Here is a 560,515-nt window from a genome sequence, read left to right on the forward strand (position 1 = left end):
ATCAGACAGGCTGTAAAAGTGTATGCGGGAATTTCTCGGTATTATGATGGCTAGAGTTGCGGGACTTGAACAAATTATGCGCAATACCCGCAATCCCGCAGTGAAATTTAAGCCCTGTGTTTGCATGCTATATTAGCACATATGCATAACCCCTCCCTCCATCCCACAGCCGGATTGTGGCCACACTTATACCTTTACTTAATACTTAATGCTTTATAATCAATACTCGTATAACGGCTGTAACCCTATTACGTCAACCCATTCTTGCACTGATATAGTTTTTCTATAGTCTTTTTTATATTACCTTGTCTACTCTTATATGTCCATATTTATTTTATGCTGGTCTCTAGACTTTATTCTTGCACTTTTGGACTTACTAATTTGCACCATCACCATGATCACAGAGCACCTTACCTTACTATGCACAGAGAATCACAGGCTCAGTCCCTGCCTCAGTCATTGCAAGCGCCTCATGCTTATCACCATACCCTTTATCTTCTACTGTCCTTATTGCTTAGTTGTGTTTTTTATATTATATACTTTTATTACTTTTTTTGTTGTTAGTGCATGTTGTGTGTGATGTCTGTATGCTACTGAGACCTTGAATCAATAAAGTATCTATCTATCTATCTATCTATCTATCTAAATCTTTCAAAACACTTGCAAAGCCCTTCCACCCCTCCATTTACATTAATGATGCTTTGGCAGAACAGGTTTTTGGGGTTTCACAGCCTATTTGGCAAATCAGTTATATGCTACAGGTGAATAAGCTCCTAGTGTAAAAGTGTTTTTATTATTATTATTTAATTATGTTGTTATTTTTGAATCTTTGCAAGTAACTGTGAATTTGTGAATTTGGCACAATGCACTGAAATACATTCATTCAATATGCTTTACTGACCCCTGATGCTATCGGCCAGCTCTCTGGCTCAAAGCATTAAGTGAACTGCTGTTTCTTAATAAATAGCCTGAGTTTTTTCAATACTGTTCTTGCCTGTTCAAAAGTACGAAAACAACACTACTGTTCTTACCATGTACAACTGACCATACTGTGAATATATAAGTAAATAGTTTGAGAACAATTATTTTTATTTGTATCTTTATTGAAAACATTTAATGTGGGGGGGAGTGTAGCCTATGGTATCTGGATTAGAACGGTACAAAGTCCCATGCTCTCTCCAGAGATAACTACACAGCCCCAACATTCTCATTAGATTTGGCTACCATGGAGCCTCCCTGAAATTATCGTAGTTTAGGCTACTGTAATCAGGAAATTACACCTAAACAAGCTGACGTCTGCTTGTGCTTAGATCCTACACGTAGATCAAATGTAAACTTGTACTGTAGGCTAATAGGACTAACGTTCTGTATTGTCGCTAACGCTAGTTCTACGCTACCTGTCCTAGTTCTACTACTCTTAGTGTTCTAAGTGTTATTCTAAAACAACTTCTTTAGAAAGGTTAACTATCTAGCGAATGCTATAACCCAGATGTCAACCGTCGCATTCAGGAGTAGAGGTGGGTCGGTCGCGAACGAACTAGTTCCTTTGAACGGGTCTTTAAAATGAACGACCTGAACTGGTTCGCCTTTCCAGTTCTTGTTCGTTCTTTCGTTCGTCGCTGAATCACACTGACCTAGTGCTGCTGTGAATAGGCTTGTTTGACTTCGGCTGAGTCTGACTTGGGGCCTGTACTACGAAGCGGGGTTACTGGCTTATCTGGGTAACTTCGAGAGTAACTTGATCACGTGTGGCGTAACTTCCCGATTAACCCGTACTACGAAAGGTGGATAGGTTTTAACCGAGGTATGCTGCCATGGCAATTTACACTGCATCTCAAACCTGCTCCGAGCAGGTTATGTTCTTGGTTAACCCGAGGTTTCCGTTAACCACACCCTTTATAAGTCCCACCCCTCCACTAACAATTTCTCCCGAGACATGTCGGCGTACCTGGATGATCCATACGATATTGGAGCGCAAATCGTGAGAGACTCTCTTCGCAGGGCGGAAAATATATATAGCCTACCCGGACGATATTCTCTATGAAGATATAGATTTTCAGCCGAGGGAATTCGTTATCTTTGTCAGATGATCAAGGAAGACGTCTCATAGCAATGCCCGTACGTGGACATTCATGTATTCCATCGGTGATGCTGAACATCTGAGCAAGAATAGCCTACTGTATGTCCGAAAATAAATCGGACATAGGCCTACAGTATGCTGAACATCTGAGCAAGAATAATAAGAACAAAAGAACAAAAGACATATAGTAGGCCTAATAAATTAAAATCACCATTTTAACAAACGTATTGAATTGAATGTCATATTACTGTACCCTGCACATAAAGGCTACACATTTCCACAGCACCAGAATCCGACCGAATGCCTCCCTCAACCCCCTCCATAATCGGCCTTCCACTATTATTTGCGATGGCCAACTCCTCTGCTACTGTAAAACACTCTGGTGCCTTACAGTAGTGTTCAAAGACACCTTTTTCTTGTTAGCTGTAAAACAGAGGCCAAGTGAAGGCTATAAGCATAGGCCTACATGTTTTCATAATTAAGAAATATTAATGCAAGCTATGACTATATAAACCACTATTCTGAATAATGTGTTTGTGTTTCATTTTCACCTGCTGCCATGTGCGTTTGGCAATGGCGTTGCATCTAAATTGTTCACAGGATTAGGCATACACTAAATCAGTCAATGGGGCTACTTAAACATTCAATTATCCTTATTACTGTAATCTATATGCCCACTTCTAAATTGTGTTGCATCTGTAGGCATTTCTATGAACTCAAAATAAGCAATTGAATTTCAACTCATTAAATACATTCCGCAAGCTATTAATCCTCCGTATTTGAAGAACATGTGGAAATAAAACTTTACTTTTAGGCATTTAGGATCTGCAATACGTTGCCAACAGCCTTGCCTTGCTTTGTTCACTGCCGACGTATTTGATTTTTGTCGTAGAGTGGGTTTTAATTCCTCATAACTTGTCATAATAATTGTGCATTCCTCATCCGTAAAATAAGGTGAACGCGTCATCACTGAAAGTGGTGATTTGCGCTGCAACCCGCCACTTTTATGTGAACGCGCACAAACTCCAATGAGGTTAACCCCGGCTCAACAAATCAACTTCATAATCAGCATCGTAGTACCGATTAACACCACTAAAGATAACCAGGTTTTGTCAACCCCGGTTTAACAAAGTAACCCTGGGTTACATCTGGGTAGGTTAAGCTCCCTTCGTAGTACAGGCCCTTGGTCTGGCTTACTACGTAAACGTGATCTTCAGAGCCTAGCCGGGAGGAGCTACAACAGAGGGCAGCTCATCCCGGACAGAAAGGCTACAGTCTGCCTGACGTGACTCGCGGGAGACATCGCGGGAGATATCGCGGAATGTTGTTTGCAATAAACACAGCAGAACTTTCATTCTTACTCATTAAAATGAGCATGATGACTGACGAAATAAATTCTAATGATGTAGTTTAAATAAACCACTGTTGTCATACAGTTAACAGGCCTGCATTGTAGCACATAAATTCAATATCAAGTGTTTCCCCTATATGTGTGTCTATCTATTTAGCCAACAGCAGAAAATAACAGAATATCCAAAAGTTTTCAGTAGGCTAGCCTACCATTGTTGCAGAAATCACGTATAAGAAGGTATCCCTTCGATTTCTGTTTATTTTCGCATATTCCAACATAAGGAAGCAGCATGAGCCTCTAGTCATAATCGTCATGAGGACATTCCTCCCAAATGGCCCTATCACGTCTTTGAACTGACGTCATGAGGGCGTGTTTCAGCTCGTGCAGCTCGTGGAAGGCAACTGCAAGATCTGTCTGCAGGCTAAGGACCGCCCCCATGGCTACTTTGTTTTTCCGACAGCAAGTGTTCAAGTGCTTTGCCATCGAATGTGTGACAAACACGGATGCCACAACAAAGGTTAAAACATACACTCACTAATCCTAAACAAACAACTGTATTTGCTTAAAATATAGTGTAAGATGCTCGTGAAAGAAAGATATGCAGCTTTTCAAGTGATAAAAAGGGCAAATTCCCAAGTTCACATTAAAACTGTTGGACATGAAAGGCCACATGGACTACAAACGAACTACAACGTGACGACAAAAGTGATGACGAGCCCCTAACTGGGCAACTCTGTTAGCAAAATCTAGCCCCAGTTTCCGACCTCTGACTCACACATTAAGTGACGTGAATGACGCGGAATGATGATGTTTTCACTCGGAGAAAGGTTTTTCCGAAGCCCGTGAACGCTAGGTAAGACTCCCGCGATATTTTAAGGTCATGTGACATGGTGTCACGGTGGTAAGTCCCTCCCCGGCTGACAGAAGTCGGACAGAATTTCTAACCAGTATGCATTGCGTCCATCCCAGTATGCATTGTGTTCAACCCAGCATGCATCACATCAAGTCAGATCTGCACAGATCTGCCGCAAGTCGAACTCCCCTATTGTCTATGGCCCAGCTTCCTAAGGCGAGAGCCAAACCAATCGTATGCTGTTGTCTGTATTGTTTCTAAAACGTTCTCATCGAATTAGCCAATGAGAGGCATGAAAGCATAGCAACCGTTTCCATGAAAAAAAAACAAATGGGCTAGTGAGACTATGAGAGCATACGATAAAAAATAACGATAGGCTAATGGTTTACATTAACAACTCAATTTTGCATTTCAATATTGGCATTTACATTTAAATATCTGTCTAATGGTAAATGCATGCTGTCTTTGTATTTTCTGTGTCATGCCAGGTTAATAAATGTCTCTTCAGTCTCGTTCGTTCGTTCGTTCTCACGCCAAGACCCCCCACCTGTTTCACTTCGGTCTGTCGTTCTCGTTAAGTCAGTCACTCGTTCTTGGCAGAGTGAAGCAGAAGCAGAGTGATTATGGCTCTGTAGCCTAGGCAAAATGGGGACTTGAAACCTTTTCATCAATATAATCTTTCTGCCAAGCCTTTAAACATGTTTGTCGGCATAGCCTACTGGATCTTTGTTCCTTTATGAATGAACACATTTTTAAAAAAGAAATTAGCTGATCTAGCCGTAGTCTACTCTATTTACCTTCAATATGTAATGTCAAGGTGAATGAACACATTAGCTACTGCTGTTTTGTCTAAAAGTACACATCATGAAGTTGCAGCTATATTTGCCGCTACAATTACAGTGTTGTGTTGACCGTTTTAACAAACGAGGAGCTGAGAACCTGCATTCCATGATTCACTGCTGAACTACGTTGTAGGCTACCGGAAATGCGAATGAACGAAAGAACGAACGATTCAGAACGAATCATCTTGGTGAACTGAACGACGCGAACTGTGTCATGAGAACGAACGACAAAATCCACCTCTATTCAGGAGGCGAAGAAGTAGGCGAAGGGAGCCGGATGTTGTTGATAGTGACGAAGAAGGGGGCGTTTTGGTCACCAGCACGGGAACGCCTATTTGTGTCCGCAGCCGGATGATATTGGGAAATGACCTCTCCAGAATAAGTCCCGCCTCCGTAACTTCCGTATCCATCCAACTTCCGGGCGTGGATTGTCTATGGGAAATAACATGGCGTTTCGAAATATCATACCGGTAAAACATCTGTAGGTAGCGAAGTTGAAAAAGCTGGTGGGCAGATTGGCCTACACACTTTTGCCATATAGTTTCCACTGGATTTTTTGATTGTCGGTGCCGTTTAAGTAGTATACTATAGACAATACTACTTAAACGGCACCGAAAATCAAAAAATCCAGTGGAAACTAGATGGCAGAAGTGTGTAGGCCAATCTGCCCAGCAGCTTTTTCTACTTTGTCACCTACAGAGTTTGACAGGTACGATCTTTCAAAACGCCATGTTATTTCCCATAGACAATCCACGCACGGAAGTTGGATGGATACGGAAGTTAGGAGGCGGGATATATTCTGGAGAGGTCTAAAGTGGAGGTGCACCCCCTGCACCGGTGCTTCCGGCGCGCTTGCATGGATTTCTATGACACGTCACGAAAACATGCGTGCTCAACCAAGAGGCAGAAAGCACCATAGAACAGCATAGAGCAATGCAAAAGAGCACAAGAATAAAATGAGTTTTTGTGCTGAAAACTGCACCAATTCGAAATCACGATGGTTAGAGAATGTTAAATATGTTCAATATCCCTAACGGAATGCATATCTTCACCAAAAATGACAAAATACGATGTTATATTAATAATGCAAATGAACGGCAAACTTTGAAATATAGTCTGAAATGAGATGTTATTATCATTGAGACAACAGGGGTATACAAAACAATCCGATTGTAGCTTACAGCAGCCGACTATTTATATTATATAGTCGGCTCCTGTTATAACTATTTATAACATTGTGGACAGCCACCAAGTGTCTTCTGCCCCACGGCTGCGCGCGCATCTAGTTTTGTTGGTAAACGGGAAACCCGTGTATAGCCTATAACTTTAACTGAGTCACATATTTGGCCATATGGTGTTTAACATAGGCTACATCACGAAATCAAACTAGTGTAACAAAGGCGAACACTTTAACAGGGGAATTAATTGGGCATGAATCATTGTGCTGAACGCTATGTCAATGAGCAGAAACACACACGACATTCAAACTATTGATAAAATGTGCACTATGGAAATTGGTCTGTAGGCTAACATTGGACAAATAAATAACATTGACTCGCCATATCCTGACTCAGAAAAAAAACAAATCTTGCTTACTTTGCCGCAAACTCAGCAATGAAATCATAGGCCAGCTTGCAGACAGCTTTCCAGTCTTTTTCAATTCATAGAAGGGTAAGCCCACTCTCTCCTGTGACATAGGTGCGCAAATAGTTTTTAATAGCCTGTTCAACTTCGAAAAGCTTCATTCACCCGATGCCAGTCACTGATCGCAATTTCAAAGTTCGGGAAGCTTCGTTCAATCTTTTTAAGTTTTAAATGCAGTATCTGCCCCCCTTTGGAATTATAGACCTTATTCACTGGGGCACGTGCCTTAGTAAAAGTCTCCAGTGTCCCAGTAAAATTCTAGCGCTCTCGCTGGAAACGGCATTCATGAGCGCATCTCCGTGCCTGCTTTAGTCATGACTCGAGCCTGTCACTTACCAGCCAATAAAAAACAAACAAGGAAAAAAAGAAAGGGGCCATAATAGCCAATCAGGAAATAGCACCTCTGTAGCTGGGTAAGATTGAACGCAACAACATGAAAATCGTTCAGATTCTTCCGAGTGTTTCGTTGTTGGCCTATATGTTGCCCACATAATTAGCATCTGTTTTTCAATGCTTAGCGTCAAATTTGTAACCTAAATTTAGCAACAGTTTACCAGCTTGTGCTCTCTCCCAGACACATACACTCACACCATGCGTAGGCTGCATGCACACATGCGGACAATTAATAATGATTTGATAGTGTAGAAAGACTCCTGTAAAAGTAGCCTATACTGTTTGCAGTGGCGCAAAAAGTGGGTATGCGCTATATGCGGCGCATAGGGGCACAGCACCATGGGGGCGCCAAAGCGATGGTAAAAAAAATAAAATAATATATTTGGTATTTTCTATATGTAGCTACTGCTGTCATCATTTCAACATTTTCTCAATGTTCTATAACATTTTAGAGGACTAACCAGGCACCCATATCTGTATATAGCTGTTGGCGGCTAAAAATAGAAAAAGAAAGAGGGAAAAGGAGATGACATGTCAAGGGATGCAACAGCAGTTAAATAAGTGGACGGTGAAAGGCAACAGGTAGGATTTAAAGTGATGACGTCTGTGCTTGGAGGCTTGCAAATATGAATGTTAACAGACTAACTAGCGTTTAATGCCGATTGAAACATAGCCTATTCCATTCAGATAGCTAGGTGGCTACCATGCTCATACTGCACTTTTAATGGCCAACTGCAAACAGAAATATCACGCTAGCAGCAACTCATTACATGTTTCCATATCCTAACAATGAAGGCTCCTTGTAATAACTTAATATTGTGTTGTCAATGTGGTGCAAACAAACAAGGCTAGAGTAGGCCTATCAGCCTGTGAACAATAGATAGATAGATAGATACTTTATTGATCCCCAGGGGAAATTCAAGAAATTCAATAGCTGGCAAAAGGACGTTATGAGAACCGTTTAGACACTCTTAAAGTGACAATGCATCATTTATCAATACTTATCAAGTAGGCTATAACATCAAGTTAAACATCAAATTGGCAGCATTTCTTTAAAAACATATTCAATACACACTAATGCACAGTAATAGTGTAAATTATTGGCCTTTTGTTTGCTTTAGTTGTTTTTTTTTTTTTTTTTTGGGGGGGCGCCAATATTGTTGTTGCATACCTCTCAAAAAATGGGTAGCTGCGCCCCTGACTGTTTCTGTTTGGGAAGCTGTCCTACTGTAAAACTAAACATAGCCTTCTGATAAACTACTTCAGAGATGGACATCAGAAAATTCTTCCTGAACAGAGGCAGAAGGAGAGGAACAGTGAGGAGAGATGAGGAGGACGAGGGAGGTATATAATTGCCCACATTAACGGTAACATTAACATTTATGTTAAAGTGCCAGTGCTGTGATTTGATCAATGGTTTAATGGCAAACTTAAATAAGTTTGCTGCATTTGCAAATGTAGCCTATAATAATCTACACAGACTCTGTGTAGATTATAGGCTACATTTGGAAATTATCACCAAAAGTCAATATGAATGCTTTAGTACGCTATTTAAGCTACAAAGAACTCCAATATTGCCAGGATGACTATAGGACCCTTGCCTGGGAGGGAAGTATATCTCAATTTTGACTAAAAAATAAGCTTTCCCTTGTGTTAGTAGGAAAGCCTATTAAATTCATGCAGTAAGTATAGGCCTACTTATGCCTATGTGTTTGGATGTTGCTGGATAGTGGTTCTTACAACAATTGAGGGAGAGAGTGCTGGTCCTACAGTATGACAGTAACAATAATGATTTTGAAGCTTGTAGCCTACCCGTAGGCTAGCCATTTATTTCATATTGCGCGCACATTTATTTTTATTTTAATTTTTTTTATGTATTGGGGGTTGGGGGCCTGTGCCCCAGCAAAGCTCTAGGTCTAGAATCGCCCCTGACTTGTCCCTCCGTGTTTTCACAAGAATTACCGCTACGCTTCAACCATGACTCCATCGTTTGAGTTTTGACAGTGATTTACAGGTGATAGCGGGTGGCATGTGACAGGTTGGGTGGAACCATCCTGGTATGGGGGGGACTCTGGGTTTTTAGGATAATGAAATTGAATATAAAATTCATTTTATGAACTTTATGAAATATTTCTTAAATAATAATTTAAAAACAATTATTGTTTTTAAAGTATTTTAAAGGATTCTACTTTTTAAATATATGTATATTTTAAAATCTCACGTACCCCCTGGAGTGCCTTCACGTACCCTCAGGGGTACGCGTACCCCCATTTGAGAACCACTGTTCTAGGACATTAAGCCACGTTAAGCTTTTTGCTTAAGCTACAATAGGCGTTAATGAAGAATAAACGCTTAATGTCATCTTGTGCAAGGCCCATCAGACGCGAGGCCATGGTCGAATCCCCAAATATTGCTGTTTTCATGAATACAAAAGTTGGGTGACCCTCCCTCCTAAAATAAAAAAAAATGGGTGACCCTCCCCTCAACAAAGAATAAAAAGACATGACCCTCCCCTATTTTCCTCTGGTGAATCATTCCATAAATACCGAACGGTCCCTTATGAATATGTAATGATATCATCACAACAATCATATACTCTCATATGACTACCATTGCTGGTGGACTGTCAACAACCCTGGATGAGTCCCTGTGTGTTTGTATCACAATTTGAATGATTCAGCCAAATGCACGTGCCACTTGTGCTTGCACTTGGGTACCCCACTAATAACATTATTTCTATCCATTACTCTTTCTATCCATCTATGGACTTGTTTTGGGGCTTAGTGGGTGCACATGACTTGCTGCTGGGGTATCCATGTGCACATCTTTAGAAACTGTCAGTGTGCTTTTACTCTACCCATTAACTCTGGTATGCACACTTCTCTATGGTACTGATATCAGCATCCTATTTAATACTGATCCCTGATATGGTATAATACATTTTCATATTATTCAGTTGGACAGTTATTCAGTGGTTTGTCTGGGTAGTGGTCTGTTTAACATTAAGAATTTCATCATTCCATTTCATAATCTACTTGAGCTGTAATTCCAGCGAAAATTTACCTAAGGGTGTTTTTCTGCATTAAAACACATCAAATAAGCCGTGGAGACAGTATTTTTTTTAGTAATCAACCACTACAGAGCTTGCTCCGGTATACGCTATAGCCCCAAATTGCAAACAGTGGATTAACTAAGGGCCATGAGCCAAACACTTCCCAAATAGCATTTTAACCAGTAATATACACTGGGTGTTTTTTTTTTAATCAAAGAATTAAGTATAGGTACTAACCAGAGGTGGGAGTAAGTCACACATGTGCAAGTCACAAGCAAGTCTCAAGTCTTAACCTTCAAGTCTCAAGCAAGTCCAAGTCATTTTTTGTGACGATCAAGCAAGTCAAGTCAAGTCATAGCTTGGGTCAAGCAAGTCAAGTCAAGTCAAGTCATAGTCAAATCATACAAATTCATGTTGATTTACCCATGTTTTCATTTTAAAATAAGCTACAGTAGGCTAGTTATGAACTGCTGGAGTTTTATTTGTAACAAACAAATAGACACTGCATTCATTCAAGCCACATACATCTGAACGGTTTACAGAATAAGATGAAATGTATACGAATAAAAATAAATGTATTTCAAGTAGACCTATTATAAAATAGCCTATTATTGTTTCAATATGTATACGAATAAAAATAAATGTATTTCAAGTAGACCTATTATAAAATAGCCTATTATTGTTTCAATATGCCTCAAATATTAGGTAAGTTACATCAAATCATGAAAATATATTCAAAGAGTTCAAGTTATACTTGTCATCTCCAGGGACACAATAATGTTGAAAAAGTGAACTAATCAATTAATGAAACGCTGCCGCCGACGTCACTGCCAAACTTTGAAAAGCGCGATGGCGCAATGGGTTTTAGTAGGGTTAAGGACGTCAATGCTGTATCATATTATACATAACCCTAACATGTGAAGAAAGGTACTTTTCTATGCTGATTGCTGGCAGTTAGCTGGCCTACTGACTGTTGTTACTACTAGGCTGTAACGTATGGAACAGGGACGTGTTTAAGAGGGAGGGAGAGGGAGGCGCTTACTTTAGGTTATATTGGCAACATTTTTGCTAGCATATCAAGATTAAACTTAGACAAGAACATTTTTTTAACACCACTTGACGGATGAAAATCGACGTGGTGGTGGTTATGTCGCTAATTTGCGCACTTGCAGACTGCTGTTCATTTCTCCTTTAAGTTGTCAGATAAATCATCTGTGTAGCCAAGCATTATTATGTTTTGTAGAATGTAGAGCTTTCCATATTTGCAAGTTAGCCTACCTCAGTCTGTCTCATTTGATCTGGCACTGCCACTTCCTGTTGGTCTGTCGCGTCACTTGGTAACAATGACAGGTTCGCATGCAACAGCACCTAAGCAGATTTTCTAAAATCGTAAAGTTAACTCCTTAATATCTATGAAAAAGTCAAGTCATTTCAAGTCATATGTCTCAAGTCTAAGTCAAGTCTCAAGTCATGAATAGCAAGTCAAAGTCAAGTCAAGTATTTTATACATGTTGATCAAGCAAGTCTCAAGTCCTAAAAAATGTGACTCGAGTCTGAGAAATGTTTGTCAATAAGTCAACAACAGTAAGAATGAGTAGCCTTGGACATAGAAGAGAAAAAATAAAGTGGCAAGTGCAAGTGGTGTTTGGCCCATATCTGTGAAACAAATTGAGTGGAAGTGAGTGTGTGTGGGGTGGGGTAACCAGTTAAATGTGTGTATGATCTGTTTTCTTCACAGGTCTTCATGAGGAGGAAGGCCTGTGGGGTAAGTTCTGTCAAGGACTCCTAGAAGATGCACGGATGTGATCCCATACCATGTTTACCTAGAAGATCAGCCGCAGCATTAAAACAATTAGGTAAACCATTTACAGGTAACATTAGTCAGCTTAGATACAGTTGTGATGGAATGCACACACCACAGATCTGGTGTCAATATAGTTGTAAAATGCATTGAATGTCTTGTATAGTTTAATTGTGTTTGCGTGTGTGTGTATACTAATTAACTAAATAAATATATATATATATATATATATCAGAGGAGGCTCCTTCATTGAGGAAAGGGAGGAACACCCTCCCTAAAATTTCAGAGAAAAATAAAAAATATATAAAGTGAATTACTAATCTGATAAATTACTGTTAATATTACTATTTTTAACACTTTGAATGAACAAAATCGTTCCCCTAGGTCAAAATGCCAACAGCACCCCCTATCGCTATTGAAAATTACTGTATGGAGGAGCTTCCTCCTCAAGCCCCTCATTGAAGTCCATTATAAACGCCTCGGGCCCCAGCGGCTCGTGAATCACGTCGTTTTCAATGGCCAAGGGAGGAAGCTCCTCCGTACAGTAATTTTCAATTGCGATAGGGGGTGCTGTTTTTAGCGGCAACGGTTCAAGAACGTTATCTGCAGTCTACGAATCTTATGTTGAACGGAAAGCTTGTTTGTTGTTTGCTCGTGAAATAAACTGTACAATGGAATCAGAGGACAATCTCAAATCTTTTATACATTCAAATACACTGTGAATACACTGATGTATGATGAATGTTTATCAAAGCAGGAAGACCAGCTCCAAAAATTCATATTCCAAAACAAGACGGTAAGGCTAGTGTAGGCTACTGAATGCTACATAGTCAGACAAATAGGCTACTAATGGCTAACTGGTAACGTTAGCACAGAAAACAATCAGCCATAGCCTACTGCTGACCTGTCACATACGTGGACAGTTCACTTGGTGATAAAACATTTTTGGATAGTTATGCGTTGTTATAATCATCCAAGTTATGCTTTCATAAATTCCCACTTAGCTATTACAACCTGTCTTTAAATTATAGCGATTTGGCTTTAAAAACAATAGCATGTTACAAATAGCCACATTTAAGGTCTATTTTTAATGGTAAATAGTTACATGGTTTTATAAAACAAGTGTCTATTTTTATTATTATAGACTTTTCTGCCAATATATTACACTGAGCAAAACCTCCAGACTTTCCGTAATTTTTCACATCTGGAAAACAGTATTTCATAACTAGACCTACATATCTTCCCTGACTTCCCAGACCTAAATTTACATTTATTTACATTTACATTTATTAATTTAGCACTATTATCCAAAGTGACTTATATATTTAAATTATATTACAAAGTCCATTGTCCCTGGACGAATTTGGGGTTAAGTGCCTTGCTCAAATGCACAATGGTTGAAGCCAAGAATTGAACCCACAACTTTTCTGGCTGCTGCATGCTTGCCTAGCTCCTTAGGTCAGACCCCCCCCCCCTGCTACATAGTACATACTGCTGCCATAAATGTGTCTGGATAGGCGGCCTACATACTCTATTGTTCACATATGCCACCAACACCATCACAACCTCACATTTGCCACTAACGCCAATCAAGCAGACATTCCTTCCTCCGTTATTTTTTTAACCACCAGCCGCCACTGATATATATATATATATATATATATAATTGAAGCTTTGAATAAATTGAAGTTTTGTTAACCATGTTAAGACAGTTCTAAATAGAAAATACAAATAAAATCCTTTTGTAAACCTAACACTTGTGTCAGTGTCTCTTTTATTCTTGTTTTCATAGTAGACTGTTATCGTGTTGTTATGTTTGTGTAGGAGTGCCATCTAAACTAGGCCAACATGGTTTTTAGCATTGTGTTGGCATGCGTTTGTGTTGGACTGCCATCTAAACTGGATTAACAGGGGTGTTAGTATGTGTTGGTGTAGGACTGCCATCTAAACTGGACCAACATGGTTGTTAAATTAGACTGTAGGAGATCTCTGCATTTTATCCATCCGGGGACACACACACTCAGAGCAACAAGCTCACTAGAAGCACACAGAAAAGCAGACATCATCAGCTAGTCTGTATTACATGTATAGCTTTTCCCTCCACACAATCGATTTTGCTTATTCAGAGTCTTATAATTAAGACATCCCATATTTACCTTTGCATCCTCAAAGAGAACCTTTAGGGAACCTTTAGGGAACGTTCATAGAATGTTAGCTGAAGGTAAAAAAAACCTTTAGGGAACGTTCCCTAAAGGTTCTTTAAAAGTTCAAAATATTTACATTTAGGGAACGTTCCCTAAAGGTTCTTTAAAGGTTCAAAATATTTACCTTTAGGGAAACCTAAAGGTTCTTTAAAGCTACCTTGTGTAAGAACTTCTCCCATCTAGCGGTGAAATTTTATATGACAACCAACTGAATATTACTTTCTAGCCCCTCCCATTCCGAGCGCATTTTAACTCCTACGGTGGCCGTTTCATGCCAAAGTTAACATTGCTTCCAGTACTACGACTTCGTCCGGTGTTCCTTCCAGTTATAAGGTTACTTTAGAAAACAATTACACATTGCATTTAGTTATATAGCCAGTAAACATGTTGGGTATGACCTCTATGTAAAGTGAATAGCCTAGTTTTACGTTTTCATTATTTTGGTAGGCTACTATTTCATTGCTAGCATCAGCTATCAGGTTCCCAAACGAATGCATGCTAATGTTATAGTACAGTAGATTCAGTGCTATCGTTATTCTGTATGTGCGAGATTAATAGTGTAAAGGCAATGTTTACAGCGTAGCCTACTATTTTTCTCAGTGAGCAGAGTCAGAGATCAGTCGATGCAACGGAGGTGCAAGGGAAAGGTAAAGGAAGAGGGAAAGGTAAAGAAAAGCCAAGAGCCGGTGGCAGAGGATCGATGAGACCTCCTAGGCAAAGAAAAAGTAAGACTCCAAAAGATGACGAGGAGAGACTGGAAGAACTTCAAAGACAAAGGAGAGAAGCAACGGAGGTTTGTGTTTTTAATATATTTCTCTGAACAGTATCAATGTCAATGACACCGAAATTAGCTCGGAAGCTGCACCAGGCACGTTCGTTTGCGTTGCGTCTGCTGCAGAAAAAAAATAGACCATTCATCTAAAATTGATTTTACGCGTTGTGAACGGAACGCTTCAGTCACGCGCTTGGTGTAGCTTCCCTGCCTGTTTGTATCTCAATTGTTTGTAGCAATTTCTAGCTGTTGCCAGTCAACTGCATGATGCGAGTTGTCTCCCAGTGAAATCACGACACATAATTACGTTATGGTCTATAGAAAATGTTACACAACATTTTCACCTTTTCATTGTCCATACACATACATAGTATTCATCATTTTGTGTGAACACTTGAAAAATGACACAGAGTAGGCTACTATTACTACTACTCTGCTAACAATCTAACTTTGCTACCTAAACAAGCCTATCTGATCTTATTTCTTGTGTCTTATTTCTTCAGACTTGTGGATGGAATGAGCCTGCAAGAGCACAGGAACCTCACCACACAGTTGCTATAGTGAGGCAGCCAGGTCTGGTGTTTGATGCATCAGTGCAGACATGTCGTCCCCCCACCTGTGCCAGGGATGCCTTGGTGTAGTTGTACACACTGCAGAGACATGCCAATCGATCAGAAGAGAAAATGCTGTGGACAAAACCCTGCCACCTGTGTGAGCCTTCTGCCTCACTACACACAGCACTGCCTAGATGAAGGTTTTCTCCAGATTCACAGGCAGTACATCACAGACATCACAGCATTAGGCCATGTAAGAGAGCCAGGTGATGACAATAGAGTTCAGATATGCTACCTACAGACATTTCATTTTCTGGCAGCATGGGTCTCTAGGACAGGGTAATAGAAGAGTGATCCCAAGCTGTGTGTGTAGGATAAGGGATACATTCCCTGACCCTCAGGGACATCTCTGGAATTTATTTCACCTTCCTATAATGTTGTAATGTTGTGTTATTGTAAATAGTTTTGTATTAGTGTTCTTGTACTGCCTGTTCCTTTTAAAACTGTATTTAATTTATTTTACACCGGTACATCGCTATATTTTGCTTTCATGAAAATAAAAACTTTTAGAATTGATAAGAGACTGTTCATGCTGTACCTCATACATTACATCCACAAACTTATCATTAAAAAAGGAGTTGTGGTAATTTACCATTTTGAAACACCAAATGACAGTAACATGGTCAACAATGTTATTTGCAATATATTTATTTACAGAAATTAACAAATTATGGTATTTACACATGAACCCTTCCTTTTTGTATGGTGCCTTTGAAGCAACATGGGCCATCATTCTAAATTTGCAGTCTCCTGGAAAGCTGATCCTGTGGAAGACATGCAGTGTCGTTAGACATACACGCCATTTTATATAGTTCAACATATTGTTACTAATCTGTATAGTGCTATTTTGCCTAGACTGAGTTACAGGCAAGGTTACAATGAAGGCATGCACGTGCATCACATAACAAGACCATTGAATTTCGTCCACATCCTCCTCCACGATGCTCATGTCATGTAGGCTTTGTAAAAAATATATATAAATGCTTATATCATGAAAATATACAATAGAGAATGTCATCGGGTATAGACATTATGAGCATTGATGGGTTACCTCTGTTCAAGGTTCTCATTCAGGGGCTTCTGCAATTGCGCCAAGATGCTCATCTGAAATGAATAAGCAGAGCGTTTCACAACATATAACAGTACATAAAATGGTAAACACCAAGATATTAAAAATATACTTTCAGTTATTATCAAACAACAATCACATAGAATCAACAATTGTTTTCATGCAGTGAAAAACGTTCAGACAATTTAGTAGGCTACGTCTACAATTAATAAGACTACAGGACAGGCCTCAGGATGTGAACGTCACCCTTGGAATTGGCTACACTAGCATTATCAGATTAGGATATATTTAGGCTACAAAGCAAAAGCAATGAAAAATAACTACAATTTAGTGCCCTTTGCCTGTGATCCGTCATAGCAGATTTATGTTACAATCCTTTTTCATCGAAAAGGATTGTAACATACGTCATTCTAGCGTTATGGACAACCATGCTATACTAAGCCAAGCAACTATAAAACTTCGAATTTACACCATAGACTGTATGTTTACACGAATAGGCCAAATTACCTGTCGAGGAGAAAGCAGGCAATTTCGGCGTCCCTTTTAAAATCCTTGCTCCTCATGAGCTCTTTCCATCTTAGAAAAGCCACTCCAATATTGACTTTGGTCTGTTGTTTTTCCGGTCGCGTTGGCGTTTTAATTCTCTTTTTCGCTTCCTTGGCGACTCCTTTTCATGTCCTCGAGAATAGTTGTAATCCTCCATTTTCAACAGACTTTCAAATCTGCCGGCAGTCGCGAGTAGACTGATCATGCAATGAGTGTTGCCTACAAGCGCGAAAGGCGGAGCTGAATTTCCAGGAATGTCCCTCGTTGGCGAATGTATTTCAAAGATGGAGGCGCAACATGGATTCAGCCATTTGCGCGACTCGCGCATATGTATTTGGAATAGCAGATTCTACACTTACGAGAATACTTTGATTAGTAAGTGGAAATAATTACACATGAATGAGCACATATTTTTGAAAGAACAAATGGGTTTTGCTAAGAATTAACTCAAAAAAGTACACAATGTAGCTTTAAAAGTTCAAAATATTTACCTTTAGGGAACGTTCCCTAAAGGTTCTTTAAAGGTTCAAAATATTTTACCTTTAGGGAACGTTCCCTAAAGGTAATGTGTTTGCTGGGGTGTAAGGTTATGTGTTTGCTGGGGTGTCACTCCTAACTTTAGGACTCCTAATTGTTTTCACTAAAAGTAATTCACGAAGCATTTTAGACCTAAAAGTAGCACCTAAGTCTGGGACAGCTTAAAAGAAGTCGAGAGGACTCCTAACTCACTAAAACCTATTCACAAACAGCTTTTTGTGGCATTTCACGTTGCGATCTTTTGAAATGCGTCGCCTATGCGGCAACAGGAGCTTCCAGAGGGAACAATTTTGCATTCATAAAAGGGATGCAATTACGCCACCAACAACAACCAAAACTTCTCATTGTTAACATGTAAATTAAATGTAACGTTTCATTGTGAATCAAATTAAAATGGTCTCCTCTTTGCAAACGTAGGCATAGCCTATGGTGACAGATTAATTTAATAATGTTGCAAAGATACTGCATCAATCCGTAGGCCTATGTTTCATTAGGCTACTAGGCTATTTGTTTTGCCTTACTCTTTATTCATTTAGGCTAGGCCTTTTTATTCAGTTATTCATCATCTTCCGTCCTTCGCACTAGGCCTACTTGTGTAGCGCACACATTCTCATGGTGCATTCAGAGCACCTCGGAATGACAAGGACCGCCCCCATGGCTACTTTGTTTTTCCGACAGCAAGTGTTCATGTGCTTTGCCATCAGAATGTGTGACAAACACGGATGCCACAACAAAGGTTAAAACATACACTCACTAATCCTAAACAAACAACTGTATTTGCTTAAAATATAGTGTAAGATGCTCGTGAAAGAAAGATATGCAGCTTTCAAGTGACAAAAACGGCAAATTCCCAAGTTCACATTAAAACTGTTGGACATGAAAGGCCACATGGACTACAAACGAACTACAACGTGACGACAAAAGTGATGACAAGCCCCTAACTGGGCAACTCTGTTAGCAAAATCTAGCCCCAGTTTCCGACCTCTGACTCACACATTAAGTGACGTGAATGACGCGGAATGATGATGTTTTCACTCGGAGAAAGGTTTTTCCGAAACCCATGAACGCTAGGTTAGACCTGTCACTCATCATCGTAAAGGTGTTTGGAATCATTCCCGCGTTACAATCATCAGCCAATCAAGGTGGTCACTTCAGTCAAGCTCGTGCATGAGTAATGATGTCATCCATAGCAACGAAGACTCACTCTTAGTTTAGGAGTTGTCATTTTTCCTTACTAAGAGTAGGTCTGAAAGGCTTTGTGAATAACTTTTAAGAGAAAACTCCTAGCTAAAATATTTTAGTGCGATTTAGGAGTACTCCTAGTGGTAAGATAAAAGGCTTTGTGAATACGGCCCCAGAACAACATACTAAAAGTCCTAAGAAATTCTAGTTGAGGAAATATGTGACCCTGCAAGGCGAAACCAGTCGCTTTGCACACAGTGCTATTTTGAAAAAATCCACAATAAACAAACGTACGGGTTAAAATGTCGAATTTCACGTTTTCGCATAATTGGACAGTATACAGTCTACACTTTTATATTGTTAACAAATTTCACGGATAAACATACGTTTTGACTGGTGAAGATTCAACACATTAGCAGTCATTCCATTTGTCCATGCCGCTATAAGGTTTTACGGTAGAGCTAAAATGTACTCATTACTCACTTGTAACGGTGTGTTTCCACACAGCGAAACACCTCGCGATTTTCGGCCAGCGAAATTTCGCCTCGGGGGCGTGACGGCGAAACCGCTAACCTTTTGACTGCAGTGTCTAGCCAGTGGTGGCAAGCGAGCTAATTAGGCTAATCAGCCAATTCAAACGTTTAAGTACTTAATAAAGATATCCAGGGGTCTTTATGCCTCGACTAAGTTGATGTTGCCTATAAACAACAATTCATGTTCATAGAAACAACAAGGTCACAAAGACATAATATATTTCATACCTGTGTTGCAGCATGTAGCCTAGCTGTCTAGCTAGGTTTACAATGCAATCCAATGTCCTAAAATACTAGCATTTCGCCTGTCAGCTAGCTAAAAAGATCGAGTGCTTAAACTAACATATATAGTGGTCTATTTAGTGGTGTATGTGCTCTGACTAAGTTCGTGTGGCATATAAACCACAATTCGTGTTGATACAAGTGCCAATGTTCGTGTAGAAACATTTTAATCACATACAAATGTTCGTGTTACAGCTCAGGTAGTCTCCGCCATCTTGGTCAGACTTTTTTGTAACTCCCGCCTCCAAACACAAAGACGCGGACCTGATTGGTTCTCGATTGGTCCTCATTTAAATAAAGTTAAACTTTGGTCAACTTTGTTTCGCCTGCCTCGGCGATTCGCTTTCATTTCGCCCAACTAGGGCGAATTTCGTCTCCATTCAACCTCAATGAGAGCGACGCGAAATTTCGTTGTGTGGAAACACACCGTTACGTGTGTTTCCACACAGCGAAACACCTCGCGATTTTCGGCCAGCGAAATTTCGCCTCGGGGTCGTGACAGCGAAACCGCTAACCTTTTGACTGCAGTGTCTAGCCAGTGGTGGCAAGCGAGCTAATTAGGCTAATCAGCTAATTCAAACGTTTAAGTACTTAATGAAGATATCCAGGGGTCTTTATGCCTCGACTAAGTTGATGTTGCCTATAAACAACAATTTATGTTCATAGAAACAACAAGGTCAATAAGACATAATATATTTCATACCTGTGTTGCAGCATGTAGCCTAGCTGTCTAGCTAGGTTTACAATGCAATTCAATGTCCTAAAATACTAGCATTTCGGCTGTCAGCTAGCTAAAAAAGATCGAGTGCTTAAACTAACATATAAAGTGGTCTATTTAGTGGTGTATGTGCTCTGACTAAGTTCGTGTGGCATATAAACCACAATTCGTGTTGATACAAGTGCCAATGTTCGTGTAGAAACATTTTAATCACATACAAATTTTCGTGTTACAGCAGGTAGTCTCCGCCATCTTGGTCAGACACAAACACAAAGACGCGGACCTGATTGGTTCTCGAATGGTCCTCATTTAAATAAAGTTAAACTTTGGCCAACTTTGTTTCGCCTGCCTCTGCGATTCGCTTTCATTTCGCCCAACTAGGGGCGAATTTCGTCTCCATTCAACCTCAATGAGAGCGACGCGAAATTTTGTTGTGTGGAAACACACCGTTAGGCTACTCAATGTGTCAGCTCTCTATCGTTCTTGGCAGATGTAACCGAATATACATGTGAAAGACTTGCCTTTCAGGGCATGAACAGTCAAAAGCACGAACTTTTAGAAATATCCTGGCGTCATTTTACGGACAGGAGAAGTTTTCCATTGACGTAGCGCATTTTAAAAGTAGGCCTATGCACAATCTGTGTACACAGAACTTCCTCTCCCCTTACTTCCCCCGAAATACATTCATTTATATAGTGACACCTTATGACCGTCCCAGGTATTAACTAGGGGGCAGAAAAAGACACTCACTTGGTTGATGAAACTGGACAGTCAGTCATCCGTTTCAAAGTCACGCTACCGTAAGGCTAATAATAGCTGTGTCCTCACACTATCGCACGTGACAATTTACTTAAAAAGGTGCACAATAGCTTAATTTTGTAAATTTTACCAAAGCGACTGGTTTTGCCTTGCCCTCGCCTCGCCTCACATATGTTAAATTCTCATCAATCCGAGATGTGTGCCAAGAAGGCCAGGCAACAATACACCCCCAATGGGGCTATTTTTTCCTAGCCTGACGTAGTCATAGCCTACTCAATTCTAGTCAGAATATGAGTCTGATACTGCTCCATTGGGACGCAATTATGGGGCGTGTTTCAACCGATACAGGGGGTTAATGCCTCTGCACTCAACTGGATAGACCTAACCAATCAGAGCAACAAAATAGTTCTCCTATATCCCCTCCGTTTTTAAAAATAATTCTGTTGAACAGTGATATGCTACAAACATGTTAAACAGCTGGGAAAGACTGTCGCAAATCCCTCGAACAGCTGGTCAATCAGAGATTTCAAACGAACGAGGGAACAATCGCAATGCAACAGCGCTGTTTTCCCTTGATGAAAGTGAAACCACGAGTTTTCCCACATCTCAACTTTGGCCAAAGTTTTCAGAAATAATCATTTTCAGTGATACAACCTCATTAAATAATATGAATTTTCCATATGGGGTCTTAAAAGCATGTATCCTTCTAGCCAGCGTTTTTGTTTCAAACATGAGCCTAATCTAAGTGTTCTCAGATGACGTGATAGACCAGGCACAGTTGCTCACCTGTCCATCATCGTAAAGCCTGATTTGATTGGTCCGCCAGATATAGGGCGAGCATATTTCCACCACAATGGAGCAATGCCAGACCGAACTTCCCGACCTCAAATGTTGTGGGCGGGACTAAGTTCGGAATGGCACCAAGGCCAAGGCTTAAGTTTCTTTAAAATTCATTTTAATATGCAAATGAGCTATACACTAATCGAATATGCCCGAAATATACACCCAAATAGGCTTAATTTTTCCTTTACTCTTACCACAATAACACATTACATAGTAAAAGTATATATGAAAAGTAACTGTTTTTGTATCACAAGTTTCTTTTGTAATCAAGTTGAATATGCACATGGCTCCACACTTATTGAATATGTCCTGATTTGCATAGAAACACCATTCATATGACAAATACATAGCCCCAATCTTCATCCAATCATCCTACTGCCAATGGGTGATGGCAATGCTGCTTTTAGACTGGCCTCTAACCTGAAAACTGCCTGGATTGGTAGTACCTGCCACCGGTATAGTCTTCAGGCTCACGGGGGCACACACACAAGCCTCCCCACTACGACAAGGAAGCAACAACAGGGGAGTTTTCTTTTTTTAGTTTTTTAAAAAATCCAGCCAGGATCCTGGACCCCTTCTCTGTGGCTCTTGGTTCTGGCACCCCTCAGTTCCTGGTTTGTTCTTTGCTTAGTTCTTCCCCTCTGGGTCATATTCATCTGATAAATCAGGCAACTGTGAGTTTGTAATGACTAAGATGGCTATTCTGACTTTCTTCTGATGTTACCTGTGGGGGAATGTCATTAGGTAAGGCTGTTTGCAAATAATAATAAAAAAAGAATTTAGAAAGCAACTGGAGACAAGATTGTGCAATCATTTCTTAAGGTCAATACACCGGTAAGTCTTTTTGTGGCAAGTGACCCAGGTGGTAAGTGTGGCAAGTGCCTTCAAATTTATTGTGTTTATACATACGTTAACTTACTGAATGGACAAGAATATGTTAGTTATTTGGTCTCTGTTTTTTCTACTTGTTACTTTATGGCTTCTTGGCAATAAGTCAATTACGCCTTGAGCTCATTTGCATATTCAAAATGGATTTTTCTAAGAATCTTAAAAATGTTACTTTTCATGTATACTTTCACTGTGCTAGGTTTGATTGTGACAGGAGTAGGCCTAAAGGAAAAAATAAGTCCATTAGGGTGTATTTTGGGCATACGCAATTAGTATATTGCTCATTTATGATTATGGTTATGGATTTGGCAGACACTTTGTCCAAAGCGACACAAATACAAAACAACATAATATTTAAAATTGAACAGGGAACAGATTTGAATGTTGGTCAAACTATAATAAGGAGAATAGTAATAATAAACAACAATACCAATTCAATCAATAGCCTAATAAAATAAGCAATGAAAATGAGGGAAAAAGCAATAATAAAACAATAATGTCCATTCAATCAATAATATAAAAACAACGACATGGTAAGACTACAATAATAAACAATAATGTCGAATTAATCAACAGTCTAATGAAAATAAAACAATATTATACAAAGTCTTGAATTATACCTAGTTTTTATAACTGGTCGACATAACAGACGCTCATCAGAAGACCGCAGTGGGCGGTTGGGGATGTAAGCCTTGATTATTGAATTAAAATAACTAGGAGCAGATCCAGTTTTTCATTTGCATATTCAAATTCATTATCAAAATAAACAAACTTCTAATAGAAAATGTTTTACTTTTCATATAGACTTTCATTGTGTAAAGTTTTATTGTGGTAGGAGTAAAGGAAACAATTAAGCTTATGAGTGTATATTTTGAATATCTTGAATTTCCCCTTGGGGATCAATAAAGTATCTATCTATCTATCTATCTATCCATCTATCTATCTATCAGTGGTGTCAATTTAACAGCTTGACACTGAATATCAATAAAACCAAGGAAATGGTAGTGGATTACAGAAGGCAGCAGCAGAACTACAGTTACACCCCACTAATGATCAGCGGGCAACCTGTAGAGAGAGTCACAAGTTTTAAATACCTTAGTGTCTGTGATATCTTTGAGGTGCTGAGGAATCACCACATATTTATGTTCTCCAACTGGTGTCTTTATTGAATGACTGGCCGAACACGCATCAACACAATCTGCCACCTAGAACTCCCGGCTTCTTACTCTGCTAGTTGTTTTACTACTAGCCGGCATATCACCATAGAACATTAGCTCCCTCTAGAGCAGCGGTTCCCAAACTTTTCCCCCCGCGTACCACCGCCTACATTCCGACTCGGCTCGCGTACCCCCACTAGCGCCTCCCTCCACCTCTGCATCCATATTTGGCCACCACATGTAGCTGCGTGCCAACCCTTTCATCCGTGTAATGCCTGGATGGGTCTGGTGAAGCTGCTTCAGCAAAGCATTGCGACCAGGTGGAGGGACAACAACTCGTCCTCCCCACAGTACACACCCTTCCTGGGTGCTGAGCTCATCCTGACGCCAGGTGTACGGTGTGAATGCAGGATCCTCCACCTTCTTTGGCCACCCTCTTAGGATGTATTCTCTTACTCTTGACAGTATCGGATCTTTGTCAGTCCATTTCTTTATCTGCTGCGCATTTACCGGAGGTGTTTCACTGTCTTCCAACAGCAATACTCTCTCTTCCTCCTCAGGTGTCTTTTCTTCTTCCCGTTCCAGTGGCAGTCTACTCAGAGCATCTGCATTTGTGTGGTCTCGGCCTACCTTGTAAATAATGGTGTACTCATATGCTCCTAATGTGACAGCCCATCTCTGTATCCGGGGCGATGACATCTGAGGTATGGCTCTCATTTCACTAAATAGTGAAATTAGCGGCTTATGGTCTGTCACAATGGTGAACTTTCTCCCGTACAAATATTTGTGGAATTTCTTCACTCCAAACACTACGGCCAGTCCCTCCTTGTCTAGCTTTTTCTCAGCGGCATTGAGAGTCCTTGACACAAACCCTATGGGTCTGTCTAAGCCAGGGGTGGGCAAACTTTTTGGCTCAAGGGCCACATTGGGTTTTGAAAATTGGCCGGCGGGCCGCACAACAACCCCCCCCCCCCCCCCCCCACTACACACGCATAAAAAAATACATTTTTTATAGCCTATAATTTAGTATGAAAAGTATTTGCTTTAAAATATGAATTGCTTAAAAATACTGCTAATTTTATGCTGTTTAACAAATGTATAAATTGTGCACTGTCGCTTTAAGACAGTCGCTTTAATTCACGTTTATTTCTCAATTATCTTCTGCCTGCTCCGCTATGGCTAGTGCTATACCTACGGCTGGGCCCTCTCACAGTATTTAAATGGTCAGTAGTGGGAACTACTGTTGCCTTCATGATTTCCTTTTAAAACTTTCTTATAAGGAGATATCAATTATCAACAATCACAAGCCAGCTGGAACCTGCGGCTCTCTCTCCCTCTCGTGAGTGCAGACGCGTTCCCAATTAAATGGATTGCATAATGTTCACGTTAGATCTGCTGCAAAGGAGATAACTAAGAGTTAACTTAGTTTAACATGATGTTATCTCTATTTAACATGATGTTTTGACATTGACATTGTAAACGTTATCTAAGGAGAGTGAAAAGCAGTTTGCAGTAAAGCTAACCAACGTCGTCTCTATCGCAGGAAAAAAATAGCGAGCAGCCTGATAACTAAATGAAATGCTCGGCGGGCTGGATGAAAGTGCTTGGCGGGCCGGATCCGGCCCGCGGGCCACAGTTTGCCCACCCCTGGTCTAAGCCATCTGACATTTGATGGGAAAGCACTGCCCCCACCCCGTAGGGCGAGGCATCACACGCCAAGATGAGGGGTTTGTTTGAATCATAGTGAACTAACACACTACAGGATTGAAGAAGCGCTTTTGATTCTGTGAATGCCTTCTGCTGCTTTGAACCCCATGACCATTTCTCCTCCTTTTTTAATAGGGCATGTAGCGGAGCCAGTAGCGTGGAGAGTTTTGGGAGGAATCTGTGGTAATAATTCAACAACCCCAGGTAAGCTTTCAATTCAGTGACATTTTTTGGTTCCGGGGCTCGGGCTATAGCCTCTACCTTTTCTGTCAGAGGATGCAATCCACTGGCGTTTATCTTGTGGCCTAGGAATGCCACCTCTACCCATGAACTCACACTTGCTTCTTCTTAACCTCAGTCCGCTCTTCTCCAATCTGTGGAGAACTTCCTTTGCTCAGTGGGGCCTGATATCAGGATGTCGTCCAAATAAATGGCAACATTTGGAATGCCACCTAAGATGCCCTCCATGGTTCTCTGGAAAATAGCTGGACTTGATGCTACTCCAAATGGTAGACGTGTATATTTGAACAGGCCTTTGTGTGTGTTAATGGTTACATACTTCCTGGATTCTTCCTCCAGAACGACCTGTTGATAGGCATGACTCATGTCCAATTTTGTAAAGTGTTGTCCTCCATTTAACTGCGCAAACAGGTCCTCAACTTTAGGGATTGGGTACTGGTCCACCCGTGATGCTCGGTTAACAGTGAGTTTATAATCTCCACATATTCGGATTGATCCATCCGGTTTTCTGACTGGGACAATAGGCGCCGCCCACTCTGCAAACTGCACTGGTTCTATGGTTTTGTTGTCCTGCTGCCTCTGTAGCTCTCTCTCTACTAGTGGCTTTACCGCTTATGGCACTGGTCGTGGTTTACAGAATCTTGGCTGTGCCTCCCTATCCACATTTATCTTTGCTGTGACACCTTTCAGTTGTCCTAACCCTTCTTTAAACACTTCCGTGTGTCTTTCAAGTAGGGGAGACCGTGGCTGGTTGTCTCACGGGTTGGTTGTCACTTTGCTTATTCCAGGCACACTAGGTGATGCTGTGGTAAAATTTTTATATCAAACTGTTACCCTTTGATAGTTTACTCATTTGCACTAGGAATTTTGCTGAGCAGACAGACAGCATTGAGGTGAGGAGACTATTTTTAAATTTCATGGGTCAGAGTAAATTTTCATGTTTGTGTTGTTTTTGTATTGAGAGCTTGTAGGATATTAGTTCAAAAACAAAACACTCATTAAAAAGCCAAAGGTAGTAGCTTTATTTTGAGTCATATTTTAGCTATCAAGTTAAAGCCATGTGGCAGCTAGGTTAACATCTTTGTCAAGAGGTCAGTTGGGGATGGTTGTCACATAGCTCGTGGGGTTGGTTGTCACATGTGTTTGTGGTCACTGTGACACAGTTGTCACTGTGTTTGCAACTTTGTTTGCAACTTACATGATAATAAGGAGGTTTTAGCACTGAAAATGATTTCATTTTATTTCTCAACACAGTAGACAATTCAAGTAACTGATCACCTCCTTTAATCCCATTGTTTAAATGTAAGGGGCATTGATGATAACTATCATAGGGGTGGTATTTATATTAAAACGTATTTGCAGTTTCTAGCTTAAAAAACTAAAAAGTTACACATCATTTTTTAAGATCCCATTTTATCACTGAAATCCCATTAAAACTCTATAGGGACAACCAACCCCATACCCTGTGACAACCAACCCAGTGATGGGGTTGATTGTCACATTGTGTCAAATTGTCTTTGATGGTTAATTGCTCCCTGTTACAATACATTCTAAAAGTAAAAATTATACACATTTAAAGCCAAGACCCCAAGCTTTCATTTCATGTAGGAATTACTGCTGAAAGAGTTTTTGAAGATGAGCAATTCATGCATGAGTAAAAATTGTGACAACCAACCCCGGTCTCCCCTACCTTTTCCAGGTGACATTGCTGTTTTCTTCCACAACTGCATGTATTGCTTTTTGCTTACAATGGTCACCCCACAGCCGGTGTCAATTTCCAATGTTACCTTCATTCCATTTATGTTTACTGTGCGAGTGATGGGAGCCACTTTGGATAATTCTTGTGACACGCTATATATGGTGTGAGTGCTAATGTCCTCTGTGTCACTCTCTTCCTCCCCTCTTAGCAAATGCGTCCCCTGCACTTTCCCAAAAACTCTGCTGTCACCTTTCTGACCCTTGTGTGTTGCTTTCTGTACATTTTGCATACCCGCCTTAGTTCTGTAGCAAACCTACATTCAGCCGCCATGTGCTGTCCTTCACAGCGGTAACAACAGGGGAGTTTACGTGTATTCTCAGCAGACACCTTGTGGACAGTTGCTTGAGCTTTAGCCACGTGTGCATTTTGAACAGTGTCCTCTGCTAACATCCCTTGAATATCTTTCACATCCTTTGATGCTGATTCCGTGGCTTGGCATAACTTTAGGGCCCTATCGAATGTCAGGTCTACTTCCGCCAACAGCCTCCGTTGCATTCTATCGTCGTTCACTCTGCACACTAATCTGTCTCTCAGCATTTTGTGGCAGTGTAGCCCCGTATTCACAATGTTGGGCCAACTTCCTCAACTCAGCCACATATACTGCAATAGACTCGTTGCTCTTCCGTATGCGTGAATTAAATTTAAACCTTTGCACAATTTCACTGGGTTTGGGGTTGAAATGAGCCTTAAGGATCAGCGTGAGCTGTGCATACGTTTTCTCTTTAGGCACTTGGGGGCTGACTAAACTTCGTAATAAACTATAAGTGGCTGCACCCACTCCACTTAGCAAAACAGCTTTCTGTCTGTCTTGGTCTGTGATATCATTTGCCTCGAAGAAAAGTTCTAGCATTTCACTATATTCTTCCCAACATTGAGACATACAATCAAAAGGAGTCACCGTTCCCATCACCGCTGCCATTCTTCGTGGTTCGATGATCTCGTGCTCCTCGTCTGAAAAGTTCGCCACACTTGCAGATTTTCACCGTCTCAACTGAACCTCCTGGCTTTATTCTTCGTTGCCAATTGTGTGATATCTTTGAGGTGCTGAGGAATCACCACATATTTATGTTCACCAACTGGTGTCTTTATTGAATGACTGGCCGAACACGCATCAACACAATCTGCCACCTAGAACTCCCGGCTTCTTACTCTGCTAGTTGTTTTACTACTAGCCGGCAAATCACCATAGAACATTAGCTCCCTCTAGAGGATATTCTGATGTATGCTAATGCATTCACTTTACTACAGTGTCCACATTACTGAAGACTTAGGGCCCGTCCCATTTCTCCCCCCTTAAAACTTCCACTTGGTTTTGATTGCCCTCAACATTAAAGCCCCCTCGACAAGGGAAGTGGAGGTGAAGATCTTTCCCTATGAATTGGGACACCACTAAATGCAAATTAGCGTAGCGAACGTGCTCACCTACGTCACGCGCAGCGCCGACGTGTCTACCGGTAGTAGCCTGCTACTATTTTCATTCAGGAACATGCCCATTCCAGCGGTCGTTGTTGTGTGGGCTGTGCTGGTTTATCTACGTCTAGTTAATCAACAAAGATATTCGTGTTCATGTGAACGCCAGAACACCCACCTTAAATATTGACGAAACTACCCAGATCAGATATATAACGTTATTTGATGGGCAGACTCTCTCAAAGCACTCAGCAGATATCATGAACATCGTCAGATAGCTTCGTGAGATATTTTCTAACATTAGTGTTCAAAACTCAACAGTCCATCAGATGTGCATCCAGCTAACATATTCCAACATATTCCGAAATTTTAATATGCTTATTTGCGAAAATATATGAAAAATTTGGCCGGCTCGCTGTGCTCGCACGGTATCCAGGGTAATTTCATCTCCCACTTTGTTTTAAGCCTGCATCGGTCCTGGCTATGTTTTGAGGGTTGATTTTAAGGGGAAAATAGCACTTCCCCTTGCTCCCTAAAGTAATGGGACACCCTAGCCCTACACGTGCACGCGCAAAAACGAGGGTTAGGGCAAAAATCTAGGGGTAGGGGAGGTATTGGGACGGGCCCTTAACATGGACTGTTAACACTCAATATGTTCTGAAGAAGTCCAGACAACGACCCTACTTCCTTCGTCAGCTAAGGAAATTCAAAGTTTCTACATCCATCATGAAGGCCTTCTACACTTCAGCGGTTGAGAGTGTTCTAACTGGTAGCATCATCACCTGGTATGGGAACTCCACAGTTAGAGATTGTAGTACTCTGCAGAGAGTAGTGCGCTCAGCTGAACGTACTATAAGAACTCAACTCCCTGCTCTACATGGGCGTAGATTTAGGGTGGGACGCTAAGGACTAGTCCTAATCAAAATTTTAAGATGACAAAATTGTCCCCACCAATATTTTAGCGAACTTATTTGTGCTGCTGATCCTTCCGACAGCCATGCACTACAGTACAAGAAACGTCATTGATTGGCTGAAAAGCAGTGAGGTCGCAAAAACAATGACTTCAGACTTGACTTACGACTCCACTCAAAAGACTTCAGACTTGACTCGGACTCGAGCTTCGAGACTCCTGAACAAGCTGTATTTCATGCAATTATTGCTTTTTTAAAATCTAAATGTATTCATGTATTACTATTTTATTTTATTGCTACATACAGAATACTTTGGAAAACGTATAACGAGCGACATGGCCCCTTTGCCATAATGTGCAACGTAACGCATGTGCGCACACTCACAGATATACTGTATAAAAAAATGCATTGACCATGGCGACAAGAAATCCTCCCGGAGTTGTGCCTTTTATTATTATTTTCGGTTATAATAACTTCATGCACAGAGGAAATAAGCGAACAGCGACATGCAAGGTGTGTGGCACCAGGATAAATTAAGCCTATTCAACAACGTTCCTGAGGCATCTCCAAACGCACCCAGATAGGTCAGTCACTTAGGCCTAGCATATATCGTCACAGGTGACAAGCTAACCATCGCCGTGTTGTGCTAATGCTGGGAACAGACAGGGATGGACAAAAATACATCAGAATGTATTTCAAAATAAAATACCTAATAGGCCTACCCTCATTTTTAATGTATCAAAATAAAATACTGTATTTTTGTATTTAGAAAATACTCAAAATACTTTTTTCAAGGAAGTATGGAAGCACTGCAAAAAAGCTTTTTTATCCCAAACATTTAGCCTATTAAAACTATATAGTAAAAAACAATACAATTTGGCCCCTGTCATACTAAATACTCATAATCATACTAGTATACCGTATGCAAGTTCATGTAGTGTGATCAGAATTAAAAATAATTCAAGAATTTACATTTACATTTAGCTGATGCTTATCCCATACGACCTACTGGTTAGCGCTTCGGACTTGTAACCAGAGGGTTGTCGGTTCGAACGCTGACCAGTAGGCACGGCTGAAGTGCCCTTGAGCAAGGCACCTAACCCCTCACTGCTCCCCGAGCTCCGCTGTTGATGCAGGCAGCTCACTGCGCCAGGATAAGTGTGTGTTCACTGTGTGCTGAGTATGTTTCACTAATTCACGGATTGGGATAAATGCAGAGATTACATTTTCGGGATCAAAAGAGTAGCCTATATATACTTAAGCAATATAGCACGAGTGAGAGTGGGGTTGGTCATGGATATTCCCACGGGTGTTGTTCGGCCGTAGCCACGAGGCCGGATGCCGAGTGGCGCAGGCAACAACAGCCGTGGGAATATCCATGACCAATCCCACGATCACGAGTGCTATATTGCTTTTATACAACAATTCTACCACAAACTAAATAATCTGAAAACACCCCAATATTGTTTAAAAATGTTAATTTCGACATCGTTCTTACGCATCAAAAAAATAGTTCCCTTTTCAATAGACAGCGTCTTGGTTGCTAGGTAACCAACATTCCAGATGATCCCTCCTTACGGGTCTTTGTGGTTTACGTGTCTTCTTGAAAGAAATGTTGAAAGTCGGGCTGAAATCACATTCATATCTAGGTTTGCTGCATGCATGTTACAAGGACACTGGGCCATGTCATGTAAGGGACATGGTACTGCAAAAAAACGGAAACATAGCCTACATTGCAGAACCACTTAACTTTATTAATTTATGGTGAATAAATGTTACACTACTGTGCACAGCCTGACGTGACGATGCTAGCACCAGAGACGGTTGATGTATATTAAGGATCTTTGCTAGCACGTTAGCAGCGGTTAGCTAACTATGCTAACGTTAGTTATCTACAAGTCTCCTCCAAGTGACAATCATATTATACACAATGCTGGCAATGCTGAGAACAATTAGCATCCTCGTTTATCTTACTTAGGCTACATTGAGTTGACTGTGTGGCTTAATCCACAGATGTGGTGAAGCACTGTTTCGTTATGGTTTGCTAAGGAGTAACCCTTTGGTTAAAATAGTGGAGAGCTGGGATGAGAACATTGTGTCAAAGATCCTTAATATACAATATGCTTTATCAACCGTCTCTGATTGTGTCAAATCTTCGCATTGTATCCCGGAGTGATTTATTATTAGCTGTGCAAAGTCTGAGTTGAAATGTCCAGGGATATTCCAACTCATGGAACGTCTCTCGGCCAATCAGAAACAAATAAATAGTTCCATAGAACCCAATTGTTGTATAATTATACTTAACCACATTAATCAATAGGCCAAAATCATAGTCAAGTCAAATTTATTTATATAGCACATTTCAAAGCAATAGCATTGCACCAAAGTGCTTTACATAAAATAATAATAATAATAAAAATAATAATAATAATAATAAAAATAATAATAATAACAATGATACATATACATACATATAAACAAATAAAAAGGTGAGGGAGTCAGGGAGTGTTAAAAGCTAGGGAGAAGAGGTAGGTCTTTAGGTTGGATTTAAAAATACTAATAGTGGGGCAGGATTTCACAACATCAGGAAGGCTATTCCAAAGCTGGGGAGCATAGACAGAGAAAGCTCTGTCACCTTTGGATTTAAGAGAGGCAGAAGGAACACAAAGAAGACACTGGGAAGATGATCGAAGAGGTCTAGGAGGACAGTAAGGAATTAAAAGATCACATAAATACTGAGGTGCTAAACCATGTAAAGCTTTGAAAACAAACAGAAGAATTTTAAAATTAATTCTTTGTTCCACAGGAAGCCAGTGCAGTTTAGCCAACACAGGTGAAATGTGGTCACGTTTCTTAGATTCAGTCAGTAATCTGGCTGCAGCATTTTGGACCAGCTGGAGTCTGTTTAGAGTAGATTTAGTTACACCTACATACAGTGAGTTGCAATAATCAAGCCTAGAGGAAATAAAGGCATGTATAAGGATTTCTAAATCACTGTAGGAGAGAGAAGACTTGAGCTTTGCTATTGTCCTAAGTTGGTAAAAACTTCCCTTGACAACGCTGTTGACTTGCTTATTAAAAGTCAGAGAAGAGTCTAGGAAAACACCTAGGTTCTTGACCACACTGTGATGGTTAACAGACAGAGGGCCAAGAGACTTGCTCACATTGTTGACAGAATTTGGTGGTCCAAAAATGATTACTTCAGTTTTGCCGTCATTTAGCTGTAAAAAGTTGTTAGCCATCCAATTCTTAATGTCATTAAGACAAAGAAGAAGGTTTGTCAATGAGCAGGAATTTTCAGGGGCCACCGGTATATAAAATTGGGTATCATCTGCGTAGCAGTGGTAACGAATATTGAATTGATTGAAAATGGAGCCCAGGGGAAGCATGTATAAAGAAAATAATAGAGGCCCTAAAATAGAACCCTGGGGGACACCACACTTAATGGGAGAAGATGATGAAGAAGCATTGCCTAAATGCACTGAAAAAGATCTATCAGTTAGGTAAGATCTGAACCAATTTAATACAGTGCCTTGCAGACCAACTTCAACACCCAGGCGTTTTAAAAGGATCTTGTGGTCAATGGTGTCAAAAGCAGCACTAAGATCTAACAGGACCAATAGGGCACACGAGCCAGAGTCAACAGAGAGCAATAGATCATTATGGACCTTAAGTAAGGCAGACTCTGTACTATGAAGTGGTCTAAAACCAGATTGAAACTTGTCAAGGATATTAGAGGTGTTTAAATAGGAAGAGACTTGTGACAGAACAACTTTTTCTAAGATCTTAGAGAGAAAGGGCAGTTTAGAAATGGGCCTATAATTTTTCAAATCAATGGGATCAAGGGAAGGTTTTTTCAGGAGAGGTTGCACAATAGCGTGTTTAAAGCCAGAGGGTACTACTCCATTAGCCAGGGAGCTATTAATGATGCTTAAGATAAAAGGGCAAATAGCTGCAAAAGCTTCTTTGAAAAGGTGAGATGGAAGAATATCAGTGGCAAGAAGAGGGCTTCATATGAGAGACCACGTCTGACAACTGTGAGGAAGAGACTGGTTGGAATTGTTGGAGGCGGCAAACTACAGACTGATACAAAGCAGGATCAGAAATTGAGGGTGTGATATGAGACTTTATGTTGTCAATTTTGTCAATAAAGAAATTGAGAAACATCTCACAGGTTTCTGTTGTAGCAGGAAGAGAGGACATTGTAGTAGGAGGATTTATGATTTTATTAATTGTGTTAAACAACACTTTTGGTCTGTGAGCATTTTTGTGAATAAGCTCAGCATAGAAAGCTGCCTTTGCTGCTTTGACAGTGATTTGATAAGCCTTAAGAGAATCTCTAAATATATCATAGGAGACCTGTAGTTTATCTTTTTTCCATTTTCGCTCTGCTTTCCTACAAGCCTTTCTGAGCGAACAGGTAGTGGAATTTAGCGAAGGAGTAGTTGACCTATTGGATTTACATCGCTTTTGTTTTAAAGGAGCTACAGAATCAAGAGTAGCAAGGCAAGATGTATTAAAAAGAGTAAGTAGATCCTCAGTGTCGGTGCAGGTGGAAAGAGAATCTAAGACAGCAGGTGAAAGAGAGAGCATAAAAGTATTAGTGAACTGTGAGGCTGTGGTGGAATTAATAGCTCTGACAAGGGAGTAGGATGAGGGGGGTGGAGGGGGGGGACAAAACAGTGAAGATTCAAATAAAATCATAAAATGGTCAGACACACCAGTATCAACTATTTTAACATTGGAAGCTGAGAAACCAGAGGACAACACTAGGTCTAGTGTGTGACCCTTCTGATGTGTTGGGGCCATAACTGACTGCACAAGGTTAAAAGCGTCCACAAGGCCTAAAAACTCATTGACCAAAGGTTTAGATGGGCAGCATATGTGGATGTTAAAGTCCCCCAAGATTAATAACTTATCAGCACGAGAGGCCATAAAAGATAGAAGTTCAGCAAATTCTTGAATGAAATTACAATTAATTTTTGGTGGACGGTAGACTAAGGCACAAAGTACAGATGCATTGATCTTAAACAGCTGTAGTTCAAAAGTAGAAAACAGATCAGTTGGTACAATTCTACATTTAAAACTGTTCTTAAACACTGTAATTAGACCACCACCAAGTTTAAAAAACTACAGTGAGCAGGGCAAAGGTGACCAAGTGCAATGATGTCATCACCAGAGAGCCAAGACTCGGTGATAAACAGAAAGTCTAGATGGTGGGACGTAAAACGGTCATTCAGAATAAATGCTTTGTTGGAAACAGAGCGAGCATTTAAGACAGCAAACTTAACCAAAAAAGAGTCCTGTTCATGACGTTCTTGGAAGGGGCCGCAGTTAGAGAGATCTACCCGGCAGAGATTTGCCTCTCCACCAGAGCCCGCACAGGTGGAATCAGTGGCAGCAGTGACGGGAGCAGTAGCAACAGCAGCAGCAGCAGCAGTAGCGGTAACAGGCATAGTCCGTATGGTGAGTTATTATGTTTCTGTGCCGAATTTCGTAATTCAAGTCCAGTGCAGAACTGAATAAGAAAATCATAAGGCTATGTGTCTTGAAGTTCCAGTATGTGAGAAACTTGACATGCCTTAATATCTCCAACCTCAAGTATGCAGCTAATAAGGAAAAATAATTGTTATTTAATTAAACAAGGTGAACTTCTCCCCACTGTGGAATGCAGATAAGTATGCTACAAGGAAGGGAATTCAAACACACTCAACACCTTACCATCTATTGATGTCATTGTGGTTCATTGAGATATCTGACATTTTTTCTGTTAAAGATCGGCATGGAGCCAATAGCAAGGGCGCAGGAGGCACGGGGGACGTGGGGGATGTGTCCTACGCAGTTCTGAAGAGATGGCCGTCGTCCCCCTCACTTTTGATAAGGAAAAAAGCCTTATAAATAAATAATAACCTAGGGTTTGCGCTATAACTATGTAAAACTCCCTATTAACAGCATCACATCACTAACCACACAGCCATCTACAGTAGCCTAGGCTACTGTAAGACTGCACAATCTCATATTCACGCTGTTGGATATCTGAAGCCAGTTTGTCTACACAACCATCATAAAATAATCCAGGCTACTTGATGCATTTCGTTTGGAGCGGCATACGGTAGGCTATCAAAAGCATAACACTTTCGGTTTGGTTTGGGATTTAATTTACTTTTGGACTGTTTGATTATATCGCTAAATGTTGGGACTGACGGGCACTGAAATCTGGGGGGTATTTGATAGTTCATTATTAAGTTCCATGCAGTTGAAAAAGTGTCGGGACTTCCACCGCTGTTTATTGCGATACAAGGCAGACGTTCATTGAACAGGGGCTGTGTTGAAATGGAAACCTTTTTGCATAGCCAAGTAGCCTAAATTGAGCTATTGTTTAATTATGCACGATTTTTTGGTAGGCCTCTCATGTTTATTCATAACTCAACTAGCCTACTGATCAACTCGTTTTCACTAACTTATGAAATACAAATCTTACCCAACGTCTTTGTTCTAAGACATTTATTTCAAACATAATTTCAATACACAAATATAGCTTATTGGCTAGTAGCCTACTTCAGTTACCTTGGTGATAGGCCTGGCTAGCCTATAGCTCTTACGCGTTCAGTGTGGGGTCCTAAACAAGCTGAGAATTTTGCGGTGTTGAGTTCTTTGACGCTTGGGATAAGGAGAAGAATTGCAATGAATCCAGCAAAAAAACAAAGATGCATCACATCTTTTTTCCAGAAGGCAAACGTAGTAAGTTGACATACATTTCATACATCCCCAGTCAACGTGTAATGGAAAAGTAATTTCCCCATGTCGGATAGCATGCCATGTCTATTTTCTTAATGGCGTAGCCTATGATTCGCCTAAATCAAAGAGATAGTTTCACATTTGCCTGAAGTTATAAATGTAGCCTGGATATTATATGGTATTTGTTTCAATATGACAGATATTTTAAATCATGTTCAATTAATTCAGTGTTGTTCCTATGCAATGTTCCTCAGTGTTTTTGTTTTATCATAGGCCAACATTTCCTTGGCTAAATATAAAATGTCCTCGTGGGCTAATATTTTCAGGTAATTTCTGATGATGAGGCAGGTCCAAGTCAGGCTGAAAGAGACAGAGAGGATCAGCTGGAAGGAGATAGGAGAAAAAGAGTACTCCTAAGAGCCCAAAAGATTCTGAAGGACTCATCCCAACAATGGATTATTCCTACCGCTGAAATCAAGAAGACGCCTATGTAGTCACAAAGCCAGAACTGAGAGACTCAGGAGAAGTTTTTATCCCCAGGCCATATCCGAACTCTGAACTCACACTATACTGACTTTGCACACATTCACTCCTCAGCACTCTAAAACATTTCCCAACTCTGAACTCACACTATACTGACTTTGCACTCATTCACTCCTCAGCACTCATGACCCCCCCCCCCCCCAACACACACACACACACCTAAGACTTTTAGCACTTTTACATCCCTCTCCCTATGCTACAGACTTTTTATTTATTTTCTTATTTCATCACACGTCAAAACACACACACACACACACACACACACACACACACACACACACACACACACACACATATCTGACTTTCTCCAACTTTTGCACATCTCCATAGAACTTTTTATTTATTATTTTTGATTTCTCCTCCATCTATCTACCCATGTCCTAGCCTTTCTGCCCCCCCCCCCCCATCCCCAACACACACACACAAAACACACACACTTACATCATCACTGTCATCACCTCACATACATACAGCACACTGCTTGCTACAGTAAGCCTCCTCTACATACTTGCTGCACACTGCCCCCCCCCCCCCCCAGCTTCTCCAACACACATATTGCACACTGCCCTCTCCCAACATACACAGCACACCTGTCATCCCCCCAACACCCACATCAAGACCCCTGGTAGTTGGGTTAGCCCCTTGAGCCGTAGATCTGCCCAAGGTTTCTTCCTTAAAGGAACACGCCACCCAAAATCAGTAGTGATTATTATAGTAGATATTATTAACACCTAATTGTAGATCCTATCCACCACAGAGTTTAGAATCCATGCTGGATCGACCCTCAGCCTCTCCCTCCCCTCTGAGCGAGAGAGGCACACACACTAGAGATGCGCTGATGGGCTATTATTTCAACCATAACTGCATAGCAAAACTTATCATCCATCAGCCATCCATCAGCACCAAAGTTTGTTGACCAATTTTCAAAACTGCACCTGCCCACCATCCGCTGGTTGTTTTAATATAGGCTATATGGGTGATGCAGCGCTGCTGACGTGAGGCTAGAAAGCCCTTGCCTGTTCTAGAAAGACTGATCTAATGCAGAAAATATATTAAAAGGCAAAAGTCGTACATTGGCTAGGCCTATACCCAGAATATCAGCAGCAAACTAAGTCTCTGTCGCGCAAAACAGTCTCCAAATAAAACGCCCATCGGCCTGTTGCCTATTCTGCCAGCTTGTGACAATATATCGTCCAAAATGCTTGATTGCATTGCATTCTCCACATTTTTAGCTACATTTTCATGTACCACATCAGCATTTTTGTTCAGTGAATCTTTTGTAAATTGCTTTACAATTACCGTCGGGCCTATAGGCCTATTGCCTGGCTTGCCTCAGCTTCGGTCACGTCCTTTTACAATTTTATCATTGTAATAAAAAACGCAATTTGCCAAAAAAGCAATTTACAAAAGATTCACTGAACAAAAATGCTGATGTGGTACATGAAAATGTAGCTAAAAATGTGGAGAATGCACAGAATGCAATGCAATCAAGCATTTTGGACGATATATTGTCACAAGCTGGCAGAATAGGCAACAGGCCGATGTGCGTTTTATTTGGAGACTGTTTTGCGCGACAGAGACTGAGTTTGCTGCTGATATTCTGGGGATAGGCCTAGCCAATGTACGACTTTTGCCTTTTAATATATTTGCTGCATTAGATCAGTCTTTCTAGAACAGGCAAGGGCTTTCTAGCCTCACGTCAGCAGCGCTGCATCACCCATATAGCCTACATTAAAACAACCAGCGGATGGTGGGCAGGTGCAGTTTTGAAAATTGGTCAACAAACTTTGGTGCTGATGGATGGCTGATGGATGATAAGTTTTGCTATGCAGTTATGGTTGAAATAATAGCCCATCAGCGCATCTCTAGTGTGTGTGCCTCTCTCGCTCAGAGGGGAGGGAGAGGCTGAGGGTCGATCCAGCATGGATTCTAAACTCTGTGGTGGATAGGATCTACAATTAGGTGTTAATAATATTACCACGCTAGGTCGAAGTACTCCCAAGTGCTATTGCGCCACACATTGTAGTTCTCATGTTTATTCGCTTGGAAAATCGTCACGTTTCATGTTGTGTGCCCTGACATTTTTCATCAACTACTCGTGCAACTGTATTTAAGTAGGTAAAACGTGGAGGTGTTTGAATACTGCTATGTGCCTCTCTCTACGGCCACGGCAGAGTCCGCTAGCATAGCAACATGCTAACACATTCGCGCCGCGCGACAGAGCGTTTGAGTGCACCTACCGACGCGGGAGAGGTACGAATCAACTCGTGAAAGTTACGGTAAGAACATATATCACTACTGATTTTGGGTGGCGTGTTCCTTTAAGGGAGTTTTTCCTTGCCCCTGTTGCTCTTGGGTGCTCCTTGTTGGTGCCCCCCCCCCAATCCCAATCCTCCCCCACCTTTCTTATGCAGCCCTTGCCACTTAATTTCACTGCATTTCTTACTTCCAGTAACTATATGCATGTGACAATAAACTTCCTTGTATCCTTGTATCTATCTATCTATCATATTTTGGGTAACCTATTCGATGTGTATCATTTGCATATTCAAATTAATTTTCAAAGAAACTTGTAATAGAAGAAATGTTACTTTTCATGGATACTTTCATTGTATAAAAAGTTTTATTTTGATAGACGTAAAGGGGGAAATAGGCAGGGGTGTATGTCTGGCCTTATACACACATCTTGGATTGATGAGAATTAAACATATTTCCTCAACTAGGATTTCTTAGGACTTTTAGTATGTTGTTCTGGACACCTCATAAAAATGATCTATGCTGAAAAAAAAAATTACAATTAGTTCTATTGTTGGCTCCAAAATGAGTTACTTTGCCTGGACTAGTAGGGAAAATGTCATTAATGGAAAATGCCATCTCTGGTTCAGTCATATAGACAGTCTATGGGTTCAGTTGTTTAGAACAGAAAATCTGGTTGCCCGGACAACATGACTTCGGTTCGGGGCAAAGATTCTAGAACGGTTCGGGGCCTGCTTCATGGAGGTCTGTAGCGGTGCTATAGGATTCGTCTGATGTTTTTTAGAGCGTAGCAGCTACTGTTTCTTTAAAATATGGCGTGTCCTTGGTCACGGCTGGCTTCTAACAACAACGTTAAAGTTCAAATCAACTGACGTTGTGATGAAATCGCGTTCGTAAAACACTCACGACAAGGAATGCCATCAAACATAAAGTGTACTGTATTAATACGGTAGGTCTCTACTTTTGATGAGACATTCCACGGTTTGGTATGCGAGACTGAGGGCGCATCTTATTGAACTGTGATGACGTTAACGTTAGCCTACTGTGCCTTTCCTTAATTTAGCTAAGTTAGCGATACATTAGCTAGGTCTACGCTATGGGTCTACCCTTGCCTGGTGCCTTGCCTGGCCGTTGACGTTATCTCTACGGACTTAAACTATTGGACAGAAAAACGTTTTGTAATAATGTGATACAATGTGTGTGTGTGGGGTGGGGGTGGTTCATTAATAGCCTAGCTTCTAACTCTGGTGCTGATGTTGCAGCAGGTGGGGTGGGACAAGGCTACTAACACTTAGTAAGCCTACAGTCAATCAATCTACTGTTTACCCCAACGTTAACTTCACAGTCAGTGGTTTACCCATATCGCCATACATTTGGGATTCGCGAAGACTAGTCTAGCCTAAGAAAAACGAAGCCGTCAGTATTAGCTCAATATTGACGTCTGGTTAGAGGAGTATTCCAGAAAGGAGGTTTAACAAACACTGAGATAAAACTTAACCTCTGGGTTGTCTGAACCTGTGGCGACTAACCCCGAGCAGTCGGTTCCAAAACCCCGTTTACCAGTTAGTTCAATCAACCCTGTGTTAGATAACCTAGAGTTGTGCGCGTTCACGGCGAACTTATAAAGGCATCATCTATTGAGAGTCGAGTGAAACCGGCGAAAGGAAGAGCACCATATTTTTCAGAGGCGGAGTACTAGTCGAGGCTTACGAGGAGAGAACTGTTAACAAAAAAAGAGCAATACTTAAGCGCCTGCGTCCGAGACCTTACTTGGCAGAGAATAGCCTAACTGACCGTGTAAATGCGTATGTTTAAGATAGCCTATTTAATGTCAAAAGAACAATTAAATAATTCACTGGACATAACGTATTGTATTGACTGCTTTGAATGATGCTTTCTTAAACTAGGCCTAGCCTAGTTGTCACAGATTGAGTGGGCCATAGAATTCTTTGAGAATCCCAAATGTAATTTTCTATTTTAACGCGGGTCCTGCAGCTGTGGGCCAAGTTAAACTTTTGCGCTCCATCATCGGAAGGGTGAATGTCGGAAGGCATGGGTAGCCTATTGGACACATTTCGGTGCACATTTGGAAAATGTAATAAGTGATGCTGACCTGCCAGTTGGTGAAACTACACTTTAATGATCCTCGTGGGTTTGTGTCAGGAAAACGAATGAAGTTGCGCAGGAACTGCTTTAGCGCAAGGCAAACTTTACGCACCGACCGACAGCTTGCCGATATGCTCTGCGTCTCCAACACTACAAAAACTCCCAGTCGGAGAGCGTGTGTAGCCTATTAAAATATATTTTATCCCAAATGCCATCAGCATTCTTAACCAAACTTAGTGACAACATGCATACCCAGCTTAGCTGTACAGCTATATTTAAACTTATTTATTAATTTTCTATAGGTTATGTTTCCCCTTTTTTGTACTGTAGCCTACTTGTTTTAATTATATCTTCAATGTGTCTGCATGTTGTTTGTCCATCTGTCTGGTGAGCCAAACACAAATGTCCCCTATGGTGTAGGCTAGCTAGCCTACATTAAAGATTTATTTTATTCTATTCTAATCCACCATGCGTAATGTAGGGATGGAGAATGCTTTTCAAGTAGCCTATATTTAGGATTCAGCTGAAAAACCCTAGCGCTCTTGAAAAACTCGTTTGGAAAATAATGGATAGGCTATCATGTGATGTCGTGGTCTTATCGCCCTCTCACGGTGAATTGCACGGATGAATATTACATGATTTTGTGCTTCTTTGTCAATCGGACCTTCGTCAAAATGAAACGCCATTGTGTGACAAGTGTAAAAATAGCGGCCTGATTGAACATGCACTGAAATAACCGAACATAATTGAACATAACCTGAACAAAACCTACCCCCTACCAGGTTAAGTTCAGAGCCTATGTTACCATAGTTACTTACATAGCCGGAGGGTTGCCGGTTCGAACCCCGACCAGTAGGCACGGCTGAAGTGCCCTTGAGCAAGGCACCTAACCCCTCACTGCTCCCCGAGCGCCGCTGTTGTTGCAGGCAGCTCACTGCGCCGGGATTAGTTTGTGCTTCACCTCACTGTGTGTTCACTGTGTGCTTGAGTGTGTTTCACTAATTCACGGATTGGGATAAATGCAGAGACCAAATTTCCCTCACGGGATCAAAAGAGTATACTATACTTAGTAGGACTCAATACGCTTCGGTGGTATTATATGCTGTGGGCTTTAGCGCATTTCGGGTAGCCTATCCTATATCTGGGCAATAATTATTGAACAAATTGAAGTCTACATGCCATGACAAACATTATCAGTAGTAACCTACTGACTGAATATTAAATAGATTGTTTGCAAGTTATGTTACTCACTGCTCCCCAAGCGCTGCTGTAGCAGGCAGCTCACTGCTCCGGGTTAGTGTGTGTTTCACCACACTGTGTACAACATAATTATAATAAAGATATCAGTATACGTCTCACAATGAGTAATTATTCACCATCATTTGCAAATTGATAATGACGGTTAGAAGTGAATAGGCGAGAGGCACATACAGAGCACATCTGAAGACGCACTGTTACGAGATGTAAGCAACTCCTCTGCAGGATAAATGTCCTTAGGTTTCTTATTTATTTAAACACTATTGGGGTAAGTTTTGCCTTTTTCAGGCTATTTTGTCAATGGTAACATATTGTCAGTCAATAGTGAAAGTATTTAACTGTGTATAACTGTTTTGTCGTTGACTATGACACCACGGAGAAGTTAGTTTCACTTTGACAATGAGTTCAAATAATACACAAGTGCAGATGTGTGTAGGCTATACTCTGCTAGGTTTTAGTAAAGCATATTTTAGTGGAATACCTGTTCCATACGGTCTCGCATGCAAGCAGATTCCTTCAAATGCGCCGCTGACTATCAAAATATTGATGCGCTTTTTGAAGTCGCACTGCTTGCTGTTAAAGGGAATGACAAACCCTAAGCTATTTGTTAGTGACCATGCGTATTAGACAAATATAGCCCTATATCTCAATTACTATTCAGCCCACAGGGGTGAATCTGAGGACAAATGATGGTCAAATAATATGATTTTAAATGTTAACATTGAACATTTTGGAATGCTCTACCTTTTTCAGCGATATATTAAAATCAGTGTGTTTTAATACAGAGTAAATGCAATACAGGAATATGTACCATGTCCAAGGCATGGAGGAAGATAATACTTAACTGGTATTATATCTCATCTAGAGGGCATATGCTTTTAGAAAATATATAGTTTAGGGTGGTTAATCTGTTTACCCTGGACATTATAGGCCAAAATGTATCCACACTAGATTCAGCTTTCCAGAATAGAGGGCAATGTATTGTGCATGGCATGGAGGAAGATGGGAAATGTCTGAAATTGTGTAATATCTCTTCTAGAGGGTATGCTTTAGGAAAATATATAGTTTAGGGTGTTTCATTTGTTTTCCCTTGACTGTACATGCCAAAATGTATCCACTGTACACTAGATTCGCCAGTGTTTCCCATACATTGACTAATCTGTGGCGGGGCGCCACGAAATAAAAATCGGCCGCCACAGATGAATATTCTATGTTTAATTTAATTTAATTTAAATTAAATAAAAGGTCAAATCCTTGCATTGGTATTGAGCTGCGCTATTTACGCACGCAGCCTTTCCTTGCCCCGCCCCGCTCTCTCTCGTAGCCCGCTGCCCCTCCTCTGCATGTGCATTTAACAAAATATTCACGATTGTTGAAGGATTGTTGTTTCCACATAGAAGCATTGCATAGAAGACGTCTGGCTAAATTGCTGTTAAATCCGCTTAGCATCGTGACCATGCTGCGCAAACTGCTGCATTGAAGTGAACTCTGCTAAGGTCTTATCACAACATAGTAGGCTACATTGAAGAGACTAAACTAACTTAAGTTATGAAATCAAGCATAACTTAAAGCTAACGTTAGAATACTGTTTGGATGTCGAATTTATCATGCTTAGCCTACTTACAGCTGCTTTTCAATTTCGTTGAAGGGCTCATTTTATTGACTCCGACAATGAAAGTTTGCAAAATCCCGATGTAAATGGAAAAGTGTTTTCCAAAATTCAAAAGTGCTTGTCCCAAGGAGAAGTACGAACCTTTATTTTAACTATGTAGAAAACGTTATGAATTGCACTTACTGGTGTTATATCTCATCTACAAGTAATATGCTTTCAGAAAATATATAGTTTAGGGTATTTAATCTGTTTTTCATAGACAGTATAGGCTAAAATGTATCCGCTTTACACTAGATTCGCCTATACAGAATATAGGGCAATGTATGTGCATTAGGGCTGTCACTTTTGTGAAAAAATCCTGTTCGATTTTTGAGACATAAGTGTTCATTGAATTGATTGTAAAATCGATTTTTTATGTCTGTGTTTACGATTAGAAATGTCAAACAAATTTCGCCTAGAACTCGATTGCACAGTTTGCGTAGCCTACCGCTTTGTTCTTCTCCATAGTTTGATTTACCAAAAATCCTAGCCTATCACTCGTCTCTACATGTCGCACAGGTTGATCGCGTTGTCCTCCATTTTTTGGCAAAACACGAGCAGCACAGCAGCTGATTGAAACAGCTGTTCCCAGTGCGTAAAATTGGTGGGAATTTTCTTTTTAGCTTTCGCAATGCTTACTGCACTTCGGAATTCTTTTATATTCTTATATTCTTGTTTGTGAATTTTTGAATCTTTTTTATTTGTTTATTTCGTTTAAAATGAATAGTGTAAATATTTGGTTAAAATCGATTCCCTATTTTAGTTTTTGAAACTTGTGTTTGTTTGGTCCAATCGATTGTGCAATCGATTTTCGAACGTAAAGTGCAAGCCCTAATGTGCATGGCATGGAGGAAGATGGGAAATATCTTAAATGGTGTTATATCTCCTCTGGAGGGTTTATGCTTTCCGAAAATATATAGTTTAGGGTGTTTAATTTGCTTTCCCTAGACAGTATATGTTAAAATGTGTCCGCTTTACACTAGATTCGCCTATACAGAATAGATGGCAATGTATTGTGCATTGCATGGAGGAAGATGGGACATGTCCTAATTGGTGTCACATCACTTCTAGAGGTTATATGCTTTTAGAAAATGTATAGTTTATGATGTTTAATTTGTTTCCCTTAATAGTGCAGGCCAAAATGTATCAGCTGTCCACTTGATTCGCCTATACAGAATAGAGGAGTATGTATTATGCATGGTATGGAGGAAGATGGGACATAAGTTGATTAATGCTATATTTCATGTACAGGGCAAATGCTTTTAGAATATGTATAGTTTTGGCTGTTCTATTATTTTGGTAAAACCATGACCCATGCATAGGCATGCATTTTAATTATTAATCTTAAACTATATTTATTAGTATAGCATGCACCTTTTGCCAGACGTCACAACAGTCACCTCTTTGGAGGCTAGCTGCAGTTATCTGCACCTTTCTGTCGAATTTGAACATTATCATGTCCATCTTCAACTTTGCCTTTACAATTTTCCTTCATTCCTTCACTTACATAAACATACTGTGCTGTCTGATTACTGTTTTAGCCAAAATTGTGCAAAGTTTGAAAATAAAAGAATGTTCCTCAACAATGCAATATTCTAAAATTCCATGTTAAGTTAGATGGGGTCAGATATTCTTTAGAATGCTTATTCTATAACATTCTAATTACAGTTTTGTCAGTATTTGCTGAAGGATAATGCATAAAACAACCCTCATTTTAACATATTTCCACCAACTGGATGTTCATGGACTTTTACTATGGTGTTTAGATCACCAATTGAAATATAAAAATGTGAAAATAAATTCTATTGCAATTAGTTTTGGGTCAGACCTTACTTTGCCTGGACTATTGGGAGAATTCTTCTGCAACCCCTCAGGCTTATTCCGTGGGTATCCAATTCTATCAGCACGGATGGTCCCACATGCCCAAATATTCTTGTCCAGCAGGTCATTGAACAGGGTGGGGCTTGTGTAGAAATTATCTACAGCCTATACCCTGTTCCGAGATGCTGTGTGGAAACCAGCTCCATAACAGAATCGTAACTTAGACCCTTCCCTGCTCCAACCGGGGCCTTCCCCTCGTAAACAAAAAAGTCCCAAGTGTAGCCATTTGATGAGTCAGCAATGACAAAGAGTTTATAGCCCCACTTTCACAGCTTGTCCTTCATATACTGTTTTTATGCTGATTCGTGCTTTGGAAGCAACCATCCTTTCATCCACACTGATGTGTTGATATGGATGAAAGTTTTCTTTACAGGCTTCTCTCATATCAATATATGGGCTTTATCTTTGCCAGTCGTACTGTCATACTGATCTGTTCCTCTTCTGGCATCATTTTCTTCGTCCTCTTTGGGGTCACTCATGTGAATTGCTCTGGCAATCATATGAAATCGCCGCCCTGACAAGACTGAATGAGGAAAGGCCAAACTGTAGAGGACATCCTCCAATAATCTGTGGTTGCCGACGCTTGCAACAGGCCCATATAATGAGCATCGCCAGATAAGCATAAATGTCCTCCAAAGTGAGAGTATGCCATGTGGTACCATGGTGAATGCTCCATATTTGTTAGTGTTCTGGAGAACAGTTAGCAGTGTGGATTTTGTGAGAAACAACTGAAAAAGCTGTAGTACGGTGTAAGTAGCTCCATGTATAATCTGGGGGCCAGGTGTTCTCTCTCCGGACGAAATGTGTCATGCCATCCAGGTTCATCCTCAGAAGAGCTTGCTCTTTCTTCCTCCTCTTCTCTGTCTTTACCTCTGCATCCAGCCGTGTTCTTTTCTCTGCCTGCCCTCACTTGGTCCTCTCAGTCCTTGCGTTTCCGTTAGAATTGAAGGGCCGTGGTTGAACTCGCCTGGAAGTTTGTTACAGGACATACCCATATGCAACTTTTGCTTCACCATCGCGACACTAATTATGACTGCCGCGCAGCGAAGCGGCGGTCATATAGGTTTAGTCAGAATTTTTTCTTTTTCGCATGCCCAAACTTCCGTCAATGAGTCCCGGGACACTGAAAGACCGGGGTACACGAAACTTGGTGGGCATGTAACCCCACATGGATAGCATGGAACCATCGTTTTTCGTTTTGATCTGTAGCCCCCCCGCTGGACTGGACCCCCCGAAAGGAGGGTAGGGCAGACACAGTTTTCTGTGAATATCTCGAAAACCGTAGGGTTTAGGAGGACCATTTTTTTCTGTATGTTGATCTCAAGGGAATGGTTATGGAATGTCAACCCATTCCATAACCACTCATTTCATGTATAGCCACCTAGTTAAACACAAAAAAGTAAAAATGAGGTGTTGTAATTGAAGGTATCTGTGACCTAACATAGTCAAAACTGCATGAAACGTAGGATCATTATGACACCCTCTGTATGCACGCCAAATTTTGTAGAATTCCGTTCATGGGGGGCCACACAATAAATTAATTTATGTTACTATACACCAACTGGCCTGTAGGTTGCCGGAGACAGTTTTCTGTGAATATCTCGAGAACCGTAGGGCCTAGGAGGTCCACCTTTTTTATTTATGTTGGTCTTAAGGGGTTATGTCAACCCATCCCATTACCACTTATTTCATGTATAGCGCCACCTAGTTAAAAATCAAAGCAAGCAAAGCAAAAAAGTAGGTGTTTTCATCACAATATCTCTGGCTGACAAGGTCAAAACTGCACGAAATTAAAAGTGTAGGATCATTATGACACCCTCCGAATGCATGCCAAGTTTTGTGTACTTTCGTTCATGGGGGGCCTTACAATAAAATAATTTATGTGTACATTTAGTGACGTACACCAACAAGGATTCCCAGGACACTGAAAGACCGGGGTACACAAAACTTGGTGGGCATGTACCCCCACATGGATAGCATGGAACCGTCATTTTTCGTTTTGATCTGTAGCCCCCCCGCTGGACTGGACCCCCCGAAATGAGGGTAGGGCAGACACAGTTCTCTGTGAATATCTTGAGAACTGTAGGGCCTAGGATGACCATTTTTTTCTGTATGTTTGCCTCCAGGGGTCATGTTAACCCATTTCATGTGCACACATGTGCACAAATAGATACACACACACACATACATTCACAGTAATCATACGTATGACACATACTCACACAGTAGACATATGTACGCTTGCATGCACAGGCACATACGCAGGCACACACACAAGCACGCACACACACACCCACACACACACACACACTCACACACACACACACCCACACACATAACATAAACATAACACAAACAATCAAGAATTTCTCAGAATTATGAACAGGCAAGATGGAGGTGGGGTTGTATAAAATTAATTTTACATGTGAAATCTATGAACTAATCATGTTTTGGTACTTGTTGTCTAGCAGATACCAGTGAGAATTGAGTGTGGATAATGCAATTTAGTGAGACAGTTAGAATCATATAGGCTTTTCAGCGTGATTTCTTTATGTGGAAAAAATGTGCTGGACTGGGCAGCGGTCATATTTTGTACCGCTCTGCGGTACATCTAGTTAGATTAATAATGACTAAAATTGGATAACAGCTGCAGCAAATACTCACTGATACACCTTTGCTAAAGTCTTTATAATCATTTACTCACGTGCAGAGACAGTAACCTAAGCATTCTTACTACCTAAATTAGTCTATAGGTTTCATTATTATCACCTACTTGATAAATCACAATTGACCGATCCCAAGCCCCACCTCCCATTGTCAGTCCCATAGTTACTGTTGCTAAGTCGGACAAGTTTGCAGGAAAGTGTGCGAGAACGCGTGTTCAACATGGGGACGCAGCACCCCCATTTAGCCGAGTGCAACAGTGTATGCTGGATTTTTGGGCGTCAAGTAATATTGATATATTCAAAAAACAGAGGCCAGAAAGGCCTTCAGTATGCGGAAGGACCCATTCACAATGTCCACTGTTATTAACGAGGTGTAGGCCTGGGCATAAAAAAAAAAAAGGTTTGGTTCCTGTTGGTTGTCAGTTGAGGCCATGGGTCGGTAGGGAATTTTTTTTTTTTTTTTTTTTCCAGTGGCAGTAAGGGATAGGTAGAAAATCAATCCCACCAGGATTTCGCGAGGTTTTTTGAGACTGTTGCGACCTAAAATGCCTGGATGGAAGTTGCGGTGATTTTAGCTGTTTCTTGTGGAGAAATTGCGGGAGGAAGTGAAAATTGCAAAAATAGTTTAAATTTAGGGCAATTAAGGTTAGTAAGACCAAAATCACACTGATAATCTTGATGCTTATTAAAAAGGATAATCAAAGGTAAACAGTAAGGATTACAGAAAATAAAAGTAGGCCTACTTTATTTGTGAAAATGCTTTGACTAAGGTCATTCACAAAGCATTATAGTAGAACTGTCCAAAAAAGACAGTCACCTAAAGAGATGGCATCATGTCATATGTTTCAATACATTCATATATTTTGTAATTCATATTAAGTTCATATCTTTTTAATAATTCATAGTCTGTGGCCTGCATAATTACTAATAGCCAAGTAAGTATCTAGTAATTTCATATTGATTTAAACTATTTGACTACACTTCTGTTTAATGTCATTACATTAGTGGTGTACGTCTAATTGACTGCCTGCCCCTTTAAGGACGTGAGAGTAGCCTAAGTACATTTCTGAGTGGATTGGAAGGCTTGCATCTCACTGTGTTCGGCTACGAGTGTAAATCACTTTTTGCATAGTGCATTACGATATGTGGATGCAATTGGGAATGTCTTCTATGTCATTAGTTAAAATAAATGTTAAAAAAAACAACTCGAATGAAATCATTATTGGATCATAGAAGAGGTAAATGTCTTGCAATTTTATTAATTTCTATGATTTTGGTAGCACTACTCAAACTAAGCCCACAAGCTAGCAAACATGACATAAGCTAAAAGGACATATCCAGGTAAACGTTTGCCAATGGGTTGCATAGCCTACTCAAAAATCAGTAAACCAAGTAGGCCTTAATTAACTTACTTTCATAGCCTAGGTAGGTTAGCAACACCAGGTTGAGAGATGCAAGTAAGCAGATCATTAACGTTAGCCTTCTATTTATTGTCATCAAAACTGTAGAGGAACGAACACGTTAGGGCAGTCTTTGGTGTCATATGCAAAAGGTGCAGAAGTAAGTGTGCCATCTGGCTCAATATTCTGCGCGAGGGACTGTTGTGGTAGGTGAAATTTCACGGTGAAACTACGATGATTGGTCAAATTTGCGAAAAAGTTGCGGTGTTTGGACAAAATTGCGAGTGCCTTGGTAAGTGACGAAAACAATCGTCTTCGTGAACAGCTGTGCATAGGCTACTTTGTAAAAGAGAGAATACGCTCATCCCTATACATAACGCAAGGGGTAATTAATGTAATTATAGTTAGCCTTTTATTTGTGGATTTATTTAATATATTTAGTGTTATTTCTTCCCCAAGCTCATAAAATAAATTTGGGTCGCACATAAATTGACAGGGTCGGTCGGAAACCGGAACCCAAGAAAAAAAATTTTTATGCCCTAACACCACAAATTGAAACCAATCCGGTGTTACGGATCTTAATGGGGACTAATATGTTACTGGGGATCAGTGTTGGTCAAGTTACTTGGAAAAAGTAATTAGTTACTGATTACTGATTACTTATCCAAGAAAGTAATCTAGTTACTTCACTGATTACTTATTTTCAAAAGTAATTAGTTACTTTACTATTTACTTTACTTAGTTACTTTACAAAAACACAGTAGCTATACACAACCTGAATACACTTTTTTAAAACTTGGTTTTATTAGTTTCAATCTTAACTTTTTGGTGTGTATACTCCTTCATTCGAATAGATGTAAATAAAATACAGCAAAAAAAATATTAAAACCAAAGTCTCTATTAACATTTACATCTTTTAACAGTTGCAGTGCAGAGAGGAGTAATGCATTTACCAAAACAGAAAATGATGTTGCATGCCACATTTAGGCTGTTCTAATGTCAAGAAGAGTATGTGTTTGAACTGTGTGTGTGCAGTGCCGCTGCTGGCTATTTTGGTGCCCAAAGCAGAACTGTTAGTTTAAAATATTTCTTAAGAAACACTACTAATTTGATGCAGTTTAACTCATTTATAAATGGTGCACTGTCACTTTAAGAGCATCTATACAACTCTCATAATGATCAGCTCCATTCAAATATAAGCCTATGGCTAGTCCACAAACTCCACATTTGGCACTATATTAGCAATAGTCATGATATTAAGTTGGTATAAACAGATAGACATTTTCTGTTTGCAATTAAAAGTGATAGCCTATATGAGCCTGGTAGCACCTATCTGAGTGGAATGTGTTTCAATCGGCATAGGCTACTGTGCTTCATGTAAATGCTTAGTTTAAGGCAGTGGTTCTCAAACTTTTTCTTTCATTCCCCACTTTGATCAAGGGGGCCTTTTCGAGCCCCACCTGTCCCTCATTGCTCTAAGAAAATGGTAGGTCAAGCTTAAAATTGTCAAATGTATTGAAATAATGACAAGTTCTAAATATATCCTCTTCAGCAGAGTTAAAATCAGCTGGTGCTGCAGATATAATAATAAATAAATACATAATGTGCCATTGTAAATTAAACACACATATTTCTGTTTTCCATCAACATATTAGGAAGCATAAGCCAATATTTTACAGCATTGTACAATATATTCAATGAAATACCAACATGCTGCATTAAATGGATCCATAATCCAGTCATACTGAGCACTGCTGGTTGGGAAATATTTTTGAAATAAACTTTGCAGGGATGTGATGTAGGCCTACTGTTTAATACATGGGATCACAAGAGTGGCTCCCGAAGCAGACGTTTCAGCGATTTCACTCAGATTCTCAAAGGCTACTGTTGCGATCGAGGCGCCTGTCCCATATCTCAAGTTTTTTGGTGAATGCAGTAGGCTAATCTTATCTGCTAGGTGAGGTAGGTGCTTGTCTTTGCCTTGTAACTGGATATTTAACTCATTGAGCTTTCCAAATATATCGCAAAGATAGGCCAGCTTCAAGAAAGTAAACGTGCTTGCAGATTCAAACATGCGCTCACGCTGCCTTGACACGAGCGCTTCCCTATGAATAACACATGCATCCATTGCGCATCGGGTGCTACCTGGGCCTAGGCTACAGATAAAAAAATAAATAAAAAAAAACTCCTGTTTTTCGCGCCCCACCTGGCATGTCTCCGCAAACCATGTAGAGAAACGCTGGTTTAAGGGAAACGAATTATTGAAGACTTCAACACTCACCAGCCCCATTACAAAAAGGCAAAGACCACATTATATTTTTGCCCATTTTCCAAATCACAGTGAATGCAGCCAGAATATTATAATGCCCTGGCTCCTGTTATAACGGGCCAGTAGGCTACAGGGAACCCGCGACGTCCTCTATTTTCACCTGTTGCTGCAGCCTTCATGTCGGGATCTGGGGGTGTCTCAATGAGTTTCACATTTCTGTGCCGGCTTGCTAGGTGCTTGCTCAGATTTGAGGTGGAATTTTTCGCTGTAGACAACATGTTTCTTCCCATGAAGAGTGTACAGCGTTAATGTTTTTTTCGTAATGTCTGAACTGCAATGAATTAAATGCTCCATGTTCGCGCTCTCTCCCGCACTCCATGTCTTGCACACGTGTGTCTGTTGTTTACATCTATATCATGCAGCTATTCATGGGTTTCATCAGGTCCCTTTCCACAGGTGTATTAATCAAGCACCATGCAGTCTGCATTGATAATCAAGATGATTGATTTTATACACCTGTGGAAAGGGACCCGATGAAACCCATGAATAGCCTACATCATTGTCACGAGTTAGTCTCACAAAATCCATATGGCAAAATCCCAAATTCTTTTACTGTCTATGGCAAAATCACGGTTTAGTAACGCAGTAATGCAGGCTGCTTGCAGGAAAGTAAAGTAATCTAATTACTGTTTTTGCAATTGTAATCCCATACTTTACTCCTTACTTGAAAAAAGTAATTGGATTACAGTAACGCGTTACTGCCCATCACTGCTGGGGATAAGCATGTTATCACGAGCAGGTAGTTTACCTTATTTGCTACAGATGTGACTCGGATTCAATAAACAGGTCTGTGCAAACATCTGGTGTTGACGTGTCCATAACAAAATCTAACCATATTTCGAGGATTAATTGAAGACGGGAAGTGCTGCAGATCCAAAGTTCCCACGCAACTTGGGAGAGTGGCTAGCAGCAGCTCGAGGAGGTGGATATAGCTTCGCTTCGGTAGGCCGATAGCCTACTTATTTTGAATGGCTGCTTTAGAAGGAAGAGTTCAAATAAACATGATACAAGTGTATTAAAAAGAAACCACTAGATCTATCCGAGTTTAAACCCCACGCACGACATATCTGCATGGCAGGCAGACGCTATCAAGAGCAATTGCAGACGTGATTTGTCTTGCACTAGACTTCATCAGTGCCCGCTTAGGCTGTAGCCTACTTAATTTAAATGTGGGCAATGTAGTAGGCCTAATATTGGCGATTTCGAGACTGCATAGCCTATACAGCAAGGCATAGTTTTGAATCGGCACATTATTTGATATTTAGAAGACATTGGCTATCTCGTTCAGCCATCAAATGCATCGCAGTAGGCAGGGCCGGTTCTCCCTATACGCACACTACGCAAGTTGCGTACACAGGAAATTTGCCTGAGTAAAATTTACTCAAATTGAAGAAAATTTTACTCTGTGTCAGATAACATTTGGTCCCTCTCTAAAAAGAGTAAAAGTTACTCTTTTGGTAGAGCTGTTTTTCTAGAGTCAATTCTCCTCAATTTAGAGTTAATGTTTTACTCTTTGTGGTGCCATTTGATTCAACTCAGAGTGTCTTAAAATTAACTCTCGTGCCATTTTACTCAGTTCAGAGCTGTAATCAACTCTATTGTGAGAAACCGTCAATTTACTCTGCCAAATTTTCCTCACCTTTAGAGATGTTTTATGATCAGTTAAGAGTCAAAACTAACTCTAACCAGAGTAATTTTTCAGAATTTTACAACCTGAAAAAATAATGAATAATATCTAACAGACTTTACTAAATAAAAATCAACAAACTGTATGCCCATGTCTCAGTTTATTTCTCAGGCACTTGTATTCTTTTTACAATTCAATCATTTATGACTTGGAGAAAAATAAAATAGTATAAATATAAAATATAAAAGCACATTATATACATTATAAAACTCCACAGTACAATAACTTTGAAAAGTAGTGAAGGACAAAGAACAGGGGAGCAGAGCAATTACATGAAACAATAAGGCACAATAAGCAAATCACAATCATAGGACATCAGTATATCAAAAATCTTGTGGTACAAATAAGTCTGAACATCCAAGACAAATGGTGCCTCAGTAGTATGCGAGACCTTGAAAGCATGGGTATGTTCATCTAAACAATGACATGGAACACTGGCATCTCATTATCAGTCCTCACACACACAGCCAACCCGGGCCTGAACACAGCTCCATTGCGTTTAGCCCCATTTAACTTTTAAAACCTTAGTCCTAACAGGCACTTCAAACTTTTCAGCCAGCTCGACACCAACCTCCATAGCCGAAATCGTCCCTGGTCTTTTGCGCCCTTGACTCGAAGGTGGCAGAAGCTGGACGAGCAAGAGAATGGAAGACATGTCACTGTCCCAACCTGGAGAAATAGAAAACAAAATGAACTGGTCTAAGACCCCAGTAATCTCCTTTGCCTACATTTACGGTTAAGGAATAGCATTTTCAAACAAACTTTAGCCACTCACCACTAACACATTGATTTAGGTTCCTCATTTGTCTACAATTCCGGTAATGACTTTTATGTGAAATGTATTTCGGCATAGCCATTATAGTTACCTTCTTCAATTTCAGTAGCTACAGCATTCTGGACGAGGTCTTGGAGCTCCCCAGTCTGTGTCAGGCCACGACTCTGTGCAATGACCTTTGGTTTATGTTGGTGGACCATTTCTCCAACAGCTTTGCAGAAGTTGAGTCACCAAAAAGTAGTGTAAAATCCTGCTCAATCTACAAAAAAAGACAGAATAGAAACAAGTTATGGATTACTGCAAAGATACAGCACTGAATTTAAAATTTGTATGTCTACTGTAAGACTCACCAGGCCAGGTATGTCCATGAATCGTGGGAAAATGGTTAGAATATCAGATGACTTGTCAGGATCATGCAAAATCTTCTGACGATAGACCAGGGTAAACCTCATCTTTTCCTTCACCACGGATTCTTCAGCTGTGTGCTTCATCAGAGCTATTGCTTCCTGACACTGGCGTTCATCACTCAACCAGTTATCTTCTTTGTAAGGATCTCTGTCCACGGTTGGCCCGCCTGAAATCACAAAAAATATGAAGCAACAGTGCTTTGGTACTAGCCTAGAAATCTAGACGCACCCTAGCGGCGGCAAATTAATTTGCTCAGCCTGTACGTCTAGTATCGAACCATAGGAATTTCTTTTGGCTTAACACCGTCGATGTTATCCAATCACAGCGCTCTATTTCGTTACAGAGTCTTAAGGCGGGCTTAACAGGATAACGACAGTCCTGTGACGGTGAACAACAAGGAAGGTGGCTATGGCGAACGAAGAGCGGTTGTTTGAATCGGCGTTGGCGTCAACTTTGGAGGAGTTGGACTTGTGCTTTTCTTTGAAAGTTGAGCAACACAATGCACTTAAGTCATTCCTTTCTAAGGATGTGTTTGCCGTTTTGCCTACCGGATACGGATATGGTCGTAGCGCTGGCCTATTGCATGCCTAGGCAGTTTGAAAGACAATTCTCTGCCCGCCCCTTGGATTAAGCGAGGTGAATGATTCGATGCCAGACTATACATCTCAATGATATAGGATGGCCCCGCCAGGCTACTTTGGTACTGTTCTTTCCAGAGAACAGTGTACACACAAAACTACAAGTGGGTTGGATAAAACATGAAAATCATGTGTATGCAGTAATTTAAACCTTGCTTTGCTCTATGAAAAATATTAACAGAATAGAAAAATCATAAAACAATACCACAATCACAATATGACTTGATAGAAAAAAATAAGAGGATCAACGCTCTTAGACAAAATGCTGCAGTCATTAATGCAAAAAGTAACTTTTAATTGTGGCTTTCTTAAAACATGGTGCTCTTTGGTCATCCAGAACATCGGAGTGGGTTAAGGGAATAGCGCCACGTTAACTTCACTCTATTCAGAGTCAGGTACATGCGGTGCCCAGTACAAGGCACGTTAGCATGCCTGAAAAAAGCTCATGCATTCTACAGTCAATTGGCATTCTTGCAACATAAAGCCAACCAATACTATTACGTAAAAAAGTATATTTTGAACATTAATGTGATTATCATTTGGGCCTATGTACTATGGCCTTTCCTCATCAACTACATCACAGTTGGTTACGGTAGTGCACCACTTCACTCTATTTAGAGTCACTTACATGTGGTGTCCAAAACATGGCAAATATGGGAGCTAACGTTACCTAGCTCTTGAACATGGTTATTTGACGTTCATGTACCGTTCAACAATCCTACAGCTTTGTCTAGAGAGACTAAATATAGTTATCTTATCCACTACACCTGCCACACTGACGAGCATTCCGGAACAAGTATGTAGCAGGAACATCACCCAATGCTAAGCTACGTTTGCTATAACAGCCATATTGCTTAGTTCGCTAGTCTTAAAGCAATTAAAGCCTCACAAAGTATCTATTAATGAACGAGTATAATATATATATTTCTATTTGATTAAATTTCTATATGATGAATTTTCTACGTTAACAGTTATTCCTATTCAGCACAAAATGTAAACCACGGTTACCTTAATGGTAGACTTGTGTCCATGTTAAAATGAGAATCACTGGGGCAACAAGGAAAGTGTATGCAAATCTGTATAAACACCAAACACATAATATGAAAGTGAAAACTGAGAGATTGGAAGACTACTTACTTTTTTACGTCCTGCAAAATCGTCTTTTCCAAATCCACTTCAACTGCAGTGATGATGAACAGTATGGCGGACAAACGAAACTTAACTTCTTTGACAAGCCCCGCCTATTGATCAGTAACTCTGTGACTTTGCTCTTTCTCTTACTCAAAATTTTACTCTCCAAACTCATTATAGAGCTAAATGTACTCTCTTTGAGGAAAATGGTCTTGACTCTGGAAAAAATGCTCAGTCATTTTTCCTGTGTAGGGCCCCGCAAGTTAATGAAGGCCCCCTCCCCCGTCTCCTCTTGAGTCAAGCTAGTGACAGACAAGTAAGTAGGCCCTATATAGTTATAGTGACAGTGCCTCATACATTAAGAAGATGAACATGAAACCGAATTACCATTCAGGGTATGAAAAACGGAAGAAACGCCACGAGAATGACAGCGGGAACAGCAGTCGGGTAAACTTGCGTTCGTTCCATGGTTTGATGTCAACATGCGTCTCTCAAGCGCATGTTGCTGGTCTAGCATAGGCCTACCTAACAGGGAAGTGAATCCCCTGATCTGTCTGCGGCTTGCTTGCCAACCTTTCCCAGTCACAGTACTTGGCAAAGTTGTGAAATATAATGCATATTCCGTTTGTCTGAATGCGGGCGACTGGCTACATTTTTTTTTTTAAATGACCGCATCTTTAAATGCGTTCATAACGTGCAGCTCGGGATGAAACCAGCAGTTTTTTTTTTTTAAATAACTAATTGTTTTACAATGTTTCAGTCAAGCTTTATAGCCTACAACTGAACGTATGCAAAATGGAAAGTAGGCCTAGCCTAATGTATTAACTTTGATTCGCTGTGCTGCATGGACAGTAGATGCACATCGTAAATTAGGCCTATATGAAGTATTAAAATGATTGTTTAAAATAGTCTACGTTTGAAAAAAATATTGAAATAATAAGAGAATCAGGGGAGCCAGTTCATAGCCTATGTCTTTGGCAAGTAGCCTATACAGACACACAGGTGAAGAACAGTCAGCCAGTAGGCTGCTAGCACAACCAGACCCTTACAAAAAAACTGCATTACTTCAAGTGTCAAACTGCAGATTTCTGAGTATGAAAACCTCAGTTTTGGAGAAAATATTTGCAGTTCTTATGCAGGGAATGCAGTATTTTAGACACAAAAAACTGCATTGTAGGCTACTGCATAGTACTGTACTTTACTACAGAAATGCAGTATTTTGGACATGAAAATACTATACTGCACTGTAGCCTACTGTGGTATAACTGAACTGTACTTGAAAAAACTGCAGTTATTTTTTGCAAACAGCCCAGGCACTGAAACTGGGCATTTATTGCTGTGTGAAGGTGATTCACACACTATTATGTTTCTTTCTCCTAGTCCTTTATAGGGAAACACACTATATTTGGTAACTTCCATAGACATCCAAAATGGGGTGGGATGATTGTATTGGGAGCACTGAGTTGTCAGATGATACTGTAAAAAAATGGTTAAATTTTCACACTCAGAGTTCAGGTAGGAGGGCCCCTTAGCAGGATTTTGCTTAGGGCCCCATGGAGGTCTGAACCGGCACTGGCAGTAGGCTATTAGCCTATTGCGTTTGTTGAAAAAAATAATCGTTAGCTTATTTCTGTGAACAGTCTTCTATCCCAAGTTAAACATGGCAAGTTAGCCTGTGCCTAAAAGCTGAAAGTAGCCTATTCTTGTTGTGTGTAAGGCGATACGTGATTGAAGGTGTAGCCTATTTGCTCGTCTTCCAATCGTATGAGTGTGCGAGTTCAGTTCCTGCAAGGTAGGTAGGCAATACTTTTTTGCGTAGGCTTATGTTGCCGTTTCAACAGTGGAAACCAGGTTTAGTTATGTTTTTGTGTGTAGTTATGAACACAAATAAAGGGAACATTTTCGTACACACTCAGATTTCTTTACTGAAAAGTAGCAGCCTATCCAAAGTTGTGCAAAGTTAGGCCTATGTGTGTTAACGTTTCACACGGTCAGGATATCGGATGTCACTTCTACAAGTACCCCAGGCATATATTTGAACCTTTTTGAGCTCTTTAGTTATTTAGTTACTTAGGCTACTCGCAAAAGAAGCATTATAGCATTCGCATAACCGGCGTATTGTCATACAGAATGGACACTAGAAAATTCAAAATTGACCGAGGTTGACCGAGGTCCTCCGAAGTCCTCATTGTGACATAGTAAAAGGGGGCGGGGCTTGGGATCGGTCAATATAGCTTACAATCGAAATCTAACCAGTTATAAAGCTTATTTTTAGTGGAAATGTATTTATTCAGTGTAGGCTACCTCTTATTACTGTTCTTCCTAGGCAACAACTTCTTATTATTTTTCCGCTTACCACTTTTTCCGTACGCTATTTCTCTTGAACAGTTTAACTTAGAAACTTCATTCAAACTTTGTAACGTAGGTATTCAAACGGACGAAGCTGCTATGTCTTTTCAACTTTGAAACTTTTATACTTTTTAAACTATTAAAGAAAAACGTTTTAAAAATCCCCATAGACTTAACATTGCCGATTGTGACATCATAATACGGCCGTTAAGCAATTAGAATCCTATGGCAGGTGTTCAGGCCACCTGCAGCCTCAGGCTTTAAGCATACAATCTGGGTCAATTAAGACTACACATCCTATTCAACTGTTTCCTCTGCCCAAAACTGTTTCAAAATAAAAGTCCTCACTACAATAATCCACTGTTAAACAACGTAACCCATTAAACTACTGAACTTTTTACATTCAACTTTTAAACGGTCTACTTTTAAACTATCATTAAACTATCTATCTATTAAACTAGCTGTCTATCAACAACTTTTAAACTATCTACATTCAACTTTTAAACTATATACATTCACTAGCTGTCTACCAACAACTTTTAACATTGTTAACATGCTAGTTAGCATATTTAGCATAACTACTAAAAATGATAAGCTTGGTTAGCATGGTTAATATAGTTAGCATGTTAGCATTGCTAGCATAGTTAGCAAGTTTAGCAAAACTGCTAGAAAATGTTAGTTAAGTTAGCTAAGTAGCATGGTTAGCATGTTAGCATTGCTAGCACTGCTATAAAACATTAGCTAAGTAGCATGGTTAGCAGAATTAAAAATCTTAGCATAACTGCTAGCGAACATTAGAGCCATTCCAACTTTCAGTTATCGTCAAATATCTACCTATACACAGCCATTAAACTATTTGAATATCAACATTAATTAAACTGCTAGAAAACGTTAGCTAAGTAGCATGGTTAACAGGTTAGCATTGCTAGCACTGCTATAAAACATTAGCTAAGCAGCATGGTTAGCATAGTTAAAAATCTTAGCATAACTGCTAGCAAACATTAGAGCCATTCCAACTTTCAGTTATCGTCAAATATCTACCTATACACAGACATTAAACTACTTGAATATCAACATTCATTCAACTTCCAGTCGGTCAACAACTTTTAAACTATTTACCTTCAACTTTTAAACGGTCTACTTTTAAACTATCATTAAACTATCTATTAAACTAGCTGTCTATCAACAACTTTTAAACTATCTACTGTCTATCAACAACTTTTAAACTATCTACATTCAGCTTTTAAACAGTCTACTTTTAAACTATCAACTTTTATTAAGCTATGCAACCACCATGTCTATCCTAGCATCACCATAGTAACCATCTCTGTATTATCTGTTTTAACTATACATGATATTTTACATCACAACTTTAGCATTTTCATGCACTGGTAATTCCTTGGAATTGCATTTCTAGTTAATTTTAGCTGTAGCCTAAATGACGCTTGCGTTGCTTTTCATCTTCCACTCACGCCTCGTTTAGGCTAGCTTTGAATAGCTGCACGGGTGGGTAGGCTACATAAGGGTGTAAGCTGAAGCCTTCCCAAGGAATATGGGGAGTATAGGGCCTGGCATGTTTATTATCAACACATCACACCTCCAGGAAATAATCCTAATCCTAGTTTCGTCCATAGCCTATAATTCCGCATGTAGCATTGCAGTGGAACAGAGTAATATTAGTCCATGAGCCAGGGCCCCAAGTTTGAGCCATCGGTATCATCTGGGGGGACTAAGTCTCATAGTGATTTTTGGCAAGGTATACACCCCTAGTACTAGAAAAATCACAATAGCAGTGCAGGGGTGGTAGCGAAATAATTTTTTTCAGCTCATGAAGTTACTAACCCCCTAAGATAAATTCCGTTTTTAAAATCTGGTTTATATGTTGTTTATGCTCATGGTAGGGATATTGTCAATATTCTATAATATGGTGCTTGGTATCATTGGAAAGGGGACCTTTTAGGCTTTAAGCCCAGTGCTGAATCTTTCTGACAAACACAGACGTCACATGACTCCTTTAAACCAGAAATAACTCACATTTTCTCACAATTTCCGCCTAAACTGTATGCTTTCTTTTATCCCTGTGGCTTGAAAGAACACCAGGGACACAAAACTCAACAACTTCAATACTCAAGGCACTCTGATGATTTAGAAAATGTACAATATATACAATATAGCCATACTATTTATTTGTGAGAGCCTTAAATTAGACTTGTGTGGCCAGCACAAGTCTTCAAAATAGAGTGGAGCCAATAGAATGGACAAATAGAATACCCTATTACTCCAGGGCCAAATGGCCTAGTTTTTGAGATACCTCCACCCAATCATGTTTTTTATATATTTGATATGTCTAGTTTATGAAATGGATTGTTGTATAAAAATATTTTACTGCACAACTAGTTTTTTGTATGGTATTTGAATCCTCCCCAAAACCGGAAATTGTAAAAATTCGGATTCTGCAAAAAGGACATTATTTGCTTCGTCACATACATCTTTGGAAGTAATGATCAGAAACTCACCAAATTTTGACTGTATGTCCCCAGGTCGTTGGCCCATACAATGAAGTGATAAATTAACCATTTTTAATTTAACACACAAACACACAGTGAGTCAGGACCTCGGTTTAACATATCATCCGAAGGACGGCATCTCTAACAGTACTGTGTCCCCGTCACTGCACTGGGGCATTGGGATCGATCTTTTTGGCCAGCGGGAAGAGTGCCACCTACTAAACACCCACCAACACCACTTCCAGCCGCAACCTAGTTTTCACATTTAACTGGCACATTTAACAAGTGTCCGATTCAACTGTGTAGTGCATTGGTTGCCAAAGACTGGGTCGCGACCCACAGGTGGGTCGTAGGAGATTTTATTTGGGTCGCCAGCATAGCCTAGTGACAATATATGTTGTGTAATAGGCCTAGCTTATACCTTATATAGCTTAGGAAAGCTAACAGCTTTCTATTAGGATCTAGACCTAGTTTGTTAACAGTCACGGTTTTGTCACGGTTTTTTAACTTCCTCTGTTCATTTTTGCATTTAGAATAGCTCTGAAACTGGGGGGCAAACACGTCGCAGAGGGGACGCCAGAGGGTGGATATCTCACTCGCAAAATGAAACAATATTTCTGTTGGGCGCTTACCATGGACCTCACAGTTGCAAAATGCAAGGGGACATGAATCAGCCTATATTTGCACGAACAATAACGGACAACGGCTCTTCAACTTGGCCTGTTAAAATCTAAAAAGTATTTTAAATCGTAAAAAAATATACTGTCAACAACTAAGCAGACAGATAGACCAGGCTATTACATTTGCGTCAGTAGGCTGCAGTGTTGTAATACTCGAGTCCGAGACTCGAACTCGAGTCCGAGTCATTAGCTAAATTTAGAGACTCGTGACTTGACTTGGACTTGAGCACTGATGACTCGAACTTGGACTCGGACTCGTGCATTCGCACTCGCGATGACTCATCGAGGACTCGACTTTTTTTTGTAATATATCATAAGGCTATAATTGTAGTATGTCATTAGGCTATAATTTGCTATATGATTGTAATATCTAAATTATTCGTAATACTAGTTTTAGTTCAAGGGAATGTTAGGCTACTGCTTCGTGTCGTAGGCTACATCGCAAGTCACATCATGTTCACATGCAAAGCAAACTAACGTTAACTTTAACACCAAAATGCCTGGAGATATGGCCGCCGCTATTTCAATGTAGTATGCTAATTGCCAGGCAATATTAGTTCTCATACATGACATAACATTACCTAAGATTACACTCAGCCTAGGCTAAACAACACACACTGCTGCTGGATAGCTGATCATTGCAAGGCCGTAGTCATGATGTCAACATTGGGGGGGACCAAATCTGTGGTGGGGTCTGAGGGATCCCCAAACAGAATTTTAATACATTTCCTACCATGCAAAAATATTATTAAAAATCACAAACAAGTCGTTAGGTCAGTCAATTAGGTTATTCCAAACGGACATAGGCATGGCATGGATGGATTATGAACCCCTGGACACAGATGCCTCCCCCCCCCCCCGGTGAGTTTTGTGAAAAAAGAAGGATGGAGAAGAAGCAACTTCACTGGTCAATCCCTGGACCCGTGACTCCATTTGTGTTCAAAATGTATACTTTAAAAGAAATTACAAACTAAAGTATCTTATGATAACCTCTATATTACACAGAATGTGGTTCTTTGACTTATTACTTACACCTGAAGATTTTTTTAAACTAAGGCTTAGACTCATAGGTTTGGAGCCTAATAAGATTTTGTCTTTTAATTTAGATTTTATTATGCTGGCGGCTAATCACACAATTTTAACATAGTTTGAAAGGGACAGGATTCAGGAATAGGCGACAGGCCCCTCTTCTGTCTGACCCACCTCATGTTACCCCTGTATGCATTATAGACTGGCTTCTGACAGAAATGACGTTTTGTGCCAACATGTAGAAACACTAGGCCTACTACAGCCTTTAATTGGTGAATGGAGGTGCAAATTCCTTTCTTTGGTTATTGTCCGCGATTCACATTAACTGTAGGCTATCACATAGGCCTATTGTAAACGTCGCCACATTTGATCGTTTTGCCTGCATGGATGCGCGATTGAGTGCGCATCTAAATAATATGCAAGATGCAACAATCATTTCTAAGAGGCCTATAAACGATAATTTCTGGCATTACTACTAGCATATGAATGCATTATTTATGTTGAAAGACGTGAAAGAAATGACACAGGCTTGCACAAATTCATCATTTAAAATAAAATGTTTCACTTTCGCTATCATTGCGAGAATAGGCTACAATATGGAAAATGTTCCCTTTCAGTCTGATCGGCTCCAAACATGTATGGGATTTCCTTCCAAGAAGTTTTGTGAAAATTGTACCAGTAGTTTTTGCGATATTGTTGACAGCCCTACCTCACCGCAGTAGGGTGCACTAAATGGAAGCTTTTGATAGCGCACGCCACTAAAGAAAAAAGGAAAATCACCAGGACAAACCACTCAGGGGTGTAGGCTACTCTGGAACCATAGGTCACTAATTTGTGCGTTATTTAAGTTTGATTACATTTCAGATACAGTACGTGTTGGTTTCCTGTAGGCCTAGTATAGCGCTTTATTCTTTCTTTATTTTTCTATGTCCGAATATTGGGGGGGACATTTTGGTCATATTTGAATATTGGGGGGGACCCGTCCCCCTCAATGTCTATGGTGACTACGGCCCTGGATCATCGTGACTTGGTGAACAGTGTTTTCCCTGACTGACTGACTGAGAAGCGAGGTTCCATTCATTCATTTTCATTTGGAGCGTGCCCTGCCGTGCTTCTGTCTGTTAATTTGCAGCAGGCTATTATCGGATGAAAGAAAAATAAACTAAACGTTTTCCCGATCAAGATATAGCATACTTCTTAATTTTGGTGTCATAAAATATAGAAGCATAACATTAAATTGCCTAGTAGAGTGTCCATGTAGTGTCAATGTAGGCCTACGTGTCTGCGCAAGTGAAACTGACAAACTGAACCTCTCGTGGGTAGGCCAGAAACAACTATATTTAAAACCACGAATGAACTGGATTACTGTTACTGTTCAAACGAGCGATTTGATAGCCTAATCCACTGCACGAAAAAAAGGAAATAGCAACGTGTTCTATTTCTAACAGGTGAATATCGTAGCAAATAGTATGGCAATGGCAGCTTAAAAAAACATTTATTTCACTCATCTCGCTGAAATGAACGTGGCCTGTTGCACAAATAAATTAATTAGGCAGATGATCTACATCTTCTTTAACCTAAAGCTAGTTTTCATCTCTATTGTTGACGTGAAATATGTCTCCATAGTGTCAGTGAAGTGATAACATAATTATGCAGTTGCCGGTAGCCAGTGTTCACGTCACGGGAGTCAGAAAGAAGCTACCAAGACGGGCCCTGCTCTGTTTCTGTCCCTCCCAAACTGCGCTAAAATTGTGTAGGCTATTTAACAGCCAGAATTTTCAAAAATGCCCTTTTATGATCCACACTACCTCTTACAAAATAGGCCTACTCCAACGTTCATCTAGCTCTTGTGAAGTATGAACTTCTACAACACTGCCTATACAATTGTCAGCAGTCAGTAACAGCATAATGTGACTTAATGGCCTGTGTGATTGGGATGTGGATTGCTCATTTATTATGAGTAGGCCTATAGGCTATGGTATAGCTATGGTATGGTATTCTCTCCGATATAATAAATACAACACATTGGGTTTGGCAAGAAATTTGGCAATACTACTTTCACACAAGTGATGGCACCCCTGCTTGGAGACAGAAGATTGTCCGTTTTGCTTTTAAGGATTTCATCTGCAATGGAAAAAAATGGAACGACATGTAGGCTATGCTTACTTTAGTGCTGGACTTGGACTCGACTTGATCAATAGGGACTCGACTCGGACTCGACGTGGATCAATAGTGACTCGACTCGGACTTGACTCGGATGAGTAGTGGACTCGACTCGGACTTGACTTGGAATTTTTTTTTAATGACTTGGACTTGACTCGGACTTGAACACTGAGGACTCTAACCTGGACCCGGACTCGAGGCATAGTGACTTGACTACAACACTGGTAGGCTGCAGATACCGGTAGTTTCAATTGTAGATAGGCCTATTCTCTTGAAAGTTAATAGCAGTCTCCTCACATTCCTTCTTATTTCGGATTTAAAACGCACAACAGTGCATTAGATTAGGCTATAATTTAAATGGACATTTAAACGCTAGTTTTCTCTTTCCATCTCGCAAACTTTAGCCTACTAGGCTACAGTATGGCGCAATATCGTTCATCTTTCGGCTATTTCGTAAAAGCCTGTTGTTCTGATATGTATTAATTTCATATTCTTACAATATAAACACAACACCAATAAATAGGCTACAATATAACGACTTGAGTTATTTGCTGTTTACATCGGAATTGTCCATGGTGTTATGGATCTATTTGTCTACAACACAATATAGGCTACAACAACATATCTTTAGAAATACAGGCGCAGCTTACTATATGCTGAAGAGTGATGACTGCGTAGCATGCCAGAATATACCCAAACTCTCAGATGTACATTAAAATTGATCTTTTCGGTAGGCTAGTCATTTCCAACTTCTCAAGCTGATGGTGCTCAAAATGCAACACAACCGTGTTCAAAGCAGGATGAGGACAAAGGAGGTTGTGTGTGTGTACAAAACTGAGAGAACGCCCAGGGGGAGAGCTGCAATGCGTGGGACAGTTCCAGAGCACAGTAACCTATAAAGGAAAGACCCATCCACTCACTGCATATGTTGTACGCGGAAATGCTGTCAATAATCTTCTCAGTAGGCCGCTTTCTGTGAAGATGAACCTGGTGAGGAGGGTGGAGGAAACTGTACAGCACAGGATATTTACAGGCATACGGTGAGCATGGGACACTAAAGACTGAACCTGTTAGAATACAACTGAAAGACAATGCTCAGCCGTACGCCGTACACACAGCCAGGCGCGTGCCACTCCCCATGCTGCAAAAGGTCAAAGAGGAACTCCAGAGGATGGAGAGAAATGGCATCATCGAGAAGGTGACACAGCCCACCGACTGGTGTGCACCCATGGTGCCAGTCTTGAAAAAAAGCACAGGTAAAGCTCGCATCTGTGTTGACCTCAAGAGGCTGAATGAGGCTGTTAAAAGAGAACAATACATCCTGCCTACCTCAGATGAAATCACAGCGAAACTAATGGCCTCCTTACACCAAACAACTTTGACAAGATTTGGGAAAGATTCTTGAAAGATTGTAGCCTTTTGAGTACTGCTTGAAGGGGGGGGCATAAGTTAAAAGACTACAATCTTTCAAGAATCTTTCCCAAATCTTGTCAAAGTTGTTTGGTGTAAGGTGGCCATAAGTGGGGCCACAGTCTTTTCATCACTTGATGCTGCTAGTGGTTGTTTTCAAATACCACTGCACCCAGACAGATGTAGGCTCACTACTTTTATCAAACCATTTGGCAGGTTTCATTTCAAGAGGCTCCCATTTGGAATAACTAGCGCGCCTGAAATTTTTCAGAGGAAGATGATGGAGACTCTTCAAGGGTTAGAGGGCGTTGAAGTCTTTATGGACGATATCCTCATCCATGGAGCCACTGTGAACGAACATGACCAGCACCTGGAGAAAGTCATGCAGCGCATTGAGACAGCTGGTTTGAAGCTCAACCGCGAGAAGTGCTCCATCAGGAAAAGTCAGCTGCGGTTCCTCGGGCACCTCATTGATGAGTCTGGGATCCGGCCTGACCCAGATAAAATAGAAGCTATACAGCAGCTGCCACCACCAACCATGAGCTGAAAAGGATCCTGGGGATGGTGAATTATCTGGGAAGATATATCCCCAATCTCTCCACTGTAGGACAGCCGCTGTACGAGCTCCTGAAGAACAAGAATGCATGGACATTGACTCACGCGCAGCAAACTGCTTTCGAACACATCAAGCAGCTACTAACGACAACACCAGTTCTGGCCTACTATGATGTGAAGAAGCCCACTGCTGTGTCGGCAGATGCAAGCAGCTATGGACTGGGGGGTGTGCTCCTCCAGCTCCATGGACAGCAATCGAAACCAGTTGCATACTGCTCCAGACGCCTCACTGAGGCAGAAACACGCTACGCCCAGATTGAGAAGTGTTGTGCCTGCCCGGCTCGAGGCAAACACCACATAAAAGGGGAGACCACACGCTGCTCAAAATTAAGAAGATATTTATTAAATAAATGAACTATGTACAAAAGTCAGTGAATGAAGAGTAAAGCAAGACTGTAGTGTATGTCAGCATAGTGAGGTGAAGTGTAAAACCAAAAGAACAGGGCGCAGCCCGCCCGGCCGCAACGACAGCACCCCGCAACTCTGGAACCGGCAGTCAGCGGAAGTGGAGAGGGAGAGAGAGAAAGAGATAGATTGAAGCAGGCTCCCGGGACCCGCTTATATCCTGCCCTAATCGCTGGCGTAATTAGCCCACGCCATTCTGCAGAGCTCCCCCTGTAGGCCACACACAGAACAGCAGCAGAGCCAACACAGACAAAGAGCATGAAGCGCGACAAGACCCAGCACTGACCAGCTGGGGCGTCACAGAAGGAAAGTCTGGCTGGTGTGTGGGCGTGCGAAAAGTTCTACAGATACCTCTGTGTGCTGGAACAATTCAAACTGGTAACCGACCACAAGCCGTTAGTGCCTCTCATTAACAACCGCAGCCTGCACAACGTGCCGTTACGATGTCAGCGTCTTCTCATGAGACTGATGAGATTCAACCCGGTAGCAGAGTATGCTCCAGGTAAAACTCTGGTTGTCGCAGACACCCTTTCTCGTAGTCCACTGGCTGGCACGTGTTCAGAGACAGACACACACAGCGAGGTGGCATGTTATGTTGCTAATGTAGTGGGGACGATCCCCGCAAGCAAGAACAAGCTGGACGAGATCAAAACGGTGACTGCATCAGACACTGAACTGCAGTCTGTCACAAAGTTCATACAGACTGGATGGCCGGAGCACCTCAGCAAAGTGCCTGTCAGTATCAGACATTACGTTCAGGTGAAATCAGAGCTGTCAGAGTACAACGGCCTTGTCCTCAGAGGAAACAGGATTGTCGTGCCACAGCTGATGAGAGGGGAGATCCTCCAGAAAATCCACGAGGGCCACCAGGGCCTAGTTAAATGTAGAGAGAGAGCGTGCTCATCAGTGTGGTGGCCTGGCCTCTCTACTGAAATACGCAACCTTGTCACGTCGTGCCAGGTGTGCTGTGAACTAAAAAGGACACAACGAAAGGAACCTCTCATCCCCACACCGCTTCCAGAACGTCCGTGGAAGAGAATCGCAATGGATCTCTGTGAGTACAATCACCAAAATTACCTAGTCATCTCAGACTACTACTCCAGGTTTATTGAAATACTGCACATGCCCACAACGACGAGCGCACAAGTCATCCGGAAGCTGAAGGCTGTCTTCGCCAGGTTTGGCATTCCAGATGAGGTGGTGAGCGATAACGGGCCGCAGTTTTCAAGCACAGAGTTTTAGGAGCTGGCGAGACAGCTCTACTTCAGACACTCCACGTCTAGCCCTCACCATCCACAGGGCAATGGACATGCGGAGAGAGCCGTTTAGACGGCAAAGAAAATCCTCAAACAAGCAGATCCGGTGATGGCCTTGATGATTTATAGGTCTACCCCGTGTGCCACCACCGGCTTCAGCCCAGCTGAGTTGTTGATGGGGAGAAAGATCAGGACAACGCTCCCTACATTGGAAAGGAATCTTCGACCTAAATGGCCCAACAGAGCTGCAGTGAAAGACAAGGATGGGAGAGAAAGCTAAGCAGGCGTATTACTACAACCGTCGCCATGGAGCCCGGCCCTTACCTGTCCTGCAGCCAGGAGATGCAGTCCGATGCAGGTTGGATCATGAAAAGGTGTGGACGTTGCCAGCAGTGATCTCTAGCGAGAGCGTCACTCCGAGATCTTTCATCGTCAAGACACAGCAGGGAGCTGAGCTTCGGCGGAATCGCCGTCACCTTCAACCTGAGCCGGTTCCCCAGCCCACCCCAACAGCATCCAGCGAGAACGCAGGGACAGACACCCACTCTGATACATTTCAGACTGTTCCTGCCAGCCAGAGCGATGCAGACCCCATACCCGCTCAGACTGTGACCAGATCTGGACGGGTGTGCAAGCCAGTCGACAGGCTCAACCTGTAGACATGTGCTGACCCTATGGCCTTTGGGGGGGATTTAAAAAAAAAAAAAGGGGAAAGAGAGAAATTGAAAAAATTTTTTGTTATGGCATTAAAGGAGAATTCCGGTGTGATATTGACCTAAAGTGTATTGAAACATGATACCGAGTGTGAACGTATGTCTCATAGCCCATCTCGGCTTGTCCCCTGCACTCCAAAATCTGGCGCTAGTTAGCCGATGCTACCAACAGCTTTTTCAATTGTGGTGCTTCGGCATCGGGCTAGCCATGAAAATAAATCACTGAAAAATAATTCAGTGAAAATGCATGGATTCCAGTTGCTGCTACTGGAAGAAACTGGAATCCATGCATTTCCACTGAATTATTTTTGGAATCTGATCCCTTATCATACCTGTTCATTCTTACTCGTCGCTCGACTTATCGTGACTAAATTCAAGATGGCTGCAAACGCTAAACTTCGTGAAGATACTGTCTGTATAAATCGTCTTGTAAGTAAACTACCAGTGCTTTTTCAAAGTTCTCAATGTCTCGTTTTAAATGTCAGGGCCCTCGGAAGTCTACCAATGAAGTGTGGAGATACATTGAGCCTCGTAAATGGTGTAAAACAGTGATTTATTTTCATGGCTAGCCCGATGCCGAAGCACCACAATTGAAAAAGCTGTTGGTAGCATCGGCTATTTAGCGCCAGATTTTGGAGTGCAGGGGACAAGCCGAGATGGGCTATGAGACATACGTTCACACTCGGTATCATGTTTCAATACACTTTAGGTCAATATCACACCGGAATTCTCCTTTAATGTTGATAATGTCTAATTGTGGTTATACAGGAATGTTGTGTTGAGATTAATGTCAACTAGAGTGTCTGGTGTTAATGATACAAGCCCCATATTAAAGGGGGAGATGTCATATACGGTAGTTAAAATGTGCCTGCGCACGTTCTGTGTTATGTACGGTAGTGCCAGTAAAACATGTGTGACACTTTACACTTGTACTTGTTACCAGAGTTGAGAGTAAACGAGTGAACGATAGACTACCTCCTGCGTTATCATTTTACAGCCGGTACCCCGAGAGGCTAGAAAACGGGGTATATTTTCATCAACAGTAACAGTTAGCCTACAGGACGTCTCTCGCGTTTGCAACAGCTCGACGTAATGTAGGCTACTAAGCCAACAACGTGGGCACAGGTTCCCTGTTAAATCCCAAGATGAAAATGCTCATTAACCAACTACTATATTCTTACTACATGAAATATTAACGTAACCTAACATATCTTAGTATCAATCTTCCACAAGCTAGCTAGCTAGCATTAACGTCAGTGGTTTTTGCACGGCTACTCGCCACAACTGCTTGTCACCTTGTATGTATTCAGTTTTGAATACACCCCTCCATAGCATAATTAAGTCCCTTTTGATAGCTTCTGGAGGAAAGTAAATCCTTTTATCGATCAAAACGTCCTCAAAGCCTGCTTTCATATACTGTCAGCTGCCATTGTCCACAATGTATTTCTAATCAAGTCTGGTTTGTTTGTCCGAGTTTTCACACGGTAACAATGGGGGGCGGGGCTTAGCGACAGGTCAATTGGGTCGCGATAGTCTGTAATTTCTAAAAAGTGGGTCCCCAGAAAAAAAGTTTGGGAAACACTGGTCTAATAAGTCACTTGCCGTAGCAGGCATCAACGTACCAGCTATAAACTAGACTAATGTAGAATTAAAAACTAGACTGAATGAAAAAAAATTATTACTTGATGATTATGATGATAAAATGATACAATGTTTATTTTTGCTTTTACTAGAGACACCATGAATAATGGACCTGTGGACTGTGTGATAAAAACTCCAGTGTCACTGCAGATTGGAGATACAGTGACTGATATCCTGCGACCAGGTGTTTATGTCACAGACATTGCTTTTCCAAATGGAAAACCCATAAAGGTAAAGTTGTTTGCTGTCAGTCAAATTTCAACCTTTGGTCCAAGAAACCTAAACTAATTTGTCAATGTTAAAGGAACCGTATGTAAGATTGTGGCCAAAACTGGTACTGCAATCACTTTTAAATTACTGTAGAGCAGTGTATCCCCTCCCCTGACAATATCCTGGCCGGACTACTGTTGTCAGTGATAGAAGTATTTGAAATGAACATGAATTCTTAATGTCTAGTGACATATCAGGGCCATTTTATGATTAATTGAAATACATTTCTTACATACGGTTCCTTTAAAAGGAATATTTTGAAATTGGGTCATTTATGTAGTAGAAATGTGACATCGTTTTTTAAATTTGTGCCTTCTTGACTGAGAAAAGGCTCATGTGGATGAATGTCAACAACTACCAGAATTCACCTCATGCGATGCCCTGCAAGGCCACTCCCACTCTGCTCACACTGGAAAAAACATGTCAGTAGCTCAATACAAGCACACCTGGGGACTTTGGTATTAATAAGAACTCTAAAATTAAAACCATCATTGTTTTATGTTGCACTCAATCTTGTGGCCATATATTGAAAGTTCTGTTCTTCATTGGGAAGTTTTCAAAAATCAATTCAATTCAATTCAAAGAACTTAATTTTTCCGTTAGGAACTTCACATGTGGAGGAGCAGCAGGGTTCACGGTGGCCACGACGGCCATGGCCCCTAATTGCCCCTTGCGTTGGCCGTGATGCCCCTTTGAAAATCAGAGATTTACAGGCCACTGGTGCCCCCTTCTTTCAATATTCTGGTTTGCGTTCGACTAATAGCGTATTTTATTAGCCTATGGCCTGTCAAAATAATCTTATTCACAGCGCAAATTAATTTAGTCTTTTACGCAGTGGAGAAAGTGACAGAAAGTGCGTCCAAATTCACCTATTCTTCTCAGTTGAACTACTCGCGAAGTAGCCTACTCATCATACAGACATCAAGTATCACATCACATGAAAGAGCTTTTTCTCAGCTTTTAAACGATGTTAGTCGCTAATTGTTCACTGTGGTGAACGGTTCGGGAGACAAGTAGGCTAAATAATGATTAAATATAATCATAAATTCTAGCTTCTGCGCCTATCTCCCTACCCATTCATCTCGGTGGAATACTTCACGAACCCTTGGTTCAACACATGACAAACCATATATCAAAATAAACAGCAGACCTTACCGAACACAAAGGCATGCAGGTCTACTGCTGTGAATAGGCTAAATACAACTTTGATCATTTTTATAAGTTCACAGAAATGAATGCACTTACGAGTCCGCTTCTCGTCGGGCCGTTGTACAACCTCGACCGGGCATTAATTTCTGTGAACAGACCACCGCGTCGTCCATTATACCTTACCTACTGTATAGTCCTACTGTATAGTTAACTTTGGCCTTGGTGCCCTGACATGTGGCTTTTGTGCCCCCCACCAAATATGCCCAACTGAAGGCCAAGTGGCCTTGCCCCTAAAATGGTGAAATTCCAAGCCTGATCCATACCCAACAATACATACAATAAACACACACACACACACACACACAGCCCACACTAGACATATGGCAGATAGTACAAACTTTGCTTAGCCTGGTGAATAAATAAGTTGTTAAGTAAATAATAGTTAAAAAGAGTCCAGGTGGAAAGGAGAGAGAAGACAGTTCAAGATGGGGGTTCAACCATTCAAAAGTCTAATGGATGCTGGGACAAAGCTTGACAGGGCTCTATTTGTCCTTAGTGTAGGTGCTCTGTATCTGTGGCCTGAGGGTAGGAGGCAATACTGACTGTGTAGAGTGTGTGTGATGTCCAAAGTGATTTGTTTTGCTTTTTGCTTAGTCCTTTTGTTGTATATTGATGAGTGATTCCTGCTGTTGTCCAGTTATTTTGCTGCTCAGTTTGATGATTCTGTTTTGTGGGTTCCTATGGATGTTGGACAGTGCTCCAAACCAGGTTAGTGATGTTGAAGGTGATTATGGATTCAATGAAACATCTGTAGAATGCTGTCAGAACGGATTGGTGGACCTGGAGTTTGCGGAGTTTGCGAAGGAAAAAGAGACGCTGCTGACACTTGGAGTAAATGGTATCGGTATTTGTTTTGAAGTTGAGTTTGTGGTCGATTATTGTCCCAAGATATCTGTATGTGTCAACCCTCTCTATCGGCTGGTTGTTGACAGGCAGAGTGGGGATGATGGAGGGGGGCTTTCTGAAGTCTATTATTAGTTCTTTTGTTTTAGTGATATTGAGATCAAGGCAGTTCCGGCTGCACCAGTCTGAAAAAGTGGCCAGCTCAGACTGTAACTGATCGGATGAGTTGGTGGAGTCCATGATGACCGTGTCGTCAGAATACTTGATGTATGTAATGTCTGGGATTGTGCTTCTGCAGTCGTTGGTGTAGAGAGTGTAAAGAACTGGTGAGATGACAGCCCTGTGGAGCACCTGTAGAGATCCTTCTGGATGAGCTGAGGTGGCCGTTAACTTTCACTCTCTGGTGTCTGTCTGTCAGGAATGAGAGCACTCAGAGTATGAGGTGGGGATTGACCTCCATCTGGATAAGATGTTGTCCCATTAGATACACAGAGCACAGTGTTAAAGGCACTCGAGAAGTCTATGAACACCAGCCGTACAAATTACTTGGGCTTCTCAAGGTGGGTATAAGCTCCATGCAGCAGCGTCAGTGTGGTGTCGTCTACCCCTCTGTGACGTTTGTACGCAAACTGGAGCGGGTCAACGTACTTACTGACCTCCGCCTGTAGTTGTGTGATCATTAGCCTCTCAAAGCCTTTCATGACCAGGGATGTTAAGGCCACAGGTCGGTAGTCATTGTCGCAGGTGGGGTTACTCTTTTTAGGCACAGGGCATATGATGAATGATTTCCAGACTGAGGGGATAGAGTGTTCAGCCAGTGAGCGGTTAAAGAGGTGGCAATAGACACCAGCAAGCTGGTTACTGCAGGCCTTCAGCAGGCGGCCACAGATCTGGTCTGGCCCTGGTGCTTTATTTGGCCTCGTCCTTCTCAACACCACCTCAACCTCCGCCTGCTGCAGCTCCCGATTTACATAGCCCGGCATCCTAGCAGTGAGCTCCTTTGTCAGTTTCTCCCTCTCCTGCGAGTACTCCAATTTCTCAAACCTGCATTAAGACTGATTAAGGTTCTCTGCCATGTAGGCCTGCACGATTCGGGGAAAAATATGAATCACGATTTTTTAGCCTAGAATTGATATCACGATTCTCTGCCACGATTTTTTCCCCCTCTAAGTGTAATATTTATTGCACACATGAACCATGACAAAACAAAACAATTTGGCAGTACCAAACATAGATTTTGGCACCTATAGCACATTGTGCATCATCACCTGTAAACATAGAGGCTTCAATGAATAAAGAAAATACTGGCCATTTAAGTACAGTAGGCTACCAAAAATAGTACATATCACATTGAACTAAATGGTCCTGATCCAGGCTCTATTTGAACTCCTTGAACATGTCTTTACATAACTAAAACATGTCAATCAACATACTGCAGCTACAGCTTCAATCTGTAGAGAAATGGAGCTTGTCAATTGTCAATTTAAGTACAGTATCAAAAACAGAATGATTTCTTAGCACACTCTTGAACTGCTTGCCCTTTAGAGAATTAACATTCACCTGGCCATTCAGTTCGGTTTGAGTGGTTGGCTGATTCTTGTCACTAGTACCCAATGTTTTTTGCAGTAGTCTACTCTAGGCCACTACTGGTTCATTAATCAAACTGGTGCTTTCTCTACGTCCTTTGCCAATTAAGTTACGTAGTTCGGTAGAGAGACGTTTGAATAAATTAGCGCTTGCGATTGACAACGTTGTGATAAGTAGGCTATACAATTTTGAACAAAATTGTCTAGGCTACACCGCGACAGTAGTCTGCATGAAAAGTCCTTGCACAAGCGGTGCAGGCTGAAGCGATTTGAGGGAGAGCAGTGCAGGGAGAGAATGCGTGCTCTCTCTACAATGAAAGAATGCATCTAGGCTAATCTATATTTTAAATAAGCAATCACTGCGTGCTGCTATGGAAGAAATAAGTCAATGTTTTAGAGATATTGTAGTTCGTAACGTAGGAATGGACGAGTTATTCAGCCTAACTGTAATAATTAGGCTACTGAAATTTGAATTATAATGCGTTACCTTACTTCGTGCATAACTTTATAATTCGTTACCCCCATCACTGCTAGTAGGCTACCTGGGTATTTTTTACAGTCTGGTTTTAAATCACCATCAATTTGGTTTATTTCCTGTCGCACTAGTTCGACGACGCTGCAGCCTCCAAGGCTTTCAAACTACCATACTCGCTCCACTAGTGAAACACGTGACTAAAAGGCGCTTTGTCATTGGCTGAGGGTGAAGCCCTGGACTTTGTGAGAGAAGGGAGAGCATTGCAGCGCTTGGGAGCGCTTTAAAACTCACAGAAAAAATGTAGTAGCGTTTGTGATTCAGTCGGCCCGTAAAATTAAATGAGAATCGAAGTCATATATAAATGAAATCGCGCACAGGGGTGAATCGAGATCTCGATTTTATAACGATTTATCGTGCAGGAATACTGCCATGTCAATGCAGTCTTTTTTCCCCGGTGGTGTGTAGAGCTGAGTTGTTGTTGGGGAGGCCAGCTAGGGTTTTGACTCCTTGCCATGCATCTCTTGGCTTACCCTTCAGGAAGAGTTTCTCAACTCTCTCCTTATATTCCCTCTTTGCTGTTTTTAATTGTTTATTCAGTTTATTTTGAATGAGTTTGGACTCAATTTTATTTCCAGAGAAGAATGCAATTTTCTTTTCATTCAGGGTTGATTTCAGGGCTTTTGTTATCCAAGGCTTGTTGTTAGAAAATACCTTAACAGTCTTAGTAGGGACAATCATCGCCTCACAGAAAGTTATGTAGTCGGTTACCACATCTGCAGCCTCCTCTAGGCTCTTCCCCTACGTTAGCACCTCCCAGTTAGTGCACTCGAAGCAGGCCTGAAGAGTCTCAATTGCAGCATCATCCCACTTTTTCACCTGTTTCTTAAGAACACCCTCCCTTTGCAGCTTTGTGCGATAAGCGGGGATGAGATGGACAACGTTATGGTCCGCAGTACTGAGAGGAGGTTTTTTACATGCCTTGTATGCATTCTTTACATTACCATAACAGAGGTTGATTGTTTTATCGCCTCTGGTAGTACATTTAACATATTGGTAGGTGGGAAGTATTTTATTCAGTCTACAGGCATTAAAGTCCCCAAGGATAAGAACAGGTGAGTCAGGGGATGCGCATTCAATTTTGTGGACACACGCAGCTATGGTCTCAGATGCGCGTGTGACATTGCCTGAGGGCGGGATGTAAACAAGCAGGGATAACTGACTAAACTCACGGGGTAAATATTTCGGTCTAAATGACACGGCAAGCAGCTCCAAGTCAGGTGCGCAGCAAGAGTCCTTCACAACAGCAATTCTGCTCCATTCCTGATTCACATAGACACACAGCTCACCACCGTGACTTTTCAGGCTACTCACAGTGTTCCGATCCAGTCTGAGCGGAGATCCGAATCCGTCCATAGAGAGCTCTGAGTTGTTGCGATGTTATTATCCAACCAGGTTTCGGTGAGGCAGATCAGGTTCGCCTGACTGTACGCCCATTGGCAAGTTATGTTCGCATGTAGTTCATCTAACTTATTCTGTAATGAGCAAACATTGGCAAGTACGATGGAGGGGATCCGTGGACATTTCGATGTGCCGGTGAGTCTTTTCAGCCTCTGCCGAACTCCTCCTCTCCTTCCCCGCTTCCTTCTCGAAGTATCTCACCGGCAATCGTGGTTGAGGCTATATCGTCTCAGTTCTCCCCAGTTTTCCAGATTCGGGGCTGAATAATCCATATTCCATAGTAGCAGCAGATCATCTCGGGAGCACTGCAGAATTCCAATTCCGAGTCCCCCACAAGCCGCGAGTGATCTGGCTATCCAAAGTAGCAGCAGTAACAGTAGTAGACACTTCCTCATCTTGAATTTTGTAAAGTTCAGGCACGCTGGAAACTCTTTGATCAAACCAGTAATCCAAGTAGGCATGCGATGTACCATTCAATCACTTCAGCCAACTAGACACGGGAGTAAAACTTAAACAAACAAACAAAACGCACGACAGGACGCACGACAAGACGCACGCCATCTTACAGCGCCATCTTAAGAAACCTGAAGAAGGGGGGGGGGGGGCAGTGAGAGAGAAAGTGAGTGAAAGTGATTCACTGTTTTGTGAATGTCAACAGCACATCATTATTCAGGCATGAAAACTCCTCACCTTTCGGCAAAATTCGCCGTTTTGAACAAGAGCCCAATTAACTTAAAAAAATTAAAAACTCTGATTCAGCAACGATTATGTGAATGCAGCCCCTATGCATTTAGCCTATTAAACAGTGGAAGCTATTTTTTGCCACGGATGCAACGCGAACAGAACGCTTGTGCTGGAATAGCCTCCCTGTCTGTGTGACTACAGATATATGCGTCTGAAATGTCAGCTGGAATGTGAGCCCGGCGAGGAGAGATGCTTATTGATGTCACAGGTGGGCTAGTTGAAACGTTCAACTTCTGCCAGAAAAAGAAGTTGAGATTGGTGTAACAACGTAGCATAGGCTGTTATCGATAAGTTAGCGATATTGGACAGAAATATAGACATACTGAGTTCATTTGATGAAGAATAGGCTATACGTGCAGTTTGAGCCATCTAGATCGACAAAAGGTGAAGCAAATAGGCATACTTTATCAGTATAGCAAAGGCCAATGTGAATAACTAAATAGTTTAATTAAATATTCCTAAACTGGGCTTTTGCGTTTTGTCGAGTTCAGTGACAAAAGCAGTGTTTGCCATGGTAATGTATTTTAAGAAACGTTCACTGGCCTGATCAGTAGGCCTAGTCTGTGTCTACAGGGTTTAACATGTAATGTGAACACTGTTCACACAACTTTATTGGTTGGTTAAACACACTAGCACAATGCCACAATCTGTAAGTAGCCTAGGCTGCAGGTTAAAACATTTCAAACCAATTTTACAAATTAAAGCCTAGTCTACTCTACCCTAGTTTATTTATTACCTGGTTTGGTCCAACAAATATTCAGACTTATCTTATTCAGACTTATTCTAATAGTCTACTATGAAGTGCCCATTAGACCTGAAATCTTCAGAAATGTTTGATAACTTCAGGCACAAAGAAATAAAGAAAGAAAGAAAGAAAACTCATGTAGGAGAGGAGGGCCAGGCTGAAGCATGTTGCCAAACAGCTTCACACTTAGGCCCAAGCCAAAAAGAAGAAATAAAGGTATTTTTTTAAAAAATTAGTCATTTTCTAGTTTGTTTTCTTTATAAATCTCTGGTTTTAGGCAACTTCATACTCCATGGAAGCTATGCACTATTGGCAACAATGTCACTCGCGCTTGTTTTGCTATGAAACGGCCATTTTCCTCTTCGCGCGCCCTTCTCACCTTTTTCATCCCTGACCCGTTTTCATGCCTGATTATTGCCTATTTGTATGAAAGTCACACATTTTACATACTGTATTTCCATGTCAGATGCCCCGCGAATTCACAGCATACCATGTTCGACATTTAACTAGTGTCCAAATTTGCTGAACTTTTTTACCACGTGTCTGATTTGACTGCATCTTGTTGGTTGTGATATACACTTGCATCTACTACAGGTAGCGATGACTTCTTATGCCAAGTAACGACCATTTATGATATTTTGTAAAATAGTAGGATGTTTACATAGCTTAAACTATGTTTATTTAGTTCCCTATGCCTGTTTCATTCATCTCGTTCATCACCAGGAGGGAGGAATTAGACATTAGTCAGCCTTTTCCCACAAATTGATATAACCATTTCTCTAATGGGCTACATACTCTAATGAGGCAACACTAACAAATAACACTCGTTTACTATTTTCAACCGTGGAGAAGTTAAATCCCCTCTCACAATTAGCGACTGAGCGCCTCCGTAGCACTATGGAGACGTCGTTGCTCTGCTGAGCTCATGAGGAATTTAGGGGCAGCCGTGGCCTACTGGTTATCACTTTAACCAGAGGGTTGCCGGTTCGAACCCCGACCAGTAGGAAGAAAAAGATAAATAACGATGCGAATATTGTTGTCAAAACCTCAACCCAGATTCGAACTCTTGGACAGGTACTGTTAATTGCTACGCACCGGCGGCTGTCATCAGCCGGCCTCAACACACTGCGCCACAGAATTGACAGCGTGTATGGGTGAAAAGGGGGTGAATAACAATAGAGTACACAACTGTCTCACCAGCACATTTACGTTATGTTTATGTTAAACGTAATTCAAAGCAGTCGTTAATTTACAAGCCGATATGAACCAATGAATTAACTTCATGACCCTGAATAAAGAAAAACAAATGATTTCACGGATTAAACTAAGGGTAGTCCATCATTAAGTCTCTGTTATGTGCAGGTGTGCCCGTTCACATGCTACTAAATGTCACTGACCACCTTAGTCCAGACTACTGAAGTTAGGACACTATCATGGTCCAAACTTACAAAGTACTATGTAAGTATGACAGTTTTGGGAAACAGTCGTAACTTACATGTTGGTTAGTTGAGCGATGCAGTAAAAAGCTAACCTCCATAGTTGTACGGGAAACGCACTCCAGATCGGTAAAGTTACCTCTGCACTTAATAATAATGAATTTACTTGTAGTATCTTCATAGACCTATCCAAAGCTTTTGATGCTGTTAACCATTATATTTTATTGGAGAAGTTGCATAAATATGGGTTTAATGATCTTGCACTCAAATGGTTCAGAAGTTATATTTTTGACAGAAAACAGTATGTTTGGGTACAGAGTTGGAACTCACAGAGCAAGACTACTATGTTGGGTCCCACAGGGATCCATTCTTGGACCATTATTATTTGTCATCTATATTAATGACCTGCCAAATGGCTCAAATGTTCTTCAATTATGTTTGCAGATGACACAACCTTAATTCTCTCTCACTTAAATTTCAAATCACTGATAAAAGAAGCTAATGATGGTCTAGCTGCCTATGGTACATGGTTTAGATTAAACCATGACCTAAAATGTCTATTCCATGTGTGTATTTAGATAGATCGATAGATAGATAGATACTTTATTGATCCCCAAGGGGAAATTCAAGATTTTTGACAGCTGATCATTTAATGTCACTTCCAATTATTACATTTTTTACTTATTTGCCTTAATGTCGTCTAGTGATTGGCCCTTAGTATGCACTGTTAGCCATTTGGGCTGCCGGCGACCCGGGTTCGATTCTCGCCCCGTGGTCCTTTCCGGATCCCACCCCGACTCTCTCTCCCACTCACTTCCTGTCATTCTCCACTGTCCTATCAAAATTAAAGGCATAAAAAGCCCCAAAAAATATAAAAAAAATAAAATAAAAAAAAAAGCCATTTGGGCTGTAAGGGCTAAAGCCGGTCAAACTTGGTACTCCTTTGATCAACGTAATCTAGCTCTCGAGGGAGTGTTCATCGTGGTGAAAAAGATCCTGGGTTCAATTTACTATGCAATTACACTTTATAATGAGAAGGTATTACTTTTTGCTTTAAATTCACATAATAGTTAAACCCCTATATGTCATTGTTTGGTACTGCAGGTTCAGGAAATTTCATTTAAGAATTACTACTCAGCCTTCCTGTCAGTGCGTTTGCTAAGAAGAGAGGAAGGAAATCACGAGGGTGCAGCCTCTGCGAAGTGGGTCACTTGTCTAAGAAACTTCCCACTCATGGCCAACCCTCACACTGAAGCAGGATCACAGGACTACTTCTCAGTCTTCAGACAGCAGGTCAGTGGCACCTTTTTCCCCTTCCCCTTTGTCCTCACTTACAGTGGGGAGAATAAGTATTTGAACCCATGCTAAAGTTGACTAAAAAGAGGAATATAAAATCATGTTAGAAATTGATCTTAATACCTTAATTAAAAAAATGAGTAAAAATCCAACATTTAAGGACACCAATTTTCTTAGTGAATGAAGAATGTATCGTAACTAAATAAATGTTCTTCCTTAAAATACAGGGGTAATAAGTATTTGACCCCTATGTTAAATTCCCATAGAGGCAGGCAGATTTTTTATTTTTAAAGGCCACTTATTTCATGGATCCAGGATACTACGCATCCTGATAAAGTTCCCTTGGCCTTTGGAATTAAAATAGCCCCACATCATCACATACCCTTCACCATACCTAGATATTGGCATGGTGTTTTTTTTTTTCAGTTAGCCTATTAGCTGGTTTGATGCTCATTGAGTTCAATGCAAATCGAACTAGCTGAATGTACTGTAGGTTGGATATTTCAATGAGCATTTAGTAGGTTGGATATTTCCTCATTTTTTCACTTAAGGCATCTAGAGTGCCTTGACATTTAAAATGAGACATTGAGAACTTTGAAAAAGCACTGGTAGTTTATTTACAAGACGATTTATACAGACAGTACCTTTATACAGACAGAAGTTTACCGTTCGCCGCCATCTTGAATTTAGTCATGATAAGTCGAGCGACGAGTACGAATGAACAGGTATGATAAGGGACCAGATTCCAAAAATAATTCAGTAGAAATGCACTGGAAGCAACCGTGTTCGTGCTGATCATTTTGCTATGTTCGTGCTGATCATTTTGCATCTTTAAAATATCTATCTATCTATATATATACACACACACACCGTATTTTCCAGACTATAAGTCACACTTTTTTCATGGTATGGCTGGTCCTGTGACTTATAGTCAGGTGTGACTTATATATCAAAATATATATAATTTAACATGTTTTTTAATGTTAATTCACACTGACTGACATGAACCAAGGAGTAAACATTACTGTCTACAGCCGCGAGGGAGCGCTCAAGGCTTGTGACAACTATATGCTGCTCCTCTACCCCTGAAAAAATTAAATGAAATATGCTTACCGGTAACTTGCTTGTTACCGGTCACAGTTATTGAAAAAAAGTGTAGAACTGATCTACATCCATGTTGCAGCCATATCTTTGATTGTTATGTTCTGAATTCATTGTGAGATGCACTTTAAATTAGTCCCTTGTTTCTATAATTTAGTGCAGTAGTGCACACGCTGTGACATGCCTGTTGACTGCACAACAGATGGGCCTAAGCCTCTATCTACTGTAGCCATATTCAGGTGAATTAAACATGCTGGCATGACATGAGAGATATATGTGTTCCTTCACAAAAGAAATACAGAATAGTAATGGATTGAAATAGACCAGGCATAATAATAATAATATTTATGGTAACGCTTTAGAATAACATGTGCTTATTAGGTATTAACAGTGCATAATAAGCAGTTAACAATTCATTACTAACAGTTAGTTAACTGTTGTTATCCTTTAATAACATTAACTAACTGTTAACATGCAGCTTGTAAGTGTTAATAAGCAGCCTTTTAAGTTACTTACAAGCATATTTGTTAACAGTTGTAAGTGTTAACAAGCAGCTTGTTAATGCTTGTTAATGGTGTATAAGACAAAGAGGTGGATAACTAATATGCTTATAAGACCTTTCTTACCTATTTGTAGTACATTTTGCAGCCCCCCAATCTAAAGCGAGGACCATGTAGCCTATAGTTCCACAAGCCCAACCTCCTATCTCTCTATATACTGTATAGAATCAACATAAACAATTTCATCAGCTGTATAAGAAAAGTAGTGTAGCTCAAGAAGTAGCGATGCACTCTCTGATGCAGGAGACCGGGGTTCGATTCCTGCTCACTAGGGCTGGGACAACGCGTCGACGTAATCAATTACGTCGACGCAAAAAATACGTCGACGCAAAATATGCGCGTCAATTTGTCAGACCCAAAACGCTCGCTGCCAAATATTTTGAATTTTACACCTTCAGTGTTTCCCATACGTTGACTAATCTGTGGTGGGGCGCCACAAAACCGTCCGTCACACATTGATGTTCTATGTTGTACTATTTAAATTAATTAAAGATAAGATAAAATCCTTTGAGCTGCACTTTTTACGCACGCAGCCTTTCCCTGCCCCGCCCGCTCTCTCTCGTAACGAGCCCGCTGCCCCTCCTCTGCATGTGCATTTAACACAAAATATTCACGATTGTTGAAGGATTGTTGTTGCCACATAGAAGCATTGCATAGAACACGGCTGGCTAAATTGCTATTAAATCTGCTTAGCATCATGACCATGCTGTGCAAATTTGTTCAAAACTGCTGCAGTCAAGTTAACTCTGCTAAGGTCTATCGCAACAGTACATTGAGGAGACTAAACTTAGTTAAGTTATGCAATCAAGCAGTATCTCAAAGCTAACGTTAGAATACTGTTTGGATGTTGAGTTTAGCATGCTTACTTACAGCTGCTTGCCAATTTCGTTACTCAGGGCTCATTTTATTGACTCTGAATGTTTGCAAAATCCCGATGTAAATGGAAAAGTGTTTTCCAAGACTCAAAAGTGCTTGTCCCAAGGAGAAGTACAAACTGTTATTTGAATTAACTACGTTAGTTCTTGAAGTATCTATCTATCTATCTATCTACGTTATGAATTGCATCCATACATCAGCTGCGTTTAAACTGCGTTAGTGTTATAATTGCAAGGGAACGAACGTCTTAAAGTGACAGGCACTCAATTAGACCTATACACTACTGAACTTTATTGAATGCTACCTCTGACTAAGAATGCATTACTTTGCACTTGTATAGTCTTTTATTTTGGAATTTTAAGAGCAATAAATATGGAGGGGGATAGCTGTCAAAATATTCGTGTCCATAGATTTGATACACGTGCGTATTTGTCTGTAGTTGTGCATAAAATAAATATTTGTGAATTCTCGAATGAGTCCAGTCGTGCATAAAATATATTGTGTGTATTTTATCCATCAGAATACGGATGGAAAAAAAATATGAATTCAAAAATTACAAGTACAAAATCAAACTTTACAGTTGGCTTTCTTTGGTATGAGTACGACTTCGCACAAGTGACTCAACTGTCAAAATACGTCATCGCCGCATTCACAGGCATTACTTGTTGAGAAAAGAAACCAGAGATCAAGAGATCAAGACTGCGCATGCGCTGAGACGAATCCGGCAGGGGCAGTGCCATTACTGCGGGTTAGGCACGTCGGCGCTAACGTTTGTGATAGCTGATAGCTACCTGTGGAGTTGAACAAATCGTCTTTTTCCCCCTTCGTTTATTGTCTTACGATGTCGGGAAGAACCTGTTGTGTGTTCGGCTGTTACAACAGCAGTGGGAAAATACAGATATGGAACAAAAATATATAAGTTCCCCCGCCGTTATTGCTAACATGCTAACATGCTAGTATGCTAAACTATGCTAACCATGCTAACTAGTTACAGTGGGTAGGAGTCATAGTTGATGACAAGTAACAGTTACAATGGCTGAACAGTTAAAAAGTTCAGTAGTTTAAAGGGTTAAATTGTTTAACAGTGAAATATTGTAGTGAGGACTTTTATTTTGAAACAGTTTTTGGCAGAGGAAGCAGTTGAACAGGATGTGTAGTCTTAATAGGGCCAGTTTGTATGCTTAAAGCCTGAGACTGGCAGTTGAAACAGGTGGCCGAAACACCTGCCACAGGATTCTAATTGCTGTGATGTCATAAAGGGCAATGTTAAGTCAATGGGGAAATTTTGATAGTTTTTAATTAATAGTTTAAAAAGTATAAAAGTTACAAAGATAAAAAATACATAGCACTCTTGTCCTAAGTAAGACCTACGTAACAAAGTTTGAATGAAGTTTCTACGTTAAACGGTTGAAGCTGCATTAAACGCGTTAGAAGAAGAATAAGAAGAACTAGAAAAGCATTTCCTGAAGGAAATACAGTGCATGAAAATGCAAAAATATGATGAGTTCATATGGTTAAATTATTTGCTTGGTAGATAAGGTTTACTATAGTTGGAATGACTGAACAGTTAAATAGGTTGATAATTGAAATGGTTAAATTATTTAGGCAGATAGTTGACGATAACTAACAGTTGGAATGGCTCCAATGTTTGCTAGTAGTTATGCTAACTATGTTAAAGATAATAATGGTAACCAAGTAACTATGCTAACTAGCATGCTAACAATAATAAAATGTTAACTTTGCTAACCATATGACTTAGCTAACCTAGCTAATAATTTTTATTAGTTATGATAACTATGCTAATTAGCATGCTAACATGCTAATTATATTAACCATGTGACTTAGCTAACTTCGCTAATCATTTTTAATAGTAATGCTAACTAACATGCTAACATGCTAGCATGCTAACTATGCTAACCATGTGACTTAGCTAATCATTTTTAGCAATTTTGCTAAAAAATGCTAACTAGCATGCTAACATGCTAGCATGCTAACTATGCTAACCATGTGACTTAGCTAACTTAGCTAATCATTTTGAGCAGTTTTATAAAAAATGCTAACTAGCATGCTAATATGTTAGCATGCTAACTATGCTAACCATGTGACTTAGCTAACTTAGCTAATCATTTTTAGCAGTTTTGCAAAAAATGCTAACTAGCATGTTAACATGCTAGCATGCTAACTATGCTAACCATGTGACTTAGCTAACTTAGCTAATCATTTTGAGCAGTTTTATAAAAAATGCTAACTAGCATGCTAACATGCTAGCATGCTAACTATGCTAACCATGTGACTTAGCTAACTTAGCTAATCATTTTTAGCAGTTTTGCAAAAAATGCTAACTAGCATGCTAACATGCTAACTATGCTAACCATGCTAACTAGCTACAGTGGGTAGGAGTCATAGTTGATGACAAGTAACAGTTACAATGGCTGAACAGTTAAAAAGTTCAGTAGTTTAAAGGGTTAAATTGTTGAACAGTGAAATATTGTATTGAGGACTTTTATTTTGAAACAGTTTTTGGCGGAGGAAGCAGTTGAACAGGATGTGTAGTCTTAATAGGGCCAGTTTGTATGCTTAAAGCCTGAGAATGGCAGTTGGGCCAGCTGGCCTGGCCACCTGCCACAAGATTCTAATTGCGATGATGTCATAAAGGGCAATGTTAAGTCAATGGGGATTTTTTAAAAGTTAATAATTAATAGTTTAAAAAGTATAAAAGTTGCAAAGTTGAAAAATACATAGCCCCTATGACACAAGTAAGACCTACGTAACAAAGTTTGAATGAAGTTTCTACGTTAAACGGTTGAAGCTGCATTAAACGCGTTAGAAGAAGAAGTATAACTAGAAAAGCATTTCCTGAAGGAAATACAGTGCATGAAAATGCAAAAAATATGATGTAAAATATCATACAGAGTAAAAACAAACTATATTGGTTGCTAGGTAGATAAGGTTTAATATAGTTAGAGTGACTGAACAGTTAAATAGGTGGATAGTTTATATGGTTAAATGATTTGCTTGGTAGATAAGGTTTAATATAGTTGGAATGATTGAACGGTTAAATAGGTGGATAATACTTAACTTTAGTAGTTATGCCAATTAGCATGTTAGCAATGCTAACATGTTAACTATGATAGCCATGTGACTTAGCTAACTTAACTAATCGTTTTTAGCAGTTTTGCTAAAAATGCTAACTAGCATGCTAACATGTTAGCATGCTAACTATGCTAACCATATGACTTAGCTAACTTAGCTAATTATTTTTAGCAGTTTTACAAAAAATGCTAACTAGCATGCTAACATGCTAGCATGCTAACTATGCTAACCATGTGACTTAGCTAACTTAGCTAATCATTTTTAGCAGTTTTGCTAAAAATGCTAACTAGCATGCTAACATTTTAGCATGCTAACTATGCTAACCATGTGACTTAGCTAACTTAGCTAATCATTTTTAGCAGTTTTATAAAAAATGCTAACTAGCATGCTAACATGCTAGCATGCTAACTATGCTAACCATGTGACTTAGCTAACTTAACTAATCATTTTTAGCAGTTTTGCTAAAAATGCTAACTAGCATGCTAACATGCTAGCATGCTAACTATGCTAACCAAGTTACTTAGCTAACTTAGCTAACTAGCTACAGTGGGTAGGAGTCATAGTTGATGACAAGTAACAGTTACAATGGCTGAACAGTTAAAAAGTTCAGTAGTTTAAAGGGTTAAATTGTTGAACAGTGAAATATTATAGTGAGGACTTTTATTTTGAAACAGTTTTTGGCAGAGGAAGCAGTTGAACAGGATGTGTAGTCTTAATAGGGCCAGTTTGTATGCTTAAAGCCTGAGAATGGCAGTTGGGCCAGCTGGCCTGGCCACCTGCCACAAGATTCTAATTGCGATGATGTCATAAAGGGCAATGTTAAGTCAATGGGGATTTTTTAAAAGTTAATAATTAATAGTTTAAAAAGTATAAAAGTTACAAAGTTGAAAAATACATAGCCCCTATGACACAAGTAAGACCTACGTAACAAAGTTTGAATGAAGTTTCTACGTTAAACGGTTGAAGCTGCATTAAACGCGTTAGAAGAAGAAGTATAATAAGAACTAGAAAAGCATTTCCTGAAGGAAATACAGTGTATGAAAATGCAAAAAATATATACTATATAAACTATATTGGTTGCTAGGTAGATGAGGTTTAATATAGTTGGAATGACTGAACAGTTAAATAGGTGGATAGTTTATACAGTTAAATGATTTGCTTGGTAGATAAGGTTTAATATAGTTGGAATGATTGAACGGTTAAATAGGTGGATAATACTTAACTTAGTTAACTTAGCTAATGTTTTCATTTTTAGTAGTTATGCTAACTAGCATGTTAGCAATGCTAGCATGTTAACTATGCTAACCATGTGACTTAGCTAACTTAGCTAATCATTTTTAGCAGTTTTGTAAAAAATGCTAACTAGCATGCTAACATGCTAGCATGCTAACTATGCTAACCATGTGACTTAGCTAACTGAGCTAATCATTTTTAGCAGTTTTGTAAAAAATGCTGACTAGCATGCTAACATGCTAGCATGCTAACTATGCTAACCATGTGACTTAGCTAACTGAGCTAATCATTTTTAGCAGTTTTGTAAAAAATGCTAACTAGCATGCTAACATGCTAGCATGCTAACTATGCTAACCATGTGACTTAGCTAACTTAGCTAATCATTTTTAGCAGTTTTGCTAAAAATGCTAACTAGCATGTTAACATGCTAGCATGCTAACTATGCTTACCATGTGACTTAGCTAACTTAGCTAATCATTTTAGCAGTTTTGCTAAAAATGCTAACTAGCATGCTAACATGCTAGCATGCTAACTATGCTAACCAAGTTACTTAGCTAACTTAGCTAACTAGCTACAGTGGGTAGGAGTCATAGTTGATGACAAGTAACAGTTACAATGGCTGAACAGTTAAAAAGTTCAGTAGTTTAAAGGGTTAAATTGTTTAACAGTGAAATATTGTAGTGAGGACTTTTATTTTGAAACAGTTTTTGGCAGAGGAAGCAGTTGAACAGGATGTGTAGTCTTAATAGGGCCAGTTTGTATGCTTAAAGCCTGAGAATGGCAGTTGGGCCAGCTGGCCTGAACACCTGCCATAAGATTCTAATTGCTGTGATGTCATAAAGGGCAATGTTAAGTCAATGGGAAAATTTTGATAGTTTTTAATTAATAGTTTAAAAAGTATAAAAGTTACAAAGTTGAAAAATACAAAGCCCACATGTCCTAATTAAGACCTACGCGTCAATGTTTGAATGAAGTTTCTACGTTAAACGGTTGAAGCTGCATTAACTGCGTTAGAAGAAGAGGAATAATAAGAATAAGAAGAAGCCTAGGAAGAACAGTACAGTGCATTTTCATGCACTGTAACTAGAAAAGCATTTCCTGAAGGAAATATAGTGCATGAAAATGCAAAAATATGATGAGTTCATATGGTTAAATTATTTGCTTGGTAGATAAGGTTTAATATAGTTGGAATGACTGAACAGTTAAATAGGTTAATAATTGAAATGGTTAAATTATTTAGGCAGATAGTTGACGATAACTAACAGTTAGAATGGCTCCAATGTTTGCTAGTAGTTATGCTAACTATGTTAATAAAGATAATAATGTTAACCAAGTTACTATGCTAACTAGCATGCTAACAATGTTAAAATGTTAACTATGCTAACCATATGACTTAGCTAACCTAGCTAATCATTTTTATTAGTTATGATAACTATGCTAATTAGCATGCTAACATGTTAATTATATTAACCATGTGACTTAGCTAACTTCGCTAATCATTTTTAGTAGTTTTGTAAAAAATGCTAACTAGCATGCTAGCATGCTAACTATGCTAACCATGTGACTTAGCTAACTTAGCTAATCATTTTTAGCAGTTTTATAAAAAATGCTAACTAGCATGCTAACATGTTAGCATGCTAACTATGCTAACCATGTGACTTAGCTAACTTAGCTAATCATTTTTAGCAGTTTTATAAAAAATGCTAACTAGCATGCTAACATGTTAGCATGCTAACTATGCTAACCATGTGACTTAGCTAACTTAGCTAATCATTTTTAGCAGTTTTGCAAAAAATGCTAACTAGCATGTTAACATGCTAGCATGCTAACTATGTTAACCATGTGACTTAGCTAACTTAGCTAATCATTTTTAGCAGTTTTGCTAAAAATGCTAACTAGCATGCTAACATGCTAGCATGCTAACATGCTAACTATGCTAACCATGCTAACTAGCTACAGTGGGTAGGAGTCATAGTTGATGACAAGTAACAGTTACAATGGCTGAACAGTTAAAAAGTTCAGTAGTTTTAAGGGTTAAATTGTTTAACAGTGAAATATTGTAGTGAGGACTTTTATTTTGAAACAGTTTTTGGCAGAGGAAGCAGTTGAACAGGATGTGTAGTCTTAATAGGGCCAGTTTGTATGCTTAAAGCCTGAAACTGGCAGTTGATCCAGGTGGCCCGAACACCTGCCATAGGATTCTAATTGCTTAACGGCTGTATTGTGATGTCATAATCATAATGTTAAGTCAATGGGGAAATTTTGATTAGTTTTTAATTAATAGTTTAAAAAGTATAAAAGTTACAAAGATGAAAAATACATAGCACCCATGTCATAAGTAAGACCTACGCAACGCAGTTTGAATGAAGTTTCTACGTTAAACGGTTGAAGCTGTATTAAGCGCGTTAGAAGAAGAAGAAGAATAAGAACTAGAAAAGCATTTCCTGAAGGAAATACAGTGCATGAAAATGCAAAAATATGATGAGTTCATATGGTTAAATTATTTGCTTGGTAGATAAGGTTTACTATAGTTGGAATGACTGAACAGTTAAATAGGTTGATAATTGAAATGGTTAAATTATTTAGGCAGATAGTTGACGATAACTAACAGTTGGAATGGCTCCAATGTTTGCTAGTAGTTATGCTAACTATGTTAAAGATAATAATGGTAACCAAGTAACTATGCTAACTAGCATGCTAACAATATTAAAATGTTAACTATGCTAACCATATGACTTAGCTAACCTAGCTAATAATTTTTATTAGTTATGATAACTATGCTAATTAACATGCTAACATGCTAATTATGTTAACCATGTGACTTAGCTAACTTCGCTTATCATTTTTAATAGTAATGCTAACTAGCATGCTAACATGCTAGCATGCTAACATGCTAACCATGTGACTTAGCTAACTTAGCTAATCATTTTTAGCAGTTTTGCTAAAAAATGCTAACTAGCATGCTAACATGCTAGCATGCTAACTATGCTAACCATATGACTTAGCTAACTTAGCTAATCATTTTTAGCAGTTTTGCAAAAAATGCTAACTAGCATGCTAACATGTTAGCATGCTAACTATGCTAACCATGTGACTTAGCTAACTTAGCTAATCATTTTTAGCAGTTTTGCAAAAAATGCTAACTAGCATGCTAACATGTTAGCATGCTAACATGTTAGCATGCTAACTATGCTAACCATGTGACTTAGCTAACTTAGCTAATCGTTTTTAACAGTTTTGCTAAAAATGCTAACTAGCATGATAACTAGCATGCTAACATGCTAGCATGCTAACTATGCTAACCAAGTTACTTAGCTATCTTAGCTAACTAGCTACAGTGGGTAGGAGTCATAGTTGATGACAAGTAACAGTTACAATGGCTGAACAGTTAAAAAGTTCAGTAGTTTAAAGGGTTAAATTGTTTAACAGTGAAATATTGTAGTGAGGACTTTTATTTTGAAACAGTTTTTGGCAGAGGAAGCAGTTGGACAGGATGTGTAGTCTTAATAGGGCCAGTTTGTATGCTTAAAGCCTGAGACTGGCAGTTGATCCAGGTGGCCCGAACACCTGCCATAGGATTCTAATTGCTTAACGGCTCTATTGTGATGTCATCAGCCCATGTTAAGTCTATGGGGAAATTTTGAGTAGTTTTTAATTAATAGTTTAAAAAGTATAAAAGTTACAAAGCTGAAAAATACATAGCACCCATGTCCTAAGTAAGACCTACGTAACATAGTTTGAATGAAGTTTCTACGTTAAACGGTTGAAGCTGCATTAAGTGCGTTAGAAGAAGAATAAGAACTAGAAAAGCATTTCCTGAAGGAAATACAGTGCATGAAAATGCAAAAATATGATGAGTTCATATGGTTAAATTATTTGCTTGGTAGATAAGGTTTACTATAGTTGGAATGACTGAACAGTTAAATAGGTTGATAATTGAAATGGTTAAATTATTTAGGCAGATAGTTGACGATAACTAACAGTTGGAATGGCTCCAATGTTTGCTAGTAGTTATGCTAACTATGTTAAAGATAATAATGGTAACCAAGTAACTATGCTAACTAGCATGCTAACAATATTAAAATGTTAACTATGCTAACCATATGACTTAGCTAACCTAGCTAATAATTTTTATTAGTTATGATAACTATGCTAATTAACATGCTAACATGCTAATTATGTTAACCATGTGACTTAGCTAACTTCGCTTATCATTTTTAACAGTAATGCTAACTAGCATGCTAACATGCTAGCATGCTAACATGCTAACCATGTGACTTAGCTAACTTAGCTAATCATTTTTAGCAGTTTTGCTAAAAAATGCTAACTAGCATGCTAACATGCTAGCATGCTAACTATGCTAACCATATGACTTAGCTAACTTAGCTAATCATTTTTAGCAGTTTTGCAAAAAATGCTAACTAGCATGCTAACATGTTAGCATGCTAACTATGCTAACCATGTGACTTAGCTAACTTAGCTAATCATTTTTAGCAGTTTTGCAAAAAATGCTAACTAGCATGCTAACATGCTAGCATGCTAACTATGCTAACCATATGACTTAGCTAACTTAGCTAATCATTTTTAGCAGTTTTGCAAAAAATGCTAATTAGCATGCTAACATGTTAGCATGCTAACTATGCTAACCATGTGACTTAGCTAACTTAGCTAATCATTTTTAGCAGTTTTGCAAAAAATGCTAACTAGCATGCTAACATGTTAGCATGCTAACTATGCTAACCATGTGACTTAGCTAACTTAGCTAATCGTTTTTAACAGTTTTGCTAAAAATGCTAACTAGCATGCTAACTAGCATGCTAACTAGCATGCTAACATGCTAACTATGCTAACCAAGTTACTTAGCTATCTTAGCTAACTAGCTACAGTGGGTAGGAGTCATAGTTGATGACAAGTAACAGTTACAATGGCTGAACAGATAAAAGTTCAGTAGTTTAAAGGGTTAAATTGTTTAACAGTGAAATATTGTAGTGAGGACTTTTATTTTGAAACAGTTTTTGGCAGAGGAAGCAGTTGAACAAGATGTGTAGTCTTAATTAGGCTTATTCGATCTACGTAATAATCAGGTAATAACGTTCGCAGCGGCCATTTTGTTTATATAGAAAATGCATAGGTGGGTCTATTTAATGCAGCTGTCAATTGACAAGCGCGACAGCACCGGTATGATCGCTGTAGGCTATTTATTTATTTGTACAAAATTTAACGTGATGGTAGGCCTATGTTGTGCAATAGGCCTAGGCTACAGTGCAGGCCGTTATAACAACAGCAATACAGGCCGTTCTAACAGCAAATAGCCCTAGATTCACCCACTGTCAGAAACATAGCCTACCTGTCAACTTTTTTCCAGGTGTCTTCCTGTTTTAATATTTTCCCGTAAAATATCCCATATTTTATTACTTTCATAACATTAGCCCCATCGGACTTGGCCGTCTCTTTACTGTTGTCCTGTACCCCCTGCCCTTGCAGCGAAAATATGTTTTTAAAGCATCGTTTTGCTTGAGAGTGATCCGAACAGTGTGGGAGAGAGCACGATTTGATGACAATCTCATTAGACCTAGCTTAGCTTCACACCTCGTTTAATTAGTGCAGCAGTTTTGTAGTCCTACGACTTCTTGCTCTCAGCAGAGGGATAGCAACAGAAAGACGAATGTTGAAATTCCCCTGTATTTTGGGTGAGTAACCCGGAAAATCTCCCTTATTTTCGTTGCTCAATGTTGACATGGTCAGAAAACGAGAAGAGAATGAGACTGAGAAGTAGTCAGCGCAGGAGAGACTTGTGGCTACATATGATAAATAGCCTAGGCTAAACTTACAGCCAACTCCTCACATCGCCATTATTATATTTGTATTATTAATACTATATTATATTGTCCTCTGTGGGCTTAAGTTAAATACGTTTTAGACAGCGCAGACAGCTGCCCCTATGCAATGCGGAGACATCAGCAGTAGCCTGATGTAGTCGCCTACCATAGATTACCTTTGGACATAATTGCATTTGCATAGCATTGCTAGGTAGGCAATGTTAGCCAACGTTTACAGTAGCCTAAAGGCTAATATATTTATTCATGATGCGCCCTTTTCAGCTTGTCTTAGTGGCACGGCAAGTGGCAAATAGTAGGAACAAACTCAGCGGAGAAAGATATCAGTAGATACTTCTGATTTGTATAGTGTTTTGTTCACTTGGATTTTGGAAATGTTACAGAGAATATGTTAGCCCTTTCTGCCAGACATGTAGTTGCATCATAGATCCTCCTGTAGAAGTTATCAGACAAAAACGATCACTGGCTAACCCACTTTAAACTACTTTAGCAAAGTCCTTGGCTGCAGGTTGTGAGCAACAGGCAAACGCAAGATACAATTGCAGTCCAATGAGATGCAACTTTATTCTCTGCGATCATGGCAATGTTAGACGATGTCGTTGGTGGAACAAATATAAGTTCGCCGACCTTGACTCAGGCGACTTGAACGCTTGTCCCCTTCAGCTGCGACGTGTGCCGATGTATGAACAAGACAGTTAGGCTAAAAATAAATATCGGGGTAATTTACAGTTGACAATAATGACGGATCTTTACTTAATGCTATTAGATATGGGTCCATACGTTTATTTACTTATATTGACGAGATGAAGCCGTTAGGCTACTGTGCTCTGCTCAGCTCAAATCTACGCGCTACAGGCGATTGTCACATAGAATATAGCCTATAGAACTGGAATGTCATATCAACAATATGGCCGCGGCGGTGTTTGCGAATAAGCCCTATAGGGCCAGTTTGTATGCTTAAAGCCTGAGACTGGCAGTTGATGCAGCTGGCCCGAACACCTGCCATAGGATTCTAATTGCTTAACGGCTCTATTGTGATGTCATCAGCCCATGTTAAGTCTATGGGGAAATTTTGAACAGTTTTTAATTAATAGTTTAAAAAGTATAAAAGTTACAAAGCTGAAAAATACAAAGCACCCATGTCCTAAGTAAGACCTACGTAACATAGTTTGAATGAAGTTTCTACGTTAAGCGGTTGAAGCTGCATTAATTGCGTTAGAAGAAGAAGAATAAGAAGCCTAGGAAGAACAGTACAGTGCATTTTCATGCACTGTAATAAGAAGCCTAGGAAGAACAGTACAGTGCATTTTCATGCACTGTAATAAGAATAAGAAGAATAAGAAGCCTAGGAAGAACAGTATAGTGCATTTTCATGCACTATAATAAAATGCCTTGGAATAACAGTACAGTGCATTTTCATGCACTGTAATAAGAAGACTTGGAAGAACAATATAGTGCATTTTCATGCACTATAATAATAAGAAGAAGAAGCCTAGGAAAAACAGTAGAGTGCATTTTCATGCACTCTAATAAGAAGAAGAAGCCTAGGAAGAACAGTAGAGTGCATTTTCATGCACTCTAATAAGAAGAAGAAGAAGAAGAAGAAGCCTAGGAAGAACAGTAGAGTGCATTTTCATGCACTCTAATAAGAAGAAGCCTAGGAAGAACAGTAGAGTGCATTTTCATGCACTCTAATAAGAAATTTTGGAAGAACAGTATAGTGCATTTTCATGCACTATAATAATAAGAAGAAGCCTAGGAAGAACAGTAGAGTGCATTTTCATGCACTCTAATAATAATAACTAAATAAATAAAAGGGCAGACTACCAAACACAAACTTGACTTAAGCTTAATGCATTATTTATTTATTTATTTATTTATTTATTTATTTATTTATTTTTCCCTTAAAGGCGCTCTAAGCAATGTTGGGTAACGTCACTTCTGTTGACGTTCAAACAAAACTGAGGGTTAGCTCGCTACTCCCTCCCTGCAATTGAAATTTTCCTAAACGCGCATATCGTCGGTTATTGGCTGGAACAGTTTGTTATGTTTTATGGTCCAGGTTGGACCAAGTTGTTTGTGTTGCCGTTGCTTGAGCCTGGGCTGTCCACAGGCAGCTAGTGGATGGTGAGGTTTTGTTGTATGTGACAAAAAATGTTTTAGCTTAGAAACTGTGTAACATCATGGGTCACAGTGATAGACCACACTATCTCTGTCTGGACACCTATTAGGTCTATCTTGTTTTCGCACTAATAATCAAGAAAAATATCTACATGCTCCTAAGAAATATAAAAGCAAATTAAACACCCATCATTGAGCAGCAATAGGATGAAATAGGATGTTCCATGCATCATCCAGTTGAAACTTCAAAAGCAGGTGCTTCACTGCTGTAGGATGGCAGAGAAAAATAAGAAAAATGACTGGAGCACACTGATTAGTCTTTACTTTGTGTAAACATAAAACAACTAACATTTTGACGCTTCTGTGTCTTTGTCAATCCTGCATTCAAACCCCATGAATTTGTTTCTTGTCACAGATGTTAGTGGAGCCAGATAATGTGTACTCAGTTCGGCTTATTCTACGACAGCCATCTTCATCCTGGCTCAACTTCAGCATTGATGAGATCAAAATTTATGACAGCACACAAGAGGTGAGAGTATATGGCATGCACACAGATTTCTGCACTGTGAGTCTACTGTGCGCTTCCTACTCAGGACCAGCATGGAGATAATTGGTCTGTTTTTTTCATTGTTTTGCTGTTTTCCAGGATGCTCAGAGAGGTGTTCCCACTTGGCTTTCATCCCTCACAAATGCTGCTGAACCTCTTCTTTTGCAAGTAAGTTCTTGTTGCTCTTTAATTTTTCTTAACCCTCATTTAGAACAGAAATAATATAATCTGTGTTTTACCAGAGGGAATATGACAGGATAGCCAGTGGCTAAGTAGACAGAAGAGGCCAGATTATTATATAAAAAAGTATTTGTTTATTTGTAGCTGTAGCCCACCCACTGCCCCATTGCTAAAATAAATAAATGAACTAAATATTTTTTTAATCGCTTGACTCCCTTATTAATCAAATTAATTACATACTCTGTGATGAATTAATCTAAATTAATCGCATGCGTCCATTTTTGCTATGAACATATTTTAAAAACAATTTTGGCAGATGAGTGAATCAATGAAGAACCAACACTATAGACTTTAAAGTTCAACGTCTCTTATTATAATTTCCCCTTTTGGCACAGTACAGTTTTGCAGTACCCTAACACCAAGGTAATGTGTGGTTTAGTAAGCAGTGTTTTCTCTGACCATTTTTCAGTTGTTTCCACAATATTACCCCCTGATGAGCTTAATTCGTTTTGATGGCTGATAGGCCTACACTACATCTCCTGCGACAGTCCCAACAGTTAGCACTATAATCAAACAATCACCGGAATTACCGGTAGGCCTATATCCCGGAGCAAATGGAAAATCTTCTGTTTTTAATATAGGCTAGCCTACCGATACGCTGCTCCAAACGACATGCAGTCTCACGATAGAACTTGTTATTGTTTTTGAAGGTATCTTTGTTATTTTATGTAGAAGCATCTGGCTGTTTTGTTTGTTTGTTTTACTTTCATTAATGGTTAAGCTCATGAAAATTGAATTTAGACTAAAAACACCATTTTAACACAGTTTTCAGAGGGACAGAAATACCAACAGAGAAAGCAGTGCCCGTCTTCTGTCTGAACATTGCCTACCTGCAATAGGCTATTTCTTCACTGCTTGACACTACCCCACATCCACGTGGAGAAATGTTGCACATTAACAATGGAGAGAACCTTTCAGAAATGATTTATTGTGCGAATGGGTTAGCAAAACCATAGCTTTTGGTGAATGGAGGTGCAGATCATCACCCTAATTCATCTGTTTGCGCAACAGCCCGTTCTCCAGCGAGAGTGAAATAAATGTTTTTAAAAGCTGTGTCATCACCCGGCTATTTGCTACGATATTTGCTACTATAGGCTTACAACAGTCTAATTTTGCGTGCCAATTATTGTTGTTGAACTGTTATTTCCATTTTTGGATTAGACTAGACGAGACTCTATGCTGTTTTCATGGACAGCAAGGATCCGCTTCATTCGTTGTTTTGAATAACGTTGTTTGTTGCTTCTACACATGTCATCTCCAGTGGTTCAGTTTTGCGCAGACGCGCACATACATTGAATGAGCGCTGACATCACTACCCCCTAATTGCATGTCTAACACTAATTAAGAAATATTTTCTTATCAGGAAAATGTTTTGTTTCTTTCAGTCCGTGATTCCATAATAGACCATTCAATTGTGACGCAAATTATCCGCGGGCAATCTCCTCGTCGAGGAAGCCCTAAGCCTGCAGATTATAGACAGAGAAAGCATGCTCTTGGAACAGAACACAGTTGCCTGTCTAGTGTAGCCATGGGTCTGTCTATAAGGAAAATGACAAGTGTCTTAATGTGCTTCGGGGGTCCAACATCACTGGATCACGAGGCCAGTGGCTACCCCACTTTTCAGAAATAAATAAATAAATAAAATGTCTAATTTTCTGACGCACCACAAAACATCTTGCCTATTCGTCTGGGGCTTTCTATAGTTTTGATACAGGCTGTATCGTGAGACAAACAGCAAGAACAGAATAGGTTGATCTATTTCACCTAAACCGCTGTCTGAACCTACATCGCGCGGATACCTAACATTTCATTCGTTGCTTAGGCCTAAATATTTTTTGTCTTATTCAAAACAATTCTTGTAGGTATCCATTACTCTGCTACCACCAGAAGTAATCGTCACTTACGCGCGCGCTCTCTATCTCCCTCTCTCCTAGAAATGCAAATTTTTGTCGGAAATAGAAGTCACACTTTTTTTCATAGTTTGGTTGGTCCTGCGATTTATAGTCAGGTGGGTATGAATAATATATATGATTTTTATATAAATATATATTTCAGATATATGAAAAATATATAATTGAATATGTTTTTAAATGTTCATTCAGATTAACGTCCGCAATCGAATATAACGTTCCTCAAATGGAGAACACATCCATGTTCTCTTGCGTTATAGGCCGTCATGCTACTGCAAAATTCCTGACGGTTCCTGATCGATAAACTTTTTTACATTAAACGTTTTCCTTTCCTGTCGATAGCGGTTGATGTAGAAGCACCTAGGCTATAATTTACCTTTCAGTGGTGACAAATCCTGCTGAGAGAGAGAGAGAGAGAGAGAGAGAGAGAGAGAGAGAGAGAGAGAGAGAGAGAGAGAGAGAGAGAGAGAGAGAGAGGCACCCGCAAAGTGGTCCTGCGCGCGTGTGTGTGTATCTGCACGGGGCTATACGTTCAATTGAAATCAGAGTTAGTACGTCCAGTCAATAGTCCCGCATTCAGGCCGCTCCATTATTAGTTTAACGTTATCAGACAGTGCTGTAAAATGTGTGCGGGAATTTCTCCAATTATGATGCGCAATACATAATGACTTATGCGCAATACCCGCAATCCTGCACTGAAATTTAGGCCCTGGTTTTAAATGCGCATTTTTTTTTCTCTCGCTCTCTCAGAGGTGGCCTGCCGAGAATATGCTTTGCTGCCAGTTTTTGCCAATATATCGTCCTAAATGCTTGATTGCATTGCATTCTCCACATTTTTAGCAAAATTGTCATGTACCACATCAGCCTTTTTGTTCAGTGAATCTTTTGTAAATTGCTTTACAATTAGCGTCGGACCCTCGCTGGCAGTCTTCTTTATCACCCGGCTCACCTCAGCTGGCAGCCATTCACTCCTTCCTCTGCATGTTCTTTTAAAACGTGCATCTTTTTCTCTCTCGTTCTTTTTCTCACTGCTGCCGGTTTGTGCCTCCATGTCGCCCAAAATGCTTGATTGCATTGCATTTTTTTCTAAATAATTATATTTCATTGCATCCACATTTTTTCTAAATAAATGTGACTTATAGTCTGGTGCGACTTATATATGTTTTTTCCTTTTCATGACACATTTTTTGACTGATGCGACTTATACTCCGGAGCGACTTATAGTCCGGAAAATACAGTACTGGCTCAAAAATGTACTTGAGTAAGAGTAGAAGTATCGTTTTGAAAAAGGAATATGGAAAGTTGCCTTCCTCGAAAAAAAAAAATACTTTTTTACTCATGTGCGTTACTTGTAACGTGTTACTACCCACCCCTGATAAATTGTCGCTAGGCTATGCTGGCGACCCAAATAAAATCCCCTTTGGGAACCAATGGCTTACAGTAGGCCTATCAATCACAATGCTGCTTGCAACGCCTCTGAATGCAGACCGCTGCCCTGTTTACCGGCAATGCTACAACAGACTTAAGCTGCCACCTCATGGCGAAAAGTTGTAATACATTTCACGAATCTGCGTGAATCACGGAAAGCGCGAATGAAGTGGCCACTTCTAAATGGGACCCACTGTACGTTTAAAAAACAAAACAAAAAAACACCCAGACCACTTCTGTTGACACAAGTGTCATTCTCTGCTATTTCTGCAGTAATTTCCGTTGTCTACCATTGTCAAGTCTGCCTCTATGCAAAGCAATCTGGAGGTACGAGCACACCTCTTGATGATAATAATGCTAGCCGCCAGCCTTGTCAAAGTTAACTTTGCAAATGTATGGTTTACTTAACCTACCCTATGACCGACTATCTAACAAGCAAACTCTCTTACTAAATCGAGTACATTTGTTGCACACTTGAAACAAAATGTCTTCACATTTGTTTTTCTTAATCTCTTTTTTCCTACTGTTCAGTTCCATCATTTTCTACTCAACTACTTGAACTGCTCTATTTCTTATCATGGACAGCTACCTACTGAATAGAAAAGGCAACAACACAATAATTATGTGAATAAAAATCTACATGATAAATACTACTAGTAACTTTAGAAAGTTACCAGCCATATAAAGTTAATTTAGAACCCTGGATACAACCTATGGTAACAACACAGCAAAATTATTATATACATAGGATGACTGACAATCATGTCAATCAGTAACTTTTAAAATCATGACATTGTGTATTTGTTGTGTATTGCACTTTCACAACATACATCAATTTACCGGAGTAAAGTTAACCATAGTCTTTACTGGATTTTTGTTATAGACACGTTACATTGCATTTGTTACTCTGCCGAAGGTCTACTGCTCTAGTTCAGTGTATCAATACGCCACTCAGTACTACCTCAAAGGTATCATGCGCATAACATAAAAGTAGTCCCATGAACTTTAACTAAAAGTAGTTCCCATAACCAGTATTTATGTGAACATAACAGTATTACCCGCACAACATTCCCATGAAGGGGAAAACTACATTCTTTGGTGCAAATCGCAGTATAAGGCTGTGGAAAGACTCCAGTGATTAGGTCTGATGAGGTTTCTCTACATCCTTCAGGACTCTCTTGTTGAGCAGTATTTTCTCAGCTTTGTGAAGTGCAACTTACCCTTCAGTAAAATAAGAACACATGGTGAAATATTAACCCCTTGCATCATAACAAAATCATATCAATCATAACAATCATAACAAAAGAGTGTGGGAAAATGTAACACTGTTGGTTTTCTGAGTAATGGCACATACCAGGTTGTAGCCATTGTCTTCATGGACATGAACATTTTGTAGGTGTTTTAGCAGTGATGTCCACTTTGCCACCGTTTCTGGTCCAGTGCTTGACGACGTGGCACACCAGTAGACATGGTTTTTGATGCTCTGCAGCCACTTCTTCAGAACAAGCAGTCTTCATGGTGCGAAGCTTTCTCAAGTTTTTTGGACAAACCTGTTTACCACACATACTATGTGTGTATATGAACTGTTAATTGATTAATTTACCACACATACTATGTGTGTATATGAACTGTTAATTGCTAACTTCAAAGTTTAGGATGTGAATTAGGAAAACAATTTACCTTTCCAAACGTCATAGAACTGAGTTATGCTGCGTTCCCTCAGAAATGTCTGGATCTGTAATCCACCTTCAATCCATTCGACTCTAGATGATCTAGGCATCTTTTCAGTCCCTCCTCCATTTGATAGCTGCCACCTACTTCATTGCTCTGGTAGTGAATGGTCATTACAAACAAAAAACATGAGACAAAATAACACATTTTTAAGATTCAAATTCAAACAAATCCAAAGAGAGAAACATACCTGAACAATTTGGGTGTCCATAATGGTGGTGTTCTCCAAATTCATTAGTGTGTAGCTGCCAAATTTTGCTGTGTGCCCTAAAAAAGCAAAGCTTTTCAGCACACCTTCAAGGGATGTCATATGATTCAAAATGGAAGCTATTCATTATAATTTAACTAAATTATTGAAAACTAATCATTTAGTTGCTAGACTATTTCAAATTTCTACAAACCTAGAGAATCAGCCCTCATGTCTCCTACTGCAACCACCCCACCAAGGTGCAATTGATGCGGGAAATGATGCTGCTGATCCATCTTCCACTTATGAACAATAGCCGGTTCCATGTAATTCCTTGCATGCCTTCTGAAGGTGTCATACTGAAATATCTGGAGTTGTATGGCCTTGCACAGCTTTAAAGAAAAGGCAAATAAGAGCCGTTTTAGACCGGTTTAGTCCATCACTAGTGAGATTCACATGTTTGAAATGGTAAAATGTTTACCTTTTCCAGTTGGATGAAGGAGGTCCCTGTGAAGTAGGTAGCAGCCGAAAGTTGTAGGTTTCCGACAGGGGTACTTTCAACCATGGGCTGACTCTCCCACTCTCTGAAGTAACTGCAGTGTGGACACCACTGAGTGAAAGCCTCATAGGTTACCATCCTTCGTCGTTCGACATTACAGCCTTCTTACACACGGGACAGTTCAAACAGCTGTTTGAGGCAGCTTTCAAAAACAATAAACTTTTCCTCATCATGTGTGGACTGTGTCTCAAACCTAACAGCAGAAAACATAATATTAGCTTTCAAATATGTTTTCTAGAATAATAGCAACAGTGTTGTATAGCTGGTAACCATATACTAAAACAGTAACCAATACTGCTTTTAGTACTATACAGCCAATACTATACAGTAGCCAATACTGACGTTGTTTCTTGAAATAGCTTTCCTCAGATAGCAGAGCAAAGATTATAGAGCTAAGATCTTTGCAGCCAAGTGTGCCAAAAACTTCGAATCGAATCGATACAGGGAGCTATGGCAATCAAAAAACAGACTTTTCTCAAAGATGTTTTTTGGGAGGCGATAGTGAAGTGGGAAATTATTTAACCCTTTGTCTACCGCATGAGGTGCTCTTTTCCGTTTCAACCTGAATATTGGTGGGGACATTTCAGTCGTCATTTGACATTGGTCTGGACACGTCCTTCGGTCCACACATAAATCTACACCCATGTTGAAAACATTGTAATTGCTTTTTGTATATATTGATAAGACAATTTTGTATATGAAATTTAACTATATTTCACTGTATTATCAATATCTGTAGCTTCATTGCTTCTAGGCATAATTCTAATTGCAGATGGCTTGCCATATCTGATGTTTAGCCGTAACAGCTTGCCATGGATGCACACACTCTTCTAGGTAATGGAGCAATGGCAAGTAGCCTAATCAGATGTTGCTCTGCTTTCTTTTTTTTTTGTGATTAACTTTTTATTAGGTTTTTAGTAAACACAAAGACAAAACAAAAAACAAACAAACAAACAAAACCGTCATCCTCATAACATGAAGTCAGGGAATAGTGGCCAAAGGGAGGGGGGGGGGTCATCCAAAGGGGCAGTAACCAAAGAAAATTGTTCAAGGAGGGGTGCAGATATAACTCAAGAGTCTCTAAGAAGTTCACACACAAAATGTTCCCAAGCATCCACAGTTTCTGGCTTTGCCCGATGGGCTCGAGCTGTGGAGAGTTCCAAGTTAGCCATGTATCTGACATTTATCATCCAGTTGCTTACTAAATTCAAGTTCTTATCATGCCAGTAACTCAAAATAGTTTTTTTAGCTGCTGTAAATGCACAAAAAAGGATCCTCCTGTAAATTATTTTAAAATGCAAGACTGTGTCATCATTTAACAAACATAAACATGGATCTGGGTCTATTGTAAACAAGAGTATCTTACTCATAACTTTACACACATGAGCCCATAACGCTGTAACTTTCCCAGAACATGTGCATTACTGTCCCCACAACAGTGTTCAAACATAAAGTACACTCAGGGCTAGAAAGCAAACCCATTCTATATAATCTATAAGGAGTGGCATAACATCTATGGATTAGTTTAAGATTGATAAATTGGTGGCTCCAGTTCCTGGAGGTGTTGTTAATATTCGTCCATATCCTTTTCCAGTTTGGCTCAGAGTCTTTAAGTTCCCTGTCCCAGATGCTTGTGATGGGTAGTAGGTTACATTGAGAACGTATGAGTTCTTTGTATACTCTTGAGACCCATCCTCGGATCCATTGGAAGGTGCCAAACCACTCTGACAGTGGATGAGTCTGTATTTGCGCATTGCACTTCAAGCCACATGCCAACAAAGAAGACCTTAATCTTAAATAAAGAAAAAATGTAGAAGCTGGAATGTCAAATTTTTGCCTCAGTTCTTGAAAAGAATGAAGACCATTGTCACCATATATGTTTTCAAAAGTGTGGATACCTTTCGTTGCCCACAGGGGAAATGTAAATGGTTTATTCGCTGTTAAGATAAGAGGGTTATTCCAGAGGGGGGACAGTTTATGAAACAAGGGCATGTTGCCAAGACATTTCTGCACTTTATACCATACCAAAAGGGAGTATGACATTATACTACCTAGCTTAGCACGGCTCTTATATTTCTGTTTAATATACAAAAGGTCCTGCAACCTATGAGGTGCCGCTATAGCTTCCTCTATAATCCTCCAAGGTACTGCAGAGTTCACAGTTGTCCAAGTACGCGATGCTTGTAGTTGAAAGGCCCAGTGATAAAATTTGAAGTTTGGAAGGGATAGGCCTCCATCCAGTTTGGGACACTGTAAGGTGGTCGATTTGATTCTTGCCCTTTTGCCATTCCACAAAAATCTGGAGGTCATAGATTGGACTTGATCAATAAGTTTTGTAGGAGGGGGGGCAGGTAACATAAAAGATAAAATATTTAATCGGGGTAGTATATTCATCTTGATAATGGAGTTCCTTCCCTGTAAAGACACAGGCAGGACACTCCATCGTTGTATGTCACTTTTGACCTTCTGGAACACTTTTGCATAATTTTCATTTACAGTTTTAGATACAGATGTGTATATATCCACACCAAGATAGCGCATGGTAGAATTAGAAGGGATACCAGGAGGAAGTGGGATTGTTGAGAGTTAAGAGGGAGTAAAACCGATTTTGACCAGTTTATCTTATAACCCGCTATATCTTTGAATTCTTCAAATAATGAAAGCACATGGGGGATTGAACTTCTTATATTAGACAGAAAAAGTAGAATATCATCGGCATAGAGAGAAATGACATGTTTAGAACCATGTATAGTGATGGGGTGAATATGGTCATGTTCTCTAACTGCCTGTGCCAATGGCTCCACAGACAGTGCGAATAAGAGTGGAGAGAGAGGACAGCCCTGTCTTGTCCCTCTCTGTAATGTGAAGGCTGAGGAGTGAGGACTGATGATTACCTGTTATGACAGAAGCCAGGGGAGTCTCATAAAGGGTCTGAACCATAGAAATAAACTTGGGGCCAAATCCAAATTGCTTAAGAACTTCCCACAAAAAAGGCCAGGAAATTCTGTCAAAAGCCTTGACCACATCCAATGAGAGCGCTGCACAATCATCTGGAAGGGTTTGTGTGATATCGATAATGTGAAGAAGTCGACGTAAATTGTCTGCAGCCAGCCTTCTTTTCATAAAACCAGTTTGGTCAAAGTGTATTAATTTATCCATCACAGTGTCAACCCTGTTGGCTAATACTTTTGCATACATTTTTAAATCTCCACAAATCAGAGAGATGGGGCGATAACTTGAACAGTCCAGTGGATCTTTACCACTTTTCAAGAGAAGGGTAATTAGAGCAGTTTTTTGATCCCTATGAAATGAGTTGTTCTTTATTGCAAAATTGATAGAGTCTAAAGCAAGCTGTCCCACATTATCCCAAAGCGCAACATATAATTCGGGAGGTATCCCATCATAGCCAGGAGATTTATCTTTATTAAGTGATTCAGCTGCCTTCTTAAGTTCCTCTAATGTTACAGGTGCTTCAAGGAAATCAGAGTCAGAGGGGTCAAGCCTGGGTAATGACAACCTATTGAGAAAGTCTGTGCATTTCTGGTGATTAAAATTAGTATCTGAAGCATAAAGGGCTTCATAAAAAGAACGAAAAATATTATTCACCCCCACAGGATTAGTAATTATCTTGCCCTCTTTGTCTTTGATGGCATTTATTGACGCTCTTGCTTCATTTTGTTTTAGCCTCCAGGCAAGAAGTCGGCTAGGCCTATCCCCATGAACATAATATTTCAATTTAGTTTTATGCAAAATGAATTCTGATCTTTGAAGAGATAGCGCATTATATTCTGTTTTTAGAATGGAGAGAGAGTTTGCCCTTTCTTCTGAAAATGTTTCACTCTGTTGTCTCTCAAGTATCCCCACCTTTTGTTCAAGTTCAGAGAATCTTTTATTTCTTGTTTTCTTCTGGAAAGATGAAAAAGATATGCAAAAACCTCGTATAGCACATTTGCATGCTTCCCATAATAGTTGTGGATTGCCACAGTCTCTATTGAGCTCAATAAAATCAACAAGGTGATTTTTCAGGTTTCCCAAAATATCTGCATTGGTTAACAAACAAGTGTTAAATCGCCATCTTTTCAATTTTGAGGAGGGAGAAAGTTGCAAAGAATGGGGGAGTGGTCAGATAAGAGGATAGGCAGCATTTTAGTATGCATAATATTATTAGTTAGAGTAGATGAGACAAAGATGTAATCAATCCTGGAGTAAGTTCGATGACGTGCTGAGTAAAAGGAGAATTCTTTGGCCGAATTATTATTAATTCGCCATATATCTACTAAATTTAAATCTTTTATAAAAGTATTCAATGCATTTGAGGAGGCTAAGCCATATGTGTTCCCTGAAGACCGGTCCAAGGCAGGGTTTATAACGGAATTAAAATCACCACCCAGTATAAGTTCAGTGTCAGGAAATTTTAACAGGCTACTGTGGACTGAGTTAAGAAATGTTGGATCAAAATCATTAGGTGCATATATGGAAGAAAGAAGTAAACGTGTGTTATTAAACTTGCCCACCACCAAAACAAATCTACCATCCATATCTTCTACATGGTCTAAATCTATTTGTAAACCTCTGTCTGCAAGAATCAAAACGCCCTTTGATTTAGTGTTTGCACATGAGTGTGCTACCACCTTAAAACGCCTATTCTGGAGACGGTGGACGTCCCCTTGTCGTAGGTGCGTCTCCTGGAGAAAAGCAATGGATACATGGTGACGTTGGAGGAATTCTAAAACCCTTGTGCGTTTAATCGGTGAGTTGAGGCCTTTGACATTCCAGCTTATTATATTGATGTCACCCATAAAATGAGTAAAAATAAAGTAAAGATATCTGTGGCGAAGCACACATTGAGCCCCTCATTTTCAGTAATTTTAAACATGTGCACACTGTATCCCCCAAGTTAAAGACTTCTAAAAGTAAAGAAAAGAAGATGACGGTAGAACTAAAAACTATGTACAGAGAAGCAGGTCGCCAGGGCGCAGGAGTAGCCCCGCTCCCCAAGACCTGAGAGAAAGCAAGTTTGCTACGAGCCGTGACTAGTTAACCGCAATGCAAACGCATCCCCAAACCCAAATGCTGTATCAATAAAACAAGCACTTAGAAAATGAGTCAGAGCCTACCAAATAGGTCGGAAACATCTATGTAAATATGATCAATGTTACCGTCCTTATATTTGTAGAGAAAAGGGGGTAGAGAGAGTGGTGTTAATCACGGGGCTGGGATGTATCCATGTCGGGACAGTTGTGCTCCGCGTCAGCGCGCTGGCCATTGGATTCGCGCGCCTCTTCTCCCTCGACTGCTGGGAAAGAGGCTGCTGACGTCAGATGAGGCGTGGTGGGTGCTTTGATGCTGAAGAGAAACTTCTCCGCTTCCACAGGTGATTTGAAGACGTGTGTTTGGCGTTGGAATGTGACTTTGAGTTGTGCTGGGTACGTGAGAAATGGTTTCAGGCCGGCATTAGTCATTTTCTTTTTTATATCACTAAACGGCATTCGCTTCTTGCCCGTTGCTGCGCTGTAATCTGGGAAGAAGGACATGGTTTGCTTATCATGGGAAATAGGGAAGACCTCCCGAGCCCCATTCAAGATAGCCTGGTGGTCAGCATAGTCCAGCAATTTAAAGATGAGCGTGCGTGGACGGTTGTCTGCCCTCTCATTCGCATACATTCTGTGTGCTCGCTCAATTTTAATCTCGCGTCCAGCTAGAGAGGGAATCCATAGTGGCAGGTGTGTTTTCAGAAACCCCATTGGATCTGAGCCTTCAGCGGACTCGGCTAAACCCACCAGTCTTAAATTGTTCCTCCGGCTCCTGTCCTCCATTTCAGTGATTTTATCATTGAGGGCAGCGATTAGCTCACTGTGTTCTTGCACATCTCGGTTGTTAGCGCGCACAGTAGCTTGAAGCGAGTCAACTTTATTCTGGCTTTTGTTCACCACTTTTGAACATCAGCCACCACGTTTTGCACAGCATCATTCGTCTGCTTAACTTGAACTTTTAAATCAGATAGCTGTGGTATTACCGCACTGTCTATTGCTGCTTTGACTGCAGATAAAATAGCAGCATCAAAGTGTTGTTGTTGTTCTGCTAATGCTACACGTACAGCCTTCAGGATAGCATCATCCAGGTCTGGCGGGACACTTACAGTTTCCTTCGGTTTCTTTTTCTCTGGTGACGATTTTTCCAGCCCCCTTTTACCCAACATGTTAGTAGTCGATATTAGGTAGGCAAACTGTGTAAAATAAACGGCAGTTTTTAGAAATATATTAAATTAGGAAGGTTACGAGGCAGAGCTCGGAAACCTACGTCTGCATAGCTGAACACGGTCACGTGACTCCGTTGCTCTGCTTTCAAGTTTATCCAGCGTGTTCCCAAATGTTTCTTTAAATTTGATGTGTTCCCCCTTAACCAGTGTTGTATAACTATAAAGTACTAGAAAGCAATACTTGAGTAGAAGTACAAGTATCGTACTTAGGGCTGGGATAAACGATTATTTTTTAAACGATTAATCTAGCGATTATTTTTTCGATGCATCGATTAATCTAACGATTAATTTTTTCAGTCCGATTCGATTTCGATTCGATTATCGATTATCTCCCCATTAATTCACTAATAGCAACTTATACATGTTTATTTACATATCTGAATGAAAAAACATGAATTATTTAACATTGCAATATATGTTTATTGCTCTTAAGATTCCAAAATAAAAGACTGAAGTGCAAGTAACTACAAGTGCAAAGTAATGTATTCTTAGTCAGAGGTAGCATTCAATAAAGTTTCAGTTAGTCATTTTAAGACGTTCGTGTGGGAATCATGTGTGGATGCAATTCATAACGTAGTTCAAATAACAGTTCGTACTTCTCCTTTTGACAAGCACTTTTGAGTCTTGGAAAACATTTTTCCATTTCCATCTGGATTTTGCAAACAGAGTCAATAAAATGAGCCCTGCATGAGTAATACAAGCAGCTGCAAGTAAGCATGCTAAACTTGACATCCAAACAGTATTCTAACGTTAGCTTTGAGATAAGGCTACTGCTTGATTGCATACTGTAACTTAACTTCGTTTAGTCTCCTCAATGTACTATGTTGTGATAAGACCTTAGCAGAGTTTACTTTAACTTTAATGCAGCGGTTTTGAACAAATTTGCGCAGCATGGTCACAATGCTAAGCGGATTTAATAGCAATGTAGCCCACTGTGTTCTATGCAGTGCTTCTATGTTGCAACAACAATCCTTCAACAATCGTGAATATTTTGTTAAATGCACATGCAGAGGAGGAGCAGCGGGCTCGTTACGAGAGAGAGCGGGCGGGGCGAGGAAAGGCTGTGTGAGTAAGTGGCAAGTGCAGCTCAATGAAATTATTTTATCTTATCTTTAATTTAAATAGCAGGCCTACAACATAGAACATCAATGTGTGGTGGCCGGTTTTGATTTCGTGGTGCCCAGCCACAGATTAGTCAACGTATGGAAAACACTGAAGGTGTAAAATGTAAAATATTTAGCAGCACACGTTATGCTTGACGAATCGACGCTCATATTTTGCGTCGACGTATTTTTTGAGTCGACGTCATCGATTACGTCGACGCGTTGTCCCAGCCCTAATCGTACTAGAAAAAGACTTTGGTAGAAGTGAAAGTTAACTTTTAGAATATTACTTAAGTAAAAGTCTTAAAGTATCTGTTACTGTACTTAAGTATCAAAAGGAATTTTAATGTACTTAAGTATTTGAAGTAAAAGTATTTTTTTTTAAAGCAAGCGGTTAGAACTTTTATTATGAACATTTTTGTGGTTTTCTTATAGTAAAGCATAAAGCATATTCAGGGTTCCCATATCTTAATCTCACTCATCAAATCAATATCACATTATTTTCTAGGACTTTTCAGGCACAATAATTCTCTTAAGAGAACAAACAGCATATTTTTTAGAGCTGACATCAAAGAAAAAAACAGAAACATAAATTTCACTTTTGTATGAACTTAAGGTAAAAATGAAAAATAAATAACTTATTTCTTTAAAAAAAAAATGACCTGCTGGTAGGGAGAACATTTTGGTCATGTGGTATGAACATTTCTAGGGCTTACTCCCCAGGTCACCATCTAACATACAGTTTAGTTGAAACTGAAAAGGTGTCTGTTAATCTTCAAAAGAAGCTGGTTTTCAACGTTGCCAGAATTAAGGCTTACTCTTCTTGGACTGAAGACAAGTCCTGCGATGCTAAATATCCTTTCACAAGCCGCTGAGGCAGGTAGCGGATAGTTCAGCTTCACAGAAAGCTAAGCTGCCAATGTACAGAAACATTTCTTGCTAAAACGGCCACGGATGTATGACATTATCTTCACCACTACCCTGTTCACCGAGTTCACCACTATCGTCGGGGTGGTCGTCTACGATAACAGGTATCCAGTAGGTGCTCGTGCTCATATAATAAAGGCTAGATGTCTCGTCCGCACTGCTGGCCAATGGAGGTCGACGTCCGCACCTGGCGGCCATCTAGCCACAGTCAGCTCGCTCACTCATAACATTGTGTTTCAATGGTGCATACTTTTTAAATAACCATAACTTGCTATATTTTCTACCGATTTTCAACGGTTTGGTTTGTTATAAATGTCAGAGATGTAGTTATGACACTGCATGCTTATGAATAATTATAACTTCAACATGTTCAAGCATCCAGAATATAGTCAGGTTAATAACGTTTGTAAGAAACCAAACCGTTTGTAAATCCATCAAGATTTCAGCGAGATAAGAGTATTTGTGTTTGTGCAAATCTCACTCACCTTGCATCAGGTACTACAGAGCCTACCATATTAAGGTTTTGCACCTCCGTTCTAATGTTACGTCACCGTTTGTTTACAACTAGAGTGGTAGGCTAGCCTAGAAATCTAGACGCACCCTAGCGGCAGCAAATTACATTTGCTTCCAGGGCTAGACTAGCAACTCTCCGTTGGCTTGTGAGCTCGAAAAATTAAACTTCTATCAGGCCAATCCAATCATGTATAGAATCGTTAGGCGGGCTTAACATAATGATTGATGGCGTTGCAACGGTTTGGCTTGAATTCCCTGCTACTTGAAAACAAAGAAGATGGATGTTGCTGTTGGCCAACAGTGTGACACGAGTTAAGCTTGAAGATTGAACTAGCCAACTAGCTCCGCTGGTGGGAAAACGCATGGGACTCAGTGCTGTCCTATTGCGTGCAGAGGGAATTTGAAAGACAACTGATTATCCCGCCCCTCGGACTGAGCACTGGTGAGTGCCCAGACCCTACATTTTAATGTGGGTCTGGCTCGTCAGGTTAGTGGTAGGCAAGAATGGTAGGCAATGCACTGCAGAGTGGTAGGCAAGCCTACAACAGTCGGGTTCTATAGGCTACACATAGTTACAAATGGCTTCAAAATTGAAATTTTAATATCAAATATTGACCGGGATGCCGACCACTTGTGTAGGCCCTAACAGTTGGTTTAACAACTAGATGTACCGCAGAGCGGTACAAAATATGACCGCCGCCCAGTCCAGCACATTTTTTCCACAAAAATAAATCACGCTGAAAGGCCTATATGATTCTAACTGTCTCACTAAATTGCATTATCCACACTCAATTCTCACTGATATCTGCTAGACAACAAGTACCAAAACATGATTAGTTCATAGATTTCACATGTAAAATTAATTTTACAACCCCACCTCCATCTTGCCTGTTCATAATTCTGAGAAATTCTTGAAATGTGTGCATGTACATGTTTATGTTATGTGTGTGGGTGTGGGTGTGTGTGTGTGTGTGTGTGTGTGTGCGTGCTTGTGTGTGTGCCTGCGTATGTGCCTGTGCATGCAAGCGTACATATGTCTACTGTGTGAGTATGTGTCATACGTATGATTACTGTGAATGTATGTGTGTGTGTGTGTATCTGTTTGTGCACATGTGTGCACATGAAATGGGTTAACATGACCCCTGGAGGCAAACATACGGAAAAAATGGTCATCCTAGTCCCTACAGTTCTCAAGATATTCACAGAGAACTGTGTCTGCCCTACCCTCCTTTCGGGGGGTCCAGTCCAGCGGGGGGGCTACAGATCAAAACGAAAAACTACGGTTCCATGCTATCCATGTGGGGTTACATGCCCACCAAGTTTTGTGTACCCTTGTGTAATCCTTGTTGGTGTACGTCACTAAATGTACACATACATTATTTTATTGTAAGGCCCCCCATGAAAGAAAGTACACAAAACTTGGCATTCATTCGGAGGGTGTCATAATGATCCTACACTTTTAATTTTGTGCAGTTTTGACCTTGTCAGCCAGAGATATTGTGATGAAAACACCTAATTTTTTGCTTTTTAATTTTTACCTAGGTGGCGCTATACATGAAATAAGTGGTAATGGGATGGGTTGACATGCCCCCTTAAGACCAACATACATAAAAAAGGTGGACCTCTTAGGCCCTAGGGTTCTCGAGATATTCACAGAAAACTGTCTCCGGCCACCTACAGGCCAGCTGGTGTATAGTAACATAAATTAATTTATTGTGTGGCCCCCCATGAACGGAATTCCACAAAACTTGGCGTGCATACAGAGGGTGTCATAATGATCCTACACTTCCAATTTCGTGCAGTTTTGACTATGTTAGGTCACAGATACCTGCGATTACAACACCTCATTTTTACTTTTTTGTGTTTAACTAGGTGGCGCTATACATGAAATGATAGGTTATGGAATGGGTTGACATGGCCCCTTGAGATCAACATACAAAAAAAAAATGGTCCTCCTAAACCCTACGGTTCTCGAGATATTCACAGAAAACTGTGTCTGCCCTACCCTCCTTTTGGGGGGTCCAATCCAGTGGGGGGGGCTACAGATCAAAACGAAAAACGATGGTTCCATGCTATCCATGTGGGGTTACATGCCCACCAAGTTTCGTGTACCCCGGTCTTTCAGTGTCCCGGGAATCATTGACGGAAATTTGGGCATGCGAAAAAAAAAAAAAAAAAAAAAAGCTGACTAAACCTATATGTTAGCACTTGTAGGGTACTGGTTAGGACCTGTAACCGGAGGGTTGCCGGTTCGAACCCCGACCAGTAGGCACGGCTGAAGTGCCCTTGAGCAAGGCACCTAACCCCTCCCTGCTCCCCGAGCGCCGGTGTTGATGCAGGCAGCTCACTGTGCCGGGATTAGTGTGTGCTTCACCTCACTGTGTGTACACTGTGTGCTGTGTGTGTTCACGGATTGGGATAAAAGCAGAGACCAAATTTCCCTCACGGGATCAAGAGTATATATACTTATACTTATACATTTAAAGGGACCGCGATCCCTGAACAGTTATACTTACATGAAGTAACTACAGACAGAACAAAGTGCTGCGTTTAATATGAACGGTGTGTAGAACCACACTTAATAATAATTAACAAAGGTGAATTATGCAGTAAAATGGTTAGCAAACCGTCCATGCCCCTGTGAATATTTCAGTTTCAAGGACGAAATTAAGAGTGTCCAAAGGGGTGAAAACCACTTTAAATCAGGTCACATTATTGACTGTTGTGTGTCCGAGGGTCAGCTTGTGGGTTTTGTAAGGCCCAGCATGAGGGACCTAATGTTACAAAGTTGTGTGGTGAGATTTACAGGGAGGTTGGTAATGCTAGTTAACATTAGCTAGGCTACTGTAGCCTTCATACTGTACGAGTCATATCATCAATCATTAACCTAGAAATACTTCTTCGTACATTTAATTAACATTTTGTGAACATTTTGTGTAATAATTCACAGCAAGTTAATAAACTGGTGGTCCACGAGCAGACCATGCACCGGTCCATGCATCAGGATGGCAGTCAGATAAAAATCACTGCACAATGTTGCTAACGTTAACGTTAACCGCTTTCACACACACACACAATATAAAATACACGATGGTAAATATAACATTCAATACCAAAACACTATTATTTACACGATTACTCCTGAAATAACTGCTATTAACTGCACATTCACTATATAAAAATCACTGTTTGGAGGAAAGGGTTCGCGTGCTGTCGCCGGTTGGAAATCGTTGAAAATGCATGTCGCGCTGGTTCGTGCGTTGCTTATATATTATTCAGTGAGGCGCGGTGGTTTATGGGATGAGTAGTTCCTTCGCTCGGAAATGAAAATATGTACACTAGGGCTGTAACGATACACCAACCTCACGATTCGGTTTGTATCACGATTTTTGACCCACGGTTCGATACGAATCTCGATTTTTCTTTTTTTTCCCTTTTATTTTGGGGGGGGGGGGGGGCTAGACATTTTATTAAATAACATTTTAATAGCCTCCCTTAGAACACCAGAGGATTACAATATAATATATCTATTATTTTATATCCTGATATAAAAATATTTTTCTGAATGACTGATATTTATGACGGCACACTTTATGCAGATTAGCCTATAGCCTAGGCCTACTATTTTTTATTACAACTCTACCTCTTTAATTCAGCTGTCTGGTTGAAGCCTTGAAATATTGTAAATAAAGTAGCATATAGCTTAGCCTATCATAGTGTACTGATTGGAATGTTCAGTTTCCCCATGTGTGTTTAAGTTTCAAGGTAATACTAGTTCTCCTTGGGACAGGCCCTTTTGGGAAACGTTGGTATTGAGATGATCAGTCAACTTCAATGCAAGAGTTTTAAACAAATATGTGCAGCATGCTAATGATGCTAAGCAGATTTAATAGTAATTTAGCTAGTCGTCTTCTATGCGTCCTTGCTTTCACGATTGTGAATGTTTTATTTAAGTCGCGCGTGTTCATTGAGCAGGAGAGGGAGGGAGAGTGAGAGGGAGGGAGCGCGAGAGAGAGCGGGGCAAGGAGAGGGGGTTTACTTCTATACTGTTTGGTAAAGTTGCACACATAGTCTACAATGAAAGCAAGGAGAGGTATGAAATTATTATTTATTTATTTATTTGTTTTTGGACAACGTAGGCTACCGATAAGTAAAGCGGGAGTTGTGGGTTGCTTTTGCGGCCGCCTAAGCTTCAATGCACTGCGTGAAATAGAAAGGGTGTGTCGCGATTCTGCCTTTTCACATCGCGACACAGTATCGTGGATATGAATGTCGCGATTTCGGTTTCGAATCGTAAATCGTTACAGCCCTAATGTACACAGGCTTGTACCTTTGACTTTTTTTGGACTTTCACTTCGTTTTTTCACTCGAAATTATATGTTGTATGCTTATGAGTTACGCGTAGCTGATTAGCCTAAGACATGCTCTAAAACTCTTTACATACGGATTTTTCCAAAACGTCAATGGGAGAAATGAATGGGAAATTTACTTCCTGAAACTAAGCTCTCTCGGAGGAGGGGCGGGACTGTGATGCTCTATACTGCCTACCAAAACCTGTCGCTGTTCAGTTGAAGTTAAATGATCAAATATTGTTTGATTTTGTGTCAACTTTCAGATGGAATACATGTATGGCTCCTTTCTGGCCAAATTTCACAGCTTCTAAGAAAGTCTATCGTCTTTGTGTAAACCCAGTTTTGAACAGAGAAAAAAAGTTAGGCTACCATTAGGCTACAGGTTCTCCAATAACATTATCGATACAGATCAATGCACCAAATCAGGGCAATTTTAGCGAAATAACGTTCATGTGACAGGCTATTGTAACCCTTCCTGTGTAATAGAGATGCACGGATGGGCTATTATTTCAACCATAACCGCATAGCAAAACTTATCATCCATCCGCCATCCATCCGCACCAAAGTTTTTTGACCAATTTTCAAAACCGCACCCGCCCGCCATCCACTGGTTGTTTTAATGTATATGGGTGATGCGGTGCTGCTGATGTGAGGCTAGAAAGCTCTTGTCTGTTCTAGAAAGACTGATCCAATGCAGCAAATATATTAAAAGGCTAAAGTCCTACATTGGCTATGTTGTAGCCTATCCCCAGAATATCAGCAGCAAACTCAGTCTCTGTCTCGCAAAACAGTCTCCAAATAAAACGCACATCGGCCTGTAGCCTACAATTTTATCATTGTAATAAAAAACGCAATTTGCCACATCATTTCAACATGCTGCTATCTAGCCTACTAATTCTTTATTTTTTGCAAAAAGAAAGAAATCCTTAATAAAATAACAAGTCATTCACATTATAGGCTGTGTCCATGTCCAGTTCATTGCTCTGCATTTTCAGTTTTCCAACTGCAAAAAGAAAAAGAGGGCAAAATTATTATCAATATGCATCTATTGGCCATGTTTAACTAAAACAGCTGATTAAGTTTATCACATTAAATGTTCATTTAATGCTAAAAATAGCTAAAAATATTATGATTTGGCAACTGAATTTTCTCTATTGCTTCAGGCCTAGTACATTTATCACAATATAATTTAAAATGTCAATCATACGTTGGAATTATATGACGCCATTTTGCACCTCAATAACGGCACATTCGTTTAAATTCCACACACTGCAACCTAAGTCCTCTTGCTAAATCACAACAAAAGATTTTAGATAAAAGACCATGGCTTTCTCAGTCAGTAAGGTTATGAGTCCAATTATCCTAATTGTTTTATCAATACAGTAGGAATATCGACATAAACCATAGAACTACACAGTTTAATCTTTACACGTTTTGAATCAACTTAGCATGCTAGCAAGCGTTTCTCATGAGAAAGTTAGAACTAAACTTCATTAAGAGCTCATGAAGACAACTGCTATTGGCAAATTTATACAGCCTAGTTCTAGACCCCAGGCGCCACCATTTCCTCATAACTTCGATAACAAAAAATATCAAAGGGCTTGAATACCTAGAATATTTGTTTTCTGCTCTGCATGGTCTGAGGCAATGTTAACTCGCATAGCTGCTATCAGTTAGCTGCAAACTGTTAGCAGCTAGCGCATATATCGGCCACTTAGCAAGTTGAACTTAACATTACCCCAGCTGTTAATAAAACCGAATGTACAGTTTTGCACAAATGCTGTTAGTTCAACCTATACTGTAAACATTTGACACATTAATACATACTGTAAACTTACCGGACAGAGCAAGTCACTGGTGAAGCTGCGTTACACTCCCATCCCAAAAGTCAGCCACACCGTAACACTGCCGACCGTTGGCTGTGGAATCCAGAATGCTCCCTCTGCTGACTGTGCGCGTGTGCACTGCGTGAGTCCAGTTTACTCAGGTCTGAGTTGTGAAGCTTACTCGTGTATCTCAAGTTTTAGACCCAATTGATGCAAGTTCGGCTCATTACTAATGTTACTCTAGTAAGAACACTAGGTCAGCCTATAGTAAGTAAAGTATACTTGTGTTACTGCAGTAAGATGTAATGTTATTTTTTACAGTGTATCTGAAACACCAACAATGGCATAGTAAAACTAGATCTTGACAGTTCACTTCACACTTCAACATAACATGCTTGAGCTCTCCTCAAAATGAAAATAAAAAATTGCATTGTCCTTGCCTACTGTTTATTTCTGTTTTCTTATGGGAAATTAACTAAAACTAAACAGTAAAAATGGCTGGAGTTGTGTTATTAACATCAACAAGTATGATCAAATAACAAGTATTGATAAAATACTCAGAAGCACACTCCTTGAGTGCTACCTGAAAGACCCAAACAACTGTAGAACAGTCAACTTTAAAGATAAAAAACAAGCATGCTTATTTTTCAAAATAATAATAATACTAATAAAAACATTGCATAATCCTTGCCTACTGGCCGTATAGAGAAAGAGAGAGGAGGGGGGGAGGAGGAGGAGGAGAGAGAGAGAGAGGAGGAAAGAGAGAGAGGAGGAGAGAGAGGTGGGGGTGGGGGAGGAGGAGAGAGAGAGAGGAGGGGGAGGAAGAGAGAGAGAAGGGGGAGAAGGAGAGAGAGAGAGAGAGAGAGAGGTGGGGGTGGGGGAGGAGGAGAGAGGGAGAGAGGAGGGGGAGGAGGAGAGAGAGGTGGGGGAGGAGAGAGAGAGAGGAGGGGGAGGAGGAGGGGCGAGAGAGAGAGAGAAGGGGGAGGAAGAGAGAGAGAAAGAAGAGGGGTACATTAACACCACTGAAGCAACTGATGGCGGTTTTCTAGTGTGTTAGCTTCCACACATATTGTGCTGTGCAAATGTGTCCTGATGCCTGAAGCAAGTAGACATATCAAAATGTTTAATACAACTGAACCTGGGATCAGCAAGTAGACATGTTAAAATGCTTTATAAAACTGAACCTGGGATCAGCAGAACCAGAAAAGTCCAAAAGAAATACACTGCATAATCCTTGTCTACTGGCAGTATAGTGGCCAAAAGAAACACACTGCATAATCCTTGCCTACTGGCAGTATAGTGGCCAAAAGACCCAACCATGTTATAAAACTAAAGAACTTAGGTCACCTTTAACATAAAAAAAAAACAAGAGCGCTTGGGCGCACGAGCGCTTCTATCTCAGTAGGGCATTTTTCAAACTCAGCAACTTTGGTGGGAGGGTTTTGCTTCCCAATCCGAGCATGGCGGACTGAATGAATCTCAGGGTATTTGACATGCATTTGGGATAATCAAGGTGTAAGGCGTATGTGAGGCCAAACAGAAGGCAAACAGCGAGGGGCAAGTCTGGAATATTGTCCATCACAATACTTCCCTCAAGAATAATTGCATGGGACCTGGGCTGGAATTGAAACGAGCTTGGACCTCGGAAATTATGTTCGCTGTCAATCTCTCCAAGAACGGTGAGCACACCAATAGTCACCGATGTGATGGCCCCATCCCCCTCTGTCACAGTGTCCTGTGAAGACACATATGCAAAAAAAAGTTGTTTGCAAGTCTTTGGAGTCGTTACTCTACATTTAAGTTCAGGTGACTGAATTAACTGAAAACAGTAAAGGGTGACCAAAAATAATCATGTGTTGCTACTAATGAACAAAACTGTTACCAAAAAATTTGTCCAGCTTTCCCTTCACACACTGCAAGCTTTTCGTACCAAAAGTAGGGAAACAGTCCAAGAACAGCACTGAAACACTACCATCCTTCACTGTAGGCAGGGTGTACTTTTCAGCACACTCCTTACAGACATACTGTTGATCCATGAGCCAAAACAGAGTACAGTAGGATTAAAGCCATGTCAGAGAACTTCATTTTCAACCAATAGCCCTGTTGATTGAGATCACAGAGTGCTGTCAGATGCAAAAAGAACAAGGAAATTTAGTACAGACCGAATAGCGGACTGGCAGCTAAAGCCAACCTATGAAGGCAAGTTAACGTAAGTTAGGTTAGCTTTAGCTGGCAGCTTCTCATTCACTCAATGTTGCACCAAATTTGATCATTTTTACCCACTGACTTCACCTTGCACAACAGGGCTATGGGTTGATGGCTGGAGTTGTGTATTCTATGGAGCAGTGAAAGAGAACTTGAACTGTTTTGGGCATCAGCAATGGAACTGTGTTGACTTACGCATCAGCAGTATGTCTGGAAGAGTGGTCGGTAGTTTTTTGTTCATTTTAGCCCAACACACGACAAATAAAATAAATCAACTACAGGCAATTGGCTATCTATCACATTAAGCAGCAGGCAAAACAGCAATACTGCAGAAATCCCCAAGATGCATTTGGAGAAAACACATAAAATAATTTGTTGAGCTGTTCTGATTTGATTTGTTTATTGAAAAAAACTAAAGTGTACATTAAAGGAGACTTCCTGACATTTTTTACAATTAAAAAAAAAGAGTAAATTTAAAAAAGAGTAAAAATCCAAATGTAAGGACACCAATTTTCATTGTAAAACTATCATGCATCATAAATAAATAAATAAATATTCTTCCTTAAAATACAGGGTGCATAAGTAAGGACACCCTGTAAGATGATTTTTTATTTCTCTTTTTAGTCAACTTTAGCATGGGTGTCCAAACTTTTGCATATGACTGTAGGTCTGTTTTCCTAGGGTCACCTATTGTTATATGAACTCGAACAAATGTTGGTTCCAACCTAGACTTAGATCTTGCAGTAACATTTTACTTGACAGTATCTACATAAGAGTGACATGACACTGTCATAACTTATCATGACAAAAAAAAAATGACACTTGACAGAAGCGAGTGACTGGTGTTATGTCATAAAATTGAATTGATACTGTAGCTCTAATTATGATCTTCTGAGCATGATAAGAGTCCAAAAGCAACGTTTAAAATATTTCCCCATACAGTAGGTCACCTAGGGGAGATCTAGGTCAATGTTGGATCTTTGCTGTTTTTTCGCTTCCTGCAACACTCGGTGACTCTTGGAAACCAGACCCAGATGTCTTCTTTAAGTCAGTACTCAGTGTAGGTTAGGCTGAATAGGATAGCAACTGTATATCCTTGTACTATTTTATAAAATGTCCAATGGGCCCCCTCGTCACCCCAAGTCATTGAACGTATAAAGATGGGGAATAAGTGGCAATTTCCAATGTGCATTGCACAATTGTGAATAAATATCTTGTGTAGATAAATAACCATGAGTAGATATGATAATTTGCTAAACAAATTGAGATCCAAGATTTCTTTCCTTCCGTGTAAGTATACTTACAAATGTTGTCCTGTAGAACTCATTGGACTTGTCTCCAAGCAAGATAGGAATTCCTTTGAGGACCAAGGTGCGCTGGGCTATCACATCTGATGTCTAAAGATACAGAGACAATAAAGGTTAAAACATTCACAAGACACAAACTAAACATCCCAACAGAACAAAGTTTAAGTCTGGTTGAACAGGATTCCTCAAAATACCACTTGTCTGCCACTATACAAAAACTTTACAGCCCATACAACAAAGAACAGGAGGGTAACCATTATGTCTGTGGCTGCCCTTAAAGGTTGTATCAGCAATGGTGGGGTAACGTAACTTCTGTTGACGTTCAAACAAAACAGAGCTAGCTCACTACTCCCGCCCCTCCCTCCCGTGCAATCGATACTCTCCTGAACGTGCATCTCATCGGTTATTGGTTGGAACACTTTGTTTTGCCTTTGAGTGGTTGACAACACTTGTTGTTAGCAATTGTTTGTGTGCAGATCTCAGAGCCTAGGCTGCCTACAGAGATGCGTTTTTTTGACGGCCTGCTTATGTTTGGGCCTGCAATCGATGATACAACCTTTAACTTTTCCATGGAAATGACTAAAACCAATAGGATCTTACAAGATACTGAAATCACCCTTGACAATATGTGAAGACATGTTATAAAATTCCTTACTACAAAGTTGATGTCCTGCATGAGTTCTGTCAGCTTCTGCCTAGCGGTCCCATTTCTTTCCTTGAACAGCTGCAAAAAATGCGGAATGAGCTGGTCCAGCGCCTCAAAGAAATCTCCCTCCAGATTCTTGCTTGCTACTCTGTTGAACTCAGCACACACCTGAAAAATATGTGGGTTGGGGGAAGCAGGGGAAATATACATTAAACATGAGTTTGATCCACTAAATAACCTTAGACATAATTGAGCCTGAAATCATTATGACCACAGCATTCATTTATTCTTTGAAATAGAAGAATAAGCTTACCTGGCCTTTGGTGAAGAGAGCCGGCCATTGGTCCATTATGCTCTATACATCAGGCTTATCTCTGACGATCTCCCGTCGGCGCATCGGGAACGTTTGATCCATCATTTGCAGAATCATGAGTCCATTTGTTTTTTTCTTTTTCATTTCTTCAACTAGATTGTTTCTAATTGTTTCAAGGTTTGCTTCAGTTTTTTCTTTCGGGCATGTTTGGCAGGTAGTTGGCCTCGCCTCTTTTTGGTCGTTTAATATTTTTTGATGAATGATCTCCTCCCGGGTTGACCTTGCTTTTCTTACTGCCATTGATAGCAACGTCTTCCCACCCAGTCTTTCTTAATTTAGTACGAAAATTTCCCATCTTAAATTTGAAGCTGCTTTTCCAGCCATACCAGCCTGTTTGTGTCCCAGGTTAAGTAAGGCTTGGATGTTTAGAGATCAAGGCCTTTGCCACATCATTAAACTGCTCATCTGTAGGGTAAGCCTTGAAGGAATAAATGGCTTCCGCAATTTTTTCAAGGATGTCGTGCTTCATGTCGCGTGACGGACACAGCAGAGTACCATCTTTTAAGTAAGCAAGTTCTGCTTGCCTCAATTTGTAATTCACGTCAACAGAAAAATTTGGGATTGGAAAAATCTGTGGCCATTGTTGTCTGGCATTGTTGACGGGTGATCCTGGTGGAGACAATGACTGTGTCAGCCTCACTGTCAAAGAATGATGTTGACGCAGGTGATGTAATGGTGGTTAATTTAGTGTGACCATGGGGATAAGTTTTAGTGTTGCTTTGTCGGACAGCTCGGTCATATTAGTTAAGTTACACAAAGCTTGATCAAAATCCTGATCTTGGTATTCGATGTCAAAATCATACTGGAGCTGTAGTTCATCTTTTAGGCGGCTTTTCAGCTCTTCCACATCCTGCGGTCTTTCAGTGACTGTAATCTTTCGGATGTCATCTTCATTTACGATGACGAGTAATAATATTCGAGCCATTTTAAAAAAATAGAATGGGGGGGGGTTAGATAGATTCGTTTCCAACATTACTTAGGTAAGGGATAATGTATTGTCCGCCGGTAATTATCAGAAAACAAGTCCCGACAGGGAGAACAGAACCCGGCTATTACACGGCTACTTGCCAAAACGAGAAAAGAAACCTAACACAATGAATCTTTAAAAATGATTTTGCTACCGTTTCGTGTCTTCCGCTGACAAAATAAATAGTTCGCCACACAGATAGAACTTGACAGTTTCAGGTGTTGCGTGGCAACGTCTTACTAGCTTACTTTCCCTTTCAATGAAATTCCATTGCAATAAGCGAACGGAATTCTTGCGGAGGGATATGAAAGACGTTAATCAACCTGTTGCCATTGACAGCGGTGATTATATACTTTGCCGGTGATTTATATAGATTTCACATAGGCCCGAACGTTGGGAATGCCCATTAATGTGAATGGAACTTTCTGCAGCACTCTGAAGAGCCGTGTAATAACACAAGATATACCTCTTAAGTGTAACTAGCTGCCTGCCTCCAATGCTGTAGACTGATAGGGGAAAAACATCATTCAATTCAGTTAAGTGGGTGACCAAGAAGGTAGATACATGACCCCCACACAGTTCATATGCCCTAAGATGTTCGTCGTACCACGCTGTCATAATAAGCCTGCAGACAAACACAATGTTAGTGTTGATCACCACAATCTTTGTGATCATTCTGAAATCTGGGAGCCCGGAACAAGAACCAACAGAAACCACCATGTCCACACTGTACTTAACGCTGTCTACGCATACAGAAGACGCCACAAGGACTGCTTTGCCGGGCATTCATTTCATAGAGTGAGTTCTGGATATTTTCTGGAAAAGAAGAAACCATCACAGACTTCACTTTGGTAATTTCGATGGATGGCTTAAAAAAGGAGGTGGCAGCTAGTTGGAATGATATCATCTTCTGATGCTTAACAGCTAAAGAGAGGGCTATGTTCTTGAAATTGTTGGTGTGACGCACCGCTTTTTTGAAAAACTTGTGTTTCCCTTCAAAGTGCATCGTCCACACATGAGATAGAGGTCCAAACATTTTAATAAGCCCAGGGTAATCTTCCACATAGTGGTGTTTAGGTCGTAGTCTTTTGTCACACTTTGAAATGTACCTCTGTGTTCTGAAATTTTGCACTGCAGAAAGCACACAGACTCCTCTGTGAAGCCTACGGACAATGACAACTCCACTACATATTTTAAGTGCATCACAACTTCCCAAGTCTCATCGCCCTCTGGGATGAGATGGCCTATCAAGAGAGGTAGCAGTCGAAGAAGTGCCCAATTTTCATGGCCATTTCCCCCAATTGTTCCCTTTGAGGCAAATGCACCCCTGCACCACTACTCAGGAAAATTGGAGACCTGGCCCTGGTTGTGGATGGCTGCTCCATTTCCCCATCTACTGAGGTGCGCAACCTGGGTGTTATTCTGGACTCCACTCTCTCCTTCTGGGCTCACATCAACAATATCACCAAGTCTGCTTTCTACCACCTCAGAAACATCTCACGACTCCGGCCTTCACTCACACCTTCAGTAACTGAGACACTCATCCCATGTAGGGGGCGCTCCTTAGTGTGCGACCCAGCAGCTTGCGTCTCTATCTTTTAATGTTTGGAACTGCTTAAACGGACTCTTTTAAAACTTAATTTTGCGTATGAATGTGTACTGTCAGTGATTTTCAGCCATGCAAATTATGGGAATTCTCTTGGAGCTTTTTGTGCTCTTCCTCTCGGTATCGTTGTTACTGGGTTCCCCTGCCTGTTGGGAAGCAGGTGGACGTGGAATTACCGGGAGAGCATACAGCAGAGAGTTTTTCCTCTCGTTGCGGACTTCAATCTCCAGGATTATCCCTGATACCATCCCGAGGGCGCTGCAGTATAAACCGCCGGCCCCGAGGCCTCGGAAGAGGGGGAAGAGAGGCGGCCTACGCCGGAGACTCAAAACTTTTCGGTTGGACAATCGCCGCAAGTTACCACCGCTTCCCACTATACTGCTATCAAATGTGCAATCCATCCGCAACACGACCGACGAACTGGAATTATGGACTAAGACCAGAGGGGAGATCAGGGAGTCATGTTTACTCGCTTTCACGGAATCATGGCTCACCGGCCAAGATCGAGATGAGGATCTGTCAATAACTGGGTTTGGAAGCCCAATTCGGCTTGACAGGTCATCGGAGACGACAGGGAAAAGCAGAGGAGGAGGGGTGTGTTTTTATATCAATGAGCGGTATTGCAACATCATCACGGTCAGGGAAAAAATCTGTACCGCCGACATAGAACTGCTTTCCATCTCACTCCGCCCCTTCTACCTTCCGCGTGAGTTCCAACAACTTTTTTATACACTGGTATATATTCACCCACACGCTAATGCAGCAGCTGCTGCTCAGCTGATTGCAGACACTACGCACAAACTGGACGAAATTTGCCCCGACGCAGCTAAATTCATTTTGGGGGATTTTAACCACTGTGATTTGAGTAGGACTATGAGAACGTATGAGCAATATGTGACTTGCGCTACAACACAGAAAATGACCTCTATTGATCGGTGTTATGGGTCAGTAGGTGGGGCTTACAGCTCCATACCCATGCCGTCCTTGGGAGCTTCCTACCACAACAGCGTTTACCTCGTACCAGTGTACAAACCCTCTTTTAGACGCTTAGAACTGTGAAAGTCTGGTCAGAGGACAGTATCTCCTCACTTCAAGCATGTTTTGAGTGTACGGTCTGGGAGTGCTTTCAGGAGGGGTCTGAGAACATTGATGAACTAGCAGACATTGTATCATCATCACATCACATTCTGTGTGGACATGGTTATCCCCACTAAAACAACTGTCACTTTTCCTAACAATAAACCATGGGTGACGAAAGAACTTAAATCTGTCATTAACAAGAAAAAGAGGACTGTCTACACTGGGGACATTTGGGAGATTAAAGCAGTGTCCAAAGAAGTAAAAAACGAGATCAGGAAAGCTAAAATGAAATATAGAAGGAAAGTAGAAGAACAATACAGTGGGGGGGATCTTAGAGCCGCCTGGCGAGGAATTAAGTCAATGGCATCATTAAACCAACAAGCCGAAAGGAGAATGCCTATTACTGTTCAAGGGGTTGAGTCATGTGATCTTCCTAATGCTTTTAATTTATTTTACTCACGTTTTGAATCATCTGACTTCTCTGACAATATTTCTATGTTGAGAAACACTTTGGTTCCTAATAATGACCTAATGATATCTCAGGAACAAGTAACATCCCTGTTTAAGAAGGTCAATATTAGGAAGGCTGCTGGTCCTAATGCTGTCTGTGGGCGCACATTACGCTTCTGTGCAGACCAACTAAGTGGAGTATTCACCTGCCTCTTCAATATGTGTGCAAAAGAAGGCCATATTCCCCAGATATGGAAGAGCTCCACCATAATTCCACTAGCTAAACTAAATAAACCCAAGGAGTTGAAAGATTTTAGACCAGTAGCTCTTACGTCGTTGGTGATGAAAATCTTTGAAAAAATCCTTAGAGTTGAAATGATGTCCTTGGTCACTGGAAAACTGGATCCATTACAGTTTGCTTATCAAACTGGTAGAAGTGTTGATGACGCAAAACTTTTTATTGTAGATACAGTCCAATGTTAGGCTTTTATTTGCAGATTTTTCTTCTGCTTTCAACAAAATGCAGCCACATATCCTGATCGAGAGACTAGCAAATGATTTTCAGGTACCGAATCAACTATTGCTACTACTTTTACATTTTTTAACAGATAGAACACAGAGAGTCTTCGTAAATGGTCAGTTGTCCCAACCTATTACTTCAAACACTGGCTCGCCGCAAGGATGTGTACTCTCTCCCTTGTTATTTATTTTGTACACAGATAGCTGCAGGTCTTCTCAACAAGGAAGCTACCAAGTTTTCAGATGACACTGCACTGCTATCTTTATTCCAAGGTCCACATTCCAGTCATGGGCTAGCTTTGACATCATTTGTGAAGTGGTGCGACAATAATTTTTTAGATTTAAATGTAGCCAAAACAAAGGAGCTCATAATTGATTTTAGGAGGACAAAAGCAGATCCAATAGCAAGTGTCATACATGGGGGGGATGTGGAAATCGTTGATTTTTACAAGTACTTAGGTACAATATTTGACAGTGAGCTCAAGTTTCATGTAAACACTGAGACAATTGTCAAAAAGGGACAACAGAGAATTCATCTGCTGAGGAAGCTTAACTCCTTCAGTGTCTCTAAAACCATTTTACGTAACTTTTATCAGTCTTTTATTGAGAGTCTTTTAACTTTTTCTTTTTTATGTTGGTTCAATAGCCTATCAGTCAAAGACAGGAACAGTCTCAGCAGCATTGTTAACACTTCATCAAAGATTATTGGAACACAGCTAAATAGTCTGAGTGCTCTGTTTAACAAACAGGCAGCCCCAAAGGCTAAAAGTATCATCAGTCAGCCTGATCATGTTTTGGGTGGTGAATTTTCATTAATGCCCTCTGGGAGGTGCTATTATTCTGTCAGGACAAAAACAAAAAGGTATTCTGGATCCTTCATCCCTACATCCATTAGATTATTAAATAAGGTTGAAGGGACAGAGTACACTACTGAAATTTTGATTTACTGAGCGCTGTTCATCACTGACAGGACAGGGTGCCTGACTGTATGTGTGTGTTAAGATGTATATGTCTTTTTTTTTTTTTATACTATTTATTGTAGATTGATGGAGACCGGGACTGCAAACTTAATTGCCCACTGATGGGATTAATAAAGTTTTCTGAATCTGAATCTGAATCCACGCCTTCATCACCTCCCGTTTGGACTACTGCAATGGTGTCCTGTCTGGACTGCCCACCAAGGCCCTTAGCAGACTCCAGCATGTCCAGAACTCAGCTGCCAGGGTTTTAACCCACACAAAGCCCTGGCAGCATATCACTCCCATTCTCCAACAGCTCCACTGGTTGCCAGTTAAGTCACGCATCGCCTACAAGATCCTCCTGCTGTCCTACAAATCTCTCCATGGACTCTCACCACAATACCTCACAGACCTCCTCCACCCCTACACTCAGTCACGCTCCCTGCGGTCCTCTGACAAGGACCTGCTGGCCACCCCCCGCACCAGGTTGCGGACTTTTGGGGGCAGGGCTTTCTCTGCCAACGCTCCCACACTCTGGTCTACCACTCCATGTCCGCTCTGCCCCGTCCCTGCCCATGTTCAAAAAGCAACTCAAAACATATCTTTTCACCAAGTCCTTTGACCCCTAACCCCCCCCCCCCCCCCCCCCATTGTAAAGCGACCTTGGGTACCATGAAAGGCGCTATATAAGTCCAAGTTATTATTATTAAATGTTTTCCCGATGACCTGAGGTTGATTCGTCTTATCAGAAAACGAATAAGGAAACTGTTTGATGGCCATATTTAAATTAAGAAGTGAGAAGTATCTTTTTGCAATCAATGCCTTTAAACACAACGCCAATTCAAAAGGAACAATGCCCTCCAAGAGATCATGCAAAAGGTCCGGTGGGAAACGTTTTTTAACACCATATTTTCGAGCCATGGTTTCATCCTGCAATACCTCTTGCACCTGATGATCATGATTTTCTTTTGTTATTTGTTGGAATGCACCTGACTGCACTTCTGTGTGTTGTATTCCTTCCCGCGTGGCCATACAGAAATGACACATGTGACTAACTGTGAAGCTTTCAAAGTGAGCAGCAATATTGTCTGCAGCAACAAATGATACAGTGCCTCTAATGCTCCTAACTGCTCACCATACACACCTTGACGCTCAAGAGAGACAACATCCTAAACAAGACAGCAAAGAATTTCATCATAGCCATATTCCTTAATGGCGTCAACCTTGCAAAGCAGTGCAAGCTGAATGGCATGAAGTGTGGAGTGATATTTTGGGTGTCAAGCACCCAGTAGATGGCACATAGCTTGTGCTTCTTTCTAGACTATCCCAAGGGGTTTGACACCTCAAAATCATCGATGTACAAGAAAAGCGAAATTCTGAACTCTTCCTCAGACAAAAGAGAATTCTCTTTGAAAAGGGAACCGTCCCTGTGAGACCTGTGACAAGCAGCTCCTCAGGCATTACTACAGAGAATTCCTTTAAAATGAATGATGCACGGTTGCTTACAGTTGATAGTGAACCTGGATTTCAGAAACACATTACTCTCAGTAGCTGCTCTTACTATCTCACTCACTAAAGTCTCATCAACATCTCCACAATGCTGCTGCAGTACTCTTTGAACTGAGGATCACATCAAGGGCTGTGACAGCAAATACAATTGGTTGATCTGCTCCATCACATCTTGCAAGGCATGTTCAGTGACATTTGACAGGGTTGTTTTAGGACATGTTTGAGTAGCCTACTACAGTATGCCCATTGCCAGCCACCCTGAGAAGTCAAAGGCGATTCAAAACCAGTCAGAAAAGTCGAGACAGGACCAATTGTCAAAATTTCGGTGTCCACCACTCTAGTTCATTCAAAACAAACCAGAAAAGGGCCTTAAAGTGCTAAAAACTGAATTTTCCTTTAAGAATTGATGACATTTTCAGAAAAAGAGCAGCTACATTATGTTCTAACTGTCTGTCCAAGTCACCCACATCTTCATCAACCTCAGAAACCTCCAACTCAACATCAGCTTCAGTTGCATCATTTCAACATCCAAATTACCAGCAGGTTCAGAAAGTACACTGTCTCTAATCTCAGAAACAATTTCGGGTTTGAATGGACTCTCATTTTGATGCTCTTTGCTTTTGTGCGCATTAAAGGTGGAATAAAAATTGCTCCGAAAGTTACAGTCTTGATATGGACATAAAACTATTTGCTTTAACTTCAAATGTCTTCGCAAATGTGTGAAAAATTTGTTTTAAAAGTGCAAAGACATTCCCTATGAAGGCATGGGATAGATGATGTACGAGCGTGGGAGCCATGTTTCAGGCGATAATGCTTTAGCAAATAGCCTCTCTTATCAGCACAAATAGTGCAGTACTTACAGGTCCACTGCATTCAGGGAGTTCGTTGCTTGACAAAATCTAGACAAGAGAAAGGATCATTTTAGTACCACGCTCAATGAAATTAATATTGTAAACTACATTTGCCCAGACAAAATAAGTTGTGTTGATATGAAATAACATAAAATCAATGAATTTGAAAGCATTTCCTGTCCCATGATGAAAAGTATAGCTAGAACTAATGATCAAGCTGCAATAACATGCTAGTTAATACCGAGGTCGAACAAATTAATCATGATTCATTCCCTGTTTAACTGCTATACATGGCGTGAAACCGGAATTTTCCAAAAATCTCCACTTTGGCCGAAGTTTTTAGAAATAAGAATTTTCAGTGATAAAAAACCTGTCAATGAAAGGCCAAACCGCATAGAAATGTTTCTAAAAGGGGCCTCGAATGCTTTGCTAAAACAATTAACGTTAAGCTTAGCACGCACGTGGCTCTGTTAATTATGCTAGCCGCTAGTCTGATACCGACTGCAGATCAGTTCACCAAAATCATAGCCATGATGGGTTAACGTTGTTGCATGGTGTCTCATTAATATGAGATTATTAACTTCCAAAAATATATCGGAACGTCACATATTAAAAACCGTCATGAATTTCCAACCTCTTACGTGTATGTGTCACTTAATATTCATTTCTATACAAACCAAGACGGTGGATTCCTAAAGAAACGCAAGCACCCACAGTCACCATAAGTGTATCTAAATTAGCTATGTACCAAAAATTACATTATACCGTGACTCGAAGAGCTGTAAACTGTGTTGTAAGGCTGCGTGTAACGTTACAAATCCGGTTAAACAAAATCGGATATTTAAGGCAGTAAAAGCCTAGATTTTATTCAAATCTACACACCTATGGCTACAGAAAAATGTAATCAAATGTTATTAAAAAAGTATTAAAAAACAATACTTCGAATTTTCGAATAAAATGGTTGGTAATTAGCACGTTTACGATAAGGACCAAGTTCAGACTGTTTGCAACGAAAGTTGGGCTAGCTTGGATAGCTAAACGCTACCTAACATCAGACACAAGTCACTCATACATTGACATATGCTGAACAAAACTTAAACTAGAGTTCTCTGAATAATACATGAAGAAAGCAAATCGATTTCAAACTTGTCTGATGAGCATGTATACCAGATAGGCTTCTGCGCATGCCCAAGTGTTGGACTAGTGTTTTGTGAGTTACCTGAACTTGACATTACTTAGTTAGTTTGCATTTTCTCTCCCACGTTACTACTAACTCAAATAAAGTGAGTGTTCTCGACAGATTGGTCAAAACTAAGTCAACCCCACTTACTATTTCTTATTAATTTGAATGTTAGAATTTACAGTGTAGTGCTATGCAAAATGGAATTATTTGTCCAGCTGACCAGCTGGAATTGAGGGTAGTGTTCTGCCACTGAGTAGATCCTTCTTTCTACAAAGTTCTGTTCTGTTCCTGTGTATAGTTCGTTCTAGGACAGGCGGTTGAGAGGTAGATGCTTGAGTCGCAGCCACAGACACAAACCGTTGGCGATATTCAGGACAAGCGGTTGAGAGGTAGAAGCTCGAGCCGCTGACATAAGCCGTTGGCAATATCTGGTGTTCCAGCACAGGTAGATCTCAAGCCGCAGACACAAGCCGTTGGATTCCCCACAGGCTCAGGTGAAAATCAGGACGGTCGTTGGGCACTAGGCACTTTAGCAATCTAGCTACGCAGACACAACTCCTGGCGAGAAGATTGGAGAATAATATAATATATCTTAAGAACAGCAGTACGAAGCACAGCAGAGCTATTGCCTACTCCCTGTGTTGACTCTTGTTGAACACATTACGATGAAAACACTAAACATTGACAAAATGTTCAGAGGTGAACTGTAACATTACACTACCAAAAACAAAACAAAAGAAAAACTTGAAACAAATGATAAAACTACTCTTATTTATGAGTTACATTCAAAAGTATTGCAGACATTTGTCATAAATAAAATAACATCACTATTGTGGTTAGCTAGACGGTAGGCTAGCATAATAACGATAACATTGAGCGGTTAGCTCCAATGTCCGTTTTCCCAGTTATCTCAAATAACCTATTCCATTGTGATTTACCCAACTTAAGAAACACAGAAAGGAAAGGAAAATAGTTCAGATGCCTACCTGGCGAGAAGATTGGAGAATAATATAATATATCTTAAGAACAGCAGTACAAAGCACAGCAGAGCTATTGCCTACTCCCTGTGTTGACTCTTGTTGAACTAACTTCCAACGGCTGCGCAGTAGCTTATATACCACAAGTGACGTGAGTATAACAAACAGACTGTATCTCTCGTGCCAGGTAGAAAAGAGAGGAACATGGGAGAAAAAGGAAACAGTAAAAGTAATATAATATATTAACCTATGGACATATGCATATATAATTATAATAAATAGGCAATGGACTCTGACTTAAATATTTGGGTGGGTTTACACTATCACATAGGTGCTAGGTTACGGGGACGCTGGCGAGACATGCCGCTCCGTCTGGCATCATTTTTTTGTTTGTTTTTATGTATTGTTCGTAATTTTATGTAATGCCACGTTTATTTTTTGTATTGATTTGTCTAGTTAAATGTTTTCTCTCTTTATTTACATTATTTTTTTATAGTTTTCCTGTTATTCTCTTAGTCCTTTTACTGCTTTCAAGTCGGCTGATGTTAACGTCTGTCCATTGGGAGCTTGCTATGGCTAGCTTTTGCCCTGGGCCTCTTACATCCTTCCCATCCATCTGTGAGACGGTGCTGCACTTCACTGTCTGGTCGAGGGGATTTCTCGGAACAGCAGCTGGAGCTACTCTGCGAAAGATCTGCCGAGGCCGCCGAGCTGTTTCTGACCAGTGAGCTGCCATGCCAACTGCCTGGAGTCTGGATTGAGCAGACTAATGTTAACGTTGAATGACTCTGCATTACGGACCAACTACGGTCGCTGTTAAAAGTCCACCGAGTTGCTGATCTACAAGATCGCCCATGACTTCGGACTGTTATGCTTCCAGTGATCTCCAGACTAACAAGGCCTAACGTTCACGTTATCTCCAGACTGCCAGTGAGATGAAGAACTTTGTTGGCGTTGCATGCATCGGTTGTGGAGACACAGCTGTGCGCAGTTTCATGCGAGTCATCATTGCCCTTGGACATTTTCAGCCGGTTGGAAATTGGACTAATTTTTATTTTTAATTTTTATTTATTTTATTTATTAATTTGTTTGTTGTCTGTCTTGTATGTCTTGGTGTCACGGGTACGCTGGCGACTACGCCGCTCCGTCCGGCATTTTTTGCATTTGTTATTTCTTAAATGTAGTTCTGTTTTGGTGTCACGGGTACGCTGGCGACTACGCCGCTCCATCCGCTATTGTCTTTGTTAGTCTATGTGTCATTGACAATGTCTTATATGTGGAGCGCTTTGGGTTGCACTCTGTGCACGTTAAATGCGCTATACAAATAAAACTGACTTGACTTGACTTGACATATTGAACAATGGGATAACGTTTAATCATCACCTTTATTGATGCCTGAAATGTTGACATTGCTGAAATACAGAGATGTAGCCTACTGAGAGGCAGCTGCAGACAACGATGTTCAATGGGTTCAACTTGTACCTTGCCTACCAGGTGGATGTAAACAAAGCTATAGAACCTAGAATACGTCACATGAAAAAAATGTTAAAGGTGCGATTTGTAGGATTGTTACCGAACGTTCTGCAGGCCAAAATCAAAACACTGGTGAACGTTCTCAAGACTACCAGACGCAAGCCTCTTCTGGGTTGCCAGATGTAATGAAGACTTAGCTAACGTTAGTTGACCTGCAGCTTTAACGTTTCTCCAACCATGACCCAGCTACACATTACGGAAACAGTGAAAACAAAAAATACCTCTCTAACCAACGTAACATATTTAGCTGAAGTTAGCGATGCAGATGAAGTTTAGCCTAGGCTACCTGTTGTGGAGAAATATGGCCAGCTCTGCGTCAGACTTGATATTCTTCGTTTGACGAAGACGTCACCATCTCAGGAAGCTCCTCCGATGTCCACTTAATTTGTTTCTTGTTTTAATTTTGGAAATTTGCCTGCCTCTCGTAGGCGTTCATGACTACAACTGACAGCTGTTGACAGTTGGCCTTTGCTAATTTGGCAACCCAAATAGGAGGACGCGCTAGCCCATTATTTATACGCTATTCTAGAATTATTCTTTCAAAACATAAACGAAAATTCCAAGAGATTCCGCCCCGTAACAAATTTTTTTCATGGGTTTTACGGGTTAGAGTAATGTTGTCAAATAAGCCATTACTTCAATTCATCGTGTTTCCTTACTCTCTGACAACATATGGTGATCATATTTGGAATGGTTACAGTTTATTTTCCATTATTTCCTACATACTGGACCTTTAATAGACCCTTTCAAGAGAGTTCCATCATAGTTGGCCCCACAAGGCTTCCGTTTTAACATTCCATATGTTATCTTAATACAGAGGAAGTAGATTGGGAACCAAATAGAATGTTCAAGCATTGTTTTTGTTTTTATTGTTGAAAGGGTCTATAGATGGCCACAGGTGATGCTGTTTGAAACTCTGCCATAAGACATCTAGCCTTTATTATGTATATCTATGCTCGTGCTTCCATGGCGGTTTCAGTTGTGCATCTTCCTCCTCCTTTAGCAACAAACAAGCGCTGAAATAGAGCGTGCGGCGTGCGGAGCGTGCGTAATGCAATCTAGGAGCAGTGATTCGCCAAAGCTCCCTTATTGCAGTCGCACACATTTCTTCTAAATTTATTTTTTAGTAACGAGTAACGAAGATGCTTAGTGGAAATATAACAGAGTAAAAGTATACATTTTATCTAGGAAATGTAGTGGAGTAAAAGTGAAAGTTGACAAATTTAAATAGCGAAGTTAAGTACAGATACGTGAAATTTCTACTTAAGTACAGTAACAAAGTATTTGTACTCCGTTACATTACAACACTGCCCTTAACACGCAATCGTTTTTAAACATGTTACTTATGCCGGCAGTGCCGGTTCAGACCTCCATGGGGCCCTAAGCAAAATCCTGCTAAGGGGCCCTTCTACCTGAACTCTGAGTGTGAAAATTTAACCATTTTTTTACAGTATCATCTGACAACTCAGTGCTCCCAATACAATCATCCCACCCCATTTTGGATGTCTATGGAAGTTACCAAATATAGTGTGTTTCCCTATAAAGGACTAGGAGAAAGAAACATAATAGTGTGTGAATCACCTTCACACAGCAATAAATGCCCAGTTTCAGTGCCTGGGCTGTTTGCAAAAAATAACAGCAGTTTTTTCAAGTACAGTTCAGTTATACCACAGTAGGCTACAGTGCAGTATAGTATTTTCATGTCCAAAATACTGCATTTCTGTAGTAAAGTACAGTACTATGCAGTAGCCTACAATGCAGTTTTTTGTGTCTAAAATACTGCATTCCCTGCATAAGAACTGCAAATATTTTCTCCAAAACTGAGGTTTTCATACTCAGAAATCTGCAGTTTGACACTTGAAGTAATGCAGTTTTTTTGTAAGGGTCTGGTTGTGCTAGCAGCCTACTGGCTGACTGTTCTTCACCTGTGTGTCTGTATAGGCTACTTGCCAAAGACATAGGCTATGAACTGGCTCCCCTGATTCTCTTATTATTTCAATATTTTTTTCAAACGTAGACTATTTTAAACAATCATTTTAATACTTCATATAGGCCTAATTTACGATGTGCATCTACTGTCCATGCAGCACAGCGAATCAAAGTTAATACATTAGGCTAGGCCTACTTTCCATTTTGCATACGTTCAGTTGTAGGCTATAAAGCTTGACTGAAACATTGTAAAACAATTAGTTATTTTAAAAAAAAATTAAAAATCAACTATTAGTTTTAACGGGTCCTCGCATGTTTCTGCTGAAAAACTGCTGGTTTTATCCCGAGCTGCACGTTATGAACGCATTTAAAGATGCGGTCATTTAAAAAAAAAATGTAGCCAGTCGCCCGCATTCAGACAAACGGAATATGCGATTATATTTCACAACTTTGCCAAGTACTGTGACTGGGAAAGGTTGGCAAGCAAGCCGCAGACAGATCAGGGGATTCACTTCCCTGTTAGGTAGGCCTATGCTAGACCAGCAACATGCGCTTGAGAGACGCATGTTGACATCAAACCATGGAACGAACGCAAGTTTACCCGACTGCTGTTCCCGCTGTCATTCTCGTGGCGTTTCTTCCGTTTTTCATACCCTGAATGGTAATTCGGTTTCATGTTCATCTTCTTAATGTATGAGGCACTGTCGCTATAACTATATAGGGCCTACTTACTTGTCTGTCACTAGCTTGACTCAAGAGGAGACGGGGGAGGGGGCCTTCATTAACTTGCGGGGCCCTACGCAACTTGCGTAGTGTGCGTATAGGGAGAACCGGCCCTGTATGCCGGTGTTGGAGTCGTGCCACAACTCCCATGATTTCTGTCCGACTTTGTAAATTTAGTTGCCGACTGTGAAATCAAATGGAAATCGTACAATGTAAGGCCAGCTTCAGTTGCAATCAGAAGGTCATGGGTTTAAGGCTTGTCTGGCTCACACTTTGTTCAAATTCTCAAAGGTTCTATGCTGGGCTTCAGGGATCATATCTAAGATGCATTAAATTGTGCAGAAATTCCTATTCTGAACCTATATGAAGTTGGCACCCCATATGATGAAAATATGAATGAAAGTATTTTGCATCGTTTTTGCATGCAAAATAAAAATGTATGATAAAAACGCACAAACCGTCTTAAAGATATTAAACTTTAACTTGTTTTCGTGACCTGGGGTCACTCAGCACCCCATTACACCCTAATGGCTCCAACATAGTTGGAATCATTTGTGCTTCATTTGTTTGTGCAGACAAAATAAACATTTTTGGGATGTCTTATGTTTATAAGGTTCAAAAGTACAAAGTCTTGGCTAGGTACATTTATTATGTGTTTTTTACATGGTTTGAAGACCTTTGAAAATAGGTTTTTGTGTAGTGTTTACACTTAATTTTAATAAAAACTAATTTAATTACATTCACTTTACTCTCATGTTATTATTGTAGATGTTTTCTAGAATATAAAAATATGTGCCACTTTTGCATAGATGGTTTTAGGTAGATGAAATACTACAAAAGGTGTAGCACACTGCCTCAAACTGTCTGAAAGGCCTGGGACCTCAGAGTGTTAAGAATGTGTTTTTTTCAGTATGCTGGTGATGGCAGCAAGCTTGAGGGGGCAGTGGACAATGCCAGAGGCCAGAGAGTAGTGAGGGGAGGCAGGAATGTGGGGATCAGGTTAAGGGGATGGGCTGAGGGCTTCATGCTGGGGATTATGGAGGATACATCAGCTTCAGTGAACGCAGTGAATGAATAGAGTGAATGGGTTGCAGGGAGGGTGGAGAGTGTGGGGGGGGGGAGCAGTGGATCAGTTGATTATGGATGTCGTCAATGGATGGTCATTAATTATTTGGAGCCTGTTTGTTTCTGCTGTTCAGATTTATTTATGTATTATTATTATTATTATTATTATTATTATTAGAAAGTAGTAGTAGTAAAGTAGTAGTAGTACCACGTCTACAATTTATAATGGGAAGTTAACAGTAATCTTCTTGTGGTGTTGTTGAAGGGACTTCCGGACCCTGAGACAGTGTCATCTAGCATTCAGCAGATGTGGGCTTTGACTGAAGTCATGCAGTCCAATCAAACAACTGCATCTGTTGGCCGTTTTGATGTAAGTCTTACAAGATCTAAAACATATGCAATTTGTAGTAACCCTTCCCTGTACAGTCCCTTACTTATTAAGTAGTTACTTAAATACATGGTCAATTATTGTATATTCTTGGTTAATCATGTCAGGTAACATGAAGGTAAAAACAGAGAATTATTGGGTAATTACTACTTGTAATATGTAGATAAATACAGAGAAACTATATTGTGAATACCAGGAAAAACCTCCACTATAACCCATCAACTCTACTAAGAACCATGTACTTGTGAGCGGTTTAGGCTGGTAATAACTGTGTATTTTCTGTGAAAGAAGTCATGACATTTATGAGTGCAGGGATTTATGATGTCAACAGCTCAGGTTTAGTCGTATTTACCCTGTAAAGGAAAATAGTTCTTTCCAATAAATTGCTTGATCTTACAGCCTTTTATAATGGGTTTATTAAAGCGATGGTTCGGAGTAATTTCACCCTAGGGTCCTTTGCACCATGACCCCGAGCCAAACACCCTCCCAGAACCTGTTTTCCCTTGGTCGAACCCTGGTCGAGTAGCGCTGTCAGAAACTAATGAGTTTCTGCAGTCGTAATGGTACCAACTTTTATCTCGTAAATTACCCCACTAATAATGCCCTGAATGGTACGAAACTTCTACAGTAAGGGAAAAAAAGGTTCTGGGAGGGTGTTTGGCTCGGGGTCATGGTGTAAAGGACCCTAGGGTGAAATTACTCCGAACCATTGCTTTAAGTTTTACCTACCTGGTACCAGCATCTACAGGAATAATTAGATCATGGTACATCTTCTTAAATACTTGGTGCTTTTTGCCGATGGTTTTATGATTTACTCAGTAAGTAAGCAAAACCTCTACTATAAAATGAAGTCATGTCTTTTCCATGGTATAGCCAGGGTCAGCCGTGGCCTACTGGTTAGCGCTTTGGACTTATAACCGGAGGGTTGCCGGTTCGAACCCCAACCAGTATGGCTGAAGTGCCCTTGAGCAAGGCACCTAACCCCTCACTGCTCCTGAGCGCCGCTGTTGTTGCAGGCAGCTCACTGCACCGGGATTAGTTTGTGCTTCACCTCACTGTGTGTTCACTGTGTGCTGAGTGTGTTTCACTAATTCACGGATTGGGATAAATGCAGAGACCAAATTTCCCTCACGGGATCAAAAGAGTATATATACTATAGTTTCTTACTGTATAACTGGTTATATAGACAAGTAAGTAAGTAAACAGAAACTGTATTGTAGAAGGAGGCATTGCCAGTTTCCATGGTTTTACCTGAGGTTTTACCATATAATTTGTAAAATAATTTACCCCTCTTCCATGCAATCAACACAAACATTTGCCATTTATGTTCTGCAGCGACGTTTACCATTTATGTTCTGCAGTAAAGTTTTAGTGTGAATTCAACACAAGTTTCATACATGGGCCCACAGGTCCTCTGATTGACCATATTGTGTGCTAATAAAGTATGAAGATGAAATGTAGCCCAAGAAAACATAAAGGCTACAATAGGTGCTGTTAGTAAAAATCCTTTGACCTGAACGTGAAATTTGTGACCTTTGACAAATTTTTAAACCTTTCGATAAAATCCAATATGGGACCACTATCAATGCATATTCTTTTCTATATATTGGCAATGGATGAATTTAATAGCATTTGTATGAACAATGAAGGAGAAGGGGCTTTCCATCTGTCATGAAAAAAATAAAGATGAAAGAAACAACATATCGGTTTCCAGCATCACAAAATGGAATAGATATTTTATATGAGCCATGGTGGGTCACAGAGCCATTCTGAATTGGTTGTGGTGTGTCTGTGTTCCCCCATAATTTAAATGACTTGTAGAAATATATAAACAGCGGCTCTTACTTTGAAATGGAATTTAATGCCTTCTCATGCCTAATTTCCTATTTGTTGAGATAGATAGATAGATAGAACGGATGAACGAAAGAACATATATTGTTATTTACTTGTCTTATACACAAGTAAAGTTACCAGTCATAAGATATATATTTTCCTGTATGGTACCAGTCATTGGACATGCATTTTCCTGTATGTTACCTGTCATTAGACATGCATTGTCCTGTATGTTACCTGTCATTAGACATGCATTGTCCTGTATGTTACCAGTCATTAGATATTTGTTTTCTGGTGTGTTTACAGGTGGATGGCTGCTATGACATTAACCTGCTATCTTACACATAGCACATGTATAAGATGGACATATATGGACTGTCGTTCTTGCCGAAAAGGTATGAACACTCATTCCTGGACATAATGTACAGTTGGTAATGGATCAAATTTCAGTTTATTTTATCAAACGTGATGAAACCCTTCCATGAAAAGAAAATGCATGCTGCTGTTATGCACAGTCTTTGATGAAATCACAAGTCAAAGTATACAGCTTCTAATGATGCCTTATTACAACATTTGTCTGTAAAACAATGCCATGTACTGTACATCAAATTCATGTCAAAAAAGAAACTAAGTTGTACTTAAAAATGCATTTCTTTAAGCATCATTATTCAATGCCAGTGAAATGTAGTTCAGTACCGTCTTAAATATCTTTGTAAATATTTCTGTATACTCTATGTGTGTTTGAATACCTGAGGGACATATTTATTGCAGTTTCATATTTATTGGCCAAACATTGTGACAAAACATTTTTTGATCCATAAATATGGGTTACAAGCATTCTCTCTGTGTTATAAAGTCAAACCCTGTCCATTTGTGTATTAGTGATGTGACTAGATACCTTGTTAAATTTGTCAGCGAAAATATGAAAAAGAACTGTTTTATCATCTATATCTATAAAACAAGGACGGTTTGTCTGTATGTATATTTGTGTGTCTGTCTTCTCTCCAGTTGTTTGTTTAACTGACTTAACTCAGATCAGGTAATTCTCTGCCAGGTCATCATGCACATACACAAGCACAACTACCATATACTAAATGTTATAGTTACTGTATCTACACTGTCCCGCACTGAATTCAAACTTGCACCCTCGGACAGTGGAGGTGGATGACTAACAATAACAGCAACAAAGTGGAAATGTGTGTTTAGGAATTATATTCAGGTAATGAGGTCATATTATGTTCATTTCATTCCGCTGGATACTGTCCCAGTCACACCAGGTTCTCCTCCAGCCACATCCACTGTTCACTCTCCTAAAGCTCCCCTCACTCGTTCACACTCCCCAGTCTAGTAATGACCTGCACCTGTTCCCAATCAGCCTCACTCCCTACTTAAAGGAAAATTCAGTTTTTTAGCACTTTAAGGCCCCTTTCTGGTTTGTTTTGGATGAACAAGAGTGGTGGACACCGAAATTTTGACAATTGGTCCTGTCTCGACTTTTCTGACTCGTTTTGAATCGCCTTTGACTTCTCAGGGTGGCTGGCAATGGGCATACTATAGTAGGCTACTCAAACATGTCCTAAAACAACCCTTAACGTTCGTTTTCAAAACTGTGCAACTCATCGAGTGGTTAGTGGTGTTCGTTGATGTTCCAAAACAAGTAGCGTAGCGAAATACAGTTTCTGTCGTGTTTTATTTGGCATTTTGTAAAATCCCATTGATTTCTGTTGGAAGACTCATTGCACATTGATATTACTGCGCCACCGTCTATGCTTCAGGTTCAAACATTGAGCGGAAGTTTATACACGGTTGTGAGGTCCCCTAATAAATAGTTCCACAATAGGCCTAGCAAATAAGACGGCTGGAAATCATACATTGCACCGAAATATAATTTGCTTTTAATAGTCAACGAACTCCACTAACCACTCGGTGAGTAGCACAGTTTTGAAAACGAATGTTAAGGGTTGTTTTAGGACATGTTTGAGTAGTCTACTACAGTATGCCCATTGCCAGCCAATTTCGGTGTCCACCACTCTAGTACATCCAAAACAAACCAGAAAAGGGCCTTAAAGTGCTAAAAAACGAAATTTTCCTTTAAAGCTGTCCTGTCCTCCCTGTGGGCCGTGACAGATACATACCATTTGTTATTACAGTAGCCCAGATGGTTTCAACATTATGTCGTTTGACAATATGTTTTAGAGTCCTATTAAGACTCGGTCCAATTCTATGGAAAATGTCTAAAAAACGTTTTGGGGCCAAATGTGAAGAAAAGTCTTGGAAAAATGTTGGAATACTGATTACAGATATTTTATTTACCAACACTGTGCATTCTAAGCCTGCTAATTATTGTAGCACAATAACATAGGCCTCCATAGAGAAGACACTACATGAGAACAGGTAATATATAATATGTGTTATAATGTTATATGTATAGCGGGGGAAATAAGTATTGAACATGTCAACAATTTTTTCAGTAAGTATACTTCCAATGAGGCTATTTGCATGACATTTTCACCAGACATTAATATTAACTAAGGTAATCCACACATAAAAAAAATCCAAACACTAATGTCCATAAGTAGAGTTATGAGTAAAAAAGTGGAATGGCACAGAGAAAAAGTATTGAACAATGCTAAGAAAAAGCAGTACACAAAATCAAGTAATGGCAAGGAACGAGCTGGAATGTATAAGTAGAGTAATTATCCCTCCTATCTGTGCAAATTAATATAAGTTGGGTTAGTACATATTGATGGGCTATAAAAAAGGTTTTTCGTTACCAAGGTGTCACACAAGAAACATTTCATGATGGGTTAAACCAAAGAGCTCTCCCAAGACCTTTGCAATCTTTTTGTTGCAAAACATATCAATGGAATTGGTTACAGATGCATTTCAAAACTTCAGAATCATCCAGTAAGCTGTATTAGAGCCATTCAGGGGCGTAGCAAGCGTGGGGGATGTGGGTGTTATAACGTACACACTTTTCCTGGAACACGATTCTATCCCCCACACTTTTTTGTCAGATTAAAACGAAAGTAAAATGGAAATAAACGCTCACGTAAAGAGTTGGAACCGTATGTCTAATAAGGGTGGGCTCTGATAACGCACACACAGAGAGACACAAATAGGTCTGTTGATTTGATTGAACGGTCATCCAGCCAATCACATCAAGTTAGCGTCAGCGAATAACCCGAGCCGCTCTGATCAAATTCAAAGTTTGCGTCTTTCAAGGCTGCTTGAGTCTGCATTATAAAGTCTGCAGTGATCAGATTTGAGGTAGAATTGAAATGATTATTGTTACCACATTATTAGTAAACCAAAATTCAGAAATAGCTTACATCGCGTTCCATTTAGAACATCTTATTTGATCTTATTGATCTTACAAACGTCGGTGGCATTTCTTATTTTGATTTTACAAACACATTTGAGTTCTACATCTGAGAACTAGGATTTCCGAGCAAGCTACTGACAAGGTTTGGTGCTGTTTTGAACAATATTACTGGTTAAACAATGCTATTTGGGAAGCGTTTGCTCACCGGCCTTAGTTAATTCACTGTTTGCGATTTGGGGCCATGGCATAAACTGGGGCAAGCTCTGTAGTGGTTGATCCACAAAAAATACTGTCTCCACAGCTTATTAGTTGGGTCATAAACCTCAATTCCGTGACCATTCTCTGGCTAATATGTTTTGATGACTGATTTGACTTTTATACACCCTTTAAAAAAAAAATTAGACCCCATGTCCCTCGCAAAAATAACGGCATTTTTTGCTAGAGGGCCGAATCCAAAATGGCCGCTGGCAATATATTAAAAAAGTATTATTATTATACATAACCTACAGTTATGTATGAATACACTTTTTGTGGCAAATTGACCATGAGGATTGTAATTCTGACATCATTTTGAGATTTATAGTATAGTATAGAGTCTTTATTGTCCTATAAGGATATTCTTTTTCACACATCATTATATTCCATGCAGGATATCCACAGCCTCATACATATAACATATAACATAACACACCCCATGACATATAACATATAACACACCCCCATACCCCCCCCCCCCCCAGTATCCCTCCCTCCTCAACACCAAACAAGCAAAAAGGTGGACAGTACAGACAACATAAAACACAAAAGAATAGGGGGAGAACGACAGATGGATAAAGACGCAGACACTAGTGAACTTCTCAGAACAAACACTAAACACACTGGTACAAACAAACCGACAGTAGACAGAGACGTGACGCCGCCATGGAACATTGACTGACTGTGTGTCGTCGCAGCAGAGCATGCGCCGTAGAGCCAAGAAAGTGCCAAGTGCCATTTTTTGCTAAAGGGGCGAATCCAAAATGGCCGCTGGCATCATATTAAAAAAGTATTATTATTATACATAACCTACAGTTATGTATGAATACACTTTTTGTGGCAAATTGACCATGAGGATTGTAATTCTGACATCATTTTGAGATTTAGACATCATCTTGGCCCTGAAATCCAAGGTAGCCACCATCTGGTAGAGCGAAAACATAATTTCTAATATATTAATTTACTTTTTAACCAGAGCGCCTAGAATGATACATCACAACACTTTTTGTGGTAAATTGACCATAAGGATTATGATTTTGACATCATTTTAACATTAAGACATCGTTCTGACCCCAAAACCCAAGATGGCCACCATCCGGGAGGGCAAAAATGTAAAGTTTAGAAGAAGTAATAGAAGATTAGTCCAGAAGATCATTTTCCTTTTCATCACAATCATACTCGCTCTCATCTTCCTTGCTGTCTTCAACTGGCCTTGATGCAGGTAGATGATGGATGAGCAGGTCTTGTGTAGCGGACAGGGTGACAATGACCATCCACCAACTCCCACCCATGTCCAATTGGCATGGGGTGGTGCTTCAGGGAGGGATGGCGTACTAGATATGCCAAGTAATTGGCACAGAGGCAGTGTTGCCCGCCATGGTCGTGCTGATCGTATCATCTGTGTGAATGACCCACACGATGCAGCAAACTCGACTAAAGAAGATGAGCGAGACCTGCGGGCACAGGGTAAGGCACATATCCCCAACACCTACATGAAATCGGATTATCCATTTCCCTCTGCCAGAGCATTTAACACACTGCTTTGTAGTGTTAGTAACAAGGGGCATCTACAAAAATTGATATGCAGCTACCTGACTGACATTGCACAACTTCAGTTCCGCCTTCAACACAATCCAACGTCACCGGCTCATGAAGAAATTGCCTAAACATCCCCCACCTCTCATTCATATATTTAATTGTTTTAATGTAGAAAAAGACCCTGGGGTCAATTTTCGCCTGAGTTACACTTTAAACTTCTCCAGTTTATGACTTTTAAGACAATACATTTTTTGTATGGCAAGTTTTCTGAAATTGTATGTTTCAATAAAGGAGGCATTATCTAATTAAACATGTGCTTCTTTGTATACATGTAGCCTATTTAAAGTGCAGAAATTTGAACACTTGATAAGGTAAGATAAATGATTGTTTAATTTTGTTCACAAAGCCACTTAGAGGGAATTTTATATATATATTTTATCATTCTATAAATCTGAAAATGGTATCATAGTTTTAGATCACAGTTGAATTTGGTAGTTTTACATTTATTTATTCATTTTTTAAAGCTCCTTTTGCGTTCCCTTGTAATAGTTTTGTATTCCCTCCCTTTGCGAAGGAACACAGAACTATTGCAAAGTAACCCAATAGCTGCTAAAAAAAAACATCATGCCCCTTTAGGGGCTCCGTATGACGCAGTTTCAAAAAGTTGTATTTTTTTTTTTTTACTCTGCTGTAGCGCCCCTCAAGACATCATTAAGAAATTATTTTTATTTTTTATTTTTATAAAACCATACAGTATGTGCCACAATTATTGGTACCCCTGTATTTTAATACTTTGTAAAGACTGCCTTTGTCAATAAAACAACTCTTAGTCCTATCCAATTACATCTCAGTGTTGGAAATACAAAGAGGAGGATTTGAGACCATTCCTCTTTACAGAAGTTCTCCAGATTCCTAGTTCTTCTTGCCAAGAAGCATACTTTTCATTCATCTGACCACAGACAACATTTTTAATTGAATTACAGGAAATGCCTTATTAGTATGTAGCTATCATCTGATATTGTGAAGACAATGACTGTAATTTCCATATTGAAAAACAACATATTCTTCTTTTTATACCTCAATGAAACATGCATGACAAAATGCATATATCATATACAGTACTGTATAATGGCTGTACAATACTGTGAGAACTTTTTAAGTTTTTGAAATCATCTCAAATGTGGAGAAAAGAGCCAGCAGATGGCAGCCTTTTCACACATTAGCAGAGAGCATGAATGAAATGACTTATCCTTAAAGAACAATTCCTTTAGAGAAACCATTTGCAAATCAACTTTTAAAATAAAATAAACTTTTTAAGGCAACCTTGTAGTGTATTTAACATTTCCATGGGAAACCTTTCAGATACATTTGTACTAAAAGTATAGATTACACAGGAGCAGCCTTGATTTTGATGTCCATATGTAATGTGTCTTATACACTTGTACACTTGTGTAAAATGAGATTGTTAGAGGTACAGATTGTTTTGTGTTTAGCATACACTTATTACAGACATGACTGAACACACAGAAAGTACAAAGCCTCCAAATAGAGAGACACAGAATTTGCAAAAATGTTGCTTTATTCACATGCTCAATCACTTCCAGCTCCATAACATCAGTTTCTTTGCTTCTCCCAGGAGTGGAGTAGTACACTAAATATTACCAGGAGATTCCAAGCTTGAATGTCTCACGGTTTTTGGACTGTGCCACCCAACGTGTTATTTAGGCTTCTAGTGGAAATTAGGCTACTTGTGCATAAGGATATCTGAATGCAATTCATTGGGTGCGAGTTTTACGGCGAAGCAGTAGCAGTAATGGGAGGGTAGCCTACGTCAACGTTGGGACTCTGAAATGGGCGAGACCTCTCTGTTGAAGTGAATTTAAATAAACCAATGACATGCAACAAGCGTTAAATTCTAGTCTTTCGCAGTCCTTTATGGTCTGTGTTTGTATCTGTATTGTCATTCTGTCTGTATGTGTTCCCTTTTAATCCGGTTGAGATATCTTGTTTGATTATATCATATTATTGTATTATGGAAAACTTTTAAATAAAGTGTTCAAAAAAAAAAAATTCTAGTCTGTCTGTTGGCAAATTAACGCAAACATTCCTTAACGATAATAATGGGACTTTCTGCTAGCCTGGCGAGCCAGACCCACATTAAAATGTAGGGTCTGGGCACTCACCGTTTGCAGTGCTCAGTCCGAGGGGCCGGATAATCAGTTGTCTTTCAAATTCCCTCTGCACGCAATAGGACGCAATAGGATATTTGTTTTCAAGTAGCAGGGAATTCAAGCCAAACCGTTGCAACTCTGCCATCAATCATTATGTTAAGCCCACCAAACGACTCTATACACGATTTCAATGTCCTGATTAAGTTTCGATTTCTGGAGCTCACAAGCCAACGGAGAGTTGCTAGACTAGCCCTGGCAGCAAATGTAATTTGCTGCCGCTAGGGACGCGTCTAGATTTCTAGGCTAACTTTCTGCTGTCCTCTGTGAAAAACTAAGCAGGACGTGTAGCCTAGGCTATCATTAACACGTCATGGCAAGGTTGCCCAAAACAGTATTATGTCATTGTACCATTAAAGTAATGTGTTGGATAGATAGTTGGAGTTCAGAGAGCTCTCACGTCATTCAAACTAATCTCTAATCTCAACTTCATGCGTGACTATCGTTAATTAAATAGGCCTATCTAACCAAACTCAGTTCAAGTTCATGAAAATAGCCTTTTAGAATAATAGGTCTTGTAGGCTACTGCTGGTGCTCCTGCTTCACTAGTAGCCTATATTCCCATCCTCTGTTTCCAATATAAGATGGCCTATACGATTTTGCAGGTATATCAAGTAGGCTAAGGTGCAAATGATTGCCTTTTTGCAAGTTCCAAATATATGGATGAATTATGGCTTGATGAAAAAGGAGTGTATGGCACAGCACCCAAACTTAAATCAGGTATGCCTAGTTGTATAATTTATGTTCGACCTATTCAATCTTAGTCTACTCTCTTCCGCTCATTCTGTAAGTGCTTCATTTGGAAAATATTTGGTGCATTAGGAGTAGATGGGAACATGCAAGCAGACAGGAGTGTGTTCGAAAGTAGCCTATCATCACTTATTCCAAAACATAGGCTACAAAACGCATAGACAACGTCAGTTAAGCTTCATTATTTCCTATAACCTATACACAGTATATAGTATTGTAACGTGGGTGTCAAATGCACACGGCTCTCTGCCGTTTATCTTCAGTAAGTAACAGACATGTAGGAAAAACAACATTGCTGCAACACAGCCCCTTTTATGTCTTTGCAGTGCCGCCACTACCACCGCACGCATCACACACTGTGTTTAGGGCACCAAGGGACAGAGGGGGTACCACAAATTAGCCAATAATATAAGTAGCTTACAATCTACTTTTCACTCTTCTAAATGTTTACAATGGCAGAATACAGCAACAGTATGTTACATGCAAGGAGGATACTTTTTGGGTCCTCTCAATCTCCACTATGCAGCAGATCTAATTTGAACTCCATTTAATTGGGAACGCACCTTATCAAACCAATGTCCCCCTACAGTCCATAAATCAGAATAATACAACAGGAAGTACAACCTCAAATTAGGAAAAGTTAGGATGTTGCGTAAAATGTAAATTAACACAGAATATTCTGCAAATCTCAAAAAACATATTTTGAATTTTATGCCAGCAACACGTCTCAACAACACTATCAAATCTATAAGTAACCTGCGCCATGGAAGCAGTAAGTCAAGTCACATCAAAAATAGTAGTGGCAGAACTCCCAAGTGACACCTTGTGGTTGTTTGTGTCAACTGCAGTTTGTGCCATTTCTGCTGAGAATATGGTGTGCGCGATTCATGCAGGAAACTGTCCAAACTTAACTGATACCCACTGTAGTGCTCAGTTCAAAACCCAGCGTCCAAGATGATATGGGGGTGCATTAGTGCCTATAGCATGGGCATCTTGCACCTCTAGTGAGGCACAATCAATTAAGAACTAGAAAATGTAATTCCAAGGAATTACCAGTGCATGAAAATGCAAAACATAAGATGCAAAATATACAGTGTTAAAACAGATAATGTAGAGACAGTGGTTTCACTTAGGTAGACATGGTTGTTGCAATGCTAAATAAAGCTGTTTCTATGATGGTTGCTAGGGTAATCATGTTGGTTGCAATGGAAACTGACATAGATGCTTTATTTCAATGGTTGCTATGTTGGTAGGTGGTGGCTAGGTAGGTGGTGGTTTAACCCTTAGAACCCGATTGACGCAAAGTGACTGCAAAATAATAACGTCACATACAAAAACCAACGCTGCACACCCATTACTCTCGTTTGAATTACTCGCGAACCCGTGATTGGATAGATATGCCACGCATGTCAGAGGAAATAGGAGACATAGAGCTATCATTTGATACCAAGTACATCCTTCTGGGTTATGAAACAGACAAAGTGACAGCAAAATAATAACTTCATATAGCTTACCCCACGTTTTTCTGTGTTTTTGTGGCAAAGCATGTATAATCCAACGCTATCATGTGTTTCTCCATGGCAAAGTCATAATCCAGTTTTGAGATCCTAGCAAATTCCTGCATGGCATCCAATTCAAGGCTTTGAGGGCAGCCGTGGCCTACTGGTGAGCGCTTCGGACTTGTAACCGGAGGGTTGCCGGTTCGAGCCCCGACCAGTAGGCACGGCTGAAGTGCCCTTGAGCAAGGCACCTAACCCCTCACTGCTCCCCGAGCGCCGCTGTTGTTGCAGGCAGCTCACTGCGCCGGGATTAGTGTGTGCTTCACCTCACTGTGTGTTCACTGTGTGCTGAGTGTGTTTCACTAATTCACGGATTGGGATAAATGCAGAGACCAAATTTCCCTCACGGGATCAAAAGAGTATATATACTTATACTTATATACTTAGGCTCACATTGCATCCCAATTTGTTTGACAAAGAAACACCTTTTTTGCCTTTACTTTGTTCATGGCAATGCAGTAAAAAGTTGTTGTAGAGAATCATCATGAGTGCACACACAGGCTAACACGCAAACTCGGTTCAAGTCAGGTCAGATCAGTTCGTGTCACAGATATGGAGCGCAGAAAAGTCATTTTTCATCACTAAATAAAAAAAATGGTATTTATTTCTGTAAGGCGCACACCACATGTCTGTACATTGCTCAGCCCCATAGTCCCCCTCCACCATGGTTCTTATATTGCCAGATTCAGGACAGTCTGGCCTACACATACATGAAAATCATGTCCAGCTGGCAGCTTGCTGTGGTGATACATTTCAAAATGTAAGAATTGTAAAATATATATAAAAAAATATTTTTATTATTATTATTAAAATCAAAATCAAATCAATGTAAGTACTAATATATGAAATGGTGGCAGATCTAGGTAGCCTAGAATGTGCTGAAAAAATATATATCATGTGTAAATGACACTTATAATGACCAGGATAAATGCTTATAACTAAAGGTAGTGATAATGCCCTTAAAACAGTCTAGGGTGCTAAGGGTTAATATAGTTGGCTGGAGGTATAGTTGATGATAACTGACAGCTGGAATAGCTAAACAGTTAAATAGTAAACTAGTTTAAATGGTTAAATGATTTAATAGTGAATTATTGTAGTGAGGAATTTTATTTTGAAACAGTTGTGGGAAGAGGAAACAGTTGGTGGGAGTAATAGGTGATGACAACTGACAGTTGGAATGACTGAACAGTAACAGTAAATAGTTCGATAGTTTAAATAGTTAAATTATTTAATAGCGAATCATGTGCTTCATGTAAATGCTTGGAAAATGAATTATTGAAGGCTCACCAATTCCATTCTACTAAGGCAAAGTACTCTTTATATTCTTGTCCATGACATGTTCCATATCACATTGATTGCAGCCTATGTTAAAGAGCCCTCTCACCAATCTTGAGATTAAAAATGGTCAGTAGTGGGCAGGGGCGATTCTAGACCTAGAGCTTTGCTGGGGCACAGGTCTCCAACCCCCAATACATAAAAAAAAATAAAAATAAATGTGCGCGTGAAATAAATGGCTAGCCTACGGGTAGGCTACAAGCTTCAAAATCATTATTGTCACTGTCATATTGTAGGACCAGCACTCTCTCCCTCAATTGTTGTAAGAACCACTATCCAGCAACATCCAAACACATAGGCATAAGTAGGCCTATACTCACTGCATGAATTTAATAGGCTTTCCTACTAACACAAGGGAAAGCTTATTTTTTAGTCAAAATTGAGATATACTTCCCTCCCAGGCAAGGGTCCTATAGTCATCCTGGCAATACTGCAGTTCTTTGTACCTTAAATAGCCTACTAAAGCCTTCATATTGACTTTTGGTGATAATTTCCAAATGTAGCTTATAATCTACACAGAGTCTGTGTAGATTATTATAGGCTACATTTGCAAATGCAGCAAACTTATTTAAGATTGCCATTAAACCATTGATCAAATCACAGCACTGGCACTTTAACATAAATGTTAATGTTACCGTTAATGTGGGCAATTATATACCTCCCTCGTCCTCCTCATCTCTCCTCACTGTTCCTCTCCTTCTGCCTCTGTTCAGGAAGAATTTTCTGATGTCCATCTCTGAATAGTTTATCAGAAGGCTATGTTTAGTTTTACAGTAGGACAGCTTCACAGTCAGTGTTGGACAAGTTACTTCAAAATCGTAATGTATTATGTATTACTTATTACTGTCATTTCAAAGTAATTTGTTACATTATAATATTACGGTCTCTGAATTGTAAGGCATTACACTACTATTGTATTACTTTTAAGTTACTTTTACCAAAATATCTAGAAATATGGATTTGGAATTCTAAATGCAGTTTATTATGCTCAATGCAGCTCATTGCACTTCTAATGGAGGCGATGTGGTATAACACATACCTGCCAACATTTGGTTTTCAAAATCCGGGAGATTTGTGCAGGGACCCTTCGGCACGACGGGTCCCTTCAGTTCGGCTTGCATCACGTTTTCTGCCTCTGTCTGTTATGGCAAGCCGATTGAGCATTTATTCAGATATCTTGATATCAGGCATAATTGTCATGTACATGCAAGCCATTTCTGTCCACTAGTTAACTAGTGAGCCATTTCTGTGTGAACTAGTTAACTAGTGACAGCCAAAATGCTCACTAGTTAACTAGTAAGGCCCAAATTCTCTCTAGTTAATTCAATTTCAATTTATTGTGCTTATAGAGCGCCAAAACATAACACATGTATCATGGCGCTTTACAGAATGTAGGCAATCAGAGAAAGAAGGAAAGAAAGGAAGAAAAGGAAAGCAAGAGAGAGGCCCATGGGTAACATGGTAGTTAACTAGTTCATATGTTTCATATCTTACTAGTTAACTAGTAATGCTCAGCATGTTCACTAGTTAACTAGTGGACACTGAAATGTGCACTAGTTAACTAGTTTAAAGACTAATATTTACTAGTCAACTAGTAGGGTACAAAAATGTTTACTAGCTGACTACTGAATGTCAAATTCCCACTTGTTAACTTCTATGTAATTTGGCCAGCCGCTTGGGCATTTATTCTGATATCTTGATATCAGGCCAACATGCAAGCCATTTTTGTCAACTAGTTAACTAGTGAGCCATGTTTGTGCACACTAGTTAACTAGTGACAACATAAATGCCCACTAGTTAACTAGTGAACACATATTAGCTTCACTAGTTAACTAGTGAGAGCCAGAAATGTCCACTAGTAAACTAGCTAGTTGAAGGCTTTTGGGTCTCACTAGTTAACTAGTGCCAGCCAAAAATGTGCACATGTTTACTAGTGAAGGCAAAACTCCTCACTAGTTAACTAGTTGGAGTAGGTCAATGTCACTAGTTAACTAGTGAACCATAAATGGCTTACTAGCTAGCTAGGTGATGGCAGCAGGCTCACTAGTTAACTAGTTGATGCATCATTTGTCCAAACTAGTTAACTAGTGAGGTCATAAATGTATACTAGTAAACTAGTTCAAGACAAAATTCCCACTAGTCAACTAGTGGCGCAGAATTCAAATTAGGAGGCGGAGAATTCTGGAAATTGAGGCTTTCTATTGGCTCCCTATGTCCAAATAGAACATGACAACCAATCACAGTGCAGAATTTCACGAAATCCCACCCACAACATTTGCATGTGGCACACAAGTTAACATGCTGGCTAAAGGAACTTTAACTAGTAAACTAGTGGCTTCAGTGTGACACTTACATGTAAACTAGTGAAGGCAGAACTGCTCACTAGTTAACTAGTTAAGACACAAATGCCCACTAGTTAACTAGTGAGGTCTAAAAAGTGTCACTAGTTTACTAGTGTGCACCAAAACACCCACTAGTGAACTAGTCATGGCAATTTCCATTCGACTAGTTAACTAGTGAGGTGCAAAAAGTGTCACTAGTTTACTAGTGTGCCCCAAAATGCCCACTAGTTAACTAGTGAAGGCCATTGCAGCCCCACTAGTTAACTAGTGAGATGTCAAAACGCTGTTAACATGTAAAGGCCAAAATGCCCACTAGTTTACTAGTGAGGGTGTTGTGGGCCTTACTAGTTAACTAGTGGCATGTATATTTTGTTCACTAGTTAACTAGTTACACCTAAAAAGAGAAACAAGCTGACCGTTTTTGTCCACTAGTTAACTAGTGGAACAATTGAAGTCTCACTAGTTTGCATGTGTGGCAGTGAAGCAGCTCACTAGTTAATTAGTGCCTGAAACGGCTATTATGCAAATTCTAATGAGAGGGTGGGTAGAAGACTCCTACCCAAGAGTCCCACCCAGTCTAAATGTAAATTTACTGTTCATAGCCTCGCGATCAGGTCCTGATGGGTGCCCCTAGTGGCTAAAGTGACACACTGCTCTGCAACGGTACTTCAGTACAGATAGTAAAGCAGAGCCTGCAGTATGTAGTATCTCATATTCTGTCAAAATGGTTTTAAATAATAACAGGGAAACCCCATGCTTTAACAAGTGAGCTCTTAGTGATCCACACCAAAGATTCAAGGGATCGATTTTAATATTAGGCCTATTCTTTGTTTATTGTTGCTAGGCAACCACAGACATAAATGTATCCATTCAGTCACGCTTTTCTGATTAATAACTGAAAAACAAAAGATTGTACACATTAACTGCACATAGTTTCAAAAGTAATTAAAAGCTCAAAGATCAAGAAAAAAACTCCATGCACTTGTGAAGAATTGAACCCTGGTCTCCCACATGAAGTCCTGCTGCTTAACCACTTGAGCTAGTCTTGCCACATCAGCAATGCTATCATCAATGTTCATGTTACTGAAACGTTTTGTTGCTAGGCAACCATATACAAATGCCTCCAGTTTTATCGCAATTTTCAGACTAATAACTGAAAAACTAAAGATTGTACACATTAACTGAACGAAGATTACAGCAATACACCATAACTTTGTCACTAGACATGTTATCAAAACATATTTTTATGCTCAAACGATCTTAGTTTATACAAGTTTGCTCTTAGAACAGCCTGGACTAAGTCAGCCATGTTTTCTAGGTCTCTGAGTCCTAAATGGACCAATCAAAATCCTTGTTCCGCCTTCTTCATTTGCATGCAAGTGCGACATTGCACACTAGTTAACTAGTGGGACAATGTTACGTCCCACTACTTAACTAGTTGCACAAAATGCCAGCCGTTTGTGTATTTATTCAAATTCCACTACTTTACTAGTGTGAATGGCATTTTTCTCCTGCTAGTTCATTATGGACAGTGTTTTGTCCTCACTAGCTAACATCTAAGGCTCAAAATGCCCTCTATAAGCTAGTGAAAGGCATTAATAATGCAGATATGCTCACTAGTTAACTAGTGAGCATGTCCTGTTCCATTACTAGTAAACTAGTAAGGCCAAACATGTCAACTAGTTAACTAGTGAAGGCCAATGTGTCACTAGTTAACTAGTAAGAGTACCTTTTGCATTACTAGTGAACTAGATAGCTCCAAAAACAGCCACTAGTGTGTGTCTTGTGCGCACTAGTTAACTAGTGCGCTGCTTTACTGCCACACATGCAAACTAGTGAGACTTAAATTGTTCCACTAGTTAACTAGTGGACAAAAACGGTCAGCTTGTTTGTGTTTTTAGGTGTAACTAGTTAACTAGTGAACAAAATATGCATGCCACTATTTAACTAGTAAGGCCCACAACACCCTCACTAGTAAACTAGTGGGCATTTTGGCCTTTACATGTTAACAAGTGAGCGTTTTGGCATCTCACTAGTTAACTAGTGGGGCCGCAATGGCCTTCACTAGTTAACTAGTGGGCATTTTGGGGCACACTAGTAAACTAGTGACACTTTTTGCACCTCACTAGTTAACTAGTCGAATGGAAATTGCCATGACTAGTTCACTAGTGGGTGTTTTGGTGCACACTAGTAAACTAGTGACACTAGTTAACTAGTGGGCATTTGTGTCTTAACTAGTTAACTAGTGAGCAGTTCTGCCTTCACTAGTTTACATGTAAGTGTCACACTGAAGCAACTAGTTTACTAGCTAGAGTTCCTTTGGCCAGCATGTTAACTTGTGTGCCACATGCAAATGTTGTGGGTGGGATTTCGTGAAATTCTGCACTGTGATTGGTTGTCATGTTCTATTTGGACATAGGGAGCCAATAGAAAGCCTCAATTTCCAGAATTCTCCGCCTCCTAATTTGAATTCTGCGCCACTAGTTGACTAGTGGGAATTTTGTCTTGAACTAGTTTGGACAAATGATGCATCAACTAGTTAACTAGTGAGCCTGCTGCCATCACCTAGCTAGCTAGTAAGCCATTTATGGTTCACTAGTTAACTAGTAATATTGACCTACTGCAACTAGTGAGGTGTTTTGCCTTCACTAGTAAACATGTGCACATTTATGGCTGTCACTAGTTAACTAGTGAGACCCAAAAGCCTTCAACTAGCTGACTGGTATGTATTTTGGCCTTTACTAGTTAACTAGCAGACATTTCTGGCTCTCACTAGTTAACTAGTGAAGCTAAAATGTGTTCACTAGTTAACTAGTGAGCCTTTTGGCTCCCACTAGTTAACTAGTGTGCATATTTTGGCCTTCACTAGTTAACTAGTTCACACAAACATGGCTCACTAGTTAACTAGTTGACAAAAATGGCTTACATGTACATGACAATTATGCCTGATATCAAGATATCAGAATAAATGCTCAATCGGCTTGCCATAGTCTGTCCTTTCGTGATGAAGGATGAGATCGCCTGTGTGCCCTTACTGGCCTCTTCTGCGCGATGGTGCTGTGTTTTAATGTGCTGACTAATGTCATTTTTCCCTCCGTGGCCTACATTAAAATCAACACGACACACCTTACAAAAATCGTGGAGGTTGTCGATATGACTGGGTAAGATACACGTAAATTGTTGCGTCCAACATTGCTGAAATTTACTACATTTGGCTGACACATTTTTAGCCAAAGCGACTTACAACATGGTAACAATTTAAGTTTTAAAGCGATTCTCAACAATTTTAGGACAATTTAAAGAACAGTTTAAAAACAGTAGAGTACAATTGTTGAATTGTTGCATTTTTTTACAAGTGTATTTCGGTTTCTTTGCGGGGACACCGCGACCGCCTTCACCTGCCATGTCTATCGGCTCGCTTAAACGCGACTGCGCAACTGGGTTATAGGTTGCCAGGTTAAGGTGACAAACGGGTTGAAATTGTATATGGTGTGTGTGGGTTGTGTGAATATAATGCATTTGATACAATATCTGGCAACTGGTCAACATTAGACAAACATATTGGTCCGATTCATAAAGGAGTTTGGGCCATGCAAATTACAGGAGTTTCCCGGGAGAAATAACAAACCGGAAGGGGTCCGGGAGATAGGGCTAAAAACGGGAGAAACCCGGGAAAAACGGGAGTGTTGGCAGGTATGGTATAACATAATGACTGAGCTAGGCTTAAGGCTAACAACAGTATAATGCAATAGGCACAGTGATGGCTCATGATGCAATACAAGGAACAATCATAGCCAGAATTTTGTTAAAAGCAGACAAAAGGTCGAAGTCTGGTCAATTGTGATAGAAATGCTGTAACTTTAGGCTTAGGCCTACTCATTAAAATCAACAGAGAGCCCACTACCTGTATATTGTAACCCAAAACTTGTCAAGATAGGCTACACAGTCAGGGTTCTAAATTAACTTTTTTGATCACCAGCCAATGTGGCTGGTAACTTTCTAAAGTTAGTAGCCAATCAGAATTTCTACTAGCCAATTTTTTGTGAAAATAAGAGAATTATGAGTTTATGAGATGAGTGTCACTGAAAGCATTTGATCATTTTATTAACATTTTCGACATGAATACATACCACAAAATAAAAACAAAAACACTTCATTTCATGTTTGGGATGTCTACAATATCTGTCTATCTATCTCTCTGTCGATATCCTCATCCCTTTATTCCTCTTCTCGCCCCCATAAGTCTGTCCCAACCACCACCGCATTTAGTTTAATCTTAACTTAATAAAAAGGAGATATTAATTATCATTGTGCGTGCTCAGAAGCGTTCTCGGTTAAATGGAGTAGCATAGGGCCTACGTTCAAGTTGGATCCAAAAACCCAAAAAGTATCATCTTTATGTAACATGCTGTTGGTGCATGTTGACATCATAGGCACCGTTTTGGCGTTTTGTGTGTCGGCCGCTGTTGATTTCCTAAAGTGTTGAAATGCATACACTACTTCTCAAAAACCGTATGGCAACAATACACATGGGCGTTGATATAGGGCATTTAATTGTTTGAGCACCCACCAACGGAAACATAAATCGGCGCCTATGGTTGACATTGTGTAGGTTACTTTCTCTAACATCTAGTGAAAAACAGTTTGCAGTAGCCTAGGCTACAGATACTATTTATTGGCTAAATGTTGGTCCCTCCTCTGTCTCTTGGTGCCCTTTGCACAGGGCGTTTTAAAACTGAAAATTTTCGCCTAAGCATCTCACGTTCCATCTTCAGCTAACTCCATAGACAATATAATAAACGATATTGCTGCTTCAGGTTTTGCGCTTCTGACATGACATCATCAGCCCCCCACAAAGGAAATATACCTAGCCTATAGGTAAACACAAACGTAAAAACGTTGTACGTTAATGTTTCGTAAAGCGAAAGCGTAGCCTATGTATTTGTGTCATGTATACTTTACTTTACTGGCTAACTCCCTCCTTTTTCAGTCTATGCTCACTACTCTGGCTCTGTTTGTTCTTCTAATTCATTGTGTTTTCTGGTAGACGATCCGTTCGTTTCCATGGTCTCTCGCGCTGGTTTCACCGCAAACTGCGTGCAGGCAATGGGCGTATGAAACGTAGGCCTAATCACATAGCATACGGAACAGTGGTCATGGGAAATGTAGGAAGTAGCCTACTGCCAGGGGATATATATCGGTGCGACCGAGAACAGAGCCTTACAGTATGTATCATGCATGCAATGCCTCATGCATCACCGGCCAAATTGGCTAGTAAGTTTTTACTAATACCCGCCAAAATGAATTTTTACCCGCATTTGGCGGGTTGGCGGGTGTTAATTTAGAACCCTGTACACAGTGCCGCCGCTGGCCATTTTGGTGCCCTAACTGGTGAAATACAGTATTAACCTAAGTATGTCATCATATGGCCAACTATAAAGATGTAATCTGCCTGTTCCCAGGGATGGGTAGTATTTCTGAAACATGTAATATGTAGAGAATCAAGTCCAGTTGGAGTGCTACCAGGAACTTTGTAAAAACTTTGTAAAGATGGTGCTCTTTGGTGACAGGCTTATGTTCATTTTAGAAAAGTTGTAGAATACCAAGGCACTCATCTTCTTTAGTTGCCTTTATTTTAATGGGCACAACATAATTAAAACACTTCGATGCGTTTCGGCATGAAGCCTTCGTCAGGAAGTGAGCAGTCTCTTGTGTGGCACACTGAAATAAAAGACATCAATTCCATGAGTGTTCTCAGGTGTGTGGGTGGGACCAATTAGCTAATGGCAAACCCCTCATTTACAAAGGTAAACCCACAGAAAAACAGAAAAACAAACAGGTATTGATGGTGGTCAGCAGGGGGCGTCATTCCACAGTCTCTACAGACATAAAAGAGTATTTAGAGAACAAAAAAGAACATACGTGCAATACATATATACAACAATAGAGCATTTGTATTTACAGGAAACGGCAATATTCCAACTCATCATTTAAACCTGGATATAAAGTAGCTCTTAATTTAAAAATCCAGTAGCTCTCTCGCTGGTTTAATTGTTTCAATCTATCACCCCCTCTCATTGTTTGTGGTATATGATCTATACCTATAGCTCTTAAAATAGCAGGGTCACTATAGAGCTGCACAGTCCTGCCCACAGCCAAAATGCGGTTAGGTGCCGGATGTAAGATTCCCATTCATTTGTCCCATTGACATTAGGAAAAATCTGTATCTAAAGAGTTTTACAGCATGTCTTAGGCTAACCAGCTACGGCATAACTCATAAGCATACAACATATCATTTCGAGTGAAAAAACGAAGAGAAAATCCAAAAAAAGTCAAAGGTACAAGACTGTGTACATATTTTCATTTGCGAGCAAAGGAACTAAGGTCCGTGTACCTTCTGCTCATTTGATTTTTAAGGTTGAAACAGTGATCAAAAAACGGATTTGAAGACCTTTACCTAAAACAGTACTTCCCAGAGAAAAATAAAACACAAATATTGAAGCATTTTGTGGAAAAAATAATCAAATATACAATGAGGGTTTGAATTTCAATATTGTAATTTCAATTAGTCATTATTCAAGTTAAAAATGAAAACCCAGGCACACGAGGCCACCACACACTCAACAAGCTAGGCTACTGCATGCTGACAGCATTTTTTTGCCACTGCCCGAATGGATAATTGCTAGCCTATATGTTCATCAAAGGGAGCAAGATGGTGATGTTGAAGGACAGTGATCTGCACATAGAAAAAAAAATCGCCAGAACATTCCAAGCTTCTCATTTTGATCGATATGTAGGCCTAATTTATGTCCAGGTGTGCTAGGGAGTGGGATTAAGGTTGCGTGCACCCTTCGAAGAAAGAGGGGAAATGTCACTGAAAAGACAATCGACATCATGCATTTATTTGCCTATGTTTTGTAGGTATAGGCTTAGCTTAACAGTTTAAACTGCAAAAAAAAAAAAAAAATCTAACGTCGGTGCATTTGACTCGTATCGGACTCCCATAATGCCATATGTGCATGTTGGAATGTGATATATCGGTTTTAGGGATATTGTATTTGCATTTTCCTTGTGGTGTGTTAGCATGTGTAGTCTTCCCTTGGTTGTACCCATAGACTGTATATATATACAGTCTATGGTTGTACCTCATGTGTTTATTCATGTGTGTTGTGTGTGACTACCCGTTCGTGTATTGTGCATGTGTTAGTGACTAGCCTTGTGTGTTCTATAATGATGTTTTGACCTGTCTGTGTTCCCCGCTCCTGACCCAGTACTGATTTGAACCTTGTTGCCTCAGTTGTTGCAATATGAATATAAATATATAAATAGCCTACGTCCTTGGTCAGCTGGCTACTATGCTTCCTTAGGCCTTATCACGTGCACCCCCCCCCCCCCCCCCCCCCCAAATGCAAGGACAGCTCATTCTCGATTCTTTCTCCATTACTATTCTCCTTTACCAACATAATACATGCAACGATTGGCTAGTCGCGCATACAGAACAACAGAGGAGCCCAAATGCATATTTTCGTGCCTCATGCTAGGCCAGTGAATTGTTGTCAGATTTTTTCCAGCTCTGCGTTCTACGGCTTCCACTCCCCTTGCTCCTAGTTGATACAACGTAGGCCTAGTTGACATTTCTGCATAAGTTAGCTTGTTTACAAACATGTCTCTAATTAAAACGTCATAGGTTTCAATGTAGGACAGCCTAGCGGGGATAGGCCAAATGAAAAATTAAGGAAAGTGCCGATTTCACATTATTGTTGTGCGGATTTTGAATTTCGGTCGTGGAGATACAAAGTTTAATATCCAAAACAAAAACACGAGGGAATTTCCTATTTTGTTTTTTAAAAATACAGTTATAAGGTCGTTTTTCGATTTTCCATTTTCGTTTCGAATTTGAAAATCAAATGAACAGAAGGTACACGGACCGAACTACTCATCCCATAAACCACTGCGCCTCACTGAATAATATAGGCAAAATCGGCGCGATTTATTTTGCCATTTCCAACCGGCGACAGCACATGAACCCTTTCCTCCAAACAGTGATTTTTATATAGTGAATAGTTAATAGCAGTTATTTCAGGAGTAATCGTGTAAATAATAGTGTTTTGATATTGAATTTTATATTTATCATCGTGTATTTTATATCGTGTGTGTGTGAAAGTGGTTAACGTTAACGGCAGTGCTTCGTAACGTTACCTGACTCATCCTATGCTGTCATCACTGCTCAGTCGGGCTGATGCATGGACTGGTGCATGGTCTGCTCTTGGACCACCATATTCAGTTTATTAATTTGCCGTGAATTATTACACAAAATGTTCATTAAATGCACGAAGTATTCCTAGGTTAATGATTGATATGAATCATACAGTATGAAGGCTACAGTAGCCTAGCTAATGTTAACTAGCACTGCTAGCAGCATTAACGTTACCCTCCCTGCTTAACTCACCACAACTTTGTAGGTCTTGTCCCTCATGCTGGCCCTTACAAAACCCACAAACTGACTCTCGGAGACACAACAGTCAATAATGTGACCCGATTTAAAGTGGCTTTCACCCCTTTGGACACTCACTAAGACATAATATATTTCATACCTGTGTTGCAGCATGTAGGCTAATGTTAGCTGCATTATGTAATGACATACAATGTCGGAAATGCTAAAGGTTAGCCTGTCGGCTACCTGAAAAGTTTGAGTGTTTAAACTAACATTTACAGTGGTCTTTTTGATAGTGTATTGGCCCTGACTAAGTTCGTGTGATGTATCAAAAAGGATTGGGGTTTATACAAGTACCAATATTCGTCAAGAAAGTTTTTAATCACATTAAGATTTTCGCCATAGGCAGTAAAAGACTCCGCCATCTTTGTCAATATTTTTCGCTGAGAACGTTTCAAACTATGACCATAACGGCCTTTCCACCAATCAGAGGCATCACTGTGGGATTGTGGGATTGTTCAGGATTGTGGGTAATGAACAGTGTTGGGAGTAATGCGTTACAAAAGTAATGTAATTACTGTAATATATTGCTGTTTGCAGTAACGCGGTACAACGAAGCACTCGGAAGAATCTGAACGATTTTCATTGGTTGTTGCGTTCAATCTTACCCAGCTACAGAGGTGCTATTTCCTGATTGGCTATTATGGCCCCTTTCTTTTTTTCCTTGTTTGTTTTTTATTGGCTGGTAAGTGACAGGCTCGAGTCATGACTAAAGCAGGCACAGAGATGCGCTCATGAATGCCGTTTCCAGCGAGAGCGCTAGAATTTTACTGGGGCACTGGAGACTTTTACTAAGGCACGTGCCCCAGTGAATAAGGTCTAGTGACGCCCCTGGTAGTGGGAACCGGATAATCTCGCAAATCGCAACCTCCTGTAGCCTCGTCTTTGTTGCCTTCATGATTTCCTTTAAAATGTATTATATTAAAAAGGAGATACACAATGACAAGCCAGATGAAAACTGCCACTCTCTTTGTCTCTCTCCTGCGCATGCAAGATGCGTTCCCAATTAAGTGGAGTAAGTAAAGCTAGATCTGCTACGTGGTAGAGATTGAGAGAACCCAAAGTGTTATCCTTGCATGTAACATGGTGTTAAATTCAATTTATTGGCTAAATATGGGTGTCCCCTCTGTCCTTTGGTGCCCTACGCACAGTGCGTGATGCGCATGGTGGGAGTGGCGGCACTGGATACACTTTTGATCCCCAAGGTGATGCAAAAGTCATATATATACCTGTAGAAAAGATTTGTAACTGTAGGACAGTGTTGTGTGCATACGTCATTGCTTTGGAACTAAAATATATTTGTAACTGTACGGTGATTTGAAGCTGTAAAACAGACAAAAAAACATATGACTATGGATTCTGGCACTGCCCTACCCCCTGCGGCAGCACCCTCTCGCCTGAGGATGGACACAATCCATGAGCAGAGTGTCTGGGCCCTGATGACGCTCAGGTGGCGCTCTGTACCTTTGGCAGCCACTGCACTGCTATGGACCCCCAGACAATTCACTACTGAATCCTGGTTTGCGAGTCAACATCTGGAGGTCCTGCTCTCCCCAGCTCACAGCCATCACCATTGAGGCGGGCTGAACTCTGTTGCATTCTGCTGTGCGAAGCCAGCCCTTGGGGGTCAAGCAAGGCACTCTATCTCCTAACCCGTTCAACCTGGGTAATGATGTTACGTCCTTGCCTCTAACTCTGACTAGGAAGTGGCTTGCATTGTTCTCCAGTCTCAAGCTGAAGAGGAAGCCATTCACAGCAGAGATGATTCCTCCGGACTGACAACGGTGGGTGCCCAAAACACCATCAAGCGCTCTCAAGATGATGGCACTTATGGCTGTTTACGCCGGTGAGATTCTCCACCACGCAGACAACACTTTCAGCCCTGAGGACCTCACTGAGCTCAAGAGGGTGTTTGACTTTAGCCTTCTAACTATGAAATGTTCAGCCTTGGCTCAAGGCTGCAGACTGGGTTTCCTAATAGTCCAGTTCTGGCATCTACTGTATGGCTGAACTTGTCTGACATCCCCTACCTGATACCTTCCAAATCAGTTAGGCAGCACTGCCGTACAAAGCCAAACTAGTAAGCACACATTTGGTCAAAATTGAGTTATGACTTGAAATGGGCTTTGTGACATCTGTTCTTTCTTGTGACAAAGTGTCCTGGTTCAATTATGTTTAGTTTCAGAGAAACGAGTGTCAAAATTGCAGTCTACATAATCCAAGCTAATACCAAGGTAAACCGCAGTAACTGCGGTACTTAACATCAGTTACTGCAGTTTGCCTTTGTATGAGCTTGGATTTAACAGTTACTGTGTTCTGGCTTTGTTTCCCCAGCTTTGACACTGCAGATACTGCAATCTGACTTTGTTGCCAGACCGTGTCTGCGCTGCGCAAGCTATTGAAAATAATGGGTAACACAGTTGCAAGATCCTACCTTTAGGGACCTTTATCCCGAAAACTTTTTGTCCCGATCATAACGGTCCCTAACACAGAACCAACAAACCAACCAGGTAGCCTACTAAAGAAATGCTATGGCTCATTCTCACATTAAAATTATGTTTGAATTCACATTAAAATGCAAATCCAGAGACAGATAAGGAAGACAGCAAAATATGAACACATAGCCTGGCAAATGACCGCTTTATCAATGAACTGTTACCATAGCTAGCTAGCTGCTAGCAGACTAAAGACATTTTAGCCAACCTACTCACTTGGCAATATCCACTCCGACAATGTTATGATAATCCGATTTATTATGTTGTTTATCATGTTGATGTTTCTTGCGTTCTTCATTTCTTGAGCTGTTCACGCATCAAGCTGGTTCAAAAGTTAGGTGGCTCCAGTATAGTTAGTTATAGTTAGTAGAGATGCACCGATATGGAATTTTAGGGCCGATAACGATAACCGATATTTATTGGTTTGTTGTGGCCGATACCGATACGATAACCGATAATATTACTCTTGAAAAAAAATTGTGAAAAGTGATTTGGGGAAAGCATTTAATAAGCATAATTTTATTGCAGTAATTTTACCTACCACCAAATGATGGACAGAACTCATAATAGTCCTCAATAGTACGGCAGTCAACAACATAACAGTAGCCTAGCCCTACAGTATGTGTGGCTCCTTTAAGTGAACCTTACGTCAGTGAATTGCGAGTGAGTGGCTAGAGAGTTTGAATCGTTTTCATTTAGGACTAAACGCTCATAAACGGCTCAGCTTAGAATAAGCTACATTATAGCGACCAAATCAGAGTTTGTGAGGGAAACTTAGGTTTAGTTTCAACTGCGGGTAACTGAATAAAGCTGCAACTCCTCAGACTGTATCTTATGTCCGTCTACTCTGTTGCGAACAGTGTTGTATAAAGTACTAGAAAGCAATACTTGAGTAAAAGTAAAAGTATCGTACTAGAAAAAGACTTTGGTAGAAGTGAAAGTTACCTTTTAGAATATTACTTAAGTAAAAGTCTTAAAGTATCTGATATATACTGTACTTAAGTATCAAAAGTAATTTTCTGATATTTAATGTACTTAAGCATTTGAAGTAAAAGTAAAAAGCAAGCGGTTTTATTTTGAACTTTTATTGTGAACTTTATTTTGGCTTTCTTATAGTAAAGCATAAAGCATATTCAGGGTTCCCATATCTTCTTTCAAAGAAAAAACAGAAACAGAAATTTCACTTTTGTATGAACTTCAGGTAAAAATGAAAAATAAATAACTTATTTCTTTAAAAAAAAATGACCTGCTGGTAGGGAGAACATTTTGGTCATGTGGTATGAGCATTTCTAGGGCTTACTCCCCAGGTCACCATCTCACTCTCACACACACAAGCCACCTACGTCCAGCAGCTACTATATGCCAGTCGTTAGTTGAAACTGAAAAATTGTGTCTGTTCATCTTCAAAAGAAGCTGGTTTTCAAAGTTGCCAGAATTCAGTGCAGGAGTTTCAGGCCCAAGACCGGCCCACGTTTTCCATAGTGGTGGAAACTGGATAAATGAAGCAACATTTCAGCTCTTACTATCCTGTAGTTTTTATTAGTACCATGGTTCAACAAATGTGTAAAGGTTATATAATAATTCACTTCAACTGATAAGTTAACAAAAAATATTCCACTATTCCACAAAAAAACAGAAAGAAAGATAGCATTTGAAATGTAGCCTATCCCACGCTTCCACAAAGAGGCATATTGAACTAATGTTTAGGCTACATGTTTTTTTTTTGCATGGGTAGGCTATATTGTTGTTTGGTGATTTAGCCTACTCCTTTACTACACCCTCTTCTGAGCAAACAAGGCATATAGGTTTATCATGTAGGGTAATTGCTCTTTCTTACATTAAATAACTTTAATTTATCCTCTCTACTTGTCCCTGTAGTCATGGCCTCCTCATCACTAATTTCGGGCTCATCATTTTCAGTGGTCGACTGGTTGATCTGCTGCTCAGTCTCTCCTGGCCTCTTTCTACCATACATCCTTCCTGACGCTTGTGTCTACTGTAGGGCCGGCTCGGCTATCGGTATCTGAGAAAACTTTTTGGAAAAGACGGGCTATATGGACCCAACCAACTCTTTTTGGGAGGGGATAACTCCATTACGTAGGCTACAACCCATGCAGAGGCATTGCATTTGTGCCATGCACAGAATGCGGAACGTGTAGGCTACTATTTTAAGAAAATATATTTTTTTCCTCGACCGGCCCAAAAGTTAAGCGGCCCACCGGGAATTCTCCCGAGTATCCATCCCGGGCCTGATTCAGTCTTACTCTTCTTGGACTGAAGACTAGTCCTGCGATGCTAAATAGCCTTTAACATGCCTCTGAGGCAGGTAGCGGAGTGTTTAGCTTCACAGAAAGCTGCCAATGTACATTTCTGTTGTACATCAACATTTCTTGCAAATACGGCCACGGGTGTATGACGTTATCTTCACCGCTACCCTGTTCACCGAGTTCACCACTATCGTCGGGGTGGTCGTCTATGATAACGGGAGGTCCTCCAGTAGGTGCTCGTGCTTCCATGGCGGTTTCACTTGTGCGTCCTCCTCCTTTAGCAACAAACAAGCGCAGAAATAGAGCGCGCAGCGTGCGGAGTGTGCGTAATGCAATCTAGTAGCAGTGATTCGCCAAACCTCCCTTATTGCAGTCGCACACATTTCTTCTAATTTTATGTTTTAGTAACGAGTAACGAAGATGCTTAGTGGAAATATAACGGAGTAAAAGTATACATTTTATCTAGGAAATGTAGTGGAGTAAATGTGAAAGTTGACAAATTTAAATAGCGAAGTAAAGTACAGATACGTGAAATTTCTACTTAAGTACAGTAACGAAGTATTTGTACTCCGTTACATTACAACACTGGTTGCGAACAACCTGCTGCAGCAGAAATGAAAGGTGTTAGCCCCGAAGGTTTTAATAACTTATTATGATGACCTGTCTAGAACTGAAGCACGAATGGTTAGCATATTTCTAGGTAATAATACAAAACCCATACTAAAGTAATGCAAATATAATACTAAAACACAACTTAGAACTAGGCCTACATACTCGTCCCACTAACGAGTTTGTTTATTTGTTTCCCCGACCAGCGCGGTAAAGTGCAAACACACCAGCACAAGACGGCTCTAGATAGGGCTGAGCTCCGCTCTGTTAAGGTTAAATGGCGGATCATTCACGAGAGGATTTTGAGATGCACAGATTCCCAAATGAACGCATATCCATAGATTTTGTTAGAGTGGTGAAATACATTCACACCGCTGACATTATATTGAGGAAAAAGTATAGCCAACCAAGCTCAAGTAGGCTAGCTCAGTGTAGCCAGACGTAGGCCTAAATTAGGATTTTAAAAAATATCGGCGCAAATTATCGGCCAGAATTCTGTTATCGGACAGATAATAATATTTTCATTTTTTCACTTATCGGCTAATAATATATCGGCCGCCGATATATCGTGCATCCCTAATAGTTAGCTAAAGTTAGCTGCACCCCAGGAAAGTGGACTAGCCGCCGGGGTGGCAGGAGGAGCATTTTAATTAGCTGTCAAATTCCGACTGACAACTATCCTCAATCCTGTTACATATGTGTGTGTTAGGTAGAGAATAGTGTGTAGTGAATAGTGCAAATAGTGTTTTATGAAATTGAAAACTGAGTCGAAGGCTGAGAATTAGTGCATGGTTTAGTGGATTTGGTATTGTGGTGTTTGAGTAAAAGATCTTGTGTGTAAGCGATTAAAAGAAATTGTAAATTGCATTTTTAACTACTTTTTTAAAAACATCCTTAATCTGTATTTATTTAAGATTTAAAACAAGGCCCCAGCCGTGGCGCAACTGGCTGGGGCACCTGCACCGTACGCCGGCGACCCGGGTTCGATTCCCGCCCCGTGGTCCTTTCCGGATCCCACCCTGACTCTCTCTCCCACTCACTTCCTGTCAATCTCCACTGTCCTATCCAATTAAAGGCATAAAAAGCCCAAAAAAATATATAAAAAAAAAAAAAAAAAAAAAGATTTAAAACAAAAATGTCAAAGCCAAACACTGATGAAAGAATGAAGCTCTGCAATAAAATATATGTATTAATCTTGAGGGTTACTAGCATTCACAACTTGCAAACATCAATAAATAAAATAAACATTTAGATTGCAGATACTGCACTTTGCCTTTGCGATAGTGTTTTAGTTGTTTATCCCAATATCCCAATGCAGAGTGCAGTATCTGCATTTTTGGGGTCAAAGGTCACATCAGTGGTCCTGTTTTTTATCTACAAAAAATACTTCCTAAGAAGGCATCATATGAATATATTACCACTAATCTACTCACAACATGTTTGGCTGGCCACTGTGAAAACGTTAAAGGCATTTTTGTCAGTTTCTATCACAAACAAGGACTTGAAACGAGGTTTTTAGGATGCAGACGCTCAAGGCGTTACTTTACTTAAACAAAACAAAAGGCCACAGTGGGCAAACACGACAAAAGGTATTTTCTTTTCACAGAGCTTCACGCTGAATCCACAAATAATAATCGACAACACACACTGAGAGTCCAGGGTTTAAATAGGAACTTAATTAGGATAGGAAACAGGTGGGCACTGAACAAGGCGGGAAACTAATGAAGGCAAACTAAAATTCTGGGGAGGATGAACGGATTGGATCTGCATATGCTGGTTGGGCAGGAAGCCGGACTGGAGTAGCTGCAGGGACTGGAGCTGGAACAGAGGGCTGGGATAGCATGGATGTGACAGAATCCCCCCTCTGATGAGCATCTCCAGATGCTCCAGAACGTGGACCAGGGGGACGGCCTCGGGTTCGCGGAGCGGGACGGTCAGGGCGTCTTCGGTGGAACAGGGCGTCATCCGCGACCCAAGATCACTCCTCGGGACCATACCCTTCCCAATCAACGAGATAGTGGAGTCGTCTGGCTCTCCGTCTTGAATTCAAAAGTGCCCTCACAGCATATGCCGGCTCCCCATCAACGTCAAGGACCGGAGGTGGAGTGTCCAGGGGCTCTGCCTCCTGCAGTGGACCTGGAACTACCGGCCTGAGGAGGGAGACATGAAATGAAGGTGAGACCTTAAAATGAGGAGGTAATTGCAAGCGGAATGTCACCCTGTTAATCTGTTTCAGGATCTTGAAAGGCCCAATGAAGCGTGGTCCGAGTTTCTTGCATTGCTGGCGGAGATTGATGTCCCTTGTGGACAACCACACCCTCTGGCCCGGTAAGTAAGTTGGGGCCTCTCGGCGGTGACGGTCAGCTGCCTTCTTGTGTCTCTTCACGGCCCTCTGTAAGTGAACGTTAGCGGAAGACCAGACATTCTTGCTGCAAGCATACCACTCCTCCACAGCTGGTACCTCTGTACTACATGGGTTCCAGGGAAAGAGAGGTGGTTGAAAACCCAAAAAACATTGAAAAGGCGTCAGGCCGGAAGAAGAATGTTTTAATGAGTTCTGAGCATATTCGGCCCAGGGAAGAAATCTACACCAGTCGTTCTGACGGTCCCCACAATAGCATCTGAGGAACCGTCCGATCTCCTGGTTCAACCTCTCCACCTGGCCATTAGATTGTGGGTGATGGCCCGAGGTCAAACTCACTGTGACCCCCAGCCTCTCAATGAAGGCCTGCCAAACCTGTGAGGTAAACTGGGTGCCCCGGTCGGAGACGATATCCTCAGGTAGGCCAAAACGTTGGAAGACATGGTGGAAAAGGGCCTCAGCAGTCTGGAGAGCTGTAGGGAGACCAGGCAGAGGAACAAGGCAACAACCCTTGGAAAATCTGTCGACTATGACTAAAATTGTAGTATTACCCTCAGACCGAGGTAGGTCGGTGACAAAGTCTATGGAGAGGTGAGTCCAAGGACGCTGAGGAATCGGAAGTGGTTCCAGGGTGCCTGCAGGTAAATGTCGAGGAACCTTAGATTGAGCACAAACACTACACGACTGAACATGAGTCTGGACATCTTTGTTCAGGGTTGACCACCAGTATAGAGAGGACAGCAGCTGTTGGGTGCGTGTGGTGCCAGGATGGCCTGTACCTAGAGATGTGTGTGCCCAGGTTATGAGACGACTTCGCAGCGGCTTGGGTACATAGACCCTGCCCGGAGGGCATTCAGGCGGTTGAGGGTCATGAGCTGTGGCCTCCCGGATCTCCCTCTCCAGATCCCACCGTATTGGAGCCAGAATACATGTTGGCGGGACAATGGGTTCCGGCGTGTCAGAGCACCGTTCTGTGTCGAACATACGAGAGAGTGAGTCAGCCTTGGCATTCTTTGAACCCGGACGATATGAAATGGTGAACTGAAAACGGGTAAAAAATAGGGCCCATCTGGCTTGTCGGGTGTTGAGACGCTTGGCGGTACGTATATACTCAAGATTCTTGTGATCCGTATATATTACAAAAGGATGTTGTGCACCTTCAAGCCAGTGATGCCACTCTTCAATTGCAAGCTTGATGGCCAGTAGCTCCCTATTTCCAACGTCATAATTCCTCTCCGCCTGGGACAATTTCCTGGAGAAGTAAGCACATGGGAAAAGTTTAGCAGGGCTACCTTGACGCTGGGAAAGAATGGCTCCGACCCCCACCTCAGAGGCATCCACTTCTACCACAAATGGAAGTGCAGGGTCTGGATGCTTCAGCAATGGGGCTGACGTAAATTTAGTTTTGAGCGCCTTGAATGCCTCCTCTGCTTCTGGTGTCCAGGTAAAACGACGAGGAGAACCTTTCAGGAGGAAAGTTAGGGGCGCTGCCACAGAACTGAAATTTCAAATAAACCTGCGGTAGAAGTTAGAAAAGCCTAGAAATCTCTGAAGCTCCTTAGTTGTCCTGGGGCTCGACCAGTCCAGAACGGCTCGCACCTTCTCCTCTGGGAACTCAGCACATAGCCTAGAAAAGACATGGAAGACTGATGGAAGAGACATTTCTCAGCCTTGAGAAATAGCCGATGCTCAAGCAGTCTGGTAAGTACCGCCCTCACATGTACATGGAGATTATCTGAGTATACCAGAATGTCATCAGAATAAACAACAAATTTATGCAGCATGTCTCGGAGTACCTCATTGACAAATGACTGGAACACAGATGGAGCATTGGCTAACCCATAGGGTAACACAAGGTATTCGTAGTGACCAGTGGTAGTGGAGAACGCCGTCTTCCATTCATCACCCTCCCGTATCCTCACCAGGTTGTATGCGCTCCGCAAGTCCAGCTTGGTAAAGTATCAGGCCCCACGAAGTTGTTCCAGTGCTGATGGGACTAAAGGAAGTGGGTAACGATACTTTATAGTGATGTCATTGAGGGCTCTGTAATCAATACATGGGCGCAACCCACCATCCTTCTTTTCCACAAAGAAGAACCCTGCTGACACAGGCGAAGTCGAAGGCCGAATGAAACCTTGTCTCAGAGCCTCATCCACATATTCCTGCATGGCTTTTGTCTCCTTGGTAGATAAGGGGTAGGCCCGGGAACGTGGCAGTGGAGCCCCTGGCAAGAGGTCAATCGAGCAGTCCCAACGGCGATGAGGTGGCAGCTGTGTGGCTCTCACCTTACTGAAAGCCTCAGATAGATCCTGGTATTCAGGTGGGATCTCAATGTCACCCACTTCAGGGCTTTCAATGGATGTAGAGGCACATTGTACCTGCAGGCATCGGTCCTGACATGCTGGAGACCAGGTAAGAACACTGCTCTTAGACCAACATATGTTAGGGTCATGTTGGCGAAGCCATGGCAAGCCTAGGACAAGGGGATGGACAGGCGAGTTAATAACAAATAAACTTAAAGTTTCTGTATGAACATGGTCAACGGTCAGTTGTAAAACCTGCGTCCTCTCCGTAACTTGTCCTGTGCCCAGCGGTCGACCATCAATTCCATTCACCCGTAAATGGGGAATACAGGGAGTTCGTGGAATCTTCAAAGAGTGCACTAACTGTTCAGCAATGAAATTGCCAGCAGCACCAGAGTCGATCATGGCAGGCCCCGAGTAGTGACCACTTCCCCATTTAAGAGTTACTCATATGCTGAATAGTTCAGGTATAAAATCACTGGAGGATCTACTCACCACAGCAGACTGTTGTGGCCCTTGGGGTTGAGGACGGCGGTTACAGGTAGCTCTAAGGTGGCCAGACGCCCCACAGTACAGACATAAACCATTACGCCACCGGCGCTCTTTCTCCTCTATGGTCAGGTGTGTGAGGCCTATTTCCATTGGCTCCTGGGCTTGCTGAACCTGAAGGGGTTCACTGTTGACGGACGAACGGATCCTAGGCACTCCTCTTGTTCTTAGGAGATTGTCCAGACGTATGGCCAACGCCATTAACTGGTCCAGGGTCAAGTTGTCATCCCGGCAGGCCAGCTCAGACTGTATATCAGGTTTCAGACCACGTCGGTAGACAGTGAGCAGAGATTGGTCATTCCAACCACTTCTGGCTGCAATGGTCCGGAAAGCCAGCGAATAGTCAGCAACTGTACGGCCACCCTGTTTAAGTTTCAGCAGCTGCTCCCCGACCTCCAAACCCTCTGCTGGATGCTGGAACACTGCTTTGAAGAGGGCCTCGAAGCTGGTAAAATCCTCAATGTTGTCTCCTCCTTGCTCCCATACTGCAGTAGCCCACTCTAAGGCTCTTCCAGTAAGAAGGGAAATGAAAAGAGCTACCTTGGATTCTTCGGACTGGAAGTTCACAGGATCATGAGCCATGTACAGTGCGCATTGCAGCATGAAACCTCGACAGATGTCCGGGTTTCCATCATACTTCTCCGGTTTCACCCCTCGTTGGGGCGCAGGCTGAGGAGGTGGTGGTGGACGAGCAACCAATTCCTGGATGGTTGCAGACATGCGGGTAATTTGCTCTCGCTGTTGACCCAGTACTACTACAACTACTAAGGTAACACCAATATGAAGAATGTAAATGCTACTGTAAGATCATCTGACGCATTCCATTTAAAGGTATGGCTCAACACTGCTATTGGTCGGCTTTATCGAAATCTTTTATTAATTAACCTAGGCTTGACTTTGCCCACTTTGTGTGTCTGACTCACTCTGACCACATTGCAATGTCGGCAAAATACCAAGTAAATATCAAGTCAATTATTTGGTCAGCAAACAGTCTGGATCTCAATTCCATTGAAAATGTATGGTACAAACTGAAGAAAAGGCACCATCATGTAAAGCTGATCGGTCAACTGCTATCTGTCAAAGTTGAAACATGATTGATGAAGAATACTGTTCTATATGTTGTTGTCCTCAGGATTGAGTGATTCCATATTTTTTCCTCTACATGATCTAAAAATGGCAGATTTTTTGGAGCTATGGTTCACAAAGCCAGAAAGTTCATCTGTTACAGAAAAATATATTTGAGGCACATTTGTGATTTGTCTTTTTTTCTAAAAAATAAAACAGCTGAATGAACATCATCCAATAGTGGTGATTCCATAATTTTTGCCAGGGGTTGTAGAACTTGTGTTTATGTTTTGTTATTTCAACATGGTGAAATAGGATCCATTTTTACATTGAGATAAAGAAAGTAATGCGTTTCCCCCATGCAGAAGATGAAAATGTCACCATGCAGTTTTAGGCATCTTACACAGGAAAAAAAGAAATCTGGTGTTGTACAGAGCCTTGCTATCAGTTTTGGTTGTTATGGAAACTAACTCTTTTTTTCCAAGAGAGCTGTGAGAAGATGTAGGAGGTAAAGGGAATGTTATTATGCCATTACTGACCTTTTATGTATGTGTACTGCATATTCAGAGTTGACTGTGACATTTTTCCTGTGTTCAATCATAGCTACCAATTATCTTTTGATCACAATGTTGTTTCCGTATTTTTGAGAATGTTATTCATTTGGGAAGATGTGTGCTATTGTGTCTTACAGTATGTTGGATTCAAACTGTAAGTACTTGGCCTTGGTGACAGAAGTGATGCATACTGGAAACACTAATCCATTTGTTAAGACAAGATGGTGACAAACTTGCTGTCCATCTAGAATAATGTCTGAGAACACAAATTGCACCCTCTCACCTACAGTAGTGAAGCTAATCCAATTCAAACTTTTTCGTTCATTTCAATTAGTGCAATACTGCCTACTGTAGTTGGAGAATAGCAGAAAGGTAGGAGTGTTTTTGCTGTACTTATAGGTGATCAGAATCTCACCCTGATAGCACAGGGGCGTTGAATCCACGTTGAATCAACCTCCGCCGCTTCAAACAAACGTGGATTCAACGCCCCTCAACGCCCCTTTGCTATCTGGGCAGAATTTCAGGTGTTATATAATACTCACTTATATGAAAGCCACATTTTCATTTAGTTATGACTAACAAGAGCTGATTTTTTTCTGTAAAGATCAGTGCAGTGAAAAAAAAGAGTGTTTTAAGATTAAAAAAAATAGACACAAGAGGTAAGGTATTTTTAAGTTGAAATTAACGGTTAGAAGTTGTAAATGTTTATGCATAAATCCAAGGCTGCAAAACACACAGAGGGCCAGATGTACGTACATTTGCGAACGTAACGTTATCAGCGCCATGGACAAACCGCAGACTGCGAACGCTGACAGACCCAAGTTTCCGTCGTATTTATCAATCGTTCAATCCTTGGTGTAAACTGCGCCTTTCTCTGCCTCTCTCCGCCCATAAATGCAATTTACGAACGTCCACAACTGAATGGCAGAGCCTACAAGCGCAGTTGAATGAAGTTAACTGATGACAACATTAAAAAGAATCAAACGTTTAGCGATCATGAAATAATACCATAGATGATAAGATGTCAACGAGCAGGGAGATAATGAAGATCAGTAGTTCTACTCAAACTACTTGTGAACGTAGGCTATGGAAAATTGGTCAAATCTAGCAAGTAGGAAAGTTTAAGTGAATGACGTGAAAGTGAAAGTAAGACATTCTAAAGGCCAACGAAAGTTAATGTTGCTTTTGATAGTAGCCTACAAAGACTTGCAAAACTGGTGCTCTAAATAGCGATTCTGTTGTCTTTGAAAGGTTCTCTTATTGAAGCATTGAACTTCAATTTGGATTAACACCTGCTTTTACAAGGCGCAAGTATTTAGGCGCAGAATAGACGTGCGCTTTCAGGAGCAGTCTTTGTACATACCGTGGAATACATAATTAGGCGCTCTTTACTCTTCCCCTCCCATCTTTTTACGCTAAACTCCCACTTTCCCCTGGATCCTCCCATGAATGCATGCATGACACTAAAAGCGCAATTAGACATTTTCAGCTCCCGCGACAGGCAGATTGCGCTTTTACCTCATTGCGGCCTGTTTGTACATACCTCGCAATGATTTTAAACGCAAGTTGCGAAACAAATACGCCTGAAGTGGGCGCAAAAGCGTTAGTACATCTGGCCCAGAGACCCACACCATCAGCGGTTACTCTACTCAAGACTAGCATACTGTCTTCTCCGTAGAAGAGTCTACTCGGGGGTCTTCAAATGGCTGAAGAGGTTAATACGTGCGCCACATATTTTGGTGCAGTGTGGGCAGGGGAAAGTAGAGGAGGTGGTGGAGCCTTTTTCTCTCTCAGGTGCTGTCGTTTTGTCTCTGCAATATGGGGAGTTTGATTTCATGATTTACAGCTCTTGATAGATCCTGTACAGATCTCCTTCAGCACCTGTCCAGTGCAATGTGCTCTCAGTTGCTTAAAGGTGCCATGTGTAATGTCCGGCAAAAAATCAAATTCATACTCCACATTCCATAAAAGATGGGGGCAGTATACCTCCAGAAAGTGAGTTGGTCTACCCTAGAGTAACAACCAAGATGCGTGTATTGCAGTTTGGCTGGCGGTTATGTTGCCCGCATACCGCCTTCCGTGGCCGAAACTGGTATTATGACACCTGACGGGCTGTGGCTAGTAATTTAGCATGCTAATTCAGGTTGATATTTTTTTAATGACATCCTTGCCCTTATTTCTTCTCATTCTTTTGATGCATGTAGCTCATTGTTTGGATATTTTTACCTCAATTCTTACACATGGCACCTTTAATGTGATGTTGGAATTTGTTGATGTTGGAATTCTGTGGCTCACTGACCTTCCCTCGGCTCAGAGTAAGGGATCTGTTTGGGAAGACATGTATTGGACATGTGAATTACATGGCCAGTCCATCTAAGTTGTTGATACATTATTGTGGTGGTGTTGCTAAGCATATTGGCTTCCCTGGTGTTGGTGCGTCTGTCCATGAATCCACTCCATACAGTACGGCACGACTTTGTAGTCCAGGAATTTTGGACCTATTTAGATCTTGGTCTTCAAAGACTTCAAAGAGTCTGGCATATGCTCAGCAACTCAGGCAATGAGTTGGAGGCCCTGGAGGTCTTCTGAGAAGTGGGCTGCTTCATGATGGTGATGCCTCTAACTTTGCTTTTGGCTTTGAACCTGTTGAAGAGCCTGCCATCAGTTTTGTATGGGATTGGGATCCCCTGTGGCAGCTCTTTCCCAATGAGGTGGAGTATGGCAGCATCACACAGTGTCCACAGTTTCCACAGTGAAGGTCACACATGAAGTAGCCACAGTATTCTGACGTACTTATCATGGCATCTATACCTTGATACTTGATAGTATGCTCCACAGAGCCTGGTGGTCAACTGTGTCAAAGGCCTTTGTCAGGTATATAAATGTACAACCCCAATTTTAAAGGAGTTGGGATGCTGATAAAATGTGAATAAAAACAGAATGGTGTGATCTACACATCATGTTAGCCCTATACTGAATTGAGAATAGTTCAAAGACTACATATCAGTTGTTGAAACCAAGAAATTCTTGGAAAATATATGTTCATTTTTAATTTGATGCCAGCATCACCTCTCAAAAAAGTTGGGACAGGGGCATGTTTCCCATTGTGTTGTTCCACCTCCTAATTTAACATCTTGTAAATGTTTAGGAACTGAGGAGACCTTCATACAGGCAATTTTTAGCTTCTATTATGGAGCCGTACTTATGATATATTCAGAATGAAGTTTGGCGACCTTGTTGTTCTTAAGACTCCTGATGGCATTGTGGACCTTTGTTGTGGTGGGAGGTTACCCCATATCTATGTGATATACCTATATATATGTGGCTGGTAATGCCTGGTTCAGTTGCTCTGTCACAATGGAGGAGTTCCTGGAAGTTCTCTTTCCATCGGGCATCGAGTCATTGTCCTTCAGCAGCTTCTATCTGTCCTTTGAGTGCAGTAGGTGCACACACACACACATATATATATATATGTGAGGGATAATGGACGACACGGTGGTCTGTTCACAGAAGTTAATGCACGTCGAGGTTGTAAAACGGCCCCGACGCGAAGCGGAGGGCCGTTTAAACCTCGTAAGTGCCAAGCGGGCTTATCCCAAGATTCTGATGAACTTGAGCTTTGAAACATCGCTATTTTACTTAGCCTGCTGTCATCCATCTAGCTAAAAGCCACCTCCGTCATATGCTACAATGTTGCAACGTTCTGAACGTCTGCATTTTACAGCTCGGATGCAATGTGACAGTTCATTTAAACTTCACAACGAGTTCGGCGAATTAATATACAAGTGTGATACGGCCAAAAAAATGGATCTACTTCATGGGTGTGCACATAACATACGGTTAATGGTCGTTCTAAATTACGTAGGACAATGGGAAATTCAGCCAAGCAGTGGAATAAATATATATATATGTAATAGATAATGTATAGAACACCGGTCATTATTGGGAAAATAAGTCCCGACAGGGCGAACCGGACCCCGACGCGTAGTGGAGGGGTCTTGTTCCGCCCTGAAGGGACATATTTTCCCAATAATGACCGGCATTCTATACAGTGGGCATCGCTTTCAAATGGCCACTTCAGTCGCGCATTACGAGGCGTGAAGCTGCGTGAAGCTTTAGTACCACTTTCAGCCACTGCGCGTCGCTCTGCCACTGTACATCGCTCTGTCTGCCGCCCCTTCTGAAAAAGCTCGATTTACCTCGATTTAGGCTACTTGGGTATGGCTTAAGGCTTGACTACACGGTGGTAACGGAAATCGAAATTTGCTGTCTACATTATTGTCAGTGTTGGGTTAACGCAACTACGCAAATCAAAACAGTGGTGTGATAATTGAGCCAGTAGAGAAATAACTGTTCAGAATTAATCTGTAGCCTTGGGTAGGCTTCTGCGACGTTTTTAACAGGCTACGCTATAGAGGCTTAGACAACTATGACCCACGTTTTGGTTTCGTAAATTAATTTGCCCTACTTCTTGACTGCAATGTAGTCAATTGACTGCTTGACATGTCATTTTTATTTTTCTGTACAATAAACAAATACATCTGCTTTATGCCGCAGAATTACATTCATATTTGGAATTTACATAGTCCAATGCATCGTTACACTATGTTAGTGTTTCCCAAAACCATAGTAGCAACGAACGTTCTCAACCACTATCGTAAAGTTGTGTAGTTACAACTACACCTCTCGACCTGTGGTTAGAATGCTAGTAGAAGCATAGTTCCAGGGATCTTCATGTCAAAGGCGTCACTGATGGCAGTTATTTGTTTGCAAATTAATAATTATAAATATATTTAGGTTTCTAATTGATATTTACACTTCTAACCAGAGGTGGGACCAAGTCACTGTTTGGCAAGTCACAAGTAAGTCCCAAGTCTTAGCAGTCAAGTCCAAGTCAAGTCCCAAGTAAATACAGAGAAGGGCAAGTCGAGTCCAAGTCCAAGTCCCAATCTTTTTCAAGTCCTGAAGTCATCAGGTACTCTTCACTTAATAATGCCATTATTAGACTATCGATCATAATTTTAGCACTTCCATCTAATCCACAGTATTTTTTTTTTTTATAAATACAGATTAAAATATGTTTCTGTCTTGTAATCTTTTACGACATATGCATGTGCATACCTGTGTAATATACACATGTGCATACCTGAGTAATCTGTACAAAACGGATAGCTACATGACACTCAGCACAGCTGCAAATATATATATTGTTTTTCCAAATTGCGGAGCCCACTGTAAGGATGAGTAATAATTTGACTGATGGCATTTCACTGTGCTAGGCCACAGATTTGCCTGCAAACAATTTATTAGGCTGTCTGCCAGTGCCGACTCATAAGGGAAGCCAAGGTCAACACTTTTATATTATTTAAAAGATAATAATGACAGTAATTTTGTTTTAAAGTATTCATTTCTTAAGAAATACTACACATTTGATGCTGTTTATCTCATTTGTAAATGGTGCACTGTCACTTTAAGCCCATTGTGTCATTGTGTGCCACTGTCCACAAATTCTCATAATGATCTTTTTTTACCAGCTCCGTTCAAATATAGCCTATGGCTAGTCCACAAACTCAAACATTGTTTGTGCCACATGTATAGCACAATATTAACAATGATAAGCATGATATTAAGTTGGCACAAACAGCTTTCATTCCTTTGGAAAGAGAAGCATGTATGACATGATGCTTGCTTGACATTTTCTGTTTGCAATTAAAAGTGAATTATGAGCCTGGTAGCCAGTAGCCACCTAGCTACAGTAGCTGAGTGGAATGCGTTTCAATCGGCATATCATGTTCTTCATGTAAATAAATTATTGAATACTTCAAGACTCACCAGTTCCATTACACAAGGCAAAGACAACTCATAATATTCTTGTCCACTTTCCAAATCACAGTGAGTGCAGCTATGTCATAGTGACCTGGATCTCATAGCCTAGGCTACAGTAGGCTAGTGAGAACCGGATAAATTCACAATCTCCTCTAATCTCGTATTTGTTGCATTCACGATTTCGTTTTATATTTTTCTTAAATTTAAAAGAAGATATCAATCATCATCAACAATGACAAGCCAGCTGGAACCTACTCGTTTTCTCTCCCTCTCGTGCGTGCTTAGATGCGTTCTCAATTAAATGCAGTAGCCTAGGCTAGCATAAGTTCAAGTTGGATCTTAATGGAGAGGACTCGAAAAGTATCAACTTTATGTAAAATGCTGTTGGTGCTTTTTGACATTAAACGTTCTCTAACAAGAGTGCAAATCAGTTTGCAGTAAAGCTAATAGTGATTGGCTAAATGTTGGTCCTTCCTCTGTCTCTTGGTGCCCTACACACAGTGCGTAACGCGTGTGGGGGTAGCGGCAGTACTGAACTGTGCTCTGGCCGCACGATCAGGAAATTTAGTTTTTGATTCCAGACATGTCAAGTCATCACAAGTCAAAGAGGCAAAGTCCGAGTCAAGTCTCGAGTGAATAGTATTCAAGTCCAAGTCGAGTCGCAAGTCATGCCGAATTTTATCAAGTCAAGTCTGAAGTCATTAAAATCATGACTGGAGTCCAAGTCATGTGACTCGAGTCCACATGTCTGCTTCTAACCACCATACATCCATATTTTAAAATGCCCAAGGCAGAAAATACATAAATTAAAAGTAAAATTTGCAGCCATGTGCACGTAAGTAAGTCACACACCTGCAGATAATAATAAGGTGGTGCGCACTTTTTGACGAGTCAGCTGAGAATATGTAGCCTTTGATTTTCATGGAGGGGGGGGGGGGGGTCCTTGTTAGTTTACGCAAACCAAGTCAAGAAGGCTGATTCTGATTTTGATAATATGATCTGCACAAAAGATAAACTTAGGTAAACAACGATGTCAATATTGTTGTCAAAATCTTAACCCAGATTCGAACTCTTGGACAGGGGACTGGTAACTGCTGTGCAACGGCGGCTGTCATCTGCCGGCCTTAACGCAATGCGCCACAGAAGTATGGGCAGGTGCCCGTTCACGTGCTAAATGTCATTAACCACCTTAGTCCAGACTACTGAAGTTTGGAAACTATCATGGTACTTCATATTTTATGAAGCCTACACAGTAGATCACATGCCACATTCTCACTTTCAATAGACAGATGCAATAGCCATTGGTCAAGTATTGAGTATAAAGCAATTAAGATAGTACCCTATACAAAAAGTACTTCATACTATCATAAAAATTCGTTAAAACGAATAGCATTTTGCAACTTGACAAAACACTGGATTAAATATCGTAGGCACAGGAGAAAACTTGTACATCCATTGGCCCGTGGGGAGATCACATGCCAGTTGCCTCTCCCTTCAGTGCTATGACTCGTTCGGCTGTGAGCTTATTTCGCCAAAAAAAAAAAACTATTGCAGATATCAATGCGTCTTTGTTCATGGGTTTGGCCTCACAGCAGAGGCTAGACAACTATGACCCACGTTTTGGTTTCGTAATTTGCCCTACTTATTGACTGCTTGACAGGTTATTTTTATTTTTCTGTACAATAAACAAATACATCTGCTTTATGGCGCAGAATTACGCACTTGGCCAGCCTATAGAACGGGAACATTTTGGAGAGAATAGAGAATGTACGCACGCAAGAATCTGTAGGCTATTTGTGGCTGGTTACCAGCAAACAATGTTTAATGCATTAACTCAAGACGTCAAACATTTTCTAAACAATACAAAGGATGCAGCAGGCAGCAAATGTAGAAGAGTAATTTCCAGTGGAAGAACAAAATGCTGAATGAAGCCCAAAGATATGAAGGCATATCTGGCAAGTTGTTATTTTTTGAAGACGTAAATGGTTGGGCTATAGGCATAGTTTGCAAGAAGGAGACATTGGGCTCTATCTTCCGTGCCGGCGCAATTGACTTTGTATAGTCGCGCGTTTGTCTTTCCTATTTTGCAGTCAGCGCATATTGGAATTTTCCCTCCACAGGTACATGCCTGTAAATTAGGGAATTCGATTGCGCCCACGGGGGCGGTTCAGCGAAAAGACGGGGCGTGTTCCGGCGCAAACGTTCACTGTTGATATTTTGCAGTTTCAGAAAACAATTCCGCCACAGACCAGGAACTCCCTGGTCTGAAGTCTGTGGCGAAAATGCAGATGCTATTTTAAGGGCGCATGCATGACCACAGGCCTGCATGAATGAATGCGTTGCACACCAATCTACAGACACCTCCGTGCACAGACGGAAACATTCAAAGCCTTGATAATATTTGTCCATTTCCCGGTTTTGTTCGTGCATTGGTGACCTAAATATTTAGTAGCCTATATAGTACAACATCTACATGCAATATCTTTACAACAACGCCTAATTACGACCTATTAATCTGGACAACTTTATAGGCTACAGCCCTATAAAGGCTAAAGTTACTTTTAGTTTTGTTCCAATTTACCGTTGTGTAAGGTTTTAAGCACCATCATTTTGCCTACCTTGTTGTAGCCCATCTGAAATAACTCCAAGCTTTGCTATGTTCCCTCCATCCTTTCGTTATTTTCAAAAAACGTTTTATATCCATGATGGCCTTGAAGTCTTGAGTTAGTGAATTAGCTTAAATCAGCTTTTCATGTGCTGTTAACCAGCAACAGATAGTACAAGAAAGCAGCAAGTATGGTTACAATTTCTGTACAATTTCTGTAGTTGCTGCATCCCTTCATTGTTATTCTCTCTCCTGCTCAAATAAATGTTGTGCGTGAATTAAGTTGATGATAACGTGTTTACAAACTCTGCTTTACAGAAAATATTGTAAATAGTCTACTGTCACGCAGTTAATGGGATACTGTGCAGAGTTGAAAGTTAGGTCAACTTAAACGAAGCCCTTGCTTGGCCGCCTGTGCTGCGCAACGCACACTTAGCTCCTCTCATCTATACAATGTAGTTCCCATTTCTGTAAACCATACATAATTTCAAAGAAAAATATTACCACTCGAGGGAAATCAGTGTGGTGTCCATGTGAAAAAATAGGCATAAATCTAGCGTACACATTTTCACGAATCACTGATGTGTTGATGACATAAATTAGGAAATGTTAGAGGACTTAAGGAGACGTGATGTTGAACTGCATGCCGATGCCATTTAACCCAAATGCCCCAGCGGCAGCACGGGAGAGAAGAGATTAACTGACAGAAGATATGCATTGTCTATAGAGAGGTAATGTTAGATTACATTGTACATTGCAAATATATCACCATGCATTCATAACCTCGTGATTCAGTGAGAATGATCCCAAAACATCGGAAAGTACGTCTTTGTGACAATTCTGTATTACATTTTGTGAAGATGAAAAATCAATAGCTAACTGTTCCCAACTGAACAGTGATTATAGCGCTGTGAACGCTCCTGGCTGCGCCTGGCAAATACGCCACCATAATAGCAATCAGCTATGGAACAAGCGTGCCTGTTGTTAAAGGGAATGTGAGGTGACGCTCTGATTGGTTTATTGCACGTTACGCCCAAACCACACCCATGATTAATGTAGCTACTTCAGACAACCCCATTTTAGATTTGAGTCGGGCGCAACAGTCAAATATCCCGCCGGTAAAATAGCATCAGCGCCCGAGATCCGCCCACAAAGTGAATTGCGTTTTGCGCAAAGACACTTCCGTTTTAGACCATTAAAATAGGGCCCATAAAGCGTGAGCATGCCACACTATCCACAGCTGTGGTAGCGGGAGGTAGGATGATTACTGTTAGCGCAGGATTTATATAAAATTCTTCAACAGAAGGCCTGCCTCGAATGCAGGCTTGCCCAAAAAAAGGCCTGTGGTTTCCGCAGCCTACAGTAAGTAGGTCTTAGTGAGTTAGAAGTCCTCTAGACTTCTTTTCAGCTGTCTCAGAGGTGAAAAGTTGCGTTCGTTGGGGGCAGGGCCGGATTAACAATTCATAGACCCTTGGGAACAAATGTCTGATGGCCCCCCCCAGCCAACGTGAATCGGGCGGTCAGTTAATAGGCCTATCGTGAAGATTTGTATTGCCATTTAAGGCACGAGCGCATCTGTGAGGCCAAGCCTCACCAAGTGTGGAATATCAGTGTCGGGTGAATTAGGAAATGCCTTATGGCTGAAAGCTGCTTGGGATCCCCCCTGTCAAGCAATAACCATACAAAAAGTTAAAAACAGATGACATGATGCGCGTCACTGACATAATGCGCAAATAATATAGCATAGATATTCCAATATATTCGAATACATGTGTTTATTTTAGAGGGGATATTCAAACTTCAAACTGAGCAATTTTGACAGCCCTAGTCCACTGTAGGCTACGCCAATCGTCTATTAACACCTTCCACCTAATCCCGGTGAGTGGGGGTCGCTATAATGCGTGTGAAATAGCACCAGTGAGTAGCCTATGCGAAATAGCCTTAAAATCGTTCCGGTGTTGTGTGCCTTCTGGTTTCTCCACCTACTGGTTTCCTTGCGCGTGCATGCGCTGCAGCAGTTGTCAGACATTCACAAACAAGTTGTTTTAGGCGGTTTGAAGTCGCTTTTCATACGCCATGAGCGCTCGGCTACATTACAGCCACTCGGACAAAAGACATGTAAAAAATATATGTTTTTAAAAACTAGCATTAAATTGGATTCGATCCCGCAAAAGCAACACACGCGTGACTCTCTCCATCCTGATTCCCTACTCTTTGAGCCAACTAATATGTTACACGAATCAATTAACTATTGTAGGCTACCATTAATTAACTAGACTGCATTTCCGGCGGGAACTGCGAAAGTGTGCTTGCCCTGGTCCGGTCACCAACGTGAGCAGACAGTGACATACGCTATGCTGAACCTGGCTTGATCCAAGCATTCTAACAGTGCCTTTCAGTGTTGGAGCAGTGGCAATACCTCAAAAGCTCTATTCAACTATTGCCTTGCGGGGTGAATGCGGTTCGTTGGATTTTACCTGTGGCCTGCCTTCAAATTTAGCTTCTATGACTAAAATCAAATCAATAAAATAAAACAACAGCAGTGATTGGCTGCAAAATTAAATAATGTCACGCGTCTTGCACCTCTCAAACTGGGCTATCAGGTAACCTAGAGAAAATTTCAGAATTGAAATTATGAAATATGACTAAGGCATTAAAATGCTGCTTGTCAGGATACTTTTTCACTTATTTATTTTAAAAATATGAGCTATGAGTGTGAATGTTATATATTCCATCCCCTAATTCTGTTTTACTGGTTTATTTGACAAATAATCTATATGGATTTGCTCTATAAAGACCTTATGTCTGTTTGGGATTGTTTTGAGAGCCTATTGATGTATCTCAGAATAAAGGAATGTCCACAACATTAGTGATGTTTTTTTTGTGTGTGTGAATGTATTTTACTTAACTCATTGAATGTAGCTGGATACTCATGAACGCATGTCTCTAATAGCCACAATAGGAGTAATTTTAGCAACACCGTATTTTGTGTGGCCCATAACGACCCAGTGGATCATGAAAATGTGCCAAAATTCACATTCCTTGCTTGTTGTTGGTACATTAATCCCATTCAGATTGCCACTTATCTGAGATGTAAGAGTTCAGTATAGGTTTAAGGTCTGGGGCAGGGATTTGACATTCTGTGACTTCTTCATTGAGGGCTTGCTTAGCAGCACTGTCCGCTTTCTCATTTCCCCTCAGACCAACATGGCCTGGGACCCAGCAAAAAACTACACTCAAGTTCTGGTTCTTTAGACGTTCTAGTTGATCAAGCTCAGCTTTGGTTGTACTTTTTGCGTGACATTAAAGCCTACTGGAAATATTTTTAATTGCAATTTAATTGAATGCAATTTACTTTTACGATTAAATAAAATTAATTTATCCCTCTCACCCATAGTTTTTTATTTATTTACAAATGTACATAGGCCTACTGTAATTACATTTATACATAGTTATTCTACTGATCTTTATACTATTCATCCTGCACATAGACTTATTCTTACTACTCTTATAATGTTGTTTCTGCACTACAATGACACTGTTTCCACACTGCACATAGCTGTATGTTATGTACATATCTGTTATATATTTGTCATATTGAATATCCATATTTATTCTGTTTTATTATATTCTGTTAATACACTGCATATATCTATATTATTATTTCTACTATTATAATGTTACTGCTACATCTACATATATTATTCTACTTATTGTATGAGATAACTGCTAATACACTGCACATATTTATATTTAATTCATACTACTCTAAACCACGTTCTGTAAATCAACTGTATACTACTGTATACACTGCACTATATTTCTTGACCTGTCTCTGTATGTTTCATCACCTTTCTATACTTTGCCTCACATTGCAACATAGCTCAGATCTTTGGTTGCTATGAAGGCCAGTCGTTCTAAATGGATGGTTGCTATGGCCAAAGGCCAGTTCTATCTCTGCCGTTGTCAAGCGGGCATATCGTAGAATTCTGATTAACCTTATCTTATTTAAAACATCTCTATTTTACTTAGCCCACTTCCATACAGTAGGTCCCATTAAGAAGTGGCCACTTCATTCACGCTTACCGTGATTCACACAGCAGCATTATTAAATTAATCTGTCACCATACCACTATGCCTACGTTTGCAAAGAAAACATTTTAATTTGATTCACATGAAACGTTACATTTCATGTACGTTGACAATGAGTAGGCTAGTTTTGGTTGCTGGTGGTGTTATTGCATCCCTTAGTTATGCCTACAATGCAAGTTCCCTCGCGATTGGAAGCTCCTTTAGACCAGTGTTTTTCAACCACTGTGCCGGGGCACACTAGTGTGCCGTGAGAGATCATCAAGTGTGCCGCAGAAAATTACCCAAATGTCACTCACTGGTCCAGAAAAGCAACTGTTGCATCAAAGAATTTATAACCACATGCTCTCATTGATTGTATGATTGCACTATTTGTGGTATGCAGGCATTGTACAACGGGGGCCCCATATCCAGTATTCACAGAATCATCACAGTTCATAACAACAATTAAATTAGATATAGTCACCTACAAATGAAACAGAGTGCTGCCGACCAATGTTCATTACGGCCCAGAATGCCTTGCTTTACAACAAAACAACACAGTAAAACCTAAATGCCCGTAAACATATGCATTTGCATACTTGTAATATTTTTAATAATACTCTTCCATCATGATATTTAACAATAATAACTCTATACAACTCTATTATGTAAGCTATATATAGCTACTGTTCTCCTTGCTATTTCAGTTCGTAAGTCCATGGCAGAGCAAGGATTTCATGATTGGGCAAGGTTGCCTGGAGACATTGTGGCTGCCCAGAGACTTGGTAGGCATTGTGATAGAAGGTGAATGGTGAGAGTTACCAAATACTTGTGGGTGGTTTGCAAAATGATGGAAACTTTTGGAATATTTCTTTTTTTTTTTAGCTTATGCACCCTCACATTGGAGTCCCCAGTTCATATACAAAATTTGGTATCGATATGTGACAGTGTTCCTGAGATATGGACGACTTCCTGTTTCGGAGTTTCGCCGCTGATTTCGCTTTCGAAAATCAAAAATCCTTTGGGTAACTTTTGTGAGGCTTAGTCCAAGGATAATGTACGTCAAGTTTCGTGGCGTTCGGATCAAATTTGTGACCTGTGAAAATTTAGTTTCACTTTCTGTTCAATCCAATATGGCGGACGAACGGCACGCCCACCTGACATCATCTTCGCGACCAACTTACACCGGTACTGACCGGACGTTTTAAAGTTGGAACGGTGTCTCTGTCTCAAAGGGCCTAGGCGCTAGGGCTGACAAAAAATTAGGGAGACGGGAAAAATAATAATAATAATAAAACTTAAGAAGAACAATAAGTGTGCTGCTTTGCAAGCACACTTAATAACGTAGGCAACACCCAGGTAACATGTTGTCCAGGCTATCTGAAACAAGGGGTTGCCTCTCATCTACAACAACTGGTTACCTTGGGCTGCTACAGTCGTCAGTGCACTGTGCACAGTAGGCCTATGCTACTCTTTGTGGTTGATCAACTAAAAATAAAAGATGTATTTGGTGATGACGTTATTGTAGGATTAGAATTCTTAGAATACAATTCTTAGAAATTAAATGGTACGAAAAACGATCTACATAGCGCACCAGACCGCAATGTCTTCAAGGGTTGAATGAAGGGAGTTTGCAAAAATTAGTGTATTTTTCAAGTCAATAAACATTCTTAATTTTCGAATGTCTTTGTCAGGAAACATCTGACTTTTAAAAACCATAGGCCTGGTAGTCGCTCAGACAAGGAGTTATAAGATAAAGGCAATACAATTTGTGTCACCTAATAGAGTTCAGTGAATTAGCAAGATACCATCAGAAGGCAACAATCATAAAGCACAGTGCGCACGCGCACTCTCTCCCCTGCGCATAAAGCTGTCTGCGTGTTGTAGGCTAGATTTGCGTGAGTTCTTTCTATCTGCTTTACTTTTGTGAGTTGCGACCACCTAGGCTATGTTATACAGTGGGCAGTGCTTCGACTTGGCCAGCTTCACTCGCGCGTGGGATCACGCGGTATCACGCGACTTTAATTTGTATTTTTCCAGTGACGCTGCAACGACGCTGCAACAACCGGCAGAGGTCTCAAGTGAGCAGGACGAGAAATGGAGCCTGGAAAACCCTACACAGACTTCACTACAGACTTTAGAAGACTGGTTTAGAAATAATTTAATAGCCAGAAATATGCCTGCCCTGCCCTAATAAAGAAATATTTGGTTAACTGCGAGTGAATCCCGTTTGCAGCCGTAGAAAAAACGCAGGACAAATTAAACATTCTGGTTTTCTCCGAGTGCAACGATGATAGACAGACATCATTTGGACAAAATATAGAGCATATTAACCTCCGTTGCTCAGCCAAATGCCTTCCTGTTACGTCCTGTTATCACAGTTACAGGCGATAAACGAATTTTGATGGTCACAAGTTTACTTCATTAGCGGTTTATTTATTTTTTTGATTTTTTTAATTTAAAGGTTTGACTTTGTGCTTATTCAGTAGAGCATTTAGTGCTCTCCCCAATCCCAGACGTTCACATTGCATGTTTGTTTGTAATGGGTGCAACCGGAGGAATTTTGAGTGCTTTAGTTGCAAGTTGCATGACCCTCTCTTGCCTGCTAGAAATTGTTCAATGACCCTCCGACAGAATTGTTAAAAAAGACATGACCCTCCCCTGCCAATTGTCGCTGTCTTCCGCCCGCGCCACAGCCACACACTGTGATAACGTTCTTAAATCAATCTTTCCTGTGAGCTTGCATGCTACCAGTCCTTCTTTTTCAAATGTGTTGCGCCTGTTTGCACAATTTCACAAATAATCATATGTGATTAACTAGATGTACCGCAGAGCGGTACAAAATATGACCGCCGCCCAGATCAGCACATTTTTTCCACAAAAATAAATCACGCTGAAAGGCCTATATGGTTCTAACTGTCTCACTAAATTGCATTATCCACACTCAATTCTCACTGGTATCTGCTAGACAACAAGTACCAAAACATGATTAGTTCATAGATTTCACATGTAAAATTCATTTTATACAACCCCACCCGCATCTTGCCTGTTCATAATTCTGAGAAATTCTTGAATTGTGTGCATGTGTGCGTGTACACGTTTATCTTTATGTGTGTGGGTGTGTGTGTGTGTGTGTGTGCGTGCTTGTGTGTTTGCCTGCGTATGTGTGTTTGTGCATGTGCATGCATGCGTACATATGTCTACTGTGTGAGTATGTGTCATACGTATGATAACTGTGAATGTATGTGTGTGTGTGTGTATCTGTTTATGCACATGTGTGCACATGGAATGGGTTAACATGACCCCTGGAGGCAAACATACGAAAAAAATTGGTCATCCTAGGCCCTACGGTTCTCAAGATATTCACAGAAAACTGTGTCTGCCCTATCCTCCTTTCCTCCAGGGGGGTCCAGTCTTTCAGTGTCCCGGGAATCCTTGTTGGTGTACGGTCACTAAATGTACACATAAATTATTTTATTGTAAGGCCCCCATGAACGAAAGTTCACAAAACTTGGCATTAGGGATCGACCGATATGGATTTTTTAGTGCCGATACCGATTTTTTTCCATCAGCCTTAGCCGATGACCGATAGGCTACAGGCTGCCGATTTTCTTGAGCCGATATTTGGAGCCGATACTGCTTTTATTTTGCTCCCTCAATTTACATCATACAAATGACACATAATTACACAAATGATAACAAATGTTATAAGTCTCAATTTAAAAAAGGAAAATTTATTAAACTTATGGATGGGTGCACTGGATATGGTTAACTGTGCAAAATGCTTTCATCAACATCTTACAACACAGCCTTGATGATGCATTGCTTGCTGACTATAAGACATAATTCAGGTCATCACAAAATGTCCTTTGTCAACACATTTAAATAATTTAAGAAAACAATAAGCCTGAAAAGTAGCTTTTGAAATAAAGTGCTTGATTTGTAATTTAAGACTGCATGGTTTCAATTTTTCTATGTCTATATTTTTCTAAAAAAAGCTGCAAGATTTGTCAATCACAGAACATAAATCAGCAGAAGAAAATAACGTGGTGTCAGATGTTTCTGTTCTAAACGGCATCAACATCAAAAGGTATAAAACATATCTTTAAAATCTCTTCTTCAGGTAGCGCAGCACTCTCATATCGCTGTGATGCGTGTGTCCCACTGAGTGAGACACACCAGACGCACACACAAACTTCTGTTTGGTAGCTGACGAACCACTATTGAACTGGATTGATAATGATAACGTTAGCAAACGGCTCTAAACAAGTAAGGCATACACGGTATGTCTGGTACGTGGTAAACGTTAACACGAATTAATATTCAACTACATATAACACGTCTCTCATTATTAAAGCTCTTATATATCACTGTGATGGCAACTCCGCCCAGCTCGAAGGGAGAAGGGGAGGGAGACACACACACCACACGCGTCCAAAAACTCAGCCAGGTGGTCGCTGAATAAAACTCCCACAAATATCACGGAACAACGTCGGCATTACTTAATCATGATTGACCAGTGTTCGTAACAGCAGAGAATGTCTTAGAAGGGCTCTGGTAACAGCTACCGCTACCGCAAGCATACGGATAGCCTACAACTTAGCTATTTACAGCTTCCTAAATACAATGGCAAGCAGTTTTATAGAAGAGGCATTCAGGGAGGGAGACACACACACACACCACACGCGTCCAACACTCAGCCAGGTGGTCGCTGAATAAAACTCCCACAAATACCACGGAACAACGTTGGCATTACTTAATGACCAGTGTTTGTAACAGCTACCGCTAGCCTAGCCTACAACTTAGCTATTTGCAGCTCCCTAAATACAATGGCAAGCAGTTCTATAAACGAGGCATTAAGCATTAAATAAAGTACCTATCTATCTATCATTCGCGTTTTCCATTTGGACCCACAAACTTGCTTCCACCTTCAAAGTGTATGGCAATATTTCAGCTAAGTCAAACAGTTAAAAGATGCTTTGAAAGTTTACATTTTACTGTTGTCTTGAAGAGCAGGCTTTCAGCACTCTGCTTGTGGGGGAGGGGCAGTCTGCACGTGAATTGCAGCGTCTCCAGCAACACAGAGCTGCCTTTGGACGCCTGTATGTAAATAATGCGGGGGAAAAACTATCGGCGAACGCAGCCACTTATCGGCCGATGCCGATACACGTAAAAAACGTAAATATCGGCCCGATATATCGGCCGGCCGATATATCGGTCGATCCCTACTTGGCATGCATTCGGAGGGTGTCATAATGATCCTACACTTTCAATTTCGTGCAGTTTTGACAATGTCAGCCAGAGATATTGTGATGAAAACACCTAATTTTATGCTTTTTAATTTTTAACTAGGTGGCGCTATACATGAAATAAGTGGTAATGGGATGGGTTGACATGCCCCCTTAAGACCAACATACAAAAAAAAGGTGGACCTCCTAGGCCCTACGGTTCTCGAGATATTCACAGAAAACTGTCTCCGGCCACCTACAGGCCAGTTGGTGTATAGTAACATAAATTATTTAATTGTGTGGCCCCCCATGAACGGAATTCCACGAAACTTGGCGTGCATTCAGAGGGTGTCATAATGATCCTACACTTCCAATTTCGTGCAGTTTTGACTATGTTAGGTCACAGATACCTGCGATTACAACACCTCATTTTTACTTTTTTGTGTTTAACTAGGTGGCGCTATACATGAAATGAGTGGTTATGGAATGGGTTGACATGGCTCCTTGAGATCAACATACGAAAAAAAAAATGGTCCTCCTAAACCTTACGGTTCTCGAGATATTCACAGAAAACTGTGTCTGCCCTACCCTCCTTTCGGGGGGTGCAGTCCAGCGGGGGGGCTACAGATCAAAACGAAAAACAATGGTTCCATGCTATCCATATGGGGTTACATGCCCACCAAGTTTCGTCTACCCTGGTCTTTCAGTGTCCCGGGAATCCTTGACGGAAATTTGGACATGCGAAAAAGAAAAGAAAAAAAAAAAAAAAAAAAAATCTGACTAAACCTATATGACCGCCGCTTCGCTGCGCGGCGGTCATAATAATATGACAAATAATCCCTGTGCACGGGGACCGAAACAATGCATACCAACTTTTTCCGTGTTTATCATGTATTTTAACTTTCCCCCGCTGTCTTGCCGTTTTAATGTTTTCCCGTAGAATATCCCATATTTTAATACTCTCATAACAGCCCTGCCATCGGGCCTGTCTCTGTGTTGCCCTGTTGCTACCCCTTGCCCTTCCAACGAAACAGATGTCTTCAAATCATCGTTTTCCTTGCTTGAAGGCGAACTTAGAGTGATGTTAACCTATTTAAGTTTAACGGCGTGATTGTCGTGAGAGCATAACCTCCAGTTTCACTTGCTGCAGGGACGCACACATTGCATGAGCGCTCATAAGCGTTCTATTTGAGTTCATGCTGGAAATATTACTTCTCAGATGTAGAACTCAAAATTTGTGTCTTGACGCCGCCGTATAAGATCAAAGTAAGATGTTCTAAATGGAATGCGATCGCCAGTAGATGTAGCACTACACACATTGACAGTGAAATGCCACCTACGTTTGTAAAGATCAGGTCAAATAAGACGTTCTAAATGGCGATGTAATTAAGCTGTTCAGATCTTTTCCAAGCGTCTTGGAGACGTATGTGTGCTGACTGGGCTATGTCTATATAGTTGATGACACCAAATTAATAAGTATTTCTGATTGGGGAAACTTAGCCTAGTTTATTTTTTTTTCAGTCCGCGGTTCCATACAATCTTGCTGTAAATGATCAGACGTTAAGCACCGGGCATAACTTAATTTCGCGGCTTCGTGGACCAGTAGGTTAATTGTTGTGAAGGCCCATAGTTTGAGAAAAGCTGCAGATCATAGACAGAGAAAGCATAATGCTCTGAGAACAGTAGCCAAGGTCTTTCTGCAGAAAAAACAAGTGCCTTGGTGCACGCACCCCCGCTTTCACTTTGGCTCCCTGCATTTCTACATGTGACAAAAACTGTCAGTCAGTGAATTTTGGTTTACTAAACTAGCATAATGTGGTAACAATTATCATTTCAATTCTACCTGAAATCTGCTCACTGCAGACCTTATAATTCAGACCCAAGCAGCAGCACAGCCTTGAAAGACGCACACTTTGAATTTGATCAGAGCGGCTCTGGGCCCACTTCCCCGATAACGACGGAGACACGCTCTTAAGAGGGTTTTCTACGATTCATCTTACGATCGTTCGTTTGGTTTTTCCGACTGTTTCCCGAACATGCTCGTAGCGTGAACGCGCGTGCACAGCTCTTAAGATGCTCTTAAGGGGAGCTCTCCACGTTAATAGTTCTGAAATATCCTCTGATTTGACGGTGATGTTAGGTGACTGCACGTCACAGCTATAGGCCTACCATTTAAACTTCGGATCTACACATTAATTCACATCAATACGAAAATAGAAAAACTTTGACATCTGCATGTAAGCATCCCAAGTAGGTTATATACCACAAAGAGACATAAATAATTGTAATTATTTTAAGATTAGATTGTTGCAATAATTTTTTGCGGTGCCACTTAAGAACACGTTTGAAGATAAGAAAGAGAGGAAATGTGTAGGCTTAGATTTTGATGCAGTAGGCTACAGACTAAACCACATGTTGCTTTCTCTGCTTTTTACCTCATAGGCCTAATAAAATATTCACTTAGCAAAGATAATGTCAAACTATTCTGGCAACGTCTCGTTTCATAACTTGATTGCATTTTTGTCCGCTTTTCATCACATTATTATGACCATTAAATGTAGGCTATTTTGCACGCTAAAATCTGATTCATCACAGGTAAACACAATAAAGAATGGGAACGTAAATTGGATTATGTATTCTAAGTTGTAATTCCTCTGTCCTGTTGGTGACCTCAGTGAGAAGTACTGTTAAGACGCTCTTAGCCGGTAACGAGTACTCTGGAGCACTCGTAGATCTACGAGTGTTTTCACGATGCTCTTAAGCTACGATGGTTTCGGGAAACAGTCGGCAAATCGTAAGACGTTCGTAAGAGGGACTTTACGACGCTCTTAGGCTTAAGATGCTTTCGGGGAAGTGGGCCCAGGTTCTTCACTGGCTAACTTGATGTGATTGGCTGGATAACCATTCAATCAAATCAACAGACCTATTTGTGTCTCTCTGTGTGTGGGTTATTGATACGGTTCCAACTCTTTACGGGAGCGTTTATTTCCATATTTTACTTTCATTTTAATCTGACAAAATGTGTGGGGGATAGAATCGTGTTCCAGCAATAGTGTGTACGTTATAACACCCACATCCCCCACGCTTGCTACGCGCCTGGTCTAACAGCACAGGTATTTTTCACAGATGTTACAGCACAGGAATGATTCAAAGGTATGAATGGTTGACAAATATGATTCACAGGTATACATGTTCCATATAGTTAGTGAGTATAGTCCTCACACAACAATATAGTTCTCAGAATGTCTCAGTGTAGATCTCAGATAAGTCTCAGTATGGTTAAATGGTATGTGCACAGATATGGTTACATGTTTGTAAGAATGTATGTTAGTATGTTACTAGCAACATTGTCAGAGATGTATGGTTGACAGGTGTGCACACAGACAGGCACACACGTAATGTCATACATGGTCATCACCACTGGTCTGGTCTGGTCCCTAAAAGACAAAAGCAAAAAAGTTTAACAGTTAGGCCTATACCAAAACAAGGAATGTCTGCAATTGTACAATTGTTCAATACAACTAAGGTATTTAAGTGAAGTTGTTACATTACATTAGGCTGACACATTATAACGACTAACATGGTAAACAGTTTACAACAAGTCAACAATTCTAGGACAATTAAAAAAAGGTAGAGTAGGCCTACAATACAATTGTTGCACCATCAAGCTACTGGTAGTTAAATACTAGCCTATAATATTAAATTGCAAACAAAGCAGAATTCTGTGTTTTATTGTTTTCAGTTTTAGTATAGGTGATAGCTAATCATATTTTTTTTTTAAATATAAAACGTAAACAGCTTAGAAAACTTTGCAGGCAAAGGGTCTGTTGTTGCTGTTGATAATCATATGATATATATCATATATCATCATTCTGATACTAAGTATCTTGATAACCAACTGCTATAACTTAAACAGTTTCCTAGGTCTGTCAGACACATTTTTTCCTACAGATTACAATGTACTACAACTGAAAAGTTTGATTCACGTGCCAGGCTACACTTTAATTTATAGACCAGAACAATGTAGAAATTAGTAGGCTAAGTAAACATTGTAGCCTGTGTTGACAACATAAACATTATAAATTAGCTCAACTTCTGTTGTGTGTTTTAACAAGACTTTAGTCGTATTGTCCATTTCCTAACAGTAGCCTATTCATGGCTTTCATAAGGTCCCTTTCCACAGGAGTATTAATACAGCACCAATGCATTCATAATCTAGGTGCTTGATTGTATTCACCTGTGGAAAGGGACCTGATGAAACCCATCAATAGACGAACTATAGTATACCGTGATAAGTGTTTACTTAGGCTAGCTTCTATGTAAGAATCAGGAGCGTAGAATGACACGTAGCCTGGCCTATTTGATACACAAACAAGCGGTGTACAACGTTAAACATTTGTTAAAATAAAAACAGGAGCATATATTTGTTAACTTTAACTAAAATGTGAACGGTAGAAGCTATAACGTTATGACCATCAACAAGTAGCTAACTTGGGTGGGTTTCATCAGGACCCTTCACACAGCCTAGCCCTAGGCTATAATCAAGCATCAGGCAATCTGCATTCATAATCTATTCTAGGTGCTTGATTCTATACACCTGTGACCTGATGTTGAATAGAACCAGAGCCTAGTATCTGTAGGCCTAACGTTACTTCTCTGGTTTACGTTAACGTTCTAGTTAAAACGCTGCTGGTTAGTAGGCCTAATGAACAAATGTAACGTTACGTTTGATTGTCGTTAGCTATCAAAACCTACAGGTCACTGTAAAGTTGACGACATATTAACGTTGATTAACAGTGGGTTTCCTTACATAATACATATCAATGTAGCAAGGTGCTAACGTCAACTATTTCACTAACGTTAACGTTACCTAACGTTATAACGTTAGTTTAGTTATTTGTGACCCATCATTTCATACATTTAACGCTAACGTTACATAATGTTTGACGACATAAATGACTCAAATACCGAAACACTTACCTTGTCTGTAATTAGAGAGATGTGCCTCGAGCAAATAAAGTGACCACGGTACAGCAGGCGAAGACGTTCAGAAGATTCACAGCTCCAGTGGCAGCTCGCAGGTCACGTCATAATGCTAAAAGTTGCCGCCAAGGCAATGGGAATTTATTGCTCTTTTATCGTAAATATCTCAAAAAGTATAAAGTTCACAAATGTAAAAATGTCATTGTACAATTGTCCGTTACAAGACCTTTGTAGGAGTGTTTGAGTGACGTCAAACGGTTCAGTGGTTTTATTGTCATTAAACGTCAAATTTGGTCGGAAGAAGAATAATAACAGATAACTAGAAAAGCATTTCCTGAAGGAAATATAGTGCATGAAAATGCAAAAAATATGATGTAAAATATCATACAGAGTAAAAACAAACTATATTGGTTGCTAGGTAGATGAGGTTTAATATAGTTGGAATAACTGAACAGTTAAATAGGTTGATAGTTTATATAGTTAAATGATTTGCTTGGTAGATAAGGTTTAATATAGTTGGAATGATTGAACGGTTAAATAGGTGGATAATTTAAATGGTTAAATTATTTAGGTAGATAATTAATGATAACTGACAGTTGGAATGGCTCTAATGTTTGCTAGCAGTTATGCTAACTATGTTATCAAAGATAAAAATGTTAACCAAGTTACTTAACTTAGTTAACTTAGCTAATGTTTTCATTTTTAGTAGTTAAGCTAACTAGCATGTTAGCAATGCTAACTATGTTAACCATGTGACTTAGCTAACCTAGCTAATCATTTTTAGTAGGTATGCTAACTAGCATGCTAACATGTTAAGTATGCTAACCATGTGACTTAGCTAACTTAGCTAATCATTTTTAGTAGGTATGCTAACTATTCTAACTAGCATGCTAACATGTTAACTATGTTAACCATGTTACTTAGCTAACTTAACTACTCATTTTTAGTAGTTTTGCTAAAAATGCTAACTACCATGCTAACATGCTAGCATGCTAACTATGTTAACCATGTTACTTAGCTAACTTAGCTAATCATTTTTAGCAGTTTTGCTAAAAATGCTAACTAACATTCTAACATGTTAGCATGCTAACTATGTTACTTAGCTAATCATTTTTAACAGTTTTGCTAACTATGCTAACTAGCATGCTAACATGCTAATAACTACGCTAACCATGTTACTTAGCTAACCATTTTTAGCAGTTTTGCTAAAAATGTTAGCAATATTAACATGCTAACTATGCTAACTAGCTACAGTAGGTAGGAGTCATAGTTGATGACAAGTAACAGTTACAATGGCTGAACAGTTAAAAAGTTCAGTAGTTTAAAGGGTTAAATTGTTTAACAGTGAAATATTGTAGTGAGGACTTTTATTTTGAAACAGTTTTTGGCAGAGGAAGCAGTTGAACAGGATGTGTAGTCTTAATAGGGCCAGTTTGTATGCTTAAAGCCTGAGACTGGCAGTTGACCCAGGTGGCCGGAACACCTGCCATAGGATTATAATTGCTTAACGGCTCTATTGTGATGTCATCAGCCCATGTTAAGTCTATGGGGAAATTTTGAGTAGTTTTTAATTAATAGTGGATAATTTAAATGGTTAAATTATTTAGGTAGATAATTGACGATAACTGACAGTTGGAATGGCTCTAATGTTTGCTAGCAGTTATGCTAACTATGTTATCAAAGATAATAATGTTAACCAAGTTACTTAACTTAGCTAATGTTTTCATTTTTAGTAGTTATGCTAACTAGCATGTTAGCAATGCTAACATGTTAACTATGTTAACCATGTTACTTAGCTAACCTAGCTAATCATTTTTAGCAGTTATGCTAACTATGCTAACTAGCATGTTAGCATGCTAACTATAGTAACCATGTTACTTAGCTAACTTAGCTAATCATTTTTAGTAGTTTTGCTAAAAATGTTAACAATGTTAGCAATGTTAACCATGCTAACTAGCTACAGTGGGTAGGAGTGATAGTTGATGACAAGTAACAGTTACAATGGCTGAACAGTTAAAAAGTTCAGTAGTTTGAAGGGTTAAATTGTTTTACAGTGAAATATTGTAGTGAGGACTTTTATTTTGAAACAGTTTTTGGCAGAGGAAGCAGTTGAATAGGGTTTGTAGTCTTAACCCTTACAAGCCCGACCGTTCTAATTTCGTTAAAATTTTAACGATGACCGATCATCTAATATCTCAGCTGTCCAATGACTGCGCGAAATGTTTTGGATACTTGAAGATGAGTCGTGAAAAAAACTTTTCACTTCAGTCGTACATTTTGACATGGACCGCCAGATGCCGCCTGCACTTCGTTGGAGTTTACCTCGACTGGAAACCACACAGCTGGATAAACTGAGGTAATATATGTTTTTACATAGTTTCTAGTTATGGTTAATCTTAATTTGTAGTCATAAAATCATGTTATTTGACAGTAATATGCTTTCTCATCAGCGTCAACATTATGGCATAGCGGGGGCTAAGTGCATCGTCATGTAACTTTAGCTAGCTGCATTACTCTGAACTGCTTGCAGTATTCTCGCTTGCTTTTGATATCAGTTATTTTCATTTGACAATTTCATTTAAAAACCTGTTAGTATATAACCTGTAAGTAAGTTTGTTTTCTAGTACCAATTTGCTTGTTAGGTAAGCATTATATTGGTAAGTCAGTATAGCATACCAAAGCTGAATAAATCAATGGGCGCCGCGTTTCTAAGTTGCGTTCTCTTACATGAAATAAGTTGAGCGATATTTTTACTCCTCTCAATATGTAGTTGTAGAAAACAAGATGTGAAATCACGGATTCTGTCAGAAATGTAGTGCTAATTAACTTATTGCCTCTCCTCGGGTTGTTACCTCGCTAGGCAGTTTGTAGCACTAGTGAACTGTTTTACCTTGCTAACTTCTAAATGACAAACATCAGACGTGCTTGTCTCAACATTTTCTAAGATGGCATGACTTGATATTCTACTCTTCTCAATATGTAGTTATAGAAAACATGATGTGAAATCATATATTATGTCAGAAATGTCATTATTGCATTTCAGCAGTTAGTTACTAGGTGAAATGTAATCTGTCTTTATCTTAATGCCAGCCAGGCAATCAGATTTAGGGTAGCTAAACCCATGTGTAATAAAATGACTTTTCATACTTCTAAATATTTTTGAGTTACTCAGAATGCTTCAATAGTTTAGGCTACCTCTTCTTGTGTATGTATGTGCACACACGCACGCATCTGTAGTTTTGTGATTTTATTTTTTAAATTAATAAAGGTATTACATTTGTATGATTTTACTGTTGTTTCAGATGGAGGATGACAAGACCTACACAGACCTCCTTGCAGGCCTGAAGAGGTGGCTGACTGCTGATGAGCTTGCGCTCACAATGTTGAAGACCATGTGAGGATGGAGGAAGAAGGTATAGATTTAGGTGGCGTGCGTAGGGTGGTGTAGACTGCCACTAAAACACTGTGAAATAGACTTGTTATGTTGTTTTTTATATGTTGTCCCAGGCATATGTGGTTTTACCAACCGGAACGGGTGGGAGGTTGTGCTTAGTAGGCCGTTGTATGCAAACACACAGTACAGGGGCATGGGACGAAGAGACCCCAGAAGAGTTTCACAGTTTTCTGGGATTGATCATTGACATGGGACTTCACTTCCCTCCCTAATATCCATTGCTACTGGGGAACCAAGTCTCTGAAGGGATCAGGGAGCGTTGACCAAATGAGAAATACATATTGTGTACACTTTTTCTCCATTGACATTGCCGTTGTCAGTAGTTTCTTATTATTTCAAGTAGGGCTGCATGATATATCTAAAATCTATCGTTATCGCGATATCAACATTTGCGATGGACATACCGCAAAGATTACTTAATTTTCGATAAATTTCGATACATTTTCTGTGCCGTGCGCATTCCATACAGTCTATGGTGTATTCACATTCTGAATGTCAACATATTTTACCAAACCGATGCTGTCATGCTGCCCTAGAAGCCCGTCCCCTACCAGTTTAGGTGTGTGGTGTTTTAGGTGTTGAGGCGGGAGCTAATGTCATGATGGCTGAAGATCGAGCGAGGTAGGTTACACTTAGGTGAAGAGGAATTGGTGACTAAAAGGAAAAGCATGTCTGTTCTATGGAAATATTTTGGTTTTATTAAGGAGGACGTGTTACAAACACAACGCCAAATGCATCCTTCTCCACTGTGTTAAAATAAACAATTTCTATCGTTATAGGATCAGAAGATATCTGTCTTTCACTGTAAGGCTTGTATTTCATGATTTGCATTTAGCAAAAGCCCCAGACAGCAGCAGAGAGGTAATTCGTTTATTGGATTCGTTATTTGTAAAAGTTGTTTAGCCTACTTCGTTGGACTGTGCGATGTGCCCCTTACTTTCACTTTCCGCTGCACTTGGCATGCCGGTAGCCTAATAACGTGGGATGCGCAGCGTATGAGGTTGGAGAAAAACATGAGGTGGAGAAAAACATTAAATATTTAAATATCGCAAGTTATATCGTTATCGCAGTACTCAATAATGTTATCGCATACCGCATGTTTTCCTAATATCATGCAGCCCTAATTTCAAGTTTGGCAATGCAGAATCTGGTGTTGAACCTAGGTTTGGTAGCTACAGCCAGAAAGACTTTGGAGAAAATCTATCACAACAGCTGGCAGGCATTTCCGTCAAAATTTCAGCCTCGCCTTCAGCTGCTCCAACTACTACTTTGTCGTCTTTTCATCAAGTACATATTCCTGTACAGCAGGAGCCAAAGAAAAATTGTTGGCTTTGTTATAAAAACAATACATAATAACACTAAAGTAGCTTGTATGGCCTGGAGTTTAGCGGTAGGTGACTTTGTTTTTTTGGTAAACAAAATTGCTGTCAGATTTGGCATTCTACAGAAGGGGATGCGTTTCGTTATGAGTCATAGGTCTTCTGTGTTTAACCTTCAGGTTCCCCACCCCACCTTTCCCTATCCTCCTCTGTGTGTGTGTGTGTGTGTGTGTGAGAGAGAGTTTGTGTGTATATGTGGCAGGCTTGTTCTATGTAATCCACTTTCAAATGTTTAGAACACATTGATTTTTGAGTGTTGTTGAAGTTGATTGTATTCCTAGCTTTTCATAAATAATACATTTTATAGATGTATATCATTTTCATATTACACTAATTTATATAAGGAAGTTGTATCTGTTGAATCAAATGTATTTTATGTCTCTATTCAGAATTGATCTTCAATAAATATACAGTATACTTACTTCCGTATTACTGGTAAGGTACATGTTTTTCTTTTATATATCATTATTATTGACTGTAGCATTTGCTTATATACAAATAAATTGTTTATTCTTATGGACCAAATAAATCTAAACCATTGTGTCTGACTTCATTATTAGTTTTTATGCATACTTTTATGTTTTTGGTGAGAAAGAGAATGTGAATTCTGTCAACATTCTAAATCCCGTTTCCTGCATTTTTTTACACTGATCACTAAATTTATCATAACTTTTGAAAGGTTAATGATATTCCAATTCAGTCTTTTTTGTTAAATAGCCCACAACTTGCTGAACATGTCATACACTCTATATTTTTCTCTATCTCGTATAGAAATATGATGAAAATTATTTTTTATGTGAATGAAATCAAATCATTTGATAGAACTGATCCTTCTGATTACAATGGTATGTATATCCTATTGATGGTATGTATTATACTCAAGTAATAAGGTTTTTTGTGTAAGGAGGTCATCCAGCACAAAAAATGGAATGTTCGGCACGGGCACGAAAGGGTTAATAGGGCCAGTTTGTATGCTTAAAGCCTGAGAATGGCAGTTGGGACAGGTGGCCTGAACACCTGCCATATGATTCTAATTGCTGTGATGTCATAAAGGGCAATGTTAAGTCAATAGGGAAATTTTGATAGTTTTTAATTAATAGTTTAAAAAGTATAAAAGTTACAAAGTTGAAAAATACAAAGCCCACATGTCCTAATTAAGACCTACGCGTCAATGTTTGAATGAAGTTTCTACGTTAAACGGTTGAAGCTGCATTAACTGCGTTAGAAGAAGAGGAACTAGAAAAGCATTTCCTGAAGGAAATACAGTGCATGAAAATGCAAAAAATATAATGTAAAATATCATACAGAGTAAAAACAAACTATATTGGTTGCTAGGTAGATGAGGTTTAATATAGTTGGAGTGACTGAACAGTTAAATAGGTGGATAGTTTATATGGTTAAATGATTTGCTTGGTAGATAAGGTTTAATATAGTTGAAATGATTGAACGGTTAAATAGGTGGATAATACTTAACTTAGTTAACTTAGCTAATGTTTTCATTTTTAGTAGTTATGCTAACTAGCATGTTAGCAATGCTAACTATGCTAACCATGTGACTTAGCTAACTTAGCTAATCATTTTTAGTAGTTTTGCTAAAAATGCTAACTAGCATGCTAACTATGCTAACCATGTGACTTAGCTAATCATTTTTAGCAGTTTTGCTAAAAATGCTAACTAACATGTTAACATGCTAACTATGCTAACCATGTGACTTAGCTAACTTAGCTAATCATTTTTAGCAGTTTTGCTAAAAATGTTAACTAGCATGTTAACATGCTAGCATGCTAACTATGCTAACCATGTGACTTAGCTAACTTAGCTAATCATTTTTAGCAGTTTTACTAAAAATGTTAACTAGCATGCTAACATGCTAACTATGCTAACCATGTGACTTAGCTAACTTAGCTAATCATTTTTAGCAGTTTTGCAAAAAAAATTAACTAGCATGCTAACATGCTAGCATGCTAACTATGCTAACCATGTGACTTAGCTAACTTAGCTAATCATTTTTAGCAGTTTTACTAACTAACTTTGTATGCTTAAAGCCTGAGACTGGCAGTTGATGCAGCTGGCCCGAACACCTGCCATAGGATTCTAATTGCTTAACGGCTCTATTGTGATGTCATCAGCCCATGTTAAGTCTATGGGGAAATTTTGAACAGTTTTTAATTAATAGTTTAAAAAGTATAAAAGTTACAAAGCTGAAAAATACATAGCAGGCATGTCCTAAGTAAGACCTACGTAACATAGTTTGAATGAAGTTTCTACGTTAAACGGTTGAAGCTGCATTAAGTGCGTTAGAAGAACGCACTTAATGCAGTTCATTCAAACTGTTCATTTTTAAATATTATTATGTTGTTTTGTATTTATATGTCGCTTTGGACAAAGGCGTCTGCTAAATCCATAACCATAACCATAACCATAACAAGAATAAGAATAAGAATCAGAAGAAGCCTAGGAAGAACAGTACAGTGCATTTTCATGCACTGTAATAACTAGAAAAGCATTTCCTGAAGGAAATATAGTGCATGAAAATGCAAAAATATGATGCGTTCATATGGTTAAATTATTTGCTTGGTAGATAAGGTTTAATATAGTTGGAATGAGTGAACAGTTAAATAGGTTAATAATTGAAATGGTTAAATTATTTAGCCAGATAGTTGACGATAACTAACAGTTGGAATGGCTCCAATGTTTGCTAGCAGTTATGCTAACTATGTTAACAAAGATAATAATGTTAACCAAGTTACTATGCTAGCTAACAATGTTAAAATGTTAACTATGCTAACCATATGACTTAGCTAACCTAGCTAATCATTTTTATTAGTTATGCTAACTATGCTAACTAGAAGCCTAGGAAGAACAGTATAGTGCATTTTCATGCACTATAATAAGAAGAAATCGGTTAACAGTAGATTGCATTTTCATGCACTCTAACTAGAGAATGTAATTCCAGGGAATTACGAGTGCATGAAAATGCAAAAATGGCTGCTGAATAAAAATATTGTTGAATATTGTTTAAAATATAATCCAAGTAAAAAGATGGAGGTCAGATAGAGAAAAAAGTTTGGTGGGGAGTCATAGTTGATGAAAACTGACAGTTGGAATGGCTGAACAGTTAAATAGTCGGATAGTGAAAATGGTTAGGTTGTTTAATAGGGAATTATTATAGTGAGGACTTTTAATTTGAAACAGTTGTGGGCAGAGGAAACAGTTGGCAGGAGTCATAGTTGATTACAACTGAGAGTTGAAATGGCTGAACAGTTAAACAGTTGGATAGTTAAAATGGTTAAATTATTTAATATAGAATTATTGTAGTGAGAACTTTTATTTTGAAACAGTTGAGGACAGAGGAAACAGTTGGCGGTAGTTATAGTTGATGACAACTCACAGTTGGAATAGTTGAACAGTTAAAAAGTTGGAAAGTTTAAATGGTTAAATTATTTAACAGGGAATTATTGTACTGAGGACTTTTATTTTGAAATGTGGGCAGAGGAAACAGTTGGCAGGAGTCATAGTTGATTACAACTGAGAGTTTGAATGGCTGAACAGTTAAATAGTTGGGTAGTTAAAATGGTTAAATTATTTAATAGGGAATTATTGTAGTGAGGACTTACATTTTGAAACAGTTGTGGACAGAGGAAACAGTTGGCAGGAGTCATAGTTGATGACAACTGACAGTTTGAAAGGCTGAACAGTTAAATAGTTGGAGTCTGGAATCGTGCAACCTAGCTCTAGCCCCTACTCGTCGCCCATAGTCATTGTACAAAAGAAGGGGGGGGGGGTCTTAGACTCTGTGTTGACTACCGGCTCTTGAACGCAAAGACGAGGAAGGACGCTTACCCGCTCCCTCGTATAGACGAGTCTTTGGATGCACTGACCGGAGCGAAGTGGTTCTCAACTTTAGATCTTGCCAGTGGCTACAATCAAGTGCCCGTGGCGGAAGCGGATAAGGCAAAGACAGCATTCTGCACACCGTTTGGATTATTTGAGTTTAATCGTATGCCGTTTGGCCTTTGTAACTCACCGAGTACGTTTCAGAGGTTGATGGAGAGAATTTTTGGAGATCAAAGCTTCCAATCGCTTCTTCTTTATTTAGACGACATAATAATCTTCTCCACCTCTTTTGACGAACACTTAAAGCGCTTGGAACTCGTCTTTAACCGTCTGCACAGTAACCGCCTTAACCCTTACAAGCCCGACCGTTCTAATTTCGTTAAAATTTTAACGATGACCAATCATCTAATATCTCAGCTGTCCAATGACTGATTTTATTTCTGAAATCTTCCCCGTAATGCTGACAACATAAGCTTCAATTTGATATGATTGGTTAAGGGGTTTATGGCGCGAAATGTTTTGGATACTTGAAGATGAGTCGTGAAAAAAACTTTTCACTTCAGTCAGTACATTTTGACATTGACCGCCAGATGCCACCTGCACTTCGTTGGAGTTTACCTCGACTGGAAACCACACAGCTGGATAAACTGAGGTAATATATGTTTTACATAGTTTCTAGTTATGGTTCATCTTAATTTGTAGTCATAAAATCATGTCATTTGACAGTAATATGCTTTCTCATCAGCGTCAACATTATGGCATAGAGGGGGCTAAGTGCATCGTCATGTAACTAGCTAGCTGCATTACTCTGAACAACTTGCAGTATTCTCGTTTGCTTTTGATATCAGTTATTTTCATTTGACAATTTCATTTAAAAACCTGTTAGTATATAACCTGTAAGTAAGTTTGTTTTCTAGTACCAATTTGCTTGTTAGGTAAGCATTATATTGGCAAGTCAGTTTAGCATACCAAAGCTGAATAAATCAATGGGCGCCGCGTTTCTAAGTTGCGTTCTCTTACATGAAATAAGTTGAGCGATATTTTTACTCCTCTCAATGTAGTTGTAAAAAACAAGATGTGAAATCACGGATTCTGTCAGAAATGTAGTGCTAATTAACTTATTGCCTCTCCTCGGGTTGTTACCTCGCCAGGCAGTTTGTAGTGAACTGTTTTACCTTGCTAACTTCTAAATGACAAACAGACGTGCTTGTCTCAACATTTTCTAAGATGGCATGACTTGATATTCTACTCTTCTCAATATGTAGTTATAGAAAACATGATGTGAAATCACATATTATGTCAGAAATGTCATTATTGCATTTCAGCAGTTAGTTACTAGGTGAAATGTAATCTGTCTTTATCTTAATGCCAGCCAGGCAATCAGATTTAGGGTAGCTAAACCCATGTGTAATAAAATGACTTTTCATACTTCTAAATATTTTTGAGTTCTTGAATGCTTCAATAGTTTAGGCTACCTCTTCTTGTGTATGTATGTGCACACACGCACACATCTGTAGTTTTGTGATTTTATTTTTTAAATTAATAAAGGTATTACATTTGTATGATTTTACTGTTGTTTCAGATGGAGGATGACAAGACCTACACAGACCTCCTTGCAGGCCTGAAGAGGTAGCTGACTGCTGATGAGCTTGCGCTCACAATGTTGAAGACCATGTGGGGATGGAGGAAGAAGGTATAGATTTAGGTGGCGTGCTTAGGTTGGTGTAGACTGCCACTTAAACACTGTGAAATAGACTTGTTATGTTGTTTTTTATATGTTGTTGTCCCAGGCATATGTGGTTTTACCAACCGGAACGGGTGGGAGGTTGTGCTTAGTAGGCCGTCGTATGCAAACACACAGTGCAGGGGCATGGGACGAAGAGACCCCAGAAGAGTTTCACAGTTTTCTGGGATTGATCATTGACATGGGACCACTTCCCTCCCTGATATCCATTGCTACTAGGGAACCAAGTCTCTGAAGGGATCAGGGAGCGTTGACCAAATGAGAAATACATATTGTGTACACTTTTTCTCCATTGACATTGCCGTTGTCAGTAGTTTCTTATTATTTCAAGTTTGGCAATGCAGAATCTGGTGTTGAACCTAGGTTTGGTAGCTACAGCCAGAAAGACTTTGGAGAAAATCTATCACAACAGCTTTCAGCCTCGCCTTCAGCTGCTCCAACTACTACTTTGTCGTCTTTTCATCAAGTACATATTCCTGTACAGCAGGAGCCAAAGAAAAATGGTTGGCTTTGTTATAAAAACAATACATAATAACACTAAAGTAGCTTGTATGGCCTGGAGTTTAGCGGTAGGTGACTTTGTTTTTTTGGTAAACAAAATTGCTGTCAGATTTGGCATTCTACAGAAGGGGATGCGTTTCGTTATGAGTCATAGGTCTTCTGTGTTTAACCTTCAGGTTCCCCACCCCACCTTTCCCTATCCTCCTCCTGTGTGTGTGTGTGTGTGTGTGTGTGTGTGTGTGTGTGAGTTTGTGTGTATATGTGGCAGGCTTGTTCTATGTAATCCACTTTCAAATGTTTAGAACACATTGATTTTTGAGTGTTGTTGAAGTTGATTGCATTCCTAGCTTTTCATAAATAATACATTTTATAGATGTATATCATTTTCATATTACACTAATTTATATAAGGAAGTTGTATCTGTTGAATCAAATGTATTTTATGTCTCTATTCAGAATTGATCTTCAATAAATATACAGTATACTTACTTCCTGTATTACTGGTAAGGTACATGTTTTTCTTTTATATATCATTATTATTGACTGTAGCATTTGCTTATATACAAATAAATGGTTTATTCTTATGGACCAAATAAATCTAAACCATTGTGTCTGACTTCATTATTAGTTTTTATGCATACTTTTATGTTTTTGGTGAGAAAGAGAATGTGAATTCTGTCAACATTCTAAATCCCGTTTCCTGCATTTTTTTACACTGATCACTAAATTTATCATAACTTTTGAAAGGTTAATGATATTCCAATTCAGTCTTTTTTGTTAAATAGCCCACAACTTGCTGAACATGTCATACACTCTATATTGTTCTCTATCTTGTATAGAAATATGATGAAAATTAATTTTTATGTGAATGAAATTAAATTTTAACAAATTTCGGTATACATTTGGAGAGGATTTTCAAAGACTGTTCATTACTGTATCAACATTACCATATGTATTTTACATCATTTGATAGAAATGATCCTTCTGATTACAATGGTATGTATATCCCATTGATGGTATGTATTATACTCAAGTAATAAGGTTTTTTGTGTAAGGAGGTCATCCAGCACCAAAAATGGAATGTTCGGCACGGGCACGAAAGGGTTAAGTTAAGTTAAGCAGACGGCCCATTCTAATTTCGGTACCCCAGTACCGATGACGTTCAGTCTAATAACTCCGCCATACCCTAACCAATTTTATCAATGAAAACTTCCTCAAAAACGTCACATCATAGGCTTTCTGGCGATATGATTGGTTAAGGGATTTGTGGCGTGAATTTCTTTTACTACGTGAAGGAAAAATCAAGAGTTGACGTCTCCCTCCATTAGAGGAAAAACAGCAGGAAGCCCTATGTATTGTTGATCTTGACGTCGTCTAAAGGAGAAACTACTGGATCATCTGAGGTAAAAACAAATCTTTTTATGTTATTATTACTTGTTAGGGCCCGAGCACCGAAGGGCGCAAGGCCCTATTGTTTTTGTAAGGATTATTATTATTTATTATTATTATTATTATTATTATTTATTATTGTTATTCTACTTTTTTGCTTTCCTGTTTTTGAGGGAGTTAACATGGTCGAAAATTCTTGAAATTTGGCACACACGTCAGGTGTCACGCAACGCAGTTAGGTACAAGAGCTTGACCCCGGGCGTGGCCCAGGGACTCGCTAGCGCCCCCTTAGGTGACTGATCCCGTGGTTGGCAAATATTTTGAGGTGGTTAATGTAATCGAAAAGTCTTGAAATTTGGCACACACATCAGGTGTCACACAAAGCAGCTAGGTAAAAAAGCTTGGCCCCGCGCATGGCCCAGAGACTCGCTAGCGCCCCCTTATGCCCCCTTAGATGACTGATCCCGTGGTGGGCATATACTTTCAGCTACACACACCAAATTTGGTAGGTGTTTGTATCTCCCCAAGATGAACAACTTTCGAATGTACAATGCATTAGCCACGCCCAACAGGAAGTGAGGTATTTGGGATTTTGTGCAGACTAATATGTGATGAAATATGTGATGAATCATGATGCCAAAGGAGGTGCTTCCCATGGGTGAAAACGCATGAAATTTGGCACACACATCAAGTGATACAGTGAATAGACAGGGATAAAAGCTTGGCACCGGGCGTTGCCCAGGAACTCCATAGCGCCCCCTTATGTCACAGTGACTTGTGGTTGGCATATAGTTTTAGATACACATACCAAATTTGGTGGGTGTATGTAACTGCCAAAAACAAACAACTTTTGTATTAACATGCCATTAGCCACGCCCACAGGAAGTGAGGTAATTGAGATTTTGTGCATTGTGGACATGATCAATTTTAACGTACTCCTCCTAGACGGTTGATCCGATTCATGTCAAAGTTGGTATACATGACGCCGAGATGTTCCTGATTATAAATTGTGAAGCCTTTTTTTGATATGTTGATATGATATGTTTGACGAAATGGCGAAATTATTAATTTTAATACCCTTCCACATAAGCAATAAATGTGTCATAATTCACCATGCATGGCTTGAAATGTTTTAAATTTCACAGGTCATTGAAGACCATGTTAATGATAATATTTACATGCCCATAATTCATGTTTGGCATAGCGCCACCAACTGGCAACAGAAAGAATGACAATTACACTGATGTCACATGATCAATTTTAACATACTGCTCCTAGACGGTTTGTCAGATTCATGTGAAATTTGGCAAACATTATGCCAAGATGTCGCTGATGTTAAATTGTGAAGGGATTTTTGATATGTTATATATTTGATATGATTTTAATATCTCACCACATGAAGAGGAAATGTGTCATAAATCACAGTTCATTGAATGAATGGTCTGAAACTTCTCAGGTTAATAGATATCATGATTATGATGATATTCAGACACCCAATGGGCCTGCCTGGCATAGCGCCACCACCTGGCCAAGCAGGAAATGTGTCAGAAATGCTCTATGCTTTGAATAAATGGTCTGAAACTTCTCAGGTTAATAGATATTATGATTATGATGATATCCAGACACCCAATGGGCCTGCCTGGCATAGCGCCACCACCTGGTCAAGCAGGAAATGTGCCAGAAATGGACAATGCCTTAAGTGATTGATCTGAAAGTTTACACAAATTTTGGATATCATTATTGTGATGATATTCACATGTCTAATTTCCATGTCTAACATAGCGCCACCATCTGGCCAACCAAAAAGTGTATCAGAAATGTTCTTTGCTTAAAATGAATGGTCTGAAATTTCTCAGGTTAATATATATTATGATTATGATGACACCCAATGGGCCTGCCTTGCATTGCGCCCCCACCTGGCCAAGCAAGTACATGTGGCAGAAAATAAAATACAAAAACAACTAGCACAAGCATTAAATATGTACATTTCACAAACGCACCACGTCGGTGCTTTGTTGGATTCCGACATGTCACGGGTTGCGGCCCGCAGGTGCTCGGGCCCGCCATTGCCGCTTGCGGCTATATTTATCCATGTTATTACTTCAAAATCGTTTTTAAAAGTTATTTTTGCTGGTAATTACACCTTGTATGCATGGCCGTAACATAATGCGTGTGTGTGTTCACTTCAGCTGATGACAGCTGGTATTTTAGCACACCGTAATCTTTAGTAAACTCATCATTTTCAGTCATTTTTGGGGGGTTACTATATGTCAACCAAGATTACAGACCTACTGTACAGTGTACAAGACTGACACTTTAACAATTTGTTCCATTTTTAACAATGTTGCTTGCTTGTCATCTGATAGAAAACTAGCTAAGTTAGGTAACGTTAGCATCAGGAGAGGCTGCAACATGTCCTTGACGCGTAGTCGCTATAAAGTTCACTCCCGTGCTTCATGACTGCCAACTTTATGTCAAGTACACCTATCGGTATTTTATTGTCAAATAAACCTTTTCATTCCTTCGTAATATGTATAGCATAATTTACAGTTGTTTGTAGCCAAGTTGCTTAGCTTACTTAGATAGAAACATCTGACATGAATGACAACGTTAATGTTACGTTACCGACGTGAAGACTGTGTTGATCACCATTGGTGTAATGTTAGGATTTTATTCATTGACTGCTGTTTTCATGAATACATGACTGAAGATTTGTTATAAATGTGTCTTAGTATTGTTTAGCTTTTAGGCTGTAAGGTTGGCTGCTACGATTATGAGGTTTTTGGGTGGCTAACTATGATGGGAGCTCATACACCCAAGCCTACTCGTCGACACATTATTTTCTAAGGGGGTGTTTTGTCTTTACGCAACTGCAGTAGCCTATGCATGGTATGTATGTGTATGCATACGCTGTTTAGATGTTTTCTGTCATATCTCCTGACTCATGTTAATGAATCAATTTTTGCTTGTAAGCTGGTATGCTATGTATGGTTTAGCCAAGGCAATAACACTTACTGTAGTGAGCTCTGAGACTGTTACCTCTCCAAGCAATATTGGAGTCCTCCAGTGACAATAATACTTTTAGTGAAAAAAGTCATGGTTGGTGGTGATTAAGATTATGTGGAAGTAATGTAAAATAAAACTAAACAACCTATTCACTATCAGACCTGTGATTTTTTTTGTTATTTTAGATGGAGGGAGAGAAGTACGTGCAACTGGGGGGAAAGCAGCCAACTGCTGATGGCAAATATGACCCCAAGGACCACGATGACATGGGACATGGATAGGTAGCTTCTGGATGGACATGTCGTTTCTGCCTCAGGGGTAGCCACTGATCCGGACTGAGTCAAAACAGTAGCAGAATGGAAACCGCCAGCCACTTCAAAGGAAATGGAAGCGTAAGCGTTAGTTCTGTCAGGAAGACTTAATTGGTCACTCATCATTCATTACTTCCGTCCAATCACCTGTCTGCATCAGTCTTTATAATGACATGACTTTGCACCTGCATGTTGCTTTCAGGTGCCGATTTTCGATGTTCCGTATCCATGCATGGGTAGCTAGTCATTCACTTTGCCAAAACTTTAACTTGTGATGCAGTCACAGATCTTACTTACGTTCGCTTTCAACTGTTTTGGATGCATCACCAAAGTCTCGGGGTTCCATTAATGTAGGAGGATATATCTCTCGTAAACGTCGGAGAGTAGGTAGGCCAAATTGTTGCCACTTGTTCGCGTTGTCCGCTTGGTCTTATCAACGGAAAGAAACAAGTTCTCGGTAAGATCCTAGTGATATCTAGTCTCGGTAAGATCCTAGTTGCGTAATGATGTTTACGTTCCTATCGCTAACAATGCAATTGGTCGCTAAACCTTCTGACGGAAAACATCAGACTTATTAGGCTACGCTGTCACCATAAACACACTGAACCCTCTTAAACCTCAGTTATTCCAGTTACTGTAGGCCTATCGACACTCGCAAATTGGCTCGCTGGTTAGGCTACTGTTGTGTATGGAAGGCCAACAGGGACAAAAGTAGGCTACTTTCCTTGTTGGCTGCAGTGCACTGGTCTGTTTATGACTGCAGTTCAGGAGACGGGATGTTAGTTTGCAGAGATTTATGGTAGGCCTGTTGGTATTGTCTGCAGGGCTATACTATCGTCATTAACCCATAATATTTCCGCACCTGAAGGCCTTGATTAATCCATTTTCATTCTCATGTCTGGCTGATCATTATTGTGTCATTGTCTGTTACTGTCATGGTTAAATGTGTCTACATAATATGTAGGCCCATACATTGTTGATTTAACTAATGGCAATGTAAATGTTTCATGGCTGTTTATTTGCCCGCGTACTAGGTCCTTTAAAAAATTCTGTATGTATGCTATTCTGTATGTCTCCTCTCTAACCACTCCATTCCTCCTTGCAGGTCTTCAGGCTGTAGGGACTAGTAGCCTACTAGAGCTTTCCACAAACTCTTTCTCTGCCGAAAGAGCAACACTAGCAAGCACAAAGTCTTCAGGCCAATACTGCACCCAGTCATTCACCTTTTTTTCCCAAGCACAATGCACTGTGCTTGTCGTCATTCGTAATCCCCCATTAAGTCATGGCAGCCGCAAGCACAGGGATGACATTACTTCCCAGTTCTTCATTAGGCCTACATTAACATCTTAATCTTTTAATTTCAGGAGCAGCTCCTCTTTGTTTAATGTAAATGCCTCACTCTCTAAGTTAAGGGTATGCATCTGTTGGTAGTGGAGTACTAGCAGGCGCGCCTGCAGGTGTACGTCCGTACGCACTGTGCGTACCATCAGGCTACTCAACGACATAAAATTTCCCTTGTGTGTGTGTGTGTAATGTGTATTCACACCAAATTGGCCCACCATACCTTCCCAACTATGCACAGTATCCCATTAGCTGCATGCCATCGGGCTATTTACAATTTTCTATTACGTGACTTAGTGAACACGTTATGAAAATTAACGCGCGCACATTTTGTTTGAGCAGGAGACAGAATATGCACGCAGGCACGCAACTAGGCTACTTGTTTTCTTTTACTCGGCTATCTATATGGTTATCAGCACACAATGTTGAGCTAATTCACTAACTCAATACTTATCATGAATATCACAAGTTTAAACAACGAAAACAGAAAGTATGGAGGCAGCAAAGCTAGAGGGGTTAAGAACAAGGTAGGCAATTGGTGTGCTTGTCAGAACGTTAGACTGCATTACAGCTGTTTAAAGCCAGACGTCACGGTACGCTAGAACAAAACAAGGTAACTTTCACCTGTATAGGGCTGTATCAAGTTGTCCAAATGAATAGGTCATTGTAGACGTTGTTGTTGTATTATTGCATATGTATGTTGTTATGCTATGTAGGCTACTTTTACAATGCACGGGGCTAAAACCTGGAAACGGACAAATATTGTCCACGCATGATTTTTTTTTTTTTTGGGGGGGGTGATGGGTGTGCGTACCATAGCATTAATTCCTGCAGGCGCCCCTGAGTACTAGTCCCCTAACTCACTGTAACTATCTACTTCACGCATGGATGCGGGGTGGTTCTCGTAGGCTATAGCCAAAACATTCATTGAGGGACAATGCATTGGTTCATATTTAATCTTACTTCATCCAGGTCATGTGGTGTCAACTTAGATAAGGAGGTAAGTAAGCTATATCTAACCCTGTACTCTTCATGTCTTTATCCCACCACAGTAGGAGCAGCAGCATAGTGAACTCGCATCGTTAAATCTTTAGATCTTGCAATTCACTTTTGAATATCCATATGTCCCTGGATCTCAATCACATATTTCTCAATCGTCATATGATCAAATCAATTGATTAGCAATTCTCAATCATCAATTATTCGGCTACATCACCAATTCACTAACTATCTACTTCTTTACAGGGACTGTGGTGCTGGTTCACATATACTAAACATCCATTTACTCTTTGCTCAGGAGCAGTGCATTGTTTCACATTTAATCTTATTTCACTCAGCATGATGAGGATTACTCTTCTATCTCTTGTCTTGTTTATTTAAGTTATATGCTAAATCATCCTCAGCGACCATCCATAAGTGCCAGTGTATTCCAGCTATGTATCTGTTGATTTGTATTTTGTTTTGTTTTAAGTTATGTTGTGCCCTTAGGTCTGCTTCTGGTTAGTTAACCCTGGTTCTGAGCTCTGCAAGCATTCTTTCAGCAGCTCTGTGTTTAATGGGTTCAACCAGGTACTTTGCCTCAATGGTAGTCCTTCTGCATATGGGATTCACAGGAGGTCTTCCCTTATTTACATTCACAAGGTTCTGGTCTCATTTACTAACCTGATGTTACTAATGCACCCCTTCTTCTACCTGCTGTTTGTCTATGCCTAGGCCTAAAGAATGGTTCACAATTCATTTAACTGCCATGGCTGAGAGATGTGGCCTCTACAATAGGCATATACTGGTTGTTCGTTTAGTATTGGTACTGCCTCAACAGCAGCTGCACTAGGATTACCCGCTTCCTCAATCAAGTCGCTCGGGAGATGGTCCTCGTCTTTTATATATAAGACCTCAGGATCGAGTCATTCTGGACGCTCAAGTAGCACTGTCAAGAATCTAAGGTAAGCTTCTTTGCAAAGGTCTGGTGGTGGTTCAAAGGCTCAGCTAAAGCCTCATCTTGATTGTCCCAAGCCATTCTGATTTCAGTCACTTCACACCGCCGGCACTTAGGCACAGAGTTAAGTAGCATATTCATACATAATAGTCACATACGCACCGCCGCCCCTGGTCAGCTTCTGCAAGCTCAAACCACGGCACGTTTAGTCACAACATTTCATGCCTATCCATTTCACTTCTTATCACATCGTTCGCATCGTTCGTCAAATCAGCACAAATCCACAGGTGCTTGCACCACATTTGCACCACATTCTTGCATCGCAAGAACTGAGCTTATGCAAGCTCCGAGCTTATGCAAGCTCCTGCACTTCGAATCGACCTCTGCATTACCAATGCTGGTTTTGCTCATCTTTACACTCGAGAGAGCACTCATCTCCATGAGCTGTTCTTATTCCTCGATCCCTATTCTAAAGAACTATTACCCATGGTCAATGTCTAATATTCATGTTTTCTTGTCTTGTTTAGCTAACGTTACCTATGCTGCTCATCTTATTTTGGGGGGGTTTCCAAGAGCAAGGTGCAAAAGCATGGCCTCCCTCATTTCACCTTGCCCTTGGGTCTGCTTTAGCTTCATTCTGTTGCAGGATGTGGCTTGCTCACAGAAACGGGCTTTGGCTTGGTGGCATTTGTGCAGCTGGCACCTTGTGCACTGGGTCTGGGTGCTTGTGGGTTGTCTCATTAGTACCGCTGCTCGAATAAGGCCAACTCGGGCCACCATGCATCGAATCATGCGTCATGAGCTTCTGCAACTGCAGGCTCTATTTCTTCTGCTCTAACCCTGAGCATTTGCAACGGCAAGCTCTATTTTTGCTTCACTGCCCCGAGCATCTGCAACCTCTGTCCCGCTGCACTGACCCCAAGAATCTGCAACTGCGAGCTGAATCCTGCAGCACTGTACCTGAGCATCTGCAACTGCAGGCTCTATTCCCCTGCTCTGACCCTGAGCATCTGCAACTGCAGGCTCTATTCCCCTGCTCTGACCCTGAGCATCTGAAACTGCAAGCTCATTGCCCTGCATGTCATTTGGGGGGCAATTGTGGCCTACTGGTTAGGGCTTCGGGCTTGCAACCTGAGGGTTGCCGGTTTGATCCCCGACCAGTAGGAGCGGCTGAAACGTCCTGGAGCAAGGCACCTGACCCCTCAATGTTCCCTGAACGCCGCTGTAGCAAAGCAGTTCACCGCTTTGGGTTAGTGTGTGCGTTTCACCTCACTGTGTGTTCACTGTGTGCTCTGTGGTCACTAATTCACGGGCGGGATAAATGCAGAGACCAAATTCCTTGTATACATATGCAACTATCCTATACCAAGAAACCTGATTTGCATTTAAATTTACATGTTAGTTAATGACATCTGCTAGCTTGACTCCCGTCTATAGCACCAAATCAATCTTAAATCTTTGAGTTACAGGTGGTTGAATTATTATCAAATCATGAGTTCTCATTAATAGTATATTTATTCAGGTCATCGGTAGGGATGTAACGATTACCGGTATAATGATAAACCGTGATAAAAATGTTGACGATAACAATTACCGTTTTCTTTTGAAATATCATAATTATCACGGTTGATTACCACGGTGTTGAAACCGTGTGTTTAATCCTTCCCAGCTTCATCCGAGCCTGCTTTTGACATACATTAGGCCTGGTACAATGAAGCAAAATTGGTACCCTACTGATTCTGTTGTCCAATTGATGGTTTTAACTGCTATTTGGATTAGGCTACAACTGATTTTAAAAGGCGGAACATTTTCACCGCAAAACTTGCACTGTATCATTTAGCCGCTCTGCGTTTTTCTTTTTTATCTTCGCGTCCACATTAAATCCATTCCACTCACGTTATCAGAAGAGCACAGTAGCCTAAAGTTTTATTTCTCAGGGTAGGAATTTCACGGCGGCCACGTCGTTGCCCCTTGCGTTGGCCGTGATGTCCCTTTGAAAATCAGAGGTTTACAGGCCACGCCCCACTAACACAAAACGTTAAGGGAACGTTCGGGAACGTTAGTGTATGGTTCCCTAAAGGGTAGTTCGAACCAAACCAAAAACTAACGGTTAGGGAACGTTACCTAAGGGTTCCTTAACGTTCCTAAACGTTAAGGGAACCAACCAACCAAAACATTCTCCTATGGTTGCACAGTACCTTCACACAACGTTCCCGTTTGGTTGTTATTGGTTGTTTTTGGTTGTTCTGAGTGCTGTTTTGACATGTTTATTTTAACCAGCTCCGTTTAAGTTTTTGAAGTAGGCCTAGCATATACAAGGTTTGCAGTCACTTGATATTCACTAAAAATGATTGGCCTTATGTAATCAAATTAAGATAAGGAGTAAGAGAATATATTTATTTTTAGGCTGATATCAATTTTGCTATAAACAATACTTTTGTGCTTGATTTCAATTTTGTAACCGTATGAAGTGAAAAATGCTTAAAACACGAATCTATCAATAAAACAATTTTCACTTCTACATTTCACATTTCACTTGGCTCAATATAAAAGTCCAACACCCCCACGCCAGTAGGGGGAAGACAACGCCTGGTCTGCATTCAGAACCGATTGCAGTTTCACGTTGGATTAAACAAACAATAATACTTCGGTAAATAAAATATAAAATATTTTTATAATAGTTTTCTGCTATCACTAGAATACATTCAGAACATGTTTCATTTGTTCCTGTAGCCTACATTACCATTTTACATTCACACATTTTACATTATTTGCATTCGAGGCTTCTGATTAGGTGGCAATGACGTCAATGGTAATGCGTCTCTATTCATTCCAATTCCATGCCGTGTTAAATGTGTTATATGGCATTGTGTGATTGATTGCGCCTCTATCAGCTTTAGAAACTGGAGACAATAACAGCTATAGTCGACACTAACACAAGCTCCATTTCAGTTTTTGAAGTAACATACAAAATGTTTGCAGTCACTTGATTTAGATCCACTCAAATGATTGGTCTTATAAAATCTGTAAGGTAAACATCATATCAAGATAATATTTATTTTAGGCTAATATCAATTTTACTGAATAAAAAATATATACTTTTGTGCTTTTTTTTTACCGTATTAGGTGAATGAACTTTAAACAAAAATCTATCAATAGAACACTTTTCACAACTAAGAAAATTCACTTCTTTCATTTCACAATTCACTTCAGTTCAATCAGACAGGCTCTGCCTTACACGTAGGCCTACCCCCACGCCAGTAGGGGGAAGACAGCGCCTCTGCTTTCAGGTGATCGATTGAAGTCTTGTCCTGACTTCCGTAAACGGGCTCTGTTTGAATTCCGTGATTCTTGAACACAGCTGGAAGAAGTCTTGGAATGGATTACACTAGTCTTGAATTCGATCTCACGAAAGTAAGTGAAATATGTTAGTTTCATGATGTAGGCCTAGTGGTTGTAATGCAAGGGTTTGAGGTTTAACCTTAAGTCCTTTCACTTGTAGGGTTTTGTTATATTCTGATTCTGCCAAGTTTGTAATTTACCAGAGCACATTGCTCGTTCGTCTTTGTTTGCGCTGTTCTCAACGTGTTATGTTTTGCAGCATTGTATGATTTGTGTCATCGTGTTAACCTGCTCACGTTGATGTTACAAATAATAGCACTAGGCTACCGTTTCTTTTAATTAGTTTTAGTGTACAGTTAGTCCTTTTAGCCAAGTCACTCGGCAGCAGTGGTGTAGGCTAGTGGATATAGGCCTACTGTATGTAGCTGGATCTAGGCTACTGTAATGTAGGCTAGTAGTTAGCTGTAGTGGGTAGGCTATACTGTGATCAACCCCAAATGTATCCTAGTCTATTTTAAGTGGGTATACTGAGGTGGTGATGCTTTTTAAGTGGGTATAACCTACTGAACAGTCCTGCATATGTAGGCTACACTAGAGCCATAGAGATGGCTATAGATAATGTGTACACTGTCGGCGGCCATCTTGTAGCACAGTTGATCGGATAGACGATTCAAGTGAATAGACCTCTGAATTTTGCCTTCAAAAAGCTGAGATCCGGTAGCCTATCTTTCAATTTTTGCTATGGGAAAATAACATGGGGAGAGAATTATTGCACTCTCCCGGGGACGAAGAAGTCTGAAATGCAGACATTTTGCTCAACACACGTTTGTCCTCTGCCTTCGAGTGGTAGGCTAACTGTGATCTTCAACAGGCCTACGTTAAGACAGCAACTTAGATTTTTGCTACCCCAGACCTAACTTGCAATGTAACTTGTCATAGGTAGTTAGGTTAAATTAACACCCTGATCTCCTTATAGGCAAAGATGGCAGTTTTGGTTCCTTTTTGTAGGCGAACTTCAGAGGTCTGTTGGAAAGCATACAGGAAGGGGCAGAATGTGTGTAGTAGACTATAAACAGCTGCCATACTGGCTTTACAAACTAAGCCCATGCATTTCTATGGATGCGGTGTCTCCCCATTAGAAATTCTCTGGGCTACAATACAAAAATCAAGTCAAAAGCTGGGCCAAATATCCAGTCAAGAAAATCTGGTTGTGTACAGATGACTGATTGCTGCAATACTATCAATAATATTTTTCTCTATATGGAAATACTGCTTTGCTCTACTACTGGCTCACAAAAACTTTGTTCTCTTAAAGTTCATAGATTCATACACCAAAGCTATGGAAAAATGTCAGCGGCTGATGGACACTTCTAGCATTGAGGCGGAAGAAGATGCGAGCGTCCACAAAAGGCAGTGCATGGTCACGTGATGGTAAGACCTCTTAAATACAGACTACATTATTTGCACAATTCAAATATTCTTTTTGCAATCAGTGCAGATTGTATGGTCTTTTATTTCAGATGAATCCGTTCCGCAAGCAAGAAAGCATTCCAGGATGGTGCGTGTGCCTGGAAGCCCTGTCTGTAAGTTAACATTTATACATGTATTATTTAAGAAAACCAGTTGAGTCATATTTCCTACCATGGAACTACTGACATTCATGTTTATTAACCTGGTGCATATCATGTTACTGTTCTGATGTATTTGTCTCTTCCTGCCTTTTATTAGGTCAGCAGATGTCACTGCCTCTACCACCTGCATGTGAGTTTTTCTTTTTAGCGATTGTTTAATGTAACAGCATAGGTTTATCTTTTGCAAATGTCATGTGCAAGAAACCTACCATAAATTAACTGACCAATATTCATATTTACTTTCTTTTTAGATGAGCCAACACCACACAGGCAACCAGCTCATTGCCCAGAGCTGGATGGGTCTATTATAACGCCTGCCACTTCATCTTGGGACCTAGTTGAAGGTACAGTGTCTTTGAATTTTCCATTTCCAAGTAAATACAATTTCATGACCAGGAAATTGAGAGTAACTAACTTTTTTTTTTGTCATATTTCCTACCATGGAACTACTGACATTCATGTTTATTAACCTGGTGCATATCATGTTACTGTTCTGATGTATTTGTCTCTTCCTGCCTTTTATTAGGTCAGCAGATGTCACTGCCTCCACCACCTGCATTTGAGTTTTTTTTTTTAGCGATTGTTTAATGTAACAGCATAGGTTTATCTTTTGCAAATGTCATGTGCAAGAAACCTACCATAAATTAACTGGCCAATATTCATATTTACTTTCTTTTTAGATGAGTCAACACCACACAGGCAACCAGCTCATTGCCCAGAGCTGGATGGGTCTATTATAACGCCTGCCACTTCATCTTGGGACCCAGTTGAAGGTACAGTGTCTTTGAATTTTCCATTTCCAAGTAAATACAATTTCATGACAAGGAACTTGAGAGTAACTAACTTTTTTTTTGTTGTAAACAGCACAAGTGACTCATCACACAGAGGGAGGTGGCTTGGCCATGGAGACGGAAATAAGAGGTAAGAAGACTCACTTAATTTGTTCACATATGCAGGTATATAATGTATTTAACAACTAAAACTAACACCATCCATTTTTCCATAGCAATAAGGACAACCATTACCGCATGGCACAGCGAATGGACGCATTTGAGGAGAAGATGGATGAGCTGCTCATGCTCTTAAGGAGCTCCCAGTCACCTCCCTCTGCTCCAGTCGATGACCTATTGCTGTCGTCCTGCTCGACAGTCACTGAGCTGCATGAGAAGAGGAACAAAATGCCCTCCCTCCAGGACTTGTACTCTGGGACCTAAGCGGGCAGAGACCATCACCAAAGACTCCACATATCCTGCACACACACTCTTTAACTTCCTCCCCTCTGGCAGGCGCTACAGATCCCTGCACACAAAAACAACCAGACACAAGAACAACTCTTTTCCCACTGCCGTCACTCTCCTGAACTGCAGATAAGTGGGGTCATCCCCACTTTGACCGTTTACCTGCCCATTACATACTTTATCATTCCAATATGTGTCTTGCACACTACATTTGCACTATTACTTTGCACTCTACATCACACTCCATGTGTACTTATATTGGTATTATGTCTTATTTGTATAGTTGTTTTGTATATTGTGTTGGTATCTGCCACAATGTATATTGTTGTCTCTATTGTACAGTATGTCTGTCTATTTGTTGAATGTATAGAGCACCTACCAAATCAGTCAAATGCCTTATGTTAATATACTTAGCTAACACTAAGTCTAATTTTTATATATATATATATATAGTTAGGCCTTTTATATTGTTTTTTTTTGTCTTTTGATAATTTTATATTAAAGTTATAAGTTCCATCGATTTTGCCTCTTCATTCTTTCCTGCTAATATATAATAATGCATTCCTGCTCATGCTGTTTAAAGTAATAATACAATTGGTATGCAAAGGTTGCAATGTTAGGGCAAAGTTCCCTAAAGGTTGCAATATTTAGGGAAGGGAACGTTCCCTAAATGTTACAACGTTTAGGGAACGTTATGGGAACAGTTAGGGAACGTTAGGGGAAGGTTTCTAAAGTTTGCAACGGTTAGGGAACGTTATGGGAAGGTTTTTTAAAGTTTGCAACGGTTGGGGAACGTTAGGGGAAGGTTCAGGGAACGTTTTATATAACCAAGAACTAACGTTTCCGGAACGTTCAGCAAACTTTCCATGGGAACCAAAACTTACTCAAAAACTAACCTTCGGGGAACTTTTGGGAACCAAAAACTAACGTTTCCGAAACCAAAAACTATGGTTCCCAGAACGTTTTGGAAACCATAAATTGTTAGCTGGGCGGTGGCCTTGGTGCCCTTCTTTCAATCTCCTGCTTTGCGTCCTACTAATAGCGATTTTTATTTAGCCTATGGCCTGTCAAAATATTCACAGCGCAAATTCATTTAGTATTTTATTCTTCTTAGTTGAACTACTCGCGAACGAGCCTACTTATCACGCAGACATCAGTATCACATGAAAGAGCTTTTTCTCAGCTTTTAAACGATGTTAGCCGTGAATTGCTATGGTGAACGGTTCGCGAGAAAAGTAAATAATATAATTCAATTTAATCATAAATTCTACTGAAGGTTTTGCGTCCATCACCCTTCCCATTCCTCTCGGTGAAATACTTCACAAACCTTTCGTTTAACACATAACAAACCATATATCAGAATAAACAGCAGACCTTACCGAACACAAAGATGTAAAGTCACCTGTACAGTTAGCCGTTCCAGAGTAATCCAGTTTTGAATTTGCAGTAAATTTCGACATGCATGGATGTCTCCAAATTTGGGCTTTAAGTTTTACAATGTGTTTAAATTGTTCCACATGATTTCATAACGGGCCAAATACAAAATAAATGTTACAAATATCACCTAGATATCGGTAAATCAGAGGACAGCTGACTAAGAGTTTGTGAAAGTAGATCACAAAATGCTAAGCATGCATCTAGGCTATTTGAGTTTCTTAAAGCTGAACTGTGCTTAAATTGTTCAATACATGATTTCATAACAGGCCAAATATAAAATAAATGTTAAATATAGCCTAGATATCTGTAAATATTAGATGATCAGATCATTTGCAGTTCTATGTAATATGTCATGTTTCATGTTTTTGTAATGTTTCATACAGTGATGCAGGTCTACTGCAGTGAATAGGCTATACAACTTTGATCATTTTTATAGCCTACTACTGTATAGTTAACTTTGGCCTTGGTGCCCTAACATGTGGCCTTTGTGCCCTCCACCAAATATGCTCAACTGAAGGCCAAGTGGCCTTGCCCCCGTTAGCCCCGTACCCAATAAACATGAACGGGACACTTTTTGAAACTATTTCAGCTTGTGTAGGCCTATCAGTGCTTTCTGAACATATTGAACACACTTTTAAAAATACCGTGATAATACCGAAAACCGTGATCATTTTGGTCACTATAACCGAGAGGTTAAATTTTCATACCGTTACATCCCTAGTCATCGGATACTCTTTCTTGCTTTCTCTGATTCATCTCCTGGGTTACAACATGCACTGTTTAATATTGTTATGCTTTATTTCAGAGAGGATGACCATCTAAACATTTCTGGTGGGTATCTTTATTTCTTATTCTTTGGGGGTAGGCTCCGCCAGCTGCCGTTGCATTCCGGCAGGATCTGCAAGGGTCTGCACATTCAGTGACCTGGACCGAGGACGAGGCCTACGCCAAAGACTATCTTATTGTTGCTTATCTATTTTGTGTATCCTTTGATGGATTAAAACATGTGTTAACTTTCATTATACTTCCCTGAGTCTTTCTGATAGAACTAAGATCTTTCCTGGGGTTTGCTTCGTATTACCGTCGTTTTGTGGAGGGCTTTGCGTAGATCGCCACCCCGCTGCATAGGCTGGTTGCTCAGGTGGAGACGGGCTCGAAGAGGTCCAAGTCCCAGGCCAATGCACTGGTAGTCGGCTGGACCCCAGAGTGCCAACAGAGCTTTCAGACTCGTCTGACCAGAGCCCCCGTCTTGGCGTATGCCGATTCCACAAAACCATTTATCTTGGAAGTGGACGCAAGCCATGCCGGGCTCAGCGCCGTCCTAGCCCAGGAGCAAGATGGACGTAGGAAACCCATTGCTTTTGCCAGCAGAGGCTTACGCCCTACCGAGAGAAATATGTCTAACTATAACTCCCGTAAACTAGAGCTCCTAGCCCTTAAATGGGCCATAACCAGCAAGTTTAGGGAGTATCTTCTAGGTGCAAAGTTTCTTGTCTTCACCGACAATAACCCATAAGTTATTTGCAGACGGCTAGGTTAGGGGCTACAGAACACCGTTGGGCTTCAGAGCTAGCAATGTTTGACTTTGAAATCAGATACCGCCCCGGCTACGCGAATAGAAACGTGGATGCACTTTCCAGACTGCCAGCTCCTGTCTCCATTGCCACGGTGGCCCCAGGCTTAGAGGTCCCCTCAGTCCCCTCCAGCGGTAGTGACTGCAAGACCCAAACCCTGTGCCAAGAGACCAGTGCCTTACCAATCCGAGAGAAGGCTGACTTGCAAGCCCTACAGACGGAGGACCCTGCTATTGGGCCATTCATCCACCTCTGGAAACGAGGAACAGTGCCAACAGGACCAGAACGGACATTACTGCCCACAGACACTCAGAAACTGCTTAAGCATTGGTCGAGGATTCTGTGTCGGGACGGGGTGCTGTACCGCAGAATTCGTCTGCCAGGGGACAGTAGAGAAACGTTTCAGCTCATCTTGCCGCAGTGCCTAAAACAGAAAGTCTTGAAAGGTCTTCATGATGACCATGGACATCAAGGGATAGAAGGGTATCTCGCGGTTGCATCCATTACAAACAAACATGCAATGTGAACGTCTGGGATTGGGGAGAGCACTAAATGCTCTTCTGAATAAGCACGAAGTCAAGCCTTTAAATGAAAAACACTCTTTAATAATCAAAGAAATAAACGCTAATGAAGTAAACTTGTGACCATCAAAAATAGTTTATCGCCTGTAACTCCGTTATAACAGGACGTAACAGGAGGCATTTGGCTGAGCAACGGAGGTTAATATGCTCTATATTTTGTCCAAATGATGTCTGTCTATCATCGTTGCACTCGGAGAAAAACAATGTTTAATTTGTCCTGCGTTTCTTCTACTGCTGCAAACGGGATTCACTCGCCGTTATTAGGGCAGGGCAGGCATATTTCTGGCTATTAAATTATTTCTAAACCAGTCTGCTAAAGTCTGTAGTGAAGTCTGTGTAGGGGTTTCCAGCTCCATTTCTTTTTACGAGACACCCTGCTCACTTGAGACCTCTGCCGGTTGTTGCAGCGTCGTTGCAGCGTCACTGGAAAAATACAAATTAAAGTCGCGTGATGCCGCGTGATCCCGCGCGCGGACCACGAGGGAAGCTGGCCAAGTCGAAGCACTGTCCACTGTACATTATCCTGCTTATTACACGGCTACTTGCCAAACCAAAACAATAAACTCCCCACGATATGACTCTTTAGCCTATGTAGCCTAGGCTATAGCCTATTTGTTACCGTTTCATCGTGGCTTTTGCTGAGAAACAAATAGTTCGCAACAGCACACCTGAACTTGAATCAAACATTCTTTAGAACACAGCTGATCAACCGTCCGCTTTCACTTTTGAATGAAGTTCCAGTCCTTGGTAGTGATATGAAAGACGTGAAATAGAAGCACAAAACCCATTTTCCTTGACAGCGGTCTGTTATACTTATCAACGGTCTGTTATTGAGAATTAGCAGACCACCGACCGTTGGGAAGGCCCATTCAAATGAATGGAGCATTCTTCAGCATTATGAAGAGCCGTGTAATAAGTAAGGGATAATGGACGACATGGTGGTCTGTTCACAGAAGTTAATGCACGGTCGAGGTTGTAAAACGGCCCCGATGCGAAGCGGAGGGCCGTTTAAACCTCGCAAGTGCATTAATTTCTGTGAACAGACCACCGTGGAGTCCATTATCCCGCTTATTCCACTGTTGCCACTTGCGTTCATTTCCTGTTACAATTTAAACGTTTTAATCGCTAAAACTGTCTTGTTTGTAGAACTAATTTCTTCCGAAACATATCAACTAATTTCTCAACTTGCAGGACAAACTGCCGTTACTAGTTCTAAATGGATGGTTGCGACGGCCAAAGGCCAGTTGTTAGTTCTATCTCTCCCATTGTCAAGCGGGCATATCCCAAGATTCTGATGAACTTTAGCTTTGAAACATCGCTATTTTACTTCATCCATCTAGCTAAAAGCCACCTCCGTTAGGGTGCATCAAAAAACACAATTCTTGAATTTTGATTTGGCTGGGTGCTAAAAGTGTTCCAATATATGTAGAAACAACACATGCAAAATATTTTTCCAGTACATTATGATTTAGGGGTGCCACCGCACATCTGTTTTTGTTGGATGAAGTGGTTAACAGTGCTCAATGGTCGCCATGGAGATCTGAGGTAAACAATACTACAGCTCAAGAAAACTGAGGTGATCTTTCTGTTTGAGGTGATCTTGATCTGTGTTGGATGTGTTACAGTATTACATATTACTATCATATCTGTAGTTGTTTCCCCGCCCCCTCTGCAAAGCTAATTGCGTGCCCACAGCTGAACCACAAGCGCAGTTGAATAGTTAACCAATTGCGACATTAAAAATAAAAAACCTTTAGCATGACAATAAGATGTCAACGAGCAGCGACATACAGAGTAGGCCTAGTAGTTCTACTAATCTACTTAAAAATACTTGAACTATTTATTGCACAATGAAGAAAACTGATGCTCTGAATACTTATTCAGCTGTCTCTAAAAGTTTCTCTAATTGACGCATTCAACCGCGATTTTGATTACACCTGCTTTTAACAGGCGCAAGTTTTTCACCGCATGCGCTGTTTTCATACATATGGCGGAATACCTAATCAATGCTATTAGCACTTGTCGTCTCCTGTGTTTGCGCGATACTCCCACTTTCCCCTGACCCTCCTATGAATGCATATGCATGACACGGAAAAGCGCTAATAGCCATTTGCAGCTCCCACGACAGGCAGTCTACGCTTTTTCCTCAGTGCGGCCTGTTTGTACATACTTCGCCATGCTTTTACGTGCACTTTGCGAATGAAATATGCTTGATGTGGGCACAAAAACATACATCTGGCCCTGTCTCTCCTTTTTTCATCCGCTTTCTCTGGGTGTGTCTTACTTCTCTCCATTGCATCCCTTATTCTCTCTCTCTCTCTCTATTTATCTCTTTGGCTGTGGAGAACATGTGTGTGTGTGTGTTTGTGTGTGTTTCTTTGTGTGTGTGTGTGTGTCTGTGTGTGTGTGTCTCTGTGTGTGTGTGTGTCTGTGTATGTGTGTGTGTGTGTGTCTGTGTGTGTGTGTGCGTGTGTCTGTGTCTGTGTCTTTGTGTGTATGTCTCACTCTGTGTGTGTGTCTGTGTGTGTGTGTGTGTGTGTCTGTGTGTGTGTGTGTGTATGTGTGTGTGTGTGTGTGTTTGTGTGTATGTCTCTCTCTCTCTCTGTGTCTGTCTGTGTCTGCCTGTATGTGTGTGTGTGTGTGTGTGTGTGAGTGTGTCTGTGTCTTTGTGTGTATGTCTCTCTCTGTGTGTGTTTCTGTCTGTGTCTGTGTGTGTGTGTCTGTGTGTGTGTGTGTGTGTTTGTGTGTGTGTATGTGTGTGTGTGTGTGTGTGAGTTGAACATGACCGCAACCAACAGCCAAACCTTTGCCGCTGCAAACCCAAGCTAATCCCTAAATAGGACGGTTACTCTTGGGTGGAGGGTGGGGGAGACATATCTGGGGGGAGACACACTGGCTAGGTCCAGAGTTCAGGATCCATTCCCTCTCTCTTTCTCCCTGGTGATGTTGCTCAGTGGAGCAGAGACTCTGGCACTGACTGAGCAGTTAAGTTCGGAGTTTAGTTAGTGTCAGCTCTTACCATTAGGCCCTGTTAGTCAGTGAGTTAGCCACTAGAGAGGGTTTGTTCTTTTAAGTTTGTCAGTATCGCCATTTGTGTTTAACAATAAAGTCAATTCAATTTTATATGTGTGTCCGACATCCATCACTGCTGTACAGAATTCAGGGTAAGGCCACGTGAACATGTCCCATTGACCTCCATTCATTTTGTCTATAGGACAAATGAATGGAGAATCTTGAAAGTTGAATTCTGAGAATTCCCCCAAAGGGCAAACAAACAACTTTTACTTTGATAACCCTATAGAACTTGTTAATGTATAAAAGTTCACTGTACTCAACATTTCCAGGTCAACTTTTGGCAATTAGACTAAAAATTGCACATTTTTCGAAATTTCGCCAAAGTTCATGTGTTAGGTGGCACCCATAAATCTCAATGGAATTACTCAAAACTGTGCAAAAGTCATTTTTATGTTAATTGGAACAAAATGCAATGCCAGCCAAATTGATATTTTGAAATTAAAATTTCCCATTCAAATTTAATGCACCCTAACCTCCGTCATATGCTACAATGTTGCCATGTTCTGAACGTCTGCATTTTACAGCTCGGATGCAACGTGACAGTTCATTTAAACTTCACAACGAGTTCGGCGAATTAATATACAAGTGTGATACGGCCAAAAAATGTATCTACTTCACAGGTGTGCAAATAACATACGGTTAATGGTCGTTCTAAATTACGTAGGACAATGGGAAATTCAACCAAGCAGTGTAATAAACATGCTTAACTAGTGTCAATTTAAAGATCTAGCCAGTCTCTATGCTGTTTTCATGGACAGCAAGAATCCGCTTTGTTCGTTGTTTTAATAGGCGTTGTTTATTGCTGCTACCCACGTTATCTCCAGTGGTTTAAGTTTCACTTGCACAGATGCACACACACATTGAATGAGTGCTCACACCACTACCCCCTAATGCTATGCCTCTTTATTTGATAACACTAAATTAAGAAATATTTCCTATTCTGGAAAATGTTCAGTTTCTTTTTCTTTCGGTCCGAGGTTCAATGATAGGCCTACCATTCGATTGTGCTGCAAATTATCATTATCATATTATTATTATTGTTATCTAACAGATGTTTTAAGCGTGCACTTTATTTGAAATGCAGCATATGCATGTTCATGTTGTTTAAGAAATTTCAAACTGCAGAGCCTGTTCCTTTAAAACATAGCCAAAGGACGTAGTATAGGCCTACTTTATAGGCTTATTCTCAAATTCAGATTGTGTTAGGGGGACGGGATTATTATCCAGTTTCAATCGGATAATTTGACCGGAGAGATTTAATTTTTTATTATTTTTTCGGCCAATGTCCGGCAATTACCGGGCAACAGAAACCCTGATATACACCCCATGGAATTGTTATTCACCTTTTAATTTACATGTTGGCTCGGTACTATTGCTTTGTAGATTTTGTTATATAATTTTGCAAAACTGTACAGTGCCTGTTAGTCATTATGTATTCACTTGTTAGAAGAGCAACAAAAAATGTAAAAATGTAACTTGAGAGTGTGATCATATAAGGGTAATTTGCCAGTAGCATGACATTACAATGTATAAAATTATGAAAACTGCCATGAAAGTACACATTTTTAGAAAACACTTATAAAGTATAAAGTGTTCATACAAATGTGTATGCCATTTTGAAAATGTGTGTGTGTAGTTTTGTGAAAGAGTGAATTGAATCAGAAAACCTGTCTTCGCTGAAAGGCAACTGCTGCATAAAATAGAGCTGTACACTGTAGGTTTCAGGAGAAAACAAGGGGTGATTTCTTGTAACCATGGCTACTGCACTAGAGCCCCACATGCTGTGTCAGCAACAGTCACTAAGACTTGAGGGAAGCAACACCAATGTAGTCTATTTTTTTTAGCAACACTAATCACTGATGTGTGAAAACCCATTTACGTGGCAATAGGAATTTGTATTGATATGTTTTGTAGAACACTGAATTACTAAAATAACAACACTAATAGTTGTTTCCATAACTATCATTTAAAGCAAAACACTTAATTTCATTTATCTCTTGGTCAGGATGCATAATGAATAATCCCTGCATTAAAAAATCTCCAACCCTGGTTTCAGCCAGGTATTGATGCAGGTAGCCATCTTTGGTCATATAAGGAAAGCATTGAAAATGCTACACGTTTTCTACGATTATTCTTGGGTGACGCAAACATGATTAGGCTTTTATCAAGAAAATTGGCAGCAATGTCGAAGCTAATGTTGAAATGAGTGAAAAATTCAATTTAATATATAAATCTTAAACTGCCATAAATAACTGGCATAGTGTAGCATAGCGGTTAAGCACCTGGGGCCTCATTTATAAAGCGTTCTTACGCACAGATTTGATCTTAGACCGTGCGTACGCTCAAATCCATGCCAACGCTCAGATTTATAAAAACCGTCTTTGACGTGAAAAAGTGCTTATCTCCATGTCAGGTTCAAACTTGACGTACGACCATTTCCTTGTGGTAATGCCGGGGTACTGCAAGTAATCTGAGGTCTAAGTGCGATGCATTTTCAAAATTCCGATGTTAAAAGTGAATAAACTTTTTTGAGAGGTGGATAAACTCTAATAAGAGGTGGGTAGGCCTAAACTCTATTCCTGAAATTTCAGGTGGATAAACTGCGTTTATTCGCGTTTAGCCTCCACTACATCCTTATTTGCGCTCATAGGCCTATTCCCAGCTTCGTAACAGAAAGGTAATATTTGACTGTAAGCTATACAATGTAGGCTATAGATATTTTATAGCCTATCATATATAGCCTACACAACCAGGGACAAAAGTTATCCTCTGAAAGCAAGAAATTTAGTGTTGCGTAGTGCAGAGCGCGCACCTGTTTGCTTTTTTTGACTGGCAGTGCCCAAGATCAGTAGCCTGGCGGGCCATCCTATATCATTGACATGTATAGTCTGGCATCGAATCATTCACCTCGCTTAATCCAAGGGGCGGGCAGAGAATTGTCTTTCAAACTGCCTAGGCATGCAATAGGCAGCGCTACGACCATATCCGTATCCGGTCGGCAAAACGGCAAATACATCCTTCTTCGAAAGGAATGACTTAAGTGCATTGTGTTGATCTACTTTCAAAGAAAAGCACAAGTCCAACTCCTCCAAAGTTGACGCCAACGCCGATTCAAACAACCGCTCTTCGTTTGCCATAGCCACCTTCCTTGTTGTTCACCGTCGCAGGATGTCGTTATCCTGTTAAGCCCGCCTTAAGACTCTCTAACGAAATAGAGCGCTGTGATTGGCCGTCATCCACGGTGTTAAGCCAATAGAAATTCCTATGGTTCGATACTAGACGTACAAGCTGAGCAAATTAATTTGCCGCCGCTAGGGTGCGTCTAGATTTCTAGGCTACAAGATCAGATGACAATACGTGAGTTGAATAATGTAGGATAAAATATAAAGGTAAGCCTAAAGCAAACAATAAAGGATAATGTTTAAGCCATTGGACATTATTGAAAGAAAATGATAGCAAAGATATGCAGAATGAATGAAAAATGACTGGCGAACTAGGCTACTTTTTCAGCAAAAACATAGCCTACCCTAAAAGAAACGTTAAGCCTACATGACATATAACGCTTATAATTTAGTCATCTGTTTTGTAGGCTAAATCAGCATATTACCCTGGGTCATGTTGGAAACGTACAGTAGCCTACTGTATCATAACGTACAGGATTATATAGGCCTAGAGGTCTTTCCTTCATAAGCTAGGCCTACCCATTTTTTTTCTACAAAGTAGGCCTAAACATACGAAATGTTGATTATTCACATTACTGCAAGCAAAAGGAATGAAAGCGAGCAGAGGACAATGGACATGGATGCATACGATGTCTTTCCAGAAAGCTTTGCTGGAAAAAACATAATTAGTTAAGCTATTCGAACTGACGCATATAGTTTACATCAGATGGCATAGGCTAGGCCTATACAATGTTTTCAATATATAATTTTACATAAGCTACAGCTTTTAGGCCATTGATTTCATTAAAACATATGCTAATGATATTGATGAGGGGATGTTTACAAGGCGGAGACCTAAAAGCATCCGTCTGCGCACAAGTTGACGTTCATTTGTGATTTATAATGGGCACATCTGGAAGGGTGGCGTACGCACGTTTTTTTGTGCGTACGTTCGTTTTCTCTGAATCACACGTACGATCATTTCAGAAATTATCTAAGATCAAATGAAGGATGGTTTCTACGCAACCCTTTTATAAATGAGGCACAAGTTGCTCCAATATAATTGACAAGTCGATTTGGATAGAAGCGTCTGCTAAATGAATAAATGTAAATTACTGAGCTGATTTAGTGAAGTTTGCAATCCCTTATCCCCTGCAACTGAAGTATCACTGTAGGTTCCTATTGGTTTCAATGGAAGGTTCCTGTAATCCAAGATCAAATCTGCCAATAATGTAGTTTTAATACATTCACTGCACAAAAAAATCTTGAAATGAATTTTGTTCTTCTCAAGGAATGATAAAAAAATAAATAACCAAACTGTTTTATTTCATGTTGATACATTCTTGGACAACACCACAGAGTAGTTGCATGAGTGGCCAAATGTAAATGTCTCCCACAATATTGGCACATAAGCTGCAAGGGCAACATGGATATACTTAATACAAACTGTATAAAACATACATGCTTTTATTTTTTGTATTTTCTTTTAAATATATATATATTCATGTTTTCACAATTTCTCTTTAGTTGCGGGGCAATAAGAAATTCCAAGACAAATTAAAGCCATATTCTGCCTTCAGGGATAAAATGTCAGGAAGAAATTCAGGGAAATAGAAAATAAATATGAAGGCTGTAAAATTCCTTGAGAGCATGTTGACCGAACATCCTTGTTGTGAAATATTTACTCCTTGATTTATTAACAGTACTGCAACATCAAACATACCAGGCATGCATTGACAACTGGGACATGTACACCTTGTTAGAACTGGAACACCATCAATCACTGGGGTTTAGATAGATCCAATAAAACATGAATGGGTGCTCTCTTATAGTCACTGACATTGGCGATGGTTCACAAACCCTGACAAAATACCAAAATATCTATAAGAAGAGAAAAAGTTATCAATATCTGGATAAGGGCCGAGATTTAGGTATAATAATGATAAAAATGGATAGGAGTTTTTTTTTTAAACATAACATCTCAAAAGAGAAGAATATGGCTTTAACATTATGTGCATTCAAGAAGCAAGGAAAAAACATTGAAGTTTAAAATTAAAATTGAATAACAAAGGTAACAGTTTACCAAAATAAGCACAGTTATACACAAATTTAGGAAAACTTGCAATTTGGAAGTACAAGTAAAGACAATAAGGAGATTGGGATCCGTGTGCGGACATGGTTCTCCCATGAGACAGTGAGTGAAGCATCTGTTCTATGAGATTATCAGTGCTATATCTCTTTCAGGGGCATGGCCAGTGTCATATTCTAATGGGGTTAAAGCTCCACATCCAAATGCGTTCCTCTTACATTTCCATTTAATAGATTTACATTTTTTCATACATTAAACAGACTGGATATTTTTTTTTATTATTATTTTCTCTTTCTGTATTTCTTTTGCCTCCATATGTTCTTGTCTTCTTTTTATCTCTTTAGTTCCTGTGAAGAGTGAAAACATGGACCATGTCCTCAGATGATCGGTAACTCCTAGAGGTGCCTTTCTGTTGTGGTTTCTGATGTAGAAAAGTAGCACTGCACATGAACCCAAGAAGCCTTTTATTTACTTTTTGGGTAAAAGGGCAATCATACCAAGTGTCCATGTCACATTTTTCCAATCCCTCTATTGACAGGGGTCTTTAAATCACCAAGTCATTGTAGCTCACATACTTCTTCTTTGCTGCTGGACCTGTATGAAAAAAAAACAAACAAAGAGAATATGGGTCATGAAAGCTCATGTGGACCAGGGCCAGGTTCCCCCATAATGATGGATTCTTTCACTTACAGGGGTTTTCTACGATTAATCTTAAGATCGTTCGTTGGTTTTTCCTACTGTTTTCCGAACATGCCTGTAGCATGAAAGTGTGTGCACTGCTCTTTCAGGAAACAGTCCGCAAATCTTGTTTGTATGATGTTTGTAAGAGGGACATTACGACCTACTTAGGCTTCCAATGCTTTCAGGGAACTGGTCCCTGGAGTCATTTTTTAAAGATAGATCAATAGACATACTGGGCCAGATGTACAAAGAAATTACTGCCCGTTTCAGACATTATGTGCACCTATGTACAAACAGATCGCACGTGGATGAAAATGTGTTTTTTTTTGCCTGCCACAGGATTGAATGGCGGATTGCAGTTTTCTTACTCATGTAAATGCATTCAAGGGATGGGTGATGGAAATGTGGGAAAATCACACAAAAACATGGGAGAACTGTTAATAGTGGTATTTGCACTGTCTTCGTACTTTGGTCCATTCACATAAACAGTCAACACCATTGTTTAACTCCTGCTAAACCATCTAATGCCAGTCTATCAACATATTATTGTACACTAAAAAAACAGCCACTTAGTCTTCTTTTCAATATAATTTTTGAACTCATGGAATGCATAAAACATTACAGCCAAACCTATCATAAGTTATAAGAAAATATTATCAGCAATTTCTAAATCAAGTGAAATATGGATTATATCAATATAATTTATCATTACAAATATAATGGCTAAACCAGTACAAAAGTTCATAAGAATTACAATTTTCCACAACTTAACCAGTAACCGAAATGACCAATAAAATACACATCAGGCACCTGAAATTAAAGGCAAATTGTCTTTGAGATATGTTTCTCTAGACCTTATCACCTCAAACTTGTCACATCCATTAATTCACTTAATTACTTTCATACATCCAGACAGAGAGAGAGGGGAACACTGAGAGTGAGAAAAGAGTTCAAGCTAACACAATCGTCTGTCTCTAAAAGGAAACCAGACCATATGCAGACAAGAAAGATTGTTAGTATGACCAAAACACTTGTGATTTACGTATATGTGCAGGTTTTCCAGTAGCATGTCTATATATGTCATACTGAGAGTAATATGTGAACGTGAAGAGCAGGAGATAAAAAGCAGGAGAACTTGAACACAGATGGCACATCACTCTACTGAGAGCTATAGTGGAGTTGACTACAGTTAAGTTCTGGTAAAACTGTGGGCTTCACTGTCTGTTATAGACACGCTATTCATAGCTTTGCATTTGATCCATCTTACATTGATTCAGAACTTTGCTAGTAATGCCAGTAAAGGGGATAATGCCAGATATATCTCTTAACGTCATTTGTATTACCTTTACAGCTGTACATTATTTTTCATCAGAGAACATTTAAAACAGTATACAGAGCTGAATTTAATTCTAACAATTTCAAGGGTAGTTATGGAATAGGCTGTCATTGAATGTCCTTTTCTCTTGTACTTGGAAACTACATTAAGGTAATGAAAGAAGGAGATTAATTTAGTCTTACCTGCTACACGAGAATTAGCCTGTTGGGAGAAGAAACATTACTTGATGAGCCTCTAAATCTCACTGGGATAACAGGAGAGAGCTACAAAAGTATAAATCTTATTGATAGTTTCACAACAAAATGATGGGTTTGTATCACACATTGTTCACTTTGATTATTAGGACTACTAATTGAATCCATAAAATAACATGCATAAAAAGTTTGGGCAAATATTTGCTGACATAAATTAATGGCATTTAAATAATATAGGACCATCCCTGGGTTATGTCTGTGTTATACAACCCATCATTTTCTTGTTATATTTTCTGAGTGTTTTGTCCCAGTAGGGGGACTTAGTCCCTGTTGCTGAGCCAGAGTAGTTCATGCCAAAGCAAGCAAGACCAGGGTGACACAATATCGGCCAGTGAGACAGATGATGCCAACTGTCAGCAGTGAAACAGGGATGATTGCACCTGATGAGACTTACATAATGTAATTTTAGTACAGCTTGTTGATGCTGAACAGTACTTCTGAACAAACACAGTTTCCATTTCAGATCATTTGGGTGCTATTAGAAGAGAAACTGTGTTCTTTGGTTGATTGATTGATTGTTGACTGTCTGACTGACTTGTGCTTGTTATCTATTATTAACTACAGTATTTCAACAATTGAAACCGGTAACACTCCATAATAAGGTGCCATAATAAATAGCAAACTAGTAATTACCTAACCCTTTGTTAATTGTTACTAAAATATCTATTTGGCACAAGTTAATAGTTTTTTCATCATTAATTAAATATTAGTTGTTTGCATAAAATCTGTATGTTAATGTTTTAACAAATCTATTAACTAATATTGTATTAATATATGTTAATAGTTAACTAAATATATTTTTGGCACTAATTAACAGTTATTTCTTACATCATTTAAATGTTAAATGTTTATTTATTATTATTTACACTATATGCTAAAATAAAAGTTAATGACATATCATTATTTATCTAGCTTTTATGATTAGCTTTGTTGAGAATTTATGGAATTTATGGTTTATGGCTTTATGGTCTTGTGGGGTGCATACGGCACCCTACTGCCAGTGGTTGGTTGTGTGAGAGTTTGCGCTCCTCTTCTTTCACTTCATCCTTATTGGATACCTTTGTGGCTGTCCTGTAATTGGTGACTCTCTGTCTAGTCTTTGAAAGTAGTGTACTCTTTGCCTTTGGAAGTACTATTTGGTTGCTGCTTGGATTTGGTGAAATTCAGGGGAGGGGTGTAACAGAGTTAGAAATGTAGTTTAGTGTTTGTATGTGATTTTCGCTGTAATTAAGCAGCTTTATTGATATTGGTGTTTTGGAGCCCCCTTTGGAGAAACGCTATACTGCAGTTCTGCTGCGTTTTGTCCTTGTATTGTTGCCATAGCCGATCAGAAGCGGTATGCTTTGCATTGGGTAGGTTGACTGTATACATACAGTCGGCAACTAGTCATAATCGTGGTTACCGCCCCCAGTTGCCGTGGTTACCGTGGCTGAAAAGCCCCCGAGGGGGAAAACATTCGTTTCGATTGCATGTAATCTAATGGAGGTGCACCGGCTTGAGTACAGAAAGCACCTATACAAATATTAAATCTTTTAGCAAACATCACTAAACGGCACAAACACGTTTCAACTGAGAGTTATCTGTGTGTCAAGGAGGTTAAGGGTAACATTAAGTTCCCTCATTTTGCTAATTCCAGTTAAACGGCCAGAACTGTCTCGAGTGTACTCATTGTAGAACTGCTTTCAATGGCCGGACTGTGTAGCTCGGTTTAGCAAGCTAACCCTTTTGCCTTAATATTACATACTCGTAAGTTCCATCTGAATTTATTCTCACATGAATGCACATTCCCTACAATGGCCGTGGGAATAGTTTTAACAAGTAATGTGTACCAGTAGGTGATGTTACACTGACGATATAAAGTTAGCCAGTTAGCAACCTAATGATGCTACCATTGAATATAGCTTCCAGAGAAATTTGTCGTCAACATTGGGCAATCGAGGGTGAATTAAGTTGTTAGCATACACTGGGCAGTTAAGTAAACACAATTCCTTCAAATTATTGTGTTCAGAAACAAGCAGAACTCTACCTGAATGTAAAATGAATGTATAAAGTCTAACTGTTAGCTAGTTCGCCCATTGACTTCCATTGTGTGAGGTTAGCATGCTTTCCCCCTCGTGGGGGGCGGTAACCTTTCTGAACGTCTTAACCGACTGTATCTATAAAGCACTCCCCACTTTTGTAACTGTGAAATGTTGTTTAAGTTGAAAACTTTGATATACCACCTGTATTGTGTTACTTTACATGTATTTTTAAGATTTGGGTGCAATTCTAGCGACTTAGAGAACGTTTATTAATGTTTTCATGACCACGAGTTCATACACACTGAGTCTAACGTGACTAGCTGTAAACTCCGCTAGCAACTTTCCATGCATTCAGTGTAGTTAAGCAGTTTAGCTCAGTGTGCATGGAAAGTGCAATTCAGTCTAGCAGGAAATGAATGTACATTTAGTTTAGCATTATGTTTATGCATTACCTCCGTATGGTCTACGTCTGTGAGTGTTTAGTGAGTCTCAGAATATTAATAAACTGTCGTTCTGTGCACCTGAACATTCCATGTCTCCCAGGGCTGACAGTGATGGTATAGGAATGATGCATGTAATATCCCATTCAACTACTTGTTGTTTTGTTTTAACTTTTCCTAAAATAATAAATGTGATAAGCCAGTTTTGGTCTCAGTCCCTTCACCGTCTGACTATAGTTATATATTACTAATATATTAATAAAGCTTAACCAACTTTATTATAAGGGTCCCCCATACTGATAGTTATATATTACTAATATATTAATTAAGCTTAACCAACTTTATTATAAGGGGCTCCACACTGATAGCTATATACTACTAATATATTAATTAAGCTTAACCAACTTTATTATAAGGGTCCCCCATACTGATAGTAATATATTACTAATATATTAATTAAGCTTAACCAACTTTATTATAAGGGACCCCATGCTTATAGCTATATACCACTAATATATTAATTAAGCTTAGCCAACTTTATTGCAAGCGGTTCCGGAGCTGACAACAGTGGCAACATGTCAAGGTAGCTCCATGTTTTTTTTCTGGAATTTCCCCTTGGGGATCAATAAAGTATCTATCTATCTATTGTAAGGGTCTTATGGAGAGTGGTTCATATTGGGATAGGCAGAAGCACAGTTTAATAACAATTAGTTAAATAATAATGTCATTAACTTTTCTATTAACATATACAATAGTTTGCAAATAAACATTAAACATTTAAATGATGTAAGATATAACTGTTAATTAGTAATCACATATTAATGCAATATTAGTTAATAGATTTGCTAAAGCATTAACATACAGTTTTTATGCAAACAACTAATATTTAATTAATGATGAAAAAACTATTAACTTGTACCAAATAGATATGTTAGTAACAATTAACAAAGGGTTAGGTAATTACTAGTTTGCTATTTATTATGGCACCTTATTATGGAGTGTTACCTTGAAACCTTGTTATTTCACAACTGCTCGGCATAACTTTTTGTTTCATCAATAAATATATGTAAATATTTGTTGTAGTTTGTTTTATTTATGTAAGAAATAAATGGTTAAAAATAAAGTAATGTGCTTTCAACATTTAACATTATGATATTTTAGTTAGTAATTATTAGATTATTATAACTCCAAGAAGTGGAGCTGCTGGAACCTTATTGCTTTTGTATGGATTCTTATGTGATTGCACAAGAGATCCATACATTTTGTTCATTCTTCACAAAATTTGGCATAGATGACGTTCAGACCAAGCCACACAAGTTAATTGTTGCCGTTTCGATTATGCAAGCATTCAACACATGCACAAATCGGTCAACATGCATATTAACATTGGATGCCTGTATCATTGCATAGGTCACTACACAATTGTGTTGGTCACTGTAACAGCCCACACTGCACACTGCAGCTAGAAGGTAGGGTAGCACCAAAGACGGGGGGGGGGGGGGGGGGGGGGGGGATGTCTGAGAATGTAAAGCATTATACAGATTGTACATGAAAAAAGGTGTCATTTTTGGATTCCCAAGAGTCAAAGCTTTCAAATGGTGTATAACATTACTATGCTACATAGCAATATGGTGCATACATGCATAATTAATAATAACTAGGTTTCATGACCAAACTGTACATTCATCTATTCATGGTCCTCCATATTTACTGTACAAAACGCATGAGCATACCTTGGCAAATAATGGTCTAAAGCACTCATATTTTCATTCTATATTGATCTACTTTTGCACACAGCTTCACAAGACCTGGTGCTAGGGCTCAATTGTGTTTCTAAGTGATATCAAGTGACCTAGAGGGCTGAAATGTGGTCAGTTCCGAGATGCATGTAATCCAGCCAGAAAGAAAAACTACCGTATTTTCCGGACTATAAGTCGCACTGGAGTATAAGTTGCACCAGTCAAAAAATGTGTCATGAAGAGGAAAAAAACATATATATAACTATATATATGTTGCACCTGAGTCGCAGGACCAGCCAAACTATGAAAAAAAGTGTGACTTATAGTCTGGAAAATATGGTATATTCTAGCCTCTGTAACTCTGTGTCAGTACATCACAGAGTTATTCTGACTGTTTCGTACGAAAACTACAGGTTCTCAGCTTTCTATAGAGGTCAAACATTTGATGGTAGGCCCCAAAAGAGGTGGGAACAATGCCCTCGTAAATAGGCACAGTGCAATTTCAGGCAAAAACTTGAAATTTGTATTGGAATTCATGTGGTTAATATTTATAAACATTACAATGCTGAATCATTGTTATTTTGGTAATAAACTTCACGTCTGGTCTCCGTGGAAATGGGAAAAGGCATGAGTTTGACTTCGGTACAGACTTAAGCCTACAGGAAGCAACCGAGAGAAACAGGTAGGCATACTGTTCCTTCACAATTATTGGGTTGAACACGCACAGTGGTGTCATGTAAGGACCCTGTTCATGTTGCACAGCACTTGTCATGATATTTTGAGTCTGTTATGAGGCACAAAGGCACAGTTTAGTGCATGTCCTCATAGCATAGCTTGTAAGCTTGGCGTCTCACATCAGACAACACCGATTTTTTTTCACGTTTTTTCCGACTGACAGTATTCAGTGAACATGATCAACTGAGGTCTGTGTTAAAAATGGACAGAGTTCTCCTTTAACTTCATGTGATGCACATGCCCACAGTGTAGCACTGTAGCTGCCTGGATGCTCTAGCTGTTGGCTGCATTTTTTCCTAGACCTACAGTACTCTGTGACCGAGAAACAGAGATCTATGTGAAAAATGGCAGGAATTCTCCTTTAACTTAAGCGAAGATGGCAAACCGAGTTCAGTATATGGTAAAATATGCCATTTGTATAACTTTTACATGATTAGATATCTTACAAATTAGCAAAAATGTCTGAGGCAATTAGTGATAATAATGCTCCAACTATCTTGGCAAGTAAGCAAACAAACTAATCGCACAGTAGTCACAGACCCAGCAAACAGCAGTGACTGATGACCTGTCAATCTCGCTAAACCCACCTGCAAGCGTTAATGCATGTAGCCATGTAAGTGCCCCGTAGTGCAAAGGTGATGGCATTTCTTTGTTCTTCCATTTTTTGTTCTTCTATCTTTTCTATGCACTAAAAGTGGTTGGACAGCAAAAACTAAATCACACAGGCATCAAACTTGGTATGTAGATTCCTAGCCTGGCAACAGCCTCACACACTCTTGAGTACCTCACCATGACTCTAGGGATGGGCATTCTGGGCAATTGCCCTGGGCGCCAAACTACCAGGGGCGCCACAGCGTGGCGGGCTATAGGCTACAACATTGAAAACACATTGATTGTCAAATAATGACATAGACGGTTTAAATGCGGGAGCAGTAAGTAATTAATTTTCAGTGATATCGGTTAAATTCAAAGGATAGTGCTGCAGAATACAGAAAAGTGCACACTAGGTTGAAAAACGTTTCTCCCACGTATGGGTGCTGATCTTAAGCCTGAATCGTCAGGTTGCTAGCAGTGGAAGTAGCAGAGGAACAACAAAGTAATAAGGTAACATCTGAATCTCACCATGTCACCGAATCAGGGGAGCAATAAGCTTGTTTCCCAGCAATAAGATGGTCCTATCGCGGGGTGATATGAGACAGTGACACTCGAAGTGCGTTCCTAATGTCACGATTAAATGCACACCTAACAGACGTCATCATATTAAATAGGTAATCCCAGAGCCTTGTAGATAGGGCTCTCTCTAGGGCTCTCGGTAATCCGATTTCTGTATAATAGCCTGTAATAATAATATGTTTATGTTATGTGAAAAGCCTAATTGCTTAATTGGAGGCTACAATTTTTTCCGTGAGGCCTGGTCGCAATTGTCCCGGAACATTTTTTTGTTTTATTTTTCCTTGCGGCCCAGTAGCGCTGGAAAGTAGCAACTTTGAGCTCCCACACATTGAAACCAGCCCCGATCTGCACGCTGCAGCCAGGGGCTTCTGCGAAGGTAGCACACAGTCTATGAACGTGGGGGCAACATACAGTATTCCTATTTCGCCCAGGGCGCAGGATTGCCTTCCGCCGGCCCTGGTCCCACATTAACAGTGGAAATATTATACTGTACAATTCAGCATATATGCAGAGTATGGTGAGTATGCCATGGCTAATAAAGATAGAGATGTTTAAACTGATTCATTTTAAACGGTTCCGATATCTCTGCGGTCCAAGACATATTTTTTTTTTTCTGGTAAAAAAAAATTCCTTTTAAGAGAAAAGGTTGCTGACCCCTACTTTAGGAGGTACTACAATAAGCACTAATTTAAGTTTTGGGTCATATCTCAGGCTGCAATACTTTATGTCCATTTTCCTGGGGCCGTTTTCACAAAGAATTTTAAGGCTAAAAGTATCTCCTAACTGGCGAATTTATAGCCTGGCCTCTGCCTGTCTACGTACTTCCGCTCGACTGTATATATGCTATGAATAGGTTGATTCGCCCCAAGGGGGCAGGCGAACGTTCGGAGAGCGTAGACACTATGGCGGATCTGAGGCTAAATAGTAGACCAGTTCACCTAGCCATCCCCATTGAACCCCATTCAATTTTGGCGCCACTTTGACATCATTACAGCTGAAGTGTTTTAAGCCTTTATATGAACTTTTTCTATTTTCGGAGTAATACAACATTGTGTGATTGGCGTCATAACCTCGTAACTGACTTACCGGCTGAGTAATAAACTTTTTTCCGAAATCAATGCTAAAGTGACGTAATAAGCATACAACCAGAGCGGGTGAAAGCGTCGCACAGGAGCAAAATAACCGTATTCTCTGGATAAGAACGAAAGCATCAGAGCACAACATTTCAGCGAAGTTTTGATGGATTGACACAGGGCCGGAGTGGGGCCACTTTTCAGCCCAGGAGTTTTAGGCCCAAGACCGGCCCATGTTTTCCATAGTGGTGGAAATTGGATAAATGAAGCAACATTTCAGCTTTTATCCTGTAGTTTTTATTAGTACCATGGTTCAACAAATGTGTAAAGGTTATTATAATTCACTTCAACTGAGAAGTTAACAAAACATATTCCACTATTCCACAAGTTAACAAAAACAGAAAGAAAGAAAAAAGAAAGAAAGAAAGAAAGAAAGAAAGCCTTTGAAATGTAGCCTATCCCACGCTTCCCACAGAGGCATATTAAACTAATGTTTAGGCTATGTTTTTGCATGAGTAGGCTATAATGTTGTTTGGTGATTTAGCCTACTCCTTTACTACACCCTCTTCTGAGCAAACAAGGCATATATGTTTATCATGTAGCATAATTGCTCTTTCTTACATTAAATAACTATAAATTATCCTCTCTACTTGTCCCTGTAGTCATGGCCTCCTCATCACTAATTTCGGGCTCATCACTGAGTTGATCTGCTGCTCAGAGGCTACAATTTTTATTGCATAGGCCTACACAGATCATGCTTCAGTTTTGTTATCAATATTTGCATACTGCAAAGTCTATGAATCGGATACAAAAGGCTAATTTTAAAGTAATTTAATATGTTGCTTGCGAATAGCTTGACAACGCTACAAACGTCCAATATTAGCCCAATAATTATTGTCAATAGGCTAATCATTGCCTAGGCTATCTCTCTTTACCAGTTGCCACTTTTGTCTGTAATCTGGAAGCTTGGCACATTTAGCAGTATTCTACCTGGCCGTTTTATCCCTCCTGGCCTCTTTCTACATCCATCCTTCTGGCTACTGTAGGGCCGGCCCGGTAGGCTATCTGAGAAAACTTTTTGGAAAAGACGGGCGATATGGACCCAACCAACTCTTTTTGGGAGGGGAGAACTCCCTCACATGGTAGGCTACAACCCATACAGAGGCAACGGTGTCATGCACAGAATGCGGAACGTGTATAGCCTACTTTAAGAGAAGATAGACTAACGTGACAAATGTCAATATTTTTTTTCCTCGACCGGCCCAAAAGTGAAGCGGCCCACCGGGAATTCTCCCGATTCTCCCGATTACCCACCCCGGGCCTGGATTGACAGTAGCCTAGGCTATGAATGTGGCGAGTGCTGTTTATATTAAATCACATTTATCTACGAACAACTAGGACATTTAGAACAGTAATGTAGACATGGTGGTAACGAAGTAAGTGGCTACATACCCAATCTCTCGGTGCAGCTATCACAAGAGTTACACAAGTCAGACTACGTGCCTACGTTACATTTACGTCCCCTGAGCCTGCGCAGAAAGCCTCGTCGACCAACAGGAAATGGTTGAAATTTGCTTCACCCGCCTCGATTGACGTCTACGTGATGACTCTGTCCATTAGGGTTGGGCGAATGAAGTCCCACGAGGCTTTGGAAGGTTCTTCCTGATTGTATCGTAAGTGTTTCGAAGTGTCAAAGCATCGAATACAAAACAGTGACATCTGGTGGTTAGCAGACATAACGGCGGCTCTCATTAGCGATTAAACAATCACAGACGAAGCCACATGCCGGCCAAATGGCCCTTCTCTGACACTGGTAAAACAGAGCGGAGAGACCGTAGAGGACAATCTCTCACTGCTGTCAGTGTCAGCATCACTGCTAAGGTGCGTCTTTTAACGTTACGGTTAAACGCATGAAAAATATTAAACTGCTGCTGTTGTTTTCTTTTCATGACTGAATGATTTAGGCTATTATCCTATGAATGAATGGAACGTTGTGTTTTTAAGCGTCAGAATTGACCCATGCAAAGCCACGCTCCACAGGCCAAGGCATGACAATGCTACGTTTTCATATTTTATAGTCTATGGTTTCCATGCACACCATATTCCAGTTTTATTCGGAATAATGCCAATATTCGGATTGCACATGGGTCAATAAATATAGGCTAGTTGACACACAAGTTTTTTTTTTTATTGTTGTAGGCTAATATTGTATTGAATGATTTCATAAATAAAGCCGTGAAAAAATTGTACGCACAGTGCGTACAGGATTACGCCTGCCGGCGCCACTGATAGGACTACATGGTGACAGATTAATTTAAAAATGTTGCAAAGATACTGCATCAATCCGTATGTTTCATTAGGTTACTAGGCTATTTGTTTTGTCTTACACTAGGCTATATTTGCTATTTATTCAGTTATTCATCATCTTCCGTCCTTCGCACTACTTGTGTAGCACACGCATTCTCAGACCTGTCACCTGTCACTCATCATCGTAGGGGAGGTGTTTGGAATCATTCCCGCTTTACAATCATCAGCCAATCAAGGTGGTCACTTCAGTCAAGCTCGTGCACGAGTAATGACGTCATCCATAGCAACGAAGACTCACTCTTAGTTAGGAGTTGGCTTTGTGAATAACTTTTAAGAGAAAACTCCTAGCTAAAATCTTTTAGTGTGATTTAGGAGTACTCCTAGCGTTAAGATAAAAGGCTTTGTGAATACGGCCCCAGATTCCTTAGAAACTCCAGAATCCAAGCGCTGGCTGCAGAGGTCTTGATTGGCTGGTAGCTAGTCCTTGTGATGTGCTGTGCCGATCTGTCCACCCTCGGCAGAGCTTTGTGGTTGTGGTTGGTGGTGTTGTCATACCAAGCTGTGATGATGCCACTCAGAATACTCTCAGTGGTACAGTGGTAAAAGTTGGTGAGTATCTGGGGCCGTATTCACAAAGAATTTTAAGGCTAAAAGTAGCTCCTAAGTGGTGAATTTAGGAGCAACTCCTAAAAATAATGGGCGTGTCACTCCTAACTTTAGGACTCCTAATTTTTCTCACTAAAAGTAATTCACGAAGCATTTTAGACCTAAAAGTAGCACCTAAGTCTGGGACAGCTTAAAAGAAGTCGAGAGGACTCCTAACTCACTAAGACCTATTCACAAACAGCTTTTTGAGGCATTTCACATTGCGATGTTTTGAATTGCGTAGCCTATGCGGCAACAGGAGCTTCCAATCGCGAGGGAACAATTTTGCAATCATAAAAGGGACGCAATAACGCCACCAACAACAACCAAAACTACTCATTGTTAACATGTAAATTAAATGTAATGTTTCATTGTGAATCATACTAAAATGTTCTCCTCTTTGCAAACGTAGGCATATGGTGACAGATTAATTTAATAATGCTGCATCAATCCGTATGTTTCATTAGGCTACTAGGCTATTTGTTTTGCCTTACTCTTTATTCAAGGCTAGGCATTTTTATTATGACCGCCGCGCAGCGAAGCGGCGGTCATATAGGTTTAGTCAGATTTTTTTCTTTTTCTTTTTTTTTCTTTTTCGCATGCCCAAATTTCTGTCAATGATTCCCGGGACACTGAAAGACCGGGGTACATGAAAGTTGGTGGGCATGTAACCCCACATGGATAGCATGGAACCATCGTTTTTCGTTTTGATCTGTGGCCCCCCCGCTGGACTGGAGCCCCCGAAAGGAGGGTAGGGCAGACACAGTTTTCTGTGAATATCTCGAAAACCGTAGGGTTTAGGAGGACCATTTTTTTTTTGTATGTTGATCTCAAGGGGCCATGTCAACCCATTCCATAACCACTCATTTCATGTATAGCGCCACCTAGTTAAACACAAAAAAGTAAAACTGAGGTGTTGTAATTGAAGGTATCTGTGACCTAACATAGTCAAAACTGCACGAAATTGGAAATGTAGGATCATTATGACACCATCTGTATGCACGCCAAGTTTTGTGGAATTCCGTTCATGGGGGGCCACACAATACATTAATTTATGTTACTATACACCAACTGGCCTGTAGGTGGCCGGAGACAGTTTTCTGTGAATATCTCGAGAACCGTAGGGCCTAGGAGGTCCACCTTTTTTTATGTATGTTGGTCTTAAGGGGGCATGTCAACCCATCCCATTACCACTTATTTCATGTATAGCGCCACCTAGTTAAAAATTAAAAAGCAAAAAATTAGGTGTTTTCATCACAATATCTCTGGCTGACAAGGTCAAAACTGCACGAAATTAAAAGTGTAGGATCATTATGACACCCTCCAAATGCATTGCCAGTTTTGTGTACTTTCGTTCATGGGGGGCCTTACAATAAAATAATTTATGTGTACATTTAGTGACGTACACCAACAAGGATTCCCGGGACACTGAAAGACCGGGGTACACAAAACTTGGTGGGCATGTACCCCCACATGAATAGCATGGAACCGTCATTTTTCGTTTTGATCTGTAGCCCCCCCCCCCGCTGGACTGGACCCCCCGAAAGGAGGGTAGGGCAGACACAGTTCTCTGTGAATATCTTGAGAACTGTAGGGCCTAGGATGACCATTTTTTTCCGTATGTTTACCTCCAGGGGTCATGTTAACCCATTTCATGTGCACAAACAGATATACACACACACACACACATACATTCACAGTAATCATACGTATGACACATACTCACACAGTAGACATATGTACGCTTGCATGCACAGGCACACACACAAGCACACACACACACACACACACACACACACACCCACACACATAACATAAACATAACACAAACAATCAAGAATTTCTCAGAATTATGAACAGGCAAGATGGAGGTGGGGTTGTATAAAATGAATTTTACATGTGAAATCTATGAACTAATCATGTTTTGGTACTTGTTGTCTAGCAGATACCAGTGAGAATTGAGTGTGGATAATGCAATTTAGTGAGACAGTTAGAATCATATAGGCCTTTCAGCGTGATTTCTTTTTGTGGAAAAAATGTGCTGGACTGGGCGGCGGTTATATTTTGTACCGCTCTGCGGTACATCTAGTTCAGTTATTCATCATCTTCCGTCATTCGCACTACTTGTGTAGTGCACGCATTCTCAGACCTGTCACCTGTCACTCATCATTGTAAGGGAGGTGTTTGGAATCATTCCCGCGTTACAATCATCAACCAATCAAGGTGGTCACTTCAGTCAAGCTCGTGCATGAGTAATGACGTCATCCATAGCAACGAAGACTCACTCTTAGTTTAGGAGTTGTCATTTTTCCTTACTAAGAGTAGGTCTGAAAGGCTTTGTGAATAACTTTTAAGAGAAAACCCCTAGCTAAAATATTTTAGTGCTATTTAGGAGTACTCCTAGTGGTCAGATAAAAGGCTTTGTGAATACGGCCCCTGGAGTTCATGCCAAAACCTTCTCAGTTGCCAGAGAAAGAAGAGCCACTGTCTAGCTGCCTTCATGACCACACCTATGTGGTGTGACCAACTCATTGTCCTCGCACTAGGAATCATAAGCAGCTGACTCTCCACTGCTGAGCCCCGAATGTGTATGGGGGTGTGCACTCCTCAGTCTTGGAAGTTGTTGTTCTGGCACTATGATGTCAAGGCTCTCACCTCTGATCTGTAAGCCCACTCGTCTCTGTCTGTGATGCAGCCGATAATGGTGGCAAACTTGATGACAATGTTGGAGCCGAGTGTGGCCGTACAGTCATGAGTGAACAGGGTGTACAGTAGGGTGACTGAGCACACATCCCTGGGTGGAAACAGCACTGAGTGCCAGTGTGGAGGAGGAGACATTACTAATCCATACTGCCTGAGGTCTGCCTGTCAGGAAGTCAACAGCTGAGCTGCACAGGAAGGAACTGATTTTTAGGTCACAGAGATTCATGACAAGCCTAGATGGTACAATGGTGTTAAATGCTGAGCTGTATTCAATGAACAGCATCTGCACATAGGTGTTTTTCTGGTCCAGGTGGGAAAGGACAGTGTGCAGTGTGGATGCTATTGCATTGTCTGTGGACACTTTTAACCTGTAGACGTACTGAAGTGAGTCTAGTGCAGCGATTCTCAAACTGTGGGTCGCGAGTCGCGACCCACTACTGGGTCTCGGAGACATGCCAGGTGGGGCGCGAACTGACGTGAAAAACACGTTATTTATTTTTTTATCTGTAGCCTGGGCCCAGGTAGCACCCGATGCGCAATGGACGCACTGTGTTATTCACAGGGAAGCGCTCGTGTCAAGGCAGCTTAGTTAGTCTCGACCTACATGAGATTTTGAACGTTGTTGTGAGAGTGGTGAATTTCATCAAAACCCGGCCCTTAAAAGCACGTCTATTCTCCGCACTTTGCGAAGAGATGGTAGCTGACCAAAAGGCTGTACTGTTTCACAGCGAGGCAAGGTGGCTTTCCCGAGGTAAAGTGCTGTCGCGCGTGTTTGAGCTCCGAGTCGCCTCTTGGAGGAAGAGCGCATGTTTGAATCTGCAAGCACGTTCACTAATGAACATTTCTTGACGAAGCTGGCCTATCTTAGCGATATATTTGATATATCTTAGCGATACATTTGAGTTAAATGTCCAGTTACAAGGCAAAGACAAGCACCTACCACACCTAGCAAATAAGATTACTGCATTCACCAAAAAAACTTGAGTATGGGACAGGCGCCTCGATCGCGACAGTATTTGAGATTTCTGAGTGAAATCGCTGAAACGTCTGATTGGGAGCCACTGTTGTGATCCCATGTATTAAACAGTAGGCCTACATCACATCCCTGCAAAGTTTATTTCAAAAATATTTCCCAACCAGCAGTGCTCAGTATGACTGGATTATGGATCCATTTAATGCAGCATGTTGGTATTTCATTGAATATATTGTACAATGCTGTAAAATGGCCTATGCTTCCTAATATGTTGCTGGAAAACAGAAATATGTGTGTTATGTATTTATTTATTATTATATCTGCAGCACCAGCTGATTTTAACTCTGTTGAAGAGGATATATTTAGAACTTGTCATTATTTCAATAAATTTGACAATTTTAAGCTTGACCTACCACTTTCTTAGAGCGATGAGGGACAGGTGAGGCTCGAGAATGCCCCCTTGATCAAAGTGGGGAATGAAAGAAAAAGTTTGAGAACCACTGGTCTAGTGGGTTGGGTAGAGAGGATATAATTTGAGCTTTGACAATCTGTTCAAAACACTTCATCACGTTGAAGATGCAACTGGGTGATAGGTTTCTTTGGGACTGAGATGACGGGATGATCTGTCACTCCATTTCAAAGTTACATTGTGAAACACATTTCAGGGTGTAGCTCATAATGATTCTATTGTGAATTCTAATGATTCTAATATCTTCTGATCAGAGCTGTAGTCAAGACCACCGTTGTCAAGGTCCAAGACAAGTAAGACAAGCCATTGATGTCAATTTCCCCCCAAACTTTTTCTGCCATTTTCTAAAATATTCGAAAGTGAAGCTAAACTATCTCCTCTGAGGTTTATCCAAATGTCATGAAAATGGGCATACTTTATCTTAAGACTATGCAGAATTTTTATTTATCACCCCATTTCAAAGTTACTGTACATGTTAATCAAATTCCAGGGTATGTCCTATAATGATTCTATTTCTTAAATCTTTTGAAATAAAGGTCCAATTATAACTAATCTTGGTAAATACAATCATCACAGTGTTCTTTGGATGCAGATCTAATATCTGTCCATAGGTGGTGCTACAACAAACCCATGTCAATATCTCAAGAATCACTTGATGTAAAAATGTGCCTGCTTACATTTAGCCTGTTTATACTTTGTCCAGTTTTCTCACTGACCTTCAATCATTTTCCCCTTGGGGGCTCTTCATCCAACCTCCTTGGACCCTGATAATCACTGATTGTGGTTATATTTGTAATGTAGAACTATTAAACTATTATCTAGAACAGTGTTTCTCAAACAAGGACCACTTAACCAGTAAAAAATAACCTCACGGACCATAGGATGGATCATCATGTTGGATCATAGGATTCATATGATTTAAACTGGCGTAGCTTACATAGGCAGTGTTGTAGAACTGTTTGAATTTACATACAAATTTGTTCAATATTGCAAACAACTCATCTATATTATATTTTACCATGTCTTGCGGACCACTTGGGATAGCTTGCGGACCACCAGTGGTCCCCGGACCACACTTTGAGAAACACTGATCTAGAACTATTAAAACATTCTCACATTGTCTCATTATGCCGGCCTATGTACTTCCCTTGATACATTTTAATGCGGTTTAGTTTGTATAGCATACTTAATCGTGCAGTGCATGAATTCAGATATGATGTTGTTTTTTCAAGGTGAATACTAATTAATGTGCACTTGCAGAAAATTATGACTGAAACGTTAAAGGTACACTATGCAAGATTTTCACCGTAATATAAACTTTACAAAGCCAATTTGATGGTAAACGAACTTGTAATAGGGGAATCGTTCACCTAGCATAGCCATACAGCACAGCCGTAGCGAATCACTAATAAGAGAACCAGCCATGCAACTTCAAGAATAGCGGCCCGAAGAAATCACGCGAGAATCATGAAACATTACCTTGTCAGTAGATATAGCTCTTTTTGCCTGTTGTTAATCCTTCACCTCCACAACAAAAGCATTTTCATTGTGTACATTGGTTTTGGGACTCTTAGTTTGTAGTTTGATATGTTCTCTTGTTTACTTCCTGTTTTCTTTGTTACTTCCTGTGTCCTGTGCCATGTGTTCCATTATTTGTTTTGCCATGTGTCTGTTCCCTGTGCCTGTGTCTCTGCCCCTTACCTGAGCCTTGTTAGTCTACTAGTTTAATTATGGTTTCCAGCCCCGTGTTCACCTGTCTCTCGTTGTGCCTTCTTTCTTGTCCACCTGTGCCCTGTTAGACTTGTTTCTCCTCCTGTGTATTTAAACTCCTAGTTTTGTTCTGTTCCTTGATTCGTCATTGTGTTTAGTCGTGGTTGTTTTGTTCCTGTGGGTTTTGTCTAGGGGTGAACGATTTTGGGAAAAAATCTAATTGCGATTTTTCTCACCAATATTGCGATTGCGATGCGATATGCGATTATTTTTAAGCTCTTTATCTTCTGTCTTATTCAACAAAGACAAGCAATATATTATTCTATAGTATGACCAACACAAAATTAGATAAGTTAAACATAAACTGTTCTTTCCTGGAGGCCAGGCCTATGTTATGATGGCATTAGGTCATTGAATAAGATTGATGAATGAAATATTTTTTATTTAACTATTTTAATCACATTAGTAGACCTGTCCTATATTTGTTGAACTTCCAGCCTTGTAAACATTTAATGATTCTGATACGTTTCTATTTTGTTTCTATTTCATGTAGATATGATCTTCTTTCGTTAGTTAAAAAATAGGTCTACATGTAGTGGCACTGACACGGCTTCTCCTTGTCCTGTGCTCTCCATACACGCGCGCGCATGCACACATGCACACACACACACACACACACGCACACACACACACACACACACACACACCCGCTCCTCTCCTCTGTAGGCTACTTGCACGTGAATCGGAACAAACTACTGTAGATAATAAATAAATGCGGCCGAATGACCGTTCGGCTAGGTGTTAACTAAAGGTTAGCATCATCAACACCGCAGCGCAATACGCATGCATGCAAATTAACTAGTTTGTTCATATCACAACAAAGCCAATCGCGGAGACAAAACTCTTTAAACAGGCAAAGTTATCAGCAGTTAGCAGCATGTATGTAGCCTAGAGCCTTAGCTGGTAAGCTAATGTTAGAACAGCTGGGTTTTTGGTGGTTAGCTGTGTCAACTACTTGAGAATAACATTATGCATCAATTCATTACCTGTGATGAAATGTTTGTGCCGCAAATGCAAATCCCCCCACTGTCACTGTTCTCCAGTAAAAAAAAGTCCCCAGTGCACAGATGACTAAACAGTCGTGGAGTTTTAATCGTCAGCTGGACAAGTGAACGAAGTTACCAGCCAGAGTAGCAGCACAGGGTATTTATGAACTAGAACCTGGCATGGCAGGTTCGAGCAAAATGTAATGAAGAGGTTTATTTTTAACCAAAGTAGCTCTAGTGATCAGACCTTTCTTGACACAAGCGCAAGTATGGACCCTTTCAAGAGAGTTCCATTATCAGCATCATAGTTGGCCCCACAAGACTTCCTTTTTAACATTCCATGTTATCTTAATGCAGAGGAAGTAGATTGGGGCCCAAATAGAACGTTCAAGCATTGTTTTTGTTTACCTTGTTGAAAGGGTCTATAAATGCGTTTTGTTGACGTCACATATTACGAATCACAGCCTTTGCGGTTTGAAAATCGCGTTTCATCATATCACGATATTATCGCAAATGCAATAAATCGTTCAGCCCTAGTTTTGTCAGTGAAATTCCTTTGTGTTCTCGAATATCTTGTCATGCATTTTGGTCCAAACCTAACCTGAAATCCTGACATAGACATTAGTAAAATATAAATATATCACAACTCTAGGGGGAGCGCTACAGTTGCCAAAAATACCTGAACCTGCACACTATACCTTTAAGGTAGGCTACATCATCTGACTAGGATTGAAAAAGACGTGGTCCCTCCCTTTCGACAGTGTAGCTAAGATGGCAAACATGGCGTCACTTTTTAGGGACTCTACTGTAGGTCGCTATAATTGGCATTGTGAGCACACTTATACACCTAAAATAGTGTAGAGAGATGCAAATTGAGACAGGGTGTTTGAATTTGTTTAACATAGGGCTCAGAATGCAATCTCGATCCTTAGAAGATGATGAGAAAATAATGTACACAAGTAGTCTTCATAAACCAGGGTTAAAGCGATGGTTCGGAGTAATTTCACTCTAGGGTCCTTTGCACCATGACCCCGAACCAAACACCCTCCCAGAACCTGTTTTCCCTTGGTCGAACACTGGTCGAGTAGCGCTGTCAGAAACGAATGACTTTCTGCAGGCGCTAATGGAACCAACTTAGTATCTCGTAAATTTCCCCCTTAATAATTCCCAGAATGGTACGAAACTTCTACAGTAGTACAACTATGTTCTTTACTCATAAAACAAGGCATTGGAAAGTTTGTAAGTACACCAGGAGTTTATTTAAATACCTTACCTACAGAGATACGCTGCATGCCAGTTATGTATAATTCACCTGCTGCCTGGTAACCTACTTCCAAAACTTGACCTGCTAACAGATGTTTCCGAGGACACAAGTTGCATATTTTTTTCCAACAACACAATAACAGTTTATGTGATATGTCAATCACTATATTTCTTCCCTAACAATTTGACCACAGCTAGTTCTGGAGCATTCAACTATACAACTAAGGACACTAATTTTCTTTGTGAATGAAATGTATCGTAAATAAATAAATGTTCTTCCTTAAAATACAGGAGGCATAAGTATTAAAAAATATTCAAACCAGCTAATAGGCTAACGGAAATTAAACCATGCCAATCTCTAGGTATGGTGCAGGGTATGCGATGATATGGGGCTATTTTAATTCCAAAGGCCAAAGGAACTTTGTCAGGATGCATAGTCTCCTGGATCCATGAAATAACTGGCCTTAAAAAATAAAAATCTGCCTGCCTCCATTGGAATTTAACATAAGAGTGCATATACTTATGCCCCCTGTATTTTAAGGAAGAACATTAATTTATTTATGATACATTATTCATTCACAAAGAAAACTGGTGTCCTTAAAGGTCAGATTTTTCCTCATTGTTTTAATTAAAGCATTAAGATCAATTTCCAAAAAATGAGTTTTTATTCCTCTTTTTAGTCAACTTTAGCAGGGGTTCACATACTTTTTCTTGCCACTGTACGTCTCCTGTAAAGTGGCACCTAATTGGCTAATTCTATGATGCCAGAAATGAGCCCTGTGAAACACCATTTTGAAAAAGATGGTTATGATGAGTTTCAAATATTTTTGGCTAAAGTAGCTATAGCATTGGCCACTGCAATTAATGGGGGCAGTACTTTCTCCCTCTCTCCAATTCTACATACAGTAACACCTCCATGATATCACCCAATCATAGGGTCTGAAATTGTATCTCTACATTGTGTAAATTTGTGGCAAAGACTCATATTCCTAAATAGTTGCCTCCGTTCAATCCTAACCACTTTACTTCTCTCTATATCTAAATAGCAATTGCTACCTGAAATACTGTTGCTGGTTATCTAATTAGCTATAATTAAAATAAATAATAATAATAATAATAATAATAATAATAATAATAATACTAATAATAGAAGTTCTCATTTTGTCACCGTAGTAATTCACTTGTAATTTTAATCCCAGGGAGCAAACACTCAAATGAAAAAAAAAATCTGTTTTCAAAGTCACTTTGTTTGAACGTTTTTTGTTTTCTCTTGACCTAATCCCCATTGCTTGAAAACTTGCATGCACATGTATAGTAAATAGTAAATATACAGAAGCCAATGTAGACACAACATGTTGGTGTATCAGGAGAGTTTGTATGGATGGTACTAATGACAACATTTTCGTCATCCACACTGTGCATAAACCATGTGCAGACCATATCTATAAAAGTTCACTTGGGTCCTGAGGGTAAACAAAAAACAGTACAAGAAAACTAAACAACAAACTAGAAGTCAGCAGTGGTCTGCCAGTACCTTATCTGGTAACACTTTATAATAACTACACACTATGAAGCACTTTGTAACCAAATTGTTAATACTTTGGTCATCATTTGTTATGCATTGCATTCTCATGCATTGTTCCTACATTAACTCTCATCTCTCAGAAATTGTCTATGTTTAAGGTTTAAGGTCTAGGTTCAGTAAGAATATGTAAGTGAATGCTTAATAAACCATTTACACCTACATTTATGCACACATTTGTAAATGTAACAATGTAACCATTTTTAAATTAAGTAATATTGCATTGTTTACCATTAGACTACTGTTCTAATGATGACTAATGATTTGTCTAAATGAAAGACGTACAGTAATGGTGAGTGTGTTAATACGTGTTTTATTATTAACAGTGACAAATCCATGATGAATTTAGGAGTTACTAGTGGTCAGTTGAATATATTGTGTGACCTCATCTAAAGTGAGGACTTTCTATGCCTTACAAACCATTTACAAATGAGTTATAAAGGTTCGAAGTACCGAGTTCAACTTCTTGCAGTGCTGCGCAATGCTACCAGAAGTCAAACTCGCCCACTGATTTGAAGCTACCGGAATACAATACTTTGGTTTGTCTGTAGGGACCCTCCCCACACTACCACCAAAGTGTAAGGCTATTTTGAACCTTGTCAGTGGTTTGACAATAACGATTTGTTAAGACCATGATAGCGATTTTGAACTGGCCATACCCTAAACGTATTTAAACCATCCGCTTAACCATACAGATTGTGCATTTCAGATTGTTAAAATAAGGCCCTCAAGCATTTCAAGAGGGGAGGAACCATGTCTGGAGCATTTAGACCAGAACACAGTGGTTGTCAAAATCCCAGGAGACAACAAAAAATGTATATCCATCTGACTATCTGTCACGCAGTGTGCTAACAGGGGATATAAAACAAAAATAAATTAAAGCAGTGGGGAAAGCTGGGGCTAGACATTTTATTGAATAACATTTCAATAGCCTACCTACATGAACGCACACTTTATGCAGATTATAGGCCTACTATCTCTATTACAACTCTACCTCTTTAATTCAGCTCTCTGGTTGAAGCCTGGAAATATTGTAAACAATATTGACCTCTCTTCTTGATAGCTGTTGAAAACTGCATGGATCTGACAGGGATTGTTTTGTTTAATAATAAATAAATAAATAAATTCATTATGCTGCTACCTTCTGCTTTTCTCAAATACAATGTAGCCTACAGGTGTACCTTTCATCAGTCCAGTTGCAATGGATGGACTGTGATGAACTGCCCTACTTGTGATTGTTTAGAGATTTTAAAGGTTTTATAACAATGCTACAATTTTTTGGGCAAACTATGTGCTACAAACCTATTCACCTTTGCAGCGCCAGTAGGCTACTTTCTGTGCGGCCCGCAAACACACATGCCAAACAAGCATACACAAAAGTTTCAAGAGTGGGGGATGGAGTAGAAGATGGAGACAAATTGATTAAGTTAATGTGATTTATTTTCGCGGAATGGATGTACAGGACTGAGCGGCAGTCATATTTTGTACCGCTATGCGGTACATCTAGTTTATTGTTGAACAACGTAGGCTACCGGTAAGTAAAGCGGGAGATGTGGGTTGCTTATGCGGCCGCGTAAGCGGCAAAGCACTGCATGAAATACTAGTAAGGTTGTGTCGCGGTTCTGCCTTTTCACACCACGACACAGGTTCGTGGATATGAGTGTCGCGATTTCGGTTTTAAATCGCATATCGTTACAGCCCTACTCTGTTTGTCACAAACAGGTTTTAGTTAACCATGGTTTAGTGGAATACCTGCTACATACGGTTTTGCGTGCACACAGATACCTTCAAATGCGTCGTGACCATCAAAAAAAGTACCGATGCGCTGTTTGAAGTCACGCTGTTAAAGGGAATGACAGATGTCACTTTCATTGATTTAAAGGATGTTTACGCCCAAAACACACCCATGACTGATTAAGAAACATAAGAACCGTCTTTTAGTGTCGCCCAACGTTTGATAAACAAAACCACCCCCAATGTGGACTGGACAAACCCCTACATTTATTTAAGCTATTCGCTAGTGACCATGCCATAGATCACCAAGATAGGGCCCTATATTATTTGACCAATTTTAATGTTTTATTACATTTTGTGCCCAAAATCCACCCTTCTGTTGGGATCAGGATAATCCTGATTTTTTGGATCAAATGTATCCCAATCCAAGTGAAAAGTTTTGAACAACACAACAAGGTTTTATCAACAAAACCAAGATTAGATCATGTGATCCAAACTGATTTCAGGATCCTATTTTTACCTTTCGACATTCCCTTTTCAATATTTGATCCAATTCAAAATCCAATCACATTACTTTTCTAACAACTGGGCGCCTGAATTGGCGTGTTTGTAAAACACTAATTGGCACACTCACTAACTTTTAGTATATGTCTAAATCATTAGACAAATCATTAGCAACTGATCAATGATGGAAATATGACTTAATTTAGAAATGGTTAATGCATAATTGATTGTGAAATTTCAATGAATAAAAACCTGGGCTGGGATGGGTTTATTTGACCAAAAACAAAACATTAAACGGTTTCCAAAAAACTGATTATTAATTATGGATGACAATTAATGTAGAAACAATGCTTTAGAATTATTACATGTTCACTGTATTCAAGATAGCGATACAGGTGGGTGATGTTTTAGAGCCATGCATGCTGGTGTAGTAAAGAAACTTTGCCACTTATTTTTGGTGAGCAGGTTGAATTGAAAAAGTTTCCACAATCAAAAAGACAAACAAGCTGTTGAACTGCATTACTCACTGTTTGGATCCACGTTTTCACACAGTTCAGTCTTTGCTTCGCCATTGGGTCTGTCACTAGGTTTGTGAGAGAGACGTGAGGACATGGTTGCAGCGGTCACCACGGCCTTAAAGCTGCGCTTGCGCTTCTGCACGTTCAGCTCTGGGTGGAAAATAATGACATACACTTTGGGCATGTAGAGCATCCCCAGTGCAACGGATGCACTCAGGTTCATAGAGATTGTAAGTGTTGTTGTCTGGATATATAGCTGAGAAGGAGAGAGTAAGAGGGAGAGGGAGAAAGACAAGGACAGGGTTTAGTATGACTACACTGGTTTTGTGGATAGAATACATTTCTGAAGGTGCCATAATTGCATTCTTGATAAAGACTTGACTAAACCAATCTCAGTCATGCTGATGTTATCACATTCCAAATGAAATATATCCTTTAGATTATCACCTACAACACTCACCACAACATGATAGGTAGAACAAAAACAGGACTGAGAAGTTATTGTCTGTTGCTCGTGGCAAGACAATAATGAAAAAAATGAAAATTCAGTGTGGGGTACACAGTCTGAGAGCTCTATTTTAACTAGGCCTATCTAAACACAGTCTGAGGGCTCTATTTTAACTAGACCTATCTAAACGCAGTCTGAGGGCTCTATTTTAACTAGACCTATCTAAACGCAGTCTGAAGTGCATGGCACAAGTGCAATTAGAGTGTGTACAAATCCACTTTTGGTTGTTTAATGGTGTATGTGTGGTCACCAGAGGCTTAATTAATCAAGGGTATGTTTTTGGGTGTAACATGTTATAAACTAATCAGTGTCTCCTCCCATTAGCTATAATAGCCAAGTACTCCTTGGCAGATTGCTATTATAATGGGGGATTTTTAAGAAAGAGGAAACAGATCTGCTCATGTGCAAAGTGAAAGTGTGCCAGCTCATCTTCTATGGCAACCTGATGTGATCTACATGATAATAATCTTTCACATTGTAATATTTTTGCTTATACCTTATACCCTGCATTGACTGACAATATACAGACTGGCTGTTTGATGTTGTGCTGCTGGCTCTTCAAAGGAAGGACAGATCATTGGTTTAAAGGATGTTACGCCCAAAACACACCCATGACTGATTGAAAAACATAAGAACAACCCTTTTGCACCCAGCGCCCAGCGTTAGATCACAAAATCACGCCATTAAATTAGAGACTCTAACCAGACGTTTCAGATCGCCAAGACATTAATATTATGACTTTTGCATGTTTTTGCGCTGCGTACATTTTATAGGCACAATCTCTGACTCTGAACCTTTTCATCACATCTCATATTCTTGATAATATGCCCTTAAAATAACAATGAAATACTGTGTTATTGACAGTTTTTTGTCAATTGCACTTTCCACTAGCTCAACATAGCAATGAGCCAATAATGTATCATTCTGAACACACCTCAGTGACTAGTTTGCCTTGTGTGCTGGACAAGAACAGTACAACTATGTCATTCTCTGATTCAAATGCAAAGACACAAGCTGGGAAACGCTCTACACCGGGAGTAAGATAGGGCTCTGAGAGTCACCAGTGAAGTAAACAGTGTCAGAGCTTAGAAAAATGAGGCAAGAATGAGAAGCCCAAGATGGATGGCTGAGGAATTATAACAAAAAGCAAAGAGAACAAAAGAGACAGGAAAGGTGAGCAGAAATCCCATAGCAGGTATGACATCTACTGCTTGCTGTGCTTTATGAAGGTTATGCAGTGTGGCTGCTGACAGAACCAATGCCACTCGCCTGCTACTCCACCAAGCTCCTGTCACAAGATACCACAAATTATCACACAGCATGGTATTGGAAAATTAGACCCATAGGGCATTATTTGTGTTACATGTATGACAAAGAGGTGTGTGTGCACAGCTCCCCTTCAAGCTAGAGATTGTCAAACCATCAGAAACTGTCAAATTCATTTACATCCTAGAGTCCTGACAGAAGACATCAGGAGGTGCCATTCTGAAACCATGGTGGTGGCCCTGGGGGTGGCAATGGGGGTGGCCCTTTATGGTGATCACGCAAGGGCAAGCGTTTGATGAAAAGACAAAAAAGAGTCAAACAAAATAAATAATAAATAAATAAAAAAAATTGCAGTGTAGTTTCTGCTTTCTTAGTACTGAGTAAATTGTAAAAAATATCAGAAAAAAAAACCGCCAGAATTTAAGAGGATGTACCATGAAGTAATTGCTCCTGCAGACGTTGACACCAGGTAGGTAAATTGAATAAACTCATTATAAATGGGTGTACTGGTGAACAACTATTATAAGAACAAGTCATTTATTGGAAAGTTCTAATTTCTAGGTAAAACACGATTAAACCTGGGCTGTGTAGCGTGACTTTACAAATATAAAGATGTGATAATCAATAATCAGACTCATGATTTACTATTAAAAGATTTTTAGTCATATAACTGCTTAAATCCAGCTTGCTCTAAAACAAATAAAAATGTGCAAATGCTGCAAGATAATGATAGACAACCGGTGTGAAACAAGTTAGACTTATAATGTTTAAAAACGTAGAAGCTTAGAATTGAAGTGTGTTTTCTTAATTAAAACCATAAATTGTTTTTGCTAGAATAATATGATAATAATTATGATTTTGTGTTTTTCTTAAACATATAAGAACGTTTGCTTATAATACTTAAAATGTTTTGCTAATATTTACATAAAATGTGTTTGCTTAGATATAAAAAGGTTGTGTTAGAATTAAAGTGTGTTATGCTAAATGAGATGTGCTTTGAACAAAATGTAAAGACAGAAGAACATAATGTACCAGCTGTAAGAAACTGTTTTTCAGCAAAACAAAACGCTGACTGGCAACTAAACAAAACAAAAAAAAAGCAGAACCAATATTTCATGGCAAGACATAATACCAAACTTGGACGTGTTCTGCCTGACCGAGAGGGGTATAAAAAGAGAACGGCCCCTTGTTTAGGGTTCTTTGTTCTTCTTTTTCCTTTTCATTTTTCTTTGGACCGAGCATTTAGCCTTTAGACTTAAACAGTTATCTTTCTTTGTATTTTTTATTTGTATTTAATAAAAGTCAAAATCCTAACCTTTGATTAGGAGTTTGTAAAAAGATCGTTTAGCGTTTTCTTGTATTTTTCTGCCTCTCCTGTGTTGCTGAGAACCCCGGATGCCTTGCAACAGGGCCTCTGCTCCAAAGACTTGACTTCGCTCCGGGGAGTAGGCAGCTGTTTGAGGGCTACTTTCTAAGACACTGTATATGGGCAAAAAACATACTGCCCACGCACTGATATACACAGGAGTAGTGAACTCAGCCAGGCATTTGGGAAGGAAAGTCCTATGCTCCAGGGCAGACAGAAAACCAAATAGGCTTTGTTAGCAAATTTATTTGTTGTGACAAATTGTTTGTGAAGCTAAGGTCTAGGACCCGTTGTGGTTTAAATGCACATCACACACCCAAGCGAGGATACGGAAATCTGTGTATTTAGGGATAGAATCTAAATTGTTATAGACCCGTTGTGGTCAATTGAAGTTCTTATATGTTACAAGAACTGTCATTAAAAAGAGCTTTAACTTCATTTTGACAAAACTCCCGAAAAATAGGGTAGTTGATTTTCCCTCAAATCTAGACAGACAGACGAATGTCTGTAGTGAGTTTTTAACCTCTCTCAGATTTTGATGACAAACAACTCTGGCAAATACAGCTCTGAATTTCTTCCTCTTTTTAGTGAAGTACGAGTCGAAGGGAATAGGGAACAGCGACTAAGAGATAGAGAGAGACTCTGAAGTGGTCTATTTTCGATACCAGGGCGAAATCCCTAAAATATCTGGAAAGGAAAGGACGCAGACCTCCTCCAAGTGTATTGAGTCATTTGTGTTGAATTTGGTGCACTTTTGTAATGTGCAGGTCAATTCTAGGTTCTAAACTTCCTACATAATTATTATTTTAATAGTCAGTAAAATAGTAGTTTGTGTTTGATTAAGTCTTTTTTGTTATAGTTCATTTACATTGTGTTGTGTTTTGGCAATAAAATACCTTTAAATTTGCTCCATCTTTGCTAGATCAAGGTCAGTGTTGAAATTACTGCATGCAAATCACTGAATGCTGCTTGCAATAATTATATTGCATGTATCTTCAAAAGAAGCTGGTTTTCAAAGTTGCCAGAATTCAGTGCCCGGGAGTTTCAGGCCCAAGGCCGGCCCACGTTTTCCATATTGGTCGAAATTGGATAAATGAAGCAACATTTCAGCTCTTACTATCCTGTAGTTTTTATTAGTACCATGGTTCAACAAAAGGTTATATAATAATTCACTTCAACTGAGAAGTTAACAAAAAATATTCACGATAAGTCGAGCGACGAGTAAGAATGAACAGGTATGATAAGGGATCAGATTCCAAAAATAATTCAGTGGAAATGCATGGATTCCAGTTGCTGCTACTGGAAGAAACTGTAATCCATGCATTTCCACAGAATTATTTTTGGAATCTAATCCCTTATCATACCTGTTCATTCTTACTCGTCGCTCGACTTATCGTGACTAAATTCAAGATGGCTGCAAACGCTAAACTTCGAGAAGATACTGTCTCTATAAATCGTCTTGTAAGTAAACTACCAGTGCTTTTTCAAAGTTCTCAATGTCTCGTTTTAAATGTCAGGGCCCTCAGAAGTCTACCAATGAAGTGTGGAGATACATTGAGCCTCGTAAATGGTGTAAAACAGTGATTTATTTGCATGGCTATGCCGATGCCGAGGCACCACCATTGACCGCCTTGTTGGTAGCATCGGCTAACTAGCGCCAGATTTCGGAGTGCAGGGGACAAGCCGAGATGGGCTATGAGACATACGTTCACACTCGGTATCATGTTTCAAAACACTTTAGGTCAAAATCACACCGGAATTCTCCTTTAAGTATGAAATGTAATTTTCTGATATTTAATGTACTTAAGTATTCAAAGTAAAAGTAAAAAGTAAAAAGCAAGCGGTTTTATTTTGAACTTTTATTGTGAACTTTATTTTGGCTTTCTTATAGTAAAGCATAAAACACATTCAGGGTTCCCATATCTTCTTAATCTCACTCATCAAATCAAAATCACATTGTTTTCTAGGACTTTTCAGGCACAATTCTCTTAAGTTCTAAGAACAAACAGCATATTTTTAGAGCTGACATCAAAGAAAAAAACAGAAACAGAAATTTCACTTTTGTATGAACTTAAGGTAAAAATGAAAAATAAATAACTTATTTCTTTTAAAAAAAATGACCTGCTGGTAGGGAGAACCTTTTGATCATTTGGTATGAGCATTTCTAGGGCTTACTCCCCAGGTCACCATCTCACTCTCTCACACACACAGGCCACCTATGTCCAGCAGCTACTAATATGCCAGTCATTAGTTGAAACTGAAAAGGTGTCTGTTCATCTTCAAAAGAAGCTGGTTTTCAAAGTTGCCAGAATTCAGTGCCCGGGAGTTTCAGGCCCAAGGCCGGCCCACATTTTCCATATTGGTCGAAATTGGATAAATGAAGCAACATTTCAGCTCTTACTATCCTGTAGTTTTTATTAGTACCATGGTTCAACAAAAGGTTATATAATAATTCACTTCAACTGAGAAGTTAACAAAAAATATTCCACTCTTCCACAAGTTAACTAAAACAGAAAGAAAGAAAGCATTTGAAATGTAGCCTATCCCACGCTTCCACAAAGAGGCATATTGAACTAATGTTTAGGCTACATGTTTTTTGGGTAACACTTTTTTTGAAGGGGTCTACATAAGGGTGACATGTAACCGTCATAAGAATGACATGACACATGTTATGTACATTAATGACACATTATTGATGTTTATGACTGTTGTCATAATGTGTCATTCGGTTTTTGGAATGTCAAGTTGACATTGTTTGGGTGTCATCATTATGACAACTTGACATTAGCCAAGATGACATTATTTGACGGGTCTTTGTCATGACAACTTGACATTAGCCAAGAAAATGTAACCCGTTTACAATATTGTCATGACGACTTGACATTAGCCAAGAAAGAAATGCAAGGTGTTTGGCATGATATTGTCATGACAACTTGACATATAACTGTGTTTGGCCTGACTTATCTTCTAGGTTTGTGAAGTGAAGGGCCTGAACAATTGACTGTCATGACACCATTATAATTGTGTCATGAATACTTTCCTTGACCTCAACTACAGTGGTACAGTTTTGACTTGTCATTAAGCTGTCACAAAGAACTATTACACACCAAAATAGTTTCCTGACAGTGTCATGAATTGTCATGACAACTTGACATAATTGTTTAATTATTACATGAACAAGTTCATATAACTGTGTTTGACCTGACTTATCTTCTAGGTTTGTGAAGTGATGGGCCTGAACAATTGGCTGCCATGACACCATTATAAATTGGTCATGAATACTTTTCTTGACCTCAACTACAGTGGTACAGTTTTGACTTGTCATTAAGCTGTCACAAAGAACTAGTATTACACACCACAATAGTTTCCTGACAGTGTCATGAATACTTACCTTTGACCTAAAGTACAGTGAACCATCTGAGATGTTTCCGGAACGTGTCATTATGTGTCATTACTCTATCATGTAGGTCCTATTTCTGTACATTTTACATTTCTGGAACATTGGGTCAGCTATAATGACAACAAATACCATACTCAGTCATGACTTAAAAGAGTTTATTTCAGCAATGCATTTTGCAAAACCATAATACATGGACATGTTACCATGCCAGCTAACCTAACTGTGCATGTGGAACATGCATTAAACTATTCACATACTGGTCTTTAAGCACCATTTCATTGCCATCATTTCTGCAGCTTTTTCAAATTATGCACGAGTCTACCCAACACTCCATTACGATGGCGGATTCCTAACCAGTAGTACAATTCAATCATTTTAAGGTGTGTTTTGAGGGACTGAGGGGTTCGATTCCCCCTGAGACGCCATATTTGGTTCTTGTATGTCTGTGTAAGGGGCACTTATTATATTGTAGAGTGAAGTGCTGCCTTTCTAAGGAACTTTTCACAAAAGGAGTAGACAAATGAAAGTACCAAAATAGTTTACCCAGAATATATAGCCCGCATTTCTCAAACAGTATGACATACATCCCAAGTCTCCCGGAAGTTCCGGGAGTCTCCTGCATATTGATAGCGCTCCCTGATGCCCGCAAATGAGACAAAAATTTCCCGGAATCTAGAGTGAGCCATCAAGAGCGCGCATGCGAGATCGCGTGTGCATCTGAGTGCAGCGCGCACACGACGGGAGGGAGAGAGAGAGCTGGTGGTGCGTGTGTGCCTGAGGGCCACCAAGACAGAGAGCATCCTGATTGGCCTGTTTCGCTAAATCAACCAATCAGTTTTCAGTGTAGGCGGGCTTTTATCTCTTTTCTCCCGAACTTAATCAGTTTAGTGTATATAGTAGGAACAGGAGCATCATGGCAGAGTCGGTGCCTCAAAAAAAGGGAAATGTAAGACCCATTTCAAAGTGGAGGCTACCCTTGTCTCATAAGAATAATGATAAAAAAATAATGATAGGCCTAGCACTGTTCACTTGCAAAACACATGTTGAGGTGAGTTTAACAAGCGTCAATTCATGTGCATATTATTCAGGCCTATAGCCTACTAGATGGCTAGTTGCCAAGGCTACATGAAAAGACCAAACTACCAAAATCTACATATTTTATTTTCACAATTTCTATCTAGGTCTTCCTTATTTGGTGTACTGACTAGACATTATTGAACATATTAATCTGTATTAAAGTAGGCTAAAGTTTTTAAAACTTTGTGATACCACCCTGAAATGACTTTTTGCAGGTTGGGATGTCTGGTATGACCTTGTTTCTCTTTTCTGTCCTTTTAGTTGTGAAAATCAGTATTTCTCTTAGTTTTCAACCTTTTCACACAAGTTGAGAAAAATATACATGTAAAGTAAAATGACCTCAGAGCTCTGATAAAATCTACCTGGGTAGTATTTTTTTTAGTTTTTTTAAGTGGTGAGATCTTGCGCTTATCTGTAGGCTACGATGAAATGAAGAAATATTGAGTAGAAGCAGTTCATGTCGCAGGCAAGATTATCATTCGCGCCCTTTGCTCTTCTGCCTCCCGTGTCCAATGAAGAATTTGTCCAATGGAACACTCTCTCAAATCATGCATCCAAACAAAAAACAACCTGCATAGCAGGGCAACAATTCAATTACTCTCGATACATTTTACCAGATCTGGAAATATAACTCATATTCATGAACTGTAGTACCTTATTCTTTTTTTTAATCTATATACATTCACTACATACATGCAGTGACGGACTGGACGGTCTGGCATTTGGGCAGATGCCAGAAGGGCCGCGGCCCCTCGTGGGCCGTTTGGGCCGGCCAATCACGAAGCGGCATGTTTGTCGGCTTTGCGCGGCCCATTTATCGTAAAGATGGTTTTACTCCGTCTTATCGGTTTTATCTCTCGGCCCACTATCAAGCATCAATAGTGTTACATGGCTTCAAATAAGCCATTTATCTCTAACTCCCTTTTCCTCCTTCATAGTTGGAAACTGATCAGTATTTATACCAGACATGAGTCTCTACACTACAGTCATGGTGACCCTCAATATTTACATCAGTCTACATTCTTTTTTAACCTTATTCAATCAAATGATTTAAAAGTGCATTGTTTGAAATTGGAATACAATAAATATGCTGCCTGTATATCTTTTATTTTATTATTGGTTTACAAAAGTTAGGCTACATGAAGCAAGGACTTCTGGGAATTTCAAAACCGAATGCGTCTACTACCTTCAGCACGGGGAATTGCTGAGCATGGCTTGATCCTCGGAATTTTCCCCTTATAAAAGCTAATAAACTGCCCCCAAATGCACTTAGAAACATAAGAGAATGTCTGCTTAAATTTAGTGAAGGTGCTACCGTTGAAAATCTACAGTCGGAATTGACACATCTCGCCATGCACTGGGACAGCCTGAAAAAGTCTCCTCTAAACGAGTAGGCCTATACAGTCAAAGCGTCGGACTTTGATGATGCCGCGGAGATATAGGAAGATACAGAAATAAACCTGGTGAGCAAGAAATGTGCTACCTGCAAGAATTGTGCAATCTGTTGCTATTTCCTTCTCCAGCAGTTAAACCTCTTTACCTGTGCCTACAACTATATATGGTTAGCAAATGAATTCCTACTAACACTGTCATGTAGCCTACTCAAGTGCCATGCAAATGGAGTTTTTCCACTCTTAAATTCATCAAGAATCGCCTAAGGACACGATTGTCACAGGATAATTTGGAGGCCTTTATGCTGATGACAACAGAGAAAGAGGTCCTATAATGCATGACGTTAATTAAGACACATTTGTGGAGCGGCTGCTCTGATGGGTTTCCCGTTTATCAACAAAACTAAATTCGCGCGCAGCCATGGGGTAGAAGACGCTTGGTGCCACAACGTTATAAACTTGACTTAAATAGTCGGCTGCTGTAAGCTACAATCGTATTTTTTTATATACCCCTGGTCCCCTGTTGTCTCAATGATAATAGCATCTCATTCTAGGCTATATTTCAAAGTTTGCCATTCATTTGCATTAACATCGTATTTTGTCATTTTTGGCGAAGACATGCATTCCTTTAGGGATATTGACCATATTGAACATTCTCTAACCATCGTGATTTCGAATTGGTGCAATTTTCAGCACAAAAACGTATTTTGTTCTTTTCATGGAGAGCACTGTTCTATGGTGCTTTCTGCCTCTTGCGCACGCATGTTTTCGTGACGTTACATAGAAATCCATGTATTCTAGGCTATTCTTTTTTCATTTTCATATTGCATTCATTTTTTTTGGAGGTTTGCATTGATATATCCATGTTCTTGGTTCAGTCTTTATGCATATTAAAGTTAGAGTTCATCACCAATGGGGCTACAAACGTGTTATGTCCGTGCATGTGAAGTTATATCTGTGTGTTTCGAGCACATGCATGCGTGTGCATGCGCGTCCTCGTGTGGGCCGCTGGTTGGTGAAAATGCCAGGGCCGTTTTTTAATCCCAGTCCGTCACTGCATACATGAAACGTCAGCACTAGCATACCACGTAGTAACATGGCTTCAACATAGCATGAAATAGCACTTCAAATCATTAAACTCATGTTCAACTCCGATTGGATTTTAGCTTATGCAGTATCATCAATACATTTCCACACAATGCATTAAACAACTGAGTCACAGCAAACAAATGTTTACGTGCTTAACTCATTAAACACATCTATCATGCCATGTATGCTAGTAACATAAATGACGAACACGTGTAAAACACTCACCGGAGAAAACTCATACAAACTCCTTGTCGTAATTTCGACCTTTTGCTGTTATTCCTTCCTTAGAAAGTAGGTTTGGTGGGAAAACCCCTTTTAACTAGCTCTTCAATGTTATTTTTAACTTTTCTTCTCAGTGTGGAAAATCTAAATATGGCTTCAGCTCATTATTCTGCTGTCCTTCTGCTGTTTGCAATTTCTGTCTTCTTCTCTAAGAATCAGTGTAGCAGTTTCCCCTCTATGCTGCGCCACCACTGCCACCAAATGGACAAATACGGTGAGCAGGGAAAACATAACTAAAAGTAATCAAGAAATTAGATATTGAACTAGAATAATGTAATCCTATCAGTAGGCTATTTTCGAGTGGATTACATCTGCAATGCACGTTCAATATGTTGAGTATATCTAATTTATAATGGTGTCATGACAGCCAATTGTTCAGGCTCATCACTTCATAAACCTAGAAGATAAGTCAGGCCAAACACAGTTATATGTCAAGTTGTAGGGGTGAACGATTTTGGAAAAAAATCTAATTGCGATTTTTCTCACCAATATTGCGATTGCGATATGCGATTATTTTTAAGCTCTTTATCTTCTGTCTTATTCAACAAAGACAAGCAATATATTATTCTATAGTATGACCAACACAAAATTAGATAAGTTAAACATAAACTGTACTTTCCTGCAGCCCAGGCCTATGTTATGATGGCATTAGGTCATTGAATAAGATTGATGAATGAAATATGTTTTATTTAACTATTTTAATCACATTAGTAGACCTATATTTGTTGAACTTCCAGCCTTGTAAACATTTAATGATTCTGATTCGTTTCTATTTTGTTTCTATTTCATGTAGATAGAACCTTCTTTCGATAGTTAACAAATACATGCAGTGGCACTGACACGGCTTCTCCATACACGCGCGCGCGCACGCCCACACACACACAGACCCGCTCCTCTCCTCTGTAGGCTACTTGCACGTGAATCGGAACAAACTACTGTAGATTGTTGTAGCGCAAATAAATGCGGCCGAATGACCGTTCGGCTCGGTGTTAACTAAAGGTTAGCATCATCAACACCGCAGCGCAATATGCATGCATGCAAATTAACTAGTTTGTTCATATCACAACAAAGCCAATCGCGGAGACAAAACTCTTTAAACAGGCAAAGTTATCAGCAGTTAGCAGCATGTATGTAGCCTAGAGCCTTAGTAAGCTAATGTTAGAACAGCTGGGTTTTTGGTGGTTAGCCGTGTCAACTACTTGCGGATAACATTATGCATCAATTCCTGTGAGATTAAATGTTTGTGCCGCCAACCCCCTTGGATATCGCAAATGCCCCCACTGTCACTGTACTCCAGTAAACAAAGTCCCCAGTGCACAGGTGAATGGCTGCTGTGCAGCCTAAACAGTCGTGGAGTTTTAATCGTCAGCTGGACAAGTGAACGAAGTTACCAGCCAGAGCAGCAGCACAGGGGAATTATGAACTAGAACCAGGGACATGGCAGGTTCGGGCAAAAGGTAATGAAGAGGTTTTTAACCAAAGTAGCTCTACTGATCAGACCTTTCTTGACACTGTTAGCTGGTCCTCTTGTTTACGTTTTTTGCTTTTTCAATGGTCGGTGAGAAGAGTCGGTGGCGCGTCGGCAAGCGCAAGTAAAAATGCGTTTTGTTGATGTCACATATTACAAATCGCAGCCTTTGCGGTTTGAAAATCGTGTTTCATCATATCATTATCGCAAATGCAAAAAATCGTTCAGCCCTATCAAATTGTCATGACAATATCATGCCAAGGAAATTATTCATGACACAATTATAATGGTGTCATTACAATCAACTATTCCGGCCCACCACTTCACAAACCTAGAAGATGAGCCAGGCCAAACACAGTTATATGTCAATTTTGCATTTCTTTCTTGGCTAATGTCATGACAACGGTTTACATTTTCTTGGCTTATGTCAAGTTGTCATGACAGAGACACCCTCAAATAATGTCATCTTGGCTAATGTCAAGTTGTTATAATGATGACACACAAACAATGTCAACTTGACATTCCAAAAACCGAATGACACATTATGACAACAGTCATAAACATCAAAAATGTGTCATTAATGTGCATGACATGTGTCATGTCATTCGTATGACGGTTACATGTCACCCTTGTGTAGACCCCTTCAAATAAAGTGTTACCGTTTTTTGCATGGGTAGGCTATATTGTTGTTTGGTGATTTAGCCTACTCCTTTACTACACCCTCTTCTGAGCAAACAAGGCATATAGGTTTATCATGTAGGGTAATTGCTCTTTCTTACATTAAATAACTTTAATTTATCCTCTCTACTTGTCCCTGTAGGCATGGCCTCATCACTAATTTCGGGCTCATCATTTTCAGTGGTCGTCTGGTTGGTCTGCTGCTCAGTCTCTCCTGGCCTCTTTCTACCATCCATCCTTCCTGACGCTTGTGTCTACTGTAGGGCCGGCTCGGCTATCCATATCTGAGAAAACTTTTTGGAAAAGACGGGCTATATGGACCCAACCAACTCTTTTTTGGAAGGGGAGAACTCCCTCACGTAAGCTACAACCCATGCAGAGGCATTGCATTGGTGTCATGCACAGAATGCGGAACGTGTCCTACTTTAAGAAAACATAGACTAACATGACAAATGTCAATATTTTTTTCCTCGACCGGCCCAAAAGTGAAGCGGCCCACCGGGAATTCTCCGGATTCTCCCGATTACCCACCCCGGGTCTGATTCAGTCTTACTCTTCTTGGACTGAAGACAAGTCCTGCGATGCTAAATAGCCTTTCACAGGCCGCTAAGGCAGGTAGTGGAGTGTTCAGCATCACAGTTCAACACCACTATCGTCGGGGTGGTCGTGCGGAGCGTGCATAATGCAATCTAGGAGCAGTGATTCGCCAAACCTCCCTTATTGCAGTCGCACACATTTCTTCTAATTTTATGTTTTAGTAACGAGTAACGAAGATGCTTAGTGGAAATATAACGGAGTAAAAGTATACATTTTATCTAGGAAATGTAGTGGAGTAAAAGTGAAAGTTGACATAAATTTAAATAGCGAAGTAAAGTACAGATACGTGAAATTTCTACTTAAGTACAGTAACAAAGTATTAGTACTCCGTTACATTACAACACTGGATTTGACCAATCTTCCATAGCCAACGTGCACAAGTAGTTTGAGTAGAACTACTGATCTTCATTATCTCCCTGCTTGTTGACATCTTATCATGTGTTGTATTATTTCATGATAGCTAAACGTTTGATTCTTTTTAATGTTTGATTCTTTTTAGTCCAAAAATGGAAGTACCGGTAACTTGAAAAAACAACCCACAGAATGTAAATAAGATGTCGCAGAATAAGAATAAGAATAGGCCATGTGAAAAGAATATGCCCAATGCCCTGATAAGAACAATTGTATTAGGGCCCGAGCACCGGAGGGCGCAAGGCCCTATTGTTTTTGTAAGGATTATTATTATTATTAGGGCCCAAGAGGGGGACGGCCTTGCTCACCGAGAGGTGCGAAGCCCTATTGTTTTTGTAAGGATTATTATTATTAGGGCCCGAGCACCGAAGGGCGCAAGGCCCTATTGTTTTTGTAAGGATTATTATTAGGGCCCGAGCACCGAAGGGCGCAAGGCCCTATTGTTTTTGTAAGGATTATTATTATTATTAGGGCCCGAGCACCGAAGGGCGCAAGGCCCTATTGTTTTTGTAAGGATTATTATTATTCAGTATTATTTGTTATTCCACTTTTTTGCTTTCCTGTTTTTGAGGTGGTTAACATGGTCGAAAACTCTTGAAATTTGGCACACACGTCAGGTGTCACGCATGTAATGTAATATTTTTGATATGATTTTAATATCTCACCACATAAACAGGAAATGTGTCATAAATCACATTGCATTGAATGAATGGTCTGAAACTTCTCAGGTTAGGGACTGTACGATATTTAGCGGGGGGGGGGAGGGCCGGTCGCCAGACGATCGGGTTAAAAATGTTCTGCCTGGCCCTCCCCCCTGGTCAAATTTTTTTTTCCAGGGGCCTCCCCCCGGCTCAAAAGAATTCTCCTAGGCCCTCCCCCCTACGTGAATCAAATAAAACTGGTCAAAAAATGACGTTTACAAGGTTAAAACGGCCAGCAAATGTCATAAGCACACATACACACACACGGGGCTACAAACCAGTGTTGCGCGGGTTTGGTCACAAGCGGCCCGCGGTCGCCCGATATTTTAATCAACCCGACCGCAACTCGGACCACGAATATTAATTAGGACAAAATTATACCCGACCCGCGATCCGACCCGCTTATTTACAAAATGTGTGCTTTTGGCTATAGCCTGCATGCAGTAGTCCATTTCTGTAAAACAAACTAATTTATTTGCGAAACTTTATGCAGTAGAACTACACGCAGGCATGCAGGACATAATGTTTGCGCAGGAGAGAGAATGAGAATAAGAGCGCAAGCACGCACGCAACCACCAAGGATTAGAACACTAGGATAAGATTTGGCCATGGACATACTTCTTTTGAAAATAGAAATGGGGAGGCAAGGTAGGCAAGAGAGATACATTGCTGGTCAAAACATTAGCGTAAGAACTGGTTTAAAATGCTGAATGAAGCACAAAGCTTTACTAAAGGACATCCACTGTTTAAAGTCACAAACACAACGAACTAAGGTAACTTTTATGCATGCGCGAACCTATACATACCGGTAGATATGGCTGTGTAGTCTGTGCCATTAGATTTATTCCTGCAGGCTGCCCGTTTCGGCTGTCATACTTTTAAATGGCTTCGCAAGAAGTAGACCTACATAGACCATAACTTGTAGCCTATACTACTGTCATCTTCTTTAAGAACTTTTCCCAATATTTCCCATAGCCGATATCGCTTTTCCTGAAGGGGTGTCTTTATTATTTTAACTCCGTCTTCAGCTTCTTTACTGTTGACTTTACTGTATTGATGCTTTACTGTATTGATGCTAGCCTTCTCGTGATATTTTAAGTAGGCCTATTTGTAGAAAATATATATTTGATTAATTTTAACTGACCCGCCCGCAAATGACCCGAATATCATTAAAATATTTGGTTTATGACTCATAACCGCGGGTGACCTGAAAGCTTACGAAGGGAGTTGTGGGGGATTCAGCCCACTCTGTCAAAGAGACGTGAATCATGTTTTGGCCTACAAACCTTTTAAAATATCGAAAACAGATCATTGATCAGGGGAAAAAAATATCATGGATCAGGAAAAAATAATTTTCCTTGGCCCTCCCCCCAGGCCAAAAAAATTCTCCTGGGCCTTCCCCTAAGGCTTAAAAAATTCTCTTAGGCCCTCCCCCCCCCTGACGACCGGCCCTCCCCCCGGTAAATATCGTACAGTCCCTTAACAGATATCATGATTATGATGATATCCAGACACCCAATGGGCCTGCCTGGCATAGCGCCACCACCTGGTCAAGCAGGAAATGTGCCAGAAATGGACAATGCCTTAAGTGATTGATCTGAAACTTTATAGAATATCGGATATCATTATTGTGATGATATTCACATTCGTAATTCACAGGCCTAGCATAGCGCCACCATCTGGCCAAGCAGGAAATGTGCCAGAAATGTTCTATGCTTTGAATGAATGGTCTGAAACTTCTCAGGTTAATAGATATTATGATTATGATGATATCCAGACACCCAATGAGCCTGCCTGGCATAGCGGCTATATTTATTATTATTATTAGTTCAGCTTTTTGCTATTTTTGAGGTGGTTAACATGGTTAACATTCAACATTTGAATGCACTCCTCCTAGACGGTTTGTCAGATTCATGTGAAATATGGCAAATATGATGGCAAGATGACGCTGATGTTAAATTGCGAAGGGATTTTTGATATGTTGTAATATTTTATGATTTTAATATCTTGCACATAAACAGGAAATGTGTCATAAAGTCAAAGTGCATTGAATGAACAGTCTGTTCTGGTTCATAGATATTATGATTATGAGAATAATCAGAAACCCTATTGGCCTGCCTGGCATAGCGCCACCACCTGGCCAAACAGGAAATGTGTCAGAATGGGCAATGCCTTAACTGATTTATTTGAAACCTATAAGTATACAATATTGGAAATCATTATTGTGATGATGTGCACATATGTCATTCAGATGGCTAGCATAGCGCCACCACCTGGCCAAGCATGAAATGTTCTATGCTTTGAATGAATGGTCTGAAACTTAACAGGTTAATATACATTATGATTATGATGATATCCAGACACCTAATGGGCCTGCCTGGCATAGCGCCACCACCTGGCCAAGCGAGAAATGTGCCAGAAATAGGCAATGCCTTAACTGTTTGATCTCAAACTTTATAAAATATTGGATATATATTTTATATATCTGGACAAGCAGGAAGTGTGTCAGGAAATGTTCTATGCTTTGAATGAATGGTCTGAAACTTCTCAGGTTAATAAATATTATGATGACATCCAGCCACCCAATGGGCCTGCCTGGCATAGCGCCCCCACCTGGCCAAGCAAGTAAATGTGCCAGAAAATAACATGCAAAAACAAATAGCACACACATCAAATATGTACATTTTAATGCACCACGTCGGTGCTTTGTTGGATTCTGAAATGTCATGGGTTGCGGCCCGCAGGTGCTCGGGCCCGCCATTGCCGCTTGCGGCTATATTTTATTATTATTTTTCTACTGTATTCAATCATAAAAGCCCTTCTAGGGACACGTGTTAGCATTAGCTATAAACACTATAATACGTGCATCAGATAGCCATTTCAGTTTGTCTATGTATACTGTAACCCTATCAAATAAACTAGCAAATCAACTTGATATTAGCCTGTTATTATGTGTTGTTGTGCGGCCACAGCATCACTTAAACTTGCAGCCATGTCTCACTGTTTATGGCACGACAGCTGCCCATACGTGTGTGTGAGGAGAAAGGACGCAAAGCCACAGGCTAGGGGAGGAGGCAGTAGAAGAATGTTACTTCAAAAGAACACGGTCATTCTTAAAAGTATCGATACTAATAAAATCAGGTATTGTGACATTTTTAATTCCAGGGTATTGCAATACTTTTGTAGTATCATTGCAGCATACAACACTAATCAGAATATGGATTTTCCAAACAGAGGGACCAGCATACTGGACCAAGTTTACACCAATATCCCAGATGCCTACATCCTGCCCTTATCTGGGTCTCTGAGATCACATTTTCCTATATCTCACATTGCATTGAGAGTATCCTGACTGGCAATATCACAGCATGGCATGGTAGCAGCACCGCCCATGACCGCAAATCTCTGCAAAGGGTGGTCAGGTCAGCGCAGCGCATTACAAGGACTGAGTTACCAACTATTCAGGACCTTTACAGCCAGCGCTGCAGGAGAAAGACCAAGTAGATCCTCGCTGACCCCAGTCATCCCAGCCACAGTCTCTTCATCCCCAGCAGATACAAAGACAGTCTATCCACAAACCACCAGGATCCTGAACTGCCATACTCCCATACACACATCATTACACCATCCCCCCAAACACATCACATACTGTACCTCCTTTCCCCCCACACACCAACACCCCCCCCCCCCCCCCCCACACACACACACACACACATGCACAGACACCATACCCCCCCCCCCCACACACACACACACATAATTAATCTACCTTTTTCATTACTACTTTTTAATTTATTCTTTAAAGTTGAGCTGGCTCATTACTGATAAATCCTTTTATGAATACAATAAACTTAAACTTGAAGGAATTTACACAGCTACAGTATGGTACTGTATGGTACATATACACAATCAAATAAAATAGCAGTTGCAAGTTGCAACATATAATCAGAATGCACGTGGAACACATACAAACAGACCAAGAATGTGTACATATGGTAAATGCACCCTGCATAGTTGATGACCCCAGTTTAATTCAAATCAATTTTTATTCATGCCATCTATAGTCAGCCCATGTAGATCTAGGTCAATGAACACAGGTGCTGTTCATTCTGCCTCAGCACAGCACAATTTTACAGCCAAACACAGTCTTACTCATACTGCATTGGCCAAAAGCACATACACTATAGCTCTATATTCTACTGACGTGGATTTAGGAAAACCGTTTAAGGGAAAACTTCATAAAATAAGTTGTAATCCTGATATCACTGTCTGTATATCTTATGTTGTATGAGTCAACCAAATATTGATTATGCTGGCCAGTTATTTCTATGCCAGTGGGCACAGCCCTTCAATGATATTAGTGTAATAATAAGTACACAATAAAACACTATCAACCGACCCATAGGTATAGCAAGGGAATCCAATCCAGTAATGGTTGAATTCCATCAATGCCGTTTTAATGGCCTACATAGATGGAATCCAGGGCAAATAGACAATTAGATCGGACGAGTCCATAAAAAGCTGAAAACCTCATTACAGAAAATGTTTCATCCTTATGCATCAATTTCTATTTCAGAGTAATTTCACATCAAAGACACAATACATTATCCCTGCCAGGAAATACCATGACTAATCCTCTGCTTTTTCAACCCTACAAAAGTTCAGGTTCTCAGTGTTAAACCCAATGATTACATACAGCGCTAGGATTACAGTCATATAAGCACACAAACAGTGTTACTGTTTAATATAGGTGTGTTTTACCTTCTACAGGCTTTCAAAAAACATTATCCTAAAATGGAATTCTCCTCCACACAGATGTGTCCTAAATTATCTGATATTCTCAGTTCTGGTAGTGAGAGTGAGAAGCAAGAGTGTGAGTGAGAATTCTTGTTTTCTGTTCAAGGATATATGTGCTGTATGTGTAATATTGCTACAGTACATGCTAGTACATACAGTCTTACCTAGAGTAGGGGTAAAGGCTTAGTCAGTGTCAATACATGAAGAGTTTGGATTCAAAACGCTATATGTCCATTAAAAAAAAAAAACATTAATAAATCATGTCATTTAACTGTGTATATCAGGTAATATCAATACAATTGCAGTTTTGCTGTTTTGACAAAGTAAAGATAAATCGAATAACAATAACCTAATTACAATTCCACTGAAATTACCTGGAAAGCAAAATGTAAAAAAAATGATTTATGAAAATGTGTTGGAATGGAGGATATAGCGTTTGATAGTACCATTTGACAAATGTGCAAACTGGTATGATTGACATGATTTTGGTATGATTGATTGAAGGTCAATAACTTGTCAATTTTTTGCACTGAATATTGTATCTATACTTCTCTCATTGTGTACACCAAGTTGATTTCCAACATGAACAAAACTGTCCAAAACTGACAAAAAAGAGCCCTTGCCTATTAATACCATATTAATACTATATTAACACACTACGAGAGACTTCAGCGGCCGTTATCCTTACACATTTAATACAAAAATTGTATACTTCATTTGGATCACCCATGGGCTTAAATGGTACATTTCATACCAATTAAGCTCATGCCAGAATGTTGGCATATCAAAACAATTTATTTACCCTTTTAATTTTCATTATCTATCTGAAATGAGAGATTACAGGTTTAGTTAGATTTCCCCAGTTATTGAAGGTAATTTGATGGTATCTGAAAAATAGATTTAGACTGAGTTAATGGATATGCTTACCCTACTTATTTCAACACAAAACAAAAATAAGATTATTTAGTATTTCTTCATTTGGGAATTGATCTCTATCAATTCTGAGCTAAGGCTAGACTGTCACCAGCCTTTCAAAGGCATTATCCCCTTGTGCAAACATTAGCTAACTCTACACTCCCTCACTCAGTGAAAGTAGGACACTTCAAGGAACAGGAAGAAACTGAAGCGAGGAATCAATCCACCATCCAAAATCATTTCTCCCTCATGGGTTTCCACAATAGCTGACCTTTTCTAATCAAACTCTTCTGTCTGTTCTGTCAGATATTATGTGTATGATTTGATTGGGTTCTCGTATACAAATAGTTGTTTTAGTCTATGACTGTTTAAAAATCTGATATACTCTACATAGGGCCTATTCAACAGACGTGTGGAAATACTAAGCACCCACAGTAAGCCTCTTTAGTAACACAGTAATAACCCCTTATTGTTAATAAATGTTAAGGATTAATGAATGAGATCATGGGATTATGATTATGGGCCACATTCTCACATGCTATTTTGGGCACTTCTACTCCTGTTAACAGTAGCTATAGTCCATAGTAGACCTCACATAAGTAATAAGAGACAGTTGAAGATATACTGAAGTCAAATTAGATGAATATTAGGGTTATTTATGAAGTGAGTATTCAAAAAATTATGAACAGTTTGGATTTCCATCATTACCTGTAAATGATTTAATGATTCAATAATTCACTTAATAGTGAGTCATAAAATGTTTGTTAAGAAAGATCAAAATAATAATGTGAAATGCAAGTGTATTAACTGATTTTGTCACCTTGCCATCAACATGCACAACACTACAGTACACTGCAGTAATGATATTTATGGTAAGCGATATGACACAAGTGAAAGTGAGCTTGAAATCTCCTGGTAATATTTAGTGTCCCAATCTGGCCTGGCTACAATGATTTTAGGGCCTCTGAAACCAGTGTTCATCCACACAGCATATCAAAACTTAAAAAGTTATTTTTTAATCAATTTTAGTCATAATTTGGGGATACTCTGGACAAAAGCACATGTTTGGTCTTTCATTGGGTCCTACAGATTCAAGCTGAAATAGGTGCCATTGTAATAGAGCATTTTTTATCATACAACATTTAACAGGCTGGTAAGGAAGGCTGGCTCTGTAGTGGGAGCTGAACTGGAGTGCATCACTTCAATATCTGACAAAAGGACCCTAAACAAACTGATCAACATCTTGGACAATGAATGCCATCCACTCTACAGCACTATTAAAAAGCAAAAGAGCTTGATCAGCTGGAGACTTCGCTCACTGCCATGCACAACTGAAAGGCTGAGGAAGTCATTTGTCCCCAGGGCCATTGAACTGTTTAATGCTTCACTAAAGGGAAGAGGAGAGATAGACTTCTCTGCTTAGTCTGTCTGCCTCTCCACCCTTTCCATGTTTGAGTACTGACTGCCCACTACTGCTTTACTACTGTTTTACTAATGTCCACAGCCTAATGTTTTTACTTGTTTTCCTGCTACACTGTTTTTCATGCTATATTAGCACACATGATCAATGGCTTCTGCTACAATACTGAATGGCTGTAACCCTATTACCTCAACCTGTTCTTGCACTGACATAGTTTTTTATAGTTTTTTTATATTACCTTGTCTACATTATACTTTACTCTCCTATTTGTCCATATTATTTATGCTGGTCTCTAGACCTTATTATTGCACTGTTGGACTAATGTTGGACTACTTTTTGCACCTTCACCATGACACTCACTCTCTTGAGCACCTTACAATGCACACATAACTAAAGGACTACTGTTGGACTACTTTTTGCACCTTCACCATGACACTCACTCTCTTGAGCACCTTACCATACACACAGAACTACAGGAATACTGTTGGACTACTTTTGCACCCTCACCATGACACTCACTCTCTTGAGCACCTCACCATGCACACAGAACTACAGGCCCTGTCACTACAAGCGTCTCATGCTTGATCACCCTCAAGCACACTGGATTTTTTACATTTAATTTATATAGTATATTTAGTATTTAGTTTTGTTAGTTTTTCTTATCTACTACTGTCTCTATCGTACAGTGGAGTTTGGTTATATGTTTATACTTATACTTATATTTACCATTTCTGCTGTAAGTGCATGTTGTGTGTGATGTCTGTATGCTACTGAGACCCCCTGAATTTCCCCTTTGGAGATCAATAAAGTATCTATCTATCTATCTATCTATCTATCTATCTATCTATCTATCTATCTATCTATCTATCTATCTTAATGTGAGGCACTAGGAGCAGGGGCACTGCAAAAAATTAAATCTATCCAAGTATTATTACTTGTAATTATAACTTACAAGTAATAATAATAAATGGTAACACTTTATTTTAATGTGTCGCTGTTACAGTGTACCTACCTAATTAGGTACAGTGGTACAACCTGTGTAACAACATGTACTATCAGGTACTATCATTGTACTTGCATTATGTATTTGTGGGTACCTACATATAGTTGTAAAGTCATAAAGTCAAACCTGAAGTCATTATACACAGGCCTAACCCAATATAATTTAAACAGACTCCAGTTAGTTCTCCAGTTTTAGCTGAGCTTCATTGGTTACCAGCAAAATTTAGAATTAATTTTAAAGTTCTACTTTTTGTTTTTAAAGCACTCAATGGTCAAGCCCCTCTGTATATTTCCGATCTACTGTCCACCTCTACTGCCAGGTCACTCAGGTCCACAACCCAACAGCTTCTTGCCATCCCCGAAACACGCCTAAAAACCAGAGGGGACTGCGCCTTTTCTGTAGTAGCCCCTACACTCTGGAACTCCCTCCAACCCCATATCAAATCCTGTAACACAATGACCAGCTTAAAGTCAAACCTGAAGACACACTTTTACCCTCTTGCTTTTAATTCCTTTTATGCTCTTTGGTTTTATCCTTCATTTTAAATGTTATATATATATAACATTTAAACATATATATATATATATATATATATATATATATATATATATATATATATTTAAAAAAAATATATATATATATATATATTTTTTTTTTCATATCTTCATTCTCATCTTTGTGTATTTATCATTTAGCATTATGATTATTTTTAGCCTTTTATTTATTTTGCTTTACCTTTTTTGCTTTTTTATTTTTTTAATTATGTTTTAATTATGTTTTATTCTATTTTATTTTATTTTATCTAACTTTATTTCATTTGTTATTTTAATTTATTTCAACACTGGTATTGCCTAACTTTATTCATTGAGTCTTGCACATTGTCTACGTATTTTCAAGGCATATTGAACTGCCTTCCCTGCTCTACCTGTAAAGCACTTTGGGTCAACTGTTGTTCGTTTAAATGTGCTATACAAATAAAATGACTTGACTTGACTTCCTATGGACCCAAGGACACACCTCTGAAAATGTCATGCTTTTGTCTGGAGTGTCCCCATTTTGTCAAAAAACTTGTCAAAAGACTTTTGAATAAACACAATGGCCAGTTCCCTTGGTGTTAAGGGTACACTATGCAAGATACAGTATACAGCATAGACATAGCGAGTCGTGAAACATTACCTTGTCAGTAGATATAGCTCTTTGGAAATAGTTTTTGCCTGTTAATAATCCTTCACCTCCACAACAAAAGCATTTTCATTGTGTAAGAGGGGATAAGACACAAGAAGTTTGCTATTTACAACAGCAGAATAAATATAAATATAGCATGACTCTAAAGGGAGTTCTACAGTCACCAAAAACACCTAAACCTGCATAGTGTACTTTTAAAAGGAACATACAACACAAGCAGACGTCTGACCCTGTCAAATCCCCTGGGTCACACTCCACTGCACAACCAGGAAGACCCTCCAGCACTACAGATGTCATCCAAGAGTGAGTACACCAAATAGCAACAGTGAAATTCATTAGATCAACCATAGCGTATGACTCTTTTTGACATATGGTGCAAGTTAAAAGCTTTACATAGCTGATATTCTTTTTGACATATGGTGCAAGTGTAGAGCATTACATTTAATCCTGATACAAATGTCAAATTATCCAGAATTCATTTGGGCAAAGACCAGGATCTAAGATAAACAGAGTTTAATAAGGCAGACAAATTAGTCATATATGCAGGAGAGTTTAACATAATTTCAGTTGGTGACTGGGCTTTTCATGTGCAAAATGTCAGGGCGGACTGGCAAAATAAAGCAGCCCAGGATTTTTTGTCAAGTGACCCCAACTTGATGAGCCAAATTTGAAAATTGGCACACTAATTGGCGGTGGTAGTGTAAGGAGCTGGGCTAACGTTACCACAGGTTACTCTATACAACCACAGGTGGCACTGTGGTAACTCTACACAAAACATATTGATCTCAATGGTGCATTTTGCCCATGTTCAGGGTGGAACATAAAAAAGAAAGATTTGTATAAGACAAGTCAAATTGGTGTGTTTAAAAAGAAGGGACCATGGAGAGTGAAGGAAACAATATAAAAAAAATCTTTGTATATTCCCACAAGGTGTTAAGGCGCTCTGAAAATGAGAACCAAAATGATTTTTCAGACTTGTGAGGTCTGCTGTTCAGACCCTGAAGGAATTTATGTTCTGTTCATTGCTTTTTGTGAGAGTGGTTCTACTTATCTCAATAAGGGAAATAAATTAAGAGCCTATGTTGAGTACAAATATGTCTTCTGAAGGCCTAAACAGTGTGTCATGTATACTTTACTGGCTAACTCCCTTCTTTTTGTCTATGCTCCCTGCTCTGGCTCTGTTCATTATTCTAATTCATTGTGTTTTCTGGTAGACGCTCCGTTCGTTTCCATGGTCTCTCGCGCTGGTTTCACCGCAAACTGCGTGCAGGCAATGGGCGTATGAAACGTAATCACATAGCATTACGGCACAGTGGTCATGGGAAATGTAGGAAGTAGCCTACTTCCAGGGGATATCGGTGCGACCGAGAACAGAGCCTTACAGTATGTATCATGCATGCAATGCCTCATGCATCACCGGCCAAATTGGCTAGTAAGTTTTTACTAATACCCGGCAAAATTATTTTTTACCCGCATTTGGCGGGTTGGCGGGTGTTAATTTAGAACCCTGGTGACGATTGTGAAATTCTAGGCCGATACTAATGCTTAAAATAACAATTTGGCTGATACCTATCAATAGCTTTCATATATTTCATTTCTTTGATTATTTCGTTTTAGTTGTATATACTCTTTCGTTGCAAGGAAACACAAATATTTGTCATCACCGTTCGTTCAGACCTTCGTAGCATTTCGGTATCTCACTATAAAATGTGCCAGTATGCGCAATGCATGACACAACATTTAGTGCAGAATTGATGCAACATAATGAGATAAACCGAGCCGCCAACAGTAAATGTCATATTACTTATGCCGATAGGCTGATATCGCCTGTTACCAAAGTTAGGCTGATATATCTGTGCATCCCCACTCACAAAAGGTCTTAACTGTTATGGACAATGTATGTGAGCATATCAGACCTTAGATCAATGCCAGAGTAAAAAAATATGAGCAATGTAACACCAAGGGCTCTAATGTCTGTGACATGAAAAGAGCCACGCAATGCGTTAATACTGTCCTGCACAAACCAAAGCTAATTTAACTACAGGGTAAACATACTGATTTTGCTCATTTAATAACACGCTCATTTAATAACACCACCTTTCAAGTCACACTTTAAGTGATCCTGCAACATGTCTTCATGTCAACTTATTTTACATTTCATGTAACTGGTCATGACCATCAGCACACTTCACTTAAAGTGCTACTTGTGTCATTAGTGCTGCACATGTCATAGTCAGTGGCAGTTGGTTGATATGCATTTTGCTGACATATTTGTGAAATTAAGATTTGTTTCAGTCCCAAAGTCATCCCAGAGTGATGGCTGACATACTGTATCTTCACTTTGTCTTTCGTATTATATGGAATTAAGGAATGCCATATATCCTGTGGTCAAGCCTGTAGACCTCAAGAACAGCATTATTTTCTTTGAAAAACTGTGTATATGTGTGTGTGTGTGTGTGTGAGTGTGTGTGTGTGAGAGAGAGGCACAGAGAGAGACACAAACACACACACACACACACACACACACACACACACACACACACACACACACACACACTGCCGTTGCAGTAATGTATGATGCATGATGTTTTGTTTTATGTCTTTACACACTACTACGTACATGTATGCTTTGGCAATACAAATTGTATTTTTTGTCATGCCAATAAAGCTCAATTGAATTGAATTGAAATTGAATTGAGAGAGAAAGAGAGAGAAGCTGGGGAGAACTAATGTTGTACATGTATTTTCTGTGTGATACAGGCATAGGCAAAGACAAAAGGCAAAAGCCAATGTCACAATTCCTGTCAGCTATGCAGCGCAATGCTGACGTCAAAGATGCAGAGGGTGTAGTATCTAGTGTGCCTTCTGCTGCTGAACTGCTCCCCTCTGTGCAATGACGCACTATATTTAGAATCATATTTAGCTCCCAAGGTTGTATTGTATTTTAAATTCTCTGATCTCATCCCATCACAAGTTGACTTCCATCACTACTGAATAAATTAAATATCAGTCAAGACAATGTATGGGGTCTTTAAGGCTCCTGCTACATGATATGGCGCCTCATCCCAGGTTATGCCACAATATGAACTTGATACATACTAGCAGTGCTGAGATATTCCCCCCTGACAATAAATGGAGGCAAAAAGCTGGGTAGGGGTTATCAAAAATATCCGTTTATGGTAAAAATAAGGTGACAATTTGAATAACTTACCTTCTCTGCAGACTGTGCTGTGCCAAAGAATATGGGAATGAAGGCAAGCCACACTATGCATGTGGTGTACATAGTAAAACCAATAGGCTTGGCCTCATTGAAGTTCTCAGGTACACCACGGGTCTTGATTGCATACACGGTGCATGTCACCATGAGTAAGATGCTGTATCCAAGTGAACAGATAATCTGCAGGTCTGTGATGTCACACTTAAGGACACCCCGAGCCTTGTCAGGGTTTATGGTCTTCTGCTCATCATAGTCAATGACAGCGTTAGGTGGATCCACCCCAAACCAGATGAAGACCCCCAGGAGCTGCACAGATATAAGGCTGGAGGTGATGGCTAGCTGGGAGGTGGGACTGATCAACTTCGGTGGTGTTACTGATTTTTTACCCTCTTCAAAGATGCGATAGATTCGGTTGGTTTTGGTGAGCAGAGCAGCGTAACTTATGCACATGCCCAGTCCTAGAAAGATCCGTCGGAAGGAGCAGATGCCTATGTCAGGCTTGGCAATCATGAGGAACGTAATGATGTAGCACAGGAATATTCCAGTCAGCAACACATAGCTTAACTCACGGCCAGAGGCACGGACAATAGGGGTGTCATTGTAGCGGATGAATGTCGCCATTACAAATATGGTGGCAATGATGCCCAGCATGGCCAGGAAGACAGGGATGACAGCCCAGGGAGAGTGCCACTCTAATTTGACAATTGGGATGGGTTGGCATCCTGTGCGATTCACGTTGGGTCGCATATTGTAGGTGCACAGCTTGCAGGTGGTCTCGTCATACTGGTACTGATAGCCATCACACAATTCACAGTGCCAGCAGCACGGCATGCCTTTCACCATCTTCTTCCGCTCACCGGTTTTGCATGGCAGGTTGCATACAGAGATGGGGATCTCCTGCTCACCATTTGGCCATTGCATGTCCTCAATCTACAGAGGAGAAACCAAATAAGAAAATGATATGAAAGGCACATAGTTTCCATATTGATATCGTTAAATATCATCATCATCACAATAGATTAATGTAAAAAATATATGCATTTGCATATAAAATGTTAAAATAGCAATAGATATAACACACTGTTCAGATCCCCGAAAAAAATGTGGCATGTAAAATTCATTTGTTAATTTATGTGCACAGCATTAGGCACCTGGGCATTCTAAAGCATCAGCCTTTATAAGTCAATTATTAAGTCCACAAAAAGTATCATTCAAAACACTGCAAATCATAGACCTTTCACATTTAGCTGCTACAGAGAACAGTAGCAACCCCTCATCCTGACCCTAATTTAGATATATTTTCTAGCCATGGATACCCCTATCCACCCACAAATTAGATTAAATTAGATTAGATCTTGGTGTACTATTGTACATTCCAAATATGATCTTGATAACAGTTCAGATATATTTTCCCAGAATGGTGGGAGGAGTCCATGCACACATACACATGCAGAAATCCATCCATGGATGTCAACCATTCTGATCATGAGCTAGAATTTAAATCCTGATGGTATCCTCCGATAACCTGACAATAGCCAGATGAATTTCGCTCCGCCTAGCTCCACTCATCCATCTGGAACCGATCCATTGAAGTGTTGCTTCAGAAGGCTGGGCCTAATCAAAAAATGCTTGCATATGATTGAATAAGCCACTTGTCCGTCATCTATTGACATGCTACTTCAACCACTCACATCGAAGCCAAACCGTGACGCTGATAACTATGAAACTCCCGCCCTGCGTCCTGATTGGTTGAACCATAAAGTCGGTTGCAGAAATCACTCTCAATGGAAGAGGTCCCAGATGGATGTGAGTGAAGCTAGGCGGAGCTAAGCGGAACGACATTCATCTGGCTATTGTCAGGTTAATCCTCCGAGGCTCACTGTGCCGATAGTGTGACTAGCAGAGTAGTAGAGGTCTGGAAAGTGAAACACTTGTGGTAGTGAATGATGCATGAGCTCCTAGCACGACTGGAGGTGCCAAGGCAATTCAGAGGCGTAAAAAACCCTTAACATCCCAGTAATCTGCCATCTGAAAGGTATATTAATTCTGAAGATAAGAGGAGGCAAGAGAAGAAGTATGAGAGGGATTAAAGTTCTTTTGAATCGCTGAATGTCTCGATTTCCTGTCCCTCTGTGACTTCCCTCCTAATCAGTCCATTGTACTGTAGGTGTTGTGAAAAACCAAGTGACAGGCAGGGGCGCAGGAGATATTTTGAAAGTGAGGGGGACCAAATTGTGAACACAAACCCATAGTGAGATCAGATTTCCAGATATCGAATTGCCACCTCTGGCCCACTTTCGACCATCATATTTTAAACTTGCCAGAATATTAAGATAATACCATTGATTGTTTTCAAACAATTGTTTTCACTACTTGGGCCAATGGTAGAATACTGGTCACTAATTGGGCTAATGGTAGAAAAAAGCAACATGGGATGTTGATATTTTATGAAGCCATGAATGAATCATCATGCCTATGATCCAATTCCAAACATAGACTACATGATCAAATAGCCTAGTTAGGCCTACTTAAATTGTCTGGTATAAACCAAATCAACTCTCCACTGTGTGTTTGCAGTTAATATTTATGCAACGTTAGAACTTAACAAGTGTTGGCTTAACAAGTTACCAGTCCAGAACACACAGAAAGTTGCCTTTATAATCAACTATTTGTTCCAACAGCATTTAAACAAAGCATTTATAAAATTGAAAAAAAAAAAATACATAACAAGTAAAATAAAATACTGTTACTGTAGTGACTGTATCACATTATCCCAAGCTTCAAAGAGCTCCCCACGTCTGTGACAGGCAGACGTGACACCGCTAAATTCTCAGCTTGTTTATACCTCACACTGAACGCATAAGAACGCTAGGCCCATCACTCTGGGGTGTGGTAGCCTACTCTCTGGGATTTATGCACCAAGGTAACTGAAGTATCCAATTTGTGTCTTGAAATTATGTTTGAAATAAATGTCTTAGAACAAAAACGTTGATAGACTTGTATTTTATAGTTAGGCTAGTGAAAACGAGTTGATAAGTAGGCTGAGTTTATTATCATAAACATAACAGCTAACGTCATGTTGAGCAGGAGGAGTTGAGCACTAGGCTACCATAAATCCTCAAATTATGCCCGGGATTGATTCTATTTATAGCAGGACAAATAAAGGCAGGTTCCCATATACAAGACGGGGTAACATTTGCCTACCATACCAACAATTGCCATCAGTCCACTAGAAGACATTGTTCGATTTAAGTCAATGAAATAACCTCTTCTTAATATTTTATTATATGTTGTATTGTATTGTATTATGTTGGTTGGAATAGCCTACGGTTGGCAAAGAAAAGTCGTTTTCCTACCATGGGTCTCCAACACACGTTCTCAAGCTCATTCTCTTGCCGCCCCTTTCGAGCTAATTGCCAGAGGCTGAAGCCTACTACATTCAAACACAATTGTTGCGACTCAAGGCATTCCAGCCTATGAATTTTATTTATACGAATACTTGGCTACGCAAAAAGGTTTCCATTACAGCACAACCCCTATTCAATGAAGGGCTGCCTTGTCTCGCAATAAACAGCAGTGGAAATCCCGACACTTTTTCAACTGCATGAAACTTAACAGTGAACCATCAAATATCTTCCAGATTTCAGTGCCCATCAGTCCCAACATTTAGCAATATAATCAAACAGTCCAAAAGTACATTAAATCCCAAACCAAACCGAAAATGCTTTTGATAGCCTACGGGTATGCATGCCGCTCCAAACGAATCGAATACCAGCCTGCCTCAAATAAAGATGATGATAAATGATTTATGCTAAGCAAGTAGCCTGGATTATTTTATGATTGTTAGTAGACAAACTGGCTTCAGATATCCAACAGAGTGAATATGAGATTGTGCAGTCTTACAGTACTGTAGATGGCTGTGGTTAGTGATGTGATGCTGTTAATGGGGAGTTTTACAGTTAGCGCAAATCCTATATGTTATTATTTATTTAGCGTACCTATAAGGCTTTTTTTCCATATCAAAAGTGAGGGGGACGACGGCTGTCTCTTCAGCACTGCGTGGGACACATCCCCCACGTCCCCCGTGCCTCCTGTGCCCCTGGTGACAGGCAAAGTACACTGGGCACTGTCTGTTGTGTATTGAATAGAGATGCATGTGACTCCCTATTCTCCCTATTACACCCTATTCCCTACTCCCTATTGCATCTTTGTTAGAGTTTAGCACGACATATGCCAGAATACAATATCAGGCGTTGACTTGTCATAATATTATTTACCCAAAAGCAACTGTCTGCACACAATCAATTATTTACATTGAACAGCAAATATCAATCACACAGTCACAGCACTGCTGCTTTGAATTATTGAATTATTATGCCTTTAGTGCAGATGTCATCATTGTTTCATAGTCATTGTTGAACTAGTATCAGCCATCTTACATAGTTTTAAATGATATAGCTTTTAGTGGTACAAATCAAATGAGATTGTGAACAAAATAATTTTGGATTAACAAAGTCTATGGCAACAATAGAAAAAAATGTATTTCTATTTATGAAAAATAAATTTTGGTGGTATATGTAAAAGACAGATAAATACATTTGTTTTTCCCACTATAGCTGCAGGTTACTAAGTACCACTCCACAAGCTTATGTCAGTGCCAACTGAGCTATTGCTGGGCCTTGCAAGTTTTTACTTGTTTTCCACGTTGTTAGACCCCGTTTACAAAACGCATATATTTTCATTCGGTTTGGCCTTTCATTTATACAAAAACGGAGGTTTTATCACTGAAAACTATCATCTCTGAAAACTCCGGCCAAAATGGAGATTTGGGAAAACTCTGGTTTCATGTTTACATGTAAACAAGGAAAACGGCATTTTTGCATTGTGACATGTCATTCCCTACTTTGTTTGAAATATCTGATTGGCCACCGGTTTGCGACACCCTTCCATTGCTGTTTTTAGCATCGGTGTGAACGGAATTATTTATCCCAGAACGGAAGTATTTATCCCAGTTATACATAACAATGATGTCAGCAGTCAGGTTAGGCTATCAGCACATTTTACATGAAATAGGCCCATATCACAGAAATCATGTGTGTCTTTCATACACAAATCTTAATTACTGAATTCACAAATGAAAAATGCATAATTTTAAATTGAGAATGAATGATTCATAGGTCTATAGGTGCTCCAGCTTTCTTGTGTTATCAAGGGATTTATTATGGCTATGAAGCACTGAGCAGAATCTCCCAAGCAGTTGCTAGGATACTAAGAATTCAATCCAGCATCCTTTCTACTTTCTGGGTGCTGGCTCATTCCCAACCTTATTCCCAACACCTTTCTGTGCACCAGGGGTCGCCAACCCGTCGATCGCAATCGACCTGTAGATCTTTGGGACTCCTAGTAGATCCCGAGAAAAAAAGGAAAAATAAAAACACAGTCACCAAATTCCTGCATGTTCGCCAAAGTCACAGGGCCTACATTTCAGCGTGGGATTGTAGGTACGCGCATGATTTATTCAAGTACCGCAACTCTAGCCATCATGATGCGAGAAATTCCCGCACACATTTTACAGCGCTGTTTAATAACATTAATCTAATAATGGAGCTGCATGAATGCGGAACCGGACGGACCAACTGACTTGAACCGAACGTAACCCCATGCAGAGACACACACGCGCGCAGAACCACTTTGCAGGTGCGCTGTCCAGGAAAAGAAAAGGAAAGTTTAGCGATCGGGAACTGTACGTAATTTTGCAAACACAGAAGGATTATATAGAATGGCCATGAAACACGAGGGAACATAGATGTGTTCTCCATTTGAGGAACGTAATCGATTGCGGACGTGCACAGTCAGCTACAGATACGCAGCGCCTATAGGCCTAGGTTACTTTCACTTTCTAGAGTGCACATTCATTACGTGAAAGATGCTTCATACCAAAACAGCAATCAAACATTATATAATGTATCATGATGTGTTGTCAAAAACACTTAATCCAATTAGGAAATCAAAACCAAAATAATGTAAGTAAAGACTATGTTAAGTGTTCTTCTCTCATTGATGCCTGTATAAGGAAAATCACACTACTAAATCTAATAAACTAAAAATATTGCATCAAGCAGTCTCTGGGTATATGAATCCAACCTTTTAAAGGTGCTCTAAGCGATGCCATGCTAATTTACAGGCATGTACCTGTGGAGGGAAAATTCCAATGTGCGCTGACTGCAAAATTGGAAAGACAAAAACGTGAGTATACAAAGTCAATTACGCTTGGACGCAAGATAGAGCCCATTAAGTTCACATGTAAAGGTTATAGTGGATTTTACGTTCATCCTGAACTTTCATCCGAAAGCGGAATATCCCTGACTTTTTGTGTGTAGTGCATTTTTGTTCCAGTGAAAACATCACTTGATGGGGTTTATGCAGATTGGGTATGGGACAGGCTTAGTTTATCACAATGCACTTGTCAGGTTATTGCACCATAAATTCTTATTGTTGAAATTAGTCATACTGTAAGGTACCACAGAGAAAGACAACCCCTCTGCTATCAGGTCTCTCTCTCTACCTTCCCAATACATATAAGTACATAAGTACTGTAACACTTCAAATAATAGCCAAGTCCCAAATAGACGCCTGTCTCTTTTAAAGCGATGGTATATACTGCTGCCTCGACGTTTCTTCCGTGATTTGGGAAAAGCCCGTAAAAGTCCTGGCAGGAAGCATGCATAAGGATGTAGATCCAGGAATGCACTAATATTTTGTTCGTAGTCCAGTTTGCAACAATTATTAGTTAACACTAAGTTGTAAACACTTCGGAAAAAAATATTTAAAACTGGATATACCAAAAAACGTTCCTGCAAGGACTTTGACAGGCTTTTCCCAAATCACGGAAGAAACGTCGACGCTTTGGTATAGTAGCAGATAATCAGGAAAGTCTTATTTAAATAAACTCCTGGTGCACTTACAAACTTTCTAATGCCTCGTTATTGGACTAAAGGTCATAGTTGTACTACTGCAGAAGTTTCGTACCATTCAGGGCATTATTAGTAGGGTAATTTACGAGATAAAAGTTGGTTCCATCACGACTGCAGAACGTCATTAGTTTCTGACATCGCTCCTCGACCAGGGCTCAACCAAGGGAAAAAAGGTTCTGGGAGGGTGTTTGGCTCGGGGTCATGGTGCAAAGGACCCTAGGGTGAAATTACTCCGAACCATCGCTTTAAACGCCTGGCGTGGCTACAGATGTGGGTTAAAGGCCGGTCTCAAATAGAGGACTGGTCTGTTTTTTAGCTTTGGGTAGTATTTAATCTTCTAAAATCTGTCAGATTGTTTAAAGCCCAATTCACACCAAAGATTCGCAATGAGACGAAACCGTTGCAGAAAGGAGTTGCAGCGGTGTGAATTAGATGTTGCACGTCGTTGCAAGCTGTTGCAAAGAATTCACCATGTCTAGTCACAGTTGCAAGGTTTTAGAATGTTGCATCAAGTTGCTGGATTATAGAATGTTGCAGCTCATCTCGTCGCAAATCTTTGGTGTGAATTGGGCTTAAGCCAGTATGGTGCAGACTGTGCACGCTAACGTTTTGATTAGATGGCATTAAAAGACTGTAAACTATGCCTATATGTCTGAGTTCGTCATCGTTCAATTCATCCCTTTTGTTGTGGATAGGCCGATGGTAAGCTTGTTTTTAAGCTGGCAACAAAACAAAAAGGTTAGCAAACATTATTCTTTATTCTAAATGCGCCATGGCGATAAAGAAATAGAAGTAGGCTATGATTTGAAATGTAAGCGACTGTTGTCTGTTGATGACGATGTGATTTTTTTGCCAAATAAAATACAGGAGAAACGATATGGTTCATGCTCTCTCATGCTGTTTCATACATGCAGTAATGGGGCTTTATCTGCAGGTGGAAGGAACATCACTGCATCATCAACCGGCCATGCCCAGGATCTCCTCACAAGATTTTTGACCATGTAGTGAGTCAGTGAGGAAGTTCAACCTCTTTTTCACCTAATGAAATTAATTAAAACCAACTGTTTTTACATTCTATGGAGAAAATGGTGCCTCAAGATTCAATTGTGAACAATCTATCATAAGCAATGACATTTCAAGCTTAAAAACAAATTAGTGCTGAGCCAATAAGTTTAAATGTTTTGAATTTACCCCCTTTAAAGGGCACCTGAATGTTGCAGTAAATTAGGACAATTTGAATAAATAGTGCAGTGACATATAAATGATTTCATTTCACTTACTAAGGTCTTCTATAAAATGTCAAAGAGCTGGTTAAGTTTGGATTAAGGATTTATCTAGGACTATGATGCAACCACATCAAAGTAAATACTTTGGGGAAATCTATTGATTTGGGGAAGGAAATCTACCAAAACACTTGAAATATTATCACACATTCCCCTTGAGACACAATGGGTCAATTGCTCTGTCGCTTATTACTTCTTCGAATTTTTACTCCCCATTGCTGTCATCAGCGTTTAATCTACTACAGGGTTTTACCCATAGATATTCGAAAGCTAGATACTGCATTGTTCATCAAATTCTATTAGGTGCCATACGTGAACGCGGCCGGCACATTGCTGGGGACAAACACCAGAGGCGGACTGGCCATCTGGCTTACCAGGCATTTTCCCGTTGGGCCGACGCACCTTTTGGGCCAATAGAATAGGCTGTATATGTAATTTAATTCCTTTGGCCAATGATCGGCCCTAAGTAAGGTTCATTTTCCATACTGACACTGGACTGATCGAATAACATCTCTCTCATTTTGGCTGAGAGTCGGGATTCTGTGAGCGCATTACAATACTAATAGTTAGGGCCTAATCGAAGTAGCCTACACAATGAAATTGCGGCGGGTGCCGGTAGTAGCAATTGTGCAAACATAACATCAATGTAGAAGCTTCAAAATATATTGCAAGTAGGCTAGCCTATGTCAGCAACAGGTTAAAGTTTATTGCATTTGAACAAGGAGATGTAAGCAAGCATACAGAGCAGAGGGACAGTGAGCTACATGATAACAAGAACTCAGTGATGGAGTCTATGTGTGATATGCCATGGTGACGATGATGATTATGATGACTTACAGTAATAATTATATAATATAATGGTATGGTAATGATAACATAGTTAGGCCGTGCTGTGATCATAATAACAAATAGTGCAACTTAAGTTTTCGAAATAAATTATTTGCTAACCTGGACAGCAAAAAAGTGTCAAGTCAACGTTAATTGATGGTCAGATTGATAATTTTTCCGTCAGAGCCCAAAATTCCACATCGACAGTATGAGTGGTGGTTGGTCTCTCAAAGTAGAGTGTCTAAAGGGTTCTCTATCTCTCTAAAGATGGGCTAAAAGACTGTAGACTAATGATGGGCTATGTCAGGTCATATTCATGCACAAGGCTAAACTAAACTGGGGTGCGTTTCTAGAAAAGTTAACAATGACGATGCTCAACCATCATGGTACAACGCAACGTGCGATCAAACAATGACGTTGTTTGCGATACATATCATTGGTAGAAACAGTGGCAACATGTAATATCCCACCCCCTAGAAATTCTCTGCCACAGTCATGTCCACATTTTTCTAATTTAAACCAAAAGTGATTAATACTGGCATTGTCATTGCCATCAGCAAAAACCTAAACCTATTGCCAGCATATAGTTTACTTAAGGCGACCAATGTGTCATTATTTACCATTAGGCACATGGCATCAGTTTCAAATATAGTTGCACTGCTTTATTTGGTATTTCCACATGTCACACTAGTTCACCTGCACGTAGTCAGAAGCAAGAGGACAATCTCACTTCATAAGAGAATCAAACCTACAACATTCGGACAACAAGTCACCTGCTTTAGCCACTTCACCATTAATTACTGTGCTGGCTGTGAAGTTTAACATTAGCCTATCAAAAAGCAAGTCAACATTCAAATTAACATAAATAGCAAGAAAGAGCCCAGTAGGGAAGTCAGTCTCTTAATGAAAATTAAGCTACAGCATACATCAATCAATCACTGAGTCAGGAGATAAATAAACACCTTGTAATTTTTGGTTAGGCGTTTGTGATTGGAACTATCAAGGAACGACACAAATGCGACTGCCCAGGGGCAGTAGTTCAAACAACCAAACTTTGTGTCTTTGTTTGCGATTGAGAGTTCAAACTACCCTTTCCAGAAACACCAAATCCAAGAATGACTAATGAATTAGTTTAAATGTAACCTATTGAATATATTGTTAGTATAAGTCTGCTGTGAGAATGGCAAGATGGTTAAAAGAAAACTCACTTCTGTACCATTCTATTTTCTTTCATGGAATTGATCATATGGACAGAAGAATTTGCTAGTATCCATGATAGGATGAAAAAACAGGATACAGCTAACTTTGACACACCCACCCACATGTAAATACTAGCCTATAAATTGATGCTGGGTTAGCAAAACATTAATGTGTTGGCACTAATAAAGCTAAATTAGCAGACCTGTCTTGCTAGTCTCTTAATGGTCTTTATACCTCACACTCAGGCGCTCAGCTATTGTCATTAACATAGCCTCCATACAGTTTTAATGTCATCTTTTCTGGGAGGGCTTTACTGTAACAGCTAAACTCAGATGTCCAGGTGTGGCCGTCACAGAAAATGAAATGTTTCATGTCTTTTTAGTTTGCATTAAAGATGAATGTTCAGCTGTTTGAAATGTAATAGGGCCTACCGTTAACTTAGGCTGTTGATTGCTTGTTTTTTCATGATAAAAAAAAAAAAAAACATTTGTCAAATCGCACCCTGTGTATATATGTGTGTGTGTTGCAGGGACAATAATAGGACCAGAGACAATACTCACATTAAGTTGTAGAGTGTCCATCCATTGTCCAATAACTCTGTAGCCAGGGGTGCTATTATTATTTACTTGGTACTGGAACAGATCATATCGTCCTGGAGCATCACCATTGCGATTGAATGTCACAGATGTCCCAGCACTTCCTGCAGAGAAAAATGTAGCACCTGTTGTGAGTAAGGTGCATGACTACATGTGAAGCAAGTTTAGACCTGCTGCTGGAAAAGCAATTAATCCAGGCCCACTGCAAGGACCTCTTCAACTCATGCATTCCTTCTCTTCCTAGTTCACTGTATGTCTTTTTTCTATTTGGCAGCTTTTGTGTGTCTACCCAATTAATTTGCTGAGTATAGATGTTTTGATGTATGGGGGTGGTAATCATTAGGACAGGTGGGGTGTCTCTCCTCTCATATCCAGTGGTTCACCTGGTTGACTTGCTCACCTGGTATCATATACCCTCTATTGGTGTTTCTGTGGTCAGACCAATATGTATGTAGATACTCCTAGAGCTTGGCTAGTTATTAGAGTGGTTGAACTGAACAATCTCTATTTATTGTAATATTTTGGCCATTAACCTATCATAGAACCTAATTTCATTTATCAATCTAACATAGAAACCAGCACAGATCTGAGCGCAGGAATCATCTTATGACAGGGCTTATGTATAATTCATGAAACGTTCATATCACTCCAATTGACCGATCCCAAGCCCCGGATAGGTGGGTCAAACATTACCAGAGTCGGCTAGAACTGCATGCCATCTGCAATGCTAGCGTGATGACCAAGAGATGAGGCTTCTCCTTTTTGTCTATTCATCTGTAACCTTTCTGTCGCTTCCAATCTAAGCTTATGACCATCCACAGCATGATTTCTGGGTGAAATTTGTCCCATTGTCTCCTAATAATTAGCCACCCAGTGCCATGTAATATCACTTGGACATTATCAGTGATTAGATAACTATGATAGCTACCTAAAAGGCTGAGGGAAGGCGCTTGTCTAAGCTTGTGCGACAGGTGGTAAACTGTTATAGGCTTAATTGCGTTCGATGGGCGGGGCTAGGGATCGGTCAATTCCAGTGCAAGAATGAGCGGGTGAATTTATGTCATGGAGGTGCATACATTTCTGCCCTCCAGATAGCCATGGTACACCATACGACACGTCATTTGTCCCGGAACACTACAGTATGCTGCATATGACAAGCACATGACAAACCAGGAAGTACACAAAGGGGGGTGAATATGAGAAATGATAAGATCAACACTAGCACATGGGCTGAATCACAATCTCATCCCTCTGCCCTGAACCCTCAAAGACTTAACTGACATGCGTTTATAAATTATTGAGTTTGCAAGGCTATAAGGGTTCACAATGCTAGTAACAGTAATGGGACAGCACCTGTAGTGGTGTATGAGTGTGTGTAGTGGTGTATGTGTGTAGTGGTGTATGAGTGTGTGTAGTGGTGTATGAGTGTGTGTAGTGGTGTATGAGTGTGTGTAGTGGTGTATAGTGGTGTATGAGTGTGTGTAGTGGTGTATGAGTGTGCGTAGTGGTGTATGAGTGTGTGTAGTGGTGTATGAGTGTGTGTAGTGGTGTATGTGTGTAGTGGTGTATGAGTGTGTGTAGTGGTGTATGAGTGTGTGTAGTGGTGTATGAGTGTAGTGGTGTATGAGTGTGCATAGTGGTGTATGTGTGTAGTGGTGTATGAGTGTGTGTAGTGGTGTATGAGTGTGTGTGTGTGTGTGTGTGTGTGTGTGAGGGGTGTAATGGTGTGTTTGTTGGAGGGAAGGGGGGGTAGTGTATATGTGTGTGTGTGTTGGGGGGGGGGTGCCTGTGTTTGTGTGTGGGGTGGGGGTAGTGGGTGTGTGGGGGAGGAGGGTGTACTCAGTGCTTTGCAATTTTGTGCCAAAAACGTAGTCTACAGTACATTATATGTCAACCAAGGAACCAAATTAAACACGCCAGCGAGATAGCTCACCCCTACTGTACCTTCAGTAGCTCACCCCTACCTCCAGTAGCCTATTCCCAGATTAATTCCACGCAGGGTTTCATTTTTGTTTGTTCTATATATAGCCTACAGTCAATGCTCTCAAGCCCTGTGTTGCTAACATACATAGGCTGTGAAATTATGGTCTACTGGTGGGTTTCATTGAATTTGAGTAATAGGATATGCAACCATTTACATCTGGAGATAGTTATTTGTAATTCATGTAGAGTTTACTTAAATCATAGAAATTATCATTACTAGATTACATAGATTTTCTTCGAGTTGTTAGGCTTTGAGCCTTTACTAACAAATTACATGGAAAACAATTAATTTCATCCACATATCCTTGCATACCAACGCTACTTAAAGTGACAGCCACTCATTTTCGACAGGCACTCAATTCAACTTGCACACCACCAATACAGTGTAATGACATGAGAGAGAAGTCTATATAGTTTATTCATTCTAAATAGTAATAGTTTAGCTCATAGGTGTGATGTGGCTTTAATTTTTTGTAATTAATTGTAAATAACAATTTTCTGTGTTGTGCGCTGTGCCATTTCATTTTTGTTTAATTTCAATTTCTGATAATAATGTAAGTAATAATTAATGTAAATGAAAAAGGTGAAAGAAAAACATGAATAATCCTGTCCAGTTCAAGTACTGCAATACTTATGCTTTGTCTTTTTTTTTCAAAGCAGATGCCTGTGTTGATGGTTATATGTCAATTTCTTTCGACAAAATCCACCAGAGCACCAGGGGGAGTTAGCTTCCTACTTAGCTTTCCGTTGCTGGAAAAAATTCTAGGGGTAACACTGTACCTGTGTGTGTATGTGTGTGTGTGTGTGTGTGTGTGTGTGTGTGTGATATTGCAATTTTGTCGAGGTACAAGCTACCTATCCAGTGTTAATAATTAACCCCTTAACATGTGTTTTAGCCAGGTTGTCAGCTTTAAAAAAAGGTGGTAACATCTGATTTTTACCACTTTATTCTTCTAAATTATTCCAATCCTTATTCTTCTAAACCTCCTCCTGTAATTTTGAGCGAATTTGCAACATCCATTTGTATCGGAAATCCCCCCCCCCCAACTTTCCCCCGAGTTGGAAAGTGTAAATCTGCCAGCTATCTCACAACATTTCACAGACGCACCCCACTTTTGGTCATAATTTCGACTGTCCACTTCGGGGCTCCTGAGGGTGCACCAAGCTGAACGTACGAGTTGAAAACAGAGATGGCTGCGCCCATAATTGCTGAAGTTGAGATGTATTTTCTTTGTATTTGTACTACGTTGGTCGATTTAATATTGATTTTAAATGCTCTTACACACTTGAAATAATAATAAACAACTGCTACTTCAAATTAGAGACAGACGTTGGAACGGATAACTAACGATACAAAAAGATAGAAGAAGAATATTCATCAAAACAAGAATAATATTGACCAAACAGAAATCAAACACATTCTTTTGACCAAAAAGCTTCAATCCTGGTGAGTCGCTAACTCCAAATAATTATTTATTATGTAGGTTGCCAAGTCACTTAACAAAGACAACATTATTATCCTGATAACTGTTACAGATAAACCACTTCTTGAACAAAGACCTCGTTGGACCATCGTAACAGATGGAAATGTATTAATCACTGAAAACCTGGTGAGCTAGTATTTTTTTTAATGTTTATCTTGTAATCGTTTTTTTCTATGTTGTGCTAACCTAAGCTAAGTCACCTACACTAGAGATCACTAATGACCCTAAATATGCCCTAATGTATTTTTCGTGAGTGATATACTTTTTAAAAACCAGTCATGACAACCTCTTAAATGAGATCGATTTTATAATGTATGACGTTACAAACAATTTATGATTTAAAAAAAAAAAAAAAAAGGTATCCTGTATTTGTTATTCTGGGAAGCCAAAGTGCTGGTTAGCTGTCTTAGATAGCCTTCTCGCTCTGCGGTTACCATGTGAACCCATAGCAACCAAACAAACTGGTAGTAAATGGATTCGTGGAAATAATATTCTAAACTTTAGCATTTTATGAACTTGGTTGACCTCAGTACTACGGTTATGATATGCCTATGATAGTTTTATTATAGAAATGATTAAGAAGGAGATCCATTGAATTGATTAGTATTCTGTACAATTTTGTACAGACTGGTTTTTTGATTACCCCTTCAACCACTCCTTGTGTCTACGCCTTGGATACCTCGAATTCTCTGCTGTGATATCCTTCCCTGGACCATCCTCATCGCCATTCTTCCTTGCAATATTCCCAGAATTTGAACCCCCGCCTTCATTCACTTTCCACCCAGTGACTGTGGTAGGATCTGGGCAAATACACCCACACCCACGGACTGTAACATTGAGGAATTACATCCACCACTATTTTTTATTTAATTATTTATTTTGAGTGCACTCTCTTTTATTTTTGGGGTTTATGTTTATTTTGTTATTTTAAGTTCAGAGATCTCAAGGGAATTATTTATTGAAAAGTTACCTAAGTGCTGGCACTTCTGATAAACTGATATTATAGTTATATGTTAAGAATTGTTTTTATTGTATAAGGAAAAGTGATTTGACACCATAAGTATATAAATCAAATAAGTAGCAATAGAATCTAGTAATAAATTGAATATAGAGTCAAATAAAATAGTATAACATATAATGATTAAAATAGATCAATAAATAAAGGGTATATCAAATAGGGTTTAAATAGACTATAAATAGATTTTAAATAGAATATCAATAATATATACAGTCAAATGAAATAGTTAATATATATATATATATATCACAATAGTTTTTTATATTTCCACTGATACCTTAGAATAGAATAATATATGATTGCATAGAGTGAATTGAATGATATTTGAATGTTAAAATAAATATATTTTGTATTTAAAGAAGAATCTTTGAGAGTGGTGTGTTGTCTTGGGGTGAGTCATTGAACTGTGGTCTACTGTAGCAATAACCTAAACCAGTCTCCTCTTGAACCTAGAGCTTAGAACTAGACTGTTGCCGCACAAGCACAGGCCCTTCCCTCGTCGTGCGGGTTACAATTACATTACTGCTTTAATTCGGTCACCAATTTATGCATTGCCCAGTCTTGCTGTGTGTGCAATACAATGTAACATTTTGTTTTCGAGCTGGTTTGCTAAAGAGGCTAATGCAGCTAACAATAACAATAGCTACTGCTCTCCTTGTGACTTGACAATAATGCACAGCACTTGTTGAAATTAAAATTGTAAGTGTGATGAAGCTGGAATATGAATGCAAATCATCCCATAGTTTGTTTAGATGAGCCACAAGCTTGCTCTTGTGTTCTAGGCAAGCGTCCAGCACTACCGAGAGCTGCTGTCGTGGTGGCAGCCATGTTCTTTCCCACAAAGACAAACTGGAATGTTAAAGTGCTACAAGCCAGGCAATTACAACACGTTCACGCATACAACTCGGGCAGTACGAGCCAAATGGATGGAGGCAGAACCACCTATCTTTGGACCTCTTGGCTCTCACTGAGACTTGGATCAAACCGGAAAACAATGCCACCCCGGCTGTGCTTTCCATCAACCACACACTTTCCCACACCTGCTACCAGTCTGGGGCGGTGGGGCGGGCCTGCTAATTTCCAACAAATGCGAATATACTGTTACCATCAAACAAATACAACTCCTTTGAATACCATGCTATCATTGTGACAGCTGCGGTCAAAATCTATGTGATTGTCATACACCATCCACCGGGACAATTGGGTGTTTTTTCTTGATGAGCTGAACACCCTGCTCTACTCCATCCCTGAGAATGACTGTTCCATGCGTGTGCCATGCCTCGGTGACATGAACATCCACTTAGATAACATTCCTTTAAACTTCAGTTCTCCAACTAACAAAGCAGGCAGAGAGCTTGATCTCATTCTTGCTCAAAACTGCGACAGACACCATAACAGTTACTCCTCTGCACCACTCCACTTTTCATACAGTTTAATGTGTGCCTCACAGTACATCCCTCTGTTCCTCCACCCATGGTCTCTTTTCGACGCAACCTCCGCAACCTCTCTCCTGTCCATTTCTCCTCTCTAGTAGCCTCTGCTCTTCTACCGTCTAGCACATTCTCCTCTCTTGAGGTTAATGATGCCACAGAATCTCTCTGCTCTACACTCAGCTCCTGTCTGGATAGATTGCCCTCTATCCATCATGCCTGCTCGTCCTAACCAGTCACACCCATGGTGCATTAGCTTCAGAGCTGCTGAGAGGAAATGGCAAAAAACGAATGCACCTACTGATCTTTCAAGCTACCGGTCGTTACTGTCCTCCTCATCCAGCGTCACTGCTGCAAAGAAGGCTTTTTACAATGATCCACAGTACCACTGACACCCGAAAACTCTACTCCATCCTTCATCTCCACAAGCTACTGTACATATCCTCACAGCTGACATATTCGCTTCTTTCTTCACTGACAAGGTAGCAGCCATTAGAAGTCAGTTCTCTGAACCAAGCACGCACAACCTACCTCTCCAGGCTAAGGTTGCAACATTTCCTTCATTCACCCCTCTCACTGAGACTGAGGTGTCTAAACTTGTAACATGTAGCCACCCTACTACATGCCCACTAGACCCTATTCCTACCAAACTACTCCAAGACATAGCTCTCACCATCACACCAGCACCTCAATGACTTCTATTACATTTCCAACTGCTTTTAAACTGGCTCCAGTAACTCTGCTGCTTAAAAAGCCTTCTCTTGCTCCCACCCAGGTGGAGAACTATCGCCCAGTCTCACTCCTACCTTTTCTCTCTAAGGCTTTAGAAAAGGCAGCTTCCAAACAAATCAAAGAGTTTCTCTCACAGAATGACCTCCTTGATCCTAACCAATCTGGGTTCAAAAGTGGCCACTCCCCTGAAACAGCTCTGTTGACTGTGACTGAAGCTTTGAAATCTGCCAGAGCAGCAACTCGGTCCTCAGTTCTCATCTTGCTTGACCTAGCAGCTGCTTTTGACACAGTCAACCACCACAATCTACAGTACTATCCATACTCTCAAACATGGGCATTTCAGGCAAAGCGCTTTCCTGGATTCAATCCTACCTCACTGGGCGTTCGTTCAATGTCATGGCTAGGACACAAGTCCACATCTCATTGCATTGCCATAGGGGTACCTTAAGGCTCAGTGCTGGGGCCCCTTCTTTTTGCTGTGTACACTACCTCATTAGGCCCAATCATCCACTTGCATAGCTTATCATATCACTGCTAAGCAGATGATATATAAGGGATAATGTATTGTCTGCTGGTCATTATTGGAATCCAGACAGGGCGACCAGGTCTTGCTTCATCCTGAAAGGGTTTATTTTCCGGTAATGACCGGCGGACAATACATTATCCTGATTATTAGATAGATAGATAGAGATAGATAGATACTTTATTGATCCCCAAGGGGAAATTCAAGTTTATTATATTATTTTAGTATTACACGGCTACTTGCCAAACGAGTCAAGAAACTTCAGGTAGGCTGTCTCATCATTGTTACTGATGAGACCAATCACCGTAGTGTCATCTGCAAACTTGACAATTATGTTAGAGCCATGTACAGGTGTGCAGCAGAGGAGGCTCCTTTATTGAGGAAAGGGAGGAACACCCTCCCTAAAATTTCAGAGAAAAATAAAAAATATATAAAGTGAATTACTATTCTTATAAATTACTGTTAATATATTACTATTTGAACACTTTAAAATGAACAAAATCGTTCCCCTAGGTCAAAATGCCAACAGCACCCCCTATCGCAATTGAAAATTACTGTATGGAGGAGCTTCCTCCTCAAGCCCCTCATTGAAGTCCATTATAAACGCCTCGGACCCCAGCGGCTCGTGAATCACGTCGTTTTCAATGGCCAAGGGAGGTAGCTCCTCCGTACAGTAATTTTCAATTGCGATAGGGGGTGCTGTTTTTAGCGGCAACGTGAACTAATGAGCAGCTAGCTGCTCTGCAAGCAAGAACGTTATCTGCAGTCATACAACTAAGAATCTTGTGTTGAACGGAAAGCTTGTTTTTTTGCTCCTGAAATAAACAGTAAAATGAAATCAGAGGACAAAGTCCATCTTTTATACATTCAAATACAAAAGTTCAATTCAAAAGTTAGGATCAAAGCAGGAAGACCAGATCCAAAAATGAAGGATGGTAAGGCTAGTGTAGGCTACTGAATGCTACGTAGGCTAGTATGACAAATAGCCTACTCGTGACTAACTGGTAACGTTAGCACTGGTCTGTCACAAACGTGGACAGTTCAGGGATTTGGTGATAAAAACATTTTCGGATAGTTATGCGTTGTTATAATCATCCAAGTTATGCCTCAACTAAACAATTGTTAAATGATGTTCTTGTTGTTAATATGCTCTTGTTTTTACCGTTCTAACTGTATCTTTGGATGGTTACATTGTTAATGAATGTTTCAGACCATGATGCATTCCTTTAATGACGTCTTCAATAACATTTGCCTTTCGAGTATAAATTCTCACTTAGCTATTAGGCTACAACCTGTCTTTAAATAATAGCAATTTGGCTTTAAAAACATTAGCATGTTACAAATAACCACTTTTAAAGTCTATTTTTAATGGTCAATAGTTACATGGTTTTATGAAACAAGTGTCTATTTTTAGTATTATAGACTTTTTTGCAAATGTATTACATTGAGCAAAACCTCCAGACTTTTCATAATTTTGCACATCAGGAAAACAGTGGTTCATAACTAGACTTACATATCTTCCCTGACTTCCCAGACCTACATTTACATTTATTTACATTTACATTTATTAATTTAGCAGTATTCTCCAAAGTGACTTGTATATTTAAATGATATTACAAAGTCTATTGTCCCTGGAGGAGTTTGGGGTTAAGTGCCTTGCTCAAATGCACAATGGTGGAAGCCAAGAATTGAACCCACAACTTTTCTGGCTACTGCATGCTAGCCTAGCTCCTTAGGTCAGACCCCAATCAAGCGGACATTTCTTCCTCCGTTATTTTTTTAACCACCGGCCGCCACTGGTGTGCAGTCGTAGGTGAAGAGGCAGTAGAGGAGAGGGCTCAGCACACATCCTTGTGGAACGCCGGTGTTCAGGTTGATGGTTGAGGAGGTGTGGTTATCTAACCTAACAGACTGAGGTCTGTTGGTTAGGAAGTCCAGAATCCAGTTACAGAGGGAGGTATTGATGCCCAGTTCTCTGAGTTTGGTGTTGGGAGGGGATGATGGTGTTGAATGCTGAGCTGAAGTCAATGAACAGCATTCTTACATAGGTGTTGCTATTATCAAGGTGGGACAGGGTAGAGTGGAGTGCCGTAAAGATGGCATCCTCTGTACTCCTGTTCTGATGGTAGGCGAATTGGAAGGGGTCCAGTGAGGGTGGTAAACAGGTTTTGAGATGGGCCAGGACCAGCCTCTCAAAGCACTTTACACCTACACACCACCAATGTGCACTCAATTAGCCCTACACACCACATTAAATATATGCCTAATGGTAGGTTTCCACACCGTGAAATTTCGCATCTCTGTCATTGAGGTTGAATGGGGGCAAAATTCGCTCTGATGGGACGAAATGAGAGAAAATCGCCGAGGCAAGCGAAACAAAGTTGACGAAAGATTGACTTTATTCGCATGAGGACCACTCAAGAACCAATCAATTCAGCGTGTTTGTGTTTGGAGGCGGGAGTTACAAAAAAGTTTACTGTACCTGAGCTAAATCTTAATGTGATTAAAAACTTTTTAGTCGATCATTGGTACTTGTATCAACAAGGATTGTGTTTTATATGTCACACAAATTTAGTCAGGGCCAATACACCATCAAATAGACCACTGTAAATGTTAGTTTAAACACTCAAACTTTTCAGGTAGCCGACAGGCCAACTGCTGGCATTTCCAGACATTGCATCAAATTGGATTGGATCAAAAGAGTATATATATACTTATATATACTTATATATACTTATACTTACTAAGACACACACACACACACACACACACACACACACACACACACACACACACACACCAATATTAATTGAAATTATATTTCAATTTTTCCTCATATCATAAAAAATGTTGCCACAAATGTTGGCTCCATGTTAACTCACCATTGAAACTGACACTGCGGATGTATTTTAGAAGTTTCTTCCCTCCAGCCACTTCCATTTCTGGACAAATTCCAGACATATCAGGACAGAGATCCTTCTGCATGTTGTGCAGGGCATGGGCCATTGCATACACTGCATCAATAACAAATTGAACTTTGCCCTCCTGTTCATACTTTGAGTCTATTCCTATTCTTTCTTGACCTATGAAGAGAATAGAGGAACAAGTGAAAAATAGCTTAGGCATACACATAACACATGCACATTATTCTCCCCTGGTTGAGATAAGAAAAAAAAAAAAAAGAAAAAAACATTTTGATGTAAGAGATAGCAGAGGTTCATGCACATTTCTTGAATTTCCCCTGGGGATCAATAAAGTATCTATCTATCTATCTATTTGAGATAGTGCGACCATGACTTGAAGTGGAGCATAATCAAACGCCATGAAGTCCATTATCCCACAGAGTCTTTCTATGGCTCAGGGGTGCGTTTGTAGAAAGCGTAGTTGGCTAACTTGTGTCGCAACCTTTGTAGTTCGATCCGTCATTCTTGGATTTGGTGTTTCTAGAAAGGGTAGTTCGAACTCTCAATCACAAAAGTTTAGTGGCTTAAATTACTGCCCCTGAGCAGTCACAGTTGTGTCGTTCCTTGGTAGTTCTGGTTGGTGAAGTTGTCAGTGTCCTGAGCGCCTACCCAAAAGTCACAACCACCTAACCAAAAATCATGAGGTGGTTGTTTTTCTCGTGACTCAATGATTGATCTATGCTGTAGCTTAATGTTCATTAAAAGACTTGACTCCCCTGCTGTGCTCATTCTTGCTACTTATGCTACTGCCCAGACCCAACAATCAAGCACAATGATCGTTGGTACTGTGGCTAAAGCAGGTGACTTGTCAATTGAAATTGTAGGTTCTAATCCCTTATTCTGTGAGCTTGCTTTTGTTTCTGACTACATGCAGTGAAACATGGAAATACTAAATAATGCTGTGGATCTTTATTTTCAAATTATTTTAACTGATGTCATGTTCCTAATGGTCCCTCAATGTATGTAAACTTTAGGGTGAAAACCTATAGTTACCTACTCTTACTTAAAAATGAAAAGAAAAGAGACGTGTGCGCAGTGTTCTGACGCACTGCCCGTAAGCCAAGAGACAGTGTCATTAGTGATACCTTAAAGTTCGTCGACACTATACATTTTTACACAGATATTTAACACAAATAATGACAAATATTGGTCGGCTTAAGTAAACAATTGTATTTGCTTGCAATAGGTTTAATTAGGTTTTTACTCATGACAATGACAATCACTTTTGGTTTAAATTAGAAAAATGTCGACATAGGCTGTGGCAGAGAATTTTTAGGGGGTGGGGTATTACACGTTGCCACTGTTTCCACCAATTATATGTTTCACTGCATCATCAACAACATTGTTGGAACTACGGTGTCATTAAGGGGATTTGACTTCATGTAGCCGCCTGCAGCCATCTTAAGCTAACTGCATAACGTGATTATTTCTGAGATTCTGATACATTTTCAACCATGACGTATGCACAATTTCGGGTTGCAAACGTATCAGAATCTCAGAAATAATCACGTTATGCAGTTAGCTTAAGATGGCTGCAGGCGGCTACATGAAGTCGAATCCCCCTAGTCACTCATTTCTAAATGACTTAACTCCCTCTCTACGGTGTTCGAACGCCAGAAGTAGCGAATTGCGACATAGGCACGATGCTTTCTAGAAACAGGTGTTAGTTACAACATAGCGCAAGTTGCGTCGTACCATGGTGGTTGAGCAACGCCGTTGCAAATTTTTCTAGAAACGCACCCCTGTGATATGTTTATCACAACATTATGTTATGCCTTAGCTCTGTAAAAATCACATTGCAGCTGGAATGTACATGTATACAGCAATGGTAAATATATTGTTTCCTTACTGCAATTGCAGTTTATTATCAGTTTGAAAATATTAGTGGCAAAATAGGAAGTAATCCCTACTCCCTGCTCCAGGGCTGCACTCCAAATGCAGTGTAAAGGTGCTAAAAGATATTTCAGATATATGTTACAATGATGTTATGGTCTGTATGTTTGTCATTGCTAATTTGGAACTCTGACAATATGACAATTCCTTTCAATGTCGCAACAAACATGACAAATTGATCATTGCAGTACCAAAAAACTGGAACTACTTCATAGGAGTGCAAATATCTAAAGTGAATTGAAAGAATGTGTCACACTAGGAAATACAGTTCAACAAAGCAAAGCTATTGCATAATTTTCGGTATGAAGCACTTTCTAAAGAGAGCTGTACATACTCTAATATGATATTGCCTGGCTCTCAGTGTAAATGTAGCTTTAAATGTAGTAAAATATGTTAAAAGAAAATAGATGCATTCAGCTGTTGAACCATATTGTTTCTCCCGTATTTCATTTGGCAAATTTGAAAAGTCAGCTTACATTTCAAATCATACTTCTTTCTCTTTATCGCCATGGCGGTACACATTTAGAATAAAGAATAACATTTGCAAACCCTTTTGTTTTGTTGCCAGCATAAAAACAAGCTTACCATCGGCCTACCCGCAAATTTGAAACAAAAGTGACGAATTGAACGGTGACGAAGTCGGACATATAGGCATAGTTCATATTGAAAAAGTTATACAATTTGGAACTCTAGCTTTCCCCCACCGCATCCTTTTAATGCCATCTAATCATAACATTAGCATGCACAGTCTGCATCAAACTGGCTTAAGCCCAATTCACACCAAAGATTTGCGACGAGATGAGCTGCAACATTCTATAAACCAGCAACTTCATGCAACATTCTAAAACCTTGCAACTGTGACTAGACATGGTGAATGCTTTGCGACGGCTTGCAACGATGTGCAACATCTAATTCACACCTCTGCAACTCCTTTCTGCAACAGTTTCGTCTCATTGCGAATCTATGGTGTCAATTTGGCTTTAAACAGACGATCTGACGGGTTTTAGAAGATTAAATACAACCCGAAACTAAAAAAAATGATTTCATAACAAGCCAAATACAAAATAAATGTTAAAGATATCGCCTGGATATCTGTAAAAATCAGAGGATATACAGCTCATGACTTAGAGTTTGTCAAAGTAGCCTTAGTGATCACAAAATGTTAAGCATGCATGTAGGCTATTTGAGTTTCTTAAAGCTAAGCTGTGCTTAAATTGTTCAATACATTATTTCATAACAGGCCAAATAGAAAGTAAATGTTTAATATAGGATAGATATCAGGAAATATTAAAATTAGATGATAAAAATGTCCATGTCATATTTCATATTTTTGTAATGTTCAATACAGTGATGCAGGTCTACTACTGTGAATAGGCTAAATTCACCTTTGATCATTTTTATGTAGCCTACTGTATAGTTAAAGGATAATTTGGGTATTTAGCACTTTGAGTCCCTTTTCTGGTTTGTTTTGGATGAACTAGAGTGGTGGACACCGAAATTTTGTGTTCTAAGGACATGTTTGTGCATGCCTGTAGGCAGCCACTCTGAAGTAGTCAAAGGTGATTCAAAACAAGTCAGAAAAGGCGAGACAGGACCCATTGTCAAAATTTCGGTGTCCACCACTCTAGTTCATCCAAAACAAACCAGAAAAGGGACTCAAAGTGCTAAATACCGGAATTATCCTTTAAACCTAGCTGAATAAATTGTGCAATATTCATATAAACTTTGGGTAGAGCCAATAAATAAAGACAGAGAGGGTGTTTATGGTCATGATTTTAAGCTATTTGGAAGAGCTAAGTACTGTGCCATGGAAGTGTGACACTTTATATCCAGTAAATAAACCTTAAAGCAACACCAAAGAGTTTTTTGTACCTTAAAATAATGTTTCCAAAATTGTTTCCGTGGTTCATCAACTCGTAACAGGGTGAACGGCACTTCTGCATTCGCTTCGCGGCCCTCTATCGGCGATAACCGCACTATGTAAGTTTGCCATATCGGGTAGCGGATCTGTAGTTCGATGGAATGAGACATAAGAAACTACAAATTTGACTTGAATGATGTCGCAATACATCGTAGCCTACTTTCATAAAATCATGCAACCTATTCTACCTTGTCTATGGACATCGCTATTTACAAAGCCGTTGGATAAACAAATTGCGTGCGTGCGACAGAGGAAAAGTTCTTTGGTGTTGCTTTTTAATTAAGTGATATCAATATGTTATTACATTATTGGCTGCAGTTATTACATTTTTATAGTTTTTTTCCAAACCAAGCCAAAAACGTAATAACTAGCCAATAATGTACAACAACATTATGTAATAACTTATTACATTATTGCCAAAATATTATTACATTATTGGTTTCAGAAATGTTATTACATTATTGGCAAATTATTACATTATTGGCTTTATTACAATAAAATTATTACGTTTTTGGATGTTATTACATTATCGGCTGCTACAAGCTGGATTAATATCTCTCTTTAATCAGTACTTTTTTCAGTGTTTAAGAGTGGCTTACTGACGTGGTCAAGCATATCATCTGTTACCCTTATTTCTAGTGAACTAATATTTTTGGTGTTTTTGAAGATATGGTTAATTTATATCTTAAAAATCGTAATGTGTCATGTGATATCCTGTTGTTCATCACATGAGTAATAATAGCCAGCTTTAGCCTCATTTGCCCCCACCCCCTCCCTAATTTGCCCCCCTCCTGAATGAATGAATTTAATTGTGAATTATGATTTTTTAATAGAACTAGCAGTGTCCTGGCCAGAACTAATGGGGGAGGACGCTACCAAGCCTGACAATTTGAACCCTGGCTACCATTTAAATCCTAAAATACATGTATCACCATTAGGGTTGCAAAGGGGCGGAAAATTTTCGGTAAATTTTGAAAATATTCCAAATTGGAAACTTTCATGGAATTAAAGGAAATTATGGGAATTTACGGGTATTAACTGGGAATTTTGGGTAATTCATACAAACTGTTTCATATACAAACATTTTGTTTCGTAATAAGCAATATGATTTGTATGTTCAAAGCTAGCTAGCATGCTAGCGGGAATCCCATTCTCTGCCTATGGTTTACTAGCGTGCTAAACTAGCAACACTGAACTGCCCAAGATACACCACACCACATAACAACAACAACAAAATCCGATTGGTTGGAAAAAATTTTCACCATAGGTTTATGGTTTTTGTTTGTGATGGGCTGTGCCTAGGGTGATGGTTGGTTGGCCAAGGTTTTTATGGTTATGGTTCAGTCCACATCAACGGGACGGACCAACCTAGCCAACCTTGACCATGCCTGGGCTGGTTAAGAGTATTTTGGGTATTTGATATTTCAATGTGGTAATATGGTGGCAACATGGAGGGGAGTGTCTCCAGGACGCTGGTTTCACTGTTAAGCCTTCATGAGGTGTCGTGGGCCTAACTTAACGAAACATCGGTGAATGAGGGTGCCCACTTGATAACCCCAATGACATGCCGCATACTATATAGGCTACTGCTGTTGGATAGGCCATTTGTATTGTGCTTGTGACCATTTGTTGGCGGATTTGTGGGTAGTGTGCTTTTTAAAGTCAAACTTGAGCAGGGGCTTCTGAATGTGTTTTTACCTTGGATTTTGGCACAAGGGATTTTAACATCTAATCCTGTGTATTAATGTAATGGCCTATGCCGATTTCTGTGTGCATGTGATTGACATATGTGCAGGGTAGAAATTCGACTGAAATTGCATTAAAACAGGTTGTTTTAACTAATATTAAACTGCAAGATGGGGTTTTGTCCATTACATTTAAGTTCCCTGTTATAGACTAACTTTCCATATTAAAAATTCCCAGTTTATTCCCATTAATTCCCGTTTATTCCTGTTAATTCCCATATATTCCTGTTAACTCCCATGGAAAGTTTCCAACTTTGAAAATTCCCGGAATTTTGCAACCCTAATCACCATCAATATACATCTTAAACCCTAGTTGCTTCAGGGTCACTGTCCCTACTATTGGTGTCTGTAAGTCGCTTTGGATACAAGCATCAGCTAAATTAATGAATAAAAATGGTAGGGTGACATCTTAAACAATCACTACAGGCACATTCAAAATAAATGAACACAAGGCAGATTCGGGCATATTTTGGATCCTGAAATCCTCTCCTTTGCAGGGCTCTACAGTGCGCCCATTTCACTCGCACATGCGAGTAAAAATGATGGCGTGCGAGTGCAAAAAAATATTTAGGCGCACTGGTGCGAATGACTTCTAACCATGTCAGTGTTTGTCTACAAAATACACTGCAACATCGAGAAACATTACTGGTGCAAACCATAGAATCACGTCGCGAATGCAGCATAAAAACTACACCTCCTATCAACGTTAGCAGTTTCGCGTTGTGACTCACTAGTAGTCGCTTCTATCAAATCCAAGAGCGCGCAGAAAAAGCGGAAAGTTAGACTAGCCAGCCAAGATGCAAAGATTGAAGAAATTAGTGATTCTATCCACCGAATTCATCGGATATAGGAGGAACAGGATGAGATTCTGAGAATGCCGTGAGAGAAGGAAAGGTAACATGCCTTTTAGCCCAGTTGACGTATTGGCTGCAATATGCAAAATATAGCTGTAGCGAACAGGCACAAAAGTAGCCTCCCGTAATACATTTTATTCAAAGGTAGAACGCTACTGACAACTCTAGGCTTCCACCCATGCTTGTTTGTTTACACCGAATACAAGCTGAAGTGCAAAACGAAAGTATGCCTAACGTTTGCCTACTGCCCACATCAATGCAGATATTTCAAATAAAAAATAAAAGGATAAGAAAATATACATCCTTGATAGCCTATGCTGGGTTTTGTGGAAGAGAAAATGGACTGTTTTAGTAGTAGTATTAGGCAGTATGCAGTCAGATAGGTCACCATGGGCATATTTGGCATAGCCTATTAGCTACAGATGGATTCACAAATAAATAAATTAGCCTACATTTGGCAGGATACTTGATATACAGGCTAAATGCAAATATGGCAATGTATTCTATTATTTTACATTAACAAAATGTAGGAAAATAGAACAGACTGAAAATAAAGTAGGCACTGATCTTTAAAATCCTGTTTCCTGTAGCCTAAATGTTGTCAGTCATTCTTAAAGGAACCGTATGTAAGAAATGAATTTCAATGAATCATAAAATGGCCCTGATATGTCATTAGACATTAAGAAATCATGTTCATTTTAAACACTTATATCACTGACAACAGCAGTCTGGCCAGGATATTGTCATTTAAAAAGTGAAGTTGCAGCCCTCAACTGATGTTGATGATGTGTTTTGTCATGTCATGTTGTGTTTTGGCCTGATGCGCCACCCTCCACCTATGTACTAATCACAAAGTCAGTAGTGTTTCGGCATCTGGGTTGGCAACCTCAAGTCGGGGGGGGGGGGGGGGGGGGGATTACACAAAGTGATTGCAGTACCAGTTTTGGCCACAATCTTACATATGGTTCCTACGCAATTGGTGCACTGGCATGTTTAACTGTTAGCTGGAGTGTAATGTTAGATTATGTGTAAGTTAAGTACAGAACTGACTGTGCGCCCAAATTTTTGTCTGTGCTCCTACATTTTTTAACTTAGGCACACAAGTGCTCCTGGAAAATGTTTTTAGTGTAGAGCCCTGCCTTTGTTAGAAAAAGTTTTTAAGGTAATGTTATCAGGTAAGGGGCGGGGTGGCAATCGGGACGGTCGGGAGTTTTCCCGGTGGGCTGGCCGAGGTGAGTCGTACATGAAATATACATATAGAATTTTCCGCAAAAATCTCCGAGATCTACACTTCTAAGAAGTTCTAAGAAGTCCAACCAATATTTATACCACTCGCTCACTGTCTATATGTCATTCATGGTTACCCTGCACACTCGTCTCTCCCATGCTGATTTTTGTGAAGGCTAGCCTTAATTTTTTATCTTAATTCATTTTTGTCTTATTCAGGCGTTACAGAACTTTCATGGTCACAAATTAAAAAAAAAGACAATTTAATTTGTTTGTTTGTTCTTAAATTAACGCAGGCCTAGGCTAGAATGGAGCAAAGCCTCCTAGGAATGGGGAATGTGTTTCTGGTTTATCCATAGACAGTAAAAGATATGGACAGAGTCATCACGTAGACGTCAATCGAGGCGGGTGAAGCAAATTTCAACCGGTTCCTGTTGGTCGACGAGGCTTTCTGCGCAGGCTCAGGGGACGTAAATGTAACGTAGGCACGTAGTCTGACTCGGGTAACTCTTGTGATAGCTGCACCGAGAGATTGGGTATATAGCCACTTACTTCGTCTTACTTTGTCTACATTACTGTTCTAAATGTCCTAGTTGTTCGTAGATAAATGTGATTTAATATGAACAGCACTCGCCACATTCATAGCCTAGGCTACTGTCAATCCATCAAAACTTCGCTGAAATGTTGTGCTCCGATGCTTTCGGAGAATCGGTTATTTTGCTCAGAATTTTCCCGGTGGATTTTAGTGCCCCACTCCGCCCCTGAATGTTATGATGACAAAATCCAATTAGCTTTCACACTTAGTTACTATTTTACTATGTTACTAACTATATCCATAATTAGAAGAAATTTAAACCTTCTCATATGTTAGCCTATTTTGATAATCGTTTATGAACTTCTTTTGAAACTTCTGTCGCAGAATTTGAACAACTGTAAATCATTTACACAAAAGTGAGATGCTCGTTTCAGTCTATAGTTTGTGGTGTAGTATTTTTTTAATTATTAGAAAACTTGCAGGGAAAAGTCTGTCACAGTCATTATCCTATTGCCATGTTTCTCCACAGCTCATCTCTGAGGAAAAAAAATGATCCACAAGGCTGGAAAACAAAGATAAACACAGCATGCCATTATGACACAAAGAAGACTGTGGTAAGATTGGCACTAACAGAACGGGAGCAGGGGAGTTTTGCTAAGTTCCTCGTCCTCCCCCTCATTTGGCAGCTGCACACAAATGAAAAGCTGTTTTCTGGGCAAAGAAAGAGTCCCCCAGAAAATAATTGTCGATTGACGATTTATTGTCTCTGGTGTATGTGACATTTATGATAGAAAATAGAAAATAGTTCAGTGCTGCTTTAAAATAAACTCTGGCAGATATTTAATTCCTTACTCAGAGATGTATACCACTATTTACTGTTCTCAGAAATGGGCCTTCTGGTTAGGGAATCATACTTGTGACCGAAGGAGCAAGGCACCTAACCCCAACTCTTCCCTGGGCGCTGGATTAAGGGCTCCCCACTGCTCTGGGTGTGTCTGCGTGCGTGCTCTTAGTATGTGTTGGCTCTGAGTGAGCTCACTGCTCCAAGTATATGTGTGTGTGTATGTGTATGTATGTGTGTACACTACCCCCAGATGGGTAAAACGCAGAGACCAGATTTCCTACAGGACAAGTAAAGAATGACTTAACTTAAGCAAACAAGCTAGCACCAGGCCTGCTCTCATAATATCACGTTGTGCCACATGTGGTGCTGTATCAAATACAATGCAAGTCAAAGAAAGAGTGCCATCGCAAACATCTGAATGACCTTTTGCGACACTGAGGTAATAACCAGTCTTTATCTTAAATGCTGGCAGACACACAAACACTCCTCTACACAAAAGGCCTCCATCATCAAATCAACCATCAAGAGTTCACTGCTTCCTATGGTAATGCCATTTGCCACTAATGGCTCGGTCAGATTACATGACTTCAGCCCGATTTTGGCACGATTGTAGCCGACAAATTTCCAGCGTTGTGCTTGAATATGAAATGTCGGGAGGGGGAAGGAAGAACTGAACATTGAATATACCTTGAACAATAACATTGAATATGTTTTGTAATGTGACATATTCAATGACTATAGATTTATTGTCTGTGACGTTCCACAACACCACTACAAAAAGTCTAGGATGTCAGAATTTTTGGGGAATGTCTTATGATACCCGTACTGACATGGACACTATGATGACACACGACACAAACGATAGGCTACATGATAATGTGTTTAAAAAAAAAATGTGCAATCTGACAAAGCCATAAGGAGTATCGGTTATCATATAGACCATCTCTCACTTGTGTTCCCTTTTTCGATTTTGAATATGGTGTTTGAGCAGAAAGATGTTTTCCTCTTCAATCCAATTAATTTTTCCATGACAGCAAATGCATATAAACACAAAACTACTGCTCTATTTGTAGTACTCCATATAAGGACAATAGACCTGAGTTCGCCTATAAAAAGCTGTCGTCGTTGCCCATATGTGTGGCGTAACTTCCCGATTAACCCGTACTACGAAAGGTGGATAGGTTTCAACCAAGCTATGCTGCCATGGCAATTTACGCTGCATCTCAAACCTGCTCCGAGCAGGTTATGTTCTTGGTTAACCCGAGGTTTCCGTTAACCACACCCTTTATAAGTACCACCCCTCCACTAACAATTCGAGATAATGTCGGCGTACCTGGATGATCCATACGACATTGGAGCGCAAATCGTGAGGGGCTCTCATCGCAGGGCGAGGGGTTTTAGAGACCGCCATATATAGACTATATATATATATATATATATATATATATATATATATCCGGACGATATTCTCTATGAAGATATTGTCAGCCGAGGGAATTTGTTATCTTTGTCAGATGATCTAGGCAGAAGTCTCTAATGTCATCTAATCGGTGATGCTGAACATCTGAGCAAGAATACTGTATGTCCGAAAATAAATCGGATATAGGCCTAGCCTACAGTATGCTGAACATCTGAGCAAGAATAGCCTGAAATAAATCGGACATAGCCTACAGTAGGCCTAATAAATTAAAATCACCATTTTAACAAACTTGTTGAATTGAATGACATATTACTGTACCCTGCACATAAAGGCTACACATTTCCACAGCACCAGAATCTGACCGAATGCCTCCCTCAACCACTTCCATAATCGGCCTTCCACTATTATTTGCGATGGCCAACTCCTCTGCTACTGTAAAACACTCTGGTGCCTTACAGTAGTGTTCAAAAACACCTTTTTCTTGTTAGCTGTAAAACAGAGGCCAAGTGAAGGCTATAAGCATACTAGGCCTACATGTTTTCATAATTAAGAAATATTAATGCAAGCTATAACTATATAAACCTACGATTCTGAATAATGTGTTTGTGTTTAATTTTCACCTGCTGCCATGTGCGTTTGGCAATGGTGTTGCATCTGAAATGTTCACAGGATTAGGCATACACTAAATCAGTCAATGGGGCCTACTTAAACATTAAATTATCCTATTACTGTAATCTATATGCCCACTTCTAAATTGTGTTGCATCTGTAGGCTATGAACTCAAAATAGGCAACTTAATTATTTCAACTCATTTCAGACATTCTGCAAGCTATTAATCCTCCGTAACACATATTTGAAGAACATGTGGAAATAAAACTTTACTTTTAGGCATTTAGGCTACCCAATCTGCAATACGTTGCCAACAGCCTTGCCTTGCTTTGTTCACTGCCGACGTATTTGATTTTTGTCGTAGAGTGGGCTTTAATTCCTCATAACTTGGCATAATAATTGTGCATTCCTCATCCGTAAAATAAGGTGATCGTGTCATCATTGAAAGTGGTGACTTGCGCTGCAACCCGCCCCTTTTATGTGAACGCGCACAAACTCCAATTAGGTTAACCCCGGCTCAACAAATCAACTTCATAATCAGCGTCTTAGTACCGATTAACACCACTTAAGATAACCAGGTTTTGTCAACCCTGGTTTAACAAAATAACCCTGGGTTACATCTGGGTAGGTTAAGCTCCCTTCGTAGTACAGGCCCCTGGAGATCCGGTATCTTGCTTTTTTTTTTATGGGAAAATAACATGAAGATTTTGAATAATCACATGTGTTACAATGTCGTGGGGACAAATAAGTTTAAAAATGTAGACAATACACCCTACACACTTTTGTCATCTGTGATCATCGGTACGTTAAGATGGTGAACTTTGATTTTTGCTACTCCAGAGCTTGCAATAAAAAATTGGAAAATCCAGAGTTCTCGCAAGAGCACAATTTGAATTGGCAATGAGTAATAATGCATGCTACTTTTGCCACTTGTATCGCGGGAAGCCAATCACATCGGTGTATCTGATATAGGCGGGCCAAAGGCGAGCTAAACACTAAACAGATGACAGTCGTAGTGTTATCCAATTGCGTCGAAGTCTGGAATCAGTCTGTAAACATTGGTCGTATAGTCTTATCCAATTGCGTGCAGTGAGATTTTCAAATGCACGCTTGGTGCCACCCCTCGAGTTGGGCCATTACATTATTCGTGGCCAGACCCTTTCCAGAATCTTTCTAGTTTACCAGGGTCTGGAATCTCCATGCTCTGCAATAGCTGCAATTTACAGGTTTAGATCTTGATTCTCTCTAAACAGAATGACCATTGTTCAAGCAGCTATAATGTCAGTCGTGACCTTGTGTATATGTGTAACCTGCGTTGTGTTGAACCTGTGCTATTCAGCCCCGCACACGCCCAGACTCGAACCTGTGAAACAGCAGCCGCTCGGATCGGGAGTTGAGCGTGCTAACAATCGAGCTAAAAGCCCAGGCCACTAGCTTTCATGCCAGCAGGACTCTTGAAGCGTCGGGGAGTGAGGTTTATCAACGTTTCAAATACACACAGCTAAACTAGCTGGTATCTGTTACACATTCATGCAGCCCCTTCCACACTGAAATCACTTGATACAGTTTACCACAGTACGTTTTATAACTGGGGATGGGTTTAGAACTCATCACTGTAAACTATACCATTAATTAATAAACTTTTTATCTAATAAATGGAAAAAATGCAAGAATTAATAAAATTAGATTAGAAGGTTTGTACCAATTCAAGGGTATGATTAATGATATGGCTGTTGTACAATTTTCCTGCTTTGACTAATATTTAGACCTTTTATATTATTATTATTATTTTGATTTTATAATCCTTCTAATAGCAGCTAGTCTTACCACATCCTCCTTTCTGCTGCTGTATGTAAATTAGCTTCACGCAAAATTGCAATGTGCAAATACCAATGTGCAAAATTGCAAAGTGCAGATACCAATGTGCAAAATTGCAATGTGCAAAATTGCAAGGTGCAAATATTACTTAAATTACAACTAAAGTTTATACATTACAAGCAACAATGTCCATATACAGTCCAATTCTAGAGCCATGATAACATCTCATCCCCATATTCATATCTAACATATCCAAGGTTCACATTTCATCAGTAACTCCAATATCAATAATGATCCAATATCAATCAGTACACATCTTGTGCATCAGGTTCATATATCATAAATACCAGTGTGCTAATATGCATTGTGCAAATGCCAAAAGATTTTCACAGAAATACACTTAAATCTTGTAATTCATTGAGACCATGGGGTTCTACTGTATTTAATTCATGTATCCAATATGCCTCTCTCTGTAACAGTTGTTTAATCAAGTTGCCCCCTCTTGGGCTGGGTTTCACACGTTCGATGCCAATACATTTTAGGGAGGTGGCTGGTCCATGGTGCATCTCTTTATAATGCCTAGCTATGGCGTAATCCATATTTCCATTTCTTATTGCCCCTTTATGTTCTGCAATTCTTAGTTTTAAATTACGTTTGGTTTGTCCAATGTATATTTGTCCACACGGGCATTTCAGCATGTATACTACATGTGTTGACAGACAGTTAATAAATTCTTTTATTTGGTATTTCTTGCCTGAGTGTGGGTGACTAAATGTTTTTGTGTTGAAAGTATGGGAGCAATGTGCACATTTCCCACATCTATAATTTCCATATACGTAATTTAAGTAATATTTGCACCTTGCAATTTTGCACATTGCAATTTTGCACATTGGTATCTGCACTTTGCAATTTTGCACATTGGTATTTGCACATTGCAATTTTGCACAGAGGTATTTGCACATTGCATTTTTGCACAGTAGTATTTGCACATTGCATTTTTAGACTTTGATAGACGAGTATTTTTGAAGTTGAACCCACTCTTACATTAAGTCTTGAAATTGAACATTGAGAAAGTTAACCTTGGAAGTGATATGTGAACATGGATATGTAAAATTCTAACTGTGTATGTGCTCGAGTTTTGGGCATTGTCGTAGGTGGTGTGTGAACTATGGATGTACTGTAATGTATATGAACTCATACGGGAACCCAAATTGTTAATTGGGTGGCATCTTGCACCAATTGGTGTGGTCATGTGACCTGGGTAATCACCTATATCACCTGTCGGTGGCATGTGGAGATGAAAAGTGAACCTGACGAAGCATAGGCGAAACACGTTGTTCACTAAAAATAAAAAAGCAAAGAACTATAAATAAATATTGTTCTCGTTAATATGAATGACGACGTTCACACATAAACTATAACGATAACGACATGAAGAACGATATCGTTGGGGATCACTTTCAGAGCGATTTTCAGAACGATAAAAAGCTAATAGCCAATCAGAACCCATCGAATTTTAACCATCACATTCATTAATGAAGGAGAGACTTTGTTTATTGTTGTTTTATAGTTATGGTTTTATAGTTATGGTTATAGTTATCGTTATCGTTCTTGGTGTGAATGGGCCTTAACACTGATGTCTGAGGGGAAAAAGACTGATCCACAAAAGCTTGTTCTAGAGAGCTGTTGCTGTCACTGCCAACTGTCACTAGCAGCATGGCTTCTTATTACTCCTCAAATCACATCAATTGACCTGCAGAAAGCCTCCTGTCACAGAAGGCTTACCCTGACAGGGAGTTCTCTTGACACTGTTCAAACTAAATATATTAGACATTATGAACCAGACTTGAAATTCAATTTTAAAAAATGCACATGTGTGGATACCACTCCTTTCCATATGTTCCCAATGAGAAATGGTTTTATTTGTTGAAACTAAATGTATTATTTATTACTACTAAGACAATGGATATTTAATATAGATCATGACTACATTATAAAACTGTTCAAACAATCATTCATTTCAACAAGGGGTATAGTACTAAAAGTAAGACAAACAAAAGATATTAAGCCAATTTAACTTTAAGAAATTATAAAATGCCAACCCACATACCTTTCCCCGATGTTACTATGTCCTAAATTGCCATGAATGAATACTATCACCAAAAACCCTTGGAAATGCTGGAGTTAAAATCAAAATTGAGATGAAATCATAGAGTTGGAATTGATTACTTGTCATTTGTCTGCATTGCCATGAACATTAGCAGTTGGGTAGCCTGCAGACCATTTTGTATGTGGGAGAGATCTGAAAAGGGGCAGTGAGAATGGGAATGCAGGGATGGGTGGAAATGGATGAATGGCAAGCCATTGGAACAGATGGGCCCATTTTGTTATATAGCTGACAGAGTGAGGTTTTAAAAAGAGAGGTAGCAGTTTACAGAACTGCTTAGTTCAATGAATAGCTCCCCTTGGAGAGTGTTTTGTGATTAAAGAAGGAATTCTGTCATGACGTCAGTCAGCATTTTAAATATTACCTGTGCATTTTCTGCTGGTCTCTTCTTTCTTTGATGAACTCATTAGCTTGCAATTAAAGTTCTCCTCCCAGAATTCAGCAAACCACACATTCCTTCTGTTGTTTTCCAGTGAACGAGATGCAAAATAGGCATCAAACCCTGAAAGAAAAAGAGAACACACTTAGCTTGGCAAGAATAGATTTCACAGAATAGGCATCGATCATATTCCCATGTACTGAGACCTATGAAACCATAATTAGTTTTAGTAAATCCAGACGAATCTTTGAGTGCATTTCAATTTGTTCTGCAGATCCACCTGGCCATCCTACAATTCACAACGATTTCCAAAATCATAGAAAACCCAAGAACCAATCACAACCGATTGTGATTTTGGTATGGGCTGCACAATTATCGCAATCATAATCAAAATATGAATGAACACAATTATCTAATGGCTAAATCTACAAATAATGGTGCACAGTTAATTTTGTCACATTTCTGACTTTTATATTCATTTCATCCTCCTTGACTATGTCACTTCTGGTTGGTGGGTGTGCCGTGTTTGTCACATATTACTGTGTTAGTACGTGAGGGGCACAGAAATTCTGATTGGTGAGCTTCATAGTTGGTCGGTGTGCTGTGCTTCTTGTGCACCGGGCATGCTCACCAATCAGAGTGGCACAAATTAAAGAGACATATGGATATATTAATTGACATTAAAAAACATACTGCAAATATCTGTCAGAAAAATTAGATACAGTATATAGACAGACAGAGGAGTACGGTTAGCAGTGCTATTCCATGGAGAATAAAATGGTCAGTTTTGGCAGATTTAGCGTGGTTTTCTGGACATCCTCATGAATGAGACCCAAGAGGCTCTTTTGGAGAGCCACAGACCTGATTTCATTTAGAATCCATCGAAAGACTTCAGTATGACACGGAGACACATGTATAAAATACCTGCAAGGGTAAAAAATAATACCAATCGCTGAATTACCGTCATTCTCGAATTATTGTCAATAAACATTATTGTGGGATAGGCAGGTAAAGTGGAACAACTGCCAAACCTGAAGAAATGTTTGGAGTACACCTTATGTTGAAAATGTTTTGAAAAACTTTACAAAAGATATAACACGTTATATTTTTGCATAGTTGACTTCTTAATGTCAGAAATGTAAATTGAGAATGTACCTGAATAAAATAACCATTTACAGTAAGTCTATTGTACATTAGCCTAACTGATATTCTCACCCTGAACATTCTGTTCTTTGTAAAAAATTATGTTATTTGAAAAATGTTGTTGATATCAAGGACTGACACAGACCTCTCTCTCATAACATCAAATGAGCACTTCAATGTTTCTTTCAAAGTAGCCTATTGCCATAATTTTGTTAATTTCAATTCACTTAAAGGAATTATCCGGAGTAAAATGCACTTTAGATCGATTTACGGATGATTGGGGGTACATACGTTGAGTTGACATCAAAATCATGTCATTCGGATGTGTTTTGAGAAAGTTCGATTGTACCGTTTTCAGTCACACAACTCGTAGCCTGGAAGTGAGCAGGGCATTTCAATTTCGCCGCTACAAAACGCTATTTTTATACCTCTTCTACAGTTCCAAACAACATAACACTTACGTGGTAGTGAGTAGAGTGTCCCTAAAGCCAAACCGAAGTATCCCGAGGTCTTTATGTGGTCGAATAGAGAGTCCAGAATGAATTTCATCAAGCCAGTACCTTTCCGGAAATGTTGTCATCTTTGCTGTAGGAGTCTTATTGCTGAGTGTGTTGTAACACGCTCTGGAAATTCACAATTTTGTCGCCTTTAAAAAAAAACGTAAGTGTTATGTTGTTTGGAACTGTAGAAGAGGTATAAAAATAGCGTTTTGTAGCGGCGAAATTGAAATGCCCTGCTCACTTCCAGGCTACGAGTTGTGTGACTGAAAACGGTACAATCGAACTTTCTCAAAACACATCCGAATGACATGATTTTGATGTCAACTCAACGTATGTACCCCCAATCATCCGTAAATCGATCTAAAGTGCATTTTACTCCGGATAATTCCTTTAACACCTACATATCAATACATAAAGATTGCCCTGAAAATGCAAAATATATTGCTCTGAAAATGCAAAATACATACATTATATTACATACTATGTTTAAGCAGACTATATCAGCACTGCAGACTGTACACAATGCACGGTCCTGTCATCTTGTCATCTCTTGGCCATCTCTAACATTCTAGGAATTTCTGCAACACATGCACTTGTTTTTCCTTGATCTCTCATTAGTATTAAGCTACGAGTTTAGCTGAAATAATCACTTTTCTGCATAGTTTGTTTGTATTTAACGTTAAACAGTATTATGGAAAACAATTTCAGTAACATAGCGAGATATTGGCATTTGCAAAAGTCTGCGCTCTATGAGTAGTCTACCCTTTAATTGAGGTTATAAACAGGAAGGCTACTATGAAAATTACGTTAACCATCTGCATTAGCTTACATGGACAATGTAACTTCCTTTGTCAGCTTATGAACAACCAAACTAGCTTACATACATAACGTTAACTTAAAACAAAACTAAGTGCAACCTTTTTGTGAATGTATCCGAATGTACTTAAAGCAAAACTAAGTTATTTTTGTGAATGTACCCGAGTCAAACTTTCATTCAAACTTCATTTAAAAGCATAACTACAACGTAAGCCCCACTTTTAAGATCGTATTTTCGTTTTCGGGTCAAATAGCCTTTTGAATGGGAGTGCTAGGGGCACCACTATGATCGCATCAAACATTTTAAAACACTAAGAAGGCTCAACACAACATAAGCTTTGCTCAAAGTATCACCAGGGTCAGTACACATAACTCGAGCATTGAGAACATTGTTTGTGTACACAGAGTTTACTAAAAAGAAAGGTTTTGAACAACTCACTTCTTGACTGGCAAGAAGGTGGCGAGCAGAAAAAAACAACTGCTGTCAATAATGGGCTTGCACAAATAAATTAATTAGTGAGATGATCTGCATCTCTGTTCAACTAAAGCTATGAAGGTGCTAACCCATTTGCACAAAACATATATTTTTAAAATGTTTTCTTAATTGATAACGTGAGATATCCATGTCTCCATGTAGGGTAGTGTCAAGCAGTGAAGTGATAGCAGGTAGAACATGTAGGCCTACATGTCACATGAGCCACACAGAAGAGGAACGCTGCTTGCGGACACCTGCTAATATCGTCTCGACCCTCTCAGAAAATACTTCCAACGTCCTTGCAGGGAGTTATTTATAATTTGGCTGGATTATTTCACTTCCCTATTCCAGAACACCCCCACTTTTAAAAAGCTTGATACACCTCTGTGAACAGTGTCTATTTCTCACTTACTTTAACAAAATCCAAGCATTAAAAAGCCAAACAAATGATGTTTATCTGCAAATACGGCACCTTGGATCATCTAGCCTACTGAAGTCTGGCGTCATCAAACTTCCGGTGAAGGAGCCTGAAGCTGGAAGTTGGCTGGTGTGTATGTACATTTCGGGGGCGTTAAAAGGGTACAGACCAGAGCCAAATAAGGTACAGCCCTGAGTTGACGTCAACTATAAGCTTTGTTGAGATTTGCCCGTTTTACAGAGACAGTTTCAAGTTTTGAGATTTGCATTGGAAAGAGCTGTCACTGGGACTTCTCTGTATGTCCATGTTACCCACCGAACTGTTGTTATTCAACTATGACAAGGTAAACTTGGTTTTGCATTCTATCAACTTACACTGAGAAGAAAATATATCAGGTGGAAGACACAAGCTTCATAGTTGTGTGCACCATTACACAAATGCCATGACAGTGGAAGAAAGGGGTGGGATACATTGCATGGTAAATTAGAAAGGACATTTGATAAATCCCACTGCATGTTGTCCCCCCTCCCCCCTAAATGTAGATTAGAACACCATTAATCTTTTCTAAATGTATTTATATTGGCTCTGCTTTGGATAATGTGAGGCGTGAGTGTGAGGCAGCCGTGGCCTACTGGTTAGCACTTCGGACCTGTAACCGGAGGGTTGCTGGTTCGAACCCCGACCAGTAGGCACGGCTGAAGTGCCCTTGAGCAAGGCACCTAACCCCTCACTGCTCCCCGAGCGCCGCTCTTGATGCAGGCAGCTCACTGCGCCGGGATTAGTGTGTGCTTCACCTCACTGTGTGTTGTGTGTGTTTCACTAATTCACGGATTGGGATAAATGCAGAGACCAAATTTCCCTCACCGGATCAAAAAAGTACAGTATATACTGTACTTTTTTGATCCGGTGAGGGAAATTTGGTCTCTGCATTTATCCCAATCCGTGAATTAGTGAAACACTTAATTAAAATGCATGATTTTTTTAAAATCATCAACAATCTTGAATAGCCTTTTGTGATTCGTACAACATTATCTGTGTATCACTGCATATTTAAAAGCATAGGCTATTGAAGTGTGGTACCGTACACATACATACACAGATTCATTGGCAATGGGATGTACACTACAGTACATACAGACCTATCAGACACAAAACCAATTAGTTTGAGCAAGCCATACTAGTGTTAGAAAATACTTTTGAATGTGGACATGATATATGTACATATCCTAACAAGGTTCAAGGTAAAAGACTAGGATACTGAAGTACCATGTGGCTAACATGGGAATTCAGTGAGTAAGGCAGTTCTGACTGAGCCATGAGTGTAACCCTTTCTGACAGTGACTGGGGTCCAGAGTCACTTCAAAAGCAAAAGGGAAACCTCTAGTGACACTGTGCATCAATGCACAGCGGGAGGGGTGATGGGTCTGATGTGATGGCCCATGCCAGGTTAAATGGTCCATTTTGCCCAGGGGAGGAAAAGCCAAAGGAACAGGTCACAGATCAGTGACAGCAAACTAGGGTTGTCACTCCACATCCTGCTCCCAGTAGCTTTAACTACAAGGCTTAAAAAATGGACTAGATCAAACCAGCTCTTAGTGCTTTGTAACTTAGGACTAATTATTCATAAATTTTGCAGTGCCCAGCTTCTTTCTGTCGATTAAAAGAAAAAGGCACAAAGTTTATAGACATTAAAGGCGTGGCCAGTCCACAATCACTAATTTCATGGCGTGATTTTGTGATGCTGGGCGCATATATCTGCTTGAATATCTGTCATTCCCTTTAACAGCAAGCAGCACAACTTCAAACAGCACATCGGTATTTTGATAGTCAGTGGCACATTTAAAGGAATGCGCTTGCACGCAAGACCGTATGGAACAGGGATTCCACTAAACCTTGTTTTACTAAAACCTGTTTCTGACTAGCAAAAACAAAACAGTTCTATATAGTTAATTACTTTCACTATTGACTGACAAGGGGTTACCATCGAAAACATAGCCTGAAAAAAGCAACACTTAACCCAATAATGTTCGAATATCCTAAGGATATTTATCCTACAGAGGAGTTGCTGCTTACATCTTGTGACAGTGCGTCTTCAGCTGTGCTTATTATGCGCCTTTTGCTATAGACCAGGTTTTTTTGGTCAGTGATGTAATGATTTTTAGAGGGTGTAAGATAGTGATTTTTAGATCATGCATCAGACGACACCTTATATCGTTAATTGCCAAACCCCCGAGCGCAAGGTTTAATAAAAGTGGAGCGCATGGTGAAAATGTTGTCACTGACTGGGTGTAAGATATGAATAAGTCTTGCGTCGCACTTTGCGCCATGTTGCGCAGGGGGTACGATAGGGCCCTAAATGTGCCACTCCAAGTATATACAGAAGATTTTCAATCAGACAACAAAAGGACTTTCTAACTGGGAATTTAAACCAGAGCCATTTTTCCCGTGAGGGAAATTTGGTCTCTGCATTTAACCCAATCGGTGAATTAGTGAAACACAAACAGCACACAGTGAACACACAGTGAGGTGAAGCACACACTAATCCCGGCGCAGTGAGCTGCCTGCTTCAACGGCGGCGCTCGGGGAGCAGTGAGGGGTTAGGTGCCTTGCTCAAGGGCACTTCAGCCGCGGCCCACTGGTCGGGGCTCGAACCGGCAACCCTCCAGTTGCAAGTCCAGTGGGCCACGGCTGCCCATTAGAATAAGTGAGTAAATTTACACAGCACTTCACATGCGTATTGCGGCCGAATATTCACTTTGTGAATAGAGTCCGGACATTGACGTTGCGACACCTGGGCTCAAGGTCAGATGGGGTGACTGCTGTCTCCCTTCGCTACAAATGGTGTCAGAAGTGGGATGGCTTGGCGTGAGGCCATCAGAGGCGTGCCTAATGTGTGAGTCGTACGAGGGACCCCCAGAGATGGGTAAAGCACTAGTGTGTGGGGTACTCTGGAATGGTAAGTACAGTTGGTGGACAGCAGTGTGCATGAAGCCCATGGACACGCTTCCCGAAGGGGAGGGCCGTGTTGACAGAGTATCATCACTATGGTTGAGTATGCACTCTTACTGTCTCTTTGGCTTCTGCGGTCAAGCTGCAGGTTTAGTACCCCGGACACCCAGATTCGAGGCCAGGTGGGGTGAGTGCTCTCTCCCTTTGCTACACTCCTCAAAATTAAACTCCACAGTTTGAGGCAGTCTTTTTTTTTTGTTTGCTTGAGCTCGTTTTGCCGCGTGAGACAGTCTGTCACACTGCTTTTGAAGCAAACTCAACTGCATCTTTAGTCAAATCACTTTCATCAAGTGGAATAGACACGTGAACCTTCACTTCAGTCCTCCTCTCAACCTTGTCATAGAACATTAAAGGGTTGATTTTCTACACTAAATAAGTGTACTTTTCCATAAATTTCTCTCCATCAATCTAACTATTTATCTGTGTGTCTATACATTTATCTATCTGTTTGTTTGTCTTGTTTATACAAAGATATTCAGAATTAGTATCTAAGTAATCTGCTGACTCCGTTCACTATATTGATCCATTGTTGCACAATATTGCCATGCCAATATGACCTATTACCTACCTATTTTTCGAGTAAAAAGGCAAAAATCTTATTGAAATAATATTTAAATAATAAAAACAGGCTGTAACTAACCATAATATATGCATTCAGTGCTGCAGATATATGAAAAATTGCAGTCTTTACAGATTCTGGAGTGCTTCTGGAGTGCTTAGTGACCCTAATTCATCTACAGGGGTGGGAAAGAGTAAGAATTTAAAGGGATGTGATCAGGGTTTCCGTTGTCCGGTAATTGTCAGATATTGGCCGAAAAAAAAAAAAAGAAATGTCCGACAAAATTAAATCTCTCCGGTCAAATTGTCCGATTGAAATTGGCTAATAATCCCATCCCCCTAACACAATCTGAATTTGAGAATAAGCCTCAAAAAAATTTAGGCCTATACTAAAGCAAGAATATGTCTTTGGCTAAGGGACAGGCTCTACCAAAAAAGCAGAAGTGTCAGGCGTATCTGTCGGAATCAGTGACGTTGGTGGAGGTGCGGGGGGTGCGGCCGCACCAAGACACTTGTCATTCTCTGTGTAGACAGACCCATAGCTACACTGGACATGGAACTGTGTTCTGTTCCCAAAGCATGCTTTTTCTGTCTATGATCAGCAGGGTTAGGGCCTCCTCAACGAGGAGATTGCTGGTCCGCGGATAATTTGCGGCACAATGAAAGAAAAGAAAAAGAAAGAAAACCGAAAGAAAAAGAAACAAACAATTTTCCAGAATAAGAAACATTTCTTAATTTAGTGTTATCAAATAAAGAGGCATAGCATTGGGGGTAGTGGTGTGAGCGCTCATTCAATGTGTGTGCGCCTCTGTGCAAGTGAAACCGTTGAACCACTGGAGATAATGTGGGTAGCAGCAACAAACAACGTAGCCTATTTAAAACAACGAATAAAGCGGATTCTTGCTGTCCATGAAAACAGCATAGAGACTGGCTAGATCTTTAAAATGACACTAGTTAAGCATGTTTAAGTTAGGCTAATGAACATGTTACGCTTGATTATGTCATTCTTTAAGCTACATAGCCTCTGTCCAGTCTGTCCAGAAAACGAAACCTCTGAACGGCACCATTTTTTTCAAACGGAAACTCTGGATGTGAAGTCACATGATCTCATCCAAGCACATAATTATTTAAAAGAATGCACCGCCTTTCTTGTAAAGAGTTTAAGTTGATTAAACATCAGGAACTATCAGGAACTTGCAAATGAAAGGGTATAAATGAAAGGGTATCTCTTTTCATGCATTCTATGATGCCTTCAAACTACCTCAAAATGGTTGTTTTTGAAAGTAGCTGTGATCTATTTTCTATGCTGCCTATTATCTATATATCTGTGCAGAAACTCTCTCAAACTGCTGTGAAAAGTAAACACAATGTCGGAAGAAGCTCTTCTTTGGCTGCCGATTATATTGAAATGTCATTTGGTTACATCACTTTTGTAATCAATAGTGTCTAGTGTCATATGTGCTGTCTGTCAGCCAACTGTCTAACGCTAGCCTGCTAGCTTATGAAAGCTAGTTTAAAGGACAAGTTCGGTATTTTACACTTAAAGCCCTGTTTTCAGATAGTTTATGATTAAATAGAACGTTTAAGATTGAAATTTGGACACATGCTGCTGTCCTGAGAATTTTTGGTTTCTGTGGTAACATCCCCCAACCTCCGCAACGCTGCATAGGTGCACTGGAACAATCTTTCTAAAACGCATTAAACTTTCGTTTACAAAGACGCAAAACTCACCGAGTGGTCAAGGGTGTTCACTGATATGCTCACACAAAAATCGCTGCAAAAGATTCTTTCCAACAGGTTTCATCGTAGTTTTTGTCCAACTCCATTAACTTGTATTGGATGTGCTGTGAGGTACGGTATTACTCCGCCGCCGGAAACGGATATGGGGTTGTATTCTTTCTGTAGTCTTATGCAGTCGCGGTATCGTAGGCTACGCTATCCAAATTATTGTCACGTCCATGGCTAATGCTAAAATGTCTTGGAACTTCCATGATGTGAATGATAGCCTACGTGAATCATTACGTTTTCATCATGAAAGTTCCACAGCCAAAAAAATAGTAAACGTACAAAATCATGTAGCCAAATTATTCATGTAGGCTAGGGTTAGTGTTAGGCTTATGATGTGAACATGACAGGTTATGGACATAACAAATAAGTTCATTTTACGCCTGTTATAAACGTTACGTTACAAAATGTCAGCCTTACCCCAAGTTCTTCAAACTCTGTCGCCCCAGGAGGTAATGTGGGAACCGCTGTATTTCTCAGGCGAAATAACTTTTTGGGCAATTTCTTTCGACCTCCAGCGAAGTTCAGTAAAATGCAGACCGCAGAGACACGGTGATCAGCTTTCTGCAGATCCTCAACAGGTGTGCTCACATACGGTACGGGTGTGAGGCGTTTGGGAAAAATAGCTCCACAGTTTTACAGCGAATGGTAAAACACCTGTTGGAAAGCATCTTTTGCAGCAATTTTTGTGTGAGCATATCAGTAAACACCCCTGACCACTCAGTGTTTCACGTCTTTGTAAACGAAAGTTTAATGCATTTTAGAAAGATTGTTCCAGTGCACCTATGCAGCTTTGTGGAGGTGGGGGGGGTGCTACCACAGAAACTGAAAATTCTTAGGACAGCAGCATGTGTCCAAATTTCAATCTTAAACATTCTATTTAATCATAAACTATCTGAGAACAGGGCTTTAAGTGTAAAATAGCAAACTTGTCCTTTAACATTCTTGCTGTGTGCTTACTTCATACCATAGTATTAACTTTATATTAAAAGACTCCGTTTGAAACCATCGTTTTAAAAGATGCCTTAACTCCAAGTCATACCCAGATAGCAAAGGGTCGTTGAATCCATGTTGAATCAACCTCCACCGCTTCAAACAAACGTGGATTCAACGCCCCTTTGCTATCTGGGTATCTTCTGAGACACATCTCTATGATGGCAGTGAGGCAACAAAGCTGATGCCTTCCGTTTGGAACGCACCCATCAGTCTATTTTAGAAAATGAAAAAATCACAAATCTGCTTCTGTTAAATGTGCTGTTAAGCTCTATAAAATTAAATTTCATAGAACATAGAGCTAAATTTCCTTTTCAACACTGGCATTTGGCTTATAGCACACACAAGCAGTCCTTCTGCCAGTTGTTCCACGATAAAATAAAACTGCTCAGTTATCTGCATTTTCTGATATTCTTAAGCATCTACTCCAACACAGTCACTAAATAGTTATGTCTTAGCCTGAAAACTTTGCTAATGTGTACACACTGTATTCCTGCTTTGAAGATGACTGCAATCCTGCCTATACCAATTGTGTGCACATTTTACTAAATAATAATACAGTGAATAGTAAATAATACAGTGATTTAGTAATATTAAAAGTTGCAATAGGGATAAAGTTGGAATAGTGGATAAACTCTATTTCTGACATTTCAAAGGGGGATAAACTGTGTTTACTTGCGTTTAGCCTTAGCCACTACAGCCCTGATTCTTTCAGTGACACCTCCCGGGTTCTTTAGTTTTGTTTTATTAATGTATTAATTTATTAATTTATTTATTTGATAAACAGTGAAGTTGCCAACATGAGACATCATGTACAAAAAAAACTACAAAACAAAATGAGTCTCAGGTTCAATAGACATGTAGCCAACACATAACATGGTTCCTTTATTTGGCCACCAACCAAGGTTATAAGCAGAAATGAGTGTTAGAGTGTATAGTATAGTGAAGGCAGGCAAGACAGTTAACTGGATCAGGCTACCAATTTTTTTTTTAAATAGTAGCATAATTATTGCCTACTCAGGCATCTATACCCAGTCCCTCTATCTCTTGTCACATCTCAGTATCGAGAGCCATTCAGACTGGCAACACTTACTGACAGGCTGCCAGCAAAATTCCAGCCTGAGCTGGCTGACTGGTACACAAGTAGCCACTGTCATGACAGTGGTATGCTAAGAGGTGCAATTTATCAAGAAGAAATAAATCCTAAAAATCTATGACGAGCAGGGTCCAAGCAGTACTTTGTAACACATTATGCAGAGTAAGTGGAATTTTTCACTATCGTCGCAGAGGCAAAATCTTACAGATGTTGGAGCTGATGTACTAAGACTATAGTGCCTCATAACTTGTCATTGTATGTACGAACAGACCGCACATGACTGAAAATGCTTTTTTCCGGGCACAGGAGAGCTCTTCAGGCTAGCTGTGCTTTTCTTATTCATACATATGTATCTATCGGAAGGTAGAGGGGAAAATGAAGTATTACACAAAAACATGGGAGGAGAAGTGGTAACACTGATTGATTAGGTATGTATGCATATGTATGAAAACAGCAAACATCTTTTTGGTAACACTTTATAATAACTACAGACAATTAATCATTTATTAAGCCTTTGTTACTTATTAGTTAATGGTTTGTTCATCATTAGAAATTTCTAATGTATCATCAGTAAAGCATTTGTAAAGCATTTGTTCACACAGTTATAAATAGTTTGTTCATAGTAAATAAGCCTATATCTAAATATGTTTATTGTTAAAACTTAATAAATGATGCAATAATATGTTTTTGATTCCATTATTTAACAGTTGTTACATACACATGCACTAATGATTAGTTAGGGTGAGGATACATATTTTATAAACCACTTCCTAATACTATAATTCATGATAAACTCAGGAGTTACAAGTGGTTAGTTAATGATATTTTGTGAGCTCATCTAAAGTGAGGACGTTTTATGGCTTGCAACACATTTACAAATGAGTTATAAAGTTTGCACTTGCATTTATTCATTTAGCCGACACTTTCACCCAAAGCGACTTACACATGTCAATGAAATTAAAGGGCAAGGCCACATTGGTGGACGCCGGGGTTTGAACCCCAACTTTATGGGTTACTGCATGTTAACCAGGCTCCCTATCCACTACACTACCTCTGCCCAGTGATATTATAACAGTCAATTCAAAAATATATTATAGATATGCGTGTTTCAGGCATGCAAACTGGTCAGGGGTGAAAAAGGTGAGAAGGGCACGCGAAGTGACAATAGTGCATAGCTTCCACGGAGTATGAAATGGCCCAAAACCAGAGATTTACAGAGAAAACAAACTATAAAATCACTAAAAAATTTGTTGTGGCCAAAAATATCATATGTATGATAAAAATAAGTGAATATAAAAAAAGTGTCTTCTTCTCCTATTTCTCCTTAAGTGTGAGGGGCCCGTTGCACTGTTTGGCATCATGCTTCAGCATGGCCCTCCTCTCCTCCTAAGCAATCTACATGAGTTTTCTTTCTTTCTTTTTTCTCTGTGCCTGAAGTTCAGACATTTCTGAAGATTTCAGGCCTATTGGACATGAAGACATAGTAGGCATAGTATTAGAATAAAGATGATAAGTTTGAATATTTGTTGAACCAAACCAGGTGAAACTTGCTTGAGACACACACTATTTCAGACTAACATTATATAAAATAGGGTAAACTAGACTAATTTTTGTAAAATCGATTTGAAATGTTTTAACTTCCTATGGAATGGGCATTTTTGTGTCTAGACCAGGTCTTGTGAAGCCGTGTGCAAAAGTAGATCAAAATAAAATGAAAAATGAGTCATTTAGACCATTATTTGCTAAGATATGCTCATGTGTTTTGTAAAATGCCCAATGGAAACTCCCCATAGGACTTTTGGTTACCCAAATTGCATACTGACAATAAAAGCCTTACTGTGTGGTTTCTGGACTATTTGGATTGTTTGTCAGAGGTTCTGATGGAATGACTACACTATGGAATAATTACAGAAATGTCTTTGCATTTTCTTTGTTGGTTCAATGGGTGTGGATAAGATGGATTATACATCTGCACAACAAATATTGGATAAAACAATGGATAAAAATATGGATTCCGGTGACTATTTCAATACCCAATTTGCTGCATCTATCTTATTGATAAGGATACACACTGCAGCTAGAAGGTAGGGAAGCACAAGAGGAGGGCAATTTGATACAATTTAATTAAGACATAGTAAGATTAATCTGACAATGTAAAGCACTATACAGATTGTACATGAAAAAGGTTGTCATATATGGATTCCCAAGTGTCCAAGCTTTCAAATGGTGTATAACATTACTATGCTACATAGCAATATGGTGCAATTGATTTATAATGTTGGGGGAGAGTGTGTTGTGGAGGGCACACTGTTTCATAACAAGTGTTATCCTGCAGCCTAGGTTACTTACAGATTGTGGCATTGTGGCTAGTTAGTTTGTTTAACCAACCAATAAAGTTGTGTTGTGTGATTAGTGTTCACACTAAATGTTAAACTGTAGCCTACCCTATAGGCACAGGCTACTTCTGATCAGGTCACTGAACGTTTCTTAAAGACATGTCAATCAACACTGATTTTGTCTCTGAGCCAGATCAGTATAGCAAAGATCAGTATAGCAAAGTCTAATGTGAATAATTAAAGAGTTAAATGTGAATAATTAAAGGAGTTAAACGTTTTGCACAGCCCAGTTTAGGAGACATTTAACTCTTTAGGTTATTCACATTAGCCTTTGCTATACTGACAAGGTCTGTGTATTTGCTTCACATTTTGCCGATCTAGACCAAATACAGCACGTAACCTATTCATCAAATTAACTCGTTGTGTCTATATTTCTGTCTCATATCGCTAACTTTAACAACATTAAAACAAAACCGCCAATGCTACGTTGCTACACTAATCGCAACATCTTTTGCTAACAGAAGTTGAAAGTTTCAACTAGCCCACATGTGACATCTCTAGGCACCTCTCCTCGCCGTGCTCACATTCCAGCTGACATTTCAGACGCATCTAGGCCTATCTGCGCTCACAAAAGGAGGCTATACCTGCGCGAGCGTTCTGTTCACGTTGCCTCTGCAGCAACAAGCTTCCACTGATGTTTAGTAAACGCACATAGCCTAACATTCGTTGCTGAAATTTTTAATGGCGCTCTGGCAACACCAAGATGTGTTTGCGTCTGCACAATAGTAAACTCAGCTCACGTTGACCCCCCCCCCCCCCCCCTAAATATTTTCTCATCGGTTCTGCACAAACCACGTAAGTCAGTCATTTTGGATTCAAAACGGCGAAAGGTGAGGAGTTTGCATGCCTGGTGTTTACTATGAACAAACCATTTTTAACTGTGTGTAAACATGATTTACAGATGAGAATTAATGTAGGAATAATGCTTTACAAATGAAGAATACAGCATTTAATAATAGTTTACAGATGTTTAATAACAGTGTGTAGTAGAAGAAAACAGAAACTCTTGCATAGTTGTAGGGGTTTCTATCTGGGCCAAGGTAGTGTAGTGGATAAGGAGCTAGACTAGCATGCAGTAGCCTGAAAAGTTGGGGGTTCGATTCCCGGCTTTCACTGTTATGTCAATGGCCTTCAATTTAATTGACATGTGTACGTCGCTTGTCTGCTAAATTAATGAATGTAATCTTTACAACTCATTTGAAAATGTGTTGCAAGGCATAGAAAGTCCTCACTTTAGATAAGCTCACAAAATATAATTAACTAAACACTTGTAACTCCTGAGTTAATCATGAATTATAGTATTAGGAAGTGGTTTATAAAATATGTATCCTCACCCTAACTAATCATTAGTGCATGTGTATGTAACAACTGTTAAATAATGGAAATATTACTTCATCAACAAAATATTATTGCATAATTAACAATAATTCATAAATTCATAATATTATTGCATAATTAAGTAAGGGATAATGGACGACATGGTGGTCTGTTCACAGAAGTTAATGCACGGTCGAGGTTGTAAAACGGCCCCGACGCGAAGCGGAGGGCCGTTTCTGTGAACAGACCACCGTGGAGTCCATTATCCCGCTTATTCCATTGTTGCCATTTGCGTTGTGTTCATTTCCTGTTACAATTTAAACGTTTTAATCGCTAAAACTGTCTTGTTTGTAGAACTAATTTCTTCCGACACATATCAACTAATTTCTCAACTCACAGGACAAACTGCCGTTACTAGTTCTAAATGGATGGTTGCTACGGCCAAAGGCCAGTCGTTAGTTCTATCTCTCCCGTTGTCAAGCGGGCGTATCCCAAGATTCTGATGAACTTCAGCTTTGAAACATCGCTATTTTACTTAGCCTGCTGCAATCCATCTAGCTAAAAGCCACCTCTGTCATATGCTACAATGTTGCAATGTTCTGAACGTCTGCATTTTACAGCTCGGATGCAACGTGACAGTTCATTTAAACTTCACAACGAGTTCGGCGAATTAATATACAAGTGTGATACGGCCAAAAAATGGATCTACTTCATAGGTGTGCAGATAACATACGGTTAATGGTCGTTCTAAATTACGTAGGACAATGGGAAATTCAACCAAGCAGTGGAATAACAATAATTCATGAACATATTTTAGATATAGGCTTATTTACTATGATCAAATCATTTATAACTGTGTGTACAAATACTTTATTTATGAGAATTAACATAGGAACAATGCTTTACAAAGGATGAACAAAGCATTTTGTAATAGTTTGCAACTGGTTTATAATAAGAAAATGATTTCATTATAAGTGGTTGTTTCATCAGGCGCGCCTGCAGGTGTACGTCCGTACGCACTGTGCGTACCATCACTCAACAACGAGAGAAAATTTACCTTGTGTGTGTGTATATTCACACCATATTGGCCTACCATACTTTTCCAACTACATTATGCACAGTATCCCATTAGTTGCTATTTACAATTTTCTATCAAGTAAAGTTAGTGAACACTAAAATTAACGCGCACACATGTTTGAGCAGGAGAGAATACGCATGCAGGCACGCATAGGCTACTTGTTTTCTTTTACTCGGCTTTCTATATGGTTATCAGCACACAATGTTGAGCTAATTCACTAACTTAATTCATGGATATCACAAGTTTAAACAACGAAAACAGAAAGGATGGAGGCAGCAAAGCTAGAGGAGCTATTTAAGATGGGCAAGAACAAGGTTGGCTAAGCAATTGGTGTGCTTGTCAGAACGACTGCATTACAGCTGTTTAAAGCCAGACGTTACAGTACGCTATAACACAACTAAAGGTAGCTTCAGCCTGTATAGGGATGTATAAAGTTGCCCAAATGAATAGGTAATTGTAGACGTTGTTGTTGCATTATTGCATGTGGATGTTGTTATGCTATGTATGCACGAACCTAAAGGAAAAATACTGTCCACGCGGGGCGGCGGATGGGTGTGCGTACCATAGCATCAATTCCTGCCGGCGCCCCTGTGTTTCATTACTTATTAAGTATAAATGATGTACTTACAAACATATTTTTTGGATAGGCTTATTTACTATGAACAAACCATTTATAATTTTGTGAACAAATGCTTTACTGATGATAAATTATGTATGAACAAGAAATTACTAATGATGAACAAACCATTAACTAATAAGTAACAAAGGCTTAATAAATGATGAATTGTGTGTAGTTATTATAAAGTATTGTAAATAAAATTATAGCAGTAACAGTCTACGTGGAGTTGTCCTGGCTAATTCCTACTCTGGAATGCCTGTTCTCCAACCAACTTGCCTTGCCTATTTCCTTCGTTCTGATCAAGAGGGACAAATCAAACATTACAAATGTTCCAATTTTGCTAAAATAATTCCTGAATGGTTTTGTTCAGACCTGAATGCAACTGTAGTTGACAGAGGAAAGATATAGGTCACTAATGACAAAATATTTGCTTTCAGTGTGGTACGATTTCTTCGAAGGGTAGGCTAGTGGGTCTCATTTCCAAGGGGAATATTTTCACCCCTATGCCTTGCCAGTGTATTTCAAAGGGTGCCACTAATTAAAACACATGTTAAAATGTTATGTTAAAATAATTATCCCTTGAAGGTTTATTTTATTCCTCTACTCAACTTTACCAGGGTTGCCAATAATTGTAGAGGGCACTGTATATGTAATGGTATGCATCAGTGCTAATGTGTACTGAGCATTAATGATTTATGTTTTAAATTCACTCGCATGGTTTCCAGTGGAGCAGGACCAAGTGAAGGCCATTTCTGTCACAGAGAGTCAGTCCAGTGCCTACAGCCCTTTCTCATGCCACATCCCCCACACTATCTAATTCCATACATCATTATCCAGATACAAACATAAAAATATGTCTTGCTTATTAATCTAGTTCCCTTTAGACAGTAATATAAATTCTTTGGTGATTTGCTCCCTCTTCTCATCTCAGATTTTCTCATATTTTCCCCAGAGGGAAGAGGATGTGTAGTACAGGTTACAATACAGCTTCACATTTTTGCTATCTATCAGTATTATTCTGTTCAAACTTAATTTCTCCATCCATTACCCTCCTTTGACCTCATCATCTATATATCTGCTATCATGTTCATATTGCATTCTCTTAAATGTGTGTCACATGTGCCACAGTCCACCATTTCAGAGAGATAAAGACTTTCTATTATAGTTGGGTCTTAGTAGCATGATTTGATATGGTGCCTAAGATCAGACCTGTCATGCACATCTCCAGAGACCAAGGGGGAGGGGAAGCATGTGACCCTTTGATGTGTCATCATGCTACAAGGGCCTGGCAGTTGGGTGGATTACAGGCAGTTAACCTTAAGCCTCATTACATGATATGATGTTTGACATGATTGCTCTAGTCATCCCTGGTTGAAAAACAACACATACACCTGGTGAAAATTATGATAATACTATATTCTGCTACTACTAAAATAAAATTACTCCTACTGATATACCCACAATGATGATGATTATTATCATTATCATTATTTTAGTCATAGACAAGAGCAAAATGACTACTGTGTAGAGAATACAACATCAGGAAGATATATAAGATATAAAAAACAAAGTCAACTCTGAAAGCTTACAACATACTATATATGTTTGGTAATATTAAGCAGATATTACACAGGGATTTCCAGTGTGATTCATCAATCTAATTTTACAATTTAGAATGACACCTGTTTTTTTTCCTCAAATGAAGGTAGTATTTAGTATGCTACAAAGAATTATGAGACATAGATAACTTAATGTTGTTGATGCAGTCACACAGATGGCTGATGGAGATGCCAACATGAAATACCACATACTGTAAAGCATCTGCATACTGGTGGAGGGAGATGTTGTAATCATTTAATCATATTGGCCAGCAGGAACATATAAAGGTTGAGCAGCTGTAGACTTAAAAAAAAAAATTGTATGAGGCAATGTTTTTTGGTAGCAAGGTTTTTGCTGATGGATATGTATGGTATGTAACCAGTCTGGTCCAGTTTTCCAAATAAAACTTTCTGCCTAAGTCAAAAGCAGTGCCAACTTCAAATGCCTTTAGTCACTATTTACTTTGCTATTAGATCAAATGAATGACAAGCTAACTTGGTGGAAGGGGGCACCCAGAGCCGTATAAGGTACCTTTATATGGCTCTGGGGGCACCTGCTGTTACCTCTTATTATACAACAATTGGGTTCTATGAAACTATTTGTTTGTTTCTGATTGGCCGAGAGACGTTCCATGAGTTGGAATATCCCTGGACATTTCAACTCAGACTTTGCACAGCTAATAACAAATCCCTCTCCAATGGGTCTTTGTGGTTTTTCGTGTCTTCGTTGAAAGACATTGTGAAATAAGGTAGGAGGGCCCCATAGCAGGATTTTGCTTAGGGCCCCATGGAGGTCTGAACCGGCACTCAGGGCAGTCATAATAGGGCAGTCATAATAAAAGATTGAAATATCCCATTTACATAAGTATTCTTTGTTATGATGCTTGCAATTGAGCTCTGGTGCATCCTACTTCTATCAATGGTCCTGGAGATGCTTCTAGAACTTGATTGGAGTCCACTGGACATTATTAGGCACACATCTGTCTATATAAGGTCTCAAAGTTGATGGTGTATGTCAGAGTGAAAACCAAGCCACAAGGTTGAGAGCATTTGTTGGTAGACCTGCGAGACAGGATTACCCAAGAGCACGGTAGCTCCATCATTCTCAAATGGAGATTTGGAACAACCACCAGTCTTCTTAGATCTGACCACCCAGCCAAACTGAGTAATTGGGGACAAAGGGGCTTGATTGCCAGGTAACCAAGGACCCAATGGTCACTATGAATAAGATTCAGAGTTCATTTGTGAAGATGAGAGAAGCGTACATATACATTTACAAAATACTTGTTTTTTGTGCAGTATTGTGAGTACATTGATGAGAAAAAAATGAATTGAATCCATTTTAAGATGAGTCTGAAGAGATGAGAATAAAATATGGAAAACTTGAAAGGGTCTGAAAACTTTCTGGCTGCACTGTATATTCCACCGAGAAGAATGGATGAGAATGCAGAGCTGTATGCAGAATGTAAATTTACATTCTGCATACAGCTCTGCATTCTCATCCATTCTTCTGCAAGTCTGCAATGTACATTTCATGTAAATTCAGGGGTAATTTTTTCTGGGAACAATTGCAGACTTGCAGAATTTCAAAGCTGAGGATGTGCAGTTTATTCATGGGATATCTGTGTGATGAGAACTCCGTGGCCAATTCAACACAGAAGAATGGGTGTGAATTTTAACACACTTTGTGTCTATTGGCCCCACAGGGATAAGAGCCACATCCTGTATACCACTGTACAAAACATTTATTTTGGCATGTTATGAAAAAAACACAATTATCAGTAAAATAACTTTGATGATTTCATGCCCATTTCTACATGGTCTTACCAGCAATTGTGGCTCTCTTGGGAAGAATGGTGATGGCTCCCACTGCAGCCTCCTCCAGCAAGTGAATTGGACTGTTTTTGGCACCCCAGCTGTCTGAGCCAATCCACAGAAAGTGTCCAACTTTATCAGCTTTTTTGCTGGCATTGAGCATTCCCCTGGAAAGTCAGCAAGTTAGCATCACTTTCATAAGAAATCGAGTCAACCAGTAATCCATCGTCATAATTTCCCAATTTTTAACCACAATTTATGCATTGGGCCTCATTCATTATCTTCTTCAGAATTGTCTTAAATGTGTTCTGAAGAAGGTTCTATACAAAACTCTTCTATACAAGGTTCTATCCAAAAAGCAGATTCACAAAGGTGTTAAACATCAGAATTGTTTGCAGCTTTGTTCTTATGATACTGTATCCCATTTCTTCTTAAATTGACAGGGCGTGCAGGGTCAAATTAACCATTAGGTCATTAGGTCTACTGGTCAGTTGCCCGGGGGCACAGGACCTGTAAGCGGCCCTGGGCACAGTCAAAATATTAAGTTCTATCACATTACAAAGGCAGTCCTCACCTCCCTAATCATATGCAGATTTGTGCAACCCGTTCGATCAAAATATTGTGTTAAATCTAGTGTTAATTTTGTCACCTATTTTTTTTTTAGTCTTAGTCTTAGTCTTGTGACAAAATTTTATTTTTAGTCTGTCATATTTAGTCATTCAAATATCATTTTTGTTAGTTAAGTTTTAGTCGACTAAAAGTCTCGTCATTTTAGTCTAGTTTTAGTCAAATGAAAACTAAAGGTATCTTAGTCTTAGTCAGTTTTAGTCAGTTTTTTTTATAACAAATTATTTCTGATTACCATTTGAGTCAAATAGTGTTTCACACATCTCAATTTTCCAACAATATTGTGTGTCCACAGAGCTACTCGTCTGTTATAATTACTCATTCTGATTTTTTGTCAGTCAGTATGTTTACATGCACAGGTAAGTCAAGCTACAATTATAGCTCGGCTGGGATTTGACCATAGACAGTAAAAAATTTGACTGGACCACTGTCATGATATTCGTAGACCAGTGTTTCTCAAAGTGTGGTGGTCCGTAAGCTATCCCAAGTGGTCCGCGAGCAGACGTGGTAAAATATAATATAGATGAGTTGTTTGCAATATTGAACCAACTTGTATGTAAATCCAAACAGTTCTGCAACACTGTAAAATATGCCAGTTTAAATCATATGAATCCTCTGACACAATAAGCAAAGTGCAAAGACAATAAACAAGGTGGTTCAGTGAGTAGGCCTATTGTGTAGACTAATATACTGTTGAAGTAGGTCTAATCTTTCTTTTTTTTTTTTAGTTAGGGTTAGTTAAGTGGTCCTTTGTCTGAAAAAGTTTGAGAAACACTGTCGTAGACCCAAGTATTAATGTTTTACTCCGCCACGCTAGATGGCGATATGCGCCCAAAGGCAACACATTCCCCAAACAAACTCTCCATCTTAGCCATAACTAACTTGCTAGTGAACTTTCCATATTAGCTTACTTGCTAGCAAACTTTGCATCATCAGTGTAACTAGTCAAATAGTTGACATTACATGCTAAACATTTTCGTATGGACATTCTGGGGGATGTTAATTTGTATGAGATAAGCTTCAACTTCTGGGTATGTAGCATTGTGTCATAAAGCTTAGGTAGTTAGCTTAATCTCCAGTGTTCTTGTTCCATGTAGTTTCGTGTTGCAGCCACAGGGTTGCAGCAAGGAGCATGAACTCATTCGGAATGTTTTGAAAACGTAACAGCTAGATATTCTGTCTTCTCATTTTGTAGACGAAAATGAAGAGATTTTATCTTAGTTTATTTCATGCAAAACATTTTAGTCTCGTCTTTTTTCGTCAACAATAATGCATCTTAAGATAGTCTTAGTCAGTGTTTCACGACATTAGTGCCGTCTCGTCGTCGTCTCGTCTTAAGTCATGAAAAAAAAGGTTGTTGACGAACATATTTCCTCTCGTCTCATCTGACGAAATTAACACTAGTTAAATCACGTCAAAAACAGTGTCTGTAGCTGCCTGCAGAAATGCCGCCTGCCGCACACTGACAACAAGCGACTCGACTATGTCTAGCAGCATGCCAGGGGTGTGTTTCCCGTACAACTACGGAGGTTATCTTTTTACTAACATGGAACATTTAACTAACCAACATCTTAGTTATGACTGTTTCCCAAAACCATCGTTCCCTTGAGGTCCTAAGGCAAGACACGGCAGGTGAAAACATATTTTTTTTCATACACTGGCCATTTTCAAGATTTTGGGCTGGTCCGATTTACACATTTAGGTGTTTATTTCATTACATTTTGTCTACTCACGCCTGTATCCTAAATTCACCAAAAGTTAGCATTCTAACGTTGACGATGACCGTGATCTGAAACATATCATGTCCAGTACCGTTGTAAATCTCTGTCTTTCCTGCATGACGCTATGCAATCCAAATATGGACACTTCCGTTGTATCAGACAAATAATTTATTACAAGATGATGAAACTTTGAATATAGCTAATACTTACTGGAATTTCATAACATACATACTCTTGTGCAGTTCATAGACAGTGTGGTTATTAGTCAGGAAATTATGGTACACTTCAGTCAGTGTTTACTTTAGTATTATTTCATTCACTGATCAGTATATACTTACCGGATATCCTCATCTGAAGCAAATATAATAACTGCTCGGGCATTATTAGTGCTGTAGAGTTGGTCAACAATCTTGTCAAAATCAGCCTGCTTACGATCATGAGGAATTTTTAAGGACTGGGCAATGCAGATTCCACCTGGGGAAAAAAGACATAAACCATTTTTTAAGCAAACCCTCTCTCTGAAAAAATGAATGCAGGAATACATTAGGGATTTTTTATTATTGTCTTATTATCAGTCTCTATTTCAATGCATTTCCTCACAAACCTTGTATTATAGTGTGTGATTATTTGATACTAGATATATTTAAAAATATATTGTTGTCAAAGCTATTTGTAGAAGTTATATGTGACTTGAAACTTGTACATGGGCTTCTTCACTGCTGCACATATTGAGTCATATAGACAGCATGCATCAAATTCAATTTCAAGGTCTCACAAGGCATAAGGAGCTTGCAAGTTTGAGTTATTTCACAAGAGAACAGCTGTCTCCAATAAATTGTATCCTATTTCCGTAAAAGCTACCGCTGAAGCGTCCGCCCTCATGTGAAGACCTACTATAGGGTAAAGACCCAAGAGTCTGCCTGTGTGAGTCCACCAAGCAAGGCCACCCAGCCACTCTACCATGGGTCCAACTCAGTGTTTCCCATACATTGACTAATCTGTGGCGGGGCGCCACGAAATAAAAATTGGCCGCCACAGATTAATATTCTATGTTTAATTTAATTTAATTTAAATTAAATATAAGGACAAATCCTTGCATTGCCATTGAGCTGCGCTTTTTACGCATGCAGCCTTTCCTTGCCCCGTCCCGCTCTCTCTCGTAGCCCGCTGCCACTCCTCTGCATGTGCATTTAACAAAATATTCACGATTGTTGAAGGATTGTTGTTGCCACATAGAAGCATTGCATAGAAGACGTCTGGCTAAATTGCTATTAAATCCGCTTAGCATCGTGACCATGCTGTGCAAATTTTTTCAAAACTGCTGCATTGAAGTGAACTCTGCTAAGGTCTTATCACAACATAGTAGGCTACATTGAAGAGACTAAACTAAGTTAAGTTATGAAATCAAGCAGTATCTCAAAGCGAACTGTTTGGATGTCGTATTTAGCATGCTTAGCCTACTTACAGCTGCTTGTCAATTTCGTTGAAGGGCTCATTTTATTGACTCTGACACTGAATGTTTGCAAAATCCCGATGTAAATGGAAAAGTGTTTTCCATAATTCAAAAGTGCTTGTCCCAAGGAGAAGTACGAACCTTTATTTGAACCATGTAGAAAACGTTGTGAATTGCATCCACACATCAGCAGCCTTTCAACTGTGTTAAAATTGCAAGGGTTCCCTCAAACGTCTTAAAGTGACAGGCACTCAATTAGACCTATACACTACCAAGACGATCTTGGTAGTGTAGTGTAGTCCAAGTCAGCCCAAGTAGTGTCAGTGTTTCCTCTAGGATTTTTTTAAGCAGTGGGGGCAGGCCCCACAACACCCCCCCCCCCCCCCCCCCACGACACATACATAAAAAAATAATTTTTTTATAGCCTATAATTTAGTATGAAAAGTATTTCTTTTAAAATATGAATTGCTTAAAAATACTGCTAATTTTATGCTGTTTAACAAATGTATAAATTGTGCACTGTCGCTTTAATTCACGTTTATTTCTCAATGATCTTCTGCCTGCTCCGCTATAGCTAGTGCTGTACCTACGGCTGGGCCCTCGCACAGTTTTTAAATGGTCAGTAGTGGGAACTACTGTTGCCTTCATGATTTCCTTTTAAAAGTTTCTTATAAGAAGGATATATCAATTATCAACAATGACAAGCCAGCTGGAACCTGCGGCTCTCTCTCCCTCTCGTGAGTGCAGACGCTTTCACAATTAAATGAATCACATAATGTTCACGTTAGATCTGCTGCAAAGGAGTTAACTTAGTTTAACATGATGTTATCTCGATTTAACATGATGTTTTGACATTGACATTGCAAACGTTCTCTAAGGAGAGTGAAAAGCAGTTTGCAGTAAGGCTAACCAACGTCGTCTCTATCGCAGGAAAAAAATAGCGAGCAGCCTGATAACCAAATGAAATGCTCGGCGGGCCGGATGAAAATGCTCGGCGGGCCGCAGTTTGCCCACCCCTGGCCTACGCTAAGCATTCTGTAGCCTAATTTGTTAGACAATTAAAAAAAATGGTTGCACTTCTTTTTGCTAATTTTCACATTTAGCAACAAGGGTAACAAACGTTTAGGTCGTGCGGCCTTTGTGCGTCTGTGTAGCCCAAATTATTAAAAAATAAACTTTTCCGTGTCATACAACACAACTATTTATTTTAACATCATTACATCTATTACTACATCTATAGACTATATTAGACTATATTAGTGACTCACTTATCGTTTTAATGTTTCCAGATGTTTGATATCAGGACGTGAGCTGTCAGAACTGACAAGTTGAACGTTGTCTTATTAAAACGGACCCACCGCGGTGACATTTTTGGTGGAGGTGTTGTTTAATAGTGACTCAGAAGAAAGCAAACGTTTGGACAATAAGCACATCCACACTCTATGTGGAGGTAAACTGGACAGCCCCAAACCTCTGAATAGTTCTGCTTGTTGTTAAATTGCAATGTTAGCGGCTGCCAACAGGGGGTGCATAATGTCGGCAGGATCATTTAAAAGGCAACTGCGACTATTGTGCGTCTGTCCCATTTCTGATACCGTGGGGGAAGAAAATTAAACCGTGGCGGGCCGCCACTACCAAATCAACATAGAGGAAACACTGAGTGTAGTCCAAGTCAGCTACCGCCACAAATTGAATCCAATTCTGTGGGAAACACTGCAACTCTACACTCGCCTTATTCAGACCGCAAACGTGGCGACTGCATGTCAGCTGCGTAACCTGTCTGTTTTCATTTCCATGTTCCATAACCATGTTAACAGGTTAGATCGTGCACACTGCATGACACGCACGTCTCAGGCATGGCTTAAGCTGCGCTGAAAACGTGTGCATGCTAGAAATAAGACCAGCCATAGATATTAGAAACATATATACTGCATTGTCCATCAAGTTCTATTAGGTGACACCTGTCTCATTTCTAGTCAAAGATACCTGTTTCTCCATTGGCCTCCTCCATTGCCCCCACCAAGATGGTGGTGCTATTGATGTTTGTTCTGGAGCCCAACGCAGTATCTAGGTTGTCTGCACATCACTATCTCAGCAAAGGGGTCCCCCAAGGCTCAGTGCTGGGGCCCCTTCTCTTTGTTATCTACACCACTTCTCTGGGTCCGATTATCCATTCACATGGCTTCTCATACCACTGCAATGCAGACGACACATATCTCTATCTGGCATTTCCACCTGATAACCCCTTGGTCTCTGCATTGATCTCTGATTGCTTCTCAGACATATCTACAAGGATGAAGGCACACCGCCTCCAGCTAAACCTCTCAAAAACGGAACTGCTGATCCACCCAGCGAAACCTACTATAAACCATCACATCAGACTCCCTGTCTGTTGCACCTACCAGAGTTGCAAGAAATTTGAGTAATGCTCGATAACCAACTAACCTTCTCCGATCATGCCTCGGTCGCCCAGTCGTGCAGTTTCGCACTTTACAACATATGAAAAATCTGACCTTACCTGACTTAATATGATACCCAATTCCTGGTACAGGCCATAGTTATTTCACAATTTAATTACTGTAACGCCACAACAGATCTCCCAGCTTGCACAGTAAAACACCTTTAGGTGATCTAGAACGCAGTGGCACACCTGGTCTTCAACCAACACAAAAGGGCACGTTACCCCATTATTCACCGAGCTACACTGGCTACCTAGAGCCGCCCGCATCAAATTCAAATCACTAACGCTTGCCTACAAAGTAGGGCTGGGACAACGCGTCGACGTAATCGATGACGTCGATGCAAAAAATACGTCGACGCAAAATATGAGCGTCGATTCGTCGAGCATAACGTGTGCTGCTAAATATTTTTAATTTTACACCTTCAGTGTTTTCCATACGTTGACTAATCTGTGGCTGGGCACCACGAAATCAAAACCGGCCACCACACATTGATGTTCTATGTTGTAGGCCTGCTATTTAAATTAAAGATAAGATAAAATAATTTCATTGAGCTGCACTTGCCACTTACTCACACAGCCTTTCCTCGCCCCGCCCGCTCTCTCTCGTAACGAGCCCGCTGCTCCTCCTCTGCATGTGCATTTAACAAAAATTCACGATTGTTGAAGGATTGTTGTTGCCACATAGAAGCACTGCATAGAACACAGTGGGCTACATTGCTATTAAATCCGCTTAGCATCGTGACCATGCTGCGCAAATTTGTTCAAAACCGCTGCATTAAAGTTAAAGTAAACTCTGCTACGGTCTTATCACAACATAGTACATTGAGGAGACTAAACGAAGTTAAGTTACAGTATGCAATCAAGCAGTAGCCTTATCTCAAAGCTAACGTTAGAATACTGTTTGGATGTCAAGTTTAGCATGCTTACTTGCAGCTGCTTGTATTCATGCAGGGCTCATTTTATTGACTCTGTTTGCAAAATCCAGATGGAAATGGAAAAGTGTTTTCCAAGACTCAAAAGTGCTTGTCCAAAAGAGAAGTACGAACTGTTATTTGAACTACGTTATGAATTGCATCCACACATGATTCCCACACGAACGTCTTAAAATGACTAACTGAAACCTTATTGAATGCTACCTCTGACTAAGAATACATTACTTTGCACTTGTAGTTACTTGCACTTAAGTCTTTTATTTTGGAATCTTAAGAGCAATAAACATATATTGCAATGTTAAATAATTCATGTTTTTTCATTCAGATATGTAAATAAACATGTATAAGTTGCTATTAGTGAATTAATGAGGAGATAATCGATAATCGAATCGAATCGAAATCGAATCGGACAGAAAAAATGAATCGTTAGATTAATCGATGCATCGAAAAAATAATCGCTAGATTAATCGTTTAAAAAATAATCGTTTATCCCAGCCCTACTACAAAGTATTCTCCGGTTCTGCATCCACTTACTTGAATTCCCTTATACAGGCATATATAACCTAAACAACTGTTGCACTCCTCAGATAAATGACGTCTGGCTCTGCCACCTGTACACTCCAAACTTTTCTCATCTGTTATTCCCCGTTGGTGGAACGCACCACCAGTTTCTACCAGAGCAGGGGCATCCCTCTCTACTTTCAAAAAACTCCTGAAGACCCAGCTCTTCAGAGAGTAGCTCCTCTTGTAGCACTACCTGCAACTAGACTTGCTAATTCTAGCACATATCCCAACTGACTACAACTGCCACTGACGGTATGGAAGTAGCACTTACTGCTGCACTAACTTGTACTTATCCAAAATCATTTGACTTAATTTAAGAAAAGTTTGACTTATTTTAAAGGACAAGTTCGCTATTTTACACTTAAAGCCCTGTTTTCATTATGATTAAATAGAACGTTTAAGATTGAAATTTGGACACATTTCTGCGGTAGCACCCCCCACCTCCACAAAGCTGCATAGGTGCACTGGAACAATCTTTCTAAAACGCATTAAACTTTCGTTTACAAAGACGTGAAACTCACCGAGTGGTCAGGGGTGTTCACTGATATGCTCATACAAAAATCGCTGCAAAAGATGCTTTCCAACAGGTGTTTTACCATTCGATGTAAAACTGTGGAGCTATTTTTCCGCCTCACACCCATACATTCTTCCGTTGAGAGCTTGAATAATAGACACTCCAGCCCAGTTGGTGGCGATAATGCACCTTACACTGTACACTTGTCAATTACAAGCAAACCACTGGCATTTCATTGAATACACAGAAGTAGCAGAAGATCGCTGTCTTGAAGTATTTTGCAACAGACAGCTAAAAATGGGGCGATTTTGTGCAGTTCCGAATTGCGGGAAAATTCGTGGCAAAAAAATGGTCACAGACTTCCTTTCAACGATACAAAAAGGCTAAAGTTGTGGCTGGAGTTGCTGGGGTTGGATGTGAGCACACCTGTTGAGGATCTGCAGAAAGCTGATCACCGTGTCTCTGCGGTATGCATTTTACTGAACTTCGCTGGAGGTCGAAAGAAATCGCCCAAAAAGCTCTTTCGCCTGAGAAATACAGCGGTTCCCACATTACCTCCTGGGGCGACAGAGTTGGAAGAACTTGGGGTAATGTTGACATTTTGTAACGTAACGTTTGTAACAGGCGGAAAATGAACTTATTTGTTATGTCCATAACCTGTCATGTTCACATCATAAGCCTAGGGCCCGTACACACCAGATACGATACGAAATAACAGTGCGAAAAATTCGTGTGCGGAATTTTCGCACTCAAAGTGTACACACCAAGTCCGATGCGATTATTTTAATATTTCGCATTCTATTTCGCACTCACGTCACGCAGGTTCACACAGCAACTTTCAGTAAGCAGGGAGAACTCATAAAATCATCAAGATTTGAAACAGATTATAGCCTTGATCATTCATGGAACCGTGCATTGGCTTGAGAGGTGCTGGGGAAATTAAAGCTTACGGCCATCCTTCCCATCCCTTGTCTATTCTACTTGTGCTATTGTGATAAATGTGCAGTCGAACCACTGACGGAACCAAGTTGGTTGGGCTCATTAGTGCACCCATACACCCACCCCACTACACAACACACACGCAACCAGATTCTAACCAGGAAATGTGAGGCAAAATTACGATAGTGGTAGCCCTGGACATAATGCTGTTGTCAGCAGCATAGCCTATCATGACCTATTCTTAAAACTTCCATTTCCATGAATGCATGTTGTATTTTTTCATTGCAAGTAGTGAGATTTCATTCTTTTTGGTTGTAAAATGGGACGGTGGTAAGAAGTGGGGAAAGCTGTCTGTAAGGAGTTCGCACTACGTAAGAAGTTCGTCAGGAGTAGCTTACTCTTGAACACCTGAGAGAGTCTACTGTAACTCTTTGTAACTTTGGCATATAGGCATATTAAGGAGACTAGTCATCGTGAACAGTAGGATCACCCAATCTATCATCTTTTTTTCTGCTCGTCGTTCTATTGTGACATCAATGGAACCCTGCAAAATCATTATTTGATTGGTCAACAGCTCTTTTTCGCATGCGAAATTTCGCATGAAATGAGACCGTTGCGAAAATGTTTTTAATCGCAACGAATTTCGTCCCCGGTGTGTACAGACTAATACGAATGCATGTGTTTAATAGGCTGCGTAATTTCGTGCAAATATTTCGTCCGAAAAATCGGACTCGGTGTGTACGGGCCTTAACACTAATCGCTTTCAAATGACCACTTCATTCGTGCATTATGAGGCGTGAAGCTGCGTGAAGCTTTAGTACCACTTTCAGCCACTGTGCGTCGCTCTGCCACTGTACATCGCTCTGCCTGCCGCCCCATCTGAAAAAGCTCGATTTACCTCGATTTAGGCTACTTGGGTATGGCTTAAGGCTTGACTACACGGTGGTAACGGAAATCGAAATTTGCTGTCTACATTATTGTCAGTGTTGGGGTAACGCAACTACGCAAATCAAAACAGTGGTGTGATAATTGAGCCAGTAGAGCAATAACTGTTCAGAATTAATCTGTATCCTTGGGTAGGCTTCTGCGACGTTTTTAACAGGCTACGCTATAGAGGCTTAGACAACTATGACCCACATTTTGGTTTCGTAAATTAATTTGCCCTACTTCTTGACTGCAATGTAGTCAATTGACTGCTTGACATGTCATTTTTATTTTTCTGTACAATAAACAAATACATTTGCTTTATGCCGCAGAATTACATTCATATTTGGAACTTACATAGTCCAATGCATCGTTACACTACGTTAGTGTTTCCCAAAACCATAGTAGCAACGAACGTTCGCAACCACTATCGTAAAGTTGTGTAGTTACAACTACACCTCTCGACCTGTGGTAGAATGCTAGTAGAAGCATAGTTCCAGGGATCTTCATGTCAAAGACGTCACTGACGCCAGTTATTTGTTTGCAAATTAATAATTATAAATATATTTAGGTTTCTAATTGATATTTACACTTCTAACCACCATACATCCATATTTTAAAATGCCCAAGGCAGAAAATACATAAATTAAAAGTCAATTTGCAGCCATGTGCACATAAGTAAGTCACACACCTGCAGAAAATAATAAGGTGGTGCGCAGAATATGTAGCCTTTGATTTTCATGGGGGGGGGGGGGGGGGGGGGGGGGGGGTCCTTGTTAGTTTATGCAAACCAAGCCAAGAAGGCTGAATCTGATTTTGATAATATGATCTGCACAAAAGATAAACTTAGGTAAACAACGATGTCAATATTGTTGTCAAAATCTTAACCCAGATTCGAACTCTTGGACAGGGGACTGGTAACTGCTGTGCAGGGTTGGGTCAGATTACTTTGAAATGTAATCCATTACTGACTACAAATTACATGGCAATTTTTGTAATCATTAACGTAATCAGGATTACCAAAAACATGTAACGTAATCTGATTACTTTAGGATTACTTTTAGATTACTTCAATAAATATGCCCCTAAGTAAAAGACACCACCACTGAATTGATGAAAGAATTCTCATTCTATTTTTCTGTTTATTATTTCATTACATCTAAGAAATATCTTTGCTCTGAGTAAAGCATTCCTGTGTGAATTAACTGATCTTTTCTTCCAAAAATCTTAATGTAGCCCCTTGTTTTAGTGTTACCATTTACTTTGAGGTCACCAGGTCCCATTGTCTGAAAAACACCCAAAACTAATACATTTCTATAGCTATTCTCCACTTTGGGGGTGGTATTTTGGTGGTTGAAATTTTCCCCATCCCAAAATTGATCACTTAGTCATCATGGATGTGATCATGGATCACTATTCTCCAAACATGCACAACTCAACTTAACCTTTATAAGGGCACACCTGGACAATGAATTTAGCTTTTGCTGGATTTTTTTGACCCAGGGACATGGCCTGAAATTGAATGACACCATGTCCATTTCAATTGTGGGGGTGAGAAAATTATTCCTTTGGGATGTTTTTCAACCAGGGGGACCTGGTGACTTTCTCAAAGTAAACGGTAACACTAAAACAAGAGGCTACATTAAGATTAGGAGGAAAAGACCAGGCAGTGTGCAGAGAGACCTGCCCCAATAGTAAATAAGTTAGTAAGTAAGTATAGATACTCTTTTGATCCCATGAGGGAAATTTGGTCTCCCAATCCGCGAATTAGTGAAGCACAGTGAACACACAGTGAGGTGAAGCACACACCAACCCGGAGCAGTGAGCTGTCTGCTACAACGGCGCTCGGGGATCAATGACGGGTTAGGTGCCTTACTCAATGGCACTTCAGCCGTGGATGTGGGCATGGGAGAGCAGTGCTCAACCACTTCCCCCGCCCACATTTTTTCTACTGGTCGGGGATCGAACCGGCAAGCCCGAAGCTTGTCGAATTAAAAGATAACTAAGCTATCATTAAAAAGTTGCATTGCTTGCATAATAAAATGTAATCAGGTAATCCCCAACAATGTAACTGTAATCTGATTACACAATGTTTTTATTGTAATCTGGGCTGATTATAGTTACTTGATTTTTGTAATCTGATTACGTAATCCAGATTACATGTAATCCGTTACTACCCAACCCTGCTGCTGTGGAACGGCGGCTGTCATCTGCCGGCCTTAACGCAATGCGCCACAGAAGTATGTGCAGGTGCCCGTTCACGTGCTACTAAACGTCATTAACCACCTTAGTCCAGACTACTGAAGTTTGGAAACTATCGTGGACCAAACTTACAGTACTATGTAAGTACGACAGTTTTGGGAAACAGTCGTAACTTACATGTTGGTTAGTTGAACGATGCATCCTGTTATTAAAAAGCTAACCTCCGTAGTTGTACGGGAAACGCACCCCAGATCAGCTTGTAGTAGGCCATTAGCAATCTGTTTATTTTATTTTATGAAGCCTACAAAGTAGATCACATGCCACATTCTCACTTTCAATAGACAGATGCAATAGCCATTGGTCAAGTATTGAGTATAAAGCAATTAATATAGTACCCTATACAAAGAGTACTATCATACTATCATAAACATTCGTTAAAACGAATAGCATTTTGCAACTTGACAAAACACTGGATTAAATATCGTAGGCACAGGAGAACACTTGTACATCCATTGGCCCGTGGGGAGATCACATGCCAGTTGCCTCTCCGTTCAGTGCTATGACTCGTTCGGCTGTGAGCTTGTTTCGCCAAAAAAAACTCTATTGCAGATATCAATGCGTCTTTGTTCATGGGTTTGGCCTCACAGCAGAGGCTTAGACAACATGACCCACGTTTTGGTTTATTGACTGCAGTGTAGTCAATTAACTGCTTGACAGGTTATTTTTATTTTTCTGTACAATAAACAAATACATCTGCTTTATGCCGCAGAATTACGCACTTTGCCAGCCTATAGAACGGGCACATTTTGGAGAGAATAGAGAATGTACGCACCCAAGAATCTGTAGGCTATTTGTGGCTGGTTACCAGCAAACAATGTTTAATGCATTAACTCAAGACGTCCAACATTTTCTAAACAATACAAACAGAAAGGATGCAGCAGGCAGCAAATGTAGAAGAATCATTTCCAGTGGAAGAACAAAATGCTGAATGAAGCCCAAAGATATGAAGGCATATCTGGCAAGTTGTTATTTTTTGAAGACGTAAATGGTTGGGCTATAGGCCTAGTTTGCAAGAAGGAGACATAAAGCGTGATCATGCCACACTATCCACAGCTGTGGTAGCGGAGGATATACTGTTAGCGCAGGATTTATATAAAATTCTTCAACAGAAGGCCTGCCTTTAATGCAGGCTTGCCCAAAAAAAGGCTGTGGTTTGCGCAGCCTACAGTAAGTAGGTCTTAGTGAGGAGTCCTCTAGACTTCTTTTAAGCTGTCTCAGACGTGGAAAGTTGCGTTCGTTGGGGGCAGGGCCGGTTCAACAATTCATAGACCCTTGTCTGATTGCCCCCCCTGCCCTCCAGCCAACGTGAATCGGGTGGTTCACGAGCGCATCTGTGAGGCCAAGCCTCACCAAGTAGCCCGTTTGTTTACAACTAACATTACATTTAATTAAACTGCTTATAGGCTATGCTGAAATAGTTTCAACATTTTGAATATCAGTGTCGGGTGAATTAGGAAATGCCATGGCTGAGAGCTGCTTGGGATCCCCCCTGTCAAGCAATAACCATACAAAAAGTTAAAAACAGATGACATGATGCGCGTCACTGACATAATGGGCAAATAATATAGCCTGGATATTCCAATATATTCGAATACATGTGTTTATTTTAGAGGGGATATTCGAACGTCATTTTTGAGCAATTTTGACATCCCTAGTCCACTGTAGGCTACGCCAATCGTCTATTAACACCTTCCACCTAACCCCGGTGAGTGAGGGTCGCTATAATGCATGTGAAATAGCACCATTGAGTAGCCTATGTGAAATAGCCTTAAAATCGTTCCGGTGTTGTGTGCCTTCTGGTTTCTCCACCTATTGGTTTCCTTGCGCGTGCATGCACTGCAGCAGTTGTCAGACATTCACAAACAAGTTGTTTTAGGCGGTTTGAAGTCGCTTTTCATACGCCATGAGCGCTCGGCTACATTACAGCCACTCGGACAAAAGACATGTAAAAAAATATATGTTTTGAAAACTAGCATTAAACTGGATTCGATCCCGCAAAAGCAACACACGCGTGACTCTCTCCATCCTAATTTCCTACTCTTTGAGCCAACTAATATGTTACGCGAATCAATTAACTATTGTAGGCTACCATTAATTAATAACGTAAGCAACACCCAGGTAACATGTTGTCCAGGCTATCTGAAACAAGGGGTTGCCTCTCCTCTACAACAACTGGTTACCTTGGGCTGCTACAGTCGTCAGTGCACTGTGCACAGTAGGCCTATGCTACTCTTTGTGGTTGATCAACTAAAAATAAAAGATGTATTTGGTGATGACGTTATTGTAGGCCTAGTAGACCTACATTCTGAGAAATTAAATGGTACGAGAAACGATCTACATAGCGCACCAGACCGTGATGTCTTCAAGGGTTGAATGAAGGGAGTTTGCAAAAATTAGTGTATTTTTCAAGTCAATAAACATTCTTAATTTTCGAATGTCTTTGTCAGGGAACATCTGACTTTTAAAACCCATAGGCCTGGTAGTCGCTCAGACAAGGAGTTATAAGATAAAGGCAATACCATTTGTGTCACCTAATCAGTGACGTAACAAACCACAGTCACAGGCAATGTCAGAAACATGAGAGCAGTAGGCTACACACTTCCCCGAATGTGGATGTTACACTGTCATAATCTACCACCAGCATTTTGGCAAGTTGAAAAATAGATGACTTCTGTGAAATATCTGCTTTAAAGCAAGACCTGAATGAGAGGAGTTGTGTTGGGAATGTCGGTGCAATGTCCCTGCTATAATGGTCTGACAAACGTCTTGCCTTTTCAAGCAGTTCATAATCACCTGCGAGTTGAAGGGTCATAGGACGTAAAGACTCAAACACATGACAAGTTTGCCGCATACTTGCAAATCTTTGGGAGAGCTGACTGATTATGATGTCCAGAGTTGCATTAAATACCTGCACTTTGAAGTATCTCTCTGCATCGGTTAAGCGCTCATCTTCCGATAGTTCGTCAAAGTGACGCTTCAGTCCGTGCTCTAACATTTCTAAAGTTCTAAAAAAAAAAGGAGGCAGGGCGGGGGTAGCGACGACCCCCGGGAGGTCACGGGCCCTGGTGCGACTGCACTTGCTGCACCTACTATACTGTAGTTACGCTACTGCACCTAATGCAGTTCAGTGAATTAGCAAGATACCATCAGAAGCCAACAATCATAAAGCACAGTGCGTACTCTTCCCAGTACTCTTCCCTGCGCAAGAAGCTGTCTGCGTGTTGTAGGCTAGATTTGCGTGAGTTCTTTCTATCTGCTTTACTTTTGTGAGTTGCGACCACCTAGGCTATGTTATAGACGTTCGGTACCAGTGTTTAGCTGTGTCACAAACCAATAAGCTTTGTCAGACTACTTTTAAAATGATATTCAGGGCTATATACATTTTAAACATTCGGGGCTGAAGACCAGACAAAGCCTTGCGTTTATTCTTTAGGTGGGAAGTGTCAGGAATTTTCATACGAGAGACGCTCTCATTGGTGGTTAGTATATGGAGTAGGGAATTGACAGCAACATATCCAATCACATTATGAGAGATGCTGAATTTAACATAAACTGCGATGTTTGATTTTAAATTAATGTATAAGCGTATCTCGCGGTTGCATCCATTACAAACAAACATGCAATGTGAACGTCTGGGATTGGGGAGAGCACTAAATGCTCTTCTGAATAAGCACGAAGTCAAGCCTTTAAATGAAAAACACTCTTTAATAATCAAAAAAATAAACGCTAATGAAGTAAACTTGTGACCATCAAAAATCGTTTATCGCCTGTAACTCCGTGATAACAGGACGTAACAGGAAGGCATTTGGCTGAGCAACGGAGGTTAATATGCTCTATATTTTGTCCAAATGATGTCTGTCTATCATCGTTGCACTTGGAGAAAACCAGAATGTTTCATTTGTCCTGCGTTTCTTCTACGGCTGCAAACGGGATTCACTCGCCGTTAACCAAATATTTCTTTATTAGGGCAGGGCAGGCATATTTCTGGCTATTAAATTATTTCTAAACCAGTCTGCTAAAGTCTGTAGTGAAGTCTGTGTAGGGTTTTCCAGCTCCATTTCTTTTTACGAGACACCCTGCTCACTTGAGACCTCTGCCGGTTGTTGCAGCGTCGTGGCAGCGTCACTGGAAAAATACAAATTAAAGTCGCGTGATGCCGCGTGATCCCGCGCGCGGACCGCGAGGGAAGCTGGCCAAGTCGAAGCACTGCCCACTCTAGCCTACATGAATAATTTGGCTACATGATTTTGTACGTTTACTATTTTTTTGGCTGTGGAACTTTCATGATAAAAACGTAATGATTCACGTAGGCTATCATTCACATCGTGCAAGTTCCAAGACATTTTAGCATTAGCCATGGACATGACAATAATTTGGATAGCGTAGCCTACGATACCGCGACTGCATAAGACTATAGAAAGAATACAAACAACCCCGTATCCGTTTCCGGCGGCGGAGTAATGCCGTACCTCACAGCACATCCTATACAAGTCAATGGAGTTGGACAAAAACTACGATAAAACCTGTTGGAAAGAATCTTTTGCAGCGATTTTTGTGTGAGCATATCAGTGAACACCCTTGACCACTCGGTGAGTTTTGCGTCTTTGTAAACGAAAGTTTAATGCGTTTTAGAAAGATTGTTCCAGTGCACCTATGCAGCGTTGTGAAGGTGGGGGGGTGCTACCACATAAACCAAAAATTCTCAGGACAGCAGCAATTGTGTCCAAATTTCAATCTTAAACGTTCTATTTAATCATAAACTATCTGAAAACAGGGCTTTAAGTGTAAAATACCGAAATTGTCCTTTAAGACATGGCCTACTATATATATATATATACCGGTACTATACATCTCATCCTGAAAACAAGCAAATTTGTCTGCTAGTGTCTGCTAGAGTAAATTTGTCTTAATAAGACTCCTTAAGATAAAATAAGTCAAAGTCTTCTTAAATTAAGTAAAAAAGATCTTTCCAGAGAGCGCTAGAAAAGAGCGCTATAAAAAAAATCATTTTTTATGTTAACTCATTGAATGCCAAGCTGTTTTCGGAAGCTTTGTCCTAGAGTGCCAGCAATCTAGACCATTTTTGATGATTTTTGTACAGCCACAGCATATTCTGTGATATAGCTATGAACACATACAATGGCTCGTTTAAAAGGTGAGACTTTAAGCTCTCAGTGGGTGCAAACCGTGTATTTCTACACGCCTCTGTTCCTGAGAAATCCCAAGCTAAACAGTGGCTAGTTTTCATCAAAATCGCTGTTTTTTTCTAGAAATGGAGATATAACATCTTTCATGAAATATGAAGTGTTGCCTGTAAACTTCCCGGGAAGTGATCATCGAGACCTGGCGAGACTGCCACCTAGAGATAGACCCACGAAAATGGCCTGGTTTTGAGCTGACGTGCATGAGTCACTGATTCGACCCAAAGCGGCAACCGAGTTATGATAAAATGTCCAGATAAAATGTCCAGATTGTGCGTTTTCATGAGTTTCCGATCGTCATATATTTCATTTCCATTCATCACAGAGTTCCCAAAATCACATATAAGGTGTGTTAAGAGTGTCTAGTTTCGTAATTTTAAAAAAAAGCTAAAAACGTAATATTACGTTTTTGGCACTCAACGCATGGGAAGGAAAAACTTAATATTACGTTTTTGGCACTCAATGAGTAGTGTTAATTTCGTCAGACGAGATGAGAGGAAATATGTTCGTCAAACAACCTTTTTTTTCATGACTAAGACGAGACGACGACGAGACGGCACTAATGTCCTGAAACACTGACTAAGACTATAGTCAGTGTTTCAGGACATTAGTGCCGTCTCGTCGATCTCAAGATGCATTATTGCCGTGCCGTATATCTCAAGATGCATTATTGTTGACAAAAAAATACGAGACTAAAATGTTTTGCATGAAATAAAAAATAAGATAAAACCTCTCTTCATTTTCATCTACAAAATGAGAAGACAGAATATCTAGCTGTTACATTTTCAAAATATTCCGAATGAGTTCATGCTCCTGTAGGCTAGTCTACGTGCTGTTGCTGCAACCCTGTGGCTGCAACACGAAACTACATGGAACAAGAACACCGGAGATTTCTGCCAGAGTTAAGCTAACTACCTAAGCTTTATGCCACAATGCTACATACCCAGAAGTTGAAGCTTCTCTCATACAAATTAACATCCCCAGAATGTACATACGAAAATGTTCAGCATGTAATGTCAACTATTTAACTAGTTACACTGATGATGCAAAGTTTGCTAGCAAGTAAGCTAATATGGAAAGTTCGCTAGCAAGTTAGCTATGGCTAAGATGGAGAGTTTGTTTGGGGAATGTGTTGCGTTTGGGCGCATATCGCCATCTAGCTTGGCGGAGTAAAACATTAATACTTGGGTCTACGACAGTGTTTCTCAAACTTTTTCAGATGAAGGACCACTTAACCCTAGCTAAAAAAAAAGAAAGATTAGACCTACTTCAACAGTATATCAGTCTACACAATAGGCCTACTCACTGAACCACCTTGCTTATTGTCTTTGCACTTTGCTTATTGTGTCAGAGGATTCATATGATTTAAACTGGCATATCTTACATAGACAGTGTTGCAGAACTGTTTGGATTTACATACAAGTTGGTTCAATATTGCAAACAACTCATCTATATTATATTTTACCACGTCTGCTCGCGGACCACTTGGGATAGCTTGCGGACTACCAGTAGTCCCCGGACCACACTTTGAGAAACACTGGTCTACGAATATCATGACAGTGGTCCAGTCAAATCTTTTACTGTCTATGGTCAAATCCCAGCTGAGCTATAATTGTAGCTTGACTTACCTGTGCATGTAAACATACTGACTGACAAAAAATCTGAATGAGTAATTATAACAGACGAGTAGCTCTGTGGACACACAATATTGTTGGAAAATTGAGATGTGTGAAACACTATTTGACTCAAATGGTAATCAGAAATAATTTGTTATAAAAAAAAGACTAAAATGTTTTGACTAAAACTGACTAAGACTAAGATACCTTTAGTTTTCATTTGACTAAAACTAGACTAAAATGACGAGACTTTTAGTCGACTAAAACTTGACTAACAAAAATGATATTTGAATGACTAAATATGACAAAGACTAAGACTAAATTAAAAATAGGTGACAAAATTAACACTATCAATGAGTTAATATAAGATCAGTAACACTTGGTTAGATTTTATTTTTTGCAGTGTACTTCCATCTGTTTTTTATCTTCCGTCCATTCTGTTTACAGAAGATTCTTCAACTTATATTTCTTTTGGAAATGATAAATATGGGTATTCCATATGAAAATGACTGATAGAAAACATACATTTACTATTACATGGCTTAGGATGCATCAGGCACAGTCTACCATCACATTAAAATCAATACAACGCAGCTTTGGCCGGAAATAGAAAAACATATACTGAATACTGAAGTGTCATGGCAACTCCCATTGTTGGCCCACGGATAATGTGGAGATCATTGGCAAAACTCCACCCACCATTCACTAAACCAGCTGACTAGTTAGCACAATTCTTACGACAGGTGGATCAGTTAATTGGCAATATCACCTGAATTAAGTGCACAGGTAGAACCAATATATGGTAGGGCTTTCACTTTCAGAAGCCAGTGTCATTATTACATGAATAAAGCAGGCCTAAAAAATGGACAGCATCACCAGTTTAGCCCACTGAATTGTATAGCCTTCCAAATACAGTAGAACCCATAAACCCCATAATCAAATCCAAACGGCATGTTACCACACTCCAATTCTGATTTGTGTAGATCCAAGGAGAAAATATAGCTGCAAGCAGCAATGTGGGGGCCAAGCAGTGCGCTATAGCAGGAATGGCGTTGTCATGGCATGAGCAAGCACTCACAGCAAGTTTGATTGCAATTGGATAAAGAATGGCTGAGAAATAAGCTCATTTACTTTGTTAAAGTTCTCCTAAAGGCGGAAATTACACCAATGTCCTTGTCCGTTATCACAATCAGCTACCATGTCCCCGGACTTCATACACCAAAGAGTTGCTGAGATGTGAGCTCACTTTTTTTTATTACAGCACCCCTTGAGGCCAAATGATGCCAATTTCCTATTGCGTCATCACAATCAGATACCAAGTCCCTGTACCAAGTTTGGACTTCGTACATCAAAGTGTTGCTGAGATACGAGCTCACTTCCTGTATTGCAGCGCCCCCTATAGAGGCCATATGATGCCAATTTCGTAGTGCGTCCTCACAATAAGATACCAAGTCCCTGTACCAAGTTTGGACTTCATACATTAAAGCGTAGCCGAGATGTTAGCCCACTTCCTGTTAGGCGGCATCATAGCCATGTGTGATTGGCTGTCACGGGCAAATAAACTTGAAATTAAAAAATCTGACAAGTATCTTTTGTGCGGCTCGGTCTGAAGATCATCTCCGCCAAGTTCCGTGAAAATCGGATGAAATTGGTAACCGCTGAAACTTTTCGTATAGTTTGGACTAAATCCAATATGGCGGAGGACCAATATGGCGGAAAGTGATGGGATAGGAATCATTGAACTCGGGATGGTCCAAGGATTCAGACGAGTGTTCAATGTATATGCATAAAAATTGCTGTGGGTGATTGGGTCCTGACTAATGGTATCAAATTTTGTTATGTTAACTCAAAGTACCACGGAGATGTTAGTCCACTTCCTGTTTGGCGGCTTCATCGCCATATTTGATTGGCTGTCACGGGCAAACAAAAATGGAATAGAAAAATATGACGAGTATCTTTTGTGCGGCTCGGGAAGAAGGTCATCTCCGCCGTTCCATGAAAATCGGATGAAATTTCTGAACGCTGAAACTTTTCGTAGAGTTTGGACCATATTCAATATGGCGGAAAGTGACGTAATAGGGGTCATTGAACTTAGGTCGGTCCAGGGATTCCAACGGTGCCTGATATGTGAAAATCGGACGCACCGTTTAATGGTCACATGCATGAATGCAATCCAGGTTCGACCCATTGGTGGTGCTAGAGTGTTGGGCATAGAGTTCTGGAAATTGGTGAGAGTGATCATGGGACAGTGCTGAATCAGTGTGCCAAATTTCATAACTTTAGACCCAGCGGTTCAATTTTTCGGCCAGATTTTGACCTGTTGGTGGCGCTAGATGGCTGGGTTTAGAGGTCCGTAAATAAGTGTGAGTGGTCAGTGGAGTGTCCCGAAACTTTCTGCCAAAAAATCTGAACTTTTTAGCCAGGCGTTCTATGGGCTGCCATAGACTCTAATGGCAGAATAATAATAGGAAAAGCTACTAACTCAATGGGGTCCTGCAGCTTCGCTGCTTGGCCCCCAATAATAGGAAAAGCTAGTAACTCAATGGGTGCCTTCGCAGCTTCGCTGCTAGGCCCCCAATAATAGGAAAAGCTAGTAACTCAACGGGTGCCTTCGCAGCTTCGCTGCTTGGCCCCCAATAATAATAATAATAGGAAAAGCTAGTAACTCAATGGGTGCCTTCGCAGCTTCGCAGCTTGGCCCCCAATGATTCGGGGGGAGTAAAAGTAGACTAAGACCAGAAGACTGCTTTGTTTCCCCACCCACACTCTGCCAACCCTAGTCTACCTCTAATTAGGCCTCAATTGACTACAAGACAATTCAGTCATATTTGACTTTCAATTTCCAAGGGATGTAACCAGTGGAGAAATTAATTGTAAGTTGCACATTGTTCTTACTGAGTTTACTGCTCCTTGCAGGTGTTTGCTCCTTGTCTTTGACCTTGTCTTTTATTACTTTTTTACTACTTTTGCCTTTGTTTTTTTTTTTTGCTTATTAATTATTCTTTATTTTTAAATGATTTTACCTTGTGCGTTTTATGTTTTCTTTTTATTATGATCTTTACCTTTTGAACTATTCTTTGACTATATTGCCCTTCTATGCTTTTATTTGTTATTACTGTTTGCTTTTGTTTATGTAAAGCACATTGAATGACCTTTGTGTATGAAATGCGCTATATAAATAAACTTGACGTGACTCATATTGAATGGAAATACACATCAGTATTGTTTAATATTTACAACATCATCAATTCCGGCACATGCTGAATAAAGCAGCTAAGATTGGACTGGTCTCCAGGCTTCATTCATACATTCATTAATATCTTACAAGTGACAAGTACGACCTAGCTGTTGTCTTTCCACACAATGCTCTCACCTTTTTAGATATATTTTATGTGATATTTGTGGGATAAGTACTCTGTGACCAATTCAACGAGAATAAGAGATTCATAGAAGAATGAGTGTGAATATGGACGCACTTTGCCTACAATGGCCCCATAGGGTTAAACAAGAAAACAGTGATGCTTTGCAGGAGGTTGAATAATTTTGCAATCCAGTGTGTGTGTATAATTGTACACTAACAAGCATACACTAAAAAATACACTAACAAATAAAGCACTGGTGAGGAGGGTACCATGAGAAAATATTGATCTAGGTTATCATTTTTATGTTAGTCTATGTTGATTTCCCGGCATGTGCAATATCCTGAAATATTACCTCATTCCTGAAGTATTAAATCTGAAAAACACAAGGTTAGCCTTCCGTTATTACCCTATGATCAGTCAGATATGAGTAAGCAGAATGGTTTCAAGGCTGCATTTAGAATTACAGTGAGTTTAGCGTCTTCTGTATTCCATTTTCACACACTTCTGTTGCAGTCACAAAGTGTCATTCTGACATTGTTAGGCTATTGTTAACACTATGGTCACTGCAGCTTGTTTTCAGAAAGAAAGATAATTGAAAGGCACAGAAGAGGCATAAAAAATCTTTTGGCGATTTATCTTAGTAAAGAACAGAAATACTGTATGCCACAAATAGCAAATGAACAGGAGCCTTAGGGAGAATGTAGGCTACATGGGAGAATTTTAAGTGCCAGAACTCGTTTGCCCATTTACTTGTTCTGTCCCTTTCCATTCTTGCCATCTTGAGAATACAGAAAATAAACAAAGAAATAGCTACTACAAGCAAATAAAACCAGAAAAGGTTTTCTGCCTTCATACAGGGCCTCAGTAAATACAAATGAGTATCCAATGGCCACAGGGAGCAGGCTTATACACAAAACACTGTTTCAATAGAGGCCTTTGTCAACCCAAAACATTACACAACCCACTTACAGTCTTTTTGTATATCAGTTCCCCATAAAACGTTCAACACGTTAAGCCTTTTCAGAAGTGGCTATAAAAGGAAACAATTCTGTGCTGGATGGAAGTGTAACACAAATCAAATATTGTGACATATGTCCTGTTTAATTGTTGTCTAGAATCTAGCCTGGATTAATGGTTTAAGACATGATATTGATCCATTCATCTGTACAAAACTTCTGTACAATCTTTCACAAGTTTTGAGAGTGTTGACTATGGTGTTAATTATGGTCTAAGCAATTTATTTTCCTATTTGCACTACTCATATCTTCTACAGCTGATGCTATTTATGAAAACAAGTTGACCTTGGGGTGTACCCATATTGATTCACAGATTAAAAGGAGGAGAGGGTAAAAAAGTCAGACATCTGGGGCTAAATTGGTTTGCTTCCTGCTTCCAACCATCCGAGTGCAGGCTTGAGTGAATAAACCTAGGCCTAGGTACATATGCAGCTTACAGTGACATTCTTGTAGTAATCTCTTTAGAATCTTAGGACCTCTCCTTAGGTCCTAGGATCTGAGAGCAAACGCATGCCAATGAAACAGGATCTTGGTTTTTATATCTTTGGCCTTCCATCAACACTTACAGGTCACTGTCAAGATGTCTTGTTCTGTGATTCCTCATTGGTGGAATGGTTTACTTAAGACACTTTGTTCAGTGTTTTGGGATTGTCTAAAGACTTGTCAGTATCTGGTGTCTAACCAATTCATTCTTACAGTCTCAGTTTGTATATGTTTATGGTTATTGTTATACTTTTGAAACTTATTTAGTCTATTACTAATATAGATTTTTTTTATTTTGGCTATATGACTATACTTTACACTGTTTATTTTATGTTAATGTAATGTTTATTGATGTCATTGTTAGTCGATTTGGGCAAAAGTGTCTGCTGAGAACTATATAACATAAACATAATGAATCTGGCTGTAATAAGGTCATTTCAATGCTCCCATAGAATCGTGACAAAAATCAATTGTCCTACCCTTCTTGGGTCGTGTTGAAAACATCAATTGAAACACAAATATTTAAATGAATTTAACTTTTTCATACATCAGTGTTTCCCATACGTTGACTAATCTGTGGCGGGGCAAAACCACACATTAATGTTCTATATTGTACTATTTAAATTAGAGATAAGCTAAAATCCTTTCATTGAGCTGCGCTTTTTACGCACGCAGCCTTTCCTTGACCCGCCCCGCTCTCTCTCGTAACGAACCTGCTGCCTATATATATATCTATGTCTGACTCTCCTCTGCATGTGCATTTAACAAAACAGTTAAACAACACTACAGTTACAGTTAAACAACACTATGCTGAATGAATTTCATCAAGCCAGTACCTTTCCGGAAATGTTGCTGCTGCAGCTGGCATCTTTAGGGGAAAGTCCGTAGGAATCGATTGCCAAGTGAGGAGTAGGCGAACACGCTCTGGAAATTTACAATTTCGTCGCCGTTTTAAAAAATAAAAAAAACATAGTCCAGTATTTCTTTCGAAATTGAAATGAAGTTGTATGCAACAGCAAACCCTAGCTTACTAACAGGTTGGAATTTTGAAATTTCACGTGACGTGATGTCGTGCAACGACGTGATGCAATCAACTCCTACGGACTTTCCCCTAAAGATGCCAGCTGCAGCAGCAACATTTCCGGAAAGGTACTGGCTTGATGAAATTCATTCTGGACTCTCTATCCGACCACATAAAGACCTCGGGATACTTCGGTTTGGCTTTAGGGACCCTCTACTCACTACCACGTAAGTGTAATGTTGGTTGGAACTGTAGAAGAGGTATAAAAATAGCGTTTTGTAGCGGCAAAATGACATGCCCTGGTCACTTCCAGGCTAACGAGTTTTGACTAAAAAGGGTAAAATCGAACTTTCTCAAAACACATCCGAATGACATGATTTTGATGTCAACTCAACGTATGTACCCCCAATCATCAGTAAATTGATCTATAGTGCATTTTACTCCGGATAATTCCTTTAAATCCGCTTAGCATCGTGACCATGCTGCGCAAATTTGTTCAAAACTGCTGCAGTCAAGTTAACTCTGCTAAAGTCTTGCGTTGAGGGGACTAAACTAAGTTAAGCTTTGCAATCAAGCCGTATCTCAAAGCTAACGTTAGAATACTGTTTGGATGTCGACTTTAGCATGCTTAGTTACAGCTGCTTGTCAATTTCGACTAGGTTACTCATGCAGGGCTCATTTTATTGACTTTGACACGGAATGTTTGCAAAATCCCGATGTAAATGGAAAAGTGTTTTCCAAGACTCAAAAGGGTTTGTCCCAAGGCGAAGTATGAACCTTTATTTTAACTAACTACGTAGAAAACATTATAAATTGCATCCACACATCAGCAGCCTTTCAACTGTGTTAAAATTGCAAGGGTTCCCTCACGAACGTCTTAAACTGACAAGCACTCAATTAGACCTATACACTATTAAGTCAACCCCGCCCCCCTTGTCCAAGTCAGCTACCGCCACATATTGAATCCAACTCTGTGGGAAACACTGTACATTGTCAAACCCTGTGAATGAAACATGATGCATGCAAACAGTGGACAACGATTAGGAAAGAGTATGAGACCTAAAAATAAGACCACACACACACACACACACACACACACACTTGCATAAAAGGTAAGGAGACAAAAAGAGGGAACAGTTTATAAAGGGTTGCCTGGACATTGAAAATGAAAAATGAATTGTTCTTTGGGGCCTGCAAATCACAGAGGAGAGCCTAAATAGGTCAGACTATTTAAACACAGCTTTGATTCCAGGCAGTAGTGGGGAGGAAGAAAGCACTGTGGCCCCACGGCAACATGTGTGGTACATAAGGAAGGGAAGCACTTCTTGAGCTATACCAACATGTGAAAATTATTTAACAGCACTGCAACACAAACAGTTATTCTAGCTTCAGAACAATTGGGAATGTGTTTCTCTGATACCTCTTGTTGTCATGGTAACTGTATCTGGCCATACAAACAAAGTAACTCTGCTGGCTTTTAATGTCTATTGAAGATGTGAGACATACGTCCTAATTATATGTTCTCTTTGCCGGCACTGATAAACAAATCAATTAATCATGACTGTGGTGATGTTAAGACGTCCCTTTTCACCTACAGTTTCATTTTTAACTCATTGAATGCCAAGCTGTTTTCGGAAGCTTTGTCCTAGAGTGCCAGCAATCTAGACCATTGTTGATGATTTTTTGTACAGCCGCAGCATATTCTGTGTTATAGCTATGAACACATACAATGGCTCGTCTGAAAGGTGAGACTTTAAGCTCTCAGTGGGTGCAAACCGTGTATTTCTACACACCTCTGTTCCTGAGAAATCCCAAGCTAAACAGTGGCTAGTTTTCATCAAAATCCCTGTTTTTTTTCTAGAAATGGAGATATTGCGTCTTTTATGACCTGAGAAGTGTTGCCTGCAAAGTTTCTGGGAAGAGATCTAACGAGACCTGCCACCTAGTGATAAACCCACGAAAATCATATCTATGCATTTGTCATGTATACAGACCTTACTGTCATGTATTGACCCTAGGCAGATGGGTCAGGCCCTTGAGTCGTGGATCTGCTCGAGGTTTCTTCCTATATATATCTCCAATTCTAGGGAGTTTTTCCTCGCCCCTGTTACCCATGGGCCTCTCTCTCTTGCTTTTCTTTTCTTCCTTCTTTCCTTCTTTCTCTGATTGTCTACATTCTGTAAAGCGCCATGATACATGTGTTATGTTTTGGCGCTCTATAAGCACAATAAATTGAATTGAAATTGAAAATAAATGACCGGATTTTGACCTGGCGTGCATGTCACTGATAGGCTAATCAGTGACTGATTTGAAACAAAGCGGCAACCATCAAAAGCCGAGTTAAGATCAAACGTCCAGATAAAATGTCCAGATCTTGCGTTTTCATGAGTTTTCGATCGTCATATATTTAATTTCCATTCATCACAGAGTTCCCAAAATCACATATAAGGTGTGTTAGAGTGTCTAGTTTCGTAATTAAAAAATAAAGCTAAAAACGTAATATTACATTTTTGGCACTCAACGCATGGGAAGGAAAACGTAATATTACGTTTTTTGCACTCAATGAGTTAATGGTGTTGGGTATACCACTACAAATTGTGGTTAAGTAGGTGGGCTACCAGTAAAAACAGTTAAAGAGTGTTGGGATAGAGATACTTACAACCGGCACATCTGGGAACTTTGTATGTGCTGCACATACACGCCCCCTTTTAGGGGAAAGATGACCTTTTGGATTGAATGGAAACCTATGGAGCTGTATCGAAGTGGGAAGCAAAAAGGGCTTGTAAGCCTACTTACTACATCTTTGAACAAATATGAATAAAAGGCACAAAATAAGGTTGGTGTGAGAGTTATTTGTGTGTTGATGGGATTAAGGTGACCATTACAGTACATACCTATTTTTTGCTCTTTCCAGTTTACTAACCCTCTATACCCCAGTGGAATTCTACAACAATGCCCCAGATTCCTGGGAATTCTAAGAGAAAAGGGCAATTTGAGAAACATTTCAAATAACCAAGAATAACTAAAAATCTAATGAAAAGTGTCAATTGTAAGTTTCTTTCAGTTTAAAGATTAGAAATGGCTCTTTCAAATGATATATGATCCATTAAGAATTATATATTCATGTCTATCACTAACAAAAAGTTATAAATATGGTTCACATATTTCTGTATTAGAATCTGGGAAACAAGATACTATATGAGTACTGATTTCATTGAAATAGACTGGCATATCTTGCACTTATTTGGGATTTAGCTGGACAGTGAGCCTTACAGCTAAAAAATGATGAGGATATGAACTAACGTAGGCCAGAAGCATAGCGCATGAAATCGTGACTCATTTGATAAGCATGTCACCAAGAACAGGGACTGTTAAACCTGACATGATTTACGTTTTGTTTTACATGCACATCATGTTATAAAATGTATCTAAACTTGATCAGTTGATGATAATGAACCTGTTGCACTCGTTCACTAACCTTCAACCTATCCTGTGCTAACATTACGAGTCTCAGAGTCTGTCTCAAATGGTGTACTTACGTGAGTACACTTTCGTGTAGTACACTATGTGCACTGTGTGCTTACTGGCGGAGTGCGCAAATTTTAACAAAATAGTATTGTCTCATATCAAACACTAACTCCGTGCACTTCACGGAAATGACGATCGCAAACATTTTAACATAACTTTATTGGCGTCCTCAACTCGACAGTGACATGGTCATACTGTGTCAAAACATGAACCGTTTATGTTATAACTTGCTTGTACCTCCTTAAAGTCTGTTTTCCACTGCTGCTGCTTCAGCTTTCTCAACTGCGATTTCCACGAGTTTGAAAACGCTCCCTCCCCTTCCGCTATCTGGCCAAGATGGCGTCCGTTAAGGGCGAAAAGTGTCCAGCGTTGCACACTCAGCTTTTTGACCGTTATGAGTGCACCATCCGGGAACTTGCAGCGCCCTTCGTGTCGTTGGAATTGTCAGTGTGAACACCCTCATGCACTCAAATTAGGTATTGTAAGTGCAGAAGTACGCGATTTGAGACAGGCTCTCAGACTATGTTACTATGTTACATCAGTGAAGGTAACGTTAGCAAATTAGCAGGCTTTTTTCTAATCACAAAGATGACGAGACATTGGCCTACTTTTATACAAATACATTTTCCTGACATCCATAAGCAGAAACACAACGGTGGTTCCCGCTTTGGTTATTAGTCAACATAAAAACTAATTTAGAGAGACATAAGTAGCAGCTAGTAACGTTAGTTTGCAATAATTATCTGTAAGTGGGATAACGATAATGTTAGCTTTACTGTACATGCCAGAAAGGGGTAATGTTATGTGTTAAGATATAACTGCAAATAAACCTGGCATGGGTTTATCATAAACTTTATTGTTAATTAGGCCATGACCCATCACTGAATTATGCCTATATTTTGCTGGTGCTAGCTAAACTCAAACTGACTTTCACAGTGACAGCCATACGATTTTTTTTTATGCCAGAGAGGCAGCTAAGTCAGTCATGACAAACGGGAGGATGCTAACGTTAAATATATTACACTTTCATGTTTTTATTTTGTCATTTTCTTACATCAATATGATCGTCACTTACATCAAAACATGGTGGATGCACATCAATACTATCTCATCTAATGAGAAAAGACACGGACGCTTGTTAGAAGCCATAACTCCAGAGGCACCGTAAGTCCTCAGCCGGTCAGTCAACAGGCTAAACTCAAAAATACCGGAGAAATGTCAATAGCGACCTAGCCATTTAAGTGTGTCAAAATAAAAGTCTGGTGTTTATGTATCCACTAACGCTGTATTATTTCATGTATGAAGGTTATACTATAGCAAATGTCTCTTTAAGAATTGCGGCCGTTACAGGAGAATATAGAACGGCCGTCGACGGCCACTACGGGGTATAGAGGGCTAACAGAAGTGTCACAAACGTAGTCACAGCAAAGTCCTTTTAGGCAAGTCCCTCCACTCAACGGCCATTTTGAAACGCATTTTGGGCACTTATCGGGCATCTATTTCAGGCAGAACTGCACGTGCGCAAGGCTTCGCAACATCAACCTCACTCCATCTGTGAGATCACAACACATGATTGGCACAATGTATTCACATGTCAACTTTTGGCGGTGGAAGGGGCAGAATATGCGAATTCTGCACACGTCACCCTGTCACCTTCACTATTTGCACTGCCCATTGAACCCCTGTCTAGAACACTTAAAGGCTCACCAGCATTCTCACGTATACTTAGAGGAGGCTTGGAACACGGTGCCATTGTATGTCGATGATCTACTGCTGTATGTGCAAGACCCTGTAAACTGGAAGAAATAGTGAATCTGCTGAAGACATTTGGTACTTTTTCGGTGTACAAACTGAATATTGCTGAGTCTTTGTTTCCCTGTTGTATCAGTCTGCCAAATCCCTCGCCCCAGGAGCTCTGCCCCCAGAGGTTTTAAGTATTGAGGCGTTAATATCTCCCATTCTCTAAATTCCCTTCATAAAAATAATTTCATAAAACTGACTGAAAATATCAAATCAGACCTTCAAAGATGGCGCACATTACCCCTTTAGACCCTCATTCTTTTTCTTCCCAAATCGTTTTTCAAATCACTAGATACCATTATATCGTCGGGCTGGCAAGACTCTCAAAATTCAGAAAAGAATTTTAGAGAGACCCAAACTGGCAGGAGGTTTAGCCTTATATGGGGCAGCCGTGGGCCACTGGTTAGCACTCTGGACTTATAACCGGAGGGTTGCCGGTTCGAGCCCCGACCAGTGGGCCACGGCTGAAGTGCCCTTGAGCAAGGCACCTCACTGCTCCACGAGCGCTGCTGTGGTTGCAGGCAGCTCACTGCACCGGGATTAGTGTGTGCTTCACCTCACTGTGTGCTGTGTGTGTTTCACTAATTCACGGATTGGGTTAAATGCAGAGACCAAATTTCCCTCACGGGATCAAAAGAGTATATCTACTTCTACTTCTACTATATTACCCAAATATGTTGTTTTATTATAGGGCCGCTAACATTCAAATGCTAAAAAAATGGTGCCACAGCCCAGATATTGTCTGGTGTGTTATGTAAGCTAATTCTTGTACTTCAACCTCACTCCCTGCATTACTTTTTGAACCCCTTCTTATGCGGCCCTCCCAATACTCACAGAAAATTTGGAAGCAGTTCAGAAATCAGTATGGATTAAAATCCCCCTCTGTCCTTATTCCCATATGCAACAATCACTGTTCTTACCCTCAAACATAAACAAAACATTTGCACATTGGAAGAGGATGGGCCTGGTCTCTTTCAGTGACCTTTACATAGATGAGACCTTTGGAAACTTTGCTGACCTTGTCACGAAATTTGGTATTTCAAAACTAGGTCTATTCAGATATTTCCAGTTGTGCAATTTCACAGAAACACAATTCGCTTCATTTCTTACATTACCTGAAAAAAAATATCATGTCCTCCTCAGTATCACAAAATAGTATCTCTTCAATCCATGATTTTCTTTCATCTCAACTTTCTCCTCTTTTAGGACTTAACCCTTAAGAACGTAGGTTTTATTTAAACCAACGTACTCCACTGAGTGAGTTTTTTGGGCTGCGTCACTAGCGTTCTACACTGACATTCTATAGTCATTATTAGGTGGCCTACAATCTATACAGTGCAGCATGGCCTGATCTGTTTTATTTCACGTGAATATTGCAAAGTAGGCTACCACACACACACACATGCTTTCATCATGTGATCACATCATAGCTGTCAACCCTCCCGTTTTTTCCGGGTTTCTCACGTATTTTAACTTTTTTCCCGCTGTCTTCCCGTTTTAATATTTTCCCGTAAATATCCCGTATTTTAACAATCTCATAACATTAGCTCTACCATCGGACTTGTCAGTCTCTGTACTGTTGTCCTGTTGCTACACCCTTGCCCTTCCAACGAAACAGATGTTTTCAAAGCATCGTTTTGCTTGCTTGAAGGCGACAGTGAGACTATTTAAGATGCACAAGAGCACGATTCAGTGGCACCTGCATAGTGTAGGCTACGGCCGAACGCTGTGTGTATCGGCCTACCACTCAGCTACGAGTAGAGAAAGAATTCCCCTGTTTGTATATTCACTCCAAGTTGGCCTACCATAACTTCCCAACTCTGCACTAAAGCCCATAAACTGCATGACAGGCTATTTATATTTTCTCTCTAAAATAACCAAATGCATTTGTTGAACTTTATGAAGAAGAATTACGCACTATAGGCTACTTGGAACGCACACATTTTGTTTGCGCAGGAGAGAGAATGACAGCGCACAGGGCCATCGATTAGGCTACAGAACTTTAGCCTTGCTAGGGCTGTATAAAGTTGACCAAATTAATATAGGCTGTTGTTAGGCGTAAATAAAGTAGTCTACTTTGCTGTATTGTTTAGCTGACCAATGCACGAGCTTGCAATTATGAAACGGACTAATACTGTGCCCTTCCAACGTTGGGGGACGAATGTTGACATTTTCCCGTATTCTGCGTGAGAAACCCGGGATATCTCCCTGATGTCCACATCAGAGTCATCATTAGATGTAAAAATAACCCTGATCTTTTCATCAGTAAGCTGACGCCTTTTCAAATGTGCCATGACTAATATTATCGATGAAATTGTATAGCGTCTGTAAATACTACGATTGTTTTCTGAATGAATGAACTTCGGAACAGGTGTTCCAGTTTAGATGGTGAGCAGGTTAACTTGTGATATTTGCATAAAATCCGTGAATATTCAACAAGACCCTGCCTACTTGTTAACAACGCTTTGCTCTGCTTCCGCCCTTCCAGTGCTGGAGATTCACAATTTCACAAGCCTGCAGTGCACGACAGAATATGAAGCAAAATCTTGCCGAAAACATGCGGGAATCGCTATGTAGCCTATAATGCATGTCTGCTTAAGCATCCACACAAAATGTTGTGCAAACAGGAAATGTGTCAAAGTAAATCAGCGAAGGTTTTGTTGGGTTTCGAACATGAGTCACTGAGGCAAAATGTTCTTAGTAGTAAGCACTACCACCACTACGCCACAGAGAGCAACACTTGTTATTAGTCTATTAGACTACTAGCTTACTAGCTATCCTGATGTCCATGTTAACTGGTGATAGCCTATAACATGAGCAAACACAGCGAATGCATGCCTTGAATAATGCAGATTAATTTTGCATCACAAACAGTAACAAATGACCCCATCAGACGTTGCTCGTTTTTTGTGCAGAAAGCAAAAATTATGAAGATCACTTGGGCCTCGAACTGCTCACTAAAATTATTGCAATTTTGCACTATTGCAAGCTAGCAGCAATAGTCCACACTGCTAACCAATTGCACCACTGGTTATTTTGTATCTATGCAATAGCATGGTGTTCCTATTAAATGAATGTAGGTCTATGTTGTCTTGTGACAGCTTATTTGTCAATTGATCAAGATATTCATTATAGCAAACATCTAGGCTAAGTGAATGTTTTGCAACAGGCTGCTGAACGAGCAGTAAGTAGGCTAAACTATTTTCTAATTTAGGCTACGTGGGAATCTGAAACAGCAACATCTGTCATCAAACTCTCTAGCTACATCAAAGTTTTGTAATATATGCTACCATGATAACCATTTTGTGTCGTCAAATTAGGACCAACAAATTAAATAATATTTAACTCGGAGAAAATAAGTTTCATGTGTTCACTTCAAATCATTAGACAGCTCACTGCATAACTTCACCGAGACATGACACTAAGTTATGATAATTTTTGCACGTGACTGACGTATTTCATATTATTAACCCCCAAAACGGAATAAAGTGTTAGTGGGACATGCCAGTTTGTTGTACATCAGTTAGGTTTTGGTATGTGAGGCAAAGATGAACCTATTTTGTTGTTTTGAGGCTTGCATATGCCCATGTTAAATTGTGATGGCACCAGTTAACATGGGCATATATTTCTCACTTATGTTAACCTGTGTTAACTTTGACTAACAGTTCAATATATACATAGAAATCTGGCATCAATTTCAGCGGCTCTTAGTGTAGTGGTATAGGCAATGTAGAAGCTCATCCAATCAACTTTCTTGTCCATGCGTGGTTCGAATCCCAGCTAGATCGCTAGTTTTATTTTTTTTCCATTCATTCAGTATGTGTCATATTTGTGGATAATGCTTAAACGGACATGTATTAGACATACACTGGTGATGTTTTCAGCGATATCCGTTATATTGTCTCACTTGCAAACACTTCGTGAAAATGTAGCCTAATATAAACCTGCACTATTGGAGGCAGAGCAGATTAAGAAGTAGGCAGGGTCTTGTTGAATATTCACTGATTTTATGCAAATATCACCAGTTAAACTGCTCACCATCTAAACTGGAACACCGGTCGCTGTAATGTTTTGCATTGACGGACTTGATGGATGCACTGCTATTGCGCAAATAAAGCTGTGATTATAATGGGACAAGATAAAGATGTATGCGCATTTCTTGTGCGAGTTTTAATGTCATGAATGTAGCAAACCATGTTTCCTGAGCCGCGTGCGTTACTCAAAGCTACATAGCTCGTGAATGAACGATGTTTGTTTCCAGCATTCCGTACATTTCGCGGTCATTTTGATTTTCATCTTATCAGTGGCCATGAGATTTGACTAAACACTGAATAACATCATCATTTATTTTTTTAAAAAGCACTAATTTTGCTTGTTTTATTGTGCTTGGTGTAATGACTGACATTCAGAAATATGGCAATAAATGGCAGTGAAGCTAGCAACATTTGTAGCCTCCTGTAAGTAAACGTCTTCCCAATACTTGCCACTTCCGTTGATTTTGTCATGTATAGCCCGACCACACAATCATAATATAAACTAGATCTGCAAAATGTGGACATAACAAAATGGTAGTGGCAAAGTGATTTGCGAGAGATCTTTGACTTTGAGAATGTACAATGTCAGCCCATGTTAGCCAACAAGTGGTAGCCCATTGTTAAGCAGCAATTAGAATACTTATGTAGCAACATTCCAAACACAAAAGTGTGACGGTACGCTTTTACGGATAGTTAACGGCCGTCACACCAGTGTGACGGTACGTTCTTTAAGGATGGTTGGGAAAAGGAGCTAGGTCTCACACTAGATGAAATCTGGTGATGGGAAGTTTTACTTAGGGGTTTTTCACACTTGGGGTGCTATCTTAACGATCTGAAACACAAGTATCAAACATAAAGCGCAAGTAGCTTTGTGGGCAGATCTTGGGCGCTGTTGCTATTTTACCGGCGGGATAAATGACTGTTGCGCCCGACGCAAATCTAAAATGGGGTGCTCTGAAGTAGCTACATTACTCATGGGTGTGGTTTGGGCGTAACATGCAATAAACCAATCAGAGCGTCATCTCACATTCCCTTTAACAATAGGCGCGCTTGTTCCATAGCGGATTGCTATTATGATGGCGGATTTGCCAGGCGCAGCCAGGAGCGGTTCACTAGGGTTCACAGGAGGGTTCACTACAAGGACTGTTCAGTTGGGAACAGTTTGCTATTGATTTTTCTTCTTGACAAAATGTAATACAGAAATGTCACAAAGACATACTTTCCGATGTTTTGGGATCACTCTCACTGAATCACAAGGTTATGAATGCATGGTGATATTTTTGCAATGTAATCTAACATTACCTCTGATGTTATGGTTGCTGGTTATCAGCACATAATAAGCTGATTTAAGCTAATTCACTCAAGAACTCAAGACTTCAAGGCCATCATGGATATAAAACATTTTTGAAAACAACGAAAGGATGGAGGGAACATAGCAAAGCTTGGAATTATTTCAGATGGGCAACAACAAGGTAGGCAAAATTGTGGTGCTTGTCAAACCTTAGCGCAGCTGGAATAATGCTTAGTAGTAGTAGTGCCCTTTATTGTCACATAGTCACAAGTACCAGTGAAATTAACCATCAACCTGTCCATATATTACGCAATGTATGTACACAACGCGAAGGCGAGGGATTGGGGGGAGGGGGGTAACTGCATATCTGTATATGTGTAGGAGTTTGTGTATGTGTAGGCCTGGAGAGTCGCTTCGCCTGGCATCACACTCTTAGTGCCTCAGGATTGTCATAGCGATAATACAGCAAGTTGCCATGGAGACAACCTTGATCAGGTACCAGACAGAGTCAACAATCAGCAGGTGTCTGTGGGAAGTGGGGGAAGGAACGCAAGAGCGTCTCACTGCAGTGCTCTTCCGAGGGAGTTGTTCTTCCAGCAGCGGCCTTGGCCGAGGCCAGTGCTGTTTGAGGGGGCCAAAAGCAGATAAGATTGGGATTGTTTGGTCTTCAGGCGAGTAGCCACATTTCAATTTACACAACTACTCTCTTAGTCCATTCTGGTCTCTGATGTTATCCATATTACGGTTCATAGTCCAGGGCTGAGTGCCGACAGCTCTGCCCACTGTTTCAATCATGACGGCAGCCTTACCGGCCTTTGGACAGCTGTTACCGTTTTCTGAATTCCTCGATAAACCAGGGCTCGTTTGGCTCTCAACGAATGCGGTCGCATTTTCTCTCCCTCTCCTCTCCCTTACCTTCCCTGCTTTGCTCCTTTCGTCTCGTCCAGTCTACTATCTTATACTCTAAGTGACTCTCTCCACACTGCTCTCCAAACTAAAAATCATGGATTTGATCAACTGGTTTCTCAACGCAATTGACACCATCTTCTCGACGAGAAGCTTGGGTTCAGGGGAACCTGACTGTCCAGCCAGAATGCTCGCAGCTGGCTACATGATGGACGCATGGGAGAAGTGGCGGGTCGTGGGCCTGGCGGCTCTTTCCGTGGAGGACATTGATATCTACCTATTCGGAACCATGATTACAGGTCTTTTGCTGATTGGATTAGGCTTTGCCCTGGTTTATCGAGGAATTCAGAAAATGGTGACAGCTGTCCAAAGCTCTGTAAGGCTGCACGTCATGATTGAAGGAGTGGGCAGAGCTGTCGGCACTCAGACTTGGACTATGAACCACAATATGGATAATATCAGGCAGTTGATGGATAGCATCATGGAGAAGCTCACGGCTTTGCAAAGGCAATTGGATCGATTCGGAGACCAGAATGGACTAAGAGACTAGGCTGATGTTAAAGCACACACAATGTTTAAAGCCTAAACTAAAAGTAACATTAGCCTTTATAGGGCTGTATAAGGATGTCCACATGAATAGGTTGTAATTAGGCTTTGTTGTTGTAAAGATATTGCATGTAGATGTTGTACTATATAACTACTTTTTAGGTGACCAATGCACGAACAAAACCGGGAAACGGAAAAATATTATCAAGGCTTTGAATGTTGTGCATAGCATTCATTCCTGCAGTCCTGTGGCCATGCATGCACCCTTAAAATAGCATCTGAATTTGCGCGACAGACTTTAGACCAGGATGTTCCTGGTCTGTGGCGGAATTGTTTTCTGAAACTGCAAAATATCAACATGGAACGTTTGCGCCAGAACGCCTCTTTTCGCTGAACTGCCCCTGTGGGCGCAATTGCATTCCCTAATTTACCGACATTTACCTGTGGAGGGAAAATTCCAATATGAGCTGAATGCAAAATAGGAAAGACAAAAGTGCCAGTATACAAAGTCAATTGCGCTTGAGTGCACGATAGAGCCCTTGGTCCATTTCAGACTTTTTAACAAACTAAGATTGATGACTCAGCATTTTTGTGCATAATATGTGAACACGCCAAACAAACTCAGACCCCTCTAACATGGACTGAACTGAGACCACCTCAGGTAGGGAGGTAGTCTCAGCGCGGTTCGCTTTGAAGTCTGGGGCATTGTTTGCATTATCTGTGCATTGTGAACACAAATCAGGCATGCTGTTTATTATATAACCTAAAATAAACTATTATCATTAGGTGGTAGGATGATGGTAGGCCTATAGACATTTGTAACGTTAAATTGGCTACAGCCAAACAAGTGTGTTATAGCATTAATGTTAGGCTGACTATCTTTTCATCCAAGCTATGTAACTAACAGAAATCAGCAAACTTTGGATTGTATTGCTCACCATTTTTCATGATCTGCTAGGCTATTATCTCTTTGGCAAACTCTAATTGCAAATATAATACGAGAGACTGTGCAGTGCAGTTAACGGGCTGCTGTTCACTTGTCATTTTGGACGTGAGAAGCTAAAGTTGGACATAGCAACAGTTACTAGGTGGGGTGGGCCTACCACTGAATTACAAAAGTGTGATTGGCTGGCGTGTTGACTGACAGTTCAAGAGGATCTTTGCAAGAACTTTCAGAATTCATTCTGAAAATATAATATTGATATATCAGAAAAATAAATGAAACCACACCAATGATGGGTCATGATAATTATTTCAGCCTGATAATGAAAGATGATGAAAATACATAACAGAGCAACTACACAGCCCATAATCCAAAGCAGGTCTGAGGCCCGCAGAGAAGGTATAGTGTGAACATGAAGAAAACTGAGGCCCCATCAGAGCTGAAGTGCACCAGAAAGAGATCTGAGTGCTCTTTCAAATTAAGTGAGCCCCTTTTGTTTTGGTCCTCTTCTGGTCCCCTTTTAGTGGACTGAGGGCCAGATGTACGTACATTTGCGAACGTAGCGTTATCAGCGTCATGGACAAACCGCAGATTGCGAACGCTGTCAGACCCAAGTTTTGGTCGTATTTATCAAACTAGTGTAAACTGCGCCTGTCTCTGCCTTTCTCCGCCCATAAACGCAATTTACGAACGTCCACTCCACAACTGAACGGCAGAGCCTACATACAAGCTCAGTTGAATGAAGTTAACTGATGACAACATTAAAAAGAATCAAACGTTTAGCATGAAATAATACCATACACGAGAAGATGTCAACAAGCAGGGAGATAATGAAGATCAGTAATTTTACCTCAAACTACTTGTGCATAAAGATGTTCTTTCACCCGTGTCTTTAAATTAACCCATGAGTCGCGAGTCTCTAGTATCATTAACTCGGATCAGTTGAGTCCTACTACAATTCAATCTAAAACGATAAACAGGGCCACACAAACCTCTTGCAACATTAGCTAGCCTCCTAGCCCTAGCCATCGTCTGCCAAAAATGTAACAATTTCGTAGGCAACCACAACTCCACAAATCAACTGCAACTGAGTGAGCAGGCAGTCCGAGATAACTGGTTAACTTCCCGCAGAGCCGGAAACATTGCAGACTCACAGACCATGGGACTCAGATTGGAGCGGCTGAGTAGCAATCCGGGTTAGTCGGATCAGCCGGCTGGTTAGGCTACGTTGAGTACGAGTCAGTCGAATCAGCCGGCTACGTTGTCATGACTCATGAGTGGATCTGCGAGAGCGAGTAGCTCCTCCTCGAGGTAAAAAGCAATTCCACAACAAAAGCCATTTCTTTCACTTCTGAAATAACATTCAATGTTCTGCATGTAGCCTAGACATAATTCGATTTGGTGTATGTAGTATATTAAAATGCAATTAGGTCGTGCTCATGGAGCTGCTTGAATAGCCTATCTACCCGGGTCAGCCGAATCAGCCGGCTACGTCATGAGTGATCTTTAGAGTAACTCCTCGTCAAGGTGAAAAACAAATCCACAACAAAAGCCATGCTTTCACTTCTGAAATAACATATGTTCTGCATGCATAGCCTACTTTAAAAGGCAATTAGGTCGCGAAGACAGTCCGAAACATTGCAAGCTCTGTATGGAGAGTAGGCTAGCCAGTCGGATCAGCCAAGCGGGCCGGTTACGTTGTTGTTATGAGTGCGAGTCAGCCGAATCAGCCGGCTACGTTGTCATGAGTGGATCTTTAGAGGAGCGAGTAACTCCTCGTCAAGGTTAAAAGAAAATCCACAACAAAAGCCATGCTTTCACTTCTGAAATAACATATATTCTGCACGCATAGCCTACTTTAAAATGCAATTAGGTCGCGAAGACAGTCCGAAACATTGCAAGCTCTGTATGGAGTTGCTTGAGTAGGCTAGCCTACCTGGGTCATTTGGATCAGCCGAGCGGACCGGTTACATTATGTGCGAGTCAGTCGAATCAGCCGGCTACATTGTCATGAGTGTATCTGTAGATGAGCAAGTAGCCTAGTTTCTACTCGTGTCAAGGTGATAATAATATAGGCCTAATGAGAATAGTAGGCTAGTAGTAGTAGTAGTAATATTAATAACAATAATAATAATTTATTCACTGCAGGGCATTTCTACGTTCCTGTTTCTATGTCTACATTGAAAGTCAATTGCTTAGGCTAAGTTAAGACAATAAATAAACAGTCTGGCTCAAACTGCTTTCTTTCCCGTGAGTGGGTGGAGGTTTTGATGCTATTTTATTAGGCTATTTTATATTATATTATATGATATTATATTAGGCTACCTAACATGATATATATATAGCTATGATTAATAGGCTAATAATATTAGTTGCCTAGTATTAGCTGCATATAATACCTATTAGAATAGATTCCTAGTAGCCTACTATTAGTATATAGTAGTGGTAATAAACATTGTAGCAGAGTAGCATTAGACCTAGGCAAATTTTCTATTGTTAACAAAACAACAACAAATAATTAATTATTATAATATAGGCTACCCTCTCTGTCAATAAGATCAAAGTTTCTGAACATGAGCACCAAAAAGATGAACAATGTGTGGATGCACTTTGACCAGAGCAAAACTCTTAGGCTAAATGCAAGTACTGCAAAAACCTGGTTTCAAATCATGGAGGATCCACATCCAACATGAGAAGGCACTTAACGAAATGAAGCACCCCACTGCACTGCTTGAACGTAGGACTGAATTTCTTTGCGATTTAGCAATACTGACTCAAGTGACTCAAGTGACTCGTTCAACCCGGATCAGTTTAGTGAGTGACTCAGAATAACCCGGATCCTTAAAAGGAATCGAGTTTGACAGTCCTACTTGTGCACGTAGGCTATGGAAAATTGGTCAAATCTAGCAAGTAGGAAAGTTTAAGTGAATGACGTGAAAGTGAAAGTAAGACATTCGAAAGGCCAACGAAAGTTAAGGTTGCTTTTGATAGTAGCCTACCACTTACAAAACTCCTGTTCTAAATAGCGATGCTGTTGTCTTTGAAAGGTTCTCGTATTGACGCATTGAACTGCAACTGGATTAACACCACCTGCTTTTACAAGGCGGAAGTATTTAGGCGCAGAATAGACGTGCGCTTTCACGAGCAGTCTTTGTACATACCGTGGAATACATAATTAGGCGCTATTTACGCTTCCCCTCCCATCTCTTTACGCTAAACTCCCACTTTCCTCTGGATCCTCCCATGAATGCATATGCATGACACGAAAAACGCAATGTGCCCTTTTCAGCTCCCGTGACAGGCAGTTTGCGCTTTAACATCTCTGCGGCCTGTTTGTACATACCTCGCAATGATTTTACACGCATATTGTGAAACAAATACGCCTGAAGTGGGCGCAAAAGCGTTAGTACATCTGGCCCTCAGTTCGGTTCTTTTAAAAGGGACTATGTGAAAATGCCCTTAGAATTAACACTACTTGTATTTGTGCACGTATGAGTCTCATTCAATTCAAAGTGGTCTTCAGAATTCACTAATCAAGGGCCAGACTGCCCTAAACTACACTCTTTTTGGACATCCTTTTTTGACACCCTTTCTGTAGTCCTTACTATTCCTATGCCCCCATGCCCCTTGATTGCTATAGTTGGTGCGTCTTCCATCAACCTCGCTAAAGGCCAAACTGCTAATTTTAGTTTGAGTTCAGTTCCATTAGTGTGGTTAACAGCTTGGTAACAATGGTAATTTATGCCACAGAACTAACCTGGTCCGTAGCAGGTTAACCAAAGATTGTTAAGGCGGAGCAAGATACTTCGTAGTTCATGTCTATGGGCGCAAAATGGGGATCGAATCCTGTCTGCATAAAGAGGCGTGTCGATGACGTATTAATGAGCGTACGTTGCAAACGGGCAACAGCAGCGGCATAAATAACCGGCGCACGCCTCATATAAGGTCGATTTTCTCCAGACTGGAATGCTCAAAAATGCTAACAATGTACCTGAAATGTTCAGAAGGGTTTGAGAATCATGAAAACATGCCCAAAATTCACATTCCTAACTCTATAGAACCAAGATCTTAGCATATTCTAAGATCTTGGTTCTATAGAGTTAGGAATGTGAATTTTGGTGAAATTCTGAGCTATGGCCATAGACTTCAATGGAGCAGTCGCTGCTTCTGCTCTGCATAAAGGGGGATTTTGACCCCCCCTCATGCGATCTGGGTTCCCGGAAGTGGCTCCTGATGAAATATCTTGCTTCGCTCCGCCTTAACAATCTTTGAGTTAACTTTCAAGCTAAATTAATCTGTGTTGCAAAAAAACCAATCAGTCGGAAAACGAGTCCAAAAAGATGGTTCCGTCAACCTGTGCTTTTGTCACCTGTAGACTACAACTTCAAAAATAGAAGTAGAAAAGTTTTTTTCTGACAGTGAAATGTTTTAACTTGACGTGGTTCTAGGAATCTTGCTACTCTACATCCTTTGCATTCTGTTGTGGTGTGATGCGTAGCGAGACGGTATAGTAGGAAAATCATATTCGTGCGTGTGCAGGTTCGCTTCCCACTTATAGCGTTTAGACCACATTATTATCTTGATCATGCACTTTTTAATTATACTTTTTAATGAAAGACATGTCCTACTGTTGATAAAGTGTCATGCATATTTGGGAGCCTGTTCAGTGACAATAAATATGCCAGTGGACTACATTATCTGAAGCAAGCCAAAGGTATAATTCTGTATTCTGTACAGGCCACGTACAGACCACGTCGACAACTGTTCATGTCAAATCAACTGTGTGCTACACAGATTAAATATTAAGTGACAAATTGAAAGCCATTGCATTTCAGATAATTATATTTCAGTTATTATTGTATGTAATGTAATTATATTTACAGTTTGGCAGAACTATGAGACAATAGGCTATATACATGTACTACGTTGATACCAATTTCTTTTATGACCACCTACATCTAGACAATAATTTGGAGTGAACCCGTTTAATCTAAGAATGTATGCCTAATATTTTGAATAGCCTATGCCAAAGCTGTTTTTTGAGTTTATACTTTTTATTCATTCACTCGTTTTGTTCAAGAGTGAAGACAATCAAACTTGCTATTGATTTCAAACCATGATCATTGTTGTTTCAATTTATGCTTTCATTACTTTCCAATTTATGTAGGCTAGTCCTAGACAACTATCGTTTTTTTTTGTTGATGTTGAATTTGATGATTTTCGATGAAAATCCTGTAGATGGCGCTTGTAGGCTACAGAAATTGTCTAGTATTGCCTTAATTTTACGACACATATCCTCTTTTCGTCGATCTACTGTTTTGGTCTACTTTTCTACCTCGTGCACGAGCAGAGATGAAGCTGACCTAAACCTTGATTGAATAAAGGAGGCCAAGATGCCACTAACTTGAGTTAATGGAACGGCTTCAGCCCCAAGTAAAAGTCTACGCTAGTTCAAGCCAGGCTATTTCTGTTAAGCGCCACCTTCATTAGCGAGGTTGATGGATGCAAGCTGATGTTATTGCATTTGCTGCTCTGATAGCCAAGTGTCAAATACTACTACAGTGGAAGAGCCCAAAGCCACCTAGCACAAATTTCTGGTTAGAAGAGGTAATGTCATTTTTACACCTAGAAAAAAAATCAAACATACTGTCAGATGATCCCTGAAGAAATTTCATAAAACCTGCGACCCCCTCCTATCCTCAGCCATCGGTTGACCCTTCCTTTACCCTTTTTTGTTTTGTTTTGTTTTTGTTTCTTTACTCTTCATTTATTGTATTTTATTATCTGTGTACTTACTTATTCTTTAATTACCTATTCCATTTTATTTTCCTTTACCTGTCGCAATGAATAGTACACAGGGACGGGCTGAGAGGGAGGGGGAGGGAGATGGTAGATGGGTGGGTCAGTTAGATGGATGGAAGGTACATGTTAAGTATCTGGGTAAAGGGGAAGATTGAGATGAAGAGGGAGGGACGGAATGGGTGGGAATTTATGTGTACTGTTTAAAGCCATTGCAGGCTTTTTCTGCTTTTCTCCCCTCTCAGAACTTCATAGAGGTGCACAAATCCTTCCTAGCAGGCATAATTTGATGGGTCATTAAGGATGAGTGAGGTTTATTCAATTAGTGGTTATGTTTTCCTCATTTTTTAAAGGTCTTCACCTATGACTGACAAATCAATATGCCATGTTGGAATTTAAAATGGACTAAATCAATTCATTGATCAAACATACAATTAACTGTTGTGATTTGTTGCGCACATACATGTTGCTGTCTTGCAACGCTATAGGGATTAATGAATGTGTGTATTATTGACTCAAATTCACAATGGCAGGTCACTGGCAAATCTAAAGATTACATCATTAAAACAGCAAAAATGACTGACAACTTATGTTAAGTCCAAAACATTTCCACAAAATGGCATTTTACTACCCCATGTGAGAGTAATCAAGGAATCTGAAAGAAAATGTATATGTCAAATGTCCGGCATATAGTCGAATTATAGCCCTACACTTTCCACATTGAATGTGATATATAATCCACATTAATGTATTTACATGTTGTACATAATGCATTGTTGAACATCTGATTTGTTTGCTTGACACATAGATCTAATTGCATTTACAGAATTAATTGTTGAGTCACCACTACCAAACATGATGTACTCAAATTTACCTTAAATAACCCTTGTAAACCTTTAAAAATTTCAAATCAGGCTGTAAATCAAATCACAGCACAGAAACTGTAAAACTAGTCAATGATCTCAGACTTGCTACTAGTGTTAATTTCGTCAGACAAGAAGAGAGGAAATATGTTTGTCAACAACCTTTTTTTTCATGACTAAGAGACGACGAGACGGCACTAATGTCCTGAAACACTGAATAAGACTATCTTAAGATGCATTATTGTTGACGAAAAAAGACGAGACTAAAATGTTTTGCATTAAATAAAAGCTAAGATAAAATCTCTCTTCATTTTCGTCTACAAAATGAGAAGACAGAATATCTAGCTGTTACGTTTTCAAAATATTCAGAATGAGTTCATGCTCCTGTAGGCTAGTCTACTTGCTGTTGCTGCAACCCTGTGGCCCTGTGTCGTAAGTGCATTAATTTCTGTGAATAGACCACCGTGGAGTCCATTATCCCGCTTATTCCACTGTTGCCACTTGCGTTGTGCTCATTTCCTGTTACAATTTAAAAGTTTTAATCGCTAAAACTGCCTTGTTTGTATAACTAATTTATTCCGACACATATCAACTAATTTCTCAACTTGCAGGACAAACTGCCGTTACTAGTTCTAAATGGATGGTTGCTACGGAAAACATTGCTATTTTACTTAGCCTGCTGTCATCCATCTAGCTAAAAGCCACCTCCGTCATATGCTACAATGTTGCAATGTTCTGAACGTCTGCATTTTACAGCTCGGATGCAACGTGACGGTTCATTTAAACTTTATAACGAGTTCAGCGAATTAATATACAAGTGCAAAAAAATGGATCTACTTCATAGGTGTGCAAATAACATACGGTTAATGGTCGTTCTAAATTAAATCGCCCCCAGTGGAACTCTGGTGGAACTGCAACCAAAATTCGGTACAATGGGACTTAATACGGAGTGGCCAGGCTCTCCGTAGACGGGCTCTGCTAATATGGAAAGTTCGCTAGCAAGTGGAGAGGTTGTTTGGGGAATGTGTTGTGTTTGGGCGCATATCGCAAGTGGAGAGGTTGTTTGGGGAATGTGTTGTGTTTGGGCGCATATCGCCATTTAGCGTGGCGGAGTAAAACATTAATACTTGGGTCTACGACAGTGTTTCTCAAACTTTTTCAGACAAAGGACCACTTAACTAACCCTAGCTAAAAAAAAAAGAAAGATTAGACCTACTTCAACAGTATATTAGTCTACACAATAGGCCTACTCACTGAACCACCTTGCTTATTGTCTTTGCACTTTGCTTATTGTGTCAGAGGATACATATGATTTAAACTGGCATATCTTACATAGACAGTGTCACAGAACTGTTTGGATTTACATACAAGTTGGTTCAATATTGCAAACAACTCATCTATATTATATTTTACCACGTCTGCTCGTGGACCACTTGGGATAGCTTGCGGACCACCACACTTTGAGAAACACTGGTCTACGAATATCATGACAGTAGTCCAGTCAAATCTTTTACTGTCTATGGTCAAATCCCAGCCAAGCTATAATTGTATCTTGACTTACCTGTGCATGTAAACATACAGTGTCAGTGACAAAAATCATCAGAATGAGTAATTATAACAGACGAGTAGCTCTGTGGACACACAATATTGTTGGAAAATTGAGATGTGTGAAACACTATTTGACTCAAATGGTAATCACAAATAATTTGTTATAAAAAACACTAAAATGTTTTGACTAAAACTGACTAAGACTAAGATACCTTTAGTTTTCATTTGACTAAAACTAGACTAAAATGACGAGACTTTTAGTCAACTAAAACTTGACTAACAAAAATGATATTTGAATGACTAAATATGACAAATACTAAAAAGGACATTTCGTCACAAGACTAAGACTAAGACTAAATTAAAAATAGGTGACAAAATTAACACTACTTGCTACTGACTTAAACAAAGTCTCAATCCTTATTCTTCTAGATCTGAGTGCAGGATTCGACACCATTGACCATAATGTTGTAATTCACCGCCTTGAGAAGTGGTTGGTCTCTCTGATAATGTTTTAAACTGGTTTCAAACCTTCATTACTGGCAGAGATTTTTATGTCTATCTAGGGGATCATGTTTCTGTAAAACATGATTTGTCCTTTGTTGTGGCCCAAGGAAGCTGTCTTGGTCCTCTGTTTTTTTCCCAATATATGTTTCCGTTGTAGCATAATGTAAACTTCCACAGCTATGCAGACGATACCCAGTTTTGTTTGTATTTGCTCCCTCCTCGCATGGTAAACCTCCATTAACTAGTGGATGAGCAACAATTCCTTTTAAAGCTAAATGATGATAAAACAGAGATACATTTTGTTGGATCAAAATCAAAGCGAGACACCGTTCTTAGTAATCTTGGGAACCTGGCACACAAAGTCAAATCAAAAGTAACAAGCCTAGGTGTCATCTTAGATACAGAGTTAAGCTCCAAGCCCCATGTCAGTAAAAGTTACCAAGACAGCTTATTTCCACATGAAAAACATTGCCAAAGTGTGGCCCTTTTTAACGATTTCTGGATCATTTTCCAATAATTTGCAGTGTGACAACAATAATGTGAATGCTAGAGCAAAGTAGCCTATGCAGTCAATCACACTAAAGGAAATAGCTTCAATTTGCACTTATTAGTCAGGCTATAATACGCTTGGATGATCCTGTTCCATGTGTTTTTTAATGAAAACTATCGGGGATATGAAGGGAAAACGCCCTGCAAATGTTTAAGGCATGGGCAAATGCATGAAGCCAACCCATTCATCACAGGTTTCGTGGAAAGCTTTTCAAAATCTGAAATAAGCCAGTCATCAACAATCGTGGAACTAAATATTGGCGCTGTCTCTAAATACAGTAGGTTTCACATTCCGTTTTAATTCTTGATATCCTCTAATAAGGCTACATTTGCAATTATATATAGGCTGTTAATAGTACTTGTTGCATGTCTGTTTATCTAGAAACATAGGCCTACTTCGAAGTGTTATCATTTTTAATAACCCACATTTCACAATACAGTACTGTGCAAAGGCCTAGACTCGTGATCAACTAATTATGCACTGCATTACCTCTAAGTGTTGCTAACTGATGATACACATTGGAAATATGAGTACCCCAGACATGAAGTTGCATGGAAAACCCCGGGAGAAACGCACATTTTCACGTTCATTTACTCTTGATACATCCGAGTGTGAGTGTGTAAAATGCGAACAGTACATGGGCAGCAGTGAAAGATGCCGTAAAGTACATGGGCAGCAGTTTTCAGATTACATTATGTGCTTACATAATTGCAAAAGGGTTCTCCAATGCTTTCTCAGTTAGCCTTTTAAAATGATATCATATTAGCAAAACAGAATGTGCCTTTGGAACATTAAATGAATGGTTGCTGATAATGGGCAATGTAGATATTGCATTAAAGATCAGCCATTTCTTTCTATAATAGTCTAGAACAAATGTGCAATTATGTAAACAAATAATGAAAACTGATTAAAAAAACAATGCAACTGATCTCAGCTACTATTCTGTCTATTCTGTCTGACACACTGCAATTTAGTCATGGACTTACTGACTTTGAGCACCCTAAACACTGCTGTCATTCACTGTGCATACTGCAACGATTTTTACATAGGTACAGTACATTTACATTTATAGGTATATGATGCATTTGTTTTACCCATACGTTTAATTTTTTTTTTTTACCCCTTTTGTATTGTATTTAATATTTTTTTAATTATTTCTATTTTTTTGGAGGGTGGGGGTTGCTTTGTTCAATCAACCTGAGTACTAAATTCCGCTCCTACATGGAAAAAAAGCAGGAATGACAATAAAGCTCCCTTGAATCCTTCAATCATTAGTTTGGTCTATCATCACACTGAAATTCAAAGGCTTAAGTGCCTACACAACTCCCTCTTCAACTAGAGGCTATAGCCAAGAGGCATCATAGATATTAGTATATTAACTCTCCTAATAGGGGAATGAGACACAATATTCCAAAGGGTGATAATGTGAGCTGGTGGCCATGGTGTCAGGGTGAAGGTTATAAAACGGAATGAATAATGGAACAGGAGAAGGTATTGTCATATGAAAAGACCCTGTGGCTGATATGTTGATGCTGCACTAGCAGCTGAAGAGAAACTGCAAGACAACTTAATAGCAGCCTTGCATTTTCTGCTTTAGACTCCACAGAGAGCTAAATTGTTACCTGAGCCTGAATCTGAGGGAGTATGACTGACTTACTAATAGTTGGTCACCCCCACCTCAGTCTAATGTGCAGTATTTGTGAAAAGTCCAAAGAATCTATGAGGCCAATTTTCATGTTTAAGAAAGGTTTATTATTAGAACAGGCTGTGTGATCAGCAGAAATCATTGCTATTATTTCATGAAATGTTGAATTGTTTCTGAGTTCTCCATTGTGCACCCTAGAATAACATAGGACAGTAGTTAAGACTAAGGCAGAGCAATAGACTTAGCCGCAGCATACATCTATCAGAGATCAGTACAGGGACATGTAGACTTTCATGACGTGTCATTCACACGCATGGGGATGGATACTGTTCAGCTAAGACGAAAGAGACCAAACAGCCTTGTTGGACCAAATTAATTGACTTTCACAAATATATAATGTGGACAGTATTTTTTGAGAAAATCTAAAATTGCTAATGGTTTTATTCAGCTCAAACCCATCATGTATGTTCCTGAAGACCTATGTGAGTGCAGAGTCGAGTCTGAGGTTGTTTGGATGTGACATTTTGTAGCACATGACCTAAACAATATGGCAACTGAGGGAAGGAGTGGTGTGCCTGCAGCCATGTAAGAATTTAGCACATCCTGACCTCAACAATATGGCCATCAATTCTTGATAGTGTGTGCCCACAGGCATGTTTTGCACAGGCACTGACTGCACTTGCTTTCCATAAAACACAAATGGACCAACCACACAGATGCATTTCTCTAAATCCAGTGAGAGCCAAACCCTGAAACGAAATGAAATCAAGATAAGATCTCATGTATAGACACACACATCCACACATGCACATGTGTACACACACACACACATGCAAACACACACACACACACACACACAAACTCACAAAAAAGAATGTGCCATCTGAACATAGGATGGGTGGTTGCTGATAATAGGCCTCTGTAACACCTTTGTGATTTTCCTGAAATAATAGTCATGTACAACATTAATTACAGTACATGAAAATGCACTGTACTGTTCTTCCTAGGCTTCTTATTGCATTGCATGTAAATGCAATGGACTATAATCACTGTTCTTCTTTTCGTCTTTTATTATTCTTCTTCCGACCAAATTTGACGTTTAATAACACTAAAACCACTGAACCGTTTGACGTCATTCAAACACTCCTACAAAGGTCTTGTAACGGACAATTGTACAATGTATTTTTTACATTTGTGAACTTTATACTTTTTGAGATATTTACGCTAAAATAGCAATAAATTCCCATTGACTTAACATTGACCGCCTTGGCGGCAACTTTTAGCATTATGACGTGACCTGCACCTGAAAGCAATCAACAGCTGGTCCGCTGCAATCTTTCTACCACTGGAGCTGTGAATCTTCTGAACGTTTTGGCCTGCCGTGATACTTTACTTGCTCGTAAAACTCTCCTCCAGAGGCACATTTCTCTAACTACAGACAAGGTAGGTCCGATTTTTGGTATTTGACTCATTTATGTCGTCAAACATTATGTTATCTAGCATTCTATACTATAGGCTATGTATGAAATGATATAGGTCCTAAGTAGCCAAACTCGGTAGTTCTAACGTTAGGGGAATAGTTAACGTTAGCACTTATCCTATCCGTTGATATTTATTATGTAAGTGTGACAGTATACATACAGTCGGCAACTAGTCATAATCGTGGTTACCGCCCCCAGTTGCCGTGGTTACCGTTGCTGAAAAGCCCCCGAGGGGGAAAACATTTGTTTCGATTGCATGTAATCTAATGGAGGTGCACCGGCTTGAGTACAGAAAGCACCTATAAAAATATTAAATCTTTTAGCAAACATCACTAAACGGCACAAACACGTTTCAACTGAGAGTTATCTGTGTGTCAAGGAGGTTAAGGGTAACATTAAGTTCCCTCATTTTGCTAATTCCAGTTAAACGGCCAGAACTGTCTCGAGTGTACTCATTGTAGAACTGCTTTCAATGGCCAGACTGTGTAGCTCGGTTTAGCAAGCTAACCCTTTTGCCTTAACATCACATACTCGTAAGTTGCATCTAAATTTATTCTCACATGAATGCACATTCCCTACAATGGCCGTGGGAATAGTTTTAACAAGTAATGTTACACTGACGATATAAAGTTAGCCAGTTAGCAACCTAATGATGCTACCATTGAATATAGCTTCCAGAGAAATTTGTCGTCAACATTGGGCAATCGAGGGTGAATTAAGTTGTTAGCATACACTGGACAGTTAAGTAAACACAATTCCTTCAAATTATTGTGTTCAGAAACAAGCAGAACTCTACCTGAATGTAAAACGAATGTATAAAGTCTAACTGTTAGCTATTTCGCCCATTGACTTCCATTGTGTGAGGTTAGCATGCTTTCCCCCTCGTGGGGGGCGGTAACCTTTCCGAACGTCTTAACCGACTGTATCTATGACTCGGAGCAGTGGGTGTGGGGCTGTCTGGTTCCCATTGCCGCCCCTTTTGTAAATGGGGAAATTAACACGGCTCCATAAATAGGGTACAGTGGTTAATGGCGGAAAGCTGCTCCTCCGTAGACGCTGCGAATTCCAGTTCTGTGTCTGGTCATTGTCTCCCCAGGGTCCTTCACACTTGCTGACATCGTGCTACAGCATTGATACAGCTTGTGTTGTCCGGCGTGCACTCATCCACTGCTCTGCTCAGTAATCGTGGGTTCGCTAAGCTCCCCCTTTCAGCAGTCATCCATCTCATCCTAGCGCTTGGGTAGGCCTCTCTCCTCGCTCTCTCGTAATTGCACAGTAGGTTTATTATGGTAGTATTTCAGTATTTGATGTTAATTAAGACATTGTATGGATGGTTGCTAGGTTACGGGGACGCTGGCGAGACACGCCGCTCCGTCTGGCATCATGTTTTTGTTTGTTTTTATGTAATGTTCGTAATTTTATGTAATGTCATGTTTTTATTGATTTTTTTTATTGATTTGTGTAGTCAAATGTATTCTCGTTTATTTATTTACGTTATTTTTGATAGTTTTCGTGTTATTCTTAGTCCCTTTAACGTTACTGCTTCCAAGTCGGCTGATGTCGTTAAAGTTGGTCCATTGGGAGCTTGCTATGGCTAACGTTAGCTTTTGCCCTGGACTGACATTCTTCCATCCATCCATCCGTGAGCGGTGCTGCACTTCACTGTCTGGTCGAGGAGATTTCTCGGGACAGCTGGACCTAGATGCTACTCTGCGAAAGATCTACCGTGGCCGCCGAGCTGCTGCAGACCTGCGAGCTGCCATCTGCCTTGCCTGGAGTCTGGATTGTGCTGCTAACGTTTGAAACTACGTTGAAGAACTGCAATCTCTCGGAGCATCAAACTGTCGCTGTCATAAATCCACCGAGATGCTGATCTGCAAGATCGCCCACGACTTCAGACGGTTATGCCAGAGAGGGTTAAAGCAGGAACTTTGTCAAGTCAAGTCAAGTCAGATTTATTTGTATAGCGCATTTAACATGCACAGAGTGCAACCCAAAGCGCTCCACATATAAGACATTGTCATTGACACAGACTAACAAAGACAATAGATGCCGGACGGAGCGGCGTAGTCGCCAGCGTACCCGTGACACCAAGACATACATTTAAGAAATAACAAACACAAAAGATGCCGGACGGAGCGGCGTAGTCGCCAGCGTACCCGTGACACCAAGACATACAAGACATACAACAAACAAATTAATAAATAAAATAAATAAAAATTAAAAATAAAATTAGTCCAATTTCCAACCGGCTGAAAATGTCCAAGGGCAAAGATGACCCGCGTGAAAACTGTGCACAGCTTTGTCTTCACGATGCAACACCAACAAAGTTCTTTATAACTGACCAACCCGGAGAATTCACTGGCAGTCTGGAGAGCACTGGGAGGACAAGACAGTCCGAATTTGTGATGGGCGACCCTGCTGATTGTCAGCTCGGTGGTCCTAGACAGTGACCGTTTGTTGTTTCATGGTTGATGCTGTCATCAGAGTTTCTTAGCACTCAATCCAGACTCCAGGCACCGGTAGATGCTAGCATGGCAGCTCGCAAGTCAGCCGCAGCTCGGTGGTCGTGGCAGCTGCAGATCTCTTGCAGATTGACGTTAGGCCCCTTTGCTGAGCAATCCCTCCGTCCAGACATTGGATGTGCATCGTCACGGATGCATGAGGGACTTCAGAGACATAAGGCAGGCTAGCCAAGGCGCTCATCAGCCCAATGGAAGCTGGTTAACGTTAACTTGACGTTGATGGTGTCAGCCGAGTTTGTTAAACAGAAAAAAGGACTAAGAATAACACAAAAACGATCGAAAATAACATGAATAAAGAGTGATTACATTTAACTAGTTTTGGTTATGCTTCCAGTGATCTAGCTAGACTGCAGTCTAACTGTTACAAGAAGCCTAGGGCCACCTAACATCACTTATTGAAGGCCTGTTAACGTTAAATCCTCCGGTTTGGTCTGAAGACACAGCTGTAGCTACATATCATTGCCATTGGACTGAGTGGGACTAATGTTAAGTTAACACAGACTTTTCTTTATTTTAATTTGTTATTTATTTATTTATTTTATTACTTGTTAATTTTTGTTTGTTGTCTGTCTTGTATGTCTACCGTTAGGTGTCTCGGGTACGCTGGCGATTACGCCGCTCCATCAGGCATCTTTTGTCTTGTGCGTCTTTTGTAAATTTGTTTGTTTGTCTTGATGTCACGGGAACGCTGGCGACTACGCCGCTCCGTCTGGCATTTTGTCTCAATGTCTAGTGTGTAAAGCGGTGGGTGACTTGAAAGGCGCTATGTAACAAATAAAATGTATTATTATTGTATTGACGTTCTATTTGTTGTAGGCTATTCATGGACTGCTGCTGTTCTGTTCCGTTCTGCTGCTTGGCGTTTTCTAGCCTAGCTTGCCTCTGCTAAGGCCCTGTCGTTTCCTCAGCGTGCAACAGATTGTTGCCGACTATCTCAGCCGAAGGGTGTCCGCTATCTGTGGGTGCTTGGGCTTCAATTTGTTGGTTGCGGTGCAGGTGCGTGTGTCTCTGTGCGTGTGTGCATGTTTGTATGTGAGAACGAGCATGTACCTGTATGTGTGTTTTGTCGCTTTTGTTTTGTTTAGTCAATGTTAGTGTTTAACTGCTTGTGTTTGTTTAGTTATTGTGCTGTCTGCATGCTGGCTCCGCTTTGCTGGTGGCTACGCTTGGGTAAATGCAGTGGTGTAACAAACCAATGGTGGGCCCAGGTGCGAGAGCGCTACGCGGGCCCCATACCGACGAACTTTGGCCCAGGATGAATTAGTTCTGATACATGCAATACACATTAAGGGTGACTTCAATTGTTTATGCAAAGGGCCTGAGGCACCGAAGTAGTTTAGTAGTTACAGATTACAATTTCAAATAAAAAAACACACGACTACATATCCATTACATGTGAAAACATTAAAAAATTATTTTATTAACAGCCTGCAGGCTAGGGTAATCTAATATTACTGTATTAACATCAACTCGCATGGAATTATTGGAACACTCAATGCGCCTCTTCAACCCTCTGCTGAAACTGCAAGCGTAGATTGCTTGCTTATAAACTCGAAATGCGCAGAAACAAAACTTATTTTACTTAAAACCTAACTTATTTAACCGTCCAGAAACCAAATAAAATCATTCATATGCATACAATCCCCAATATGCGTGAATTAGGCCATTAGAAGAAGGCCATCTTACGAGCCTTTCGTTGCGCAAAATCGTCAACGATGTTCCCAATATTTAATGCTCTGGCTCTTGTATTTTCAATGGACAGGATAGCTAACCCATGGAGCCTCTCCTGCCCCATGCTGCTCCTTAGGTATAAGTCTTAATAAGTTTGAGTTTGGAAAAAGATCGCTTAGCTGTTGCCACAGTCACAGGCAATGTCAGAAACAACATGAGTACACACTTCCCCGAATGTGGATGTTACACTGTCATAATCTACCACCAGCATTTTGGCAAGTTGAAAAATAGATGACTTCTGTGAAATATCTGCTTTAAAGCAAGACCTGAATGAGAGGAGTTGTGTTGGCAATGTCGGTGCAATGTCCCTGCTATAATGGTCTGACAAACGTCTTGCCTTTTCAAGCAGTTCATCATCACCTGCGAGTTGAAGGGTCATAGGACGTAAAGACTCAAACACATGACAAGTTTCCCACATACTTGCAAATCTTTGGGAGAGCTGACTGATTATGATGTCCAGAGTTGCATTAAATACCTGCACTTTGAAGTATCTCTCTGCATCGGTTAAGCGCTCATCTTCTGATAGATCGTCAAAGTGACGCTTCACTCTCCGTGCTCTAACATTCTAAAGTTCTAAAAAAAAAAAAAGCAGGCAGGGTGGGGGTAGCGACACTATGTAGTAAGCACAGTTCTGACTCTGAATAGTTGTAGTCTACCGTCATATTAATAACCACTGCAACACAACAAAAATGCTATGTGAATACGGGCCCAGAAATAATTAAGGCCTCAGAAACTATTCCAGGAAATAGGCAACAATAATATACTTTTAGTTCTACTCTGCTGGCACAATATAAGGTCTCAATATGCTACCCAACTCCTGTTACAGACTATAGTCATCTCATGACTTGACTACTCTAACGCCCTCCTGACAGGTCTCCCAGCCTGCACAGTGAAACCCCTTCAGATGATCCAGAACGCGGCAGCGCACCAGGGGCCGTATTCACAAAGAATTTTAAGGCTAAAAGACTAAAAATAATGGGCGTGTCACTCCTAACTTTAGGACTCCTAATTTTTTTCCACTAAAAGTAATTCACGAAGCATTTTAGACCTAAAAGTAGCACCTAAGTCTGGGATAGCTTAAAAGAAGTCGAGAGGACTCCTAACTCACTAAGACCTATTCACAAACAGCTTTTTGTGGCATTTCACGTTGCGATGTTTTGAAATGGGTATGCGGCAACAGGAGCTTCCAATCGCAAGGGAAAAATTTTGCATTGTAGGCATAAAAGGTTATAACGCCACCAACAACAACCACAACTACTCATTGTCAACATGTAAATTAAATGTAACGTTTCATTGTGAATCAAATTAAAATGTTCTCCTAGCCTACTGCATCAATCCGTAGGCCTATGTTTTATTAGGCTACTAGGCTATTTGTTTTGCCTTAGGCCTACTCTTTATTCATTTAGGCTAGGCCTTTTTATTCAGTTATTCATCATCTTCCGTCCTTCGCACTACTTATGTAGCGCACGCATTCTCAGACCTGTCACTCATCATCGTAAGGGAGGTGTTTGGAATCATTCTCGCGTTACAATCATCAGCCAATCAAGGTGGTCACTTCAGTCAAGCTTGTGCATGAGTAATGACGTCATCCATAGCAACGAAGACTCACTCTTAGTTTAGGAGTTGTCATTTTTCCTTACTAAGAGTAGGTCTGAAAGGCTTTGTGAATAACTTTTAAGAGAAAACTCCTAGCTAAAATCTTTTAGTGCGATTTAGGAGTACTCCTAGTGGTAAGATAAAAGGCTTTGTGAATACGGCCCCTGGTCTTTAACCAACCCAAAAAGGCATGTTACCCCGCTGCTCACCCAGCTACACTGGCTACCTATAGAGCTGCACAGTCCCGCCCACAGCCGATGCCGGATGTAAAAAGTCAATGCAATTTCTCCATTGACAATTGCGGTGTAAGCCATAAAAACTTAACTGCACTTGGTAGACTTAAAACCAGCTGCGGTTGTACTAAGCGATTGTATATGCTCCTATAGACACCAAGAGTTTGTGAGGCACTAACCTTGTTTTGAGATAAATGCCTTTTATTTGCGATCTCTTGGATAAGTACTTCATTACCCACAATCCTGAACAATCCCACAATCCCACAGTGATGCCTCTGATTGGTGGAAAGGCCGTTATGGTCATAGTTTGAAACTTTCTCAGCGGAAAAATATTGACAAAGATGGCGGAGTTTTTTACTGCCTATGGCGAAAATCTTAATGTGATTAAAAACTTTCTTGACGAATATTGGTACTTGGATTGGGGTTTATACATCACACGAACTTAGTCAGGGCCAATACACTATCAAATAGACCACTGTAAATGTTAGTTTAAACACTCAAACTTTTCAGGTAAGCTAGCACATTGTATGTCATTACATAATGCAGCTAACATTAGCCTACATGCTGCAACACAGGTATGAATATTATGTTTTAGTGAGTGTCCAAAGGGGTGAAAGCCACTTTAAATCGGGTCACATTATTGACTGTTGTGTGTCCGAGAGTCAGTTTGTGTGTTTTGTAAGGGTCAGCAGCATGAGGGACAAGACCTACAAAGTTGTGGTGAGTTAAGCAGGGAGGTTGGTAACGTTAATGCTGCTAGCAGTGCTAGTTAACATTAGCTAGGCTACTGTAGCCTTCATACTGTATGATTCATATCAATCATTAACCTAGGAATACTTCGTGCATTTAATGAACATTTTGTGTAATAATTAACGGCAAATTAATAAACTGAATATGTTGGTCCAAGAGCAGACCATGCATCAGCCCGACTGAGCAGTGATGACAGCATAGGATGAGTCAGGTAACGTTACGAAGCACTGCCGTTAACGTTAACCGCTTTCACACACACGATATAAAATACACGATGATAAATATAAAATTCAATATCAAAACACTATGATTTACACGATTACTCCTGAAATAACTGCTATTAACTGCACATTCACAATATAAAAATCACTGTTTGGAGGAAAGGGTTCGCGTACTCTCGCCGGTTTTGAAATGATTTTGCGCTGGTTCGTGCATTGCTTATATATTATTCAGTGAGGCGCGGTGGTTTATGGGATGAGTAGTTCCTTCGCTCGGAAATGAAAATATGTACACAGTCTTGTACCTTTGACTTTTTTTTGGATTTTCTCTTCGTTTTTTCACTCGAAATGATATGTTGTATGCTTATGAGTTATGCCGTAGCTGGTTAGCCTAAGACATGCTGTAAAACTCTTTAGATACGGATTTTTCCAAACGTCAATGGGACAAATGAATGGGAATCTTACTTCCGGCACCTAACCGCGTTTTGGCTGTGGGCGGGACTGTGCAGCTCTATAGCCACCCGCATCAAATTTAAATCACTCACAATCAGAACTCTCTAACAGAAGCGTTATGTCATAAACGTTTATGACTTGTTTATGACACGTTCATGACAGTGTCATGTCACTCTTATGTCGATACTGTCAAGTAAAGTGTAACCAATGAGTGTGATTGAGGGAGAAGAGAGGGTGGAGTGTAATGCTTGTGCATGTGCGCTTAATTTCACATTAATTGGGATGTACAAAGAAAAGTTGCATGGATTGATGCGTACGCACAGTTTCATACAACTGATTTTTTTTGTGTGTCTATTATTGTGTGCCTGTCCTAATTCTGAAACAGCGGCCACCTCTACAACATGAAGAGCAAACACTCCGGAAGAAAGTTAATGTTTTTTACAATAAACTAGGCTACATCAGCACAGCACAGCAGTTTTTTCCTTACTAATAGTTGGTCACAACAGCTTTGTGAATAGGTGTTAAGAGCAAACTCCGGGGGTTTTCTAGGGGTTGTCCCTACCAAAGCTGAGATCAAACCTACGCCTTTGCATTCTTAGATTATTATCATTATTATCACCAGGGCACATGTAACTTTGTGCGCATGTAGTGTAGCCCCACTAGGCTGATACGGAAAAGATGGCCCCACAAAAGCCAGGTAGGGCAAATGCAGTTTTGTCAAATGCATGATTAATTTCTGCAGAGACAATGTGCTGGACTGAGCGGTGGTAATATTTTGTACTGTTATGCAGTACATCTAGGCTAGTTGGAGATTAGTTTATGCTGCCTATAAGCACGTGGCAATTCTGTAACCTATTGATGTTTAAAGATTTGTATCCTCAAAACTTGTGTAAAACTTGTTTGTATCCTTAAAAAAAGTGCTTGTTTTGTTGTTGTTTTAGTTAGGTTATAATCTCACCAACCTCATACAGATACTGTATCACCATGCCTTGTGTTATCTTTTAAATTCCCATCAAAAAATCTTAAGCCTCAAATTTCTCGTAGTTTAGATTCCCATCAGTATACTTCCACCTACTGTATACTGTTTTGTGAGGAAAGTACACAATGTATTTTCTCTCCTCTACCTCAGAGGTAAATGCTGACATTCACAGCAGTGCTACTGTGTTTCTTCTGACAGAATCCTTTGCTAAATAAAGAAAAGCCCCACGGGTCTCTAGACTCACAAAGATGAGGATTACAAAGTATTCTTTGCCAGGGAAGTTCTACAAAATGCTGTAAGACATGAAGGCAGAGGAGGTTGGCTGAGGAGATGAAACTCACTCTAAGGTTGGAGGTCTGGAGGTTCATTGCTACTGTAAGCAATATAAATGTTTCGCACCTCCTCATTTCCTCCTCACCTCCTCATTTCCCACCTCCTCATTTCTATATTAGGGAGACTAATTAGCTGCAAGAGGAGACCTAAAAAATACAGCTCTACATGTGATTACACCCTCATAGATAAATAAAGCAAAACAGCAAAAAGCCAAATTATGCAAAAAATATCACACATGACCTTGGACCACTTGCTGACTATATCAAGCTCTCCTGAAAAAAGCAGGTATTTTTGTTTCACCGTGATTTTAAATGTAACAAACAAAAAATACAGTTGTCAAGTTGTAATAACTTAGGGTTAAGTAAAGTTTAGCAAATGTTTTTTTGAATGATTTTAATCTCTTTTGCTTGGATTATTGCAATGCACTTCATCTCAGACTCTGATCTCATGATCTTCTCATGCTTTTAGATGGTACAAAAAGCCGCCACATATTTTAAAAATACTGTGTCATATTAAGGTCACTTCACTAGATAAAATTTTAATTTAGAGCAGATTTTCAAATTTTACTCATCAGTTTTTTAGTCTGTAAACAGGATAGCCCCATTTTGTGACCTGATACGTCCCCACTGTCACTGTCATCTGATCAACTACACATTCCAAGTCATTTGAGGCATAAAGATAACAGCCTTTTCTGTGGCCATTTTTTGTCATTGTTAGTATTTTTTTTTTTTGTCATTATTAGTATTTATTTATTGACAGATGTTATTTGCATAGCAAATACAAAGCCACATATGCTATGCTATGTGGCTATTTACACCTACTGTACTGTAGCATGGTAAAGCAGGGACACACGGTAACATGGTAAAGCAGACACTGCAGGTGTCTGTAGCCAGCAATGCTATTTACACCCGAGCACACAGTGTAGCAGCCAATAATCTAATAACGGCCAATAACGTAATCATTTTAGTGTAATAAAGCCACTAATGTAACTTGCCAATAATGTAATAACATTTCTGAACCAATAACATAATAACTTTTTGCCAATAATGTAATAAGTTATTACATTATTGTTTGGTTAATGGGTCAATGACGTGACGTCTAGATTTTCTGTCCAACAGCATTTTTTAAGTTTATAAAAGGTTTGAATGACTGAAGACACACCATGTGGGAGCACTCCCATATTTGTAACCACTTTACCTTTTGAAAAATCTTTAGGTATTTTAAATTTTTCTCTTATGTGAAGTATCAAAATATCATGTGGTGCGACTGTCCGACCATGACTGCTGTTTGGGAAACTTCTTTAAAATTACACTGAATCTATTCAAATGTGTTTTCTGCTCTATCTAGCATTTTTTCAAAAGTGTTTTGAAGCTCTGTAGAAAATGACACAGCATTTTTTTATTTGATGATAATCAAATATCATCTGGTGCAACCATCAAGAAACTGCCATTTTGAGACTTTTATTTTAAAATGAACTCAAAGATCTTAAGTTGCATTCATAAACTAGTTTGCCAGGCACCCATTGGGGCAGCAAACAAGTTTGTAATTATCTTATATTTGGAAAAACATAGCTTAAATAACAGCTGGCAAGAAGTTGCCAAATTTGGACGTCATGTGGTATGACCTCAACAATACAATGAATATTAATTTATTTGTTCAAATTTATTTTTTGATTAGAAATGAAATAGTGACCTTTTAGAGGAATCAAGTTTGCTATGAGTAGGTGGTCAATTTTGTGCCTGTAAATTTGATCTCAAGTTGAACCAAACATCATGTGGTGCGACTATTACAAAATGCTTTTTTGTGTGGTTTTACATTTAATTTAGGATTTATATGCCTAGGCAATTCATTTGAGTGTTATATGGAATCAATTTTTATACATTCAGAGTACATTTTCAAAGATTTCAGAAAAAAACGTTTACATTTACTGGTACATTATAATGACAAAAATGTAAATAAAAATAATTTTACATGTAAGTTTACTTTGGTAAATGTATATTTATTAATCATGTATCCCTCCCACTGTGTTCTGTTCAGCAAGAAAGATATATTTCACTTATTATCAACATCATAAAAATAGGCTATCGCTATGTATGTGGGGGTGAGGGGCGTTAACACTGTAATATAGGATTTTATTACCATTATTTTTGTTTTGTTTCATATTATTTTATTGTTTTTATTTGTTATATTATTAGTGATGATTGGGCAACATCATCAAATTTGTTTAATCATCTTTTTTTTGTTTAAGTTTGTTTGCTCTGAAAACTTCACCATTTCATTTCTGTATCACTTTCTCTCTCTCTCTCTCTCTCTCACTCTCTCTCACACACACACACTCACTCTCTCTCTCTCTATCTCTATCTGTTAAACACTAGGCCTATTACTCTCTTCATCGATGTATCTATCACAATATATCTATCACGCTAACTATCCCACTAACACACTATCAATCACAGATCACTATCTATCACACAATCATGCTATCTATCACACTATCAATCTATCACACTACCTATCTATCATACTATCTATTAGGGGTGTGAATCTCTCATGTAAAAGATGATACGATTTGCATCTTGATACATGGGCACGATTCGATAAATAAATAAAATAGGCCTACATATCAATGAACTCTCTGGGTTTATTTTGTTCCAACGGTAGACCTAATGCAGAAACCTATAATGCCACAAGTCTGAGTGAATATGAACAAAATAATTGGCTAATAATTTGTGCATCGTTTTAGCAAGGGCCAAATTATTATTTAACATTAAGGAAATCCCTTCATCAAACGTAAGGTTATACTCTACAGACTATCGTTGCTGTTTAGTGTTTAATTTCGCGCTGGATTTTGAAAAACAAAAGAGTAAAAACTGTAAAACAAAAGACCGAGTGCGAGTTGTCACATGCTTAAGTTGCAGTAGATGTATGGGTAATGAGGTCATTTGACAACTTTGGGCAATGAATGTAGCCAAAAACGAACTGCATTACCCACAATTCCGTGCCACGTATAGTTTAAAAACCGGACGTGGGATGAACGCGCTGCTTGGAACGTAAATGAGAGTCTGAGCGAGCAGAAAAGGTTGTGAACCGATTCATAACAAGTAAATCGATATAACGACCGGTTCATTTCAGTTTTATTCCGATACGGGGCTTCACGTATCGATGTAGCCGTATGTTACACGTTAAACACGGATACCGATACGTATCGGTTAATCTTTACACCCCTACTATCTATCTATCTTTATCCATCATCTGTCTGTCTTCTAGCCTCCCCATCTAGTTAGCCTAACTTCTATGTCTCACTCTTTTACTCATTACTAGCTTTCATTCTGCCATTGTCTGTCTGTCTGTCTATCTTTTAATTTCTTTATCTTTTATTATCTCTTCCTTTCCATCCAACCATGCACTTTTGTCTATCTTAATATACTCTCCTGCCCCATCTCTTAAAATCATCTGCTAAATCCCATTCACTTTACGTCCTGAATTTCTTCTGTTTATCCCCTCGATCACTCACACACTTTTACCTCCTTTTCTCCCTTAAGCTGTCTACACTTATTTGTTTCTTTCTATGTGTGTTTGTTTTCATCACCTTCCTTATTTCAAATGCCCTCACAAAGCTTATATTTTTATACCTTTACCAATATATATTTTTTAAAAGGCGACGAAATTGTGAATTTCCAGAGCGTGTTACAACACACTCAGCAATAAGACTCCTACAGCAAAGATGGCAACATTTCCGGAAAGGTACTGGCTTGATGAAATTCATTCTGGACCCTCTATTCGACCACATAAAGACCTCGGGATACTTCGGTTTGGCTTTAGGGACACTCTACTCACTACCACGTAAGTGTTATGTTGTTTGGAACTGTAGAAGAGGTATAAAAATAGCGTTTTGTAGCGGCGAAATTGAAATGCCCTGCTCACTTCCAGGCTACGAGTTGTGTGACTGAAAATGGTACAATCGAACTTTCTCAAAACACATCCGAATGACATGATTTTGATGTCAACTCAACGTATGTACCCCCAATCATCCGTAAATCGATCTAAAGTGCATTTTACTCCGGATAATTCCTTTAAGGAAATACATTTAATTTTAAGATAATCTATGGTCGCACCACATGACATTTTTTAAGGCCGCAACCAATTCATTCTCATGAAAAAACACTAAAATCACATTACTTGAAATGTTAATATGGATTTTCATATACCCAACATTCTTAATGTTTGAACAATTGAAACAGAAATTCTTATTTTTAGAATTTTACATTTTTCCTGTTGAAAAACCTTATCCGTCATTGACCCTATTACGTTATTGGCTGGGTAAAAAAAAAAAGAAACTTTTGAAAATGTAATTAATGCAGCCAATTATGTAATAGCCAACCAATAGCATAGTAATAGCACTTTATCTGCTTAAAAACATGACCATATAAACACCCCTACACTCTCTTTCGGAGATAAGATTATTTATTATGACCGGTGCGAGTGTAGCTAGCATTGCGATCATAAACAAGTTGTCAGTTGTTTTAGTTGTTTTTTTCTCGCTTCCTTTTTTTCGTTCCTGAATTTTTGGCCAATGATTCCAGGGACATTGAAAGACCGGGGCTCATGAAACTTGGTGGGCATGTAGCCCCACTAGACTTTTACAGAAAATAAGCACTTGGTCCCTGGGGACACTCCGTACTGGGCCCCCCTGAAAGCCGAAAAATACAAAATGTTTTTGCTAAATAACTACCCTGGGCCCACTTCCCCGAAAGCATCTTAAGCCTAAGAGCGTCGTAAAGTCCCTCTTACGAACGTCTTAAGATTTGCCGACTGTTTCCCGAAACCATCGTAGCTTAAGAGCGTCGTGAAAACACTCGTAGATCTACGAGTGCTCCAGAGTACTCGTTACCGGCTAAGAGCGTCTTAACAGTACTTCTCACTGAGGTCACCAACAGGACATACAGAGGAATTACAATTTAGAATACATAATCCAACTTACGTTCCCATTCTTTATTGTGTTTACCTGTGATGAATCAGATTTTAGCGTGCAAAATAGCCTACATTTAATGGTCATAATAATGTGATGAAAAGCGGACAAAAATGCAATCAAGTTATGAAACGAGACGTTGCCAGAATAGTTTGACATTATCTTTGCTAAGTGAATATTTTATTAGGCCTATGAGGTAAAAAGCAGAGAAAGCAACATGTGGTTTAGTCTGTAGCCTACTGCATCAAAATCTAAGCCTACACATTTCCTCACTTTCTTACTCGACTTCTTTCTTATCTTCAAACGTGTTCTTAAGTGACACCGCGAAAAATTATTGCATGGTGCAACAATCTAATCTTAAAATAATTACAATTATTTATGTCTCTGTGTGGTATATAACCTACTTGGGATGCTTACATGCAGATGTCAAAGTGTTTCTATTTTCGTATTGATGTGAATTAATGTGTAGATCCGAAGTTTAAATGGCCTATAGCTGTGACGTGCAGTCACCTGACATCACCGTCAAATCAGAGGATATTTCAGAGCTATTAACGTGGACAGCTCCCCTTAAGAGCATCTTAAGAGCAGTGCACGCGCGTTCACGCTACGAGCATGTTCGGGAAACAGTCGGAAAAACCAAACGAACGATCGTAAGATGAATCGTAGAAAACCCTCTTAAGAGCGTGTCTCCGTTGTTATCGGGGAAGTGGGCCCTGAACAGTTGCTCCCAAGATTACAACATTTTGTGGTATGTTGCAGGTGTGCCGGCGGCACGGGGGACAAGGGGGATATGACATCCGCAGTTCTGAAGAGACGGCAATCGACCCCCTCACTTTTGATAAGGGAAAAAAATGGCTTAGGCCTACATGCTAAATAATAGCTTATATGCTAGGCTAAATAAAACTTCTCATTAACAGCACTACCACAGCCACCTAGACTGCACAATCTCACTTTCAATCTGCTAGTAACAGTTGTATATCTGAAGTGTGTGATCAGTTTGTCTATTAATAACCATCATAAACTAAACCAGGCTAACATTACTAGCCTACTGTAGACCGTCTCCTGCTCCCACTAATACAAGATGAGTAACTCATTTAAGTTCTAAAACATTTTTCAGACATTTACAATATATATACAGTATGCCAGCAATGTTGTGAGCATCAGAAAATTTGTACGGAAATCTACTTTGCGCTGTATTCACCTTTAATTGGCAAAGTAGAATTAATCTGTAGCCTTGGGTTGGCTTCTGCGACGTTTTTTAACAGGCTACGCTATAGAGGCTTAACTATGACCCACGTTTTGGTTTCGTAAATTAATTTGCCCTACTTCTTGACTGCAATGTAGTCAATTGACTGCTTGACATGTCATTTTTATTTTTCTGTACAATAAACAAATACATCTGCTTTATGCCGCAGAATTACATTCATGTTTGGAACTTACATAGTCCAATGCATCGTTACACTACGTTAGTGTTTCCCAAAACCATAGTAGCAACGAACGTTTGCAACCACTATAGTAAAGTTGTGTAGTTACAACTACACCTCTTGACCTGTGGTAGAATGCTAGTAGAAACATAGTTCCAGGGATCTTCATGTCAAAGACGTCACTGACGCCAGTTTATTTGTTTGCAAATTAATAATTATAAATATATTTAGGTTTCTAATTGATATTTACACTTCTAACCACCATACATCCATATTTTAAAATGCCCAAGGCAGAAAATACATAAATTAAAAGTCAATTTGCAGCCATGTGCACGTAAGTAAAAGTCACACACCTGCAGATAATAATAAGGTGGTGCACACTTTTTGACGAGTCAGCTGAGAATATGTAGCCTTTGATTTTCATGGAGGGGGGGGGGGGGTCCTTGTTAGTTTACGCAAACCAAGCCAAGAAGGCTGATTCTGATTTTGATAATATGATCTGCGCAAAAGATCAACTTAGGTAAACAACGATGTCAATATTGTTGTCAAAATCTTAACCCAGATTCGAACTCCTGGACAGGGGACTGGTAACTGCTGTGCAACGGCGGCTGTCATCTGCCGGCCTTAACGCAATGCGCCACAGAAGTATGTGCAGGTGCCCGTTCACGTGCTACTAAACGTCATTAACCACCTTAGTCCAGACTACTGAAGTTTGGAAACTATCATGGTCCAAACTTACAGTACTATGTAAGTACGACAGTTTTGGGAAACAGTCGTAACTTACATGTTGGTTAGTTGAACGATGCATCCTGTTAGTAAAAAGCTATAGCTCCTCCGTAGTTGTACGGGAAACGCACCCCAGATCAGCTTGTAGGCCATTAGCAATCTGTTTATTTTATTTTATGAAGCCTACACAGTAGATCACATGCCACATTCTCACTTTCAATAGACAGATGCAATAGCCATTGGTCAAGTATTGAGTATAAAGCAATTAAGATAGTACCCTATACAAAAAGTACTTCATACTATCATAAAAATTCGTTAAAACGAATAGCATTTTGCAACTTGACAAAACACTGGATTAAATATCGTAGGCACAGGAGAAAACTTGTACATCCATTGGCCCGTGGGGAGATCACTGCCTCTCCCTTCAGTGCTATGACTCGTTCGGCTGTGAGCTTGTTTCGCCAAAAAAAAACTATTGCAGATATCAATGCGTCTTTGTTCATGGGTTTGGCCTCACAGCAGAGGCTTAGACAACTATGACCCACGTTTTGGTTTCGTAATTTGCCCTACTTATTGACTGCAATGTAGTCAATTGACTGCTTGACAGGTTATTTTTATTTTTCTGTACAATAAACAAATACATCTGCTTTATGCCGCAGAATTACGCACTTGGCCAGCCTATAGAACGGGCACATTTTGGAGAGAATAGAGAATGTACGCACGCTTTGCAACTAACATTACATTTAATTAAACTGCTTATAGGCTATGCCGAAATAGTTTCAACATTTTGAATATCAGTGTCGGGTGAATTAGGAAATGCCTTATGGCTGAAAGCTGCTTGGGATTCCCCCTGTCAAGCAATAACCATACAAAAAGTTAAAAACAGATGACATGATGCGCGTCACTGACATAATGCGCAAATAATGTAGCCTAGATATTCCAATATATTCGAATACATGTGTTTATTTTAGAGGGGATATTCGAACATAATTTTTGAGCAATTTTGACAGCCCTAGTCCACTGTAGGCTACGCCAATCGTCTATTAACACCTTCCACCTAACCCCGGTGAGTGGGGGTCGCTATAATGCGTGTGAAATAGCACCATTGAGTAGCCTATGCGAAATACCCTTAAAATCGTTCCGGTGTTGTGTGCCTTCTGGTTTCTCCACCTACTGGTTTCCTTGCGCGTGCATGCGCTGCAGCAGTTGTCAGACATTCACAAACAAGTTGTTTTAGGCGGTTTGAAGTCGCTTTTCATACGCCATGAGCGCTCGGCTACATTACAGCCACTCGGACAAAATACATGTAAAAAATATATGTTCTGAAAACTAGCATTAAACTGGATTCGATCCCGCAAAAGCAACACATGCGTGACTCTCCATCCTGATTCCCTACTCTTTGAGCCAACTAATATGTTACGCTAATCAATTAACTATTGTAGGCTACCATTAATTAATAACGTAGGCAACACCCAGGTAACATGTTGTCCAGGCTATCTGAAACAAGGGGTTGCCTCTCATCTACAACAACTGGTTACCTTGGGCTGCTACAGTCGTCAGTGCACTGTGCACAGTAGGCCTATGCTACTCTTTGTGGTTGATCAACTAAAAATAAAAGATGTATTTGGTGATGACGTTATTGTAGGCCTAGTAGACCTAAATTCTGAGAAATTAAATGGTACGAGAAACGATCTACTGTACATAGCGCACCAGACCGCGATGTCTTCAAGGGTTGAATGAAGGGAGTTTGCAAAAATTAGTGTATTTTTCAAGTCAATAAACATTCTTAATTTTCGAATGTCTTTGTCAGGGAACATCTGACTTTTAAAAACCATAGGCCTGGTAGTCGCTCAGACAAGGAGTTATTGTGTCACCTAATGCAGTTCAGTGAATTAGCAAGATACCATCAGAAGGCAACAATCATAAAGCACAGTGCGCGCGCGCTCTCTCCCCTGCGCATAAAGCTGTCTGCGTGTTGTAGACTAGCATTTGCATTGAGTTCTTTCTATCTGCTTTACTTTTGTGAGTTGCGACCACCTAGGCTATGTTATAGACGTTCTATGAGGTACCAGTGTTTAACTGTGTCACAAAACAATAAGCTTTGTCAGACTACTTTTAAAATGATATTCAGGGCTATATACATTTTAAACATTCGGGGCTGAAGACCAGACAAAGCCTTGCGTTAATTCTTCAGGTGGGAAGTGTCAGGTATTTTAATACGAGAGACGCTCTCATTGGTGGTTATGAAGTAGGGAATTGACAACAACATATCCAATCACATTATGAGAGATGCTGAATTTAACATAAACTGCGATGTTTGATTTTAAATGAATGTAAATTTAGCCGGGACTGTAAGCTGGCACACGTGGGTGCTCGATGTTTTCAGTGGGTGCCCGAGAGACGGAGCACCCACGGTATCGGCGCCTATGACAAGCGTATCTTGCGGTTGCATCCATTACAAACAAACATGCAATGTGAACGTCTGGGATTGGGGAGAGCACTAAATGCTCTTCTGAATAAGCACGAAGTCAAAGCCTTTAAATGAAAAACACTCTTTAATAATCAAAGAAATAAACGCTAATGAAGTAAACTTGTGACCATCAAAAATCGTTTATCGCCTGTAACTCCGTGATAACAGGACATAACAGGAAGGCATTTGGCTTAGCAACGGAGGTTAATATGCTCTATATTTTGTCCAAATGATGTCTGTCTATCATCGTTGCACTCGGAGAAAACCAGAATGTTTAATTTGTCCTGCATTTCTTCTACGGCTGCAAACGGGATTCACTCGCTGTTAACCAAATATTTCTTTATTAGGGCAGGGCAGGCATATTTCTGGCTATTAAATTATTTCTAAACCAGTCTGCTAAAGTCTGTAGTGAAGTCTGTGTAGGGTTTTCCAGCTTCATTTCTTTTTACGAGACACCCTGCTCACTTGAGACCTATGCCGGTTGTTGCAGCGCCGTTGCAGCGTCACTGGAAAAATACAATTTTTTTACAAGGCGCAAGCAGAAAAAACCACAAGGCTTCCAAACGGCGCTCAAAGTTAAAAATAGTTCAACTTTTGAGGTTGCGTTTATTTCAATTTACTGCACCCTACTGCGGTGAGGTAGGGCTGTCAACAATATCGCAAAAGCTACCGGTACAATTTTCACAAAACTTCTTGGAAAGGTGTAGCACAGGCTAAGGAAATCCCATACATGTTTGGAGCCGATCAGACTGAAAGGGAACATTTTCCATATTGTAGCCTATTCTCGCAATGATAGCGAAAGTGAAACGTTTTATTTTAAATGATGAATTTTTGCAAGCCTGTGTCATTTTTTTCACGTCTTTCAACATAAATAATGCATTCATATGCTAGTAGTAATGCCAGAAATTACCGTGTATAGGCCTCTTAGAAATGATTGTTGCATCTTGCATATTATTTAGATTCGCACTCAATCGCGCATCCATGCAGGCAAAACGTGATCAAATGTGGCGATGTTTACAATACGTGATAGCCTACAGTTAATGTGAATCGCGGACAATAACCAAAGAAAGGAATTTGCACCTCCATTCACCAATTAAAGGCTGTAGTAGGCCTAGTGTTTCTACATGTTGGCACAAAATGTCATTTCTGTCAGAAGCCAGTCTATAATGCATACAGGGGTAACATGAGGTGAGTCAGACAGAAGAGGGGCCTGTCTTAGTAGCCTATTCCTGAATCTTGTCCCTTTCAAACTACGTTAAAATTGTGTGATTAGCCGCCAGCATAATAAAATCTAAATTAAAAGACAAAATCTTATTAGGCTCTAAACCTATGAGTCTAATCCTTCATTTAAAAAAAATCTTCAGGTTTAAGTAATAAGTCAGTTTAAGTCAAAGAACCACATTCTGTCTAATATAGAGGTTATCATAAGATACTCTAGTTTGTAGTTTCTTTTAAAGTATACATTTTGAACACAAATGGAGTCACGGGTCCAGGGATGGACCAGTGAAGTTGCTTCTTCTCCACCCTTCTCTTTTCAGAAAACTCCAGGGGTGGGGGTGGGGGGGGGGGGGTTGGAATAACCTAATTAACTGACCTAACTAACGACTTGTTTGTGATTTTTTATAATATTTTTGCATGGTAGGAAATGTATTGAAATTCTGTTTGGGGTCCCTCAGACCCCACCACAGATTTGGTCCCCCCCAATGTTGACATCATGACTACGGCCTTGATATATATCATATATCATACCAACAACATGTATACAAACAGTTTCCATATTAAATGTTTAACACTCACTACTACTTAAATCCAACAGAAAGCACTGTCTACAATTTAAACCATGCTTAATAAACATTACTCTACTTCACTGTGCTCTACTTCACTGTGCTTGCAATCAGTGAAATTTAAAAGGAAATAGAAAATAAGAGGAAAGTGGACTGTAAATTTCACGAATGTTATTTAGTGTTTTGTGATCAAAAGGAATACGTCAGATTACAAGTAATTCCGTATTGCTGTTTTCAAAGATTACAACTTCATCTACATTTCGAAATGTTGTATGCCACAAATTTGTCCACAAATTTGTCTTCACGAGAAGTCTTGAAATTATGTAATTGTGTAACACTGTGTTTCTTCAGCATTTTTTTTAGCTTGTGTTAAATGATATATGATGTGATGTAGGTGTAAGGTATTTGTGTACATGTGTCATTGCTTAGTTACAGTGGTGCAGGGACCCAAGGCAATTAGTTGAAAAAAATTGTGAAATTCTCACCTGCCTCCCTGGATATCTGCATGAATGCCTCCACACCTTTCTCGCCGTAGCTTCCCTCTGATGCCACAGTAGAAACATAGTTCCAACCCATGGCCTTCACTATATCCACCATTGCTTGGGCCTGAAAGGAGTCAGGGGGTACCACACGTGAGAAAAAGTCATACCGTCTGTCATCGCTGAGCTCTGGGGCTGTGGAGGCATAACTTATTTGAGGAATCTGCAGGTGAAGAAAAAACAGGAAAAAACCTGTTAAAACCCAGCATTACACACACTGCAAACAAACTAGAGGTATATAATGCTGAGTTGAAAGGAGACTCATGCCTTCTCACTGCCAACTCATTGCCAGTTCACACCATTTAAAGTCTCATTGTAGTGTATGCTTCCTTTCTGTTCATGAAAAAACTCCATGGTAATGTAGATTTACTGTAATACTCACATAAAACATTGATAGACAACCATATGCATAGGAAGGTAAAGAACATATTTACAAAAATCCAAATCTACACAAGGCTATTGAAATCCCAGTCCATCTTTGAAAGTACAAGTGAATTGCTTCTTCAGTTACTTTGACACTGACAATAACCTTCTTAAGTATTTGTTTAAGTCTACCCTACTCTATTGTTACTCTATTCACCAGAGGTCAAGTAAGAAAATGAAGAAATGTGTAGGTTTAAATAACATATAGGCCTAGACTTAGATTTGGACGCAGCACAGACTAAACCACATGTTCCTTTCTCTGCTTTTACCTCATAGGCCTAATAAAACACTTACACAAAGATAATGGCAAACTATTCTGGCAACGTCTTGTTTCATAATGTAATTGCATTATCAATCACATTATTATGATTAAATTAAATGTATGCTATTTTGCACGCTAAAATCTGATTCATAACCAGTAAATACAATAAAGAATGATACGTAACGTAAGTTGAATAATTATATTCTTAATTGTAATTCCCCTGTATGTCCTGCTGGTGACCTCAGTGAGAACTACCTGTTAAGACGCTCTTGGCCAGGAACGAGAACTCTGGATCACTCGTAGATCTACGAGTGTTTTCACAATGCTCTTAAGCTACGATGGTTTCGGGAAACAGTCGGCAAATCTTAAGACATTCATAAGAGGGACTTTACGACCATCTTAGGCTTACGATGCTTTCGGGAAAGCCGGCCCAGGGTGCCAGCTAGGGTTGGGTATCGTTTGGGTTTTATCCGATACCGGTGCTAAATCGATACTTTTAAAACGGTGCCGGTGCCAAAACGGTGCCTGAACCGGTACTTTGTTTTTAAAATGTTTTAAATTAAAATGGTCTAAAGCATGAATTGCTTTTTTTTATTGATAAGACACATTTGAACATGAAATTAAACTGTTATATTCAATTCACTATCAATATCTCATTGCTCCTACGAATAATACATTTAAATGTTAAAACAGCTTGCCATGCATGCACACACAATGGTAAGCTCTGCTTTCAAGTTTATAGTAGGGGGGGCTATGTGTCTAATTTGGGGGCCTGTGGGATTCGCATGTTAATTTTTGGAGAGTATTATATCTTTGTTCTAGGGGTTCTTAAGAGTAAAAAAAAACATGTCTCCATTTTTTTTGAAGGTTTTGAAGGACCCAAATCAAAGGTCAAATTCAGAAAAGGTCAAATATGGTGTTTTGTCCATAAACCTCACATTTCTGGTATTATAGCATAGGGTTTGGTGCCTACAAGGTGTGCAAAAGTGGGCCACATAAACAATACAACATAATAAAACATTTTTAGGCTGATGATTGATCTCTTTAACAAGAAATTGTGCCTAAAATTCTCGAAATTGTCCGCTAAAAAATAATACCGGTACTTCAATATCAATACAATCAATTCATGCCTATTAGTGTGCTTGAGTGTAGGCCTAGCCTGCTCTGTCAGTTCTTGTCTACACCCATTCAGAGCACAAAGTGCAGAGATCTCTGTTAAATCAAGTGTAATAGACTTAATAGACTTTTACATAGTACCAGCTGAAGTCTGTGCCTTCCGTAGCTTATGTAAGTGTGATGAAAAGAAAGGCTAAAGGATCAGATAGACAAACAGACAGTTGTGTGTGTGTGTGTGTAACAGAGAGAAAGAGAAAGAGAGACACTACCAGCATGGATGGATTATGAACTTTCAGGCCCCTGGGCCCCGGTGTATTAAGGGCCACCCACTAATTGTTTTGCGGGGGACATTTTTAAAAATGTATTTGATGTGATTTCCTATATTCTGGTGCATTTTGGGGATGGCCAATACTTTAATTCAATCAGATTCATAGCCTATATGTTGATATGATGTGTTGATATTGAGGCAATGATTCCATGCAATGGCTTGGGCCCCCTGACTCCTTGTCTCCCCTGGGCTTGGGCCCGGTAGGCCCATGCAGTAATCCATCCCTGACTACCATTGACAGTTGGCTGATGATAGCTGGCAGTGATATAATTTAGAATATCGAATAACCTGAAGCACATAGTGCTCTGTTCTTCATGGTTGGTGATATAAGTGACCTTCTAGCCTTCTACATTTGAGCAAGCACATTTTCATAGTCCATGGTGGCACAGTCTAGTTAGGTTATATTCTGAGGTGTGTCTTTCTGTTAGTCAGGTGATGGCACATATATTCTAAAAGAAACAGATTTTGGGGTATGTATCCAGTGGCAGATATGTGTGGACTGGTGAATGAACCATCACTAGAGACATATGCCAAATGTCTTGTTTTTGTCCATGAGAGAGTATAGAGATGGGGATCACAGATCAGCCAACGATTACATTGTTACAGTGCAGTTATCTTACAAGAGAACAAAGCAGTTTGGCACAGGAACTGCTACAAATCCACCTGTAACAGTGAGCATCTGCAGCATGCTAAGATTCGCTACTAGAAATCATGTGAAGCAGGCAGGACTCAGTGTCTTCAGAAAAGACGTGGTAGACCATCTTCTAAACCTGCAGCAACACCTGCAACTGCATCAAGTCCATCTAGAGGGACTTTGTACACTTGTTCAGCAGCAGCTGCTGCCAGCATAGATAAGTGCTTCTTCTGTCAGAAGCAGACAAAAGAGTGTCTTCATGAGGTGTCCTCTTTCAATGCAGGCAACCAACCAAGAACTATAAGTAATATTTTGAAGTCAATTACTTTTAACAGGTAGCCAGTGTAAAGATGCTAGGATGGGGAAAATATGTTCATATTTTTGGTTTGTGTGAGCAGCTGCATTTTGAATAAACTGTTAGCTCTTTAGACAGGTATTATTACAGCCAGCATAATAGCATTGCAATAGTCTATCCTTGAGATGACAAAACATTAATTTCTTGGCATCTGGTAAGGAGAAGGACTTCCTTATCTTTGAAATGTTCCTTAAATGGTAAAATTAAGTTTTGGTGATCTGTTTTATGTGATTACTTAGTGCTAGGTCCTGGTCAATTATAACTCCCAGGTTTTTAACACTTGTGGATGAGGTCAGTGGAAGATCACTATGTAGCCTGTAATGTGGATAGGACATCCCTCATCTTTTTGAACCTAAAACCATGACTTCTGTTTTATCTGAGTTCAAAAGCAGGAAATTATTCGTCATCCATGTCTTTATAGCTCTTATACATGAGTCAAGTTTGGCTAACGGGGTTAATTCATCAGGTTTTATGGAGAGGTATAGTTATGTATCATCTGCTAAACAACAGGGGCCCCAGAACTGAGCCTTGAGGCACTCCATATTTTACCATAATCTTGGTAGATGGTTTATTATGGACCTGTACAAATTGTTGACGGTTAGGAAGGTATGATCTAAACCAAGCGAGTGCTGAGTCTTTGATGCCTATCAAATTTTCAAGCCTAAGTAGTATCTATGCTGTCAAAGACAGCGCTGAGGTCCAGGAGGACCAGTATAGATACAAGGCTTGGTTTTTTTTGTGGGAGAGCTTAATAACAGATGTCTTAAACGACTGCGGTACATGCTCTGACAGAATTATTTATAATCTAGAGCAAAACATTATCCAGGAAGGGGAGACCAGTCTTAAGAAGGTGAGTACAAATAGGGTTTAGTAGACTAGTTGTAGATTTTGATGAGGACATTGTGGAGGTGAGATCTAATATGTTGTGTATATGTAAATTAATTAAATGTTGTTTGAGGTCTCATCTGTGATTCAGTGATTTTGCTATCTTTCAGCAATGGAGTATGTGTATTTGGTGAAACTGATTGGTTATTGATCTTATCTCTAATTGTTTGACATACAATCATAATACTGACATACAATCATACTGTTGAAAATAATAAAATAAATGTTTTATGAACTTTATTCAACATAGCCAGTGATTTAGGCAATATTTATGGTGTTAATTATAGTGAAATATACAATTTAACAAAAATAGGGTTAAAACAGGTTTAAAAAAATGGAGACATCATTTTTCTCCATGTTCAATGACCTCTAAAGACAGTCCAACCACTCTCCAAAAATTAACATTTCAATCCCACAGAAACCACATAGGCCCCCTGACTATTAGGCCTACCCAGTGTAAGTGGTTTGCCATAAGGTATGTTAAAACCGCTTGCCATAAAACTGCCAGGTCATGGACAACGGCATTTGCAAGCAAGCTAATCTAACAGGGACTCTACTTTCCAGTTAATTCAGTGTGTTCTCAAATGCTTCAAGAAATGTCATGTCTTAACCCATAACACGCAGTAGTTTTAAACATGTTAGGCTACATGTCGGTGTTGAAGTGTTTAGATTCCCAGCGCTAGCATAGTAGGCATTTTAACAGCAACTATGGCTATGCGCTAACACCAGTCAGCTAATGTTTAATTAGCGATAACGTACGGAGATGGTTTCATAGCCTCTTTGACAGCTCAGTGACATCAGGTATGTAAACCTACATATTTATGTTTTTGCCAGCTAACTTTTAACATGATCTTTATATTCATTGTGATGCTATATGGGCCTCGTGCACATGAAAGATTAATATCATGCCATTTCACCTTACAACTTTGCTGATAACATTTCAAATAAATGTCAGTTAGCGCGTTAGCAAGGATATTGTGTAACCTACTAGCTAGCCTACTGTTGATGTTGTTTCATAGCCTTTTGCTTGTGTGTAGTTAGGCCCACTGCTAGATTTTGACAGGAGCTCGCGATATCGCTTTAAAGTAAGCTACTTTGGGCTCACGCAAGCTGTCAAACACTGTCCACTCTATGTGGTGCACCCCTCTGGTTATACAGCCAGTGTTCATCATATGTTAGCTAACTGTATCTGGATGTGTTGCTATCAGAGCAAGACGTTAGAGATGGCGCATGACATGCAGTGATGCCTCGTATAAAAAAAATAAAAAAAACGCTATTTAAGCACCGAAATGAGGCACCGAAATCCACGTTGTTATTCGATGCAGTTACTACCGTTTACGTTGGCACCGGTGCCATATTAGAACCGTGTTTCGGTGCCCAACCCTAGTGCCAGCCGAACTTAGCCACAACATTCGGGAAGTTCGGTCTGGACTCCGTTGGGGAGCTTCAGTTGATTTTATTTGCAACAAAAATGCTGTGGCTAGAAGCGTCTAGATGGCTCCTAAGACCCCCGTTTACACATAGGAAAAATGTAATTACATGTGGTTTGGCCTTTCATTTACAGAAAAACGGAGGTTGTTTCACTGAAAACAATTAGTTCTGAAAACAAAGTGGATATGTGTGAAAACTCCGGTTTCACTTTCATCAAGGGAAAACAGCGTTTTTGCATTGTGACATGTTCAGGCAGCAGGCAGGAAGTGGATGGTGAGGTGATGTTTGCTGTATGTGACAAAAAATGTTTTAGCTTAGAAACCACGTAACATTCTAGCAACTCGTGGAGAAGGATGGTTCGGGTGTTCTTCCTACAGCTCACGGTAAGCTATTTGGTTGCTCTGATTGGTTAAGTCTATGCAGATGCATTTTTCCCACTGTATCGCTTGAAACACGCCTCATAATCACGTCCCAATGGACCAGTATCAGACTCAAATTCTGACTAGAATTGAGTATGATAACGTCAGGCTAGAAAGACCTAAAACTATTGCAGGGCTGCATAGCACTGGGAAATTCATTCCAGCAATGAGGAACCACTGAGGAAAAGTGTCTTGAATTTGACACAACAGACACTCATCAGATCGCAGTGGGCAGTTGGGGATGTACTGCTAGATCATGAAGCTCATCAAGTAAGTGAAGTTTATCAATTGGCCAAACTTGTTGTGAAATGAACTGTCACATTGCAAAAGAGTTTACAAAGACACCCATTTGACTTGTCTATGCAAATCTTTCTTTTTTATTTTCTTTCTTTTCATTACCCTGAACATAGGCTAAATGCACCATTGAGATCAATATGTTTTATATAGAGTTACCACAGTGCCACCTGTGATTGTGATAGAGTAACCTGTGTATTCATGGAGAATAAAGAAAACATATAAAATATAAAATTCCCACAAGGTGTTTGGGTGCTCTGAAAATGAGAACCAAAATTATTTTTCAGACTTGTGAGGTCTGCTGTTATTGAATGCCAAGCTGTTTTCGGAAGCTTTGTCCTAGAGTGCCAGCAATCTAGACCATTGTTGATGATTTTTGTACAGCCACAGCATATTCTGTGTTATAGCTATGAACACATACAATGGCTCGTTTAAAAGGTGAGACTTTAAGCTCTCAGTGGGTGCAAACCGTGTATTTCTACAAGCCTCTGTTCCTGAGAAATCCCAAGCTAAACAGTGGCTAGTTTTCATCAAAGTCGCTGTTTTTTTCTAGAAATGGAGATATAACGTCTTTCATGAAATATGAAGTGTTGCCTGTAAACTTTCCGGGAAGTGATCAGCGAGACCTGGCGAGACTGCCACCTAGTGATAGACCCATGAAAATGGCCTGGTTTTGAGCTGACGTGGATGCGATAAACGAGTTATGATAAAATGTCCAGATAAAATGTCCAGATGTGCATTTTCATGAGTTTTCGATCGTCATATATTTCATTTCCATTCATCACAGAGTTCCCAAAATCACATATAAGGTGTGTTAGAGTGTCTAGTTTCGTAATTTAAAAAAAAAGCTAAAAACGTAATATTACGTTTTTGGCACTCAACGCATGGGAAGGAAAAACGTAATATTACGTTTTTGGCACTCAATGAGTTAAAGGTGCTCTAAGCGATGTTGGGTCACGTCACTTCTGTTGACGTTCAAACAAAACAGAGATCTAGATTTATATCTCAGTGTTTCCTCTATGTTTATTTCAGCATGGCGGCCCGCCACGGTTTAATTAATACCCCCACGGTATCAGAATCAGGGCAGACGCACAATGTAGTTGCAGTTGCTTTTTAAATAATCCTGCCGACGTATCCTCCCCTGCTGGCTGCCGCTCACATTGCAATTTAACAATAAGTAGCCTAAAACTAGTCAGAGGTTATTATGGCCCGTCCAGTTTCACTTCACATATTATATATTGTATTGATGTAGCCTATTTAAAACATTAAAAAATAAAACATTAACTTTCTTCTCAGTGTTTCCTCTTCATTTAGCGGCCACTGCTTCAGAATTAGGGGAGACACAAAATATTGTCCGGAAGCATAGTAGCCTAGGCTAAATGCCCTCCGCTGGCTGCTGAAAATTGCAGTTTAACAATAAACAGCAATGCTTATCCGAGGTACCTGTCTAGTTTTATTCCATAAATATATTGTTTTTACAGACGTTATTGGCATGCGCTATCAAGAGCTTCCATGTGCTACGCATGTTTGTCAACATCATAAAAACTACAATTTTCACACAACTTGGTGGAAAGGTGTAGCACAGGCTAGGAAAACCCATTCATTTCTGAAGCTGATCTATTAAAAGTATTTCCCATATCGTAGCCTATTAGCTCGCTCGCAACAACAGCAAAAATGGAACTGTTTGCCGCCGCCGCCACTGTTAAAAAAAAATCTAGCGGAAACACTGTATCTAGATTTATTACAAACATTTTTTGTTGTGTATTACAAACTGTCATCTTGTTTTACTGTGTAATTTTTAATCCACTGACATTTTATCTATACAATCATTAGCATATTCGCAGTAGTCGTAGTTATGGGGATAAGTATAAGGCTAATTTTGTCTTCCTTTGGCCAAGATACTGATTGTTGACCTTATTGTGGGCAGGGGCAACAAATAAATGGTTTCACCCAACTACATTGTACTAGCCTACAAGCCTTCAGTTTTTTTTAGTGCTACCAGAGCAAATAAAAGAGGCGGGGGGATAGCCGCAGTTTTAAAAAAGTATTTTCAATGCAATCAGTCATCATTCAGTGACTTTGCATCATTTGAATACCTGTGTACACATTAAGTCTTCTCCTCAGATTTTATTACTGACTATTTACAGACCTCCAAAACATTCAGCTAAAGTATTTCTTGAAGAGCTAGGTGAACTGCTGTCAGTCATTTGCATAGCCTTTGACTTAATATATCAGGGGGATCTAAACTTGCATGTGGATAATCCTGAAAACAATTATACCAAGGAATGAATTGCATCACTTGATACTTTCTTCTTAACTTGCATGTACAAGGGCCAACACACTCTCTTGGCCATACCCTCGACCTTGTTATCACAAAGGATCTCAATGTCCCTACAACAGTTAAAAACCTGGCCATATCCAATCATTTCTGCGTGTTCTTTGATGTGTCTATGTCCCCACACACTCAGAACAGATCATCATTAATGATCACACAAGTGCTTTCTTTAAGCAAACACTTGACTGTCAGACTCGGTAGAAGATTTATTGGATCATTTTAATTCAAAAATGGCAAATATTATGGATGATATTGCTCCATTAAAATTCAAGAAAGTTAAAGACAAACAGAAAGCACCATGGTAGCAAAATCCAGCTGTTAACCTCCTAAAAAGAGAGTGAAGGAAGACCAAAAGAAAATGGCGCAAATACAAACTTCAGATCCACTATGAAATCCATAAAGAAATGCTCCACACATATAACTGAAATATGCAAAGCAAGACAATCTTTCTTCTCTAACATCATCAGTATAAGTACAAATAGGGGCAGTCGTGGCCCATCGGTTAGCACTCTGGACTTGTAACCGGAGGGTTGCCGGTTCGAGCCCCGACCAGTGGACCACGGCTGAAGTGCCCTTGAGCAAGACACCTAACCCCTCACTGCTCCCCGAGCGCCGCTGTTGTAGCAGGCAGCTCACTGCGCCGGGATTAGTGTGTGCTTTACCTCACTGTGTGTTCACTGTGTGCTGTGTGTGTTTCACTAATTCACGGATTGGGTTAAATGCAGAGACCAAATTAAAGAGTATATACTTATACTTAAATACAGTAACACTTGTATCGTTCAATCGTTGAGAAGTTAACAAATCCCCCTTCACACCTGCACCTGAACTTCTCTCAAGTAATATATGCAATGAGTTTGCATCTTTTTAAGGTAAAATTGACAAAAAATCAGACTCTTTTCAATTACTTACTCAAAATCCAGAACTTCCAGCTACAAAGGAAGGGAAACTTAACTTCATGTCAGAGTTAACTTCATGTCAGACTACGAAACTCTTGAAAAAACAGTACAGAATCTCAGCTCTTCCACGTGTCCCCAATAGCAACATTAGCCTCTGTCAACCCTGGGAGGCTACAAAGATAAGTTCTAAAGCTGTGCTTGATTCACTGAGGTATCAAACAAAAGAAATACATAAGGAGGTGAAGACACACACACGGAACAAGTAACAGACATGACTTGTAATCAACATGTTATCGACTGCATTATGCAACATACAGTACATCATGTATGAAATGCCCAATTCAGTTGATGTGGGCTGGAGTGGAGTTGTTTCTTTCACTTGATTAAAGTCAATACCTTCTACCCTAGGCAGTAAAGTTTGTCAGTGTATGCCTGAAGCTTTAAAGATCAACTGATAGGTCAGCATTGCCATATGCTACCTCTGAGGTCAATCCTCTGGAGGCCTACTAACAATAGTTTGTGTAACATATATTAACAACAGCAAAGAGGAAATTCCTCTCTAGCGTTAACTCTGAAATGAGTTTGACTTAGCTTGATCTTGAAACTTGTGCTCCAAGTAATCTTTGACAAAGTTGAGTTGAACTTTCAGCCCCCATAAATTAATTTCTTCTTAAGACTTAGGCATTCAATAAGCAGAGTATCTCAAAAATGTTTTCTCTTAATTAGCCTTTTGATCCTCTATGATTGAAATAGAATACTTACTGGAAAGAATGTTGGTAAGTGCAGTAGAGGTTAACATTCTTTAACCTAATGCAGGCTAATAGGGCAGCAGATAGAACATACTGAGGTGTATTATTGCAGTCCAGAAAATGCCAATTAAAAACTACAATCACTCTTTTCCACTGATGTTTATGTCTGTTAATCCGACAGATTAGAGAGCAAATACATATGGATACATTCATATAGCATATACTGTATTGGTGTCACTGGAAAGGCATTTTCAAACACTGCTTAGTCCTAGGTTCAATACTCAACATATAGTATATATATATGTTGAGTATTGAACCTAGGACTAAGCAGTGTCTTAATACTCAACATGAGCTAAACATTTATGTATGAGTGATTGGCACCTACAAATCAAATTGTTGTACCTAATATGGGTTACATATTGGTCCACCTTCAACTGATACAGCATTAACTGTCAAATAATATACATTCATATTGACATTGCATTACACAGTTCTTCTGTGTCCTTGTCACAAAGCACTCATTCTGTGAACCTATTCTCTTTCTCCCTATATGTTCTCATCATTCTTGTCACTGCTGCAGTGGACTTTTTTTTCTTGTCAGGTTTTAAGTAAGCAGCGTCATACCACATGCTCTTATAATTCAACAATCAGTCATCAGTCAAATTAGTCATAATTAAGTTAAATGTTGACGATTCAAACTGCAAAGATAAGATGAACTTTACAAGAAGATTACATTGTACTCAGGGGTGTAGTGGTAAAAAAAGAGGTGGGTAAACTATGCATTTTGTGATCAGACGGGCCACGACTCGTTCACCGGTAAGGCGGACCATGGTATACCGGTGTGTACAATATGCTGATCACATTGCTATTGGCTACCATTTAATTATACCAAGGGTATCACTGGGTTCCCTCATAGGTAAATTATGTCAGTCTTTGTAATGTTGTTATTTTTATTCTCCCATGATCTGTAAACCTCCTTCCACACCCTAAAAGTCCTCTGTGTGTTAATAAGCTGATTCTGATTTTTATGTGAATAGCTTAATGTTTTGAAGGGGGATTTGAAAGTATTGTAAATCAGCTATACAATATATGGTCATTTACCCAGGTGGGTGTCTTGTGTGTGTGTGTCCTTGGACTGTATTCAGAATATCCTTTGTTATCCTTGTTTACACTAGGGGGGCAAGGATGGGGGAAGCAGACCTCCTATTGTCACCATTTGGCCATGAGCAAGTTGGGGTGCTAAAACAGTATGTGGGCAGGCCTTTCAAGCTTAATTAAAGAATAATAAAGCTGACCAGGCCTGATGACACCACAACAAGACACAAACAGTATGCATCTCTCCCTTGAGGTAGTGCTGCCGCGATTAGTCGACGTAATCGACCATGAAAATTAATCGACAGCAATTTTTTTAGTCGACAAGTCGTTTTACTAGACCACCTATTTATTTTTGGTCTCCTGTCTCAAATGGCTCACTGTAATGTTATTAACCGCGGACCGACAGAAAAAGTAAACAAACGTTTCTGCAATCAGTAGGTAATACTTGCTAATTTGATGTCAACATAGAGGCATACAATTAAATGGTGGTATGAGTGTTCATTACATGCGTGTGCGCGTCTGCGCGAGAGAAACTGAAACCACTCGATAAAGTTGGTAAATAAGCTATGCTTCAACCTATTGGAAGGCTATTTAATTATGAACCGACATTTAATAGAACAATGTAGATGTATGCAATTTTCATAAAAACAGAACACAGACTATATAATAAACTGTATGGCATTGAGTATTGTATAGTCAAATGTGAATATAACGTGGCCAAAAGCTATTGTAGCATAATTAGTCTTCCTGTTAAAGATCTCCAGATCAGTGATTTACGCCTATCTGATCCGCCATTTACCATTCACAAAAGCAGGTATTGTGTTTCCTGAATCACAATGCCAATATGCCAATATTCTTTCCATTTGCCTACCAGTGTATGATGCTTGCATGAGGGAAACATCCCAAAACAATAGCACCAGTAATTGCTGTTGTTTTGAGAAGTATTTCTCATACAACAATGCAAAATCAATGAAACTATTGTAAATATATTTTACATTAGTAAAGCAGTCCTCTGATGTGCATGTTTTCACAAACTTTTTGTGAGCAATGTTAGCACTTTAACTCATTGAGTGCCAAAAACGTAATATTACGTTTTTCCTTCCCATGCATTGAGTGCCAAAAACGTAATATTAAGTTTTTTTTTTTCCCCATGGTTTATTTTGATTTTTTTTTTTTTTACAGTTCAAAATCCATGCAAAGATAGAATCAGTAAATATACGTATGCATGTAAGATATACATATGCAATTTAGATTGACAATACAGTCAAATACAAGAAATAAAACAAAATCAATAAAGCAAGACAATATTATAAACTACACCCACACCCTCCCCACCCTCCCACCCGCCCACCCATCCTGAGCTTAGGTTGCACTAGTCAATAAAGAAAGATAAACCAAAATTATATGACAAACAAAAAACAAATACACAAACAAAGCAAATCCAAACAATGCAGTAAAACAACACCAAACCAAACCAAACAAAACGAAAGACAGAACATGGGGGGGGGGGGGGGGTTATGGTCTTATGTCAAAAAAAAAAAATATATATATATATATATATATATGTGGGAGGGATGAAGTCTAGGGTCAACTTCACCAGGCTATAGGCATTTTTATGGCAATTACTGAATTATAAAGCCTCTGGAAGCTGTATGTCCAAGGAGTCAACATAAGCAAGAAAAGGCTGCCAGACTTTATCAAATTTCGACACAGCACCTCTCTTCAAGTGTCTAATCTTTTCAAGCTTTGAAAAAAATAGCACATCTCTTATCCATAAAGAGTGTGAGGGAGGATATTTAGCTTTCCAGTGAATCAAAATTAACCTCCTAGCTATGAGTAAAAGAAATGCAACAAAGTCTGATTTAGACCTAGATAATTTGACAGTGTCAGGAAGGACACCAAACAAGGCCGCGACGGGGCATGGCTCTAATTGTATCTGCAGCATGTCTGAGACAGAAGAAAATACAGAACACCAGTATGTATACAAAGAGGGACATGTCCAAAACATATGCACCAAAGTGCCACGGTGCTGACGGCACCTATCACAAATTGGATCAGTGTTGGGATAAACACGGGATAGTCTGGCCTTGGTCCAGTACACACGGTGTAAAAGCTTACATTGAATCACCCCATGCCTAGCACACACTGAAGATGAGTGGACACGGCCAAGAATAGACCCCCAGGCCAGTGTCAAATCCATCCCCAAATCTTGGGACCAGAGGGTTAAAAGGGATTGGTCAGGAGGAGAACATAGAGATAATATAACTCTATACAGTGTGGATACCAGCCCCTTGATTAAGAGGGGCAACTTAAAAATCCTATCAATAGAAATATCTGCAGGCATATTAGGAAAATCTGTGTATATCTTTCTATAAAAGTGTCGTACTTGTAAGTACTTAAAAAAATGAGTACGGGGAAGCTCAAATTTCTCAACTAGCTGTTCAAATGAGGCAAATACACAATCTACAAACAAGTCCCTAATTGTGACTAGGCCCTTCTGGTGCCACAGCCTGAAACCACCATGCTCCATAGAAGGAGGGAACAGTGGGTTGTAGCTAAGCGGCATGTGGAGAGATGGAGTTTTGATTCCCAAATATTTACAGAACTGTTTCCAAATACGCAATGTGGATGTGACAAGTGTGTTCTTTCCACTGTTAGAGTTTTTTAATAGAGGTGAACAGGTGACTAGTGCATATAAAGTGTCAGGTGCACTTGAAAGGGCCTCCATCCGACACCAAGCCGGGGATTTCTCTTGATCTGCCCGCATCCAGTACATGACTATTTGCATGTTGGCTGCCCAGTAATAAAATAAAAAATTGGGTAAAGCCATCCCTCCATCATTTTTAGATTTTTGTAGGACTGTCTTGCGTAGCCTTGGGACCCCCCTGTTCCAAATGAATTGTGATATTACCACATCCAAGCGGTGAAAAAAAGATTTAGGGATAAACACTGGGATACACTGAAAGAAATAGAGAAATTTAGGGAGGATATTCATTTTTACTGAGTTTATTCTACCAGCTAGCGATAAGGGCAGTAATGACCAGCGATTGAGGTCATCCTTAACACGTGAAAGTAGAGTTTCAAAGTTTATCTTGAGGAGATTATTAAATTTAGGAGAAATTGCTACGCCCAGGTATTTAAAGCCATCTTTTGCCACTTTAAACGGAAGTTGTAACAGTGAACTCAAGGGGGTAGTTTGGTTAACAGGAAAGACTTCACTTTTATCAAGATTGAGTTTATATCCTGATATAGCTCCAAAGCGTGTTAAGGTCTCAAGAATATGTGGCATAGACTCAATTGGCTGCGAAATATATAAAAGGAGGTCATCCGCATATAAAGAAACTTTTTGTTGTATGCCATAGCGGACGATACCCTTAAAAGTCGTTAGGTTGCGGAGTGCAATAGCCAGCGGTTCAATTGCCACTGCAAAAAGGAGGGGAGAAAGGGGACAGCCCTGCCTAGTACCTCTAAACAGTGGAAAGCATTCAGAGAAATTACTATTTGTGCGGACTGAGGCCAGAGGAGAGGAGTAAAGCAGCCGCACCCACGCAAGAAAGCCCTCACCAAAGCCAAATCTAGAAAGACATGTGAAAAGATAGCCCCACTCCACTCTGTCGAAAGCTTTCTCGGCGTCCATAGAGACAACTACCTCAGAACTTTGAGAGTTGTTGTTATCATATATAATATTAAAGAGGCGTCGTAAATTGAAAAAAGAGTGTCTGTTTTTGATAAATCCAGTTTGGTCTGGGTGTATAATGGAGGGAAGAGCAACTTCCAATCTAAGAGATAGGGCTTTAGCAAGAATCTTAATATCTGCGTTTAGTAGTGATATGGGGCGGTATGAAGAGCAGTAGTCTGGATCTTTATTCTTCTTTAATATTAAGGAGATAGAGGCTTGTCGGAGAGAGGGGGGCAGCGTGCCAGACGATAAGGATTCACTGAACATATTTAACAAAAGAGGCACAATTTGGACGGAAAACTTTTTATAAAATTCTATTGGCAGTCCGTCAGGTCCAGGGGACTTTCCAGACTGCATAGAACAGATTGCCTTAATAATTTCGTCTCCATGGAGAGTTTGATCAAGGGTATCCCTCTGGTTAGAAGTAATGGTAGGCATTTCTTGTTTAATTTTATTAAAGAAGGATGTCAATGCATGAGGATCAGTGTTAAGTTCAGATGTGTAAAGGGCACTGTAAAAGCCTTTAAATGCTTTATTTATTTCTAAAGGATCAGTCACTATGCCTGATGGAGTAGCTATTCTAGGAATTAGATTGGAGATGGAGGCCTGTCTAAGTTGGTATGCCAGCAACCTGGATGGCCTATCCCCACATTCATATAAAGAATGTCTCAATTTTAAGAGTTTAGCTTCTGCCTGTTCAGTAGCCAAAATATCAAACTCAGATTTTAAGGCAATAAGTCTTTTAAATCTCTCTGGTGTTGGGCTAGAAGCATAGTCATCATCCAGCCGGGCTATTTCAGTAAGAAGCTGAGCTTGACGCTCTCTGCGCTGTTTTCCCCGGAATCCACAAAAGCCTATAATTTGTCCCCTAATAAACGCCTTGAAAGTCTCCCAAATAAGTGAGGCAGAAACCCCTGGAGAAACATTAGTAGATACAAAGACATCTATCTGGACTGATATAAAGTGGACAAATGCCTCATCTGAAAGCAAAAGTGAGTTAAAACGCCAGGGGATGCGGGAGGTGGGCTTCTCAGGAAAAGATAGCACTAAAGAAACTGGAGCATGGTCAGAGATTACAATTGGATTATAAGACACTGTACGTGTATGAGAAAGGAGCCTATTATCTAAAAGAAAAAAGTCAATACGAGAGAAGGAGTGATGTACTGGAGAGAAAAAAGAAAATTTTTTAGCTTGAGGATACAGAAACCGCCAAGGATCGCTAACACCATATTCCTCCATAAAAGATTTGATCACATGAGCTGATTTTGAGTCACAAATGGCTCTAGTGGAAGACCGGTCCAGAGAAGTATTTAAACAACAATTAAAGTCACCACCCAATATGAGATAATGGGATTGAAGGTCGGGGATTGCTGAAAAAAGCTTCTGAAAAAATCCGTCATTATCCCAATTGGGTGCATATACACTGGCAAAAACTACTGGCATGTTATATAAAGAGCCTGAAACAAAAACAAAGCGCCCGTTAGGGTCTGCAACAGTATGTAGCGCTTTAAATGGGACTGCTTTATGAATTATAATAGCTGCCCCCCTTGATCTGCTAGAAAAATTAGAATGATATAGTTGCCCAACCCATTTACGCCTTAATTTTGTGTGCTCCAAAGCCCCCAAATGGGTTTCTTGTAAAAATGCCACCATCGCCTTTAGGCTATGTAAATGGTTTAGGACCTTGTTGCACTTGACTGGTGAATTCAAGCCCTTTACATTCCAGCTCACAACAGAGAGGTCACCTCCCTGTGTTGAAGAACCATTAGCTGCTGTCATATGACGCCATATCAGTCAATGTTGCAAAAAATAAAGAGTAGATAAATAAAAGAGGACAGATAGGCAGGGGTATAATATAAGACCATGTAGTGGGAGCGGGACAAAAACAACCATACAAAACAAAACAAAACAAAACCAAAAGAAAAGAAGGACACAAAAAATGCACAATGACAATACAAAACTGAGAGCATTTAGAAAATGTAAGCACAAACGAAAGCCAGATACAGCTTCCCAAACAAGCTGCAGCTATGAACATTTTGTTATCTTCCAGAACTTCAAGAAGCTATACGCTTCAATAGGAACATGTGATGGTAATAACACACATACCAATGAGGGAGTACTAAAATAAATCTTATTGTAAGGTTGAGAGATCCACTAGCCTGAAGCAGCGGGCCAATAGAACAAAAACATTAAACGGCCTGAGTGGGAGAGAGTGGAGGCCAGTTGGTGAACACAGGAGGTAAAGAGTCAACATTTCCCCCACTTCCATTTAAATTAACTCTGCTGTCAAACTTGGCCCACATTAGCCTACCTTCCCAAGTTATGTCACATCTGCGCGGTCATTAGTCCACATCCGCACGATCATTAGGAGCGACGTTGTCATTCACCTCGGCGGGGCTTTCTTGAATCAGTGGATGCTGCCGTATAAAGCATTCAGCTGCGGCTGGATTTTCGAATCTGTGCTGCTCGCCGTTGAGTAGAGTGATCCTCAGATGGCCCGGGTAGAAAAATCCATAGTCCTTGACTGCAGAATTCCCACGCAGTAAGCGTTTGACATCAGTAAATTCCTCGCGTTTCTTAGATTGAGCAGCCGTGAGGTCGGGAAATAAATGCACCCTTCTGCCATCATGTTGTAGTGAGTCGCCCATCTCCCTGGCTTTGCGAAGTAGAACGGCCCTGTCCCTCTGATACAGCAGTCGTAAAATCACCGGCCGTGGTGCCTCGTTACTCTTCGGTTTAGGACGTAAGGCTCTGTGAGCACGATCGATGGCTGGCTCAAAGCTAAGATCCAGAATATCATGCAGCCATTTAGCTAGCCAGCTAGCTGCTTGAGGACCCTCTGCGCCCTCTTTCAAGCCAATCACTCGGATGTTATTCCGTCTAGATCTACTTTCTAGCTCCTCACATTTAGCTTTCAAGGACGACACCTCACCGGTCAGGGTGGTGACGGTAGTGTGGAAATCCCGTACAGAATCTCCACAAAAAACTGCACTGTTCTCAACTTCGACTAGCCGGTTAGCATGAGAGTCCAATGTAACTTGCAGAGCACTGGTAGTGGAGGTCAATTCTTCACGCACAGATGATATTTCAGTTCTCAATACTCCAACCACTGACTCAATTTTCCCAAAAAGTTCCGTCTTCAATATGTTTAACTGGTCAGTGAAAGTCGCCACATTTAAAGGAGCACTAGACTGGTCATCCTGACCACGTGCAGAATTTTCACCATCTTTAGCATTGGCAACTCGCTGCTTAGCACTACGCATTGTGGCTGACCTGACTGAAAAACTTTGAAACGTCGCAAAAGTCCGATTAAATAACCGGTGACCAATGAAATAATGCACACTAGATCAACCCAGTGTATAAATATTAAACTTTGAGATGGTACTCGTCTTGAAAATAACAATTCCTATCACATTTCCAAGGAGCTCACTTAACTACGTCTGCTCGGCTCCATGACCGGAAGCGCCAGATCAATATTAAGTTTTTAGCTTTTTTTTTAAATTACGAAACTAGACACTCTAACACACCTTATATGTGATTTTGGGAACTCTGTGATGAATGGAAATGAAATATATGACGATCGAAAACTCATGAAAACGCACAATCTGGACATTTTATCATAACTCGGTTGCCGCTTTGGGTCGAATCAGTGACGCATGCAATCTCAAAACCAGGCCATTTTCGTGGGTCTATCACTAGGTGGCAGTCTCGCCAGGTCTCGCTGATCACTTCCCTGAAAGTTTACAGGCAACACTTAATATTTCATGAAAGACGTTATATCTCCATTTCTAGAAAAAAACTGCGATTTTGATGAAAACTAGCCACTGTTTAGCTTGGGATTTCTCAGGAACAGAGGCGTGTAGAAATACACGGTTTGCACCCACTGAGAGCTTAAAGTCTCACCTTTTAAACGAGCCATTGTATGTTTTCATAGCTATAACACAGAATATGCTGTGGCTGTACAAAAATCATCAACAATGGTCTAGATTGCTGGCACTCTAGGACAAAGCTTCCGAAAACAGCTTGGCATTCAATGAGTTAAACATTGACTGCTTTGAAGTGCATAACAATATAGCATAACAATAATACTGTAATTGTGATATCATAATGACAATTTGATGGGGGGTAGGTTCATGTAAGTTCATGTACCGGGCCTCAGGTCAAAGAAGTTTGAGAAAGGCTGGGCTAGCCTACTCAACAGGTTTGTCTATGATAGTAGGGTGCTTTGTTTCCATTTCCATATGGCCTTTTAGTTTTGATGGTTTCATGCTCTCATGTGCCAGTAATTAACTGCACATGGTGTCTGCTCCTTTTTGTCCTCAGCATTTTTGTCCTGAGCATTCCTCAAGTGTTCATGGTCATTTTGCCATATTCTGCCATGCTAAAATGATGTCTAACATGACCTGTCACAAACATTGAACATTGTCTATGTCCATGGCAACACTGCATACAAATAAAGTATATCAAAGGTCTGACATTAGATCTGAGGGTAGCATTTTAAATGGGTGATTTTATTTTTTTATTAATTCATAATATTTTTGAACAATTTACTTAAAGGAGAATTCCGGTGTGATTTTGACCTAAAGTGTTTTGAAACATGATACCGAGTGTGAACGTATGTCTCATAGCCCATCTCGGCTTGTCCCCTGCACTCCGAAATCTGGTGCTAGTTAGCCGATGCTACCAACAAGGCGGTCAATGGTGGTGCCTCGGCATAGGCATAGCCATGCAAATAAATCACTGTTTTACACCATTTACGAGGCTCAATGTATCTCCACACTTCATTGGTAGACTTCCGAGGGCCCTGACATTTAAAACGAGACATTGAGAACTTTGAAAAAGCACTGGTAGTTTACTTACAAGACGATTTATACAGACAGTATCTTCACGAAGTTTAGCGTTTGCAGCCATCTTGAATTTAGTCACGATAAGTCTAGCGACGAGTAAGAATGAACAGGTATGATAAGGAATCAGATTCCAAAAATAATTCTGTGGAAATGCATGGATTACAGTTTCTTCCAGTAGCAGCAACTGGAATCCATGCATTTCCACGGAATTATTTTTGGAATCTGATCCCTTATCATACCTGTTCATTCTTACTCGTCGCTCGAACACAAATGTTACTTTTTCATTGACAATATGGTCCAATGTATACACACCCCTCTCACTCCACATTTTGCACGTAAAGGGTTTATTACCAGACATTAAGTGTGAATTGTGCCATAAAGGTGTATGCTTATGCCATTTATTTGTGTAGCCCAAATGTCTCTCTGCATGTCTAAGATTGGATATTGTGTTTGTGATGATAGGACCATAGCTTAAAGAACATTTTTTCAGACTAACACATGCAAAGGCCAAGTCCTCTATTCGTACAGGATGAATAAGTTGTTGTTCTATATCTTTCCATGGAACAGTAGCTACGGGGTCCAACTATATCTTAAGAGCACATAACTGAAAGGCCAGATGGTATACTTTAAAATTGGGGAGAGCTAATCCTCCATTACTTGTGGTGCGTTGGTGATGTCACGCGAGTAATAAATAAACCATAATAACTTAGAAAACATAGCACAAATGTTTCTTTTGACAGCACAAATGAGCACAAACGTAGCACAAACGATTGAGACTATTTTGGGGAAATTTGGACAAGTATGGGGGGCTGAGTGACATAACTGGCCAGAAAATGTAAAGTTTAATGACTTAAAACCCTTAACAGCACAAACGATATTTTTTACGGCACAAACCGGCACAAACGTAGCACAAACGAATAGCAGTGTTTTTAATCATTTTTGAGTAACATGGTGGGCCAGCTTCACACAGGTCGTGACAGGAAGGCATTTGGCTGAGCAACGGAGGTTAATATGCTCTATATTTTGTCCAAATGATGTTTAATGTTTAATTGGGGGCCAAGCAGCGAAGCAAATACGGCCACGGGTGTATGACATTATCTTCACCACTACCCTGTTCACCGAGTTCACCACTATCGTCGGGGTGGTTGTCTATGATAACGGGAGGTCCTCCAGTAGGTGCTCGTGCTTCCATGGCGGTTTCAGTTGTGCGTCCTCCTCCTTTAGCAACAAACAAGCACTGAAATAGAGTGCGTAATGCAATCTAGGAGCAGTGATTCGCCAAACCTCCCTTATTGCAGTCGCACACATTTCTTCTAATTTTATGTTTTAGTAACGAGTAATGAAGATGCTTACTGGAAATATAACGGAGTAAAAGTATACATTTTATCTAGGAAATGTAGTGGAGTAAAAGTGAAAGTTGACATACATTTAAATAGCGAAGTACAGTGGGCAGTGCTTCGACTTGGCCTGCTTCCCTCGCGGTCCTTTTAATTTAATTTGTATTTTTCCAGTGATGCTGCAACAACCGGCAGAGGTCTCAGTGAGCAGGGTGTCTCGTAAAAAGAAATGGAGCTGGAAAACCCTACACAGACTTCACTACAGACTTTAGCAGACTGGTTTAGAAATAATTTAATAGCCAGAAATATGCCTGCCCTGCCCTAATAAAGAAATATTTGGTTAACGGCGAGTGAATCCCGTTTGCAGCCGTAGAAGAAACGCAGGACAAAATATAGCTGCAAGCAGCAATGAGGGGGCCAAGCAGAATAGGCCGGAGTAGCCAGGGTGACAAGATAGAACTCAGCAGACACCCGCGATCAACACTTTCAACAAGTGTCACATCAAAACATAGCTGATTTTGTAGGGCTGAAACAGGGCTGAGTATTGCCACCGCCTCCGCCAGCCAGCCCCCCCCACCTAATCACCCCTGCCCGCCCCACCCCGTCCTGCCCCGCACCGCCCCTGCACGCACGCACGCATTAGAATGAACTGGATGGAACATGTTGTCATCAGTTTCACATCAAAAAATAAAAGATCAATAAAACACATCAGCAACTACAGATCAAAATGCAATATTGCTAATTGCAGCACCCACTACAGGTCAAAGGTCACCAAAGTTTTTGAGCATCCTCCTAATGGGGTCATGAATCCATGTAGTAAGTTTGGTTATGATACATGGCAGGGTTGCTGAGATATGAGCTCACTTCCTGTTTGGCGGCTTCGCAAACAATTTCGATTGGCTGTTACGGGCGAATGCTTTTGTCAATTGTTCCAGAAAGCAATATATTGATAGGTTATGGTCTGAAGATGGTCTCTGCCCATTTTGGTGAGGATCCGCAGAAATTTGTGACCTGCGAAAACTTGTACGTGTTTTTGATTAAATCCAATATGGCGGCCGAATCAATTACGATGACATCACAAGTTGGTTTGGGTTGGCCTAAGGCCCTCCAACAGTATTACCAGACACCACTAGTGCATTTTAATTCTAAGCACAACAGCAGCTACAGGCCAAAAGGCATGTTTCTTAATTACAGCGCCCCCTAGAGGTCAAAGGTCACCAGATTTGTTGAGCGTCCCTTTGATTGAGTCCTGAGTCCATGCACTAAGTTTGGTTATGATAGATGAATGGGTTGCTGAGATATGAGCTCACTTCCTGTTTGGCTGCTTCGCCGCAAATTTCGATTGGCTGTTACGCGCGAACGGTTTTAGTTCTGAAGATCATGTGTGTCAAGTTTGGTGACGATCGGACAAAATTTGTGACCTGTGAAGTTTGCGTTGAACTCGGCCTGGTCCAAGGATTCCAATGGTACCTCATTTTACAAAATCAGGCAAACGGGTCAGAAGTTACATGCGTGAAAGCATGCCCAACTTTGGCCTGTTGGTGGCGCTAGAGCGCTCGGGGTGCGGACTTAAAACTTGGTGAAATTAATCATGAGATTCAGCCTAATTAGTGTGCCAAATTTCACAACTTTTCACCAGACGGTTCTATGGGCTGCCATAGACTCCAATGGCGGAGGAAAGATGTTTCGCTGCTTGGCCCCCAATTAAACATTAAACGAATGTTTCTGTATATTGGCAGCTTTCTGTGAAGCTGAACACTCCGCTACCTGCCTCAGCGGCCTGTGAAAGGCTATTTAGCATCGCAGGACTTGTCTTCAGTCCAAGAAGAGTAAGACTGAATCAGGCCCGGGGTGGGAAATCGGGAGAATTGGGTGGGCCGCTTCACTTTTGGGCCGGTCGAGGAAAACAATATTGACATTTTTCACGTTAGCCTATCTTTTCTTAAAGTAGGACACGTTCCGCATTCTGTGCATGACACCAATGCAATGCCTCTGCATGGGTTGTAGCCTACGTGAGGGAGTTCTCCCCTCCCAAAAAGAGTTGGTTGGGTCCATATAGCCCGTCTTTTCCAAAAAGTTTTCTCAGATACTAATAGCCGAGCCGGCCCTATAGTAGACACAAGTGTCAGGAAGGATGGATGGTAGAAAGAGGCCAGGAGAGACTGAGCAGCAGATCAACCAGTCGACCACTGAAAATGATGAGCCCGAAATTAGTGATGAGGAGGCCATGAGTATACAGGGACAAGTAGAGAGGATAAATTAAAGTTATTTCATGTAAGAAAGAGCAATTACCCTACATGATAAACCTATATGCCTTGTTTGCTCAGAAGAGGGTGTAGTAAAGGAGTATAGGCTAAATCACCAAATAACAATACCCATGCAAAAAACATGTAGCCTAAACATTAGTTCAATATGCCTCTTTGTGGAAGCGTGGAATAGGCTACATTTCAAAGGCTTTCTTTCTTTCTTTCTTTCTTTCTTTCTGTTTTTGTTAACTTGTGGAATAGTGGAATATTTTTTGTTAACTTCTCAGTTGAAGTGAATTATAACCTTTACACATTTGTTGAACCATGTACTAATAAAAACTACAGGATAGTAAGAGCTGAAATGTCGCTTCATTTATCCAATTTCCACCACTATGGAAAACGTGGGCCGGTCTTGGGCCTGAAACTCCCGGGCAATGAATTCTGGCAACTTTGAAAACCAGCTTCTTTTGAAGATGAACAGACACCTTTTCAGTTTCAACTGGCATATTAGTAGCTGCTGGACATAGGTGGCCTGTGTATGTGAGAGTGAGATGGTGACCATTTTTACCTGAAGTTCATACAAAAGTGAAATTTCTGTTTCTGTTTTTTTCTTTGATGTCAGCTCTAAAAATATGCTGTTTGTTCTTTGAAGTTAAAGGGGTGGTTCAGGATTTTGGACATAAGACCTCATTTCCAAGTAAGCAAGTGTGATATTTATCAGTGGAGACCGTTTTCAACACGTTTCATCCAGTCCTTCTAATTGCAGAGTTCGCAGGTGCTAGGCTAGCGCAAGTCAACGGTATGTGCTAGCCTGCCACTAAAGACAGTCTTACCCACTCTAAACTACACCTGAGGCAAATTCCAGACAATCGATGTAAATGTCTGTGTTGATAGAATAGTGTAAGAAATACAACTACCCTTGCATCGCGTTGCAATTAGGGATGTGACGCTCGAAGCTGACGTTTCGAAACAGTGTCGAGCTTCCGAAACGCAAGTGTTTCGAACAGTGTTTCGAAGTGTGGTTCAAAACGCCCATGTCACGTGACCATGGCTTAGTGAGGCTTCGTGGTGTTTCAATTTGGTTTGGACAGGTGCACAGCCTTACCGCGCGAGCCAATTACCCGAGTAAACACCTGTTTGATCTAAATTACAAAGTCCCAGAATGCTTAAAAGTCATTCAAACACATCCTATCTTTGTGGGTTTTTTGTGAAGAGAGAGATTTTGAGAGATATAGCGACATAGAGACATATAGAAATATAGCGATTTATAGTGCATTCTTGTGATTGATAGGTTAGTGATAGATTAGTTGACAGGCTAGAGACAGACAGTGAGCGATAGTTTAGATAGATATAGTCTAGTGACGTTAATATTTAGATAGTAGCAGAAGTAAAAAAATATATGACTGATGCCTTTATTTCAAGAACAGCTGACCCTTTGAAATACTGGCAGGAGAGGAGAGTGGTTTATCCAAACCTAACTGTGATGGCCAAAAAATATCTGTGCATGCCAGCAACAAGTGTGCCTTGTGAAAGAATTTTTTCCAAGGCTGGGGAGGTTTATTCAAAAACAAGAAACAGATTAAATGCCAAGACGGCAGAACAACTGTTATTCCTAAATAAAAATGTATGTTGACATACAAAAAATGTGTTGTTTATTTTTCCCATGTTGTACCTGTTTAGTCTAACCTGCTTCACATGTATCCTTTATTTCCCTACAACATGTTCCCAAAAAAAACCCTGGGCCATAAGCATAGCCTACATTTTAAAACCATTGTAGCATTTTCCTCTCCAGCATATCCCAAAGGATAATGTACTATGAAACTGAAATAACAAAACATCTAACTGGCAGATATAAAAATATTCTTGTTATTGAAGGCATATAGTCTGAAATTTCTAAGCACCAGCAGGGAATCGAACACCGGACGCTCCGGCCGAATGCAAGTGTGTTAACCACTCAACCACGTGGCTGTGGACGAAATCTTGCGTTCCATGTTGGCTATTTATATTCTTCGTCTGAAGCAGCTGTGCTTCACGGTCAAAATGTGATGGTGACATCTAGTGGCTAGTTTTGCTAACATGGAGTTACGGGTGTCGGATTGTTTCGAAACCTCGACACATTCCGGCGCAATTGCTTCGAACGTTTCGTTGTTTCACAAAGCCTCGTTCTGCCCATCCCTAGTTGCAATAGTTATACTTTGGTCCCTGAAGTTGTTAGTAGTCATTTTGCAACTCAGTGGCGGACTGCTATTACCAAGGCTACTACTAGGTATCCCCATTGGAGTGCGCTTTATTGTTTACTTTTCGGCGCAGTACTACTAACCGGAGAAGTATAATTCCGCCGCTGCTAAGAAACTAGTCCCTCAAAATGTAATGCGATTGTTGAAATGCAAGGATAGAATAACGTTAGAAATAACACTATCAATACAGACATTTACATCGATAGTCTGGCGTTATAATTTATTTGCCTCGGGTGTACTTTGGAGTGGGTAAGACTGTTTTTAGTGGCAGGCTAGCACATACCGTTGACTTGCGCTAGCCTAGCACCTGCGAACTCTGCAATTAGAAGGACTGAATGAAACGTGTTGAAAACGGTCTCCACTGATAAATATCACACTTGCTTACTTGGAAATGAGGTCCTATGTCCAAAATCCTGAACCACCCCTTTAAGAGAATTGTGCCTGAAAAGTCCTAGAAAATAATGTGATTTTGATTTGATGAGTGAGATTAAGAAGATATGGGAAGCCTGAATATGCTTTATGCTTTACTATAAGAAAGCCAAAATAAAGTTCAAAATAAAACCGCTTGCTTTTTACTTTTTACTTTTACTTCAAATACTATAAGTACATTACATATCAGAAAATTACTTTTGATACTTAAGTACAGTATATATCAGATACTTTAAGACTTTTACTTAAGTAATATTCTAAAAGGTAACTTTCACTTCTACCAAAGTCTTTTTCTAGTACGATACTTGTACTTTTACGTATTTTAAGTAAGAAATATGAAATCTTACAGACAGACTACCTACAGTATAATTAAATAATATATAGCAATTTATTTAGCATACTAAGTGTGTAGGAGTCCAGTGTGAATGCAATAGCCTACCTACACCTTTAAATTACTTAAGTTAATTGACCTAATAGCCTAGACGTATCTGTGCCAGTAGCATTTCGAAAAGGGCAAAGGGCATTTCATGCCTGTCAGAGAAAACTTGCAGTTATTTCTCTGAGGACTTTATTATGTCTGGGATGTGAAGCCATGTAGCATCATCCGCGATTTGTTGTGATGACTTTGTGCCCAAGATTGAGAAATTAAACTTCATTTCAGGCTACATGCAAACGCGGTTTCCCGCGGTTAATATTATTAGGCTATCTATCATCAACTAGCTGAAAGGAAGTTTGTCGCTAGCTTCCCGTTGCTTAAATGCCAGAGAATGCATGAAATAACAACCAGTTATCTTATCTATCTGACTTAACATCCTACATTTAACTTGTAACAGGCAAATGGGAAAAGGTAAAGTTAACTTGTCTGAAGTAACCTAATAATGTCAACGCCGTGCCTTCTTGACTCGGTGGAATGAATCTACCGCGCACGAAATTAACCTCAAAAACGTGAAGAACCTATGTTACACCCTGTTATATAAAAGCTAATTGGAATAAGTATTTCAGCACCACAGTAGCAGTGGATTTTTTTTTTTTTTTTAAATGTCCCCATTTCTTTCTGTAATTGCGGAGATGGAAGGTTACATCTATTGTGGTGGCAGAAGTCATCAGCAAGCTGTGGGTCCACATACAGACTGTGCAGCCTGAAGCCGGCCATGGCTCCTCTTGACAGCAGGATTACACACCACACCTGAACTGAGCCCTTGAGCCCAAGCCTTCTGTCTCCTTCTCCCGTCTACCCTATTGCTCTTGGTGATACACTCTCACACACCCCACACATGCCCACACGGACAGGAGCCCATACCGAACTGAAATGATATCTGGAAGCAACAACCCAGCCTTGGCCTCTGCAGCATGTCACCACTGTATTTATGTGTCTGAGAGGATGACAGAGAGGCTGTGATGAGTATTGTGTGTTGGGCCAGCCTCTGCAAGGATCGCCATTATCATCCCCCATTATCTTGTCCGTCAGGGTGACAGAGGAGCAGACGCCAAAGGAGGGCATGCGGGCTGCCTCTCTGAGCACAGGACATGAGCATTGCAAAATCCCAGCACTGTCAAACACAGCACGTCTCAGGTGAAAGGATACACAGAAAAAACACAGTGAAAGGAAGCCTTTTTCCAATCAAAGGGAACACAATGCAGTACAAGACACTTGGCAAGCATGTATCTGTTTTACCATTGTATAATCAAAAAGGTATCATCTAGTGTAAGAAAATCAATAATAGCTGAATGTGAAAAACAACCTCATGTGACTATTGAGTTTACTGTGGAAAGGAATGAATACTGATCACATCAAATGCCACTAGGTTGTTTGTATTACAGAATTAACAATGCACAATTAACAATCTGCCATCACTGTGATCTAGCAGAAAATAAGGGAATCATACTCAGTGCTCGAAACCAAAGGGTCGTCTTGTCAGGTTGTATAGATCATTTCAATGACATAATCATTTTCATACTGCTCTTCTCATTGTAGATGTTGAGAGATGTAAGTACCTAATGTGTTCTCTGTTACCAATCACCCACCATCCAGCAGTTTGGAAAAGTAGATGCAGTTTGAAAGCAGACCATATCTGCCGTCAGTGGTTGATATACAAACCTCATGGAGAGACCTGTGCCTAGTCACTATAAATCAAACTTATGGCTACCCACAATCTTTTTTCCTGGACAGGAAGGTCAGTTGTTGACACTTCCAATAAAAAGAAACGGCAGGAGAATTTGATAGGTACCATTGATCAGAGGTAAAAGCACACTTCTCTGTTCCTGACTAGAATGGCAAATACTTGTGTATGTAGTTGTAGTTAACTATGTATTATGACCAAAATATGTTCACGTTTAGAATGGTATTGCTTCCCAACACATCACACAGGCACACAAATGAAGTAAATGAATTTACTTTTACAATAATGAAAAAAGCTGACGTAGACCATTGAGAAGAGAATTATTTATGTGACAAAGACAGCTCCTCATGTACTGATCATGCTGTTGAATGGAAACATATTTAATAATAACATCACTTGTATACTTGTATGACCTGATTATACTAACACTTCATATTAGTTGTTGTATTAGCCTTCAATCAGGTGAACACAAACACACACACACACACACACACACATATATATATAGATAGATGATAGATAGATTCATATGTGTGAATGAATAAAGTATCTATCTATCTATCTATAACACATATTCACCAATGCCTACAGTGCACAATTCAATGGTTTTCAGTTGCTGGTAGTGCAAACTGAACTTGGAGTGAGGCTTTTTGATAGACAGGCAAACACGAACAACAGGATTATACAATTGTGGAGTTGGCTTTTTTGTCCAGATGGACCCCCTTGACTCTTAATTAGCTGACCTGTACAAATTAAATTGGGGTGCTCAGGCTTGCCCAGTCAAACAAAGGCCCACAAACCACCTGACCTCATGCAGCTGCATCATCAAATTCAATGCAGTGCCCCAGGTCTTCCTCTCCCTTTTATTCTTGTTAGTTGAACACCAGGTCACAGCTTGTACAGTGTCTATAGGCTAATTCCTTAAACAAATTAATCTGACATGTTCTACTTTGTACATGCGGCTATGAAGAAAGCTCCATTGATCAATAAATAATACATTTCTGGCAAAACATTCATTGTGAAAGACAAGTTGTAGATCATGCACATTACTATTATATGCAAATAACTTCAAGTGTGTGTTGGTGGAAGAGAACAAGAAAAAAAATAACCATACACCATGTGTATGTCTGTGTGTGTGTGTGTGGAGGGGGTGCTCAATGTGTTTTGTTTTTTTCTGATAGAGAATAGGAACTTGTTTGCCTCGGATCATTTTACAGCACAAGGAGCTGTATAGCTGGGCTAGCATTCAGTAGCCAGAAAGTTGTGGGTTCAATTCCCTGCTTCCACCGTTGTGCCCTTGAGCAAGGCACTTAACCCCAAGTTGCTCTGGGGGACAATGTAACAATGGCCTCGTAAAACTGGACATATGTAAGTCGCTTTGGAAAAAAGTGTCTGCTAAATGAATAAATGTACATTTAGCACAAACCCAGAGAGTCAAATTTGACCTCATAGATGAGGGTAAGCTCTGCATAGTTTTACCATAATACCATAATGAAGGATTTATGAACTAAATTCATTCAGTGAAGAATGAAGGACAGCTGCTGAATTGTGAGTTCTGCAGGTCAATTATTTAATAGAAAGTTAAACATTTATACTACTTACTAAATAAAATATTTGATTCTAATTATATACCATATTCTTTTATTTCTCCTCTGTTTGTTATGACTGTGACAGCAGACTCCACAATTTCAATTTATATTTCAGTCAGAAACCCTCGGGGTATGTTAGTAGAATTTATTTATGTTGTTGACATAGTCAGTTTGGTCTTGAAGGACTTTATCTTTTTTAAATGCTTCTGACATTGTGGCAGCTGCTGCATAACTACTTTTGCTGGTACTGCTGAATGAACACCAAGAAATAACACAAGATCAAGTAGTGTGTGCAAACAAGACCCCTGCTCAAAGAGATCTAGACAGGTGGAGCTGAGGATTGACAGACCGAGAAAACTATCTACGCTTTAGGCGTACCTGAAGAGAACATAGTGTGCAGAGAACATAATCAGCTCACATGGTCCTTTTGCTATTCAGGACCGAACTAAGTAATTTACACATATACTGAAAACATGCATTTATAAAAGCATCATTGGATCATTGGAAAGGCTTCCAAATATGATAAATATCGTAATGCAAAGTTCTAGCTAGTAGTCCAACGTGACTTTAGGCAATGTGTCATTAAAATTAACATTTTTAAGCCAACTTTAATCTTGAAGAAATATATGATGCATGCCTGATTTAAACTCTGCCAAATAGCACATTGGACACACAGCCACTTTTTATTACAATATAATTTCAGTCATACACAGGATAAGATTGTAAATGCCTTGTGCTTGTGGTTAGTAGGCCTCACACAATGACCAGGCCACACATATCTCTATCCACCTTGTTCCTTGTTATTCCTGTGGCAAATGCGTGCAGCGCCATGCCAAGTATACAGTAATCTGCTTTTCTATTGCTATATTCTATTTTCGGCCAAAGCTGCGTTGTATTGATTTTAATGTGATGGTAGACTGTGCCTGATGCATCCTAAGTCATGTAAAAGTAAAGGTATATATTTTCTGTCAGTCATAATATTATATAAAATATCCATAAAAAGTGCAGAATTATCAATCATTTGAAAGAATGTAAGTTGAACTAGACTGCATTTCCGGCGGGAACTGCGAAAGTGTGCTTGCCCTGGTCCGGTCACCAACGTGAGCAGACAGTGGCATACGCTATGCTGAACCTGGCTTGATCCAGGCATTGTAACAGGGCCTTTCAGTGTTGGAGCAGTGGCAATATCTCAAAAACTCTAGGAGAGGGCTATTCAACTATTGGCTTGCGGGTTGAATGCGGTTCGTTGGATTTTACCTTTGGCCTGCCTTCGAATTTAGCTTCTATGACTGAGATCAAATCAATAAAAATAAAATGACAGCAGTGATTGGCTGCAAAAATAAATAATGTCACGTGTCTTGCGCCTCTCAAGCTGGGCTGTTGTTTAGCGTAATGCCATGGTCATTTGATATGAGATGCTTGCACTCGTAACTTTGTCACTTATAACTTTAGGACTGCTATTTAGCACTTTAGCCCTAAAGGTAGCACCTAAGTCTGTGACAGCTTAAAAGAAGTGGCGAGGACTTCTAACTCCTAACGCGATGTTTTGAAATGAGTCTACTATTGTGTACAGGAGCTTCCAATCGCGAGGGAACTTGCATTGTAGGCATAACTAAGGGATGCAATAACACCACCAACAACCAAAACTAGCCTACTCATTGTCAACATGTACATTAAATGTGACGTTTCATGTGAATCAAATTAAAATGTTTTTTTTTTGCAAACGTAGGCATAGGCATATGGTGACAGATTAATTTAATAATGCTGCTGTGTGAATCACGGTAAGCGCGAATGAAGTGGCCACTTCTTAATGGGACCCACTGTATGGAAGTAAAATAGAGATGTTTCAAATAAGATAAGATTAATCAGAATTCTATGATATGCCCGCTTGACAACGGCAGAGATAGAACTGGCCTTTGGCCATAGCAACCATCCATTTAGAACGATTGGCCTTCATAGCAACCAAAGATCTGAGCTGTGTTGCAATGTGAGGCAAAGTATAGAAAGGTGATGAAATATACAGAGACAGGTCAAGAAATATAGTGCAATGTAGACAGTAGTATACAGTTGATTTACAGATGGTGGTTTAGAGTAATATGTTCTAAGATACATCTGAGATAGGCTACATCAATAGGCTCTCAAAACAACCCCAGGCTCACAAAACAATCTGAAACAGACATAAGGTCTTTATAGAGCAAATCCATATAGATTATTTATCAAATAAACCAGTAAAACATCATTTGTGGGATAGAATATACAAGCAGCTTTTTAATGCCTTGGTCATATTTCATAATTTCAATTCCTCTGTAGGTTACCTGATAGCCCAGTTTGAGAGGCGCAAGACGCATGACATTATTTATTTTTGCAGCCAATCACTGCTGTCATTTTATTTTATTGATTTGATCTCAGTCATAGAAGCTAAATTCGAAGGCAGGCCAAAGGTAAAATCCAACGAACCGCATTCAACCCGCAAGCCAATAGTTGAATAGCCCTCTCCTAGAGCTTTTGAGATATTGCCACTGCTCCAACACTGAAAGGCACTGTTACAATGCCTGGATCAAGCCAGGTTCAGCATAGCGTATGCCACTGTCTGCTCACGTTGCTGACCGGACCAGGGCAAGCACACTTTCGCAGTTCCCGCCGGAAATGCAGTCTAGTTAATAATACTCTCCCATCATGATATTTAACAATAATGAAATATTTAATTTGAATACCGTCAATGTGAAAATAACTGTACTACGTCAGCAATAAATAGCTAATGTTCTCCTTACCATTTCAGTTCGTAAGTCCATACTATCCCATGGCTGAGCAAGGATTTCATGATTGGGCAAGGTTGCCCGGAGACATTGTGGCTGCCTAGAGACATTGTGCATACTTGGAAGGCATTGTGATAGATGTACAACTGCAAATGTGGAAGGTGATAGTTACCAAATATGGGTGGGTGGTTTGCCAAATGCTGGAAACTTTTGGAATGTTTTTTTTTAGCTTATGCACCCTCATATTGGAGTCCCGAGTTGAAATACAAAATTTGGTATCGATATGTGACAGTGTTCCTGAGATATGGACGACTTCCTGTTTTGGAGCTTCGCCGCCGTCTTTGTTTGGCTGTGACGGGCAAACACTTTCAAAAATCAAAAATCCTTCTGGTAACTTTTGTGAGGCTTGGTCCAAGGATAATGTACGTCAAGTTTCGTGGCGTTCGGACCAAATTTGTGACCTGTGAAAATGTAGTTTTGCTTTCTGTTCAATCCAATATGGCGGACGAACGACACGCCCACCTGACGTCATCTTCGCGAGTAACTTACACCGGTACTGACCGGAACGGTGTTAAAGTTGGAACGGTGTCTCTGTCTCAAAGGGCCTAGGCGCTAGAACTGACAAAATATTAGGGAGACGGGAAAAATAATAAAACTTAAGAAGAACAATAAGTGTGCTGCTTTGCAAGCACACTTAATAATGCTGAGATTGCTGCACAAGTTATTATGTAAACAGATTGGACAGAAGATGAGAACTGGATGGAAGTAGGGTTTCATGGAGGTGGATACCTGAACACTCAGGGCCAGATGTATGATATGTATGATGTATGATTGCGAGCGCTGTCAGACCCAAGTTTCCGTCGTATTTATCAAACTAGTGTAAACTGCGCCTTTCTCTGCCTTTCTCCGCCCATAAACGCAATTTACGAACGTTCACAACTGAATGGCAGAGCCTATACAAGCGCAGTTGAATGAAGTTAACTGATGACAACATTAACTCATTGAATGCCAAGCTGTTTTCGGAAGCTTTGTCCTAGAGTGCCAGCAATCTAGACCATTGTTGATGATTTTTGTACAGCCACAGCATATTCTGTGTTATAGCTATGAACACATACAATGGCTCGTTTAAAAGGTGAGACTTTAAGCTCTCAGTGGGTGTAAACCATGTATTTCTACACGCCTCTGTTCCTGAGAAATCCCAAGCTAAACAGTGGCTAGTTTTCATCAAAATCGCTGTTTTTTTCTAGAAATGGAGATATAACGTCTGTCATGAAATGATGATGTGTTGCCTGTAAACTTTCCGGGAAGTGATCAGCGAGACCTGGCGAGACTGCCACCTAGTGATAGACCCACGAAAATGGCCTGGTTTTGAGTTGACGTGCATGCGTCACTGATTCGACCCAAAGCGCAACCGAGTTATGATAAAATGTCCAGAAAAATGCGTTTTCATGAGTTTTCGATCGTCATATATTTCATTTCCATTCATCACAGAGTTCCCAAAATCACATATAAGGTGTGTTAGAGTGTCTAGTTTCGTAATTAAAAAAAAAAAGCTAAAAACATAATATTACGTTTTTGGCACTCAACGCATGGGAAGGAAAAACGTAATATTACGTTTTTGGCACTCAATGAGTTAAAAAGAATCAAAGGTTTCAAAGAAATCAAAATTATGCCATACATGATAAGATGTCAACAAGCAGGGAGATAAGAAGATCAGTAGTTTTACTCAAAGTACTTGTGCACGTAGGCTATGGAAAATTGGTCAAATCTAGCAAGTAGGAAAGTTTAAGTGAATGATGTGAAAGTGAAAGTAAGACATTCGAAAGGCCAACGAAAGTTAAGGTTGCTTTTGATAGTACAAATACTTACAAAACTGGTGCTCTAAATAGCGATTCTGTTGTCTTTGAAAGGTTCTCTTATTGACACATTGAACTGCAATTTGGATTAACACCTGCTTTTACAAGGTGGAAGTATTTAGGCACAGAATAGACGTGCGGTTTCAGGAGCAGTCTTTGTACATACCGCGGAATACATAATTAGGCGCTCTTTACGCTTCCCCTCCCATCTTTTTATGCTAAACTCCCACTTTCCCCTGGATCCTCCCATGAATGCATATGCATGACACGAAAAACGCAATTAGCCATGGTTCAGCTCCCGCGACAGGCAGTTTGCGCTTTTACATCATTGCGGCCTGTTTGTACACAATGATTTTACACGCACGTTGCGAAACAAATACGCCTGGAGTGGGCGCAAACGCGTTAGTACATCTGGCCCTCAGTGTTTTATTCCAGCCTGAGCTCTCTGGGACTGGTAAAGTTCACTTGGCAGGAGTTTAATCCAAGTTGAACTTACATTTACTGAATATATTTTTCAAGAATGATGAACACATGAATGAAGCAAACACATCCATTGTGTTAATTTCTCTTTGTATTCACACACACACACACACACACACACACACACACACACACATACACACACACACACACACACACACTACTTGGGGTGGGGTTCATTTTCTAAAAGCATTGGTGGACATTAATTATTTAATGGCAAGTCATGTGAAATGATGATCGTTTTCAACACTGGGTACACAGTATTTCTCTTTCTTCATATCACTCTCTTCCTCTCTTCCTTCATTCTTCCTCTCTTGTAAGCACACATGCACACCAGGGATGGATTACTGTACGGGCCTACCGGGCCCAGGCCCAGGGGTCCAACCCAGGAGTTCAGTTGCCACAATATCAACAAATCAGGATAGGCTATGAATCTGATTGAATTTAATCAAAATAGGCACATATGCTGTTGCCACAGCTCCACCAGCCTGGCATCTGTCCACATAATGCATCGTATCACCATGACACTTTCACTCTATTTACCACTTCGCACAGGCACAGTGAGGAAAAAAGCACACAGTCTGAGGATTTAACTCGTGGCTCTGCTAGCAGACAGTCTATCTGATTTTTTAGCAGGGCCATCATGTATGCTTTTAATATTAATTTCCATCACAACATTTCCTTTATACATAGTTTAAGAATACTTTACAGTGACTATAATATTTACTTTATTAATGTAATTGTTAGTGGCGAAGAAAGACAACAGCCATATTGTACAGTCTGTCTCAGCATAAGTCTTATGCAGATAAATTATTACTATAAGATTAAGAAGTTGCCGTGGAAACTTGCTCCAGGTCAAATTCAATGTTTATATCAGGTACTGTAGGCATACACAACACATATCAGTAAAGCCAGACACAACAAAAGCTTCCTCAGAATGATTTGTAAATCTGCTCTTTATGGGCTCATGTGTTTATGTAAGGTATGTGTTCTAGAGTGAGTGGAAGGGGTGGGCAAGAACCCCTTTAACACTATACTTAAATCCTGTAGCATAGGACCGATAGCCTAAAGGTTACAGAAAGCATTTTTTTTTAACTGATCTAACTTCTTTGAGTTAATCAGAGTGTCTATTAACTTTCAAGAAGTAATCCATGCCTTCCTGTTTTACTGAGATATTAAAATAATGAGACACAGAGGCCAACTACCCTAATCATTCTTTAGCATTGGAAAGACAAGAGAATATATGATTCAAATAAGGGGAAGCTTGTTGACACACATTAGGGAATGGCTATGAAATGTCCATATCTACAGTTAAAGCAATAATTAAGATGTTCCAAATAACTGGAGCTGTGACAAATTAGAGTTCCTCATGGTTTGTATGTTACCTGTTGTTATTATTCTGTTCAATTCTATTTAGTCTATTAATAGTCTGTTTGACTTTTACTCTCAACTGATCATTTTAATGTTAATGTAAAGTTTATTCATGTCTTTGTAAGTCACTTTGGACAAAAGCATCTTCTAAATATACAAATTATTACATACAAAATCCATTTACCTCTATACTAAAGTGGATCATGATTGGATCATCCAGCAGGTCAATGATCCAAAACATATGTCCAGATCAACACAAAACGGGCTTACTGAACACAAAATCAAGCTTCTGCCATGGTCGTCTCATCCCCCTGATCTGATCTCCATAGAAAGAACAGTTAGGTGAGCAACGGAAGGGAAATCAAGCAAGCAAAGTATCTGGATGATCTGCAGATTTAGCTTTAACACTTGTCTGGGTAACATACTAGCTCCTGGGTGTGAAGTAAATGGAAACGACATACACACCTATTGCATTGGTCAGAATCGAAGGTGGGGTCTCTCACGCTGTTAATCAATTACCAGGGATGCTATTTCCAAAAAAATCCATTTACATGTTTAGTCATTGAGCAGAAATACTGTGATACTACTTTCAAAAATTATTAATTACGTTTTGAATTCATTGTAAATAGTGTCTCCCCAGTCTCAAGTAAACAGGTTGGTCATTTGTCTTGCGTCATTACAGCACACATAAAAAAAATCTTCAGTGCGGCTTAATTATAATAACCGTGTCTATGGCAAAATGAACGGAATTGGCACTGGCCTGGGCAAATCATGATTAACATGATTAAAGTGCTTGGTGTGTGTGTGTGTGTGTGTGTGTGTGTGTGTGTGTGTGTGTGTGTGTGAGTGTTGGCGGGCTTGTGCGGTGGGGGTAAGGGGTGAGAAAGGAATAGGACAGTTGTAGGTTAGGTTGATTACATGGCAACACAGAAGGTTGTGTGTGTGTGTGTGTGTGTGTATTCAGGGGCAGTTTGTCATATGGTCAGTATGGGCAGGCGCGCAGGGCGGCATCTTCTCGAGGGTGGCACAAGCGCTCGTAAAAAAAAAAAAAAAAGTGATATGTCACCGTGTGGGGAGTAGGCGCCTTACATAGGTTACTTTGCAGGCAGGCGCCCGAGCTCGCTGATGAGAAGGTCTCACACACAGAAGTTGAGAAGGGAAAGGAGGAGGGGCGGCCGGGGGACCTCTGGAGCACGTCTGCCTACTGAAGCGGGGGAGCGGGATATCACATAACTAGCGCAATTAGTAGCCTAACGCCAGTCATACTACGAATTGAATGAATTGAGTTGAATAAAGATAGAGCATCGAAACCAACTTAAAAGTCAGCATAATCAAGTAAGTATCTTTCACTTCATTCTAATATGTTATGAAAAAGTGTTAATGCAGAAAGTTGCATATATCTAATGCACATATAGCCAATTTGAACCAACATGCTCCTATGGAAATTATGAAAATACTGTACAATGTTACAGTAGAGCTGATCGTGATAAAACAGAGTCAATAGCATAAAAACACAGCAAAAGGGTTCCTATCCCTGGATACATACAGGTAGCCTGGAAAAATCCAAACTCTTTCACAAAGTAAATAGGTGGCTGGTTACTCATACTTCCTATATATTCCTTATACAGCAGGTTTGGGCAAAATTCAGAATTTAATTGAGAATGAGTTATAAATTCCAATTCAATTCTTGAAATTGAATTGAGGTCAAAAACAGGATCTAGAATTACAATTTGAATTTGAATTAAAGGAAGTAGAATTGAAATTCAATGAAATTCAAAGAAATTCATATAAATAATTTAAGGTTGAAGCTTCACAGTATATGGCTGATATGATTGCACAGCTTATAACGTATAACAGTAACCAATTACATTTCCATAGTAACCTTCCCGACACTGAGTGTATATGAGATTCAACACATTCTTTCTGTTGTGTAACTGAGTTCAATTGCTTTGAATTGCCATGAATTTAATTCCACTTCCTGTCATTCCAATTCAAATTCAACTTCCTGTTCTGAGCCAATTCAATTCAAATTTCAATTCATGAATTCTAAAATTCTGAATTTTGCACAAGCCTGTTATACAGGTACCTCCCACATTGAGATACACTTTAGAAAGAGTGCACCTTATTATGACCTTTGACCTCTTTTTATACTATTTATTGGTATCATGCATGTCATGAAGATGTCAACAGTGTTTTGTCTGATTTATTGAGTAAAGTAGGTTACTGAAATCATATTTGTGCCATTACCAACCTGTATATGAAAGTGTTTTTTTTAAATAGGTCATGGATATAGATGAAATGAACCAACGTAGAATTGACTTTTCTGAATTTGAACCAGTGTAAGCTCTAATGCACCTGCTGAAAAGCGAACATTGTGAAAATACCAATGAATATCTAATATTTAATCTTATTTTCTTACCAGTCACACATTTAGTTAACTATTACATATAGAGTTACATCTGTATTCAAACAGTCTCATAGGTTATGAAATTAATTTGTATCAGCACATGCATACATGGCTTGTACAAACAAATCAAACAAGCCATATACAACTAGCCTGTGATGATGGTCAGATTGCCTTCATGGAATCATATGGTCATTAAAGGAACACGCCACCCAATGTCAGTAGTAATATATGTTCTTACCTTAACTTTCACGAGTTGAGTCATACCTCTCCCGTGTCCGTACGTGCACTCAAACGCTCTGGTGCGCGGCTGGACTGTGTTAGCATGTTGCTATGCTAGCGGGCTTTGACGGCAACTAAGCGTAGAAGTAATCAAAAACATCCACGTTTTACCGACTTAAATACAGTTGCACGAGTAGTTGATAGAAATGCTACGGCCACGCAACATGAAACGTGGCGATTTTCCAAGCGAATAAACCGGAGAACTACAATGTGTGGCGCAATAGCACTTGGGAGTACTTCGACCTAGCGTAGTAGTATTGTTAACACCTAATTGTAGATCCTATCCACCACAGAGTTTAGAATCCATGCTGGATCGACCCTCAGCCTCTCCCTCCCCTCTGAGCGAGAGAGAGGCACACACACTAGAGATGCACTGATGGGCTATTATTTCAACCATAACTGCATAGCAAAACTTATCATCCATCAGCCATCCATCAACACCAAAGTTTTTTGACCAATCTTCGAAACGGCACCCGCCCACCATCCGCTGGTTGTTTTAATGTAGGGGGTGATGCGCTGCTGACGTGAGGCTAGAAAGCCCTTGCCTGTTCTATGAAGACTGATCCAATGCAGCAAATATATTAAAAGGCTAAAGTCGTACATTGGCTATGTTGTAGCCTATCCCCAGAATATCAGCAGCAAACTCAGTCTCTGTCTCGCAAAACAGTCTCCAAATAAAACGCACATCGGCCTGTTGCCTATACTGCCAGCTTGTGACAATATATCATCCAAAATGCTTGATTGCATTGCATTCTCCACATTTTTAGTTACATTTTCATGTACCACATCAGCATTTTTGTTCAGTGAATCTTTTGTAAATTGCTTTAAAATGAATTGCGCTGTCTGTCTGAAAAAGACGCGCTCGTGCAGTCAAAATGAATGGGAGTCTTCAGAACAGGCTTTCAGTCACCCTGACATAACAGTGTGTAAAGTAGCCTATAATGTGAATGACTTGTTATTTTATCAAGGATTTCTTTCTTTTTGCAAAAAATAAAGTACAATAGGCATTAATTAGTAGGCCAGGAGCATGTTGAAACTATGTGGCAAATTGCGTTTTTTATTACAATGATAAAATTGTAAAAGGACGTGACCGAAGCTGAGGCAAGCCAGGCAATAGGCCTATAGGCCCGACGGTAATTGTAAAGCTATTTACAAAAGATTCACTGAACAAAAATGCTGATGTGGTACATGAAAATGTAGCTAAAAATGTGGAGAATACAATGCAATCAAGCATTTTGGACGATATATTTTCACAAGCTGGCAGAAAAGGCAACAGGCCGATGTGCGTTTTATTTGGAGACTGTTTTGCGAGACAGAGACTGAGTTTGCTGCTGATATTCTGGGGATAGGCTACAACATAGCCAATGTACGACTTTAGCCTTTTAATATATTTGCTGCATTGGATCAGTCTTCCTAGAACAGGCAAGGGCTTTCTAGCCTCACGTCAGCAGCGCTGCATCACCCATATAGCCTAGGGGAGAACCGGCACAATTGTAACACTTTTTTATTTTTCCAATTCAAACTCGATTTACACAAAGACGATAGACTTGAGAGTTGTGAAATTTGACCAGAACAGAGTCGTACATGTCTACTCCATGAAAGTTGAAACAGAATTTAAAAAAGATGTTATAGTTTGTCAATAATTTAACTTAACAGCCATAAAAAAAGTGCGGTACAGTTGTAACAGTAGCGTCATGAATGTAGCACTAAAATCGTGAATCCTATAACATATTTTAACACAAAACAGTGCTGTGTTAAACAAAGAGCATCTGTTTTCATATAAAATCAAGAAAAAAAGTCCAAATGTATGACTGTTAAAGCTAATTTATTGCATTATTGATTAGCCATTGCAGACCATATTACGGTGTTATGCTAGCTCACAATAACCTTTAAATATGCTTATTTTGGCCATATCCACTTGATAAAACCAGTAAATATAGTTGATAAACTGCTTATTTCTTCCATGTCTGAAGCATTTGGTCCAACAGTGATATTTCAAGTTGCTGTGTTAACTTTAATTGGGTGATGGCGGCACAAAAATCATAATCCATAACTCGCAATGAGAATGTTCGTGCATTCGCGATAAAATCAGTTCATCTTGCCATAGAGACTGGTGTTACAACTGACCCGCACAGGTCATGTTTTTATTTTCATTTAATTGCATGTGCTGTGACTACATAAATCAAATAGGACTCATGTTAACTTGAAACAGAGGGACTGAAGATATGAATGACATGTGATTGAAGTCCACACGCTCAAATTTCACAAAGCAAACTTAAACAAACAGTTGCGGTTAAAAATAAATAAATCGCGATGCTTGAATTTTGCACCTTTTTGCTTAATATCTCTGGTCGTATTTATAGTAGACCATTCATATTTGGATGGCTGTAAGATTATACATAATTACATGATATGTGTCTGTTTACGTTTCCGTAGCTACACCATATCTTGAGAATTAAACACTGTTACATTTGTACCGCTGTTACAATTGTACCAGTTCTCCCCTACATTAAAACAACCAGCGGATGGTGGGCGGGTGCCGTTTCGAAAATTGGTCAAAAAACGTTGGTGTTGATGGATGGCTGATGGATGATAAGTTTTGCTATGCAGTTATGGTTGAAATAATAGCCCATCAGCGCATCTCTAGTGTGTGTGCCTCTCTCTCGCTCAGAGGGGAGGGAGAGGCTGAGGGTCGATCCAGCATGGATTCTAAACTCTGTGGTGGATAGGATCTACAATTAGGTGTTAACAATACTACTACGCTAGGTCGAAGTACTCCCAAGTGCTATTGCGCCACACATTGTAGTTCTCCGGTTTATTCGCTTGGAAAATCGCCACGTTTCACGTTGCGTGGCCGTAGCATTTCTATCAACTACTCGTGCAACTGTATTTAAGTCGGTAAAACGTGGATGTTTTTGATTACTTCTACCTTAGTTGCCGTCAAAGCCCGCTAGCATAGCAACATGCTAACACAGTCCAGCCGTGCACCAGAGCGTTTGAGTGCACGTACGGACACGGGAGAGGTATGACTCAACTCGTGAAAGTTAAGGTAAGAACATATATTACTACTGACATTGGGTGGCGTGTTCCTTTAACATGCTGCGAATTTTAAGTCCAGAAAGTTAGCTTGGTGCATACATAAACAAACACGCATTAACCCAAGGATGCAACGCGGTGTGACATCAACTTTGTCAACAATTTGCCATGAAAAACAGGGCATTATTTAGTTTTCATGTTCAATGTTTACACACGTAATATTAGGTTTAAAAAGAGGGAGGAAAATGTGTATTATATATGAATAAATAAGGTACTGTGTGCATATGGGCGGCAACGCTAGATGATGTTCTTTGGAACAATAGTGTGACCAAGAAGCATGAGCCTTTATGAGGGCATTCAAGAAACATGAGCCTTTATGAGGCATTCAAGTGGGTGCAGACCCAGAGGTCCCTCAATAGTCATTTGAATTTGACCCAGGCAGCTTTAGGTAGCCACTGGAGCTAAATGAACAGCAGGGCAATGTAGAGGAGATTGAAGCAAATAGAATTGTAGGTGTAATTGTAGGAGTACATTGTATTTTTCTATGTGAGTACAAACACAATGTTATAGTATTCTTTCTTCGACTACCAAACTCTTTTTTTTGATTCCATAGGTAACACAGTTCCAGCTTTACACTATTAGATGAACCAATGAAGGTGACATGAAAGTTGCTCTGGAATGAGTTTATATTGTTCTGTCCTCTTCTACGCACACATCTACCTGAGACAACAGAGGTCCCCAATACAAAAACCACATAAATAGCAGTGGCAACCATTGTAGCAAGAATATGTAGAATGTGCACACCGTCCCTTGTAGCCGACAAGGCATATTTATCAGCAAAACACTGCTGGCTTCATCATAGCTCCAAACCGTGAAGTGCCACCATGAAGAAAAATTGCTGTCTCTATAAACCACAGAAACAATTCAGTCTTAGGCCTATAAATAGTTCTGTAAGTACTGTTGCAGTAAGTCATATGCAAAACCACAGGCCTCCTTCCCTCCCATCTTTTAAAGCTCAGAAATGCATTGTGTGTGATGCTGAATTCTGTTCGTGCATTCAGACATGTGGCATTGTGCTGTTAAGCAGATTTTCTCTCCAGCACAAACAGCAGCCCTCCACCCTGCTGCAGCAAATCACAAGGCCCTCTTCTTTCACACAGCTCTCCACTTCAAACCCCTTGGATTATGAACAATAGCTGCAAGTAGCCATGCTTGTCACAGATACCAAGGACAATATTCAGAATTGGTGTAAACTACACCAATTAATCACATTCAACACATTCCTGACTCAGGATCTTGCAAGATGTGTCCTGGACAAAATTATGCTATGAGAAGATCAGAGGGCGCTAGCAGCATTGTTGGGTTTTTCAGACTGTGCATCACATCCTGGATATCATTTAGTGGCCACGCGAAGACCTTTACTCACAAGAGACAGCAAACAAAAATGGATTACAATCCAGTATGCATCTTTGTTATATTATGTTATATCACTGCTTGGTTGAATTTCTTATTGTTTCTTTAGAGCATCAATTAACTTAATAATATATATATATATATATATATATATATATATAATATGTAGTAATTCCAGTCTTTTGACCATATTACACTTGGATATCAATTCATTATGAAGTTGAGATTAACTCCAGGCTGTGGCTTCATTACCACCTCCAATGTGCATTAACTTATGCTACCTGAACACTGTGTCATCCATTATCCCCCCCCCCCCCCCATGAGTGGACACCCACATGCTACTATGGGGCATTGACAAACGCCTTGGTCTGGAAAAGAAAAGGCACAGCATACGCAAGGGATCAAAGTTTTGATCAGTAGTCGAAAGTTGGACAGAGAAGGGAATAAACTTACAGTAAGGGCATATTTAATTCATGGACTAAACATGGGTGTTTACCACTGAATAATTAAAATGATGTTTCCCATTTAGAACAAAATAGAGCTTAGTGGAAGTGTGGTACTGTGACCTATGATTGTGAAATATGCATTAATGACACCAATTTGCAAATCACATCCTCACATCCTTAATGCACTCCCATCTATATAGGCAGCACTAATGTGGTGCATTTTTGATTAGACTAAAAACTAAATTGCCTGTCCATCTAAACATCCCCCCACCTTCTCTAAGAGGTTTCTGATCTACCTTTTTCAAAGATGGAGACCAGTGAGATGTTTGACTGTGGCCAAGCCCTTAGCACCAGCCCACTCACGCCGCACTGTGCAGCAGCACAAGGAGTGTTGCCATGCTAAGGGCAGCCGTGGCAGCTGGTCATGTCACAAGTGCCGGGTCTTCCATGGAACACATGCAATCTCACACAACGTTCTTCATCACACACATTACAGAGTAAACACACACCAAGCAATTCATATGTTGTCATTCGCTGTATCATCTGTGATTAAGATTATTGCAATTACATAATTGCTAATGACACCATATGGGATTGTTATTCCAAATACAATGTATTATAAATTAAACAAAATGGAGATGAATAAAACTAGATTAATAATTATAGGTATATTTGAGATATTGTATATGCTTTTGTTGCGAGGCGAAGGTGTTAGGAGAGAGCTATGGCATCATACTGAAGGGCATGGGACATGGTTTATTTTTGCTTCATCAAGGGAAAGAGAAAGAGATGAAATGAAAGGGAAAGACGAAATACAAAAAACACAACAAGATTATATCATATAAAAATGAATATAATTATTTCAATGTAATGGGGGACAAAGTATAAAATGACGAGACAGAGCACACGACAGAGAGAGAACCGTGGGCACCATGCCTAGTCCTTCCACATGAGTGCAAGTGAACATTTGTCCATGCTGTGCATCAGGAAGGCTGGGCGATGCAGGCTGGACTCCAGCCGGAGCCTGGTGTATTTTAAGAAACACTGTGTGGCAATCACAGGCACCCTGCATCATCTGTTATGGTGTTATAATCATCATGCGAACCGTGGAACTAGAACAATAAAGGGAAGATAACAGATATCTACCACAGCAAGAAAAGCTATATCTATATGCACAGCATGGTTTAGCTGACTTCATTCATACTCTTATATTATGTACAAAATTGAGAATATATAACGGAATAGAAATAATAGTATAAAGGAATAGATCAGCTACAACATCTGATAAGAATAATGTGGGCTCATAAAATCTTTTATTTTGTCACTGCAGTGACCACACCAGATTCAGTTGATCGTTAGTTAGTTAGTTAATTTATTCAAAAATGGTCCTCATCATGTAGACTTCATGCTGAGGGCTGAGTAATGTGTTATCTCCAGCATAGAGCTGCAAGAGCTGCAGTTAATGGATGCTCATTGTGTTCATAATAGCAGAGATAATACATCTTTAAAGCTTCTTGCTTACCAAAACCTACTTATCCCAATAATTTAGGTATTTCAGATTGTGATTGGGTGGTTCTTGTGATTCTTCTCTTTGTTTAATTATAAGAAACACAAAACAGCAATTTGTGCATTGCAAATGTCTTAAATGTCTAAAGAATTTTAATTACTGATATTCTATAACCATTTCATGATATTTGCAAAGGAATTGTCCTAAAGGAGTTAAGGTAAAGCATATTCTGTATTCTGCTCTGAGAATAAAATACATCCCCAAAACCATTGTGTTCCAAGTTGTTCTCCACGTCATGATTTCATTGAGTTAGTGATCACTGAGAGAAACATGAAAATTTGCTTTTAATTAATAATTTCATAATATGTGTCCTGAATGTGGTTATAATTAAGGATTTACTGTGACATGATAACTGCATAATGAATATGAAATGATATAGATTTGCAGATAGCCTATTTTATGGTGACTCCATGGAATACTTGTGCTATATTTAGTCAGTATGCTTTTACATACACACGAACATTTTCTTCACAGTGTAATCTTGGAGTACACTACATGACAGCCAGGCTGAGCTCTCCCAAGAGTTAAGCATTTAATGATATGCCAATTTCAAAATGGTGGGATCCTAAAGCATGTCCTCTCTAACTAATACCACTTTAGAGAAATCATAGCCTTTGACAAGGGAATTACTGTTGGCAGCTTTTATTTGATTTTACTGTCTTCTTGACAAGGTATTCCTCTGGCACACTGAAATACTCACCACACTTGGCAGATTCATTCCTTTGAGTGGATCCTAACCATTTTTTTACTACTGTTTATGTACATGTCTTTTCAACAGGAACCTACAACTAAAATACTGCTTTCCACAACCTAGATTTCTTCTCACAACCAGCACATTTGTCTTTTGTAAACATAAATAAATGTGTCAATAAAATAAGCTAAAAAAAGTCATCAGCATCAAGGAAATACCATACAATACAATACTGAGTGACAGGCCTTGAACATTTTAAATATATCTTCTTGTATAGTAAATATAAATGTGCTTGTACCACCATGCCATAAAATGATACCTTTTGAAGGTTTGATTTAGGTCTCTGTCAATGATCCCAGGTCAGATAGAACATGGTCCAATCCCAGGGGGTAAAGTCACCATCTGCATCACTCTCATTAAATTAATGAACCATGGTCTTCTAACATGAGGACAAAAAGGGAAAACGGAAAATCTAGCTGATGGACTGTGATGGTGCATTCTCAGTGTGAATAACCTGATTAAATAATGTTTCTCCACCTCTCATACCTCAATGTCATTGGCTATTTGTAGCTTCTCATAGCCTAGTAATTACCCAGAATTTAGCACAGCAATTTACTTGACCCACAACATTTATGAGAGAGCTCTTCTAAATTAGACCCTTTAGAATTCGGAGAGACGCTCTATGTTTGTACAGCTAATTGAAGGGGGGGTGGTCTATACAATCTGGAATGACTGGACTCCATCTCAGATTGATATGTCTCCCTTAGAATGAAGTGCCATCTTACAAGCAACAACACACTATCATACACTTGAGGTAAGACTAAATGAGGAATACATTTTAGATCAGCCTGAAAATGCTCCTGATGTAAGAATCAGCAGGGGTGCCATCTGAATGTAAATGTGCAAGCTATAAACATGCCATTTCATAGAGCTGGGGGAGCAGAGGGACCTGAACTGAATTAATGTGTATATATCAGGGACACAAGCCCCCACCCCACCCCCTCCTCTACCACACTGACCTCTTTGCTATACCTCTGTCAGACACACTCAGCAAATGGAGCGGCAAAAGAGGAAACAGGAAAGAGGTGCAATACTTTACAATGCACTCACTACCTGCCAATTAGCTACATGGAAAATGGCCAAGAAAAATGGAGTCACACTAATAAGATTTAGCATCCCAACATTCTCCTGGCTTTCTCGCTCTACATGCAGGCATCTAATGGGCCAGCAGGCACCCCGAGAGTTTGGCACAGCAGGAGCACCGACTGCAGTTAGAATTCTTTAAAACCCTTCAGATGGATAAAGGCTTGGCCTGGGCTGGAAAAGTGCTGTGTTTTCTTCCAGGTATCTCAGCAAGACTTCCAGAGAGTTCATGTTTTCTGTCCACTGTTTCTGCTCACTGAACAGTGTGGCTGTGTGCCAAGAAGGCATCCGCTGCCTTCTCAGTGCTCCTCAGATGTCCCCTTTGGTTGGGCTTGGTGGATGCCTATTTTACTCTGCATGTGTCTCTACTCGTCTCTCCTGGGACTCCTCTCTTTGCAAACGTGTTTGTTTCTTTCTTTTCCGCTAGGTAACAGAAGCACTGTTTTCATCTTTTGCTCCTTCAGGCACTTTCAGCATCTTTTTTCAGGTGTTTCTCACATCAAACTATGTGCTATGTGGTTATGAATCAGAACAGGCTTGACAGCGACAACAGTAAACACAGTGTGCGTTAAAAAAGGAGAACTCCCACATCCCCTCTACCACTGCCCTTTTCTAACTCAATAACCCCCCCCCCCAAAAAAAAAAAATGAAAAATGAAAAAAAAAACATGCATAATACACATAAACAGAGGACATAGCTGGATTCCTTTATCTTTAGCTTTTTCCTAAACTGGGCACCTGATGACTTTGACCCTTTCATGTTATGTGTTTATTTGGCACTACCCTCAACAAACCAAGAGGCAAGACTAAGTCAATTCCCTTTGTTGTGCAGATTCTTTTTCACAACTCAGACAAATGTAAAAATGTAGGCTTGATACTTACTATATTATGAACAAAATGTGCTTTTTTGGAGGCGATTTGTGGTGTGATTGACTTTAGCCTACTAATTGCAACCCCCCACTTGCCTGTCACCAGATGCTGAAATGGCCTTTCAGGGGGTTGAGAGGCCCTTCACTCCCCCTTTCTCCCTTCATTATTGAAGTAAAATTCTCAGACACTTGGAGGGATCTTAACAAAGAGGCATCCTCCACATTAAATCAGCTTATTCCAACAGACAAAAGGTATCTAGGACCTCTAATGTATTCAGTATCCTGTAAATTCTTGGTTTCAAAGTGAATTTTTACATAAACAAACAAACCACATACATTCCCCTTTTCCCTTACTCTTCCCAAGACTGAAAAAGTGATTTGTCCAGCCTCGTGTGTCTACCATTGGTCCTCTGTCTATCACTGGAATATATACAACACATGAAATGTAGAAAGCTAAAATTGCGACTGCAGTCTTGTCCCAGCACCCTGCAGAGAGCAAACTCTTGTGCCTAGTTCTTCCATCAACTTTTCGCTGCCAAGAGGAAGCCACATAAAATCATTCACCATCAAGTTGGCTCATGCGGAATAGAAGCACTGGATTTCATTTTACATGTATATCAGTTGTCATTTGTACATAAATATAACTTTGCCATTTGCACGTGTTCCTTCTGCGCCAAATTGTTATGGAGGAAAAGAAGAAGCATGTGTGAAGGAGGAAGTGAAAAGCCCTTTCCCATCCCCATGACCTTGATACTGAACAGTGATATGGTCACATAGAGTAGATAGAAGAAACTAATTCATTCAACAATTCATTTTAATTCATAGAAAAAAAATTGTGAAGGCATGACGGATCACAACAGCCTGGCGCCAAAAATAGAGTGGGAGCCACATGAAATAGTGTGGAATAAGATACGCCCTTATTGGTGGAGCCTGCAATGAAGGAATAAGGTATGCCCTTATTGGTGGAGCCTGCAATGAAGGAATAAGATATGCCCTTATTGGTGGAGCCTGCAATGAAGGAATAAGATATGCCCTTATTGGTGGAGCCTGCAATGAAGGAATAGGGTATGATTTCAACTGATGATTGGCTGTTTGAGAAATGTTTTTTTTTATTATTATGCAAAGTGCTCTCTCAAAACTGTAAGATTTTTGATGCTGTACTTAAACATGTACTACAGTACACTGTCTCTTCAGGGTATATTTATTTAGGCAGATGCTATTTGCACCCACGGTGCAACAAACAATGCTATTTGTAACTGGTGAGGAAAACATATGTGGCTATTTATGTACGTAGCATGAAACAGCAAAAACAAGCACCCGGTGTCTGTCACAAACAATGCTATTTCCACCTGAGCCCACAGATATTTTTATCTTAAGGACAACGATGGGGGGTGAGGGGGTTCCATGAGACCAGGCCAAGTCTCTGCTACTGCATAGTGATACTCGACGTCACAGTGACCACCACAGACTCACTGACTCATTGACTCTTATCCTATAGTTTAGCATACTGTGCATCGGATCCAGTCATAGCTGTAACTTTCCCAAGGATGGAAACAGAGGCCAGAGGTGAAGTTTCTAAAGTCTTCAGGTTTATTGTCTACTTACTCACAGGCAAGGGCAGAGGTATCCCACTATAAAACAATAAACCCTCAAGTAATAAACTGTGCAAATGCACTAAACATTTTCTCACACGGCAGAACACATCTTACTTTTATTTCATTCATTTCCTCTCAGCTCTGAGTAAAATTAATGAATGTCTAAGAACACAAAGATCCCACCCCTTATTAATTGCTAACCTGTCTGAGCCCCTAATAATTCCCTCCCAGACACCTCCCCCCATTCAAAAACCCATCTGACCTCAAAACATTGATTAGTATATTCTATGACATGAGGAAGAGTGAGACACAGACACTCGTGCCTGCGCCCACAAACAAACACACACACACACACACACACACACACACACACACACACACACACACACACACATATACACACACACACACAGAACAGTCCAACAGAGAGCAGACAGCCACAGGCAGTACACTAATAACACTAGGCTACATTAAATCTGTGTTTGTATTTATCATTATATCTATCTTTTTGTTTTACTTTTGGATAAAGGAATGTATGGACACTTCTTTCTTTAATTTTACATACGCACATATCTCCATATCCACACAATGTGATGTCATCATTCCAGCCTCCATTTTCTTGTGTCAAACAGTGTCAAACTGAATTTTCCTTATTGATATTCATTAAAGGTATTTCATTGGTACTGTAAAGATATCAAGCAAATACTTCCAAATACACAAATGCTGCAAGTGAGGTTTGAATGACTCCTACATTGCTCTCACACTCGCTACCCACCGCATCACTTTTACTCTGATGGATATTCAGCAGTTTGCTGTACTTCATATGTGCAGGTTGCTTGGCAACCACTGAGTTTTTTTGTAATTGTCTGTCTGTATGTTCTGTTTAACATCCTTAGTCTTTTAATTGTACAGTGTCCTTGGGTGACTTGAAAGGTGCTTATAACTAAAGTTGATTATTATTATTATTATTATTATTATTATTATTATTATTATTATGGGTGTTAACAGCCTGATATGCTGTTCTGGATGCAAATAGAAATCCCATTTTCATCATTTTGGCCTGCACTCTATTTAATCTGAATAGTGCAAATAATTGTCTCAAGGCGCTACACAGAACCCAGAGCCTGGACTCCCTTGAGCAAGCACTAAGGTGACAGTGGCAAGGAATAACTCCTTTTAATGGAAAGAAACCTTGAGCAGAATCCAAGATGTTAGAGAGTACCCGTTTGCTTGGGGTTCTCCAGGTAGAGAGATAATAAAAGAGTGGGGAGAGGGAAGAAAGAGGAGGAGAACAGGAGGCAGATTGACTCATAAACGCATCATCCGGGTAAAACTTTAGCACATTTGCAGCATACAGACATGGTTCCATGAGTCACACAAGATAATTCATACATAGTTGATTGATAGCCATGCTAATGACTGATACTCATGCCACAAACTAGTTCAAGATCTGACGGGATCTCTCTCCACCCTCTCTGCCTAACAAAAACAGTGTCATCAAAAGTTAATTACCCAGCCACACAATTGACAAGCCATTACTTAATTACAAGGAAGAAAACGTATCAGTCTCCCACAGAAAATCAAAGGCCCTGCCAAGGTCTCTTTGTATTGGCAATCATCAGACACAAAGAGAGAAGCCTCACAGTGGTAATATGGTAATATGGTAGGCCCTATGTCAAATAATGCTTCTTACTGGACAGATGGGCTCCCCTGTCTTTGTTTCTGTAAAAGCATAAACTGCAGGTATTTAATGCCATTCCTTTAAATCAGATAAATTGAACATAAAAAGTGAAAAAGATTTCATTTAATTACCATGACTCAAAAGCTACTGGTGAGCTAATTTCAACTGGTTTTTACGGAATTCCTTACAGAAACATTTATTTATGTTTTGATTTATAGCGAGACCGTTGTATTTTATTTATTTCATCTTTGTTCAGTGAGTGCATACAATCTTTAGTTTAGTTATTACCCCAAAATCACGGTTAAGAAAAGGACAGTTGAGTTGGTTGCCTAGCAACAACCATAATTGCAGGATTATGCAGGAGACCAGTGTTCAATTCTTGCTTAATAGCCTATATACACTTTTTTGGAATTCACTTTGGTCTAAAGCATTTGCTAACTTTATACTTAATAAGAAGGCCAGATACGTTTATTAATCTCCAGTAGGGAAATTCGGTTTGACACCTTGGCATAAGGAAATCTCAACATAACACAAAGAATGGAGATATGTGGCCTCTGTGTAATATCTGTGTGTACAGTATATGATTAATGCCTTGTTGATCTCCGACACATTTCCCACAGCATTCAAAACGGCTTTAGGTAACAGTGCTACTTAAAAAAAAAAACTCTATCCTCTTCTCCTGCTTAAATAGCATCTGCCTAAATAAATATAAATATACCCTGAAGAGACGGTGTAGGTTAAGTACAGCATCAAAAATCTTAACAGTTTTTTCTTGAGTCTTGAAAGAGCACTTTACATATGCAATCAAAAACATTTCTCAAACAGCCTATCAGCTGAAATCATCTTAAAAGAGAAATCCAGCCGATTTTTACATGGATTTAGATCGCTACAAGTCGCAGAGTACTGTCGATAGGAAAAAAAACACAAATCGGTACTACTGAACTGGACAAGCTGCAGCTAATGGCCTGTACTCCGATTGAGCTACAATGCTAGGTCTGGGGGCATCCATGCCATCCATCCAAAAACGCAATATTGTGTTTCTTGTTCCCATGCGTTGAGTGCCAAAAACACAATATTGCGTTTTTAGCTTTTTTTTTTAATTACAAAAATAGACACTCTAACACACCTTATGTGCGATTTTGGGAACTCCCTATGATGAATAGAACTGAAATAGATGACGATCGAATCATTGAAAACTCATGAAAACGTATGCATCTGGACATTTTATCTGGACATTTTATCATAACTCGGCTTTTGATGGTTGCCGCTTTGGGTCGAATCAGTGACGCGTGCATGTCAGGTCAAAACCAGGCTATTTTCGTGGGTTTATCACTAGGTGGCAGTCTCGCCAGGTCTCGCTAGGTTACTTTCCGGAAACTTTACAGGTTAAACTTCATATTTCATGAAAGACACTATATCTCTATTTCTAGTAAAAAAACAGGGATTTTGATGAAAACTAGCCACTGTTTAGCTTGGGATTTCTCAGGAACAGAGGCATGTAGAAATAAACGGTTTGTACCCACTGAGAGATTAAAGTCTTACCTTTCAAACGAGCCATAGTACTGTATGTGTCCATAGCTATAACATAGAATATGCTGTGGCTCTACAAAAATCATCAACAATGACCTAGATTGCTGGCACTCTGGGCCAAAGCTTCTGAAAACATCGCGGCATTCAAATTAATAGATTAAAATTTCAACTGGTTAATATATAGATTCAAAATGTCATTAAAAGGTCTGTACAATATGAGTCCTTACGTGACAAATGCATTTTCTACCCATTATCTGTGAAGAAACCGTTTGAATTCAAAGTTTGTACACTTCTTCCCTTCCTATCCAAAGCTATTGAATGGGCAGTCTCCAAACTTAGAATTCCGCTCACAGAACAACCTTCTTGATCCAAATCAATTAGGTTTCAATAGTAACCACTCAACCAAAACGGCTCTACTGTCTGTGACAGAAGCCTTTAGAGAAGCCAGGGCAACTGCAGTTCTCAGTCTTCATTCTGCTTATCAGCTGCCTTCTCTCTACAGTGGGCATCGCTTTCAAATGGCCACTTCAGTCGCGCATTACGCGGCGTGAAGCTGCGTGAAGCTTTAGTACCACTTTCAGCCACTGTGCGTCGCTCTGCCACTGTACATCGCTCTGTCAGCCTGCCTGCCGCCCCTTCTGAAAAAGCAGGAGGCTACCATTAAACATAATTGTTGCCGAGAGGAATCCCAGCCTACGAATTCAATAACAAAATAAATCATGCATAATTAAACATTACCTCGATTTAGACTACTTGGGTATGGCTTAAGGGGTGGTAACGAAAATCGGCTTTTGATAGCCTACCGGTGCCGCTCCACAAAACGAAAAAATATCTTAATTTGCTGTCTACATTAGTCTAATCAAAACAGTATCTTGTGTGATAATTAAGCCAGTAGAGAAATAACTGTTCAGAATTAATCTGTAGCCTTGGATAGGCTTCTGCAGAAAACAATGTTGTTGGTGAATTAATACGATCTAGCGACGTTTTTAACAGGCTACGCAATAGAGGCTTAGACAACTATGACCCACGTTTGGTTTCGTAAATTAATTTGCTTGACTGCAATGTAGTCAATTGACTGCTTGACATGTCATTTTTATTTTTCTGTACAATAAACAAATACATCTGCTTTATGCCGCAGAATTACATTCATATTTGGCTGACTTCTGCAGACGCGCAAAAAAACACTGCCACTTCCCTCCCCATATTCCACTGATCACACAACAGACATCAGGGGTGCGTTTCCCAAAAGCTAACTACACTTAACCCAGATTCGAACTCTTGGACAGGGGACTGAAAACTGCTGCGTAACGCCGGCTGTCATCAGCCGGCCTTAACGCACTCCGCCACAGAATTGACGGCGTGGGTGAATAGGGGATAAAAAACAATAGAGTACACTGTGTGTGTTTCACCAGCACATTTAAATGACACGTGTTAAATGTTAATTCAAAGCAGTGGTTCATTTACAAGGTCAGTCTATATGAACCAATGAATTAACTTGATGACCCTGAGAAAAACAGATTTCATGGATTAAACTAAGGTAGTCTCTGTTACCTTATGTGCAGGTGTGCCCGTCACTTGCTACTAAACGTCATTAACCACCTTAGTCCAGACTACTGAAGTTTGAAAACTATCATGGTCCAAACTTACAAGTAGCCTACTATGTAAATACGACAGTTTTGGGAAACATGTTGGTTAGTTGAACGATGCATCGTACCACGTTAGTAAAAAGCTAACCACCGTAGTTGTACGGGAAACGCACCCCTGTTTATTTTATTTTATGAAGCCTATAGGCTACAGTAGATCACCTGCCACATTCTCACTTGCAATAGAAAGATGCAATAGCCATTGGTCATAGCCTTTATAAAAGTGAAAAAAAATATTCCATAAGAAGTAAAATAAAATACTGTTACTGTAGTAACTGTAACACATTATCCCAAGCTTCAAAGAGCTCCCCACGTCTGTGACAGGCAGACGTGACACCGCTAAATTCTCAGCTTGTTTATACCCCACACTGAACGCATAAGACCGCTAGGCCCATCACTGTGGGGTGCGGTAGCCTACTCTCTGGGATTTAAGTCAAGCAATATAACCATAGAAATGTTTTATAATGAGTAATTTCTACTCCTAAATAGCAATAAAATATTTTAGCTAGGAGTTTCTCTTATTAAGTTATTCACAAAGCCTTTCAGACCTACTCATAGTAAGGAAAAATGACAACTCCTGAACAGATTCTGGAGCGGAGCGCTCTAGAATCTTTGACTAATGGTGCCTTCAGGGCACTTCGGAATGACAAGGACCGCCCCCGTGGCTACTTTGTTTTTCCCACAGCAAGTGTTCATGTGCTTTGCCGTCGGAATGTGTGACAAACATGGATGCCACAACAAAGGTTAAAACATACACTCACTAATCCTAAACAAACAACTGTATTTTCTCAAAATATAGTGTAAGACGCTTGTGAAAGAAAGATATGCAGCTTTCAAGTGATAAAAAAGGGCAAATTCCAAAGTTCACATTAAAACTGTTGGAAATGAAAGGCCACATGGACTACAAATGAACTACAACGTGATGACAAAAGTGATGACGAGCCCCTAACTGGGCAACTCTGTTAGCAAAATCTAGCCCCAGTTTCCGACCTCTGACTCATACATTACGTGACGTGAATGACGCGGAATGATGATGTTTTCACTCGGAAAAAGGTTTTTCCGAAGCCCATGAACGCTAGGTCACACATTACATGACGTGAATGACGCGGAATGATGATGTTTTCACTGGGAAAAAGGTTTTTCCGAAGCCCATGAATGCTAGGTAAGAGTGAGTGAGTCTCCCTTGCTATGGATGACATTATTACTCATGCACGAGCTTGACTAAAGTGACCACCTTGATTGGCTGATGATTGTAACGCGGGAATGATTCCAAACACCTCCCTTACGATGATGAGTGGCAGGTGACAGGTCTGAGAATGCGTGCGCTACACAAGGACGGAAGATGATGAATAACTGAATAAAAAGGCCTAGCCTAAATTAATCAAGAGTAAGGCAAAACAAATAGCCTAGTAGCCTAATGAAACATACGGATTGATGTAGTATCTTTGTAACATTATCTATGCCTACGTTTGCAAAAGAGAACATTTTAATTTGATTCACAATAATGTTACATTTAATTTACATGTTGACAATGAGTAGCCTAGTTTTGGTTGTTGTTGGTGGTGTTATTGCATGTTAGTTATGCCTACAATGCAAAATTGTTTCCTCACAATTGGAAGCTCCTGTAGCCGCATAGGATTTCAAAACATGGCGAAATGCCACAAAACCGGTTTGTGAATAGGTCTGCCATAAACTGTCACAAAGGTGGGAAGGTGTGATTTGTTGGGGGCAGGGCCGGATTAACTGGGCACAAATGTCTGATGGCCCCCCCTGCCCCCCAGCCAACGTGAATCGGGCGGTCAGTTAATAGGCCTATATCGTGAAGATTTTTCTTGCCATCTAAAGCACGAGCGCATCTGTGAGGCCAAGCCTCACCAAGTAGCCCGTTTGTTTACAACTAACATTACATTTAATTAAACTGCTTATAGGCTATGCCGAAATAGTTTTCAACATTTTGAATATTAGTGTCGGGTGAATTAGGAAATGTTCTCAAAGCCCCCCCGAGTAATTTCGGCTTTGTCGGAACTGAAGAGCTGTGGACGGCACGGCAGGGCATGCCCAATGAAAATAAATTAATGCAACGCAACACAACACAGACCCCGCTTCTCTCGCGTCAGTCACTGAAATGAACGCAACACAGAACCCGCTTCTCTCACGGCAGTCACTGACAGTAGCCTAGAACAAATGCATGGGGAAAAACACTTCCCCATGACAAAGACATCGTAAAACACTGCGTAAAACACTGTCACTAGCAACATACATCTGTCGAAAGTAGTTGCATGTATAGCTCTGAACAAAACCGTTCAAGAGTTATTTAAGGGGGAAGAATGAAACATCCTACAGCTTAAATTATGTAAACTTCCCACGACTTCAATATTTGACAACATATCATGAATGGTACTTCAAGTATGTGTTATTTTAGATAGATTGCTGCTGGGCTATATGTCTTGGTTCATGTCTGTTAACAACTCATTGGCGTCAGCCTACAGACCAGTGTCCATAGTGCACAATGTATCAATAGTTTGAATGTCATGTGTGTTTCAACTCATTGACAAATAGCGTTCAGCATGATTCATGCCCAATTAATTCCCCCTGTTAAAGTGTTCGCCTTTGTAGTTTGGTTTCGTGATAGCCTATGATAAACTGCTATGGCCAAATATGTGACTCAGCTAATGTTATTGCCTCTTAAAGACAAGCTGGTGTAGCCTTTAGCCTGCTATTAAAATGCACCGTCAAGGCTATCGCATGATTTAATGCAAGAAAAGGGTGAAAAGGGCCTCGCACCTGTCAAGTTCGCACAGGGCCTCGCACCCCCTTGTGACGGCCCTGCAGCTCCTCCTAAGACTGGGAAAAAAGTTAAAATACAGTACGTGATAAACGGAAAAAGTTGACTAGGTAGGTAGGCTATGTTTCGGTCCCGGTGAAATTGTGCAAACGACAGCCTTTTCAAGGCACTTTAAGAAAGGGGTGGTAGCATGCAAGCTCCCAAATTGACCCAGTAGCCTACAGAAGGCATCAATAAATTGAAGGGGTGGGTCATGCGTTTTTTCATAATCACTTTGGAGGGTCATAGAAAAATTTCTTGCTGGCGAGGGAGGGTCACGTCTTTTTTGACTAATGCTCCCAAAACTCCTCCGGTAGCCCCTTAAATAAATAACGAACAGTCCCTAATGAAGTAAACTTGTGACCATCAAAAATCGTTTATCGCCAGTAACTCCGTCATAACAGGACGTAACAGGAAGGCATTTGGCTGAGCAACGGAGGTAAATATGCTCTATATTTTGTCCAAATGATGTCTGTCTGATCATCGTTGCACTCTGAGAAAACCAGAATGTTTAATTTGTCCTGTGTTTCTTCTACAGCTGCAAACGGGATTCACTCACAGTTAACCAAATATTTCTTTATTATGGCAGGGCAGGCATATTTCTGGCTATTCAATTATTTCTAAACCAGTCTGCTAAAGTCTGTAGTGAAGTCTGTGTAGGGTTTTCCAGGCTTCATTTATTTTTACGAGACACCCTGCTCGAGACATCTGCCGGTTGTTTGGGTTGTTGCAGCCTCGTTGCAGCGTCACTGGAAAAATACAACTTAAAGTCGCATGATACCGTGTGATCCCGTGCGCGGACCGCGAGGGAAGCTGGCCAAATCGAAGTACTGCCCACTGTATACCCTCAAACATGGGCATTTCTGGCTCAGCTTTTTCCTGGTTTAATTGCTACCTCACAGGACGCTCGTTTAACATATCCTGGCTTGGACAGTTGTCTGCATCTTCCCAGCCACAGGAGTCCCCCAGGCCTCTGTGCTGGGGCCCCTTCTCTTTCCTTTTTACACCACCTCTCTGGGTCCGATTATCTACTCGCAAGGCTTGTCATATCACTGCTGATGACACACAGCTCTATCTGTCATTTCCACCTCATGACCCCTTGGTCTCTGCACAAATCTCTGAATGTCTCTCAGATATATTTACATGGATGAAGGCACAGCACCTCCAGCTAAACCTCTCAAAAGCTGAAATCCCTCATGTACAAAGCCTGCATACACACAAAAATGTTGCGTAAGCCATCTTTCACACTCATGGTTTGATCAAGAGAGAAATTAACGTGAGTTTCTCGACGCCAACTTCATGTCTGGTGTATGCACATTTTCCATGTCTATCATCAGTTGACAACACTTAAGTACAATACAGCGCAACAATATTAATTGATCACGAGTCTAGGCCTTTATTTGCACAGTAATGTGGTATTGTGAAATTTGGGTTATTGAAAATAATTACACTTTGAGGTATAGGCCTGTTTCTAAACATGCACAAATGCTCCTAGGCTATACAATACAGCATAATGACAGCTGTAGCCTTAGTATAAAGTAGTATAAGTATATATACTCTTTTGATCCCGTGAGGGAAATTTTGGTCTCTGCATTTATCCCAATCCATGAATTAGTGAAACACACTCAGCACACAGTGAACACACAGTGAGGTGAAGCACACACTAATCCCGACGCAGTGAGCTGCCTGCAACAGCAGCGCTCGGAAGGCAGTAAGGGGTTAGGTGCCTTGCTCAAGGGCACTTCAGCTGTTCCTACTGGTCGGGGTTCGAACCGGCAACCCTCCGGTTATTGGAACCGGCAACCCTCCGGTTATTGGAACCGGCAACCCTCCGGTTATTCAAATTGCTAATACTTGCTTACAAAGTAGTCTCCGGTTCTGCACCCACCTACTTGAATGGCCTATAGAGGCATACCTCTCGACCTTTGCGCAACTCCAATGAATGACGTCTGGCTCTGCCATCTGTACGCTCAGGGCAATCCAAACTTTTCTCAGTTGTTCCCCAACAACTAGAGATGCTTACCACTCCACTGTCCCCCTTCTAGAACTGACAAACACTCTGGATAAAAGCGTCAGCTAAATTTCTAAATGTAAATGTAAACATAAGCTTAACAAACTGGACATTTTTAAGTCCCAGTTGTGAAGCACAATGTTGAACTTTGACTACAGTAGCTATTAATAGGCTTAGGCCTATTTTGCTCTGAATTATGCCAAAGCCCTATGATGCAGAACTTACTGTCTATCAAATAATGATCCTTAGTCTCAGCAGACAGCTAAGGTATACAATATATCAATATTATATACTGTATATAGGGCCTTTGCCTTTAATTCCTTTCAAAACTTTGTTGAAGGAGTAGACTGCTGTTGATTAAACACAGGGCCAGTGAGGCTAGTGCCTTAGGGCCTGAGACTGCGAAGAGTCTTCCAAGCCTCAATCCATGCATGGTGCTTAGATTCAGAATCAGCAAAACAAGACATTCACCTGCACATGATTACTCCATTCATCCAAATGAAGTGTGCCCTATTTAACACAGACCTCCATTTCTATTTTGAGCAGAAAAATATTTTAACATACCACAGGTCATCATCAAGTTTTTAGAACAAAACATGCTCCACAAAAGAACACACACCTTGAGCACTGGAACTTCTACATTTGTCACACGAATAATCAGAATAGGGTACTAGGGTACATGTGATGATTTTATAATGTCCTTTTTAAAAAGGTAATTTAGAAGCCTTGATAACAGTTTGCTTTTCTAATGTGAACATCTTTTTTCTCCCATCCTTTGTGCTTATGGAAACTGCACATTTATGCATATCCTTTACAGAACCTCAGAAGATATAAATGGATGATGATAATGATATGATTTCATTACAATGATGTTCTGCTTTGAAGAAAACACCATAGTGCTGATTAAACATGGCACAGGATTGGAGCAAAATAATGCTCTAATAACAGAGAGATGCGTAAGCTGCTAATTAGGACAGATTCTTAGCTCTTAAACTTTTTTGCACTCTTGGACACACCATGCAATTTGCCAATACAAATTAATGAATGAACAACCATGTTGCCAGATATATATTCAGGTCATTACCCAAATTCAAGGGTGTAATTTTTGCACAGTACTGTAAATACCATGGTCTACATTCTGTGCAGTCTTGTTATGAGTTTACCAGATCAAGCATACTGTGTACTGTGCAATACTACTTTCACCCCTTGTGCATCATTGTAGGCTAATCACTTTTCGTTGTGCATCTCAGCTTACCCATGACAGTGACTATTTCATGAGAATGAAAATGTCATGGCAATGTTATGGCATGTCCTCAAGTGAATAAACTGTATTACTGTGTCAAGAATGTCTGTGTGAGGGAGAACTGACACAGTAAGAGATAATAGAAAGTAACAGTGAGATGATAAATTAATTTCTTTTGAGGTTACCAACAGGTTGTCATAGACAAATGCTAAAGACAAAACAAAACAAAACAAAAATCATAGTGCCAAACACACCAGTGGGGCAGTGCCCATAACTTCCCTGTCTAAGCTACATTATGTCCTCTCATATTTTTGATTAAACATATATGATGTGCTAACCTCAGTCACTACACTGTTACAAATCATAACACAATTACATAACATTTCGTCCATATCAAACCATTGACACAACCCATTGGAGTGGCTACCAAATGTAGAGTGCATAGCACATTCAGCAAACCTACATAAAGGTTTCATGTTATATTTATAAATGCTTAATAAAACATAATTCAACATCATACACATATACAGTACACTAACTTATACACTAAGTTACATACAGTAGGTTTCATCTTTGTGAAGTGTGATTTTTAGTTTTTAGTTTTTAGCATCAAAGCTTCGATATCCAAGCGATTGGGTTCGATGCCCATTGCAAAATATCTTGCTTTACACAACAGTGCATGACAAATTACTACTTCATTTTGACATGTATTATAATATTAACTGTTGTTATTGTTAAATGTTAACCATAATCATAGATATGGCATACCAAGTAATTATATTTAAAATAAAACAAAAGTCTAGTAAACAATAACCTTTTCACAATTGTTTTATTTCAAACAACTAAAAATATTGACATTTCCTCCTTTCATCATAATGTGATCATCTGTTGCCCAATAAATCAGCTATTTTTGAATCAAATAATCCAAGGAACAGGTATACCTATTCATCTGCAGTGATAAAGATCACTGTGGTTTTTGATAACAAACAGCAACTCTCCACTAGGCACAGATATGCAAGGTCACCACACAATGCTAATACCCTAAGTGTAGCTGACTCAGAGAGACAGACAGACAGACAGACAGACAGACAGACAGATAGATAGGTCAAATATCTTCCAAACTTGACAGCCTACCCAACCTGTGGGCTAAGCCTACAATCTATGCTATCCAAAGGAAAGGCTGCCTGCTATGGGCTTCAAGACAAGATAATAAAATGATCTTCGACTTTACATCAACTTTTCTATGAATTAAAAGGGAATTTTAGCAGAGATAATTCTCTATCAACAAACTGCTAATGCTTGTTATACACAGTTGTCTGTTTTGTTCAAATTGTGAAAAAGGATATGAATTTCATGTCAATCTGATTAGGTCCCTTCTCCTCTCTCCTTGGCTCCTCTAACGCCATGTCATACATATACTGTACATAATGATGTCTGACTTCAAACAACTTCCATGGAACAAGATGGAGGACCAAAGAAGACAAAAGAAGAGGACAAAAGAGATTCACCCATAGTGTAGCAAATTAGATAGGACAGGCATGATGAATCCTTCATTACGTCACCCTACTCCTTAACCCCCATTGAGAATGCCATTTAATCTAAGCAAACTCATTAAGAGTGGGTCTAGGAGGTAGATATTTAAGACATTTAGATAGCAAGGCCATTGACAATGTTAGAGCTGATGCTGAGTTCATTCATTCTTTTTTTCTTTGTTAGGTCACCTAAACCACCTTTAACCCTTTTGTACCACTTTACAGTACATATACCAAATATCCATCCCACATTTACAAAATGTTTATAAAGTATTCATAATGCATCATATGGCCCTTTTCCACTATGGGTTAAACCCCCAGTGTTTGGGGTAAAGCCTATATTTTATATTTTCACGATTGAGGCCAGACCGGGGCCACGGCCCAGACGGCCTCATTTTGGCCCTTTTGGAATGGAAAACGACGCAACAATAAAACCGGAGAGATTTAGAAATAGATTGGTAGAAAAACAATCTATAAACAATCTATACAATCTATATTAAACAATCTATATCCTTAATTATTTTAGTTTATATTCAGACCCTTTCAAGTTTTCCACATTTTGTTATGTTTCAGGCTCATCTTAAAATGGATTCAGTTCATTTTTTATCTCATCAATCTACACATAATACTCCAACACTCCACAAAAAATCAGGTGTTTGGAGTGTTTTGTAAATTTATAAAAAATAAAAGTCTGAAATATTCAATTTACATAAGTATTCAGACCCTTTGTTATGACACTTGCAATTGAGCTCTGGTGCATCCTACTTCTATCAATGGACCTTGAGATGCTTCTACAACTTGATTAGAGTCCACCTGTGACTAAATTAATTCATTGGCCATTATTAGGACAGGTAGACATCTCTTTATATACAGTCTCACAGTTGATGGTGTATGTCAGAGTGAAAACCAAGCCACAAGGTCAAGAGAATTGTCCGTAGACCTGTGAGACAGGGTTGTGTAAAGACACAGATCTGGGGAAAGATACAGGAACATTTCTGCAGCATTGAAAGTGCCCAAGAGCACGGTAGCCTCCATTATTCTCAACTGGAAAAGTTTAGAACAACTAACAGTCTTCCCAGATCTGGCCGCTCAGCCAAACTGAGTGATCTGAAACGAAGGGCCTTGGTCAGACAGGTCCCAATGGTCACTATGAATGAGATCCAGAGTTCTTTTGAGAGGATGAGAGAAGCGTAAAGAAGCGAAAAGTGATCCAGTGACATCCCTACCACTGGCTGAGCGAGCTGGGGCGGGGCCGCATTAAGCCTTCCCAGGGCTAGCTTACTACTTCACCTCTGCCAAAGAGCTTGGCTTCAGCGCGGTATGTATGTCTGTACTCTGTAGCCTGACAAAAGTTTCTCTTTCAATTTCATGCAATACACTACTTCAACAAAACTGACAATTAGTCTAATTATTGTGACAGGACAAGCTGCTCTACAGGTGGGATACTTGACCGTAATAGCTTATTCAAATTAAAACAACTTCATTCAAAACTTCAGTATTATGTGCGGTTTCCAGGGGCCCTTAGTGGTCTGCAGCCAATGTTGCCCAATAGGTTAATGGCGCCCTGACTAGGGGAGGTAGATGTCGTGCAGAATCTTGGCAAGGGCTGAGCGTTGTAAGTTCAATTCCTGATATAGCCGCTCGCATTGCTACACCAGAAGGTGGTGTGGTCCGTCCGACCTGCTTCAAGGTCTGCAACTGCTTGGACCCAATTCATTATGACTTCCAACTATATATTTATTTAATTTTTTTGATATATTATCTTTATTTATTATTAACTCAACTGAAATACAGCCAGCTAACATTTCACTGGCACCACAATCCGTAGTATATCTGTAGCAGCCTTTTCAGTTGACTAGATCGGCTTCAGAGAAGTCTTTAGCCTCACTGTAATGCTTGGCAAATGTTGATTAATTTAAAAAGCAGCCTTAATGGTAAAGGAGTATGCCTATTGAACGAAAGTTCTGAAACATTACCTTTTGGATAAGAAGGCTCTTGGAGTAAGTGGAAAGTGGAGAGACAGAAAGAAAGAATGTCAAAGGAGATATTAGAATAATGAGAAAAAAGAATAGCTTGATGAAAAGGCGACCTCAAAATGTCAAACCTGTTTCTACAGTCCGAGCCTGACACAACATGCACTGCACACAGAGTATGACTCATTGGAGGTCAATCACAACAGTTTCAACTAATCGCTCTAAATAATGGTTATCATGAAGGTATTATAACATTATATGGAAGTATGACTTAAACTTTTTTTTTTTTAATATACAATTTATATGGATATCACTGAGGCATTGTTGTCTTCCACACAGGAATAGCCTCAGCTCCCAGCTTCATCCGCACATTATTAAAGATTTATACTGCATGAATCCCTAGTGCACTTTACAAAGTGTCAACAGCCTTTCTCACCTGCAATGAATCCACTGCTTTCAAAATGCATTATTTAAGGAAAACTGACAAAAGATCTTCACTGATCCTCTTTCCCCTCTCTCAAGTTGACACAGTTCCTTTCACAATATGATTCAACATTATTAACACAGTACATGAACAGTATATAATTGCCTTAACTGGTTATCATACAGAGCATTGTAATAATATTACAATGCTCTGTATGATAACCAGTTAAGGCAATTATATACTGTTCACTAATGATATACCAGCCAGCACTTTTCAGTGTACACATTACATTGTAGATTACAATGTAATGTGTACCGTAACATTCATACACTGAAGAAAAGTGCTGGCTGGTATATCATTAGTGTATACAACCAAATATTCATTTTCAACAATTAATTTGACCACAATATTGTGTAGTTTTTCTGTTTCTTTTGCTAATTTGAATTTAAACTTCACAAAAATCTTCAAAGATAGTGTCATTACTTCCAATCACCTAATCTGATCTGTCAAAGTAGGTTCATAATTGTTGCAGCAAGACAAGCCTTTGAGAGAGTTAAATGATGTCAACATGTGCCATGCCCATCACTACTGTCTCTGTCAGTGAATATGCCATTTGTTTCTAATTGTGTTGCTTGTTTTTGACAGGTCTAAATTAATGATATGGAAATCCCAATACAGGACAGTGAAGTGGTAATTAGAAACTCTCCAATATCTCTGCCAACTCCTTCTCTAAGCTGCCAAAAGCTGAAAAATTAACAAGAACTCATCCATCAGCTCGTATTTTAGAAGACAGCTAGCAGGTATCCCATATTTAGTATAAAGTGTACGTTCCTGGAAGGGTTTTAATGTGAAAGGCATGGTTAAACAAACATTTTGGACAAGTGTATGGCAATGGGGCATGTAGCAAATGCAAATGTTTTTATGCACAGCCTCCACCCAAATATAAGGGAAAATGAACAATTAAGTGAACAGCTTGAACAGAACAGTTGTGAATATTATCACTGAAATCCAAACATGAACATTATAAATTCAGTATGCACATAATTCAGCTATCCTGCTTCACCAGACATTGACACACTAAATGCTAGCTAGACCGTAGCAAAGTTAGCCATTGAGGTGGTACAAGTGATTTACTGCACACACTGGCAGAGGTGCAGCGTACACATGTTTTCTTACTTTGGCTCTATCGATACATACATCAACCAAAAGCCTTCAGCAATGCTATGGGGACACATTTCAATGTAGTAAATGACTCTTTAAACCTGCCAAAGTCATTTCTTTTCTAAATGAAAGAAATATATGTGCTGCTGATTTCCATGACTGACAGCTTTGTGTGTAAACTGTCAGGGAAAACACTACCACTGCCTCTCCCCACAGCAGGATTTGTTGTCTTCACTAAGATTGTTTTTCATTAATTGTTTTTCAAAACAGCTTCTTGCTACAAGGTCAAATATTTCTATTCATTTCCACTGCTAAAGCATCCTGATCAGCTATTCCATTTGAGCATGTGAACACTTCCCTACCCTCTCCCAGAGATGGCAATGCACTGAATCATGGCACAATAATTATTTAATAATAAGAAATAATGATAATTTATGAATAATCAAAAAGCCAAAAACTATACAAAAAGCTTTTCGTGTCAATGGAAAAAGTAATCTGCAAGGAAGGATAATGATAATTTTGAATAAAGTCTCAAGGTTAGAGAATTGGAATGAAACACACAAATGCCTCTGGCAATACCGCAGCTTCTTTGGTAACAAGTTGTTTAGAAGTCCCTAATTGGTTTTAGTCTTACAGACTTCTCCGCAAACAGGATACCTTGTTCACAACATTTTAAGATAAGTACGATATTGTGTTGTATATGAAAATCCTTGGATTGTTAGGTATGGCAGAAGGAGCAGGATGAGCGCTACACTCCCACTAACTAATAAACACCGGTGAAGAGTATGTACTCTGTTCAGGCCCTGTGGTTTTGAGTCTGATGGATTGCTCTGGCAAATTATGCCTTCTCATGTTGAATTAATGGCAATACAAATGAATCACTTGCACTTAATGTGATAAATGTCAGTGAGAGAAGAATGAGCCTTCAGGGAGAGCGGAAATCTATTGATTGGAAAAAGGGGGAATTATTTAATTAATTATTTCTATGTGTATCATTGACACATCACAAATGAGCTAAGCGATCTTTGCCTCTAATGATTTATGGCAGTTTACCTCAATAGGGCCTCTCCTCATTTCCTGGCCAATAGTTCTAGTTTATGACATGAAGTAAATATTTTCTATACACATTCTCTTTCAGCAGTTATAAGATTGTATCACTATAGTTTTTTACCCATTCTGGTGCATCATAATGGTTGTTATGGTACCTGGCGCTGCACAGCTACAATTGAAGTTGTTATCAACCCACTTATTGTGCACATATAACAACTAATACTAATAACAACTCTTTGACATCCAACCTCACTGCTAGTCACTGCTACGCACACAGATGTCCCATGCACTAAGGCACCAAGTGGCTGACAATTGTCATGAAATTGGAAATTGAAAGGTTGTGATGCCCCCATCCCATCACCCTGAACATTCATATCCTAATTGGAGTATCAGTGCATCTAACACTGTTGATCATTGATGTTATTATATTATTGGCAACCACCAACCCAGGGGGTAAAATGATTTATTCACGTTTGTGCAATATTTTCCACAAGAATCATTTTTAAGTAAAATGTTCATATGCAGAAAAAAAATATATTTTTGCCTCAGTCTAATTAATCAACACATCATGTAATTGTTCTTCAGCTCATAGCTGACATTTGGATTTGAATTACCAAGATTAAGTAATTTAGAGGAAAATAAAGTTATCTAAAGAAAATAACAAATCCTTTGAGCCAAATGTATAACACTGTGTTCATTATGTCTCATATTATTTAGAACAATGTATCTCATATTGTCTAATATATTTTGTTCTTGTCATATATTAATGTTTTGCTGACAATGATTTATGGGTGGGGAAACCTAGCTGAAAAGAGTCTCCAAGGACAATAGAGGGAGGTAAATATGTCCAGAAGCTCATGAAAAGACAGCTTAGGAGATAAAATGGGGGTTGAAGCCAAGGTGATGAGGTTATCCATGCAGACCTAACCTTCAGGTGCTCTGGACTCTCATGTCATGTGATGCTGATAGCCTTGTGGCCAGACCAGACAGCTGGTTTGGCAGCCATCACACCCTCACATCAGATAAGAGCACAAAACACAGGGACTAACTCGGACATGCCCGTAGGAATGACCTGGGTCTGGATTAGTATGCATTGGGATCTTTTTTCACCTGTGGCCCTTCATAAGAATTTGAAAATTCAAATCCTGTCATTTTATTAATTTCATGACGTTGTTTGTCACAAAACATATCTATCTGATTGTACTTTTTTGTATACAGTATTTGCCAAAGTATAAGAAACCAATGCGAGAATAATTCAAGTGAATTAGTGAATACAGTGAGGAATCATTTCAGAAAGAAGTATTAAGATTACATGAGGCCTAATACTCAACCACTTATATGATCAGAATGAAAATTAAGATGATGATAATTAAGTGGTTAACAGAGTATTAACCACCTTGTAACCACCTTGACTGCCAAAATGCAAAAAAGTCTGTAAAAATGTATATCAGATTTCTAAAGTATATAAGAATACTGTGTTAACATACATATGTATGGGCCTTTCTATATGCAGTCGCCTAGCCTAAAATAAAATGAATGATACATGAACAACAAGTGCATTGAAACAACGCTAGTGAAAAGCCGATGGGGGTTATGGATTAACCAGAGATGTGCATCTGTCCTGAAATATCATCATATGACAGTTGATTTTAGGACTGAATGTTGCTAATTGCTATTGTAGAGCCTGTGCTTAAGCAACACATCACAAGTGAGAGTGGGGTTAGTGAAGAATAGTTCAGTGACTGATTCGGTCATAGGCACGTCGCTGGAGGCTGAGTCATTCAAATGGAATGTGCCTATTACTATTTTGCAGGCAAAGGCATACTCCCATTATAATAAAAAAGAAAATGTAGAAATACATACCTAAGCTTCAGCCTCAGTACGTTTAGAGGTAACACATTCTAGCTAAATGTTAAACCAACCTCTCCAAACCAGAATCAGCTATCTGGACATGGCCCAATATGGGATAATGAAGTTGTAGCACTACTCCAATCATTATTGCCCCCCAAAACATATACTGCATTGAATACTGGCACATCTGTACATTCATGTTTATAGTCAAGTGGGTTCCATGTCTTTGTCATTTATATGTGTATGTTACTGCAGCTATTGCATATTTTCCACTCCTCTTTATTCATAAATCAGTCGACTGGAGTCACTGATGAACACATACAGTACAATAGACCACAAAGACATATTTATCAGCCTCATTAAAGCAGGCAGGAAATACCCTTAAAACTGCCTAGGGCGAAGTCACACATACAACAGCATCTTAGCTTTCACCCTTATTTCTATGTGAAGAAGTGATTTTCCTCTTCTTGATCATCCAACAGTGTTGGTTAAGGGATATGTGATAAATCCCTTGCTGAGCCCTAGACCATATAAAATCAGATAATGCTGATTTTATTGGACTTTGGCTGATGCAGAACATGTATACTAGTAGGCTACTATATTCTATTAAAGGATAATAGTTCAATATGAAAAAACAATGGATGTAATGGCACTCCACATGTGTGATCCCGGATACTGATAGTGTTTAGATCAAGAGTTAGAAGAGATCTAACAATTTCAAATTAGCAAAAACAAACAGAAATCGATTTGGAATGTGTGGGTATTATACACAACGACCGGTGTAATAATCTTATGAAATGAGAATATTTTGTGCAACTTCACATTTATTTTGATCAATAGTGTAAATATCAATATGTCTCTAATCATGAAAATACCAAGAAACATACAGAAGCTCAAAAGAACTAAGAGAGGTTTTGTTTAGTATGTTGTATGGAGTGTCTCTAGGCTTATAATTAGAGTGACAGTTGAACTCCCTTCCCCCACAGTCTTGGCATTCCCCTAGTTTTCCTGACACCCACACAAACCACAAAGGTTCTCTCAAAAAAACAGTAACCACTGTAAGAACAAAAACATATTATTAAAAAAGGGAACGGAGGCCTTGAGATATATCTCAAACTATGAGCAATAACATGTCTCGCAATCTGGGGTTAGAAGTGTTATAACAGATGAACAGTTTGTAGCAAATAAGAGCTTTGTTTGCATTATAATGTATTCCATTTTAGCACAGGTAAATTAAAGAAGTATACTCCAAAAAGGTCTACATACAGGAACTTAGATTTTCATTATATGAATGAGACATTGATAATATAAAGATAACCTGTGGCTTGCAGCATTGACAAGCCTGATAATTATTATATTGCTGGTGGTTCTTTTATAGTTGTTCAGATTAATGTCTACTGCACACGAGACTCCATAAATGGCAATGATTCTGTATCATGCTGGACATCAGTTTCATTCCATGACCACAGTATGCAAGTCATCACTTGCACCTCAGTTATACACCTGATCATTGTATAACTGCTTTGCATGTGTAGATTGTGTTCCTGAAAAAATAAATCATGTAAAAGAAGATTCCCGTTTCCGCTCTATTACAACCCAGTGGCATGGTGGAGGCTATAAATGGAGGCTACAGCATTTTCTATGTGAAGAATCGTGTTACTTTGTCAACCAACAGGTACGATGGACTGAGTACAAATTATTCTTTGTAATATATGTCATCACATTGACATTGTCAGAAAACAACAAAATCTGATACAGATTCTCCACTTTTCTCACAATGGTGCAATGAACACTGACTAACAAGCATTCCTGATTTTTCTATCATTCTGAGATGAAGTGCACAGCCATGGATACTAGTGATATTTTACACCAATATCATGCAAAATCGAAGTCATCTTGAGAAAGCACCGATGCAGAGCTGGAAAACAATGTCGGTGGTTCCCATGTTTTAAGCATTAGATTATAGACTGCAAACCTAAAAAAACAGACTGAATATATGGTCTAATTAGATCCTGTTTAAATGGACATTTCTACAGCAGCTCTGACTCTGGGCTCTCTCCTTCCTTGAACAGGTTGTTCCTTAAAATACCATGCATTCTGAATGGCGTCTCTGCATCGATGATGTGGAACAGATCGCATTTTTTTACTCCACCTTTATTCTTTCCTGCAGAGCGACCACACTCACACAGAGAGGGAAGGGAGCTGTTCTTTCAGCACTACAACGTGCCTGAAAGCTCTTTCGCAGGTGCGTCTTTTCAGACCTTGGTCACTGATTGGGACAAGCGCACTTCGCTGAACCCATCACTTTTCAACGATGAGTGAACAAGGTTACGCCTCTTCGTTGTTGTCAAGGCATTATTCAGAGAACCAGTCGTACAGGAATACATCTAGCAAACGTGTACTGTTTTAACTACTGTGCTGCTACCAATTTCTACATAGATATTGGGCAATTATACTATTGGCATCATACCTTTACACCCCACCGTGTCAATATACTGTCGCTTGTATGTGGTACACACTAGGACGTGGTGAATTACAAATGCATACAGTGCAAGCTTACCTGGAACAGGCGCAAAATGTTTGCCACCATTATGGACACAGAACTTGCCGAGGCCCCTATGACTCCGACAACTTTTTCGGGTTTGACAAATACTGGAGGTTCTCCATTGGTGCATCGCACATCCGATGTGTCTTTTTGTATAAGAGCCTGCACGAACGTCAGAGACTGTTCGAGCGCGTAGGTGTCCCTCGAACATGTATCTAATATCCTTGCACCTAGAGTGATATTGGGCAAGAGCTCATCGTCGCTGTTGATTTGATCCAAAGCGTATAACATCGCCTCCAGCCTGTGGATTCCATTCTCCTTTTTGATATCACCGCACGGTTCCCCAGGGAGTCCGCGAGCATGGACGGGGAAAAGGCCACCTAGGGTCAAATCCCCCTCAATTCTTATCGAGTGCGGTGCATAGATCTCTTGCGAAAGTGCCAGATCCACAAACGCTTTCACCATGCAGAACACTTGCAACCTGAAGTAGGGCTTCAGCTGTAAGAGACCGTTTGTGGCCATCATCTCCCACCCTGCCACCATTGACTTAGATCCGCTCAAAACGTAGCGAAGGCACTTCAACACAATTGTATGTAAATACAATCCGATATATTCAAAATAAAATCCATTTCCGCAAGTTTTCCCAGGTGTGGACAGAAAAAGCCTATGGGAAAATGTATCAGAATACCAAAGACTGTAAGAACGCGTTATTTATTCAGCCTGTGCGCATTGGATTCCAGCATCTTCCCGCACGCGTCGCTTGTTGCTCAAAGAACCATTGAGGATGTGTGGTCTCCAAGTGTTGAGGATAGAAAGAGGAACTCCCAAGAAATCCCACTGAACTCTAAAACAGGTGCATCTGTGCAGTACAAAAAGCGCGTCGACATCCACAGCACGAAATAGGCTACGTTGTGCTCCCCCTACACTGATGTCATACTGCTCCAGTCGTTACCTATTTCTGTATTAGTCTCTGAGCTGGAGGTTTTCTGAGCCATCAATACGAATCCAACTTAGATACAAAAGAAAAAAAAGTTTCATATGAAAGAAAAGGGAATGAAATTGAGTAAAATCTAACTCAATCCAATTGTCTTAGCGATGAATCAAATGGAGCGCAGGGACATTTTACCCATCTAACTTTACCGTTAGGCAAGGTATCAATTATTCCATTGCAAGAGGCAAAGAAAATCCGAAATTTACCTAGAAGTCTTCCAAATCCCATCAACGACGGTGAGAGGCGAAGACAAAACATGCATCTTCTCACGAGCTGAAATGGAAGCAGTGACGCCTCCCCTCACTCCACCCCGAATCAAATATGCATTTGTCAAATGGCTCAACGTAAGCACGACTCTGTGGCATTTCTAAGAAGCTACCTTATCATAGAGGATTTCAGTCGAAAATTGACTGTCACTGAACAACCTTCTTAGAAAAGTAGCACTGATTATGCTATATTTAATAACGAAAGCTAAAAAACGTAATTTACTTCTCAACATAAGCTCAACGCCTTCTTAATGAGGTAAGTCAGTCTCCGCCTTCAGCCTACCTGTATGGCGATTTAGAATATTAATATAGGCTAACTGAAAACACCGTGGCGCACTATCAGTCTCGTTGTATCTTTTGAAGTTAATATTAATATCAGACCAATATCCATTATGTTCTACTGATTTATAAAAATAGCCTACATTTTACACACAACGTTATGATTTCACACTGATTGCATTTATGAGTTTGTGGGAAATAAGCCATCTACAGTTTTCACTCAAAAGTGGCATACAGCTGTCCGCCTTGAGTTGTGTCATAACATGTTGATCTATCTATCTATCTATCTATCTATCTATCTATCTATCTATCTATCTATCTATCTCGCCTACCTATCTATCTTTAAACATTAAAGGAGTCGCTAGAAGTGTTGGTGTGTGTGCGTGTTCGAATGTGAAACCATCAGCATGAACATATACAGACCGTCTGAGCGACTTATTGGGAGCTGTTTTTTATTATTATTGTCACGCCTACAGTAGCCAAATCGTTTCGGCACCGTTTAATGCATGTCTTACAGGAATTCGATCTTCAATGTGTTTACAAAGGGGTCTTTCCCTCTAGGTATCAAAATTCAAACCATGCGCCAAGAACCAATTGACGCAATTTCGTAATTCTAGCCTGTGCAACAGACAAGAAACATGCCAATCCCGTCAGCACTTGGTGATGACTCATGCTATCTTGTGCAATGAAATGATCCCCTAGAATGTTGCCATAATGGGTACCCAGTCACTGCAATACAACAGCTTTTAGGTAATCCATAAGGGGCATCATAGTGGTTTCACTCTAACCCTTAGTTTCTTAGTATTCACCTGAGACTGTCAGACACTGTCAGTAAGGATTCCTTTAGCATCTCAAATGGAATCAATATTGCTCTCACAAAGAATATAAGGAGAAAAACTATTGATTGCAGACATTTGAATTAAACTGATGTTAACTGTCACAATCAAGAATGATCTAACCACCCTACTGATATTGCCACTAAATCCTGAGTGAAAACATAACCAGACTATCAGACAGCATGAAACAAAATGTTCCATTCTAAGATGCAGGTAAGGTGGTTTAGCTGCAAGAAGTCGGATGGATCAGAAACTAAACATAATATTTCCAGACTGCATAACGTTTCCATATACTATATTTCTATAGACCATCCTCTATTAATCAGTCATCTACTATACAAGTTCCTCTGATAAGTAGTAGGTATGAATGTGTGTCAGTTGGAGAATGCAAGATGGAGATAAATATCTCAATATGGGGAATATCTCAAACTAAAGGGTCTTTTAACAGAAAAGCAGATTCTAATGGTTTGTAATGAGCAGAGGCGATTCTAGAGTCTGTGGGGGCCCCAAGCAAAAATTCCAAGGGGGCCCTACCGACAAGTGTCATCACCATTATGTTATATCACCATTAGGTTATTATGTTAAATAATAAAAATACAAAAAGCGTATTATAAAAATTCTTATATTTTGACATGTATCTCACCATTGCAAGCTGGCAGCTCGACTTGCCTTACATGTGTGTGTAGCAGACTGTCCTGAATCTGGCAATATCATTGCCATGGTGGAGGGATGCTCTGTGGCTGAGCAATTTACAGACATATGTGGTGTGCGCCTTACAGAAATAAATGGCATTGTTTTATTTAGTGATGAAAAATGACCTTTCTGCGCTCCATATCTGTGACACGAACTGATATGACCTGACTTGACCCGAGTTTGCGTGTTAGCCCGTGTGCCTATATGCACTCATAATGATTCTCTACAACAACTTTTTACTGCATTGCCATGAACAAAGTAGAGGCAAAAAAGGGGTTTCTTTGTTGAACAAATTGGGATACAATGTGAGCCTTGAATTGGATGCCATGCAGGAATTTGCTAGGATCTCAAAACCGGATTATGAACAACATGCTTTGCCATAGAAACACACGATAGCGTTGGATTATAAACATGCTTTGCCACAAAAACAGACAAAAACGTGGGGTAAATCCAACTATATGAAGTTATTATTTTGCTGTCACTTCGTCTGTTTTATAACCCAGAAGGATGTACTTGAGCAAGGCACCAAAGATTGTTAAGGCGGAGCAAGATACTTCATCAGGAGCCACTTCCGGGAACCCGGATCGCACGAGGGGGGGTCAAAAATCCCCCTTTATGCAGAGCAGAGGCAGCGACTGCTCCATTGAAGTCTATGGGCATAGCTCAGAATTTTACCACATATGCTAAGGTCTTAGTTCTATAGAGTTAGGAATGTGAATTTCGGGCACGTTTTCATGATCCTCAAACCCTTGTGAACATTTCAGGTACATTTTTAGCATTTTTGAGCATTCCAGTCTGGAGAAAATCGACTTTATATCAGGTGTGCGCCGGTTATTTATGCCGCTGCTGTTGGCGGGTTGCAACGTACGCTCATCAAAACGTCATCAACACGCCTCTTTATGCAGACAGGATTCGATCCCCATTTCGCGCCCATAGACGTGAACTACGACGAAGTATCTTGCTCCGCCTTAACAATCTTTGAAGGCACCTAACCCCTCACTGCTCCCCGAGCGCCGCTGTTGATGCAGGCAGCTCACTGCGCCGGGATTAGTGTGTGCTTCACCTCACTGTGTGTTCACTGTGTGCTGTGTGTTTCACTAATTCACGGATTGGGATAAATGCAGAGACCAAATTTCCCTCACGGGATCAAAAGAGTATATATACTTATACTTACTTAACCAACAATTATTGGGTCATGAGGAGTCTGCAGACATGATTATGCTAGATAAGGAACAGATTGATACCGTATCCAGACATTGATTAATCCTTAAAAACTCATCTGTGTTCCTATGTATTACATATTTAGTAGATTTATTTCATGAAAAAAGGCTTGGCTATAACTCTACACCAACACAGTCTCACTCCCACTTGTCACATACAGGGTATCCCACAAGTTGTTGGTTCCTATACGTTTGTGACAGGAAATCCAGGCTGTCAGATACTGCCTTTCTGAGATTCTCATTGGATCATTGCAGTTTCAAGGTGGAAATAGTCAGCCCTTTACTGACATATGGTGTGTCACATTAGCCTGGCTAGCGCCACCACTTCTCAATGAGACGTGGTCTGGAAACCAAACGTTCATTTTCTCGTATTTGAAAAAAATGCCCAGATCCGTTTATTGGGTGCCACGGATGTCTATCAAATGCGTCTGTGCATAGCTCATCATCGTCTTGCTTTCCCCCTTGTTCTGTGATTGGTCAGGCGAAAATTTGCTCCATGGTCTCCAGGCTGCCTTATCAGCGTGAATCAAATCACGCGCAAGGCAGCATGGGAACACCCAGGCTAGTGTCACATTAAAAATGTCAACAAGATTAAAATCTTCCTTCCTCGGCTTGCTGTCATATGTTACACTCCAAAGTGTAACATATGACTAGTCACTCTTGAATTTCCCCTTGGGGATCAATAAAGTATCTATCTATCTATCTATCTATCTATCTATCTATCAAAGTGAAACCAGTCAGAAGTTGCAAGTTGCTGTTTTAAGATATAACAAGTCAAGGAGTCTGTCTCAAATGGTGTACTTACGTGAGTACACTTTTGTGTAGTACACTATGTGCACTGTGTGCTTACTGGCGGAGTGCGCAAATTTTAACAAAATAGTATTGTCTCATATCAAACACTAACTCCGTGCACTTCACGGAAATGACGATCGCAAACATTTTAACATAACTTTATTGGCGTCCTCAACTCGACAGTGACATGGTCATACTGTGTCAAAACATGAACCGTTTATGTTATAACTTGCTTTTACCTCCTTAAAGTCTGTTTTCCACTGCTGCTGCTTCAGCTTTCTCAACCGCGATTTCCACGAGTTTGAAAACGCTCCCTCCCCTTCCGCTATCTGGCCAAGATGGCGTCCGTTAAGGGCGAAAAGTGTCCAGCGTTGCACACTCAGCTTTTTGACCGTTATGAGTGCACCATCCGGGAACTTGCAGCGCCCTTCGTGTCGTTGGAATTGTCAGTGTGAACACCCTCATGCACTCAAATTAGGTATTGTAAGTGCAGAAGTACGCGATTTGAGACAGGCTCAAGATATAGAATGTGTGTGCAAAAATGGTCGCCTAGCAATGAAATAATATAGCTAATTAATTGCATGTGTTCAATACATCTAGCATGCTGCATCACACAGCGTAAATATGATATAGAATGGAAAAACGTCTTCATACTGAGAGTTTGAGTTTGAGAGTTATAAAAACTATTGTCTCCCTCTCCTACTTGTTCTCACGCTGTCAATCAAACGGCTTAGTGAGAAGCAATCAAAACAGGCAGATACAAATAATAGATGTTGGTAAAATGGAACAATTTTACATTGAAATCATCACATTTATTCATGTAGCAGACGCTTTTATCCAAAGTGTGGAACAACATTCAAGCTACAATGCAGAGATGACCTAAGGTAGCAATTTATACATCAATTAATACTATTACCAGAGGATGAGAGTGCAAATGTTTTAAGTACTAGCAGAGACTTTCTAATGAGGAGACACAGCACTCAATAAATACTCCATAGAAATGCATGGGGCTAGTTTGTCACGCCAATATGGCCGTTGTCTACACATATCCCACCCCTTCCTCGGCAAAACGTCGACATGTGAATACATTGAGCCAATCATGTGGTGTGATGTGAATACATTGAGCCAATCATATGGTGTGTTGTGAAGACATCGTGCCAATCATGTGTTGTGATCACGCCGCTGGAGCAAGATTGGTGTCTTGAAGCCTTGCGCACGCGCATTTCTGCCGAAATGGATGCCCTACGAGTGCCCAAAAAGCGTTGTCAAATGGCCGCTGAGTGGAGGGACTTGTCTAAAAGGATTTTGGTACTAGTCAAAGTGTCAGTGGAACAAGCATTTCACTGCATTTATAGGCTACCTGTATAATGTATGTGACAAATATACATTTGATTGATTGATTGATTGAAGTGTATGTAACCTGTATTGTGTTGACCACACGGTTTAGCCCTGTACTTGCACCATGGATGGCTTCCATTACTAGCACATTTAAAGCATTGATTTGGGAGGGAAGTTTATTTATATATTTCTCTATATACCAATGACTGTGTGTCCCATTCTGAGAATGTGAAAATCTTCAAATATGCCGATGATACAACTGTGGTGGGACTTATCAGTAAGAACTGTGAGTCAGATTACAGATCTGAAGTGGCAGCCTTAGAGGTATGGTGTAAGGGGAGCAACCTGTTTTTAAATGTCAACAAGACAAAATAACTGATCATAGACTTTAGGAAAAATACAGTAGCTCACTCCCCTTTGATCATTGATGACCAGGCAGTGGAGAGAGTGTCTAATTTTAAATTCCTTGGCACCACCATATGTCAGTCCCTAAAGTGGGAGGTCAACACCAACCTCATTATAAGCAAAGCCCACCAGAGGCTTCAGTTTCTGCGCCAGCTCAGGAAGTTTGGTGTAGCTAGGGATGCAATGCTCCAATTTTACAGAGCTACAGTGGAAAGTGTGCTTGTCTTCTCCATTACTGTCTGGTATGGTAACACCACCTCTTCAGAGAGGAAGCAGTTGGAGAAAGTGGTGCATTCTGCATCCAAAATCATAGGACATGTCATCCCATCTGTAGCCTCTATCTATGCCACACGGATTAGCCATAAAGCCCAGAAAGTACTAGGTGACCCCTCCCACCCTGCCAGGTACCTTTTCCAACTACTGCCCTCTGGTAGGAGAGTCCAAAGTCTCAGGGGTAGAACATCTCGCTTCTGCAATAGTACTTACCCTGCCACTATTAGGCTCCTTAATGCTCAGACGCCTTGCAGAGCAAACCTGTACTAAATGACCTCTTTCATATGCACTTTATAGACTGCACAAGACACTTTATGGGAAGATTTTTACTGCTTTTTACTGGTTTGAATGCTTGTCTATGTGATTGTCTTTCATGTTCTGTATGTGTCTTTCTTGTTATGTATGTTCCTGTGTATGTATGTATTGTCTTGTGTATTGTCTTGTATTTTTAACTGGAATGGCACAAATTCCAATCAACTATGTTGACATGGCAATAAATTATTGAACTTGAACCAAACGTACATATTATTGCACAGCTACATACCAGCTGGGTGCTGTTACATGTAGTCGAAGGAGAAAGTGGTAGAAGAAAAAGTTAGTTAGTTAGTTTATTTGTTGTCCCCTTAGGGAAATTCTTTTTCACATTTTCCGTACAGCTTTTTCATCCTGCATGGTCACAGGCACAGAAAGGCACATACATGAACACAGACATAGGAATGACATACAGACATACACCTTATTTCAAATGTGGTTTCAGAGCCATATATTATTCTATTATGACATAAGCATCATAATGGAAGGGGTGAATACTGAATAACTGTTACATTTTTACATTAGTATGTTTTAGACACTCTATTTGTGAGACATTTTCAAAACAACTCAATGGTGCATGCAACCCATTTATGTGTACAGTAAACTGTCTTTGTTGGAAGCTCTAGGATACCAGCTTCAGAGTGAAAATCCAAATCTGAACTACAAAAACAGTGAATGCAGCTAAACTGAGAGAAGCACATTTCACCACATCTGAAAGTATTCTTTATTCTTTAGAAAATGTACTTTCAAAAGGAATTCCTCTTGAAAATACCTGAAGTACAGGATTATGGCTTGATTATAACTGAACCATGGGTTCCAAGCGTACTTAAGGTTTACTTAAGGTGCAGTTTACAGTATGTGATAAAAAGTTTAGGTTATGTTTTATGTTTGAGTGTTCCTTTACATTCCAGTCCAGATATACAACAATTGTTCTTAGAACTCACCAGTTCTCATTGTTTTGTCATGATCACAATTTACTGAATATATTAACTACACACTCCATGTTCCCAATGGAACATGACACTTTAAAACCTTGAAATGAATTCAGTCAGCTGATTTACATTTTGTGTTGTATGTTTCAGGTATACATAAACAACTTTATTCTAGCTGCTCTAGACTGTGTTTTAAGGAGTGGGGGAAAGCTTTCATTTCTAACCTATTTCATAAATAAATTATTTCAAAGCTTGTTTTCCCAGTAGCATGTCCCAACAGACTTCAAGAGAAATTCCCGGAGATATCGCTTAAGCATGGCTGTGTCAAGGGTTTTTGAATCAGGACACTTACATTTTTAATAATTTGTTTGCCTGGTGCTTTGTTTCTAACAGTGATACAATTCTAAAATATTCATCTTAACTTTAGTTATGATCAATTTGAGAGTAAAAGAATATAAAACTAAGAGTTTTGTTAACCCTTGACACACATAATATGAATATACTGGCTAGAGACAGAAATCAGTTCAGCTGTGATCAAACCAGAGCTTAACATTATCGATTTCTTGCTGTGCATCTTAACTCAGTTGGCTTATTGTAATTATTTATACAATGGAATTCAAAACATCAACAGATCTCTCGGTACAGGAGCAAGTGGTGCCACCATAGAAATTACCATGATTACTGATTAACAAGTTCTGATTTGAATCTCTCTGTGATAGAATGTTAACATACAGCATATTCTTTTTTGTGTGTGACTAGGTAGGTTGAATATACTGTATTGTAACGATTGATGAGACTTATGTTGTCCATTAAAAAGTTTATTAGCAGAAGCGGGGATCACACATACACTCAGACACCATTACACAGGAAACACAAGGGAAGTCACTAAAACAAGCACAATACACGAACAGGGTACAACACATGGGGTAAACACATGAGGTACTGTACAACCCACAGAAAGATTACACAAGCTAACACATACACGACAAGGTAAACACAATTACTCCTACAAAAACACAATCTAACATCCACACACATTGCATTCTGGGAAGATAGCGCCCACTTCTGATCTTTAGCCCAGATGAGTCCATGATTTCCAAAAAGAATTGCAAATTTCGATGGTCTAGCTACAGAACCTTTTTCCACATTACCTCAGTCCTTTTTAAACAAGCTCAGGCCCAGACAAAAGGTGGTATTTTTGTATCATGTTTACATTTTGGCTGTTGCATAGTAAAGTTTACACTAGAATTTCTGAATTGAGTATCAAACTGAATCAATCAGAAGTTTTTCTGAGCCCATACAATGCTTTTCTTTAAAGAAACAGGTCTGGTTTTAATGCAGTGACATCTGAGGTCCAAAAGACCATGGCCATCCAATATTGTTTTTTTTAGTTATACCCCTTGTTTGCAAATATTTCTCTGGATTCTCAGAATTTTTTAATGGTATTATATACTGTAGATGATGAACTCCCCAAATACTTCAGAATTTCATGTGCATTAAAATAACATTGTTTCATCATTTGTGCACACAGGTTTACACAGAGTGATGAATACCCCTACATCTTTACTTCTAAGAGACTCTGCCTCTCTGGGATGCTCTTTTTCATGCCCAATCATGTTGCTAGTTACCCTAATTAGTTATGAAATATTCCTCCTTTTGTTCATTACACAACTTTTCCAGCATTTTGTTGCCCCCATCCCAACTTTTTTGAAACGTGTTGCTGGTATCAAATTCACAATGAACATATTTCCATGAAAGTCAAATTTGTCATTTTCAACATTGTATATGTTGTCTGTGTCCTTTTTGCAACTAAATATGAGTTTATGAGATTATTACATTTTGTTTCTATTCACATTTTCCACAACGTCCCAATTTTTTTGATGTGGGGTTGTAGGCTACATGAAACAGTGCTTCAGAAGTACAAAAATATGACTTTAATAGGAGTAGGCTATAGATTGTTTATACAGGCTTCATTGACTTCATGTTTATATCTGGTACGCAAGGGAAATAATGGAAAGGAAAGTCTTTGCAAAATCATGGTCTGTGACTATAAAATCTATGACCTGTCTTTAGATGTGACAGGATGTGAGACTAGACGATCAAAAGTCTTTTCCAACTTTTTTAAAAAAGTATTCTTATATTACGGGTAGAATTAGCTGCCCACATTTCATTTTAGTCACCCATGTTTAGTCACTTACTTGGGCCTGCTCCCACCTACTTCAATGCCCTTATGTTACCCGTGCTACGGCTGCTACGTTGTCTGGCACTGCTGCCCCTACACACACAGCAAGCCACACTATTTTAATATGTAGTCCCCCGATGGTGGAGTCTCCTGATGGCAGAATGACTTGCCAAGTGTGACCAGAGCAGGGGCATCCCTCTATATCTTCAAAAGGCTCTTGAAGACCCAACTCTTCCAAGGTATCTCCTCTCCTAACTCTTCGGACAACTTAACAAACCTAACATTCTCTTACCATGCACTTCCCTTTCTTCCCTCCTCTGCCTCCTTTTCCAGAAACTGCACCACCTCAACGTCCCCTCCCGCCTGATCCATCTCTTCCACAACTTCCTCACCAACAGACAACAGTCCGTCCGGGTAAGCACAACAACCACACCTGCCCTGACCTCCAACACAGGAGCCCCGCAGGGTTGTGTACTAAGCCCCTTCCTATACACACTCTACACAAACGACTGTACCAGCCCCTCATCCAACACCACATTCCTCAAGTACGCCGATGACACAGCAATCCTTGGCCTCCTCACAGACACTCATTCAACCCAAGAATATCTCAACACAGTCTCTCACTTCACTCAGTGGTGTGGAAAGAACTATCTCAAACTCAACATCAGCAAAACAAAAGAAATGGCTTTTGGATTCATACAAACTCACCACCCCATCATCATTTCCAATGAAACAGTGGAGACAGTAGAACATTTCAAATACCTTGGACTCACAATTGACAATAACCTCACCTTTGAACATCACACAACAGACATACAGAAAAGAGGAAACCAAAGACTGTCGGAAATGCGCAAACTAAAAGGACTTCATGTTGCCCCTCATCTACTCCTACTACTGTATACCAGCATTGTCCAACCCATCCTTTTATACTGTTCCACCTGCTTCTTCAACATCCTTACTGTAAAAAAACGTAACAAACTCACCCAACTAACCAATACTGCCACCAAAATAATAGGTCTGCATACACCAAACCTACAAGAACTAAACACCAAAGCCATCGCACGTATTGCTCATTCAATATCCCTGGACATTACCCACCCACTCAATCGTTACTTCTCACCCCTACCCTCTGGCAGGAGGTTTAGTAGCATAAGTTGCAATAAAGCCCGCTTCAGCAGAAGCCTAATTCCCCTAGGAATCCAAACACTCAACAACACAAAGCCCCACAGATAAATATATGCAGTGCAATAATGTATGTTTTTCCCATGAAACCCCCAATATTTTATGTAAAAAGTCTGTGTCAATTACCTGTGATGTATAAAGTATTCATGTATGAACAATGATATATGCCCTGCCCTAGTCTGTATACAGTATTCATGTACAATAGTATGCATATATTCATGAAACAGTCATATATGTCCTGCCATACTAAAACTTTATGTGTTTTGCATAGACTAGAAAATCCCAGGAAATTCCCTAAGTCATAGATGTTGATGCAAATTGTTTATTTCTTGGGTGTTCTTGAGTTGTCTAATAGTGATGCATGGGTCTGGGTTTTTTATCACCCACACCTGCCTGAGCCATTTGGGAGATACAATCCACCCCACCCGACCCGACATAATATGCATTAAACATCAACATTTTAACGATAAGTAATATGTTTGCATCATTATTGTGAAGTAGCCATTATAATGTTTCATTATTTTACAAGACATTCATGTAGGTTAACAAATACAAATAAAAGTGCCTTTTAATTTACTGGGATTATTTTGGCTGCACAAAAGTATGCTATAAGTCTAAACTTAACTACTATAGCCATATATGATTTTCTGTCATTTCTTAATATGGAAAGTAGAGTGTTTGCTGTTCATTTTTTTATATGTTTTGACCTAATTTCTCACATCAGGAACTATACAATTATTATATTCCCACATATACGTATTTTATTTAAAAAAATACCTTAAAGTATTTAAAGTTCTCCTTTAAGTTTGAGCAGTAGTTGATTTTCAAAGTTAGTTGCACTCATCCTTGGTCACTTTGCAGTGAACAGTAATCCAGCACAACTGAAAAGCCCCTGCAGGCAGCTGAGGCAGGCAGGCCAATGTTGAGTTGCCGATAGTTTTTTTATATTTGGAAATGAGCAGAAGGTTCAGCAGATTAAAGGGCGTCGAACTGGGGGGGAAAGTGGGAAGTATAGGGCCCCAATGGAGGAGAGGGCCCTTGAAAAGTGGAATACGGGGGGCACAACATTTTCACCAGGCATTAGTAATAACTCAGGTAATCCACACATTAAAAATCCAGACGAGTCCATTAGTCATGTGTAATGAAGTGGAATAACACAGGGGAAAAGTATTGAACACGCTAAGAAAAGGCACTAAGGCAAGGAAAGGGAAGGAGCGAGCTGGAATCTGTAAGTATAGTACTTATCCTTTCTATCTGTGCAAATTAATATAAGCTTGGTTAGTAGCCTAGGTGTCACACAAGAAACATTTCATGATGGGTAAAAGCAAAAAGCTCTCCCAAGACCTTTGCAACCTTATTGTTGCAAAACATATCAATGAAACTGGTTACAGATGCATTTCAAAGCTTCAGAATCTTCCAGTAAGCTGCATGGGAGCCATTATCTGCAAGTGGAAGGAACATCACTGCATCATCAACCGGCCATATATATGACCAGGGGGTCAGAAGGATAGTCAATTCCAAGAGCCAAGGACCACTCGGAGAAAGCTCCAGAAAGACTTGAAGGCAGCCAATTCAATTAAATTCAATTAAACAGTTCTGGAAGTAACTAAAGATCAGGATTCACAAGAGGGACCCCTGGAATCTGTTTAGAACAATGGGCCAAAATCACACCTGATACTGTGACTACATGGGCGGATTATGAACTTTCAGGCCCCTGGGCCCAGATGTATTAAGGGCCCCCCACTAATTGTCGCATATGTGGGAGGGGGGGTTTGGAGGTCCTCCCCCAGAATTTTTTTTATTCGTTTGATGTGATTTCCTGTATTCTGGTGCATTTTGGGGATGGCCTAGCCTGGGTGTTCCCACGCTGCCTTTCGCGCGATTTGATTCACGCTGCTAAGGCAGCCTGGAGACCATGGAGCAAATTTTCGCCTGAGATAGGAGACCAATCACAGAACAAGGGGGAAAGCAAGACGATGATGAGCTATGCACAGACGCATTTGATAGACATCCGTGGCACCCAATAAACGGATCTGGGCATTTTTTTCAAATACGAGATAATGAACGTTTGGTTCCCAGACCACGTCTCACATTGAGAAGTGGTGGCGCTAGCCAGGCTAGGGATGGCCAATACTAAATTCAATCAGATTCATAGCCTATATCTTGATTTGTTGATATTGAGGCAATGATTCCATGCAATGGCTTGGGCTTCAGGGCCCCCTGACCCCTTGGGCCCCTGGGCCTGGGCCCGGTAGGCCCGTGCAGTAATCCATCCCTGTGTGACTAATAAGTTTTGCAGGAAATGTCTTGAAGCTATTACAAACAAAGGCTTTTCCACAAAGTATTGAAGAAATTTCAGTAGGCACGTTCAATAGTTTTTTCCTGTGTCATTCCACTTTATTACACATAACTCTTATGTTTGGGTTTTTTATATGTGTGTTAACGTGTGGTGAACATTTTGAATAGACTCACTGGAAGTTTAGGCTAATTACTGAAAAAAACATTTAAGCGTTCAATACTTATTTCCACCATATATTTATTTTACCTGAATATTTTAACTTCCTTCCTTTTAACTTCCTTCCTTACTTTAAATGTCAAAATGAATGTCAAACGAAATTTAAAGTTTGATTGACTGTGATTTTGTATACAACATAGTGAAAACTGTCTAGGTCACTCTCCCTTGCTAAAGAGCTAAATGGTTTAGTTCTTTAACTATTCATAGGTAGTTCATAAGGTAGTCTATCTTTTGTTTATTTAGTTGAGCATCGCTAGTAGGCCTAGTGGACCGCTAATTGTTGTGCTGCTGGTGCAATGTCTTTCTCCAAGGAAGCCAAGTCAGGTTACCAAAAACAAAGGCCAAAACAGGAAAAAGAGAGACATTAAAATGAGGGGAAACAACTGCTAATAAACTTCTTTCCAAAGAAAGGTGAGCACAAACGTCAAAACACGAAATCCCATGGGGTTTGCTTGAATATCTCCGCAATCATTAGTGCTAAAACGAACTGAGACAACCCATTGAAATAGCGGAATACATACACACAGGGTGCGATTTGTGTAAAAACCAGAGGGGGGGATGATTTTGAATAAGTTTGTAACCGCCCCCCACCCCCAAAAAAAATAAAAATAAAAAATGAACGAACGATACATAGCCTAGTAATGTCATGGCAATGTCAATAATACCGTAGGCCTATATTATTTTTGCCACCTTTGTAACATTAGTTTTAGTTTACCGTGGTGTATGACTTTAAACAGCGAGTGTGCTTGGTATGATGATCAGCTCCTCTATTGCAGGGTAGGACTACGTTTTGACAAGCATACAAATTCACCTTGTTTTTGCCCCATCTGAAATGACTTCTCTACTTTTGCTGCCTCCATCCTTTCTGTATTTGTTGTGTAAAAAACGTTGTATATTATGGCACTGAAGTCTTAAGTTAGTGAATTGGCTAACAGTGTTAGTTGGTAACCAAATAGCCTACACATTGCGCTACACGCTGCGTAGGCTACGTGCATTCTCTCTCCTGCTGATTTGTGTTCAGTAGCCAAGTGCGTAATATTGCAAAAGTTGAAAAAATAAATGTGTTTATTGTAGCCTACAGAAAATAAATAGCTTATCATACTGTCAGTTAATTGCCTACAATGCAGTGAAGAGTTTGGAGAGTAAAGTTATAGGGCAACTTGAAGTTTTATGAAAATAACTTACGAACCAGAACATAAAGACCATGAAGCTTCTATTTCTTGCAGCTGTTAAAACACCCGCTAGATAGTTTAAATACCCACCAACATACGTTTTTGCAGTACAGATTATTTCTAATAATTTTTTTTCTACTACTGGCTGATTTATTAAACGAGTGCTTTCTCGTTCGTCCTCCGCACACTACAGGTGTTTCGGTAGAGAGCCATTGAATAAGCGATGCCAAGCAATTTCTGTAACACTTTTTGTGACATTCAGCAAATATCTCCTCATTTAATGTAAGTTCCTTCGGACAATAGGCCTACGTTCTACTCTACGTGCAGTTGTCCTCCATCTCAGTTGCATCGGTTTTCTAATTTTGAAGGTTCTAAAACATTATTATGCTTCACTGAATCCTTCTCGTTTTCTTTCATTTGTCCAGCTAACTTTTCCATTGAACCTAGCCATTTATGATGGATTACACACTCGACATTCTGAATCAAGGCCAAATTAAGTTATCACGCAGCCACTGTGTCAGCAGCATCAGTGCTGACGGTGACGGTGCGTTTCTGATGTCAGATTATTATGTAGGCTAGCCTACTAGACTGTTCTCACGTTGCAGCGCTTTACTTATATGAAGTAGCATTAATCAATATGAGGGGCAGAGGGGGATAAATGTCCCCCCCGACGATAAAAATAATTTAGCAGAGGTAGGGATAGGAAAACCAGAGGGTGGGAAATCCTCACCATCCCCCCCTACAAATCGCACCCTGCATACACATGTAATCTGATGCATCTCGTGATCCAGCTCCATCTCCATTACTTTCAGAAAGACTGCATGGCGCCAGCTTGATTCATGTCCTGTTGTAGGCTAGCCTACATGCTGATCATTATCACTAGGCTAGTGGTTTAAGGCGCGATTTTTTTTCTCTCCCTTCCTGTTTTCGTTAGTCTTAACTTTTTTTTTTACTCAAGTAACGGATGGGATTTTTGATGTAGCGAAGTACAATACTTCACTCAAAATGTAATCAAGTAACATTTAAAATACCGATTTTATAAACTACTTAAAAAATACAAAATAGGGGAGACCGGGGACAGTTGCAACAGGGGATGGTTGCAACATGTCAATTTTCTCCAATCAGAAACAAGGTAGAGTGATGACACTCACACTGCATATGCTCAGTTGGATGCCCCCCCTAGCAGAGAAAAAGCAAGGAGATTCCTGAACTGCTCCAGGATTTATTGTATTTGTGTTTAGGTATGAAAGTATTTATTTTCTTGAGCTTTGTTTCTGTTAAACTGCTGTCACTGTTTTTGAGATCAGCTCAAATTTATATGATTTAAATGAGTGATATGTTAACTTTAAGCTAGGCCTACTATGGTTAGCATGTGTCAAGGTCCCCTTGTTTAGCTAGCACATGAGGTTTTATCATGGCTGACAGGAAAGGGGACAGTTGCAATTGTTGCAACTGTCCCCGTACAGTCCCGTACAATGCATACATATGATAATATAAAATATATATTTTAAAAACATGTTTTACATGACAATAGTCTAAATAAAAGTGAATTCCCTCCCAAATTGTTCCATTCTTCCTACAGTATGTCACTAAAGTCCTACTGTATTTTATATCAATTTCAATATTTGACATCTGCACATAAGGCCTACTCATCTAGACAAATCTATAATTGCCATCTAATCAAAGCTGGTGAATAAATAACACTGTAATATTATTATAACTTACATAACTTGTATTTACATACAAAAATAATAATTTTGCTGCACTGACATATATTGTAATATATTGTATTTTTAACATGTTGCAACCATCCCCAAACAATGTTGCAACTCTCCCCGGGCACGGGGTCAGTTGCAACATCTGACTCCTTACATTCAAATGCAAATTGTGAAAAATGTAGATTCTGTAATTATCTTTAAATGGTTTAGACTATTAACAGACATATGTAAGTGTATTGTATAAAAAATTGGTTTGTCTAATCCAAACCGTCTCTGAGTAACAGAGCCAAATGCAAAAAGTGTTGCAACTGTCCCCGGTCTCCCCTACACAGAAAAACTACTCAATACAGTAACATGAGTAATGTATTTCGTTACTTTCCACCTCTGGTTACCAGTTAGGATCTAAATGTTATCCGTTCACATACATCAGACGTTTTATGAAATATAAATGTCATTTAGGCCACTACTTTTAAAAAAAAAAATATTAAGTATTAAGTATATTTTTTGGGCTTTTTATGCCTTTAAAGGAACCGTATGTAAGAAATATATTTCAATTAATCATAAAATGGCCCTGATATGTCACTAGACATTAAGAAATCATGTTCATTTCAAATACTTATATCACTGACAACAGTAGTCCAGCCAGGATATTGTCATTTAAAAAGTGAAGTTGCAGCCCTCAACTGATGTTGATGTTGTGTTTTGTCATGTCATGTTGTGTTTTGGCCTGATGCGCCACCCTCCACCTATCTACTAATCACGAAGTCAGTAGTGTTTCACCATCCGCGTTGGCAACCTCGAGTCAGGGGAGAGGAGGAGGGGATACGCCGCTCTTCAGTATTTTGAAAGTGATTGCAGTACCAGTTTTGGCCACAATCTTACACATGGTTCCTTTAAATAGGATAGTGGAGATTGACAGGAAGTGAGTGGGAGAGAGAGTCGGGGTGGGATCCGCAAAGGACCACGGGGCGGGAATCGAACCCGGGTCGCCGGCGTACGGTGCAGGTGCCCCAGCCAGTCGCGCCACTGCTGGGGCCAGGCCACTACTTTTTGTCCGGTGTGACCCTGCCCGCTCAAAAACATTGGCAGAGTCTCGCGATACTTGAGGCTACAGACTATTTCTTTACAGATGTCCAACTGTCCCATTGCAGTTTCATTCACAAACTGAGGACTTTCAATCACCCACAGACAGGCAAATCCTTTGACATGAAGGGTGTTATTACTTGCAATACCAATAATATTTATATGTTCAAATGCAGAGATGTAAAAGTCCTGCTTCAGAAAGTAAAAGTCCTTCCATGTATTGGTTCTACCTGAGCACTTCCCTTACAGAAATTTCAGGTTTCTGGCGAACGGTTGCCGCAAATGTATGTCGAGGTCATATTTTCACATGCAAATTAGGTTTCTGGCAAACAGTTGCGGTTAACTTTTGACACTGTTGCAGCAAATTTGCAGCAATGTCATATGCAAATTAAGTTTGTCACCAGACGTTCACTAGAAGTATCGTTGTAGCAAAAATTCAGGAAGTAGATGACGGGGGGGGGGGGGGGTCATCTACTTCCTGAATTTTTGCTACAACGATACTTCTAGTGACGATCAGGGACGGATCATGGCTTGTGCCAAGTGTGCACGTGCACAGGGGCCCTCAGCCAATGGGGGCCCTCAGATTTAAAAAAAAATTGCCATGAATTTAGGCTAGATTATGCCCGGTGCTTCTGTCTGTTAATTTGCGGCACAACTGAATGGTGCTATGGAACCGCGGACTGAAAGAAAAATAAACTAAATGTTTTCCTGATCAATAAATACTTCTTAATTCATAAAATATAGAGGCATAACATTAGGTGGAAGTGGTAGGCTTAGCAGCATAGCGATTGGATAGCCTAATAAATCGCGACTTGTTGTAGGCCTAACAGTAGCTTATATCGTAGCAAATAGCCTATGGCGATGCCGATGACAGATAGGCCTACACTTATTTCACTCATCTCGCTGGAGTGAGCGCATAATGTGGGCTGTTGCGCAAAGAAATTAATTAGGGAGATGATCTGCATCTCCATTTACCAAATGCTATAGTTTTGCTAACATCTCCACTGTTAACGTGAAATATGTCTCCATGCAAGGTAGTGTCAAGCAGCAGGGAAGTGAAAACCTTATTATGCAGGTAGCCATGTTCACGTCACCTGAGTCAGACAGAAAACGGGCCCTGCTTGCTCTGTTAAAGTTTGTATGCCCCTTCCAAACTGCGTTAAAAGGGTATATTTAACAGCCAGAATTTCGAAATTTTCCCGGTGGAGACACCCCCGAACCCCCCGTAATATGATCAGCACCACCTCTCACAAAATACTATCAACGTCCCTGCTACCGGTCCGTCAGAAATATGACAACTGTTGTCCGGTCCGTTTAGTGAAAAATGTTGCTGTAGACTGTTTGGCCAGCAAAGGGAGATTACAGCCTAATAATAAAAACAGCTGCTGGAATTCATTTCTGTGTGGGCCTGAGTTATAATATATGACATAATGTACTACATTTTCATTGTGTGAAATTGTGCACCAGCCTGCACAGCGACAGCAAAGAGAGAAGCGCTGGCTGCACGCGCACATCACTTGCACGCACGCACGCGCGCGTCGCGGTCAGGGGGGCCTTTTTTGATATTGTGCACAGGGGCCCATATTTGTTTAATCCGTCCCTGGTGACGATACCCGGGACACCGAAACACCGGGGCACATGAAATTTGGTGAGTAGCCAACCCCACTAGACTTTTACAACACCCCCCCCCCCCTCCCGCCCGTGCTGGCCCCCTCGAAACCCAAAAAATCCTAAATAACTACCTGAACCGTGGCACCAAGGGTGAAGAAATGTTTATGGTATGTTGGTCTCAAGAGCCCACATCAACCTAGCCCATAATCACTCATTTGTGATTTGCACTCCCCCGGTAAAAAATTAAAATGCAATATCATTATGCTTCAATCGCCCCTCTCTTCAGTTAAGATGTTCAGAACTGCACCAAATTTTATGTGTATGATTAACCTGACATTCTCTGGGGGTATGCCAAGTTTCGTAGAATTTCATCCATGGGGACGTCTACAAAAATTAAGTTATGTGTACATTTAGTGACTGTACACTCATTGGCCTGTAGATGGTGGTGCACACACATACACATGCACAGGCACGCACATACTATTGGTATCGGCAATTAGAACGGCCGATGCATAATTACAAATTCAGTAGGATTAAAGGAAAACCAAATATTCATCATCATTGGGCTGCATTTCCAGTATTGGCGTTACGTAGTCGTTTGTCCACCAGATGGCGCATCGTTGCAGTGAGACGTAATTTTGTTGGAAGTTAATTTAAAGTGGCTTGGAATGACAATAGACGCTTCCTACAAGGACAACAGTTTACCGCACAGAACATCTAATAAGGGTAGGATGATTTTCACATGAAATGTAATTCCCATTTCTTCTTGAAGCCGAAATAAATCTGAGAATGTTTATCGGACATGCTTGGTTTTAAGTGCAGGTACGTTAATCTTATACAAGTTGTATACCTACGACCTAGGTAAAATAATGTTAGGCCTACCGTTAGCATTGGTTGAGTGATGGAGGCCAATTTGATTATTGACCAGTGTATTTGTAGAAAACCATAAATGCGGTTACCAAGCAAATTGATATCAGCGCTGTAATTGTATCTTTTGACTGTCATCTCATTGTTTTCTGACACTAGCCTACAGGAGCTAAGTGAGTTAGCCACAACACGTTCTCTAACGTGATGGTTTTCTAATGGAAATATAGGCCTACCTGAAAGATAACCTGTCTATGAAGCATCCTAAACAGGCTGGGACATTTCTGCTTGCTAAATAGGTTTTTCTGCTGTTGATTCGCTCACAGTCCTTGGTGGCCCTGTCAGTGCTTTGTAAAGTGTTGCATTAAGACCACAAAAAGTCTCAAAAAGCATCTGAGCTGACATTCATTCCCAAACACCGCTACTTCAATCCTCTATTTTCAAAGGTGTTTCAAGTAACGTTAAGGAAGAGCATGGCTCAAAGTAAAGTAACTAGGGCTGAGACGACGTAATTGACTAGACTACATAAATTTGTCAAAGTGAATCATTTGAGGTCGTCACAATGTAGATTTATTAACGCACCCGTGATGATCTACATCTCCATTTAAACCAAATGTTTTAGAGCGCACTTTGAGAGATGTATCCAGGGCAGGGCTGTACCTGTTGCACATGCTACAAAAATCATTCCGTGCGATGGATGATTTACCAACGTTACGTCTGATACAGTTTTGCCTAAGGCTATACATGCGTGAGACTGAGACGCTTGTTTGTTTGTTTGAACTGCGTGTTTAGGGTGTGAGAGGTGAATCGGTGTGCTTTGATTCCAGCTTGGTAGTTGTAGTCTATGCGATTAAAAAGCATGTTTGTGTGTGAAGAATCCAAACAATGATAACACTTTCATTATGGCTGCTTTAGCCACAGACCTTCAGCTAGGCTACTGTTCAGTGGGTCCCATTAAGAAGTGGCCACTTCATTCACGCTTTCTGTGATTCACGCAGCTGGGTGAAATGTATTACAACTTTTCGGCAAGAGGTGGCAGCTTAAGTCCGCTTGATACTGTAAGCCAGATGTTTTCAACCAGTGGTCCGCAGTCCCTGACCATGGATTCAGTAGTTGCAATGTGGAAATCAGTATTTTTACCACGAACAATAAGGACTGAGCAGCGGTCATATTTTGTACCGCTATGCGGTACATCTAGTCTCTAAACACATAGTCACACAGAGATACTCAGGGACAGTACAGGAATCATCTCATCAGGACATAAACTCCTTATGGATGTAAAAATCCTGATGATTTCTGTACTCTCAGATCAAAATATCACTGGAACACGTGTGATACCAGGACAAACATTAAGCCCATCATGTGTCAAAAAGGGATGAAAGTATGAAAGGTGAGGTTGTAATATGAAGAAAAACAAAATTGCTGATTGTACTCATGCACTGGATATTTCACCTGCTAAGGTGGTGTGAGGCTCAAGGACCGGGTGTTGTGCGCAAAGGAAAAAGTTTGAACTTGAAAAAGTGGAGATAATAGCAAGATCTTTGATCATCTTGGGGCCTGTCAGAAAGGGACGGCTCTGTCAAAAGAGAGACGGGCTCACTGGGCTTCAGAGGCCATCAGCAGTGCCTACCATTCTGCTGATAAAGCAGCTCCTGCTTCTCTGAGGTGTCACTCAATGCGTGCTATTGCTAAGTAGTGGGCAGCATTGAGAGGGATAACTCTTGCCGACATCTGTTCTGCGGCTACTTGGTCATCACCATGTACGTTGGTTTTACAGGTTGAATGTGGTGTCACTTCCACCAGTTTCTGCAGTTTTGCTCCATAGTGATATCGAGGTGTGGTTTGCATAAACCTGTGTGTTGATGTTGAATTCAGCTCAAATAACTGTGTAAAAGTGTTTAATTCTTTGTGGCTTGGTAGTATAAGTCTTTAACTCTGCCTCTGGCGGATATAGAGTGCTGATTACGAATGTAACCATGGTTCCAGAATAGTGGAAGACCGCCAGAGTTCTTGGTCACTCGGAATGGCGAGAATGACGATTGAGAAAGATCATGATGTATCAATAGGTTGATATATATTATTATTTTACACTCTGTTTCCGCCTCTGGCAGTCTTCCACTATTCATATATTCATAACCAGCGTTTTATGTTATTGCCAATTACAAAAAGTAAGTTAAATTAACTGTTGCCATATGGTAACACCATGCAATAGAGGGTTACTGAAGAAAGGCATGTTGAAGCTTGTTTAAAGTTTGCTATACAACATTTAGACAAGCCTATTGTAACAAACCACAATGTTTGTCTCAGAATCATTTTCTGTTGTTTTATTGACAACAAGTCGTACACACATGAACACCCCATGCCGGGCCAGACGCAGCCCTTATGCCCCAGTACTGAACCTCTGCTTCAGGCTGTGCTGGCAGCACACACTGATTAACCCTGCTACTATGCACTCTAGCAACTGTAGAACACAGCCACAACTGTAAAGATGCTGCATTGACATAACCAACATTGCATGTAATCAAACATTTACTGTAACGGGCAATTCCATGCAAAGGTCATCCCTACCATGGAAAAAAAAAGTTGTGCGTACGCAAATAGAACTGTTGTTAAAATCTTCATTTAGGTCTATATTTTATTGTTTGTAATTGATCTGATTGAATTTGATGGAGAATTACACTCTTTTTACATCATAAATATGGTGTGCAACCATACAGAAACAACATTTTTCACATGGTAATATTATACATATTTAAAAAGTGGATAAATGGACCCAAGGTTCAAACAAATTGTGTCATTTGACAAATTCCATATTGACAAGGGAATGGTAGAGCAATGTCTATGCTCAGCTTGCCTTTAAGAGCACAACTCCTTACATTTTGTTTTTAAGTCAGCAAGTTCCATGGCCATGTCACATCCATAACGTTTTATAGGAAAAGTTTATGCTACACATACAGTGTTGATGTGACAATGTCCAAAGTGTCTGTGCAAAGCTGATTTATATCAATGTAAAGTGTTATGACCAAATTGTGCCCCTTTCTTACTTTTAAAACCTTTAATGGTGCGTTATGGATGTGACGTTATGGATGTTACATAATGTGAATTTACAAGACGGAGACTTTATTATACCTCAAAGCCGATAAAACGTCTGTTCTGGTGGCATGTCAGTTTTAACGCATTTCACCTTAGTGTTTACAATTGACATTTCAAAGATTATTAGGTTGATCAAAACCACAGGGAGGCCTTGCCTAACCATTAGCAAAACAAACATAATATTAAAATACCTCCAGTGATTAGCCTAGCCATAGCCTATTTTCAAGTGGCCTAATAATGAAAATCTGAGCGATTATCTTCCTGTAACTTTCATACTTTTGTTGTACAGTAACTGGATTATCGTGTTAGCTGGTGAAGATGGCTGACTTTGCAGCTGGAGTTAACATAGCAACCTGTTGCAGATCTGTTCAGCCTGCCGTTCACATCTGTTTAACACAGTTTAATTTTAAATGTGACGCGATATGCCAGCATTTGAAGTGTCAGGTCCTCTGTAGCTAATACCCACAGAGTAACATGAGTAACGGCAGCAATAAACTAGATGTACCGCATAGCGGTACAACATATGATCAGTCTCTCAGCATCTCAGTCCTGCATATTCTCTTCGCAAAAATAAATCACGCTTGTCAATTTGTCTCCATCTCCTACTCCTGCAACTCATGTGCATGTAAATGAGTGTGTGCATATGTGAGTTTGCTTTTGTTTATAAGAGTGTGAGTAAGTGTGTGTCTGTGTGTGTGTCTGGGTGTGTGCATGTGCGTGCCTGTGTTTGTGTGTTTGTGTGTGTGTGTGCGTTTGCATGCGCACATGCGTATGCGTGCCTGTGTGTGTGTGTGTGTTTATGTGTCTGCATTCATGTGGGTGGGTGTTTGTGCATGTGTGTGTGTGTGTGTGTGTTTGCCTGTCTGTATGTGTTTATGTGTGTGTGTGTGCTTGCCCGTCTGTATGTGTGCGACTGTGCGTGCGTGCGTGCATGTGTGTGTGTGTGCATGTGTGTGCATGTGCGTGTGTGCGCGTGCATGTACTTTATGTGTGCAAATCACAAATGAGTGGGTATGGGTTAGGTTGATGCGGGCTCTTGAGACTAACATACCATAAATATTTTGTTCTCTTGGATGCAACGGTTCAGGTAGGGCTAGTTATTTAGGGGAGTGGCCACCAAGTTTCATGTTCCCTGGTGTTTTAGTAACCCGGGAATCACTGACCAAAATTGATGACGGTAAAAGAAAAAAATACATTTATTTTTTATATTTTAAATGACTTGTTGTCCTGATTCTTCCTGTGGATCTTAGTGGGCACGGAGGAAGCAATAATTTCATCGCTAGTTTTCATGATTACTATTTCAATTGTTTCATATCAAAATTCACTACTTAATTATGTGTTTTATGTAGTTTATCGAGGACTGGTTCAGACACGTCACATCCATAACGTGAAACCGTCACATCCATAACGCCAGTTTTTCCTACATAATGCATTACGAAAATGACGCATAGTTTCAAAAACATACTTTTTGTGTTCATTCAAGTCTCCTTCATGCTACACATATCATAGTTTCGGCAGTTTCCTTAAAAATTCACAGAGTTTGTAGAAAACCTGTAATCTCTCACAAAAGTGTGTCCATTTCATGTCACAACGCTGATAAAATGCCTTGTATTCTTAGGATGAAATTGATTATATGAAATTTGAGGATTTCTCAGTATTCAGAGGACAGAGGTTACATTAAAAGTTATGCAAATTAATTCACTGATACTAATTTTGCCCCCACTCTAAGGCATTTTGTTTACCAATATGAGTCCAATTGTCACATCCATAACGCTGGAACTGCCCTAACACAAACGCATCACACAGCATCATGGGAGCTCAGGCCGGCTTTACACGACAACGCTCCCGGGTGAAACCGACAAAATATTTTATCAGATGTGCCTTTTGTTTAGACGGCGACAGCGTTTTTGGGGCTTAAAAACGCAAAAAAATGAACCCACCCTCCAGAGTGGAAATCTTAAAGACGCTCCACCCGTTTTGCGTTCCCGTCTAAAGGGTTGAAAACGCAAAAGTGTGCTCTGAGCTGCTCACGCTGGCTATCCTCGCATACGCGTTGACGTCATATCCATGTGCAGTACAGCCAAACAACAACTAACATGTCGGATTATTTCCATCAGTCGGACATTCAAGTTGCCTTAGCTTAGGTTTTCGACTGTGGGCTATTTCGCGCTACTACGGAAGGAAGGAAGGAAGTTTCAACGCATGCGCGCACTCTTGGTGTTGGAGCAGCCGTAGCCTACTGGTTAGCACTTCGGACCTGTAACCGGAGGGTTGCCGTTTCGAACCCCGACCAGTAGGCACGGCTGAAGTCCCTTTGAGCAAGGCACCTAACCCCTCACTGCTTCCCGAGCGCCGCTGTTGATGCAGGCAGCTCACTGCGCCGGGATTAGTGTGTGCTTCACCTCACTGTGTGTACACTGTGTGCTGTGTGTGTTTCACTAATTCACGGATTGGGATAAATGCAGAGACCAAATTTCCCTCACGGGATCAAAAGTGTATACTTATACTTATAGAATAGCTTGGTACTTCATCCTCACCAAAGTTGTGGAGAAGATGAAGGCACAACCTCATGATGCCACAACCAAAGGGTATGAGGGGCTCATCATTCAGTGCAATGACACAGATGTACTGTTGTTGCATCTTGTGTTTGCAACCTGCTGAGCCCAGAAATTTAGATGAAAGCAGGAACTGCCAAGAAACCACGCTACATTAAAGTGCATGATATTAAAAATGTCAAATGAGATTCTGGATGGTCTGTTGGCATTTCATGCCATCACTGGATGTGACACTACCAGTCAGGTCACTGGAATATGAAAAAGGATGGCGTGGAAAGTGTTCCAGCAGTGCCCTCATCTTCTCCACAACTTTGGTGAGGATGAAGTACCAAGTCCAGCTATTCTATCCTCAGCAGAACAGTTTGTCTGCAAACTGTATGATCCAAAAACGACCAGCACTTCAATCCATGATGTTCGCTGTGCCCTGTTTTTGAAAGTGAAAGCCAATGTGGATACTTTACCACCAACTCAGTGGAAACAGTCACCAGTGACCCATCCACAGTTGCCCTTAACAACCAGTTGTGGTTGGCACATGAAGGATGGAATGCTTGTCCCCCAGCTTTTAACCAAAGAACCTGTATAGGCCAGGTGCTTGGAGCTGACAAAATGTGGATGCAAGGAAAGTGAAAGTCAGTGCAGTACCAGGCAATGTCAAAAAAGTGGAAAATTTTGTAGTGGGGCATGTGGATATGCCTGTGCAGCTCGGTGCAAGAATACTCAGGTACTCACATCATTATTATTGAGTTTTGCCACATTATATGCAACTATATAGCCTGACGAGCCAGACCCACATTAAAATGTAGGGTCTGGGTACTCACCATTCGCAGTGCTCAGTCCGAGGGGTGGGATAATTGGTTGTCTTTCAAATTCCCTCTGCACGCAATAGGACAGCGCTAGAACGCGTCCCAATGCGTTTTCCCACCATCGGAGCTAGTTGGCTAGTTAACTTTTGCCAACTTAAAACAAAGCTTAACTCGTGTCAAGCTGTTCGCCAACAGCAAGATCCATCTTCTAGCCCTGGCAGCAAATGTAATTTGCTGCTACTAGGGTGCGTCTAGATTTCTAGGCTAGCAACTATATTGTTTCAGATTATTTGGCATGATATTGTTTTTCCTGTTTTGTAGATTAGATTTATATTATGCCCTTGGATGCATGCATGCATGTTTTGTATTGGGAAGGTATTCATTATCAAAACAGTAAACTCTTCTTTTGTGTCCCTGACCAGGACTCAGACTGAGCACATGGACATGGTCCCTGGGTGCCTTCTGTTGGCTGCCTACCTGAGAGTCACTGCTTGGATGGGGAAAAACATACCTTTGCCATACGACTATTATATAGTTATTACTACTAACTAGTTACTTACCCCTAACCCTAAAGAAGTGAGAGAGCAGTAATGTTAGGATGGAATTAATAACTATAGTGATATGTTAATTAAATATAATTTGTGTTACAACCTGGTACATTAATGAAGTAAAATAGCACCATAGACCACCATCTACAGTTCTACATTTCCGCCTTGACATTAAAAAATTATAACTTGTGCAGTATTGCACTGTCTCTCCCTACAAGCTTTAAACTTGGCTTGACTCATTCCCATAGATAGGGGTACTGATTGATAGAGGTTTTGGGATACTATGTTATGTTTCCAAGCTGATATTCACTTTGAAAACTGGTTCTCTTTAGGCGGAGATTGTTTTTTTCATGTTCTAGTTCTGTTATCTCTTACACTGTACAATAAATGTTCATTGTGACACTTCTGCAGACAGCCCATGAGTGTTAGCTTTCATTTGATACCTTTTTATGTATATGGTCCTTGTGGTTGTGGAGATATTCAACATTTGTGGAGATATTCAACATTTATTGCTGGCATGTCATGTTGAGCAGGAAACCAAAAAAATGGCCTGAAATTGCTTGTACAAGTCACACAAAAAAAAATTCAGCTTGACAACCACCCTAATATCTTACCTATGGGTGTCTTCTACCTAAAAAAATAGGGTGACAGCTTGTACCAAAACATGTCCGCAAAAGTCTTAACGGAAGCCCTTTTCAGAATTGGCCCCCTGACTAAGTGTCTTGAAGCTGTCATTACAAACAAAGGCATCTCCACTAAGTATTAAATACATTTCAGTTAGCGTGTTCATTCCACTTTATTACACATAACTTTATGGACTTTATGGACCCAAGTGGACAGCTAAAATACATAGGCTACCTAAGTTGTATGCAAGATCAGATTCAATGAAATCCGCGTAAAGGATGAACAGACAAATAACGAATCCCGATTACTACTCCACTGCTGTTTGGGGCTTTTGCCAAATGCAGGAAATACATGCGTTAGACGACAGTGAAAGACGAAAGTCTTCTGATCCTATATGGTTTCTTTTAACACGGTGGGGAAGAACGCATTTGGTGCTTCAGTGCTACTTGATACAGCCCTATACAGGCTAAAGTTACCTTTAGTTTTGTTCTAGCGTAACGTGACGTCTGGCTTTAGTGCAGTCTAACGTTCTGACAAGCACACCAATTGCCTACCTTGTTCTTGCCCATCTGGAATAACTCCTAGCTTTGCTGCCTCCATCCTTTCTGTTTTCGTTGTTTAAACTTGTGATATCCATGATGAGTATTGAGTTAGTGAATTAGCTCAACATTGTGTGCTGATAACCATATATAGATAGCCGAGTAAAAGAAAACAACAAGTAGCCTATTGCGTGTCTGCGTGCGTATTCTCTCTCCTGCTCAAACAAAATGCGTGCATGTTAATTTTGATAACGTGTTCACTAACTTTACGTAATAGAAAATGGTAAATAGCCTAATGGCATGCAGCTAAAGGGATTCTGTGCATAGTTGGGAAGGTATGGTAGGCCAATTTGGTGTGAATACACACACACACAAGGGAAATTTTCTGTTGTTGAGTAGCTTGATGGTACGCACAGTGCGTACGGATGTACACCTGCAGGTGCCACCTGGCTCAACTGCCAGTCTCAGGCTTTAAGCATACAAACTGGCTCTATTAAGACTACACACCCTGTTCAACTGCTTCCTCTGCCAAAAACTGTTTCAAAATAAAAGTCCTCACTACAATATTTCACTGTTAACTCATTGAATGCCAAGCTGTTTTCGGGAGCTTTGTCCTAGAGTGCCAGCAATCTAAACCATTGTTGATGATTTTTGTACAGCCACAGCATATTCTGTGTTATAGCTATGAACACATACAATGGCTCGTTTGAAAGGTAAGACTAAGCTCTCAGTGGGTGCAAACCGTGTATTTCTACACGCCTCTGTTCCTGAGAAATCCCAAGCTTAGTGGTTAGTTTTAATCAAAATCCCTGTTTTTTTCTAGAAATGGAGATATAACGTCTTTCATGAAATATGAAGTGTTGCCTGTTACTTACTTGTGTAAACTTTCCGGGAAGTGATCAGCGAGACATGGCGAGACTGCCACCTAGTGATAGACCCACGAAAATGGCCTGGTTTTGACCTGACGTGCATGCGTCACTGATTCGACCCAAAGCGGCAACCGATAAAATGTCCTGATAAAATGTCCAGATTGTGCGTTTTCATGAGTTTTCGATCGTCATATATTTCATTTCCATTAATCACAGAGTTCCCAAAATCACATATAAGGTGTGTTAGAGTGTCTAGTTTGTTAATTAAAAAAAAAAGCTATTAATTTTGTAATTTTGGCACTCAATGCATGGGAAGGAAAAACGTAATATTACGTTTTTGGCACTCAATGAGTTTAACCCTTTAAACTACTGAACTTTTTAACTGTTCAGCCATTGGAACTGTTACTTGTCATCAACTATGACTCCTACCCACTGTAGCTAGTTAGCATGGTTAGCATAGTTAGCAATGCTAACATTGTTAACATTTTTAGCAAAACTGCTAAAAATGATTAGCTAAGTAACATGGTTAGCACAGTTAGCATGTTAGCATTGCTAACATTTTAGTTAGCATAGTTAGCATAACTGCTAAAAATGATTAGCTAGGTTAGCTAAGTCACATGGTTAGCATGTTAACATTGTTAGCATGCTAATTAGCATAGTTAGCATAACTGCTAAAAATAATTAGCTAGGTTAGCTAAGTCACATGGTTAACATAGTTAGCATGTTAACATTTTTAGCATGCTAGTTAGCATAGTTAGCATAACTACTAAAAATTATTAGCTAGGTTAGCTAAGTCACATGGTTAGCATAGTTAACATGCTAGTTAGCATTGCTAGCATAGTTATCATTTTTGACAAAACTATTATAAAACATTAGCTCAGTTAGCTAAGTAACATGGTTAGCATAGTCAGCATAACTGCTAAAAATGAATAGCTAAGTCACATGGTTAGCATGTTAGCATTCTTAGTATTTTAGCATAATTGCTATAAATTATTAGCTGAGTTAGCTAAGTCATATAGTTAGTATTGTTAACATAGTTAACAGCATTAGCATTATTAAAAACATTTTTTTAAAAACTGCTAGAAAACATTAGCTAAATTTACTAAGTTAAGTAACTTGGTTAACATTATTATCTTTGTTAACATAGTTAGCATAACTGCTAGCAAACATTAGAGCCATTCCAACTGTCAGTTATCGTCAACTATCTACCTAAATAATTTAACCATTTAAACTATCCACCTATTTAACTGTTCAGTCATTCCAACTATATTAAACCTCATCTACCTAGCAACCAATATAGTTTGTTTTTATTCTGTATGATATTTTACATCATATTTTATGCATTTTCATGCACTGTATTTCCTTCAGGAAATGCTTTTCTAGTTGTCTATTTTTATTATTCTTCTTCTGACCAAATTTGACGTTTAATGACACTAAAACCACTGAACCGTTTGACGTTATTCAAACACTCCTACAAAGGTCTTGTAACGGACAATTGTACAATGTAATTTTTACATTTGTGAACTTTATACTTTTTGAGATATTTATGATAAAAGAGCAATAAATTCCCATTGAGTTAACATTGACCCCGTGGCGGCAACTTTTAGCATTATGACGTGACCTGCAGCTGAAAGCAATCAACCGCTACAATCTTTCTACCACCACTGGAGATGTGAATCTGTCTGAACGTCATCGTCTTATCGCCTGCCTGATACTTTACTTGCTCGTAAAACTCTCCTTCAGAGGCACATTTCTCTAATTACAGACAAGGTAAGTGGTCCGATTTTTGGTATTTGACTCATGTATGTTATGTAGCATTCTATATTATCTCATTGAGTGCCAAAAACGTAATATTACGTTTTTCCTTCCCATGCGTTGAGTGCCAAAAACGTAATATTAAGATTTTAGCTTTTTTTTTATTACGAAATTAGACTCTCACACACCTTATATGTGATTTTGGGAACTCTGTGATGAATGGAAATGAAATATATGACGATCGAAAACTCATGAAAACGCAAGATCTGGACATTTTATCTGGACGTTTGATCTTAACTCGGCTTTTGATGGTTGCCGCTTTGTTTCGAATCAGATTAGCCTATCAGTGACATGCACGCCAGGTCAAAATCAGGTAATTTATTTTCGTGGGTTTATCCCTAGGTGGCAGGTCTCGTTAGATCTCTTCCTAGAAACGTTGCAGGCAACACTTCTCAGGTGCTGAAGGGAGAAATGAAAAAGTCGAAGAAAAAGATATTGCAGCAGGTGCGTTTTCGCCAGACAACGCTGGATGAGTCCACCTTTCTACTAAGGGACCGTTCGTTATTTATAAACGGGATCACCGGAGGGATTATGAGTGCTTCGATCAAAAGTTGCATGACCCTCCCCTACCTGCAATATAATTTTCAACAACCCTCCAGCAGCATTTTCAAAAATGACATGATCCTCCCCGGCCAATTGTCGATGTGTTCCGCCCACGCTCTTACACGCTATGGTAACACATCAACATATGCTACCGTCCTAAAATCAACCTCTGCTTTCTGATCTTACACATCACACTTCACCAAGATGGTGGCCATTTCAGTAGATTTACTCCCTAACATTGTTGTGGAAACACAATAAGCATGGAAACTAAATACACACTTCCTGCAACTGCATTAGCCTACTTGAAAAGTTACTCCTCTAGTATGTATTCACATGAAATAAAACAATAAAGCATTGAGACCATTCAACAAAGCACACTGGGTAATAACTAATTCAACACATGAACTTGTTGCTATGGACTCGTCTCTAGGCTTCCTCAGTCATTGTAAAGCTGCCGAAGCTGAACATTATCCAAAACTCAATTTCTCAGACGAGCGTCAATTTGGGAGCTTGCTACACTCCTTCCTTCTCAAATGACTTTAAAAGGCCGTTTGCACAATTTCACAAATAATCACAGGGACCGAAAAATACCTAACATGCCAACTTTTTCCGGGTTTATCATTTTAACGTTTCCCTGTGTTTGCCGTTTTTCCCGTAGAATATCCCATATTACTGTAATAGGCTACTCATAACATTAGTCCTGCATTCTGGCCTGTCTCTGTGTTGTCCTGTTGTTACCCCTTGCCCTTCCAGTGAAACAGATGTATTCAAATCATCATTTTGCTTGCTTGAATGCGAACTCAGAGTGATGTTAACCTAGGCCTATTTAAGTTAACGACGTGGTTGTCGTGAGAGCAAGATTCATTAGCGCTTGCGGTGTTCGGCCGTAGGCTATGCCTACGTGCGCACCTGCCAGGCTACTCAGCTAGACAAGAATTCCCCCTGTATATTCACTCCAAGTTGGCCTACCATAACTTACCAACTACACTGTAGACCATAAACTGGCTATTTATATGACCAAATGTATTTGTTCAACTTTATGAACCAGAATTACGCACTACTTGGAACGTAGGCCTAACACATTTTTGTTGGCAGGAGAGAGGATGACAGCGATAAATACTATATATTTTTTGCAAACAACAAAAACAGAAAGGATGGAGACAGCAAAGCTAGAGATGGGCAGGAACAAGGTCAATTGGTAGAAATGCTTGTCAAAACGTTAGGAGCTGGATGTGTGGATGAATGAAGCACAAGTAGGCTATGCTTTGTGTTAAGCATGCACACTGTTTAAAGTTAGGCTACACGGTAAACTACAAGTAAACCAAAGTTAAATTTTGCTTTTTTAGGGCTGGATAAAGTTGACCAAATGGATATAGGCTGTTAGGCGTGAATAAAGTAGGCTACTTTGTTGCTCCAACCCTTCCAACGTTAATGGGGACGAATGTTGACATTTTCCGTATTTTGCGTGAGAAACCCGGGAAATCTCCCTTATTTTCATTGTTCAATGTTGACAGAGCTATGGAACGAAATAGAACGTTATATGGCGACAGAAATCAACAATCAAACAAGCCACTTTGATTTTTTGCTGTTTTCATTAAGATGGGTGACCCTCCCTCCTAGACAAAAAAAAGTTAGGTGACCCTCCCCTCAACAAAGAATAAAAAGACATGACCCTCCCCTATTTTCCTCCGGTGACCCCGTTTATAAATAACGAACGGTCCCTAAGACAAGATGACTCTGACCACGACAGGTCAAAAACATTACAAGGAGTGACTGAACACCGTGCTGAGGAGGGAGTCCCATCTCCACCACGAGCCGGGCCTAGCGGAGTGGGTGGTAGGCCGAGTCGCGCTTGCAAGGGGGCACGCCCTTGACAGAGTGCCGAATATGTCGGTGATAGTGACTCATAAAAGACGCAATATCTCCATTTCTAGAAAAAAAACAGGGATTTTGATTAAAACTAGCCACTGTTTAGCTTGGGATTTCTCAGGAACAGAGGCGTGTAGAAATACACGGTTTGCACCCACTGAGAGCTTGAAGTCTTACCTTTCAAACGAGCCAACGAGCCAGTTCATAGCTATAACACAGAATATGCTGTGGCTGTACAAAAATCATCAACAATGGTCTAGATTGCTGGCACTCTAGGACAAAGCTTCCGAAAACAGCTTGGCATTCAATGAGTTATAGGCTATGTATACACGGGTTTCCCGTTTACCAACAAAACTAGATGCGCGCGCAGAGCAGAGGCAGAAGAAGCTTGGTGGCCGTCCACAACGTTATAAACTTAACCTAAATAGTCGGCTGCTGTAAGCTACAATCGGATTTTTTTGTATACCCCTGTTGTCTCAATGATAATAACATCTCATTTCAGACTATATAAGTTTGACGTTCATTTGGATTATTAATATAACATCGTATTTTGTCATTTTTGGCGAAGACATGCATTCCGTTAGGGATATTGAACATATTGTAGCGTCGGCGCATAAAGACTGTGTTATCGTTCTCCAGCGAAAGGCATGCTGGGACACGAGGGTGAACAATCGGGGGGTTTATGTCGTAAGTTAGAAGTGTAAAGTTGGTGTTTTTATCGTAACCTGTTTCCCTTTTTAGTTATCCCTCATGTGTGTTCCTTTTCGTGTGGGGGGCTGGACCTCCCCTGTTGGTGTAGTATGTGTGTTTCCTTGACCTGCCCTGTGTGTATTGTAATCTGTGTCTGAGTCCCTGCCCTCGTTCGTGAGCCAATAAAGCTGCCATTGAACAACGTTGGTGTCGTGTGCATTAAACGTTACATTGGTGTCAGAAGCGACTTTCGAACATGGCCTCCGCCCGGCGAGTGAAGCGGGGAGCGGAAGACCATACCACTGGGTGGAGGCCCACGCAAGAGGATCCAGGGAGAGCACTTGTAAGGGCTACTAAAAAGCTCGGGGCCTTCTATCGCTAAAGTCGACGGAGGAGAGGAGCTGTCGCCGGGACCTGCCTGCTGCCATGGGAGGAGATCTGGCCGGAAGAAGGGGTCGCGGAGAAGACGCTGGCCTGGGCGCTGACTCCGCTGCGAGCCGCGACGCGTGAGCAGAGCCGAGGGAGTGCGGCGAGGAAGAGGTTCCTAGACGATGGACGGTTGGCGGAGCCGCGGAGGGCAGCGAACTCACGACGGTGGGGCAGCTTCGTCGGAAAGGCCCTCTAGAGTGTGACTGTTTTTGTGTTTTAACTTTTGGGTGCGTGTGAGAGGCACCGTGCTGTGTGGGCGCCCGTTCTAGTTGGCCTGTTGGCCGGCGCCTTTTGAAAAAGGTTTGTTGTGTGGAGTTCGATAGCACGACCATCTCGGGGGTCGTGCCTTCGCCGAGGCCGCGAAGGAGTGGAACGGGCCGGGAACAGAGCAGTACGGCTCTGCGAGATGGCAACACGAGGAGGGACGCCAAAGACGGTAGCTGCAGCGGGAGAGCTCAGCGCGGTCCGGTTGCTTGGAGTCGGTGCCTGTCTGTCCCGGTCGGCGACTCGACGGAGCGGAGTGGCGTTGGTGCAGCTTCATCTGGCCCCCCTCGAACCCCGGTGCTTGGTACAGTGTCGACGGTTGTAAGGCCACCTAGGGCCCCATCTGGAGAGGAGGAGTGCCGTGGTGACACGCCGCGGAAAGTGCAGCCTGAGGGCGGCTGCTGAGAAGGAGCTGGTGACGAGCGGGTCGGCCACGTGGCTGCTAGCACGCCCGAACTGGATTGCTAGCAGCGTGGCGCCCCGTTGAGTTAGCTCCTGCGGCGCGTGCACCCCACGTGAGTTGGCGGTACTGTCGCACTGGACTGAGTGGCGGGCGACGCGCGCCGACGCTAGCATGTGGCTACCTCGTGGTCGTTGCCGAGGATGGCAACGGCTTGTTGGGGGAGCTATGTAGCGTCGGCGCATAAAGACTGTGTTAGCGTTCTCCAGCGAAAGGCATGCTGGGACACGAGGGTGAACAATCGGGGGGTTTATGTCGTATTTCCCCTAAGTTAGAAGTGTAAAGTTGGTGTTTTTATCGTAACCTGTTTCCCTTTTTAGTTATCCCTCATGTGTGTTCCTTTTCGTGTGGGGGGCTGGACCTCCCCTGTTGGTGTAGTATGTGTGTTTCCTTGACCTGCCCTGTGTGTATTGTAATCTGTGTCTGAGTCCCTGCCCTCGTTCGTGAGCCAATAAAGCTGCCATTGAACAACGTTGGTGTCGTGTGCATTAAACGTTACAATATTTAACATTCTCTAGCCATCGTGATTTCGAATTGGTGCAGTTTTCAGCACAAAAACTCATTTTATTCTTTTGCTCTTTTGCATTGCTCTATGCTGTTCTGTGGTGCTTTCTGCCTCTTGGTTGCGCGCGCATGTTTTCGTGACGTTCCATAGAAATCCATGTATTAAATGATGGGTCACAAATAGCCAAACTAACGTTAACGTTACGGTAGTTCTAACGTTAGAGGAATAGTTAACGTTAGCACTTACCCTATCCGTTGATATTTGTGGAAAGGGACCTGATGAAAGCCATAGCCTACTATTTGGAAACGGACCATATGACCAAAGTATTGTTAAAACACAATACAGAAGTTGAGGTATAATATTTATGTTGTCAATATAAGCTACAAAGTATGTTTACTTGGCCTAGGCTAATGTTCATTTCTGCATTATTCTGGCCTATAAATTAAAGGGTAGCCTGGCACACGAATCAAGCTTCCCAGTTGTAGTACATCCTAGAGTAGGCCTACATCGTAATCTGTAGAAAAAAATGTGGATGACAGGCCTAGCAAGCTGGTTATCAAGATACTTAATATCAGAATGGTCCATCCTTAAGACTCAGTTTATGATTATCAACAGCAACAACACACCCTTTGCCTACAAAGTCTTCTAAGCTGTTTACTTTAAACTGTTTGGCTATCAACTATCCTTAAACTGAAATGAATAAAACACAAAATGTTGCTTTGTTTGCAATGAAATACCATAGGCTAGTATATTTAACTACCATTACAGATTTATGGTGCAACAACCTCACTTAAATATCTAAGTTGTATTGAACAATTGTACACATTCCTTGTTTTTGGTATAACTCTAACTTGTTTGCTTTTGTCTTTTAGGTTCCAGACCAGACCAGTGTGGTGATGACCGTGTATTACATTGCGTGTGTGCCTGTCTGTGTGCACATCCTGCTAACCATATGTCGCTGACATTAAAGGAAAATTCCGGGTTTTAGCACTTTAAGGCCCTTAATGTCCTAAAACAACCCTTAACGTTCGTTTTGTAACTGTGCAACTCACCGAGTGGTTAGTGGTGTTCGTTGATTATTAAAAGCAAATATATCGGCGCAATGTATGATTTCCAGCCGTCTTATTTGCTATTGTGGAACTATTCACAACCGCTCAATATTTGAACCTGAAGCATAGACGGTGGCGCAGCTATCAACGCATAGGTGCCAACTCTCACGCATTGGCCGTGAGACACACGCATTTGATTAGTTTCACACGCTCACACGCCACACCCCCGATTTCTCACGCTGAAGTGTCAACCCGGTCGGTCAGATGCCTGAAAAATGAGTTTAGCCTATCTATAGATCTACCTGTTGAGCCACGGTTATGCTTTCAGAGACGGTGAGAGGGTTCAAGAGCACCCCCTGTCTGTGGAATTTTCAAAATGTTCTCTCATTTGCGATGCTACTTCAGAAGCCATCCCAGGCGCATCCCCCCCGCATTTCCCCGGCTTCAGGTATGCTTTGAGTATTATTGAGTATTTTTCACGCTGTGTCAACCTGGTAGGTCATATGTATAGGTAAACCTATACATATGATATCACACATCATGTGAACGTTCGGAATCTAAGCTTTCCAATGATATTAGCGCCAAGTTTCTGTGATAAATGGTTCGCGAGAGAATTAACATTGAACCGACGTGCAATTTAGGCTAATCATATTTGCATTTACCCATTACTCTCGGTTTAATATTTCACTAACCCTTCACACAACACGTGGAAAACCCTATTTCACAATAAACAGCAAACCTACCGAATACGAGGATATAAAGCATGCCTCTGTGCAATAAGTGGTTCCTGAGTAATCCGGTTTTGAAATTGCAACACATTTCTACATAGCCTCATTGGGGCGAAATTATAATGTATTCTAATGTAAACTATTTGTCAGTAGGCTTACATACATTTTTGTAAATTGCTCAGCCATAGATTATCCCACTATCATGGTTCTTATATTGTCAGGTTCCAGCCAATCCCATTACAGATAAATGAATATATTTATATTGGCATGCTTCCTAGTGACATTAATACAAAAATATGAAGAAAATCAAATAACGAGACACAAATATTGATATAAAGCCTGACATAAGCCATATGCAAACATTCACATCATGCAGATATGGGTACATCCTGAAAAAGGAATAGCATGTAGGCTATAGGCTATGGCCATTACAATGACCAATATATTATCTTAAATAAACTAGCTGAATAACACAGGTGACCACTTCTGCATAATTTCATGGAGTGCTGAAATGTACACACATTTTTTAACATTTCTGAACTGTGAAATGTAGCATATGTTTTTGTGGTTGTGAACTTATTACAATATCACTATAACTATTCCACCTGTGTGTGCATGGTTATAATTCTGAAGTGCAAAATAGCTTAGGCTACAGCACAAATATTTCCATAAAAATAAGCAAGTCTGACCTCTGAATTTATTTTGAAAGTGCACCTGATTGATGCATTTAAAAGTTAAAATATACAAACATTTCTTAAATTCTTACAAAACACCCACCCACTTTTTAAAATTGTTAGTTTGGACCCCCCCCCCACACACACACTTTTTCTCCCATTTGCGCGTAAATCGCTCATAAACTTTTTTTTTTTTGTTACACGCATTCTCCCATTCCGCTTCGGTCACACACACACAGTGACAAGCGCCAAATCCCCCGCAGTGTTGAAGAGATCAGTCGTCCCCCTCACTTTTGATAAGGTAAAAAGCCTTATAGGTACGCCAAATAAATAATAACCTATAGGTTTACGCTAGGCTATGTAAAACTCCCCATTAACAGCATCACGTCACTAACCACAGCTAAGACTGCACAATCTCTATTCACTCTGTTGGATATCTGAAGCCAGTTTGTCTACTTAGATACAGTAAATCCTCAAATTATGGCCGGGGTCTTAAGACAAAGTACAGGCCTTTAGGGGCAGGGTTGTATTCGAGACAGCCCTTTATTTCTTATGCGAGTTTTATTTTGAGACATGCGTTTCTTGGAGCGGCATACTGGTAGGCCTTCAAAAGCATGACATTTTCGGTTTAGTTTGATATTTAATTTACTTTTGGACTGTTTGATTATATTGTTAAATGTTGGGACTGATGGGCACTGAAATCTGGGGAGGTATTTGATGATCACTATTACGTTCCATGTAGTTGAAAGAGTGTCGGGATTTCAAACAAACCATCCGCTTTCATGCGTTCATTGAACGTCCGCGGTGCTGTAATGGAAACCTTATTGCGTAGCCAAGTAGCCTATTGAGTTATTTTTAAATTATGCATGATTTACTTTTTATTAATTTCGTAGGCTGGCTTTATTTTGTTATATAGAAGTATCTAAATAACCTGTTAAAATGTACCAGAATTCAGGAAAATGCATCTAGTCCAAAAAAAAATTTCTGGGGGAGGACCCCCATACCCCCCCGCTGAAATATCCAACCCACTTTCACAATGCCTCCGACGCCCATGGTCCTAGTAGTAGGCTATCCCTTTGATACCAATGTTCATATAACTCTGGGACCCTGGTCCCAGGGATGGATTACTTGAATTTAGTATTGCCCATCCCCAAAATGCACCAGAATACAGGAAATCACATTAAACAAATAAAAAAAAATCTGGGGGAGTACCCCCAAACCCCCCTTCCACATATGCGACAATTACTGGGGAGCCCTTAATACATCTGGGCCCAGGGGCCCGAAAGCTCATAATCCGTCCATGCCTGGTCCCTACACCTGAGAACCACTGATGTACGTTTTTTTACTGTACGGTATAATGCTGAATGAGCCAAACAAAAATGTACGCAGCAAAATTTTGGTTGGCCCCACCAAATCTCACTCCAAGGTTTTTTGAAAAGTTGGCAGCCCTGTCAACGTGCAATGAGTCTTCCAACAGAAATCAATGGGATTTTACAAAATGCCAAATAAAACACGACAGAAACTGTATTTCGCTACGCTACTTGTTTTGGAACAGCAATGAACACCACTAACCACTCGGTGAGTTGCACAGTTTTGAAAACGAACGTTAAGGGTTGTTTTAGGACATGTTTGAGTAGCCTACTACAGTATGCCCATTGCCAGCCACCCTGAGAAGTGGAAAACGAGTCAGAAAAGTCGAGACAGGACCAATCGTTAAAATTTCGGTGTCCACCACTCTAGTTCATCCAAAACAAACCAGAAAAGGGCCTTAAAGTGCTAAAAACTGGAATTTTCCTTTAACACTTACATTCATTCCTAAAAACATGTGACCATATCTCAACATATCTGCACATAGCCTACCTTTGAACTATACTGAGACGTAGATCTGAGATCTACACTGAGACATTCTGAGTATTATATTGTTGCAGGAGGACTATGCCGACAACTATATCATTTGAATCATACCTGTTCTGTGACATCTGTGAAACATTTGTTAGACATCTGTTTTTAGACCTGAGCTGTGCTGTGTGAAAATTAAGATTCTAACCTAAGTTCTGTCTAAAAACTGATCATCTGAAGGGCTGAATCTTATTCTTCAGCCTATATCACCATCAAAAGTGACCTATTACAATTAACTGAGACCTCTAACTCTTGCTGCCAAGTCACCACTGATAAATAGATCTGTCTTAGGATAATATGATTGGCATTATCAAGTTCTGTATATACACAACTGTGATTTTTACTTAAAGATGAACTGAACTGGAATTTGAAGTAAAGGTGATATAACAGATGTATTTTATTTCTTCTCATTGGTACAATGATTAAAATGGCTGAATTTATTAAAAGGGATAAAATTGTACGTTAAAAGTGGTGTTGTTGTTACACGGGCGCCGCCATGTTGGATTTCAACAATCGGCTACGTCACTGGCATGGTAAGCTACTCTGCACTAGCACTAGCAGCCATAGCAGATAATGAGTCTGAGGCTAGCTGACATGGCTGAGGAAACTAACATTAGGCCTAGCTGAGTTACATATTGGCCATAAGCCATTTATCATAGGCTAGCCTACATCACAAAATCTCATACAAAATGAAACCAAACTAGTGAAACAAAGGCGAACACTTTAACAGGGGAAATTAATTTGGCATGAATCATACTGAACGCTATTTTGTCAATGAGCAGAAACACACACGACATTCAAACTATTGATAAGATGTGCACTATGGAAACTGGTCTGTAACTTTGGACGAATAAATGCCATTGACTTGCCATATCCTGACTTAAAAAACCCTTTTCTTGCTTACTTTATCGCAAACTCGGTGGAACAGCTTGTAGTCTTTTTCAATTCATAGAAAGGCGAGCCCACAGTCTATGTGCCATATGAGCCTAAGTTTCAACTTCGGCTTCGTTCATTCAATGCAGTCACTGGTCGCAATTACAAAGTCTGGGAAGGTTCGTTCAATCGTTTAAAGTTTTAAGTGCAGTAGCCTATCTGTCCCCTTTGGAATAATATCTCGAAGTAGCCTCAGGTGAGGTCCAGTGTTAGATAGGCTACCATACGATCCAACCTAGGAAAGGGCTAGCAGCTAACACCTTGGAAACACTCTTATGTCAAACTCCACAAGCTAGCACTCCGACCATAGAGAGTATAAACCATGACTCCGACGATATCACAGATCGATAATAATGCTTTTACTAGCTGGTAACTAAACCACAGCGGGTCTGTAAACAGAATCCAATGTCCCTTTCTACTCACCCTGAAGCCAGTTGTTCACCGTCTCAGGACAGATTGTTGATGCGAGGGAGTTTAACTCGCAGTACTGCTATCCAAGAGACTCGTGCAATATCAACATCCACAAGGTAAAAATCTGCAAACTCTCCACTAACGTTAGCCTAAAATAAACGGCAAACTCGTGTATCCTCCGTGTATCTGGGGTCAACTTGGGGTAACGAAGTTTTTAACAGTTTCAAGGGAGGGAGAGAGAGAGCCCGTGTGAGTTGCTGTTACTAGTGCCAGTAGTCCATACTGCGTTAGCCTACATTGACGTGACAATGCGTGTTATATAGCTTATTTGTATATGCACATAGCCTTCGCATAGGCCTAATGTAGTGGTGGTGAGTGAGTATGCAGTTGTGTGGAGGATGTACAGTAGGCAATGTATGTGTGTGAGGGATGGAGGGAGACAGAGAGACAGCGTGCGTGTTGCTGTCTCAAGCGCCCCTCGTCCAGTTTTCTACATGACCTAGGCTAGGTCTACAGTAGCCTATGTTGTGCCGCACAAAATGTATCTATGTTGTACATTGCACAAAATGTATACCCCCCGAAATAAACACATACATAAATAAACACATTTTCCCCGTCACTTTGGCTTCCTTGAACATTTTCCCTACGTTTCGCCACTGCTTTGCAACAGATAGATTCCAGTGTCCATGCTCCGGCAGCGCCCACACAGTCATTTTCACCCAAATGATCCTACTGAAGGTTGAGCTGGAGCCTGAAACCCATCTAGTGGTAGTCAAGACACTACAGGCCTGTCCCTCACAGGCTCAAATTTGTAACCCATGCCATTAAAATTACAAATTTTCGTGTATACATAATATGCTGCAGCTGTTGCCTATAGAACTTCTCAGGTCCTACCATGCCAGTGACGTCATTGAACCTGGCAGCGTTCTAATACTAACAAACGCAATTTTGGTGTTGCTTAAAAAAGGCTACGTATTGATTTTTTTAAATTATTTTTTTAGTGTCATTTATTTTTAATTGTCATAATCAACACATTATCAATGTTGATTCTTTCAGTTCAGTTCATCTTTAAAGCTTACATTGGTTGTTAAGTGTTCATTAGTGTATTCTGAGTATCATTCTGCTGTATTAAAACAAAGAATGTTGATCAATATTGAATTGACAATTTATTTTACTGACTGTCATATACTCTAAGCTAACATCTAACCAAGTAAGTGGTTTTCAAGAATACTGTAAGACTATAATCTGAATAATCATACTGTAAGTAATATAATGTTATACACAGCAGCTTTTTTGATTTACATGCAATGGTAATTCCCTGGAATTGCATTTTCTAGTTATTATGACCGCCGCTAGCGAAGCTAGCGAAGCGGTCATATAATGATTGTCAAAGTTTTTTTTTTTTTTTTTTTTTTTTCTCCCGTCATCTACTTCCTGAATTTTTGGTCAACGATACCCCGGACACCGAAACACCGGGGCACATGAAATTTGGTGGGTATGTAGCCCCACTAGACTTTTACGGAAACATTTTGTTTGGTCCCCGGGGGCCACTCCCCCTCCGCGCTGGGCCCCCTGAAACCAAAAAAAAAAGACATTTTTATGGTATGTTGGTCTCAAGGGCCCACATCAACCTAGCCCATAATCACTCATTTGTGATTTGCACCCCCCCGGTAAAAAATTAAAATGCAATATCATTCTGCTTTAATCGCCCCTCTCTTCAGTTAAGATGTTCAGAACTGCACCAAATTTTATGTGTATGATTAACCTGGCATTCTCTGGGGGTATGCCAAGTTTCGTAGAATTTCATCCATGGGGGGGTCTAAAAAAATTTAAGTTATGTGTACATTTAGTGACTACACTCATTGGCCTGTAGATGATGGTGTACACATAATATATTATACACACGCACACACACACACAGGCACAGCACATACTATCGGTATCGGCAAATAGAACGGCCGATACATAATTACAAATTCAGTAGGATTAAAGGAAAACCAAATATTCATCATCATCATCATGGCTGCATTTCCAGTATTGGCGATACATAGTCGTTTGTCCACCAGATGGCGCATCGTTGCAGTGAGACGTAATTTTGTTGGAAAAACAATGGACGCTTCCTACAAAGACTGTAGTTTACCGCAGAGAATGTCTAATAAGAATAGGACGATTTTCACATGAAATGTAATTACCATTTCTTCTTGAAGCCGAAATAAATCTGAGAATGTTTATCGGACATGCTTGGTTTTTACTGCAGGTACGTTAATCTTATGATATCAATAGCTATAGGACCTAGGTACAATAATGTTACCGTTAGCATTGGTTGAGTGATGGAGGCCAATTTGATTGCATTTGTAGAAAACTATGCGGTTATACCAAGCAAATTGATAGCAGCACTAATTGTATCTTTCGACTGTCATCTCATTTGCTTATGACCATAACCTAGGCTACTAACAGGAGCTAAGTGAGCTAGCCACAACACATTCGCTACGTGATGGTTTTTTAATGGAAAATATATAGGCTACCTGAAAGACAACCTGTCTATGATGCATCCTAAACACCGGGCTGGGACATTTCTGCTCAAAGTCTCAAAAAGCATCTGAGTCAACGTTCATTCCCAAACACCCATAGGCTACTTCAATCCTCTATTTTCAAAGGTGATTCAAGTAAGGAAGAGCATGGCCCAAAGTAAAGTAACTAGGACTGAAACTAGGCTTACATAAATTCGTCAAAGTGAATAATTTGTGTCAACTCGCCGCAATGTAGATTTATTAACGCACCCGTGATGATCTACATCTCCATTTAAACCAAATGTTTTAGAGCGCACGTTGAGAGATGTATCCAGGGCAGGGCTGTACCTACACATATTTGTTGCACATGCTACAAAAATCATTCTTTGCGATGGATGATTTAGTACCAACGTTACACCGGTCCGATACAGTTTTGCCTATGGCTACCGTGAGACTGAGATGCTTTTTGTTTGTTCGAAGTGCGTGTTTAGGGTGTGAGAGGGGAGTCGATGTGCTTTGATTCCAGCTTGGTATTTGTAGTCTATGCGATTAAAAAACACGTGTGTGTGAAGTATCCAAACAATGAGAACGCTTTCATTATGGCTGCTTTAGCCACAGACCTTGAGCTACTGTACAGTGGGTTGGGTTCCATTTAGAAGTGTCCACTTCATTTGCGCTTTCCGTGATTACACAGCTGCGTGAAATGTATTACTACTGATATGTAAAACCATTAACTTTTCGCCAAGAGGTGGCAGCTTAAGTCCGCTTGATACTGTAAGCCATTGGTTCCCAAAGGAGATTTTATTTGGGGGGGGGGGATGATTTTGAATAAGTTTGTAACCGCCCCCCACCCCCCCCCCCCAAAAAAAAATAAAAATAAAAAATGAACGAACGATACATAGCCTAGTAATGTCATGGCAATGTCAATAATACCCTAGGCCTATATTATTTTTGCCACCTTTGTAACATTTTAGTTTTAGTTTACCGTGGTGTATGACTTTAAACAGCGAGTGTGCTTGGTATGATGATCAGCTCCTCTATTGCAGGGTAGGACTACGTTTTGACAAGCATACAAATTCACCTTGTTTTTGCCCCATCTGAAATGACTTCTCTACTTTTGCTGCCTCCATCCTTTCTGTATTGTTGTGTAAAAAACGTTGTATATTATGGCACTGAAGTCTTAAGTTAGTGAATTGGCTAACAGTGTTAGTTGGTAACCAAATAGCCTACACATTGCGCTACACGCTGCGTAGGCTACGTGCATTCTCTCTCCTGCTGATTTGTGTTCAGTAGCCAAGTGCGTAATATTGCAAAAGTTGAAAAAATAAATGTGTTTATTGTAGCCTACAGAAAATAAATAGCTTATCATACTGTCAGTTAATTGCCTACAATGCAGTGAAGAGTTTGGAGAGTAAAGTTATAGGGCAACTTGAAGTTTTATGAAAATAACTTACGAACCAGAACATAAAGACCATGAAGCTTCTATTTCTTGCAGCTGTTAAAACACCCGCTAGATAGTTTAAATACCCACCAACATATGTTTTTGCAGTACAGATTATTTCTAAAAGTTATTTGTCTACTACTGGCTGATTTATCAAACGAGTGCTTTCTCGTTCGTCCTCCGCAAACTACAGGTGTTTCGGTAGAGAGCCATTGAATAAGCGATGCCAAGCAATTTCTGTAACACTTTTTGTGACATTCAGCAAATATCTCCTCATTTAATGTAAGTTCCTTCGGACAATAGGCCTACGTTCTACTCTACGTGCAGTTGTCCTCCATCTCAGTTGCATCGGTTTTCTAATTTTGAAGGTTCTAAAACATTATTATGCTTCACTGAATCCTTCTCGTTTTCTTTCATTTGTCCAGCTAACTTTTCCATTGAACCTAGCCATTTATGATGGATTACACACTCGACATTCTGAATCAAGGCCAAATTAAGTTATCACGCAGCCACTGTGTCAGCAGCATCAGTGCTGACGGTGACGGTGCGTTTCTGATGTCAGATTATTATGTAGGCTAGCCTACTAGACTGTTCTCACGTTGCAGCGCTTTACTTATATGAAGTAGCATTAATCAATATGAGGGGCAGAGGGGGATAAATGTTGTCCCCCCCGACGATAAAAATAATTTAGCAGAGGTAGGGATAGGAAAACCAGAGGGTGGGAAATCCTCACCATCCCCCCCTACAAATCGCACCCTGGAATAGGCCTAGCATAGGGCCTACCTTATATAGTTTGTTAACAGTCACGGTTTTGTCATAACTCCTCTATGCATTTTTGCATTTAGAATAGCTCTGAAACCGGTGGGCGGACACGTCGCAGGGGGAGCGCCAGTGCGTGGATATCTCAATCGCAAAATTAAACAATTTCTATCGGGTGCCTACCATGGACTAGGCTGGGTGAACTCAGCCTGATCTGCCGGCTATTTCTTTTTCGATTTCTTAAAAGATTGAGCTTGGTCTGGCGAAAGCCAGATTAACCATGGACCTCATATTTGCAAAATGCAAGGGAACATGAATCAGCCTATTATTTGCACGAACAATAACGGACGGTAGCTCTTCAACTTGGCCTGTTAAAATGTGTATGAACAGTCTAGCAACGCATTTCATGAAGGCCCTTTTGGACATGTTATTTGCACCACTGGGTAAAACTACATTTTGTTTTAGACTACTGGTATTTAATTTGTGCATTGACAATAAAGCTGAATATCATGAACTAGATGACTAAACTTATGCATATGTAGAAGAAGAAACATTCACAAAAATCCATGACATGACCTCTCTTCTTGATAGCTGTTGAAAACTGCATGGAACTGACAGGGATTGTTTTGTTTAATAATAAATAAATAAATACATTATGCTGCTACCTTCTGCTTTTCCCAAATACAAATATTTCAGATTTTTTGAAAAGTTTATACTTTTTGAGAAATAGGGGATTACAAAATGTTAAAACACTTATTTTTCTCTCTATGACATCACAAAGAGGGCTCATTTAGAAGGGTCGTAATGTAATCAGGTGCGGGTCCACCTGCATACAATCTGGCGCTCCCTAAACTAGTCCTACACATCCTGGAATTAATTGCTTTTGAACCTGCTCAATTCTGTTCAAGAAAGTTTACGTTCTTGGTGTCTGCTTCGTCCAACAAACTATGACGAAACTGACGTTTTCCTACCACACCCAATGTAAGTTACAATTAATCTGTGTTTTTGGTAACACTTTATTTTAATGTGTCGCTGTTACAGTGTACCTACCTAATTAGGTACAGTGGTACAACCTGTGTAACAACATGTACTATCAGGTACTATCATTACTTGCATTATGTATTTGTGGGTACCTACATATGATTGTTACATTGTAATACTGAGTGCTTTTACAAAACTTTGCCAATTTGCCTAAATTTTCATCAGAGGCAAAGAGCTGACCTGAGACCTGCTGGATGGGGTAAATCTGGTCATGATAGATTTGATATAAAAACCATTCTTAGCTCCAGTCAAGGCCTCATTGTCTTCAGTGTACATGTAACAGCTATGCTGCTACAACCTTGTTACTCTTTGAATAAACCTATTAAGTGTACCAGTTAATTACTTACATGTACATATGACATGTGTGTTGTGTCTTCGATGTCTTGGAACAGGTCTACTAATTCACATGTACTGTGTGGTGTAACAGCAGACACGTTTCAACACCTCAATTACAGGATGCATGACATCATTGACAGGATATATATAATATGTACGTAAGTACTTAACTGGTACACTTTATTTTAATGGGTTTATTCCACTGTATCAAAAGAGTAATAAATGTGTACCAACACAGTTGATACATGTACTACAGTATGTAGGGTAATGGCAGACATGTTCCAAGACACCAATGACACAAGATACATGTAATATGTAATTGTAAGTACTTAACTGGTACACTTCATTTGAATAGGTTTATGCCACTGTATCAAAGAGCAACAAGTGTGTACCAACACAGTTGATATATGTACTATGTAGTGAATTAGTAGACCTGTTCCAAGACATCGAAGACACAACATACATGTCATATGTACATGTAAGTAATTAACTGGTACACTTAATAGGTTTATTCCACTGTATCAAAGAGTAACAAGGTTGTAGCGGCACAGCTGTTACATGTACACTGAAGACAATGAGGCCTTGACTGGAGCTAAGAATGGTTTGTATATCAAATCTATCATGACCAGATTTACCCCATCCAGCAGGTCTCAGGTCAGCTCTGCCTCTGATGAAAATTTAGGCAAACTGGCAAAGTTTTTGCGGTTGTGTGCAGTGGCAGCGGTAGTGTTAGCTAAGTAATAATTAGCTTCACACTCAAATTGTCAGCCTTTCCTAGCGATAGCTGGCCTGACAAGGGAAATGGCCTTCTATGGCAAACAGTCACTGGCTGAAACTTAGCCTTTGTTTTGAACTGTCAATGGTTATTTATACAAGCTTGTGTAGCCTAAAACATACCTAGGCCTAGCCAAATTTATCCTGGCTGTAGATAAAGCAGGATATGAATTTCCCAATATTTTGCCAGATTAATAGTGGTTTACTGAGGTTTAATATCAATTGAAATACTATTGAAATCATGTTGATCTTTAGTTTGGTTGTAATTTCAACATTGTTTCAATATTCATTTTAGTTGAAATACCATTGAAATCCCGTTGATCTGTAGTTAGAATTTCAACGTTGCTTCAATATTAATGAAGGGTGCAAAAGTGATTCAATGATTTAATGTTGACAAAGTAATGTTGATTTAACATGAATAATTGTTATCTGAGTGCAGAATGACCAAAGGCCAGCTTTCGTGCTTGTGTCACAACTTCAGAACGTCTTGACATAGGCTACATGCTTCAAATTTGGTGTAAACATTTGTATGGACTCAATGATGAACTCAAATGTCAAGGTCAAACCCACCTTGAGTGTGATATCTCAAGAACGCCTGACACACAAGGTTTTTTGATACGAGGGTTTGTATGAACTCAAAGATTAAGTGATTCAATGTTTTTTTTTCAGGAATCTCCCCACCAACATTAAGCCAGCAGCTTTCCATCCACTATTGTAATTCCTCTGGCATTGCATTTCTAGTTTTAATTGTTATTGACACTAAACAAATAAAAACTGAATGAAATCTATTGAAAAAGGAGGTAGAATAATTGCTATACAAATATTAACAGAAAATAATTTCCATCGATGTAGAACTCTCAGTCAGAGCTTTCAGGAGGGGTTCCAGCCCATGTGGTGAATGAGGGTTAAAAAATCCATCCTGCCACTGCGACATGGTGGCAGATGGTACAAACCTCCTTGGCCCAGCAAGCCATACCCTGAGTAATGATCTGTCACCATACACCTGGTAATAGCTTACTTTGTATTTTCAACAGACAGACCATCAAGTTAAGTTGTGGGAAATTTAGTGTAACCAATTAACATAAAAATCTCTAATGTGTTATGCTCTGCCAACAAGATGAACTGGTTTTAACTGAAAAGAGTACTGATGGATGTTTGGGGAATAACACATCCCTATATCTTGACAGACAAATATGTGAGGATTTTGGAACATTCCAGAATAAATGACACATAACACAGCCCCACTACTGTTTGAGAAATGGGGAGAGATGAATTATGGATGGTAGCTATGGATGATATAAAGGAACGAATACATTTTAAGGATATCAAAAAATAGAAGCTCTACTACACATAGAGACAGACAGGCACACACACACACACACACACACAAAGGAGGAGTTCAGGGGTAGAAATTCAGCCATTTTTATTGTGGTGCGTTGTGGAAGTCTTGTGGACGTCTTCTCTTCATTCTGCTCAATGTTTGGCTCCACCTCATCTCCTAGTAATTATGACCGCCGCTAGCGAAGCTAGCGAAGCGGTCATATAGGGATTGTCAAAGTTTTTTTTTTTTTTTTTTTTTTTTTTTTTTTTTTTCCCGTCATCTACTTCCTGAAATTTTGGTCAACGATACCCGGGGCACCGAAACACCAGGGCACATGAAATTTGGTGGGTATGTAGCCCCACTAGACTTTTACGGAAAAATTTCGTTTGGTCCCCGGGGGCCACTCCCCCTCCGCGCTGGGCCCCCCGAAACCCAAAAAATGCAGTTTTTCCTCAATAACTACCTGAACCGTGGCACCGAGGATGAAGAAATTTTTATGGTATGTTGGTCTCAAGGGCCCACATCAACTTAGCCCATAATCACTCATTTGTGATTTGCACCCCCCCGGTAAAAAATGAAAATGCAATATCATTCTGCTTTAATCGCCCCTCTCTTCAGTAAAGACGTTCAGAACTGCACCAAATTTTATGTGTATGATTAACCTGACATTCTCTGGGGGTATGCCAAGTTTCGTAGAATTTCATCCATGGGGGGGTCTAAAAAATTAAGTTATGTGTACATTTAGTGACTCTACACTCATTGGCCTGTAGATGGTGGTGCACACATATACACATGCACACACACACACAGGCACCCACATACTATCGGTATTAGAACGGCCGATACATAATTACAAATTCAGTAGGATTAAAAGAAAGCCAAAATAAATATTCATCATCATCATCATGGCTGCATTTCCAGTATTGGCGATAAGTAGTCGTTTGTCCACTAGATGGCGCATCGTTGCAGTGAGACGTAATTTTGTTGGAAGTTAATCTTAAATGGGTTGGAAAGGACAAGACTGTAGGCTACAGTAGTTTACCGCAGAGAACGTCTAAGGGTAGGATGATTTCTGCATGACATGTAATTCCCATTTCCTCTTGAAGCCGAAATAAATCTGAGAATGTTTATCGGACATGCTTGTTTTTTACTGCAGGTAGGCTACGTTAATCCTATCAATAGCAGAACGTAGGTAAAATAATGTTACCGTTAGCATGGTTGAGTGATGGAGGCCAATTTGATTATTGATGTATTTGTAGAAAACCATAAATGCGTTTATAAGCTACCAAGCAAATCGATAACAGCACTAATTGTATCTTTCGACTGTCATCTCATTTGCTTATGACCATAACCTAGGCTACTAACAGGAGCTAAGTGAGTTAGCCACAACACGTTCGCTACGTGATGGTTTTTTAATGGAAAATATATAGGCTACCTGAAAGATAACCTGTCTATGATCCCGTGATGATCTACAATCTCCATTTAAACCAGATGTTTTAGAGCGCACGTTGAGATGTATTCAGGGCAGGGCTGTACCTACACATATTTGTTGCACGTGCTACAAAAATCATTCTTTGCGATGAATGATTTAGTACCAACGTTACAAGGGTCAGATACAGTTTTGCCTATGGCTATTCCGTGAGACTGAGGCGCTTTTTGTTTGTTCGAAGTGCGTGTTTAGGGTGTGAGAGGGGAGTCGATGTGCTTTGATTCCAGCTTGGTAGTTGTAGTCTATGCGATTAAAAAACACGTGTGTGTGAAGTATCCAAACAATGATAACGCTTTCATTATGGCTGCTTTAGCCACAGACCTTGAGCTACTGTACAGTGGGTTGGGTTCCGTTTAGAAGTGTCCACTTCATTCGCCCTTTCCGTGATTCACAGCTACGTGAAATGTATTACTACTGATATGCAAAACTATTAACTTTTTCGCCAAGAGGTGGCAGCTTGATACTGTAAGGTGTAAGCCATTGGTTCCAACGGAGATTTTATTTGGGTCGCCAGCATAGCCTAGCGACAATTTGTGTTGTGTAATAGGCCTAGCATAGGGCCTACCTTATATAGCTTATAGTTTGTTAACAGTCACGGTTTTGTCATAACTCCATCTATGCATTTTTGCATTTAGAATAGCTCTAAAACCGGGGGGCGAACACGTCGCAGGGGGGGCGCCAGTGCGTGGATATCTCAATCGCAAAATTAAACAATATTTCTATCGGGCGCCTACCATGGACTAGGCTGGGTGAAAATCAAAAGATTGCGTCAAAAGATTGAGCTTAACAATTGACCTCATGGTTGCAAAATGCAAGGGAACATGAATCAGCATATTATTTGCACAAACAATAACGGAGAGTAGCTCTTCAACTTTGCCCGTTAAAATGTGTATGAACAGTCTCGCAACGCATTTCATGAAGGCCCTTTGGACATGTCAGTTATTTGCACCACTGGGAAAAACGGCATTTTGTTTTAGACTACTGGTATTTCATTTGTGCATTGACAATAAAGCTGAATATCATTTGAACTAGATGACTAAACTTATGCATATGTAGAAGAAGAAACATTCACAAAAATCCATGACATGACCTCTCTTCTTGATAGCTGTTGAAAACTGCATGGAACTGACAGGGATTGTTTTGTTTAATAATAAATAAATAAATACATTATGCTGCTACCTTCTGCTTTTCCCAAATACAATGTAGCCTACAGGTGTACCTTTCATCAGTCCAGTTGCAATGGATGGACTGTGATGAACTGCCCTACTTGTGATTGTTTAGAGATTTTAAAGGTTTTATAACAATGTTACAGATTTTTTGGCCCAGAAACAAATCTATTCACCTTTGCAGCGCCAGTAGGCTACTTTGTGTGCGGAATGTGTGCAAACACACATTTCAAACAAGCATACACAAAAGTTTCAAGAGTGAGGAATGGAGTAGAAGATGGAGACAAATTCATTAATATGATTTATTTTCGCGGAATGGATGTGCAGGACTGAGCGGCGGTCATATTTTGTACCGCTACGCGGTACATCTAGTTTAGTTTGATTGGCCTGTCCTGTTCACTTGCAGTAAAGTTCTAATAAAATAAATAATTATGATTGCCACAGCACATTTAGGTCACATAGATATGTAAACGTTGTGCATTAACCTAGCCCATAACCACTTATTTCAGCTGTAGCACCACCTATTCAATATCTTGTAACAAGGTGTGAACCACACAGAATTACTGTACACGTCACTATGACAACCTATGGACACACACAAAGTTTTGTGAAATTCTGCCCAAAGAGGACTCTGTAATTGACACATAGTATCTCAAGAACCACTTAAGCTACTGTACAGTTTTGAAATTTGGGAAGCTGACACTTTGTCACTTGGTCTCCTGAAGTTTCATTTGGCTCACTCAACAAAATGGCTGTCAACAGCCAATCAGAATTTATCAGCTAACACAATTTTATGGCAATGTCATGTGATGTAAAAGTTCTTATCTGAATCTGACATGTTACTTCGATATTACATTCTTTAGATGTACACCACATTTTATGATATTATGTCAATAGAGGATGTTGCAATTTACATATTTCACTATCTCAAGACATACAGTGCATGCTAAATCATGCTGACATGCTGAATCACTTCTTTTCGTGCAATTCTGTCCATAGGGGGCACTGCAACTGATACATTTCTCTGATCCCTATGATCACTTCTTCTGGATGTCTCTCGGGGTCCAAGTCCAGGCTAATGCAGGGCTGAGCCATGCGGTCAACACAACACAAGTTACATTATTGCCATGACTGCAATGGAAACTGGAGACGAACAAATACAAATATGCATGACATATTTAAATGTCAAAATTGTCTGTAGTACGCTACATGCACTGGACCATGAATATGCCACCAAAAAAATAAATACCTAAATAGCCTAATAATAGGCCTAACTCCACGTGGGTATCGAACCTGCTTCCTAAATGAAACCTCTTACATGATAACCATTCATCTACGTACTTGCGCCACAAACCAGCTGATAAGTCATAGAGAAATTTACTTGAGTTACTCTATACAATTAACTGCTCAGCAGTTGCCCAAGCCAGTAGGTCTTCAAAGTATAATGGTACTTATAAGTTTTCAAACATTTCACTGACTGCTGGTCAGGCTCTTTGTGGCCACCTAGTATCTGTAGCCTAAATTGAGGAAGCGTTGCTGGTCTAAAAATAAATAAATAATAATTAAAAAGAACGTGTGATGGAGGATTGAACCCATGTCGACTGTGTGAAAAAGCAAAATATAGGCATTAACCTGTTGCGCCACATGAGCAGCACCAACTCAAGAATTGGGAAATAAAGTATCAAAAATAACATCAAACCCATGTTTACATGTCAGCAACATTAACGTTAATAGCCTATAAGCCTAAGAGTTTTGACTCTCCCTGTGCGCAAATTTTGTGTAAAATATGGACACGTTATATACATTTCTCCTGCCCATTGCAGTGTGCGTTTTAATGCCTGTGTTTCATGAACTGAATTCTTAAAAGAATAGGCTGGACAAAAGCTGGACAAAAGGATACACAATTAGGCAACACATTTTTATTTGATTTATTTGCTGACGTTCATGTGGCTCTACAGACCAGGGACGGATTAAACAAATATGGGCCCCTGTGCACAATATCAAAAAAGGCCCCCCTCCCCCTGGCCGCGACGCGCGCGCGCGATTTTCCAAGCGAATAAACAGGAGAACTACAATGTGTGGCGCAATAACACTTGGGAGTACTTCGACCTAGCGTAGTAGTATTGTTAACACCTAATTGTAGATCCTATCCACCACAGAGTTTAGAATCCATGCTGGATCGACCCTCAGCCTCTCCCTCCCCTCTGAGCGAGAGAGAGGCACACACACTAGAGATGCGCTGATGGGCTATTATTTCAACCATAACTGCATAGCAAAACTTATCATCCATCAGCCATCCATCAGCACCAAAGTTTGTTGACCAATTTTCAAAACTGCACCCGCCCACCATCCGTTGGTTGTTTTAATGTAGGCTATATGGGTGATGCAGCGCTGCTGACGTGAGGCTAGAAAGCCCTTGCCTGTTCTAGAAAGACTGATCTAATGCAGCAAATATATTAAAAGGCTGAAGTCGTACATTGGCAAGGCCTATCCCCAGAATATCAGCAGCAAACTCAGTCTCTGTCGCGCAAAAAACGCACATCGGCCTGTTGCCTATTCTGCCATGCAGCTTGTGACAATATATCGTCCAAAATGTGTGATTGCATTGCATTCTCCACATTTTTAGCTAAATTTTCATGTACCACATCAGCATTTTTGTTCAGTGAATCTTTTGTAAATTGCTTTACAATTACCGTCGGGCCTATAGGCCTATTGCCTGGCTTGCCTCAGCTTCAGTCACGTCCTTTTACAATTTTATCATTGTAATAAAAAACGCAATTTGCCACATAATTTCAGCATGCTCCTGGCCTACTAATTAATGCCTATTGTACTTTATTTTTTGCAAAAAGAAAGAAATCCTTGATAAAATAACAAGTCATTCACATTATAGGCTACTTTACACATATGTCAGGTTGACTGACAAGCCTGTTCTGAAGACTCCCATTCATTTTGACTGCACAAGCGCGTCTTTTTCAGACAGACATCGCAATTCATTTTATAGCAGGCCATCGGACAAATATGACGCCTCGATATTAAAGAAACTCCGACTCCATTCATTCTGAAAGTCCACCGCACAACAGTGCAACGTGCATGTTCACATTTTTAGTAGCTAACAACCGCCAAACTTGCTTGCTTGCCTTACACATCTAAGTTTTCCGACTATTTTTCTTGCCTTCTTTTTCCGCTGTGGATGTTATGGAGTTTGTAGAAGTTTTAGCTCTTACGTTCTGAACATCTCGCACTGCCATCGCCCGATGTCATTTCTGAGTCATATCACTCTCTGTCTCTCTTTTAAATGCCTATTCCCTGAATGGTAAGCTACAATTATGTGTTTTATATATAGGCTAATATCTAAACAAAATAACCCAGGCAGTCTCATCTAGGATATAACACAGGTTGAAGTCAACGTCAAGTTGGTTCTATTTAGGGAGGTGAATGTGTGTAAACATCTGTAGATGACTCAGAAATGACATCGGAGCAAGGAGTGAATAGTGGCAAGAGGCAAGCCGAAGTCTGCTGACAAGGGCCCGACGGTAATTGTAAAGTAATTTACAAAAGATTCACTGAACAAAAATGCTGATGTGGTACATGAAAATTTAGCTAAAAATGTGGAGAATGCAATGCAATCAAGCATTTTGGACGATATATTGTCACAAGCTGCATGGCAGAATAGGAAACAGGCCGATGTGCGTTTTATTTGGAGACTGTTTTGCGCGACAGAGACTGAGTTTGCTGCTGATATTCTGGGGATAGGCCTAGCCAATGTACGACTTCAGCCTTTTAATATATTTGCTGCATTAGATCAGTCTTTCTAGAACAGGCAAGGGCTTTCTAGCCTCACGTCAGCAGCAGCGCTGCATCACCCATATAGCCTACATTAAAACAACCAACGGATGGTGGGCGGGTGCAGTTTTGAAAATTGGTCAACAAACTTTGGTGCTGATGGATGGCTGATGGATGATAAGTTTTGCTATGCAGTTATGGTTGAAATAATAGCCCATCAGCGCATCTCTAGTGTGTGTGCCTCTCTCTCGCTCAGAGGGGAGGGAGAGGCTGAGGGTCGATCCAGCATGGATTCTAAACTCTGTGGTGGATAGGATCTACAATTAGGTGTTAATAATATTACCACGCTAGGTCGAAGTACTCCCAAGTGCTATTGCGCCACACATTGTAGTTCTCCTGTTTATTCGCTTGGAAAATCGCCACATTTCATGTTGTGTGACGTACACATTTTTATCAACTACTCGTGCAACTGTATTTAAGTAGGGAAAAAATGGAGGTGTTTGATTACTGCTATGTTCCTCTCTCTACGGCCACGGCAGAGCCCGCTAGCATAGCAACATGCTAACACATTCGCGCCGCGCGACAGAGCGTTTGAGTGCACCTACCGGCGCGGGAGAGGTATGACTCAACTCGTGAAAGTTAAGGTAAGAACATATATTACTACTGATTTTGGGTGGCGTGTTCCTTTAACAGAGCAAGCAGGGCCCGTTTTCTGTCTGACTCAGGTGACGTGAACATGGCTACCTGCATGATAAGGTTTTCACTTCACTGCTGCTTGACACTACCTTGCATGGAGACATATTTCACGTTAACAGTGGAGATGTTAGCAAAACTATAGCATTTGTAAATGGAGATGCAGATCATCTCCCTAATTAATTTCTATGTGCAACAGCCCACATTATGCGCTCACTCCAGCGAGACGAGTGAAATAAGTGTAGGCCTATCTGTCATCGGCATCGCCATAGGCTATTTGCTACCATATAAGCTACTGTTAGGCCTACAACAAGTCGCGATTTATTAGGCTATCCAATCGCTATGCTGTTTTCATGAACATTGCAGGAATCCACTTCATTCACCTACCCACGAGTGGATCAGTTTCACTTTCGCAAACACGCATATACATTGAATGAGCACTCATAGCCTACCACTTCCACCTAATGTTATGCCTCTTATTTTATCAATTAAGAAGTATTTATTGATCAGGAAAACATTTAGTTTATTTTTCTTTCGGTCCGCGGTTCCATAACACCATTCAGTTGTGCCGCAAATTAATTATTATTAGACAGAAGCACCGGGCATAATCTAGCCTAAATTCATGGCATTTTTTTTTTTTAAATCCGAGGGCCCCCATTGGCTAAGGGCCCCTGTGCACGTGCACACTTGGCACAAGCCATGATCCGTCCCTGCTACAGACACTTCAGGTAGGGGCGGCCACAGCCTAACCTCAGTTAAACGTTTGTAAAACTTAACCATGATACTTTGAAGATACTAAATGGCCTGGGCAACGGTAGCATGATAACATGGTAACCAGATTACATGAACAGCTATGTTAACTTGTTACAATTATAATAACGTTAGCTGACTTTTAATCATACAACTAAAGTCAATTTCTGCGAGTGCCATCAGTTCGTTCGTGGCGCAAGTGGATGGACGTCTGATTACCAAGCAAACAGGTCAATTTATTTGTGGTTCAATACCCACGTGTGTCACAGCTTTACCAGGTTCTTCAGCAGCACCTCACTCTGCACCAGCCACTTCCCCAGCCACGCCCACTCATCAGACTCACACTCCTGTTACTCATTCTCTCTCCCCTACCTACTGAAGCCTTACACCTGCAGCTGATCAATCAGCTGATCAGCTGCACTATATCAGGCCTCCCTCCACACACACACTTTGTCTGGCCTCGTCAATGCTGTACGAAAGACCCAGCCAAAGACTCGCTCCCTCGCCTGCTCTTCTGTATTTGTTGGATTCAGTTAAGTTTTGGACTTATGATATTTGTTGGACTTTGCCCTCTCTCTTTAGTTGCCTTAGTCTGATCTCCTGTGTGTTTGCTTTGCTTTGTATTCTGGACCTACAAGTACTTTTCTGTTGACCATTCAATAAATCTCCATCACCGTGTTCCCTTCTCCTAGTCCTCCTTCTGTGTACCGTGACAGAAGGCCAGACCAGGCAATGCAGCCTCAAAAAGCAGACCCCTTCCGGGAGCTCGTGAATGAGTTTCGCCAGGCCCTCACAGCTGCACAATCCCACCCTGCTCCTCCACCAGCAGTCCCCTCCAGCCAAGTAGTCAACCCCACGCCCTATTCTGGTGCACCCGAGGGATGTAAGGGCTTCCTCCTGCAATGCTCCCTGGCCCTGGAGATGCAAGCACACCGGTTTCCAACAGAGCGATCTCGAATTGCCTACATCATCTCTTTGCTCTCTGGGCGTGCCTTGCAATGGGCAGAAAGTGTATGGAGCCTCGATGGCCCTGCGACGACATCCGTGGACGACTTTGTGGAGCATTTCGCGCAAGTGTTTGGGCTCCCAGAGGGTGATTCATCGGCCCAGGCCCAGTTGCATGCTTTGAGGCAAGGAAAACGACCAGTCACCGAATACTCCCTCCAATTCCGCACCCTCGCTGCAGCCAGTGGATGGAATGAGGCCGCACTCATCACAGCTTTCCGACAAGGACTAGAGCCCAACCTGCGTCTCCAACTCTCTACCTACAATGATGCCATGGGACTGGAACGGTTCATCCAGCTAGTAGTCCGAGTTGCTCACCGGAGGGACAGTTGCCTACAAGAACTCCGCTCAGCCCCACCACCAGTACAAGCACCACCCAGGTGGGAAGCAAGTTCCACAAGATCTTTTGAGCCCATGCAGGTGGACACTGTGCGGCTTACACCAACTGAATGCCACCGCCGTCTCACTCAGGGCTTATGCCTCTACTGTGGAGCCTCAGACCACATCATTGCTCAATGCTCTACAAGACCACCCCGACCGGTGGTGAGTACTGTATGTAACCCTAATGTTCATCTGAAACTTCCTCTCATGCCTGTAATTCTAATGGATTCTGTGTCCTCCCATACGGCCTCCGCTCTGATCGATTCCGGTTCAGCTGGGAACTTCATCTCCGGCTCCCTCTGCCAGCGCCTCCAGCTCCCGAAGACCTGCTGTGCGACCCCCTTCAACATCCACGCCATAGTAGGTAGGCCTCTAGCCCGCAAGCGGGTTCAATACCAAACACCTGTTCTTGAAATGCAAGTTGGGAGACTCCATGCTGAGGCTCTCGTTTTTTGTACTTGAGTCTACTACTGATTTGATCTTGGGGCGTCCATGGTTAGTGCAACACTCACCTACAATCTGTTGGTCTAATAGTGAAGTTCTTAGTTGGGGTGATCAATGTCAGGTCACTTGCTTCCCTGAACTCCCACTTCTACGCAACCCCCAACTGGTTGTTCCCCTTAATGCTACATCGATAGAAAGCCCCGAGCTTAATCAACCCGTTACTGTTCCACCCGAATATGCTACCTACCATGATGTTTTTTGCCCAAAATGTGCAGCCCAGTTACCTCCTCATAGACCATGGGACTGTGCGATTGATCTAGTGCCAGATCAGCCATTACCCCATGGAAGGGTCTACCCACTCTCTCTCCCTGAGCAAGAGGCTATGAAAGGATATATTACGGAAGCCCTAGAGCTGGGATATATACGTCCCTCAAAATCCCCAGCTGCCTCTTCCTTCTTTTTCGTGGCCAAAAAAGATGGGGGTCTTAGGCCCTGCATTGATTACCGTGCCCTCAACAAAATCACAGTGAAGTTCCGCTACCCATTGCCACTTGTCCCTGCTGCCTTAGAACAACTACGAGGTGCATCTGTGTTTTCCAAGCTTGACCTAACGAGTGCCTATAACCTTGTGCGCATTCGTCCAGGGGATGAGTGGAAGACCGCCTTTATCACACCTACTGGCCACTATGAATACCTTGTGATGCCCTATGGATTATCCAATGCTCCCTCCGTTTTCCAGGGGTTCATGAATGAGGTTTTCAGAGATTACATCAACCAATTTGTCATAGTCTTTATTGATATCCTCATTTACTCCCCCGATCTCCAGACACACATCCAGCATGTACGCCTGGTCCTTGCTAGGCTGCGTGAGTTCCAACTCTTTTTGAAAGCCGAGAAGTGCACCTTTCACCAGACTTCCAACCATTTTTTAGGCTACAACATCAGCGCCCAGGGGGTAAGCATGGATGAGGGAAAGGTGACAGCGGTTTTGTCTTGGCCCACTCCACAGTCCGTCAAGGACCTCCAGCGTTTCTTGGGCTTTGCCAACTTTTATCGAAGATTCATTTGCAACTTTAGTCAACTCGCTTCTCCATTAACCTCTTTGCTCCGCAAGAAACCTAAGGCCCTCTCCTGGCATGATGAAGCCTCCCAAGCTTTCCACCTGCTGAAGGAATCCTTCACCAAAGCGCCGGTCCTCTGTCATCCAGATCCAGACCGGGAGTTCATTGTGGAGGTTGATGCCTCCACCTCTGGAGTTGGAGCTATTCTTTCGCAACGCCATGGAGACCCTCCCCGCCTCCATCCCTGTGCTTACTTCTCCCGAAAGCTTAGTGCAGCGGAATGCAACTATGACATCGGCAACCGAGAATTGTTAGCCATTAAACTAGCCCTGGAGGAGTGGCGCCATTGGCTTGAAGGAGCTAAACATCCTTTCCTGGTTCTTAAGGACCACAAAAACCTCCAGTACCTCAGGGAAGCCAGGCGCCTCAATCCCCGTTTGGCAAGATGGGCCTTGTTCTTCACCCGCTTCAACTTTTCTATTAGCTACCGCCCTGGATCTCACAATGGCAGAGCTGATGCACTCTCCCGTCTGCACCACCCGGAGGAAGGTGAGGAGCAGCCTGAAACCATACTCCCCGCTGATATGGTCATGAGCCCCATCCAGTGGACCATAGATGAGCAGATCCATGAGGCCACTACTGACGATCCTGCACCAGCCAACAATCCTGCTAACTGCACTTATGTTCCGCTCAGTCTCCGAACTCAACTCCTAACCATGGCACACTCCTCCCCAGGCACAGGACACCCAGGGATCAATGCCACACTCTCTCTTCTGCAAGATTGTTACTGGTGGCCGGGTATGGCCAAGGATGTCCGAGGGTTCGTAGCCGGGTGTGCAGACTGTGCCATGGCAAAGACCCCACGACACCTCCCAGCAGGGAAGCTAACCCCCTTGCCAGTTCCCAGAAGACCTGGGTGTGGACTACGTCACAGACCTTCCCCCTTCAGAGGGCCACACGTGCATCCTGGTGATTGTCGACCGCTTTTCCAAAGCATGCAAACTAATACCGTTGAAAGGCCTTCCAACAGCTGCAATCACCGCCGAAGCCCTGTTCACACATGTGTTCCGCAACTTTGGAATCCCAGAAGATGTGGTATCGGATAGGGGGCCACAGTTCATCTCTCGTTTCTGGAGAGCTTTCCTGCAGCTAATGGGAGTAACAGTGAGTCTAACTTCAGGATATCATCCTCAAACGAACGGGAAAATGGAACGAAAGATTCAGGAGATTGGCCGCTTCCTCCGCACCTACTGCCACCGCCACCAAAGCTCCTGGAGTCGCTTCCTACCCTGGGCCGAGTATGCTCAAAACTCCCTACGGCAACCAACCACAGGTTTGACACCGTTCCAATGCATACTCGGTCACCAGCCTCCACTTTTCCCTTGGTCCGGAGACTCTTCCGAGGTCCCAGCCGTTGACTCCTGGTTCCGGGAGAGCGAGCAGGTCTGGAGTGAGGCCCATCACCACCTGCAGCGAGCCATCCGTCAGCAAGAGGAGCACGCAGACACTCGGAGGTCAGCCACACCACAGTATGAAGCAGGCCAGAGGGTCTGGCTCTCCACCCGGGATATCCGGATGCAACTTCCTTCCAGAAAGTTAAGTCCTAAATACATTGGCCCCTTCACCATAACACACCAGATTAATCCAGTCACTTACCGCCTCCAACTTCCACCCAGCTACAAGATCCACCCCACATTTCATGTGTGTCTCCTGAAACCCTAACACTCACCCCATTCTCCTTCCTCCACAGAACCTGGTGATGCTGCTGATCCCCCAGTACCGCTTCTGCTGGACGAGGGTTCGGTCTATGCCATCAACGAGATCCTCGACTCTCGGCGTCGCAGGGGCCGCCTGGAATACCTAGTCGACTGGGAGGGTTACGGCCCGGAGGATCGCTCCTGGGTCAGCCGTGATGACATCTTGGATCCCACAATGCTCGCCGAGTTCCATCAAACCCACCCCAGTCGACCAGCCCCTCGCCGTCGAGGCCGTCCACGTCGCCAGGCACCCTCGTCCTCAGAAGCGCCCCCTGGAGGGGGGGGGGGGGGTACTGTCACAGCTTTGCCAGGTTCTTCAGCAGCACCTCACTCTGCAACAGCCACTTCCCCAGCCACGCCCACTCATCAGACTCCCACTCCTGTTACTCATTCTCTCTCCCCTACCTACTGAAGCCTTACAGTTAAGTTTTGGACTTATGAACTTTGTTGGACTTTGCCCTCTCTCTTTAGTTGCCTTAGTCTGATCTCCTGTGTGTTTGCTTTGTATTCTGGACTTACAAGTACTTTTCTGTTGACCATTCAATAAATCTCCATCACCGTGTTCCCTTCTCCTAGTCCTCCTTCTGTGTACCGTGACAACGTGGAGTTAATTTATGCTATTTAGGTGTTTGTTTTTTGGGTGGCATATTCATGGCCCAGTGCATGTAGTACTACATACAATTTTGACTTTTAAACATGTCATGCATATTTGTGTGCGTCTTTAGTAGACCTACTGTATATCAGAAAGTGACAAATCTGCAAGCGGCCACATCTGTCAAAGACTCGTCATCAATCATGAAACGTCATCAACGCAGCCAGTTAACATGGGAGCCAGTTGCCATGTAACACTGGCACCTGAGCTGAGCCTGCATGAGCGGCAGTGGCCCTCGAAGGAAATTGTCGCGGTTGTCGGGTGAGACGACTCAACGTTGTCGGAAAAGGTGAGTTTGTGATGTATAACAAACGAACGATCATCATCAAGTTTATGAAATAAATTTAAAATCTTCATAAATCCAGACTGAGTTTGTCACTTTTAGCCTAAATAATCAGACAGATAGCTTGCAGACAAGCAGCCCATTATCACATAGCCTAGGCTAGGCCTACTATTTTTTTGGCATTAGGCAAACTAAGCTAGGCTACATGTCTGCTGATAGTTAGTTTCTCACATTTAGTTTTAGCAAGAAGAATGAATGATGGATGTAATGGTCCATGTAACGCTTTGCAGTGCTTTGTTCTATTTGCTTTATCCATCTGATCCAATTAAAAAATGTGTTCAATAATCCAATTTTCAATTTTTTTAACTGGTCAGCAAATAGATAATTGCTGTTATTTTCTAAATGTGTCATTAGTCACGCAAGATAAAGAAAAAAACAGAAACTGGATTGGAAACGAAAGTAAAATTCAGTTAATATTGGATTTTTGCATTTTTTACCGTTTTTGTTGGGGTGAACCACAAGCGTAGGAGGGTGACAACAAGCGTAGGGGATGACCTGGCGCGCGGTGTTGATCACATTTTATCAGCGGATGTAGAGATGGAGGGCTATCAAACACAGTTCAGCTTGCATCAAGGTGCCAAGCGATTGATAATGTCAGCTCGAGAGCAGAACTTCAGATGCATCCTGACACGTACGTGTGTAGAATGTTCATGTTCTGGGAGGCTTTGGAGACCTACATGATCCAATGGACTTGAGCCGTAGTAGCCTATAGCAATGTAGGCTATTTGCTGTTGAAATTAATAAATGGATAAACTGATAAATTAAGCATACTCACTGTTGTGTCTTCTTTTAGCCTAATGAAACCTATAGTCTAGCGTAAAGTGTTAAATAAGCAAAAATGTCCCATGTCAAACAGTGCTTGGGGTAGCCTGTATAGCCTAGACTGACGTCGATGGCAAAGCATTCTGCTTTGGGGAATTATTTGCTATGGTATGATATGGCCATGGTATTCAAATATACTGTAGATATGTTCAACATAGGCTGAAAATTATGTTTAACGTGCCATCTCCCAAAAATCGGCGAAGTTTTAGTTATTAATCTTTAAAGTAGGCTAATGAGTCAAAATCACGCACTTCAGGCGGCGCTCTCTTCCACCATCTAGCCTGGCCCAGCTAGATGGTGTTCTCCCCCCGGTGCTCGTGGTTCAGTCCAACCAAAAGCTCAAAAAAGGAAAATTAGAAAATCGACGCATCATTTCCATTTTTAACTTCTGTACAGAAAACCGTAACTGTGCTCAATTGAAAATCAAAATATGCAACAATAACCCATATACTGTGCCGTCCTAAAGAATGGATAACGGATTTTTAAGCCTATTTTTATATTTTTTCATGTGAATTCTGCAAATAGAACATATTTGCGCGCGCATCTAGTTTTGTTGGTAAATGTATGCCGTGTATATAGCCCGTGAGTTTTTTTTTGTTGTTGGGGGGGGGGGGGTTTCAGGTCAGAGCAACTGCCCCTCAAAATTCCTGTGCACGTCCCTGAATCTAAGCCTCCACTGTTAAAGTTTATTCAGAAGACATGTGACCCGATTTGACTTTAGATTTTAGATTTAGATTTTGGTATCAATGGCAAGAGTACACAATAATCTTTAAAATGATATCCTGGTCAAAGTCATATATTCAGGGGCGCAGGAGGCACGGGGGACGTGGGGGATATGTCCCACGCAGTGCTGAAGAGACAGCCGTCGTCCCCCTCACTTTTGATAAGGAAAAAAAGCCTTATAGATACGCTAAATAAATAATAACATATAGGATTTGCGCTAACTGTAAAACTCCCCATTAACAGCATCACATCACTAACCACAGCCATCTACAGTACTGTAAGACTGCACAATCTCATATTCACTCTGTTGGATATCTGAAGCCAGTTTGTCTACTAACAATCATAAAATAATCCAGGCTACTTGCTTAGCATAAATCATTTATCATCATCTTTATTTGACGCAGGCTGGTATTCGATTCGTTTGGAGCGGCATGCATACCCGTAGGCTATCAAAAGCATTTTCGGTTTGGTTTGGGATTTAATGTACTTTTGGACTGTTTGATTATATTGCTAAATGTTGGGACTGATGGGCACTGAAATCTGGAAGATATTTGATGGTTCACTGTTAAGTTTCATGCATAAGTACACATGCTGTTTATTGCGAGACAAGGCAGCCCTTCATTGAATAGGGGTTGTGCTGTAATGGAAACCTTTTTGCGTAACTTCAGCTTTTGTAGTAGGCTTCAGCCTCTGGCAATTAGCTCGAAAGGGGCGGCAAGAGAATGAGCTTGAGAACGTGTGTTGGAGACCCATGGTAGGAAAACGACTTTTCTTTGCCAACCGTAGGCTATTCCAACCAACATAATACAATACAATATAACATATAATAAAATATTAAGAAGAGGTTATTTCATTGACTTAAATCGAACAATGTCTTCTAGTGGACTGATGGCAATTGTTGGTATGGTAGGCAATTATTACCCTGTCTTGTATATGGGAACCTGCCTTTATTTGTCCTGCTATAAATAGAATCAATCCCGGGCATAATCTGAGGATTTATGGTAGCCTTGTGCTCAACTCCTCCTGCTCAACATGACGTTAGCTGTTATGTTTATGATAACAAACTCAACTAGCCTACTTATCAACTCGTTTTCACTAGCCTAACTATAAAATACAAGTCTATCAACGTTTTTGTTCTAAGACATTTATTTCAAACATAATTTCAAGACACAAATTGGATACTTCAGTTACCTTGGTGCATAAATCCCAGAGAGTAGGCTACCACACCCCAGAGTGATGGGCCTAGCGTTCTTATGCGTTCAGTGTGGGGTATAAACAAGCTGAGAATTTAGCGGTGTCACGTCTTCCTGTCACAGACGTGGGGAGCTCTTTGAAGCTTGGGATAATGTGATACAGTCACTACAGTGACAGTATTTTACTTTATTTTTTTTTTCAATTTTATAAATGCTTTGTTTAAATGCTGTTGGAACAAATAGTTGATTATAAAGGCAACTTTCTGTTGCAATTTTCTGTGTGTTCTGGACTGGTTACTTGTTAAGCCAACACTTGTTAAGTTCTCTCGTTCTAACGAGAGTTGATTTGGTTTATACCAGACAATTTAAGTAGGCCTAACTAGGCTATTTGATCATGTAGTCTATGTTTGGAATTGGATCATAGGCATGATGATTCATTCATGGCTTCATAAAATATCAACATCCCATGTTGCTTTTTTCTACCATTAGCCCAAGTAGTGACCAGTATTCTACCATTGGCCCAAGTAGTGAAAACAATTGTTTGAAAACAATCAATGGTAGCCTATTATCTTAATATTCTGGCAAGTTTAAAATATGATGGTCGAAGGTGGGCCAGAGGTGGCAATCCGATATCTGGAAATCTGATCTCACTATGGGTTTGTGTTCACAATTTGGTCCCCCTCACTTTCAAAATATCTCCTGCGCCCCTGGTGTGCACAAACTGTCATCTCCGGCCTAGATACCAAAGTTTTGACGCACCACCTCAACGTCTCTCTCTCCTTTCTTTGGGGTCTGTTTTATTTTTGTATGCATTGTTTTACCTTATTTGACATCTAACTTGTTTTATTTATTTGTTAAGTTTATTTATAAGTCTTGCTATTTGATTAAGCTTACTTTGTTCAACCAGAGTCCTTTTAGACAAGTCCCTCCACTCGGCGGACATATTGCAAAGCATTTTGGCCACTAGTCGGGCATCTATTTCTGGCAGAACTGTGCATGCACAAGGCTTCAGAAAACCAGCCTTTTTGAGTGTTGTCTCTCTACGTTAGAAAGTCTCTGGTTCAATTGGCATCTAACTTGTTGTAACAGATTTTGCCTATCTGATTTTACCTTACATTCAATGTAAGTGATAATCATTACGTTCAAGTTTATGGTTTACTGGTCAATTAATTCACCACCATTCTTATATATTTCTTAAGAGAAGGAGAGGGATGCCGGTGCAGCTCAGATGTCTCATCTGACCATTGGCTCTGTACCTGTACTCTGCTAAATGACAATAAAGTTGAATCTAATCTAATCTAATCACTGCAGCCTATAGGGACTGTTATGGCTTTTGAGTAAGTTCTATTATCAGTTCTATTTATGTACACTGTAGATGTGGTCAATTCATGAGGATGTTATGATACCTTTGTTAGAACTTATTCCAGTCGGCTAATCTGTTGTAGACCACATGGCTATGTTCATTAAGCCTCTGCTTTAAGGGACAGTTGGGTAATAGCCAGTCTACATTCAGGTCACCTGTTAGGATGACCTCATACTTTATCAATCATGTCACTTACACCTTCAATGTAGCTGATGTGCACGTTTGGAGGTCTGTAACAACAGCCCACTAATACTTTTGATCTGGTAAATTAACTTGCATCCACAATACTTAAATTTCACTTGACATGATGTCTTCCCTTCTGCTGGAATATGATTTTGAACAAATAAAGATACTCCACCACCATGACAATATCTGTCTCTTTAATAAATGGTAAACCCAGGCATGGAAATAGTGGCATTAGGCTACTAAAAGTGTTGACTAAAATGTGTCTCAGAAATGGCAAGAATGTGAACAAGGCAGTGCAACCTCTCTGTCCACAGCTATTAAGAATAGTACTACTTGTATGCCATTTCAGCTTTCAGCTCATAGATTTTGTTCTTGTCTTGCCCATGAATGAAACTCCACTTTATTTGGCTGATACAACACACATGTTCTGGCTTTCTAGGTGTTCCTCACAGAGTACAGCACTGTGGGTGTCATCTTCTTCTTAATGTGCACTGTGTAGGATTCATACTGCTAGAAGATTCCGTACATCGCTCTACAGTTGTGTTTTCTCTCACAAACAGGACCCAGCCATAACCACAGTTACCATGGTTACCATGTGAGAACCATACGGTCTCTGGAGAAGGGCTGCTGTGCCCTGGAAGAAGAAAACAGAGAAAACAAGTGAAAATCCCTGTCCTTTTCTCAGCTCATGGTGTGTGTGTGTGTGTGTGTGTGTGTGTGTGAGTGTGAGAGAGAGAGAGAGAGAGAGAGAGAGAGATATGAGCATGAATGTGCAAATTTGTTTACAGGCAGCTAAAAAAGAATCCATTATGGAATATGTCGTATGGAAACAAATGCTAAAATCACAAATGCTCACAATAATCTGAAAATATTGGGAAAACTGGATTTTAGCATTATACATACATTGAGCATTATGTGAAAATGTTATGTGTGGCCATTCCTGTGCTGTACGGTCCTGTCCTGGTCCTGGTCCTGTCAATGTTCACTCATATTTCATCAACGCTTTTTGATTGGTTTCAAGTGTGTTTTTATTCTTCATTCATTTTTAACGAGCCTTTGCTTAAAATGTTTAATGTCTAATTTGCTTAAAAATCTTCACCTTTGAGACAATCCTGTGTGGCTCTATCAGAGATAATCCTCCTAATTTTTTGATGAAACAGTGTAAGAATTTACTAGAGTGAACCAGGATTGGTAGCCTAACATAATAAGGCTCAATTCTATTCAATTAGATAGACCTAACCAATCACAGGGATTAAAGTTCCCCGTCGCTGACAGAAATACGTTCGTTCCGTATAGGCCATAACATTGTAGATACCATTAATATGCATCTCTTCAGGCGCATGTGGTTGGCCTAATAGAAAATGGAAAAAAAAATCTTTGGCTTCTATTTTTAAACTGGTCTTCGGTTCTCATGTCATTCACGTCATTTCCTTGGAGAGAAAAAGTAGCCTTTCTTATGTGTGAGCACAGATAAGTGCTTTTGAAATGTCAGCTGGAATAGTGATGTGAGCCCCCTTAGGGATGTCACAGGTGGGCTAGTTAAAACTTTCAAATTCTATTAGAAAAAGATGTTGGGGTTAAAGGCTATTTTCTTCTAATGTTGTTCGCGTTGATATAATTATTTACATTAGACCGCTAAAAACGTTAGCGATATTAGACATTTAAATAGACATGCCATAACAAGTTAATTTGATGAAGAATGTGCAGATTGAGCCATTTAGATCAGCAAAAGGTGAAGCAAATAGGTAGACTTTATCATAGGGTTCCTACGGAGTATGGAAAACCTGGAAAAGTATGGAATTTAATTTGAATAATTTCCAGGTCTGGATAAGTATGGAAAAAAGAAACAAGGGTATGGAGAAATATTTGTGTTTCCAGACTATTGCATCTACAGTACTAATCACTTCACTCAGGTCATAATGAACCATTGTTGTGTAGCTTAATCAAGATACAATTGAATGGGAGTCCTCAGAAAAAAATCTCTCCCACAAGGGGACCCTGGTACCAAATCGAGAACTCCTGTTCTATGCACGTGCCCTATACCATTGTGCACTGGTATGTTTGCGTAGCTCTGCTATTTTCGGCTAAAACACTGGTAGACTTTTTTGATTTTGTAAAAGTTACCAAGTTACCAAGACATGGATACTGCATTATCTGATAAACTGTTATTGCAAACAAATAATACTGTTTACGGTTATTTCTGAGGCCTCTGCCAGCAGTGCACTAGTCTCCAACATATGTAGGCTATGCTGACAGAGAACTAAAAATGTGAGTGCACCTTCCAACACAGCACTTCCCCAATGAAAAGTATCCAACAATTTGAGTATGGAAAAAGTATGGAATTTTGAAATGGAAAATGTGTAGGAACCCTGTTATCAGTATAGCAAAGGCGACTGTATAAGTATAGCAAAGGCTAATGTAAATAACTAAGCAGTTGATTAATTGCTCCTAAACTGGGCTGGCACACTTTTCACGTTCAGAGACAAAAGCTATGTTGTCTTCATGATGTTGTTTTAAAGAACGTTCAGTAGCCTAATCTGAAGTAGTCTCTGCATACAGGGTAGCTTGTAGTAATCTGAAGTAGTCTCTATGCATACAGGGTAGCCTGTAGTAATCTGAAGTATGCATACAGGGTTGCGGTCCATTCACTTCGGCCTGTAGAACACATTTTCAGTCAGATGATTTTTCTTTGGCTTTAGTCCCTGCAATCAGAGCAACGAAATAACCTGTAAACCCTTTACTGAGAACAGACAAAACATCCCTCTTCTATTTAACATTCTTCTCAGCCTTAAAGGTCCCATATTATACTTCTTTTTCAGCACGTCAAAATAGACCTATGGGTTGCACAAAACATGTCCCTGAAGCTGTTTGCGCAAAATTCCTCTCAGATTACACATTATCAGCAGCTCCATTCATGTCAGTTTCAGTCCCTTTCAGAATAGGCTGTTTCTGGGGCCTGTTGCCTTAATGTAAATGTAAATCAGGTTTCCCGGCCAAGTATACTTGCGTATACAAGGAATTTGGTCTCTGCATTTATCCCATCTGTGAATTAGTGAACACACAGAGCACACAGTGAACACACAGTGAGGTGAAGCACACACTAATCCGGAGCAGTGAGCTGCCTGCATCAACAGCGGTGCTCGGGGAGCAGTGAGGGGTTAGGTGCCTTGCTCAAGGGCACTTCAGCCGTTCCTACTGGTTGGGGATCGAACCGGCAACCCTTCGGTTACAAGCCCGAAGCCCTAACCAGTAGGCCACAAACTTAAATGCAAATGAGCTGTTGTTGGCCACGCTACACTCCGGAACTGATTCCATGTTTTACATCAATGGACAGCATGGTCGAAATGAAAGCCAGGGAATACGAGTCAGTCGGTGACACAGCGATGGAGGATTCTCCATCAGAGAGCGTCCAACTGCCAGTGATAAAATCCAATGTCCGTAGTAAAGTAGACTACTAACTACTAAACGGAGTTTAGCCAAAACGTCTGTTAAATACAATAACCATAGCAGAATCAATTCAGACACCTGCATGTACAGTATGATGCAACATGGTCTAACAATGTTAAATGATAATGGGTAAAACTTTATTTGGGTCGGTATATAAGCCCAGTAGAGGTGATGTAGCCTATTCCAGAGTTTAAAGCATTTGCGAAATTGGCTGCCTATTACCGGGTGGCCTGGGTCGCTTCCAGCATAGGCTAGCCTTCAGCCTCGTACCTACGGCCAAATTACAGCTGCGGGGATATCGTTTACCAACCCCACTCGTGTCATATTGCTATTGCAAAAACGAGACGTGTCCTGGAGAGTTTCTGTTTGTATACTTGAAATACGGATGATAGGTGCGTAAAAGACATTTGGATATTTTGTGTACTACAAAAAAAATAGTTGATACTCTTTTGCATGGTGCTGGTTGGAAAGGACCAAAATGGAAGATCTTCAACAGGAAGTTCCAGTTACACTTTACTTGACAGTATCGACATACTGTAAGAGTGACATGACACTGTCATGAATGTGTCATAAAACGTTTATGACATAACGCTTCCTTTATAAAGTGACATTTGGTTTTTGTCATAACAAGTTAGGGTCAGGGTTAGGTTTAGGGTTAGGAGCGAACACCTACACACCAGGATGTTTCCGGAAATGCCAGCTCAAACACTGCATCCCTGAGGTGTGGAGTAGGCATCCCACTGCATTATCACATGCTTGTATTTAAAACAAATAAGCCACAAAAGGTTCAAATTCCTGCCCAGAAAGGCCTCTGTAAGATGGGCTTGAACATGTGCTGAACATGACGAGAAAAACGATGTAAAAATTGTGGGGGGGGGCCATTTTTACCATAAAAGCTGTCGAGCTTGACTCTGAGCTTGACTCTGGTCCCCCTGGGTCCCCGACGGCACATGTGCCGTTCCTCTTCCCTCTCTATCTCCTGCGCGCGCGCGTGTGCGTGTGTGTGGCTGTGCGTGCTGGGGGGGGTCTAGCACATCCCTGTGTGTCTCTCCCTACTCCTAGGCCCAAGTTGAGCCCGTCTGAGCACAAGCACTCATCCCCAGGCCTCTCCCTGCCCTGCAGGGCAAGCCTCTGAATTCCAGGTAGCCAATTTAAAAAAAAAGCCCTCTGGAAGCTGAAAACGGTGAAAATGGAGCAAATAGCTGCAAACACAAGAGGCTAAAAATGGTCAAACTGTCTGAAATTCATGCCCGGAGAGGCCACTGGAGGTTGGGGTCGAAAAAATACTGACAGGGGGTCAAAAAGGGCAAAAACTGTTAAAATAGCTGTTTAAAAAAGCCTGAGATTGGAGTTGAGCTCTCGCCGCCACCTGGTGGCAAAAGGCAAGTAGTGAACCCACACAGAGGTGAAAGTCAATGCCCACTAGGCTCCCTGCCTGTCTGGGTGCAACAGGTGAGTAGCTGGGGGCCATAGAAGAGGCCAAAATATGCAAAAAATGCCCAAAAAAGTCCCCCCCCCTTCGCCGTGGCGACCCCAAAAACGGCTGGGAATAGTAGCCCCCGTAGAAAAAACAAGGCCCCCGCAGGAGAATGTGGTCAAAAAGTGTGGGGGGGCTGGCCAGAGAGAGGTCAAAACTGGCCAAAGTGGTTAAAATTCCTGCCCAGGAAAGTGCCTCCAAGCTGGGGGGAAAAATGGGCAAAATGTGTAAAAAGGCTCCCAATGTTGAAAAAAACCTCCTCTCTGTGTCTCCATCAGGGCCAGAAACAGGCCAAAACCCCCCAAAAAGCCCCAAAATGGATGAAAAGGCTGCCCAGAAAAGTGTCCAAAAATGGCCAAAATGTGTAAAAATCATGCCTATAGAGGTGCATGGAAGCTGGGCTGAAAATGTGTAAAAATGGGCAAAATGTAAAAAAAGATAGAATAAAACTGATGAAAATGGAAAAAAAGCGGGAAATGTCGCCCCCTGCGGGACACAGGAGTAAGCAGGTTCACCCTGGGTAGGCAGGTTCACCCTGGGTAGGCAGGTATACCATGGGTGGCTAGGTTAACCATGGGTTTTCGTTCAAAACCTAAGTCCAAAAGGAACAACTCGCTCAAAACCTAAGTCCAAAAGAGAAAACTCGTCCAAAACCTAAGTCCCTACTTATTTAATTATATACGCGGGGCAGGTGGCAGGCTCCAGAAACGGACACCCAGGGAGGCCAGCAAATGTGTCCGACGGCTTCGGACACTTCTGAGGAGCTCCCCTTGGCCTGGAGGTACTCTTATTGACCCCCCCGCGCCGGGTATCGGCGCGAAATCGAGGAGAGGGTAAAAAAGTGGACTTAGAATAATTTTGGCAAAAAGTTGAACTCCCAGGCAATGCATCCAGTAGGTTTTCCCCAAACTATGGCAGTGTTTTTGGGCCTTTTGGAGTATCAGACACATGGTCAGAGTGCATGGAAGTTCCCAGACATCCAGGCTACCCCGGACTGAGCCAGTTGAGTACCCGACCACAGTGCATGGAGCTGGGCCTCATGTGTGGGTGAATGGGGTCTCATGGAGGTCAAAAACCAAAATTTCAGAGAATGTTCCCTGGGACTTTCTGTCACTTCCTACATGTCTGGTTGACCTCCACACCCCCCGGAAAGGGCCGAAAGCTTGCCCAGCAGAGGTGCACTGTGCTGGGACACATATGTGAGTCAATGGGGTCTTATGGAGGTATCCAAGCAAAATTTCAGAGAATGTTCCCTGGGACTTTCTGTCACTTCCTACATGTCTGGTTGACCTCCACACCCCCCGGAAAGGGCCGAAAGCTTGCCCAGCAGAGGTGCACTGTGCTGGGACACATATGTGAGTCAATGGGGTCTTATGGAGGTATCCAAGCAAAATTTCAGAGAATGTTCCCTGGGACTTTCTGTCACTTCCTACATGTCTGGTTGACCTCCACACCCCCCGGAAAGGGCCGAAAGCTTGCCCAGCAGAGGTGCACTGTGCTGGGACACATATGTGAGTCAATGGGGTCTTATGGAGGTATCCAAGCAAAATTTCAGAGAATGTTCCCTGGGACTTTCTGTCACTTTGGATGGGTATGGCTGACCTCCACACCCCCCGGAAAGGGCCGAAAGCTTGCCCAGCAGAGGTGCACTGTGCTGGGACACATATGTGAGTCAATGGGGTCTTATGGAGGTATCCAAGCGAAATTTCACAGAATGTTCCCAGGGACACTCTGACACTTCCCACGTGTCTGGCTGACCTCCACACCCCCCAGAAAGGGCCGAACGCTTACCCAGGCAGAGGTGCACTGTGCTGGGACACATATGTGAGTCAATGGGGTCTTATGGAGGTATCCAAGCGAAATTTCACAGAATGTTCCCAGGGACTCTCTGACACCTCCCCTGTGTCTGGCTGACCTCCACACCCCCCGGAAAGGGCCGAACGCTTACCCAGGCAGAGGTGCACTGTGCTGGGGCACGTTAAAGGGGGCATGGGGGTGCCCTGGAGGTCTGAAACCAAAATTTCACAGAATGTTCCCAGGGACTCTCTGACACCTCCCGCATGTCTGACTCGCCTCCACGGCCTCTCTCTGCCGCCCTACGGGGTACATACTGGTGCATGCTCACAGCCAAAAATCTAAGCTCCGGGGACACTTTTCAGCAGGTTTAACCCACACCCAAACGCTATCACCTGACCGATTGGAGTACGAGACCCGCCAGGGGAGGCACCCCGACCGCCCAGTGCGGCCGGACGCCCCTCCCCGAACCCAGCGGGTCCGCCACCAGGCCGGGGGTACATGAGGCTCCACGGAGTCTCCGCCCCCAGCGCCGAAACGTTCTGTTGCGAGGCCCAGAAGCCCCGTCTGACCGAGCCGTCCGAAACAGGAGGCCGTCGGCGGCGAGGCGGGCAGGGCTCACCCCCTGCTCCGTCCAAGCCCCGCGGCAGCCTTGAAGCGCACTCTCCGAGTCCTCCTGGTCCACACGACGTGGTCCTCTGTCCACGCTGCCAGCACCTGCGTGGGCGGGCTTCCCTCTCGGGGGAGGCCTGCCCTAGAGGCCCCCACGCTCCGGGGGGTCGGGCTCGCTACCAGCAGCTACCTGGTTGATCCTGCCAGTAACATATGCTTGTCTCAAAGATTAAGCCATGCAGGTCTAAGTGCACACGGCCGGTACAGTGAAACTGCGAATGGCTCATTAAATCAGTTATGGTTCCTTTGATCGCTCCCACCCGTACTTGGATAACTGTGGCAATTCCAGAGCTAATACATGCAAACGAGCGCTGACTGGCCCCCTTCACGGGGGGCTGCGGATGCGTGCATTTATCAGATCCAAAAACCCATCCGGGGGCCTCGT

At 40.2% G+C, this 560,515-nt stretch overlaps 3 protein-coding genes, 2 long non-coding RNA genes and 1 other non-coding gene across 8 annotated transcripts in view; 2 read left to right on the forward strand and 4 right to left on the reverse strand.

The window, feature by feature from the left end:
- Positions 1-16,296: 16,296 nt before the first annotated feature.
- LOC143103610 (uncharacterized) lies at positions 16,297-17,438 on the reverse strand. The gene is made up of 3 exons (XR_012982914.1): positions 17,183-17,438; positions 16,658-16,710; positions 16,297-16,370 (listed from the first exon to the last, which is right to left on the reverse strand). It is a non-coding gene; the product is annotated as an uncharacterized LOC143103610 (long non-coding RNA).
- Positions 17,439-40,489: 23,051 nt separating this feature from the next.
- Positions 40,490-141,931, forward strand: nicn1 (nicolin 1). Of its 3 annotated transcripts, XM_076267923.1 has the most exons (7): positions 40,490-40,633; positions 72,474-72,612; positions 82,252-82,440; positions 97,680-97,793; positions 97,911-97,979; positions 138,994-139,098; positions 141,256-141,931. In XM_076267923.1, exons 1-7 carry the CDS (start codon positions 40,599-40,601, stop codon positions 141,295-141,297), a joined length of 693 nt encoding a protein of 230 aa, XP_076124038.1. In that variant the 5' UTR covers positions 40,490-40,598; the 3' UTR covers positions 141,298-141,931. The 3 variants fall into 3 exon arrangements, with proteins under 3 accessions (XP_076124038.1, XP_076124039.1, XP_076124037.1); XM_076267924.1 differs by lacking the exon at positions 138,994-139,098; XM_076267922.1 differs by lacking the exons at positions 138,994-139,098; positions 141,256-141,931 and adding an exon at positions 129,042-129,537.
- Positions 54,749-61,128, reverse strand: LOC143104436 (uncharacterized). Its single transcript, XR_012983069.1, has 3 exons — positions 55,787-61,128; positions 55,528-55,695; positions 54,749-55,330 (listed from the first exon to the last, which is right to left on the reverse strand). It is a non-coding gene; the product is annotated as an uncharacterized LOC143104436 (long non-coding RNA).
- LOC143104572 (uncharacterized) lies at positions 119,802-125,251 on the reverse strand. The gene is made up of 4 exons (XM_076268688.1): positions 123,318-125,251; positions 123,014-123,172; positions 122,356-122,448; positions 119,802-120,581 (listed from the first exon to the last, which is right to left on the reverse strand). The coding sequence occupies exons 1-4, from the start codon at positions 123,351-123,353 to the stop codon at positions 120,240-120,242; spliced, it is 630 nt and encodes a 209-aa protein (XP_076124803.1). The 5' UTR covers positions 123,354-125,251; the 3' UTR covers positions 119,802-120,239.
- A 92,034-nt stretch (positions 141,932-233,965) lies between the features above and the next one.
- Positions 233,966-485,269, reverse strand: grm7 (glutamate metabotropic receptor 7). The gene is made up of 10 exons (XM_076267919.1): positions 484,799-485,269; positions 413,648-413,864; positions 345,124-345,259; positions 342,450-342,604; positions 322,807-322,944; positions 307,329-307,529; positions 297,241-297,380; positions 286,390-287,325; positions 259,634-259,880; positions 233,966-235,312 (listed from the first exon to the last, which is right to left on the reverse strand). Exons 1-10 carry the CDS (start codon positions 485,246-485,248, stop codon positions 235,263-235,265), a joined length of 2,670 nt encoding a protein of 889 aa, XP_076124034.1. The 5' UTR covers positions 485,249-485,269; the 3' UTR covers positions 233,966-235,262.
- Positions 485,270-560,257: 74,988 nt separating this feature from the next.
- LOC143105305 (18S ribosomal RNA) overlaps positions 560,258-560,515 on the forward strand; it is a 1,855-nt gene continuing 1,597 nt past the window's right edge. Inside the window, exon 1 of the ribosomal RNA XR_012983421.1 lies at positions 560,258-560,515. This exon is cut by the window's right edge and continues 1,597 nt beyond it. This is a non-coding gene — a ribosomal RNA (18S ribosomal RNA).

This window comes from Alosa pseudoharengus, unplaced genomic scaffold (assembly GCF_046254945.1).
Source record: "Alosa pseudoharengus isolate Yale_2024_CS ecotype anadromous, Long Island Sound unplaced genomic scaffold, YU_APseudo_1.1 YU_APseudo_1.1_scf_5, whole genome shotgun sequence".
Taxonomy (NCBI): Eukaryota; Metazoa; Chordata; class Actinopteri; order Clupeiformes; family Clupeidae; genus Alosa; species Alosa pseudoharengus.

What these genes read in the sequence shown, in the direction of transcription:
- nicn1 (XM_076267922.1), top strand. Translation starts at nt 40,599, where the DNA reads ATGCCATCAAACATAAAGTGTACTGTATTAATACG. An exon ending in TTTATGACAGCACACAAGAG is followed by an intron (nt 97,794 to 97,910) that starts GTGAGAGTATAT and finishes GCTGTTTTCCAG; the next exon opens with GATGCTCAGAGAGGTGTTCC. An exon ending in CTGAACCTCTTCTTTTGCAA is followed by an intron (nt 97,980 to 129,041) that starts GTAAGTTCTTGT and finishes TATTTATTGTAG; the next exon opens with ATTGATGGAGACCGGGACTG.
- LOC143104572 (XM_076268688.1), bottom strand. Translation starts at nt 123,353, where the DNA reads ATGGACCAATGGCCGGCTCTCTTCACCAAAGGCCAG. An exon ending in TGCAGGACATCAACTTTGTA is followed by an intron (nt 122,449 to 123,013) that starts GTAAGGAATTTT and finishes CTGTATCTTTAG; the next exon opens with ACATCAGATGTGATAGCCCA. An exon ending in AGTTCTACAGGACAACATTT is followed by an intron (nt 120,582 to 122,355) that starts GTAAGTATACTT and finishes GTGTCTTCACAG; the next exon opens with GACACTGTGACAGAGGGGGA.
- grm7 (XM_076267919.1), bottom strand. Translation starts at nt 485,248, where the DNA reads ATGGTGAAAGCGTTTGTGGATCTGGCACTTTCGCAAGAGATCTATGCA. An exon ending in GACCAGCAGAAAATGCACAG is followed by an intron (nt 307,530 to 322,806) that starts GTAATATTTAAA and finishes TTCTCTTCATAG; the next exon opens with GTCAAGAAAGAATAGGAATA. An exon ending in CAGCACAGTCTGCAGAGAAG is followed by an intron (nt 259,881 to 286,389) that starts GTAAGTTATTCA and finishes TCTCCTTCTCAG; the next exon opens with CTATATATCCAGACAACAAC.